This window comes from Schistocerca gregaria, chromosome 1 (assembly GCF_023897955.1).
Source record: "Schistocerca gregaria isolate iqSchGreg1 chromosome 1, iqSchGreg1.2, whole genome shotgun sequence".
Classification (NCBI taxonomy): Eukaryota; Metazoa; Arthropoda; class Insecta; order Orthoptera; family Acrididae; genus Schistocerca; species Schistocerca gregaria.
Genome location: NC_064920.1, coordinates 1,116,435,998 through 1,117,012,713, shown reverse-complemented (window position 1 = coordinate 1,117,012,713; position 576,716 = coordinate 1,116,435,998). Strand labels below are relative to the sequence as shown.

The window sequence follows — 576,716 nt, the reverse complement described above, 5'->3', positions numbered from 1 at the left end:
TGATATTTAGTATTTCGGTCTTCAGAGTCGACGCCACAACAGCAATCTAAATCTAATTCACTACATACTGGATTAATTCTTGTCCTGCGTGTATAACGATGAGGTCTTGAGCTTGGTTTGCGCTTAGCACATTAACACGACACTCCTCAAACTCGCAGCTTTCTAAATACGAAAATCTTTCACAGAACTATGCTGAACAGCACTATCGAGTGGACGTCGGAGGTTTTGTTTCATGTAGTGGTTTTGGAATCTGTGGCCTGCTTTCGAGGAAATACTACTTACGTATTAAATGAAAGCAGTTAATTTCAACTTGTTTCTCACTCTAGTTTGATCGCATAATTTATCATGAAACACATCTTTTCTAATGCACAAGTTTTTCCTGAGCGTTATCACTGTCTCCAGCAGTTCGACCCGTGTGTATTTGAACCCTGAAGACGTCCACGTTTTACAGACTATCAAACCTACTTCGGCAGGAGACACATCACTACCGGCCTTTTACTTCATTGCAACGTTAAAACCTCAGCCTCCACACCATCTTTACGAGACATTGCTACAAGGGAAGCTGTATGATTCGTATGAATGATTCATTTGTCATGGCAGTTCTTACGACGATAAATCCGGCAATTCAGCCCTCAATTTTATATCCCATGAAGAATATACAGCCATGTCGCTGCTAACATTGACAATATAATGGAAGTGTAACGACGACTGTTAAGGCTGTTATGTTCTACGGTGCTCCGCCTTCGGATAAAATAGCTCACTTTCAACGTCTTTGATCTATATCGTCTGTATTTTAGCAGCTGTCACAGTCTATATTTTCTCTTTTATAGTATCGAATGCTGATATCTAAACTAAACAACTCCGGCGTTAAAGTTGCCAGGCTCAGTCTTGTTTGGGGGGCGGGGGGGGGGGGGTTGAATTTTTCCTCGTTCCGGTCTCTCTAGGATAGTCCAATGTCAACTCAGTCTGCTACCTTACTGGGGGTAAAAAGCGGCTAGAGCGACATGGAGCGGCCCACGAACAACACAAATGGGAGAGGACGGACACAACCAACGAAGGACCAAACGAACAACAACAAGAACGAAACAACTGAACCACAAGAAAACCACATCCACTCGTATTCAAAACAAGAAAGTAAATACGCTGTCTGCTGGCCGGGGTGGCCGAGCGGTTCTAGGCGCTACAGTCTGGAACCGTGCGACCGCTACGATCGCAGGTTCGAATCCTGCCTCGGGCATGGAAGTGTCTGATGTCCTTAAGTTAGTTAGGTTTAAGTAGTTCTAAGTTTTAGGGGACTGATGACCTCAGATGTTAAGTCCTATAGTGCTCAGAGCCATTTTTTTTTTAAAATACGCTGTCCAAGCCAACGCGATATGTCCAGCGACGCACGCAAGATTAGACTGACTGGCTGAGCTTTTTCTTTTTATAATTATTCTCATTTCATTCCTCTGCCCCATATGGGCAGGGGAGCGCTGTCAGCGGCACAATCCACAGCTCTTCAGCCGAGTAATATAACAACTAATACAAGAATAAAATGTAACATATAAGGCGATAAAAAGGGGACATGAAACAGAGTAAGGGGAGATAATGGAGGTAAAAATACACTGACATGGAGACGTTCATGTGGGGGGAGGACAATTAACGAAATTGACATAAAGTAAAATGTCTCGTAAAGATGGTGTTGCTCTGGAGTGTTTTGAATACTGTGGCCAACTTCTAACCTGTTTGTGTGACTTTAGTGTCTGTTTTGTGTTCTACAAATGACGATTAAATGATCCATTCATACGAATCATACAGCTTCCCTTATAGCAATGTCACAGTATTCAAAACACTCCAGAGCAACACTCTTTAAACTCACCTGGAGCACACACAATGAGGAATAAAACTACCAGGCGGGACCTGCTGTGGGAGAGGCCTGAGAAGATGGAAAAGGAAGGGGAGAGCAATGTGCAGTAGGGGAAGGGGCAGGATGAAAAGAATAGGGGGCATCGGCGGGTACACCAAGAGGCAGTAGACAGGTGGGGCAGGAGAGGAAGAAGCAAGGCAAGGCAGGAGGGAGTACAGAGACACTGAGTGGGAGCACAAAAGAGGGAGGGGGAGTAAGAGGGGAAAGCCGCTCAGGAGAAGGGAGAGGAAGGAGACGGAGCCCTGAGGAGGAGGGAGGAGGAAGATGGGGTTAGAGTTGGTAGGAAGGGTAGATGCCTGGGCAAAGCTCATTATCTGGGCGGGGTAGATGGTGGAAGTCGCGTTGAGAAAGGAGGCAAAGGGGACGCAGACCCCATGTCCGGCCAGACAGGAGTTTCAGGAAGCGCAGTCTGTTGTGAGCTTTGTGTTGGATGGGTAGGAGATGGGGAGTCCAGGTGAGGTGGCGGTCAACTGTGAGGACAAGGTATTTGAAGGTAGGAGTGAGGTGGATGGGGCGGCCATAAATGGTGAGTTAGAACCGGCTGAGCGAGAGGCAGGCGCTGAAATACATGATCTGGAGCGCCACTATTGGTCGCTAGGATCATGTGTTCCACTGTGGTGCCCTCACTCTAAATGTGGTCCAGGAGGCCCGTGCCGCCACGGCTTACGGCGCGATGGTGCAGAGATCTCTAGGGGTCTTCGACCTCCATGCCGTCTGGCGCGGATTCAAATTCCGAGGCACGCAGTACCAGAACAGCGAAGAAAGGCTGCACTCTGTATGCAGACAGACCAATTGCCCGGTCGCGGGACCGCGCCACAAACTTCACATTTGTTAGTATAACAGAGACTGTCAGTCATTATGGTAACAATTATTTGTTTATTAATTCCAGTCATTTGTTTCGGTCTAACTGACCATCTTCAGACCAGAACCTCCTTGATGACGTGCGAAGCCGATTCAAGGAGTTGCTGCACAAACCAAACAGAACAAGAAAAAGTTAAAGTTGACTGGTAAGACACTCAGCAACTCCATGAACCGCCTTCACACGTCGTCCAGCAGTTTCTGGTTAGAAGTCGTTCGCTTCGACTTAACGGAATTTAACTGTAGCACTCTGGAATAACTGTTTCTGTTACACTGTTAAATACAATTGCTGTAGTTCCACTATGATGTCGAAAGTTATTACCCCCATGACCACGCAGAAGAGCCGCAACACGACGTGGCATAGAATCGACTAATGTCTGACGTAGTGCTGAAGGGAACTGGCACCAAGAATCCTGCAGGGATCTCCATAAATCCGTAAGAGTATGGGGATGGAGATCTGAAAACCACGTTGCAAGACATCCTAGATATGGTCAGTAATATTCATGTCAAGGCAATTTTGTGGCCAGCGGAAGTAACTCAGAAGAGTGTCCCTGGAGCCACTCTGTAGCAATTCTAGACGTCAGGTGTCGCATTGTCTTGCTGGAATTGCCCAAGTCCATCGGAAAGCACAATGGACACAAATGGATGTAGGTGATCAGACAGGATGCTTACGTATGTGTCACCTGTCAGAGTTGTATCTAGACGTATCAAGGGTCCCATATCACTCCAACTGCACGCGCCCCACACCATTACAGAGGCTCCACCAGTTTCAACAGTCCCCTGCAGGATCCATGGGTTCATGCTGTTGTCCCCATACCCATAAACGTCCATCTGCTCTACACGATTTGAAACGAGACTCATCTGACCTGGCAACATGTTTCCAGTCAACAGTCCAATGCCGGTTTTGATGGCCCAGGCGAGGCGTAAAGCTTTGTGTCATGCAGTCATCAAGGGCACACGAGGGGGCCTTCGGCTCCGAAATCCCATGTCGATGATGTTTCATTGAATGGTTCGCACGCTGTCAGTTGTTGAGAGCCCAGCACTGAAATCCGCAGCAATTTGCGGTAGGGTTGCACGTCTGGCAAGCTAAACGATAGTCTTCAGTCGCCGTTGGCCCTGTTGTTAAAGGATCTTTTTCCGGCCACAGCGATGTCGGAGATTTGATGTTTACCGGATTCCTGAAATTCACTGCACACTCGGGAAATGGTAGTACAGGAAAATCGAAAAATCATTGTTACCTCGAAGATGCTGTGTTCCATCGCTCGTGCGCCGACTATAACACCACGTTAAAACTCACTTAAATCTTCACAACCTGCCACTGTATCAGCAGTAACCGATGTAACAACTGCTCAAGGCACTTCTTGCCTTATATAGGCGTTGCCGACCGCAACGCCGTATTCTGTCTATTTACATGTTTCTGTATTTGAGTACGCATGTCTATACCAGTTTCTTATGCGCTTTTGAGTATAATGTGCACACAAATAAAAATAAGACTGATGGAGATTTTGCATCTTCATATTTTCGCGGCGCAAAGATTATTCGATAAAATTTCGGGCGTGCAGCCGCATAAATTCGATTTCTTCTTCTAATATTTCGGCTGTATACCGTCCAGCCATCTTCACAATGCCCAGCAAACAATACCAATCGCCGTTATTTAGGTTTTATTTTTAGGCTACCAGTTTCGACGATACACTACTTAATCTTCAGGCCTTCTTCAATCGAGTGACATTCGTGTTACAAAATACAGCAACACTTTTAACTGGTCTCGTAACGATTATTACGGACATGCGCGCTGCTTGGAGTTGCTGACAGTTGTCCAAGGAGCACGCATGCCCGTAATAATAGTTACGAGACCAGTCAAAATTGCTGCTGTATTCTGTAACACGAATGCCAAATGGTTCAAATGGCTCTGAACACTATGGAACTTAACATCTATGGTCATCAGTCCTCTAGAACTTAGAACTACTACTTAAACCTAACTAACCTAAGGACAGCGCACAACACCCAGTCATCACACGGCAGAGAAATTCCCTGACGCCGCCGGGAATCGAACCCAGGAATCCGGGCGTGGGAACACGAATGTCACTCCATTGAATATAGCCTGAAGATGACGTAGTGTATCGTTGAAATTGACAGCCTAAAAATAAAACCTAAATAACAGCGATTGGTATTGTTTTATTGGATATTGACCAGCCGAAGTCCCATACGCCAGACAGAAGATGGAGTTACATTCATCTGCACAGTGAGTGAAAGAAGCAATTGAAATTCGGTTGGCGACGAATTTAATTAGTAGAGATAGCGGCTTCAGCTTGGACAAATCATGGAATCCGACGATTTCTGGAATATACTCACGAAGACGTCGCGACGGTACAACTAGCAGTGATACATCGGTATCACCGTGTGTATCGATCGCGCAGCCATAGATCTGATTTCTTGCATATATCATACATCTTTGCCGCCGATCAACGTCTCCGGCGAAGTGAATGGTATATCTTGGCCGCGGTTTAAAAGGACGGAGCAAGTGCTGGAGCGTCAGTCACCTTATAACCCTGCCACTATTATTGTAATTTAATAGGCTTTTACCTAAATAACAGAAAACCCTGTATTATATTGAAGCTAGGACAACTTAGTTCCAAGTTCATTTAATGGTTTAAAATATGTACTAACGGTCGCCAGCCTATCTAGGTAATGAAACAGTGAAGTTTTGGAAAACCAGAAGTATGATTTTTGCCTACTTTCTTGCTACTGTTTAATTTGTTTCTTCAAATAAATATTACTCCACGTAAACAATGTTGAACTACACCCTTATACATTATGTATTTAAAACAGGAAAAGCCTGGTAGATAACTTCAAAGAAGCTAAAAAATTTGGCCAGTAGAGACCTTCAGAGAAGCATTTACCATAACCAACAAATTTAGATACCAAATTACTTAGATACTAAAGCACACATTTTTTATTCTCAACATTTCACTTCAGAAAATCCTCTTTCTTACACGAATTTACTTTCAAAAGTTTTTACTCTTTGACCTAACTCTATATATTCATTTAAAAATTGTAATCCCTTGGCTTCACTCTGATCGAATTTTACGCCAGCAAATTTTTACTATAACACTTTGCAAAGTTAAGAAACCTTGTAACCCGAGAATAGTTTGACTTTCTTCCTCTGTAATGTACCAAAGCATGAACGTGTTATTACTCTAAAATTTTCATTACACCTTTCAGTGAACCAACTAATGCAACTTTTCACAGAAAAACAACTTAATGGTGCCTCTGTCACTTCGTAAGTCGTTAAAACAGGATTAATGATACACCAGGAATGAACCCTATATATGTGTGTGATTAAATGAATTAACAGCGTGAACTAGTTTCTTTGAAGTTCAAGAATGGTTATTTACTAATAAAACACAGCTTAAGTTAATGGTTCACGCTGTTCGAAAGTAAAATGCAAAAAACATCTTATCTGGTGGCTGTAGGTTGGATGTTGAGAACAATTATCACGGCTACACTACCCACAGTACGACCTGCAAATATCTTGCTGTATGGATTCAATTTCTCTCGATGGCGTCATTCAATTTTACATACAGTAGCCCAACAACTCTCAACTATTCCGTAAGCTGTTTGCAGTCTCCATCTGAGGCATTTTTGTGCAAATTTGCACTCAAAGCTTCTTCCGCTCCACAAGGGTGTTGCCTCAGTCACTGCTGCTTACAATTGTATGACTTGACTTCCCGCGCTTGCTCTAGGTAGCGAACCAATACACCCTTGCCACCTTTTCCACTCCCCAGAGCTACTTCCGTTTCAAACAAAAGCACACTGGCTTTCACCCAACGCCTATTTCTTACATTGTTCCTAAGCGTGATCATTTCTGACAATTTTCAAATTTACATCAACATTAACAATTTATAGACACAAATATTTTTAAACACAAAATGTCATCAGGAAATTATTTAATGTAATAAACACTTTATAGTATTTCTCATAAATTACTCACATACAATGGAAAGTATTGCAGCCTCCTCTATAGCACACGTTACGGAAAATATAGTACCAATATGCAAAAATTTTAAAACAAAAAATTATAAAAATTTGTATTAAGCCTAAACAATCAGTATTGCAACTTCGGCTCACTGTGAAGATGGCTGGACGGTATACAGCCGAAATATTTGGAGAGGAAGTCGAAATTATGCATTTGCACACCTGAAATTTTATGGAACATGTAAGTAAATTATTTATTATTTCCAAAGTAATAGCCACAACTTATAATACATTAATCCTACTGTGGACAAGACGGTCAATGCTCCGATGGAAAAATGTTTCCTGTTGCCTACGGAACCATGGTTTCCAACGGAACCATGGTTGCCTACGGAACCATGGTTTTACCCCTGCGCGAACTTCTTCCTCCGAGGCAGATAGCCATGAATGTCTTTCTCCTGAACTCCAAACATATGGGTATCGCATGAGGAGAGATGGGACTGTGTGTCGGATGTGTAAGGGTTTCCCAGCGAACATTCTGAAGCGTACTCAAAACGATCTCGGCAACATGTGGACGGGCATTATACTGCAACAGAATGTTGCTGTGCGTTAACATTCCCCGGCGTTTGGATTACGCTGCAACAGTTCCGCTGTTAGGCCCTTACACTTCCTCCACACACTCACGACCTATCACCATGCGATTTTCACATTTTTGGAGCCCTGTGGAAAGACATTCACGGTCGTCTATTTGCTTCAAGAGAAAGGTGCTCGCCTGGATACAATCGTGGTACCGTACGCAGCCGTAAGACACTCTTCCATCAGGGCACTGGCCGTCTTGTCTGCGGGCTTTCAAATATAATAATGAAATGACGAGGTGTGGTGGCCCTCAAAAATGTACCCTCCGACTCAGAGTTGAAATATTAAAAGTTTTGGCTGGTTTCGTTGTCTAAGGGGTGGGATACGTAGTTGCCCCGTTACAAGCCAAATACTGCTGAGTCTACAATATACAATATGAATATACACATGAATCGAATGGTCGAAGGTTCCTCTCACTCGGCAGTTGCGAATTTTTTATGCAACATAGTAGTAAATACACTCCTGGAAATGGAAAAAAGAACACATTGACACCGGTGTGTCAGACCCACCATACTTGCTCAGGACACTGCGAGAGGGCTGTACACGCACGGCACAGCGGACACACCAGGAACCGCGGTGTTGGCCGTCGAATGGCGCTAGCTGCGCAGCATTTGTGCACCGCCGCCGTCAGTGTCAGCCAGTTTGCCGTGGCATACGGAGCTCCATCGCAGTCTTTAACACTGGTAGCATGCCGCGACAGCGTGGACGTGAACCGTATGTGCAGTTGACGGACTTTGAGCGAGGGCGTATAGTGGGCATGCGGGAGGCCGGGTGGACGTACCGCCGAATTGCTCAACACGTGGGGCGTGAGGTCTCCACAGTACATCGATGTTGTCGCCAGTGGTCGGCGGAAGGTGCACGTGCCCGTCGACCAGGGACGGGACCGCAGCGACGCACGGATACACGCCAAGACCGTAGGATCCTACGCAGTGCCGTAGGGGACCACACCGCCACTTCCCAGCAAATTAGGGACACTGTTGCTCCTGGGGTATCGGCGAGGACCATTCGCAACCGTCTCCATGAAGCTGGGCTACGGTCCCGCACACCGTTGGGCCGTCTTCCGCTCACGCCCCAACATCGTGCAGCCCGCCTCCAGTGGTGTCGCGACAGGCGTGAATGGAGGGACGAATGGAGACGTGTCGTCTTCAGCGATGAGAGTCGCTTCTGCCTTGGTGCCAATGATGGTCGCATGCGTATTTGGCGCCGTGCAGGTGAGCGCCACAATCAGGACTGCATACGACCGAGGCACACAGGGCCAACACCCGGCATCATGGTGTGGGGAGCGATCTCCCACACTGGCCGTACACCTCTGGTGATCGTCGAGGGGACACTGAATAGTGCACGGTTTATCCAAACCGTCATCGAACCCATCGTTCTACAATTCGTAGACCGGCAAGGGAACTTGCTGTTCCAACAGGACAATGCACGTCCGCATGTATCCCGTGCCACCCAAAGTGCTCTAGAAGGTGCAAGTCAACTACCCTGGCCAGCAACATCTCCGGATCTGTCCCCCATTGAGCATGTTTGGGATTTGATGAAGCGTCGTCTCACGCGGTCTGCACGTCCAGCACGAACGCTGGTCCAACTGAGGCGCCAGGTGGATATGGCATGGCAAGCCGTTCCACAGGACTACATCCAGCATCTCTACGATCGTCTCCATAGGAGAATAGCAGCCTGCATTGTTGCGAAAGGTGGATATACACTGTACTAGTGCCGACATTGTGCATGCTCTGTTGCCTATGTCTATGTGCCTGTGGTTCTGTCAGTGTGATCATGTGATGTATCTGACCCCAGGAATGTGTCAATAAAGTTTCCCCTTCCTGGGACAATGAATTCACGGTGTTCTTATTTCAATTTCCAGGAGTGTAGATGAAAGGTTGCAATTAAATAAAATCTGCAGGTACTATCTTAACGACTTTAAATGATGAGTACGATAGTAGAGTGCTTTTTAGAATGCGGTATATTTCTGCAAAACACTTATTGGTGTCGATGGTCCAGTAATTAAATAAAATATACGTTTAATAACAGGGGAACAATAAATTCCTACTGCCCCTAATGAATTATGAACAACAATATAACTCGCGAGATATTCACTTCAAAACGCACGCTACGTCTTCACTGTAGAAACCTCGGAAATCTCACAAGTTCACAAGTCCGCACTCCGAAGTATTTCTATCTCTCGCGACCAAGCGCAAAGCGCTCCACTCTCCAAGTCTCTCTCGTGACCGCGCGTCCGTCCTGCCTTCGCATCCAGCGCTCCCCCGTCCCGTGAGACTGTCCCTGGCGCCGCACCGTTCCGATCTACCCCATGTCCTCTCCGGAAGCGATGCTCCTCCCCAACCTCCATACGTCTCTCTTAGTAACGAGCACTGTGATTGGCTAGAGCGCTCCCTCCATGTCTCCAAGCCAAAGCACACTCCCAAACATATTGAAACACATACGAAATACTGGATTTACATTCAAATAACTTGAAATTAAATAAGTATTGCTACGCTGGACCATAAACACGCTCTAACTAACACACATCATTAAATAAACAAATCAAATAAACATATATCAAAGGAATAGCAACAAAAGATCGGCTAGTAACCTAATGTCTCTGTGCTTTCTAAAACACAGTAAATATTTCATCAGTTTCTTCGTGGATAATATATATCGGATATAAACAAAGACACAGATGAATAAATAGAGTTATAAGCATGCTGCTACCGTTTTTTCGTGTAACTCTGGAGTACTTATGGCCTGACACGATAGATAGTAATCGGCCACTTTCACCTCCATTAACTGATGTACTATTCAAGTTACATGTAGTTTATGCCAAATTAGGTTTACACTAATAGCTTGCTAAAGACATTTCGATCGACGAAATCGGATGAAGCGTTTAAATTTTGGAAATTCGTTGATGGATGTTACTTGTTTAATTTACCATCAGATACCAAACTTTAAACTGATAAAGATATTGAAAATCTCATAACACCATGAGAATCATCGAACAAATAATAGAAATGTACATGTTTCTTTTTGAGGTATCATCACTCATCTGGCTACTATTAATTTCTGTGCGAACTGTGGAATGTCTGCCATTATGGTTTCACAAAGTCCGCCATCTGTGGCACACCTGGCGTAAACATCTCCTTCATCGACACAAAGCACCGCCCTCTCCACAGCGTCACCATGGAATTCCCAGCCATGACATCGGGCTGGACCCCTCTTGCTTCGGCCAATATCGGGCACCACGTGGTCGGCGTGCCGAGCGGCCCACATCCGCCGAGCGGCCCCTGCGGCCACGCCAACTGCGAACTTAGAATATTTTCAGGGCGCCACAAATCGCCTGTTACCTCACATGTCTCACAGTGGTATAAATGTTTTAACAGTTATGGCGGTTACTTTTGAAATGCCGGCCGCTGTGGCCGAACAGTTCTAGGCTCTTCAGTCTGGAACTGAGCGACCGCTACGGTAGCAGGTTCGAATCCTGCCTCGGGCATGGATCTGTGTGATGTACTTAGGTTTAAGTAGATCTAAGTTCTAGCAGACTGATGACCTCAAATGTTAAGTCCTATAGTGCTCAGAGCCATTTGAACCATTTTGAACTTTTGATATAATAAACAGCTTACATACCTCTTTCCATCTGTAAAGTTTTCATTGCAACCATCCCCCCCCCCCCCCTTTATACTTAATATGAGAGATATATTGGATTGCGTGTGTATGTTCCCTCCTTTTTACTCCTTTTAGATTGACATCTTGTAGTCACAAGGCAGAAGGGCTAGATAACATTCCATAAGAATTTCTAAAATCGTTAGGGGAAGTGGCAACAAAACGACTATTCACGTTGGTGTGTAGAATATATGAGTCTGGCGACATACCATAAGACTTTCGGAAAAGCATCATCCACACAGTTCCGAAGACGGCAACAGCTGACAAGTGCGAGAATTGTCGCACAATCAGCTTAACAGCTCATGCATCGAAGCTGCTTACAAGAATAATATACAGAAGAATGGAAAAGAAAATTGAGGATGCGCTAGGTGACGATCAGTTTGGTTTTAGGAAAAGTAAAGGCACGAGAGAGGCAATTCTGACGTTACTGCTAATAATGGAAGCAAGGCTAAAGAAAAATGAAAACTCGTTCATAGGATTTGTCGACCTGGAAAAAGCGTTCGACAATATAAAATGGTGCAAGCCTTTCGAGATTCTGAAAAAAGTAGGGGTAAGCTATAGGGAGAGACCGGTCATATACATTATGTACAACAAACAAGAGGGAATAATAAGAGTGGACGATCAAGAACGAAGTGCTCGTATTTAGAAGGGTGTAAGACAAGGCTGTAGCCTTTCGCCCCTACTCTTCAATCTGTACATCGAGGAAGCAATGATCCAAATAAAAGAAAGGTTCAGGAGTGGAATTAAAATACAAGGTGAAAGGATATCAATGATACGATTCGCTGATGACATTGCTATCCTGAGTGAAAGTGAAGAAGAATTAAATGATCTGCTGAACGGAATGAACAGTCTAATGAGTACACAGTATGGTTTGAGAGTAAATCGGAGAAAGACGAAGGTAATGAGAAGTAGTAGAAATGAGAACAGCGAGAAACTTAACATCAGGATTGATGGTCACGAAGTCAATGAAGTTATGAAATACTGCTACCTAGGCAGTAAAATAACCAATGACGGACGCAGCAAGGAGGACATGAAAAGCAGACTCGCTATGGCAAATAAGGCATTTCTGGCCAAGAGAAGTCTACTAATATCAAATACCGGCCTTAATTTGAGAAAGAAATTTCTGAGGATTTACATCTGGAGCACAGCATTCTATGGTAGTGAAACGTGGACTGTCGGAAAACCGGAGCAGAAGAGAATCGAAGCATTTGAGATGTGGTGCTATAGACGAATGTTGAAAATTAGGTGGACTGATAAGGTAAGGAATGAGGAGGTTCTACGCAGAATCGGAGAGGAAAGGAATATGTGGAAAACACTGATAAGGAGAAGGGACAAGATGATAGGACATGTGCTAAGACATGAGGGAATGACTTCCATGGTACTAGAGGGAGCTATAGAGGGCAAAAATTGTAGAGGAAGACAAGAGATTGGAATACGTCAAGCAAATAATTGAAGAAATACGTTGCAAGTGCTACTCTGAGATGAAGAGGTTAGCACAGGGGAGGTATTCGTAGCGGGCCGCATGAAACCAGTCAGTAGACTGATGACCCAAAAAAAAGTCACAAAATGCTAGTTTTTCGGTAATTAGTGAAGAGAAGAATTCGTTCAGTTACTTCTGCCATTAAAATGTCATCTGCTGAATTCAGCATTGTAGCTCCTATGCTGAGTTTGTTGAAAGAATACTAAGAAAAATTTATTCATCCACAATGTAAGTTGTTTACAGTTCAATCGTATTGTTCGATAACTGGGACAGTAAAAAATGGCTCTGAACCCTATGGGACTTAACATCTATGGTCATCAGTACCCTAGATCTTAGAACTAATTAAACCTAACTAACCTAAGGACATCACACAACACCCAGTCATCAGTGGGACAATACCCAGGTGATATTCATAGAGGCCATAGACAAGATACGAAGCTGAGCGGCTCGTTTCGAGAGAGGGTGGTGCTAAGAAATTGGAGTCGTATTCGCGGAGATTGTATGAAACGTCCCCTTTTAAAAATTGTACACGACTGTGCTTAAATTGACACACAATACTTTCAGCACAACGCAATCTGACTTCCAAAAATCCCTACGAAAGAATGGTCCTGACTAACATTAACCTATACGTTTCACAAATCACTTACCTCACAAAAATCTTCGTTACTCAAGCTACTGCAATACAGCGAGCGCCACTACTGCCAGCTAAATAAAAGATTCAAACTACGGAAGTCACTAACTACTGAAGCGCAGTTAGCAAATGAAAGATTTTAATAGAGAACAAACAATGTATTTACCTTAATAGTCATAATACACTCCTGGAAATTGAAATAAGAACACCGTGAATTCATTGTCCCAGGAAGGGGAAACTTTATTGACACATTCCTGGGGTCAAATACATCACATGATCACACTGACAGAACCACAGGCACATAGAGACAGGCAACAGAGCATGCACAATGTCGGCACTAGTACAGTGTATATCCACCTTTCGCAGCAATGCAGGCTGCTTTTCTCCCATGGAGACGATCGTAGAGATGCTGGATGTAGTCCTGTGGAACGGCTTGCCATGCCATTTCCACCTGGAGCCTCAGTTGGACCAGCGTTCGTGCTGGACGTGCAGACCGCGTGAGACGATGCTTCATCCAGTTCCAAACATGCTCAATGGGAGACAGATCCGGAGATCTTGCTGGCCAGGGTAGTTGACTTACACCTTCTAGAGCACGTTGGGTGGCACGGGATACATGCGGACGTGCATTGTCCTGTTGGAACAGCAAGTTCCCTTGCCGGTCTAGGAATGGTAGAACAATGGGTTCGAAGACGGTTTGGATGTACCGTGCACTATTCAGTGACCCCTCGACGATCACCAGAGGTGTACGGCCAGTGTAGGAGATCGCTCCCCACACCATGATGCCGGGTGTTGGCCCTGTGTGTCTCGGCCGTATGCAGTCCTGATTGTGGCGCTCACCTGCACGACACCAAACACGCATACGACCATCATTGGCACCAAGGCAGAAGCGACTCTCATCGCTGAAGACGACACGTCTCCATTCGTCCCTCCATTCACGCCTGTCGCGACACCACTGGAGGCGCGCTGCACGATGTTGGGGCGTGAGCGGAAGACGGCCTAACGGTGTGCGGGACCGTAGCCCAGCTTCATGGAGACGGTTGCGAATGGTCCTCGCCGATACCCCAGGAGCAACAGTGTCCCTAATTTGCTGGGAAGTGGCGGTGCGGTCCCCTACGGCACTGCGTAGGATCCTACGGTCTTGGCATGCATCCGTGCGTCGCTGCGGTCCGGTCCCAGGTCGACGGGCACGTGCACCTTCCGCCGACCACTGGCGACAACATCGATGTACTGTGGAGACCTCAAGCCCCACGTGTTGGGCAATTCGGCGGTACGTCCACCCGGCCTCCCGCATGCCCACTTTACGCCCTCGCTCAAAGTCCGTCAACTGCACATACGGTTCACGTCCACGCTGTCGCGGCATGCTACCAGTGTTAAAGACTGCGATGGAGCTCCGTATGCCACGGCAAACTGGCTGACACTGACGGCGGCGGTGCACAAATGCTGCGCAGCTAGCGCCATTCGACGGCCAACACCGCGGTTCCTGGTGTGTCCGCTGTGCCGTGCGTGTGATCATTGCTTGTACAGCCCTCTCGCAGTGTCCGGAATAAGTATGGTGTATCTGACACACCGGTGTCAATGTGTTCTTTTTTCCATTTCCAGGAGTGTATATATAGCAGTTCATGACATCCAGTCTTACAAATTTCAAAACTCCGCCATTCTCTCCCCACGTCCACCACTGCTGGCGGCTCACTTCCAACTGCACAACGCTACGCGCTGTTAGCATCCAGCTGCCGCTGCCCAACACTACAATGGCGAGTATTACAACAATGCCAACCAGCCACAGACTGCACACGGCACAGCCAGTGATTTTCATACAGAGCGCTACGTGGCGGCGGCGTTACCAATAAAAAAACTTAAAAAGCCTACTTACAATTGTAAGTCAAAACGAGTTTGGTCTGGTTCTCCAAATTTACATTTTGCCTGAGTTCCCTAAGCAGCTTGCCGCGAATACCTACATGGTTCTTCCGAAAGGTCACAGGTGATTTCCTTCTCACCCTTTCCCCAGTACAAGCTCTTGCTCTGTTACTAATGACGCTGTCGCCGCCAGGGCGTTAACCGTCGTTATCTTCTTTATTTATTCCTGCGGCAGACGCTATAAGAGATGCGCTGTGCATCACAGAGAGATTTACTTTTAAAAATACAAAAGCATTTGTCAGATTATTGGTACAGTCCACATTTATCTCGCCAGATGACCGCGATAGAAAATACAGACAAGCCGTTCTTCACACGCACCATTCGCGAAGAAAACGAGAAAGGACAGAAAGTAGTTTCTAAAGTAGTCCCCGCCACAAACTTTAATGTGTCACTGCTGACATACACTGATGGAAAATATCGCAACCCCAATAAGGAGTTGAACGGCATAAGCGAAAGATGGTAGCCGTTTCTAATCATATGGCGCAGACTTTCAAGGTCGGCGTCTTCATAATTAAAACTTCCGGGCTAAGAGGCCGTATCGAACAGTACAAATTCTTCCTCCTGATGTTCCTCGCTGGCTCATCTCGGAAGATATTGCCCCCAGTTGGAAACGAAACGTCAGGAGGTAGAATTTCTAGTGATCAACTACGGCTTCTTAGCCCGGAAGTTTCAATTAATGAAAGTTGGTAGTCGTGTATCTCCATCTGCAAGATTATGTCTATTCATATTTTGCGCCAGCCACATAAGAGTGGCGCTACTAGGCCAACTATGAGGGGTTGTTTTAAATACACGCTGTAACCGTTAGTTATCTTTGAGACTGGAAGTGGTGAGCTGATGTTAGTCAACAATGCCTTTAAGGCGATGAAGATTCAAATGGCTCTGAGCACTATGGGACTCAACTTCTGAGGTCATCAGTCCCCTAGAAGTTAGAACTACTTAAACCTAACTAACCTAAGAACATCACACACATCCATGCCCGAGGCAGGCGGTCTCGCGGTTCCAGACTGTACGCCTACAACCGAACGGCCTCTCCGGCCGGCTAAGGCGATGAAGACGCCATTATCAATACCGCATTGAGTTTGAACACAGAAATCGTATAATAGTGCTACGAGGAGTTCCTTCTACGATGCTGCGGTAAGACTAGGGAGAAATGTAGCCTCTGTACGTAAATTCTGGCGGCGGGGTCAGGAGAATGTATGGTCGCAAGAACACGGGGGTCCGGACACCAGAGGGAAGCGTATGGCTCTGGCGCATCGTGCTGCGTCTTTAGCAGCAATTTGAGTAGCAATTGGCACCACAGTATCACAACGAACACATACTAATCAGTCACTTCAGCGACAGCTCCGAGCCAGATGTCCTGTAGCGTGCGTTCCACTGACCCAAAACCACCGCCATTTGCGACTTCAGTGGTCTAAAGGGACAGCTCGTTAGAGGTCAGGGCGGAGGCCTGCTATGTTTTCTGATCAAAGTTAGCTCTGCCTCGGTGCCAGTGATGGCCGTTTGTTGCTTACAAGAAAGGCAGTTGAGGACCCACAACCAACCAGTCTGTCTGCTAGACACATTGGACATACAACTGGAGATATGGTCTGTAGTCCGATTTCGTATGACAGTCACCCTGACTGCAAATTTGTACGACAATATGGTGATCCGACCTGTTGTGCTGCCATTCGTAAACAGCTCTCCAGAGGGCGTTTCCCAACAAGATACAGCACCTCAACATACCACTGTTGTAACCGAATATGCCCTATAGAGTGTCGACTTTCATGGCCTCCTCGATTACCAGATCTGTAGATCTGTTTTCAGACGAGCACATATGAGACATAATGGGAAACGATAACTCCAGCGTCATTCACAAACAGCATTAACCATTCATGTGTTGACCGACTAACTGCTACAGGCATAGAAGTCCATCCTTCAGACTGACATTCGTCATCTGTACAACATACACCAGCATTTCACATTTGCAATGGCTTATCTCTTGCTTACATTAACCTGTGATCTTGCACTGTTAACCATTTCAGTATGTTACCTAGACAAATGTATACCCGAAACTTCATTACTCAACATTAATTATTTTTTTGTGTTGCGATCTTCTCGGTCAGTGTATGACCTCTCCAATCATTACGTTTACATACAGTACCCAAATCCAGCGTTGGTAAACCTGTTTCTCATTATCACTTCTGATTGGTGACGTAACCACAGCAATATCGATTCTGGACATGCGTTTCCAGCTTCCGGATTTCCTCTGCCACAGTCAGTATTCGTTCCCTTGAAGACGCTCTACCATTTTGTAAAGTGCTTGCCAGGTTTTTAACTTCTGTTAAAGATATCGTCTATTCCAGATTGAGTGACATTTTATGTAGACAAGTAGACAAATAGAAGAAATATTAGAATGTGCAAGAATGTATCCTTGTTCTGTACTTAACTGAAGAGAAAAACCTAAACAATTGTTTCTCATAGGCAATTCGTGTAAACTACTGATGATAACAACCTGATATTTGACTGGAATAGCAAAATCAACTCAGGCCTCAAATGTAAACTCATTTGCGAAATATTCGACTTTCGTCTGCCGGCGTCTCAAAGAAAAAAATCATGAACGCTTTCTCCCTCAAAAGTCAGACATCGGCACACCTCCAACAATGTCTAAAGGCTTCTCACGCGAAATATTGTTAAGAGGATATAATCTTTTCTCGGATACAAGCTCGACAAGTGACTGAACAACGTCCTGTGCAATTTATTATTTTTTCTATCAAATCGAGAATTCAGTAACTCTCCACTTATCATTACTAAAATGATTTCTACTCGACTATCGGATGAAGGCGGCGAGGTGGTATTCACGTCCGTTCTTCCATGACCCGTTGCCGCCAAACGTTCTGCGAATAATCTGCGAGGTGCTCATCTGCATTTCGGTTTCCATTTCCGCAGGGAGCCGACGTACTTACAGATTCCTCGCTGCTGGCAGTTCGTTCCGGTTAATTAGATTGCGGTATTACCAGCTACTATTACGTAGAAATACGCCTCCTCGCCGAGTGGAGGTTAAGCCGCAACGGCCGAAGTGAAATTAAAACTCGCAATTCGGAATGTCAGATCTATGTCTTCATTACAAGGAGAGAGAGAGAGAGAGACCGCGGTCTCCTTTTTTTCTAAGAAGCCGAGCAACAGGTCGAAATGAATTAAAAAGTCTCCGAAACTCGGAAACTGTATGGGATTGTACTCTGTCCGACGAGGTAAGACAATAGTGATGATCATGACTTATTACGCCATATTTCCCGTCGTATCACACTGGTCTCGTCGAAAACTACAAGTGGAATAAAAGCAGAAAATGGAAGAGAACAGTTCTTCATCCCTAGGAGAACGTTAAGTGCAATGCTGAGAACACGGTGTTGACGCTAGGAAATATTGAACAATATTGGATATTGGCTGGGGCGTCGCAAAGGCTAACAAGGACACCTTGAGTCAGAGGTCGCAAGTTCAGGCCCATTTGAAAGTGTTGTCATAACAATTATGACAGGAAAAATATTAGCTGCTGTTGACTCATCGTGAGAATCAGGAGGGCTACAGAAATTAGTGACCCGGAGATACAGAAATCAACTTTCCATGGGACATACGTATTACACTTCACAGAGTGGACATCATCGTCATTTAAGAAATGTTCAAAACAAACCACTAGCTTGAACCATGAGCACCGAATGAAAAATAGTGCGCCACGGTGATCCCAAAGGTTTGCACCATCAAGTTTGAAGGCGAACTCCTTGGGAGTTGCAGGACCTTCACCTAGGTATCCACTCTTAAATGAAACATAAAATCACATTGGTGTAATGGGATGATGAGAACATGGGATGTGATGGCATGCAAGCAAATGCGAAATAGTCTGTCGATTCGATCATCGTGAAAGTGGCTATCATTTAAGGCTTAGCTGCATATAGTGCGATAATATGTTTTATAGGCACGGAAAAAAGCATCCACGTGGAATGAACTGCGATGTCGAACATCCTGTAAATCGTATCGACCATCTTTGAAACGCGCAAACACCAGTTTCTGCAACAAGTGAGCCTTGTCCACCCTCGAATATCCGTAGTTCTTCTTATGCGCTACACGAACTTATTTCTGCGGACTTACTCGAAATCAGTTCATAATTTTTTTTTACTATTCTGTGGACAGTCTTCCACGTACGTAATTATATTTAGTACCTCACTTTAAATTTTGATTAATAATCAGCATTGGTGGCTGCAGACTTCCGGCATAAGAAGTCACCCTCACTGTGCCAATGACCTTGTCAAAGAGGGCAGAGGAGCGGACAGAGGTTTAGGGCACTCTCTTGGCCGAGAGGTCTAAAACTGCCCCTAAAGGCGGAAGAATTAGCAATGATCAACATCATGAGGATACAGAAGGCAATGGACCCCACTGCATTAAAGACACGTAACATGTATCCACAGGACATTTGGCCTGTAATTGAAAAAGTGTCATGATGATTTCTCCATTCGCAAAAGACACCGGAATAGCACCCATTCTGTTCTCCGGGAGGAGACTGCCAAAGTGGAGGTGACCATGAGAAAAAGATTGATTAATTAACGAAAGAATAACGTTATACGAGTCAGGGCGTGGAATGCCAAAAGCTTTAACGTGGTAGAGAAGCTAGAAAATCTGAAAAGGGGAATGCAAAGGAACAATCTACACTACTGGCCATTAAAATTGCTACAGAAAGAAGAAATGCAGATGATAAAAGGATATTCATTGGAAAAATATATGTACTAGATCTGACATGTGATTACATTTTCACGCGATTTGGGTGCATAGATCCTGAGAAATTAGTACGCAGAATAACCACCTCTGGCCGTAATAACGGCCTTGATACGCCTGGGCATTGAGTCAAACAGAGCTTGGATGGCGTGCAGCTTCGTCACAATACCATAATTCATCAAGAGTAGTGACTGGCGTATTGTGACGAGCCAGTTGCTCGGCCACCATTGACCAGACATTTTCAGTTGGTGAGAGATCTGGAGAATGTGCTGGCCAGGGCAGCAGTCGAACATTTTCTGTATCAAGAAAGGCCCGTACAGGACCTGCCACATGTTGTCGTGCATTCTCCTGCTGAAATGTAGGGTTTCGCAGGGATCGAATGAAGGGCAGAGCGGCGGGTCGTAACACATCTGAAATGTAACTTCCACTGTTCAAAGTGCCGTCAATGCGAACGAGAGATGACCGAGACGTGTAACCAATGGCACCCCATACCATCACGCCGGGTCAGACACCAGTATGGCGATGACGATTATACGCTTCCAATCTGCGCTCACCGCTGCACGATCCGTTACAGTCATGCGGATAAGATTCCTGTCATCTCGACTGCTAGTGATACGAGGCCGTTGGGATCCAGCACGGCGTTCCGTATTAGCCTCCTGAACCCACTAATTCCATATTCTGCTAACAGTCATTGGATCTCGACCAGCCCGAGTAGCAATGTCGCCATACGATAAACCGCAATAGCGATAGGCTGCAATCCGACCTTTGCCAAAGTCGGAAACGTGATGGAATGCATTTCTCCTCCTTTCACGAGGCATCACAACAACGTTTCACCAGGCAACGCCGGTCAACTGCTGTTTGTGTATGAGAAATCGGTTGGAAACTTTCCTCATGTCAGCACGTTAGATGTGTCGCCACCGGCGCTAATCTTTTGTGAATGCTCTGAAAAGCAAATCATTTGCATATCACAGCATCTTCGTCCTGTCGTTTAACTTTCGCGTCTGTAGCACGTCATATTCGTGGCGTAGCAATTTTAAGGCCAGTAGTGTATATATAGTAGGGGTCAAAGTAGTTAAACGGAAAGAAGACAAGGATATCTGGTCAGGTGAGAATAGAGTAATATCAACAGTGGCAGAAAATGGCATAACATGAGTAGGATTCGTTATGAATAGGAGGCTAGGGCAGAGAGTGTGTTACTGTGAACAGTTTAGTGATAGGGTTACTCTTATCAGAATCGACATCACACCAACACCGACAACAATAGTTCAGTACATGCTGATGTCGTAAAATGGAGAAGAGATAGAGAAAACATATGAGGATACTTAAGAGTAATACAGTATGTAAAGAGAGATGAAAATCTAATGGTCGTGGGGGACTGGAATGTAAAGGGAGATGAAAATCTAATAGTAATGGGAGACTGGAATGCAGCTGTAGGGGCAGGAGTAGAAAAATAAATTTCAGCTAGTAATAGTGAATACTCTGTTCAAGAATCACATGAGGAGTAGGTATACTTAGAAAATAAGGGAAGGTGTCATTTAGATTACATCATGGTCAGAGAAAGATTCAGAAATCAGATACAGGATTGTAAGGCATTAGGAAGAATTAATACGCAGAGAAGTGGGATACGGAAGTACTAAGTGAGCCGTGGCGCCAGTGAGTCAGTAGAGTAGCCATTGAGGTATCGACTAACCCTCTTGAGGCCCCATTGCCAATATCTTTGGGGAAGAGTTGGTGCCTGTGGATTGTGTCCTTAGAAGACCTTTGCTTGCCGATATATATATGGGGTTAGCTGGGCCGAGAGGAAGGCACAAACTTTGTGGATTGGCGGTAGCGTCGCGACAGGAGGTGGTCACTAAGTCTGAGCGTCTGAAGCCACGAACTGCCCAAGGAGGGCCTGTGCAGAGCGAAGATGATGGAGTACCTCACTGGGGACAGCATTGACTGCAAACAGCAGGCCGACATCCCGTCGGTTGGGTGGCAACTTTCGTGTCGGACGACCGCTCGTGGCCCGGCTGCCCTCTTCTACCTGGCTTTCATCAGCACCACTACGATGCACCGTGGATCCATGGAACTACTTGTTGATAAAGGGGAGTAACCTTCTTTAATCCCCGTGGTGATTGGTTTCATTGTCTGCCTGCCCTCCTTATTATTTTCTCGTTTATACCTGACTTCCAGAGTTTTACTCGGGCGGTATTTGGTCGTGAATGTAGGCCATAGTAATGTACTAAGACACTAGATGTCGTTTGAAAATTTGTCCCGCTATTATATTGCCTTTCCTCTCTGGTTTGTACACGATCATTAATGTTCTAATTAATCAGCTGTAGGTCTTAAATACATCCCGAATAAGTGTACAAAAACACAGGTTGTCGTTAAACAAAAGAGGGACCTTGTGGTTAGATGTAGCTGTTAACCAGTTCAGTTCTTTGATTGTAATTGCATTTCTCACTCATTAGTTATAATCTGATCAACCTGCTGTACGAAACTCCTTATTTCTGTGTTTGACACACCGGGTCATTATTAATGTATTTTAGCTGAATCAGGTGGTTCTGCCGAGTGAGTTCTCTTGTAATAAGTGTTCATAAGTAATGTTTTAAGACGGACAGAGTCGTCTTAATAACTGACAGTTTAACTTTGGAAATATTAACAGCCAACTGTCTCCATGGCTTTAGTGAAAATAAAATTGTCAGAACGGATGGGTTTGGAACCAATTGCACCTTTGTTGCTGATTGAAATTGAGAGGTTGGTTGCAGTGAAGCAAGCCTTATCACTGTCATATTGTTTACTAATCTGTTTAACCTTTAAGCACAGGTGTGCATCATAACCTCGAACCTTTTGAGATACAGCTTTCAAAATTAATAGTTAAGTCATCTGTTCTGAGTAATTGAATCACTCTTGTCATCAGTGGTGCTTAGATAGTTTTCATGTGCTGCAGAAGGACATTTAATTAGACAGACAGCACGGTATTCAACACCGATATTTCACCCAATAAAGAGCGGGCTGTAGTTTTGCTGTTTTGCAATAGAGCACTTCAGATTTCTTTTGCAAATATTAAAAGCTTATTCATCTTAAGGCTTAAAAAGAATTTTGCAAATTTGTTCATTTTGTTAAAAAAATTGTGGTTAAATGCTTTGATAATTTGTAAAACACAGTTTATACATTGTTAGATAAACAGGCTGTGTGATAAGAAAGTTTTATTGAGGGCTCCTTCCTTCCACGTTTTCCTTAATTCCAGTAAGTACCACATATCACTAAGGAATGCCGAGATATGCTTGAAGTTCTCCAAGCAATAAGGAATAGCTCAGTAGGCAGTACAGTTGAAGAGAAACAGACATCTCTAAAAAGGACCATCACAGATGTTCGAAAGAAAAATAAATACAAAGAAGGTAACTGCGACGAAATCATAGGAACGGAAGAAATACTTCACTTGATAAATGAAAGGGGGAAGTACAAAAATGTTCTGGGAAACTCAGGAATACAGAAATACAAGTCGTTGACGAATGAAACCGATAGGAAGAGCAGGGAAGCTAAAATGAAGTGGCTGCATGTAAAATGTAAAAAAAACGAAAAAGAAATGATAGTCGGAAGGACATTCTCAGCATACAGGAAACTCAAAACTACCTTCAGTGGCATTAAAAGCAAGGGTGATAACATAATGAGTGCAACGGGAATTTCAATGTTAAGTACATAGAAGAGAGTGGATAGGTGAAAAGAATACATTGGAAGTTTCTACAAGGGGGAAGATTTGCCTGATGTGATAGAAGAAGAAACTAGAGTGGACTTAGAAGAGATAGGCGATCCAGTTTTAGAATCAGAATTTAAAAGAGCTTTGGAGAACTTAAGATCAAATAAGGCATAAGGTGTAGATAACATTACATCAGAATTTCGAAAATCATTAGGGGAAGTACCAACAAAAAGCCTATTCATGTTGGAGTGTAGAATGTATGAGTCTGACTTTCGGAAAAATATCATCCACACAATTCCGAAACAGCAAGAGCTGGCAAGTGTGAGACTTATCACACAAGCTCATGCATCCAGGTTGCTGACAAGAATAATATGCAGAAGAATGGAAAATATAATTGAGGATGTGCTAGATGGCGATCACTTTAGGATTAGAAAGGTAAAGGCTATTCTTGATAGTGAAAGCAAGACTAAAGAAAAATCAAGACTCGTTCGTAGGATTTGTCGACCTCGAAAAAGCATTCGACAGTGCAAACTGGTGCAAGATGTTCGAAATTCTGAGCAAAATTGAGGTAAGCTTTAGGAAGAGATGGATAACGTACATTATGTACGAGAGCCAAAAGGGAATAAGAGTGGACGACCAAGACCGAAGGGCTCAGATTAAAAATGGGTGTAACAGGGGTGTAGTCTTCCGCCACTACTGTTCAACCTGTACATCGAAGAACCAATGATGGAAGTAAAGAAAGGTTCTGAAGCGTAATTAAAATTCAAAGTGAAAGGATATCAATGATAAGATTCACTGAGTGAAAGTGAAGGAGAATTACATGATCTGCTGAATGGAATGAACAATCTAATGAGCACAGAATATGGGTTGAGAGTAAACCATAGGAAGACGAATGTAGTGAGAACTATTAGAATTAAGAACAGTGATATACTTAACATCAGAATTTATGGTCATGAAGTAGATGAAGTTGAGGGATTCTGCTGCCTTGGCAGTGAAATAAACAAAGACGGATGGGACAAGGAGGACAACAGAAGCAGACTAGCAATCGCAAGAAGTTTACTAGTGTCAAACAGTGGCCTTAATTTGAGGGAGAAATTTCTGTACGTCTGGAGTACAGCGTTGTATGGCAGTGAAACGTGGTCTGTGGGAAAACCAGAACAGAAGGAATCGAAGCATTTGATATGTGTTGCTACAGGCGAATGTGGAAATTAGGTGGGCTGATGATGCGTTGAAGAGTGTGGAGATTCTGAGCAGAATCAGAGAGGAAATGAATATGTGGAAAATACTGCTAAGGAGAAGGGATAGGATGATAGAACATCTGTCAAGACATGAGAGAATGACTTCCATGGTACTAGAAGGAGCTGTAGAAGGCAAAAACTGTAGAGGAAGACAGAGATTGCAATACATCCAGTAAATAACTGAGGACATAGGTTGCAAGTGCTACTCTGAGATGAAGATGATGGCACAGGAAAGGAATTAGCGGCAGGCATCATCAAACTAGTCAAACGACAGTCAGAGGGAATGAGTAAAACTGAAAACTTTCAATTTTTTTCATGATTGTTTTAGCAATTACTTATTTATTAAGGAAAAAATCTATTAAGATATTACGATATTTCTAAAATAACTGTTACAGTAGCACCATTAAATTATCATTTTCATCAGTTATAGTAACTTCTAAATCTTGATTTGTATTGAAAATAGGAACATTTACAGGATATTATGGCTCATAAATTATTGGTCCACCAAACTCTGCATTATGTTCAAATGAAGCAATAATATTAGTTTCTTTATGAAAATTATCGATGATTCCATCAGCAACATTAAAATTTATATTTTTTAATTCAAAAGAAATTATTTTATTAACATCTTTAGCTACAGATTTTTGATTTGCTTTAACAACTTGATTACTAGAACCAAGTAACCTTCAAATACTATCTTTTATATCTATATACAATTATACATCACTTTCAATAACAATTCTGTTTAAAATTTCATCTGCTTTAATGTGTGTATTAGGTTTTTTTAAATGAATAATTTTTTTTAATTTTTAAAACTGTATTGACCTACAGGAATTTCAATCATTTCTCCATCATAATGAAGTTTATGATTTTTTGTTATAAAATTTGGTGTTAAAGAAGTTGAATAAAAACCAGCTAATGGACATTAAAATAACTATTACATGTTGGAACAGTTATTCTTTTTCTAAGTGTACTAGATTTATCATGAAGTTGATAAAGGTGGTTCATTTATTATTGAAAAAATATTAAATAAATGAACAAAACAGATTTGGAGCCTAAAGAACGAATTCCAGAAATGAACTCAAAAAAACAATCATGGTAATCTTTCACCAAATTCTATAAGATGCAATAATTGGATCAAGTGATTATCGAAAAACAACATTAATGATTTATGATTATATTTTAGCTCTGGGATGGATGAATTGGAATAGAATGAATCATTTGTATGTTTATTCTAAAAGGTTAGATCTGCCAAAGTATCAACACTTCATAAATAGATGTGAAAAAATGTAAAACAAAAATAATAAGAAGATTTCAACTTTTAATGAAAATAACCAAGAAATTATTCCATTGCATGAATGCGAAAATAGTTCAGTTGTGGTATTCGATGATTTCATTTTAGAAAATCAAGATATTATAAGAGAATATTTTACTAGAGGCAGACACAAAGGTATAGATTATTTTTTGTAGCTAAAACTAATTCAAAAATACCAAAACAGTTAGTTGAAGATAATTTAAATTTTTGAAATATATTTAGACAAGATGATACAAATTTAAATCATGTTTACCATGAGTTTGTTGATGGAGATATAAAGATTGATATTTTAAAAGAAATGTGTAGTAAATGTTGGAATGATGAGATATAGATATGACTAGAAAACCAAATGAACGTAAGTTTAGAAATAAAATACAACATTTTATAAATCTTTTATCATTTTTATCTCTAATAAATGGACACTTATAAAAAGATATTACATATCTTTTCGACCACAATGATGGTGTTTTACCTGAATATATAAATGAATTTAAAGAAGCTTTTTATTACTTAAGAAAATAGGAAAAATCTGAAAAAGTCGAATCAATTTATGGTCAACATTTTGAAAATTGTTCATTGCCTAATGATAATGCTACATGTGGACCAGACTCATATGTTTTTTATTATTATGATACATTTATAAATAAAACATATTACCTTATTAATTTTTATAAACACAAACATGAAACATAAACATTAAAAATAAAAATAAACATAAATGTTAAACATAAATGCATACATAAATGTTAAGATAAACATAAATATAATTAACATTTTTTCTTCCTTAATTAATGTTTGCAATTACGATGAAATAGTTGTTAAACAAGCTCAACCAAATAGAAAGAAAGCTGAAGGATTAAAAGAACAATCTAAGCTTTGGAAAAAGCAACCAAGAACAGAATATCAAAAATATCAAGAGGAATATCAACCTGTTGTTGATGCTATTGAAAAAGTTAAACAAGGTATTTAAGGTTTAGGTGAAAATGTTTTAAGAGCTATTGATGAAAACAGAGAAGTTGAAAAAAAAATCATTCCATATTGTCCTCATATAGAAAATTTTGGAGACTTACCAACAATTAAACAATTAAAAGATTGGTCTGATGATATTACTGGAAAATATTATTATACATTAAGTGAATCTAAAATTAAAGATATAATAAATATGAACAGGATAGAAGCAGCCTCATAATGCCACAAAAATTAAAGAGGTACAGTATGATAATGATAATGTTGATGAAGCACAAGCAAATGCTCATAAAAAATTTTAATAGATGTAAGCGAAATCATGTTAAAGTATATTAATCATAGTGAAGATCCAACATTTGAATTAAAACCTGTTGGAGCGTTTAAATTTTTAGGTAAATTAGTTGTAACATTTAATCGTGATAGACTGAAAGTTGGTGCAAATTATTATAGATGTTTTAAATGAAAAGTTTAATTCTGTTAATTTATCAAATTTTGCAGATATATTGTATCAGTCAGCAGCACTACATTCTGAAAGTAATCCAAATAAAATAAAATCAAGTTGAGGTAAAAAATGTAATACACTGAGAAAAGAATTCGTTAGTCTGTATTTTCCAAAAGGATATCAACTACCATTACAAGATGCTACATCAACAAGTGAAACAGATGTTGCTATTGGATATGGTATAGTTAAAAATATATACAGATAAAGCAATTGAATATGTTTGAATGAATGATGTTAGACAATTAATTGATAGATAAGCAGTAATTCATGGTGAAAAATTATCTGGAAATAAGAATTATCATAGCGAAAAAGTTAGTATTGCACAAATGTTAACAACTAAATTTAGTGATTTTATAATTGATAATATGGAAGAAATTCTATATCTAATTAGATCTTTAAATAATCTTCCACATACATTTTGGAAAAGTGATAACTATGTAAAAGGATTAGTAAATTGGTTTTTAAATTTTCGAATGCCTGAGATGCGACTACGAGGATATACTAACTGTGAACCGTTCACTAAACTTAAACAAAGACTAACACGTGGTGATCTAGGAATTAATCCATTAGATGAAGCTAGCAAACAATGTGACATTGCATTCAGAGATCATAAAGATTTACAACCTAAACATGAAACAGAAAAACAACTTCAGTTAGCTGCAAAAGAATGAAAGCATGCAAGTGATGAAAGAGAAAATTTCAGCAACAGCAGTTAGAGGAATAATGTATGGAAAACGAAAATTAAGTATGGGAATTAATGTTGATGAAAATGCTTGGGGATTATAACTTTTTGAACTACATAAATATCTTTATTTCATTTTTAACTGTATAAAAAATCTTTATTCATTCTTTAACTGTATAAATGAATAACTTTACAATTGATTATACTTTGCTACCTAGTGGCAAAACTAAATCAAAGTCAATTAAATTAAAGTTAAATAATGAACAATTAAATGCAATTGAACCATTTTTAACAGATGTTCAATAAAGAAAGAAGAGAAGGTAGGTGGAAATTTAATTATTTCGTTAGGTATTCCTGTTGCTAAGAAAATTATTCAATAGTTAACAAAAAAAGATGGCAGGGGATTAAAACAACATGAAGGCAGGTTTTTAGTATTATTAATAGCCGCTTTACCGTATTTAGCAACAACTGGTTCTTTAACTGGTGGATCTGCAGCAATTGCAAATGCAGTTACATATAAGAAGAAAGCTGACATAGAATTAGAGGAACAAGAAAGATATAACTTAGAAATAGAAAAGAAAGTAGGTAATGGAATAAAGAAAACAAAAAAATCGATAAAACAATTAATAAAGTAATTTTGATATAGAAGAACTTACTAAATAATTAAAAATTAAAAACTTTTGTGTTGTATACGTAACTGATGAATTACCAAATGAAACATTTAAAATTTAATGTGGTATAGTAAATTTAGATATATCTGATAACCCTGGCATACATTGAATTTGTTATTTTAAAAATAAAAAAAAGTTGTTCTTGATTCATTTGGTGGTAACATACCAAAACAATCAGTTAACTATTTACAAAATAATGAACTATCCTACAATACAGAAAGAATATAAAATTTTGATGAGTAATATGTAGTCATTTATCTTAATTCGTTTTAAAATTGTTATGTGAAAGTATAATGATATTTTAGATTTAATAAATGGACATTTTTGGAAATAAGATCAAAACTGATGAGGAATCACCATTTAATATAAACTCATTGGAAGGAAACATTCAGAAAGAAGTAGAACCGAAAATAGATAATTTAATCAAAGAATTCCAGAAAGAATTACGAGGTATCTGTAAAATAAGTAAAACTTTTATCGATTTTAAAGGCAGAAAATCGTAGACATTAACGATCCAGTAAATGGTAATGATTCCGTTACTAACCAATACATGGAAAAAATATGTTGCAAAACTTGAATACACACACATTTAAACACAATTTAATAATTGTTTTACCAAAACAGAAGTAGAAAAAGCTTTTCATATTAGCTGACTTAGCCCAATGTTTGGATTATTTAAGTTATCTTCAAAATAAGGTAGTAAAAGATAATCAAATAATTGAACTTACTTTTGAAACAGGTGATGAAGATGTTTGAAGATGTTTTCATAATTAAAAGGTTTATTATTGTTAGTAAAAATATAGATAGAGAATTAAGGTCAGTTGTTTTCGAAATTTTTATGGTGAACTTCATATAGAAACTACTTCTAAACAGTAGCAGTAGTTGAGTCAAGTTTTCTAACTATAAGTATGAAACATTCTATTAAAACTTTTCAATTTAATGTATAGATAATTATATTTGGTCAAATAACTATATAAATATTTTTAATCTGTATAAAATTTTTATCTATATAAATGGAAAATCATACTTCACATCATTATCATATTTATTGTTTAACGTGTAAAACGTTTTCTCAGTCATGTCATCAACATAGAGTAACAACTAAAAATGGAAGACAAAGAATTGAAGGTCTTTGTAGAATATGTAAAAGTAAAAATAGTAAATTTGTAAATGAACAAAGTTCTAAGACTGCTTCAGTAGTTGATGGTGAAGGTCTAAATAATAATAATATTCGTGAAGAAATAATTAATGAAATACATAAACCAATTAGTAAGAATTTTAAAAGAAGCAATGTTGCTCCTTTTAACACAGATGATTTATGGCAAGCTGATTTACTAGAGTTGGATTCTGGTAATTTGAAAAGAATAGTAAAATTAAATAAACGTTATAAATATTTATTACCAATAATTGATGTTTCTTTCAAAATATTTGGATGCTGTTCTTATTAAAGATAAATGGCTGAAAATATAGTAGATTCTTTTTAAAAAATATTTATAATCAGAAAGCCAAATAATTACAAACAGACTATTGTTAAAAAGAATTGTACAACAAAAAAATTAAAGAATTAATGAAGAAATACAACATTAATGGTTATTCAACTTTTTCAGAGTTAAAAGCATCTGTTGTTGAATGTTTTAATAGAACACTTAAAGAAAAGATGTGGATGAAATTTGCTTTTACACAGAAATTATTAATGTTTTGATCTAGTTAAAGATATAATTGGTGAATATAATAACATAAAACATTCTACAGTAAGAATGAAACCAACATAAGTGAATGAAAAAATAAAAAATAATTAACATTGTATCTAGTGAGCAACCTAAATTTTAAAAAGTTGATAAAATTGGAATTAGTAATCTTAAAGGTCACTTTGAAAAAGGATACTCAGCTAATTGGCCAAGAGAAGTATTTGAAATTGAAGAAGTTATTTATTCTAATAAAATTACATATAAATAAAAAGACGTAAAAGGTAATTTTAATGAACAAGAACTACAGAAAACAAAATATCCTGAAGTATACTTAGTTAACAAATGTTTTTTAAAAAAAGGAGATAAAGTTTATGTTAAATGGTTTGTTTTGATAAATCACACAATTGTTGAGTAAATCACGATAAAGTAATTTTATAGTAGTTCAGTTTGATGATGAAGACTAATTATGTCATTAGTCAATTGACCTTGTGTATAGTTATCTAAAATATTAAATTAGTTCAGAAGACACATAATCCTTAAATTTCCTTTCAGTGGTTGATACAGATTTATTAAATTAGGTTTATAATTCAACCTTAACGTTTCTTCAGAATTTGGATGTCTATCTTTGATTTATAAGTAGTTTATGTGAATTTTTTCGTTGTGTCCTGGAATGTAAGAGTTATATTCACATTCATCATCAAATAATTTTAAAAGAATGAATGTTGGTCCCAAACTCTCATTAATTTTTTTAGGAACTACATGTGGTAATAAACTATAATTCTTTACCTATTATTTCTGAAACAGTATTAACTGTTTCTCTCAAATTTTGAATTTGATCATCTTTCATTTTAATTCTATCATCTTTTGACTTATTTATTTCTGTGTTTAATATATTCAATTCTTGTAGTTGTTGTATACAATAATCTTTGTGTTTTATTGTAAAAAATTTTAATTTTATATTTTTCATCTTGAAAATCTTCTGCAAAAAGCATTTTGGATTTCATAATTAATGAATAACGACCAGGTTCATTGACAAATTTTCTATGTGGATTAATTTTTTTAATAGTGGTGGAATATTGCTACTGAAATTCCCATATAGTTTACAGTACTTTTGTTTAACATGAATTTTAATCACATCTCTAGGTCGATTATATCTCAAAATTTCAGCAATTTGATTTGCTTATTGTTGTAAGTAAGCTTGTTGTTGGTAATATCTACAGTTCCCTCCATTTAAGAGAAATATTTTTCATTAGTTTGACAAAAAATAAATACTAGAGATACAGCACATAAAAAGAGTCTTTCATATATCATAAATCTAATAAAAATATTTTCTTAAAAATGGAGAATGAAAACGAAATGCAAACTAAACTAAAAGAACTAATTTAGGTATGTGAAAATGATATTGATTGTCCTATTTGTTTAAGTGATGAAAATAGTAATCAATTTGTTAAAACAAGCTGCAAGCATTTTTTTCATAAAGAATGTATTGATGAATGGTTAGAGGAAAAAGAAAATTGTCCACTTCATAGAATTATTATTAAAAATAAAGTACCAACATTAAAAGATATGTTAGCTGCACTTGTTTCTTTACCAGTAACTACAAGCTGTTTTGATCTTTTACTTGATAGAAATCGACAATTTTCTTAAGGAATATGTATGACGAAATCCAAGGAAAGAACATTCAAATTTGTTATTAACCATGAATAATAATGAAGAACCCATTGATTGAACTACAAAGAAACCTAAAAGTTCTCAAGAGATTAAAGATTTAAATTGTTTTTACATAAATCCTTCACATAAAGAAAAACATAATAATAAATATAATAAATGTACCTTATTAAGAATAAGAAAGCATAACTTTATGATTTATTATTTATTACATAGTAATCCTTCATGATTAGTTATCTATTATATCACAGTTCTTATCCATCTATAAAATAATTATCATTTAATTACTAAAAATAATTTTTTTCTAATCTAATGATTTTTTTGTAATAAATAGAAGAGCAAAATAGAGAGTATCATTGCTGCTCAACTAGAAAAACTGGCTAATCAACTACAACTATTTTCTGTTGTAAGATTTTTGTAGAGTAAATATTTTATGATGATATTCAAGTTTATGTAAAGCTGATGTAATTAGATTTATTATTAGTAATCTTTCAATTATTGTTAGAAATCACCCAATTATTTTTGGAAATAATATATCTGACCATAGATCTGAGACTGCTTCAACCATCAGTGAATTAAGTGAAAGTAATACATACATTGTTGAAAATAATGTTACTTAAGGAAGTGAAACCCTTAAAAATTAAATATGTAAGTAAGTAAAAATTATAAAAATATTGTTATTATTTATGTACATGAACAAAATTATACAGATATTGTTAAAAGTGAAAGTAGTGAAAATCGTCAGAAAAAGTTACCACTTTATGATATTTATGTTCTTTTTCTAACTAAAAAAGATATACCATTAACAAGAATATTTCCGTTTTCTAGAAATATATTTCAGAAACAGAGAAACAAATGAAAAAGTTCAAGAATTTCGACAACAAACACTAAACTATACTATTTTCACAGAAAAAAATTTTGATAAAAAATTCAAATATGGTAAAAGAAATATATTATAAAAAATTTCTAATTTTCAAGCACACCGATCAGGATAGTCATTAAATAGAATTATTGTTATACAGTTAGCAATTAATAAATATGCTCCACAAAGAGGTTCATCTTACATTGAATTACCAGATAAAATTGAAAACAAGAAAGCATGTGTTAATGTGACAAATAATGACCAAAATTTTCATTATTGTCTATAAAAGCAGCTTTGTTTCCTTTAGATGCACACCCAGAAATAATAACAAAAGTGTTGGTCTTGATCTTGATTTAAAAAACTTGAAAATATTGAATTTACTGTACTAGTTGATAATATTCCAAAAATAGAAAATATAATTAATGTATCTATTAATGCTTAATCATTTGATGATGAAGATTATCAGGTGTATCCATTAAAAATTACAAAATCTAAAAAGAAAAACATGTAAATCTACTTTATTTTAAGAATGGTGGTATTTCACACTATGGTTACATAAAATTTTCTCTATATTTGTATTAAGTCAAATGATTGAAGTAAAATTTATTTGTGATTTACGTTTATGAAATTTTAATAGTAAAGAAATTGTAGATAATCATACATATAACTGTTGAACTAATAAACCATTAAAAGTTGAAATTTGGTGAAAGAGAATCTGTATATTTTAAAAACCTACAGTTTATACACTATGTAAATGTTATTATACAAAACAGAATAAAAAAGTTCATCATAATGATCATTAATTAGAAAATATATTGCTTCACTATGCAATACTTTAATAAATAATTTAAAACTGTAACAACCTTATTTTGTACCTATTACCTTACATAATTAATATGATTTTAGTAAATATACGAAAAAATTAAAAATATTTGTTGATACATTTAGATTATAGGTTCTTCACTTGATAAACTATCATCAAATTTAAAGAAAAATCAATTAAAAAAATTAAAATGTATTTTTATCCAGAATTATTTAATCTAGTAATTAGAAAATGTGTTTATCCATCCAATTACATGGATTCTTGGAAAAAATTTGAAGAAACACAATTACAAGTTGGAGACGAAATGTCAGGGGAGAGTTTTATTCATCGACCAAGGCCTGTCAGCCCGGAAGTTTTAAGTGGGATACAGTAAGTCATCTTGAAACACAGGGTCAGTAGAACTGCTATAGAAGTAGAACAATGTAGGTAGAAGAGGTAAGACTTCACATATGGTATAATATGCAATTAGATTTTCTACATCAATCCAGGAATAACCATGGGTGTATCGTGTTCGTGTTGTTGATGACAACAGAGACCAACCAGAAGTCACAGTTTTCTATCAAACAGCTCAAAGAAAGGCACTGAGCCTACCGTCCCTACCCGATTGACAAATTTTAGTAGGCATGCCGAAAGCTCTTTATTACGCAACACAAAACAAACCTCACGAGAGTAGTGACGCGGGGCTATCTTTAAATTGTAACTTTACTCACTTATCTTAGTGAGCTTCGTAGAATCACAGCCAACTCCGACGCAACTTATAAATTTGTTCGCCTCCGAAAAGCTATTTAAGAGATGGGCTGACTTCTACTTGTCAGTAGGGTACACAACAGGTTCTGGTTCTTGCAGCAAAAAGGTTCAGTCTAACAGGTCTGAGGCTGTTAGACAGAACAAGTATTTGTCTCAAACGTCTGTGCTATATTCATTTTAGCAATACACATTCTGTTACCAAGTCTACCCAAACAGACAATTTTTGACATAAAAATTACTAATTCTCCACAGATTGTACTATTACCTTCACCAACATAGCACATTCTCCCATTAATTGCAGACCTGCTGTCCGAAGAACAAAAGAACAGCAGCGTCTAACAGTTAAGAAACAGTTAGAACGTTCACACGATATTTGCCAGTCTTGCATGCTCTATCAGATTCTGTAGAGTTTCCCTTTATTAAGTAATCTGAAATTACGGAACTATGACTACCGAGCATGCCATGCGGAATCATTCTACCCCACCGGAAGGGACTCACACAGATCTCCATTTAACTCAAATATGCCGGAAATATCCTGATAAATTACAGGAATATAGCCAGGTGACGTCTTCAACAACTGCTGACATTTCAACAGCTGCACACTCTGCAATGTTCATGGCACAAATGCAACCAGAGACAGAAGTGGAAGGAAACTTAAAACATCGGAATGCGCCACATATTCTGAAAGATAACACACACACACACACACACACACACACACACACACACACACACACACACACACACAGCAAACGCCTTCCCCTCCTCGGTGACGCTAGACTTTCTCAGCGGCAGCAAATTAAATTTTTACAAAACTACTAGAACTCCAAACAACACGTCCTCACACTACTGAAGCTGAATTGCGACCGTCTTGAGACGAGCACGCACAAAGCACAGTCTTCCACGTTGGCTGGAAGATACTGTAGTCAATCAGTTCCATGACATGCAATGAGGAATCATTCTACCCCACCAGAAGGGACTCACACAGATCTCTATAAAACTCAGATATGCCGGAAATATCCTGATAAATTACAGGAATGTAGCCAGGTGACGTCTTCAACAACTGCTGAGATTTCAACAGCTGCACACTCTGCAATATTCATGGCACAAATGCAACCAGAGACAGAAGTGCAAGGAAACTTAAAACATCGGAATGCGCCACATATTCTGAAGGATAACACACACACACACACAAACACACACACACACACACACACACACACACAGCAAACGCCTTCCCCTCCTCGGTGATGCTAGACTTTCTCAGTGGCAGCAAATTAAATTTTTACAAAACTACTAGAACTCCAAACAACACGTCCTCACGCTACTGAAGCTGAATTGCGACCTCTTGAGACGAGCACGCACAAAGCTCTGGCTTCCACGTTGGCTGGAACATACTGTAGTCAATCAGTTCCATGGCTTTCCAAGGTCAATACAGTAACTCCCTCACTGACGAATCCCCAAATCTAAATTCACTTTAAGTATTTTTCAAATTTAGTATTTTCCGAAAATCAAATAAACTGAAAATAATTCTATCTTTACTTAAGGACAGAAGGACAGAATTTGTTTCTAGAGTCCATAAATTGCCTACTTTATGTCACTATATATGTACATTAAACAAAACAACATTAGGCCATATACAAGATTGTTAGCAGCAACTATAAAAATAAGGCAATAGTCTACCTTGTGACGGTTTGCAATAATGTGGTAACACATTGCAAGCCAGTAATGGTAATAAAAGGGAACTCTCATATGGTAAGATCAAATGTGACTTTTTGAAAAGTACAGTTTCTGTCAGCAGCACAAAAAATCATGTGGAGAACAAAACAATTAAAATATTGAAGTGGCTCTTCAGGAGGAGTATATTTATTTATTTATTTACATTTTTCTCATTTCTTCGGTGTCTTGAAAAACACACGTGAGAGCAATTGTGCAGTCCAATATACAAAAATTATTAAATGATTTTTACTTGAAATCCATCATTCTAACAGATTTAAATAGACACTTTGATTTTTGACCGCTGAGTTATTTAACTATTTTTGAAAATTATTTGAAAATTTCTTTTATTTTTACATAGCTTGCAACTGAGCAGTAATATCATCAAACGTAATTGACGGATTTACTTCCAAGAATGGTACTGAAAATGAAAATATAACAGTATTATACTTAAGCCTCGGCGTATTTGTACTTTAAGAGCACGGACTCAAATAATGAAATTATTGTGGACCCACACAACACTCGAAGACTGCTCCTCTTACCATCATATTCAGGCTCTGGTGGTCCAATCATGGCTATCGGCATAAGCTGAAATTTCGAATTCCTCAAGCAAATTTAATTTACGCCCTTTATTTCCTACGTGCAGGATTATAAGATTTTCTAAACTAAGAGACTGTTGTCATGAAACTTTTAGATTTTCAGTGAAGGGGGAATATTTTCTAATTTGCCCTGTTTTGTTAGCAAATATTCGTTGAATCTAACAGTAAATGACCTCCCTGTCTGTCCGATATATTCGGCCGGACATTCTGGGCAGTTAATTTTAAAAACCACCGACTTCAAAAATAAATCATTAGTGAGTTGCTGTCGTAAGAATTTGTGAGCGCCCCCTCTTTCTGACAATGCCACTAGGAAAGGAGCGAACAATCTATGTTCTGTAGCGGGGCAGGAAAATGGATAAAGCCCATTTTTGGTTACATTCCGAACGCAAAAATGCCCTGAAAACCTGGATAACCCCTCCTCCTCCGCCCACTTCAGAGTTATGTGAGGTTACACGAGTTGCGATTCCGTTTTTAGGGCGTTTTTCTTATAATTTAGCAAAGTTATTTAGACAGGCCAATGTCCAAATTGTCTTTCCTCAGGGTCGCTCGATTCAGTATGCTCTCCACCATAGTGAGCAACCCACTGATCATTCATCTTTTTCAAGCTCCTTTTCCTTCTCATTACTGACATTTTACCATCCTCATACAAAAATCAGTCACATCTATGTAGTACCATTATTAATGGCAAATTTATTACGAATTTCATTAATTGCCATTTATAAAATAATTATTGTGAGGCATCGACCCAGTTTGGGCCTCACCCAGCTATTTTATTTCCAGTTTGATACAAAAGGAATTAGAATTTATGGCCATCGTTTTCTTTTAGTTTAAATTTTTGTTTCACTAAATGAGTGGCTATGAAGTTTAGCTATAATTTCCTTCAGTTATTTCATTCTATAATTTTTTCTTGCAGTTAAGATTTCAATAGTGCATGTGACGTTCTGAGGAGCATATTTCTGGGCAAAGTTGAATCCACTCGCCGGTATTGTACAACACAAAGACGCTGGTTTTGATTCAAGCCTGACATGGAGGACTACAGGCAGCAGAGATTTCAGGCCTGACAGCATCGCCTCCAGACCCATCGGATCAGCTCAGCATTCAGAATTACGTGACTGAGTCCGGCACAAGTGTTAGGCAAGACCGAGGCCGATTGTCTCCTTTCTGATGGAGAGGCTAAATTGTACTGTACATTATTTTGATTGGGAGATTATGTGACATGTTCCCAGCAGTTGAAGCAGGACACATTGCTCTGAGGCTGGATGGGGAGTCTCAATACTGAGGTTCTATCTATCTCGGATTTGGACTTGCGATGAGATAGACTCTTCGTTCGGACCTCACCCTTTGTTAAGTGTTTAGTGTTAGGAACGGAAAGATTTGCTGTCGAAATTAGCTCCCAAAGAGCAATTGCTCATTACATCTAACTTAGAAAGTTTTCAGTAAGCTGTAGCTTGTCACAGTTAGAGCCAAACATTTGCCATTTGCCTTGAGGCCTACGAAAAAGACAGGCCGTGGCCCGTATGTCACGAAAGTAGACCTGTGCTTGCTCGATAGCTCTACTCAGTAGACAAATACGTTTCTAGACCTGTTAATGCGTAACTAGGTGCGTACGTACCAACTAGAATTGCGTCTTATACTGCGATCTGTTATTATGGAGTCTTACTGTTATTATTTTACAATAATCGGAAGTCCATAAGCCTACTTCCAATTTGTTACGGCTGTAGTGGTGCGCAATAAAATTAAAATTACGTCAAGACGATTATCAGTTCCATGAGGCACCACTTCTTGTATGAAATGAGGACTGTTAAGCAGAAGAGACTAAATGCTATCAACAAGCCGTTAAACCATTTGTGTCGAGTATTCATCTTAAATTTTGTTGTAGTACTGTTCATCAGTAAGACTTCATAATAGCAGATTTCAGTAGAAGATGCAATTCTCGTTAGTACGTACACCTCAGTTGCGAGTTAACAGGCTTAGAAACGCAATTTGTCCACTGAGTTGAGAGAGCGAGCGAGTTCAGGCCTACCTTTGTGATGTAGGTGCCGCAACTTGTCTTTCTCGTGGGCCTCGATTTGCCTTGTGTTACGTCACAGACTTCACACCAGGCCGTCGACGGACATGGGAGGCAGACTACGGTATCATTGTGTTTGCGTCTGCTACTGGCGTACGAGTCAAGGGCGAGACGTGTAGCCGCATTGTGCTGTCTGTTACCGTAACGAGTGAGTAAGCCACGGTGAGAACTGCACAGTGCGAAGCACTGAGTTGACGTTCGTAGGAAGAGAGATGGGATTTTTTGTATCCCGCCTGAGAGGCGGGGCCTGGGTAAGAACGGAAAAAGTTAATACAAGTCGGTTCTGCAAGAAAGTGATTTACTGGTGCAAAAACAAAAAGAACTTTGTACGTAGGTGCGATGCTGAAGCGAAGTGTCCTGGCTGGCCGCACCTGATGAAATGGGCTGAAACTCGAGCGGAGCTCGTAGAGCTCTCCCGTTCCGGCTAGGGTGCACTGTCGTCGGTGACTCGTAGTGCCAACCTGAGAAAGTATTCCGTGGCATCGTTGATATCGATACCACTGGATTCAAATCAGAAACTATAATGTGGGTAAAGTAAGGAACAGAATGTAGACAAATGGTGCAAATCCTCTGCCTTCCTTTTTTTATTGAGCTACGTGATCACTCATTTCATGAATTAGACCTGTGAGAACACGTGTTCCGGTATTATAAGGAAAGAAACTGTGCACTGATTCTCTTTCTTAATGCAATCATTGTTCTTCCTCCACTATTTATGAGTCAATGTCTATTTGTATTTGTTTTCCTTATATTAACTTCATATGTTTCTTTGTACTAAGTTGATCCAGATAGACATTCTTTCAGCCATAAGTGACGCTTTTGGCGATCTCAGTACTGTATCTTTTGGTAAATGCACCAATTGTCCACTACTCTTTTTTCTTTTTTTTATCTAATAGTCCTCATGTCGCCTATATTATTGTACCTCCGTTACTATTCAACATAACTTAGCAGATGTGGCAGTTATGAATGAATAATTAATTTACATCTCACCAAGTTGATAGCGTTTCTTTAGGAGTAGCAGTCTTCTGACCGCTTTGTCCATGCGGGTCCGTGCACCATAGGATCCAGAGAAACAGGATCTAAGACAAACAAACTTGTTACATCGAGTGCTTGAGGGCAGATAACGGCTAGCGAACTGAATAAATGATTGCTGACGAGAAAATTGCTCTTTTATTAATTGACAAATAAGTAAAAGACAAATGGCTATCAAAGAGAAAAGCTACACTACTGGCCATTAAAATTGCTACACCACGAAGATGAAGTGCTACAGACGCGAAATTTAAACGACAGGAAGAAGATGCTGTGATATGCAAATGATCAGCTTTTCAGAGCATTCACACAAGGTTGGCACCGGTGGCGACAACAACAACGTGCTGACATGAGGAAAGTTGCGAACCAATTTCTCATAGACAAACAGCAGTTGACAGGCGTTGCTGGTAAAACGTTGTTGTGATGCCTCGTGTGAGGAAGAGAAATGCGTACCATTACGTTTCCGACTTTGATAAAGGTCGGATTGCAGCATATCGCGATTGCGGTTTATCGTATCGCGACATTGCTGCTCGCGTTTGTCGAGATCCAATGACTGTTAGCAGAATATGGAATCCATGGGTTCGGGAGGGTAACACGGAACGCCGTGCTAGATCCCAACGGCCTCGTATCACTAGCAGTCGAGATGACAGGAATCTTATCCGCATGACTGTAACGGATCGTGCAGCCACGTCTCGATCCCTCAGTCAACAGATGAGAACGTTTGCAAGACAACAACCATCTGCACAAACAGTTCGACGATGTTTGCAGCAGCATGGACTATCAGCTCGGAGACCATGGCGATGGTTACCCTTGACACTGCATCACAGACAGGAGCGCCTGCAATGGTGTACTCAATGACGTACCTGGGTGCACTAATGGCAAAACGTCATTTTTCGGATGAATCCAGGTTCTGTTTATAGCATCATGATGGTCGCATCCGTGTTTGGCGACATCGCGGTGAACGCACATTGAAAGCGTGTATTCGTCATCGCCATACTAGCGTATCACCTGGCGTAATGGTATAGGGTGCCATTGGTTACACATCTCGGTCACCTCTTGTTCGCATTGACGGCACTTTGAACAGTGGACGTTACATTTCAAATGTCTTATGACCCGTCGCTCTACCCTTCATTCGATCCCTGCAAAACCCTACAGTTCAGCAGGTTAATGCACGACCGCATGTTGCAGGCCCTGTAGGGGCCTTTCTGGAAACTGACTGCTGCCATGGCCAGCACATTCTCCAGATCTCTCACCAATTGAAAACGTCTGGTCAATGGTGGCCGAGCAACTGGCTCGTCACAATATGCCAGTCACTACTCTTGATGAACTGTGGTATCGTGTTGAAGCTGCATGGGCAGCTGTACCTGTACATGCCATCCAAGCTCTGTCTGAGTCCATGTCCAGACGTATCAAGGCTGTTATTACGGCCAGAGGTGGTTGTTCTGGGTACTGATTTCTCAGGACCTATGCACTCAAAATGTAATCACATGTCATTTCTGGTATAATATATTTGTTCAATGAATACCCGTTTATCATCTGCTTTTCTTCTTGGTGCACCAATTTCAATTGCCAGTAGTGTACATATCTCTATATAGAATGTTAACACCTATTTACTATGACATCACTCTTTTGCTTGACAGCAAGTGTTTGGACTCTGCTACGCTCTCCAACTGCCATCTGGTGGCAGCTTCAAACTGAGCAGGTCCGTAACAGCAAACAACCTCAAAAAGACATGATGAAAGCATTGATGACTAACCATAAGTTATTTCCTGTAGGGAGTTGAAAATTCTACGAAGATTGGTAACCAGCTCTGAAGGAACAAATTTTGTTCCGCTTTCTGAAAGAAATTTCAACCTATTGATAGTTCAAACTTGAATTATTTTTAGCGAACTTTAGACGACGAAGTTACTTATATGAATAAAGTTCTGTGTAGAGATGTAAGACGAAAAGCAAACAGAAATTTTAATATTCTAAGCACATTTGCTATTAATGCAATACTATTTCACCACAAATGCTTTGAGTTGAGTGTTATTTGAATTAATTCTTTCCAATAACTTTTATAATTAAATGAAACATAATATTGACCATTAAAATGGCGACGTTATTATCTTTTCACTAATACGCTGCCCTGAAAGAGCATATGAGATCTTAATATAACGATAAGACAACAAGTGCTTGTATTTACATTGTGCTATAAATAAACTTGAGTAGTAATACTGATATTTAAATATAATTTACTTTAGGAAAGAGGACTGCTACTCAAGGCAGAATAACTTTAAAGATTCCAATAATCTGTTCTATATTGAATTCCAATAACTTGTTCTATATTGCTACTAAACTGATCACAAATTTTCTGAACAGTTCTAAAATTTGTTTGACAAAAGTTTTCTGCCTTGTCTTTTATTGTTACAAGTTGACATGTGATAGTTGAGATGACATGGATGCTGGATGACAAAAAAATGGTTCAAACGGCTCTGAGCACTATAGCACTCAACATCTGAGGTCATCAGTCCCCTAGAACTTAGAACTACTTAAACCTAACTAACCTAAAGACATTTCAGGATTTAAGCTAGCTTGCTACTTCTGCAGACTAGATATGGATGGAGGAGGAGTTGCCATATTTATTAAAAACTGCCATAAATTCAAGAACATTGACATTAACAAAATTCTCCTTAGAGCAGCATCTAGAAGCACGTGCAACAGAAGTAGAGTTCCATAACAGATCCTATATAATAGTAACTATTTACCAAGCACTGCTGGAAATTATAATCTATTCATAAATCATCTAGAAGCTCTTTTGGGTTATTTAACAGTAAGAAACAAAGAAATTTTGATTGCTGGTGACTTTAATACAGATTTTGTAATTCAGTCTTCCAGTAAACAGTTACTGCAGTTAGTAATGTTGTCTTTCAATCTAACTCACACTGTAAACTATCTGACTAGGATCACTAAATCCTCAAGGACAGCCATTGATAACATTTTTATAGACAAATCAAAGGAACAAAATCATATCATAAAACCTGTAATAAATGGACTGTCAGATCATGACAGGCGGCTCCTTGTTTTAGATGGAAATTCTAAGCAGATTATCAAGACCACTAAATCTGAGTACAGGAGAGTATCCAATCAACCAAAAAGTGAGTGTTTTAGAAAACTGCTTAAAGATATGAACTGGAAAGATGTTTATAGTGCTCATGACATGAATGAAAAATATAACACATTCATGAACAATGTCAGTATCATGTTTCAAAACTGTTTTCCTCTAGAAGTTACTCAAATTAAACAGAAGTCTATAATAAAACCATGAATCACACAAGGAATAAAGGTTTCCTGTAAGGCAAAAAGGAAAATGTATCTGTCGACCAAGAATAGCTCCAATGCTGATGATTTAGCTAAATACAAGGAATACTGTAAAATATTTAAAAAAGTAATTCAGACATCTAAACAAATACACTACGAGAAGAAGATAGCAATGTCAGGGAACAAAATAAAAACTATATGAGATATAGTGAAAGAGGAGACTGGTAGAACCAGAAGGGAACATGAGCAAATAGCACTAAGGATAGATGACACATTAGTAACCGATAGGCATAGTGTGGCAAATCTATTTGAGAAGTACTTTATATCGATTACTGATAGAATGGGATTGTGAGGATCAGAAAATAATGCCCTTGAATATCTGAAACCAACCTTTTCAAATAGCTTCTGGTACATGAATATGTCACTCACTTCACCAAAAGAAATAACTTCCATAATAAAATCTTTAAAAAAAAGCATTCTAGTTGCTACAATGAAATATCAACAAAGTTAATTAAGGCATGTTCTTGTGAGTTTAGTACAATTCTAAATTAGTTGTGTAACCAGTCAATTATAACTGGGACATTTCCTTACTGGCTGAAATATGCAGATGTTAAGCCTCTATTCAAGAAAGGGGATAAAGAGATGCCATCAAACTACAGACCGATTTCACTTTTGCCATCATTCTCAAAAATTTTAGAAAAAGTAATGTACAGGCAGCTTCTCAACCATCTGACCACAAATAACATATTATCAAGAACACAGTTTGGATTTCTGAAGGGTTCTGATATCGAAAAGGCTATTTACACTTACAGTGAAAATGTACTTAATTCATTGAATAACGAGTTACAAGCAGCAGGTATTTTCTGTGATTTATCAAAGGCATTCAACTGTGTAAACCACAACATCCTTTTAAATAAATTAGAATTCTATGGTGTCACGGGCAGTGCTGCAAAATGGTTCAAGACATACCTCACAAACAGGAAACAAAAGGTGTCAATGCAAGGGACTAGTAAATTAAGTCATCAGTCAGCATCATAATGGGAAGGAATTAAATGTGGTGTCCTACAAGGATCCATCTTAGGGCCATTGCTTTTTCTTGTGTACATTAATGATGTCTCATCAGTTACACTGCCAGAAGCAGAATTCGTTTTGTTTGCAGATGACACAAGTATTGCAATAAATAGTCTGTTGAGTGTAGTTCTAGAAAGATCTTGGATATTAATAAATGGTTTAAAGCCAACTCATTGACATTAAACTTTGGAAAGACTCACTACATAAAATTCAGAACCTTGTAAGAGGTTTCCATCCAGCATATGCATAAAGTCTGAAGAAGATCAGATAGAAGAAGTTGACAGTCTTAAATTCCTGGGATTACAACTTGATAATAAATTCATTTGGGAGGAGCACATCACAGAACTGCAGAAACACCTCAACAAATCTGTATTTGCAATTCGAGTATTAGCAGACATAGGCGACATAAAAGTGAAAAAGCTTGCATACTTTGCCTACTTTCATTCCATAATGTCATATGGTATAATATTTTGGGGTAACTCTTCAAGTCAAACAAAAGTTTTCAGAGTCCAAAAGCATGTAATATGTATTATTTGTGAAGTAAACTCATGGACGTCTTGTAGAAACCTCTTCAAAGAACTGGGTATACTAACTACTGCCTCTCAGTATATTTACTCCTTAAACTTTGTCCTAAATAATGTATCTCTTTTTCCAACAAACAGTTCAGTTTATACATACAATACCAGGAACAAAAATGATCTTCACAAGGACTTAAAAGCACTTACTTTAGTTCAAAAAGGGGTCCACTACTCAGGAACACTCATCTTCAATAATTTGCCAACAAACATAAAAATTTAGTTAAAAATAAAGATCAGTTTAAAAGGAGCCTGAAAGACTTACTAGTGGCCAACTCCTACTACTCCATTGACGAATTTTTAATAGAAACAAATCATGTGTTGTATATATTTATACTATTAGTATTGTTATTTCAGCTTTAAAAAAAAGAAAAAAAGGAAGAAAGAAAGAAAGGTGACATGTTCCACATCCACGATGATCTCCTCAACACAGATCTATGGAACGAACAACTAATCTAATCTAATCTAATCATCACATACATCCATGCCTGAGGCAGGACTCGAACCTGCGACCATAGCACCTAGGACCGCTCGGCCATTCCAGCCGGCTGCTGGATGACATCTTCACGTCTCCATACTGGTATCCATTGTTTCATGTAAGCCTTTGTGCATGTCAGCGCCATTACATCCTGGTTAGGTGCACGCTACGTTGTCATCAATTCAGTTGGAAATTCTTGCAAGTCGACCATTTACGTTATTACGTTATAGAGACAAGTTTCCCTACTATCCAACCCAGCTATATTTAGACTTGACGCACTTACATCTAAAGAAGAACTTTCAACATTAAAGTTTTAAACATGGCTGCGTTGTCAGCGACCATTACAAAGTAAAACTAGAGCCCTCGGGCCTAGAACGAAGTCTTTTTGATCTAGGTTTTGGGCCATTACAAAAAGTAACTTCATCAGAAATAAAACATTTTGAACTGGCATATAACATAAGTACAAAGAAATAAGAAATAATATATTTGGTGTAATTACTGACTAGCAGTATAAAAAGAAAAGGCATAGTACTTACATCTCACTTATAAAATAAACATCAAGCGATAAAGCTTTAGACACAAAATTTTAAAATAGAAAATGTAAAAGGCAAGCCACTATGGCCTGCTCACACATGTCGAGTTGCAGTAGCATCAGAATGAGGTGCCCGCGTTACCAATTGCTAGCAGGTGAACATTACTCCAAAAGTCCAGGACTGTATAGAGGATGAGAAACGGCTTACCATCGAAATTTCTTCAGTGAACTTGAAACAATATTGGCAACGTGGAGAGGGCCAGTAGCGACCCGGTCATTGCAATAATTACCATCAAATTTTTAGCTCTGACCGACCCCACCTCCACCGTTGAGCCTTAAAGAAATCGAGCTGTTTTTCTCACATGGTATTAAAATTGATTGAATACCAGGACTACCTTGACTCTGCCTGTTTTATTTGTTGTCCGGAGAAAGGACGGAGTGCTACAAGGAAGGTCCTCTTCTGATAAATGAGTACATTGTGTTTTTGTTTCTTAAGTAGTCGGCATACAGAATGAGTTAGTTAACGTTGACGAGGCTCCCTACGATGGCACTTCCTGCTTTTTTTCGTTGAGCAGCCATTTCGTCTCGTGAAATGCAAAATAAGTCCCGTGATATTTCGGCAACGTGCCAAGTAAAGTAAAACCAATAGGAAGCAAGAACGCTCCCTATGTCACTAGCTGAAAGCAAGATGCTATACTGTATTTATCCTATCCAGAAGTAACCCATATTCGATGGTTTTTATATTATATGTTACATCCTATGAGTATATGCTGTTCCTAGGCACGAGCGCGTTGAACGTTTGGAGAACGAGTCGTTATTAGTACGATTTGTTGCAATAAAATGACGGGAAACGTCATATTGGTGGTTGAAGAATTTACGTATTTAGTTATTTTCGCGTTATAGCTCGCTTGCAATGAGAGCAAGCCGTTTTAATGCAGCGACCGATTTAAGATTCATGAAAACGTGCCGTTCGTATTAGAATGTTATGTAATTAAATGTGAATTATATTTCAAAACGCACACAATTGCTGTCTTCGTCAGTATAGCGTCAAATATTAACAGAGCGACAGAGAATGCGATCACTGTGGACGATGTGTTACACCTGGACTGGCACTTTTTCCCTGCCGCGAAGAATAATAGCTATACCTGGCTCCTCGGACAATATGCGTGCTGCATTGTCACGCAACAACGTGCAGACCTCAAAGCATTCATTTTGTATATTCAAAAGCATCATCATAGTTTGAAAAAAACATCTTAAATATTAACAGTTGTTCCAAGACTTTCTTATTTACATTTTACCTCAAAACTGAGAGTCATTCCACATTGTTTTGTGTGTATTGAACCGGGAACCTAGAAACGACGGAGAGGCTTCGTCCCGCTGTAGCCCTCAGTGGTTCACAACCCAAAACAGGCCACAGCAGTCCGGGGTTGCGACGCTTATGAGAAGCGACAGTTGTGAGGAGCGACATTTGTGAGGAGACCCGGCCGAACAGGTAGCGGGCGGTCTACAGGGACACCAAACAGGTAGCGCACCGCAGTTCAGTACTGCATAGTCACGTCACTGCCGTTACACAGGAGTAAAAAACGATCGCTGCAACGCATCAGACAAAAAGCGTGGGATCTACGCAAGATCCGACCGACGCTGCAGGAATATTTCTGCAAGAACATCATTTGCTAATGAATGGTGGGAGCAAATTTTGTACTTGCAGATGACGACAGAGGACCAAATGATAGGATATTTGTGTTCGCCAGCGAATGGGGAAAATCCTGTTTAACAGACTGCAATTCTTTCTTTGACGGTGAAACGTTCAAATGCTCCAGAAAGCAGTTTGGACAGTTATTTATTGATCATGCCAATATTTCTAGTTCTGAGGAGGAAACAAACACAGTTCCAACCGTGTACGCCTTGTTACCCAATAAAAAGCGAGAAACGTACGTTGCTTTTTCACAGCTGATAAGAGGAACGTACCTGGATGGAATACTATAGATATCATGATGGATTTGGAAGCTGCAATCATCAAATCAGTAACACATTTGTTTCCTGATGCAAAGATTAAAGGCTGCAACTACCATTTCAATCAGTGCTTGTCGAGGCAAGTGCAGAATTGCGGCCTTGTTGCTGCCTACAAGGAAAACGAAGAAATTCATTTCCACGTAAGATTGTGTTCCGCTTTGCCTCACATTCCCCTGGACATGTTAGATGACGGGTAGCTATGCATTCAGGAGAGCACGCCAGATAACGAAAAACCAGGATTTTTGTGACTGTTTTGTTGAACAATGGCTGGATAATGAAGACATGCCAAGCTATATATGGAACTGCGCACGAAGGCGTCACCGCACCAACAATGTGTCAGAAGGATGGAATCGGAGGATAAATACATTCATTTCGAGGTTCATTCAAATTTTTACTCCTTTGTAAAAATTCTCAGAGAATATCATGGGCACCAATTTGACAGACTAGTTTCAAATCTAGGTGGGAAAAGAGGAAAGAAGTCCTCAATTAAGACAGATGAGATAGTTTCTAAGGCCCCTACAAGACTCCACGTTGACGGCAACATGAAATCATTTCTTACTTGCGTGGCCTACGCACAGAAATTACAATGAGAAGGAAATAGCTGAAGCTACAGCAACACTTCTAAATATTGAAAAGGGATTCAGTTCACACCGATCACCCTATTGTAAAAAATGTAAATAAATAATGATCCTGTAAATATTGTAAATAAATGTAATGGGGGACGAAAAGAGGTGTTCCCTGGAAACGACACAAAGTCGGCTAAATATCTCTTGCAAATTGTAAAAGATTCTCTAACGAAGTCTGAAAAGTCATAGCTTTCCTAACTATCACAATCAGCATTTTTGTGTAGAGAATTTTAGAAACAATTGCTGTTTGAGTGGACGATGAATACACCTTGATTCAATACATAAATTGCATTCCTTAACGCTAATTGTTAGCAGGATTCACATTACACCACAGTACACTTCCCTGCGTGGTACGGGAAATTTGAGGTTTATTACGAAATAATTAGAGAAAAAAGTTTCTACCGAGAACCAAATTCATTAGTAGGCTCCTCTTAATATATGGTATCAAATTTTGGGTGAAGGGTTGAAAACTTGAAACATTTTCGGTTTCTATAGTTTCTGTAAAATCCATCGTTAAGTATGAGGTTGAGCGAAAATGATGCCCTATGTAAGATTAATCAGAACAAAAATTCCAATGAAAAAGGTCTTACGCATAACTGTGCTGCAACTAATGGTTGACATGATATCGTAGAGGAGAAAATCAGCTCCGATTTCTAATCTGACTAAGGCCACTCTTCCTTGCCCAAAAAAAATTCTGAAATAATGTAACCTGGCTGCACTGGAGGAGTGTGAATGTCCCTCGGCAGCATCCCGGGTCGGCACAAGTCAAGCGCTCAGTCACACCAAGCGGCAGCAGGTAGGGGCCGAGCAGGTAGTGGCGCAGCATTTGCGACACACCCTGTGCCGGTCCCTCAGCATCCCGGATTTCTCACAAGTGTTTGCGACACACCCTGTGCCGGTCCCTCAGCATCCCGGATTTCTCACAAGTGTTTGCGACACACCCTGTGCCGGTCCCTCGGCATCCTGGATTTCTGACAAGTGTCGCCACATTCCATTTTCTCACATTTGTCGCTTCTCACAAGTGTCTACAACTCGAGCAGTCCACCCACCCCATCGCTGCCCCACTCCGAACCCATGGTTACTGTATGGTTCGACCCCCAGTGAACCCTCCCCCTCCCCCTCCTCCGGGAACGACACATACCAGGCGAGTATAACCCCAAATGTTTGCGTGGTAGAGTAATTACGGTGTACGCATACGTGGAGACAGTGTTTGCGCAGCAATAGCCGACATAGTGTAACAGAGGCAGAATAAGGGAAACCAGCTCGCAGATGGAAAACCGCCTTAAAAACCATCCAAGGGCTGGCCGTCACAGCGGACCTCGATAGCTAATCAGGCGAGCGGATTCGTGCCGAAGGCCGGGACACCGTCCCGCTCAGGAAGCACCGCGTTAGACCGCGTGGCTCGCCGGGCGGGCTCCAAATTGTATTATTTCATGTTCGGAAAAGCAACTTGTACATAGTTTAGGGGCGTAAGCATGGCAAAACCACATTACACACGCCTGTCAAGAAAACTGTAAATAGTCAAAGGAGTAAAGTTATGTAATTAGTTGGAGAAATCTTATCTTTGCTTTTATTTTCTTCATTTCAAACTGACGGTTACATATTGCTGCAAAGTAAATTTCATTTCCAAACGGAGAGAAGCTACCACCACAGGCGAAGCAAATTTCCTCCCTTTTCGTTTATTGTTGTGTATATCATTCATGCGCAACATTCATTTTGATATTAAAAGAATTCCCCTACATGAATGTGATACCCTCCTCATATTCTGAAGCACCAAAGCTGGAGAAAGGATCTTGCAGTGCATAACGTAGAGACTTCAAAGAAGATAAACAGAGAAACCCAAACTTTGGAAACCGGAGTATGGATACATACCTGACACTAAATGTAAACACAAGAAACTACCCTTCGATAAGACCAACCTTAAACAGTCACTGAGCTGGGATTTCTCATGCAGTGAAGGCGAGCCTGGACTGCTGCAGCTACACTTCACACGGATACAATACCCACGTGATCGACGGCTGTGCTCCGTAAAAAGAACCCTAAAGATGTACAACTGCTGCAGTGGCTACGCAATAATTGAATGTATAACAAATGTCATGTACGTCTTAAAACTATAGTCAGTCTGCTGTTGACCATTCTCGAACAACTCTCACTTTAATGGTATGAACTGCTTCATTTTTAACGTGGTCAAGCTCAGTAATAGCGTTGGTGCGAATAAACCACGTAAAAAAAATTGTTGAGGCACCGTGATATGAGACCGTGCTGACGTCTGGATTTGGTTCGCGCTCCACCATCATCAATTTTTTTTTCACTTTCGCAGTTTCTAAATGGTTGTGCGAGTTTCGCATGAAATTAATTGACATAATTTCTGTAGTACTTGATGTTATGTAAACATAAGGAGTGAGTTTGTTTGACTTGGTGAGCTTACGTAAGCTGACGTCTTTCCTGAGTGGACATCTATTTTTCAATTTTTTCTTATGACACGTTCACGGATATTGAAGTTTTTGTTAATGTATACCCCGGACAGAGAAACTTAATAAGCATATGGTCAGGAAAGGAAATGTTTGTTTTGATAGAGATAACGTAGGACTTCTGAGCACGTCCATTTTGTGAACAAACGGTATGGTTTGCGCGCCAAATAGATGCGACAACCGCCACTGGACAACGCGGAGAGTCCAAAATCACGTGAACCAGCTGGTGCCGTGTGCCGACGGCGCTGTGTTTCGTGACGTGGGGTATGTCGTCTCCATGAAAGTTCACGTTAGCTCCCTCGTCCCGAGTGTCGAGCTCTGCCAACTTAATATGTCGTACGCTATAGGCGCTCTTCTGGAATAGTTCGTTAGATATCTGATCTCGGAATCTAGGAATTTCTTGCAGTTTTACTTCTATGTATCAGCGCGTTTACAACTGCTCTCTTTGGATTGGATGATGACAGCTTTTCAAAACTTAGATATATGTCAACTTGCGTTGGCTTATGGTGAACTAGCCACCCATTCGATCTTGGTCAAAGCAGAACTTTTAAAAATGGTTATTTTTCTTCTCTATCCAATGCAGAAATGATCGATTATTGATTCCGTCACTGTGCAATGTTTCACTTCGTTGACGGAGGCACAACCTCAACTCTGTTTGCACAGCTTCATTGCTATCAAAGTGAAGTCCTCTTAGCTGTTATTTCAGTTCTGTAAACATGAAAAGGAATCATGAAAGAAGGTTGTATACGTGGAAGAACCCTGGAGATACTAAAAGGTATCAGATAGATTATATAATGGTAAGACAGAGATTTAGGAACCAGGTTTTAAGTTGTAAGACATTTCCAGGGGCAGATGTGGACTCTGACCACAATCTATTGGTTATGACCTGTAGATTAAAACTGAAGAAACTGCAAAACTGTGGGAAATTAAGGAGATGGGACCTGGATAAACTGAAAGAACCAGAGGTTGTACAGAGTTTCAGAGAGAGCATAAGGGAACAATTGACAGGAATAGGGGAAAGAAGTACAGTAGAAGAAGAATGGGTAGCTCTGACGGATGAAGTAGTGAAGGCAGCAGAGGATAAAGTAGGTACAAAGACGAGGGCTGCTAGAAATCCTTGGGTAACAGAAGAAATATTGAATTTAATTGATGAAAGGAGAAAATATAAAAATGCAGTAAATGAAGCAGGCAAAAAGGAATACAAAAGTCTCAAAAATGAGATCGACAGGAAGTGCAAAATGGCTAAACAGGGATGGCTAGAGGACAAATGTAAGGATGTAGAAGCTTATCTCACTAGGGGTAAGATAGATACTGCCTACAGGAAAATTAAAGAGACCTTTGGAGAGAAGAGAACCACGTGTATGAATATCAAGAGCTCAGATGGCAGCCCAGTTCTAAGCAAAGAAGGGAAGGCAGAAAGGTGGAAGGAGTATATAGAAGGTTTATACAAGGGCGATGTACTTGAGGACAATAGTATGGAAATAGAAGAGGATGTAGATGAAGACGAAATGGGAGATACGATACTGCGTGAAGAGTTTGACAGAGCACTGAAAGACCTGAGTCGAAACAAGGCCCCCGGAGTAGACAACATTCCATTAGAACTACTGACGGCCTTGGGAGAGCCAGTCATGACAAAACTCTACCAGCTGGTGAGCAAGATGTATCAGACAGGCGAAATACCCTCAGACTTCAAGAAGAATATAATAATTCCAATCCCAAAGAAAGCAGGTGCTGACAGATGTGAAAATTACCGAACTATCAGTTTAATAAGCCACGGCTGCAAAATACTAACGCGAATTCTTTACAGACGAATGGAAAAACTGGTAGATGCAGACCTCGTGGAGGATCAGTTTGGATTCCGTCGAAATGTTGGAACACGTGAGGCAATACTGACCTTACGACTTATCTTAGAAGAAAGATTAAGAAAAGGCAAACCTACGTTTCTAGCATTTGTAGACTTAGAGAAAGCTTTTGACAATGTTGACTGGAATACTCTTTTTCAAATTCTAAAGGTGGCTGGGGTAAAATACAGGGAGCGAAAGGCTATTTATAATTTGTACAGAAACCAGATGGCAGTAATAAGAGTCGAGGGGCATGAAAGGGAAGCAGTGGTTGGGAAAGGAGTGAGACAGGGTTGTAGCCTCTCCCCGATGTTATTCAATCTGTATATTGAGCAAGCAGTAAAGGAAACAAAAGAAAAATTTGGAGTAGGTATTAAAATTCATGGAGACGAAGTAAAAACTTTGAGGTTCGCCGATGACATTGTAATTCTGTCAGAGACGGCAAAGGACTTGGAAGAGCAGTTGAACGGAATGGACAGTGTCTTGAAAGGAGGATATAAGATGAACATTAACAAAAGCAAAACGAGGATAATGGAATGTAGTCAAATTAAATCGGGTGATGCTGAGGGAATTAGATTAGGAAATGAGACACTTAAAGTAGTAAAGGAGTTTTGCTATTTAGGAAGTAAAATAACTGATGATGGTCGAAGTAGAGAGGATATAAAATGTAGACTGGCAATGGCAAGGAAAGCGTTTCTGAAGAAGAGAAATTTGTTAACATCGAATATAGATTTATGTATCAGGAAGTCGTTTCTGAAAGTATTTGTTTGGAGTGTAGCCATGTATGGAAGTGAAACATGGACGATAACTAGTTTGGACAAAAAGAGAATAGAAGCTTTCGAAATGTGGTGCTACAGAAGAATACTGAAGATAAGGTGGATAGATCACGTATCTAATGAGGAGGTATTGAATAGCATTGGGGAGAAGAGAAGTTTGTGGCACAACTTGACTAGAAGAAGGGATCGGTTGGTAGGACATGTTTTGAGGCATCGAGGGATCACAAATTTAGCATTGGAGGGCAGCGTGGAGGGTAAAAATCGTAGAGGGAGACCGAGAGATGAGTACACTAAGCAGATTCAGAAGGATGTAGGTTGCAGTAGGTACTGGGAGATGAAGCAGCTTGCGCAGGATAGAGTAGCATGGAGAGCTGCATCAAACCAGTCTCAGGACTGAAGACAACAACAACAACAAACATGAAAATCGGACTGGGCCAATTTAGGACTGTATGGAGGATGATCGATGACGGTGAAGCCAAGGTGTCTGATCGATGCCGATGTTGTAGTGCTGGTGTGGAGTGTAGCATTGTCGTGCTGAAGGAAAAGGTGTTCCGTTTGTGGACGAACTTTCCAAATCCGAAACTCAATTAACAGCACGCTGTTTGTGACGCACCGACGTAGTTGTATTAAACACCGCCATGTTAAACATCTGGAGCCCTTTAGCGACAGACGGTGACAAATAAGCAGACATAAAGAATAAAGATATAGAATGTTAATAATATTTGTCTCATCCAAAAAGCTTCAAGAACGTTCAGGGAAGAAACACTGAGGCGCGCGCTCGTATATCTTCACCTCTCTTCGCAAAGCAGAGACCTCTTCCCTGTCTGCCAAGCTAATATTTGAGTTAAGAGGCTTGGCTGTGACTCATATGCCACTTGTAGCTAGTATTACTTCATTAGCAATGTCATGTGAAAGATACTGTACTGTCTGTTCCACTCCACTGATGATAACCATAGTAAGCAGCATTTGTGGCGTAGAAGTGTTCAAACCTTTGTTCAGCATGGAGAAGGTTCCTTCTTGAAGATTCTTGTTTGACGGATGATGGCCGTGTCTACTTCCTCTTTAGGTACCAACCGTACTTGTTTTTGAGTAAGGCGCTCAAATTTATGAGCAGCTGTAGTGAAGCAATTATTCAACGAACAGTTGTTCTTGGTCGCAGTCAATAAACAAAATGTATCATCAAATAGATTTGATTTCAACTGTTAGGTCTCCGTTACTCCCTTCCGGCCACAATCATTGCTGAAGTTGCAAACGGTATATGAGGCCGTGCTGAGAAGTAAGACCTCCGAAATTTTATATTGTAACTCTCTAAGCTTTTCAGATAAAACAAACATTATTAATATTCTACATCTTTGGTCTTCATGTCTACATAATTGCAGCGCTCAGAGTTGCAGCGTATAACATTGAGGTGTGTGATGTACCTACGTCGGTGCACGAGAAAAAGGTACTCTCTATGTAGTATCAACGACAAACTAAACACACAGGCACATAGTCTCTTACTATGTACCTACGTGTTTAGTTGGACGTTGATACTACATCAGAATATTTTATGATCTGAAGATGGCAGTAGCCGAAACCGGTAATAGTGAAGTGTAAAAGTCTTTGTGATCAAGACGGACCTGTAAAATAGAGAGGAGAGATAGTGGCTGCATCAACAAAGTGAAACATTCTACGGCGATGGAATCAACAAATTGGTCTATCGTTCGGAGAAATGTGTTCATCACCAGGATGACTGAGAAAAAAATACTTAGACACGACGAAAAAGTTTGTAGAATGTTAAAACTTTCGTTTTATTTAAGAAGCTTTAAGATTTTTCACAAAAATAGTTCGGAGGCATTACTTTTCAGTACGCCCTCGTATTTTACAACTTAACGGACAAGTATATTCCGAAATTATGCATATCTGAAAGTGGTAACGAGTTTCCTATTTTAACGAGCTTCCTATATTTCCAGAAATTAGGAAGCTCATGAAGTTTTTCTCTCATTCTCTGTACGGTATTCATTAATTGGGTGCGGATAGGATCTAGGACATAGAGAGTTTTTCAGTTCTCCTGAGCAGAATGCATCTATTCATTACAAATCTACAAACCATCTTCTTTATGAAGCGAAATTCGACAGACTATAAATAGTGGGATAGGAAAATGATTTTATTTCATTTGTGTGGTAGGCGACTCATTTTGTTCTCGTTTCATCGTGCGACCTCACCAGTCTTGTTACCACTTCAATTTCGTCCTCTAATTCCCTTTTCGTGGTTGCAGAAACTCTGATGGGAAGCGAAATGCTGTGCAAAATTCAATTTGTACCCTAGTTTGTGAGTTAGGTGGACAGCGCGGCCTGGATATTCCAGATGTGCTCTTCGTTGTCACGGCGCTCTAGCGTTATCTGGCGATGGAAATCCACTGTGCAGGACACACGCCTGGAATCGCTTATTTCGCATCCAACTGCACTTTATCCCTTTTGTAACGTAAATAAGCTGACAGTTTCACACTCGATAATAATATTACATTCAGTTTATCAAAAGCGAAAGACAACTTGCAGCCAGACTACAAGTTGATCGCGAATGAACATAGCGAATCTACAAGTACTTTTAAACAGACGGAATCGTGGTATAGAGTCGAATTTAAAGTCTTCCATCTTGTTCAGTAGTACTATGTTTTATGGAAGGTAGGTTACACTGATACCTAATTAGTCTAAGTACATACACCTTTGGCTGAGATTGTTGAAAAATTAAATACAGGATATCCTCTCCCTGTTTAAGCTTAGGAAATCGTTCAAGGACTGTTTTTGTATGTTTTCATTCATAACGAGTATGGACTTGCACGGAAGATTATCCTAATAGTATTAAAATAATCAAGTGCTTTATTTCTCTTAGTGTACAAGGCGTACAGAATAAAAAATTAAAAAGCCGTTTCAGTTTACAACACATTTTTCACTAAAGAAAAGTACACTTTACCAATTTTGGTGCATTCAGTTTCAATAACCGTGCTTTTTCCCTACGTGAAAATGAGACGATGGTCTGTTAAGACGGTTAGAAGTAGTAAAACAACCATTAAATACGTTACCACCCTGCATATCTTGTACTTCTCGTATAGCTTCAAATTTTCACAGTGGCCAATGTGCCCCTAATGTAAGACATCGATGGCACATGTTCTATGGCCGTGGTTCCCAACCTGGGGGTAATTACCCCTAATTACCCCCTGAGGAATAAAATAAAATTTTCCGAGGGGTAAAAACTAAACAATTCGACTCTGTTTCAGTCACGAAAGTAAAATATTTTCAAAAGATCATTACTGTTATTATAATTTTGTACGACGCTAAAAGTTACCAGTAATTACTTTTTCTCAGTAGCATTAATGAGGTGAATGTTCCAGGTTCCTCACATAGTCCACCCACTAGCCACATATGTTATACTTCGTCCCGTACATAGCTGATAATAAAAGGCCAACATATACCTGACAAATGCTAAATATCTCAGGAAATGCCTTCTCCGTGTTGTAGACAGCACTTGCAGTAGTCTCAAAATTGCTTCATTAACATATAAACGAACTAATTTACAGCACGATAGAGTAGTAACTACATAAGGGCTACTATAGTGCTGTACACAATATTGTTATTATTATTAGTGGCTGTGATCATAGACGAATTATTAACAGCCTAAAGCCTTCCAATTTCTGCCTGTCCATACGTAAGGAGTGCAGCTTTAAAGTGACTTACGAACAGGAAGTATAGTGCACCCATTTCAACCTGTTTGATTTTAAATATCGTTGTAGTGTGGACATCATGATCATGCAAGTACCACAATGGAGAGGAGAATGCAGGCGAAGTGTTTTTTGTAACTAGTGTTTACCTTCACTGTGTGTAGTTAACTTTCTTATCTGAGAAGGAGTTATGCTTATCACTTGCGATGCACTACGAATTCCTTCGTCATTCATTCTAACACACACACACACACACACACACACACACACACACACACACACACACACACACACATACATACATACAAACACATGCACACGAAGACAAACTGAAGATCACTCATCTTTCATCATTTTAAAAATAAGTGTTCTAAGAAAAGTCTTTCATTCTACAGTTTAGTTAGGTGCTAAATTTTATGATAATGTGGGGAGGGAGGGGGGGACAATAGATAGCATGGGGGAGGGGGGGGGGTTACTAGCTAATGTGGGAACCGCTGTTCTCCTGTTCTAGAGTGATTCCTGTCTTTGACCTACTTTTTTTAGAAGAAATCCCTGTATGAGAATGCACAATATAAAAATGGAAAATGATACAATTTCATAAATAAACCGCTAAAATGGTAGGATGTAAATGTAAGTTCTGTCTTATAAACTAAGTGAGTCTTTGATTTTTAGCTATTTCGAACAGACGATACGTAAGTGTATTGCGTATGAAACTCATCCTGGTAACTGGGTACAAAACTGTCTAATAGACTCTCTGAGAATTAGCTGTAACTCAGATAAAGACGGCTCACTGTAGCTATACTTTTCCTGTTACCTAAGATCTTAGAGGAACTTACGGAAGAACTATGAATGGGGTGAAATCAATGCTAAAATGAAATGTAGTGTGTTTATTGGACAAACTCCACAACGGCTGGGGCTTTACTATGAACGATCGCTTACAAACATATCAGCATTGGTACTGGTAAATTATTTTAGTCATGCGACGGCCAGGACCGCCCCAAAATTTTTAGAATGTTCGGGAATTCGGCAAGCCGGCAACTGTGACCGAGCGGTTCTAGACTCTTCAGTCTGGAATCGCGCTGCTGCTACGGTCGCAGTTTCGAATCCTGCTTCGGGCATGGATGTGTGTGATGTCCTTAGGTTAGTTAGATTTAAGTAGTTCTAAGTCTAGGGGACTGATGACCTAAGATGTTAAGTCCCATAGTGCTTAGAGCCATTTGACCCATTTTTTAAATTCGGCAAAATATAATAGATATCGCATATGACGCAGTATGGTAGTGTGGAAGGATTTACTAAGCAAGCAGGAATATAAAGGAAATTTTCTGGATTACAAAGTACATTGGCGTCTTTCATAATGACCCAGTAGACGGCTTAGTCAAACTAGAGAGCACATACTTATATAGGCTCCCTAAGTCAAACGAAAAAATAACTCAGGTGAAATCCAAAATGATAGGATCTCTTACAAGTAAATTCTGCATGTACTTAACCATAAAGAGAGAATCGACTGGAAGACGTAACTCAAATGGAACACGGTCTCAAAAGGAGCGCACTGGGGCCGGTTACTATATGGAATAGCGTTCTCTCCCTGGTTTCTAATTTGAATAGAAGCAGAGAATTCATAGCTACATTTAAGCTGCGAGTGTTCATCGGAGACAAGGGTATAGCAGGGAATGCCCCAGAGAAGTGCAATAGGATTCCTCACATTCTCTACATGCATAAATGTTGTGACGGAAAGGATGATCAGTAATGTGCAGCTGTTTCCTGATGACGTTGCAGCGTACGGGAAAGTGTTGTTGTTGTGTAACTGAACGAGGATACAAGACGACTTACACGAAATTATTTCTATCTCTTGGGACGAGTGCCAGTTCGCTCCAAATGTGTAAAGTTCAAGTAGACGAGTAGGAGAAATAATCCTGCAATGTTCGAATACACAGCATTATTAGCCTGTTGTTTGACACAGTCGCGGCGATTAAATATCTGAGCTCAACGTTGCAAAGCGATATGAAACGGAATGACTACATACAGACGGTTGTAGGCAAGACCAACAGTCGACGGGGTTATTGGGAGAATTTTAGGAAAGTGTGGGTCATCTGTAAAGGGGACCACATATACACTAAAGCGCCAAAGAAACTGGTATTGGCATGCGCATTCAAATAGAGAGATATGTAAACAGGAAGAACACGGAGCTGCGATCGGCAACGCCTATATAAGACAAGAAGTCTCTGGCAGAGTTCTTATATCGGTTACTTCTGCTACAAATGGCAGGTTATCAAGATTTAAGTGAGTTTGAAGGTCGTGTTACAGTCGGTGCACAAGAGATGAGACTCAGCGTCTCAAAGGTAGCGATGAAAGGGGGTTTTCCTGTACGACCACTTCACGAGTGTGCCTTGAATAGCAGGAATCCTATGAAACACCAAACCTTCGACATGCGGAATAAGATCCAGAAAGAGCGGGCCCAACGACGACTGAAGAGAATCGTTCAACGTGACAGAAATGCAACCCTTCAGCAAATTGCTGGGCCATCAACAAGTGTTAGCGTGCGAACCATTGAACGAAACATCATCGTCATGGGCATTGATGGAGACGAAAGCCCACTCGTGTAACTCTGATAACTACTCGACACAAAGCTTTATGCCTCAGTCGCGGCCGCCAACACCAACATTGGTCAGTTTATCAATAGAAACATGTTGCTTGGTCGGACGAGTCTCATTTCGAATTGTATCGTGTGGATGAATTTATAGGGGTACGGAGACAACCTCATGAATCCATGGACCCTCGATTTCAGCAGGGGACTATTCAAGCTGGTGGAGGATCTGTAATGGTGTGGAGCGTGTGCAGCTGGGAGTGATATGGGACCCCTGATACGTCTATATACGACTCTGACAGGTGACACGTACTTAAGCATCCTGTATAATCACCTGCATCTATTCATGTCCACTGTGCATTCCGTCGGATTTGGCAATTCCAGCATGTCGATGCTACACTCCGCACGTCCGGAATTGCTACAGAGCGACTCCAGGAACACTCTTCTGAGTTTAAACACTTCCACTGGTCACCAAACTCCCCAGAAACGAACATTATTGAGCATATCTGCAATGCCTTGCAAAGTGCTGTTCTCCACACGCTCGTACTCCTACGGATTTATGGACACCCTGTAAGGTGTCAGGCAAATCCAACACCTTCCATGAAAACCCTGACATGATAAGCAAATCCAGTAGTATGTCACATAGCTCCGAATAAATCGTGACATTAAATTAACCAAAGTAATACGAGTAACGAATGAGCAAATGGAATATCACAGACAAACACAAGAATGCCTAAATGCATGTCGTACCTTCCCATCGTGAGACCGACGCAGTTCCGAGGGGAGAAACGAGAACAGAAGCTGAGAGCAGAACCGTGTTAAGCTAGAAGGCCCTACGATAAGGGACGAACTAGACACCCACGTCGGGAGCATACCTCACCCGCACGATTTAGCGTGAGACTTTTTGCGTCTCTGTTACGTCAAGGACCACCCTCCAGCCCATGTTAAAAGCTAGAGCCCTGCAGAAAAACAGTATAGATCTTACGATAACACAAAAAGGGCCACTACCACCCGCAAGTTTTAGCGTGAGGCTTTTTCTCGTGTCTGTTACATTAGGACTACCCCCCAGCCCATATTAAAAGATAGAGCTCTCCAGAAGAACAGTATAGATCTTACGATAACGCTAAAAGGACCACACCAGCTGCAGGTTTTAGCATGAGAGTTTTTAGCGTCTCTGTTACGTTGCAAACCTTAAAAACGTTGCCGCACCACGAAAAGTATAACGTTTCTCATTGGATAGACGGAATTTTTGTAGGCGGAGCTTAAGGTTAACATTGAGACCCTGATTGGTCAGATGAAAACCACAGCCAGATAGTTATTTTTAAAACCAACTTCGGTAAATGTAGTAAGGAGAAGTTAGAGGAGAGTTGCTTCCGAGATGGCGAGGTGAGCGGAGCTGTGCTGCCCGCCGCTGCCCTGACGCTGCCTAAACACCGACAAGGTAATGAACGCACGTGGTGCCGCATTTTTGAGCGCATAAGGCTTCACTCAGAACTGCAGAAGTCTCATGTGTTATACCCCCTTTTTGCGTAATACTAGTGTCGATCGTTAATTAAAACTCATGGTGTCCACATTTGCCATTTGAAGTAAAAATCTGAAACGCGATAATTTTTCTGTTATATACTTACTGAGAAGCCACATCAGCCACTGTAATTTACGACAAGTTAGATAAGTAATTAAAGATAATTGAGGGTCACTGTAGACCATTTTGATAGTTTTCTCTTTTGTGAAACTTAATTTAAACCTAGATTATAGATGTGATATGGCATAGGTCATCCTTCGATCGATTGTAGAACTTGGGAACCCATTCAGGCAATATTCGTTCACATTTTTGTTGAACGCAGTTGGTTTTTACCATCCTGTATTAAAACATTTCCTTTTATCAATAGTGCAATTTATAAACGACGTTTTGTGAGTAGAATAAAATTTCCAATGGTAAACGTAACTGCTTTTTCGACGTTATTTTACCAGCTAACTAAAAATAGGAAAGCATTGAACCCCTTCCACTACATTTAGTTAGTATTAAGATTCTTTTACAGGGAGTGCAGTGGAGCTGACGCTGAGATCATTAAGTATTTGGTTATATCATCGCTAGTCTCACTGAACTCTTCTGAATTCTACATGTCATGTGTGGTCTGGCGTCCCCTTACCAGCAACAGGTCCCAGGTTCAAACTAGTCAATTAGTCAATTCCCTAAAAAACACACTCAGAGCGTCGTTGCGCGAAAGTGGTAGGGAGACACGATATAGAACAAACAGACACCACCATGAATGTTTAGAACCCCTGCAAGATTCATGGTGTTAGTTCCCTTCAGCACTGCTTCAGACATTAGTCGAGTCAGCGCCATGCCGTGTTGCGGCACTTCTGCGTGGTCACAGAGGCTCTGCATGATATTAGGCATATGTACCAGTTTCTTTGGCGCTTCAGTGTGGAACACTAGTGCAACCCACTGCTAAGCACTGTGAATACTGTTAGAGTAGAAAATAAAATTTTTTTTCAGCCTTCAGTTGCAAGGTAATTTTTGTTGTGTTTTACTTGCAACTGAAGGTTGAAAAAAAATTGTTTATTTTCTGTACATTTCACGGTTGCTGACGCGTTGCATTATGTTAAAGATTTGTACTGTTAGAGTGTCTGGGATCCGCGCCAAATCGGATGAAAGGGTACCATGGACGCAGTTCCGAAGTCTGCTGATGGATTTGTTATCGGAGTGTTAGATCTACACATGATTATTACAGTGATGCTTCATGAACTCAGACTCAAATGAGTGTCCCTGGAGGGAAGACACGTTCTTTTCCGCAGAATTGCCGACAACGTGCATTTCACTTAAGGACCACAAAGCTAAGAGAAGAGGAATCAGGGCTCGTACGGATGCATATAGACAGTCGTTTTTCTTCGTTCTACTTGTGACTGGAGCAGGAAAGCAGAAGACTGGCAGTAGTAGTAGTAGTAGTAAAAGTTACCTTCCGCCATGCACCATACGGTGGCTTCTGTATGCGTAAGGGGCAGTCAAATGAAAGCTAGAAAGATGCAAAATAAGTAAGCAGAGTGTTTTTTTATTTCAAAAGTCATTCGCCATAACTGTTTGCCATAAATGTTAATACATTTATCCCACTGCGACACGACACGTTCAGTGCCTTCATAGAATAATATTTGTGGTTGCCAAATTAACCATGATTGTACCCAGGCGTGCACCTCTTCGTCCGAAGCAGATCGAAGGCACTGTGGATGTGACGAGAACTGACAGACCTAACGATTTGGAATTATTGTATACGAACCACCAGAATATTAGAGCACTGTAAAACTTGTTAATAAATTGCAAGCTACGTGTAAGATCGAAACAAAGTAAAACACCTGTGAGTCAATGATATATTGTGATAGCAACTATAGTGATTGATTAAAAAAGCAAAAAGCCGTTAGAGTAAAATCTGTACGAAACGAATTGAGCTTTTGTAGTGTAGCAAAGATGTCTAGATTTTACATGAAAGTCGCCAAAATAGTGGTCAGTCCAACTATAACACAGCAACACAGTGAGTAAGAAATTTGTCGCATGATTAGCCCTGTAACCATAATGTACCTGTGATGTAATTTCTATCATATGTACCTTTCATTGTTTTATTAATGGAGTCATATAATTAAATGTCGAAGATCATATTAAACGAGCTAATCAAAAAAGAATATACAATACTGGCCATTAAAATTGCTACACCACGAAGATGACATGCTACAGACGCGAAATTTAACCGAAAGTAAGAAGATGCTGTGATATGCAAATGATTAGCTTTTCAGAGTATTCACAGAAGTTTGGCGCCGGTGGCGACACCTACAACGTGCTGACACGAGGAAACTTTCCAATCGATTTCTCATACACAAACAGCAGTTCACCGGCGTTGCCTGGTGAAACGTTTCTGTGATGCCTCGTGTAAGGAGGAGAAATGGGTACCATCAAGATTCAGACTTTGATAAAGGTCGGATTTTGCCTATCACGATTGCGGTTTATCGTATCGCGACACTGATGCTCGCGTTGGTCGAGATCCAATGAGTGTTAGCAGAATATGGAATCGGTGGGTGCAGGAGCGTAATACGGAATGCCGTGCTGGATCCCAGCGCCCTCGTATCACTAGCAATCGAGATGACAGGCATCTTATCTGCATGGCTGTAACGGATCGTGCAGCCACGTCTCGATCCCTGAGTCAACAGATGGGGACGTTTGCAAGACAACAACCATCTGCTCGAACAGTTTGACGACGTTTGCAGCAACACGGACTACCAGCTCGGGAAGCGGTTGCCCTTGACGCTGCAACACAGACAGGAGCGCCTGCGACGGTGTAATCAACGGTGAACCTGGGTGCTCGAATGGTAAAACGTCATTTTTTCGGATGAACCCAGGTTCTGCTTACAGCTTCATGATGGTCGCATCCGTCTTTGGTAACTTCGCGGTGAACGCACAAGTCATCGCCATACTGCCGTATCACCCAGCGTGATGGTATGGTGTGCCATTGGTTACACGTCTCGGTCACCTCTTGTTCGCATTGGGGGCACTTTGAACAGTCGACGTTACATTTCAGATGTGTTACGGCCCGTGGCTCTACCCTTCATTCGATCCCTGCGAAACCCTACATTTCAGCAGGATAATGCACGACCGCATGTGGCAAGTCCTGTACGGGCCTTTCTGGATACAGAAAATGTTCGACTGCTGCCCTGGCCAGCACAGTCTCCAGATCTCTCACCAATTGAAAACGTCTGGTCAATGGTGGCCGAGCAACTGGCTCGTCACAATACGCCAGTCACTAATCTTGATGAACTGTGGTATTGTGTTGAAGATGCATGGGCATCTGTACCTGTACACGCCATCCAATCTCTGTTTGACTCAATGCCCAGGCGTATCAAGGCCGTTATTACGGCCATAGGTGATTGTTGTGGGTACTAATTTCTCAGGATCTATGCACCCAAACTGCGTGAAAATGTAATCAGATGTCAGTTCTAGTATAATATATTTGTCCAATGAATACTCGTTTATCATCTACATTTCTTCTTGGTGTAGTAATTTTGATGGCCAGTAGTGTAATAATTGTGATGTAGTAAAAACGCATTCCTAATCAGAGAAGTTCAATATTGTATAGAGCCAAAGAACACGTTTGAAATAAGAAATAATGGCGCTGGGCGCGTGAGTGCAGAGTCTGGCAGCAGTAGACGACGGAGACGAGTGGTCAAGTGTAGACGCGGTGAGAGGGAATGTAACGAGTAAACTGCAAGATTATTTATATATGGCCAGGCATTTTATGTGGTTGTACACGTACGTAGTACACTGTCATCAAGATGAATTAATATTCAAGTATAGTACTGTGGGTCCTAACTCTTTGTGTGGAGAGACGATATAGAAGAGTCTGTTGCCATACATTGTCGACGAATAATGCCTTACATCGCACCTGCAGAAACTCATGGAAATAAGATGCGACCAGTTTCATCTTTAGATTGTACAACGCTAGGTAGTAGTTTTTCGTAACTGAACAACAGTGTGTTTAGTGTAGCAACTGTTTTAGTATAAATTAACTTTACATCGATCATTTACCTAACAGAGTCCTATCCAATCACCATTATTGATTCCCAGAATACCACCAGTGAAAGAATAGTAAGATATTGAAAGTGATGAGCTTATTTAATTTCGGTCACTAATATAAAGTGCAATTTAACTGAGAAGTAATCTAAACTGTGATTTAACAGCGGTGAAATTTGTGGCTTGATAGAACAATTAGTTAAAGAATAATGACTAGACTAAAAGCATAATTTTAATCAATATTGACAAAATATTAGTTTAGAATATTAATTATTTTTTGTGTGTGAACTGCAAACTCTGCTCACATTTGCAAACTACGTAACAGCGTAGTGAAAATTTACTCATCTTGGCTAAATGTAACATAGGAACTTACGAGAAATAACTTACTATAGTAGAAAACAAGTGTTTATGAACATCTGCGTTTCTAAAAGCACTAACTGCTAGCATTACTGTGAGTAACGCAAAGCTGCTCATTAAGTGAACTGTTTTACAAACAGTTAACTGTTGCGTGCCTTGTTCAGTGCAAATTATTTCAGTGGTTTTCTAATTTACTTTAATTCGTAGTATTAGCCGTGTTTATACATCTGAGCTCAAGTCAGTGATTTTGTTTCCTTTCTCGCCTGATTTCAGTTTAGTGATTAGTTCTTAATTACAGTCCATAAACAATCAATAACTCCAAACCGACATTTACATAAGTCACATCCAATGAAATCCTGTAACGCAACCATCTGTGTGGCGTGCTTATAATTATGTATTGTTTATATTTTAGGACAATTAATATGTAAAAAAAATGCACCACATTTAATGAAAGCATGAAAACCGTCTGAAGATGAATCATAACGATTCTAAACCGGTAACGGCACCCTTTGAATAAAGAAACTGAAAATAAATTTGTGGCTGGTTGCTGTCTCAACACTATCAACTCTACAGTTATTTTTGCTCACACTATGAGACGGTGATCCATCTTACGTAATTTTCAATCTAAAGTTAAAACAAATGCAGTTCATTTACCGCAAACTTCACTAACTGTTTCTTATTTTTACCTTTTCTGTCAATTTCTTTCGATCATTACTGTTGTGGTTGGCAGGAGAGCCAACCCGTATACCTAAAGGAGGCCGAAATGCACGCGTTTTAGCTCACGCAGGCAGGCGTGAGGTCTGGAACATGTCAAGGGAATTAGAAGTGAGAAAAACGGACGTAGCTGGTGGAATACTTAACTTTAATCCATTAATGGAGAACGTCGCTCTTTATGGTACATGATTCACAATATCAATAGTACGGATACTGTCGCCTTGCTAGGTCGTAGCAAATAACTTAGCTGAAGGCTATGCTAACTATCGTCTCGGCAAATGAGAGCGTAGAAGTCAGTGAACCATCGCTAGCAAAGTCGGCTGTACAACTGGGGCGAGTGCTAGGAAGTCTCTCTACACCTGCCGTGTGCCGGCGCTCAGTCTGCAATCACTGATAGTGGCGACACGCGGGTCCGACGTATACTGCCGGACCGCGGCCGATTTAAAGGCTACCACCTAGCAAGTGTGGTGTCTGGCGGTGACACCACAATTACCATGCGAAAAAGGTTGCTCGATGACGATTCAGTCGTAACTGTGTCTGTACTTATCGGGATTCTCGTTATTCTTCGGCACCGATGCCTTTCCCAAACAACAGGAAATTAGGTGCACGTGTCCTTCAAAAATCTTAATTATCCTTACATGCGGGCCAGTAACACAGCATCAGGAAATTCATCTGCCAGAGCAGCGGCTGTCTATAGTTGACCAGGCGCAGTGTTTGGCCCACTTCTTGCGTGATTTCATCGGTCATCACACTGTGCTACGGTCTCCGTTCTTCATTACGCACATATTTACGGCTGCTTTTGTAAATCTCGGTACCATTGTCATTTTCTTCTGTCACAACACCAGAGCCAAAAACTTGGCAGAGACACTGACCAATTTGACCAACTGCAGATATACATGAAGCTAGTATCTGTCTCCGAAAGAACAGACACCATTGATGACCGTGCAGCTTGTCTAGAATGAAATGATAATTAAATCGATACCCTAAATGCAAACAGTCGTCGATATACATAATTATTTCTGGAACAGATACTACCTTCATATATAGTTAAAATATGGCTACCCGGCCATTGACCTTCTTGTGAGAAAACCGCACGCTTTGCCCCAACTCGTACGGGACTTGGTATATTAATCTGCCACAAGTAATGAGTGTGATGGGCCAACATCTATTAGGCGCATTACGAATTTACTTGTGTGGACTTGTGAATGTGGGTCTCACGGGGAGCGTGCAAGGGATGAGTCCCTGCAGGCGCACTATCCTCTGTGCCCTCGGTGGCTCTGGTGGATAGAGCGTCTGCCATGTAAGCAGGAGATCCCGGGTTCGAGTTCCGGTCAGGGCACGCATTTTCAACATGTCCCCAGTGATGTATATCAACGCCTCTTTACAGCGAGTGTGTCGATTTACTTATCACTTCATCTGTAGTTACCTTTGCAGACAAAAATCGAGTAACATCACTCACTTTGCAACTCTGTGGAAAATAAATATAGATAATCACTATATTGAAAGATCAGGGACAACGAAACCAACCCATAAAAATAGAAACTATCGGGTATAGCAGCAAACTGAGGCTGCGGCGTACTGTAAACCATTGGCGGAATCTTCCCAAGCTATGGCCCGTTTACGAGACAGCGCTTCTATTGTGCCAGGAATCTCAATGCTTGATACCCGCACAACGGCTTCATGGTGCGTTAGAGCTGCCGCCACTGCAAACAAAACAATGGGTTAAGAAATTGTCGGCAAGCGTGCCACGCCATCCCTGTGAAATACCCGCATTTGCATTGTTAACCGTTCTGCCCTATTAACGCGACGCCAACATCTGACTTTCGTATGCAAATTTTGCGCGATCCACTTTGATGAAAAACTCAAGAAAGACTTTCAAACATCCACGTTATTTTTTTTTTATGCAGGCTATGATCTTAGTTGTATAATCTGCATGATATGTAGGTCAACCTCCGCAGCTCAGGAACGCTAGTCGACTTTATAACATCTCTTTTCCGCCATTTGCAGGTATTTAAGAGATTGTCTAATATGATTCTTAAACTGTTTTCTACATGCTATGGGCATAAATCTTCCATATGCTGTATAAGTTTTGGTGACGTCCATACAATTGTATGCTCATAGCTAATCTGACTGAGCTGAGAAGGTTAAAGATCAGTTTCTTCCTTTAACCTGTCTCTCACGGAGACGATTTCCAAGTGTACATTAATATATAAAAAATTATCCCAAAAACTTGTTGGTATCCTTCATAAAGTGCTATTTATGATTCTGTAAAGATTGGAGCACATTTAATTCAAAGTGCAGTTTTTTTTATTTATTCATGTTTGAAGAAGTTTGAATGTCTTTAAAAAAATTTCTTGATGTTCAGATTAATTCTTTCCGGTACTTCAGTCCGTAACACAATCTTCTAGTATATTTCTTTAACATTAGCATATTTGCAATGATCATGGTGTTTTTGTTTAATTCATTTCATGTAGAACATGTGTGCATGGTTAGTACATGTACTTATTATGTATTTGGAATGTCTAACATTGTTCCTTAAAAAAATGTTAGCTTTTTTTTAAAAAAAAAGAGTGCTCAGCATGTCTGACTACTATGCAGCAGACCGGGGTTCGATTACCGCTACTCTTAGGGCTTTTTTTCTTGGCCGGAGGAATGGAACGGGTGCACTCAGGCTCGTGATGCCAACTGAGAAGCTATTTGATTAGAAATTAAAGGCTCTCAGGTCAAGAAAGCCGACAATGACCGGGAGAGCGATATGCGAACTCTATGACCCTTCATACCGCATCCAAATGACGCCATGGACGCAGAATTACACGGCGATCGGTCGGTCCCGAATGGCCCGTCTGGACTTGGGGGCTTCACTTGCCTGCTATATGACTTCTAAACTATCAACGTTATTTTCGAAAAAAAATAAAGGTCCAACAAATTAGGTTATAAGGTTATCACGGTAGCCTCAACCACTGACGAGTTATCTTTCCTCGTGGTACGACTAAATATAGTCCTGTCGCCACTACTAGAAAACTACTCCCAACCAAAAAATTCGAATTAATACAAGGTGCAGTCCTCGTCACTGTTATTTACATATTTAATAAAAGCTTTAAAGACTGAACTGAGGGTTTCGGTTAATTATCTGTTCTTTCGGAACAGTTATTATCTCCATATAGTTAAAGGCTACCCAGCAATTGACCTTCTTCTGTTCGAATGCGCACACTTTGCCCAAACTCGTACGGGAATCGTCACCTTAGTTGGCGTGAGTAATGAGTGAATTGTCAAATATCCTTTAGGAACATTGCGAATGTAGGTTGTAGACAGCTGGGAATGTGGGTCTCATGGGAATCGTGCAAGGGATAATTCCCTGCAGTCGCGCTATCCTCTGTGCCCTCGGTGGCTCAGATGGGCTGCCGGCAAGGTAGCTCAACTTGTTCGGTCATAGAGCTGGTTGGCCCTGTAATAAAAAAAGAAAACTGAGTGGAAGGATCAAAGGATCAACAAACGAACTTGAACGATGTCATGTGACGTCCGCAAGAAAAAGAAAAAGAAAAGGATAGAGCGTCTGCTATTTAAGCAGGAGATCCCAGGTTCGAGTCCCGGTAGGGGCGCACATTTTCAACTGTCCCCACCGAGCTATATCAACAACAACTGTTGGCAGCCCAGGACTTCGATTAATTATCATTACTGAACTTTTATTAGTAAGTGTTATATTGACCGCAGACTCATTCGTATGTCGTGTCCTTTATTGAGGAGTACGAGGCGTCCACAGCCCCAACATGTTTTGAGAACGAAAACAAGATCCAGGTAAGATATATATATTTTTTATTATCTATGTAATTGGCCAATTTCACCTGTGGTCATTTTCAAGCACGTATCTTAAGCTGCCTGCTTCATTTTACGTTATAATATATCGCTGGTACGTGTGGGTAGAAATACATCGTAAGTCTGTGCATATGTGACGCAGAAACAATACACTATCGTACATGGTGACGTCTATTCGCCGGCACAAACAGAAAGATGTCATCTCTTAGTTTAGTGTTAGTCATTGTGTTAAGGTCCCACGAGAACGATGGCTTAATACAATGCATACTCTGCAAACCACTGTTAAGTGCACAGCAGAGGGTAAGTCTCGTTGTACCAGTTACATTCATACGTGGTGCGCGAGAAGTACGATTGCTTTAATGCCTCTGTGCACATTGTAATATTGTCTCTACGCCCCCATTGTGACTGATACGTAGCGATATCTATTATGTTTCTAGATATATCACATAATGTTTGTTCTAGACAATTTCTAAGTAGGCTTTTACGGCGTAGTTTAAGTCTATCTTTAAGCGTCTGCCATTTCAGTTCTTGCAGCATCTTGATCAAATTGTCCCGTGAATCAACCAAACCTATGACCATTCCTGCTGCTCTTTTTTTTACCCATTGAATGTCTTGTTAATCTCATTTCGTGTGGACTGCGCATATTTGCGCAATATTATAGGATGGGTCATACGAGTGTTTTGTATGCATTCTCCTTTGTAGAATGATTCCATTTCCTTAGTATTCACCAATGAATCGCAGTCTGCCACCTGCTGTACCTACTACTGTCACTTTGTAATCGTTCCATTTCATATCTGTACAAATAGTTACAACCAGGTCTTTGTATGAATTGACCCTTTCCAGCTGTGACTGACACTGTTTTGTGAAGGTAACAGTTCTACTTTTATAGACATTTAATATGAACTGAGGATACCTGCAACATTTTGACATCTTATCAAGATCAGACAATATACGTGTAGCTTTTTGCAGGTAGTACTGATACATGGTCACCCGTTAGTGGTTGCTTGCAGGTCAAGTACCTGGCCGTGGGAAACTGAGCCTCATTCGTAAAAAAACACAATTTATGAAGCTCCATGGTGTTGTGATACATTTATTGGCAACATACGAATTACAATACATTAAGCAACTCCACTCCCAAAAACAGATTGGGAGGCAGGACTCAAACCCCGGGGCCTGGACGTAACGCCACACACACTGGTTGAGTAACGCAAGCCGCAGACACTTCTAAAACGCATTTGAAAAATATCTTAATACACGTATAACAAGCAAATACAGCAAACAACTCTCACTGTTTGCATATGCAAAAAAATGGTTCAAATGGCTCTAAGCACTATGGGACTTAACATCTGACGTTATCAGTCCCCTAGACTTAGGACTACTTAAGCCTAACTAACCTAATGACATCACACACGTTCATGCCCAAGGCAGGATTCGAACCTGCGACCGTAGCAGCGGCGCAGTTCCGAACTGAGGCGCATAGAACCGCTCGGCCACAGCGGCCGGCTTACAGATGGAATAATTGAGAAAAATAGATGAGTTGCCCATCAGTCAAAAGGCATTCCAAAGTTTAAACTAATAACATAGACTAAAACACAAACCCCCTTCTAAAACGACATCATATGATGGTATTCAAATGGTAGTCTGGCGCCAAGTTATCAAGGTAACGCTCCTTTCCTTCACAGTCCAATGCATGCACAATATCTGGACGTATCCCTATCTCTGTCTTCCTCTGCAGGTTTTACCTTCTACAGCATACTCAGCAAGATAAAAGAAACAACGTGAGAAAGTCCAGTTTACATTTAGCACACAGTAATTATATACATAACGCCCTTAAACCTTATCAAATATAGACAAAAAGAATGGAACTCTTTAGTAGGTGTATACCACAAGAGGCTAAGTTGTACTGCTGATCAAGAGCGTCAGCTTCTGAACATTGACAAGAACTCATTATATACGGAGAACCAGAATGAAATTTTCTAGTAAATGTATGCCATGAGATGTTGGGCTGTGTCGATAATCAAGGCACTGAGTTTCTGAACATTTCAGATTGCCACAGGGCTAACCGAACAGAGCTTACAGCCGCAACTAAACACAATACAACCTGCCCTCCAAACTGAAAGTGTGGGTGTGCTCATTTCATTCCAGTTCGCACAACCCAGCCGAGGAAGCGCGATTCTAAATCTGTTCCAAAACGCCTTCACCCTGTGTAGCCTTTCGGCAAGGGCCTCCCCCAATGGCAGCAGATTCGCGTAGGTGTTGTGAAGTAGCTGTTACCTTGCAAAACAACGGATTCACGCCTTCCCGATGAAGAAGAAGGTATCGGGATTCACCAAACTATGTAACGCTCTGCCACTGCGCCATGGTCACGCGTCCATTTCAGTCGTAGTTGCCACTGCAGTGGTGGTTTCCATTGACACATGGATGAGTCGTTGGCTGCGAAGGTCCATCGTTAGGAGTGTACGGTGCACTGTGTGTTCAGACACACTTGTACTCTGCCCATCATTAATATCTGCTGTCAATTTCGCCACAGTTCACCGCCTGTCATGTTTTCACAGTCTGCCCTGTCTTCGACGTCCTACGTCTGTAATAAGAAATGTAATGAGGCATAGCCGACCAACCTCATGGACGTCTGGAGCTAGTTTCACCTTGATTTCGCTGAAAAGACTCACCTCAGCAGCCCTAAAAACATCTGACAGGTCGTACAATTTCCAAAATGCCCGTGTCAAGCATCCGGACCATCACAATCTGCACTCGGTCAAACTCGGATAGATCGCTCGCCTTCGCCATTGTACACGGGCAGCAAGCTCACTGATGCAATATGCATCGTGCCTGTGACTGGCTAGCATTCATTCCCCTCCAGGTTAAGCTGCTAAGGCCTGGGTAGGTTCATATCGAGAGTAGGTCGATGGTTACAAGTTTCGGGCTGATCAGTGTACGATACAATAGAGATAAAAAGTAGCTGATCTTCTGTCTGTGTCTAAATAATATGCCTCTATCTGCCTGTAACCTTTGAAAACAGGCAAACTAACACGAAAAATGGATTTCTTCAAGCTCCGTTTTCGCGCTTTAGCACCGTGTATTCGTAATGGCAGAACAGTGGTATGATCGCTGTTTACATGATGATTTTTGAGCAACTGAGGCGTAGTGCCGTATAACTATCCTACCTTGGAAGTGGCTAAGTGAGAGCTGTGTCTGAGAGCTGGATAGTGACAGATGGTGACGCGAGACTGGACGCACACGTAGTTTGTGTATCAGCCGATAGAGGACAATATTGGATAGGAGGACAGTGATTTTAGTTTTGATTGTGTCCACTAGAGTGCACTAAAGTAATAGAATGTTTTTCATAAACTGTTCTAGTATTTTCATAAAGTGTTATTATGTCTTTTTGTGTATCTAAAATGTTATAAATCTGTTTTAGCAGTATGAATGATGCGTGAGTGTGGTTTAAGGTTAATATGAAGATAATTGTTAACGAGTTATGTAGTGGGATTTAGTGTGGGAACATTTCGAAGAAGTCTGGATGTGGGCAAAGTGGATTTTTGTAGGATATATTTGTAAAGTAAGTTTATCGTCTCCGGCGGTAATTCGTTTGAATACCGCCCTTCGATTGTGCTATTACGGTACCAATCGAAGCGATAGGTGTTGCAGGTTCCAGCCAGCCAGACAGCCCGTCGACGTGCAGCAGTCCAGCCAGCAGTGGTCCCAGCCAGCAGCCAGCAACCAGCAGCGGTCCCCGCCAGCACCGGACCCCACCAGCAGCCAGCAGCCAGCAGCCAGCAGTGGTCCTAGCTGCCACCACCACCAGCAGCAGCAGCAGCAGCGGCAGCAGCGGAGGCGTCCCCACCGGTCAGCGACAGTAGAGTGGGGCTTCGGCCCCAGTCTCCTTCGTCCTTCATCATTCTCCGTCCCCTTCTACTCTCTGTCTCTCGTCGACGTGACCGTCTCTCGTTTGCTTCTTTGTCTTCTCCTGTGTATTTCCTCTTATCATAATGTCAACTCCCACCACCTCTTCTACAGCCACCACCACTGCCATGATATACACCTCCCCCTCCGCCACTGCCAACACTATCACGTGGTGTGCCGCATCACTCCCCCCTCAGTCCATCCCCCACTCCCGCACCTCCTCTGGTCTCTTCCCTCCACTCCCTCCCTCTGCTCATTCCGTTTCTGCGGCGCCCGCTAGGGTGGTCGCCCGGAGGTCTACGGCCTATGCTCAACTCTCACCTTCGCCTTCATCGTCATCGTCTTCACCGTCGCCTTAGCCATCGACCTCACCATCTCCGGCACTGACTCCAGCACTAGGACCTGCCATTCCCCGCCACATTCCAGTCGCTCCATCCCCCACACCTCCTACGCCGCCGTCAAGCGCCCCAGTGGCACCCCTGCCTCCTCTACTCCCAAAAAGGCTCCACCTCATGCCCCTTCCCCAACCCATGATGCCATGGATGTCTCCCCGCCTGTCCCTGCCCCCTCCTCCTCCTCCTCCACCCCCTCCTCCTACCACTACCTCCTCTCCCATCCTGATCCCTCCCTTCTTGAAGCCTGGAACCTCACCCTCTTCCTTCGCCAGAATTTTCCTGGTGCCCCCATCTCCCTCCTCACTCCACGCCATGGTTCGGTGCTCATCTCGTCCCCCAGCCCTACCCCCACACAGACCTCTTTTCCCGCATCCCTGTCACCCGCTTTGGCCCTAATGCCTCCCTCACCCTTGCTCCTTCCCCGCCTCCCTCCCACCAACCCCAACCCCCGTGTCGCCCGCCGACCCTCCCCGCCATCATCACTTGGCTTAGTCCGGTGATTACAGAGGAGGAGGTGTTGGCAGAGCTCAAGGTGCATCCCCATCTGGAGGTGCGTGCGGATCACAGCATCCATAACTCCGCCGGCCCCACCCACCTTATGCGGGTCTTTTCTGAACAAGCCCCCTCCATCGACTGTCTCCTGAAGAAGGGTGCCCTTCTCTTTCACCAATGCTACCCAGTTGACTCTTCCCGTTCCACTCCTCAATCCATCCTCTGCCAAAGGTGCTTGCGGTATAATGCACACCTGACATCTGAGTGCCACGAGGCCCCCACCTGCCCGCACTGTAGGCATGCACACTTTTTACAGCAGTACCCTAATCTACAGTCCCCCTTCTCCTGTAATACCTGGGGAGGCCTCATCCTACTTACTCCCAGAAATGTAAGGGCCGACCACCTCCTACCACTTCTGAACTCACCATTCCTGTCCGCCCTCTGGACGCCCCCACCTCTCCTGGCAATTGCCTTCGCCCACCCGCTACCGCTGAGGACATCATCAGTTTCCTCACCATCGTCCTTCAGAATGTTCATCCTTTCCAGCGCCCCCACACCCTCCAACAGATATCCCTCGCAGCCCGTTCCGTTTTCCAACTAAAAATGTATACCACCTACTACAACAACCAGGTCCATTTCACCTTTCCCATCTTGACACCCTTGTCTAAACCCTGTCATGGTGTGACAGCACCGTATCCTTTTCAACAATATCCGCTCCCTTCCTGCCAACAAGAACCTCTTCCTGCACACCCTTGCCATCCAACGTGTGGATGCCTTCCTCCTCAATGAAACCTTCCTCCAACCCCACCACACCATCCACACTTCACCCTACCTCCTTCATCGCTCTGATAATCCCCTCCCGACTGCGCGTGGCGGAGTTGCCATTGGTCACCACCGCCAGATCCCAGTTCGGCTCCAACCTCTCCTTCCTGACCCCACCGAATACCTGATCCTTAGTCTCTTCTTCCCCGGCCTTACCATTACATGCCCCACCATCTACGTCCGCCCTAACTCCCCAATTCCCTTCGACTTCCTCTCCCACATTGAGTGTACCTTCTCCTCCTACGTGATTGCCGCCGACCTCAACATCGAGAGTCGTTCCGCCCCCCAGTTACGGCGGTGGCATCGGTTCCTCTCCCCGTCCCCCAGCACACCCACCCCTAATCCAACTCCACTCCTGATGTTATCCTTTCCTCCCCCAACCTCCTAGGCCGCATAACGATGGATGTGCTGGAGCCTATTGGTAGCGACCATTTCCCAGTACTCCTCACCGTTTCAGACAGTCATTGCCCCCACCCCGACCCTCGTAATGACCCTTCCCCTAAGTACGTCATGACTATTCCCGTGCCAGCTGGAATGCCTACCAGGATACCCTCTCCACCCAGATCGATAGCCACCCCTTCACCTACCACCACCCTGGCGATGTAACCCATGCCGCCTCCTTTCTCCAGCAGACCTTGTCTGAGGCCTTGGAGGCCCTGTCCCTACTGTCACCATCCACCCCCACTGTCCTACCTTACCCCCACAGGCCCTCCTCTGCACACGTGACCCAGACACACTACGACGCCACCGGCAACTCCAGCAACACATTTGTAATTTGCTCGCGGCCAAGAAACGCTGGGACTGGCGACAGACATGCACCCGTTTAAATGCTCCCTACCTATCAACTCGTCCAAGTTCTGGTCAGCCTTCCGTCACCTTACCGGAAATAAACCCTCTCCCTACTATCCTCTTCTCCATGATGATCACCCGTTCCCTGACACGCTTAGTAAGGCCAATCACTTTGCCTCCTACCTCTCCAATGTATTTTCCATCCCCGATGATCCCCAGTTCGATTACTCCCTCTTCTCTGATGTCCGCGATCGAACTGACATCTCTATCCCTCCCCTCGCACCTGGTTTCCAGTACTTGGACAACATTGCACACAGAACTCGATGCCTCTATCACTACACAGGATCTCATTTCTACACTCCGCACGAAACGCAACACCACTCCTGGTCACAATCGTGTCACCTACTGTCACCTTCGTGAAGCTCCTGTCTCTTTCCTCTCCACCTTGGCCAGGCTCCACAATGTAGTCCTGTCCACCAGTTACTACCCCGACCTGTGGAAAACCTCCCTGTATTCTGATATTTCTTAAACCTGGCAAACCGCCGTCTGCCATCTCCTCTTACCATCCCATCAGCCTTACCTCGGTCTTCAGCAAAGTCCTGGAATCTAACCTCACCCGACGCATCACCAGCATCTCCGCCAGCACCGCCTCCTTCCCATTACCCAGTGTGGCTTCTGGCCGTCCTTGTCTTCCGACGACCTTCTCCTTCACCTCACTCATCTCCTTTCCGACCAGATTAATTCCCGTTGCTCCGCTATCTTCCTCTCCCTGGACCTCGAACGAGCTTATGATCGCGTATGGCATTCCGGTCTCCTCTTCAAACTCCAAACCTTCGCCCTTCCCATTAACTACGTTCATCTGATCGGCTCCTTTCTCTCCCACCGTCCTTCCTACGTCACCATCCATAACACGGATTCCTACATCTTTTCTCCCTCTGCCGGTGTGCCCCAAGGCTCCGTCCTCTCTCCCCTTCTGTACCTTTTGTATACGGCGGACATGCCGTCGCCGTCACTCCCCATCCACCTTCTCCAGTCTGCCGATGACACCGCCTTCCTTGCTCTTGCCCCCACCCTACAGCGCTCCCAACACCTTCTCCAATCCCATCTTGACCAGTACAGCTTTTGGTGCAACTAGTGGTTGCTCAAGGTCAATCCCTCCAAAACGCAGGCGATCGTTGTAGGCAAAATCACCCCTTCCTTCCACCTCCTTGATTTCTATCTCACCGTCTATGGCCGTCCTATCGCCCTCACCCCCACCCTCAAGTACCTTGGCGTCATCCTCGACCGTCGCCTCTCCTGGACCGCCCATCTCCGGACAATCCAAGCCAAGGCATGCTCCCGACTCCGTCTCCTCAAGCTCCTTTCGGGCCGTACATGGGGTCTGGACCTCCACACCATCCTCCACACCTATAAATCCCTCATTCGCCCTATCTTTTGTTACACCCATCTGGCCTGGATCTCTGCCCCCTACCCTTTTTATAAACCCCTTCAAATCCTTGAACGCCATGCTCTCCACCTCGCCTATCGCATCCGTCTCCCCTCCCTCACGCAGATCCTGTACGATCTCATTCCATACCCCCACCTCCTCCTTTTCCTTGAAAGGATACAGATCCTGTACACCTCTCGAAAAGTCGATCCTCCTCACCCGCTTCTCTCGCCCATCCTCTCCCACCACCGCCCGCTGCCGCACCTGTATTCCCACGTCCCACCCGGTCTCCATCTCTCCAGTCTCCTTACCCTCTCCCAAGGTGGATTCCGCCAGCTCCCCCTCCCTGATGATGTCCTCAACCCCTCCATCTACCCTTTGTATCAACTTTGATCCTCCCTGCTCCACTTACTGTGTCCTTTCCTTTAGGCACCCTCCATCCCTTCTCTTTCCTTTTCCCCCGTCCGCTTCCTCCACCCCTCTTCCCCCGGTCTTTTCACCCCTTCCTCCTCTCCCCCGATCTCCCCTGCTCATGGCATCTCCTCTCCCCTCTCCCTCTCCCACCCTGTCCCTCCTCCTCTCTTGGCAGTTCCCCAGACTCGTACACGATTAGTGAACATTCGCGTGCTGGAGATCAACGCCTCGTGTTTCTGTGTGTGCCATCGTTTGTGCTTAAGTGGTTCAGTGTTATTCGTTTTATGCACCTATGTTCACGTGTGAGAATTTTCGTCTATATATGCGTCCAACTTTTATCTTGGACTCTACGCCTGTGAACGGCTCCATGTATTTTAAAGAGTGTTTGTCTCCGTTTATATGTCCACCGTTTTTTTTATCTCACGTTGTCTTCATTTGTATCTTGTGTGTTTCTCTAAGGCCAAAGAGAGGTGTAGTATGCTGCTGCAGGCCTGCCTGTAAACAGGTTTGAAAATAGCAATAAAGGAAAAAAATTAAAATAAAAAAATAAAGTAAGTTTATGGTAAAGGGAAAGTTAATTCAGGCATAAATAACAATATTAAATAACTTTATGCATAAACAAAACTTCAGCATATTAGATAATTACGTCGGTAAAAAGTGCAGTCGTTAGCTTTGCTATTTTGCGATTGGTTATTGATGAAAAGCGCGGATTGACGCGGGAGAGTGTTGTTTTGCTATTGGCTGTGGAGTAAACTGACCAATGGTAAAGTAGTGTTCTTCGCGCGCCTTTCTCTGCTGGTAGAGAAAGGACTAAGAGTGTTCTAGAGGAGAGTGGGAGCCTAGCCATGGAACAGTTCGGACGTGTTTAGTAGTGGTTCCGATGGAAATTAGAAGTTGCAGGTTCTAGCAGTATTCATACATCAAAAGTGTTGTAAAGTGACGGCATAATAATTCCGAAGGGTGTGTAGAAATTTCGGAATTTTTAAGTGAATTTTGTGAAGAAAAAAGACACATATTCCGCGTGGCGTATTGAGCAAGTCGGTGACTAAAAACTGTGACTGCATTTGGTACCGACAGACTTGATATTTGGCGAGCATTCTCAATGAAAAACAGTATTTTTGTAGCTGCTACGTTTTCGGGAAATGGAACACCATAAACTTGCTAACGTGGGTGAAAGGGATTGTGAGTGACTGTGTTAAGACTAGCACGGGCTTGGCAGTGGTACTTGTTCACGTACGTTTCAGAATATATTAACTGAAGACAAAATTTCCAACCTTTCATTTGTGTGAAAACTTTCTCCCGAAACGTAGATTGGTGACTTAAATTGCAGCTTGGTTCACGTCGAAGTAGAGTAGGTTTCACTCGGCTTTCCTACTGATGATCTGCTGACACAATGTTCACAGGTAGGTGAAGTTCCGTCGTAAAGGGGCGGAAACAACAGCGCCGCCGCACAACTAGTAGGAGAATTCTTGTGATTTTCTTTTTAGTTTTCAACCGCTTATCACTCTTCGGATAAAGCAACGAATGGCACACGGACAACATTTCCTTTTATTTGTCCATTTAATTTAATTTTTGGCTCGTATATGTCTTGAAACTAACAGTCATAATTTAGAAATCTTTGTTACATTTCTACGTTTATTACAGGGTACGGAACCGAAAATTGGTTATCTCAGAAACCAGTTATTCTGAACAGTTTAACAATCAGATAAAACGGGCGTGAAAAAAATTCATTATAACCGAATACCGGTTGTTTCAGCGATAATCGCCATTCCTAGAGCTACTCAGGTTGCATGTTCGTTGTTCCAGCCGAAAAACTTCCTACCTCGGCTGCTAAAGAGGCTGCTAAAGGCGTACCGAGTTCTTCACGTGAACATACCCTGCTCCAGACAAACCGCTTCCGACGTCTACAGTCACGGTAAGGACCTCGGCGTGCGATGTGCGCGCTTCCTAGCGACCAATACTCTCTCGGAAGTAAAATTTTCTGAAATCTAGGAGCATGGCGTGAGCTGTCGACCTTCGCTGCACGGCTTGAGTACCTCATTTTAGTTACCTGCATCATCTCCGAAAAATCTGAGGTTACTGTTAACATTGTCTGCAAGTTTCTTAATATGCAGTATGAACAGCAAGGGTCCCTACGTACAATTTCCTGGGGCACACCTGAAGTTACTTCTACATGTATCGATGACTTCTACGCAAGATAACATACTGAGTCCTCCCCACCGAGAGATCCTCTGTATCGCAAATCTCGCTAGATACCCCGTACGATCGTACATTCGATAGTAAAAGTATGCGTGATACTGAGTCAAATATCTTTCGCAGGCCCGCGGAGTAGCCGCGCGGTTTTCGGCGCCTTGTCACGGTCCGCGCGGCCCCTCCCGTCGGAAGTTGGAGTCCTCCTTCGGGCGTGGGAGTGTGTGCTGCGAGTAGCGTAAGTTACTTTAAGTTAGATTAAGTAGTACGTAAGCTTAGGGACCGATGACCTCAGCAGTTTGGTCCCATAAGACCTTAACACAGATTTCAATTTCAATCGTTGGAGATCAAGAAATACGGCGCCTACTTGATTGTCTTCATCAACGACTTTCGGTATGTCACTAGAGAACAGCGCGAATTGGGTTTCATATGATCTATGTTTTCGGAATCCATGCTGCTTGCCATTTAATGGGTCATTCTGTTTGAGATACATTATTTTGAGCTGAGATTCTAAAAGAAATGGGAGTTAAGGATACTGGACTATAGTTATAAATACTCTATCTTCCCTCGAATTTCTTGCGTCATACAAGAGCCAGTGTTTTCATAATTTGGCAAATTTTGTATCTACGTCTACAGCTACATCGACATCTGCATCGATACTCCAGAACCCACCGTACGGTGCGTGGTGTACGGTACCCTGTACCACCATTAGTCATTTCCTTTACTGTTTCACTAGCAAATAGAGGGAGGAAGAAACAACTGTATTTTTCTTTTGCTTTACTGTTAATGTCACACCTGATACAGGTAGGCCAGCAGCGGCATACTACGCCGCTCTTCGGCCACAGATAAAACTAATGATTCAAAAGAAGACAATCGCAGAGCAGACATTGCGGATATACAAACTTAGAAATACAAAATTAAAACACACGGAGCCGTTCACTGGTGCAGAGTCCAAAATAAAAATGTTCAGACACGTGGACATGCACACAGATGACAAATGACACACGCGAACGTTGGAGCACAAACGATTAAACACTCGAACACTTGAGTACGAATGCGATGGCACACACGAACACTAGGCGATGATCTCCGGCGCGCGAAAGTTCACTATACGTGTACGAGTCCGGAGACCCGCCAAAAGGGGGAAAAAGGAGGGAGGCGGGAGAGGGGAGTGTGTAGATGCCAGTGGAAGAGGAGACGGGATGGGGGAGGAAAGAAGGTAGGGGGGAAGGGAAGCCTGTGGGGAGCAGGGAGGGAGGAAGGCAGGAGGGAGAGAAGGGAGAGAGGGTGCCCTCGGGAAAAAACACAGGGTGTGGTAGAGGAGGATCGAAGTTGGTAGGTAGGGTAGATGGAAGGGGTGAGGGCATCATCTGGGAGGGGGAGTTGGTGGAAGCCATCTTTGGCGAGGGTATGAAGAGTGGAGAGATGGAGAGCAGGTGGGATGGGGGAATGCAGGTGCGGCAGCAGACGGGGGTGGGAGAGGACGGGAGAGACAAGCGGGTGAGGGGGATCAAGTTTGCAGGAGGTGTAGACGATCCGTATCTGTTCAAGGAGGAGAAGGAGATACGGGAACAGAATAAGGTCATATAGGATCCACGTGAGGGAGGGGAGACGGATGCGATGGGCGAGGCAGATCGCATGGCGTTCTAGAATTTGAAGGGATTTGTAAAAGGTAGGAGGGGCGGACATCCAGGTGGGATGAGCATAGCAGAGGATAGGGCGGATAAGGGATTTATGGGTGTGGAGGATGGTGGACGGGTCCAGACCCCATGTGTAGCCAGAAAGGAGCTTGAGGAGATGGAGTCGGGAGCGTGCCTTGGCTTGGATTGTACGGAGATGGGGGGTCCATGAGAGGCGACGGTCAAGGATGACGCCAAGGTACTTAAGGGTGAGACAGAAGTCGAGGAGACAGAAAGAAGGGGTGGTTTTCCTACAATGATCGCATGGGTCTTGGAAGGATTGACCTTGAGCAACCACTGGTTACACCAAGTGGTGAAGCGGTCAAGATAGGATTGGAGAAGGTGTTGGGTGCATTGCAGGGTGGGGGCGAGAGCAAGGAAGGCGGTGTCATCGGCGTACTGGAGAAGGTGGATGAGGGGGGGGGGGGGGGTGAAGGCGGCGGCATGTGCGCCGTATACAAAAGGTATAGAAGAGGGGAGAGGACGGAACCTTGGGGCACACCGGCGGATAGGTAGAAGGTGTAGGAATCCGTGTTATGGATGGTAACATAGGAGAAACAACTGTCTACATGCCTCAGTATGAGCCCTAATTTCTCATATCATATCTTCGTGGTGCTTGTGCACGAGGTATTTTGATGACAGTAGAATCGTGTTGCGATCAGCTTCAAATATCGGTTCTCAACAGTTCCTCGATAGTGTTCCTCAGAAAGAAGGTCGCCTTTTCTCCAGGGATTCCGACTAAGTTGCCGAAGTATCTCTTTAATATCTGCGTGTTGTTAGAATCTACCGGTTACAAAAACCAGGTGAGAAAGTATGAAACCGGGATTTTCCTGCATATGGTGCAGGCCGTCAGTGTAGGGCCTGTGAAACCGCGTCTGCAGCGCCATCTGCTTACTGTAGCGGCTGAAGACAAATGCCAATACACAGTAACTCAAGTTCCATACATTGGTATCTGTTTCAAACCCCATTAACATGTCGAGTTTTGTGCCTACGAACTACGATTTGCGGACATCATTGGTTTTCTGTTATCATTTCAAGAAAACTGCTGCAGAACCGAATCGAATGCTTGTCGAAGCTTTCAACGAACATGATCTCGGAAAACACAGTGGTACGACTGGTTCAAAAATCAAAAGTGATGATTTTGACGTGAGAAACGACGATTGCGAGAAACCACCGAACAAAGTTCCACGACAACGAACTGCAAATCTTATTGGATGAAGATGATACCCAAACTCAATAGGAACTTGGGGAACATTTGAATGTGACGCAGAAAGCCTTTTCTATTCGATTGAAAGCTATGGAAAAGGTGCAGAAAGTAGGAAAGAGGGTTCCACATGCACTGAATGAAAGACAGTGAGGAAATCTAAAGACCACCTGTGAAATGCTGCTCGACAGATACAAAACAAAGTTGTTTCTCCATCGAATACACACAGGTGATGAAAAATGGATCCTACGCGTCGTAAATCATGGATGAATCCAGGTAACCATCGACATCCACTGCAAGACCAAATCGCTTTGGAAGAAGACAATTCTCTGTGTTTGGCAGGATCAGGAGGGTGTCATCTATTACGAGCCGCTAAAATCTGTTGAAACCGTTAACACTGATTGCTACCAACAGGAAATGATCGATTTAAAGCGAGCATTACCTGAAAAACGAACGGAATATGGAAAAGGCAACAGTGTCAAATTTCTCCATGATAATGCCCCATCACACACAAAGAAACGGATCAGCTAAATGATCAAGGTGTTCAGTTGGGAAATAATAGGACATGCGGCTTATTTTCCACACTTGGCTCCGTCCGATTATCATCTGTTTGCATCAGTGGAATACGCTCTCGCTGAACAACGTTTCAATTCGTATGAAAATGTACGAAAATGGCTCGTTGACTGGTTCGCTTCAAACGAAGAACTGTTTTTCACGTGGCATTCCTAGCCTACCGGATAGGTGGGAGAAATGTATAAATAGCAATGAAGATTATTTCGAATAAAATATTGTCTATCGGTTTCAAACAACATACGTGTAATTATTGCAACCAAATTCCAGTTTCATACTTCTACACATAATATAGCAGCCCGTCTCTGAATTGGATCGATCTATTCCTTTAATCCGAACTGGTGCAAATCCCAAAAGCTCGAGCAGTACTCAAGAATAGTTCCCAGCAGCGTCCTATACGCGTACGAATCACACTTTCCCCAAAGTCTCCCAAGAAATGGAAGTCGGCTATTCGCCTTCCCTACCACAATCTTTATAGGCTCTTTCCATTTCATGTCGCTTTGCAACGTTATGCCCAAATATTTAAACGAAGTGAATGTGTCAAGCAGGACCTACTAGTGCTGTATCCAAACATAACGGGTTTGTTTTTCCTACTACATCTACATCTACATGACTACTCTGCGATTCACATTTAAGTGCTTGGCAGAGGGTTCATCGAACCACAATCATACTATCTCTCTACTATTCCACTCCCGAACAGCGAGCGGGAAAAACGAACACCTAAACCTTTCTGTTCGAGCTCTGATTTCTCTTATTTTATTTTGATGATCATTCCTACCTATGTAGGTTGGGCTCAACAAAATATTTTCGCATTCGGAAGAGAAAGTTGGTGACTGAAATTTCGTAAAAAGCTCTCGCCGCGACGAAAAACGTCTATGCTGTAATGACTTCCATCCCAACTCGTGTATCATATCTGCCACACTCTCTCCCCTATAACGTGTGAATACAAAACGAGCTGCCCTTTTTTGCACCCTTTCGATGTCCTCCGTCAATCCCACCTGGTAAGGATCCCACACCGCGCAGCAATATTCTAACGGAGGACGAACGAGTGTAGTGTAAGCTGTCTCTTTAGTGGACTTGTTGCATCTTCTAAGTGTCCTGCCAATGAAACGCAACCTTTGGCTCGCCTTCCCGACAATATTATCTATGTGGTCCTTCCAAATGAATTTGTTCGTAATTTTAACACCCAGGTACTTAGTTGAATTGACAGCCTTGAGAATTGTACTATTTATCGAGTAATCGAATTCCAATGGATTTCTTTTGGAACTCATGTGGATCATCTCACACTTTTCGTTATTTAGCGTCAACTGCCACCTGACACACCATACAGCAATCTTTTCTAAATCGCTTTGCAACTGATACTGGTCTTCGGATGACCTTACTAGACGGTAAATTACAGCATCATCTGCGAACAGTCTAAGAGAACTGCTCAGATTGTCACTCAGGTCATTTATGTAGATCAGGAACAGTAGAGGTCCCAGGACGCTTCCCTGGGGAACACCTGATATCACTTCAGTTTTACTCGATGATTTGCCGTCTATTACTACGAACTGCGACCTTCCTGATAGGAAATCACGAATCCAGTCGCACAACTGAGACGATACCCCATAGCTCCGCAGCTTGATTAGAAGTCGCTTATGAGGAACGGTGTCAAAAGCTTTCCGGAAATCTAGAAATACGGAATCAACTTGACATCCCCTGTCGATAGCGGCCATTACTTCGTGCGAATAAAGAGCTAGCTGCGTTGCACAAGAGCGATGTTTTTTGAAGCCATGCTGATTACGTGTCAATAGATCGTTCACTTCGAAATGATTCATAATGTTTGAATACAGTATATGCTCCAAAACCCTACTGCAAACCGACGTCAATGATATAGGTCTGTAGTTAAATGGATTACTCCCACTACCCTTCTTGAACACTGGTGCGACCTGCGCAATTTTCCAATCTGTAGGTACAGATCTATCGGTGAGCGAGCGGTTGTATATGAGTGCTAAGTAGGAAGCTATAGTATCAGCGTAATCTAAAAGGAATCTAATCGGTATGCAATCTGGACCTGAAGACTTGCCCGTATCAAGCGATTTGAGTTGCTTCGCAACCCCTAAGGTATCTACTTCTAAGAAACTCATGCTAGCAGATGTTCGTGTTTCAAATTCTGGAATATTCCATTCGTCTTCCCTGGTGAAGGAATTTCGGAAAACTGCGTTCAATAACTCCGCTTTAGCGGCACAGTCGTCGATAACAGTACCATCCGCACTGCGCAGCGAAGGTATTGACTGCGTCTTGCCGCTTGTGTACTTTACATACGACCAGAATTTCTTCGGATTTTCTACCAAATTATTTCACATTTTTCTAAATTTAGAGCTATCAGTCATTCCTTGCATCAACTACTAGTTTGGCTAAGCCGTCTTATATCGTCCTGCAGTCACTCACCTTGGACATAATCAGCAAACAACCGCAGACTGCTGTCCATCCTGTCCGCCAGATCAATCGGGGTCGTATCATCTTCCCTCTCGATACCCTTGTTCCTCATGAACGCTCGCCGTCGGCGAGAACGTTCTGGTTTCTATTACTTCAGAAGTCCTCGAGCCACTCACCTATCTGGCAACCTATTCCACATGCTCGCACCTCCATTTACTGTCTGCGGTAGGGCATCTTGTCGAAAGCTTTCCAGAAATCTAGACATAAAGTCTTAAAGAAGAGTGCCCTTACTTTCGCCACAGTCGTCATTTGACCTAACGGGGGGATGTCGTGAGTCCGAACTCTCTGTGTTTAATGCACACAGTGCTTCGTTTTATAGTATGTATTATCTGATGGGGAGATTGGGCACCAGCCTAGCATTTACCTAAATGAGTGTGGAAAATAGCGTAAAAACCACTCTCAGGTCGGCCAGTGCACCACACCAAGGGTCGTCAATTCGCCACGTCGATTCAATGCATGTCTTACTCACCTCCCTGGCTGACAAGCTCGCGGGCTGCGCTTTACGCTGTACGAAAAAGTTCAAGTTTTAAGCAGACTTATATGACTAAATAAAACAATTGTTGTAATCGCCAAAACATTGTTATACTTCCATCCCATAACGTGTTCTGGAGCATTTCCACCAAAACACTAAAACAAACTCAGAGTATCATTTCAAATCACACTCAATATGGACATAACTTCTCTACTGATGTCTACTGGATCTGATGCTGAAAATATTGCGAAACCTCGTATAACGTTCAAAATGGTTCAAATGTCTCTGAGCACAATGGGACTCAACTGCTGAGGTCATCAGTCCCCTAGAACTTAGAACTACTTAAACCTAACTAACCTAAGGACATCACACACATCCATGCCCGAGGCAGGATTCGAACCTGTGACCGTAGCGGTCGCGCTGCTCCAGACTGTAGCGCCTAGAACCGTTCGGCCACTTCGGCCGGCTCGTATAACGTGAAAGTATTATAAAGTTGTGGGTGTGTGGTGAAGTGGTGTGTTGATGTTACTTACACATAAAGCGCTTGAGCTCCTCAATTGTGTTCGACAAACTGAGCTAGAGATGCCTGGCGGTGCTGCGGTGCGTGTTGACGTACGGCTGGGAAAAATCGACCGGTTAAAACTGATATCAATAGTTTATCTGTGAATAATCAGTATTTTTTGGTATTTTTTCTGGTCTCGGTTATAACAGGTGTTTTATTTTTTACTGATAACGAAGAAAAAAATATTGTAATATCAATTTGCTATAGCACCAGTGCTAAAATTTTTCCTTTCTAAATAAAAATAGTTTTGAAAAAGTAGTATTTTCTATTCATAAAATCTGCGTTAGTTTGAAATCCGAAAATGCGAAAAGCGACCAGTGCCACTTTTACAACAATGCCGACAGAAACGAGCAACATACACATGGAGTAAGAATTGGTACAAAACTGCTGAGACAATAATGCTCCTGTCGACAGACTTACGGTACGCGTCTACCTGCAGTGTGCAAGACTTGCCCCTTGAGTGGTCTACAGGGTAGTTTTTCGCTGTGATCGCCAGACATCGCTGTATTGCAGAACACCACCATCCCTATTCTGGAAATGAGGTAGCAATGAAGTACAATGCTTCGTTTGCTTTAAGAGATTAAAGATCTGTCTGCCATTCCCAGGACGTAATGAAAGAGGAAGGAAAGTACCGTGACAGTAATAAATTGAAGATCTGGTGCCTTTGTCTATGTAATAAGCCTTTACACGCTTATTGCCCTAGAAAACGAACAAATTTACACGAACAACGGAGTTCTCCAACCTCAGTTTTAATCCCTTCATAATGACTATTCGCAATGCCCAAATAGTGGTATGATCCCTGATTACAACATTATTTTTTTACTAAATATTTCATAAAATTAGAATCAGTACCAGAATACTGGTGACTCTTTTGTAGTATTTGACCATTTATCACATTTCGGGAAAAGCAGCGAACGGTGGACGGAAGAAGCTTTCTTTTGTTTGCATATTTAATTTAGTATTTTGATTCTCTGTGTTTTGAAACAGACAGTCAAAATTTTTCAATCTTTGTTCGATTTCTACGTTTATTACAGGAAATAACGGGAATAAAAACCATAAATCGGTTATTACAGAAACCGTTATTTTCCACTGTTTTAACACTCACATAAAAGTGTAGTAAAAGAAACAATGTAACTGAAAACCGGTTGTTTCAGCGATAACCGCTATCCCTAACTCGACGAACAGCGCTCGGGCCCGCAGTTTGCAACAAAGCCTCCGCACAGTGTATTTAGAGTTGTTCACCAGCCGGAAGGATCCACTTGATAATTTCATCTTCCTTTTTGATAGTGCGTTCTTAAGAGTGATAATTAATGAGAGGAACAAATATGCTGAACAGTTTGTAAGTTCACATGTGAGTACACCGAAAAGATCGCATGTGTACAGATGGGTAACAATTAACAATTGAGATTTCCATTCTTTGTTCGCAATGTTATTCCTACGAGGTATAGTTCAGAAATCCCATTTTAAAATGTATTTCCCGAGAACAGTATTTTCTATGCGTTCGCTCCTGCAGTAAAAACCTTCATGAGGCTGTCAAAACAAAACAACTTTAACGTACTTATTTTCATAGTACACATTCCTGTTGCGAAACGCTTTGAATTATTGACAACTTTCAATCGCAACAATCATTTTATTTAAGAAAAGTGCACCGAAACCTGTCAGGTAACTGCGCTCCGGAAGAAAGCGCCGCGAGGCACAGGAAACATTACACGGGTGGGAACAGACAGGGGTGCAAGGAGTAGCTTGGTCAAGGGGTTAAAATCGTTCTTTGTGACTGACTCAATTTTTAAACACATTTCGCATACATATTTTTTACAAAGTTATATTCAAATAAATTCTTTAAAAATCTTTAATCTGTTGCGTATTGCTGAAGGACCTCGATTATCTCTTTCTTTTTTTCTCCATTACTGTGGTGGCATGTCATTGTTTGCAGCTTAGATGAGAAATAATTCGATGCAGCTGGCGCCATACTGGAGACTTATGGAGTGAAAGATGGCCCTATAACCATAACGATCCACTATGGGGCAATGTAAAAAGGCATAAAAACTTAAATACGTCGAAGAATAAATAACTGGAAGGAACTGGACAGAGGGTGGCTAATATGGATCCTGAACAACACTAGCAGGGAAGTGTGTAATGTAAATAATGTATCAGTACACGCGCAATAACGAACAGACACTACAAGGAAAAAGTGATGATTGTACGAGAGTAGCCGGCCAGTGTGCCGGAGCGGTTGTAGGCGCTTCAGTCTGGAACCGCTGCGCTCGCAGGTTCGAATTCTGCCTCGGGCATGGATGTGTGTGATGTCCTCAGGTTAGTTAGGTTTAAGTAGTTCTAAGTTCTAGGGGACTGATGATCTCAGATGTTAAGTCCCATAGTGCACAGAGCCATTTTTGTACGAGAGTAATCATGAAATTTTACTAAAAGTTGCGAACTTAAAGATTTGTTACAGTTTCAGATCTTCAGCCGCACGCATTAGAGGACCGAAAGTAAAGTGCCACAACCCGTTAATCCGTTGATAGAATGGAGTAGGTACGAGATGCAGTCGTTAAGTTTCCATTAACCCCCCCCTCCCCTCCGTCACCCCATCCCCGGCCTCGAAAACGTACTGGGTAGTGATAATTGAAGTCCAGCTGCTCACTGAGGTCCTCTGTGGGCTGTAAATGTGATACAGCAGCGAACTTGCTCGTTATGCTAATGCGTTCATGAAATGCGTTCATGAAGTACCAATTTGCGCTGGAAAAAAAAATAGTGCCAGTTGTGGCCACCAGGTGCAAATCTGGCGCTGTACACTGTTTGAATGGCGGCATGACATCCATACTCTTATTTGAACAGCCGTAACGTGAGTGAACAGTTTCGAACTAGAGAAGAGAGACTGGGTGGTGTTAGTGAAATTATTTTGTGTGAATGGCAGCAATTGCAGTGCTGTATTGAAAGAGTATCGCCGATTGAAAGGCCTAAAGAGAGGCCAGTGTCATTAAGTTATTTAAAGGAAATGATAATGAAATTCCAAAAGATGGGTGTGGTTGATGTGACACCTGGAAGACGAAGTCCTATCCAAGTTGAAGTGACTGATGAGGTTGCTGTAGCCCCGTGTAGTGTTAGCGCTGCTCTTTCTGAATTCCCTGTTTGTCACGGATCGAAGTTGATAAGATGTGGCCTGGGAATATCCTATGGAGTTACAAGACCCATTTGATATTACAGGCTCCAGTGAATACACAGAACTTCTGAAATTGGGCTAATGTTAAATCTCGTGTTGTGCAAAAACAGCCATTGCACTTACGGTATGTGCACTGTGATCAGAATTCACAAGCACCTTTATTGTCGGTCCGCTCTCCTTTGAAGAGAATATACATAGTGAACCTATCAAATGTACCGTGGCGTCTTTACCTCCTTGTACTGCAAGTGATTCCCGCTTTGGAAGAGAGCATCTGTGTCGAAACCGCTATTTTCAAGCAAGATCGCTCGCCCAATGAAAGATCTGCTTACTACTACCTTCCACGAGGGCGTTATTTCGAGAGGTTATCCAGATGCGTGGCTTGAAAGATCATCTTGCAACGGTAACACCGACCACTTTCATAGCAATCGAAGCTAACGTTAGACCTCTGCGAGGAGTTTGAGAAACTTATGACCGTGAGAAAACCTAATAAGAATAGATCAGTCAGACTGGGATTTGTTTCCGAAACATTCCAGCAGATTATAAGCACAGTAAACAGGGGGGTCAGGAACGGACGTTCTCCCATCACAAAAGCACGTTCTAACATTACGTATTAGCCAGCCGATGTGGCCGAGCAGTTCTAGGCGTTTCAGTCTGGAATTGCGCTGCTGTTATGGTCGCAGGTTCGAATCCTGCTTCTGGCTTGGATGTATGTGATGTCCTTAGGTTAGTTTGAAGAACCATGCACATTAACAAAACTACACAAGTATACACTGTGTGATCAAAAGTATCCGGACACCCCCAAAACCATACGTCTTCATATTAGGTGCATTGTGCTGACACCTACTACCAGGTACTCCATATCAGGGACCTCAGTAGTTATTAGACATCGTGAGAGAGCGAAATGGGGCGCTCCGACGGAACTCACGGACTTCAAAAGTTGTCAGGTGATTGGATGTCACTTGTGTCATACGTCTGCACGAGAGATTTCCACTCTCCTAAACATCCCTAGGTACCCTGTTTCCAATGTGATAGTGAAGTGGAAACGTGAAGGGACACGTACACCATAAAAGCCGTGAAGGCCGTAATGTATGATAGGGGGACATCTATCCAGACCATCACACAGGAATTAACAAATTGCATCAAGATCCACTGCAAGTACCATGGCAGTTACGCGGGAGGTGAGAAAACTTGGATTTTATGGTCGAGTGGCTGTTCATAAGCCACACATCATGCCAGTAAATGCCAAACAACGCCTCACTTGGTGTAAGAAGCGTAGACACAGAACGATTGAGCAATGGAAAAACGCTGTGTGGAGTGACGAATCACGATACACAATGTGGCGTTCCGATGGCAGGGTGTGAGTATGGCGAATGCCCTGTGAACGTCATCTGCCAGCGTGTGTAGTTCAACAGTAAAATTCGGAGGCTGTGGTGCTATGATGTGGTGGTGTTTTCCATGGAGGGGCTTGCACCCCTTGTTGTTTTGCGTGGCACAGTCACAGCATAGGTCTACATTTATGTTTTAAGCACCTTCTTGCTTCCCACTGTTGAAGAGCGATTCGGGGATGGCGATTGCGTCCTTCAACACGATCCAGCATCTCTTCACAATGCACGGCCTGTGGCGGAGTGGTTGCACGACATTAATTTCTCTGTAATAGACTGGCTTGCACAGAGTCCTGACCTGAATCCTATACAACACTCTGGCGATGTTTTGCAATGCCGACTTCGTGCCAGGTCTCACCGACCGACAACGATATCTCTCCTCAGTGCAGCACTCCGTGAAGAATGGGCTGTCGTTCCCCAAGAGGCCTTCCAGCACCTGACTGGACGTATGCCTGCGAGCGTCGAAGCCAGCACCATATTGAATTCCAGCATAACCGATAGAGGGCGCCAGGAACATGTAAGTCATTTTCAACCAGGTGTCCCGATACTTTTGATCACATAGTGTATATGAGAAATGGTAAGTATTCTCATCAATAATTATTAATTAAGTAAAGCTCAACAAACTATAATTCTTTAAGTAATAAATGTGCTTTATAAGCAGTTTTTTAACCTACCCCAAATATAGTTGGCTGTGGAAATACCCACACAACATTATTTTCAACTTCAAACACTTTGCCATGAAATGAACGCTGATAAAACTTTGTAAATCTGACCAAAGTGCATAAATGCAACAATTAATAATCTTTTTGAGTTCAGATCAATATTACTGTTCGTTTAACAACTTTACTATATTCAGCCAATTTTTCAAGTAAAGCAAATTATTTAAGAAAATTACTGCATACTGATTAAAAAATGCACAGTGAAGTGGAATATTACTCAAACTATAAAACTGAATTTCAAACACTACAACTCCACACATTAGAAAGCAATCACGACTATTTTTACAGCTGCCGAACAAGTCTTTCCATAATGAATCAGGACACTCGGAATTAAATTCACTAGGACAGGATTCCTGTCCAGGTTTGTAATGTGCGATAATCACGGGTGTCAGATAGAGTTTTTAGCAACACCACGATTATTATCAAAATCAAGCAGACTTCGCAAATAACTGGTCCATTTAAAAAGTGCCAAATATAAACAATTTAGTGGAAGGCTTGTGGCACTGGTGGCGTAATTTACTGTGCCTGTTAACCTGGCGGCGATACAGTCATGGAAGTACTGTTGGCCTCGCCGTATTACAGATCTTCTTGGCGTCGTAATTATATTTTTACAGGGCCAAAACCATGCCATGCTAATAGTATCACGAAATGCAGCATCCGAGCCCCATAAACACTGCTCTTAAGCTCTGCTGTCCTTATAAAAAAAAAAAAAAAAAAAAAAAAAAAAACTGCACTGTTCAGCCTACACTCCTTTACCCGTCACAAAGGACGAGTTGCCACTTGCTCACGAACCATAATTTTCCACTCCGCCAGGCTACTTTCGTAGCTGCGGGGCTTCCCCACCTTTTTTACATTCAACCCTACGTTCCCTAACTATGGACCAAGTCATTTACAGTACATTATATAACCGTCACTCCACTAGCACAGTTTAAAAAGCATCGTTCAAACTGAAATATGTAGACAATACATAGTCAAAGATTTTCCATGACAGATAAAACACTACAAATTGACATAGAAGTATCGATACAGTTACAAAATAGGTCGAAAATCTGATTTGAATCCATGTGACTTTTAGGTCTGGTAATATCCAAAATAACGTATTTACCAGAGACACTTCGGTATCTATCTGATATTAAGACTAGTATAAAGGAACACGCGGCTCAAATTCAACTGAAACTGCTGTGAGCACCTGTTGATCACGTAGGTTTGTAGATGCAGCATCTCGTCGATGTCTCCGGTGATCATACTAAACAAATTGTGTAATTGGCAATTAATAACATGATCAACATGATGCCTTTCTGACTTGTCTGACCTTTTATGCCCATACCCCGTTCCTAATTCGTTACATATAGAAACATTTCTATAGTCTTTCTTGCACTCACAGCGCCACATTTGTATCTGCTGACCAAAACTGTAATTCATTATTTCCAGAGTAAGTCGGTTGCGCATAAACGCATTAGTATGTCTACCACGTTTCACTCCCACATTTCAGTATAATTACAGCCAACATTGGACCTCTTTCAGTAGCCGTACTTTAATTAGAACCAATCGATATTTAAGTGCTTGGTAAAGAGGAAATGAACTGTGCCATTTTGTCTTGGCTCCCGCAGTAGCGGTGCCTATAGTAAGAACGAGGATTTCAGTGTGTTCCAGGAATGCCGACATGTACCTGAAAACAATCAAAACAATAATTACGCAACTTCATTTCTTTTGGAGGTAATAATTCAATTACTCCTGATACTACCGAGATATTAACAACAGGAAGCTATCAGGGGAACAAATTAAGAAAGAAAGAGGATGTCAAAAATGATTTTTTAGCACGATAAGAGGACTATCTGCTAATGAACCACAGACGAGGTGGGGTAGCTTGTGTGCCTCAACGACACAGAAAGTCGAGGAACCACACCAAAAGGAGGAGCCATACTGCACGTGCTACCTGAAGAGGGGCAGTGGCCTTTTAAGCAGTTGCAGGGGCAACAGTCTGGAGGACTGCTGATCTGTCTGGTAACTTTAAGCAACATAACCTTGCCGTGCTGGTACTGAGAGCAGCTGAAAGCAAGCGGAATTGACAGCCTTAGTTTATACTGAGCGCATATAGCTGTACAGTATGGCATTTTTTGGGTAAAATATTCCGGAGGTAGAACAGTCGCCCATTCACATTTACAAACAGGTACTGGCCAGGAGGATGTTGTCATCCGGGTAGTCTTCACATTATTCAGTCTGTATACTAAACAAACTCTGAAAGAAACCGAGGAGAAATTTGGAAAGGTACTTAAACTTCAGATGGAAGAAATAAAAACTCTGAGGCTTGCCGATGACGTTGTAATTCTTTCAGAGATGGCAAAGGACTTGGTAGACTAGTTGAATGGAACGGATAAAGAGAATAATATTAACAAAGGTAAAACATGAGTAGTGGGATGTAGTAGAATTAAATCAGGTAATGTAAAGGGAACTGCATACACACATACATTCATACATAACCAGCGGTCATCTGTAGACCTCAAATGCTTTCTTCGCCTTTCTTCTGGGATAGGGGCTACCAGTCCTGCACAATGGATTCCTGTGCTTTTCGGCTTCTGTGGTATTGTTCCTTCTTGCAGCAACAGGTAGATTTCCTCATTCCTTCTCCTTCTCCTTTCTCCATTACCTAATACTGGTCCCCATACCTTCCTTATTACTCTTCTTTCAAATGTTAATAGTTTTTTTCTTTTCGTGTATTGTCGTGCTCCAGGTTTCTGAGCCGTAGAGACTGTTGGGCATATCATTTTATTATAGATTCTCATCTTAGTATTCAGTGATACTGGTTTTGGGCGTCTCATGTATTTTATTCCCAATGCTATTCTTTCCTTCATGTCCATTTCGTAACTGTTGTTGATAAACTCTCCTGGATCTCATCTATTTCACAAAATTCTTGGTGTTCTTGCCTTCTTCCTAAATGTATGAACTCCGTTTTGTCTTGACTCGCCTTTAGCCCTACCTTCTGTCCGTACTTCTCCATTTTGTGGTAAATTTCCTTCAACTCATGGACTAACTCATTTATCAGCATATGAGAGACTGTTGAAATTCCGTCCATCTCATTACGTTCCCTAGCTACATTTCCTTATTAGCCTACTTACTCTACGATGTCACTGAACATAAAACATGAGAAGAGCATCCCCTTGTGTAGAAGTGTCTCAGTCACGAACCTCTCTGTCGTGACCCCTCGAAAATGCACTGCTGCCCTCGATCCATCCACAGAATTCTGCGCCATTCTCACAAGCTTCTCTGGGATTCAGAAGTCAAGCAGTGGATTGTATAGGCTACTCCTGCGAATGCTGTCCTCTGCACGCTGAAAATCGATGAACAGACTATAGATATTTTATCATATTCCCAGTGTCTTCAAATGATTGCCTTAGGATAGAAATGTGATCTGTCGTCGATCGGTGTGGTCGGAAACGATCTTTGTGTTCATGTATGTCGTTCTCTATAAATACTTGCAATTTCCTGAGGATAATGATAGATAGTACCTTGTACGATATATTCAGCAAGCTGATACATCTATTTTCACCACATTTCATTTTGCTTCCCTTCTTGTACCAGGGCTGTCCAGAAAGTAAGTTCCGATCGGTCACGAAATGGAAACCAATAGGAAAATCCGGTAAAGTTTTGCGCAGATGTGTTGGGCAGTGTCTCTAGTATGCCCGTCGATCGCGTCGCGTCACTCTTTTGTTTTGAGTGAATAGTTGGCACGTCAAGATACGTAGGGAACAGCGGTTCCCACCAAGGAATAGGGCCTGATTAGAAATTTCGCCTGTGTCATGCAGCCCACATAACACAACTGTCGAGCAGTTCCTTCTTCATGCCAATTCTCGGCCGCACACTGCAGGGGCAATGAAGACACTCCTGCAGCGTTTCCGATGAGAAGTGTTTGATCACCTCCAATACCGTCTGTAATTGGCTCCCTCAGAGTCTCATCTCTGCTCACAAGAACCGCTGGCTATGAAGAAAAAAATTTTCCGCAGATAGCTGCCCCAAAGCACAGGAGGCTATTTTCTACGACGAGAATATTGAAAAGTTAATACAACGCTACGAAAAAACTCAAAGTTGGAGCGGCGACTATGTATAGAAGTAGATGGAAGGTGTACATAACTGTTGCAAGTAAAACGTTTTCGTTGTGGTTTCCATTTCGCGACCGATCGGAATTTACTTTCTGGACAACTCTAGTATATCGGGCACATTACGACCAATTTCCCTTCTTATGGCAATGACGCATTCTTCCATATCGATTGGATCAGCTTATATATTTCTATGTGTAAGCTTTCACCTCCCGTTTTCGTTAATTGTCGTTTTATTCCGTCCTCCCCTGTGGCCTTGTTTCGTAATATTTTTATTGCAATCTTTACATCTTGTTAAAGCACTTCCCATTCTTCTCTAACTGTCCTTTCCTCCGTCGTGTCTGTAGGTAGTATCTCATGTGTGGAATTAGCTTAGAAAATGAGACAATAAAAGCAGTACATGAATTTTCCTACATAGGCAGAAAAATAGCTGATCTTGGCCAAAGCAGAGTAGACGTAAAATGCAGTCTGGCAATAGCAATAGAAGCATTGCTCAAGGATGGGAGTTTGTTAATATGGAATATAAATTTAAGGGTTAGGAAGTCTTTTCTGAAAGTAACTATCTGGAGTGCAGTCTTGTACGGAAGTGACACGTGGAAGATAAGGTTTTCAGGCAAAAAGAAAATAGGAGCTTTTGAATTGCTCAGATGGGCAGCGCTATTACTGACTCGAATGAGAGAAAAAAATAAATTCATGACGCAAGTTGAATAAAAGAAGGGATCAGTTGACAGGACGTATCCTGAGGCATTAGGAACTCACCAGTTTCGTAATGGATGAAAACATGGGAGCGTAAAAGTTGCAGACGGAAAAACAAGGTATGAATACAATAAGCAGGTTCAAATAGATGTAGATAGCGGTAGTTATGCAGAGATGAAGAATCCTGGGCATGATAGGCTTGCGTGTACAGCTGCATAAAATTAGTGTTCGAAGAAGTCCACCACAAAAATCAAATTACAAGCAAATATCGACATGGGAAGTATACTACAAAATCACTAATTCAAGAGAACAAAAGAAATTGAAAGGGTGTAAGATTTGCTGGTTAGGATACCAGTTTAGATACCGATAGGAGCGACGTGACTGAGACTTCGATCTGCAACGGAAGGAAACCAGGAAATAAGTACGCTATTCCATACATCAGTGCTCTGCAACAGAGAAGGTTACAGATATCACACTGACAAGCAAGAGAAACATGATCCCAGAGAACCACCCAGAATGAAGGAGAGAATGATGAGGAGGTGGGGGTGTGAGGGAAGGAAGGAAAGAAAACTATCAATGAAGCAGGACACAAAGGGGCGTTACGAAAGAAGGAGAATTGTGTCAAAGGGTAGATTGGGCGGTAATGCAATAAATGGAAGACTAATAAAGTTAAGAAAACCACAAGAGACATTTCGAACGTGGCTTTAGCAGCTGAGCAAAGAAAACGTTTTGAAGGGCGAAGAGATAACCGCCTCTTAGCCCCGCCGCTTCCCCTCTGCGATTCTCGCTTGTCTGCCGCTTGCCGCGCCGCCGTGGTAATTACCGGCACTAATACAGCGACAGAAAACTGATTACCGACCTCAGCGGCGGCAATCTGCGTGCGCCGAATGAGCTAGTTAGGCACCGCGGCGTCGGCTTCGGCGACGCCGTACCAGGCGTCGATGTGGCGCATCACACGCCATCAACAGGTTTCTCCACCCCCTCACCCCTTTCCCTGTCACCGCTTACACCTTCGCTGTTGGCTGAGAGGACACAGCAAGCATGCTTCCCAGCTAAGCCAGCTACACATGTTAAAGCCCCGACAACTTGGCTGTCTGCACCGCTGCCACCCGGCTCCCCAAATTTAATAACATACTGATCCATGCTAATATGGCTGCGCTCGTAACACGATTACTAACTGGGACGTATAGTCTTCGATGCATTTCATGAGATCACGTGAGGTAACTCTTCTCCACACTACGGCAAGTCGAAAAAGACACAGAGGGAGAGATAGAGATTGGGTGATATATACGTGCGAAAGATCAGCCTCTTTCCCTCAAAAATACTTCTCTTCCTCATACCTCCTCTCTGTTACAACAGATGACCTGTCGCTGATCTCATTTGTACTAAGATTGTAGTACACGCGAGGGGCCTATTTGCTTCGACCGCACTGAGTGGAATGCATAAGTTCTAATAAACGTTCACCAACCTGCAGTCTTCTATAGGTGTTGTCCCCTACGCAGAAAACAGCACGTAGGTCGTGAGTCCGTAATCTTGAGGCTGTAAGAAACTCTTATCGAGGGACTGTTGTTTTAGTAATGATTAAATTTCCAATCAGTTTTTTGTACGGGATGTCACTCACTTTTTATTGGCAGAACACGAGAAAATGCGCAATTACATTCCTTTTAGAGTCACAAATGATTTTTATTCTTCAGTAAATTAATGAACTTCACATTTTCGTAAATAGGATCACAGTGTTCTCAACGATATGTCAAAATTACCACACATTGCTAATAACGTCTTAACCTAACACTGACCGCGTCAGACAATAGTTCTGTCTTCCAACACTGCCGAATCAGCTCTGACATACACACTAGACATCGTTAACTAAGCCTTAACTGATACAGCGGCGGACAACATGTACGTCCTCCGAGACTGAAGAACCAGCTCTGATCTTACACTAGAACCACTTTGCCCGCCATCTAAGTTAGGCGCGACCCGAAGATCACCGAAGTGCTTCGTCTGTCATTTCGTTTTGCAGTTGTTTATTATTCTGCTGGTTATTAATACTTGTGAAATAACGGAAAGATAGCACGCTATTGAGGGATGATTTAATTTGAAATTCAAGTAAATACGCTGTTTCATTTTTCAAATATTAATGATAGAAAATTATCATTTTGGCGCCCAAGTTCCGAAGGCAGCAGCCAATCGCGAGGAGGACCACAATTTAGGCGGTCTTTCTCGCGATACCCGTACCGAACAAACCATTTGTCATCGGTACCTCACACCACATTACGTTATCTTGTCACTGCTGCCTTCTCAGTTGCTGTAAAAAGAGCTTCTGGTATGATGGCTGCAAAGCCAGAAATATTACATCTCCTCTCTGCCTATCTCTACCTCTGTCTTTCTCTTTCTCTGCACAGAACATAGATTTATTCTATAATGATGTTAAGACTTTCAGCGATGATGGAGTAGGGTAAATTTGTTAATCTGATGTAAGGGACCATGGTATATGTACAGGGTGAGTCAAGTAAGACGTAACGCCCCTTACTCCTTTTGTTCCGTTTTCGGCTACTGTTAGAGCCTCGAGTTGTGAGTACTTTTTTGTTAATGTTTTCATCAACAGAAATACTGAACAAGTTACGTTTTCTAAAATGAAATTGTATATTTTTTTTATAACAGCATTCCATAGCTCTTGAGAAGACAATTACAGCGATACAGCGTTTGTTAATGTTGACCTTGAAACCAGCCGTAAAAAATTCGAGAAGTGTCCTAGAATGTGCGAGCACGGTGGCCGGAATCGGTGTTAGAAGTGCTAACACAGCCTAGAAAAGCTCTCGTGCTACGGGTTGGGTCAGAATGTCAACATATTTATCTGTTTACTTGCCTGCACGTCTGGCTGCTAATTTATACTCCAACATTCGTTGCGTGCAGAAATTTAGACCAATGAGAAAAAGTTCTGTATCCTACTTTCATAATCTGAATGTAAACGGAATGCCGTAAAAACAGTACAGAGCTATAAGGCTATCTATCCTGATAGCCAATGTCTGACGCACCAAGCAAATGCGAGAATTATTAAGACGCTAGTGGGGACAGGCTATTGAACGTCAAAAAGAGGACAAGAAATAAGAATGCAATAGACATAGAACAAGAAACAGCTGATTTGCCTACGACGCTAACGAATCCGCACCGTGGTACGAGACATATTGCAAAAGAATGTCGAATCAGCCAGACGACTGTCTTTCGCATCTTGCATCGAAAGCATTTCCATCCCTACCACTACATCAGCAACTCGACGACCGTGAGTACGAACGAGGGGAAGAATTTTGTCGGTTTGCCCTTCAGTAACTGAGAGACGTCTCTACGTTTTTCTAACGTGTTCTCTTTACCGATGAAGCAACGTTTATTAACCACGCTAACGTATATTTGCGTAACATGCACTACTGGGCAGCCGAAAACCCAAATTGTCTTCGTCAGGTGCCACATCAACGGCCATGGAACGTAAACACATGGTGTAACACACCTGTATTGAATATTATAGAATTTGTATTGGCAGACTATGAATGAGTTGCTTAGTTTTGCTAGCAGGTATTTCTTTTATTCTTTTTATTTGAGCGCGCTGAGATAGAACATTCTTATTTTTTGGTGACGTAGCCTTTTCTGATTATTTTGCCCGTTATTTGATTAAGGTTTAGGCTCACATAAGTTTTCAGAACAATCTTTATACCGATTGAATTTATTATTTCCGCGTGTTCCTTATCACCTGCGAATATTATAAGGTCGCAAAGGATATCGCAATAATATTTTTGGGGGGCAGTCAGAGTAAATTACGTGCTGTGAACTAAACTCTTGCCAAGAACTTGAGATTTGGGGGCGTATTCATCAAATGCTGCTAATATGACACTCTTTTCCTGAATGTTGATAAATACATTAGCGATAGCGAAAATTGGATTCAAATGAGAAAATCTTTATTTTCGATTAATCTTTTGCATTTTTAAGAGTAATCTTTTTCCATTTAACAGATGGACAAACATTCATATTATATGAGGGATCCTATGTCTTTCTCACTTGAAAATTACAAGCTGCGTTGGCTTTAATCTGCATAGTTCTGAAGGGATGGGAAGATCTGGGGAACACATGGTCACTGCTCTATTTTAAAACACAGACATTCTGATGCACGAAATTCACATGAGCAGGCTTTTGTCAAGAGCATTTTTAGTCAGATGAATTGTATACACCTCGTAGCTAGCATCGAGCAGGATTTGGTGGCGGCATATTTCTAGCGTGAAGCACTTGGAAACAAATCAACTCATCTTGCAAAATGCACTGTCGATACAGCTTTTTTTATAATTTAAAAACGTTCACCACAAATAAAAATAAGAAGGCAAGCTGTAACTTTTAAGGTTTGGTTTGAGATTTGAATTTATAGACCGCGTGGTCGCGCCTAACGTAAATCACATTATTCTACACCCGATTAATTGAACTAACAATTATAACCGCAACCTACATGATAATTGCAAAAATAGCTACGAGAAAAATTGAGTTTAGCAAATACGTAACCGTCACGCGGAGCTCTCCCGAACAGCCGGAGGTGGTGGGGGAAGCCCATGACCAACCTCTGATAGAAAACGTTTAGCTTTACACCTCTTTGGCTAAACCCTCCTGTTCCTGCTCTCTGCCTTCCACCGACACCGTTTAGGTTGGTAGAAGATTAAGAAACCCACCACTTCTCTGGTTCGTCTGCTACTACATTAAAATCAGCCACACATGACCACACACTTTAAGAAAGGGTGAAAAAAAAACGGAAATTAGGACACAGGACATGCACATAAGAATAAAAAAGAAAATACGTCGACCCATATTGTTTCTACAGGCATGCTGTTTGGGCTGGGATTATTTCACAGTTAATTAGTTCCATAAAAGATAGATTTAATTCAGATTTTATATATCAGACACTATGAAGATTTGTTTTAGCACTAATTTTAATCATGTAACGACACCTATTGTGATATTATAATGGTTTATTACATGATGGCACCTTACTTCATCTCAGGCGCTCTAAATGAACATTCGTACGCATCCTTTCTGACAAACATTCTGACGGTTCTTTTAGAAGAGGTACCCCTGTGCAAATACTGAACGTTCGTCAGGACGAAATTCTGTTGTAAAACGGCCTGCGAGATCCCCCGATTCCACTCCTCTTGATTTCTTTCTGTGGGGAGCAATCAAAGATGCAGTCTGATGATATGTGAATGCTCTACCGTATCGCCCAGTGTAATTACATCCGTTCATCGGTGTTTCGAACGGCGATTGAACTTGTGCCTTTCGATCCAGGGTCAACAATTTTGAACAGATGATTAAAAATGATGAAGTTATTATTTTGGAAAGCAAGATTTATGTTATGTGATATGTCTGGTTACTAAAACATTGTTAGTAATTGTTTATTTCATTTACGTGTGAACGAAATTGTACTGCAATGTCACGTAAGTCGACAGCGTGCATCGCACGTAGCTGGTGACGCTGTCGTCACGCGCATGCTTTCAGCGTTAAAACGATGCTTCGTTGAGAAGAATATTTATTTTGCGATGTACAGATGGCCACCAAAGTATTCTTTATAAAATGTTAAGTTCAACGAATGTATTCCATATAATATAATTTAGAGCAGCAGTGCAGGTATAAACACTTGTCGGAAAGCATATATTTTACCTCTAAGAAGCACACAGCCACGTACAGGAAAACATGGGTCAAATCTTCCTTCTAACATTTAGATACAAAATGCGATAGCTACTTTTTGCTGTGTATAAGACCTCTTTATTTTTGAAGAATGATCAGTTGATTTTCCTGTTTCAGCTCACGTGAAACTGGGAGGAGGCACAAATGTGAAATAGTTTTCCTCAGCCACTTTAGTACTCTAGACTGTATCCTATGTCGTATTTCCATATACGACATTCGTAGTTGAACCTACATCTAGATCGTAAGTTGGTTCAAGGGGAAAAAAGGCTTTATTCTGGTAACACAGGATAACCTTACGGTACACAACTAAACAGCCTGGACCGAGACGCCTTGTAAGTAGGCTGCTTTTGTGTTTGTATGTTGGTAGCGCTATGTAGCGCTCTGTGTTAAATGCACTCTGTAAGAGGCACTCTGTGGCTGGTCGGACTTGCAGTTGGATGTGAACAGCCAGCAGTGATGGAAGTTGGGAGTGAGTGAGTCAGCAGTGGTGGAGGTTAGAGGTTAATAATTAGCTGTGTTGGATGTTTGCAGTATTAGCACGAGTGGACGATCGGAATGTATATCCGTCACTGAGACTTATTACTGATGTCACGTTATTAAGGTGAAAATACATTGTTTGCTTTGCAACAATATCTTTCCTTTTCTAACCATATCCCTATTAGTAGTTAGAGCCTACAGTAGTTAGAATCTTTTATTTAGCTGGAAGTATTGGTGCTTGTGGCACTGCTGTAGTTTGTGTAATGAAGATTTTTATGAGGTAAGTGACTTATGAAATGTATAGGTTATTGTAGAGATTAATTCTTATTCAGGGCCATTCTTTTCTATTAATTATTTGCAGTCAGGTTATCACATTGCGTTGGGCTAAGGTATTGTGCGTCACTTTTGAAATGATAAAGAATAGTGAAGAGACAGTATAGTCAATTTCACTCAGCAATATAAGCAGAAAATTTAAATAACTGAGTTTCAGCCAGTTTGGCAGACACTTCCGAGCACTGTGCTCTCACATTCTAAGACATTTCTCGATTTTTTTTTTTTTTTTTTTTTTTTGCGGTACATTTCAACGTCTACAGTAACAAACGCTATATGACAGTAATTTTCTTCTCGGGAGCTATATAATGCAGTTATAAAGAGTAGAAGGTTCCATTTTTATAAAAAAAAACTACCTACTTCAGTCTCTCTGTTGATACCAGCGCTAAAAACACTAAGCCGGCCTTTCTGGCCGAGCGGCTCTAGACGCTTCAGTCGCAGGTTCGAATCCTGCCTCGGGTATGAATGTGTGTGACGTCCTTAGGTTAGTGAGGTTTAAGTAGTTCTACGTTCTAGGGGACTGATGACCTCACATGTTAAGTCCCATAGTGGTCAGACCCATTTGAACCATTTTTTAAAGACACCAAACAAACAAAAACATACGTGCCCCTCGACTCTGTAACATTTGCTGAAAACCGGGTTTCGATACGCGTAACCGTTCATGAAATAAAAGGGATGATACGTCTTATGTGACTCACTATATATAGAAACCCTCAGTTGCCAATAGGTGTTGTTGATATACCGCAATGAGGACAGCTGAAAATGTGTGCCCTGACCGGGACTCAAATCCGAGATCTCCTGTTTACATTGCAGACGCTCTATCCATCTCAGCCACCGAGTGCACAGAGGGGTGGGCGACTGCATGAACTTATCCCTTGCACGCTTCCCGTGAGACCCACATTTCCAACTGTCCACAATCTACATACATAATGTCCCTTATAGATACTTTGCCCATCCACTTGTTACTCGCGCCCACTTAAGTCGAGGATTCCCGTAAAAGTTCAGGCAACCTGTGCGCACTCGCACAGACAAAGGTCAATGGGCGAGTAGCCATTAAACTATATATGAAGACAGTACCTGTTTTCGTAAGAACAGATACCATTGATGACCGTGCAGCTTCTCTAGAATAACGAGTGAATGGCAAAGTATCTATTAGGAACATTACGTATGTAGATTGTGGACAGTTGGGAATGTGGGTCTCACGGGAAGCGTGCAAGAGATAAGTCCCTGCAGTCGCGCTGTTCATCTGTGTCCTCGGTGGCTCAGATGGACAGAGCGTCTGTCATGTAAGCAGGAGATCCCGGGTTCGAGTCCCGGTCTTTATATACTATTAAGATACAGAACACAAGGTAATTGAAAGAAATAGAAAAGGTCAAAGAGACAAATAGAAATGACACTATTATTGAATGGCAGTGATTGCGCTGAAGTCATGGCGATTTGTTATGGTCCCTGGACCTTACAAAAGGCGGGACATGGTACTTAATAGGATGTGTGATTATTACGGTCGGCAAAGCATACTCCGCAACGTTTTCCCGTCCTGGCCACAAGGTTGGTAAGGGGAGCTTGGGAAATGCGGTTCATTCCCCCACCAGCGCGATTGATGACTGCCGAATAGTCATTGTAGTATGTGGACACGCTGCAATACGTCTCCCGAAAGCATCCCATACGTGCTCAGTGGAATTAGGTCGGCGCATCGGGCAAGCCAGTCCATTCGCCGAATATCTTCTCGTTCCAAAGGTTCCTCCACTGAGCTGCTCGAGGCGGTCGCGCATTGTCATCAACAAAAATGATGTCCAGACCGAATGCATTCTCGGAAAGACACACGTGGGGATGGAGTTCAGCGTCACAGTAACGTTTTCAGAGGAGTGTAAAGCGTTCAAACGTGTGGATGCCAGTACACCCATTCTGCATTATGTCTCTACACACAATAACACCTGGACCGCCAAAGCGATCATGCTGCACAATTAGCAAGCCGCGTAAGTGCCACCAAGCCAATAAGTTTGCAACAACCACAAAGCCGCATGTCATTTAACTGTTATGTTGCTACCGCGACTTTTAGTTCTTGTATCTAAATTGTTCAAATGTTTGTGAAATCTTATGGGACTTAGCTGGTAAGTCATCAGTCCCTAAGCTTACACACTACTTAACCTAAAGTATCCTAAGGACAAACACACACCCATGTCCGAGGGAGGACTCGAACCTCCGCCGGGACCAGCCGCACAGTCTATGACTGCAGCGCCTGAGACCGCTCGGCTAATCCCGCGACTTGTATCTAATAGGAAGAATATAGAAGAGTTACTCCATTAGCTTGTCAAAATGCAGATTTTTTCCAGTTTCTTATAAGTCCAAATCAAATTGCTAAAAACCTTTTTAGCAGAGTGCAGAAACTCACGGAATTTGACACAGCAGCAGAGTCTTCAGTGGATATAAGTTATTGTCTTGTATTTTAGTTATGCAAACGAAGCATGGAATGTGGGACGGAGGTTAGGAAGTGGAAGATAAGCAACATAAATTTATTCCAGTCCATTGAGGCGTGGTCCGAGGCATTTTGCTCAAATGGCTACACAGAATAATTGAAACGGCGTAGGAGTCGGGACAGGTTCCAACAGGCTGGATGAAAGCAGTGATCACACCGATCTTTAAACGTGGAAACAGAAAAGATTGTAACAACTACAGAGGTATCTCTTTAATCAGCGTTGTGTGTAAAATCTTCTCAGGTATTGTTAAAAGGAAAGTGGGAGTATTAGTTGAGGACAAATTGGATGAAAATCAGTCTGGGTTTAGGCCTTTTAGAGGATGACAAGACCAGACCTTTAGCTTAGGGCAAATAATGGAAAAGTGTTACCAGCGGCACAGGGAATTGTATCTATGCTTTATAGATATAGAAAAGGCATATGACCGGATTCGTAGGAGGAAGTTATTGTGTGTTCTACGAGATTATGGAATAGGAGGCAAACTTTTGCAAACAATTAAAGGTCTTTACATAGGTAGTCAGGCAGCAGTTAGAGTTGACGGTAAATTGAGTTCATGGTTCAGAGTAGTTTCAGGGGTAAGACAAGGCTGCAACCTGTCTCCACTGTTGTTCATATTATTTATGGATCATATGTTGAAAACAATAGACTGGCTGGGTGAGATCAAGATATGTGAACACAAAATAAGCAGTCTGGCATATGCGGATGACTTAGTTGTCATGGCAGATTCGATTGAAAGTTTGCGAAGTAATATTTCAGAGCTAGATCAGAAATGTAAGGACTATGGTATGAATATTAGCATCTCCAAAACAAAAGTAATCTCAGTGGGAAAGAGATATAAACGGATTGAGTGCCAAATAGGAGGAACAAAGTTAGAACAGGTGGACGGTTCCAAGTACTTAGGATGCATATTCTCACAGAATGGCAACATAGTGAAAGAACTGGAATCGAGGTGTAGCAAAGCTAATGCAGTGAGCGCTCAGCTACGATCTACTCTCTTCTGCAAGAAGGAAGTCAGTACCAAGACTAAGTTATCTGTGCACCGTTCAATCTTTCGACCAACTGTCTCGTATGGGAGCGAAAGTTGGGTGGATTCAGGTTACCTTATCAATAAGGTTGAGGTTATGGATATGAAAGTAGCGAGGATGATTGTAGGAACTAGTAGATGGGAACAATGGCAGGAGGGTGTCCACAATGAGGAAATCAAAGAAAAACTGGGAATGAACTCTATAGATGTAGCAATCAGGGTGAACAGGCTTAGATGGTGGGGTCATGTTACACACATGGGAGAAGCAAGGTTATCGAAGAGACTCATGGGTTCAGCAGTAGAGGGTAGGAGTACTCGGAGTAGACCAAGGAAAAGGTACCTGGATTCGGTTAAGAATGATTTTGATGTAATAGGCTTAACATCAGAAGAGACACCAATGTTAGCACTGAATAGGGGATCATGGAGGAATTTTATAATGGGGACTATGCTCCAGACTGAACGCTGAAAGGCATAATCAGTCTTAAATGATGATGATGATTATGATAGTGGCGCGGTGGTACGGCAACCTTATTATGTGATTTATATTTAAAAAACGGTCAAGGATTGCACAGTTTTCTTTATTGGCTCAAAAAGACACAATTTCATCCGAGTAGAACATCATCATAGTATCTCGTACGTTGTGGGCCATCAATAATAACAGCTTATTGGTCTTATATTACGCTGCTATGACAGATGACCAACACCGTACGAGATAATCTGATGATGCCCTACTCGTTTAAAACACTTAGTTTTTGAACCAATGAAGAACACTGAGCAACCAGGGACTTTTTTTCAATATCAGGCACATAAATAGACTTTCTGACGTACCTGAAGGTTCGTTCAGGGCTGGATAGACTCCACACCAAAGATATTAACAAAGAAATGAATGTAAAACTAGAACTACGACAAAATGGTTAATGTAAGGAAGAATGTGTGCGAATATGTTCACACCGGAAGATTACCAGCCAACAAAATTCCAATCAAACAGGTAAATTCAAACGGAAGAGCAGAATAAACATCGGATAGCCTTCGCAGTAATGAGCGTACTGAGCAATGAGCCTACATATAGGGCCAGAACAGGTGGTAAGATTTACAACGTTGAAGTAACGATAAAGATGGTGGTAGTAATTCAAATGGTTCAAATGGCTCTGAGCACTAAGGGACTCATCTGCTGTGGTCATTAGTCTCCTAGAACTTAGAACTACTTAAACCTAACTAACCTAAGGACATCACACACATCCATGCCCGAGGCAGGATTCGAACCTGCGACCGTAGCACTCGCACGGTTCCGGACTGCGCGCCTAGAACCGCGAGACCACCGCGGCCGGCGGTGGTAATTACGAGAGTCAAAATGAAAATAACAGTAAACGCTATCGTCAATGTTAATGCAATATGTTAGTTTACAACACCTGTTTCAATACAATCTTAGACGTAAATAGTACCGTAGTTTGATCTGACCATAATATAAAACTATTTTGTGTATTTCAATGTGATCAAAAGATAAAATAAAATTGTTTTGTGTATTTCAAAGAGCCAATTTTTTTTTTTTTTTTTTTTTTTTTTTTTTTTTTTTTTTTTTTAGCATCAAGCTTCTATCTGGTTTGAAGAGGTCTGCTACGACTCCCTCCCTGTCTCAGAGTAGCACACAACGTCCTCTAATATTTACTTCCCCAAGCTTTTTCGCCTGTTACTCATGCAATACAATGGTGGATATTCCCTGATGTCTTAACAGAAGTCTAACATCCTATCCCTTCTTCTAATCAGTGTTTTTCGTATGTTCCTTTCCTCGCCGATTCTACGAAGAGCCTAGTTATTTCTTATCTGTCCACTTAATTTTCAACAAACTTTTATAACACCAGCTTTAACTACTCGATTCTCTTCTTTTTCGGCTTTCCCTCTTCCATACAATGATGTGTTCCAGGCGCAAATTCTCATTAATCCCTTTCTCAAATTAAGGTCAATGTTTGATGAGAGGAGATATCTTTTGGGGGGGAATGACCTATTCCCCTGTACCTAGTTTGCTTCTTTGATTGGCCTATCATAAATTATTTTCCTTTCACGCTAGCAGACTTTCTTAACTCCGGCTTCTACGTGTTCCACAATTTCGATGTTAAGTTTATCGTTAATTTAATTTGTGTAATTCTTCATTACCTTTATTATTTTTTGTTCATTCTCCGTCCATATCCTGTGCTCAATTTCGTCACTCAACAACACATGTAATTCTTCCTCACTTTCACTGAAAATAGAAATGACATCAAAGATATTGTTTTGGAAACACGGGTAGATGTTCCCTAAGCTCTTAGAGACACATATATACTACTTCCCTGATGAATCTTTCTTAGTTCAAAGAACTACGTCTTGACTATCGACTGAAGCACTAAGAAACGTAGGCTGCCGGGTGCGAGCAGAGTCCTCGCAGTTCACTGCCCTCAGGAGCACGTGGCTTGTGGATACAGCCAGAGGATAGCTTGTTTCCTTGCTTACTTGGTGTTACGACCTCGTGAACACCTGCATGTTAATTGCATTTGCATAGCCGATCTCACGTGAGAGGCTATGCAGCCGGAATAAGCTGGGAGAGAGTGTTTGCTAGCCGCTCAGTAAAGGCTGGACGTCCAGGGGGCGCTTGCACGAAAAACGCTAGCAGTAATCCTTAACCGAACATGAGGGTTTCATAGAAAACGCCTTCCTCCCCTAGCAGTAACATCGATAAAGTAACACCTTGACTCTCTTATTTTTCACTTCTCTCCTGTGTCTCATTAGTTTTCACATTTCACTTTCAATTGATTACATTTACTAACGAAAAGCAACGCGTTATTAATAATGTAACTTACCTCTGCGGCATCCATGAAGGAACTTTTACTTCAGCATAATAAGCGTCTCTGAACATTTTTTTTCTATTCGTAGTTGTCTATCTACACTTGATGTTAGCAAATTACACTGAAGAGCGAAAGGAACTGGTACACCTGCCCAAGTAATAGAGCCCCCGTGAACAAGCAGAAAGGCCGCAACACGACGTGGCATGGACTCGACTAACGTCTGACGTAGTGCTGGAGGGAACTAACACCATGAATCCTGCAGCGCTTTCCATAAATCCGTACGACAACGAAGGGGTGGAGATCTCTTCTGAACAGCACGTTGCAAGGCATCCCAGATATGCTCATTAATTTTCAGTTTGGTAACCATCGGAAGTGTTTAAGCTCAGACAAGCGTTTCTGGAGCCACTCTGTATCAATTCTGGACGTGCAGGGTGTCGCATTGTCCTATTGGAATTGCTCAATTCCGTTGAAATGCACAATGGACATGAATGGATGCAGGTGATCAGACAGAATGCTTAAGCACGTGTCACCTGTCTGAATCGTATCTAGACGTATCAGGGGTCCCATATCACTCCAGGTGCAAGCGCCCTACACCAGCTTGAACAGTCCCCCGCTAACATGCAGGGCCCATGGGTTCAAGAGGTTGTCTCCATACCCGTACACATCCATCCGCTTGATACAATTTGAAATGAGACTCCTCCGACCAGGCAACATGTTTCCAGTCATCAACAGACCAATGTCGGTGTTGACGGTCCCAGGTGAGGCGTAAAGCTTTGTGTCGTGCATTCATCAAGGGTATACTAGTGGGCCTTCCGCTCCGAATGCCCATATCGATGATGTTTCGTTGAATGGTTCGCACGGTAACACTTGTCGATGGCCGAGCATTGAAATCTGCAGCAATTTGAAGAAGGGTTGTAGTTCTGTCACGTTCAACGATTCTCTTCAGCCGTCGTTGGTCCAGTTATAGCAGGATCTTTTCGGGCCGCAGCGACGTTTTACTGGATTCGTGAACATTCACGGTACACTCGTGATATGGTCGTAAGGAAAAATCCTCACTGTACCGCTACCTCAGAGATACTATGTCCCATCACTCCTGAACCGACTATAGCACCACACTGAGACTCACTTAAATACTGGTAACCTGTCATTGTAGTAGTAGTAACCGACCTAAAAACTGTGCCAGGGATTTCTTGTATTATATAAGGGTTGCCGACCGAAGCGCCGTTTTCTGACTCTTTACATATCTTTGCATTTGAATACCTGTTTATTTGGCGCTTCAGTCTAACTCCATAAATGCAATGGATATTTGTGTTATTGCAGTAACTGGTACAGTTTTTCCATGAAACAGCTGAAAATTCCTTCCGGCATAAAGTCAAGCTGTAAGGCAAGAACAAACCTTCTGAATGATGTTGTGGAAACAGTTCGAAAAGAATATAATTATTACTGTTCCGAAGCAAGCAACAACGGGTGAATGTGAAAATTGCAGCGCCATCAGCCTTGCATCTTATGAGAATAAAAAAATAATAATGAAAATTGTTTATCGAAGAACGGAACGTGTAGTGACACAGCGCCTATAAAGTACCAGAATGAATTTCACCTCATCAGCAATATACGATGACGTATCTAATATAATCCATTTTTAAGGTTGTTAATGAATTTTATGTTACACTACTGGCCATTAAAATTGCTACACCACGAAGATGTACGACAGACGCGAAATTTAACCGACAGGAAGAAGATGCTGTGATATGCAAATGATTAGCTTTCCAGAGCATTCACACAAGGTTGGCGCCGGTGGCGACACCTACGTGTTGACATGAGGAAAGTTTCAAACCGATTTCTCACACATTAACAGCAGTTGACCGGCGTTGCCTGGTGAAACGTTGTTGTGATGCCCCGTGTAAGAGGGAGAAATGCGTACCATCACGTTTCCGACTTTGATAAAGGTCGGATTGTAACCTATCGCGATTCCGGTTTATCGTATCGCGATATTGCTACTCGAGTTGGTCGAGATCAAATGACTGTCAGCAGAATATGGAATCGGTGGGTTCAGGAGGGTAATACGGAACGCCGTGCTGGATCCCACGCCCTCGTATCACTAGCAGTCGAGATGACGGGCATCTTATCCGCATGGCTGTGACGGACCGTGCAGCCACGTCTCGATCCCTGAGTCAACAGATGGGGACGTTTGGAAGACAATAACGATCTGCACGAGCAGTTCGACGACGTTTGCAGCAGCGTGGACTATCAGCTCGGAGACCGTGGCTGCGGTTACCCTTGACGCTGCATCACAGACAGGAGCGCTGCGATGGTGTACTTAACGAGGAAACTTGGGTGCACGAATGGCAAAACGTCATTTTTTCGGATGAATCCAGGTTCTGTTTACAGCATCATGATGGTAGCATCCGTGTTTGGTGACATCGCAGTGAACGCACATTTGAAGCGTGTATTCGTCATCGCCATACTGGCGTATCACCCGGCGTGATGGTACGGGGCGGCATTGGTTACACGCCCCATCACCTCTTGTTCGCACTGGCGGCACTTTGAACAGTGGACGTTACATTTCAGATGTGTTACGACCTATGTCTCTACCCTTCATTCTAGTAGAATATATTTTTCCAATGAATACTCGTTTATCATCTGCATTTCTTCTTGGTGTAGCAATTTTAATGGTCAATAGTGTAATTATTACGGTACCGAAGCAAGTAACAATGGATGGATGTGAAAATTGCCGCGCCATTAGTCTAGCACCTTGTGAGTAAAAAATAATGACGAGAATTCCTTATCGAAGAATGGAACGTGTAGTGATACAGCGCCTATACTGTACCTGAATGAATTTTCCCTCATCAGCAATATATGATGACGTATGTAATACAATCAACTTTTATGATTGTTAATGAATTTTATGTTATTATTACAGGTATATACCAAAGAGTATAAAATATCTGTCGGTGTTTTCTATCTGCTGCATGCTCGAAGCGGCGACATGACCCGGTGGTATGCATCTTCTGGTGCGATACAAAGGCTTCGAGTCGCAGGATCACATCTGCTCCAAGACGAAAGCCGTTCATCGCAGGACGATAGTCGAACCTTTGTGAACAATTTCGTTGTCTATAACCGGCAATCGAAGGAAAAACTTTGTAACAGTTCTAGTTTAGCCACGCTTGCTACCACACATAAAGAGGTGGACAAAAGTATGAAAATACCAAAACACAACATATTATCACGCCTTAAATGGTGTACGTTCAAATGGCTCTAAGCACTATGGGACTTAACATCTGAGGTCATCAGTCCCCTATACTTAGAACTACTTAAACCTGACTAACCTAAGGACATCACACACATCCATGCCCGAGGCAGGATTCGAACATGCGACCGTAGCAGCAGCGCATTTCCGTACTTAAGCGCCTAGAGTCGCTTGGCCACAGTGGCCGGCCTAAACGGTGTAGGGAAACAGCCTCCAGTCATCTCTCAATGGATATAAAAGGTTCTGTACGGTTTCCAAGGGAATCTTATACCATTCTTCCTACAAAATAATGTCAAATTCGGGTACTAATGATGATGGCGGACAGCGATCACGCAGCGTTCTCTCCAAACTAGACCACAAAGGCTCAATGACATTGATATCTGGTGACTGTGGATCTTAGGGAAGATGCGAGACAATTCATTCTCGTTCTCACAAAACGAGTCCTGAAAGATGCAAGGTTTTTGGACTGATACGTTGTTGTCCTGGAAAACACCATCCCCAACTGGGGAATAAACATTGTATCACGAGATGAGCTTTATAAGCTAAAATGGTCACAGAATCCTTGCCAGTAATGCGTCCTTGCAGAGTAACCATAGCGCCCATGTAATACCACGATATGGCTGTTAAAACAACCACCGAACTACTCGGCCGTAAACTCGGCCAGAAGTTGGAAACAGCGTGAAGCGAGACACAGCCGACCAAATGCCACTCTTCGACTGCTCCATAGTCCAGGTTCAAAAGTGGCTCTGAGCACTATGGGACTTTACATCTGAGGTCATCAGTCCCCTAGAACTTAGAACTACTTAAACCTAACTAACCTAAGGACGTAACACACATCCATGCCCGAGGTTACGATGTTCTTGGTGCATAATACGGCAACCATGTGTTGTGGTGAATAGATGCAGTCCATAGGAACCTTGACGACAGCTGTGTCTGCTCTCATATTCCCATCAAGATCAATATCGGCCTACTGTTACACCCTAATGACCCACAAACCCCGATCTTGCTCTATCCAACCAGCCAGCCAAATGCAGAGCTACAATTCGATCCCTTTCAAACTCGGCCAGATATTGATAATACTGTCTGACGCGACTGCGTGGCATCTGTGTCCTTCACTGCGATCAGTCCACATCACACCCTCTTCATGCCCTGTACATACCCCACCAGATCTGGTAACAATATTAAACACGAACAACACCAATGCACTCAGCTGTCTCCCCTACATGGCACAGGGAATTCCTGGTTCAAAAATGGTTCAAATGGCTCTGAGCACTGTGGGACTTAACTGCTGAGGTCATCAGTCCTCTAGAACTTTGAACTACTTAAACCTAACTAACCTAAGGGCATCAGACACATCCATTCCCGAGGCAGGATTCGAACCTTCGCAGCTCCAGACTGTAGTGCCTAGAACCGGGAATTCCTGCTTCAATCATTTACTTACCCGCTGATAGTGTGTACGCGTACAAAGATACACTGGCATATCACCATGTCTTCTGAGTGCTCTGATTTTTGTTTGTTAGTTTATTTTAGGAAGTAGGAAGCTGCTGTTACACTGATCTGACGAGAATAAGTGGCAGGTGACATCAATGGAGAAGAGCACCAAACAAAAATAAGAGCTGGTGTCCTAAACAACCACAACATTAGACTTTCAAAAGACGCAAAGTTCCCCTTTTCCCTCGTAGCTTCTAAAACATTCTTCACTCTGCAGACTTACAGAAAATTAGAATATATAGACAGAGGACCCTGGGCACAATAAGCTTTCTGTTCTAAAAAACAATCTGTGTAGAAATCATTACTTATTATTGCAGTTATTTTTCAGAGAGGCTGTACAGTAAGCTAGGATGAACTGAAAGCGTAACTTGTTTTCATTCTCTGTCACTCAGCACGAAAAGTTCTTCTTGTCTTTCAGAGCGAAGTTACCTGCCAGTCTAGGACCCTTTCTTTCATCCCAAAGACGTTCAATGACGTTCAGTTTGGATTTTGGAGCAGGTCACTCCAGTAAGACCAGATTGTCCTTGATCTGTGGAGGAAAGTATTCACATCCTCTAGAGAACATGAGATGTTAAACTGGGATGTTAAACTATCAGGACAGGCTTGTCATTGGCTACTTTAATGGTTGCGTACCTCAGTCAGTAAAAACGGAACCCTCATCGAATCTCTTCGCTGCTCGTCAACCCGTCTGTCTGTCCGACCGTTAAAAACCATTTTTTTCTCAGAAACAGACAGACGTATGTCACATACTGACGTCAATGGCTTCTTGGAGGTGTAGAATGAAATATCTACGTCAGTGCAATCAACAGTACGTCAGTCCAATCAATAGACACGCCCATTTATCTCACAAATTTTGATAGCTGCAAACTCATTCATCAAAGCCTGTAGGGTAATTCCAGTTGGCCTAAAATCATGAAATTTGGAAAAGAAAGATTTCACAGTACAACCAAGGGAAAAAAATCCGAAAAGGGTAAATTTGTAATTATAACACACGTAAAAACATTTTGTCGTTTCCTATCTGACTATCTATAAGTCACTCTGTTAAGACCCCTATTTCTCAGGAACGGGTAGACAAATCAAATTGTAACTTATTTTACACACCAAGAGCTTTAGATCCTTACCTGTGTAATAAATGTAAGCTTCTAAGTAAATGCAACAAGAAGATACGGCCATTTTGGTGACATACTTTGACGCTCACTAACTCACTCGTCAAAACCTATATGGTACTTCCCGTTGGCTTAGAATCACGCAAGTTGGCCAGAAGCTATGCTTTATAGTACAACCAAAGGAAAAAGCCCGAAAACTGTAACTTTATAGCTACATCACACGAGAAACAAATGTTGTCATTTGTTGTCAGAATGTTTGTCCGTCGTCATTTTTCTCAGCCACAGATAAATTTCTGTCACATGCTATAAATTTATGTCACATAATAAGGTCTACGGTCGTTTGGTGGTATAATAAACGTTAGCTATTAAATCAGTGCTATCTAAAGGTACGGCCATTTATGTCACATATTTTGATACTAGCACACTGACTCATCAAAACCTGTAAGGTACTTCCCGTTGATCCAGAATCATGAAATTTGACAAGAAGCAAGGTTTCACAGTACAAGTAAAGGAAAAAATTCGAAATTTGTTAATTTGTAATTACATCAAACGAAAAGAAATATTTCTTTTATCACTTGAAACTGAAATAATCAGCAGTTCTTCATTCGTGCTGACTGGTCCACAATGGCAAAAGTCAAACATCAAGCAAGGAATGACCCTGTTGCTCATATGACGTGTTTCGGAATATGAGCAATAAAGTCTGTCCTTTTTTGATGTTGGACATTTTTCCATTGCGACCCCGTAGCCTGATTGGAGAAGTGCTGATTATTATAATGATGTTCACCTTCTTTTTGCATGACTTCATGCCACATTTATATTATTGAAACTGAAACATCCACAAAAATCTTGGAGTCCCAATCCCTGGGACCGATACCTCGCTATTATCAATGTCGATAACAGGTAACAATAATCGTTATTCTCGATTCCCGGAATGGATGAACTGTCTCCATACGTAATTAAGTTTGTACGGAGCCCGCAATACACGAGTCCTATTCGCGTCTAGCCGGTTTTTTTTATGAAAAACAATTTTTTATTTCTGCCGTTAATCAAAATTATTGATCGGATTCCAAAGCAATAAAAATAAGCACGACATCATATCTACCGAATTTCGTCGTCGCTACAACACACACAGGTTATAGACATTCTTCGTCAGACAAATGACCAATCGATATATGCCAGGTGTGTTCTGTTGTTCATGGAATTTGGTGTTGACAGAACATTACTCTTGACGCCATTCACCAAGAAGTACTTATAAAAATAAAATTAAAAAGACAGTGGAATGGTACTTACGAACTCAAATGCACTAAACAGTTATGTTACCGCACTTCATGGATCTCCACTACGGAATAAATGGGAGTTGCGATTGCCACAACACAAGTGGAATATTCTGTGGCAAGACCTAGCCTCCAAGGTTCTATCTGGGAGCGTGCGCGCATAGTGCTACAAGGTCGTAACTATTCTATTCCAACAAACTCCAAACTTTATTCAATTCACTTAGTCCGATCCACTGACTGTGGGATGTGTGCAGAAGAGGACGTAACCGAATATTGTTTTGTGTGCTACAAATTTCGTACTGTCTGGGACATAGCAAAAGGCATGCTGTGATTGATAAACAGAGTCTCTATGAATCGCATCACGATGTCAGACGCCATCATATCACAGTGGAACCCCTATCCCAAAACGAAGAAAAATGCTACGACATGGAGACGTCTCACAAGTTGGATTTCCTGGAATATTTGTGGAATGAACACGGTGAGGAACGAACACCGTGAGGAACAAACACGGAAGAAGATAGCTTTGCGAGAAGCGAATGGTGATAAGGGACTATAGTTTATTTGTTTTATCTTTTCTTTTGTGTTCTCTTTACTGTTCATACAAAGTGATTCAGTGAGGGAAAAAAACCGCAACCTAACTGAGGTTACACAGGTGCCCACACAACTTTTAACAGTTCCCAAATGTTTGTAGGTTCTATAAACGGTTAGCTGTGAACGTACTGAATATAGAACGCTATGGCATTCCCCCGGTCTCTAACTTCGCAAATGTATCACCCCAAAACAGTCTGTTTACTTCGCACCAATAAAGCCGCATCCATAAATAATCGCTTTTCAAATGTGCTGCCGCAGGTATGCAAATAAACGCGAAACGTGTGCGGAGAGAGGCATAAACAAAGCACCTGAGTAGCGAATCAGCCGAGCACCGCACCATTGAGAGACTGATATACGGCAGTCGCGAGCGGCAGCAAACAACAGCCCACCGGCCATGAGTCACGTCGTCAGCAGACCTCGGCGACGTCACAGGCGACAAAAACCACAGTCCCGTTCGGCCGTTGCGGTACACCTCTTGTGTCAAGGCGCACGAAACCATTCCGAAATCCCTGCTCCTGGTTGTTGCCACAAGTACTTCGTTTCCAAAGATTCTACGAGGGGTGTTTTTTACGTAAATTAAAAAAAGACTTGGTAAGATATCTCTACGTTTCTACATAATTTCCGTCAATATTGAGGCACTTGTCATAACGTTATATCAGTTTTTGAATACCCTCCTCATAGAAGTCTGCCGCCTAACTTGTTAACCACTGCATCACCAATGTTTTGACTTCGTCATCGTCTTGAAGACGCTGACCGCCCAGGTGTTTCTTCAGGTGCAGGAACAGGTTGTAGTCACTGGGCGCAAGATCGGGGCTGTACGGAGTATGGTCTAGAGTTTCCCATCGAAAAGATGTGAGAAGATCTTTGGTCTGATTCGCCACATGCGGACGGACACTGTCTTGCAGCAAAATGATGCCCTGCTCATCTTCCATGGTCTGTTGCTCTGATTCTGGTGTGACGTAGGCCACCCATGTTTCATCGCCCGTAACAATTTGGCTTAAGAATCATCACCATCGTTGTGGTACCGCTCAAGGAAAGTCAATATGCTGTCTAAACGTTTGGTTTTGTGCACATTCGTCAACATTTTCGGTACCCAACGTGCGGACAATTTTCGGTAATTCAAGTACTCGGTCACACTGCCATACAAAACACTTAGAGAAACACTATGAAAGTCATCCCGCAAGGAGAAAACTGTAAAGCGTCTGTTTTCTCTGACCTCATTGTCCATTTCCTGCACCAAACTTTCATTAACGACCGAAGGACGCCCACTCCGTTGTTCGTCATGCACGTTTGTGCGGCCATCTTTAAATGTTCTCACCCACTTTCTTACCATTCCATCGCCCATACTGTTTTCTCCGTAAACTGCACAGATCTCACGATGAATATCTATCGCTTTTAGGCCTTTAGCACTAAGAAATCTTATAACAGCCCGTTCTTCACAGTCGGCGGGACTTACGATTGTCGGAGGCATCTTAAACACTCAGTATACAACGTAAACAAGCAAGAATCAGACTGCAATGGCGTCCGTGGGTGGATTAAGGTACAGGCTTTCATGTAAAAATAAAATTATTGAGATATCTTAGCACGTCTTCTTTTAATTTCAAAACGGTACTTATTTAAAAAAACACGCCTCGTATTTCTCTTGCAGTCCAAATTCGCGAGCAGTACGTTTAGGTAATAAGGCGAATGTACAGGGGGTGCAAAAATGTTAAGGTTTTAGTGGATACTTGTTGCCAGATTTACTGTTGGCTTCCATCCTGGATTCATCGGCTGAGGTCTGAATTTGAGGAAGAAATTTCTGAAAATGTACGTTTGGAGCATAGCACTGTGTGGTGGTGAAACATGTACTGTGGGAAAACCGGAACAGAAGAGAATCGAAGCATTTGAGATGTGGTGCTACAGATGAATGTTGAGGATAAGGTGGACTAATAAGTTAAGAAATGAGGAGATACTGCGCAGAATCGGGGAAGAAAGGAGTATGCGGAAATCACTACAAAGGAGAAGGGACAGTATGACAGGACATCTGTTAACACATCATGGAATGACTTCCATGGTACTGGAGGAAGCTGTGAGGGCAAAAACTGTACAGGAAGACAGAGATTGGAATACATACAGCAAATAATTGATGACGTAGGTTGGAAGTGCTACTCTGAGATGAAGAGGTTGCCACAGGAGAGGAATTCGTGGCGGGCCGCATCAAACCAGTCAAAAGAGTAATGACACACAATAACAAATTGAGATCTGGTGACTCTGGGAGATGCGAAGGTTAATCCCCGTGTTCACAAAACCATCTAAACATTCATGGTGGTGTCTGTTGGTTCTATATCGTGTCTCCCTACCACTTTCGCGCAACGACGCTCTGAGTGTGTTTTTTAGGGAATTGACTAGTTTGAACCTGGGACCTGTTGCTGGTAAGGGGACGACAGACCACACACGACATGTAGAATTCAGAAGAGTTCAGTGAGACTAGCGATGATATAACCAAATACTAAATGATCTCAGCGTCAGCTCCACTGCACTCCCTGTAAAAGAATCTTAATACTAACTAAATGTAGTGGAAGGGGTTCAATGCTTTCCTATTTTTAGTTAGCTGGTAAAATAACGTCGAAAAAGCAGTTACGTTTACCATTGGAAATTTTATTCTACTCACAAAACGTCGTTTATAAATTGCACTATTGATAAAAGGAAATGTTTTAATACAGGATGGTAAAAACCAACTGCGTTCAACAAAAATGTGAACGAATATTGCCTGAATGGGTTTCCAAGTTCTACAATCGATCGAAGGATGACCTATGCCTGACTCAGTGCATTCAAAAATAGACAGAACGTTATTCTGACCACAACTGCCGCTTGTAACCTATTGAGGACATTGTACAGCTGCCGTTCATGATCAAGTATACCAACGCAACCTGTAGACTTGACTAGTATCTGCATTTATGTTCACGGGAGCATTCCTTGGGGTGTTTCCATACTTTCGTCCACTTGCTGGATGTTCAACGATGTCAACATAAGTCCTAACCTTACAAGCAGCACTGGTAAATATATATACCAGTGGCCTTCAATAACGAAGTTCCAGTATGAGCCTCAGGTCTCCGAAGTTGGTGTTGAGAGCAGAGATTATGAACTGTAGATCTGTGTTTGCAGCTCTATGATATGACTGCTCGATGTGGATTGACACACACCTTAGCATCCAATTTAGTCAATCTCCATGGCAGTCGGAGATACATACACTAGAAACTTTCTGGTTAGGACTGGCATTTAGGAGGTGCAGTACAAATGATTTTCCTATATTGGAGTAGTATTGAATAATCAGCCCAACTGTCAATCGTGTGATTATTGTCACATGTTTTGGGACAACATTATCCAATTTTCAAGTGCTTAAAATTCTTTTATGCCATTAGACCCCGTCACTTAAAAACAAGTTTTACCTACGTCCCTTGTAAATATGTGGTGTAATTGACTGATATTCCTCAAATTTACAGGACTGTGGAGATTATCAAAAGAAATCAGTAGTGAGAAACGGCATGTGGGGTTTCTTTAAAAAAAATGGTTCTGAGCACTATAAGACTTAACTTCTGAGGTCATCAGTCCTCTAGAACTTAGAACTACTTGAACCTAACTAACCTGAGGACATCACACACATCTATGCCCGAGCCAGGATTCGAACCTGCGACCGTAGCGGTCGCGCGGTTGCAGACTGTAGCGCCTAGAACCGTTCGGACACTTCGGCCGGCTGTGGTTTCTACATCATTGCAAGTGATTCTGATAACAGTTTTTGAGAAAGTTTTCTGTGCTTCTAATTTTGCAAATAAAACATCGTAGAGTGATTCTTGGAACTTTACTGACATGCAATGAAAAACGTTCTGTTGGTTGTAAGTGTCATAAACTATTTTGAAAATTTGCACTGATGACTGGTTGTAAAGATAGCCTGGACCACACTTTCCTTGGTATGATAATCTCCAGTAAAACCTGATGCATTATCAAAGCTTAATGAATATGAATGAGGTATTTGAATGACTATAACAGAGAGATCAACGTAACTGGAAGCGTCACCTTTTGTAAAATCCGATTTATTTGAAATGATCAAAAGCAACATCGTCACTTAACAGAATTCTCACAAATAGTATCGGCTCCGAGTATTACAATCTAATAACTCGACGTAGTAATTGTTAATTTCATTTGTAGTTTTCGTCATTAATAATTCTGTAGCTAGATATTCCCCCCTCCCGCACCAAAAAAAAGAAACATGGACCTCGCTGTGCTGGGTTGGCTTGCATGTCTCAATGGTTGAGGTAGCTGTACCGTAGGTGCAAAGTCATTAGAATGGTATCTATGAAGGGGCCTGACTAACACATGGTTTCTAAATGGGTACAGCTATTTCTTGTATAGTTGTATGGGCAGGCAACATGTCTTAGCTGTGTCGGTACTGCGAATAGCTAAAATGAATGGGAAAGTATAGCCGTTGTGGTTCAACGATGACAGCATCTCTTAAGTAACATATCCAATGGGGAAAATAGCACACCGTTCTAATATCCGGGTAGGGAGAGGTTGTTGTTACCAGAAAAAAAGGGGAAAAATTTGTATCCTATTACTCAGAGCGTAGCATTTCGGATCCCTTAAGCAGATGGTTAGGTTAGAAAATTGAAATATGGAATGAAAGTGAACAAAGTATGTCAGTGATTTTATTTTAATGTTATCTGTTTTTGATAGCATTAATGCTGGAAACAATTCGTTCAAGCGTTCCGAAGTTTTGTGGTATGCTACTCTGAACTAAATTTTATATCAACTGTCATCTTAAGCATTTGACGATGTCTTCCTCTTCTAAGTCCTTGCCCTCTTACTTTGTGCACAAGGAAGTATCTTCAAGTTCCTGAGCTCCGTGAAGTGAGTCGTTTCAGAGTGCGCTAACGTCCACGTGAACTACAGTAGAAGCTCTCTCTAAAACGGCACTTCGCTTGCTGTTATGGGAATTAAATAGCGGTGTGTTATTGACATAGCAACAAATAACTGCATTTTAAATGTTGGCTGGTTGATTTGGGGGAAGGGAACGAACAGTGAGATCATCAGTCCCATCTGATGAGACAAGGATGGGAAGGAAGTCGACCATGCTCTTTCAAAGGAACCATCCCGGCATTTGCCCGAAGCGATTTACGGAAATCACGGAAAACCTAAATCAGGATGGCGCGACGCGGGATTGAACCGTCGTCCTCTCTAAAGTTAGTCCAGTGTGCTAACCATTGCACCACCTCGCTCAATAAATAAGTACAGCTTAGAGACTGAATCTAGAAGGGCTCCACATGCAATTACTCCCGAAGTGTATGAGGACTGTTTGATTAACTCATTAGTGTCTCGTTCAGAAATCCTTTGTCCTCTGTAAGACAGGCACACTCGAATAATTTTCCCACGTTAGCCTAAACGGATACTACGAGTATCGTACATTGAAGTCCTTGACTAGTGCAACTATTCGTGAACTGAAGTTGACTGGAAAATAGATAAGCACAACCTACTGCAGTTCTGTTATTCGTCTGTCTGGAAACGGTATACAAAAAATAAGAAGCAATTTCTCGCTGTGCATTCTCCATCTCAAGTAGTTTCAAAATACTTCGCTGTCCTCGTCACAATGCAGACACTTCATTTCCTAGCTCTGTATTGGCTACGTCTCTTATGAGAATACATCTCCTCCTTCAAAATACGCTTCAAACAGGGATGCATAAATCTGGAGCGTCGCTCAAGAAATGCGGCGCTCATTGAGCAAAAAGACATCCCCTTACCATATCTAAAAAGAGTCTTCGGTCGTTCTGTATTCTACTTTACTGATGCTATAGAGGAGAACATAGTCAACTATCACGACATACTGATTCTTTGTAATTGCACCTTACAAATCTGTTACGACAGCAGATAAATAATGAATATGAAAACTATGTTGGTTTTTAAGTCTTATAGCGTTTTCGATCTGTCAAAATTTTTGGTAATGTTTTCAGAAAACAGCCATCTTGTAAGCTATATAAAATTAGTGAAAAACAGTCTAGATCGCAATAGTTATTTTAAATAAAATGACCTGTTTCGTCCTAGTCTTAGGCCATCTTCAGAAAGCACCATGATCTGAAGTCGTCGATCTCCAGATCAGTCAGTAGACCTCCGTCGCTGAAATTGCTCGTTCTCTTCTGGACATCGACAACTTCAAATGATGGTGCTATTCTGACGATGGTCTAAGACTAGGCCGAAACCGGTCATTTTAAATAAAACAACCATTACGATCTAGTCTGTTCTTCACTAATTATGTTCTCGATCTGTGCTGTACTTAGATTCGGTGCTGATTACACCGTTAACAAATGTTAAGAAACCTATGCTCATGCCTTTTAAAAGTTCAGTGTGTTAGAGTGTCTACCAAACTTTTTACGGAAGACGATTGAAAGACATACAGCGCCAGCTTTCGAAACTATAAATAGTAGTCGTACACAACCATACCTCGAAAGTAGAACTAAACAGTAATTTAACCTCATTAATCTTGCGCCCCAGGAAGTTGTTTCTTACTTAACAGTGGTAGAAAAAGGAAAAAAGACTATAAGACAGTACTATATCTGTAAACACGTTTATCATATGCGCGAAAAAAAAACAGATACTACGGAACAGTCAGAATACTTTGGAAAAGGAAACGAAACACGTGTGATATACAAATAAACAGCCTTTTTGTTTGGTCTACTCTCCCGAATCAACCAACCAACCTAAACAGCCTTTTATCTAGTTACATAGACCGACCACAACTTCCAGAAGACAACGTAGTAATATTTTTTTTATTTTAACTTTATCCATATTTTGCGGCTTAAAACGTGACTGTATTCAAATCATTGGAGGTATGAATTACACAACTCCTTCAGTCACAACTTTTTCGTGTCTTATTAACTACACGGTGCATTTCCGACCCTGTGGGTCCATCGTCAGGTGTAATTTGCCTTAATACATGTTTTATTTCTTCTCCTGAATGAGGTGAAATGCATATTCCTGTCACGAAAAGGTTTAATGTTAGATTATGAATTTCGTAAGTAGAACGCGGAAAATATGTGCAAAATAGTGGAAAATGAACAGTGTAAACTTACCATATAATCCAAGGAAAGCATTTTTAACCTTTTAATACCGGCAAACATTCTGTTCTCCGTCGTTATAGTACATGTCACTTCATTCAAGATGTACATTTGTAAACACATGTTTATAAACACTTCACAGATGTTTTTGTACATGGTTTTGTCAAAGATGAATTTATTCGTAGTGCTAAAGATATAACTATTAAACAATTGACATGTGCAAGAAATAACTTTAGAATAGGTCTTTAAAATTACTGAAATAACTATGGCCTGCGAATTCTGTTTGTTCACTTAACACTGATTCTGGTTTTTTGATTTTGTGGAGGTATTTCTCCAGTTGTTCTGACAGACTTAGGGTCTTACCATTGGCTTCGTTATGTAGTATTACCAAATTGTTTTCTAGACTGTTGATGACATGTTCCGTTTCCAACATATGTCGTGCAATGACTGATTTTTCAAAATTCTTGAGCCTGAAAGCATTTACATGTTCTTCAAAACAGGTCTTGAATTTTCTGCCTGTTTTCCCTGAATAGTAGGCAGGACAACTGGGGCATGATACTTTGTACACTCCGCTGTTGTTGTATGTTTGTGCATTTGATTTTACGTTATGGATGAGTAGGTTTCCTAAGTTAGTATTGGTTGAGTATGCAACCGTTACCATTGTTTTTCTGAAAAGGTTGGCGACTTTTTGTGATATGGGGCCCAGGTATGGGATACTGGCGAATATGTTCTCTTCTTTCACAGTCTGTCCATTCTTTATCTTGCTTTTGTGTATTTGTCTGCTTCAATTGTCAATTGTTTTGGCTGTGTAGCCATTGCTTGTGGCAATGCTCTTTATTTTATCTATCTCATTCTTGACAGTGTTTTCTTCTAAATCAAGGGAGTGTACTCTGTGTAGCATGGACCTAAATGCAGCATGTTTCTGTGTGATTGGATGGCATGATGAGTTATCCAATGTTATGTCTGTGTATGTGCGTTTTTGTGCATGCTGAACTTGTGTTTCTGTTGTAGGACAACAAAAGCATAAACTTCCTGGATTTTATAATCGCCCACCACCAACCACGTAGTTAATAAAACACGAAAAAGTTGTGACTGAAGGCGTTGTTTAATTCATATCTCCAATGTAGTAATAATAACAATAATAATAATAATAATAATAATAATAATAATAATATACAAGCAACTAAAGAACGACATAAATCATAAAAACAAAGACATGAATTAGACGTTGCGTCCTTTGCGAGCAATTTCTCGCACTTCCCTTGGTGTTTTGGTGAGTAGCTAAAATTTACCGCAGATCCCCATCACTGTAGGGCAACTGACTTCTTTACTATGTTAGTAACATGATCATTGCCTCGGCGTAACAATTTAATTGCTGGAAATTATTTAGTGGGTAGGGACACAGGATTCGCTCTGACCTCGTCCTTTTCCTGCATTAGTGTAGCTTTAAAATATTACAGTCTTCGTGGCACCGACACAGAATCAATCCCAGGTGACTGCTAGAGCTGCAATGCATTGTTCGATCGCAGATAGACGCATTGCTACGCCCAAAAATTGACTGCCCGCCGTAAAAGTCAAGTACACGATAATTACATTCAGTGAAATAGCTCACCATACAAGTTTGATTGCACTGCAATAAAAACCAAATTGTAAACAGACAATCGTGTTTTAGTAACGTTACCCTTCAATAATGCGCTGTAAATTATTCGTGAATTGTGTACGATGAGAACTACAGTGCCGTCGTACACCTATGAAGTGATTGTCTTGAAAGCTAACTTCACTTCTAGCTACAACAAGTTCCTGAAACCCTGCGTTGATATGATGACAAATTCATGAAATGAATACATTTGTCAACATTGGCTGAATTCATTTTAAAATGTTGTCCGTTGCAGAGGTTCGGCTTTTTAAGTCAGTATCCAGCGTTTAGTTGCATAAAAAAGCACACTACTTTGCCTCTACGAAAAGGGAGCACAATGGCGTGGATGTATAGTAATTGAAAGATAGTAGCTAGAAAAAGGGGGCATACGTATAAAACCGGCAGTGGCATCACATTGCGTTGTGCTAGATAAACGAAAGCTGACGTCAGTTCATATTTCGCGCCAGTCACGTGAGAGTGACGTTAGTAGCGCCACTATGTGAATGCATATAAGGTCTGCTTTAAATGCTGGCTGTTAGTTTGTAACCTCCTCCTCACTTATCGGCCTTAATAAAATGAAAAATTAAACCGCGTGTACCTAACGGAAACTTGGGAAAAGCAATCGTCACCGAAGTTAATCTGTCGGTAAAGAGGGAGGAAAGGGTTACATCTAAATGAAAGGAAAAATGCAAATGAAATTGGTGGAAATTAATTTTGAAAAAGGGTAAAGTTAAAAAAGAAAGTAAACGTGCGGTCGTTACGTTAACAATTAACTGGCGTTAATTAGATATTTGAGATTTGGGGAAAATTACGGTCGCCAGTCCTATGGACAACTACTATAATAACTGAAAAAAGAATGGTTAATGCACATATATTTAGCACTAAAAGCATGACAACTGAAGGTTGACACGTGTTGTGTGAAAACTGAATTTTTGTCAGAAGTAATAAATTTCGCTACACTCTGACTTAATTTAGCAAAATAATTAATAAAACCGGAAAATTGAAAGTTAATTTAGTGACTGAAGTTAATAGTGAACTTTGTTTCTGAAGCACTACGAAATTCAGTAAAATCCGGTTGGTCTTGGGCTACCCCAACAATCATCTCAAAAGCTACTTGAATCTAAACAATTTAGAAATAAGAGATTTAACTCTGAACTTGAATTAAATGATTTTGAACAATTAACAATAGTAAAATTTATTACGTACCAAGCTGAGCTGCAGTCACAGGTAAGCTAAAATATGGTAGCAAAACTCGCACTCTTCATTTGTGCTTGTGTAATCTAAATATTGTAGCCAGCTATGAATACTTTAACTTTGAAATTAAAGCTGTGAAATGGAATGATATTACTTTAATGCTGGCGTTTGAATTTCAACGACACTCGGGTTCATTCCGGAAAAGGAAGGGACCTTCTTGGTAATGCAATTGGGACAATGAGCAACGAAGGTTCATGCTAAGTTGCTGTATTTTAGTGATGCAAATGGAACAGTTTGAAAAATTGAGGTCTGCCATACAGTTCCAAAACTTTAGTCGTCCTTGTTGGTTGATTGAAGGTTTGAAGTTGTCGATCGAGAAGGTGGCGACAATCACTTATTGTCGCCGTAGCTGTTGCAGAAGCTGGATGTTGGAGCACCTTCTTCTCGACAAGGCCACCAGGCGAAACGGGTTCTTGATGTGAGCCAGCTAATGTTTCCCGTCCGCGACACCGTGCCCGAAACTATCATATCAAGTCGAGCGCAATTACATGCTGCAAAACCCCGGAAGCGCGGCAACTCGCGGGAGCGTCACTCAACACACCTGCTCCACCGCCTACCCCAGCCAGACTCAGCTCTGCCCGCGCTCCACGCGGCGGAGTTGACACTACCAAAGATCGTGAACACTTCGGTTCCCCACACGACCTATCGATGTAATCGTTCGATAGCATAGTTTTCCCTAGGCAAGACCCAGCATAAAAATACAAATAATGTTTACAAAAAAAACCAATTATACATCGACACACACACACATATATGTATATATATATTGTAATATAAATTTTTTCATTATTTTGTTACCTGAAGATGTAACATTTCTGTGCCTATATATATATATATATATATATATATATATATATATATATATATATATATATATATATATATATATAGGCACAGAAATGTTATATCTTCAGGTAACAAAATAATGAAAAATGATATCACATTTCTGTGCATATATATATATATATATAGAGATAGATAGATAGGCACAGAAATTATATATCTTCAGGTAACAAAATAATGAAAAAATTTATAGTACAATAGACGGAAATAAAATAGGAGGATATGCATTTCCGGCGTTACAAGTTACCATTGATGCAGTCACTAGCAGTGGCCTGTTCTCGTCCAGCCACTTTTTCCCTTCACCATGTAATTGGCGCATTACTGCACCCCTCCTCTGTACTTCCACCGTCTGAAGGTGCCACGGAACTTAAAGTTCCACCGCCACACCTTCAACGCGCTATGCTCGGCTGGTATTCATCTGTTGCTTTGCGTCTCCTCTCACTTGTCCACCGAGACAGTTGGACCGGATCTGAGCCGGTGACGCTGTGTATTAGTCAACTGCCCCAAAAAAAATTAGGTTAGACGTAGTGAGCGGGTGTTAGCCAAGTCAATCTTTAAGACGACGAATACGCCATTATCAACAGCTCCCCGAGCAAGTTTGAACGAGATCCTGTAACAGGGCTATGAGAAAATGGATGTTCCTTCCGCAATACTACAGAAAGATTTGGGAGGAACGTAGCCACTGTACATGACTGCTGGCAACGGAAGTCACAGGAAGATTCAGTTGTTAGGAGTTCGGGCTCCAGACAGCTACGTGACACTATTGCGAGGGAAGACTGTAGCGACCAGCGTACGGCTATGGTGAACCACTTAAACTAAGTTAAACTAAGTTATGCTAAGAACAACACACACACACACACACACACACCCATGCCCGAGGGAGGACTCGAACCTCCTGCGGGAGGGGCCGCGCAATTTGTGACAAGGTGTCTGCTGCAGCAACTTGAGCAGCAGTTGGCACCCCAGTGACAAATGGAACTGTTACGATTCGGTTATTTCAAGAACAGCTCCAAGCCAATGGTGGCAAGCGAGAGCTCATTGCAGAATGGAGTGGAGGTGTTTTATGTTGTCTGATGAAATGTGGTTCTGCGTCAGTGCCCGTGATGGACGTGTTTTGGTTCAAAGGAGACCTGTTGAACGCTGCCCGCAGCCTAGAAAAACTGGGTCAGCCTGTGGAGTTATGACCTCAGGTGCGATTTCGTATGACAGCAGGTGCACTCTCGTGGTTATCCAATGCAACCTCACTGTAAATACGTACGTACGTCTGGTGATTCGACCTGTTGTGTTGCTATTTATGAACTCCACTCCAGGCGGTGTTTTCCAACAGGATAACGCTCGCCCTCATACCGCTGTTGTAACCCAACACTCTCTACAGAGTGTCGACATGTTGCCTTGGCCTGCTCGATAGACCAGATATGTCTTCAGTCGAGCGCATATGCGACCAGCACCGGACGACAACTCCAGCGGCACCCACAACCAGCATTAACCATTCCTGTAAACGCCCACCAAGTGTAAAAAGCATGGAACTCTATCCCACAACTGACATCCAGCACCTATATGACGCAGTCCATGCACGTTAGCATTCAACATTCTGACAGTTACACCGATTATTAATGTACTAGCATTTCACATTTTCAATGGTTTTCTCGCGCTGTGATCGTTCAGTGTTAATCACTCAAATGTGTTAGGCTACCTACAGAAACGTATCCACGAAATTTTATTACTCTGAACGAATTACTTTTTTGTGTTGCAGTCTTTTTCTTTCAGCTTATGTTGATACTCCCCGCAAAATGTGTTTCGAATAAAGTTAGTAGTTAACAGGTGATTTTGAAATTTTCCTGCACGCCATGTTAAATAGAAGTTAGTTTTTCAATCATCTGATTGTCTCTGACTATATATCTCCTGATCTGTGTGTTGTATAACGATATAATTTTGCAGGTACATTTAGTGGTATACGTGGGTACTCTCTGCAAACTATGTTGCGAATAGTCGAGTACCCACGTATAGCTGCAAAATTATATCGTTATACAACATACAGATCAGGAGATATATCGTCAGAGACATTCAGATGCTTGAGAAACTAACTTCTGTTTAATATGTAGTGCAGGAAAATTTCAAAATCACTGGAAAAATGTGTCGCGGGCTTTTAACCCTGGATAGCTGATGTCAGTATCAACCAAAATTACTAATGTTATGTGCCAGAATGTGATTTTCGCTCCGCAGCGGAGTGTGTGCTGATTTGAAACTTCGTGGCAGATTAAAACTGTGTGCCAGACCGAGACTCGAATTCTGGACCTTTGCTTTTTGAGGGTAAGTGCTCTACCAACTGAGTTACCCAAGCACGAGTCACGCCGTCTCCTCACAGCTTTACTTCCGCCAGTACCTCGTCTCCTAGCTTCCAAACTCCACAGAAGATTTTCTGCAAACCTGCACAACTAACACTCCTGGAAGAAAGGCTATTGCGGAGACGTGGCTTAGCCACAGTCTGGGGGACGTTTCCAGAATGAGATTTTCATTTTGCAGTGGAGTTCGCGCTGATATGAAACTTAATGTTGTGTAGGTCGACAAGACATCAGTTTTAAACAACGGAAACTCGGCGCCACGCGCTCCCATTGGCCGACGGGCAGCGCTATGGCTGTCGGTCCACACATACAAACGTTCCTCGCCCAGTCACTGCCCCAACATGATACCCACACGTGTCGAATAGGTCTCGCTGTTTGTCCCCACCTCACGTCAGACGCTGTCACACGTAAGCTTCGCTTCGGATCACAGACACGTCACCTGCGATTCAGTCATACAGTAAGCAAGGCGCCACAGTGTTCGTTTGAAGAACAACGAGATATGGCTTTTGTCTATGGACTAGCCGACGGTATGTGCATTAACCTCGACGGTTGTATGAGGAACAGTACGCAGCAAGTCACCACCCGCACCCGCAAACGTTTACAGCAATTCACCGGCGACTTGGCGAAACAGGCTCGTTAGCGGGATATCATGGTGATGCTGGAAGACCTGGAACACGACGGGATGCTGCATTTAAAGAGACTGTTCTGGAGCGCTTCAAGGAAGCACCTACGACAGGTACTCGAACGGTTGGACACCACATAGAGGTCACTCCTCGGCTAGTCTGGGAGGTTTTGAGGGATGGCGGCCAGCATCCATTTAGTTTTCACCCTGTCCAAGACCTAAATCCTGTGGCGGACTATTAACACAGGCTAGAGTTTTGCCGGTGGTTTCTGCGACGTGTTGCATGAGATCCTAACTTCTCCACCATTGTGTTGTTTACCGGCAAGCACACCTTCCATCGGGATGGCCATCACAACACTTGGAACGTTCATTACTACGCAAGGGTAAATTCTCACGTCAGATATGTCCAAGGACGCTAGGGACGATTTTCGCTTAACGTGTGGGCAGGTGACCATCTGATTGGGCCGGTCCGTCTACCTCCTCGACTTACCTTCATATTGTGTAAGAAACTCTACTCGATCTGCAGGAAGATTTTTCCCGTGGACATACGGCTACGCATGTTGGGGCGCCTGCACATAACAGTCGTGCTGTGCGCGGATGTTTAAATGAACTCTTTGACGACCGGGTAATTGGCAGAGGTGCTCGTAGGACATGGTCACCGCGATGACCAGACCTCATGCCACCGGATTTTTCCCTGTGGGGATTCTTCAAGGTTTTAGTTCACCCACCCTGACGCGCACCACCTAGAAAGAGGAATTAATTGATCGCATTCGCCAGTCACATCAGGGCAATGTCAGAAATCTTTCAAAGAGTTCAGCAAAACACACTTCGACGTTACCACGCTTGTGTAGCGCCAGTTCGAACACCTGCTTTAAGTAAATAATGTCCTAGCTACAAAAAAGTTCCTTTTGAGGGCAGACGCAATTTGTAAAAGAGCGAACTAACAGCTGGTGACGTGTTTGTTCCCGGTACGTCTTATCATGAAACTAAAATGAATGCGTCAGGACTTCGGCGGATTCGCCCCCAGGCCCCCAGAATGGAAGGCTGGCACGATACCTCCAAGCATGTGGGCCGTCTTGGATACATCGCTATCTCTGGCAGGCAAAGCATTCCCAGCCATGCGTTGTCCAGAACATCCGGCGACAAGGCAATCCCGCGGCCAATTGGAGAGCGTGGCGCCAAGTTTACGTAGTTTAAAAGCTGTGCGTTGTCGATCTACACAACATTAATTATTTTGGTTCCTGCTGGCATCAATTATACAGGGTCAAAATTTCGTGCCACAATTTTTCTCGTAATAAGCGACGGAAATATTTATTGCGGTAGGTCACTATAAAAAACGTTACACTGTCTGCGGAGCATTGAACATATTTTATTGTGTTATTGTCCAAAGGGTTACAGCAGAAAGATACAATTTTTAAATGGAACAATAGTTTTTTCTATCATATACTGGAATCAGTAACACCACCTGTGTATACATCAATTTAAACAATTTAAATTACATTCCTATCACTTTCAATTTTGGAGCTACAACCCTTCAAAGTTTCAGGGGCAGATACCACACGCTGTACATAATACATGGCTTGGCTATGTGGTGGATGATAGATGTTCTGGCCGTGGGAAGTTGATTTAAATGAGATGTTCAAATGTGTGTTCATGTTCCTAAATGCACAATTCAATGTGCCTTCTAAAGGATCTGCGGAAGAGATGGAACATCGCCTGTGTCACGGAGCAACATGCGTCCTCGATGCGCCGTTTTAGATCATCTGGGTATGTGGGTTCAGTGACACAAACACGATCGTTTAGATATCCCCTTAAAAATAAATCTGAAGGTGTTAAATCGGGCGACCTCGCGGGCCATGAATGAGGACCATGACGCCCCACCACCTTCCTACAAACTTGTTGTTTGGTTCTTCCAGGACTAGCCGACTCAGCGGAGCAGCGCCTCTGAGGAAGTCGAGCGCAGTCCTGGACGAGACGTAAGGAGCAGAAAAGTTCTTGGACCACGACCTCACATCCCGGAAAGTATATCAACAGCCATGTCACCCGGTCGTGAAAGCCTTCATTCTACAATTTTCCAAAACAGCACTCACAGAATGCGCTGGGTGAGCATAGTGCTGCATCCACATATGGACTCTCGTGTGTAGACACACATGTCCAAGGAGACCACCCAAACTGTCGACTATAAACGCGCTGTATAACTCACCTGTCAGTGTACCTGGGAAGCAGTGTGGACCGATGACTTCATCCCCAAGGATTCCACACCATACATTAACAGACAACCTACGTTGACGGTCGTACCCACCGAGGATTGTCTGCAGCCCAATAGTGCACCTTCAGTGCAATTCAATGCACCATAATTGGTGAACGTAGACTCATCGGAGAACATAACACCTTGTAAAGACTCCAACGTCAAATTGGCCGATTCACAGAATGTAACTCTCACATGAAAATCATTCCCACGCAGCTCCTGGGTCAGTGACAGGCGGTACAGGTGAAACCTGTGGCCGTGTACTATACGCCACACAGATGTGAGACTGACACCAGCGACTGCAGCAACGGCTCGTAAGCTAACATGAGGATCGTGGTGTACTGCAGCAAACACCTCCGTCTCCTCACTTCTTTCAGTTCTTCGTCTGTTACTGCGGCGCATTACCAAGCTGCCTGTTTCCCGAAGTCGTTATTCGGTATGTAAGAACGTAATGGCTGCCGGAGCTCTTCGCCTAGGATATCTCACGGCGTACGCCATGGCTGCTGCTTCAGTGGCATCGTGTCGGCACACGCGGAGCATCAGCAACGTGTCAACGTTCTTGTAAGTAACTTGGAGGCATGAGCTGTTAAGCTGATTGTGCGATAATTCTCGCACTTGTCAGCTCTTGCCGTCTTCGGAATTGTATTAATCACGCTTTTCCGAAAGTCAGATAGTATGTCGCCAGACTCATACATTCTACACACCGACGTGAATAGTCGTTTTGTTGCCACTTGCCCAATGATTTTAGAAATTCTGATGGAATGTTATCTATTCCTTCTGTCTTATTTGACCGTACGTCCTCCAAAGCTCTTTTAAATTCTTATTCTAATACTGTATCCCCTACCTCTTCTATATCGACTCCTGTTTTTTCTTCTATCACATCAGACAAATCTTCCCCTCATAGAGGCTTTCTATGTATTCTTTCCACCTATCCGCTCTCTCCCCTGCATTTAACTGTGGAATTCCCGTTTCACTCTTAATGCTACCACCCTTGCTTTTCATGATACCGAAGGTTGTTTTGACTTTCCTGTATGCTGAGTCTATACTTCCGACAATCATTTCTTTTTCGATATCGTCACATTTTTCCTGCAGTCATTTCGTCTTGGCTTCCCTGCACTTCCTATTTATTTCATTCCTCAGTGACTTGTGTTTCTGTATTTCTGAGTTTTCCGGAACATTTTTGTACTTCCTCCTTTCATCAATCAACTGAAGTATTTCTTCTTTTACTCACGGTTTCTTCGTAGTTGCCTTCTCTGTACCCATGTTTTCCTTCCCAGCCTCTGTGATGCCCTTTTTAGAGATGTCCATTCCTCTCCAACTGTACTGCCTTCTGAGCTACTCCTTATTGCTATATCTATAGCCTTAGAGAATCTCAACTGTATCTCATCATTCCTTAGTACTTCCGTGTCCCACTTCGTTGCGTGTTGATTCTTCCTGAATAATGTCTTAAACTTCAGCGTACTCTTCAACACTACTACATTGTGATCTGAGTCTATATCTGCTCCTGGGTACGCCTTACAATCCATTATCTGATTTCGGAATCTCTCTCTGACCATGATGTAATGTAACTGAAATCTTCCCGCATCACCCGGTCTTTTCCAAACACACCTCCTCCTCTTGTGATTCTTGAACAGGGTATTCGGTATTACTAGCTGAAGCTTGTTACAAAACTTAATTAGCCTTTCTCCTCTCTCATTGCTTGTCCCAAGCCCATATTCTACTGTAACCTTTTCTCCCACTCCTTCCACTACAACTACATTCCAGTCGCCCATGACTATTAGATTTTCGTCCACCTTTACATACTGCATTACCCTTTCGATATCCTCATACACTTTCTCTATCTCTTCATCTTCAGCTTGCGACGTCGGCTGTATACCTGAACTATCGTTGTCGGTGTTGGTTTGCTGTCTATTCTGATAAGAACAACCCCGTCACTGAACTGTTCACAGTAACACGCTCTCTGCCGTCCCTTCCTATTCATAAGGAATCCTATTCCTGTTACACCATTTTCTGCTGCTGTTGATATTACCCTACACTCATCTGACCAGAAATCCTTGTTTTCTTTCCACTTCACTTCACGGACCCCTACTATATCTAGAATGCATTTCTCTTTTTCGACTTTCTAGTTTCCCTACCATGTTCTAGCTTCTGATATTCCACGCCCCGATTCTTAGAACGTTATCCTTCCGTTGATTACTCAATCTTTTTCTCGTGGTTACCTCCACCTTGGTAGTCCCCTCCTAGAGATCCGAATGGCGGACTATTCTGGAATCTTTTGCCAATGGAGAGATCATCATGAGACCTCTTTAATTACAGACCACCTATCCTGTGGATACAAGTTACGTTTCTTTAATGCCGTAGTTTCCATTGCCTTCTGCATTCTCATACCGTTGATTATTGCTGATTCTTTCGCCTTTAGGGACAGTTTCCCACCCCTAGGACAAGAGAGTGCCCTGAACCTCTATCCGCTCCTCCGCCCTCTTTGACAAGGCCTTTGGCAGAATGAGAGGTGGTTTCTTACGCTGGAAGTCTTCGGTCGCCAGTACTGATTATTATCAAAATTCAAGCAGCGGCGGGAATCAAACCGGGGATCGAAGACGTTTTGATTATGAATCAAAGACACGATTATGTTACCAGTCCCAATCAGATAAATATCCTTTCTGTCCCACATCCCCGTCAACATCTTTCTCAAAATCCTTCTCAGTAGCTGGAATCCGACTCTGGAATAACCTCCCGCATTTTATTAAGGAACTGAATAATGTCTCTAGTTTCAGAAGACAGTCACTTGCCGACTAAAGCAGCAATAATACATGGTTCACATGGTTCTAAGTACTATGGGACTTAACATCTGAGGTCATCAGTCCCCTAGACTTAGAACTACTTAAACCTAACTAACCTAAGGACATCAAACACATCCATGCACGAGGCAGGATTCGAACCTGCGACCGTAGCAGTCGCGCGGTTCCAGACTGAAGCGCCTAGAACCGCTCGGCCACTCCGGCCGGCAGCAATAATATTAAAATTGACACTGAACGCACACATAACCTTGTACATATTTCTTTCCGACCACATCTCCCTCATTTCCAAGTATCTTTAGTTGGTGCAGTGTCCTTTAATTGCCTTTCCCCAGATCTCGCTGTATCAGAAAACATTTGTTTTGTGCATCCATAAATTCCTTTTATATCTGCCACTACCACTATTGTTATTATTGTCATAAATATTACTCTTATCATTATTAATAAGAGCAATAACAGTTGTAGAAGTACTGACCATATTAACTTTATTAGTTCATTTTCAGTATTATTTTCAAATTGTCACTATGGACACTCAACTCATTTAGATTCCATTTTTATCTTAAAGTTATTTCTCAGGTATCTATGAAGTAATAAGGCCCCTGCATGTGTGGAACCCAGATCTACTTTAAGAGAGGGCCTGATAGCAATAATCATATCACAATGAAGTTTTCACTCTTCAGAGGAGTGTGCGCTGACATGAAGCTTCCTGGCAAATTAAAAATGTATGCTACATCGAGACTCGAACTCGGGACCTTTGCCTTTCGCAGGCAAAGGCTGTGACTAAGCATTTTCTCCGCCCCCTTTCTTCCAGGAGTGCCAGTTCTGCTACGTTCACAGGAGAGCTTCTGTGAAGTTTGGAAGGTAGGACACGAGTTACTGGGGGAATTAAAGCTGTGAGGACGCGTTGCGAGTCGTGCTTGGGTAGCCCAGTCGCTGCCGGCACGGTAGCTCAGCATGTTCGGTCAGAGGATTAGTGGCGCTCTGTAATAAAATAAAATAAAACTGAGTTAATGGCCCAACGATGAACTTCAACAAGCGTCATGGGACTTCCAACCCGAACAAGTAGAACGAAACATAACAAAGAAAATGAAATCGACGAAAAAAAAAAGTCGGTAGAGCACTTGCCTGGAGGAGGTAAAGGTCCCGAGTTCGAGTCTCTGTCCAGCACACAGTTTTAATTTGACATGAAGGTTCACATCAGGACACACTGCAGAGTGAAAATTTCATTCTGGAAACATCCCCCCGGCTGTGGATAAGCCATGTATCCGCAATATCCTTTCTTTCAGGAGCGATAGTTCTGCTACCTTCACAGGAGAGCTTCTGAGAAGTTTGGAAGGTAGAAGACAACGTGCTGGGGGAATTTAAGCTGTGAAGACAGTCGTGAGTCGCGCTTAGGTAGCTCAGTCGTTAGAGCACTTGTCTGCAAAAGGTAATAGTCAAATAAGGTTAAACAAATAAGTAAAATACGCTTTATTCTTTATTATTACTTTTGGCTACGAATGCTTTTTCGATTGTATTAGTCTCATTTTTATATTCCCCTTGCTTCACAAGTTACCAAGATAGTAGAATTCCTTCGTCTATTTCGTGGCCACAATCATGATTTAAGTTTAGTACTAATTACTTTTTATGGTATTCCTCACCACTTTCGTTTTCCTTCGGTTTATGGTCAATCCATACTTTTACTCATTAGACCGCTTAATCCATTCCACAGGTTCTGTAATTCTTCTTCACTTCCACTGAGAATAACAATGTCATCAGTAAATCTTATCATTAATATCCTCTCACCCTGAATTTTAATTCCTCTTCGGAACCTTTCCTTTATTTTCATCATTGTTTGTTCGATGTACAGATTGAAGAGTGAGGTAACGACTACATCCCTGCCTTATACCGCTTTTACCTGCCCATTTCTTTCATGGTTCTGTCATTTTTATTTTCTACCTCTTGGTTGTTGTACGTATTGTATATCACCCGTCTTTCGCTATAGTTTACATCTATTTTCATGGCCTAAAGACTATTACGTAGAAAAGAGGGAATGTGTGCTAGCCGGTCCTACGTACAAAAGTCTACAAAATTAGATCCTGTCCAGAAATATCCAGAACAAAGATTTAAATTTTCTCAGGTATGGAATGAAGCTGCGAAGCAGTTTTGGGTACCAACTTTATCTGCACGTCCTGAAATTCATAAAGAAGGAATACCACCTCTTCACCAAAGTTGCGGACTCAACACATGGCCTTTCCACATCCCGAAGGACGTTCTCAGCAGACACTTTGGTATGTGGGAGAACAATATCATTATTTCGATGGACTGTGTACAGTGATTTAGCCAGCACACTCGCTAGTTTTACAGTAAAAAAACAGTCTCAAGCTGCTCGGCCAGTATGCAGGCAAGACAACAACAGAAAATAAAATCTCAAATAGAACTAACTAAGTGTAGGATATTAGACAAGAGAGTCGAGAAAAAGAGAACAGGAATGTAATAATATACGCCGAATAAAACGAATATATTCGGAATGTATTCGAGAGCATGTGAGAAAACATAATGAAAATGTGGATGGAAAACAGTTCCAAAGAATAAGAGCATCGAGAGAACAAAACAGAAGCCAATGATGAGTAAAGAATGCTTCTCATGGGACAGCTGCAGCTGTACAAATCCATTTTGAAAAATGAAGAAAACGGAAGGACAGTTGCTTTTTCCATAACCTTTTACTGGGTACAAGACCAGTTTTGGAACATTTACAGTAGCATCATCTGGTGTACAACATAAAATAACTTAATCATCTAACATCATCCTCACCCCAGTGTTTTCATGAAATATGGAATCTTTGGTTCCATGACAACGTTGGGGAGAGGAGGACCTTACATGATCAAGTGGTTTTATTTTCTACACCAGATAATGGACTGTAATTGTTCCGAACGGGTCGTCTACCAAATAAAAGATTGGATTCAGCAAATGTTCTGCGGTTTTCTTCATTTTTCGAAACAGTGTTGGGTAAGATTAAATGTTACCTCTCTTAAGAGTGACTCTGTGCAGATTACAATCTGCGCCCTTTTTTTTTTTTTATCAGTCTACTGACTGGTTTGATGTGGCCCACCACGAATTCCTTTCCTGTGCTAACCTCTTCATCTCAGAGTAGCACTTGCAACCTACGTCCTCTATTATTTGCTTGACGTATTCCAATCTCTGTCTTCCTCTACAGTTTTTGCCCTCTACAGCTCCCTCTAGTACCATGGAAGTCATTCCCTCATGTCTTAGCAGATGTCCTATCATCCTGTCCCTTCTCCTTATCAGTGTTTTCCACATATTCCTTTCCTCTCCGATTCTGCGTAGAACCTCCTCATTCCTTACCTTATCAGACCACCTAATTTTCAACATTCGTCTATAGCACCACATCTCAAATGCTTCGATTCTCTTCTGTTCCGGTATTCCCACAGTCCATGTTTCACTACCATACAATGTTGTACTCCAGACGTACATCTTCAGAAATTTCTTCCTCAAGTTAAGGCCGGTATTTGATACTAGTAGACTTCTCTTGGCCAGAAATGCCTTTTTTGCCATAGCGAGTCTGCTTTTGATGTCCTCCTTGCTCCGTCCGTCATTGGTTATTTTACTGCCTAGGTAGCAGAATTCCTTAACTTCATTGACTTCGTGACCATCAATCCTGATGTTAAGTTTCTCGCTGTTCTCATTTCTACTACTTCTCATTACCTTCGTCTTTCTCCGATTTACTCTCAAACCATACTGTGTACTCATTAGACTGTTCATTCCGTTCAGCAGTTCATTTAATTCTTCTTCACTTTCACTCAGGATAGCAACGTCATCAGCGAATCGTATCATTGATATCCTTTCACCTTGTATTTTAATTCCACTCCTGAACCTTTCTTTTATTTGCATCATTGCTTCCTCGATGTACAGATTGAAGAGTAGGGGCGAAAGGCTACAGCCTTGTCTTACACCCTTCTTAATAGAGCACTTCGTTCTTGATCGTCCACTCTTATTATTCCCTCTTGGTTGTTGTACATATTGTATATGACCCGTCTCTCCCTATTGCTTACCCCTACTTTTTTCAGAATCTTGCAGAGCTTGCATCATTTTATATTGTCGAACGCTTTTTCCAGGTCGACAAATCCTATGAACGTGTCTTGATTTTTCTTTAGCCTTGCTTCCACTATTAGCCGTAACATCAGAATTGCCTCTCTCGTGCCTTTACTTTTCCTAAAGCCAAACTGATCCTCACCTAGCACATTCTCAATTTTCTTTTCCATTCTTCTGTATATTATTGTTGTAAGCAGCTTCGATGCATGAGCTTTTAGGCTGATTGTGCGATAATTCTCTGATGTTAAAACAGTACAAGTTACAATTTTTGTTCCTTATTGATTTATTTAGGCTATACAACAATTTCAGACTAGTTTAAAATCAATGAGGCAAACTTTTTTGGCTCTCTGCAGCTTACTTATACCTTATAGGAGGTATTACGTCGTTGATTTTTAAACACGTTTTTTGGGTACAACGAGCAGTCACAGTTATTTGTCAATTTGTTCGATGTATGACCTCCTCATCATGCAAACACTAACATGAATAATACATTAAATGGACAGAAATATCGAAACTCGTCTCCAAAAGCACAATGGCTGTTCCATAAAACAGAGATTCGAACATACTGTTTGAAACAAGCCCCTTATGTCCTTTATTGGGTTTTTGTGTGATTTACCGAAGCCGTCAAACAGTTAATTATTATGATTATATGACCGTGTGCTCAATGGGTGAAAGGCCATTGGTTTTTCTACTGTGGTTTCGGGGGTACTTCAACCGAGTGCGGCTGCTCTGAGACGGAATAGTTAATGATTGAAAGTTTGTCTATTATTAAAGACCACAATGGTTGCGATATACAAACTGATATGTATTTTCTATTAACACACAAATTCTGAGGCAGTTGCTACCTTCACCTTACACGTTTAATTACGGGTATATCTCTTACTGGTTGCTGATTTTAAGTACCTTGTCACACGCAACGATGACGGTTAACATTCACAACAATCCTCACTGCAATCCTTGGTTGTTGTTGGCCGACGAGTTTAACGCGAAACACGTAATTCGGCACTTGTCACTTTTGGTTTATATCACTCGCGAATCGGTAGCCATGAGGTTCAGCCCCACGACGATCAGAGGGACGCGCTCATTTGTCACACTCCGGTGAATTTACCATTTACTACTCACTCGGCACATCCGCCATTGACACCCAGTACTCATTCTCGCTCGACACTCATCTCACTGCCTCCTGCAGCGCTCGACAATCGACTCCTTTCTGCTATCGACCTGGGTGTCGGATACTAATATCTATGTTGGTGGGATCACGGATCCCTTACATATTGATCGTACAGGAAGACATTTGATTGTACGATATTCTTTGTTCCACGATCTAGATTTCAGCCTTAGGCCATTTTCAAGTGTTACAACTGGAATAAAGGAATACCCAATAAAAGAATAAATAGCATATAAGTAGTATTACAATAGAGCAGAAACATAATTAACGTATATTTTGCATTATTTGTTTTCTTCCATACTTGTCAAAAGTCATCTGACTAGTATGGAATACACGTCATTGTTAAAATACAAGGCCGAGAGAAATATTAGTACATCTGGAAAGACGATGTCAGTTTTTATCTGACGACGGCGTATGCCACCTGGGGGATAGTAGATGCACTGATAATGGTTTCAACGTCGTCCGCCAATAGACAGCGAAGTGGCATAGCCCCGATACAAATATAGCAAGTCTGAAAGCAACTAAAATTACGTAAATCTCATTAAGTTACTTCATTTTGGAGTTACTTGACGTTTTAAACTCTTTTAAGAGCTTTGAGTATTATTCTTTAACCATTTTTATAAACATGCGTCTTGAAAACGCTTCGTGAAACTTACACAACCGAATACACTCTCCTGGCAACGTATCCTTGTTAACACAATGAAAACTGACAAACTGTAAAGTGTCTAGATGGTACCTGGCGGGTATTTCATCGAAGCGCAATTACGCACTTTTATTGCTGATTTTGCTGGCGCAGAGGTAAGCTACGGCGCTTGTTTATTCGATGTTCAGTGCTGTTTGTTCCAATTAAATCGGAGTGCTCTTGCCACGAGGATAAACTCTGACAGTGCGCTATTGAGCGAGCAGATAGCGACAATAAAACTGAATTTTCTGCTATGTGAACGATGTTATTATACACACGTAATCGGCTGCGTATTAGATCACATTCAACTCATGGTCGTCGATGCTTTTCATACGTGTGAATACGTTCAATAATGCGCTGCATCAGACATTCCTTCACAAATGAACTGTCATTTAACTTCGACTAAACTGTGTACGTACAGCTCAGTACTTTAGGCACACAATGGATAAATACTTCCTCAGCCGCCGTTGGTAATTTTTCTTAAATTATTCGCGTGACAGGTTTCGAGACGTTCATTCTCGTTAGAAAATGCTGCCTCTACGAACTACTATACAAGACAGATCAAACAGTAGGAAAAGTGGTTGGTCATCAGTAAAATGAGAGGGCTCTAAAGCCAATCAAATGACTAATACAACCAATAGACATAGGGCCTACACCGGATAGGGATCTGAGTAACGCTCACCCCAAACAGTATTTCGCCGCTTTAATCACTAAACCGCTTCACTCTCAAGATCTTTTTTAATTTTCCAAGTCCATGAGAGCATGGAGAATTATTGTAACCTGAGCAGAGTTCGTGATTTGTGCTTGGATAGCTCCACCGACAGAGCAATTAGCAAGGAAAGACAAAGGTCCCGCGTTCGAGTCCCGATCTGGCTCATAGTTTTAATCTGCCAGGAAGCTTCAGACGAAATCCCAATAGTGAATCCTTGAGAGTGGATTTCCAGTTTCGGAATTCACCTGATGTCAAAGGGAAACCTTCTGAAAACGTTGGCAGAACGGGATTATTGTGAAAGCGGCCACTACATTATTTAAGCCTGTGAGTACAGAGCATGTTACGGCCCCAGTTTTAATGCCCTGAAAACATTCCACTTTCTGTGAAATATGACGTACAAGTTAAAATAACGCGATCTGACTCCCTTTAGTGAATATGCTGTAGTGAACCAACTTCCTCATAGCGCAGCGGAATAGTAAAAATCCATTTAACAAAAGTAAATCGAGATTCATTGAACCCATAATATTTACGACTGATCTAGTGCAACCTATTACGCTTGGTAAATCACCCGTTACAGAAATGAACTGCGCACTGCAGATGGACCTGTACACTGTGCTCTGTAGCACAACACCTAACAAACTGTAAATGACTCATTTAAAGTTGGGGTACTGTCGTCTTCGTCACTGCAAAAAAGATGTCTTGATGATCCACTGCAGTCCACATTTACCTTACCTGCTGAAAAATATTATTTAAAGTTACGAAATGTGCAACTTGTCCCGCGTTTAAAAATACAGCGTTGGAACGTATTTCTTCCAACGTTTAAACGGGCACGTGTGAGGATTCTGAATAATGAACGGAAATTTTAAAAGCACTCCCTTAAGAGAACTATTTGAGAATTAAATGTAAAATGTAATACTGTTCAGGGGTGGATACAAAAAGTCATGAACAGTATACTATACTCTGAGATACAGTGAGGATTGATTTTTACGGACACATCCTCAAAACCAACCCAAGCAAACCAAAAAATGTTTTGATTACTTCCGCAACAACAACAACAAAAAAATTGGTTTAAGAACGGAGAAAGACGTAAAAAAACTCAAACTTAAAAAACTCAGACAGAAAATATACTCAGAGGTAAATTGCAAAAAGAAAACATCACCAAAGCTAAGAAACAAAAATTCCGACTTAAAATCGAAACCAAAAGAATGATCGAAATCTTTGAAGACGAAAGGGAAGCACTCTGAGTGCTCCAGGTCCAAACCCTGTAGAGTTCCTCTGAGATGTCATAGAATCTAAGATAAATACATAATGAAATCAACCAACGGCAACTAAGATACATGGCAATAATTTGCAAAAGAAATTCGTGAATTCCGCAGCCAAATGGTACATATGTCTGTTTGTACTTTTGAATAAGACAAGCGGCGAACATTGGAACTTGATCAGACTCAACCATGACTATCTCCAACCACTGAGTACACCGCCCCCATAGTCTAGTAAAACATGCACACAAAACAATTTTAGCGAGAAACAGAAAACAGATACACCAGAAAAGAATAACTGTTGAAATAACAAATATGTATTCTTTTAAGGTGTTAACACCTTGCACATTTATGATGGTGTGAGTTAAGTATATGACCGAAAAAGTCAGCCTTGAGGAACTCTGAAACGAACCCTGTCGTCCAGGACCGTCTGCCACAAAGAGCGCAGATTCGCCATGAAATTCACAGGCGTCTATTGTGCTGAACGAGTCCTGAGCGCTGCAGTGTGCGAGTGAGACAGACGCGAACCGAAGTCAAAGGGAAACCCAGTAGAAGCTGTTTGTGGCCAGGGAGACGTAGTGGTGTTAAATATGGTGAACCTAAGATCGGCCATAAGGGGAAACATTTAGAAAATTATTTAATTCTGTAGTAATTCAGGGGATAAAACCACAGTAATTTTAATCTACTATCCTTCATAAATTTTCATGGTGATCGCAATAAAACTTGAATATTGATCATATCTATAATAGTTTAGGATTTACTGTTAAACTGAAATTAACAAGTTTTGTAACAAAGACCTGAATGCTAAAGTCTGAACGCTTTGGTCGATCTTAACGATCGACATTTCGTATAGAAGCGCATTATTAAAATGATAAATGTCGTCAATATCAACTCTGTAACTTTATTTGTTTATAAGGTAAAGTAAATTTACATTATCAGTATTTTCAGTGAAGCATCAGATAATCATTTCCTCCACACAAAACACATATAACGGTGACAGCATGACACCTTATTGAATCATTATTTAACAGAATATTTCTTGTAAAGTTTAGTGCATAATAGTTACTTTTGTTCTTTATTTATTTATCAGAAAACGCATTGGTGCAAGGCTACTGGCCATGACATTCAAAGTTAAGAAGGAAATTGTATTGGTTTTATGTAAAATGGCTTAATGTTTATTATGTATTGGATATTATTGTTAGTTTATTTAGAACGTGAAAGTGGTCAAGCCTTCATTACTTAAATATGTTAAAATGTAAAATAATGTAGAATAAGCTGTAACCAAACAGACGAACGGCTTCGGGAAAGGGACCTGCCCTAGTCTGTTGAGCGACGATGTTCGGCTCGCGGGAAACGCGACTGGGGACGTGCAGAGATATAGTGCTGGTGGAGACACGAAAGAGGACGGTCGGTCTTTAGGTAGGTAGAAAATGGAACGACTTAGAAAATTTCGCGTTGTGTGGTATCGCGGGACTTAGTCTCTGAGGGTTGAGCAGCTGCGCGCCTGGTGTGAACTCCACCTTCTCGCGAGTTAACGAGGTGGAGTATTAGACTTTTACTTCGCGAAGAGATTGTGAATGATCTAACTGTGTCCAATGGATATGCGCTCGAGTGAAATATTAATTCTAAATACGACCACTTTCGCTATTAGTTTGCTCTCTGAATAAACTTTATTCTAACCAACTCGCAACTGTGTGGCCTTAATCATTTATGGATCGATAATTTAGCTCCCGATATTATTATTATTGTTGTCATATGTTATATTAACGTTGTATATTTCATATAACTTCGCTAACGTGCCATCAGCCAGACAATTTAACCAAAGGGTCACAAGTGCCTAATTTACGGGGTGTAATGCGACACGTGCTGTTCACCCCCTATACGAGTTTGAGCCAAGACATTTCGACGAAGAGAAACTACATGTGAGCCCCGATGCTAGTTTGCAATGGGAAAGGTAGCAAGTAATGTCAAATTACACACAATAAATATTTTAATGTCAATTTTTTCGCCTCTGACCACTTCAAAAGTTAATAATTTAGTCACAACTGTATTTGTAGAAATGTACACTCCTGGAAATGGAAAAAAAACACATTGACACCAGTGTGTCAGACCCACCATACTTGCTCCGGACACTGCGAGAGGGCTATACAAGCAATGATCACACGCACGGCACAGCGGACACACCAGGAACCGCGGTGTTGGCCGTCGAATGGCGCTAGCTGCGCATCATTTGTGCACCGCCGCCGTCAGTGTCAGCCAGTTTGCCGTGGCATACGGAGCTCCATCGCAGTCTTTAACACTGGTAGCATGCCGCGACAGCGTGGACGTGAACCGTATGTGCAGTTGACGGACTTTGAGCGAGGGCGTATAGTGGGCATGCGGGAGGCCGGGTGGACGTACCGCCGAATTGCTCAACACGAGGGGCGTGAGGTCTCCACAGTACATCGATGTTGTCGCCAGTGGTCGGTGGAAGGTGCACGTGCCCGTCGACCTGGGACCGGACCGCAGCGACGCACGGATGCACGCCAAGACCGTAGGATCCTACGCAGTGCCGTAGGGGACCGCACCGCCATTTCCCAGCAAATTAGGGACACTGTTGCTCCTGGGGTATCGGCGAGGACCATTCGCAACCGTCTCCATGAAGCTGGGATACCGTCCCGCACACCGTTAGGCCGTCTTCCGCTCACGCCCCAACATCGTGCAGGCCGCCTCCAGTGGTGTCGCGACAGGCGTGATGAATGGAGGGACGAATGGAGACGTGTCGTCTTCAGCGATGAGAGTCGCTTCTGCCTTGGTGCCAATGATGGTCGTATGCGTGTTTGGCGCCGTGCAGGTGAGCGCCACAATCAGGACTGCATACGACCGAGGCACACAGGGCCAACACCCGGCATCATGGTGTGGGGAGCGATCTCCTACACTGGCCGTACACCTCTGGTGATCGTCGAGGGGACACTGAATAGTGCACGGTGCATCCAAACCGTCATCGAACCCATCGTTCTACCATTCCTAGACCGGCAAGGGAACTTACTGTTCCAACAGGACAATGCACGTCCGCATGTATCCTGTGCCACCCAACGTGCTCTAGAAGGTGTAAGTCAACTATCCTGGCCAGCAAGATCTCCGGATCCGTCCCCCATTGAGCATGTTTGGGACTGGATGAAGCGTCGTCTCACGAGGTCTGCACGTCCAGCACGAACGCTGGTTCAACTGAGGCGCCAGGTGGAAATGGCATGGCAAGCCGTTCCACAGGACTACATCCAGCATCTCTACGATCGTCTCCATGGGAGAATAGCAGCCTGCATTGCTGCGAAAGGTAGATATACACTGTACTAGTGCCGACATTGTGCATGCTCTGTTGCCTGTGTCTATGTGCCTGTGGTTCTGTCAGTGTGATCATGTGATGTATCTGACCCCAGGAATGTGTCAATAAAGTTTCCCCTTCCTGGGACAATGAATTCACGGTGTTCTTATTTCAATTTCCAGGAGTGTATATTCTCAAGGGACCAAACTGCTGAGGTCGTCGATCCCTGAGCTGGCACACTACTAAAATGAACTGATTTAGATACGTTATCTGTTTGGTGCGAAGGAGTGTATATGTGTCAGGCTCTGTAAACAAGCAGAACTTTACATTTCCAGGAGTGTATTTCAATCTGTTAAACTGTAGGGAAACCACTCAAACCAACAGCGTTTAGTTCAGAGTCATTTCCCATACCAAACCAAGTGGGAGACATTCAAGCACGCGTCCTGTAGTCCTGATCTCTCCCCGAACTCTTATCACGTTTTCGGTCCCTTGAACGATCGACAGTCCCAGTCGGACGAGAATGGTCAGCAGGCAGTTACGGACTTCTTCAGGCAGCAAGATATGTTGTTTTACCAGGCGAATATCTTTAGGCTGGTGCATCGGTTGGATGATTGCCTCAATGCTCACGACGATTTTCCATGATTTTCACACCGATTCTGGGCTACAGAACGAAAACTTTTTCGTTTCTCCTTATAGTTAGGGTCGTTTTCTATTATTTGATTCTGAATAAATTAAAGAGCATCATCTTTTTATTTTAGAGGAAGCTAACCACCTTTTATGGCTAATTTTGTAGTAAACAATTACACAGGCCAATTACAGTAAGGCTGTAGTTACCGTTTTCTTTCAGCCCAGTATTGGGCCACGGCTAGGGTTTCTTTCTTGTACAGCCACAAGAAAATGGAAAAGAAAAATGAGAATGAGCTAGGTGACGATCAGTTTGGCTTTAGGAAAAGTAAAGGAACGAGAGACGCAATTCTGACGTTACGGCTAATAATGGAAGCAAGGCTAAAGAAAAATCAAGACACGTTCATAGGATTTGTCGTCCTGGAAAAAGCGTTCGACAATATAAAATGGCGCAAGCTCTTCAAGATTCTGAAAAAAGTAGGGGTAAGCAATAGGGAGAGACGGGTCATATACAATATGTACAACAACCAAGAGGGAATAATGAGAGTGGACGATCAAGGAAGAAGTGCTCGTATTAAGAAGGGAGTAAGACAAGGCTGTAGCTTCTCGCCCTACTCTTCAATCTGTACATCGAGGAAGCAATGATGGAAATTAAAAGAAAGGTTCAGGAGTGGAATTAAAATACAAGGTGAAAGGATATCAATGATACGATTCGCTGATGACGTTGCTTTCCTGAGTGAAAGTGAAGAAGAATTAAATGATCTGCTGAACGGAATGAACAGTCTAATGAGTACACAGTATGGTTTGAGAGTAAGTCGGAGAAAGACGAAGGTAATGAGAAGTAGTAGAAATGAGAACAGCGAGAAACTTAACATCAGGATTGATGGTAACGAAGTCAATGAAGTTAAGGAATTGTGCTACCTAGGCAGTAAAATAACCAATGACGGACGGAGCGAGGAGGACAAAAAAAGGAGACTCGCTATGGCAAAAAAGGCATTTCTGGCCAAGAGAAGTCTACTAATATCAAATACCGGCCATAATTTGAGGAAGAAATTTCTGAAGATGTACGTCTGGAGTACAGCATTGTATGGTAGTGAAACATGGACTGTGGGAAAACCGGAACAGAAGAGAATCGAAGCATTTGAGATGTGGTGCTATAGAAGAATGTTGAAAATTAGGTGGACTGATAAGGTAAGGAATGAGGAGGTTCTACGCAGAATCGGAGAGAAAAGGAATATGTGGAAAACACACATGAGGGAATGACTTCTATGGTACTAGAGGGAGCTGTAGAGGGCAAAAACTGTAGAGGAAGACAGAGATTGGAATACGTCAAGCAAATAATTGAGGACGTAGGTTGCAAGTGCTACTGTGAGATGAAGAGGTTAGCACAGGAAAGGAATTCGTGGCGGGCCGCAAACCAGTCAGTAGACTGATGACAAAAAAAAAGAAACAGCCACAAATCGCTGAGGTTTCATCTGTATGGACAGTTTGGACAGTCCAGGAGGTATTGCATGTCTTACACCGAACCACCAGCGCATTTGTCCCCATCCACATTACCATGACCTATCCGATCATGTTTGTTTTCACGGGGTCCACCACTGTTCTCGTGTGTTTCAGCTTCCTCGATGTTTTCCAGTTTCTTATGGAGCCCCCAGGCACTACCTGTGCTGGTAGATAAGTCAGGTGGTTGTTCTTCAATGGCCGGAATTACGAACATTTTCTGGATCTAAGTAGCGCAGGTTCGCACTCAGTGCCAAATAGAGGATGTCGATTATCGACGTTTTCGTCTGAGCATCTCTCTGAATTCGTCATGTATTCTTCAGCAGTTTGGACCTGCAAGACAGCCGCTCCGAGCCAAGAACTACATACTAGGAATCCTGACCGGTGGAGTGTGAGACCAAAGTTGTCACACTGTTATATTTATATAATTCGAAAACCATGGCTTCTAGCCAAAACAGTTCCCAGTACAAAATTAAACTACATTAAATTTCCTATAAAAAAAGGTTGAAGTAAGTCTTGTAAGTGTGTGGGTGGTATGTTGACGAGTTGCGCAACGGATTGATCCAACAAGTACCGTGTGGCTCCCTCAAGAAGCAATTTCCACCCCACACTACTACAGAAGTCACACAGACGCTCCTAACATACCAAAAAGAAATGCCTGAAAAACTTTCAGCGATAAATATCTTCTGGAGTCGTTCGCTTTAAGGAAAAGACACAAAAATATTCTATTTTCTTACATAACTAGTGGGATACTTCGGTATTGGAGTATTGCTAGTTAATGTAAGAAAAACATTAAAAGAACGAAAAATATTATTTATTGCAAAATTTAAGAAAAATCAAATGAAACATTCATTTATAAACTGATAGACGAATTTCCAGGTTCTTTTCGGAATAGGATGTCACCTCTTATGGATAGGAATCCTGTTAATGACATTTATATACAAAGTGTGGGAAAGCTATTTTATCCCTTTTCTTTAAGAATGTTATTTACTCTTCCAGGTTCTTTTCGGAATAGGATGTCACCTCTTATGGATAGGAATCCTGTTAATGACATTTATATACAAAGTGTGGGAAAGCTATTTTATCCCTTTTCTTTAAGAATGTTATTTACTCGGCAGAATGGCAGAGACCCACGCCTAATCAAACTGAATAATTATCCAATTGAATTTTTCTAAGTACGGTCGAGGCTATTGCGTGAGAAATGTAATGGAGTGACTTGAATGAAGTCTGTTATTTCTAATGGATTAACGATGGGGCTCGCCTATGCTGTAGCGCTGCGACGAATGCTGCCTGCGTCATTCGCCGCTGAAAAATAACAAAGCTATCTCTTTCTATCTTGATTGACCTTCGCCTATCGAACTCTCACTATGCCTTGATGAAGTCAAGGACTCCTATCTGCCCCTAGTCTAACTATTGGCGTGGTACACTGGTCGGATAACCAGTCCACCGTGATGCCACTCAGTGTTGGCTCTGAAGGCACTAACTAATACTCTGTCCGTGTTCACACCGCACATTAAGTGTCGCGGTCAACGCAGTGAACAAACGCCTAATCGTGAGAGACTCAATATAGAGTATCACACTGATTCGCTAGTAACAGAGGGGCTCTCTCAGTGCAGTACTGAGTAGAGACTTGGTTCCTCCATCTCTGCGTACACGCACGAGCGCACTCGCTCCCAGTATGTGTTCCCGCAACAAGAGCGTCACCGGAACGACTTTTTCCATGCAAAAAGCGAAAGGGTATATCATCCGCTGTCTTTCCCTCACTCTTCTGGCTCATTGCGTCAGAAATAGTCCACCAATCAGTGTTACTCTTACAAACGGGAGAATGGAGCTCTGTTTAAGCTGACCAATCCGGAAGTACATAACATCTGCGTTAGACGTTTACTGACCACTTCTAAGAAGTCTGAAACTGCACACTAGGTCAATCAAAAAATGCATATGCTGGTGCTCTCCCAAACAATACAGCGGGTTTTGCTTTTAAGGTGAACACGCAGGCCATTTTCCCTTTTCTCTGGCAAAAACTGTTTTGGTCCCCTGGGCGGTCGGCCGGCTAGCGCAGCTGCATGCTAACTCACCCTGCTACGGACTTCCCAGCGGACTGGTTGCCTCTGCCGAACAAAAACTCCTGTGGCCGTCGCATCTTGGATGTTTGTAGACGCCAGCCTCGACTTTTTAATTTCGGTCTGCAGTTCCGATTTATTTATTAGATTTTCATGTCGATTAAATGGAAATATGTAAAATTGATTCTACCCTATCGAGTTTGGGCTAGAATGAAACGTGCTGATACGCAGAATACGATGGTGAGGTCGGAATATGTAAGAAATGAAGGTCAGGAGACCACGCCATCTTACAGTCTCTGAACGAACAGCAAAGAAGGCTTATACACTTTCTACAAGGACATTCAGAAGCTCTTTTACAACCGCTGTTGGAAAACCCAAATTTTCACGGGAATTACTCGCCCTTGAGATCAGACTAGTTCCGTAACCACTACCAATTACGAGGATTATGGAACTATTAGACAATCAACTCCACACTGAAGAAAGTTTCTCCTCACCAGCACATTAGCCACACGGGCTAACGCACTGTGAGATGTTCCCAGTAAAGCGGGGGGGGGGGGGGGGGTCCATTTGGGGCCGAACAGCACAATAAACCTGGGTTCGGTGTGGGGCGGCGGTGGGGTGAGTGGACTGCTGTAGCCTGTTGTGTGGTTGTGGAGCACTGAGGGCTACGGCAGGAACAAAGCCTCTCTGTCGTTTCTAGGTTTCCAGTTCCAAGCAACACAATACAACAATACAAGATCCCCCTCCCCAAACGCTCCCACCCCCCACCTCTTCCAGATACAGCCCCTGTCTAAGACAATAGCTGCAGGAAGACCACACAGGAAATGAGATGTTACAAGGTAGCTGTTTATCATGCGACATAAAATAGTTTAAATACTTTTAAATGTCTAAAACTGGCCACACACTACGAATTTCTGTTTATTTTCTCTCCGCGGGGTAAGAGTGAAATACGAGAATGCGCGCGGCTACCGGCAGGAGGGCCTGAATGGCTTCCGCCGTGGCTGCGGCGAGAGCCGGCTCGCCTTTGATTTATGCCGCAGATACGCGGGAGACGCCCCAGAGGCGATCTTTATTTACGGCGACACGCAGAGGCGGCGCTAGCGCTGCCAGACTTTCGACACGGCGCATATCACAGCAGCGTAGCACCCGCCTGCCGACACCAGTCACTCACTGCTGATGAGGTGAAAAAGGCGCTGTTATCACCGTAAGAGGCACATCAGAGGCGAGCCAGTGTGCCGGGGCTCACCCCAGTTCACTACTACCAGCACGACGTCATCACACCGCGCCTGTTCTCAACATAAAAATCATGGCACCTCAATGTATGAGTAATATCAAAAATTATATAACTTTTCCAAACTTCGTCAGTGTATTCTTAAGTATATGAATGTTAACATTATAAAGTCTCAGAATGATCAAATGAATATGTTAGGCAAAATATAAGATCTTAAGAAAAGAGAAGTGGCGCTCTTAATAAAACTATAAAGCTCAAAATTTCTCAGAATGAATTCTTTACAGACGAATGAAAACTGGTAGAAGCCGACCTAGGGGAAGATCAGTTTGGATTCCGCAGCAATGTTGGAACACGTGAGGCAATACTAACCCTACGATTTATCTTAGAAAATATATTAAGGAAAGGCAAACCTACATTTGAGTCTCGGTCCACCACACAGTTTTAATCTGCCAGGAAGTTTCATATCAGTGCACACTCCGCTGCAGAGTGAAAATCTCATTCTGGAAACATCCCCCAGGCTGTGGCTAAGCCATGTGTCCACAATATCCTTTCTTTCAGGAGTGCTAGTTCTACAAGATTCGCAGGAGAGCTTCTGTCAAGTTTTCAAGGTAGGAGACGAGGTACTGGCAGAAGTAAAGCTGTGAGCACGGATTATGAGTCGTGCTTGGGGAGCTCAGTTGGTAGAGCACTTGCCCGCGAAAAGCAAAGGCCCCGAGTTCGAGTCTCGGTCCGGCACACAGTTTTAATCTGCCAGGAAGTTTCATATCAGCGCACACTCCGCTGCAAAGTGAAAAACCTCATTTTGGCTACGCTTCTAGCATTTGTAAACTTAGAGAATCCTTTTGACAATGTTGACTGGAATACTCTCTTTCAAATTCTGAAGGTGGCAGGGGTAAAATACAGGGAGCGAAAGACTATTTACAATTTAAACAGAAACCAGATGGCAGTTTTAAAAGTCGAGGGACACGAAAGGAAAGCAGTGGTTGGGAAGGAAGAGAGACAGGTTTGTAGAATATTACCAATGTTATTCAATCTGTATATTGAGCAAGCAGTAAAGAAAAACAAAAGAAAAATTCGGATTAGGAATTAAAAAACATGGAGAGGAAATAAAATCTCTGAGTTTCCTGATGACATTGTAATTCTGTCACAGACAGCGAACGACCTGGAAGAGCAGCTGAACGTAATGGACAGTGCCTTGAACAGTATAAGATGAACATCAACAAAAGCAAAACGAGGATAATGGAATGTAGTCGAATAAAATCGGGTGAGGCTGAAGGAATTAGATTACGAAATGAGACGCTTCTAGTCGTAAATGAGTTTTACTATTTGGGGAGAAAAATAACTGATGATGGTCGAAGTAGAATGGATATAAAATGTAGACTGACAATGGCAAGGAAAGCGTTTCTGGAGAAGAGAAATTTGTTAACATCGAGTATAGATTTAAGTGTCAGGAAGTCGTTTCTGAAAGTATTTGTATGGAGTGTAGCCATGCATCGAAGTGAAACGTAGACGATAAACAGTTTAGACAAGAAGAGAGTAGCAGCTTCCCAAATGTGGTGCTACAGAAGAATGCTGAAGATTAGATGGGTAGATCACATAACTAGTGAGGAGGTAGTGATTAGAATTGGGGAGAAGAGGAGTTTGTCGCACAACGTGACTAGAAGAAGGGATCATTTAGTAGGACATATTCTGAGGCCTCAAGGGATCACCAGTTTAGTATTGGAGGGCAGCGTGGAGGGTAAAAATCGTAGAGGGAGACCAAGAAATGAATGCACTAAACAGATTCAGAAGGATGTAGGTTGCAGTAGGTATTGGGAGATAAAGAAGCTTGCACAGGATAGAGTAGCATGGAGAGCTGCATCAAACCAGTCTCTTGACTGAAGACCACAGCAACAACATACAAATGTAAGTCACAATTAAAAGCTACAAGTGTCAACTTGATCAGAGCAATATTTTGATTGAAATCGGTGTTTTTACTATCAATTTACGACACTTCTTTTAAATAATACTCCGAAACATTAAAATTCATATGTAAACCTTACTTTCATATATAGACATTAAGTTCAGCCGAAATTTTTACAAAGGCACAGACGGTGTTTAGAAAGGATAGACTGCATGCAACGGTGGTGGCGTGTTTGTCGCTGTTAGTAGTAGTTTATCCTGTAGTGAAGTAGAAGTGGATAGTTCCTATGAAATATTATGGGTGGAGTTTACACTTAACAATCGAGCTAGGTTAATAATTGGCTCCTTTTACCGACCTCCCAGCTCAACAGCATTAGTGGCAGAACAACTGCGAGAAAATTTGGAATACATTCCTCATAAATTTACTCAGCATGTTATAGTCTTAGGTGGACATTTCAATTTACCAGATATAGACTGGGACACTCAGATGTTTAGGACGGGTGGTAGGGACAAAGCATCGAGTGACATTATACTGAGTGCACCATCCGAAAATTACCTCGAGCAATTAAGCAGAGAACCGACACGTGGAAATAACATCTTGGACCTACTGATAACAAAAAGACCCGAACTTTTCGACTCTGTAAGTACAGAACAGGGAATCAGTGATCATAAGGCCAATGCAGCATCCCTGAATATGGAAGTAATAGGAATATAAAAAAAGGGAGGAAGGTTTGTCTGTTTAGCGAGAGTAAAAGAAGGCAGATTCCAGACTACCTAACAGATCAAAACGAAAATTTCTGTTCCGACACTGACAATGTTGAGTTTTTATGGATAAAGTTTACGGCAATTGTAAAATGGGTTTTAGACAGCTACGTGCCGTGTAAAACTGTGAGGGACAGGACAAATCCACCGCGGTTCAACAACAAAGTTAGGAATCTACTGCGAAAGCAAAGAGAGCTTCACTCCAAGTTTAAACGCAGCCAAAACCTCTCAGGCAAACAGAAGCAAAATGACGTCAAAGTTACCGTAAGGAGGGCTATGCGTGAAGCCTTCAGTGAATTCGAAACTAAAACTCTATGTACCGATTTAACAGAAAATCCTAGGAAGTTCTGGTCTTACGTTAAATCAGTAAGTGGCTCGAAACAGCATACCGGAATGATGATGGCATTGAAATAGAGGATGACACGCGTAAAGCTGAAATACTAAACACCTTCTTCCAAAGCTGTTTCGCAGAGGAAGACCGCACTGCAGTTCCTTCTCTAAATCCTAGCACAAATGAAAAAATGGCTGACATCGAAATAAGTGTCCAAGAAATAGAAAAGCAACTAGAATCACTCAACAGAGGAAAGACCACTGGACCTGACGGGATACCAATTCGATTCTACACAGAGTACACGAAAAAACTTGCCCCCCTTCTAACAGCCGTGTACCGCAACTCTCTAGAGGAACGGAAGGTTCCAAATGATTGGAAAAGAGCACAGGTAGTCCCAGTCTTCAAGAAGGGTCGTCGAGCAGATGCGCAAAACAATAAACCTATATCTCTGACGTCGATCTGTTGTAGAATTTTATAACATGTTTCTTGCTCGAGTATCATGTCGTTTTTGTAAACACAGAATCTACTCTTTAGGAATCCACATGGATCCCGGAAATATCGATCGTGTGAGACCCAACTCGCTTTATTTGTTCATGAGACCCAGAAAATATTATATACAGGCTCCCAGGTAGATGCTATCTTCCTTGACTTCCGGAAGGCGTTCGATACAGTTCCGCACTGTCGCCTGATAAACAAAGTAAGAGCCTACGAAAAATCAGACCAGCTGTGTGGCTGGATTGTAGAATTTTTAGCAAACAGAACACAGCATGTTGTTATCAATGGAGAGACGTCTACAGACGTTAAAGTAACCTCTGGCGTGCGACAGGGGAGTGTTATGGGACCATTGCTTTTCACAATATATATAAATGACCTACTAGATAGTGTCGGAAGTTCCAAGAGGCTTTTCGTGGATGATGCTGTAGTATGCAGAGAAGTTGCAGCATTAGAAAACTGTAGCGAAATGCAGGAATATCTGCAGCGGGTAGGCTCTTGGTGCAGGGAGTGGCAACTGACCCTTAACTTAGACAAATGTAATGTATTGCGAATACATAGAGAAAAGGTTCCTTGATTGTATGATTATATGATAGCGGAACAAACACTGGTAGCAGTTACTTCTGTAAAATATTTGGTAGTTGGCGTGCGGAACGATTTGAAGTGGAATGATCATATAAAATTAATTATTGGTTAGGTGGGTACCAGGTTCATATTCATTGGGAGAGTCCTTAGAAAATGTAGTCCATCAACAAAGGAAGTGGCTTACAAAACACTCGTTCGACCTATACTTGAGTATTGCTCGTCAGTGTGGGATCCGTACCAGATCGGGTTGACGGAGGAGATAGAGAAGATCCAAAAAAGAACGGCGCGTTTCGTCACAGGGTTATTTGGTAAGCGTGATAGCGTTACGGAGATGTTTAGCAAACTCAAGTGGCAGACTCTGCAAGAGAGGCGCTCTGTATCGCTGTGTAGCTTGCCGTCCAGGTTTCGAGAGGGTGCGTTTCTGGATGAGGTATCGAATATATTGCTTCCCCCTACTTATACCTCCCGAGGAAATCACGAATGTAAAATTAGAGTGATTCGAGGGCGCACGGAGGCTTTCAGACAGTCGTTCTTCCCGTGAACCATACGCGACTGGAACAGAAAAGGGAGGTAAGGACAGTAGCACGTAAAGTGCCCTCCGCCACACACCGTGGGTGGCTTGCGGAGTATAAATGTAGATGTAGATGTAGATATGTGACACCAATAAGCAAATTCTATCAGTTATGCACAAAAAATCAAATTTGCAACGAAAACGGCCTTATTCATTCTAGATTAAGTATCACTTGTACTTAACGAAAGTTCTAACTACAACACTCGATTTCATTCATGTAATAATACAGCTGTACCAAGTATCAAGACGATTGTAAATGATAATGTTTACAAGGAATCTTGAAGAGGCAGTTCATAGGTCATGTTCTACTGTCAGTTTATTTACAGTCTAGCTAAAACTTTTACAAAATATATCAATGTGTTAAAACTCAAAACTTTTATTTATAGTCATAGTTCCTGATTTCCTGATCCCCCTGAGAAAATAGCTGGTAGGAACATTTTCTTTTCTTTGACTCAAAGAGTAATGTGTACTTGCAGACTGTAAATTATGGTAAGTATGTTCTCTGTCGTTTTCTGAGTGACCGCAAAAGTAATTTTCAGGCCCTTAGAGACGGCGAAGGTATGTGGAAAGCACACACAAACAATTCAATTTAAAGAGTCTTTTCATAATGATACAACGAAGAAACGGCCATCTGACTATTACTTGCCTGTGCGTACTGCAAGCCAGTCAAAGAAGACAAAAAATTTGTCTGCTTACTCATTTTTGTACAGTTGGGGGGGGGGGGGGGGGAGTGGGAGGAGGAGGACTGCCAGAAACAACATACTAAAAGTTGTGACTTGCAACTGTGATGTCGTCTCTCCGTTGGCCATCGGTGCCAATATAACTGGTTTACGCAGACTACTTACTGATGGGTGGAGAGACGACATCACAGTTACAGGTAGTCTGCGTAAACCAGTTATGTTTGCCACTGATACATAGCATATATGGATGGCGAGAACCCCTTCAGCATAAACTAAGGCCTGAAGATAGTGCACTGAAGCGCCGAAACTGGTGGCTGTGTAAATAAATGACATTTTAATTACTGCTGTAGGTGTCTCATTTGCTTACAGTAGTGAACGGCCGTAGTCCCACAGACCAAGATGGACACACAGAAATGATATCTAATGGGTCAGTCAATACACCGCTAGAACACATTGTCTAACTACAAAAGTCATGAAGCACCAAGAAGACATCTTTCGATGTCAGTTTTAAGTTCGTACACGTACAAACCACCCGCCAATGTGTATAAGAGTAGAGATGCAATTCTCTGCGACAGTAGAACTGTTACCAGACTGCATTAAGCTGTTCGTGGTTAGTGCTGTTACCAGGCCTGGTAGGATACACACACATCAAAAAAAGTTTTGCATCACCTCGGTTCCGAGGGTTCCGGAACCCGCACAGAAAACTGGAATATATATCAACATAAACATCATTTCCGCCCTTTTTATTGCTCATAAAAACCACACATTGCATGTTGTACCACCACAAAATGAGATCCTCAGAGATGGTAGTCCAGATTGCTGTACACACCGGTACCTCTAATACCCAGTAGCACGTCCTCTTGCATTGTTGCTTGTCTGTATTCGTCGTGGCATACGATCCACAAGTTCGTCCCACTCCTCAACGGCGATTCGGCGTACATGCCTCAGAGAGGTAAGTGTGTCACGTCGTCGATAAACAACCTTTTTCAATCTACCCCAGGAATGTTCGACAGGGTTCGTATCTGGAGGACACGCTGGCCACTCTAGTCGAGCGATGTCGTTATCCTGAAGGAAGTCATTACAAGATGTGCACGATGGGGGCGCGAATTGTCGTCCATCAAGACAAATACCTCTCCAATATGATGGCGATATGGTTGCACTATCGGTCGGAGGATGGCAATCACGTATCATAAAGCCGTTACGGCGCCTTCCGTGACACTAGCGGCGTACGTCGGGCCCACCTAATGCCACCCCAAAACATTACGGAACCTTCCCCTTGCTGCACTCACTGGACACTGTGTCTAAGGCGTTCATCCTGACCGAGTTGACTCCAAACACGTCTCCGACGATTGTCGGGTTGAAGGCATATGCGTCACTCATCGGTGAAGAGAACGTGATACCAATCCTAAGCGGTCCATTCGGCATGTTGTTGGGCACATCTGTACCGCGCTGCATGCTGTCGTGATTGCAAAGATGGGCCTCACCTCGAGGTCGGGAGTGAAGTTGCGCATCATGCAGCCTACTGCGCACAGTTTTAGTCGTAACACGACGTACTGTGGCTGTACGAAAAGCATTGTTCAACATGGTGGCGTTGTTGTCAGGGTTTCTCTGAGCCATAATCGGTAGGTAGCGGTCATCCATTGCAGTAATAGCCCTTGGGCGGCCTGAGCGAGGCATGTCATCGACAGTTCCTGTCTCTCTGTATCTCCTCCCCCAACATCTCTTTGGTTCTCTCCGAGACGGCTGGACACTTGTTAAGAGCCGTTCCTGGCACAAAGTAACAATGCGGACGCGATCCAACCGTGGAATTGACCGTCTGGTCGTGGTTGAACTACAGACAACACGAGCCGTGTACCTCCTTCCTGGTGGAATGACTGGAACTGATCGACTGTCGGACCCCCTCCGTCTAATAGGCGCTGCTCATGCATGGTTGTTTACATCTTTGGGCGGGTTTAGTGAAAGTGAATGGGACTGTGTCTGTGATACAATATCCACTACCAACGTCCATCTTCAGGAGTTCTGCGAACAAGGGTGATGCAAACCCTTTTTTATGTGTGTACAAAAGGAGTGAACAACCTAATATGTTGACTGATCGCCGTGAAGGACACGGAGATGCCTGAACGATGGCGGCTTCATTTTATCTTTTCTTCTCGCTTCATTTTCTGACGCCCCGCTAGGTGCCTATAGCTTCCTGTGTGTTATAGCGGAGTCTCAGAAACACGTCGGAGCGTATGGGTTGGGAAGTGTCTGAGTACGTGAGGAGAGGGCAACACGGACAGCGGCTGTGTGGTCCGTTGGCTCTACTTGTGCGGAGGCTAATTAGTTGCGAGTGTACCGTTAGTGGTTGCAACGAAGTTTTCACCATGCCCTTCAGTATGCTTGCTGCACTGTCTTTCCTACGTCCGTGCTATACGCTTTTGGATGCAGGCGTTCTTCATTGAGCTAAAATTATGGAATAACGGCTTTTGACGTAGTAATTGTTGGTATTGCTCTCACTGTGATACACCCGCCTCTGTGACTCTCGTTTTATGAGCCTCAAAAAAATTTTCAACCGTTATTCAATTGGTTCAAATGGCTCTGAGCACTATGGGACTTAACATCTGAGGTCATCAGTCCTCTAGATCGTAGAACTACTTAAACCTAACTAACCTAAGGACATCGCACACATCCATGCCCGAGGCAGGATTCGAACCTGAGACCGTAGCGATAGCATGGTTCCAGACTGTAGCTCCTAGAACCGCTCGACCACTCTGGCCGGCTCACCCGTTGTAATGATTGTTAACCACAACTGGTCTGTTTGAGTTACTGCTTGTTCCGCAAGTGTAACGCTGGATGTTTGGCATTACAGGTGCAACATGAAGTTTTGACTGTCTGTTAGTTGTTAACGCCACAAGCTGTCTGGTACTTTAAATCTTGTGGCTTTGAGATCAACCTTTTTTTCATGTGAGGTGTCAGATAGCTCGTCATTATCCTAGTAATGAATGAAATTGGACATTCAATGCTGTTAAACTGCCTCATAAAGGTTGTGGTCAATCTGGTTTATTAAGTGGTTGTTTTTAACGCCCTGGGATATTTTGTTGGATTTATTATTTAATCTTTTAGCTGTTTTAAGGAAATTTGTTGAACTAATTTATGCTGTTCAAATTGTGTTTTAGATTGTTGAAAAATCTAAGTTCCATGGAAGAGAGCCTAACTTGTAAATGCTAGCAATTAAGTACGGCCTCCTACAGGTAAGCTTCTGTTTCTCATAGAAATTTCAGTTTGGCGCAAACAATTATCTAGCTGGGTAGCCTGTATTATTTATTGAATTAACTTTCTGAGATTAGGGATTTCACCCTAGTCAGTTAAGTTGTTTTGGGGGAGACGTTTATTACGCCCCCATTTTACTGCTTTACGTTGCTAAGAGGTTTGTGCTTTGTGTAATTTTGAATAACGTATTATTTGATTATCATGGCATTTTGAAGGTTTTATGCCATTAAGTTCTTAAGGCGTGGGCGAATCACATTTTCTTAACTTGTATCATTTAGCACATGTTTCATCTGTGTTCGTTAACAGTTCTTAGCTTTACGAGTTACGAGTCCACTGTTTAGGGCGGCACTTGGCTGTGGAGACTTCTTACTGTTACGCACAATCAAGGTGTTTTTCTGAAGTTTTCGTGGCTGCCCCACATTACCTTAGTGGAGCTGTTCCCACTAGCACCGTATTTGTTAAGTTTTTTTAGCCTAAGCTTTTATTTGTAAGTTCCCATGATATTTTCCGCCAAATATTTATGTCTCTCCTGAAATTGGTAATGTTATTCGATTTATGATTACCCTCCAGATTTTCTAACTCGGGTAATTTCAGCCCATACTGTTGTGTTTTATGTGGAAACATTAAACATTATTTCCCTAGAGGTCAATGTTTGAAATGTTTTTCTAATTATTTTGCCATCACTTCTGTATTGTATTTATTCTATGAATCTAAACGAAAATCTTGCTCGATCGTAACTGTTGGCAATTAACTTTCAGGATTGATCTGTTCTGGTCTATTGGTTGATTTGGAGGAGAGGACCAAACAGGGAGGTCATCGGTCTCACCGGAATAGGGAAGGATGAAGACGGAAATCGGCCATGCCCTTTCGAAGGAACCATCCTGGAAATTGCCTGAAGCGGTTTAGAGATATAGCAGGAAGATCTAAATCAGGATGGGCGGACGCAGGTGTGAACCGTCGTCATACCGAATGCGGGTCTGCTCTGAAAATTGAAGGCATGGACTCGTGATGCGATAACTAGTAATCTTACCTGCAGATGTTCTTTTCAAAGGCTACTCTGATTAATACTGAAATTAATTTAAACTTTTAATTGCTATAATTAATAAATGTCTTACCTCATTATCTTGCAGCGTTGTATTTATTACTGATTTCTTGCTTGTGGCTTGCAGTCTTTTATCAGTGGCTTAAACCGATTAACAGTAAAAAAAGTCCTGTTGCTCATTCTTTGCCATGGTTAATACTGTATTCGGTTTTTTAGTGTAATGTGTTCTGTAAATAAATGCGAACTGTCAACGGAAAAATGATGCGATTATCGTGGATCCGCTTTTTCACGTGTCCTTTTCCTTTCCCATCTTATATAAAAGGATATCGTTATCAACGCCTGACAGCCTTCGAAAGCCACAGCGGATAGGCAAAATAATGTGAACAGTGGTAGTAGCGGGATGGTCGTGTTTGACGGGTCAACAACGTAGGTAAGGCACATGTCACGCTGGACGTGCGTGTTCAGCATCACAGCAGGCATCAGAGCATGTTGTTTACGAATAGTGCAGACTTCGTATTTGCATTCAGAGGCCGAGGCCCACGTTCAATGAAATACCTAACAGAGTTCCAAAGAGGACAGATTGTGGGGGCCCGATTAGCTGGAGCATCAGTAACCAAGACAGCCAACTTATCGAATGTTTTAAGAACAACTGTTTCAACAGTCATGACAGCCTACAAAAAACATGGAGAGACATTATCGATTAAATGTAATAGTGGGCACATATCAAAACTAAATGACAGAGATCGTGGTACGGTAACACGAATTGTGTCAAAACAACACAAAACCACGGCGGCTAAAGTGACTGCTGAGCTCAATAGGTATTTTCGAAACGTCATATATCCGCTGAGAGCTCCATAAAGCGAATATTCTTGGACGAGTTGCGGTACCGAAACCATTAGTGACGACAACCAACGCAAAGAAGCATAAAATCTATGTCTGGAGCATAAATCCTGGACGGCTAAGCATTGCAAACACGTCATATGATCCAACGAGTCAATGTTTTTGTTATTTCCAACATCGGGCCCGGTTTACGTCTGGAGAGCGCCAAAAGAAGTCTACAATCCTGATTGCCTGTTTCCGTCGTTTAAGCATGGAGGTGGAAGTGTGATGGTGCGCACTGCCATATCATAGAATTCTGCTGGTCCCATCTTTACTCTCAAAGACAGTGTTACAACTAATGATTATGTGAACATTTTAGGGGATCGGGTGCACCCAAAGATTCAACTGTTGTTCCCCAACAATGATGCTACATTTCAGGACAATAATGCACCAATTCACACAGCCAGGACAGTACAGTCTAGGTACGAGGAGCATACAACTGAACTGCAGCGTCTTCCCTGGCCAGCACAGTCCCCGGACTTAAAACATTATCGTACCTTGAGGGCGGTATCGGAGCGCAGCCTCTGGAGCAGATTTCCGCCTCCCTCGTCACTTGTTAGAAGAGATTCTGATCCATGAGTGGCATATATCAGTATTCCAGAAGAATCGGAGCTGTATTACGGGCAAATGGGGTCCCAAACCCTTATCAATACATCATTTCCAAATAAGTACAGGTGTTCACATTATGTTGCCTACACCCTACATCTCGTTGTGTGTCCCATTTGGCCACTGGACTAATCTTGCAATATCCAGGTTTGCGGGGCATTCACAGGTGGCACTGCCTGGGAACGAGCGGGCAAACCTACTCGTCTCCAAATTTCCAGTCGACCACGCCTCCTTGCAACGTTCTGTGTCATCCGACACCATAGGTTGGAGGCTACCAGTAGCCGGCCTGACTGGGACACAAATGGCTGCATCGGAGTGGTGGTGTGACTAGGTAGGATGGTCTTTGACGAATGGCGTCGCTTGTCGTTCATCAGTTAATCGCGTTTCTCCTGTATCCCAAATGACCATCTTAGGCCGATATGCCAGTGACCTTGGGAGAGTGTAGCGACTGAAGTTTGTGCCTATCACTTGAATGAAACGAAGAGTTGCGGTGATTGTTACAATTGATGCGCCTGCGGCAACCGGCATCAGATTTTGTGAAGCATCTCACACACTTTCCCTAACACCAGAAAGATTTTTCACTCACCTACCGACATACTGCCTATTGACAGCGTAAGGTGTCGAATTCTTCACCAACTTTCAGAGGGTGTCGTTGCTGAAAGGACTGTAGCTGAAAGTGTGCAGGGGAAAGCTTCACAAAAAGACGCCTTTCTTAAAAGTTAAACTGCTACTCTACTGTATCCATAAGTCGCAACCCCGTTACAAACAAATAAACAGTATCACTATGAATGCTAACATAACTCACGAGGTTCTATCCTGCTGTAGCCCAGAAGATACAAACGACAAAAACACGAAATTCTAAGAAGTAAAGCACTTGAGAACTGGACCCTAGGCCGAAAGTGAGAATGTTATCAGGAATGTTACCTCGCTCATATTAACGTCCTACCACGAGAGTTGAGGTGCGAGCACGGAAATTCGCGTAATGGCGCGAAAGCGGCCCCCGTATCCGCTGCAATATGCCGAACGGTATTCATCGTACACCCTAACTATCGAACGACAGGCGAAACTGCTTCCACTTGTTGAAGGGACGGCCTGCGCTAAAATGGCGGCCACTTCCGCGTTACTGCCACTTGCGAAGCAGCAAGTCTTGCGTCTCCGAAATGCTCAGAGCGACTGGGATGAGAGTTTTGTTAACACAAGCACCTCCACAGACAGCACTTCTGCGACACGCCTAAGGGAGCTCCGTGCCAACTTAACTGAAGGGAGAAGAGTTAACGGTCCTGTGGCCCGGGCTGGAGGCGTCCGAAGTTGAGGTTACCGCGCCGGTATGGGCGCCAACTCGTCCCAGGACACACCGTATTCGTGTCCCTGCTGGATATCCTTGAACCTAATGACTGCAAAACTCAAGGCAAGCAGCCACTACTCCACCCATTACTCCACCTCGAAGTCATGACTTAGGTGTGGTTTAATAGTCATAGAAAATTAGCCTTCATTCTCAAATCACATGTTTTAACTAACGAGCTTTTCAATTGATCGATTAACATACTCTGTACCAAATTACTAGTTATGTCGCCAGCAAATTTGAATCACTAATCAGGTTATCCAAACTAATTCTCTCTCACTCATTCCCTCTTTGTTTGTGGTCCTTTGTTGCTACTCCAAGTGCTGACTCTGCAGACGAAAAGTCTACGCATAACAAGAGGATGTTATGTTATGTTATGTTATGTTAACCGGGGCCTAGAAACGATGGAGAGGCTCCGTCCCCGCCGCAGCTGCAATGGTCCGCAACCACGACGACTACCGCAGTGCACTTCACCCCTTCGCAGCCCCAAACCGAACCCAGTGTTATTGTGCGGTTCGGTCCCCGGTGGAACACCCAGGGAACGTCTCACATCAGACGAGTCCAGCCCCTGTGTTTGCGTGGCAGAGTAATGGTGGTGTACGCGTGCGTGGAGAACTTGTTCGCGCAGCAATCGCCGACATAGTGTACCTGAGGCGGAATAAGGGGAAGCAGCCCGCATTTGCCGAGGCAGACGGAAAACCATCGACAGACTGGCCGGCTCACCGGACATCGACACACCGGGTAGATTCGTGCCCAGGAGCGGCGCGCTCCTTCCCGTCCGGAAAGCCGTGCATTAGACCGCACGGCCAGTCAGGTGGGCCCAACAAGAGGATTCATTCCACTAGACTGAGGAGACATAAATCATGTGTTATCTCCTAATATTGAGTCGGCCCTCCTTTTGTCTACTGTAATGCAGTAAACCGTGTTTAATAACTCTGCTTTAGTGGCACTGTCATCAGTGACTTCACCGTTGTTGTTGCGCAGTGAAGGTATTGATTGTGTCTTGCCACTGGTGTGCTTTATGCATGACCACAATCTCTTTGGGTTTTCTGCAAGATTTCGAGGCAGAATTTCGTTTTGGACATTATTAAAAGCATCTCACATTGAAGTACGCACCATATTTCGAACTTCTGTAAAACTTTGCTAGTCTTGGGGATTTTGCGTTCTGTTAACACAGGCACTCGCATTGGTTGTCTGCTGCAGTAGCCGATTAACGCCAGATTTCGCCACGCTGTACTCATGGATCCGTTCGTCATACGTCCACTGATTTCGGAAGTTTTTTCCACGCAATGTCGCTTGTCTGTTAGCTCTCACTACTCTACGCAAACTCCGCTGCTCTCGATCGTTAAGTGAAGTCCGTCGGCCATACGTTGTCCGTAGTGAGAGTAATGCCTGAACTGTGGTATTCTCGGCACAGTCTTGACACTGTGGATATCGGAATACTGAATTCCCTAAGGATATCCGAAATGGAATGTCCTATGCGCCTGGCTCCAAATACTGCTCCGCGTTCGAAGTCCCTTAAATCCCGTAGTGTGGCCATGATCAGGTCGGAAACCTTTTCACATGAATCACCTGAGTGCAAATGACAGCTCCGCCAGTGAGCTGCGTACGCGATACTACCGCCATGTGTATATCCTAAGACCTTAGTCAACTCAGAGTACAAACAGCGGTGATTCTTATGGCGTCATGGGGTGGGGATCCATATGGTATGAATTCAGGTCGCAAGAGGTAGTGACTATCATGGAATAACGGCATGTTTCGCACAGCCTGCATCCTCATTTGTAAGTTGCCTTGTGACAGTATCGTGATGACATTTTGGAGCAGGTCAATACTCGTCCACACACGGCATGTGTCTTTGTGAACTGCCTGATGGTGAGTTACCCTGCAGTCAAAAAGATCCCCAATCTATCCACGAAAGAAAAGCTGTCTGGCCAGCTTGGGCGTCCACTTTGCTTCAGTGCTGGTATCCAGGATAACGAGCGCCTGTCATAGTAGTTTCGGACCCGTCTATCTCAGAGGGTAGAAAGGCTACATGACGCCCTTCCCAACTGAATCAGTACATGCAACTTCATACTGATATGAAGGTTCATAATGTCAAGTTCTTTGTAAATCTGAATCGATTTCGTAATAACAGATTCAATAACACATACCTTCCCAGCCTGTGAAGTTCACTTCGTTCCCTTCCCCCATTTTCCATCATGGAGTGTGTAGAGATGCACAACAGATTCTATACAGTGTGTAACGTATCGTTCCCATGTTAACGGCTTGCGGCAGTTGTAAAATCAGTTACTACCAGATCACCAAAGTTAACCGCTGCCGGGCCAGACTAGCATTTTGATGGGTCACCGTCCAGGTCTGCTGAGTGCTGTTGACAAGTGGGATACACTAACTCCCTGTTTGGCCAGTTGAGGTGCTGCTTGACTGGCAAGTAATGGCACCAGTCACGAAGACTGACAACGGCCGGGACAGCGGTGGTCACCTGTCCCTTCATATTGGCACCCAGTGACGCCTAAGGGCTGAAGATTACACGGCAGATGGACGCTACCGTTGAGCCTTCGAGGCCTGTTCAGAGGGTGTTTGTATCATTTCTATGTTCAAAATGGTTCAAATGGCTCTAAGTACTATGGGACATAACATCTAAGGTCATCAGTCCCCTAGCCTTAGAACTTCTTAACCCTAACTAACCTAAGGACATCACACACATCTATGCCTGTGGCATGATTCGATCCTGCGGCTGCAGCGGCAGCGCGGTTCCGGACTGAAGCGCCTGGAACCGCTCGGCCACAGAGGCCGGCCCATTCCTATGTCTAGAGGGGTAGTTTGTCGGACGAATATTTATTTATAATTCATTTTTTTCTACATTACATTCTGTTACTTAGTACTCCGCAATACGACTAATTTTCTGTTTAGAATTGTACTACTGATTTCACTTTAGATAACTAAATAATAAATAATTAAAATTAATATTAATGAATTATTAATATATAAAAATTAAATAAACAACTGAGAGGCTGAAAACTATAAAGGTCTAAAGCACACTCTCATCGATTTTTAGGTTTTAGCATGTCTGCGCGGAATCTGATGATCGTACAAGGGATACCTTGAGTGTGAGATTGCAAGTTCAGTCTTTAGTAAGGCTAATATGAAAGCATTGTGTTAAAAATCATGACAGAAGAATATCCTGGGTTAGATAGAGCAGCAATCAATGGTAGAATTAATTTGCTTTAATATGACATTTATAGTCACAACGCAGATCAGATTTCGTCCTGTGTCAGGTCATTATCAGTGCAGTGCGGAATTGTAGCAGTTGTTCGTGCTCAAGTGAATGCTTACACAGTTCAACCATTAATGAGTAATGGTTGAACTGTGTAAGCATTCACTTGAGCACGAACAACTGCTACAATTCCGCACTGCACTGATAATGACCTGACACAGGTCGAAATCTGATCTACGTTGTGGCTATAAATGTCATATTAAAGCAACTTAATTCTACGACTGATTGCTGCTCTATCTAACCAAATATAACCACAGTCGTTGCGTGCACCCACCCCATGGAGGGCAACCTGGAGAAGAATATCCACTGCTAATGACTCACTGTGTGTATCAAGAGGGCGACAGAAAATGAGTGTCCGGGAGGTCTAGAGATCAACCTTCCATGCGATATGTGTATTACATTCACAAATTGGACGTCTTAGACATTTTCAAAACAAACCTTTAACTTGAACCATGAACGCCCAATGAAAAACGGCTCATCACAGTGATAACTAAGGTTCGCACCATCAAGATCGAAGAGGAAATCCTTGGAAGTCACAAAGGGTGCAGGAGGTTCAGCTAGGAAACCACTCTTAAACAATACTTACAGAATTATATTGATGTAACCGGAGGATGAGAAATAATGGAGTGTAATGCCATGCAACCGAATGCGAAACAATCTGTCGTGGAGCTTATCGTGAAATAGGCTATCCTTTAAGACACAGCTGCAGGTAGTACCATAGTATGTTTCATAGGCACGAGGAAAACAAACAGCCAGATGCTGAATTTGTCCAGTGGCTCCAGGTGGTATAAAACTGCAATGTCACACACTTTTCAGGAAGGATAGTTTGCTCTAAAGGGCTGTGATTTTTATACGCAGACCAGGAACCAAGCAAAAGCAAGTTATTTTGACCAGCTATTGGCCAAAAGCAGTGCTCGTGCCATAGTTGTAGTTCTCTTACGGCCATTTTCGAAATCTTGCCAGTTGTGACGTAAATGTTTCCTACTGCCCTTGCAAGATGATGCACACGAGAAAGAATCGTATGGAGCAGACCACCTCCAACTCCTCGTGGCACAATGAATAACTTTCCAGCCAATTTACCATCCAGATTAACGGTCAGTATAATTGTACTTCTACATGACTACTCTGCAATTCACATTTAAGTGCTTGGCAGGGGGTTCATCGAACCATAATCATACTATCTATCTACCATTCCACTCACTAACAGCGCGCGGGAAAAACAAACACCTAAACCTTTCTGTTCGAGCTCTGATTTCTCGTATTTTATTTTGCTGATCATTCCTACCTATGTAGGTTGGGCTCAACAAAATATTTTTGCATTCGGAAGAGAAAGTTAGTGACTGAAATTTCGTAAAAAGATCTCGCCGTAACGAAAAACGTCTTTGCTGTAATGACTTCCATCCCAATTCGCGTATCATATCTGCCACACTGTCTCCCCTATTACGTGATAATACAAAACGAGCTGCCATTTTTTGCACCCTTTCGATGTCCTCCGTCAATCCCACCTGGTAAGGATCCCACACCGCGCAGCAATATTCTAACAGAGGACGAACCAGTGTAGTGTAAGCTGTCTCTTTAGTGGACCTGTTGCATCTTCTAAGTGTCCTGCCAATGAAACGCAAGCTTTGGCTCGCCTTCCCCACAATATTATCTATGTGGTCTTTCCAACTGAAGATGTTCGTAATTTTAACACCCAGGTACTTAGTTGAATTGACAGCCTTAAGAATTGTACTATTTATCTTTTGGAACTCATGTGGATCACCCATTGTATAGGAATGCGTTACGGTGTCGGCGTTAGTTGAGCTTGATACAACCCTCTTAGTACGGGTAACTTCCTTACTGATCGATGGGATGAGTTTTTTTTTTTTTTTTTTTTTATCTCATCTACAAGTTTTCGGGTCGGTTCAACAGTTTTCTGTGCATTGTCAAGCTGATGCTTTCTTTGAAATTTCGTTACCCTACGTCTTTAAAATCTCTATCACTGTTTGAAGTTACGGAATCATCTTGTGCTTCCCTTGAAATCACTGTAATCTATGTAGCGCGATGTCTATAACGTAGTAGCTCACTATCATGTACTTCACGCAAGCTGTATCGAGCATCCCTGAAACGTGCACCTTGTCTTCCCTTTAATATCGGCAGTTTTTCTTATGCACTGCACGGACTTGTTCGAGCGTAGGGACTATCAGACCGGCCGTGTGTTAGACTGAAGAGTTTCTAGCAAATAGATAATAGAAAGTCATTCTCAACGAAGAGAAACTTTGAGGCGTAAAATTTACCTCGGGCTTTATCCACCGAAATAATACGGGTCCATTACTTTTAACGATATATAATGTCGGAAGTTCCATGAGCTTTCCGCGAATGAGCTGTTGTAAACAGAGACGTCGCAACGCTCGAAAACTGTATCGAAATACAGGAGGAGCTGCAAATTATCGACAATTTTTACAGGGACTGACAATTGATCCTCGTCATAAAGAAATGCAACGTGCTGCGTATCCATAGACAGGAAGCTCCATTACTGTATGATTACACGATAACAGATCAATCACAGGAAACAGTCACATCCATAATAAATCTAGGGCTACGCGTACGGAGCCATTTAAAGTGGGACTGCCACATACAATTAACCCAGAAGAGGTAGGTGGCAGACTGATATTCATTGGAACAATCTTGAGGAAATATAGTCCATCCAAAAACGTGGTAGCTTAAAAAAACTCTCTTTCGACCAATAATTGAATATTGATTGTCAGTCTGGGATTCGTACCACACTGTATTAATAGAGAATATAGCGGAGAACCAAGGCAGAGCAGCGCGTTTAGCTGCTTGTACATTTACTAAGTGCGGAAGCGTCACGGAAATGTTCAGCCGACTCCAGGTGCAGACACTGCAAGAGAGGCTTTCTGTATCACCGTTTGCGTTACTAAGTTCAGAGATAGTATTTTTCTGGAATACGAAAATGGGGAAGGGATACTTGTACACAAAGTTCCCTCTGCCATACACCTTGAAGTGCAAATCAGGTTTGCTTAAAATACACACTGTAACGGTCGTGAGCGTAAGTTGAATATGAGATTGGACGTGGTGAGATGATGTTAGTCAGGAAAGCATTTAGCCGGCCAGTGTGGTCGAGCGGTTCTAGGCGCTTCAGTCTGGAACCGCACGACCGCTACGGTCGCAGGTTCGAATCCTGCCTCGGTCATGGATGTGTGTGATGTCCTTAGGTTAGTTAGGTTTAAGTAGTTCTACATTCTAGGGGACTTATGACCTCAGCAGTTGAGTCCCATAGTGCTCAGAGCCATTTGAACCATTTTGAAGGAATGCATTTAATGCGACAAAGACAGCAGTCTTAACACGAGTTTGAACGAGATCCTAAAAGGGTTACGAGAAGCGTAATGTTCCTTCCGCGATATTGCAGAAAGACTTGGCAGGAATGTGGCGAATGAACATGACTGCTGGCAGCGGTCGTCACGAGAACTTACGGTCGCAAAAAGACAGAGAGGGAAGGCCATCGTGTTTGGCGTATGGGTCTGGCGCATCGTATTGTATGCGCAGCAGCAAATGTGAACCGCAATGGCACCACAGTAACACAGCGAACTGTTACAAAACGGTCACTTCAATTACATTCCGAGCCAGACACCCTGCAGCGTGCATTCCACTGACCCCAAACCACCAATAATCCCGACTTCAGTGGTGTCAAGCGAGAGTTCATTAGGGGGCAAGATGGAGGTCTGTTATGTTTTCTGATGAAAGCTGGTTCTGCCTCGTTGCCAGTGGTGGCCATGTCTTGGTTAGAATGAAGCCAGTAGAGGACCTGCTTCCATCCTGTCTGCGTTCTAGACACACTTGGACCTACATCTGGAGCTATGGTTTATGGTGCGATTTTGTATGACAGTAGAAGCACTCACGTGGTTGTCCCACGCACCTTGACTGTAAAACTGTACCTCAATCTGGTGATACGACCTGTCGTAGTGCCATTCATTAACAGACAGAGTGTAGACATTTTTCCTTGGCCTGCTGGATCACCAGATCTGTGAACAATCGAGCAGATATAGGATATCATGGGACGGCAAGTCTAGAGTCATCCACAAACAGCATTAACCTCCTATCTACTGAGTGCAACAGGCATGGAACGCCGTCCCACGAACTGACATTCGGCACGTGTACAACACAATTCATGATTCTCTGCATGCTTGCATTGAACATTCTCGCGGTCACACCGGGTATTAATGTAGCAGCATTTCACATTTACAATGGCTTATCTCGCCTTTACCAGGTGTACCGGTATGAAATGAGGTTTTTTTGTGAAAATGAAACACTAATTTTGAATTGGAAAGTAAAAACATTTTATTCAAAGTACTGACCATTGCTTTCTATACATTTTGACCACCTTTCTGGTAATTTGTGGACACTACCCAATAGAAATGTTCGTCTTTTGAAGCAAACCAATCAGACACCCACTTTTCGACTTCTTCGTAGGAATCGAAGTGTTCCTCAGCTAATGCGTGTCCCATTGATGAAAACAAATGGTAGTCGGAAGGGGCCAAGTCTGGTGACAACGGCGGGAGGGGTAGCACCTCCCAGCCAAGTGCTTTGATTGTATCCTGAACCAGTTTGGCTTTGTGTGCAGATGCGTTGTCGTGTAAAAACATTACTTTGCCATGTCTTCCAGCCCATTCTGGACTTTTTTCGATCAATGCATAGTTCTAATTGATCATTTGTTGTCTGTTGCCAGTAACAATTCGATGCATAACTGATTTTCTTTCATGTCTTTGAAGCAAAACTTTACAAATGGTTTTTCGGTTTTCCATGTGTCTTCCATTCAAATCATGTGGCACCCTTTTTCCACACGTTTGGATCTTTCCCATAGCTTTCAAACGTTCAGAAATTGTTTGTTGTGCAACATATAGCATTGCTGCCATTTGCTTCTGCCTCAAAGCATCATCTTCATCCGATATTGCTTGCAATTCGGTGTCTTCGAACTTTTTTGGTGGGCTTCCATGTTCTTCATTTCTTACACCAAAATCATTATTTCTGAACCGTTGAAGTCATCTCTTGCATGTTCCTTCTCATAGAGCATGATCACAATATGCTTCGACAAGCATTCGATGCGACTCTGCAGCACTTTTTTTCAATTAAAAAAAAATTAATGCTTTCCGCTAATCATCACTTTCTGGTACAAAATTCGACATTGTTAACACAATGAAAACATATGATGTTGTTTGTTCCATGCCTTGATGCATACTAAATACAGGGTGTTTCAAAAATGACCGGTATATTTGAAACGGCAATACAAACTAAACGAGCAGCGATAGAAATATACCGTTTGTTGCAATATGCTTGGGAAAACAGTACATTTTCAGGCAGACAAACTTTCGAAATTACAGTAGTTACAATTGTCAACAACAGATGGCGCTGCGGTCTGGGAGACTCTATAGTACGATATTTTCTACATATCCACCATGCGTAGCAATAATATGGCATAGTATCTGAATGAAATTACCCGAAAACTTTGACAACGTGTCTGGCGGAATGGCTTCACATGCAGATGAGATGTACTGCTTCAGCTGTTCAATTGTTTCTGGATTCTGGCGCGACAGCTGGTCTTTCAAGTGCCCCACAGAAAGAAGTCACAGGGGTTCATGTCTGGCGAATAGGGAGGCCAATCCACGCCGCCTCCTGTATGTTTCGGATAGGCCAAAGCAATCACACTATCATCGAAATATTCATTCAGGAAATTAAAGACGTCGGCCGTGCGATGTGGCCGGGCACCATCTTGCATAAACCACGAGGTGTTCGCAGTGTCGTCTAAGGCAGTTTGTACCGCCACAGATTCACGAAGAATGTCCAGATAGCGTGATGCAGTAATCGTTTCGGATCTGAAAAATGGGCCAATGATCCCTTTGGAAGAAATGGCGGCCCATACCAGTACTTTTTGAGGATGCAGGGACGATGGGGCTGCAACTTGGGGCTTTTCGGTTCCCCATATGCGCCAGTTCTGTTTGTTGACGAAGCCGTCCAGGTAAAAATAAGCTTCGTCAGTAAACCAAATGCTGCCCACATGCATATCGCCGTCATCAATCCTGTGCACTATATCGTTAGCGAATGTCTCTCGTGCAGCAATGGTAGCGGCGCTGAGGGGTTGCCGCGTTTGAATTTTGTATGGATAGAGGTGTAAACTCTGGCGCATGAGATGATATGTGGACGTTGGCGTCATTTGGACCGCAGCTGCAACCCGGCGAATGGAAACCCGAAGCTGCTGTTGGATGACCTGCTGCACTAGCTGCACGTTGCCCTCTGTGGTTGCCGTACGCGGTCGCCCTACCTTTCCAGCACGTTCATCTGTCATGTTCCCAGTCCGTTGAAATTTTTCAAACAGATCCTTTATTGTCTCGCTTTTCGGTCCTTTGGTTACATTAAACCTCCATTGAAAACTCCGTCTTGTTGCAACAACACTGTGTTCTAGGCGGTGGTATTCCAACACCAGAAAAATCCTCTGTTCTAAGGAATAAACCATGTTGTCCACAGCACACTTGCACGTTGTGAACAGCACACGCTTACAGCAGTAAGACGACGTACAGAATGGCGCACCCACAGACTGCGTTGTCTTCTATATCTTTCACATCACTTGCAGCGCCATCTGTTGTTGAAAATTGTAGCTACTGTAATTTCGACGGTTTCTCCGCCTGAAAATGTACTGTTGTTCCAAGCATATTGCAACAAACGGTGTATTTCTATCGCTGCTCGTTTAGTTTTTATTGCCGTTTCAAATATACCGGTCATTTTTTAAATACCCTGTATCGTTGACAGATGTCACACCAACCAAAAAACAAAAAATTAAGGCTCGTTCACAACAAATGTTCCCTGTCGACACATTTGTACACTCCTGGAAATTGAAATAAGAACACCGTGAATTCATTGTCCCAGGAAGGGGAAACTTTATTGACACATTCCTGGGGTCAGATACATCACATGATCACACTGACAGAACCACAGGCACATAGACACAGGCAACAGAGCATGCACAATGTCGGCACTAGTACAGTGTATATCCACCTTTCGCAGCAATGCAGGCAGCTATTCTCCCATGGAGACGACCGTAGAGATGCTGGATGTAGTCCTGTGGAACGGCTTGCCATGCCATTTCCACCTGGCGCCTCAGCTGGACCAGCGTTCGTGCTGGACGTGCAGACCGCGTGAGACGACGCTTCATCCACTGCCAAACATGCTCAATGGGGGACAGATCCGGAGATCTTGCTGGCCAAGGTAGTTAACTTACACCTTCTAGAGCACGTTGGGTGGCACGGGATACATGCGGACGTGCATTGTCCTGTTGGAACAGCAAGTTCCCTTGCCTGTCTAGGAATGGTAGAACGATGGGTTCGATGACATTTTTAATGTACCGTGCACTATTCAGTGTCCCCTCGACGATCACCAGAGGTGTACGGCCAGTGTAGGAGATCGCTCCCCACACCATGATGCCGGGTGTTGGCCCTGTGTGCTTCGGTCGTATGCAGTCCTGATTGTGGCGCTCACCTGCACGGCTCCAAACACGCATACGACCATCATTGGCACCAAGGCAGAACCGACTCTCATCGCTGAAGACGACACGTCTCCATTCGTCCCTCCATTCACGCCTGTCGCGACACCACTGGAGGCGGGCTGCACGATGTTGGGGCGTGAGCGGAAGACGGCCTAACGGTGTGCGGGACCGTAGCCCAGCTTCATGGAGACGGTTGCGAATGGTCCTCGCCGATACCCCAGGTGCAACAGTGTCCCTAATTTGCTGGCAAGTGGCGGTGCGGTCCCCTACGGCACTGCGTAGGATCCTACGGTCTTGGCGTGCATCCGTGCGTCGCTGCGGTCCGGTCCCAGGTCGACGGGCACGTGCACCTTCCGCCGACCACTGGCGACAACATCGATGTACTGTGGAGACCTCACGCCCCACGTGTTGAGCAATTCGGCGGTACGTCCACCCGGCCTCCCGCATGCCCACTATACGCCATCGCTCAAAGTCCGTCAACTGCACATACGGTTCACGTCCACGCTGTCGCGGCATGCTACCAGTGTTAAAGACTGCAATGGAGCTCCGTATGCCACGGCAAACTGGCTGACACTGACGGCGGCGGTGCACAAATGCTGCGCAGCTAGCGCCATTCGACGGCAAACACCGCGGTTCCTGGTGTGTCCGCTGTGCCGTGCGTGTGATCATTGCTTGTACAGCCCTCTCGCAGTGTCCGGAGCAAGTATGGTGGGTCTTACACACCGGTGTCAATGTGTTCTTTTTTCCATTTCCAGGAGTGTATCTTAACGCTCATTTCATACCAGTACACCTGGTACATTAACCTGTGATCTTAAATTGTTAATCACTTAAATATCATAGTTAGACAAATGTGTTCCAGATATTTCATTACTCTTCATTAATTGTTTATTCGCGTGATGATTTTCCCCTTTAGTGTATTTTCAGTCGTAAATTCACAGTCATCGGTATGGTATCATGGAAGTGGGATACCAGGCGTCATATCACGTCGTAGACAAAAACAAAATGATGCATTGTTAGTAGGCCTAATACAGTTGGGTGAACATTTCCGCGTAGTGCTCCAGGAGAACGCAGCGGTTACTACAGAAGCCGGAGATGGACTGCAGAATACGTTCGAAAGTCTATTTCCTCTTAGTCTTGCCTGCAGTGAAATGAGATGTATTCAGTTCTCAAGGTATCTCCTGTTCGCAGCAACAGACGGAAGTAATTTCTTTTTCCCTTGCATATTCCGGAGGTCCGCAGCCTGCTGCAGTCAGCCCGTCCTTATTTCAGTCCTATGTATGTTGTTCTGATAGGAGTGCGGGTTGAACGTCACGAGTTGAGCAGTATAAACATTTTCCACATCATTTCACATAACTTTACTAACTATAAGCCTTCATATAATTCATCAAACGAGGAGAAATTTATAAGATAGTCTACTGGTGTGTTGAGACATTTATACAGTATCTGATAAAAAATATTTCAGGCACCTGTTAGTAGATATTAATATGGGGTGCGGCCATCCTTCGCCGATATCACTCATTGAACTGGGCAGTGAACATTTTCAGCGAGGGGGACGTCAAATTAAACGACTTTCAGCCTTCAATTTTCAACCTTATTTTATTGGGCAGCCAGTTTGAGTGCTTAATTACGCCATGTTCAGGCCCCTGACAGACGTGTGGGAATAATCTACCTCGCTTGTGATCAAAAAAGGGGCCAGCAATACTGGTATTAGTAGGTATTTGCTGCAGTGACCACTCCGACCTGTCATCAGGGGATGGTCGAAATGCTCACTGCAGCAAATATACAGGGTGTAAATATAAGTTGACAAACCAGAATAACTCGAAAAATAAGCTTCACACGAAACAATGTGTACGATCCAAAGTTGATTATTCTAGAGGGGTACATCTGCTGGTACTAAAATTAGGCCCCCCTGGCGGTGGGGTGGGAGGCAAGTTTAAAATTTCAAAGGGGAACCCTCATTTTTTATTGCAGAATCTGGATCCACAAGAAAACGATCTACATTTTGTCTTAAACATTTGTTTTTATTTTTGGCAGTTGGCGCTGTAATTCAAAAAAATCCATGTTCTAATTTGTGGAAAATGATTACGGATAAATAAAAAATAATTATTTACTTCGTAAATTTTGAAAAAAAAAATGGTTCAAGTGGCTCTGAGCACTATGGGACATAACTTATAAGGTCATCAGTCCCCTAGAAGGTAGAACTACTTAACCCTAACTAACCTAAGGACATCACACACATCCATGCACGAGGCAGGGTTCGAACCTGCGGCCGTAGCGGCCGCGCGGTTCCCGACTGAAGTAAATTTTGATTCACTTCAACTAAAACTCTCCCTCTCTCCCAATAGGGTGGGGTTTGAGAGAAAGGAATTAGAGTTTTACAAACGTTGACCCAAATATTTGGGTTCGTGAGTCAGTCAGTTTTTTAGTTAATGAGTTCACTCGTTAGTAAGTACTATTTTTGGATAGTTGGGTAGTCAGATGATATGTTTGATAATTAAAATTTGTGTGGTCTCATGACCACGAAACAAAAAACTTATCCGAATCTTTGTAAAAATTTAGTTTTTTGGTGAACATTTGTAAAACTCTAATTCGTCTCTCTCAAACCCCACTCTATGGGGAGAGAGGGGGAATTTTAGTTTTAGCGAATCAAAATTTACGAAGTAAGTAAGTATTTTTTATTTATCCGTAACTATTTTCCACGCACAAATAAGAACATGGATTTTCTTGAATTACAGCGCCAACTAACAAGAATCAAAACAAATGTTTAAGACAAAATGTACGTAGTTTTTTATGAAGAATATGATCCTGCAATAAAGAAATGGGGGTTCCCATCTCAAATTTTAATGTTGACTCCCACCACACCTCCAGGTGGCTGGGGTGGTGCGCTAATTTTAGGGCCGGCCGCGGTGGTCTAGCGGTTCTAGGCGCTCAGTCCGGAACCGCGCGACTGCTACTGTCGTAGGTTCGAATCCTGCCTCGGGCATGGATGCGTGTGATGCCCTTAGGTTAGTTAGGTTTAAGTAGTTCTAAGTTCTAGGGGACTTATGACCACAGCAGTTGAGTCCCATAGTGCTCAGAGCCATTTGAACCTTTTTTTTTTTTTTTTTGCTAATTTTAGCACCAGCAGATGTCCCGCTGGAACATAATCAACTTTGGATTCTACACACTTTTTCGTGTCAAGCTTATTTTTCGAGTTATTCTGGCTTGTCAACTTAAAATGTATACCCTGTATACTAATACCAGTATTGCTGGCCCTGTTTTGATCACAAGCGAGGTAGATTATTCATACACGTCGGTCGGGGGCCTGAAAATGGCGTAGTAAAACGCTGAATCTGGTTGCCCAATGAGATAAGGTTGATAATTAACTGCTGGAAGGCGTTAATTTGACATCCTCTATCCAACAGCGAGTCCCGAAACCATCGCTAAAAATATGGACGTACAGAGACTTTTGAGTGAGGTTTCCCTCGGGGATTCGAAGCTCATTCTTGCCCAATCGCCGAACCCAGGAAATGTGTTGTTATTGGACGTTGAGATGTGAAGCTAAGCTGACGTTCGAATTCATCCCAAAGTTTTTGGGCTCAGGCTGGGACTCTTGGAAGCCCAGCCTGTTTCAAGAATGTTGCAGTCCGAAATCAATTGCCCCACAGATGCTGCATTATGACAAGGTACATTCTCAGGCAGTTATTTACCGCATCCGGACTGTCCCTCTACTGTAGGCAGTACAAAATGCTGTAAAATGTGTTCATATCCTAGTGCGGCGGCCACACCCCAAACCACGGAAATCACCCCAAAACGTAGCAACACCGCCTCCATACCTCACTGTTATCACTGCACGCGATGACAAGTAATTTTCGCTAGACATTCGCCAAATCCAACCGTCCATTGGCGTCACTCTTTGTGCCCGTCAGGCGTCGCTTAGCACAGACTACGGAAATATGTGGCTTATAGGAGTTGCGCAATCACTGTACCACCAAGCGGGGTGGCGCATAGTTAGAACACTGAACGACGGTTCAAACCCGCTTCCGGTGATCCTAATTTAGTTTTTCTGTGATTTCCGTACATCGCTTCAGGCAAATACCGGGATGGTTCTGTTGAAAGGGTGCGGCCGATTTCCTTTCTCATCTTTCCCTAATCCGAGTCTGTGCTCCTTCCCTAATCACGGCGTAGTCGACGGGACGTTAAACACTAATCTCCTCCTCCTCCTCAATCGTTGTACCCCATTCCTCCTAGCTCCTAAAGCACAAACACTGTGCTAGCTGGGTGATGGGAGCACTTCCGAATTCACGAGTGAATCCTTCCACTGATTTAGTGCGAATTTTTACAACAACCTTCGGTAAAGAACTACGGTCCCTGTCCGTCAGTACAAGAGATCTGCCTCGTCATGGTTTAGCAGCGGTTTCTTCTTCGCAAATCCGCTTCACTTTCATATCACCGAGAAGGGCCGTGGGCAGCTGTAGGAGGGTTGAAATGTCCCTGATGGCTTTGTTACTCAGCTGACATTCATTGACCAGTCCACGTTTGAACACGCTGAGCTCTCCTGACAGACCCTTTCTACTGTTGCTGCTTCTGTACAGTACTCGCCGCCTCTCGTCTTCTGGCAAGTCCACCTCTAGTGACATCTAGTGGTAAATTCTGCATTACCCAAAAGTGTCCAGATACTCTTTTTTTTCCTTTATTGTAATTTCGTTCCCCTGCCCCACATGAGCAGGGGAGGGCTGGCAGTGGCACAGTCCACTGCTCTTCAGCCAAGCGGCTTTATAAAATACAGAAAGGGGGATTCTTAGATAAAAAGGGGGATAAAAAAACTCCTCCCGAACAGGCCATGAAAGCCCAACGGTACCGACCGGCCGCAGGGTCATCCTCAGGCCATAGGCGTCACTGGATGCAGAAATGGAGGGGCATCTGGTCTGCACCCCGCTCTCCTGGCCATATGTCGGTTTCCGAAGACCAGACACTACTTCTCAATCAAGTAGCTCCTCAGTTTGTCGCACAAGGGCTGAGTGCACCCAGCTTGCCAACAGCGCTAGGTAGACCAGGTAGCCCAGCCCGACAGTGCATAGCTTCGGTGATCTGACGGGAACCAGTGTTACCACTGCGGCAAGGCGTTGCCTGGAATAAAAATGGGGGACATAAAAACACTGGATATGGAGATGAGGGCAGTTAAAATACACATTATTATGGAGAAGTGCACTAGGGGACAGTTAAACGTCGACATAAAGTTAAAAGAAACATAGATGGCAATTTGAAGTGCACTTAAAAAACACCCGAGGCAAAAACAACGTAAAAGGCGGCCAGAGTTTAAAAAGCACACAAACTATCAGGGACTATATACAGGTCGAGCACACAATTAAAACCACCACACTAGATGTCACTGTATAACGGTACCGAACACAACATTAATGCAGCACACTGGATAATGAATAAAAACCTGAGAGGATCTGGCGGGTGGTTGGAGTGGCGGGGGGGAAGCAAGGGAGAGAGAAAAGGAGGCAAGAAGGAGGGGACAGAAATGGGGAAGTGGTGAGGGGCACACTGAAGGAGGGCCGGTGAAGGAAGGGAAAGGAGAGGAAAACAGCCAAGGAGGGGCTGCAGAGACTCAGGGAGGGAAGGAGGAAAATCTGCTCTGGGAGAAGGAGGGTAGAGGAAGAAGGTGGGAGAACAAGGCCAGGTTACATTTGGAAGGAAAGGAATATGTCACAGCAAAGTTCAAAATCCAGGAGGGGGAGGTGCTGCAAATTACCCTGATGAAGGAGACAGAGGGTGTGAAGGTGGAGAGAGGGAGGGATGCAGCGATAGAGGCACAGCAGTGGGCGGGGGTGGAGATGAAGGAGGAAACCAGGTGGCGGGGAGGGGGGTGGGGGGAACAAGCCTGCAGACAGTGTAAAGGATACAAAGATGTTGGAGGAAAAGGAGGAGATGGGGGAAGGATATGAGGTCATACAATAGTTGTGTGGGGGAAGGAAGGCGGATACGGAAGGCAAGGCGGAGTGCAAGGCCTTCAAGGATTTAGATTGCCTTGTAAAAGCGGAGAAGGGGAGGGGGCGGAGATTCACGCAACGCTGACATAACAGAGTATTGGATGGATGATGGATTTATAGGTGTGGAGGATGGTGGAAGGATGCAATCCCCATGTCCATCCAGACAGGAGTTTCAGGAGGCGGAGGCAGGAATGGGCTTTCTGCTGGATGGTCAGCAGATGAGGGGTCCAGGTAAGGTAACGATCGAGGGTGGGGCCAAGGTATCTCAGGGCGGACGTGAGCCCCAAGGGACGACCATAAACGGTGAGGTAGAAATTTTGGAGGCGAAAGGAGCGGATGGTGCGGCCTATGATCCAGATACTTCTAACCAGATAGCATTTAAGAAGGTACAAGCATAGATTTTATCCAAACGCAAAGGACTGCGTAAAACGTTTGTACATTCTTAAGATGCACTATACTTTTAAGAGCTTACGCAGCGAGAGGCAGAGGTAGGATTTGTCAGCTTACCACCCCTAGCTCCCGATTTTTCCACATACACATTGATATATCAGTTCTCACCAAGTTCCCTACTGGTTTGAGAATTGGAACATGTAATGTGTGCTGACTCTTACCTTGTAAGCTGACTCGGTCCACATTATTTCAACACAAATCTTGCCATGAACTTCCAGCATTCTGGAGTAGCTGTGAGTCAGCAACTTCTATTAACCAGTACAACGAAAAATCAGTCAAAGTTGCACATTTCACTTTTTTTATTCTCTCGATGACAAGTTTCGGGCCGGGATCCATCTTCAAATCATCGTAACATAGTAAAAAATGGTATTTCAGAATATGCAAAAAACCGTGTCAAAAATTTGCAAACGAACAATTACAGCACATACAGTTATCTGTATGGTATCTAAACTAGTCATCGAGTGAATAAATAACGTGAAATTTGCCACTTTGGCAGGTTTTTCATTGTACTGACAAATCTTGGCATTCTTTCATGAAACATGTTACTAGATAACTTTTATATTAAAACAGAAAAGCTACTGATACTCATTGTACTTCAACTTGTTTGTCACGACTTTTATTTTAAGGTTCCACTCAGATTGAAATTCTTACTAATAAGACAGAAACAATAACATGTTTCGACTCAGGCGTATATTGTCAAAAAAACACAAAAACTCATGCAGTTTGTAACACAAAGTTCTGGATTAGGGAGCCCAAGTTCTAGATCAGCTACAGCAGGTAGCAGACGGTCGGCTTCCGGCCTCGAGTGCTGTGTGTCCTGCCGCTGCCAGCACTGGCGATTTAACGGTACAGTACCCGTGTTTATCGCAGCCGTTACGAAGTGATTGTAGGGCCGTATCAAGCCAAACCGCTAAGCACACGTGTAGTGCCAGTAAAGCGTACAGAAAGCGCCTAGAATTGTTCGTCCACCCCGGCCGGCTGCAGTCTTCGATACTGGAAGAACTTTGTGAGAAGATTTTCAGATCCAGTTCTGTTGACTGATTATGACGTCAGTCTCCACTTGAGAAACAATAGAGTCAAGCTGCAGTCACTGGTACACAATCAACTGTCTTCACCAACGCTTACCAATGTACTGAAATACGCCTGACACAAATTAGAATATATAGCGTTGGGAAAACGTGAAATCCTGCTGAATTTTGTTTTATATTGTCTTCTCCGTCGTGGATATTATCTGAAGAAATTTCGTCCATGGTGTAAGAAACGTTATCTTTTAAGTATTTTCGAACAGAATATCATTAAAGTAATTGAAACTTCCTGGCAGATTAAAACTATGTGACGGACCGAGATTCGAACTCGGGACCTTTGCCTTTCGCAGGCAAGTGCTCCACCAACTGAGCTACCCAAGCACGGCACACGTCCCGTCCTCACAGCTTTACTTCTGCCAGTACCTCGTCTCCTACCTTCCCAACTTTACAGGACTCCTGCAAACCACGCAGAACTAGCATTCCTGAAAGAAAGAATATTGCAGAGACATGGTTTGCCGCAGCCTAGGGGATGTTTCCAGAATGAGATTTTCACTCTGCAGTGTAGTGTGCTTGGGTAGCTCAGCTGGTAGAGCACTTGCCCGCGAAAGGCAAAGGTCCCGAGTTCGAGTCTCGGCCCAGCACACAGCTTTAATCTGCCAGGAAGTTTCATATCAGCGCACACTCCGCTGCACAGTGAAAATCTCCTTCTGACTACAGTAATTATTTTCTACCACAGACCTGAGTTACTTATTATTTCAATTAACAAAATACATGTATGTGAAATGGTAAACTAAAAAACAAAAATAACATTCGTCATAATATTTGTCCGTCTATATTTCGAATCTTAAGTAGCTGTTTGTATTTGCGGCTACTAGATGGCATTTTTGGTGTAACGTACACCTGCCCGAAATTACTAACGCGGGCGCCTCAGTCTGACGCTAGTGTATCTCGACATGTGTGGGCAGCCCATAGTGGCTTGCCTTTTGTGTTGTTTATTTTAAAATTTTGTTACTAAAGCTTTATCACTTGATATTTATTTTATATGTGGCATGCCAGTTTAAGTGTTTTACTTCTGCTGAAGGCACTTTTAATAGATGCCGAAAACTAGGTCGAAAAAACTTCATTTTTGCGACCGAGGTCTGTTATTGCTTTAATTTTACTTCCCAAATGGTACAGCTTAGTTTCCAAAAATGGTATTTCAGATTTAATGTACAGGGATGTATGTAACTTGAAAGCTTCTTTAATTTATGTGTAACAAAAGTTATCATTTTTCAAAATTAATTAGTGGTGGTGGAGTATTTTGCAGAATGTCGAACTATTGCAAAAGTTGATTACACAGTTTTCAAGGACATTAGATACACATCACGTTTTATACTAAAAACACTTTCTATACATCATCGTTTCGAATATATTCTCTCTAAAACAATAATGATGAAGTATATTTCTACATGAATTATAAGTTGGAGTGGTCTCCTGACCTTCATTTCTTAGATAATCCGTCCTCACAATCGTATTCTGCACATGAAGATGCTTCATTCGAGCCCAAACTCGATAAGGTAGAGTCAATTTTGTATTAATTCATGTAAGCGATATGCAAATCTAATAAGTAAATCGCAAGTGAGCATCGAGTTTGAAAAAGTCGAGGCTGGTGTACACAACGTGACGGCCACAGAAAGTTTCGTTCTATAGAGGCAACCAACTAGCTGGAAGACCCGTCCCTTCAGAGAGGTGAGTCAACACACACCTACTTTGGCTGGAGCGACTGCCCAGAGAGAGTACAGCTTTTGCCAGAGTGAAGGGATAACAACCCCCGTGTTCGACTTAAAAGTAAATTCCGCTACATTGTGTGTGAGCGCCCAGAAGAATCATTTTTTGACGGACCGACTGCGGAGTTATGAAGTTCTCACCGGAGGACAGTATACGCCCAACGAAGATGCTACATATTTCCGCATTGTTCGACTTAAACGAAACGTCATTCTCCCATTTAAAAGAGCAACAATGATTGGCGGAATATTTCTGACGCAAAGAGCAAGAGGAGTGAGGGAGACAGTGAATGATATAACCTTGCAATTTTTTGCCAGAAAAAAGAGCCGTTCCGTTGTAGCTCTTGGAGTGGGAACACGTAACGAGAGCGAGTGCGCTCGTACGTGTACACAAAGAGCAAGGAACAAAGTCTTTCCTCAGTACTTCACTGTGAAACGTCCCCTTAGAAAAATTTTACACGACTGTGCTTAAACTGACACACAATATCTTTAGCGCAACGCAATCTGACTTCCAAAAATCCCTACGAAAGAATGGCCCTGACTAACATTAATCTATACCTTTCACAAATCACTTACCTCAGAAAAAATCTTCGTTACTCGAACTACTGCAATACAGCGAGCACCACTACTGCCAGCTAAATAAAAGATTCTAACTACGGAAGGCACTAACTACTGATAGGTATAGTTAGCAAATGAAAGATTTTAATAGAGAACAAACAGTGTATTTACCTTAATAGTCAAAAAATATATGATAGTTCATGACATCCAGTCTTACAAATTACAAAACTCCGCCATCTCTCTCCCCACGTCCACCACTGCTGGCGGCTCACCTCCAACTGCGCAACGCTACGCGCTGTTAGCATCCAGCTGCCGCTGCCCAACACTACAATGGCAGACAACGATGCAAACTAAACACAGACTGCGCACAGCACAGCCAGTGATTTTTCATACCAAGCGCTAAGCGGCGTTACCAATAAAAAAACCTAAATAGCCTAATTACAACTGGGAGAGCACCTCTGTCGTTAGCGAATCGCAGTGACACTCTATATTGAGTCGCTCATGATTAAGAGTTGTTCACTGTGTTGGCCGCCCCACTTATTGTGCGGTGTGAACACGGACAGAGTACTAGTTGAACGCTGCGAGCGAATATTGAGTGGCATCGCTGTGGACTGGTTATCTGACCGGTGTACCATGCCAATAGTTACTCTAGGGGCAGATAGGAGTCCTTGACTTCATCCAGGCCTAGGGAGAGTTTGCTTCGCAAAGGTCAATCCGGATAGAAAGAGATAGTTGTGTTATTTGTCAGCAGTGAGCGCAGCAGGCAGCAGTCGTCGCAGCTTACAGTATTGTGCGCTACAGCGGTTGCAGGCCCCGTCTGTCCTCCATAACAGTCAACTCCATTACATTCCTCACTCCAGCCTTGACCGTACATAGAAAAGTTATTCAAGATGTGCAGGGGCGGCTCTAAGCCATTCTGCCGAGTAAATAACACTCTTACGGAAAAGGGAGGAAAGAACCTTTCCATACTTTGTAAAATAATAGCATTCCTATCCATAAGAGGCAGTCCACTGTTCCAAAAAGAACCTGGAAATTTATTATTATTTTATAAGAAAAAGTTTCACTTGATTTCTCAGAATTTTTTGCAATAAATAATATTTTTAGTTCGTTTAATGTTTTTCTTACACTAACAAGTAATACTCCAGTACCCTAGTATTCCACTAGTTACGTAAGGATATAGAATATTAAGAATATAGAATATTTTTGTGTCTTTTCCTTACAGTGGACGACTCCAGAAGATATTTGTTGCTGAATGTTTTTCAAGCAGTTCTTGTTGGTACATTAGGAGCGTCTGTCTGACTTCTGTAGTAGTATGAGGTGGAAATTGTTTCTTGCAGGAGCCAAAAGGTACTTGTTGGATCAATCCATTTCGCAACTTAACAAAAAAAAAAAACACACACACACACTCACAGTGTTTTCACATTGAAAAGAGAAATCGGGAACAAACAAACAAAACAAACAAAAATACGTATTTCACTATTTTGCCCCTATACACAACCGACAAGATTTCTCAAGATCGTTCATTGACACTTGGGAATGTTCCCTTGTAAGTGCTGTGTCCCCTGTAGGTACGGTACACAGCCACAAACTAAGGGAGCGCCACCACACGGCAAGGCGAGGCTCCAGTGCAACGCCACGTATTTATGGTCAGAAGCAATAACGGACAAAAAGGCCTCTGGCGGTGGCATAAATGGCGTCAATGGACCTTATGTATGTCATTCAAACAATCCTGTTTATCCAGCATAGTTATGGTTTGGCTCCATAGACAGCGCTCAAAACACGATCTATACCTTACTTTTGTCTGACGACAGGCAAATTGTTCGTAAATCAACATAATCTGCCAACCGTGATTTTAATCGGACACACAGTTCCGCACAGCCATTGCCTCTTCAGTGTCAGTGTCGCAATATCAGTTAAGCGCCACAGCGTGCGAGTATCACCAAACAGTGCCACGACTTACTTGCTGTCGTTGCCAGCAGAGTCAAACTCGACATTCTGCTAGTGCAACAGAATTAAAGCTTCTCTTTTTTTAAATTCCTGTAACTGACTCTTATCTTATTCCCAACCATAAGTCTGAAATTTGGATTACAGCTGCCTACATCCATCCTTTCTAATGTTGCAAATGTGTGGCGCCCTGCAATGTCATCCACGGGCTCGGCTACGATTCAAACAGCAACGTGTACACGCACACTAGAAAGAGGCCAACTCAGAAGTTCGTGTGAGCTGTAAGGTAGATTAATGATGGCCCAACGCCATTGTGAATGCGTCTCACGAAGAGTGTCTCGCCACAGCATCTCCTACCCATATTTCACCGCTTCTTTTGAAGTACCTACGAAGTTGGTCAGAACCGCAACACCCAGTGTTGAAATTTCGTGATTTTCTTACAGGTGGACGAGGAGAACATTTCAGGCATACCGCGCTCAGAAATGACACCGGAAGACTTCAGGACTGGCATAAATAGCGTCAATGAAACCATCCTTATTACTGGGGCGGTGATTCCCATTCATTTCTCGAAGGGAAATGACAGTGAGCAACAGGCAGATGTTCTTGACAGTTTTGACACTTCTGATACCTTCTGACGTTTCAGCCCTTCCCTAAGGACATTGAGACCTACATTAACGTTGATCGCATCCCTTAGGATTGCAGTGCGACCACCATTTTTGCTTTCGGGTACACCAGGGACCGTTCAAAGTAATTAGACGAAATTTGAACATGACCCGAAGCAGCAAAGGGCACTTATTCTTTTTCAACCCTTTGGTTTCCGTCCTCCTCTGGTGCGACATTAATATGTGCTTGAATAAAACGGCAAAGGTTAGGAAAACCGCATGCAACGAATGTCGAAGGGGGTTGGGTAATCCTTAGGTACTAGATCATTTCCCAGGTTGATTTGATGTAGAAATTTCTTCCAACGTATTCAACAAAGGTACATGGCACCAAGGATATTGCCGAACCGGTGACAGTGGGGATGGAGAGGATGGGTGGCGTCTTCGAGGGACCTTCGCCGTTTTGTTCAAGTACATTTTAACGTAGCTTTCACGCGTGAGCACGTCACAGAAGGGCGGAACGGAAACCAGGAGGACGGAAAAAGCATCAGTATCCTTTGGTGCTTCCGGTCACGTTCAAATTTCGTCAAATAGTTTGACCGGTCGCTAGTGATTCAAACCAGCACACGAGAGCAAGAACTGCGGTCGCCTAAGGGTAAGCGGGACTACGACAACTTCCTCATTGTGTGACACGTCCACAGTGGCATTGGGAAGAATTTTGTTGGAAAGTGCGTAATGATGGAAATGTCCATCTATTGTACTATAAATTTTTTCCTTATTTTGTTACCTGAAGATATGACATTTCTATGTATATGTTATGTGGACATGTGTCCGGAAACGCTTAATTTCCATGTTAGAGCTCATTTTAGTTTCGTCAGTATGTTCTTTCACCTACGCTCAATGGAGCACTGGAGCACGTTATCATGATTTCATACGGAATACTCTACCTGTGCTGCTAGAACATGTGCCTTTACAAGTACGACACAACATGTGGTTCATGCACGATGGAGCTCCTGCACATTTCAGTCGAAGAGATCGTACGCTTCTCAGCAACAGATTCCGTGACCGATGGATTGGTAGAGGCGGACCAATTCCGTGGCCTCCACGCTCTCCTGACCTCAACCCTCTTGACTTTCATTTATGGGGTTATTTGAAAGCTCTTCTCTACGCAACCCCCGTACCAAATGTAGAGACTCTTCGTGCTCCTGTTGTGGGCGGCTGTGATACAATATGCCATTCTCCAGGGCTGCATCAGCGCATCAGGGATTCCAATGCGACGGAGGATGGATGCATGTATCCTCGCTAACAGAGAACATTTTGAATATTTCCTTAACAAAGTATTTGAAGTCACGCTGGTACGTTCTGTTGCTGTTTGTTTCCATTCCATGATTAATGTGATTTGAAGAGAAGTAATAAAATGAGCTCTAACATGGAAAGTAAGCGTTTCCGGACACATGTTCACATAACATATTTTCTTTCTTTGTGTGTGAGGAATGTTTCCTGAAAGTTTGGCCATACCTTTTTGTAACACCCTGTATATGGTTTGTTTTGTAAATATTATTTGTATTTTTACGCTGGGTCTTGCCTAGGGAAAACTATGGTATCGAACGATTGCATCGATAGGTCGTGTGGAGAACCAGAGTGTTTAGGATCTTTGGTAGTGTTAAGCCTGCCGCTCTGCAGCGTGGAGCGCGGGCTGGGCAGAGTCTGGCTGGAGTAGGGCGGTGGAGCAGGTGTGTTGAGTGACGCTGCCGCGAGTTGCCGCGCTTCCGGGGTTTGGCAGCATGTAATTGCGCTCGACTTGCTTTGATAGTTTCTGGCACGGTGTCGCGGATGGGAAACATTAGCTGGCGCACATCAAGAGCCCGTGTCGCCTGGTGACCGTTTCGAGAAGAAGGCGCACCAATATCCAGCTTCTGCAACAGCTACGGCCGACAATGAGTGATTGTCACCATCTTCTCGATCGGCGACTTCAAACCTTCAATCAACCAGCAAGGAAGACTGAAAGCACGTAAAGTTTTAGAACTGTATGCCAGACCTCAGCTTTTCAAACTATTCCATTAGCATCACTAAAATACAGCAACTTAGCATGAACCTTTGTTGCTCATTGTCCCAATTGCATTACCAAGCAGGGTCCCTTCCTTTCCCAAAATGAACTCGAGTGTCGTTGAAATTCAAACCCCAGCATCAAAGTAATATCATTCGATTTCACTGCTTTAATTTCAAAGTTCAGTTCAGGTATTCATAGCTGGCTACAATATTTTGATTACTTAAGCACAAATTAAGGCTGCGAGTTTTGTTACCATATTTTAGCTTACCTGTGACTGGAGCTTAGCTTGGTACGTACTAAATTTTACTATTGTTAATTGTTCAGAATCGTTTAATTCCAGTTCAAAGTTAAATCTCTTATTTATAAATTGCGTAGATTCAAGTAGCTTTTGAAATGATTGTTTAGGTAGCCCAAGGCTAACCTTATTTTAATGAATGTCGTAGTGCTTCAGAAACAAAGTTCACTATCAATTTCAGTCACTAAATTAACTTTCAATTTTCCGGTTTTATTAATTATTTTGCTAAATTAAGTCAGAGTGTAGCGAAATTTATTACTTCTGGCAAAAATTCAGTTTCCACACAACACGTGTCAACCTTCAGTTGCCACGCTTTTAGTGCTAAATGTATGTGCATTTATCTTTCATTTTCAGTTATTATAGTAGTTGTCCATAGGACTGGCGACTGTAATTTTCCCCAAATCTCAAATAACTAATTAACGCCAGTTAATTGTTAACGTATCGACTGCACATTTACTTTCTTCATTAACTTTACCCTTTTTAAAAATTAATTTCCACCAGTTTCATTTGCATTTTTTCTTTCATTTAGATGTAACCCTTTCCTCTCTCTTTACCGACAGATTAACTTCGGTGACGATTGCTTTCCCCAAATTTCCACTAGGTACATGCGGTTTAATGTTTACTGTCATTAAGGTCGATAAGTGAGGTTGGAGGTTACAAGTGGTGCCAATGTGACATGCGGTCCTTTTCTCGCATGCGTCGACGTCTTGCCGTTTGATGCATTGCTCAGCCCGGGGGTGAAGTCGCAGGATGCCTTGCTTCTATGCTACTGCACACCTTTCAGCCAAATTTGAAACGTATAAGGCGCCATGGTTTCGAAAAAGTTATCCTTTAACTTCGCTGCGCAGATTAATTAAGTCTGTCCTCGTTCACTGGAATCAGAGACTAGCACAATACTCAGTGTTATATATGTGCTAGCACTGTTGAACAATCTTGTCATGCCTCATCTTCATACTTATGTTCAGACAGGGGTGTTACCTGTGTGTATCTTCCATAATTTCATTTTTGAGTTGTGGAGGGTTTATATTTAATCTTTATATAATCCACAATGTTCTGACACGCCTGGGAAAAGATTTCTAATGGAGATCAATGGCCTCAGTACTTTTACATCCCAATTCCTTATGAGCCCACTTCCATTAAAACGGCAGCATGGCGTACTTGGGTCGAGTTTGAGGCGATTCCTTCCTTTTCTAGTTCTTTGCCGGCTGCACGGGAAATTTGTTGATCTCCTTCAGACCTGGCCAGATGAGACCACCCACAAAGTAGGCAACACACTGTCCCGCCGTTTTCGAAAGCAAGTATTCCGACTGGTATGGGGGAGATCGTGTGAGAAATCTGTGCTAGAGTTCCTCTGTCCTCAAAACACTGAGGCCGTGAACCGCCCGCACTTTTTCCAGTCCATCTGATTGGTTTAGCTTTCGGGCCATGTAGAGGGCGTTGTAGACAGCCCGAGACTGGCCCCGTCACACTATTTCTGCTCTGGACTCAACGTCCGACGATGGCAGTTAATTTCTTGGCGAGAAAGCAGTATTGTTCCAGACATTGGTGATTACTCACGTTCCTGCTAGAACGTGCCTCTAAATGCTAATTATGGCTGAAATTTATAAGTTAACTAGCATTCAAACCTGATGGCTTAAGCGCCAGTGGCAGTAGAGAATGATTCAAAATTGGTTCAAATGTCTCTGAGCACTATGAGGCTTAACTTCTAAGGTTATCAGTCCCCTAGAACTTAGAACTACTTAAACCTAACTAACTTAAGGACATCACACACATCCATGCCCGAGGCAGGATTCGAACCTGTGACCGCAGCGGTAGCGCAGTTCCAGACTGTGGCGCTTAGAACCGCTTGGTCACCCCGGCTGGCTACAGACTGATTCATTACATTCGTTTTGACAATTGCCGGTGTAATTTAGTAATTTCGTGTCACGTTTTAGATCAAGCACACGGGTCTTGTGCTAGCCACGAACAATCCCTACTGTCATATCATGACTCTTTCCTTTAGATCATCAAACGTAGTAACGCGAACCACTCACTGCGCAGTAATTCTGGAGATAGTGTCGAGTGAATCTGACTTGTACTATAATTCAATTGTTTTATCTTGGCGGTTCGCGCATGCCCGCCCAGACGCGGGAGATTGCTGCGTTGCCAGTTGTACGCGCCAAGAGAAGCAGCGCCATAGTATAGTTCGCGAACTTACGTTTAGAGGGGAGCGCGCAGTTTATGAAGTTACGCCACCACGGCCGCATTAACCCTTTCGCTGCTACAGAGACGTGCTCCCCGCATTCCGCGATGTGCGCGATTTTGTCATCATTGCATTGCTCGCCTGTGCAGACACAAAGTATTTCGACTGTTTTGACACGCTTTATCATTCGATTTCATAAAAACTATTTGGCCCAAAAATTTGATTTTTACACATCTTCTTGACTGATTCCTTTCCCCCATAAATGACTTAATTTTGTTTCGATGTTCAACGGTGTTATTGTGCAGCATAGATGTAGTAAACCATTGCACGAAATTTTGAAGAGTTTGCAGAGGTAAAAGTCCATAGCGTATACTTTCCATACGGTCGATTTTAGTTGCCACTAGCAATTTCAAAAAATTACCTTCAAACGAATAATATTCATGAAGTAAGACATTTCGATATTGTTTTTAAATAAAGAAAATATTAAGCACCGAACAAGGTTTGAACTCAGAACCTTTAGCAGCTACACAATTTAACCATTACGCTACCGCAGCTCTTCATTGAATGCGTTGCCCGGAGGCCTTTAAAAAATGACGCAGAATACAGAAAAACACTGTTGGTATGACTATGAGTTACTCACGTTTCGTCGAAGTACAATAGGAAATAAACAATTACCGCTGCTCTTTATTGCGAAAAAGCTGTTAGTGAGAATGATACAAACACCTTTCCTTGCTATCGCCTGAATTAGGAGGCTTATTGATTGTTTGGTTTAATTAAATAATAGAATATGAAGCAATTGGTATAAAGAATGCTTTTTCCAATCTTTCTATAAAAGAAAGTCTGCTATCAAGACATTGCTTTTGTTCAATTAATTTATTTATGACTGAACGCTTCTAAAACTGAAGACATTCGTCCATGCTCTGCACTGCAGTCAAGCCCTGGCAACGTCGTTCTCTGTTCATTGGGTGACTGTGTTTTGTGACGTCAGATGGGCAGAACGAACCTAAACTCGGCCGCCGTCATAAATGACGCGCACTTTAACTAGGGATCGAACGCCTCATGGTTGCTAGTCGCTGCCATAGAGGTAGTACACTGAAGAGACAAAGAAACTGGCACACCTGCCTAATATCGTGTAGGACACCACCGAGCACGCAACAAGACGTGGCATGGACTCCACTAATGTCTGACGTAGTGCTGGAGGGAATTGACACCATGAATCCTGAGGAGTACGAGGGGGTGGAAATCTCTTCTAAACAGCATATTGCAAGCCATCCCATATATGTTCAATCATATTCATGTCTGGAGAGTTTAGCGGCCAGCGGAAGTGTTTAAACTCATAAGAGTGTTCCTGGAGCCACTCTGTAGCAATGGTGAAGGTGTGGGGTATCGGATGTCCTGCTGCAATTGCCCAAGTCCGTTGGAATGCACTATGGACATAAATGGATACAGGATATCACACAGAATTCTCACGTACGTGTCACCTGTCAGAGTCGTCTCTAGACGTATCAGGGGTCCCGTATCACTCCAACTGCACACGCCCCACACCGTTACAGAGCCTCCACCAACTTGAACAGTCTGCTATGCACGGTCCATGGATTCTTGAGGTTCTCTCCATACCCGTACACGTCCATCCGTACGACATAATTTGAAGCGAGACTCGTCCGACCAGGCAACAAGTTTCCATAATGTAGACTTTCACGGCCGGAAATATCATGTCCATTGTACTTGTAAGGGCTGTTATGCCATGGTCGGTTGATGAATTTTGCCTCAATTCCCAACGTTTCGTCTCCGACTGCGGGAGACATCTTCAAGGGGGTCCGTAGGTCGATAGAAGGTCCAACACACCCACTGGCTCGCTAGGGAGGATCTTGACGAAGCGGAATATTACCGTAATTTACAAGCCCACCAGGAAGATACAGGAATACCTTAAGCCTGCCAAGGACGCTCGCAAACCTTTGGAAAAAGCTGGAGTGTATAGGATCCCATGCAGCTGTGGTGATGTTTATGTGGGTGCAACTAAAAGAATGGTTTCTAAACGTTTGGAAGAGCACAAGGGGAAACTGTAGAAGAGGAGAAACGGAACGATCAGCTGTTGCGGAGCATGCTTTCCAGCCAGGGAACCACAATATTCGTTTCGAGGAGACGCAAGTACTAGCGGCCACAAGCGGATACTACGAAAGGCTCTACAGGGAGGCAATCGAAATCGCTAAACACCCAAATAATTTCAACCGAAAGGAGGAGGGCGTGAAATTAAACGGTATATGGATGCCGGTGTTACAGAAGATGTGTACCACCCGTCCACTACTGGGTGATGGCAAAAGCGATCGACGGCGACGGACAGCGACCAATTGCACTGACGTTTTCAAAACACGTGACGTCACACCGCGGCGCGGGAGCTCGCGTAGACGGAATTTAGCGGCAGTCAGTAGCGAGCCAGTGGGTGTGTTGGACCTTCTATCGACCTACGGACGCCCTTGAAGATGTCTCCCGCAGTCGGAGACGAAACGTTGGGAATTGAGACAAAATTCATCAACCGACCACGGCATAACAGCCCGGACAAGTATAATGGACAACAAGTTTCCAGTCATCGACAGCCCTATGTCGGTTTTGATGGCCCAAGCGAGGCGTAAACCCTTGTGTCGTGCAGTCATCAACGGTATGCGAGTGGGGCTTCTGCTCCGAAAGCCAATATCAATTATGTTTCGTTGAGCAGTTCGCACGCTGACACTTGTTGACGGCCCAGCATTGAAATCTGCACCTACTCGCAGAAGGGTTGCAGTTCTGTCACTTTGAACGATTCTCTTCAGTCGTCGTTGGTACCGTTATTGTAGCATCTTTTTCTGACCGCAACGATGTCGGAGATTTGATGTTTTACCGGATTCCTGATATTCACAGTACACTCGTGAAATGGTTGTACCTTAAAACCCCTCTCTTCATCGCTACCTTGGAGATAGTGTGTCCCATCGCTCGTGCACCGACTATAACACCACCTTCAAACTCACTTAAATCTTGATAACCTCCCATTGTAGCAACAGTAACCGATCTAACAACTGCGCCAGGCATTTGTTCTCTTATATATGTGCTGCTGACCACAGCGCCGTATTTTGCCTGTTTACATATCTCTTTATTGAAATACGCATGTCTGTACCAGCTTCTTTGGCACTTCAGTGTAGTTCGCGTAATTAAAGTCAGCCATGGATTGCCACTCTAAAGAATGTCAACTTTCCCCGTGATAAATGTTTATTTTCGGTTCCACTCAAGTCTGATAGAGCTGGTGATGCTATCGTATGTCTTCCCATATCATTTCTGTGAAAGCAAGTGCATTGAAGCTATGCAAAATTAAAGAATGTATCTTTATGAAATATTCCATAGAAGTGCTTTCTCTATTAGTCTTCAGCGCGTCGGGATGATTTGTAATGTTTTTCTCCAAAACTTTTAACTTCCTGTAATAATAAACATTACAGGTGTGAGAAAGTAGAGTACATTTGGGTGGGATAATTTTTATGAAGCATCTGCATTCTTGTCTTTCATCTATTAAGCTTTGACTGTAAGGTGTCTTATTAGTCTACCCTCCCCAGGAATCAATTACGCAAAGCAATCTTTTTTGTCTCGTGTACGGAAGAATGATAGATTTTAAAAGCTCTTAGTGCAGCATATTCGTGAATTTTCCTGTTTTAGTGCAAGTTACAATTACATTCTTTTCTATTTTTTTATTTGTGAATCAAGTCATCCACTCTTTATTGAACAATGCGATCAAATTTCCCTAATGGTTCTTGCATGCTTCAGAAAACGTAAGGGAATATAACTATTTTCCTGACGCGGTTATAATATACTGTACTGTAAAGGAATGACTAATCTTCTTCAAATCGGTTTTTGCTCGGTGTTCCGCAAAGAATCTGTTTTACGTCAATAGGTGTTGACAGCCAGTCAATTACTAAATCGGTACCGAAATTAGGGATGAGTACTTTCATCTGTATCTGGAATCCATTCACATCTCCTACTACCTTGTCCATCCCTGAGAACTCTTTCTAGCTTACCATGTATTTTGAATTTTAACTACGAACCACAAATTCAATCCATGTGCTGTAATGATTGATTTATTAATAAAATTACTACGGCAGAAAAGACTATTTTTGAATAATTTTGGGTGTTATTCTGTTGGATAAAACTGAAAAAACGAAAGAAGGTACGTGGGTAGCGTTTGAAACCTTACCGCTAGCGTGGCAGCTGCGAACCTAACTTCTGGACTACGCTCGTTCGCTCTAAACATATGTAGCGTTATGGATGTCAGAGATACGCATAAAACTTCAACATCGATTACCTCGGAAACTAGCGACCGTCGCGTGAAAAATCACTAGCCTGGTACTCAGCACAGGCACCTCTACAACATACCTACGACTCATCAAAATTCGTCCTTTACAGGTCTGATGGTCTCCTTGTCAGAGCAACAACTGCACCTGCAGAGAACGGTTCATCCGCCCGTGAGGCGAGTCACTGCATGTGAAATCTTGCTTTGAGTGCTAAACTAATCTAAACTACCCCTCACTGTTCATAATCACCGACGCTGCGGGGGGAATTGTGTATGTAAAATGGAAGACCGTGGTAATACCCCTTTCAGAACTGATTCCTCTATAAAGTTTTAATAAAATATTGTTAATTGTATCTTAATCGCCTTAAATTTCTGTTAACACCTAGTTTATCCTGTGACGGAGATGATTAGTTGTTGCATGCTAATCAAGCCACCGCAATTACAGCAACTACCTTCTGTGGAAGGGAGTTTCACTTCCTTCCAGCTTTCTGTTCGACGCAACGCTTATTCAGTGATCAAATTACTAAGCATGCCTCCACATAGTACTAAATCTCTCTTTATTTCATTCTGCTTCTCATAATGTTTATTTTCATTCTAAACAATCAGTTTAAGTAAGCTTCACATGTACTTACATAGTAGCTTTTTTTCCGAAGTCTTGTTGATGGCGTAGTTCTAAACACGTGTGTGTTGTATTTAATATAAATTTCGTCCTAGAAAGGACATTGAGGTATAACTGCTAGCCATGCAAGAGAGCTGATATTTAGATAAACTATTTTTGATGACAGTATTTTTTTAGTTTATGGCCAAGGAATGCCCCCTGCTGGTGAGTACAGCGAAGGTTCTTTCCTACGGTGTTGTCCATCACAATCTTAACCGTAGTAAATGTTGCAAAGAACAATTTTAAACGCCGACTTGTATCTTGTCGCAGAAACTACCGCCGTATAGTCTCTGGTACAGTGCTGGCCTTGTTTCTGCAGGTAGTTTTGGGTTACAATACGCTCACGAAACTTAGGGAATTACGACACGACCCGCATCTTCTATCACCGCTGATCGCCGGCGTTCCCGGCAGGAAGCCAACTTTGGCGACCCACTTAGCATTTCCCTCTGGGCGTTAAGAGCTTGTATGTTTTGCAGGAATATGTAAAGGAGTTCCTGCATTTTATAGGTTCGCTGCAGCTCAACTGCGATTTTTTCCCCACTTCCGATAGATATCTTCGTATCTGTAGATTTCCATTTTTACATATCGCCTCCTTCAACTTGATGCTATCATCCACCTTTACAGCCCTCTTGTGTCCTACTTGCGATGTGACCCACATAGATCCCAACCACTGTCCGTAGAACTCACAGCTTTTCCGCTTCGTTTTCATCAATCTCTCAACTAAACACATTTCTGAGTGTCTCTCCACGACACTTCTATACTCTGTCGCTGTGTGGCTGAAACCCTAAAAGAATATCTTGCGATGTATGCGTACAAAACGGAACGGCTACGTTCTCGGTGAACAGTGTCCTCAGTCGTACTGGCTAAATATCAAGACCATCTCACTTTAAGTGGGGGTAAATTAGATACAGTGCTCAGATGTAGGAGGAATAAGTCCGCAGTTATTTAAAGATTTGGCAGTCTACCGCTGTACTTAGTCTCATCAATAAAATAACAAGGACAGTGTTGCGAAGTTATACGAAGTAGGACACACCAAGTGAATGGTGTACTGCTTAGCACACTGAGCCCACATAATGCTAGAGTGCGCGCTTCGTAGGCCTGTCTGGCCACCCAGGTTTCCGTTTCCCGCAGTTTCTTTAAATCGTTAACGATGATCTTTAGATTATTAAAATATACAAAAATGCGACGCATCACGAAGAAATTATCCAAATGGGACAAAAATAGGTAGATGTGATGAACACATGCACACAGATTTTACAGTTTCACAAAGATTGGATGATTTATTCAATAGAATGCATCGGTTCACCTCTGGTCTTTATGTAAGCTGTTGACGGCTTGGCGTTGATTGGCAGAGTTGTTGGGTGTCCTCTTGAGGGATATCGTCACAAGTTCAGTCCAACTAGTGCATTAGATCGACAAAATCCACAACTGCTTTAGGGGCCCTACACGTAATTCTCAAAACGTTCTCAATTGGGGAGGAATAGTCGTCCTTGCTGGTCAAGATGGGATACGAGCTGTGTGCGAGCGGGCATTATCTTGTTGAAATGTAAGCCCAGGATGGCTTGCCACAAAATAGTAACAAAGCGGGCGTAGAATATCGTAGTCTTACCTCTGTGCCGAAAGGGTGCCGCAGATGACAACCAAAGAGGTCCGGCAATGAAACAAAATGGCACCCCAGACCTTCGCTCATGGTTGTCGGGCCATACTGGGGGGGGGGGGGGGGGGGGGGTCAGTCACCTCGGTATTCCATCACCGTCGGTGGCGTTTCCATGTCTCCAGACACATTTTTGCAGGTCATCGGGACCTAATTCGAAAGGGGACTCATCACTGAAGACATATTACAGTCAACAGATTTCACGCCGAAAGCGTATCTAGAGACTCCCCGGACTCCACTGGGATAATTCCTTCGAAGTGCGTGGATATTTTTTTTCCTTTTTTAAAAAGTTTGTACCAAATCAACACTGTTCACACAATGACGTTTCCATGGAATGGACATTTGTCATCATTCCTGAGGGAGTTCCGTCGAAGAGTATATCACTTTACTAAAATATAATTTTTTCTTAGCTGATTTTCTTTAAGTTGGCTTCGATGTTTTCTCGTAGAGATACGATAATGCCGCAGGTCTGCTATGTACAGAGTACATCCATTGATTCGAAGGTACTGAAAGCTTAGTGAATCACTATCAATGTAATAAAAAGATATCCACACTTCGGATATTTGTAAAGTAACTCTTCAAACATCGGAATAACAAATTGTAAAATTCATTTGCTTCCTTGAACTATGCATTCCACTACAATGTTAGTTTTCTATCGCAATATATACACGGCTAGTCTCCACTACTCTACACAACAACCTGTCAAGTGCTCAAAAAGAAAAATTACAAAGAAAACAGTTGAGGCAAGGTAGTTTAAATCGTTGTCAAACACGTTAACTGATAACTGCTTATAAAAACTCATATTAATTTACAATTTTTTACATTAAATCCTCAAAATTTGTTTTACATGTGTAAGATATAAATAACTGTGTACGAAATAAACAATTTTAGTGGCTATAATTTTATACAAATATTTAAAGAATTCTGAATTTGTCTCAGGCTTGATTACATCGCACTGCCAGTCTAGTCAATATCTGGACCTGCAGTAAACATACAAAATTCGACAACTCGTTGTAAGACTTCTTTGGTAATTTTATTATTTTCTTTTCGGTATGTTGGTAGTACATTATTTAGTTTATTATAATTGATATTTGAACCTATTTGAACCTTGTACTAGCAAGCCCTTACATTTGTTGTTCACGTATATATTCATTAGAAGCAAAAAGTACACTGTCATCAACTGTACAAAGGGTGTCGAGGCGTATTTTACTGTCACAGAGTCCTCCTTCTAGGTGTGCTCAGAATTATTTAGATGACATTGCCTGATTATTTTTTCATTCCTGAACTTTTTACACTCCAGATAAAGTGTAATGCAAGCTACAGTATCGACATGCATATCATTCAGCATACAAACACATCTTAGATCAATGGTTTGTTTGCCAAAGGCTTTGAGTGTAGATTATGTTAAAACTTTCTCATTCCCTCACTCCACGAAACACTGCGAAGATATTTGTAGGTTAAACGTTTGCGGGAAACAGTCGTAGAATCATTTAAGGAAAGTCTACGCTCTGCAGCGACGAAACACACAGATCATTCAATAGCAGTTGGATGCGTTTAATCTACCGAGTTTAGAATGGGGCGTCTATGTACTCACAGGAGTTGGAACTGACAGACAGTCTTCTGGAATGCTTTTGAAGACATTTGCCGAAAACTGCCTTGAACAGCTAGTTAGACATTCCAACGCAATGGACATATTGTATACCTTGTAGTTATAGACAAGTCTGACTTTATCGTCAGTGTCGTTATGGAGACAGGAATGTCATCACAGCGAAAAGTTTACTAAAGCTAATAAATCCATCAAGAAGACTAGGAGATTATTTATGCTGGAAAAATCAGATAAGCCGTTGTTATCATCCCACTTAGACAATAACCGGACACCATTTAGTTAAAAAAAGACGAACGCACCGGATTTATGGGCGAGGTTTAAACGGATGGTAAATCACGCTCTGTAGAAGTATGTGTCTAGCAAGTGGATTAAGGACGGAAAAGACCCTACGTCATTTAATAATCAAATTCGGAAAATGCTGAAAAACACATATTATTATACTCTAGGTTCAAAAAAGAACGCGCAAATTACGACAGACAAAAGTTATTAGAAAACTCGTGCATCAATATAGAAGGCTTACAATAATTTCCAGGGTCATACCTTAGCGGAAAACGTTATCGATAACCCGAGAAATTCTTGTCGTAGGGAAAATAACTAAATGTATCGAAGACTTCTATCTAGTCTGTGATGGCAACAGAAGACAGAAAATCAAACCTGCAACTTAAAATGTCGGGTTTCATAAATAATTTAAGCAGCAGGATCGTACAGACTTTTCGCATGCAGGTAAAGACAGAGACATCCCTGGCGTGAAATAGCAACTGAAAGAGTTTAAAGTAAATATGCCTCCAGCTCCAGCCAGAATTCCAGTTCGGTTTTACAGTGGATACTCTGCGGCAATAGCGCCTTACTTACCTAGCATTTATCGAAAATCGCTCACCCAGTGCAAAGTCCCAGGTGACTGGAAAAAAGCGCACTTGACTCTTGCATATACGAAAGATCGGACCCACATACTTACGTACCGTTATTCTTAACATCGGTCTGTTGCAGAACTGCACGCTTTCTGAGCTCGAAGTGCGAAGCCGTTCTGTTCACCAGAAGGACGAAACTACTGCGCAAACATCAGCACTGCAACCCAATAACACTACATGCACGCCCAATACGTTTCCGCGAGAAGGCCAAATACCTCGGTGCCTGGCTGGACCGGAAACTACTCTGGGGGGAGACCACCTAAACTCGTGACCAACAAAGCAAACGCGAGGCTCAAACAACTCTACCCTATGCTTAACAGCCGTAGTGCACTGAATAGGAGGGAGTCCAGGTCCATGTACATGACACTTATTCGACCCCAGATGGCGTACGCAGCCCCTGTCTGGGGATACGCTGCGCCAACTCGCCTGCGCCGTCTGCAGCTCATACAGAACAAAGTACTCAGATTCATAAGCAACGCCCCTCGCTACACACGCACCGCGGACTTCACCGGGAATATCGGCTAGATACCATCTTGCAGGTATTCCAAAAACTCTCCACACGACTGTACAGAAACACGAGACACTCGCATAACCCGTTTATCCTTTCTCTGGTTAACTACGACCACAACCATAGATGGAAACATAATAGACCAAAGACACTATTAGCAAGAAACTAAACATCTATGGTCCACAGCACGCTAACACGACAGTACCAGCGAGCCCCTGGAACACAGCTACTACTGGCAACCCCAGATGCTCGACCCTCCGAAAAACAGGCAATCGCAAGGAAACCGTACTGTACGCAGCACGCAAACCAGCCACACACCCTCTACACTGTGAGCTGATCTATGACCAATCGCCCTCTAATGTATGGCTACCTTGAAGCTGCAGCAGGCCCTACAAAGAGCACCCGCAACGACAAAGGTAACGGTGCACGATACCTCGCACTAACATAACCACACGTTGCATGCACTGTCGCAGCTAGCAAGCCGCTACTGCCCTTACTACCCGTCCTACTGTTTTTTTTTTTCCCTTGGCCCTTGCCTTGGCACTTTTTTTCCTCTGCTCTTACATACCGCTACCCTTCGATCGCTTTCGTCCACTTTCTGTCTGCTGATGGACCATGTCAATGCGTAATCCTACCCAGACGCATGGATAACATCACAGCCTGCATCCTGTAACTCACGATTTGCAAACTAACATGTTATACGGAAGTGACAGTAGAACTTTTGGTTTGGTCACCACGCTGGTGTGGGCGTGGAGCGGCCCCATCCTTTATAAAAATGAGCTCGACTATAATAAATTTCCTAGAGATAGCAAAGCTGCTGTCCACAAATCAGCATGATTTGGAAGGCATCGTTCGTGCGAAATTGAACTTGCTCTTTTCTCATATGATGTCCTCAAATCATGGATGAAGGGCAACAGGTAGATTCCATATTCCTATATTTCCAGAAAGCGCTTGACGTGGTGGTCCACCGTAGACTGCTGACGGAGGTTCGGGCATACGGATTAGGTTCCCAGATCTGTGAGTGGTTCGAGGACTTGACTTTTAAAGTGATAGAAACCAGTACGTTGTGCTCGACGGTGAGTGTTCATCACAGCTAAGGGTATCATCAGGAGTGCCTCAGGGAAGTGTGATAGGACCGCTCTTATTTTGTGTGTACATAAATAACCTGACGGGCAGGGTGAGCAACAATCTGTGGTCGTTTACTGATGAAGGTGTGGTGTACGGGGAGGCGTCGTCGTTCCGTGACCGTAGGAGATCACAAGGGAAATTTTTAGTTAATGTGATGAGCGGCAGCTTCCTCTACATGTAGGAAAAAAGTAAGTCATTGCCGACGAGTAGGAAAAAAATTCAATAATGTTCGAATGCAGTATCAGTAGTGCACTGCCTGACAGTCACGTTGATTAAGTACCTATGCGTAACAGTACAAAGCGACATGAAATGGGCCGCGCGGAGTAACCGCGCGGTTTGAGGCGTCATGTCACGGACTGCGCGGCCACTCCCGCCGGAAGTTCGAGTCCTCCCTCGGGTATGGGTATTTGTGTTGCTCTTAGCTTAAGTTAGTTTAAGTAGCGTGTAAGCCTAGGGACCGATGACCTAAGGGGTTTGAACATGGAATGGAACGCGCTAGGAAGGACGGCAGTGAGTGGTCGATTTTGCTTTCTTGGGAGTATTTTGGGAAGTGTGTGGAATTCTGGTTAGAACCATTGTTGAATAGTTTTAGAGTGTTTTAGATTCGTACCAGGTAGCACTAAGGGAAGACATCGAAGTAATTCAGAGACGGTTTGTGAGGTTTGTAACTGCTAGGTTCGATCAGCACGCAAATATTACAGAGGAGCTTCGTAAACTCAACGGGAATCCCTGAAGGGGAAAAACGGCGTTCTTCTCGCGAAACACTACTGCGATAATTTATAGAATGGCATTTGAGACTGACTGCAGGTGGATTCTAGTACCGCCGACATACATTTCGCACAATGACCAACAAGATGACAGGAATTAGGGCTCGAGGGGGTGTTAGTGGACAGTCGCTTTTCCCTCGCTCACTTGCGAATGGAACAGGAAAGGAAATGATGAGTGGTACTCTCCGCCATGCACCGTACGCTGGCTTGCGAAGTATGTTTCTAGATGTAGATGTAGAGCTCACGTCATTAAGAGCAATATCTGGAGCTCGGTAACTATACGTAATAGCAACTGTGCAGTCAAATACTGGCGGTGAAAGTTTCCTCCCCAACTTGGATTCGAACGCCGGCCGCGGTGGCCGAGCGGCTCTAGGCGCTTCAGTCCAGAACCGCGCGAATGCTACGGTCGGAGGTTCGAACCCTGACTCGGGCATGGATTTGCGTGATGTCTTTAGGTTAGTTAGGTTCAAGTAGTTTTAAGTCTAGGGAACTGATGACCTCAGATGTTAAGTTCCACAGTGCTCAGAGCCATTTGAACCATTTGAACCGTTTGGATTCGAAACAGCAGCCTGCGAGCCGAATCAACACAGAAGCGTGGATTGGAGACTTGGGCTGCAGAACTGAATGTCTGATTCTCTAACAGTGCGAAATTCTCTGAATAAGTACTGAATTTGCTATTTGATACCGGTAAATCTCGTAATTAGGTTCGTTGAAGATGTCACAATAATATCAATTAGTCAAGCGTCTCTGACGAGAGACACCCAACTGGTTTCTAAAAGTGAAAAACTCGGACGAATGGGCTCTCTTCGAAGTCAGGCGGGAGAGGTTCCGCGGCAGCGGAACTTCTGCTCCGCACACGGCGCCACTCAGCGCGGGTTAGATACGGCGCGACGCGAAGAACTCGCGCTGATGAACGCGCCCGAATAAAAAGAAAAGGAAAATTCGCTTAATCGGGGACGCTGCGCGCTGCTTCATCCGCCGTGGCGGCGACTTGCGATGCCGAACAAGGAGCCTTAATGGCGACGCCGGCGTCTGCGGCGTCGGTGACGGCGGACGCGACAGTCGGCGGCTCATCCGGCGCGCGACAGCTCCTTTGATCACGGGATTACCGCCTTCCTTCCTCGCCTCCAGCCGGCCCAGACCACCCAGCTCCTCCGGGCCGCGGGCTTTGACGCTCCGTGGCGCTGGCGGAAGTCACCAGGCGCTGGTGGCCAAACTCTTGGACGGCGCGGCGCCGCTGGCGACACCGCGGGCCTAGCTTCCTTTCTAGCCGCAGCCCCCCCCCCCCCCACAATCCCCCTTTCCATTCGCTCCTCCCTGACCCCTCCTCTCCGTCATCTCGTTCCTAAGGACGCGTTTCCTCAATCACGGTCGCCATCTTCGCCGGCGCAATGAGTCTCTTCCGCCGCGGGCGTATTTGCTTGCCCGCGGCCGTAATTATTACTCGCGTACGGTGTTTCCTCGTTTCACTCTCATCCGAGCTTCCTCCCTGTGCGCCGGGCTAAGGCGTAATTTCGGGAAGTGGCGCTGACGTCATGTTCGTCGATTCTGACAAACGTCGCTCCGCTCACAAGTTGAACGTAGTAAGGTAAATAGGCAACTAGGTAATAACAACACACAGACACTGATCAGCCAGAACATTACGACCACCGACCTACTATCGATATAAACCCGTTTAGGCCATGGCCAAGACAAGTCTACTATACAGGGTGCTCCATTGATCGTGACCGGGCCAAATATCTCACGAAATAAACATCAAACGGAAAAACTAGATAGAACGAAACTCGTCTAGCTTGAAGGGGGCACCAGATGGCGCTACGGAAGGCTGCTAGATGGCGCACCATAGGTCAAACGAATATCAATTGCGTTTTTTTAAATAGCAACCTCCATTTTTTATTACATATTCGTGTAGTACGTAAATAAATATGAATATTTTAGTTGGACCACTTTTTTCGCTGTATAGTCACAAACGTATAAGTACGTGGTATCACGTAACATTCTGCCAGAGCCGGCGGTATCTGCTTCGTGATATATTAACCGTGTTAAAATGGACCGTTTACCAACTGCGGAAAAGGTCAATATCGTGTTGATGTATGGCTATTGTGATCAAAATGCCCAACGGGCGTGTGCTATGTATGCTGCTCGGTATCCTGGACATCATCCAAGTGTCCAGACCGTTCGCCGGATAGTTACGTTATTTAAGGAAACAGGAAGTGTTCAGCCAGGTGTGAAACGTCAACCACGACCTGCAACAAATAATAATGCCCGAGTAGGTGTTTTAGGTGCTGTCGCGGCTAATCCGCACATCAGTAGCAGACAAATGGCGCGAGAATCGGGAATCTCGAAAATGTCGGTGTTGAGAATGCTACATCACCATCGATTGCACCCGTACCATCTTTCTATGCACCAGAAATTGCATGCCGACGACTTTGAACGTCGTGTACAGTTCTGCCACTGGGCACAAGAGAAATTACGGGACGATGGCAGATTTTTTGCACGCGTTCTATTTAGCGGGCAACGGAAAATTCACAATGGCTGCGACAAGTGGAACATCAGCGCCCTTAGCGGCTTAATGTATGGCGAGGCATTATGGGAGGAAGGATAATTGGTCCCCATTTTATCGATGGCAATCTAAGTGGTGCAATGTATGCTGATTTCCTACTGATGCTGATGCTGATTTTCTACCGATGTTACTACAAGATGTTTCAGTGCATGACAGAATGGCGATGCAATTCCTACATGATGGATGTCCGGCACATACCTCGCGGGCGTTTGAAGCGGTATTGAATAGCATATTTCATGACTGGTCGATTGGTCATCCAAGCACCAAACCATGGCCCGCACGTTCACCGGGTCTGACGTCCCCGTATTTCTTTCTGTGGAGAAAGTTGAAGGATATTTGCTATCGTGATCCACCGACAACGCCTGACAACATGCGTCATTGCATTGTCAATGCATGTATAAACATTACGGAAGGCGAACTACTCGCTGTTGGGAGGAATGTCTTTACACGTATTGCCAAATGCATTGAGGTAGACGGACATCATTTTGAGCATTTACTGCATGAATGTGGTACTTACATGTAATCACGCTGTAACAGAATGCGTTCTCAGAATTGATAAGTTCACAAAGGTACATGTATCACATTGGAACAACCGAAATAAAATATTCAAACTTATCTACGTTCTGCATTCTAATTTAAAAAACCTTCCTGTTACCAACAGTTCGTCTAAAATTGAGAGCCATATGTTTGTCACTATTACAGAGCCATCTGTTACAAAGCGTAAAAAGTGGTCCAACTTAAACATTCATATTTCTTTACGTCCTACACGAAAATGTAATAAAAAAATGGGGGTTCCTATTTTTAAAAACGCAGCGCCATCTAGGGGGCCAATCATAGGGCCATCTTGTTTCCCCCTTCAAGATAGACAAGTATCGTTCTTTGTAGTTTTTTCGTTTGACGCTTATTTCGTGAGTTATTTGGCCCGGTCACGAGTAATGGACCACCCTGTAGAATCAAACATAGGCCTCAATTTGAGGGAGAAAATTCTGAGGAAGTACGTTTGGAACACAGCATTGCATGGTAGCGAAACAGGGACTGTGGTAACACCGCAACAAATGAGAATCGAAGCATTGGAGATGTGGTGCTACAGATAAATGTTGAAAATTAGGTGGACTGATAAGGTAAGGAATGAGGAGCTTCCGCGCAGAATCGGAGAGGAACGGAATATATGAAAAACACTGACAAGAAGAAGCGACAGGATGTTAAGACGAGACAGACTGCCCTGGTAAGAGAGGGAGCTGTGGAGGGCAAAAACTGTAGATGAAGACAGAGATTGGAACACATCCAGCAAGTAATTGAGGACGTAGGTTGCATATGGTACTCTGAGATGAAGAGGTTGGCACAGAAGAGAAATTCGTGGCAGGCCGCATCAAACCTGTTAGAAGACTGATGACTCAAGAAAAAAAAATGCTATAGCAACGTCACCTGGCGACGAATGAATGCTAGTCAGACACACTCATGGTGCATTCAGTATCATTGAGCGGGCTGTTCGTGTGTTGAATGGGAAGGCGCGCGATCTGTTCTGAGCTTGACCGAGGGCAGATAGTGATGGCCCGAAGGCTCGGAACGAGCGTTTCGGAGACTGCACGACTTTTCGGGTGGTCGAGGAGTGCAGTGGAGAGTGTTTTTAACACTTGGCTAAACTAAAGTGAAACTACTGCAACACGCCCGGGAGTACGAACGGGGGTGGAGGTACCTTTAAACTGACTTCTCGTTTCGTGACCGTAGCTGGACCGTGCACCCTGTCCACGCCACGTACCTGGTAATCCCGCGGCGGTTGTACTGTTCTGCTCCACACTGCTGCTGGCTTTCCAGAAATTATTTATCGAAATATGCAAGCGAATAAGGGGAGCCACTCAACGCTAAAACACAACACTGTTCGACGTCTGGTATGAACAACAATATTCTGAGACGATTAAAGGAAAATCGCAGGTTGCACTGTTTACATTCCAGTTCAGAAGTGCTATCCGAATTAATAGATGATTAACAGTCCAAAATATCATTCTGACGAGCGTACACGTAACCGACACGACGTGGATGATTGTTGATGATGCGGAAGCCGAATGGTCGAATGAAACTTCTTACGCTCGTCACACATACAGATATCTGGTAATAGCCCTCCTAGTCACTAGTAATGATATAACACTGTTCGTAAAGTTAGTTTTTCAGTTCTCAGTTCTCACTTGTACGAGCGTGCGCGTAACCGTCGGGGCGCGGCTGATTGTTGATAATGCGGAAACGCCATGACCAAACGCACGGCCTCACGCTCGCTACAAATCACTGGCACTTGACTGCACTCTTTTATGGTAACTAATTTTTACTGATTCACATTGGTTCATTCTGGGAGACCGAACACCGCGTGGATGATCGATGCTGTGCGACACGCAACGAGAGGATACATAAATACGTTATCGACGGCACTGCTCATTTTTTCATTACTTCCTGACACACTTTCGTCTTAATCACTTCCATATTTCATCACTTTACTGTAACAGCACTTGTAGCAACACTTCAACCTGAATATTAAAAAAAAGCCTCTCACATGCAGAGCTACACACTACACAACATAACAGTACCGAGTCCCGCGATCGACTCTCTAGACGCGGCTGCCCGCAAAGATACTCCACAACTAAACCAGCGATATGACAGTACACTTACACTATGTAATAAAATGCAACATCTAAAGCCTCCCTTACGATGTTGTTTATTAAGTGTCTACCAGTTTCGGTGCTTCAGTGCACCGTCTTCAGTCAGTTGGTAGTTGATGACTGCAGACACACCGTCGTTGTTACAGTTAGTCTGCGAAAATCAGTTAATAGAGTTAACGCCATCAGCGTGAATGAGCGCCTGAAGATGGTGCACTGAAGCACCGAAACTGGTAACGGTACACTATGTGATCAAAAGTATCCGGGCATTTGCCTGAAAATAACTTACAAGTTCGTGGCGCCCTCCATCGATAATGTTGGAATTCAAAATGGTGCTGGCCCACCCTCAGCTTTGATGACAGCTTCCACATCCGCAGGCATACGTTCAGTCAGGTGTTGGAAGGTTCCTTGGGGAATCGCAGCCCATTCTTCACGGAGTGCTGCACTGAGGAGAGGTATCGATGTCCGTCGGTGAGGCCTGGCGCGAAGTCGGCGTTCCAGAACATCCCAAAGGTGTTCTGTAGGATTCAGATCAGGACTCTGTGCAGACCAGTCCATTACAGGGATGTTATTGTCGTGTAGCCACTTCACCACAGGCCGTGCATTATGAACAGGTGCTCAATGGAATTGAAAGATGCAATCGCCATCCCCGAATTGTTCTTCAACAGTGGGAAGCAAGAAGGTGCTTAAAACATCAATGTAGGCCTGTGCTGTGATAGTGTTACGCAAAATAACAAGGGGTGCAAGCCCCCTTAATGAAAAACACCATAACACCACCGCCTCCGAATTCTATTGTTGGCACTACACACGCTGGCAGATGACGTTCACCCTGCCACCGGATCGCCACATTGTGTACCGTGATTCGCCACTCCACACTCCACACTCCACTGTTCACTCGTCCAATGTTTATGCTCCTTATACCAAGCGAGGCGTCGTTTGGCATTTATCGGCGTGATGTGTGACTTATGAGCAGCCACTCGACCATGAAATCCAAGTTTTCTCACCTCCCGCCTCACTGTCATAGTACTTGCAGCGGATCCTGATGCAGTTTGGAATTCCTGTGTGATGGTCTGGATAGATGTATGCCTATTACATATTACGACCCTCTTCAACTGTCAGCGGTCTGTGTCAGTCAACAGACAAGGTCGACCTGTACGCTTTTATGCCTGTACGTGTCCCTTCATGTTTCCACTTCACTATCACATCGGAAACAGTGGACCTGTGGGTGTTTAGGAGTGTGGAAATCTCGCGTACAGACGTATGAGACATGTGACACCCAATCATCTGAGAACGTTCCAAGTCAGTGAGTGCCGCGGAGCGCCCCATTCTCCTCTCTCACGATGTCTAATGACTACTGAGGTCGCCGATATGGAGTATCTGGCAATAGGTGGCTGCACAGTTCTCCTAGTTCACTTTTGATCACATAGTGTACAATAAACAACATCGTAAGGACGGCTGTAGGTATTCCATTTTCGGCTGATCCTGGCGGAGGTTCGAGTCCTCCCTCGGGCATGGGTGTGTGTGTTTGTACTTAGGATAATTTAGGTTAAGTAGTGTGTAAGCTTAGGGACTGATGACCATAGCAGTTAAGTCCCGTAAGATTTCACACACATTTTTTGTTCCATTTTATTGCATAACTGAATGGCCGAAGTGCCTCAAACGTCCAGTCAGAAGGATGGAGATACAAAAAGGTGAAACTACGATCAACCATCGTGGGGTTGGACGGCCACCCCTCATTACAAATGGCAAACGTCGTAGGCTAGGCAGACAGGTAAAACAGGCGGCGAATTGTGGCGGAACTAACAGCATACTTTAATGCTGGGCAGAGTACACGCGTGTCTGAACACACAGAGCACAGGACACTGCTAACGATGGGCCTCCGCAGCTGAGGACCACAACATCGGCTACTACGACTGAAATAGCCACGTGACCATCGGCACTGGACGTTGGCGCAGCGGCAGAGCTTTGCATAGTCTGATGCCTTCCGATACCGTCTTCGTCACGTCGATGGAGGACGCGAATTCCTCGTCTTGCAGGGAAGCAGCTCCTTGATACCTATACTGCGAAACTGAGATTTGCTGCTGGAGACTCCATTGCGCTCTGGGAAACATTCACTGGAGCTCAAGAAAGGCATCATGACGGTCAAGGAGTATCGTACACCCCTTCATGAAGATCATGTTCCGCGACGGCAGCGGCATTTTCCATCAAGATAATGAACCATGTGATAAGGCCAGGAGTGTGATGGATTGGTTTGAGGAACACAGTGGCGGGTTCCAATTGACGTGCTGTCTTCGCAATTCGCCTGATCTGAACCAGGTCGAAGACATATGGGATGTGAACGAACGTGGGGTCAGAACTCCTCTTCGCCTTCCCCGGAAGTTACGGAAATTAGGTGACTTACGTGTACAGATCTGGTGCCAACTCCCTCCAGCGACCTACCAATGCGCCACTGCTTCCATTACACGACACGTCGCTACTGTCATCCGTACCAAAGTGGATATACCAGCTATTAGGTAGGTGGTAGTAATGTTCTGGCTGATCAGTGTACAGTTGCTGATGGAAAATATCCGGCCACTTATTAGTGGACATTAGGCGGGATGTGTCCACCCATTTCTTGCTGGGGACGCTTTGAATGAGGTGTCTGAATGCCCATGTAGAAATGGCATCCTATTCTTCCGCATGGGCCGAAACCAGATAAGGTAGTAATGTTGGACGCTGGAGTCTGGTGCAATGCCGACGTTCTAACTCCTCTCAGGGCTGTTCAACTGTGTTCAGGTCGGAACACTGGGAAGCTCAGGCCATTTCAGAAATTCACCTTAACGGTAACAGGTATGGATGTCCTACCTAAAGCGACATACAAAAATTTTCAGAAATTTTACTCTCCGTAAATCATTGACTCATAGTTGCTACTTTATGACACACTGCATTGACATGCTGACACAATCATCGCCTCTGAACTATTCCTCTAGCGTGTGCAGAACAGAATATTTTTAAATGTATTCATATCCTTCCGCCTTTAGCATTTTCAAATGATTCAAATGTCTCTGAGCACTATAGGACCTAACTTCGGAGGTCATCAGTCCCCTAGAACATAGAACTACTTAAACCTAACTAACCTAAGGACAACACACACATCCATGCCCGAGGCAGGGTTCTAAACATTCATGGTGGTGTCTGTTTGTACTATATCGTGTCTCACTACCACTTTCGCGCAACGACGCTCTGAGTGTGTTTTTTAGAGAATTAACTAGTTTGAACCTGGGACCTGTTGCTGCTAAGGAGACGCCAGACCACACATGACATGTAGAATTCAGAAGAGTCAGTGAGACTATCGATGATATAACCAAATACTTAATGATCTCAGCGTCAGCTCCACTGCACTCCCTGTAAAAGACTCTTAATACTAACTAAATTTAGTGGAAAGTGTTCAAGGCTTTCCTATTTTTAGTTAGCTGGTAAAATAACGTCGAAAAAGCAGTTAAGTTTACCATTGGAAATTTTATTCTACTCACAAAACATCGTTTATAAATTGCACTATTGATAAAAGGAAATGTTTTAATACAGGATGGTAAAAACCAACTGCGCTCCACAAAAATGTGAACGAATATTCCCTAAATGGGTTTCCAAGTTCTACAATCGATCGAAGGATGACCTATGCCATATCACATCTATAATCTCGGTTTAATTTAAGTTTCACAAAAGAGAAAACTATCAAAATGGTCTACAACTATAAAAATGGTCTACAGTGACCCTCAATTATCTTTAATTACTTATTTAACTTGTCGTAAATTACAGTGGCTGATGTGGCTTCTCAATAACTAAAAATAGAAAAATTATCGCGTTTCCGATTTTTACTTCAAGTGGCAAATGTGAACACCATGAGTTTTAATTAACGATCGACACCAGTATTACGCAAAAAGGGGTTGTAACAGATGAGACTTCTGCAGTTCTGAGTGAAGCCTTATGCGCTCAAAAATGCGGCATCGCGTGCGTTCATTACCTTGTCGGTGTTTAGGCAGCGTCAGGGCGGCAGCGGCAGGCGCAGCAGCCATCCAGCTCACTGTCTCGGAACCAACTCTTTTCTAACTTCTCCTTACTACAATTTACCGAAGTTAGTTTTAAAAAAACTATCTGGCTGTGTTTTCATCTGACCAATCAGGGTCTGAATGTTAACCTTAAGCTACGCCTACAAAAATTCTGTCTATCCAATGAGAAACGTTATACTTTTCATGGTGGGGCAATGTTTTTAAAGTTTGCAACGTAACAGAGACGCTAAAAAGTCTCACGCTAAAACCTGCAGCTAGTGTGGTCCTTTTAGCGTTATCGTAAGATCTATACTGCTCTTCTGGAGGGCTCTATCTTTTAACATGGGCTGGAGTATATCCTAATGTAACAGACACGCGAAAAGGCTCACGCTAAAACTTGCAGGTGGTAGTGGCGCTTTTTGTGTTATCGTAAGATCTATACTGTTTCTCTGAAGGGCTCTAGCTTTTAACATGGGCTGGGGGTTGTCCTTGACGTACCTGAGACGCGAAACAGTCTCACGCTAAAACGTGCGGGTGGTGAGTCGTACAGGTAGTCTGGCCCGTCCTCCCTTATCGTAGGGCCTTCTAGCTTAACACGGTTCTGCTCTCGGCTTCTGTCCTCGTTTCTCCCCTCTGAACTGCGTCTGCCTCACGGTGGGAAGGTACGACATGCATTTAGGCATTCTTGTGTTAGTCTGTGGTATTCCATTTGCTCACTCGTTACTCGTATTACTTTGGTTAATTTAATGTCACGATTTATTCGGAGCTATGTGACATACTACTGGATTTGCTTATCATGTCAGGGTTTTCATGTAAGGTGTTGGATTTGCCTGACACCTTCCAGGGTTGTAACCTGAAACCGTAGTGATCTCGGGGTTCCTGACTGCAGCGCCTAGAACCGCTGGACCACTCCAGCCGGCTACCTTTAGCACCTTCTTAAGTTCATTGAGGGGACCACAAAAATGGTTCAAATGACTATGAGCACTATGGGACTTGACTTCTGTGGTCATCAGTCCCCTAGAACTTAGAACTACTTAAACCTAACCAAACTAAGGACATCACACACATCGATGCCCGATGCATGAGTCGAACCTGCGACCATAGCACCAGCGCGGTTCCGGACTGAAGCGCCTAGAACCGCTCGGCCACAGCAGTCGGCGAGAGGACCACACCCGTACATGGAAAAAGCACCCATACTTCAACTCCACTTCGTACTTCACTGTGGACGCTACACATGATCACAGCTAATGTTCTCCAAGAATTCTCTAAACCCAAACTCTTCCATAGGATTGCCACGGGGTATGGCGTGAGTCATGACTCCAAATCGCTCGTTTCCACTCAACTGTCAAAAAGCGTCTCTCATTCCACCCCCTCAAGCGTTGCATATAACTGGCTAGACAAATTAGCTGCCTATGAGGAGCCTCCGAACCGCCGTACCCCATTCTTTTTAACACTCTAGCTTCACTGCTGGCAGCGCTTTGAAGCTCACGAACGATTTGAAACAATTCCACAATACTCGAAGGCTCCTGTCCTCCAATCTGGGTTTGCTTTAGCTGTGGTTGTTTCTTCGCGTTTCCACTTCAGTCGCATCACTGTCAATTGACTTTGGGCTGCTTTAGAAGGCTTCAGACGTCCTTGATGGGTTTATACTCAGGTGACGTTCAATGACTACCCATACGAAGTCATTGAGTTCTCCTGACCGATCTATTCTGCTGTTACTCCTTCTCTATTGGCGATGTAACACTCCCCGTGTCTTATACACTGAAGCACCAGATAAACTGGTATAGCCTTGCGTATTCAAATTCGCCACCACGGTAGCTCAGCGTGTTCGGTGAGAGGGTTAGTTGCCCTCTGTAATAAAAAAAAACTGAGTTAATCGCTCAACAACGAACTTAAACGGATGTCTTACGACGTCCGCCCCCAGCAGATGCAACGAACGAAAGCGAACAAAATGAGATTTTAAAAAAAATACAGAGGTATATAAACAGGCAGAACATGGCGCTGCGGTCGGCAGTGCAAACAGGCAGAACATGGCGCTGCGGTCGGCAACGCCTATATAAGACAACAAATGTCTGACTCACTTGTTAGGTCGGTTACTGCTGCTGCAATGACAAGTTTGAACATTATATTACAGTCGGCGCACGAGTGATGGGACACACCATCTCTGAGGTGACACTGAAATGGCGATTTTACCGTACGACCATTTTAGGAGTGTACCGTGAATATGAGAAATCTGGTAAAACATCAAATATCTGACGTCGCTGGCGCCGGAAAAGGTCCTGCAAGAACGCGACCAAGATAGTCGTTCAACGTGGCAGAAGTGCAGCCCTTCCGCAAATTGCCGCAGATTTCAATGTTGGGCCATCAACAAGTGTCAGCGTGTGAACTATGCAACGAAACATCAACATGGGCTTTCGTAGCCGAAGGCCCACTCGTGTACCCTTGATGACTGCATGACGCGAAGAAATTACGCCTCGGCCGGCCGCTGTGGCGGATCGGTTCTAGGCGCTTCAGCCCAGAACCGCGCTGCTGCTACGGTCGCAGGTTCGAATCCTGCCTTGGGCATGGATGTGTGCGCTGTCCTTAGTTTAGTTAGTTTTAAATAGTTCTAACAAGGGAACCTCCCCATCACCCCCCCCCCCCCCCCCTCAGATTTAGTTATAAGTTGGCACAGATGATAGGCCTTGAAAAACTGAACACATATCAATCGAGAAAACAGGAAGAAGTTGTGTGGAACTATGGAAAAAATAAGCAAAATATACAAACTGAGTAGCCCATGCGCAAGATAAGGAACATCAATGATGATGCGAACTCAGGAGCGCCGCGTGTGCAATTGTGGAACGGGAGGTCCTTGGTTCAGGTCTTCCCTCGAGTGAAAGTTAACTTTTTTTATTTTCGCAAAGTTATGATCTGTCCGATCGTTCATTGACGTCTCTGTTCACTTTAATAAGTTTAGTGTCTGTGTTTTGCGACCGCACCGCCAAACCGTGCGATTAGTAGACCAAAGGACCTGCCTCTCCAATGGGAACCGAAAACATTTGATATCAAGGTCATAGGTCAACCGATTCCTCCACAGGAAAACACGTCTGATATATTCTGTACGACACTGGTGACGGCATGTGCGTCTCATGACAGGAATATGTTGTCGACCCACCTAACTTGTACACTTGGCGAATGGGTAAAAAGAATCTTCTACCTTTCCCGATTTAGGTTTTGTGGATCACTACCAAAAAAGTGATGAAAACATTAGAGTTTGACACGTAAACTGCAAGAAATGAATGTAACAGTTTCACAGTCGCACAATTTTCCCTGTGCTCTGTCAAAACATATGTTTTTAACGTTTTCAAATTATTCGCTTTAGGTGTAGCGTCCCCATACTACGGCGCAGTTACTGCACGTCGGACGGATGGACGGACAGATAATAATTGTCTGAAAATAAAAAAATAAAATTTTCTCTCGAAGGTAGTCTTAACCCAAGGACCTCTCGGTACGCAGCTGCTCACCCTAACCACGGGACCAAGGCGCTCCTGAGCTCACATGTCCTTGATATTGCCAATCTTGCACTTGGACTACTCAGTTTGTATATTTTGCTTATTTTATCCATAGTTCCACACAACTTCTTCCTGTCTTCTCGATTGATCTGTGTTCAGTTTTTCAAGGCCTATCCACTGTGTCAACTTACAACTAAATCTGAGGGGGGGGGGGGGGGGGGGGGTGCGATGGGGAGGTTCCCTTTTAAGTGTAGGGGACTGATGACCTCAGATGTTAAGTCCCATAGTGCTTAGAGCCATCTGAACCACCTTTATGCCCCTCCTGGGCCCATCAAAACCGATATTGGACTGTTGGTGACTGGAAACATGTCGCCTGGTCGAACGAGTCTCGTTTCAAATAGTATCGAGCGGATGGACGAGTACATGTATGGAAACAACCTCGTGACTCCATGGACCCTGGACTATTTAAGCTGGTGGAGGCTCAATAATGGTGTGGGACGTATGCAGTTGGAGTGATATGGGACCTCCTGATACCTCTGGGTACTACTCTAACAGGTGACACGTACGTAAGCCTCCTATCTAATCATCTGCATCCATTCATGTCCATTGTGCATTCCGACGGACTTGGTCAATTCCAGCAGAACAGTGCAACACCCTGTATGTCCAGAATTACTACAGAGTTGCTCCAGGAACACTCTTCAGAGTTTAAACACTTCCGCTGGCCACCAAACTCCCCAAACATGCTTATCTTGGTCGCCTTGCAACGTGCTATTCAGAACAGGTCTCCACCCCCTTGGTACTCTTACAGATTTATGGACAGCTCTGCAGCATTAATGGTGTCAGTTCCCTCCAGCTCTACTTCAGACATTAGTCTAGCGCATGCCACGTCATGTTGCGGCACTTCTGCTTGCTCGCGGGGCCTACACGATATTAGGCAAGCGTACCAGTTTCTTTGGCTCCTCAGTGTCTATTGGGAAGACCACCTCTCCTGACATCCAGTGGTCAATTCCGCATTACGCAGGGCTGCCCGCGTGTTTTTTATCGGACGGTGTATGGAGACGAAGGTGTAATTTTTGTAATTGTTTGTGTGATATCTCATATATGACAGTGTCGGTAAGAAGAAGTGGAGGCCGTCCACGCACTGAGCGAGGTGGTGCAGTGATTAACACATTGGACTCGCATCCGCGTCCAGCCACCCTAATTTAGATTTTCCGTGATTTCCCTAAATCGCTTGAGGCAAATGAAGAGATGGTTCCTTTCTAAGGGCGCGGCCGACTTCCTTCTCCATCCTTCCCTAATCCGATGTGACTGATAACCTCGCTGCTTGGTCTCCTCCCCCAAATCAACCAACCGTCACAAAAAGCTCTTCTGTCGCCTCTGGGAATAAGGGTTGGGGTTTCCCTCGTGGAAATCACGGGATGTGGGACTGCGAAGTTGTCCTACTTCTTGTTGTGATCACTCATTGCTACGGTCCCATTTGGAATGATGTACAAAGAAAAATGTGAAGGGTAACGGTGTACGGCAGAGGGATAAAAGTGTCATGGTCGTCTGCGCGAAAGAAACCTCCGATACAGTCTGGGCGGGCGGGTGGTACGCAGAAATTGATAGTGATCACATGAAATGGCAAACAAAACAGATAAACTTCTGTCCACGACAAAGCTACATCTGGAGTTATTCTTACGGTATATAAAGCCATTATTTATATACCACCAAAATCTGATATTAAATAAAACTTTCGGCAAAGTTCACACAATCGACAGCTGACACGTGATACAAGAGACTCTCACTAGATGACAAACAGATTTAGAAGTTTGGTTTCCTTTTTTTTTCCACTGTCATAAAGTGGAAAGCCCGAGGGTGTTGACTAGCACGTTCACGCCACTACGGTCATAACAATACTGAATGAAATAAATAAATCAGTAGAAAGAGGAAAACCTGTACAATCTGGCACATGGTGTGTTAAAGAGAGTTATAACAGTTGGATGCTCTGTATCATTAACGTGCACTTAAACACACGAAGAGAAAGTCATAGGATTTTCTTTGCTTTCGCAAATAAATCAGCTTATGCGAATTTTTCCAACTGGCAGAACGTTAGAGGTATTTGCCATAAAAAGATATACGATCCAGCTGTCAAAGTGACGGGTCACCCATCTACCTGCATGTACAAGGTTTATTTTCTCGCTGAAGAACACCGGTGCTTGGGACTTCACTTCATGAAATTTTTAACATTTTCCTGAGACTACTGGGGTGGAATCTGTCTAATCTATGTTCTCACTTCGAGCGACTCGACGAAACGTCACAACCATACAGAACTGTGGTAATTGCACTGTTGTGCTACACTCGAAATTGGATAAAGTCCATTAATGATCTATTGTTCCAATTACTTTTCCTTAATCGTGACCTTAAGCAGTACTTGTGATGATCTCAACGACAGAGTGTAGATCAGACGCACGTCTTACGACCGTTTCAGTTTTGGCTGAGCTACTAGGTTAGAATTTATTAGACATCTGTGGCACGACTCAAGGTTTCCCGAATGCTTCCTTTGGTAGTAAAACATATTCCGGCACAGCAAATACCGCCTCATGTATTTGTAAACTGAATAAATGATTCTCGCTATAGTTTGGTTGAAAAGAACCAATAACCCATACCAGAAACCAACTTTTAGAAACGTATGTGGAATATATGTGACTTGGCTACCTGTTTCGGGCCTTTCACTTCACATTTAATCCTATTTGCATACTGAGTTTGTATACGAAGTGCGCCTGTTTCATTTACTTTCCGACATGGTTTTTACTTGTCTACTTTCAGCCTGTGTATAGCGCACTTATTACTTGTATATCAGTGGTTAGGGAGTAGCAATGTAGGTAACCCACCCCACTGTACCTAATCTAACATGTCATTTCTCTAGTCGTTTTTCCCTTAAATGCAGCTGGTCTTAACCGAGGGAATTCTTTTTCGCTGGGGCAAAAACAGATGGAACTTTCCAACGTTCTGAAAGAGCTGCCGGTTACTTAAGAGTGCACTGCCAAATGATAGCAAGTTGCATAGACAGTCGGATAAGTCTTTCAAGGATTATCCTCCTGGCTCAGCTTCCGTGGACAATGAGCGGCACAACCGAAGACTGGTGTTCTCAATAGTAGAACGGAAAACCAATTATCGAAGAGGTGAGAACTCTGTTTGTAAACTATGGGTGGACTCCTCAGCTGCCCATTTGCTGTTAACCTGTTGGTATAGTCTACAGACCTGTTTCTACAAGCAAAGTATATAGCCACTTGTGTGACTACAAATTTTCAAATTCTTGTCCTTCCTTGAGAGATGCATTCGTAGTCTGATTCGGACTTCTACTTGGTGATTCTGCTCTGAACTCCACGTTCATACGGGTTTTTCTTTGACTTCGGCTTCTTGGCAAGTCTATGAAGTTTCGTTTTGAACTTAAGTGCATCCGCGATGAGTAATCAGTAGGATAAGAGGATGAAGAGACCCGCGATTCGCAGCGACTACAAATCTGCTCAGCCCAGCAACAGTTAGCAGCGAACGCAGTTAGGCGCATTTCGACCTGGTCAGTTGCGATGCGCTCTACTGATTTCAGAAATCGCGATACATTGGGGGAAGAGGAGTTAAATCCCTGCTTCTATTTTTAGTCTTCATCATTGGATCCTCGCATCTCACGCACTAGTACGCATATTTCTTTGTAATCTAAATCTTGTTTCAAAGAGGAATTTTTTTTCCGTAACTACTTATGCTTCGTTTCGTTATAGAGTTCAGTTGAGCTCACCTGTCTGGTGACGATTCTTTCTGATTTTCCTTTATTCATTGATTTGTCGTATGTTCTCGTCGAATCCATACCTTTCTTCTGTAATTTTATAGTTTTACAGTCACGGCTGAAAATGTAATACGTGGCCTTTATGTGTCTGGGCTCCATCTCAACCGTAATTGTCCAGCATCATGCTCGTGGCGACACTAATAACCATCCATTTTTTCCTATCATTGCTTTTTTTATTACGTATATTTCTTCAAAAATTGTTGTAAAACCTCGGCGCTTATGTGTCCTGCGTAATGTTTAGACATTTGAAACTTCCCCTTAGAACAATTTATACAAGACCGTGCTTAAACTGACCTCTTTTTTTTTTTTTTTTTTTTTTTTTTTTTTTTTTTTTTTTTTTTTTTTTTAAGCGCAACGCAATCTGACTTTCAGTAATCCCTACAAGAGAATGGCCCTGACTAACATTAACCTATATGTTTCACAAATCACTTACCTCACAAAAATCTTCGTTACTCGAACTACTGCAATACAGCAAGCGCCACTACTGCCAGCTAACTAAAAGATTCAAACTACGGAAGTCACTAACTACTGATAGGCACAGTTAGCAAATGAAAGATTTTAATAGAGAACAAACAATGTATTTACCTTAATAGTCATAATATATATATATATATATATATATATATATATATATATATATATATATATATATATATCAGTTCATGACACCAATTCTTACAAATTTCAAAACTCCGCCATCTCTCTCCCCACGTCCACCACTGCTGGCGGCTCACCTCCAACTGCGCAACGCTACGCACTGTTCACATCCAGCTGCCGCTGCCCAACACTACAATGGCGAGTATTACAACAATGCCAACCAGCCACTGACTGCACACGGCACAGCCAGTGATTTTCATACAGAGCGCTACGTGGCGGCGGCGTTACCAAAAAAAAACCTAACAGCCTACTTACACATTGTTTGAATAAATATTATTGTAGCAGTTGGAACTATTATTCGTAACAAACTAAATCATTCAACTGAAATCCACAAATCTTCCAACCATAAGCAGGCGGCGGTCAAATAACCGGTTTTAGAAGTTTCTGAGCAGAAGTTATAATGAACACACCGCCATTTGACTGTATTGTTGCTTATTTAATTACGACACAGGTTTCAGCCTTTTATACCACTTTCAAATGATTGACTTTATGTAATTAACATATATTGCAAGACATCAAGCTCAAAATTGGCATAACTTAAGAAAAATATTCGCTCCCCACGAAATGCCAGATGTAAAATCATCATCTTGTGAAGATACCAGTAAAAACATGCTTGCTTTGGTATATAAAAGATGGACGCATCTCCTTGAGTCGTAATGATGACGAAATCAAAGATTCAAACAGAATCGTAATATAGTGAAATAAAAGAGTCAGAGAGAATCAGTGTCCTTGATTTCACTATCATCACGACTCAAGGGCATGTGTTCATCTTTTATGTTCCAAAGTAAACATGTTCTCATTAAATATGAAGTGAAACTCCCTGGCAGATCAAAACTGTGTGCCGGACCGAGAGTCGAACGGGGGACCATGACCTTTCGCGGGCAAGTGCTCTACCATCTGAGCTACCCAAGCACTACTCACGCCACGTCCTCACAGCTTTCCTTCTGCCAGTACCTTGTCTGATTTAACAATATCAACTCAAAAATTTAACCAGTACCTTGTCTGATTTAACAACATCAACTCAAAAATTCAATGTCTCTGTACTAGTGTAAAAGGCATTACAGTTGCGTAAATGAATATATGATCCTTTCCAAACATAGGACATCAACGTCAAATGTTACGATATATCATAGCATCTTTGATGTTTGTAAGCTCTTTGTATGTATCAAAACAAGTGGTGCATGGTAGAAATCTTCTCAGTCACAAATCTGAAGTGTTCAGTGAGAACAATTTACGTGTGCAACAGTAAGAATGTACTGGGAATGTATTTACATCTGTTGGACGAATGTTATGAAAACAAACACTCCAAACCGACGTTTCACGTAAGTCACATGCAACGCAAATCTTTAACGCAACCATCTGTTTGTGGCGTGTTTATAATTATGTATTATTTATATCTTAGAACAATTAATCTGTAAAAAACACACCACATGTCATAAAGAAAGCGTGTAAACCGTCTGAGGATGAATCACAACGATTCGAAACCGATAACAGTACCCTTTGAATAAAGGAACTGTAAGTAAATTTGTGGCTGGTTGCTGTCTTAACACCATCAATGTTTGTAAACAAAGATTTATATTTGTTCCTGACTTCGCTTCAAATGTCTGTGATTTAACCGCTTACGTTGTGTTTTTCAACTTGCTACCTGCTGTAAAGGATTTGGTCTATCGCAGCTTTCTTAGTACGTTCGATATTTCTTTACATTTCTGGAGTTTTCATATGCTTTAAAAACTATGCAAAATCGAGCTCATTCTGTGTATTATATATTTACTCGAGACACTGTGGGCAACTTACTTAGTCCCGTAGTTATTCGATTTCACCATAGCATGTGATAACCAAAATTTGATTGTAGTTCATACATCCGTCGAAGAAAGTGACCCGAAAGCACTCTCTCTCTCTCTCTCTCTCTCTCTCTCTCTCTCTCTCTCTCTCTCTCTCTCTCTTTCTATCTCTCCTGTCTCTCATTTGTAAAATCGTGACACACAGTTTTGTAATACACAACTTTGTAATATTATTTTGAATTTGTTTGTACGATTTAAGGTGGGATGTTAAAATTGTTACATATGACGAATTTTAAGCTGATAAGCCAGAACGTTATGACCACTGCCCACCGCGACGCTGGATGCCGGCGGGTGGCGTTGTGGCACGTGACGCGGTAAAAAAAGTATTAAGCTGAGTAGACACGAACAGGCGATCGCCCTAACGGAAGTATGGGCTGCAAAATGGGAAATCCATTGAGATACGCGACTTTGACAAAGGGTAGATTATTATTAATCAGCACCTGTGAACTCGAATCTCGGAAACGGCGAACGTAGTCGAATATTCGCGTGCTCCTGTTGTGAGCATATATGGAAAGTAATAGAAGGCCAGTTAAACTACCACTAGGCGTTAAATGGTTGGACATCGATGACTCTCACAGAAGTTGGGGTGTGAAGGCTTGTCTGCTCTGTAAAGTAAGTTAGATTGTGATCTGTGATTTGTCTGGCCTAAAAGCACAATGCTGGCGCACGCACAAGTGTTCCGGAGCACATCGTTCATCGTACATTGTTGAAAATGGAGGTCCACAGCAGAACACCCCTACGTGCATGTTGACCCACTGACATCGTCCAGTGGACACGTGACCATCGGGATTCGACCGTCGATCAATGGTAACGTGTCGGCTGTTCGGGTGAATCACATTTTTGCTACACTAGGTCGATCGTCATCTCCATAAACGCCGTCATCGAGGTGAACGGCGGCTCGAAACGTGCAGCGCTCTACAGACGCTGGCTGATGGAAGCAGTATTATGCTATGGGAGACGTTCTCCTGGTCTTGCATGGAACCTGTGGTAGTAATCGAAGACACTTGTGAACCATGTGAATTGTTCGATGTCTACCCCGAGGCAAAATTGAGTTACAGTGGTTTGTGTGTAATTCTAGTGAACTCACGTTGATATTTCGCCAATCACATTCGCCTACTGTAAATCCTATTGAACCCATTTAGGTCGCTATCGGGGCGCCATCACCAAGTGCGCAAATCAGTGGCCATTATTTACGCAAATTAGGTCTTCTAAAACCACATGAGTATCGGGACAAGGCCGCTGTCACCCCAAAGTACCATTATCCAAGATGGGGGCGATAACGTCATCCAAGATGGTGTATATTCGCGGCAAATTTGATATTTGGCGGGAAAGTGCCATGCCGCCCTCCCCAAGAAAAATGGCAGGAAATTCAATGCATCACAAACCCATTATCTCTACTAAGGAAAGAAAATCGAGCGAAAATAGCTCACTTCGCCTGCCTCCACAAACCTAAGCCACCCGACCGCCACCTCTTCCTAAGAAATGGCGCCAAGATTGAATTTTGGCAGTAAACAAAGGTCACTTGGGATTTAGCTACAAAGGTAAGAAAATGGAGCGAAAGAAAGGACACTTGCGCTACTTGGTGAACATACTGGGTGTCGTCATCTTGTATTATGTCACAGATGAGAGAGCCCTTTGGTGGTGGCGATGTGTACTAAGGCAGTTAGTGTCCAGATCTCGTGGTGAACACAAGTGCATGTAATTGTTTAAATAACAAAGACATATGTCCAAGTCCTTTTTTTTCCACGAATCCTTAGAAGGAGGTGGTGGTCGGGTGACTGAGGATATTACAAGTATCCTTTCTTTCGCCCCATTTTCTTACCGTAGCAGCGAAATCCCAAGTGATCTTTGTTTACCGTCAAAATTCAAACTTGGCGCCAGTTAGTAGGAAAAAGTGGCCATCGGGTGGCTTAGGTTAGTGCAGGTAGGCCAAGTGCGCTATTTTTGGGCGATTTTCTTTGTTTAGTAGACACAACAGGGGTGTGATCCATTATCCTGTTGGAATTTGAACTTCCCGCCATTTTTCTAGGGGAGGAGGGTTTGGCACTTTCCCGCCAAAATTCAAACTCCCGCCAAAATCCGCCATCTTGAATGACGTCATTTACACCATCTTGGATGACATAATCGCGGTCTTGTTGGATGACGTCATCGCTGCCATCTTGGATAACGGTACTTTTGGGTGAGAGCGGCCTGAATCAGTGATGTATTTCGTTCCAAAGACTGACAATCAAGCTATTAAGTAGGTGGCTATAATGTTTTGACTCATCAGTATATCGAGACCCCACCCATGAGAGTTATTCATGCTGTAGTCTTACCTTGATCATTACAATATTTCTTCAGTGCTTTTGGCACCAGTGTACTTTTCTTTTTTTGTTTTTGTTTACATACTTGCCTTTGTCTGTGATTCCAACCACGTGTTCCTCACCTGACAAAGGACACTCTTCATCGCATCCGCATCAGATTTAGTTGTAAGATGACCCAGTGGATAGCCCGTCATAAACTGAACACCTGGGTAGTATAAAAGGGACTCAAAAAAAGAAGGAACGAAAATTGACGTCGCCACTTTTCCCCTAAATAAAAAAAACACCTCCATACACGTTGGCCCTATCTAATCCTACTCCCAATACGACTAACCTAGAGGTACGAAGGGTCGAGAAAGACTGAAGAGAAGGATCTATGAAAATTAAACACAATTAGCTTTCTATTAGTTTTAGTTTATTTATTTTATTTTATTTTACTTTTTTATTTCATTTATTTACTTTTTTTATTTTTATTTTTTATGTATTAGCGCCTTGAGTAGCGCGTCTTGCGTTGACCAGCACGTCCAAACGTGTCTTCTCGTTGAGCGGGTGTAGATTCCGTTATCGGTTCTGTTTGGTTTGGTAGGTTCAGACCAGTTTTCAACTTCTCATGGCTTGGACGTTCCAGCTGAGAGGCGGATCATTAAAGGAGTTCCCCAAGAAATTGGAGAAGCATTGCTGATGAAGTGGGGTGCGTGTTAGGACGCAGTGTCGTTCGTTGAGATAATTCCAACATCCTGGCACTGACTTATGGCCAGAACTAAAATGATAACGTATCGTGTGCCACAGATACAGTTCACAGACTGAGTTTTGGTATTGTTAACCATGACACCTTTGCTCTTCCACACTGCTCAATATCGCACTTCTTCTCCTTGGACCGTTCACGGTTTCTGTTTTACTTTTTTTTCACAGTTTAGTACACCTTCTTTCCTTTTTCATTCTTGATACGTCTTCAGTTTCTGGTGTGCTATCCACTTGGCCCTCTTGTCACAAAATCTGAATGGGATGCGATGGGGCGTTTCCGTTCTGAATACTGCGAACTGCCACTGTTATTTCAAAACGAACTGACCCCAACCACTTACAACGCAGAATTCAAATAGGCAACAGCGCATAATTACATACCATCCTTGTTACAATATTTTGTTAGATTTTTACACCAGTGAAAGTAAAGCTAAGTAATGTAGCAGTAGCAGACATGCGGCTGCAGAGACGCTGCCATCGCACCAGCTCACACATTAATACACTACTGGCCATTAAAATTGCTGCACCACGAAGATGACGTGCTACAGACGCGAAATTTAACTGACAGGAAGAAGATGCTGGGATATGCAAATGATTAGCTTTTCGGAGCATTCACACAAGGTTGGCGCCTTTGGCGAAACCTACAACGTGCTGACATGAGGAAAGTTTCCAACAGATTTCTCATACACAAACAACAGTTGACCAACGTTTCCTGGTGAAACGTTGTTGTGATGCCTCGTGTAAGGAGGAGAAATGCGTACCATCACGTTTCTGACTTTGATAAAGGTCGTATTGTAGCCTATCGCGTTGCGGTTTATCGTATAGCGACATTACTGCTCGCGTTGGTCGAGATCCAATGACTGTTAGCAGCACATGGAATCGGTGGGTTCAGGAGGGTAATACGGAACGCCGTGCAGGATCCCAGCGCCCTCGTATCACTAGCAGTCGAGGTGACAGGCAACTTATCCGCATTGCTGTAGCGGATCGTGCAGTCACGTCTCGATCCCCGAGTCAACAGATGGGGACGTTTGCAAGACAACAACCATCTGCACGAACAGATCGACGACGTTTGCAGCAGCATGGACTATCAGCTCGGAGACCATGGTTGCGGTTACCCTTGACGCTGCATTACAGACAGGAGCGCTGGCGATGGTGTACTCAACGACGATCCTTTGTGCACGAATGGCAAAACGTCATTTTTTCGGATAATTCCAGGTTCTGTTTACACCATCATGATGGTCGCATCCGTGTTTGGTGACATCGCGGTGAACGCACATTGGAAGCGTGTATTCATCATCGCCATACTGGCGTATCTTCCGGCGTGATGGTATGGGGTGCCATTGGTTACACGACTCGGTTCGCAATGACGGCACTTTCAACAGTGGACGTTCCATTTCAGATGCGTTACGACCCGTGGCTCTATCCTTCATTCTGTCCCTGCGAAACCCTACATTTGAGCAGGATAATGCACGACCGCATGTTGCAGGTCTTGTACGGGCCTTTATCGATACAGAAAATGTTCGACTGCTGCCCTGGCCAGCACATTCTCCATATCTTTCACCAACTGAAAACGTCTGGTCAATGGTCGCCGAGCAACTGACTCGTCACAATACGCCAGTCACTACACTTGATGAACTGTGGTATCGTGTTGAAACTGCATGGGCAGCTGTACCTGTACGCACCATACAAGCTCAGTTTGGCTCCATGCCCAAGCGTATCAAGGCCGTTATTACGGCCAGAGGTGGTTGGTTCAAAAGGCTCTGAGCACTATCGGACTTAACATCTGAGATCATCAGTCCCCTAGAACGTAGAACTAACCTAAGAATATCACACTCATCCATGCCCGAGGCAGGATTCGAACCTGCGACCGCAGCAGTCGCGCGGTTCCGGAATGAAGCGCCTAGAACCGCTTGGCCACCGCGGCCGGCGGAGATGGTTGTTCTGGTACTGATTTCTCAGGATCTATGCACCCAAATTGCGTGAAAATGTAATCACATGTCAGTTCTAGTGTAATATATTTGTCCAATGAATGCCCGTTTATCATCTGCATTTCTTCTTGGTGTAGCAATTTTAATGGCCAGTAGTGTATGATTTTTTAGACAGCATAGGTCACAAATGGCAAGTTCTTTTATCCCACACAAGTCGATACTAGAAGGCACCGCTTAATACACAATAAACAATCATCTTTCAGTACTGGTAGTCAGCATTCAAACCTGAATTCTTCGGAAACACTTCGAAATAATACCTTTAGTTGCACTTGCGTGGGTTCTGCCATCTCCAGAAGAGTAGCATTCCAATCGGATCGCTTTTCTAAGTGCTATGTTCAATATCTTAACGGAAAATTTTTGTGCAAAACCAGCTTCAAAATCATTCATGAACACCGAGGTTTAAAATTTACAAGGAGTGGAGGCATCAAATTCTTAGCATACCTACCTCACTAACAGTCAACGTTGTATTGTTTTGAGATTAAATTGTGTTTGACGGCGCGGCGAAGGTTAGTCGTCATTTTATAAATGCATCACACCTTGTCTACAATACGGTACGTCAAGTGCTGTCGGCTAAAGATCTTGCAGCCGGAATCTTCAGCGCACCCAGTATCGACATTCCACCATCCCGCCCCCTATTACGGCCAAAGTACGGCCTTTGAAGTTTTCACACGAAATCAGATTCCCTTCCTTCCTGGCGCTACTTCTCCCCGCGCTTTCTACCCTGCGAAATCGCATTGTTCTCAAAGTGAGTTCTCGAACATCAAAAGATGAATTCGCGTTTTTCAATGTGTAAATACCGACTACGGCAATACGAAAATGGAACCACTGCTAACTATGCACTATATCTCTAGATCCTAACATACACTTGTCATCAGAGTATGTCATACACAGTTTTATTTCAGAACAAAAAATTCCGGTACTTGCAGCAATTATTAAGGCATTTCTGGTTGTGAGAAACTTAGTTATATAACACGTGCATAAACTACAAAAATGTTCATACAACATTATAGAAGCTTATACACTTCGAATGATAACACACGTTGACGAAAAAAATACGCTCCTGGAAATTGAAATAAGAAAACCGTGAATTCATTGTCCCAGGAAGGGGAAACTTTATTGACACATTCCTGGGGTCAGATACATCACATGATCACACTGACAGAACCACAGGCACATAGACACAGGCAACAGAGCATGCACAATGTCGGCACTAGTACAGTGTATATCCACCTTTCGCAGCAATGCAGGCTGCTATTCTCCTATGGAGACGATCGTAGAGATGCTGGATGTAGTCCTGTGGAACGGCTTGCCATGTCATTTCCACCTGGCGCCTCAGTTGGACCAGCGTTCGTGCTGGACGTGCAGACCGCGTGAGACGACGCTTCATCCAGTCCCAAACATGCTCAATGGGGGACAGATCCGGAGATCTTGCTGGCCAGGGTAGTTGACTTACATCTTCTAGAGCACGTTGGGTGGCACGGGATACATGCGGACGTGCATTGTCCTGTTGGAACAGCAAGTTCCCTTGCCGGTCTAGGAATGGTAGAACGATGGGTTCGATGACGGTTTGGATGTACCGTGCACTATTCAGTGTCCCCTCGACGATCACCAGAGGTGTACGGCTTTGTAGGAGATCGCTCCCCACACCATGATGCCGGGTGTTGGCCCTGTGTGCCTCGGTCGTATGCAGTCCTGATTGTGGCGCTGACCTGCACGGCGCCAAACACGCATACGACCATCATTGGCACCAAGGCAGAAGCGACTCTCATCGCTGAAGACGACACGTCTCCATTCGTTCCTCCATTCACGCCTGTCGCGACACCACTGGAGGCGGGCTGCACGATGTTGTGGCGTGAGCGGAAGACGGCCTAACGGTTTGCGGGACCGTAGCCCAGCTTCATGGAGACGGTTGCGAATGGTCCTCGCCGATACCCCAGGAGCAACAGTGTCCCTAATTTGCTGGGAAGTGGCGGTGCGGTCCCCTACGGCACTGCGTAGGATCCTACGGTCTTGGCGTGCATCCGTGCGTCGCTGCGGTCCGGTCCCAGGTCGACGGGCACGTGCACCTTCCACCGACCACTGGCGACAACATCGGTGTACTGTGGAGACCTCACGCCCCACGTGTTGAGCAATTCGGCGGTACGTCCACCCGGCCTCCCGCATGCCCACTATACGCCCTCGCTCAAAGTCCGTCAACTGCACATACGGTTCACGTCCACGCTGTCGCGGCATGCTACCAGTGTTAAAGACTGCGATGGAGCTCCGTATGCCACGGCAAACTGGCTGACACTGACGCCGGCGGTGCACAAATGCTGCGCATCTAGCGCCATTCGACGGCCAACACCGCGGTTCCTGGTGTGTCCGCTGTGCCGTGCGTGTGATCATTGCTTGTACAGCCCTCTCGCAGTGTCCGGAGCAAGTATGGTGGGTCTGACACACCGGTCTCAATGTGTTCTTTTTTCCATTTCCAGGAGTGTATTTTATTTACTTTTTATTAGATTAGAGATGGAAAAAGTACACTGAAGGTCTCGATGAGAGGGAGGACTTGCCTGATGAAGTGGTACAAGAAGAAGAAACAGAAGTCGATAGGGATGATAAAGCGGATCCACTATTAGTATTAGAATTTGAAAGGGCTTTGGGAGACTTTAAGATCAAATAAGGCAAAGGGATATATAACATACCATCGGACGTGGAAACAGAACGACTATTCACTTTGGTGTGTAGAATTTATGAGACTGGCGATGTACTATCAAATTTTAGGTTAAACGTCATCCATACAATTCCGAAAAGTGCTAGAGCCGACAAGTGTAGGAATTATCGCACAATCAGGATAACAGCCACACATGCAAGTTGCTGACAATAATAATAGATAAAAGAATGGAAAAGAAAACTGAGGAACTGTTAGATGACTATCAGTTTGGCATTAGGAAAGATAAAGGAACCAGAAAGGTACTTTTGATGTTGGTGTCGATAATGTAAGTAAGAGTGAAGATAAATCAAAATACTCTCATAGGATCTGTCGACCTCGAAAAAGTGTTCGACATGTAATATGGTGGAGGCGTTCGAAATTCTGAGAGAAATAGAGGTTAGATGCAGGGAAACACGGCTAAAATACAATTTGTACAAGAACCAAGAGCGAACAATAAGAGTGGCAGGCCAAGAACGAAGAGCTCGCATTAAAAAGTATGTAACACAGTGTTTTTCCCTACTTTTCAATCTATACATCGAAGAAGCAATGACCGAAACAAAAGAACGATTCAAAATGGGATAACAATTCAGCTTGAAAGGGTACAAATAATAAGATTCGCTGATGACACTGGTGTCCTCAGGGACAGTCAAGAAGAGCTGCAGGATCTGTTAAATGGAATAAACAATGTATTGAGTACAGAATACTGATTTAGGGTAAATTTAAGAAAGACGAAAGTATTGAAAAGATGCAATACCGAGAAACTTACCGTTAGAATTGCTGATAACGAAGTAGAAGAAGAGGGAAATTTGCTACCTAGGCAGCAGTATAAATCCAGTCGGACGGAGCAAGAACATAAAAAGCATACTAGCACTGACAAAAGGGCATTCCTGGCCAAAAGAAATCTGGTAGTATCAAGCATAGATCTTAATTTGACGAAGAAATCTCTGCGTATATACATTTAGAGCACAGAATTGTATGGTAGTGAAACATGGAGTGTGGAAAAACCGGAACATAAGAGAACCGAAGATGTAATGCTACAGAAGAACGTTCAAAATTAGGTGAACTGATTAGGTAAGAAATGAGGAAGTTCTCCGCAGAATCGACGAGGAGAGGAATATATAGAAAACACTGACAAGAAGAACGGACATAACATAACTGGAATGAAATGTAATTAAATTTACAACATGAACTAAGGTTTTATTGAATTATTAGCCTAAGAGCTTAGCAAAGTCCTTCTGTCATCTCAGGTATCGCACGCGCTGTCTTTTTTTTTCAGAGTTGGAATCGAACATCATATTTCAAATGGCAAATCCAACAAATTCGAGTTCTTCAACCTCGTTTCTAATAGATTAGGGTAAGTTCTCGTAGAGACACTGGAACCCAGCTTTGAGTAACACGCTGATGGTGGTAAAAGGAAAGTGGAATCTCTTTTTTTTTCAAATATTGAGTGTTAAGAGTAGTGGAAATGCCGTGCGGCTAGGGCCTCCCGTCGGTTAGACCGTTCGCCTGGTGCAAGTCTTTCGAGCTGACGCCACTTCGGCGACTGGCGTGTCGATGGGGATAAAATTACGATGATAAGGATAACACATCACCCAGTCCCCGAACGGAGAAAATCTCCGACGCAGCCGGAAATCGAACCCAGGCCGTTAGGTATGACATTTCGTCGCGCTGACCCCTTTTTTTTTAAATCTCGTTTTGTTCGTTTTAGTTCGTTGCATCTGCTCTGGGTGGACGTCGCAAGACACCCGTTTTAGTTCGTCGCTGATCCATTAACTCAGTTTTTTTTTTTTTTATTGCAGAGCGCAGCTAACCGTCTGACCGAACAGGCTGAGCTACCGTGCCGGCTACCATTCAGCTACCAAGGATGGACAGTGTTAACAGTATGAACGTAGTACATGCTTAGTTATCACAATAGCCTTGACGCATTTAAACCACAATGATCAACCATAAACCACTGATCCTATAAATGGCCTTTGTAACGAAGATAGCTGAACGTGAGATCTGCTTTGTTATGAAGTCAGATATGATTTTTGTCCACAGGTAAGAGGACTGGGAAGTGGAGCTTTTGTGTATCTATGCTAGGTTTTGAACCTGTAAGAGAAAAAACGTACCGTCGATTCTAAAAAAGTAGTTTTTGTTGTAACTTTCAGCGCAGAGACTGGTTGGATGCAGCTCTTCAAACTAGGCTGCCCAGTGCAAGTCTCTTGATCTCTGCATAACGACTGCAACCTAGACCCATTTTACCTGTTTGCCGTATTCAACGCTTCGTCTCCCCTTGTATTTTCCCCCCTCCTCCTTACCTCCCCAGACTTCCCTCCATTAGCAAATGAACAGTTCCTTGATGCCTCAGAATCCATCCTACCAACCGATCCCGCCTTTGAGCAAGGTTGTGTCTTAAATTTTTTTCCCCCCATACCTCATTATTTCCTCTATCTACCGATGTAATTTTCAGCATTCTTCCTGCACTACCACACTTTATAAGCTGCTATTCTCTTCTTGTCTCACCTGTTTAGCATTTCTTTTAAGCCTTACAGTAGACCTGCATGCCCCTAGGAAAAAAATTTTGGCTGTTATTTCTCCTTCATTTCATTCATTTGCAGCATCAACATATCAAGTTCATATTGACTAATGTTACAAGGCCAGATCAGTTATCCATACTGTTGCCCCTGTAACCATTTCTAGTTTTCCGAAAAGCGTTCGACACGGTGCCCCACTGCAAACTGTTAACGAAGGTACTGTAAGAGCGCATGGAGTAGGTTCCCCGAATTTGTGAGTGGCTCGAAGACCTCTTAAGTAATAGAACCCAGAATTTTATCCATGACAGCGAGTGTTGCTCAGGGTTTCCTAGGGAAGTGTGACAGGATCGCTTTTATTCTCTATATACATAAGTGATCTGACGGCCAGCGTGAGCAGCAATCTGCGGTTGTTTGCTGATGATTCGTTGGAGTACAGGAAAGTGTCGGAGTTGAGTGACTCTGGGGGATAAAGGATTTCTGGTTGATGTGGTGAATGACAGCTAGCTTTAAGTGTAGAAAAATATAAGTTAATGCGGATGAGTGGCAAAAACAAACCCGTAATATGCCGATACAACGTTAGTAGTGTCCTGCTTGGGTTCTGTACCATGTCGGATTAAAGGAAGACATGGAAATAATTCAGACTCGGGCTGTTATATTCGTTACCAGTAGGTTATAGTTCAGGTATATATGCCGACGTCGCAAGCTGCAGATGAAGAAATAGAGAAAGTGTATAAGGATATTCAAAGGTATGTGAAACTCTAATAGTGGTAGGGGAAGGAGCAGAAGAAAAGATTACAGGAGAATATGGGCTTGGGACAAGGAAAGAGAGAGAGGAGAAAGACTAATTGAGTTCTGTAACATGTTTCAGCTAGTAATAGCGAATACTCTGTTGAAGAAACACAAGGGGAGGAGGTATACTCGGAAAAAGCCGGGTGATAAGGGAAGATTTCAGTTAGAGTACATCATCATCAGACAGAGGTTCCGAAAACACATACTGGATTCTAAGGCGTACCCAGGAGCAGACATATACTCAGATCACAAAGTAGTAGTGATGAAGAGTTGGCTGAAATTTAAGAGATTAGTCAGGAAGAATCAATACGCAAAGAAGTGGGATAAGGAAGTACTAAGGAATAACAAGATACGGTTGAAGTGCTCTAACGGATTAAGGAATAGCTTAGTAGGCAGTACAGTTCTACATCTACATCTACATCCATACTCCGCAAGCCACCTGACGGTGTGTGGCGGACGGTACCCTGAGTACCTCTGTCGGTTCTCCCTTCTATTCCAGTCTCGTATTGTTCGTGGAAAGAAGGATTGTGGGTATGCTTCTTCGTGGGCTCTAATCTCTCTGATTTTATCCTCATGGTCTCTTCGCGAGATATACGTAGGAGGGAGCAACATACTGCTTGACTCTTCGGTGAAGGTATGTTCTCGAAACTCCTACCGAGCTACTGAGCGTCTCTCCTGCAGAGTCTTCCACTGGAGTTTATCTATCATCTCCGTAACGCTTTCGCGATTACTAAATGATCCTGTAACGAAGCGCGCTGCTCTCCGTTGGATCTTCTCTATCTCTTCTATCAATGCTATCTGGTACGGATCCCACACTGCTGAGCAGTATTCAAGCAGTGGGCGAACAAGCGTACTGTAATCTACTTCCTTTGTTTTCGGATTGCATTTCCTTAGGATTCTTCCAATGAATCTCAGTCTGGTATCTGCTTTACCGACGATCAACTTTATATGATCATTCCATTTTAAATCACTCCTAATGCGTACTCCCAGATAATTTATGGAATTAACTGCTTCCAGTTGCTGACCTGCTATTTTGTAGCTAAATGATAAGGGATCTATCTACTATGTATTCGCAACACATTACACTTGTCTACATTGAGATTCAATTGCCATTCCCTGCACCATGCGTCAATGCGCTGCAGATCCTCCTGCATTTCAGTACAATTTTCCATTGTTACAACCTCTCGATACACCAGAGCATCATCTGCAAAAAGCCTCAGTGAACTTCCGATGTCATCCACCAGGTCATTTATGCATATTGTAAATAGCAACGGTCCTATTACACTCCCCTGTGGCACACCTGAAATCACTCTTACTTCGGAAGACTTCTCTCCATTGAGAATGACATGCTGCGTTCTGTTATCTAGGAACTCCTCAATCCAATCACACAATTGGTCTGTTAGTCCATATGTTCTTACTTTGTTCATTAAACGACTGTGGGGAACTGTATCGAACGCCTTGCGGAAGTCAAGAAACAAGGCATCTACCTGTGAACCCGTGTCTATGGCCCTCTGAGTCTCGTGGACGAATAGCGCGAGCTGGGTTACACACGACCGTTGAAGAGGAATGGACATCTCTAAACAGGGCTATCACAGAAGTTGGGAAGGAAAACATAGGTACAAAGAAGGTAACTGCGAAGAAACCATGGGTAACAGAAGAGACACTTCAACTGATCGATGAAAGGAGGAAGTACAAAAACGTTCCAGGAAACTCAGGAATGTAGAAATACAAGTCGCTGAGGAATGAAATAAATAGGAAGTGCACAGAAGCTAAAACAAAAGGGCTGCAGGAAAAAATGTGAAGACATCGAAAAAGAAATGTTGTCCGAAGGATAGACTCAACATACTGGAAAGTCAAAACATCGCGCATTAAGGCAGAGAGGCCATGAATCTGAAAAGTGAGTTGAGGTGGCGTCATCTAAACAAAGACGTTTTTCGTTGCAGCGAGAACTTTTCACAAAATTTAAATCACTAGCTTTCTCCTCCAAATGCCAAAATATTTGTAGACTCTCACCTACATAGGGAGAAAGGAACGAAATTGTTCCTATGAGCCAACTGATAACATTTAATCGTGAACTGCAGAGTAGTGTTGTAGATGTAGATCGAACCATGTTGGATTTAAACCTTTTCTACTCCGGCCTAAATATTTTGCCCAGGCGGATATGGTTACATCGCACCTTTCGGTAAACAGTTTGGTATTTCTTCTTTTATGATGTTACTAATTTTAGGCAGGTAAAACACATGGTTTTATCTCAGTTTTTTCCGGCTAAGCTTATGCCAGTTACTGCTATGGAGCTCTACATACTACAAGGCAGGTCTATTCGATATGCAGTTTCTTCACACTTGGTCACTCATTTTAACCACATAACCATTGTCACTATAATAATGCAATACACAAAACGATTTTAGAAGCGTATATGGCGATTTGTGTTGGCTGTCCATACACTACATGTATATCTACTGCTTCGCCCAGCTTTTCTTTTTTTTCCACATGGTATAGGATAACATAACCAAATACAGCCTAGTTTCGTTACGATAAGCCTCCTAATACTGTACGGAATAGTTGAATACCTACAGTGGAATTTTTTATTGAAACAGAATGAAGTGGATGACTAACTCGAGATGTATTGCACTGTATGTTAGTTTATTAGTTTCGTCTTGCACAGATCATATTCATTTGACAGATACGACAGTGAAATGGACGTATTGGCAACCCTGGAAATAGCATCTAATATTAGCTATCAGAAAACTGGAGGGTGTCATCTGGACAATAAATCTTTACCATTGATCCTGACTGACCCTGATATCGGTGTTCAGCAGAGATGGCATCGCGGACCGGTGAACAACGTGTCGCTACGGTGAAGGCATTTTACAAAAACGACACCTACGTGGCCACGCGGCGTTTATTTCGTGCTCGTTACAATTTCACACGTCATGGCACAGTCCCGTCGCCACACGCTATCAAAGTGTGGATGCATAACTTTGAGGAAACAGCTGATATGACGCGAAAAAGTGGTGAAAGCGCAAAATACATGTGTACACCAGAGAATCTGGCAAGAGTGGACGAAGCCTTCAGTCGATGCCCCAGCATTCTGCAAGCACGCAAGCGCTCCAACTTGACATGTCTGATCTCACAGAGTACGGCGAATACTGCACAAGGAACTGCAACACCACCCATACATTCAGATGAACTGCATGCAAACGACTTCTCAAAGAGACTACGCTTTGGCCAGTAATTAAAGGAACTCATGGACGACAACCCAGGCCTGTGCGACGATCTGATCATGAGCGATGAGGACAATATACACTCCTGGAAATGGAAAAAAGAACACATTGACACTGGTGTGTCAGACCCACCATACTTGCTCCGGACACTGCGAGAGGGCTGTACAAGCAATGATCACACGCACGGCACAGCGGACACACCAAGAACCGCCGTGTTGGCCGTCGAATGGCGCTAGCTGCGCAGCATTTGTGCACCGCCGCCGTCAGTGTCAGCCAGTTTGCCGTGGCATACGGAGCTCCATCGCAGTCTTTAACACTGGTAGCATGCCGCGACAGCGTGGACGTGAACCGTATGTGCAGTTGACGGACTTTGAGCGAGGGCGTATAGTGGGCATGCGGGAGGCCGGGTGGACGTACCGCCGAATTGCTCAACACGTGGGGCGTGAGGTCTCCACAGTACATCGATGTTGTCGCCAGTGGTCGGCGGAAGGTGCACGTGCCCGTCGACCTGGGACCGGACCGCAGCGACGCACGGATGCACGCCAAGACCGTAGGATCCAACGCAGTGCCGTAGGGGACCGCACCGCCACTTCCCAGCAAATTAGGGACACTGTTGCTCCTGGGGTATCGGCGAGGACCATTCGCAACCGTCTCCATGAAGCTGGGCTACGGTCCCGCATACCGTTAGGCCGTCTTCCGCTCACGCCCCAAATCGTGCAGCCCGCCTCCAGTGGTGTCGCGACAGGCGTGAATGGAGGGACGAATGGAGACGTGTCGTCTTCAGCGAAGAGAGTCGCTTCTGCCTTGGTGCCAATGATGGTCGTATGCGTGTTTGGCGCCGTGCAGGTCAGCGCCACAATCAGGACTGCATACGACCGAGGCACACAGGGCCAACACCCGGCATCATGGTGTGGGGAGCGATCTCCTACACTGGCCGTACACCTCTGGTGATCGTCTAGGGGACACTGAATAGTGCACGGTACATCCAAACCGTCATCGAACCCATCGTTCTATCATTCCTAGACCGGCAAGGGAACTTGCTGTTCCAACAGGACAATGCACGTCCGCACGTATCCCGTGCCACCCAACGTGCTCTAGAAGGTGTAAGTCAACTACCCTGGCCAGCAAGATCTCCGGATCTGTCCCTCATTGAGCATGTTTGGGACTGGATGAAGCGTCGTCTCACGCGGTCTGCACGTCCAGCACGAAGGCTGGTCCAACTGAGGCGCCAGGTGGAAATGGCATGGCAAGCCGTTCCACAGGACTACATCCAGCATCTCTACAAGCGTCTCCATGGGAGAATAGCAGCCTGCATTACTGCGAAAGGTGGATATACACTGTACTAGTGCCGACATTGTGCATGCTTTATTGCCTGTGTCTATGTGCCTGTGTTTCTGTCAGTGTGATCATGTGATGTATCTGACCCCAGGAATGTGTCAATAAAGTTTCCCCTTCCTGGGACAATGAATTCACGGTGTTCTTATTTCAATTTCCAGGAGTGTATATGTGTCAGGCTTTGTAAACAAGCAGAACTTTACATCATGGTCAAGTGAAAATACTGAAAAACTTCATCAAACGCCTCTTCACAGTCAGAAAGGGTAGTGTGGTGCGGCATATTATCGTTTGGAATCAAAGGGCACTTTGTTTTTTAACACGATCATGGCAATGCTGTTATTATGAACAAAGAGCGTTACGTTCACACGTTCACATGTTTAACTATTTCCTAGTGTGACAGCTTACTTATCTGTAACTGCAAACACATTATTTACCGAGGCTGGGCCACATGACAAACATCGTGGCTCTCCATTAACCCGCTTTTCTGATTATCTCATCTCCTAGAACGGGGACATTTCCTGCGCTCCCAAGACCCTCTGGTCTTTCAGCGAGTGATTTTCTCCTTTGTGGTCATTTGAAATCTCATACCGTCCGGTGTGATCCACCAAACACCTTCCAGGAACTGAAGGATCAAGTTCGGAGAAAGTTAATCGAACTCCAGTGCTAGTCTTGCAAGATCTGATGTCTAACTACCGTGAAAGTTGTGTGAAGAAAAAGAGGCGGTCATTTTCAAGTGAAGTGCATTTTAAATTACAGGCATTGTAAATTCATCTTGTATTCTTTTCATATCATTGTGAATAAATTTGTATCACTGGCAGTGATTTGAAAATCGCCCGTTTCACTGCCACATCTGTTATATGTATAAATATGTGGATGAAATGTCCTTGTTCAAGATCGCAAAAATGCCTTTCTTTGATAACCGGTCAGCTCATTCACGAGCCGTCTCCAATTGGTTCAAATGACTCTGAGCACTATGGGACTTAACTTCTGAGGTCATCAGTCCCCTAGAACTTAGAACTACTTAAACCTAACTAACCTAAGGACATCACACACATCCATGCCCGAGGAAGGATTCGAGCCTGCGACCGTAGCGGTCGCGCAGTTCCAGACTGTAGCGACTAGAACCACTCAGCCACTACGGCGGGCAGCCATCTCCAGATCAATAAAACTTTTATTACTTGATACCGTGTATACCGCTCACCAGGCATTACACATCGTCATGATCTGTTCAGCTGAATCACTCTTATTGTCAAGTATAAACTAAAGTAGGTAGATGTAATCACATACAATCTACGAGGGCTATCCATAAAGTAAGTTCCGATCGTCGCGAAATGGAAACCACTGTAAAAATCCGATGAAGCTTTCCACAGATTCTGTGGGGCGGCGAAGAAGTTGTCGAATGAGTTGTTTGAATGTTCATTTCACGTAACAGACTATTGCCGATGCAACATATGTGGGACGGCGAAGAAGTCGTTGTTTAATGTTGAATGAAAGTTGAACATTGCCACCTTAAATCACGCGAGCCTGGCAACTAATTTGGTGGCCAGTCAGAAAGCGAAGGGAAACTTACTGACCTTAGTTCCCAGTCTGCACGGCCACATTCCTGTACAGCCCAGCTAAACGAAAAATATCCATAGTTCTTCACGGGATTAGGGCTGCTTCAATAAAATTTAAAGTTCCAAACAAGATTTTATTATCTTAAAGGCTCACACAAATTACTCGAAACTTCTGAAAATGCTAAAGACATTAAATATTGTTAATTCAGCCAATCGTTTAATAGTTCAGAGGCGACTTCTGCAGCAAGTTCCTCCCGAATAGTTCATTACTCTAACTAACGGTGCTCTATTAATAGTTCGCAATAATGTTAAAAAAAAAAAAATTAATGCTCGCCTTAAAAGTGGAGTTAGTCACCACTTGCCACGCGGAATTATACTTCACACGGACGGCACAATAACAGTTTGTTACCGAAGTCTAAACGATCCAGGACGGTGTACAGTCCTCGCGATTTTCAATGTCCGTTTACATTGCTAAGTACGTGCATGTCACAGCCCGCTATGACGTCACCCGAGGCGAGGCGCGATCGGACGTTAAGCTCGCGTGGACTAGGCGTTGGTCTAATGCGGAGTGAGCTTACTACTGCCTCTGCCGCTCTTTTTATATAGCTCCGGCGCGTACCGCCAAGAGAGCATCTGTTCTTTCCGTTCCTATGCAGATGCCTGCAGCCTCCAAATGATCGCTATCTCAGGCACATAATCTTAAATATCACATTTAATAATAGCTTTACAAACTTCTCAATTTTTGTATACATACATCTGAGCAGTACAGAAGCACGTAGAAAATCTCAGCCCGCTAAAATTAAAACTTTACTCTCTAGAATTTTTACAATGGAACTAATGGTAGATTGTTACCTCTGAACCATAGCTTTATCAAGACTTGTATCAGCTGTTAATTATGCTACAAGACTAAAACTTGGTGTAGCTTTGTTAATTGTCCTATCTGATCATTGGTCTTAAAGAATTTGTTTTATCATTAAAATTTAAAGTACTTAATCTATAATGCTTATGTACATTTTACTCACAAAAGTAGTTTTTACTAAATTACTAAAAAACTAGAAGAGGTAACTGATTGTGGTATTTCCATTATTATTATTAGGGTGAACTGAAGCATCCTACCAATTTTCAATATTGTAGCTCTATTATTTCGCGCCTCTGATTTTTCCGAAAAACGCGGATTCTGGAGTCAATTTTAGTTTTATGGTTTTGGAAACCAGCACCATTCATTAATGACTTCTTACTGCACCTTCTCACCAAATTTTGGCTTCCTAGCGTCATTATTTAACGCCTCCTATTTTTCTTTCAAAACGTGAATTTTACGTAAACTACTAATTTTATAACATTAAGATTTGTTACCTGAAACATTATTACATAGAACTATACTTTAACAAAGTTTTACACACAAATCTTAATTTTTACTTTTATGTTAAATGTGGTGCAATACTATATGCAGGCGCGTTACGATGACGTGACGCTACCAGCAGTGAACTAGGGTAAGTCCCGTGCACTCGCTCGCCTCTGTATCTTATACATGATACAGCGCTTGCTTTGCTTCAATTCGTCGGGCAGTGCCTGTAGCACGCCCGTCGATTGCGTCACATCGCTCTTTTCACTTCTGAGCACACAGTGAGCACTTAAATGTACCTATAAAATAGAGTCTCCCGCCAAGTACGAGGGCGTGGTGAGAAATTTCGCCTCACGCTATGCAGCCCACGAAACACAATTATAAAGCCGTTCCTTCTTCATCACAACACAATTCTCAGCTGCACCGTCCAGGAGCAATGAAGATCCTCCTACAGCGTCTTCAGTGGTAAGTCTTTGATCAACCACAATACAGACCGCAGTTGACCTCCTGAGTTTCATCTCTACATCTACATCCATACTCCGCAAGCCACCTGACGGTGTGTGGCGGAGGGTACCCTGAATACCTCTGTCGGTTCTCCCTTCTATTCCAGTCTCGTATTGTACGTGGAAAGAACGATTGTCGGTATGCTTCTGTGTGGGCTCTAATCTCTCTGATTTTAATCCTCATGGTCTCTTCGCGAAATATACGTAGGAGGGAGCAATATACTGCTTGACTCTTCGGTGAAATTATGTTCTCGAAACTTTAACAAAAGCCCGTACCGAGCTACTGAGCGTCTCTCCTGCAGTCTTCCACTGGAGTTTATCTATCATCTCCGTAACGCTTTCGCGATTACTAAATGATCCTGTAACGAAGTGCGCTGCTCTCCGTTGGATTTTCTCTATCTATTCTATCAACCCTATCTGGTGCGGATCCCACACTGCTGAGCAGTACTCAAGCAGTGGGCGAACAAACGTACTGTAACCTACTTCCTTTGTTTTCGGATTGCATTTCCTTAGGATTCTTCCAATGAATCTCAGTCTGGTATCTGCTTTACCGACGATCAACTTTATATGATCATTCCATTTTAAATCATTCCTAATGCGTACTCCCAGATAATTTATGGAATTAACTGCTTCCAGTTACTGACCTGCTATTTTGTAGCTAAATGATAAGGGACCTATCTTTCTATGTATTCGCATCACATTACACTTGTCTACATTGAGATTCAATTGCCATTCCGTGCACCATGCGTCAATTCGCTGCAGATCCTCCTGCATTTCAGTACAATTTTCCATTGTTGCAACCTCTCGATACACCACAGCATCATCTGCAAAAAGCCTCAGTGAACTTCCGCCGTCATCCACCAGGTCATTTATGTATATTGTGAATAGCAACGGTCCTATGACACTCTGCTCGCACAAACCGCTGGCTATGAAGACAACATTTCGGCGCAGGCAACGAGCTGTAGACCTGCGTAGAGAATTAGCGGAAAGCACTGGCGGCTGCCTTTTATGACAACACCACAACAAATATCTAAATCGGAGCGGCGATCCTTTAGATACTTAGCTGGGAGTTGTGGCTAGCTGTTGCAAATAACACATTTTTTATTTTTACAGTAGTGCCCGTTTCTCCGACGATCGGAACTTACCTTCTGGAGAGTCCTCGTGTCACTAGCCATGTGTGTCAGCCGTAATGCATGTGACACACATTTCTATGTAGTACAGCAGCAGGTGATGGTATAATGGGGGTAGAATTCGTTATCAACTGGTGGGAAGGGCAGAGAGTGTGTTACTGTGAACAGTTCAGTTACAGCGTTCTGCTCGTCGTAGCCTACAGCAAACCAACACTGACAACGGTAGTTTAAGTACACATGCCGACAAGCTGAAGATAAAGAGGAAGAGAAAGTATATCAGGATGTTCAACGGGTAGTAGAGTACGTGAAGGGGGATGAAAATATAATAGTAATCGTAGATTGAAATGCAGTTGTATGGGAAGGAGTGGAAGATACAGTTACTGGAGAATATGGGCTTGTTAGTATCAATAAAAGTTGAAAAAGACAAATTGAGTTCTGGAATAAATTTCAGCTGATGATAGCAAATGTTCAAGAGAAGGAGACACACTTGGGAAAGGCCGGGAGATACGGGAGGATTTAAGTTAGATTACATCATGGCCAGACAGAGAAACCGAAATCACGTACTGGACTGTAAGGCGTACCCAGTAGCAGATATAGACTCAGATCAAAATATAGTAGTGATGAAGAATGGGCTGAAGTTTAAGACATTAGTCAGGAAGAATCAATATGCAAAGAAGGGGTATACGGAAGCACTAAGGAATGACGAGATACGATTGAAGTTCTCTAAGGCTATAGATACAGCAACAAGGAATAGCTTAGTAGGCAGTATAGTTGAAGGGGAATGGACATCTCCAGACAGAGCTGTCACAGAAGTTGGGAAGGAAAACATAGGTACAAAGAAGACAACTGCGAAGAAACCATGGGTAACAGAAGAAATACTTCAATTGATCGATGAAAGGAGGAAGTACAAAAATGTTTCGGAAACGCAGGAATATCGAAATACAAGTCACTGAGGAATGAAATAAATAGGAAGTGCAGAGAAGCTAAGACGAAAGGGCTGCAGGAAAAATGTGTAGACATCGAAAAAGAAATGTTGTCGGAAGGATAGACTCAACATACTGGAAAGTCAAAACAACCTTCGGTGACATTAAAAGCAACGGTGACGACACTAAGAGTGCAACGGGAATTCCACTGTTAAATGCAGAGGACAGAGTGGATAGGTGGAAAGAATACATTGAAAGCCTCTATGAGGGGGAAGATTTGTCTGATGTGATAGAAGAAGAAACCAGAGTCGACATAGAAAAGATAGGGGAACCAGTATTAGAATCAGAATTTAAAAGAGCTCTGGCGGACATATAATCAAGTAAGGCAAAAAGGGATAGATAACATTCCATCAGAATTTCCAAAATCATTGGGGGAAGTGGAAACATAACGACTTTTCACGTTGGTGTGTAGAATGTATGAGTCTGGCGACATACCGACTTTCGGAAAAAAGCATCCTCACAATTCCGATGACTGCAAGAGCTGACAAGTGCGAGAATTATCACACGATCAGCTTAACACCTCATAGATCTAAGTTTCTGTCAAGAATAATATACAGAAGAATGGAAAAGAAAATTGAGGATGTGCTAGATGATGATCAGTTTGGCTTCAGAAAAGGTGAAGGCAGGAGAGATGCAATTGTGAGGTTGCGGTTGATAATGGAAGCAAGACCAATGAAAAATCAATATACGTTCATAATATTTGTCGACCTGGAAAAAGCCTTCGACAATGTAAAATGGCGCAAATTGTTCGAAATTCTGTGGAAAATAGGAGTAGGCTATACGGAGAGACGGCTAATGTACAGTACGTACAAGAGCCAAGAGGGAATAATGACAGTGGACGACCAAGAGCGAAGTGCTAGGATTAAAAAGGGAGTAAGACAGGGATGTAGTCTTACCCCTCTACTGTCCAATTGTACATTTAAGAAGCAATGATGGAGAAAGGAATATATGGAAAACACTGACAAGAAAGTGGCACAGGATGATAGGATATCTCATAAGACATCAAGGAATAATTTATATTGTACTAGAGGATAAAACTTCTAGAGGAAGATAGTTTGTAATGCTATTGTAAATATAATACTGCTGTTAATCTGTATATTTTAAAATTTTTTGTTCCGTAATAATTTTGAAAAATTAAGCAAATACTATAAAGAGAGTAAACTTTTGTTAAATATAGTTTATCTGTTTAAAATAACCTCTTTGACGTAGGTGGAATAAATGTATTAAAACATATTTTGTAAATAATTATGTAATATTTCAAGTACAACTGTAATTAATTATGTCAATTTTGTATGTATATGCTGTCATGCAATTGTAGATGGTTCATACTTACGGTTTTTGTAAGCAGAAGTGTAAATTGAAAAGGTGTATGGATCATAGGTAGAACGGAACTCCGTTCTGTGGTGGAATGGAAAAGGTGGTGGGGCGCGCGAGTGAAAATTAGCGCGCAAGTGGCTCAGACCGTCGGTAGCTGCCTTGCAAGTGGTGAACACGCATTAAGTTGGTCAAGGACTAGAGGCCCCGAATTTACCTGCAAGACTGGGGTTTGGCTTCGGACGTGCTCTACACGATTGGTGCAGTGCGGCAATAAATTAATAGCTCAGAAATTTACAATTTTATCGTTGAGCTATGTACATCAAGAGCCGTACCTGCGCAATGTTACAACGCAGCACCGCCTCACGCCACCTGCCGCCTTCGACGTCAGTAACAGGCAAAGTACTTTATTTAGAAGTTCATCAGTATGAACCATCCATCTTCAATCAGTGGAATGTAAGTGTGAAATGTACCTTTGTGTTTAACCATAAATTTCCTATTTCATTTACCTAAGTAGGGTCCTTACCTAAACGATCTTATTCCGAGTATCCTGATGTTTACTGAAGCTTGAATAATAGTAAATTACTGGCAATAGTACTGCTTTGGTAGTAAATTCTGAAAATCATTGTTAAATAATAAAGGTTGCACGTATCAGTTTAAGGGCGCCCCTTTGCGTGACCATGAGGATAAGTTTTCAATAGTATTTCTGAAAGTAAAGTAACATAATTGTTTCACTGCAACAATCTTATCAGTAATTGTTCGTGTTGCTTCTCCATGTCAAAGAAATCCAGACAAATATTGGTGTTAGTAAAACGTTAACAAATAACAGTCCTATAGAAATGAAATTTAGTCGTGTTAAATAATAGTTTTGGTCATATGAATGATAGCAATAAGTTTAATATTATTTTGTAACCTTGTTGAAACATATGTGTGTCTTCTTTAAATAATTACTGAAGTATAGTGATAAATTCCATAAGTAACAGAAAGTGGGATTAATAGTACTTACCGCCAAGCGACCGTAGTAAATGGAAATTGAGTGGTTGTGTTTAAATTACGTAGTAAGTGAAAGTAGTTATTTATTCAGTGTCGAAAATTGACTTCATCTTTTTGTGTAGACACTGTGTCCGATTTTGGCTGGCGGCCGTTTTATTAAGCGAAACAGTTTATTGTTATAACAGGCTTTGTCTGATAAAAGGTTTCCAAAAGTAATTATTCTCACTGCTTTTCCCACAAACTGTATGATTTAGAGAATAATAGTTCGATACTTTACCATCAGGTTGAACACGGTTAAAATCTCTCTCCGAGAGACGATGATTTGGAGTGTTAGTGCTACTTAATTTTGTGTTGGTGTTTCTGCCGCTACTTACTACACAGTTCTGACATTCTGAACCGCGGACTTCCGTCTTTACAGTGGTAGAACTTAAACGTGCTGGTACCGTATTGACGAGAACGTGAAAGTACCGTTGCAAGTTGTGGACATAGACTGCGAATGCTACTCTGAGGTGAAGAGATTTGCACAGGATAGGAATCCGTGGCGGCCAGCATCAAACCAATCAGAAAACTGACGACTCAAAAAAAATTAAGGGAAATATCTTTAACTTCCACCTTTGCTACAAATTGGATATTTCATTTCCGTGGGCAGATTATCAAAGAGTTTTATGGCTCTATGTTTCACCTCTTTCTCTGTAGAAGTTATAATCACTGACACGAGGAGATTCAAAACACTCTGATTGTTGATGTAATGTCGTCCATCTCTGAGGTCGTCGATGTACTCCACTCGGCACAGGCAAAGATATCATTGTATTGCTATGGCTGAAAGTAAGACACGCTTTGATTCGCAATGGTTTTATAAGATTAGCAGTTCGATGTAATTGAAGCAGAAAGAGATGTGTGCCATTGAAGGCAATCTAAATGTTCCTCTGTCTCGGGAGGGGAGAGAAAAAAAAGTTGTGTAGGTGGGTGAGGCCGAGGTCGCGGCACAGCCATTCATCTTGCATGGCGCTCCGCGACGCCCTTTTGTCCAGCCCCGTCCCTGAGGGCACGTCGACGTCGAGGGCCAGTGAGCCACAGGGCAGAGTCGGGCGCCAACCTCGATGCTTCCGGGTCACAATTAGTGCACGGACTGGCCGCTTTTTAAAGCGGAGAACGTGTTCCGGCGCTCTCTCTCTCTCTCTCTCTCTCCGGTCGCTCTCTACCTTAATGAGCGACGAGGATCCCTTGTTTAGTTCGTATTTTTTAACGAAATCTGAGGAGCGGTAAAAGCCAACAGAAGCGCGTTGTAACAACTCTCGCAGAACTGACTTACCTTCCTCTTTCTCCCCGACACGCGCGAGCAGAGCCGAGGCAGCGGATAGAAATATACAGGGCGCCACCTGAGCTTAAGGGTTTCGAAGCTTTATGTTAAAGCTGACGTTTCGGTACGGAAGACTAGTGTCGCACGCTTACAGCTCATCAGCTCAAAAGTCCTTTAAATCAGACCCTAAGTCTGACATACTAATCCATACGAATCTTTTCCTTTACTCCCCTTTACTCTGACCTACCTTTGTGGCGGGGAAGTTCTGACTTTGTCCTTGATAGCGGAAGAAGAAGCAAGATAGTTTCACACAAACTAGTCCTACCTACTATCGAATAAGCCTAGGTAGCAGCGCATTTTCGCTGGATCACCAACTGAAACTGCTGTAATTGAACTTACCCTTAAACTTATAACACTACCACTGCTGCTACTGCTATACCATAAACTTAAAGTTGGAGGCAGATCGTATAATGAAACTATCTTGTTAAAGCAATTGTGGCATAAAGAAACAGTGCAGTGTTACCATCTGAAAGGAATTTTGTTGTATTGATCGTGATGTACCTAACGGAGGTGGCTTATCGGAAGTGCAAGTCAGAATTACGTAAATATTTAAACAGACACAAACAATATTTCATCTGAAACTTCCTGGCAGATTAAAACTGTGTGCCCGACCGAGACTCGAACTCGGGACCTTTGCCTGTCGCGGGCAAGTGCTCTACCAACTGAGCTACCGAAGCACGACTTACGTCCGGTACTCACAGCTTTACTTCTGCCAGTATCTCGTCTCCTACCTTCCAAAGATAGGAGGCAAAGGTCCCGAGTTCGAGTCTCGGTCGGGCACACAGTTTTAATCTGCCAGGAAGTTTCATATTAGCGCACACTCCGCTGCAGAGTGAAAATCTCATTCTGGAAACGTCCCCCAGGCTGTGGCTAAGCCATGTTTCCGCAATATCCTTTCTTTCAGGAGTGCTAGTTCTGCATGGTTCGCAGGAGAGCTTCTGTAAAGTTTGGAAGGTAGGAGACGAGGTACTGGCAGAAGTAAAGCTATGAGTACCGGGCGTGAGTCGTGATTCGGTAGCTCAGTTGGTAGAGCACTTGCCCGAGCAAGGCAAAGGTCCCGAGTTCGAGTCTCGGTCGGGCACACAGTTTTAATCTGCCAGGAAGTTTCATATCAGCGCACACTCCGCTGCAGAGTGAAAATCTCATTCTGAATATTTCATCTATCCACACTATCGAAATGGCAAAGAAAACGGTCGCCAGCCTAATTAGGCATAAGAATAAGTAACATTTTTGTTCAAGAAACTAAATATGAGTAACTTTAATGGACAGACACAGCCTATATTTTATCACACGAGAGTGCAATGAATTCTGTCACTAACGTATTTCGTCGTTAAAGAAAATGCTAACAGCTATAGAAGAACATAGCTATTAGCATAAGTACAACAGATAATGACATACACTTTTGCCTTCAGGGCTTAGCCAAACCGAATAATTTCAATAATTGAATGGCTATTTATAACCATAAAATCAGACATAGATTCAGCGTCATTTTTCATATATTTTCCTATCTGGCATGAAATGTGGATATTGTTCACTGAAAAATTAGGTATTGTGCATAGATTAAGTCTCTCACTACTAAATACCTTTCTACTTACAAAGAAAATTAAATGGAGTTCACTAACAAATTACGTCTCACTGTCCTTTGAATAAAGAAGTTACTGTTTTCATAGATTCTGTTAATCGTTATCTAGCATGAGCACAATAGACAAACTGTGGATCCTGTTACACTATTAATATACACTTTTAATACACAATAGGAACCCAATATTGTACAGAATTTGACTTGAATAGCAAGAGTAATTAAAAACTTTCTGTAATTAAGTAACTTCGTGCATTTGAACTACTAGTTATAAGACAATAACTCACCTTTGGGTGATTTTCAACAGTCTGCACTATGATCATTTAATTTGCAAAACTCTATAAGCCACAGTTTTGGGAACATTCACTTTTGAAGTTGGTAACAAAATATTCATAAGCAGTATTAATAGAAAAATTATTTTCAGCAAGCCTCATTTATTATATTACTCAGTTCTGTTACTTTAAGTTTAATTTAGTTTCTTCTTACTGTCTTCAAGTCAAGGCATTATTGAATTAATAACTGGGCTTTCCTATTTTCACAATATGGATACTCGGTAAGCATATTTGAAATGGGAAGGACCCTAAGTGGTTGTGTGAATGGGGATAGAAAATCAACGTAGGTATAAGAGTTCGAGTATAAGTTGCCTTATACTTAAGCACACTAAAACATCCAATGAGCAGATCCTTCACTATACATTACTATAATTCTTCTGTTCCGTTACAATGTTTGCGCAGTGTGGTGTCGAGTACATCTTGGCAGGTGTATTTACAGTTGGTAATGGTAAAGCTCTGTCGTTTCTTCGTGGCGATGATACATACAATTTCCAAAACAGAGCTAGCTTACAAATCCATCCATCCGAGGCTTTGGCACATTAGAAAACGGCACAAAAAGCCTCTCTCGGCATCAGTACAATACACGACTTTTACATAAGCTGTTGGCAGTTTGGTAGCCCGTCCCCGACTAACTCGTTGTCCACCTCTTCCTTCATGCCAACTACATTTTGCGCGCGCTGCATGATTCCGTTCCCGAGGGGAACCACAACCCCTTTTATACATATAAAGAACTAATAACTCTAAGTGAGGATCAGCAGTTACGTAACAGCAACCAAATATAGTAAATAAAACGGAACATTTGCATATATTATTTTCATAAAAAATAATTTGCAAAAATTCCAGTTATATATGATAAGTATTGTCTCCCTCCAAGTGAGGCAAAGTGTTTAATTAATAAAGACAATACATTGAATATGTTTTTACCAGGACATCAGAGTTTTTACAAAGTAAAAAGCGAACACTCTTGTGTTATCGATGTAATCAAACAATATTTATTACAGTTTAGCTACAGAATGTTAAATAAAACACAAAATGCAAAGTCAATTAATAGAGCCTTAGAGCTCTGGTGTTACAAACTGATTAACCAGAAGCTTCTCGTCAAAGTTCAAAACTAGAAGTTCACCTTTCTTTAATCACGTGATCAGTATACTGCCTGTGATGGCCAGGCCTCTTACAGTTTCTAATAATGTTCATGCACAGGTTATTAGGATGGACATATTCGGAGTATAAGAGTTCTTATTCTACCAAATAGTAGAAGAGCACACAGTACAGACGAAGTAACCAGAAGTTGCTTCACAAGCAGTTAAGTACAAAAAGTCCCAGCACTTATTAGTTATAAACGTTTTTCAAATGATCCAAAACATCTTTTGATTGCCTGGTGTTCATTATTATAAAGCAAGTTCTCTCAGCTCGGTCAGCATGAACGAAGATGCAACTCAAAAGATTCTTTGGGCTAAAGAACGGACTAGCTATCTCAGCCGAAGGTTACGAGCGAAATGAACAGAACGACAGAAAGTGGCACGAGCTTGGGTCTTAGAAGTACGCGCTCCAAGATATAACTGAACTTTTTAAATTTATAGTAGTTTATATGTTCTCTCGGCCAAAAAAGTGAATCTTTTGCCACCTGTTGACTTTGTCATATTTTGTTTGTATATCATTTCTCGTAAGCAGTATCTGTTAGGGTATGCAGTACTAATTTATACCTACACAATGGGAATCCCGGGTTTGTTACCATGAGATCCATCTCGTTTGTCAATATTTAACTACTGAACATATAGAAATTTTTAATTAAGGACCTTTGCCCCTCAATATGGGTGTCACTGGATTAAGAAAAAGTGATCAAAAGTAAATATATTCCGCAAATTTACAGTAATGTGGTTATAACTGGTACTGAAAGTTTGTACCAGGTGAAATCATTAACAAACAATATCCTTTGAACTAATTAAGTTTGGTTTACTGTAAATATTTTACTGAAAAGAGGAAAGATAGCTCTTTACTTTGAAAGTGGTATTTCTTCCTGAATTTTCCTATTAGCTCATAAGATTTCCCCTACAGCTAGATGTACGAAATTTTATAATTGCGCCGGCCATTGTGGCCGAGCGGTTCTGGGCGCTTCATAGCAGAACCGCGCTGCTGCTACGGTCGCAGGCTCGAATCCTGCCTCGGGCATGGATGTGTGTGATCTCCTAAGCTTAGTTAGTTTTCAGTAGTTCTAAGTTCTAGGGCACTGATGGCCTCAGATGTTTAGTCCCATAGTGCTCAGAGCCATTTTATATAATTGCAATAACTTTTGATGGCCGTTATTTCTAATGAAACTAATTATCTCACTGCCACCAATAAAACAAACTGAATGGTTTGAATAATGAATTTTTTGGGGGGATAACTTGTTTGTAACATTTCGATAATTTGCATGATGTGTGTTTAATGCGGTAATACAAACATCGGAATTTCGAGAAGAAAATCAGCGAAATTTTCAAATAGGCATTAGTACACGTAACAAGAGTGCACGCAAAGTAGGTGGGTGGGGTCAAGCTGCTATGTCACAACATGTTCATAGGACTTTTCGACTCATAAAAAGCGTTCAGCAAAGTAGAATAGTGATAGATGTTCGTAAAAGCTCTAGGTTATGATGGATAATACACAATATGTACAACAACAAAGGGGGAAAAACAACAATGAGATACCAAGAACGAAGTATTCAGATTAGAAAGGACGTAAGACAGGAATGTAGCCTTCCACCTCTACTGTACAATCTATACATCTAAAATCAATAACAGGTATAAAAGACAGCTTTAGGAGTTTGGATCAAAAATCAGGGTGAGAGGTTATCAATGATAAGATTCTCTGATGGTATTCCTACTCTCAGTAAAAGTGAAGAATAGGTATGTGACGTGTTGAGTGCAATGAACTATCTAATGAGTACAGTATATAGGCTGAGAGTAAATCGAAGAAAGACGAACATAAAGAGTAGCAGAAAAAAATGAGATCTGCAATGAATTTAACATCAAAATTGGGACTAAGAAGTAGACAAAGTGATAGAAATCTGTTACCATGTCAGCTAAATAAAACACAGAAGAAGCAAGATGGACTCAAAAAGAATAGCATTAGTGAAGAGGGCATTCATGTCCAAAAGATGTCTATTAGTGTCGAATATCAGCTTTAGTTTGAAGAAAATGTATTTGAGATTGTACCTTTGGAGCACAGCACTGTATTGAAATGGATTACTGAAAAACAAGCTGGAGAAGATGAGAAATGAAGCGCTTGATATGCTGTGCTATAGAAGAAAGTTTAAAATTTGATCGACTTATAAGTAGTGGGGAGGTTCTCCGCAGAATCGGGGCGAAGAGGAACTTGTGCAAGAGATTGAGAAGAAGGTTTAGGATAACAGAGCATGTGTTAAGGCATCACTGAACAGTCTCCGCTATACTCGACGGAGCTCTAGAGCTTGAAAACTTTAGGGGAAGCACCGAGAAGAGAGATGACTAGGACCCCGGATTTGAGTGACAGGTCACATTTTTTACCTGTTTTCCCGTTCCTTCAACGCCTCGTGTTGTGGAGCCAGCTCTATTTGGCGCTATACCCACGCTGATTTCATGGCACGTGACGTCCTGCTATTTGTGCGCGACTGGGAGACCTCTGGCAACATTCTCCAACACTTTCAATTATTTTAACCGCGTAGTTAAATTATGTATCTCGCCCTTGGGTTTTTCAGAGCAGTGTACTTGGTGTCCCACAATGGTAACAAATATTACCAGAAGTCTACAGGTGTGATAAAAACCAATAAAAACATAGGCTGAAGAAATAATGTTACAAAGATGTGCAATGTCATCTGCTGTGTTGGTGCATACGTTCGTAGCGTTCTTCCAAAGTTTAATAAACGCAAAAGACACGCACAGCACAGAGTTTAGTCGTCAGTAAAATATTCTCCTTCACTATCTACAACAGTTTGCCAACGCTGGAGTGACTTTTCGATTCCGTCACTGTAGAAATCATTTGCTTTTGAGGCGAAGAACTCGTCGAGCCATATTCGGAGAGCATTTTCATCTGGAAAAGGGTGTTCCTTGAAGGTTGTTCAATAGAGAGCGGAAAAAGCGAAAATCTGAGGGCGAATAAAGTTGGTGCGAAATGACTTCCCAGTACATCCCTTGTATATTTTCTTTAGTCAGTCTAGAAGAATAGGGGTGGACGTTACAGTTGAGTAGCCTTCCTTGTCGTTGTTCTTGGACTGAGTCTGAAAGACGTCTCAGTCGTTGGCAATAAATGTCAGCAGCGATGGTTACGCCTCGGAGAAGCAGTTCGTAGAACAGCACACCGTCGCTGTTCCACCAGATGCATAACAGTTTGTCGATGTGCGAGTGACTTTGTACAGGATGTTGCTGCTTTTTTGCGCTCATCCATTCCTTTTGTTTCTTTATTTTAGCATAAAATCACCATTTCAAGTCACCAGTAATGCTGCAGGATGGGAATGGTCCAAGTTGTTGACCAGACAATTGATGACAAACATTACGACTTCTTCTTTCTTCTTTTTCTTGTGCCTTTGTCCAGCATTTTCGCAGTGTCAGCGTGGTTATGGTCGGATTTGGCACGGTTAATTTGAAGGGGTGGCCGGATACCCTTCCTGTCACCACCTCGCCATCCCGTTGGATGAGATGATCATGATAAAGACAACACAACACCCCGTCCCGGAGCGGAGAAAAACTCCGATCTAGCAGGGACTCGAACCCGGGTCCCTTCGCACGGCATTCCATCGCACTGAGCACTCAGCTATCGAGACCGACAGGACGAGCATTATAGTACCTGCTGCTTTTTGTGATTTTGGCTTAGAGTATTCCGTACTCATTGTTGAACCTTCCTCCTTTGCATGAAAATGTTGCACGATGGTTGAATGTCACAGCTCATCACATCTGAGAGTCCTTCAATAAACAGACGTGTAATATTGTGGCTTAATGCGTTTAAACGATCTTCATAAAACCCGGGTGGTCTTCCTGAACGTGAAGAGTCACTTATGTCAAAACTATTTTTCTTAAAACAAGAGTACCATTTTCTTGCTATGCTCTGTCCAGTGTCATTATCCCCACACACAGCGAAACTGTTTCTTGCTGCCTCCGCTGCTGTCAAACCTCTACTGAATTCAAACAGAAGAATACGTCGGTAAGGTTCCGATTTCTCACTTCGCACTCCATTTCCTAGCGTCAGAAGCTCCACTCACTAAATGACAAAATGACAATATGTCAGCTGGAATAGCAACAGTGAACTACAAATAAAAAATGTCAAACGATAAATAAACCCATAGCAACCGGAATACCGACAAGGAAAACAGAAATCCTACGAACTTACGCACAGTCAAATACAAGGTAGAAATTTAAAGTGCGTGATACGTGACAAGGATGCGTAACGTCATCCACATTTTCCATATTTACCTTAATGACGTATGCATTATAGGATGAACTAAGTACAGGATACTTCACGTAGGATACAAATTTGCCGTGTACAGCTAGTTCAGGAGCTAGGCTCCCATCACCAATGACGCTGTGGCCCATTCCCTGTACGGTGGAAGATTGTGGCGTTGTCCACCGCTTCCGCTAGTAAACGGCTGGGTTTGGAAGCGTGTGAGTGGATTCTCGTTGCATGTGTGAATCAAGCGGTCACCTGGATTAAGGGAAGCTAATCATTGGGATGTAGGTGAACAGGAAGGGTAGTATTACAATCTAGACAATGGCAAGAGCCCAAATTCGGCTCATTAGTTGCGATGTATTCTGCATTCAAGATTTACAAACCAACAGAAAACGAATATTAAGTATTGAAATCTGGAGAAAAGCATGCACTAGTGTTGAATACCAAGTTCACACGTTATCGAGCATCAATTAAAATAAAAATTTTTAAAATGCCGGCTAAGAAGCTTCTATAACGTAGTGACGAGCGAGAGAGAGAGAGGAAGAGAGAGAGAAATGCTACAAATGAAGAGCAACAGCGGAGCATTATGATGCGTTACATAGCCGGACGGGGCGCAGCATCTCGGAGATCGAGGTTAACTCCTTCTACATCTATATCTACATTGTTACTCTGCAATTCACATTTAAGTGCCTGGCAGAGGGTTCATCGAACCATTTTCATACTACTTCTCTACCATTCCACTCTCGAATGACGCGTAGGAAAAAGGAACACTTAAATATTTCCGTTAGAGCTCTGATTTCACTTATTTTATTATGATTATCATTTCTCTCTACGTAGGGGGGTGTCAACAAAATATTTACGCATTCAGAAGAGAAAGTTAGTGATTGAAATTTCGTAAACACATCTCGCCGCAAAGAAAACCGCCTTTGTTTCAGTGACTGGCACCCCAGCTCGCTTATCAATCAGTGACACTCTCACCCCTATTGTGCGAAAACACGAAACGAGCTGCCCTTCTTTGCACTTTTTTGATGTCCTCCGTCAATCCTACGTAGTAAGGATCCCACACCGCGCAGCAATATTCCAGCAGAGGACAGACAAGTGTAATGTAGACTATCTCTTTAGTGGGTTTGTTGCATCTTCTAAGTGTTCTGGCAACAAAGCGCAGTCTTGTTTCGCCTTCCCCACAATATTATCTATGTGGTCTTTCCACGAGATCCTCTCCAATGGACACGGACAGTTCGTGTTGACTCCCTCAGGACACCAACAAAAGTGAAACCAAATGACACTCCTGCACTGTGTTTAAAAAAATCGGCTCCAGCAATAATATAACTGTCAGGGCGGGCACCAGTGATAAGTTCCTATACGGATGACTGTAGTATCGCGTACACAAGGTATAAAAGCGCAATTTCCGATGTGATTATGGCCGCACGACGGGAGTTAATAGACTGTGAACGCTGAACATCAGTTGGAGCTAGACGAATAGTACATTGCGTTTCAAAAATCGTTAGGGAATTAAATATTCCATGATCCACAGAGTCAAGAGTGTGCCGAGAATACCAAATTTCAGGTATTACCTTTCACAAAGGACAACGCAGTAGCTGACGGCCGTCAATTTTCGACCGAGAGCAGCGGCGTTTGCTTCGAGGTGTCAGTGCTGATAGACAAGCATATGAGTGACGTATCAGTTAGGTGAGTGTGGTGAAATTGGGCGTCAATGGGCTATGGCAGCAGACGACCGATGCGAGTGCCATTGCTAGCATCACGGTATCATCCGACCCATCAGAGGAGTTCCGATTTCAGTTGGTAAGAACTGATGGTAGGGTTCGAGTGTGACGCAGACCCGACGAAGCCATGGGCCTGAGTTGTTGTCAAGGCACTGTGCAAGCTGGTGGTGGCTCCGTAATGGTGTGGGCTGTGTTTACATGGAATGGACTATGTCTTCTTATGTACGGCTACTTGGAGACCGTCTGCAACGACCCATGGAATCTATGTTCCCAAACAACAATGGAATTTTAATGGATGACAATGCTCCGTTGTCACCGGATCACAAGTGTTCGCGATTGATCTGAAGAACATTTTGGACAATTCGAACGTATGATTTGGTCACCCAGATCGGCCATCACAAAGCCCATCAAACATTTATGAGATGTAATCGAGAGGTCAGTTTAATGCTGCACTGGCAACAGTTTCGCAGTTACGGACGGCTGAAGACACAGCGTCGCTCAATATTACTGCAGGTCACTTCCAACGACTTGTTGAGTCCATGCCACGTCGAGTTGCTGCACTACTCCCAGTAAAAGAAGATCCGACACTTGTCACTTCAGTGTAAATGGTAGTGCCTACAAAAAGCTTTTCCGTTTTACCAGCGTCTTTTGAGGTAACTCTCCAGATCTATTGGGTAACCATTTCCTGGGTGGTTCTAATCGCCAACTACCTCTAAGAAATATATCCCTTGCCCTCCTAGCGTTATTCTTCAAACCAAGGATCTTCTCTAACGGTCGGCACCTTCTCAGTGACCAATAACAATAACAGTTAGCAAGCCCTTGTCTTAAAATTAAGCTGGCCCAAAATTACTCCTGTACGGACGCAATAACGTCAAATAATTTCCGTCTCACTTTCGCTGGCACAGCGCCCAAGATCATACTTGTGGCCGTTGCCCCAATTCATATCGCACAACACAGGCAAGTGAACCGAGCGCTGGCCAGAAGATAAAACTATGTAAAGAAATGACTACAGATCTATTACAATTGAACTTTGTAGCCAAAATAATTTATAACCAGAAACAAAGAATTGGAACAGAAAAGGAAACAACGTCGTATAAACTCTAGTTAATTCTACATCAATCTCGAACTAAACTAGCAGGGGGTAGGGGGGGGGGGGGGGGGTAGGTCCAGATCAGGCTTAACTTTCCACCTAATCCTCAACATTCTTCTGTAGCAAAACATATCAGACGCTGCTATTCTCTTTCGTTCCGGTTTTCCCACGGTCTATGTCTCAGTGCCATAAAATTTATTCCTCAAATTAAGACCTATGTTTCTTACCAGTAGACTTCTCTTGCCCACGAATGCCCTTTTTACCAGTGTTAGTCCACTTTTTATGTCCTCCTTGCTCCATCCGTCATGACTTACTTTGGTGTCTATTCTATCACTTTGCTTCGTGATCACCAATTATATTGTTAAGTTTTTCGCTGTTATCTTTTCTGGTACTTCTCATTACTTTTATTTGTCTTCTATTTACTCTCAATTCGTGTTCTGTACATATTAGACTGTTCATACCATTCAGCAGATGCTGTAATCCTTGTTCACTTCCACTGAGGATAGCAATGTCATCCGTGAATCTTAACGTTGATACCCATTTTAATCATATTCTTGAATCGTTTTTTATTTGCCTCCTTTTTTCTTCGACGTATAAATTAAACAGCGGTGCGAAAGACTACGTCCCTGTCTGACACGCTTTCTAACCCGTGCATTCCCTTCTTGCTCTCCCACTCTTTTCTTCCCTCTTGGTTCTTGTATCTACTGCATATTTCCGTCATTCCCTACAGCCTATCTCTACTTTTCTCAAGATTTCGAATATCTTGCACCATTTTACATTGTAGAACGCTTTTTCCAGGTCGACAAATCCAATGAATATTTCTAGATTTTTCTTCTCTTGCTTCTACTATTATTCTCTACGTAAGAACTGCCTCTCTGGTACCTTTATTTTTCCTAAAGTCAGACTGATCCTCATCTAACAGAGCCTCAGTTTTCTTTTCCTTTCTTTTGTATATTATTCTTGTCGGCAACTTGGATGCATAAAGTGTTAAGCTGATTGTGCGATAATTCTCGCACTTGTTAGCTCTTGCAGTTTTCGGAACTGTGTGGAAGATGGTTTTCGGAAATTCTGATGGTACATCGCCAGTTTTATACATTCAACACATAATGCAAATATTCGTTTTGTTGCCACCCCCCCCCCCCCCCAATGATTTTAGAAATGCCGATGGAATATTACCTATCCCTTCTGATTTATTTGATTTTACGTCTTCCAAAGCTCTTCTATCAAAATAAAGTTTAAGCCCTTGTAAAAGGACTTCGTATGATGGAAGAAATGAAGATTTTTGGGTATCGAAATCACCGTTCGTGATCCTAACAGAGAGTGGGACGCATTGAGCTAATTATCATATTTGTCCGCATCGATGCTGCGTGTACCAGGCCTGTGGCTACGCGCTGACATGTTGCCGGCGACTGCGTCAAAATTTGCAAACCAATTGCGGCCCACTGTGTCACCACAAAGCTGTGTCCCTGCGCCAGTTGCAAATTCCGTCCCTTCTGCAACAGCGCGCGCAACGCGGAATCGTGTGCGGTAACCTGCACCCAGCGGTTCGCTCGTTAAAATGCGATAGAGCGTTACGCAGCGTGCACAGACGGACCGTATAACCTGTTTGTCGAAACATTTACCCGATCACTGGAAATATCGCTAGCGCAGATACGCAGCACCAAAGCATAGTGGCGCCTACATCGGAATCTTTCGAAATAAATAAAATACCTGTCTTAGGTTGACGGTTGTTGAACCTAATATTGAAAAAATATATTGTACTTTGATTTAGATGCGTCTACCTATGACTACATTGACACTTCCTTTCTTTTGTTTAGATAAAAAATATGTGCATTTGTGTAGTCTATGCTTCTACAAAATTGTGTAGCGTGGTGCAATCGCAGTGCACTGCAGTGGCCGGCCGCGGTGGTCTCGCGGTTCTAGGCGCGCAGTCCGGAACCGGTTGCAGGTTCGAATCCTGCCTCGGGCATGGATGTGTGTGATGTCCTTAGGTTAGTTAGGTTTAAGTAGTTCTAAGTTCTAGGGGACTGATGACCGCAGCAGTTGAGTCCCATAGTGCACAGAGCCATTTGAACCACCGCAGTGGGAAAGCGAGAAAGCACTTTTCCAATTACTTTCAGGGGTTGGGCAAAATTATGGAAACTCGGCGAGAAACGCATGCTTGAACATAAAGTGCTAAGTCTGCACACTGTGCTGTTGAATTTGAACACAACGACGCCTGTGCAGTGTCAGTAGTGATCAAAATAGAGCTCGGTGTGGTTACGAGTCCATTATAGAGGAGATAAGGGAATTCGCCCCCCCCCCCCCCCCCTCATGAACCATTGACCATGCCGTTGGTGGGGAGGCTTGCGTGCCTCAGCGATACAGATGGCCGTACCGTAGGTGCAACCACAACGGAGGGTATCTGTTGAGAGGCCAGACAAACGTGTGGTTCCTGAAGAGGGGCAGCAGCCTTTTCAGAAGTTGCAGGGGCAACAGTCTGGATCATTGACTGATCTGGCCTTGCAACATTAACCAAAACGGCCTTGCTGTGCTGGTACTGCGAACGGCTGAAAGCAAGGGGAAACTACAGCCGTAATTTTTCCCGAGGACATGCAGCTTTACTGTATGATTAAATGATGATGGCGTCCTCTTGGGTAAAATATTCCGGAGGTAAATAGTCCCCCATTCGGATCTCCGGGCGGGGACTACTCAAGAGGATGTCGTTATCAGGAGAACGAAAACTGGCGTTCTACGGATCGGAGCGTGGAATGTCAGATCCCTTAATCGGGCAGGTAGGTTAGAAAATTTAAAAAGGGAAATGGATGGGTTAAAGTTAGATATAGTGGGAATTAGTGAAGTTCGGTGGCAGGAGGAACAAGACTTCTGGTCAGGTGACTACAGGGTTATAAACACAAAATCAAATAGGGGTAATGCAGGAGTAGGTTTAATAATGAATAGGAAAATAGGAATGAGGGTAAGCTATTACAAACAGCATAGTGAACGCATTATTGTGGCCAAGATAGATACGAAGCCCACTCCTACTACACTAGTACAAGTTTATATGCCAACTAGCTCTGCAGATGACGAAGAAATTGAAGAAATGTACGATGAAATAAAAGAAATTATTCAAATAGCGAAGGGAGACGAAAATTTAATAGTAATGGGTGACTGGAATTCGAGTGTAGGAAAAGGGAGAGAAGGAAACATAGTAGGTGAATATGGATTGGGGCTAAGAAATGAAAGAGGAAGCCGCCTAGTAGAATTTTGTACAGAGCACAACTTAATCATAGGTAACACTTGGTTTAAGAATCATGAAAGAAGGTTGTATACATGGAAGAACCCTGGAGATACTAAAAGGTATCAGATAGATTATATAATGGTAAGACAGAGATTTAGGAACCAGGTTTTAAATTGTAAGACATTTCCAGGGTCAGATGTGGACTCTGACCACAATCTATTGGTTATGACCTGTAGATTAAAACTGAAGAAACTGCAAAAATGTGGGAAATTAAGGAGATGGGACCTGGATAAACTGAAAGAACCAGAGGTTGTACAGAGTTTCAGGGAGAGCATAAGGGAACAATTGACAGGAATAGGGGAAAGAAATACAGTAGAAGAAGAATGGGCAGCTCTGAGGGATGAAGTAGTGAAGGCAGCAGAGGATAAAGTAGGTAAAAAGACGAGGGCTGCTAGAAATCCTTGGGTAACAGAAGAAGTATTGAATTTAATTGATGAAAGGAGAAAATATAAAAATGCAGTCAATGAATCAGGCAAAAAGGAATACCAACGTCTCAAAAATGAGATCAACAAGAAGTGCAAAATGGCTAAGCAGGGATGGCTAGAGGACAAATGTAAGGATGTACAGGCTTATCTCACTAGGGCTAAGATAGATACTGCCTACAGGAAAATTAAAGAGACCTTTGGAGAGAAGAGAACCACGTGTATAAATATAAAGAGCTCAGATGGAAACCCAGTTCTAAGTAAAGAAGGGATAGCAGAAATGTGGAAGGAGTATATACAGGGTCTATACAAGGGCGAAGTACTTGAGGACAATATTATAGAGATAAAAGAGGATGTAGATGAAGATGAAATTGGAGATATGATACTGCGTGAAGAGTTTGACAGAGCACTGAAAGACCTGAGTCGAAACAAAGCCCACGGAGTAGACAACATTCCATTAGAACTACTGACGGCCTTGGGAGAACCAGTCCTGACAAAACTCTACCATCTGGTGAGCAAGATGTATGAGACAGGCGAAATACCCTCAGACTTCAAGAAGAGTATAATAATTCCAATCCCAAAGAAAGCAGGTGCTGACAGATGTGAAAATTACCGAACTATCAGTTTAATAAGTCACAGCTGCAAAATACTAACGCGAATTCTTTACAGACGAATGGAAAAAGTGGTAGATGTGGACCTCGGGGATGATCAGTTTGGATTCCGTAGAAATGTTGGAACACGTGAGGCAATACTGACCTTACGACTTATCTTAGAAGAAAGATTAAGAAAAGGCAAACCTACGTTTCTAGCATTTGTAGACTTAGAGAAAGCTTTTGACAATGTTGACTGGAATACTGTTTTTCAAATTCTAAAGGTGGCAGGGGTAAAATACAGGGAGCGAAAGGCTATTTACAATTTGTACAGAAACCAAATGGCAGTTATTAGAGTCGACGGGCATGAAAAGGAAGCAGTGGTTGGGAAAGGAGTGAGACAGGGTTGTAGCCTCTCCCCGATGTTATTCAATCTGTATATTGAGCAAGCAGTAAAGGAAACAAAAGAAAAATTTGGAGTAGGTATTAAAATTCATGGAGAAGAAGTAAAATCTTTGAGGTTCGCCGATGAGATTGTAATTCTGTCAGAGACGGCAAAGGACTTGGAAGAGCAGTTGAACGGAATGGACAGTGTCTTGAAAGGAGGATATAAGATGAACATCAACAAAATCAAAACGAGGATAATGGAATGTAGTCAAATTAAATCGGGTAATGCTGAGGGAATTAGATTAGGAAATGAGACACTTAAAGTAGTAAAGGAGTTTTGCTATTTAGGAAGTAAAATAACTGATGATGGTCGAAGTAGAGAGGATATAAAATGTAGACTGGCAATGGCAAGGAAAGCGTTTCTGAAGAAGAGAAATTTGTTAACATCGAATATAGATTTATGTATCAGGAAGTCGTTTCTGAAAGTATTTGTTTGGAGTGTAGCCATGTATGGAAGTGAAACATGGACGATAACTAGTTTGGACAAGAAGAGAATAGAAGCTTTCGAAATGTGGTGCTACAGAAGAATACTGAAGATAAGGTGGATAGATCACGTAACTAATGAGGAGGTATTGAACAGGATTGGGGAGAAGAGAAGTTTGTGGCACAACTTAACTAGAAGAAGGGATCGGTTGGTAGGACATATTTTGAGGCATCAAGGGATCACAAATTTAGCATTGGAGGGCAGCGTGGAGGGTAAAAATCGTAGAGGGAGACCGAGAGATGAGTACACTAAGCAGATTCAGAAGGATGTAGGTTGCAGTAGGTACTGGGAGATGAAGAAGTTTGCACAGGATAGAGTAGCACGGAGAGCTGCATCAAACCAGGACTGAAGACAACAACAACAACAACAACAACAAGGGAATTCGAATGTGGAAAAATTGTTGGTGCTTCTGTAACCAAGGGGGCTGAAGTTTCTGGTGTTTCAAGAGACATCGTATCGAATATTGATACTGCGTACGGGGAAAGCGGTAGAAATGGTCAGCTAAGTCATAACGCGAGGTGGGAGTTGACAGACTGTCTGACAGACTGTCACTGGAGAGGATTCTGACGAAAAGTAAGACACCTACAGCTGGCGAACCCTGTCGGCACAAAAACAATACGGAAGGCGCTCCATAAGCAGGGAATTGCCAGAACCAATCATAGCCCACCCGGCTAGCCGTGCGGTGCTAACGCGCTGCTTACCGAGGAGGAAGGCGAATTAGTGTCGAAGTCCGGTGTGCCGGCCAGCCTGTGGATGGTTTTTAAGGCAGTTTTCCATCTCCCTCGGCGAATGTTGGCTGGTTTCCCTTATTACGCCTCAGTTACACTATATCGGCGATTGCTGCGCAAAGACTGTCTCCACGTACGCCTACACCATAATTACTCTACCAAGTAAACATTGAGATTACACTCGTCTAGCATGAGACGTTCCTGGGGAGGGGGGGGGGGGGGGTCACTGGGGCCGAACCGTACAATAACCCTGTGTTCGGTGTGGGGGGCGGAGGGGTGAATGGACTGCTGTAGCCTGTTGTGAGGTTGTGTACCATTGACGGCTACGGCGAGGACGAAGCCTCTCAGTCGTTTCTAGGTCCTCAGTTCAATACACACAAAACATAATACACCACTCATTAGTGATCTAAATGGCTGTATCCGAAAAATGGGTTGCCAAAGCCATGAAAACTGGACTGTGGAGCAATAGAAGAATTCATTTGGCCGTATATGACTTGTTTCATAGTGTTTCCACTTATGGCCCAGGTTACATCCCAAGGCTGAAACATGTTTGGGGTTCGGTGATGATTTGGGTAGCCGTACCCTGGTATTCCATGAACCCATGCCTATTCTGCAAGTAGCATTACTGCCAAGGATTACGTGACCATTTTGGCTGATCAGGTCGTTCCCATGGTACAGTGTTTGTTCGCCAGTGGTAATGCTGTGCTCGAAGACGACAGGGCCTCTGTTCAAACAAATGGTTCAAATGGCTCTGAGCACTATGGGACTTAACATCTGGGCTCATCTGTCCCCTAGACTTAGAACTACTTAAACCTAACTAACATAACGACATCGCACACATCCATGCCCGAGTCAGGATTCAAACCTGCGACCGTAGCAAGAGCGCGGTTCCGGACTGAAGCGCCTAGAACCGCTCGGCCACAGCGGGCGGCTCTGTTCAAACAGCTCACTGGTTTTGTAAGCACTAAGATGAATTGAGGCACCTCCCACAGTCACCAGATCTCAATATTATTCAGACTTTGCGGTGTACTATGGAGGGAATGGTGCGTAATCATCGTTCCGTGAATTTGTCTCCATTTTGCAGGAATAATGGTGTTAGATTCCCTTTAAAACCCATAAAGGACTTGTATTTATCCATTCCAAAATTACTAGAAGCTCTTCTGAATGACAATGGGTTTCTTACACGGTATTAGGGACGGTAATTTATTGTGTTTCTTTGTGTTTCTGTATTTTTGTCCACCCCCTCGTACGTTCAATTACTGAAGACAACTGACTTTGCTCGCTGCAGTAATGTAGTCCTGAGTTGTATTATTTGATATGGATATTCTAAATGAAAAGACGTGCACATTAAGCATGTTCACGAACTGTACCTAATAGCTTTAAGCTTTTTGGCTGAGTTCTCATAAAACAACTCAACTTTAAAACTTTTTGGGAACATTTCTAGCGGAAAAAATCAGCAGACTAGTCGGGTTAAAAACGGTCTTGACCGCAATAATATATTAATTTCCAATAGTAATAGGTTTTGGTCTGAATTTAACCATCTTCAGACCATTTATATCAGGATAGCAGGCGGTGGAGGTGAACGGGACAGCAGTTGACGCTCGTGGAGCCAAGGTATCTGCTCAGTCCACCGCCAGCGCCTCCTATCATGGTGTAAATGGTCTGAAGATGGTCATATTTTGACCGAAACCGGTTACCATAGCAAATATTATTTTATTGCAATCAGTAGTCTTTTTAATATATTTTAAATTCAACTTTGGCATGATTCGTGCACTCATCTTTTGCTTACGTGAACTGAACCGGGACTGCTTCAGTCTTGTGAACTGGTATGGCGGTTGCAGCCGCTTATATATAAATAAACTACATATGAATGAAATTGAAAATGCTATTGTAACTGAATTACAATTACGAAGGTTGTTTACAGAATGACTGAAATGCTCCATGACAGAGTTGACGAAAATGTAAACATGGACTATCTAGTCACAGTTAAGTAATTTATACTCTTTCATCTTCAGTTTTACATCGTAAATGTTTTCAACGGACAGAAATTATCAGATTTTAATTAAACACATAGTTACTTTCTCTATAATTTTACAAACATTTGTGCCTGAACTTCACATTGCTGTACGTTCAATTCTGTTTGTAATTATGAAAAGACTATTAATATAACTGTGTTTATAAGCAAATAAACATATCTTTTGTATACTCAAGTAATACTAGTAGTGTCGCTCATTATGCTTGCATACAACGTAATGAATAATAATCAACGGTAGTGATTAAAAAAGTTGTCATGTTAAACATTTGCGTTCGTAGTAAGAGATGATTACTTAAGTTGTACATCGCGTTCTTCAATACTTTCTCTCTAGATTACCTACGCTTTGCTTCGGCTTGATAATGACCTCCTTATCAAAACCGGTGGCACTGAGCATAAACATAAATAGCTCATGGTCAACGACAATGAAGTTTCAACACTAATTACGGATTAGGGCATACATAAAGAGAAAAGGAAGTCGGAGCGTTCAGTATGTTGTGTTACAGAAAATGCTGAAAATTAAGTGGAATTATAAGAAATGTTTAAAGTCTCCGCAGCCTGGTTTGATACAGATGTATAAACTTGTACTACAGTGTTGGGTGGTTGTTTTGTGTTAGTCTTGGCCATGATAATTATACGAGAGGAGCAATAGGTAACATGCGGAGCTAATGTAATGAAGGAGGAAAGTAATTAGTTGCATGTTATACTCGTTTGTAGAAATGTATATGAGGTACATGCTTGCGGCAAATACATTAACGTACAATTTTATTCTTGTCCCGTCACTACAAAGTTTTTATTCATTGTGTAATGAGTTTAGTTGCCTTCTATTTATTATCTGTAGATATTCTAATGATTAGCATTGGTTGATCGAAATTGGTAACTGAATTTTGAAACGTGTTTGTCGTTATTGGCGTCATAAAATAAGAGAAAAAAATGTCATTTTCCGAGGTACTAAGCGTTATTAAGCGTTATTGGTAATATGTATATAGCGTCTATAGTGTTGTTAGAGAACGGGTCAATTAGAACGTATAGCGTGCTGGTGGATTTTCTCAATCAGAACTAACATTTCCCTGAAAATTCATTTTTATTTTCCGTGAGGTTCTAACCGCCTGTGCACTTTTCCACAGTTATAAATAAGTAAGATTACTCACAGTTCGAGTTATTTTCAGAAAATACAAAATTTTGAAATGAATTTTTTCCGATACGCTTAATTCGTAGTAACTGTTACTGAGTACTTAAGCACTTAAACCCGATCAAACAGTCAGGCAATAAAATTATAAACAAATAGAAGAATTACATCTTTGGCATCAGCAAACATGCAATTCTTCAAATTCCAGACAACTGTATCGAGTCATCTGTTCATCTGTTATAGACAAATAGCTATTTTTCAGATTCCACTAAAAAATTATTGGTCTGAATACAGACTAATAAAATTCAATTGATTAAAGAAGCAATTCAGCGTACTATCGTCGTGCCTTTTAAGCACGATGAACTTCCAGTAACAACTTCCGTCCTCTGGCAGAAACTTAAACGCTCTAGCAGAAAAAGAACTTAATTTAACTACCTTTAAATTAATTGCAAAGTACTGTTGGGAAGATACATATTGGTCAGTCAGGCAGAACTATGGCAATTATGTCATGCAAACAACAGAGAAACTGTAGATTAAGAAACAAATATTTAACCTTTGCCGGTCATCTTTCAACAATAAATCACTCCTATGACGTAGAATGTGAAGGTTTACATTTTGTCAAGAAAAGTAGAAAGGTGACCCTACTGGATATAGTGGAAATCAACAGACATGTAATGCAGCAACCAAGGTTCATATTAAATGAGCGACTCAGTTTCCTTTTTTCTCCTGTTTTAAATTAAATTTTAGTTACAAATGATAGACTGAAATTGTAAATCCAAAATCCTTTTTCATCTGTTGTTAAATGTACCTCTACAGCAAAAAAAACTTTCCTTTTTGTTGACTTAATTATTTGTGCATGACAAAAACTGTAATACTTTCTTGTACAAACACTCTACATTTCATTATTTTTGTGTCTGTTACGTAACTCAAATGTCATTATTACAATTGTTATTATTACAACTGAATGTGGTTGCGACGTTCAGTTGTCACCTAAAGACGACTTAAAAAGTCAAAAGTCGATTGCTGACTAAGTAAGTACAATTTTACAGAACATAGCAAGTGCTTCCCATTTAATATTTTAACATTACCTTGAAACTACTTATAGAAATAGAATTATCATTCAGTCTGCACCATTGCCTACAGCGACACGCCCAATCTGTACGTGAGCAAGTTAATGTTAAAAATGTGAATAAACAATGTAGTCTTGGTTGCGTGCTAAATGTTCTCATTATTTCTCAATGACGCGTTTTACCTTTATTTAGGCATCTTCGAATCGGCTGATATTTGGTAGCGATGGATACACGGAACACGGCGCATAAAATATCGAAGCAGGTGAATGTCCCTTGTCGCAGCTTAAAAAAAAGGCTGCCCGGTGTTCTTATTACGGCTTGTGGCACAGTCCAATACAAAGGAAACTGTGTTAGGCCTTCAGTAAAAGTTTACGCAAACCTTTGCCAGGGGACATTTACCTGCTGGACCAATTTACGTGCCGCATCCCGTATACCGATTGCTACGAAATATCAGCCAATCCAAATATGCTTAAATAAAGGTAAAACGCGTCAGTGTGAAATAATGAAAAATTTTAACACGCCAAGCAAGACTCCTCGTTTCTTCATACTATACATACTCGTTGCTGTACCAACCCAGCTAAGAACTGGAAACTATTAAAACGTGATTCGAACAGCATCTCTAAAAATGAAAAGATAATGATTACGAATAAATTTAAAAAAGCAGCTCTTACCTCCGAACAGTAGTGGAAGAGCTCAGACACACAGTATCCTTTTAAATAACTTTCCAATACGCTATCTGCAGCAACTTAGTTCATAATCACTTCAGTACACATAATTTCGAACATCTTGATGTTCACAGCTTCGATAGAAGTGGCGCAAGTACTTGCTCACATCAAAATGCTCGCACCTCGATACTGTACAGCCACGCAATAACGACAGACGTACACTGAGGTCACAAAGTCTGTAGCATAAAGATATGCATATATACAGATGCCGGTATTATCGCGTATAAAATAGCAATGCATTTCCGGAGCTGTCATTTGTACTCATTGATTTGGAAAGAATTATGACTTGACCATGGCCGCGAGACGGGATTTGAGACTTTTAACGCGGAATGGTAGTGAGAGATAGGAACATGGGAGTTTCCATTTCAGAAATCGTTAGGGAATTCAATATTCCGAAATCTACATCGTCAAGAGTGTGCCGAGAGTACCAAATTTCAGACATTACCTCTCATCCGTCCGCAGCTCGTGGTCTAGTGGTTAGCGTTGCTGCCTCTGGATCACGGGGTCCTGGATTCGATTCCCAACCGGACAGTGGCTAGATTGGACTTTGTAAGCATTGGACTGTGTAAAAATTCGGACTTTGTACAGGTGCTGGTGACAGCGCAGTTGATGATAATGATGTTTGGTTTGTGGGGCTCAACTGAGCGGTCATCAGCGCGCGTACAAATTCCCAACCTTTGCTCAGTTCAACCACGCCACTTCCACGAATGATGATGAAACGATGAGAGAACGACACAAACACCCAGTCATTTCGAGGCAGGTGAAAATCCCTGAGCCCGCCGCTCAAGAAGCGAGAACGGGACCACGAACTGCGGACCCCGTGGAGTTAACCAAACTTCGTCATCACGGATTACACAGTTTCCGACGGTCTTCACTTAGCGATCTCGAGAGCAGCAGCGTTCGCGTAGACTTGTCAGTGCTAACAGACAAGCAAAAATGAGTGAAATAACCTCAGAAGTCAATGTGGAAAGTGCGACAAATGAATCCGTTTGGATAGTGAGCCAAAATTATTCGTTAATGGGCTGTGGCAGGAGACGACTGACGCGAGTACCTTTGTTAACAGCACGTCATCGCCTGAAGTGCTTCTCCTGGACTCGTGACCAGCCATTGGAAAACCGTGGCCTGGTCAGATAAGTCCCGATTTCAGCAGGTAAGAGCTGATGATAAGGTTCGAGGATGACGCGGGCTGCCGAAGCCATGGACCCAAGTTGTCAACAAAGCACTGTGCAAGCTGGTGGCTACTTGGAGACCATTTGCAGCCATTCACACAGTTCATGTTCCCAAACAACGATGTCTTGTCACCGGGCCTTAACTGTTCAGAACTGGTTTGAAGTACATTGTCGACAATTCGAGCGAATGATTCGGGCACTCAGATCGCCCGACATGAATGGCATCGAGCAGAAGGGGAGCATAACCGAGAGGTCAGTTCGGAACCACAACATCGTGCACCAGCAACACTTTAGCGATTATGAAGGCTATGGAGGCTGCATGGCTAAACATTTCTGCAGGGGACTTCCAAAGACTTGTTGAGTCAATGCCACGTGGAGCTGCTCCAGTGTTCCGGAAAGGAGATCCGACCCGATATTAGGAGGTATCCCACGTCTTGTACAATAAGCGCCACACTGTCGTGCACAGCCATCTTCAGCCATTCCTGAAACAAACTTCAAACTTTTGTTGCTTCATGGCACCGACTGTGTGAATAGCATGGAGGTCCGCTTGTTAACTTTGGCGATAACACTTCTAAGCGTATAGCTGTCTTCCTCGTACTAGGGTCGACTGCAAGGTTACTACATTACTGGCCATTAAAATTGCTACACCACGAAGATGACGTGCTACAGACGCGAAATTTAACCGACAGGAAGAAGATGCTGTGATATGCAAATGATTAGCTTTTCAGAGCATTAACACAGCGTTGGCGCCGGTGGCGAAACCTACAACGTGCTGACATGAGGAAAGTTTCCAGCCGATTTCTCATACACAAACAGCAGTTGACTGGCGCTGCCTGGTGAAACGTTGTTGTGATGCTTCGTGTAAGGAGGAGAAATGCGTACCATCACGTTCCCGACTTTGATAAAGGTCGGATTGTAGCCTATCGCGATTGAGGTTTATCGTATCGCGATATTGCTGCTTGCGTTGGTCGAGATCCCATGACTGTTAGCATTATATGGAATCGGTGGGTTCAGGAGGGTAATACGGAACGCCGTGCTGGATCTCAACGGCCTAGTATCACTAGCAGTCAAGATGACAGGCATCTTATCCGCATGGCTGTAACGGATCGTGCACCCACGTCTCGATCCCTGAGTCAGCAGATGGGGACTTTTGCAAGACAACAACCATCTGCACGAATAGTTCGACGACGTTTGCAGCAGCATGGACCATCAGCTCAGAGAGCATGGCTGCGGTTACCCTTGACGCTGCATCACAGACATGAGCTCCTGCGATGGCGTACTCAACGACGAACCTAGGTGCACGAATGGCAAAATATCATTTTTTCGGATGACCCAAGTTCTGTTTACAGCATCATGATGGTCGCATCCGTGTTAGGCGACATCGCGGTGAAAGCACATTGGAAGCGTGTATCCGTCATCTCCATAGTGGCGTATCACCGGGCGCGATGGTATGGGGTGCCATTGGTTACACGTCTCGGTCACCTCTTGTTCGCATTAACGGCACTTTGAACAGTGGACGTTACGTTTCAGATGTGTTACGACCCTTGGATCTACCCTTCATTCGATACGTGGGAAACCCCATATTTCAGCAGGATAATGCACAACCGTATGTTGCAGGTCCTGTACGGGCCTTTCTGGATACAGAAAATGTTCGATTGCTGGCCTGGCAGGACATTCTCCAGATCTCTCACCAATTGAAAACGTCTGGTTAACGGTGGCCGAGCAACTGGCTCGTCACAATACGCCAGTCATTACTCTTGATGAACTGTGGTATCGTGTTGAAGCTGCATGGGTAGCTGTACCTATACCCATCCAAGCTCTGTTTGACTCAATGCCCAGGTGTATCAAGGCCGTTATTACGGCCAGTGGTGGTTGTTCTGGGTACTGATTTCTCAGGATCTATGCACCGAAATTGCGTGGAAATGTAATCACATAATACATTTGTCCGATGAATACCCGTTTTATCATCTGCATTTCTTCTTGGTGTAGCAATTTTAATGGCCAGTAGTGTATTTACTAAACTGTGCTGGCTTACACAGCATAAGTCGACTGATCATGTTCACTTCCTTGTCACACTCGCCAACCATCCAGCTCCGTGGTGTGCTTTATACCCCTGGGCGATGGGCGGAGTCAAGAAAACCATAGTGAAGAAGGAGTAATCGAGATGTCGGTTGTCACGGCCAATTTTTAAAGAAAAATTAGAGAAAGAAAAAGAGGAAGCTATTTGTGATATAAACTTAATTACTAGTACATGGACCGCAACAAAAAGTACAGACATGGGAGTAAGTACTGCGAGAACGTGTGATTAGGTTTGGGACCGGTCCCTGGAATAATGGCTTCGCATTCAGCAGACCGCGCTTCCGTAGTTGCCTTCCCGGCTCCGTTCCAGCACAGAACGCTCGGCTGGAGACGGCAGAGGTCACGTACAAATATAACAGCGCAATTCTCGCCGACATTCTAGATTTTACTCTGCCCTGGAAATTGCGAAGTACCGCAACAGTAGTGGCAGAACTCGAGGGCCCACAACGACTGTCTGTGTGTACCAAGCACCACCACGGAACTGATCACTCACAGGTTAGTGTCGTATATTACGCTTGCGGTCTGTCCTACATTATTATCGTACACGAAATGTAGTCGCAGTTACGAATATGAACAACCATCTGCTGTATAAGGGAATGACGACATTGAAAATTTGTGCTGGACGAGGACTAGAAGCCAGGTTTTCCGCCTTTCACGAGCGGTCGCCTTAACCGCTTTGGCTACCCGTGCACGACTCTCGGCCAGACACAAAAGTCCTTTTTGTCGTCGTTCCTGAGTCACAACCTGTACTCGAACACACATTTTGTAGTTCCCGTGCAAGGGAGGGCATTTTAATTGAAAGTCGCTGCATCCAGATAAATCCGATATTGCAATGCCTGTATCCTTAAGAAGAGTGATGCTAGCATGTCCGAAGGAACATAGCACAGTTTTTCTTAGCACCACAGGTACTGCATTATTATCTGTCATGTGAGAGATATTTGTGGTCTCGTAAACTGATGACACATGGCCGGGAGAGCGGTGTGCTGACCACATGCCCCTCCATATCTGCATCCAGTAACGCCTGTGGTCCAGGATGACACGGCGGCCGGTCGGTATCGATTGGCCTTCATGGCCTGTTCGAGCGGAGTTTAGTTTAGTTTTATTTGAGAGGTATTCCGTGACACTTTCTTTGGCGAATGGAATAATTTATCGTTACAGGTCACCAATATCCTGTCAATATTTGCACTGGCCGTCTGACAGGTAGTACACCAGTATCTACACCTACATCTACAGGGTGTAAATTTTAAGTCGACAAACCAGAACAACTCGAAAAACAAACTTCACACGTAAAAAGTTTATTTTTCGAGTTATTCTGGTTTGTCGACTTAAAATTTACACCCTGTATATGTGCGATGTGTGGTGCAGGGTAGATTGTAGATTACGCGCTAGTTTCACATTTATCCCTCCCTACGGCATTCGCGTACTTTATGTGCGAATAAAGACTGCTGAAACCGACTTTCTTTAATTTCAGCCCATTTGCATAAAATGGGTGGTTTCAAAGTATATAAAGAGCGGTATTTGCATGCGGAGCATAAAAATACAGCCTTTATTTGAACAACCTCCTGCGAAAAGAACCATGCAGCGTAATCCTGACACTACACTGACTTTCGCCCAACATTTGATCATGCAAGAAGTTGATCAGATCTTCATTTGAATCAGATACTTTTCATTTCAATTGTTCTTAGTTGCAGCGCTTGAATGTAAGCGTGTGTCAGTTGATATACACTGGAATTAAGGAGAATTAAAATATGACAAACTTCATTAATGAGTATTTATGCTGGGAAGCAGAATTAACACATCCAGTTCTCTAAACGGGGCTGCGTAAGGCGTTCTTGATATCAAGCCACAAATAAGTCTGATTACGTGCTTGTGGACGCGGAAAACTTTAATTTAACTTAATGGGTGCTACTAAAATATGGTACAAGATAACATTGTGAGGCGAATGTAAGCGAAGAATGCGAGATCTTTTTTATGCATCAACTCATTACCAAGTCTCATCTACATCTACGTGATTACTCTGCTATTCACAATAAAGTGCCTGGCAGAGGGTCCGACGAACGACCTTCAAGCTGTCTCTCTACCGTTCCACTTTCGAACAGCACGCGGGTAAAACGAGTACTTCAATTTTTCTAAAGAGAGCCCTGATTTCCCTTATTTTATCGTGATGATCATTTCTCGCTATGTAGGTGGGTGCCAACAGAATGTTTTCGCAATCGGAGGAGAAAACTGGTGATTGAAACTTCATGAGAAGATCCCGTCGCAACGAAAAACGCCTTTGTTTTAATGATTGCCACTCCAACTCACGTATCATGTCTGTGACACTATCTCCCCTACTTCGCGATAATACAAAACGAGCTGCCCTTCTTTGTACTTTTTCGATGTCATCCGTCAGTCCCACCTGATGCGGATCCCACACCGCACAGCAGTACTCCGGAATAGGGCGGACAAGCGTGGTGTAAGCAGTCTCTTTAGTAAACCTGTTGCACCTTCTAAGTGGTCTGCCAATGAATCGCAGTCTTTGGTTTGCTCTACCCACAATATTATCTACGTGATCGTTCCAATTTAGGTTATTTGTAATTGTAATCCCTAAGTTTTTAGTTTAATTTACTGCCTTCAGATTTGTGTGACATATCGCGTAATCGAAATTTAGCTGATTTCTTTTAGTACTCATATGAATAACTTCACACTTTTCCTTATTCGGGGTCAATTGCCACTTTTCACATCATACAGATATCTTATCTAAATCATTTTGAAAGTCGTTTTGATCATCTGATTACTTTACAAGACGGTAAATGACAGCATCATCTGCAATTAATCTAAGACGGCTACTCAGATTGTCTCATATGTCGTTAATATAGCCCAATACAGTGTAGGGAAACTTCTGTTTTCCCAACAGCTTCCAGCAGTCTCGGACTGGATCATTACACGTCTTGCATGGTTTCCAAGCGAATGTTATACTACGCTTCCTATAAAATAGTAGAAACTTCAGGTAACCATGATGGAGGTCAATAGCGATCTCGCATCTTTCTCTCCAAAATAGATCATGAAGGCTCTTGAGATTTAGTGATTGTGGAGACAGTGGGAGATGTGACAATTCATCTTCGTGCCCACGAAACCAGTCCTGGAAGATGGGAACTGTACGAACAGAGTCCCTGTAGTCTTGGAACTCTGCATCAGTTATTTTGCTTGTATTTACCTTAATAATGTTCAAAAGTCATCATGTATATCTATCAATTCATGACAACCATCTTTACAAATTTCCTTTTGCTGGAGGACACACGCCCAGATCGTTCGGTTATAGTAAACTCTCAAAACTCTGGCATCTCTCTCCCCACATCCACCACTACTGGCGGCTCACCTCCAACTGCCCAACGCTACGTGCTGTTCACATCCAACTGCCCAACACTACACAAGCGAATATTCCAACAATGCCAACCAGCCACAGACTGCACACAGCACAGTCAGTGATTTTCATACAGAGCGTTACGTGGCGTTACCAACATAAGAACCTAAACTGTCTACTTACAGCAGTATAAATCTGCGATACGGTTCCTCTTGAAACGCCGAACACTTCTGCGCTTTTGGTCCCGGAAAGACTCACCATACGAGCACCAACAATTTGGCCACGTTCTAATTCCCTTATCTCCGACACAATGCGCTCACAACTACACCGAACACTATTCTGACCACAGCTGACACTTGCAACGTATTGAGGAAGTTTTATAGTGCCATCCGCGCCCAAATATAACAGCGTAACCTGCAGTCCTGGCTGGCAACTGCCTTTATCAGAGCAGGAATTTTAGCTTGTGATTACGGCCCACCAATGGTAGCCATAAGAACTTTAACCAATACGATCACTTCTCCAGCACGAACTCGAGAAAACTCTCATTTATAAGAGGACGCGACCCTCGTCTCTAACAGTGTTCTAGCAGTAGTGGGCACCAGAAGATCCTGAGGAAGATCCCAGCGGAGGGGCCGAAACGTCGATCATTTTAGTAGAAATATGACGCGGCCTAATAACCCAGAAGATTTTATCTTTAGTGACAACGGCCACGAAAACCTGCAGAATTACATAACTGCCTTTATGTCCAAAAGCGTGTATTATTCGCGATGTTTCTAAATTTTTGTCGAACGGCTGTACTTCTTGCAACAGTCGCTCTGTTGGCCAAAGTTTGTTTGAGGAGTTCTGTTGTATTCAATTCTCGTTTGAATTTACTACCTAGTTTTGATCCTAAGGGTTTAAAGCTTTTAACCTTTCTCATCCGCATCTCATCGACAGGTCTTAAAAGTTTTTAAGACCTCAAGATGACATGGAAGTCTGTCGAAACTGGTTGTCTTAAATTAAGTAATATTTATTCGATCGAGTCTGTTGAATGTTTTTAGAAAGTAAAAAAGATCGCTCCTTCAGAATTATCATAATGGGAAAATTCAACCAGAAGGATCTCTACTTCGTCGTCCCTTTTTTTTTTAATCAGTAATCTCATTTCTGCTGCTCGTCAATAATATCGACTTTTTTAATCTTAATTCAATCAACTGTAGGTTCATGGTGATACACTGTAAATTAACTAAACAGACACTGTTTATTGCCGTGTTTCACTAATTTTATTATGGTTACTGCAAAACCTAGGATCTGGGTTATAAGCCCATTTTGAAGTACATTACTGATTCCGAAGATGATGAGGCAAAGGTAAACATCCCAACTTCTTAAAGTATCGATCCTTGGCTTTGTGTAAAATTACTTCAATGACCTTTTTTTTACAAATTACGTATGGAATTACACTATTCAGCAATGACACTAATATGACTAAAAAAACCTAGGAATAAAGTTATTCATCAGCCTAGAACTTTTTATCTACCGATGAAATGACGCCCAAAGTTTTACTTCTATCTAGGAGTTGTGAAATCAACTAAAGGAGGCGAATAGCTGTATTGGGTTTGCTCATTAGATAATAGATGTGGGGATATACACATGTCTCTTTTTAATTTCTACAACTGATAACTGGCAGAATTTTGCCCCTTTTTCCTCTGTGTGAGGAAATGGGGGCAAAACTCAGCAGGTTAGAAGTTCTAGATGATAAGAAAAACAATACCTGTTCAGTTAATTTCTACTTTCTTTGATTTACCCTCAATCCATATTTTGTGTTCATTTGACTGTTCACTCCATTCAATAGTTCCTGTAATTCTTCTTCAGTGATGCTCAGGATAGCTCTGGAATCAGCGAATCTGTCATTGTTATTCTTTCACAATGAACTTTAATCTCACCGTTGAAGCTTTCTTCCATTGCTGTCATTGCTTCTTCGATGTCTATGATGAACAGTAGGGGAGAAAGACTGCATGTCTATGTTACATTTTTTTCCCTCAGTTATTTGCTGGATATAACCCAATCTCTGTTTTTCTCTCCACTTTTCTCCCTCTACTACTCCTTCCAGTATTATGGAGGTCACATCTTACCACATGTCTTATCATTCGGTCTTTTTTTCTTGTCATTGTCTGCTATATATTGCTTTCCTCGTAGATTCTGCGGAGAACCCACTTCATTACTTTCCTTATCGATCCGCCTAATTTTCAGTATTCTTCTGTAGCATCACATCGCAAGCGCTTGGATTCTCTTGTATTCTGGTTTTCCCACAATACATGTCTCACTATCACACAATACAGTGTTCCAAACGTACATTCTAAGAAATTTCTTCCTCAAATTGAGACGTGTGTTCGATACTGGTAGATGTCTCCTGGCCAGTGCTTGTGTGCTTTTCATATCCTCCTTGTTCCATCCGTCATGGTTTATTTTTCTGCCTAGGTTGCAGAATTCCATAGCTTCATCAACTTCGTGACCACCAATTCTCATGTAAAGTTTCTCGATTTTCTTATTTCTGCCACTTCTCATTACTTTAGTCTCTCTTCTATTTACTCATAATCCGTATTCTGTACTCGTTAGACCGTTCATTCCATTCAACAGCTCCTGTAATGGTCTTCACTTTCAATAAGGACAGCAATACCATGGGCCGCGCGGGGTAGCCGTGCGGTCTAGATCGTCTTGTCACGGTTCGCGCGGCTGCCCCCGTCGGAGGTTCGAGTCCTCCCTCTGGCATGGATGTGTGTGTTGTCCTTAGCGTAAGTTAGTTCAAGTTAGACTGAGTAGTGTGTAAGCTTAGGGACCGATGACCTCAGCAGTTTGGTCCCAAAGAACTTACCACAAATTTCCAATTTCAAAACTCCGCCATCTCTCTCCCCACATCCACCACTGCTGGCGGCTCACCTCCAACTGCGCAACGCTACGCGCTGTTAACATCCAGCTGCCCAACACTACAATGGCGAGTATTACAACAATGCCAACCAGCCACTAACTGCACACAGCACAGTCAGTGATTTTCATATAGAGCGCTACGTGGCGTTACCAATATAAAAACCTAAACAGCCTACTTACAAATGTCGTCAGCGAATGCTATCATTAATACCCTTTCACCCTGTCTTTTAATGCTACTCTTGAATCTTTCTTTAGCTCCGTAATTCCCTAACACTATGAAACTAATAGCTCTTTCTTTTGCATAATTTCTGGCTGCACGGTACAACAATGATACATGAAATATTTCAGAATGATATAAGATCTGTAAAGCGTCCATGTATTCCAAAATGTAAAGGACGTTCAGAGTCAGTGGAATAAACAGTGACACTGTTGTTATCGCGTCGGCATGTGCACGTGGAATCACTGCAATGGCGGAAAAGACGGCGAGAACCACTTGTGAGAGCGAGCGGGCACCGCCGCCGGAGACGTACGGCCTGCGCGGGATCTTAGGCTATAGGCCGTGTGTTGCGCAAACAGCGGCGGGCGCATAAACAAAGCTTAACGGATCAGTATCGACCTCGGGCGGCCAGGGGCGATGAGCTCCAGGCCCGTGCTGCAGGGGCAGAGGTATGGTTATCGGCCGCCCGCACAGTGGATAGCCTCTAGCGCTGCATGGAGCCCAGGATTGCACACCACAATGGGACTATGAGTGGTGAGCGTGTAGTAGGAGGAGTATGAACGGTGAAAACCGTAGGAACAATGATGTGGTTCGTCTAATGCAGTGGTTCCGAACGTGGGGGTAGTTACCGCCTGAGGGGTAAAATGAAATTTTCTGAGGGATCAAAATTAAACGATTCGATTTTCTTTCAGTGACGAAATTAAAATATTTTCAAAAGATCATTACTGTTACCATGATTTTCTAAGACTCTAATATTGATTATGTAAGTTGCCAATAATTGCTTTTTCTCAGTATTGTTAATGCAGTGGAGGTTACAGGTTCCTCACATAGTAGACACACTACATACATATGTTGTGCTTTGTTCTATACGCTGCTGATGATAGAAGTGTGGCATGTACGTAACAAATGCTAAGTATCTCAAGAAAACGTCTCTTCCAAGTGGTAGATAGCACCTGCAGTAGTCCAGAAATTGTTTTATTACTCGCTACGAAACAGATAAATGAATTACTTTCTAACCTCCCCCTCACTTATCGATCTTAATGACAGTAAAAATTAAACCGCGTTCACCTAATGGAAATTTGGGAAAAGCAATCGTCACGGAAGTTAATCTGTCGGTAATGAGGGAGGAAAGGGTTACATCTAAATGAAAGGAAAAATGCAAATGAAACTGGTGGAAATTAATTTTGAAAAAGGGCAAAGTTAATATAGAAAGTAAATGTGCGGTCGTTACGTTAACAATTAACTGGCGTTAACTACATATTTGAGATTTGGGGGAAAATACGGTCGCCAGTCCTATAGACAACTACTATAATAACTGAAAAGGAAAGGTTATTGCACATATAATTAGCACTAAAAGCGTGACAACTGAAGGTTGACACGTGTTGTGTGAAAACTGAATTTTTGTCAGAAGTAATAAATTTCTCTACACTCTGACTTAATTTAGCAAAAGAATTAATAAAACCGGAAAACTGAAAGTTAATTTAGTGACTGAAATTAATAGTGAGCTTTGTTTCTGAAGCACTACGAAATTCAATAAAATAAGGTTAGTCTTGGGCTACCTCAACAATCGTTTCAAAAGCTACTTGAATCAACGCAATTTAGAAATAAGAGATTTAACTTTGAACTTGAATTAAAAGATTCTGAACAATGAACAATAGTAAAATTTACTACATTCCAAGCTGAGCTGCAGTCACAGGTAAGCTAAAATATGGTAGCAAAACTCGCACTCTTAATTTGTGCTTGTGTAATCTAAATATTGTAGCCAGCTATGAATACTTTAACTGAAGTTTGAAATTAAAGCAGTGAAATGGAATGATATTACTTTAATGCTGGCGTTTGAATTTTAACGACACTCGGGTTCATTCCAGAAAAGGAAGGGACCGTGCTTGGTAATGCAATTGGGACAATGAGCAACAAAGGTTCATGCTACATTGCTGTAATTTTGTGAGAAAAATTTAACAGTTTGAAAAGCTGAGGTCTGCCATACAGTTCTAAAACTTTACGTGCTTCCAGTCTTCCTTGTTGATTGATTGAAGGTTTGAAGTCGTCGGTCGAGGTGGTGGCGACAGTCACTCATTGTCGGCCGTCGCTGTTACAGAAGCTGGATGTTGGCTCGCCTTCTTCTAGACACTGTCACCAGGCGAAATGGGCTCTTGATGTGCGCCAGCTAATGCTTGCCGTCCGCGACACCGTGCCAGAAACTATCATAGCAAGTCGAGCGCAATTACATGCTGCCAAACCCCGGAAGCGTGGCATTCGCGGGAGCGTCACACAACACACCTGCTCCACCGCCCTTCTCCAGCCAGACTCTGCTCTGCCCGCGCTCCGTGCGGCAGAGTTAACACTCCCAAAGATCCTAAAAACTTTGGTTCTCACACTACCTATCGATGTAGTCGTTCGATAGCATAGCTTTCCTTAGGCAAGACCCAGCGTAAAAATACAAATAATATTTACAAAACAAACCAATTATACATCGATATATATATATATATATATATATATATATATATATATATATATATATATATATATAGTAAAACAATTACAATATATAAAGACACAGAAATGTCATATATTCAGGTAACAAATAAAGGAAAAGAATTTATAGTACAATAGATGGAAATAGGAGGATATCCATTTCCGGCGTTACAACTTGACAGCACGACACAGGAGTAACTACATAAGGGCTACTATAGTGCTGTACACAGTATTATTATTGTTATTATATTATTATATTATTATTATTATTATTATTATTACAAGTACTATCAGTGGCCATGGTTAGACTCAAAGCATCAACAGCCTGAGATCGTCCAATTTCCGTCAGTTCAGAATTAAGGGGTGCAGCTATGAAGTGACTTACGGACAGTAAGTATAGTGTACACAACTGAACTTGTTGAACTTTAAATGAGGTTGCACTGTGGAGGTCAAACATGTGCCGCAGTGGAGATGAGTAATGCAGTGGAAGCATATTTTGTGACAAGTGTGTGCTCTCACTGTTGTTAGTTAGCTTTATTCTCTGAGAAATAGTGTGGCTAGCACTTGAGACGCACCACGAATTCCTTTGTCATTCGTTGTAACACTTGCAACACAGACACACACACACACACACACACACACACACACACAAACTGAATGTCATTCATTTGGGAGGGGCGGGCAACAGATTGAAAGGGCGGGGGGGGGGGGGGGGGGGGTTACTAACTAATGTCTGATGGCACTCAGGAGTGATAGTGTAAGAAAGGTTCGGAACCACTGGTCTAATGCAACTAAAAGAAAAGCTGATTTTATTGTGGCAAATGCATTTAGCTCTTATTTTTGAATTTTTGAAGCATCTTCAGTAGCCTGTAATACGTGTTTGTTTTTGTGTATAATAACTGCGTTATATAATTATTACAAATTTGCTACTACAAAACAATTTTTTGTTATTCTTTTGGTGTAAGGCAAGAAACAACTTTTTTGTATGCCGAGTTTCATGAAGATAAATTACTCTTTATTTGTACTTACGAATCGTTGTCTTGCTAGTGCTTATGTACAGTGCTGAAGATGTGCTTACATGGTTTGCGTACCCAGAATGACCGATCTTCGGCGTTTTACGAATGCATTTCGACTTAGCACCTCCCTTCCACTGTTCACTGTGTTTCGCTTTAGGTTGTTCACTGCATGTAGTGTTGCCAACAGTCCCTCTCCGCTTTTCGTTCGTCTTTTGTTTGGTTTGTGATGTCTGTATGTGGTTTAATATTGTTTTGTTCGTAGTGCATGAGTACATCGCAGCGACAGTTAGCAACTGTGCATAGTCTAAACAAACCAAAGCAAAACACAGTGACCAGTAGAAGTGAGGAGCTAAGTCGAAATGTGATCGTAAAACGACGAAAGTCGGACTTACTGGGAGGGCAAACAATTTAAATACATCTCACATAATGGCACATATGCACTAATAACACCACAAACCGTGAGTGGACACAAACAGTAATTCGGTGTCACAAAAATGGCGTTCGTCGCCTAACAACAAAAGAATAAACAAAAATCTGTAATGTAATAACAAGTATGTAAATATTGTACAGTACAGGGTGAACATTAATAAAACCGACAAACTGCAGGGATGGATTCCTGACTCGAAATGAAAAGAAAGGTCCTATTAACGTATGGCTGGAAACCGTCAGTGTGAATGCAACGACAACAGATTGTCGCGGAACACAGTACAGAGGTGCACCGCATTCCATTACATCGCATCCATGTCATAACAAATGTTTAAAGTGGCCTCCATGCGCTTGCAGGTAATAGGGATAGTAACGATTATCATGCAGGATACACATAGTCATACATTGGCTCACACCGTGTTGGCCGGCCGCTGTGGGCGGAGCTGTTCTAGGCGCTTCAGACCAGAACCGCGCTGCTGCTGCGGTCGCAGGTTCGAATTCTGCCTGGACATGGATGAATCTGATGTCATTAGGTTGCATTATATTGTATTGTATGTTAACCGAGGACCTAGAAACGACGGAGAGGCTCCGTCCCCGCCGCAGCCGCAGTGGTCCACAACCCTTTGACGACTACAGCAATCCCCTTCACCCCTCTGCCGCCCCACACCGAACCCAGGGTTATTGTGCGGTACGGCCCCCGGTGGACCCCCCAGGGAACGTCTCATACCACACGAGTGTAACCCCTATGTTTGCGAGGTAGAGTAATGGTGGTGTACGCGTACGTGGAGAAATTGATTTGCGCAGCAATCGCCTACATAGTGCAACTGAGGCGGAATAAGGGTAACCAGCCCGTATTCGCCGAGGCAGATGGAAAACCGCCTAAAAACCAACCACAGACTGGCCGGCTCACCGGACCTCGACACAAATCCACTGGGCGGGTTCGTGCCGGCGACCAGGCGCTCCTTCCCCCTCCGGAAAGTCGTGCATTAGACCTTTCGGCTAACCGGGCGGGCTGTCCTTCGGTTAGTTAGGTTTAAGTATTTCTAAGTCTAGGGGACTGATAACCTCAGATGTTAAGTCCCATACTGCTTAGAGCCATCTGAACCATTTTTTTACACCATATTGGCGGGCCACTTGGCTGGAGCTTGTACTAGGGTTCATCTCAATAACCTGTTGAACCTGTTTCTCCAGACCTGGTGTACACACAGCCTGCCGCTTCCCTACCTGTTCATCTGTTAGAAAGGAATCATGATTATACAAACGCCCAATAAGGGTTTGAAATGTGTGATGTGGTTGGTGTCTGTGAGGGTACTTGTTTTGGTATAGCCGCCCTGCTCCTTGGCCGTTTCCGTCTGCGTCCATCCCCCATCCCAGCTTGTTCCCGATATGAATACCGGATCATATTGCTGCTTAGTACGCTGCTTCAATCACATAGCCCGCAACGCGCGACACAGGGTCAGAAGAACTGTCATTCGTCAGCGCCACCTGCCGTGACAACGACGCATTCGCGGACACACGTTCAGAGGACCCCTTATTTCCTCTATTTCGATTCAGGAATCCGCCCCTGCAGTCTGTCGGTTTAATTAATCTTAGCCTTGTACAACCCAATTACTATATACGAAAACAGACATGTATTAAACACCACTGAAGACGCGCCGCAGATTCAAAAAAAAAGGAAAAAAGCTATACGCTCTGGCACAGCCTTTCGTATAGTTGCGTTAGATGAATCACATCTCAAGAATACAGAAGCAACTAAGAAATTATGGAAACCGTAGAGATAATTACGAGAACTGAGTAACCAAACTGGGTTAGGAATATGCGACTCACAACTAGCTGAATATCAGGCAACAAGGGAAGGACTTGCCCAGAACAGACATTAAATCTGAAAATGTAAGAGAAACTAGGGAGATCAGGAACTTGAAATATGTGACATCTTTTGTAGATATTACAAAATCTCAGTCGATAGAAATGTACTAATCAACACTATGAAGGAATTCAGATTTGATAATAAAACAACAGAGATAATTAAAAGAAAGTGTAACAAACCAGAATCGAAAGAAAAATGTGTGGGGGAACTGTCAAATCCTTTTGCAATAAAGTCATTTTTATGACAAGGGGATGATTTGTCACTTTAGAGAACGTAGTGAAATGATAGGAGAAATCGGTCGATACTAGTGGAACCGAACGAGTAAGAAATAAAAGCAAAATCATTATAGATTGTTTAGCTTTTGCAGACGACATGAGGTTAATTACTGACCCCATGTAAAGTGGCCAACAATAAATCATAAAACTATAGAAAAAAGCAGCCAACAAAGTAGGATAAAGCAACACATTTTATGACAAGTATCTGCAATGCCCCAAAAATGGTTAGGGGAATGGATCATGTGACGGTACGAACCCCCGTTACTAGATGAATATTTCTAGTATGCAAGGATTGCTTTGTGGAGAGCGAGCGCGCTATATGGTGCGCGATTCACGGAAGTGCGAGGCGCGCCCGCGCAGTATTTGCAACGGTTGGTGGGACGCCTGTGTTGCCGGGCGACCACGTGGCCCGCAGCTTGGGGCTTTGTTTGGTTTTTTGCGCATTACGCGAAAACTATGTAACACGCTCAAGACTGATGCGGCAGTGGATTGTGGTCAGCAATACGCACCTTCTGATAGATAGATCTTTATTTCAAGTCACGAGACGCAAATGTTATAGTAACCTCAAAATCGGTAAATATTACAAATACTGAAAGATTAATTAAAAATAGTAAATAAAGACTTACGGGGACGAGCGAACACTCATTAAAAACGTTTCGTCATAGCGGATCGAGTGCCGTAGTCATATGTTAATATTCATAAATAATTAAGCCCATAAAGAGAAATAAACAAAGTTTGAGGGAAGATTGTTTATAACATTCAATAGAAAATTTATGACGTAAAGAACGGTACTATATAATATTTCGGGTGGCATCGCACGTATTTTAAACTAGTTAAGTTATACTATTCACTCAACTTTCAATAGTTTTCACTGTTTGCAAATTATTGTTAACATTTATCGCCCATAATTAATTAATTATTATAGATGTGAAGGTTTTGAGCGGCGCAACGTGTACATCGCTATAGATTACGTCTAAAAACGGTGCTATATGCAGTTCTATGTTAAAACTTTGCATCACGGATGTCAACAAACAAATCTGCGCTAAGTGGCGAAATTTTGCCAGAAACTAAAATTTGATTTACGGACGATAGAATAATCCTAGAAATTAATGTAACATAGTAGATTAGATGTACTTTTTAGCGCGGTTCCTATGGTGTACCTATTTCTGTCTAGGGATGTATGCATCTAAATTTGTAACCTTAACTGGTGAGATTCGTACTTGCATAACAATGGGGGCTAGACGTCCGAGCCTGTATAAGCGAGCGGCCATCTTGGCCAGGGTCAGTCGTTAGTCAGTCGTTTTGGAGGGTGGGTGATGAGCGAGTCCCACTTGAGGGTGGCCCCTGTGGTCGTTTGAGAATTCTTTTTCGAGCCGACTTACTTCGACAAAGAATATTGTTTAATAGTGCAAGTGTGCAAGCACGTATTTGGTGAACTGGAAGTGCTGCGATTATTTGTGTGATTACGATTTTACGCGGTATACATCGTCGTAGGTGAACATGTGGCGAACTGTGATTCCGCGCAAAAACTGTTAGAACAAAGAGAATAGTGGTACTAGTGGTTCTGTTCGAATTGATTGAGTAATTTACGTTTATAGCAGCCTACGTTACTCCTATTGGGGGCTCGGAGTCAAATTATAATTAAAGTAAAACTGTAAACCGTCTCACCAGTGCTAATTTCATTATGTGAAAGAAAAGGACAACGTCAATAAATAGTGATTGAACTGTGTCGTAAAAAACTGATTTTGCTATAATAATCGCCTAATTTTTGTTTCCTAGCATAAACTGTACTCATTTCTGAGTGAATAATTAATTCGAAAACTATAACTAATGCGTGGGTGTGGAAATGTGTACTAATGCACCAAGTGTGGAAATCATCCCCTGAGGCTTGCGTGAGAGCCAAAATTTGCAACAACATTTTTAACCAACATTTATACATGCAAATTTGTGAGGACAGTTGCAACCGCACGTCTTTATTTTTCCGCCCCGTCGCAATAACTAACAATACAAAAGACAAGATGGCAGAACAAAATAGAGTACTTAAAAAGGAAAGAGAATTCCGTATAACAAAAACACACAAAACAAAAAAATTTCCTTCTAGAACACAAAATCAAGGCACTATGAAACAGCGGTAGGAGCCGAAACACTTCACACAGTAGAAATCCTTAAACTAACAGCTTTGGGGACCTTGAATAACTGGAAGAAACTGAAAGAATAATTCTAATGAAAATACTGGTATCCAAAAGTGATAGTAATGATGGATACAAATGAAGATCAAATAGCGAGCTTTGTTTGAAAACGGATTTAATGAGATAAAAGAGACTTCAGTTTTATGGACAAATACACTCTGAATAGGAACAGGGTACCTAAATGGATCTTGCACTTACAAAACAACTATAAATCAAACGTGTTCTCTGATGCCGGCAAAATATGACAAACACGAGAATTATAACGGACATAATACATAAGAGAACTATTTTTAGCGGAGCAACGCAAAAGGCAGGAATTCAGGGAGGAAGAGGTCAGTAAATGGAAGTTGACTGAGGAAGTAACAGGAACGACACTTTCAAAGGATGAAGGAAGTCTGGATCCAAATAAAGTTAAATACCAAGAAACATAGCCATAGTTATTTTACACTATACCACAAAACTGTTATTTAATATATAAATAAATAAATAACAGTTATTCTACATACCTTACACCCGTTTTGGCCGCAAAATTTCAATAGATGGTCACAACAGCCAGGATGTTGCGTAGTTACTTTTACAAACTTCTAGAGGTTGTACAAAGGACTCAGTAAATAAGAAAACATTAATTTTCACGTTACACGAAAAGTAAAATTGATATATGTTTTACTGTCACGCGAATAGTGACATTTCTGACACAGTTAACTACAAAATCTGGTCCATGCTGTTGTGGTTACATTTGTAGGTCCGTCGTTAGGATCTTGTTACGCTGTGGCCCTCCTGTCATATCGTCCTTAACATATCATTGTCGGCTACATTATCTGGATACATTACGTGAAGCTGTTTCAAAATGAAGGAACTTCCGATAATAGGGAACCATACACTTTAAAAGAAATAATTGTGTTATATATCTGTATTTTCATTTGAACAAGGAATGTAAATAACTGCCCGGAACATCTTAGAGCATTTGGTATGAATGGAAAATTTATTTAGTGCTAATTATTCAATGTGAGCTACTGAATATAGCTGTGTGGTATATTATAAATGTTAGTGAAACCGGCTAACGATGCGACGAGAGATCAGCAAGGAATGTGTAACACCAAGATCGATATTTTCTGTGCTTGCCTCAAGTAACTTCTTTGTCTGCTATAGTTATTGTGACATCTGTATAACCATGCTCTTTGACTTAACATCAGTGTAAGTGTTTTATTCATCGCTTATGGGCATTTATGTAATTGTTATTAATGTATGACTGTATTTTTCAAAGAAATATTCTATAAAACAAAAGTAATGTTAAAACTTTACTTGTAATACTGGTTCATGGATAGCGTGCTTAGGTTTGTCAAGATGTAAAATAGAACTTGGAGGGAATTCCTTCCTCAACGAAACTAGTTTCGCAGGAATAGAACATGTGAATTTGGAGGTCGAACTGCAAGACTCCTTTCTGAGAAGGGTCAGCCGGTGGCTTGCACCCAAAGTGTACGCATCTTGTGAGCGCAATGAGGAAAGAAGAACAGCAAAATTATATTATATAGTCTCGGATGTGGAAGAAATTAGGGTCATTATTCGTGGTATTCATTGGTTAGCTCTAAAAATAAAAATACGAAACTAAGAATAGAATTTTCAGAGCTTGCTGTACTGCAAAGAGCAGTGGATATTTTTGCCGCCTTTTCTGAAAAGCCACAGGAGTTCGACATTGCCACAACCTTCACATCTAAGAATTAGTTGAGTACCATATAACTCCATGGGCCATTACGTGTCTCATTATTCAATAATACGTTTGAGTTCTGCAGACTGTGTGTTGAGCAACTGTATTTTTCCTTAATGATTTACCTAGACAGGGTCCTACCCCAAGTCTAAGACTTTTCCGAGCATCCCATTTTATTGAACTGAAAATTAACTGTCTTCTTTCACTACAACTAATAAAGCTTGAGAAAAGCGGATTTTATTATTAATGAGTGGGCCTTATGTATGACGTAACCCACGTAGTTTTCCTAAAAGGACAGTTGAAGTTCCACCAATTGCAAAGAGATAATCTAAAGTATTTTACTTAAATGCCATAATTATGAAAATCCCAGTATATTGCATGAATAACACTAGTTTATTAGCTAATAAACTCGAAGTGTCAACACCAAGTATAATTACAGTACAGGTTTGAAAGTACCAGTATTTACTTTTTCATTTATACATAGTTAAAAGTGTTTCTCATATTATGTATTAACTAAAATGTTCAGTTTTCATCTGGGCCAGCGTATATATTATTTTCTAGGTCCCCGTGGCAGTCTTTGAGCCAGTTTTTTAGTATATGACCACACCAGTACTAAAGAACCGCAACTTTCAATCTTCTGTAATAAGTAACTGGCTCACATGGTACGGACTGTAGCAGATCCAGGGCGCACATGTTTCATTAGAGCTATATAACATAAAGAATTGAATTATCTTTGAGGACACAAGTAGTAATCAGTATACAGAATACAACTACCTGAATACCGTTAAATGCACAGTGTTTCTCAGTAATTAAACTGATAAAAAATGATCGTAATAGTAATCAGAATAGAGATGTAATTTCCTGAATACCAGTTCGTTGACAGTGTGTCCCAATAATGAAACTGATAGAAGATTCTAGTGTCTAAGTTAGTAGTATTCCACCATTAATAAACGTTTACTGGTAATGATCATTAACTTTCTGCCTTAATATACAGATAGTAAGCGTTATGAAAGCCAACTGTTGCCAAAATGATTTACTGCTCCTTCTGTGTTATTCAGGACAAACAACTTGCATACTGCTTGCTAAAGTGTACTGCTGTCTCGTCTCCTCTAAGCAAAAATAGTTCTTCAGTATCAAGTAAAGTAAATACCAATAGCTAACTTTCTTTACAAACTGTGCAAGTACTTGGTACAAATTTGCCTAATTAGGCTGACGACCGTCCTCTTTACGTAATTGCAGTTTACTTCATTATTAATAGTACCTTGGTTCGGATGCCGTTTATTCTGTCCTTGCATTCTTTCAGTGGTCATTTTTAGAGAAACACAAGCACAGTCACTTCCAAATCCTTTAACAGGAGTAAAATTATCGATGTATTGCTAATATATTTTTAAGAAAACTGAATATTGGTTTTTGAAGTTACTTTCATTAATATTTCCCTTTGAATAGCACACAGGATACAAACTGACACAGGGCACTCTGAGCTCTGTGTAGCAGCAGTTACCAATAATGCACACACCAGTAATTATAGAAAGCAAATGTGTACCAAGCTCATACTAATAATAGCTACCCTAAAGATCATTACTTAAACCAACACTGAAATGTTACTGCATAAAGTGCAGAACTAATTTTGTTTGGACATGAGGGGCTTCTATCTTAACTGACTAGAAAATACATAAATAAAGATTTATCATAATTACTCTGTTTATACTCTTCCCTCTTTCTCTCTCTCTCTCTCTCTCTCTCTCTCTCTCTCTATGATTTCCTTAACAGCAGTAATAATCCATTTTTCTATCTAATATGTGAAGATTATGATGGGGACCCATAAACTAGTATAGTGTCACTAGTCAACCCCTATGATTATTTCAGTAGAAAAGACTAATTCAGACAAAACTAATCCTTAACTTGGAATAGTTCGTATTTTTCTTTACAAGACAAAATATTCAACACTGAGCTCAGTTAACTTCAGAAAAAGAAATCATTCATGATAGTAATCAAGAACACACTATGTTTAAAATGAGCTTAACTTATTTGCTTTTTTATAGCCTGCGAAGCAGTGGCACTTTAATTGTGCCAAATTATACTTTGCAATAAACTGAGAGTACTTTAACAAAATCTATCTGACTTCATTTTTGTGGTTTTAGCTTTAACTTTTGCTACTCCTTTCACATTTGACAAACAAAAAAAAACACTTTGGAAACACTTGAAAGCAAGAATAATTCATTTAAAACAGGATACTACATTTTAGTAACACTTAGGAGAGGACCCTGCATAGGTTCGTGATAAGGATAGAAGATATGGTTCCAAACACAGATTTCTACCATTTGGATTATTACTAAATTCACTCACACAAATTAACTCAAAAATGGCTCCAATGACTCTAAGCACTATGGGACTTAACATCTGAGGTCATCAATCCCCTAGACTTAGAACTACGTAAACCTAACTAACCCAAGGACATCACACACATCCATGCCAGAGGCAGGATTCGAACCTACTGCTCGGTCACAGCGGCCGGCACAAATTAACTGGTCCATGCCCATATACAATTCTGGATGTATGATGTTAATGAAGCAGTCGAGAAGTTTTGGTGGCAAGCAACATGGCGGCTAACTGTACTCACGGCTCTTGAGGTTCTATAAAATTTCTTCTTGGCGTCGGATTTTCAACATATCAGAGCCATTTCTTTTTGCCGAGAATACCAAACAATAGCCAGATACACATCCGACGCAAAAATCATTTGTAAAGCAGCTTCCAATTGCCTGTCATGGCACCGTCGAAGTGTAACGTACTACGGCTGGCCACTTTCTGCGTACCGCCCAGTACGACCGCCAAAACTACATTTTACATCGCGCCATGCCACTTCCGTTGCGGATGGACTTCACTACATCGTTTACATTTTACAATGCAATTGTTGTAAGTATGAACCAGCTTCCAATTAACATTGTCTTTCTTATAAACATTCACATATTATAAAAATTCATTCTTTTAACAAATCATTTTGCTTTTTTCAAATGTATATTACAAAACTATACAGGGTGATTCAAAAAGAATACCACAACTTTCTGAATTTAAAACTCTGCAACGACAAAAGGCAGAGCTAAGCACTATCTTTCGGCGAATTAAGGGAGCTATAAAGTTTCATTTGGTTGTACATTTGTTCGCTTGAGGCGCTGTTGACTAGGCGACCGCTGAACAGAAAGCTTTTTGTGTTATTGAGTACGGCAGAAGTGAATCGACGACAGTTGTTCAGCGTGCATTTCGAACGAAGTATGGTGTTAAACCTCCTGATAGGTGGAGTATTAAACGTTGGTATAAACAGTTTAAAGAGAATGGGTGTTTGTGCAAAGGGAAAAGTTCTGGACGGCCGAGAACGAGTGATGAAAATGTAGCACGCATCCAGCAAGCATTTGGTCGCAGCCCAGGAAAATCGACTCGCAGAGCTAGCAGAGAGCTCCAAATTACACAATCAACTGTCTGGAGAGTCCTACGAAAAAGGTTAGTTATGAAAGCTTATGATCTTAAGTACAAGAGACAGCTTATTGAAATCACATTACAATATTAAAGTTACACGAATGAAGCTAGTTTGCTATCTAATAAATTTGAAGGACCAACACCAGGTGTAATTCTTGTACAGGTTCGGAAGTAGTAGTGTTCACATCTTCATTTATATATAGATAACAGTTTTTCTCATATTGTGCATTAACTAAAATGGTCAGCTTTGGTCTGAATGAGTTTGTAGAATAGTTTCTGAGTCCGCATTCCAGTTGTTAAGCCAGTTATGCGGTAAACTACAATAACAATGCTGAAAAAGGGCAATTTCCATTCATATAAATTCTGACTGTTATAATAAAGTTACCGTGGTACAAACTGTAACAGATCTAGACACCCCTTGTTTCATTTGATCTATGTACATAAAGAATTGAATGCTCCTTCACAATACAAGTAGTACTCAGGAAAGAGAATATACTGAGGTGACGAAAGTCATGGGATAACGATAAGCACATATACAGATGGAGGTAGTATCGAAAACACAAGATATAAAAGGGCAATGCGTTGGCGGAGCTAACATTTTTACTCAGGTCATTCACTTGAAAGATTTTCGACGTGAATATGACCTCGCGGATGGAATAACAGACTTTGAACGTGGAAGGGTAGTTTAAGCTAGACACACGGGATATTCTGTTTCCGAAATCGTTAGTGAAATCAATATTCTAAGATCCAAAGTGTCAAGAATGTGTCGAGAATACGAAATTTCAGACATAATCTATCACAACGGACAACGCGACCGCCTTCACCTAACGATAGAGAATTGGATTGGATTGTTTAGGTGAAAGAGACCAAACTGCAACGTCATCGGTCTCATCGGATTAGGGTAGGATGGGGAGGGAAGTCGGCCGTGCCCTTTCAAAGGAACCATCCCAGCATTTGCCTGGATCGATTTAGGGAAATCACGGAAAACCTAAATCAGGATGGCCGGACGCGGGATTGAACCGTCGTCCTCCCGAGTGCGAGTCCATTGTTCTACCACTGCGCCACCTCGCTCGGTAAACGATAGAGAACAGCGGCGTTTCTGTAGAGTTGTCGGTGCTAATAGAGAAGCAACACTGTGTGAAATATCCGCAGAAATCAGTACAACAACCGTAGCCGTTAGGACAGTGCGGCGAAATTTGGCGTTAATCGGCTATGGTAGCAGACGTCCGACGCGTGTGCCATTGCTAACAGCACGATATCGCCCACAGCACCCCTCCTGGGGTCGTGACCGTATCGCTTGAACCCTAGACGACTGAAGAACCGTGGCTTGGTCAGATGAGTCCCAATTTCAGTTGGTAAGATCTGGCGGTAGGGTTCGAGTGTACCACAGACCTCACATAGCCACTGGCACAAGTTGTCAAAAAGGTACTGTGCAAACCGGTGGTGACTCTATAATGAGCCGGCCGCGGTGGTCTCGCGGTTCTAGGCGCGCAGTCCGGAACCGTGCGACTGCTACGGTCGCAGGTTCGAATCCTGCCTCGGGCATGGATGTGTGTGATGTCCTTAGGTTAGTTAGGTTTAAGCAGTTCTAAGTTCTAGGGGACTAATCATCACAGCAGTTGAGTCCCATAGTGCTCAGAACCATTTGAACCATTTTTGAACTCTATAATGGCGTGGGCTATATTTACATGGAATGTTAATTTTAATTTTAATAATCAACAGCCTCAGTTGCACCGTTTACGCAGACTTTACCTAGGTTTCGGTCGGGATAACTCAGCCTTCTTCAGAATAACAGTAACTACAGTTTGTCCATAGTGGACATCGTCAAGCTAAAACTACAAATCCTTAAATTATCGTCAGACTGTAAAAACTTATCTGAAACTGCCTCGGCCCCACTTCGCGACCGCGATGCGGCAGCCGCGAGTGTTGCACAGGAACTGACCGTAGCGTCATGAGGCTCTCCTAGGCGGACACAATGCCTTGTGCCTGCGGGTAAAATCTATGATAGTTACTTGTTGGGACAAGACGGAACTTAACTCCTGACTTTGAAATAAAAGGTACAGCTGAGGAAAAGGGCGTATATGTTATTCTGTGCAGAACGTACTTACATAGACTGTCTTAACATTTATGAAGTATTTATTGGTCATGATATGAGGAAGACATCATGTGGATACATGGTATGGCCTGTCTAGGAAACTTTTGTGCTTAAGCACGAAGTTTAATCATCTAAAAAGAACTTAGGAGTGGGTAGGATAACATAAAGCCAACATCGTCATTATTATGACTAGGTCTAGAAATTTTTAAGACATAATTGTTAAGCACTTGCTTAGCTATGGTTACAGCGAATGAACATACTATTGGCTTAGCACACAAATGATAATGATTGAACTTATGAACAAGTCTACATCCAATCTGTAACAACCGGCAATATGGGCCATATAAAATAGATGGTCATTATTCAAGATTAGTATATTTGACCTGAAATGGTCTAGAATCAAATCAAAAGGTGATCCACACACATACCGTACTGTAAAAACTGTGTGTGGACCACCTCCATGAAGGCAAATTGAGTACCCCATTGCGGCCACATTATCCCCTACTTTAGTGTTTTCTGCACCTCATAACCATAACTTCATCAAGAAGCTGCGTCTTTGACGAGCGAATGATTTTGCCACCCAGATTGCCCGTCATGAATGCCATCGAACATTTATGGGACATAATCGAGAGGTCAGTTCGTGCACAAAATCCTGCGCAATTATGGACAGCTATAAAGGCAGTATGGCTCAACATTTCCACAGGAGACTTCCAAAGACTTGTTGAGTCCATGCCAAGTCGAACTGATCCATTACCGTACAATGTCAGGAGATATCCCATGACTTTTTCCACCTACGTGTGCCCTCTGTGTACAGATACCTGAATACCATTTCATTGACAGTGTTCCCCAGTAATTAAACTGATAAAAGATCCTCATGTCCAAGTTAGCAGTGTTCCACCACTAATAAACATTTACTTGTGATGATCACTAGCTTTCTGCTTTAATGTAGAGATAGTAAGCGTTAGTGAAAGCCAGTTGCTGCCAAAAAGTTTTACTACTCCTTTGTGTTGTTCATGACAAACCATCAACGTACTGTTTGCTAAAGTGTACTGTTGCCTCGTGTCCTAAAAGGCAAATTGTATTTCAGTATGAAGTAAAGTAAATACCAATAGCTAACTACCGCGCGGTCTGTGGCGCCTTGTCACAGTCCGCGCGGCTCCCTCCGTCGGAGGTTCGAGTCCTCCCTCGGGCATGGGTGTGTGTGTGTTGTCCTTAGTATAAGGTAGGTGCTCCCTACCGCCGTTGGATAAGCAACTGCAGCAGCAAGTCGTATACCCCTAGCTTACTTATTTGTTACATAGTTTAATTGTTAATTTCTTTGCGTGTTTTTGGGTACTTGCATTGTTTAATTCATATTTCGGGCGTATTACAGTATTTGACAGTTGTAGCATCGCGCTTTAGTGTTTACTTGGTAGATTCTTATTTAAATTGCGTGTGAGTTTCGTATAGGAGGTGCAATTTCGAGTTTCAGTTACTGTAATCGTAAATTCAGCAGATTGTAGCGCAGTCGTTAGGCATTTGTACAGGTTAGTTGATACATTCTTTGCGTGTTTCGATTGCGTTATCTAGGCACGGACTCGTGTTTCAGTAACTGTTGTTCAACATCGATTAGAATGGACAGGGACTGAGATTGCTGTGTTCGGATGAGGGCTGACTTGGCATCCCTTCGGTCACAGCTGCAATCGGCGCTGACTTCGATCGCGCTGCTTGAGGCTGTTGCCAATGGGCACCACTGTGGGGAGCCGGACTTGGGTATCACGGGGATGTCAACCTCGTCCCGTCTGTCCCCAAATCGGTCTGCCGCTGTGGTTGCCCCAGTTGCTGCCCGCAGTGGGGCTGAGCCCTCGCCTGTGGTTGATTGGGAGGTCGTTCCAAGGCGTGGCAGGCAGCGAAAGGCGTCCCCGGAGGCTGATCAGAAAGCCTCCCCGGTGCGTCTGACAAACCGGTTTCAGGCACTGTCTCTGGCTGAGCCAGATGCAGCTGCCTGCCCTGTTTGAGAGGATCATTCTCAGCCTTCAACGTCCGGGCAATCGCAGAGGGTGGGCTTACTGGTAGTTGGGAGCTCCAATGTTAGGCGCGTAATGGGGCCCCTTAGGGATACGGCGGCTAAGGAGGGGAAGAAATCCAGTGTGCACTCCGTGTGCATTCCGGGAGGAGTCATTCTTGATGTGGAAAGGGTCCTTCCGGATGCCATGAAGAGCACAGGGTGCAGCCAGCTGCAGGTGGTGACACATGTCGGCACTAATGACGTGTGTCGCTTTGGATCTGAGGAAATTCTCTCTGGATTCCAGCGGCTATCTGATTTGGTGAAGGCTGCCGGTCTTGCTTACGAGATGAAGGCAGAGCTCACCATCTGCAGCATCGTTGACAGAACCGACTGCGGACCTTTGGTGCAGAGCCGGGTGGAGGGTCTGAATCAGAGACTCAGACGGTTTTGCGACCGTGTTGGCTACAGATTCCTTGACTTGCGCCATAGGGTGGTGGGTTTTCGGTTTCCGCTGATTAGGTCAGGAGTCCACTACACTCAGCTGGCGGCTACACGGGTAGCGGAGGCTGTGTGGCGTGGACTGGGCGGATTTTTAGGTTAGAAGGCCTCGGGAAAGTACGGGGTGGGCTGCAATGTCAAAGGGTGCATGGCAATTACAGGACGTGCGTGGATCAAGGAACAGTCGGAATTATAGTTGTAAATTGTTGTAGTTGCGCTGGAAAAGTCCCTGAGCTTCAAGCGCTAATAGAAAGCACAGAAGCTGATATCGTTATAGGTACAGAAAGCTGGCTAAAGCCTGAAATAAGTTCTGCAGAATTTTTTACGAAGTCTCAGACGGTGTTCAGGAAAGATAGATTAGGCAGAATTGGTGGTGGAGTGTTTGTGTCTGTAAGTAGTGGTTTATCTTGTAGTGAAGTCGAAGTAGATACTCCGTGCGAATTGGTATGGGTGGAGGTTATACTTAACAGCCGAATTAAGATAGTAATTGGCTCCTTCTACCGACCCCCAGACTCCGATGATACAGTTGCGGAACAGTTCAGAGAAAGTTTGAGTCTCGTAACAAATAAATACCCCACTCATACGGTTATAGTTGGTGAGGACTTCAACCTACCCTCGGTATGTTGGCAAAAATACTTGTTCAAAACCGGTAGTAGGCAGAAAACGTCTTCCGAGATTGTCCTAAATGCTTTCTCCGAAAATTATTTCGAGCAGTTAGTCCACGAACCCACGCGAATTGTAAATGGTTGCGAAAACACGCTTGACCTCTTAGCCACAAACAATCCAGAGCTGATAGAGAGCATCATGACTGATACAGGGATTAGTGATCACAAGGTCGTTGTAGCTAGGTTCAATACAGTTTCTTCCAAATCCATCAGAAACAAACGCAAAATAATTTTATTTAAAAAAGCGGATAAAGTGTCACTAGAAGCTTTCCTAAAAGACAATTTCCATTCCTCCGAACTGACTAAGCGAATGTAGACGAGATGTGGCTCAAATTCAAAGATATAGTAGCAACAGCAATTGAGAGATTCATACCTCATAAATTGGTAAGAGATGGAACGGATCTCCCGTGGTACACAAAAAAAGGTCCGAACGCTGTTGCAGAGGCAACGGAAAAAGCATGCGAAGTTCAGAAGAACGCGAAATCCCGAAGATGGGCTAAAATTTACAGACGCGCGAAATTTGGCACGTACTTCGATGCGAGATGCCTTTAATAGGTTCCACAACGAAACATTGTCTCGAAATTTGGTAGAAAATCCGAAGAAATTCTGGTCGTATGTAAAGTACACAAGCGGCAAGACGCAGTCAATACCTCCGCTGCGCAGTGCCGATGGTACTGTTACCGACGACTGTGCCGCTAAAGCGGAGTTATTGAACGCAGTTTTCCGAAATTCCTTCACCAGGGAAGACGAATGGAATATTCCAGAATTTGAAACACGAACATCTGCTAGCATGAGTTTCTTAGAAGTAGATACCTTAGGGGTTGCGAAGCAACTCAAATCACTTGATACGGGCAAGTCTTCAGGTCCAGATTGTATACCAATTAGGTTCCTTTCAGATTACGCTGATACTATAGCTCCCTATTTAGCACTCATATACTACCTCTCGCTCACCGATAGATCTGTACCTACAGATTGGAAAATTGCGCAGGTCGCACCAGTGTTTAAGAAGGGTAGTAGGAGTAATCCATTTAACTACAAGCCTATATCATTGACGTCGGTTTGCAGTAGGGTTTTGGAGCATATACTGTATTCAAACATTATGAATCACCTCGAAGGGAACGATCTATTGACAAGTAATCAGCATGGCTTCAGAAAACATCGCTCTTGTGCAACGCAACTAGCTCTTTATTCGCATGAAGTAATGGCTGCTATCGACAGGGGATCTCAAGTTGATTCCGTATTTCTAGATTTCCGGAAAGCTTTTGACACCATTCCTCACAAGAGACTTCTAATCAAGCTGAGGGCCTATGGGGTATCGTCTCAGTTGTGCGACTGGATTCGTGATTTCCTGTCAGGAAGGTCGCAGTTCGTAGTAATAGACGGCAAATCATCGAGTAAAACTGAAATGATATCAGGTGTTCCCCAGGGAAGCGTCCTGGGACCTGTGCTGTTCCTGATCTATAATTGACCTGGGTGACAATCTGAGCAGTTCTGTTAGATTGTTCGCAGATGATGCTGTAATTTACCGTCTAGTAAGGTCATGCGAAGACCAGTATCAGTTGCAAAGCGATTTAGAAAAGATTGCTGTATGGTGTGTCAGGTGGCAGTTGACGCTAAATAACGAAAAGTGTGAGATGATCCACATGAGTTCCAAAAGAAATCCGTTGGAATTCGATTACTCGATAAATAGTACAATTCTCAAGGCTGTCAATTCAACTAAGTACCTGGGTTTTAAAATTACGAACAACTTCAGTTGGAAGGACCACATAGATAATATTGTCGGGAAGGCGAGCCAAAGGTTGCGTTTCATTGGCAGGACACTTAGAAGATGCAACAAGTCCACTAAAGAGACAGCTTACACTACACTCGTTCGTCCTCTGTTAGAATATTGCTGCGCGGTGTGGGATCCTTACCAGGTGGGATTGACGGAGGACATCGAAAGGGTGCAAAAAAGGGCAGCTCGTTTTGTATTATCACGTTATAGGCGAGAGAGTGTGGCAGATATGATACACGGGTTGGGATGGAAGTCATTACAGCAAAGGCGTTTTTCGTCGCGGCGAGACCTTTTTACGAAATTTCAGTCACCAACTTTCTCTTCCGAATGCGAAAATATTTTGTTGAGCCCAACCTACATAGGTAGGAATGATCATCAAAATAAAATAAGAAAAATCAGAGCTCGAACAGAAAGGTTTAGGTGTTCGTTTTTCCCGCTCGCTGTTCGGGAGTGGAATAGTAGAGAGATATTATGATTGTGGTTCGATGAACCCTCTGCCAAGCACTTATGTGTATTGCAGAGTAGTCACGTAGATGTAGATGTAGATGTAGATGTAGATGTAGGTTAAGTAGTGTGTAAGCTTAGGGATCGATGACTTCAGCAGTTTGGTCCCATAAGACCTTACCACAAATTTCCAAATGTTTCCAGTTGCTAACTTTCTTTATAAATAATGCAAGTACTTGCTACAAATTTGCCTAATTAAACAGGCGAGGCGACCATTCTCTTTGCAGTTTTCTTACAACTAAGAGTAGCTTGCTTCGAGTCCTATTTGATCTGTTATTGCTTTCTTTCAATAGTAATTATTTCGAGAAACGAAATTCAGCCCGATACCTTATCCATTAGGCTCGGTCACTGTCATTTCTAAATCTTTTCACAGGAGTAACATATTCGTTCTATTGCTAATTTAGTAGGAACCGGTATTGTTATAAGTGACATCAGGCAAGTCACAATCACTTCTGGTGCGTACAGCTGTTTTCAGCTGTTTTGTCTCCATTCTTTTGTCCGTTATGTTCGATGGGTCGGAAGTAATAAGTTGTTACAACAGTGAGGTAGGCTCTTTGGTACATCCTGCTTCCTCTCGCCTCTGCTACTTCTTACCCTCTTCCATCGGAGTACCGAGACATTTCCATTGATCGCCTGACGCCATCTATCTTCTCGTGCAGTGATCATGGGCTACGTCCAGCGTCGTAAAGCGGTATTATGGAATTATATGGTACAGCAAACAGCAGAATAGTCTTAAATTGCACATTACATTGTACTTTGTCCTTAAATCCACTAACAGAAAAAGAAAAGTTTGTAAGCGGACGAGGAATTCAATAGACATTCCGGATGTCCTTACTTCCAAAAAGTAATGGGGCTCAAAAACAGATATTTATATTGAGGAAGGAAAGTTTGCAGACGATGGTTCACTTGTGAGACACTAAAAATGTAATCAGTTTACAAAAGAGATTGTTTACCAAACACTTGTGTTACCCATACTAGAATATTGAAACGTGGAACATAGGGAAACGAGGGAAACGTGTGGACGGGGCCTAATCAGTTACCATTGGTTGCACAGTAAACACATACTTTATTTAAGGAAATCATTATTCAAAAACAATCTTTTTTTAAATTGACAGTAACACAAGCTACACTGACGGCTGAGGGCCTTATTAAGAAGAATTCAAATCATTTGTCGGCTGAAAGCCACAAGCAATAGGAATAATTTCAACAAATATTATTTTTAAATGACACACACAATCAGACCAAATAAAAAAGAGAGTGACCCACAGACAGTGCTGCAAGGATCGACCTGAGAAAAGTCCCTACAGCTGCGTAAGCGGTGAGACAGGCAGCCAAGAAGTATGCTCACCTAACAGGGTGGCAACTCAAACTAGAGACAGTTTAAACGCCGATCAATCTTCTTACCAACTCCACCTAACGTGTGATAACCATTACAACAATGGAATAATTCAAGCGAGGGTGAAGTGACAGACAGCACTGCGTCTTCAGAATCCGGTGTTTAAAACATCGAAAGGCTGAACAAGCCACTACAACCAAGGTAGACAAAAGAAACCACAATCCACACGCAATTAAGGAGGCTGTCGATCTACACATCAAGCTGGACAGCATCGACAACACGAGGAAAAGTACACTGCCGCAAAAATACGCTAACATCCAGGGCAGGCATCAGGGGCGTTAGCAGCCACTAGGCAGTAAAATACCGCTGACTGCACTTCACCAAATAATAACACGTAATTCAAAAACTAGTAACAGGCAGTAGAAGACGGCTAATAGATTCCGCCAACACGACAGCCGTACAGAAGATACAGTCGCCGCTCTAAACAGACAGTGTACAAATCTATCGAGAACATCGAGTTTGCTACAACATCTGGAGACAAGAAGAATCGCATACCACTCAAGTCTGTCGCTGCTCAGGCCTTGCTGGACGGACCATCTGTTTTCAGTGGATGCCGACTTAATTTCAGTTTAGATATTAATGATTCATTTGGTCATGGTAACGGATGGTTTACTGTAGCCATTGTCCGTGGAGATTCTGGAGTACCAAATGTTGGTGGACTCGAAAGTTTCGTTGACAGAGACATTATTGCATTCCGCACCTGCCATATGGCTGTTCGTCTCACGGTGACCCTCGAGCAGCAACGCACGAACAAACGGCGTGATCACAAAACGGTGGAGGTTTCACTACTCTCTCAACTCAGTGTTGTGGGTCCGGTGGACAACGAGGTTGTGGTCCTCGCATCTACAGCCCCTCAATCCGGCAATGCCTGCAAGTCGCCAGCGGTCCCGGCATGTCGTCGCACTGTCGGACCTCTCTGCTGCTCCGTCCCAACCGAACTACAGACACACCCGACCCGGAAAACACTTCACGTCATTCCAAAGGTAGTACAGGTACTAGATATCGATAAACGCTGCTGCTGCCACTGACAGACAGATAACGCTAGCAAACGTAGTTCCGCCAATAAACAGAAGAAGAAAACGAGAGGCCACTATCGCTATTAAAAGATGCCAACCTACCAACTGCACCAACACGAGCCGCACACGGCTCAAATATCACTCAGTTGTGTGTGACCCATACCAAATATGTCTAAAAGGGATATTGAAAGCACATATAAACTGGCAGGACGAATGGTAGGAGGCGACACGGAAGCGATAAAAGTCCTGAACTGGTTTGCGCTTTCAGATGGATGAAGCCCTACTTACAAGATTTCAAAGATCATTATTCAGTGAAGAATCTAGTAATCTCATACATATCACCCCCGTAGAGACTCCTATGACAAAATTAGACTAGCTACAACGTGTTTAGAGTATTAAAGAAGTCGTCTTAATATCGCTCGGCAGCTGGAATCGGACCTCACAGCATCCACTGGACGTGCTGTATCGAGGAAAAACGGTGTAGAGAAGGCCTCGACAGAGTTGCCTTTATTGTCAGAGACCCGCTGTGTGTGTGCCTCTGACGCGTCTTCACAGAAGGAAACGTCTAGAGTGGAGTCGTCAACAGGCCATCTGGATAGTCGAACAGTGGGCCAATGTTCTTCTAGATGTTCGTCTAGATAGTGATTATAGACGGACTCGTTTCTAAACGGAATGTGGAACAAGATCTCGAGACCCAAACACTGTTGAAAGAGACAGATAACGAGGAAGATCAAACGGTATGAGCAGGGATTATGTCGACCACTCGAACACCTCTTCATGAAATTGTACGGGTGAATCGGAAAGGTCTAACTGCTGTCAGGTGTAGTGATGATGTCTTGGAATCTCATGTACGGTTGTTGCGAGGTGCCGAGAGCCCAGACTTCGTGTTGATGGATGATAGTGCTCGACCGCATGGAGAACGAGTGGTTGATGTTCTCTTGGAAACGGAAGATACTGCAAGCACTTCGTCGCCTGCTCCCTCTCCCAACTTGAATCCCTTAGAGCATCTAGGGAGACGGGTTACATCACGTCAACATCCAAAATCCACTCTCCAAGACTTGCGAGCAGCTCCGCAAGAAGAATGGGCGTTATTGCCTCAAGTGACATTGATCATGTTATTCACATATGCTCCGTCTCTATCGGGCCTGCTGCACTGCTGCCAGAGATGGTCACAACCCGCAATGAGCAGATTAACCAGTTGTTGCGATGTGTGTGCCAATCTGTTAAGTTGCAACAAACGAAGAACGTTTTCGTCTACTGTTATGCATGTTGCAGTTGTTTACAATCTGTATTATTTACATTGTTTCTACTTTGCTATCACCTGTTTATACTGAATTGTAGCAAAGTAAACGCAACCTTGCAAAATTTCCATTTATTGCTTTAATTTTGGACACCAGTGTATGTTCTCAGTGATTTCCCTAAATCGCTCCAGGCCAATATCGGGACTGTTCTTTTAAAAAGGGAACTCCCAATTTCAATTTCCATCCAAATCCTTCCACAATCCGAGCTTGTGTTCCATCTATAATGATCGCGCTGCCGGCGGGACATTAAAACCTAATCTTCCTTTCTTTCTGTAACACGAATCTGATATACAGCTCAACCAATTCACTTTAAAAAATAAGTTCTATATATGGCGGCTTCGTCAGCACTATATTTCCTCCCCCTCATGTTATTTGGGCGAATTGGTTCAAATGGCTCTGAGCACTATGGGACTCAACTGCTGTGGTCATCAGTCCTCTAGAACTTAGAAATACTTAAACCTAACTAACCTAAGGACATCACACACATCCATGCCCGAGGCAGGATTCGAACCTGCGACCGTGGCAGTCGCACGGTTCCGGACCGCGCGCCTAGAACCGCGAGACCACCGCGGCCGGCATTTGGGCGAATTCCAAAAGTTGCCAAAGTGTTATATTTCCATAAAACTGAAAAGCGCATTTCCAGAATTTCATTCCGTTTACAAGTCTCAAAGACAATGTCGGTGTTGTATAAGTATAGAAATAAAATGGAAACAGCGGATACCAAGATAATTGACAATAAAAACAGGATTCTGATCGGTGGACCAAAACGAAATACAATACCGAGAAAATGTATAGCAAGTAAACACACTAGAGCAGATGGAATAAAAGCCGGCCGCGGTGGTCTCGCGGTTCTAGGCGCGCAGTCCGGAACTGTGCGACTGCTACGGTCGCAGGTTCGAATCCTGCCTCGGGCATGGATGTGTGTGATGTCCTTAGGTTAGTTAGGTTTAAGTAGTTCTAATTTCTAGGGGACTAATGACCACAGCAGTTGAGTCCCATAGTGCTCAGAGCTATTTGAACCATTTTTAGATGGAATAAAAACAAGTTACGGCACGCTGAAATAACTGCGATGTGTCAGCGAAACAGAGGAACAGTTATTGCAGGAACAGTGAATAGGTAACCAATCCCAGTAGAGTGTAGCTTGATGAAGGTGGACGAATGATGCCAGATGGCCGCACTGTGTGGGCTGCCAATGAGGAACTACTACGAAGGCTCTCCGGAAAGTAAGGTCCGATCGGTCGCGAAATGGAAACCACTGTGAAAAACAAAATTATTTTATTTTCAACAGTTAGCTACACCTCCCAGTTACTTCTCTACATAGTCGCCGCTCCGTGTTAGTCGTAGCGTTGTACCAACTATGAAATACCCCTGTCACAGAAGTCAGCTGCCACTGCTTTCCGCTAATTCTCTATACAGGCCTACAGCTCGTTGTCTGTGTCAAAACGTTGTCTTCATAGCCAGCTGTCCACGTGAGCAGAGATGATACTCAGAGGGAGCCAAATAGGGGCTGTATTGTGGTAGGTCAAACACACGCACCCATGCCCGAGGGAGGACTTGAACCTCCTCCAGGGCCAGCCGCACAGTAAGACCGCTCGGCTAATCCCGCGCGGCAACTGTGCCCCCCTCCCCCCCCCCCCTCCCCACCGCCACTGCCATAACCGAATCACGCATCTAGGCGTGGAAGCAACCCCTCTTGCCTTGCCTGTACAACTTCCCGTACACGAAGCTCCCAAGTTCTCTTCCGGCCCATCTCGTGACCTAATTGGCACCCGCCCGCGATGAGAGTGTGCTCTAGTTAGTACGCCGCACTCGATGCGTTCCCGCGGCTGGTCGATAGGACGGTGCCCTGGAAAGTGCGACTTAAGACGCAGCTGAGGCGAGGCGGGATTACAGAGCTTTAATCTCTCACCTGCACGTCCCACCGCCCCGGCGCGCATTTCTCATCTCTGGCCGCGCACAAAGGACAGCTTTTCTCCGTTGCCGGCTCGGATGAAAGCGCGACCGCCGCTGACAGAGGAGTGCGCGGCTTTCTGCCGGTCTCGGAAGGGACGTGCCACGAGGGTCATACTCGTGAAAGCTCGTATTTCCCCCTCCCTCCTTCTCACCACTTCCACCTCGTACCCAACGCCCAAATAGCTTCACCATATGCGAAAATAACAGCTCCGTAGAGAACTGTCATTCATATGTAGCATACAGACAGAGGAATTTTGTAGAAGATTTCCAGCATCCCGTTGAGAACGAGGCTATAGTAATTACAATGTCTGACGGAAGAAGTGAAGTAGCCAGAAAACATAATTGGATGTCAATGTACGTACACACACACACTTCTGACAGGCATGTAAATGATTAGGCTGGCAATTCTCTGTGACAGAATGGCCAGCAAGGTTCATTAGTGCTAATTTCTTCCAGCATCTTCCAGCATACGGAGCATGTTATTACAGGTTCACCAAACAGTAGTACTGATCTTGAATAGTACTTCCTTTTTACTTCAAAAAGCGGGACTAGTTTATGTCCCCAAGGCCATTATCCCATTATATCCACATAGTATCGAAAAATAAAATACAACAGAATTAGTCAAGCAGAGAAGAATGCAGCAAATATAATATATGAAAGCTGCGAAAAACTGGTGCATAAACTTCATAATACTGTGATTCTTCCATTTCTCCAGGCGTACATCAGCACACCTGATGATGGCAACAAGGACGATTGCCGAAATATTGTGTCCTTTGTACACTCACGCGAGGTAGTTCACCCGAGATTTATTTCGTCATGAATACGCCACAGTACATCAGCACACCTGATGATGGGAACAAGGTCGATTGAGTAAATATTGTGTCCTTTGTACACTCACACAAGGCTGTTCACTAGAGATTTATTTCGTCTGTGTTAATCATTCTATTTGTTAGAAAGCAGATACACTGAAGAGCCAAAGGAACTGGTGCACCTGCCTAATATCGTTTAGGGCCCCCGCGAGCACGCAGAAGTGTCGCAACAAAACGTGGTATGGACTCGACTAATGTCTTAAGTAGTCCTGGAGGGAACTGACACCATGGATTCTGCAAGGCTGTCCATAAATCCGTAACGAGGGGGTGGAGCTTTCTCCTGAACAGCACGTTGCAAGGCATCCCAGATAAGCTTAACAACATTCATGTCTGCGGAGTCTGTTGGCCAGCGGATGTGTTTAAACTCAGAAGAATGTTCCCACAGTCACTCTGTAGAAATTCTGGACGTATGGGGTGTCGCATTGGTCTGCTGGAAAGGCCCAAGTCCATCATAATGCACAATGGAAATGAATGGATCCAGGTGATCAGACACGATGCTTACGTACGAATCAGCTGTCAGAATCGTATCTAGAAATATCAGCGGTCCCATATCACTCCAACTGTACACGCCCCACACCATAATAGTGTCTACACCAGCTTCAACAGTCCCCTGCTGACATGCAGGGTCCATGGATTCACGAGGTTGTCTCAATACCTGTAAGTAGTAGGGCAAAGAGAGCATCACCGCGGGTATAAACCCGATATATCAATTTGCCATAGCAGTGACACTAAAATATTTTTTTTTTATCGAAAGGAATTTCTGTGGCTTCTGAAAGTTGGCATCGACTTTGAATGACGTATTTTCTGATAAAACCAGTGACTTAAAATATCAAACAATAAATGTTGGCTGATTAATATATTTTGCCAGAATTGATTGTTTGAATCCTTTGATAAAGTTTTGTCAGTAAAAAATCAGTTTTATTCAAATTCTCGTTCATGCATAATGATACAAATTTGCCAAAACAACGAGATTTTTCATTCTCAATAATTAAAGAAGACGACCGCTACAAATTTTGCAGAAAAGCTTATTATTTGTCGTTTGTATGATATAATAAAAGAAAAACTAAGTTATGACAATAGTAATAAATTAAGAACTTCACAATTCATCCATAGTTTACAATGAAAATTGAAAGTACCTTATGCACTCCAGTGCCTACAGAATATTTCTTTATCTGCTCGCAGCTCTTGGAAACGGACAACTTAACACGGAAAACAGAGTTCTCCGACCTTAGTTTCCACGCTTTAGCACTGACTATTCGTAGTTCCCAAATAGTGATCTGATGCTGGATTACCCATGATTTTTGTGCCGAGATTCCAAAACTTAAAATCAGTGGGAGAATACTGGTGAAATTTTTTGTGGAATTAAACCCCTGACTACTTTTCGAGAAAAGCAGTGAACGACAAACTGAGTAAGTTTTCTTTTATTTAACTATTTTACTTGAAATTTGACTCTATGTATCTTGAAACGTTTAATGCAAAAGTCTAAAACAGTCATGGAATATTTCAGTCTTTATTAGGTGTCTACATTTATTGCTGGAAGTAAGGGCAACAAGAAACTGAATATCAGTTATTTCAGAAATCGGTTATTTTGAGCAGTTTTAAAAGACAATTAAAATGAAGATGAAAAATATCGGTATAAGCAGAACCGACATTTCAGCAATAACCGCTATCCGTAAATGGAGCTGTGCCCCCCTCTGAAGATGTAAGATGTCCCCGCACACTGGACTGAAACGTTGTGTTGTTTCATGAAATTCGTTCAGTCACGCCATATTACCCACGAGTGTTTTAACAAGTGCGGCATTTCGGCGCTTGACAGTTTACATGTTACAAAAATTGAGCTCGCCACGATAGTTCGGCAATCGGACTTCATTTTGATTGTGGTACTATGGCAGAGTCAATATCATGAAACTTTCACCGTTGTAACTAAAACGCTGTCGACGAGAGACTCAAGCACTTCCACAATCATCTGGTGCTTTCGAGATGCTGCTACTGATAGTGTTCATAAAGTTGTAGCCGTCGCGTTTAGTTCTGGTGTATGGCAGTGACTCGTCACAAACTTCCAATATTCATCCAGTAATAGATGCAAACTTGATCAGTGAATGTGACGATAACAACGCTGAAAGACATCTCGCAAGCTTCTCAGAAGACCCTGAGGGCACACGACATTAAAACAAGATGTGGTAAATATTACTTACTTGCAGAGGGACCTTACGTACTGACCCAGTGCGATTTTTTTCCACACTAGGTTCAAAACTCAGGAACTGGACTCCAATTTCCTAAAGCAGTATGACGCAAGTATCAAAGTAATTAAATCGAAAAAATCGGCTTCTTAGGTTTGAATACATCCTAGAGCTGTTAACTACAAACCATTTACATCATTTTAACGAACCTGAGGATAGCACGATAGCCATGAAATCTGGAGATCTGTTGTTCATAAGTCGCTGTGGTAGAAATGTTTCTTTTCTTTTACTTTTAGAATCCGTGACATTGCATCCCGAACAACTTGGCCACGCCGCGCTGCGTCTCAAATCATCTCTATATAAACACCTCCATAAATATTGTTATTTTAAATTTTTACTCATAGAGTCTGAAGTGAAGTTGAAATGTATGGTTCTTGACTCACATCTTCTTCTCCCCTGACAAAACATGGTGTGAATTTTGTATCCAGAGTTTAGGTTATGGTCTGAAACTGAGAATTATATATCACTATTGAGTGATGAGCAAAGAAACTGCTAATACTGTATTGAATGTGCCTAATGTGGATGAATGAAAATTGATTCACCCACAAATATTCACCCAGTTACTTTTGCAAAATATTATTACCAGCAGAATAATTTTCCATCTTTTGACAGAAAAGCTGCAGAGTCATGAAATGTTTATCAGCTGCTTTCCTCAGTGAAGATCCAGTGCTTAATTCTTTTTGCTGCTTCTCTATGTGTTTCTTTTGGAGTAGTGCCAGTGTTTGTCTTCTTTTTGTATTTTCTCATTTTGTCTTCACAACAAATCACAACTAATTGAAACAAACTGCCAATGCATCACCTTTTTATACAGATTGGACTATAATATGCTTGCAAACTACATCAGAGCACATCTGTAGACTGTGTTTACTATGTAAGTAGTGACTTGTTCCTGCAAGTTGCAACAAGCAAAAGCAAGTTGTCTGATCATGTCAGGTTATAATAGTTTTGTTGCCCTATTGAAGTAAGAATTATATATATAGAGAGAGGAAATTTACTTTTGTATGTAAATCAGACGTATGAGGATGATGAGGCAGATGTAGAAATACAAGGGTTGGAACTTAACTAGTGGCAACTATTTATTCACAACCGATACAAAACAGTTACATGTTTGCAACTGTTAATGTCCTTCAAAGTAATCACCAGCGTTGTGTAGAACCCGATGCCATCGATATGGAAGGTATAGTATACCGTTATCAGACCCTGTTTTGTTGATGGTGTGAATGGAGCGGTCTGCTGCCCGTTGAATCTCTGGAACAGTTCTTAAGCGAATGCCACGAAGTGGTTCCTTCATCTTCGGAAACAAATCGAAGTCGTAAGGACTTAAGTCCGGGGAGTATGGTGGATAGTACAGTACTTCCCAGTCCCATCGACCAAACAGAGCAGTCACAGTTTGCACTGTATGCGCCCATGCATTGTCGTGCAAAATCATAGGTCGGTTGCGCAAAAAGTGTCGCCGCTTCTTTCGCAAAGCTGGTCGCAGGTGACGCTCCGAAAACGAACAGTAATAGGACTTAAGTCCTTGTGACTTTGATTTGATTCCGAAGATGAACGAACCACTTCGTGGCATTCTCTTCAGAACTGCTCCAGAGATTCGACAGGCAGTAGACCGCTCCATTCGCACCATCAACAGAACAGATTCTGCTAACGGTATACTACGTCTTCCACATCGCTGGCAACGGGTTCTACACAACGCTGGTGACTACTTTCAAGGACAGTAACAGATGCAAGCATGTAAATTGTAACCTCCCCATTACCAATCGACCTATCCTGCTTATGACATAAAATAGGACCATCGATCGAGTTTGTACCTAATGGAATTTTTCTAATTGGATAAGGCTATCTTTCCCGAAGAAATAATACCGATAAGTAGGAGGAAAATGTTCAACAGACCCTTCTGATGGGAAAGTCTACTACAAATAAAAAGTGATTAAACCGAATAGGGCTATAATATGAAAAAAAGAAAGTTATTTTGTGCATTCACTCACGAACAACATTGGACAGAAAAGGAGTAACACTGATCATGAATCCAAAAGTTACACTAATTAACGAAAAGGAAATAATTAACGGTCGCCAGCCCACAAGGGCAATTTACAACCAAAATCCTGTACAATATGATGGGTTTAAGTGAGTATGTAATGATAAAGAAAACTGAGAAGTCACTCTTACATTATGTTTTTCATTAAATTTCGAAAAAAAGGCAAGCACTTTTTACTTTGCAGTTACTTATTTTGCAAATCGGATTTAAAATTATTGTTTGAACAACTGAGCCTTTTTTTTACTGACTTGAAGAGAAAAAAATAATAGAATATGTACCAAACCAAACAGCAATGTGCTCCGAGCTATATGTAAAATAAATAAAACTTCTGCATTCTTAATTTGTGCATTTCTTGAGATTTGGATTTTTTTCCAGTGATTGATTCTCAAACTTGAAAAATGAATTTGCTTTACTTTGCTCATACACTGAATCCTCTGTTGTACAACAGTTAATTGAAAGTAGAGTGAGGCTAAAATTCTTAAAAGTGACATTATTCATTAACAAACTGGCTGTAACTATTCAATTTGTTTCTTATGACACTCGGTTAGCATGTAAGGAAAAAAAGGAACAAGGACCCTGCTTGGTAACAGTGTCTGAGGACAATGAAAACACAATCTCCCTGAGTTAAACTTACTATTATTAAAATAAATTTTATCAATCAAATCACATTCAGTTGTGCTGCTAGGTTAGCCCTTAATACTTTCTACCAATTAACAGTCTTACTTCAGTGCTGTCCATACGACGAAACTCGGAGCCAACGACGAATTTGTGTTGCTGGAATTGCTGATGTTGTTGAAGATGGTAGCATTTTGTGGGGCACAGCTAATCACAGGAACGGGTAACCGTAATTAATATAGCCTCTTCCACCCATCCACTGTCCTTACTCCTGCTACTAGAGATCTGGCGGGCGCGCGTACATGATGCCGCCGAAATGGTACTCTCTACGCCGAGAGCGTTTAACACCACACTTCCACATACTACAAGCGGTGGAACCCGTACCTTCTGTCCGCACGCTCCGCGCAACAACTCCCTTCCCAAGATTTTACAACACACAAGCACTGCTATTATCGTTGCTAGTCGATGGAATTAACAATTCCTTTGGCTTTTTCATAGAGCTTGTAAGTGTCACTTTAAAACACAGATAAATACAATGAAATGCCAAAGACGTCTACCTAAATTTACAAATACAGTGAAGCAATGTCCTTACTTATTAAAAGAAAGCATTTTAATTACAAATATTTACATACAATTCAGCATAAAAATTTATATATCGCTAGCAGGTGCCATGCAGCCTGCGTTTTCGGTGTTACAAACTCTTTTGTGTCGGTTGTGAGTTAATATTTTCCACTATTTAAGTTTGAACCCTCATATTAAAAATATTTTTCTGTGTTGTGTGAACATGCGAACTGTAAAGATTACCCCCAAACTATGTCGAAGTACCCACAACAGAGTATCAAGTCACCCCAAACTGTCAAATAAACCCTAACTGTACCAAATTACCCCAAACCTGTTTCTATTAACACTCAGAATCTACCAACTTACCCACATCTGTGTCAGATTAGCCCCAGATTTTACCCAACTGCCCTAAAATGCATCACATTACCCACAAATTACAGAAACTTAGTTAGTTGTTTCGTTTGGAGATATTCATGACAATAATTCATTAGATTATGTAGCATGACAGGCACGTTAATATTGGGTCTATAATTTAAAATACGGTTTTCATATGCTGCTCCATAAAATCTCTGTATTGAACCACAGTGATAATTTTTTCACATTTTTAACAAAAATTTTTCTGTGCAGAATGGGAAACTCCTTGCTGTTTGAAATGTTTCTGCACCAATAGTAGGATAGTTCGATACAGTTTGGGGGTTATTTTATATCATTTTGAGATAATTTGACACACTTTTAGGAAAATTTAATACAATTTGGGCTAATCTGATACAGGTTGGTGGTAATTTGATACAGTCTTGGGGGTAATTTGATGTACAGTTTCTGTGTGGACATAACACAAACAATTTATGTACAGTATTTCCACATCTGTCTCATCATATCTCTGATGTATACAACACAGAAAATGCGTCTCGACTTGTAATCTTTGTGAGGAAACAACATTCTAATAATTTGAGTTGACAAGTCTCAATTTGTTTTTCTTGTTACAACTTCAGGAACAAGTCATAACTCCCTTAGTAAACACTATGATCACATTTCCTGATGTGTACAAAAGCTCAATGACACAATCTGGAAGCGTATATTGAGCATAAAAAGACTATATGTTTTATTTTGGTGCGATTTATTATGGAGTCAACATAAGAACTAAAAAACGAAAACAGAAGCAAAACGCCAAACGAAACACACACGGAAACAGCAAAATCACTAACTGTTACTTCTTGAGTAAGGAAACTGCCAACAAATATAGAATACATTCCATGATTATACAGTGATTCTACAAGACATTAAAACAGGTTATGCAGATAATAACATTTTATGCAAAATAATTGAGTTAATATTTTAGGGTGAATTACTATTCAATCATCCACAAGAAACATACTGAATCGATATGTTAAATAAAACATTTGTGGAATCTCTTATCACTCCAAGGTGTTGTACTGTATTATTCTCAGTGTTTAGACCCTAATCCAGCTGTGCCTGCCTAATCTTGAACGCAAAAAATCTCATCAGGTGTTGTCAGAGGAGAAGAAGGCATCATCAAGAATCATGCACATCAACTTCCCATCAGATTTATCCAGTTAAAATGTAAAATGTCAGTATTTATGTAGCGCTATTAACGAAACACCTTCCTCAATTTCAGACCCTATTCCAGCATTGTCTAATGCTGCATGTAAAAAACTCGCCAGATTTTGGCAGGGGAGAAATTAAGTTTAAGAAGCATGCACTTCAATCTCCCATCAGACCCACTTCTCAGATATTGAGACAATATTCAGATAGAAGACAGATGAAGATGTTAAAGAAGAAGAAGAAGAAGAGGACGGTTATATTGAGGAGGACGATGATTACAATTATTAAGAAGGATACGAAAATGCTTACGCTGATTACGTGAATGGAAGATGGTCTCCAAAAAATTTGCGGAAGATATCAACCCACCGATTAGTTTTCATGCTGGCTTTGAAATCAGTGGGCATTAATTCATACGATAATGATATAACATCTACTGAAGGGGAAGTTTGAGAATCACCAGTTATTGCTTGAAGTCGTGGAAAATAATGTGAAAGGCAGATAAGCTGCGTATCAGAACATTAAGTCTTACCTAGATTTGGTAAGATGATGAGGCAAACCGGTAATTACGTTTTGTAATGTTGTCATTGTTCACTTTGCTAAGTCTTGGCTATAAGTATGGTCTGCAGTAGTGCTCTAGATGAATTTAACGTGGTATGTAATTTCTCAAGTAATACAGACGACTTAGATATAGAGATATTTAATTTGAAACAGTATGGTAGGAATATCGAACTTTCGTCGGTTTTTAAACATGAGAAGGACTTTGTTACATTTTAAACTGTAAGTTATATCTGCAGTAGTGCTCATATACATGATGTGACAATTTCTTACGATGTTTATAGATGAATTTAATGCAAGGTACAAAGAATACAGTCATCTACTAACTTATAAGGTATTTAAATGGTGCCAATAAGCAATATGTGTTTATTGTAAGAAGTAATAAAGACAATTTAAACGCAGAAATATTTAATCTGAATGTTCACTGTGCTTGCAAAGTGTGCTAAATCTTACTTTAAATATCATTTTATTTTGCTAGAAGTTTCGTATGGATCTGTAATTGTACATGCATGTTATGGCACGCATACAGGCTCTGTTTGCTTTAGTAGGTTACATAGACAAGTTAAAAGCTTACAAGTGTGATATATTTATCGAAATTCTGTCGTTACTGAGAAACTTACACTTTCCACAGATACTTTCAACGATTCTTTTATCGAAATGGACATGTATACAAGCATACATTATTAGTTTTATCATTAATGAATGCTTTATTTTGTAGCCATACTCATGCAACCACACTTAAAAAACTTTTTAAAAAAAACATAAACAGGCTTAAACTTTTGAAATAAAAATTCGTCCATATAATAACAGGAGTTGTCCAGAAGAAATGATCTTAGGCTACATTTAAAATTTGGTTTGCTGCCTATCAGATATTTTCTGGTATCAGGCAATTCGTAAAAGATTTTTATTGCTGCAATACTGTACCTCTTTTGGAGTCGCTTTAGGCTTAATAAGGGGTAATGAACGTCACTTTTCCCTCTATTCTTATCAGTATGGACCACATTGTTATTCCCAAATTGAGTCAGATTACTTATGACGAATTTCATTAATATGTACGGTGATGGCACAGTTAAAATGCCTAGCTCCTTGAGGAAGTGTACATGAAGTCTGCATTTGAACACTGGGTATTATTTGTGCAGTCAATACTTCCTTCTGAATGGCGAGCTACCCCAGAAAATTATTTCGTAACACATTACTGAGTGTAAATATGCGAAATATGTCAGGAGGTTAACACATTTGTTTCAAGGATTAGCAATTAAGAGAAAAACAAAAGTAGCTGGGTTTGATTGTTTCAGAAGCTTGATATTATTTTTCCAGTCGGAGTTTTCATGCATATTTACACCAAAGAATTTGGAGTACTGTATCCTGTTTCTTCTGTCACGTCAAAAGACAACTCCTCGCCCCCCAATGTACTCTTTCCACAAATCCTCTCTCTTCTCTATATTTAACAGTGGAATTCCCTATGCCTTCTTAATTTTACAGCCCATGCTTTTAAATTTCACCGAAGCCTGTTTTGACTTTTTTATATGCCGAGGCGATCCTTCAGATAACTCTTTCTCTTCTGATTTATTCATATTTTTCACCCATTCCTGCTCTTCCTATTTATTTCACTCCTAAGTGGCTCCTACCTCTGTTTCCCTGAATTTTCCTGAACGTTTTTGTACTTCGTTCTTTCGAAGATCCGTTATCCGTGGTCAACCCACAGTTACCTTCCTTGTAAATACCTTTTCTTTCCCACTTCTGTGATTCCCCTTCTAGATGTCCATATCTCTTCAATTGAATGCTTGTAGTTTTATGACCGTCCCAGCGTTTGCACTGAGGCTCAAATTACTGCAGTGTTTCATAAATGACTTCTTCCACTCACTTTCCGCCAAATGGCCACCTTGGCGGGGAGAAGGAGCGTCAGGAGTGACTTTATGATGTCCCTGTTAAAGAAGGGAGGGGCCCGATGATGTCACTATTCATTGTTTCCAAAGTGATCATGTGACAGCATTCATTGCATTGCAGTGGTGTCCTGGATAGTTCCTAGCCCTATTCTTACAATAATCTACATAAAAGAATAAAATCTCTTCTGTGTCCATTATTCAGGATCACACATTTTGCAGTGGTGTCCTTTAGTTCCTAGCACTGCTACTACAGTAATCGACATAATAGCATAAAAACTCTTCTGTGCTCATTTGAATAGTGTACCAGCAGGCATAAAAAGGTTAGCTAGTAAAAAACTAAAATTTAAGAGGAACGTAATAGATTTTTAGAGGGTAAGTCCTACTTCTTATTTGGTAGAAGTGCAATGAACGTTATGTATAAACTAACTTCTGAAAATCTTCATTGCACTAATGTGATCTCTGGAAATTAATGGTGAACTGCTTTTTTCTGTTTGATAATGGTTATATCAACATCCTAGGAATTACCTTATGTTCTTCAGCGTATATTCATTTACATGTTTTACGACAAGTTTCGTATTAATGCTGAAATAAAAATAAGTTTAAAAAAATTTACAGAGCCTCCAGCAGCTTGATCAGTCCCCTGCCGACATGCAGGGTACATGGCTTCATGAGGTTGTCTCCATACCTGTACACATCCATCCGCTGGATACAATTCGAAATTAGCCTCACGCAACATGCTTGCAGTCATTAGCAGTCCACTGTCGGTGTTGACGATCCCAGGCGAGGCATAAAGCTTTGTGTCGTGCAGTTATCAAGAGTACACGAGTGGGTCCTCTGCTCCGAAAGCCCATATGGATCATGTTTAGTTGAGTGGTTCGCATGAAATTTGCAACAATAAGTGGAAGGGTTACACTTCTGTCACGCTGAACAATTCTCTTCAGTCGTCGTTGATCCCGTTGATGCAGGATCTTTTTCCGGCCGCAGCGATGTCGGAGATTTGATGTTTTACCGGATTCCTGATGTTCAAGCCGTGAAATGGTCGCACGGGAAAATCTCCACTTCACCTATACCTTGGAGATGCTGTGTCCTATCGCTCGTGCACAGACTATAACACCACGTTCAAAGTCACTTAAATCTTGATAACCTGCCATTGTAGAACAGTAACTAATCTAACAAATGCGCCAGACATTTGATGTCTTATATAGGCGTTTCCGACAGCAGCGCCGTATTCTGCCTGTTTACATATCTCTCTATTTCAATATGCATGCCTATACCAGTTTCTTTGACGATTCAGTGTAATACAGAACCATGTAAACAGATAACTTCAATGTGCTGCTAACAGTCACTATGTATTTCCAAATAAAACTAGTATAATTAAATCTTTTATATTGTTGAACACTTATGATGGTTATTATGAAAAAGCAAAACATATTTGGGTAGAAACAAAATGAACGTTCCGTTGCAGACCGAATTTTTCTCATCGTATGAGAAACATATTTGAGGTACCAACTTTTAACTTCCGCTGATGTTTAGGATATTTATATCGTGGCTCATAATGCGATAGCGGTCACGAAAACTGCATTTCCTTTCAGGTTGCCGTGAAATTTCGTTTTAGTTATGCCACAGAGTCAGTTTCAATATTATGGCATCTGCAAGAGCAAAACAAAAGTTTTTGCAAAGGAAAATCGCATGGTATGTAAGCAGGTGGCATTCTCGATTCCTGCAACGCTAGCATTGTAAAAGCCGTACAAAAATTTTCTCTCTCTGGCAACAGGGTGGTCCGCAACTGCCCCCACATTCAACCTCTCTTCAGCCGGCCTCCCTCCTTTCTCTTTCCTCCGCTATTACTCATATTTGAATTCAGTGAAAAAAACTGGCTCGCCGCAAAATAAAACTTGCTACATTCGTAACACTACTCCACATTAAGCTCAACTCCGAACACAATGCTTTGGCCAACAACGCTGGAGGGCAACTCACGAATACTTGGAAATAGTATTCATATACCTGGGTTACTGAGATATTAATGAAAGAAATTATTGAATAACGTTGCAGCATCGAGCCACAACAGCGAGAGAAATAAATAAGCAAGTACTGGAGCAGTAATATCTATTGTTTGGAATTTTACTGCTCAGAATTCTCTGTAGTCGGAAAATAAACTATCTTTTGATGCCTTCCCTGCACTTATTTCGATTCCGTGATGCAAGGCAGCTCCCTACTTGCTCTGATATTGTTTCCCGCTACATTTTCTACAGGAAAATGTGTAGAGTCAATGAGTTTTAAGAATGATGTGTTCCCCGCTAACACGGGACATTAAGTAAATGCAATTCTGAACCATCACTACAGCATAAAGACCAATAAGTAAAATGTCCTTCCCGCAAGTATCTGAACTACAGCAGACTTTTCACGAGATGATGGCAGTCCCTTCCATTATGTGACAGAGCAAATGGCAGCCATCTTTGTTTTCGAGACTAGTACGCACCTAAAGCATGCAGTCTCGACGTTGCGAATTGAATTAGCCCGTAATTCTGGACGTAGTCTCCAAAATATCAGCAGCCAGTGGAGTCAAGTGCCACACCGGAGAACGTATTACATCTCCTGCCATTCCGTATCTCGCCTAATCACTTTGGCGAGTCACCGCGCGCAGTTGCCTTCTGTATACTTCTGTCTCAGAAAGAACCACTCGCTGCCCGCACCAAGAATCACACTCCTTGGTCGTCTATCACCCTACTTATTAACATTAATACTTTAGATCCTTGCGTGTCTCAGAACAGTGATAAATACTACAGTATAAGTTTTTAAACAGGGCGTTAAATCCTTTGTATCCAACCCTTTGTGAGGTGGTAAATAAAAATGTCGTGTGACTAGGAACTCCCGTCGGGTAGACCGTTCGCCGGGTGCAAGTCTTTCGATTTGACGCCACTTCGGCGACTTGCGCATCGATGGGGATGAAATGATTATGATTAGGACAACACACAACACCCAGTCCCTGAGCGGAGAAAAATCTCCTACCCAGCCGGGAATCGAACCGGGATCTTAGGATTGACGTTCTGTCGCGCTGGCCACTCTTTTTTTATCTGATTTTCTTGGTTATAGTTTGTTCTATTTGTTCGGGGTGGAAGTCCTATGACGGCCGTTTAAGTTCTTCGTTGATCCATTCACTCAGTTTTTTTTTTTTTTTTATTTTTTTTTTTTATTGCAGAGGGCAGATAACAACTCTGACTGAGCAGACTGAGCCACCGTGCCAGCCCCACTCAGCTACCGGAGGCGGACTCTGAGGTGGTATTAATCAACTAAACAAGAAAAATAACTGAAATAAATATGGGTCCAGAAATGCATGCTTCACTAGATATATAAACGTTTATAGAAAGGGCTGCGCAACGCTTAGTTGCGGGGTATTGCCACAGTCGTTGCATTTCCTTTGTCGGCAGGATATTATGACATCTTACTCACATACTCTACCTACCATTAGGTGGTCTGCAGCCAGTTGTGTGGCTCAAGTCGTGCTGTAGACCACGTCAGTTTTCATCGTGTTTGTGTCCTTCTTGTATATACTACCAGCCATTACAATTGATACGCCACGAAGATAACGTGCTCCAGACGCGAAATTTAACCGACAAAAAGAAGATGCTATGATATGCAAATGATTAGCTTTTCAGAGCGTTCACACAAGGTTGGCGCCGGTGACGACACCTACAACGTGCTGACATGAGGGAAGGCCGACCGCGGTGGTCTAGCGGTACTAGGCGCTCAGTCCGGAACCGCACGACTGCTACGGTCGCAGGTTCGAATCCTGCCTCGGGTATGGTTGTGTATGATGTCCTTAGGTTAGTTAGGTTTAAGTAGTTCTAAGTTCTAGGGGACTGATGACCACAGATGTTAAGTCCCATAGTGCTGAGAGCCATTTGAACCATTTGAACATGAGGAAAGCTTCCAACCGATTTCTCATACACACTCAGCGGTTGACCGGCGTTGGTTTGTGAAACGTTGTTGTGATGCCTCTTGTAAGGAGGACAAATGCGTACCATCACGTTTCCGACTTTGATAAAGGTCGGATTGTAGCCTATCGCGATTGCAGTTTATCGTATCGCGACATTGCTGTTCGGCTTGGTCGAGATCCAATGACTGTTCGCAGAATATGGAATAGGTGGGTTCAGGAGCGTAATACGGAACGCCGTGCAAGAGCCCAACGGCTTCGTATCACTAGCAGTCGAGATGACAGACATCTTATCCGCATGGCTGTAACGGAACGTGCAGCCACATCTCGATCCCTGAGTCAACAGATAGGGACGTTTGCAAGACAACAACTATCTGCACGAACAGATCGACGACGTTTGCAGCAGCATGGACTATTAGCTCGGAGACCATGGCTGCGGTTACCCTTGAGGCTGCATCACAGACAGGAGCGCATGCGACGGTGTAGTCAACGACGAACCTGGCTGCACGAATGGCAAAACGTAATTCTTTCGGATGAATCCAGGTTCTGTTTACAGCATCATGATGGTCGCATCGGTGTTTGGCGACATCGCGGTGAACGCACATTGGAACAGTGTATTCGTCATCGCCATACTGGCGTATCACGTGGCGTGGTGGTATGGGGTGCCATTGGTTACACATCTCGGTCAACTCTTGTTCGCAATGAAGGCACTTTGAACAGTGGACGCTACATTTCAGATGTGTTACGAGCCGTGGCTCTACCCTTCATTCGATCCCTGCGAAACCCTACATTTCAGCACGATAATGCACGACCGCATGTAGCCCTGGCCAGCACAGTCTCCAGATCTCTCACCAATTGAAAATGTCTGGTCAATGGTGGCCGAGCAACTGGCTCGTCGCAATACGCCAGTCACTAATCTTGATGAACTGTGGTATCGTGTTGAAGCTGCATGGGCAGCTGTACCTGTACACGCCATCCAAGCTCTGTTTGACTCAATGCCCAGGCGTATCACGGCCGTCATTATGGCCAGAGGTGGTTGTTCTGGGTACTGATTTCTCAGGATCTATGCACCCAAATTGCGTGAAAAAGTAATCACATGTCAGTTCTAGTATAATATACTTGTCCAATGAATACCCGTTTATCATTTGCATTTCTTCTTGGTGTAGCAATTTTAATGGCCAGTAGTGTAGTACTGTCGAACCTGGGTACGTATCATGGTGTTTTACCTTCTTCTATACTCTTACGTATTTACTGTCACTGCGCTGTTTGTCCGCACAAATGATTTAGTGCATTACAATGCTATGGTTTAGCAAATGGATGGAGCCTGCGAGCCCATACCCTCTACTCTGAAAAATATCCACAGCGCAGAGTGCCCTGCGATAAAAGTTTCGCCAAACCTTTCGAGCATCTGAGGGACACCCAAGAAGACTGACAGTGGAAGACCCCGCACAGTCCGCACGCCTGCAATGGAAGGGCAAGTGCTACGTTGTGTGGGAGAAGCACCTGGGACCAGTGTTGTGCGATGATCAGCAGCAGCAGAAGGCATGTCTCACTCTTTTATCTCGGCGGTACTTCACGAACAACTCCTGTACCCCACTCATCTACAGCGCAGGCCTTAAGACCATAGGATCATCATGGCAGACGGGGGTTCCGTCAATGGCTCTTACAGAAGTGGGCTGCAGATCCATTGTTGACATCCAAGATTTTGTTTACCGACGAGACTGGGTTCACAAGAGATGATGTTGTGAATTTCCGTAGCGAGCATGTATGGGCAGATGTAAATTACCAACCAATTCTGGAAAGAGGGCATCAACGCCGATTCTCAATAAAACAATGGGCAGGCGTACTACGCGATTGATTAATAGGGCCATACACGCTACCACAAAGTTAACTGGAGCGCATTATCTGGACTTTCCCATTAATGTATTGCCTAGTATGCCCAACCTTGCTGGAGGCTGTACCATCGCAGCAACGAATACATATGTGATTCATGCAAGATGATGCACCAGCACACGTCAGACATTTCAGGACATATGGATGGGTCGGGGAGGCCCCACACCTTGGCCTGCACCTTCTGCAGGTCTCAATCCCCTTTACTTTTGGTTATGGTATAACTTGAAAGAATTGGTCTACGCCACGTCAATCAATCATTTGCGGACACTACAGAATCGTGTGTCCAATGCAGGTGCAACAACAACCAGCTATACTTCAAAGGGTGCATCATTCCTTACGCTGGAGGGCAGTGGGGTGCCTTGTCATAAATGGACGCCAAACTGAACACCACCTGTAAATACATGTTCATCGCAGAAAGTATGGATATCCGGATCCATGTTTATTGGGTTGGTTGGTTTGTTTTGCTTGGGGGGAAGAGACCAAACAGCGAGGTCATCGGTCTCATTGGAATAGGGAAGGACAGGGAAAGAAGTCGGCCGTGCCCTTTTAAAGGATCCATCCCGGCATTTGCCTGGAGTTATTTAGGGAAATCACGGAAAACCTAAATCAGGATAGCCGGAAGCGGCATTGAACCATCGTCCTCCCGAATGCGAGTCCAGCGTGCTAACCCATGTTTATTGGACTTATTTTTCTTGTTTTGAAGAGTACTATCACCTCTCAAAGTATTCATCACCTTCTTTGAACACCCTGTATAAGATGGTAAAGGTTTTTTGTTTGACTTTGCCCTCCAGATTTTGTGCTAGTGACAGGCTTCTGGTCTCATCTTAGTGACGCTTGCCGCTCTTTGTCTTTGTGTGCTGTGTAAAAGACTCGAAGCCGTCCGTATTTATACCTTTTAACAGGGTTGCATGGTAGGAGGTGAGCTCAATAACTAATGCAATTGTTTTTCTCTGAGAGGGGGTTGATTTTATTCAGGATTCCAATACACCATATTTTTGTTACAAAGCCGTATTTTCCAACATAATCTCCGTTCAGTGCGACAGCCTTACGCCACCTTACTGACAGGGGTTGTATTCCATCATGGTACCACTCAACTGATCGACGTCGGAACTTAAGCTTTGCTGCATCAATAACCTCCCAACATCCACGTACTGGTTCCCGCGGAGTGCACTCTAATTTGGGCCGAATAGATGTAAGTCGGAAGGTGCGAGATCTGGGCTGTGGGTTGGATGAGGCAGGTCAGTCCAATGAAGTTTTGTGAGCTCCTCTCGGTTGCCCATGTGTGAGGCTTCGCGTAGTCATGGAGAAGGAGAAGTTCGTTTTCATTTTTGTGGCGACGATCACGCTAAAGTCGTTTCTTCAATTCCCTGAGGGGAGCACAGCACACTTCAGAGTTGATCATTGCATCATGAGGGGGAACATAAAAAAGAATGACCCCTTCAGAGTCCCAGAGGACTACCGCTTTGACTTTATCGGCTGAGATTGCAGCTTTGAACATTTACGTCGGAGGAGAGATGGTATTGCGCCACTCCGTGGACTGTCGTTTTCTTTCCGTTTTGTAGAGATGAATCCATGTTACACCGCCTGTGACAAAAGCCCACAGGCAGTTCCGCACAGATGGTCTTTCTTTGCCCTTTACGGTCTACTGTAAGGCGGTGAAGAACCCAGGAGAGACAATCTATGAGTACCCCAACTAGAGGACGTCAGCACTACCAACAGAGACGTCCAGTTGTGCAGCGAGGTTTTTGATTGTGATTCGTCGATCACCTTGAATGAAAGTGTTCGCACGTTGCAACATTGCAGGAGTCGGCCAGCACGCGGGGGATACGACACGTCTGCGCAACCCTGATGCGGTGATGACAGGCGGCCGGATTGGCCGAGTGGTTCGAGGCGCTTCTGTCCGAACCGAGAGACCGCTACGGTCGCAGGTTCGAGAAGGTCTATGTTCTAGGGGACTGATTCCCTCAGATGTTAAGTCCCATATTGCTCAGAGCCATTTCGATGATGACAGACTCCACGCCCAACGACACACCGTGTTTTTTTTCAAGGCCGGGCGTCCGTGGACATACTGCAAGCGCCTATCAATATCTGTGATGCTTTCGTTTTCCACCAAAAGAAACTCAGCAATAGCTGTCTGCTTGGAACGCATCTCTGTTACAGACGCCATTTTGATGGCTACGTATAGAGCTACCCCTATCGGAACTTCATGGTACTATAGGAGCTGAAGCGGGAATATTCCATGATGTCCCACAATAAATTCCACATTTTTTCAAACAAAACTGGCCGAGAAAAAAATTTGTTGCATTACTTATTGAAAGCCATTCGTATCTGATAACTTGGGATGAAAATACGAGCATTTTGCCCCGGTTACAGATATTAAACATACTATTTATGATGAAATAGATCATGTGGATGCAGTTATTCGATACGAATTAACGCACACTATGTGACTCTGCATCTTCACGTTTAGAGCCAGACTCCGCATCTTTGTAGCAGGCACTTACACATTATAGGGTGTTAATGTGAGAGGAGGTGACAGTAGTTTTGTAATCTTTGCCGCAGGCAGCTTGTGTGGAGAAGATTTCTTTGGGTTACCAAAGTTAAGTTGTTATAGACAGATGACATCACTTTCTGACTTGCTTCTTCCGTTGCAAGTGATGGTGTGGGGACTCACTTTCGTCGTTTTCGCCATCTCGGGGTGCGCTGGATAAAGTAATATCTGCCGGGGCAACTGCTTTAGCAACGATAGCACACGCGATATCGATATGAGAGGGAAGATTTTCACTTCACGAGTTAAACCCTGGTTAACATAACATTTTTTTAGCAGCTACTCTCAGGCCGGAGTGGCCGAGCGGTTCTAGGCGCTACAGTCTGGAACCGCGCGGCCGCTACGGTCGCAGGCTCGAATCCTGCCTCGGGCATGGATGTGTGTGATGTACTTATGTTACTTAGGTTTACGCAGTTCCAAGTTCTAGGGCACTGATGACGTCAGAAGTTAAGTCTCATAGTGCTCAGAGCCATTTGAACCATTTTTAGCAGCTACTTCACGATTACCATGGATGGAGTCAGAAAACATTACATGTTTCTTCACCCTTTTATACTTAATGCGTAAGTTACATTAGTCAAAATTATTTAGATTACTAAGATAGTTTTATGTTCCCGTGTTTGTATCCAAAGTGATCGTTAGTTCAACAGTGTATAACAAAGACACGTTCATCCTTTCAAATACTAATCCTTCAACCGCCTTCCTCAGTTAAAATACAATAATTAAATTACAATAATTAAATACAATAATTAAATTAAATACAGCACTTTCCCACGAAAGGCAAAGGTCCAGAGTTCGACTCTAGCTCCGGCACACAGTGTAATTTGCCAGGATGTTCGATAAATTGAATTAAATTTTTAATTGACTTAATTCTGGACCTTCATATTTTCCTCTTGTCTACTGAAGTCTTCTTCCCCCCATGAACCTTGCCGTTGGTGGGGAGGCTTGCGTGCCTCAGCGATACAGATAGCCGTACCGTAGGTGCAACCACAACGGAGGTGTATCTGTTGAGAGGCCAGACAAACGTGTGGTTCCTGAAGAGGGGCAGCAGCCTTTTTAGCAGTTGCAGGGGCAACAGTCTGGATGATTGACTGATCTGGCCTTGTAACAATAACCAAAACGGCCTTGCTGTGCGGGTACTGCGAACGGCTGAAAGCAAGGCGAAACTACGGCCGTAATTTTTCCCGAGGGCATGCAGCTTTACTGTATGATTAAATGATGATGGCGTCCTCTTGGGTAAAATATTCCGGGGGTAAAATAGTCCCCCATTCGTATCTCCGGGCGGGGACTACTCAAGAGGATGTCGTTATCAGGAGAAAGAAAACTGGCGTTCTACGAATCGGAGCGTAGAATGTCAGATCCCTTAATCGAGCAGGTAGGTTAGAAAATTTAAAAAGGGAAATGGATAGGTTAAAGTTAGATATAGTGGGAATTAGTGAAGTTCGGTGGCAGGAGGAACAAGACCTTTGGTCAGGTGACTACAGGGTTATAAACACAAAATCAAATAGGGGTAATGCAGGAGTAGGTTTAATAATGAATAGGAAAATAGGAATGCGGGTAAGCTACTACAAACAGCATAGTGAACGCATTATTGTGGCCAAGATAGATACGAAGCCCACACCTACTACAGTAGTACAAGTTTATATGCCAACTAGCTCTGCAGATGACGAAGAAATTGAAGAAATGTATGATGAAATAAAAGAAATTATTTAGATAGTGAAGGGTGACGAAAATTTAATAGTCATGGGTGACTGGAATTCAGTAGTAGGAAAAGGGAGAGAAGGAAACGTAGTAGGTGAATATGGACTGAGGAAAAGAAATGAAAGAGGAAGCCAACTGGTAGAATTTTGCACAGAGCATAACTTAATCATAGCTAACACTTTGTTCAAGAATCATAAAAGAAGGTTGTATACATGGAAGAATCCCGGAGATACTAAAAGCTATCAGATAAATTATATAATGGTAAGACAGAGATTTAGGAATCAGGTTTTAAATTGTAAGACATTTCAAGGGGCAGATGTGGACTCTGACCAAAATCTATTGGTTATGAACTGCAGATTAAAGTTGATGAAACTGCAAAAAGGTGGGAATTTAAGGATATGGGACCTGGATAAACTGACTAAACCAGAGGTTGTGCAGAGTTTCAGGGAGACAATAGGGGAGCAACTGACAGGAATGGGGGAAAGAAATACGGTGGAAGAAGAATGGGTAGCTTTGAGGGATGAAGTAGTGAAGGCAGCAGAGGATCAAGTAGATAAAACGACGAGGACTAGTAGAAATCATTGGGTAACAGAAGAAATATTGAATTTAATTGATGAAAGGAGAAAATATAAAAATGCAGTAAATGAAGCAGGCAGAAAGGAATACAGACGTCTCAAAAATGAGATCGACAGGAAGTGCAAAATAGCTAAGCAGGGATGGCTAGAGGACAAACTAAGGATGTAGAGGCTTATCTCACTAGGGGTAAGGTAGATACTGCCTACAGGAAAGGTAAAGAGACCTTTGGAGATAAGAGAACCACTTGTATGAACATCAAGGGCTCAGATGGAAACCCAGTTCTAAGCAAAGAAGGGAAAGCAGAAAGGTGGAAGGAGTATATAGAGGGTCTATACAAGGCCGATGTACTTGAAGACAATAGTATAGAAATGAAAGAGGATGTACATGAAGATGAAATGGGAGATACGATACTGCGTGAAGAGTTTGACAGAGCACTGAAAGACCTGAGTCGAAAGAAGGCCCCCGGAGTAGACAACATTCCATTAGAACTACTAACGGCCTGACAAAACTCTACCATCTGGTGACCAAGATGTATGTGACAGGCGAAATACTCTCAGACTTCAAGAAGAATGTAATAATTCCCATCCCAAAGAAAGCAGGTGTTGACAGATGTGAAAATTACCGAACTATCAGTTTAAAAAGTCACAGCTGCAAAATACTGACCCGAAATCTTTACAGACGAATGGAAAAACTAGTGGAAGCCGACCTTGGGGAAGATCAGTTTGGATTCCGTAGAAATGATGGAACACATGAGGCAATACTGAGCATACGACTTATCTTAGAAGCTAGATTAAGGAAGAGCAAACCTACGTTTCTAGCATTTGTAGACTTAGAGAAAGCTTTTGACAATGTTGATTGGAATACTCTCTTTCAAATTCTGAAGGTAGCAGGGGTAAAATACAGGGAGCGAAAGGCTATTTACAATTTGTACAAAAACCAGATGGCAGTTATAAGAGTCGAGGGACATGAAAGGGAAGCAGTGGTTGGGAAGGGAGTGAGACAGGGTTGTAGTCTCTCCCCGATGTTATTCAATCTGTATATTGAGCAAGCAGTAAAGGAAACAAAAGAAAAATTCGGAGTAGGTATTAAAATCCATGGAGAAGAAATCAAAATGTTGAGGTTCGCCGATGACATCGTAATTCTGTCAGAGACAGCAAAGGACTTGGAAGAGCAGTTGAACGGAATGGATAGTGTCTTGAAAGGAGGATATAAGATGAACATCAACAACAGCAAAACGAGGATAATGGAATGTAGTCGAATTAAGTTGGGTGATGCTGAGGGAATTAGAGTACGAAATGAGACACTTAAAGTAGTAAAGGAATTTTTCTATTTGGGGAGCAAAATAACTGATGATGGTCGAAGTAGAGAGGATATAAAATGTAGACTGGCAATGGCAAGGAAAGCGTTTCTGATGAAGAGAAATTTGTTAACATCGAGTATAGATTTAAGTGTCATGAAGTCATTTCTGAAAGTATTTGTATGGAGTGTAGCCATGTATGGAAGTGAAATATGGACGATAAATAGTTTGGACAAGAAGAGAATAGAAACTTTCGAAATGTCGTGCTACAGAAGAATGCTCAAGATTAGATGGGTAGATCACATAACTAATGAGGAAGTATTGAACAGGATTGGGGAGAAGAGAAGTTTGTGGCACAACTTGACCAGAAGAAGGGATCGGTTTGTAGGACATGTTCTGAGGCATCAAGGGATCACCAATTTAGTATTGGAGGGCAGCATGGAGGGTAAAAATCGTTGTGGGAGACCAAGAGATGACTACACTAAGCAGATTCAGAAGGATGTAGGTTGCAGTAGGTACTGGGAGATGAAGAAGCTTTCACAAGATAGAGTAGCATGGAGAGCTGCATCAAACCAGTCTCAGGACTGAAGACCACAACAACAACACTGAAGTCTTAAATTAGTACAACCATGCTCAGATGCATTTCACCTTGCCCCGATTTAATTAACAGTGACTGGCTTAATCGTGCTGTTGGCAAATGCAGTGTTATTTAATTGTTGCCTTGCAGCAAAGCGTTACATCACAGGTAAGGTGGCAGAGCAGAACTGAGCTTTGGTATCTTTGTTTTGCAGATAATTAATATCAGAGCTTTGCCAACACATTTTTGTCGTGTTATGGAACAGAGAATACTTACGAATTTCTATACAGATTCAGATAAACATCAGTAATGGTACATAGTTGTAGTACGTGTTAATTAACGTCAAACTCCAGATTGCTGAGAGATTATCAGTCACAGACGCCAGGACATGTTTCCTGTTAAATTATTGCTTTCAGAAAAATTTGTTAGAAGCACATTCAGTATTCAGAAAATTGCGAATCATATTATGTTTATGTGACAGTACACAATCTACACGGCTTAAAAATTACTCACCAATCGCATTTAGGAGTATAAACTCTAAAGGCTTCGCTGACGTGTTAGAAGTGAAAGCAGGAGGGTTGGAATAGCTAACAATAAAGCTTACATCTGCATTCACGAACGTAGCTCAAACTGCAAGGTCCAACTGTAAGGTTACAAACCTGTCAAATTCACCCTATTCAGTTCCGGATTTTCCTGGCGACTGACGTGTCCAGCAAAAATTCCGACACATTTTCCGAAATAATTTGCGGTCGATTCGTTCCGAATGCTCGCTCTACGAGACGGGAAGCCTCTGCAATCAGGTAATTGGAGCCTTCAGCCTGCGGGCTTGTTCTGGTTCCGCGAAGGCCGCAGTTCGCTCGGCAGAAGGAAGTCGTGCTTGCCGTCCAGGACGACGCAGATAAAGGGAAGTTGGGTCGCTGTCCCGCACTCCACCGCCTGTCTGGGGGTTTGTGCCAAAGGGGCCCTTTCCCGAGCCGACAGATCGACGTACGGCCATCACAGTGCTTCCTATTACCGAGCGCGTGGCACCTCCGGCCAGAACGACGAAATGTATTCCAGTGGAGAGCGAACAAGCCACTAACGGTGTACTTCTGGGTGTTTAGCCCAGTTGTTGGTTCAATGTTTCTCATAATATTTCAACGAATTATAGCCGGAATCTGTGCCACTGACACGGATAACAGCGGCGACGCGTCGCGGCTTAGAAGCAATGAGGTCTCAGTGGGTCGATGGAGGGATATAGCACCACGTCTGCACACAGAAGTCACCTGATTCCCGTACACTCCGGGGAGGGGAGGGAGGAGGCGATGAGCTGTGACCACACGTTCAGAGCCACATCACTGACGCTTTCGACCGGTTCAGATCTGGCGAGTTGGGGGGGGGGGGGGGAGAGGGGTAGGGGGGGGGGGAGCAACACATCATTTGGAACTCGCCACTACGTTCCCCGAATCACTCTATCAAGCTCCTGGCTTTGTGACATGGCGCACTCTCTTGAGAAATGCCGTTGCCGTCGAGAAACACAGTCCTCATGAAGGAGCGTACATGGTCTGCAATCAGCGTACGATATTCCTTGACAATCATGGTGTCGTGCACAAGCTCCACTGGACTCATAGATGCCCATTTGAATGTTCCCCAGAGCATAATGGTGCCGCGGCCAACTTGTCTCCCTTCCACAGTACAGGTGTCCCTCTGGAACACCACGGATTCGCGCCCTCCCGTCGGCATGATGAAGAAGCTATTGGGGTTCATCAGACCATCCAACGCTCTGCCACTGCGCCAACGTCCACTACCAATGGTCACTTGCCCATTTCGGTCGCATTTGTCGAAGTCATGGTGTTAACATTGCCACATGCATGGGTCATCGGCTACGGAGGCCCATCGTTATGAGTGTTCAGTGCACTGTGTGTTCAGACGCATCTGCGCTCTGGTCAGCATTAAAGTCTGATGTTAGTTCCACCACAGTTTTCCGCCTGTCCTGTTTTATCAGTCTGCCCAACCCCACGACGTCTGGACGTGGTTTCACCTTGGTTTCGCGACGGGTTGAGGACACCCACCACAGTACACGCCGAACACCCGACAAGTTATGCAGTTTCCGAAATGCTGGTGCCAAGTCTCAAGGCCATCACAATCTGACCTCGGTCAGACTCAAATAGATCGCTCGCTTCCCCAGCACGCTCTATGATACTACACTCACCGTGCGTGTGTGTGACTAGCAGTCACTCCTCGCAAGCTACCGTGCCGGCGCCATTCAGTTATCGGAGCGGACGGTTTATATCGATAGAAGGGCGGGGGTCACAATGTTCTGTGTGATGAGTGTATGTTGAACCCACTGTCTCGACTCCAACCAGACTGTGGACAATTGTTGATGCTGCGTCACTTTTTATGATCGAATTCAACACCCTGTTCCTGCAACGGCCTATGATGTTCATTTCGTTTTCAGAGACCGCACATTCTCTCTGCGTATCTCAGGCCTGATGGGTGATTCGGCTACCGAGGCTCAGTAAACTGAGTGTCGGATACCAGACCTTTCAGGCCTTTGGAACCTCCGCCCAGGTTTACTGCGTCCCACAGACGATAGCCTTACTCAGCGTAAAATTTCATTAGGCGTACGTGATCACGGTCAATTACATCGCAATCCGGTAGGCCGATTGGGTTACAAACTGAGCAAATAAGCTTTTCCACAACACAACAGTTCACGCGAAAATAAATGAATCAGAAAGCAGTAAGTTTGCAGTTACTTAATCTGAAATACTAAATTTTGAAAACAAAATTAAATGAAGCCGCTGGTTGAATAGATGGCTGACTGTAAGTCAAACTTTGTTTAAAGAAATAATTTTTGGTAACTTGGCGTAACTTAATAAAAAATTTGGAAAAAGGCAAGCGATTTACTTCAAATTATTAAAAAAATGAATGAATTTAGTTTAAGCAAATCAGCAACTGATTTCACTTTCAACGCAAGAACAACATGTTTTGTATCAATCCAACAGAAGTGACTCGCTAAGCTAAATATAGAATCAATGAAATTGCGCACACTTAATTAATGCTGTATCTTCTGTTACTAGTTTAGCCAGCGAATTTTACTTTACTTTATGTGAGTGCAGTTAATACACTCCTGGAAATTGAAATAAGAACACCGTGAATTCATTGTCCCAGGAAGGGGAAACTTTATTGACACATTCCTGGGGTCAGATACATCACATGATCACACTGACAGAACCACAGGCACATAGACACAGGCAACAGAGCATGCACAATGTCGGCACTAGTACAGTGTATATCCACCTTTCGCAGCAATGCAGGCTGCTATTCTCCCATGGAGACGATCGTAGAGATGCTGGATGTAGTCCTGTGAAACGGCTTGCCATGCCATTTCCACCTGGCGCCTCAGTTGGACCAGCGTTCGTAATGGACGTGCAGACCGCGTGAGACGACGCTTCATCCAGTCCCAAACATGCTCAATGGGGGACAGATCCGGAGATCTTGCTGGCCAGGGTAGTTGACTTACACCTTCTAGAGCACGTTGGATGGTACGGGATAAATGCGGACGTGCATTGTCCTGTTGGAACAGCAAGTTCCCTTGCCGGTCTAGGAATGGTAGAACGATGGGTTCGATGACGGTTTGGATGTACCGTGCACTATTCAGTGTCCCCTCGACGATCACCAGAGGTGTGCGGCCAGTGTAGGAGATCGCTCCCCACACCATGATGCCGGGTGTTGGCCCTGTGTGCCTCGGTCGTATGCAGTCCTGATTGTGGCGCTCACCTGCACGGCGCCAAACACGCATACGACCATCATTGGCACCAAGGCAGAAGCGACTCTCATCGCTGAAGACGACACGTCTCCATTCGTCCCTCCATTCACACCTGTAGCGACACCACTGGAGGCGGGCTGCACGATGTTGGGGCGTGAGCGGAAGACGGCCTAACGGTGTGCGGGACCGTAGCTCAGCTTCATGGAGACGGTTGCGAATGGTCCTCGCCGATACCCCAGGAGCAACAGTGTCCCTAATTGGCTGGGAAGTGGTGGTGCGGTCCCCTACGACACTGCGTAGGATCCTACGGTCTTGGCGTGCATCAGTGCGTCGCTGCGGTCCGGTCCTAGGTCAACGGGCACGTGCACCTTCCGCCGACCACTGGCGACAACATCGATGTACTGTGGAGACCTCACGCCCCACGTGTTGAGCAATTCGGCGGTACGTCCACCCGGCCTCCCGCATGCCCACTATACGCCCTCGCTCAAAGTCCGTCAACTGCACATACGGTTCACGTCCACGCTGTCGCGGCATGCTACCAGTGTTCAAGACTGCGATGGAGCTCCATATGCAACGGCAAACTGGCTGACACTGACGGCGGCGGTGCACAAATGCTGAGCAGCTAGCGCCATTCGACGGCCAACACCGCGGTTCCTGGTGTGTCCGCTGTGCCGTGCGTGTGATCATTGCTTGTACAGCCCTCTCGCAATGTCCGGAGCAAGTATGGTGGGTCTGACACACCGGTGTCAATGTGTTCTTTTTTCCATTTCCAGGAGTGTACAATTGGAAATCCGTTAAACCTCTGTTCCCAATACAAGAATGAACAGTTACTTGAGGCAGCAAACTTTAGACTGGAACTGGTCATTAGCAAAAAAACAAAACTGGCAGTAAATAGTTAATCAGTTTTCATATTTTTACGACACTCGGTGATTGCATGGGAAGGAAAGGGACTATAATGTCTGAGGATAATGACAACACAAGTTTTAACTATTGCATGTTTTTATTCAAGAAGGTTAGTAAAAGTTTGTGAAAGAAATGCTACTAAGTAATGCTTGTACAGTGCTAGTTATACTCTGTCAGTTGTAAGATGGCAGACTTTGTGGGAGCGGACGTGAAGACCGCAGTTTCTGTAGTAAAAATCGTGGCAAAGTGGCAGTCTAGAATCTGGCGTGTGTCTCAGTCGTCTTGACAACAGCAGAATTGTCCTAGCTGTTGATATACTTTCCGGGAAGAACTTTCTCTGCTCCTTACGTTTCGTCCAGGACTGCGCTGGACTTCCTCAGAGGCGCTGCTCCGCTGAGTCTTGCCGACTGACTGGTCGGGTGTCTGAGAGCGACTTATATACTGTGAGAAAGGGGGGCGTGGTTCAGGTGACACGTGATGAGCAGAGATAATCCATAGCAAAGATAAGGTCGATTATCGATTACCACCTTGTCAAGATAAAAATTGTTAGCAATTTAGTAGAGCCACTGTCCATATATCGCTGAGTTTCGTAGCCTCCTCTTTCCTATTAAAATTATCGTGATGTTTATAAATTTCAATAGCTTCTCTGTATAGTCGTGGATACTAATTTAACGTTGTAGATAAAACTTCGGTATCCGAAAACTTAGTTTGGTGGTTTCCTGGTTTAAGAGCTGATTTTTCTATTTTTCCAAGTCGACAAAGACTTTTATGCTCTTTCAGTCGCGTATTTACGCTTCTTTTGGTAATATATAAACTTTCCCACAGGTACATGGAATTTTATACACACCACATGTCGACAGAGGAGGGCGTTTATCCTTCACAGATCGTAGTACTTGACTTATTTTCTTTGTTGGTTTAAAGACCGGTGTTATGTCATGTTTTAGTAAAATCTTACCGATCCGATCTGTCACTTTTTTAATAAAAGGGAGAACTACTGTATTTTTCTGTCGTTGTGGTTCATTCTTAACTTTTGGTCTTCTGTTCCTTGGACGCAAAATTCTATTTATCTCTTTTTTTGAGTAGCCGTTTTTTTTTTTTTTTTTTTTTTTTTTTGAAAGCCTGCTTCAAATGTTTCACTTCAGCATCCAAATGTTCAGGTGTACATATCCGTTCCGCTCGATCGACAAGACTTTTTATGACACCCCTTTTTTTGTTGTGGATGATGATTAGAATTTTTATGTAAATATCTGTCCGTATGTGTTGCCTTTCAAAAAACTTTATATTCCAAGCTTCTATCAGACCGTCTCATAACTAAGACATCCAAGAAAGATATTCTGTTATCCTTTTCTATTTCCATGGTAAACTGTATTTTTGGGTGAATTTTATTTAAATAATCAAAGAAATCGTCCAAGGCCTTTCTGCCATGGGCCAAACCACAAATGTGTCATCTACATATCGATACCAACGAGATGGTTTGTTATTAGCTTTTTCTAGAGCTGATTGTTCAAATCTCTCCATGTAAAGATTGGCAATCGCAGGGCCTAATGGATTACCCATTGCTACTCCATCAAGTTGTTCATAAAATTCATTATCCCACTGGAACTGACTTGATGTGAGACAATGTCTTAAAAGAACAGTCAAGTCTTCTGGAAAAATATCCGCTATGAAAATCATAACTTCGATAACAGGAATCATTGTGGATAAGGACACAATGTCAAAACTTACAAGAATATCTTCAGGGGCCAGAGTTAGTCCCTCTAGTTTTTCAATAAAATGACGCGAGTCTTTTATATATGAGTCCGTTTTTCCAATAAATGGTTGTAAACAAGTTGTTAAATATCTTGCTATTTCATAAGTGGGAGAATTGATGGCACTGACTATGGGTCTTAAAGGAAAATCTATTTTGTGAATTTTAGGTACACCATACAATCGGGGACACATTGCTTCACTTTTCAACAAAGTTCTTTTATCTTTTTTTTTGGATAGAGGTAGATGACTTAATCAAATTATTAGTATTCCTGAGTACACCGTCTGTAGGATCTCTCGCAAGTTTTTTATACTGTCCTGACGTTAAAAGGTTCAAAATTTTTCTTCGGTAATCTTCTGTATTCATAACAACAGTAGCGTTCCCTTTAACTGCAGGAAGAACCACTATTTCTTCATCTGCATTCAAATCCTTAAGAGCTTTCCTCTCACCTTTTGTTAAATTACTTTCTAGAGGTCTGCTGTGGCTTAAAACTCTAGTGGTTTCAATTCGAATTGCATTCGCGGTTGCCTTAGGGATATTCCGTATACCTGCTTCTATATTCGCGATAATATCTTCAAGTGCTACTTTCACAGGTGTGGCAGAAAGGCCTTGGACGATTTCTTTGATTATTTAAATAAAATTCACCCAAAAATACAGTTTACCATGGAAATAGAAAAGGATAACAGAATATCTTTCTTGGATGTCTTAGTTATGAGACGGTCTGATAGAAGCTTGGAATATAAAGTTTTTTGAAAGACAACACATACGGACAGATATTTACATAAAAATTCTAATCATCATCCACAACAAAAAAGGGGTGTCATAAAAAGTCTTGTCGATCGAGCGCAACGGATATGTACACCTGAACATTTGGATGCTGAAGTGAAACATCTGAAGCAGGCTTTCGAAAAAAAAACGGCTACTAAAAAAAAGAGATAAATAGAATTTTGCGTCCAAGGAACAGAAGACCAAAAGATAAGAATGAACCACAACGACAGAAAAATACAGTAGTTCTCCCTTTTATTAAAAAAGTAACAGATCGGATCGGTAAGATTTTACGAAAACATGACATAACACCGGTCTTTAAACCAACAAAGAAAATAAGTCAAGTACTACGATCTGTGAAGGATAAACGCCCTCCTCTGTCGACATGTGGTGTGTATAAAATTCCATGTACCTGTGGGAAAGTTTATATTGGTATTACCAAAAGAAGCGTAAATACGCGACTGAAAGAGCATAAAAGTCTTTGTCGACTTGGAAAAATAGAAAAATCAGCTCTTAAACCAGGAAACCCCCAAACTAAGTTTTCGGATACCGAAGTTTTATCTACAACGTTAAATTAGTATCCACGACTATACAGAGAAGCTATTGAAATTTACAAACATCACGATAATTTTAATAGGAAAGAGGAGGCTATGAAACTCAGCGATATATGGACAGTGGCTCTACTAAATTGCTAACAATTTTTATCTTGGCAAGGTGGTAATCGATAATCAATCTTATCTTTGCTATGGATTATCACTGCTCATCACGTGTCACCTGAACCACGCCCCCCTTTCTCACAATATATAAGTCGCTCTCAGACACCCGACCAGTCAGTTGGCAAGACTCAGCGGAGCAGCGCCTCTGAGGAAGTCTAGCGCAGTCCTGGACGAAACGTAAGGAGCAGAAAAAGTTCTTGGACCACGACCTCACATCCTGGAAAGTATATCAACAGCCATGTCACCCGGTCGTGAAAGCCTCCATTCTACAATCAGAATTGTCCTAGTTTCGGCACTGACCGACAGACGGCAGTACTTTAAAACGAGTACGGTCAGTTTGGGGTCCAGTCACGTGACGGGGAAACTCACCGGCCGTCACGCTGGCGCATGGCGGGCTTTCTCCTGACCGCTTTTAGCATAGAGCTAAAGTGAATGTATGATGTAGAAATAAATAAAAACTGATCCCAATGTGGCACAAAAGGAGCTTCTCATTTTAAAGCAGAAAATTAGCCGGTTTTGCTCTTATAAACGCACCTCCAGTCACCCTGGTAGTTTTTGAATTGAAATAAATTTAATAATTTAATAACAAAATAAGATTGTAAATTGGACATCTTGGAGACGCTTTGACTAAATTTTAGGAACGAGATGTCAAATGAAATGTCTGAATGAGTAGTATTAAGATTTCTATGTAACTTTTTTTACATGTTTTAAAAATTCAAAAGAGTAGCTGGAATGCAGATTTCGTTATTAAAAATGCAGAATTTTGATAAATAAAAAATAGGAACTATAAAGATAGTGGCAGTACGGAAAAGTAGATATAATAATGCATAATAATTGCTTTGAAAGTATTTTAAATAATGAAAAGTTCTATATGAAAAACATATAAATTTTAATAATATGAGAATAAGACCCTGTACAAATATTCTGATGATGAATCTGAATTCAGTGGAAACTTTCCGTCTATATATTGGATCTATATTAAGTGTAAAAGTAAATTTTATGTGCAAACAAACTTGGTTTGACTTCAGAGTGTTGAAACCGAGGGCTTTTAAGGCCAGTCATTTTCTGTGGTAGGGGGCAGTCATTCAGTTTAGTTGAAAGGGGTAGCACGTGTGACGCAAAAGTCCGTGCACGAATTGCCCTTCGAAGTCGAATGGAACTTGGAATTTTCAACAGTTGGGTGCTGCTGGACTTGAAGTATTCTCGGTGGGGCGTTTGTAAGACTTGTAGGAAATTTCGCGCACGAGTTGCTGTTTGACTTCGGATTGTGTTGGGTTTATTATTATTTTTCGCGAAGTATTCTCCGCTCAGAACTTTGTTCATCTTGGGGTTTCAGATATTTTAAAAGAAACATTAAGTGACCGCTGGCGGTCTCTATGCAGTGTCGGAGCATGTGGGGGCTGTTCCGAGTGCTACAAGGTTCATGGCTCATCAACCTGGGACATGAAAGTTGAGTGGTGATTTAATTACCAAAGCCACGTCTGTTCACGTTATCCCCTTGCTTGATGGTTCGCTGATAACGGTATTCCTGGGAGCAACAGCGAGTGTTCAAGTTGGTGAATATTTATCCGCCATGTGGTGGAATTAACTATATTTGTCAGTTTGAAATTCAAGCCGGCCAGAGGAATTTTCTGCCTTCTACATCTACATGATGTAGCCCCCTGGAAACTTCTGAGCGCCGTTGTCTCAAACTGCCTGTCTTGTTGGTGTTTAATTGTGTATTTTTAATGGCTCATAGCTGATGGTTGGAAATTGTATGCTTGTAATTGTGTTTTTAAAATCTAAGGCCTTCAGCCGTTTTAAAAGTAAGTTTTCCTAAATTGGGCAAGTCTTACATTGTCTGGAGATAAAGCTAGGGCCTTGTGCCTGTTGAAAATTTATTGTATTGTTTTAAAGCATCGGCCTTCAGGTTCTTTAGGTTTTAAGAATCTTACTTATCAAGTATTACCTTTTGGGAGATAAAGCTGTGGGCCTTCTGCCTCTTGAAAATTTATCGTAGTTGTATTGTTCTTAAAATAATGGTCCTTCAGCCACTTCAAAATTTTGGATTCTTACTTATCAAGTCTTACATCACTTGGGCTTAAACATTGTTTAAGGTTAAAAGCTGTGGACCTTCTGCCTTGGAAAATTGGTTCCAGGCCTTCAGCCGTTTAGGAGTAACGTTTCTTATTGGTCATAAAGCTTGGGCCTCCTGCCTATTGAAAGGTCATTAAAAAAAAACTATTAGAGCAGTTGTACTTAATTCATGGGCCTTTAGCCGTTTTAGAATTGAAGACGTTTTCTGTGGATAGTCAAGCTTAGAAGTTGAACTGTAATGTTTGGCCAATTAAATAAAGTGTTATGTTTGGAGTGTAGCTCACAGCCGGTCACTCTGGCCCCCTGCCACAATTCCTACTACTTGTCCTGTCCTGCGGGTTTAGCACGGCGTATCATTAGTAATTCATCTAAAACATAATTAAGTCCTACGCAAGTCTTACAAGTAACAGCTGTTAAAATGGTCAGCAGCCTGTTTCAGAGCTGGAAGAAAGGAGAAGGAGGATATCAGTGTTTAACGTCCCGGCGACAACGAGGTCACTGGAGACGGAGCACAAGCTCGGATCAGGGAAGGATAGGGAGGATAATCGGCCGTACCGTTTCGAATGAACCATTCCAGAATTTTCTGTAAGCGATTTAGGTAAATCACGGAAAACCTAAATCTGGATGGCCGGGCGCGGTTTGAACAATCGTCCTCCCGAATGTGAGTCCACTGTGCTAGCCAGAATGCTGCCTCGATCGGTCTGGAAGAAAGAACTTCCAGGACAGATAACCGTCGCTAAGAATTTTAATGTTAAATGAAAGAAGACTGAGCTTTAAACGATACACAAGTTGCTTAAAGTAATCAATGCACTAGACAGGTAGCAGTACGTAACAGTCACTTACAATAATGGCCTAAGCACCCTTTATATCAGGAGGCAAACGGCCAGTCAGTAAGTTATATCTGTTTACGCTATTTAAAGGGAAGAGTATAGAATTTTAATTTTTGGAGGCACCAACTAAAAGAGGATCAACACTGGTCACCTCAAGCAGAAAGACATCGGAAGCAATTTTCAGTCACGATATCGCTTACTCACACTAATCACTAGCTGCCACCTATAAGTTTGAGAAAAGTAAGTAACCCGGTACCGTAAGTAACTATAGTATCGGTTACAGCCATAACGTAATAGATTGCTGCTAATGACGCTTCAGTATGACTTCAATAGACAACGGCGCTAAAATAAGATCAAGAAAGTTGAGGAGTTATTTACTGTCCTCAACCTCTGACATGGAGTGTTCACAGTAGAATTTTAACAAATCAGGTGGAAGAAAACCTGAGTCGGTGCAAGTAAGTAATGGCGTACATAGCAGTTTAATAATAATAACAGTAAGGCATCTGCATGAAAAAGCACAACCCCTGAGAGTCACACACTTTAGTCATGTAAGTCAATTAGTAATTTACCTTAAAACCTACCTGAGGATTATCCTAAACGCACAAGATTAAATACAATAATAGTTACTGGTATAAAAACATTCACCAAGTTGCATCATGCTGCAGGTGAAAAATATGTCGCAGCTTGTCTTATAATTGAAGTCAATGGTTTTATCTCCGTCGTAAGTTGCTTTGAGAAGTGCCTTTCCTACATTTCTTGATGGTGACTAGTTCCGTATCGTAAGTGTGGCAAAATACAGGTGATAGCCTACGTACAAAAGCTGCCCCTGCAGTGATGATCAAAGCGACACTATGGCCACTGAACAACAGTAAATACGCTACATAGGACGGACATCAGAGATCTCTAATTACTGTCCTATGTAATGTATTTACTGTTGTTCAGTGGCCATAGTGTCGCTCTGATCATTACTGCAGGAGCAGCTTTTGTACGTAGGCTATCATCTGTACTTTGAAGCACGATACGGATGGTTTGAAAATGGACACAGTTGCCCCGAACTAGTCACCATCAAGAAATAAAAAAAAAGGTACTTCTCAAAGCAACTTAGGACGGAGCTACACCTATTTATTTCCAAAACATTCACCTTTTCAGATAGCAACAGCCGAAACAGATAAATTGCCACAAACGTACAATCAGCAAGACCACTCGTTTAAGGTTTCCGCAGTGAATGCTAAAGTCAGTGATCAGAGTATCAATGGTGCCAATCAATATTCTGTCGGTTCAAAGGCTTGATGCCGTGACTGCATGAAATTTATGTCACGAATTACATACACGAAAGAAACAACTCGAAACTACTGATGACAGATTGTACCAAATGGTATAATCGTCAAACACATATGAACACAATATAGCTACTCGCTACCATTAAGAGCATATTATAACAGCAAAACAGTTTAATAAAACTTGAAAATCCGCTAAGGGCTGCGCTCCTTCAGTATTCAATGTACATAATAATGATACCTAATGAACAGAATGCTGAATGATTAGAGACTGACTAAATTCACAGGTCTGTCATTCAATCAGAAAGTACAGTCGTGAATGAATTCACGATGTGTCCGCTCAGTGGACTTTAGTCCAAACTTGAGAGCCACCATAGACTGCGAAGTTACCAGCCTCGGTTACCGCCATCGGCACTGCCTCAGCCGAACGTAGAAAGAACCAATGCTACGGTCTCGAAAACCGCGTTCACGCGCCGACTCAACTGCTTGTACTCATAACTTGCTTCCGATAAAAATCGCATTGCATTTTCTCGGCCCGCACCGCCAAACTTAAAATCTCCTTCTCCACCGACTGTCCTGACCTCTCACAGCCGGCCACCCCCCACAGATATTCCAGTCTGCAGCTATAGCCATACCAACCTCCAAAGGCATCGATATAGCTTGCGCACGGTACAAAGCTTCCGATTACAAAGTGGATGTGAAGTGTGCTACGTAAGACGACAGAAAAGAAGGCTGTGATCACTGGAGGCAGGGACACATGTTACCCCAAAGTCGCACACGGCGCCACATACATTTCGTATTAATCCACATTCAGGTAAATCCACCTGATGACGGAGGATGGATGGATGGATGGAGAGGGTTGTATGGGAGCACGACGGCAAGGTATTCAGCGCTTGCTCAATAACAGATTGAGACTGGTGTCAAGAAAATACTCAGAACAGGAAGATAATACAGAACGTAAAATACAAGTAAAAAGCATGGAAAAATATGTACCTACCCACACCGAAGCGTGAGACGAAGCTTGTCGTCAGCAGTAAAACACGGACAACACTGGAAGAAAGTGGTGCGGGAGTTAAAACAATATAGCAGATGGTAGGTTGAGCTAAAACAATATAGCAGATGGAAGTGGCTGGCTGACCGCAAGGAAAAGAGGGAGGAACCAGCCACTCTGCAATACACTAAAACCTCCAGCCTAAAGGTGTAGGTCAGAGGCCAGGCACACCACAAAACTTTAAATCCCGGGACACACACGTCTCATCATTAGCTAAAACACAGGGCAGATCCCCAGCAACTTGTGCTGCTGCCCTTGCATCACGGTATAAAATGAAGTCTTAAAATGCGCCGGACAGAGATACGCACACCACAAGCATCACATAATGGGGGATCCTTCTGCCGTAATAAAAAGCTATGTGTGAGAGGACAGTGCCCGATCTGAAGACGCGTGAGGGTCACCTCTTCCCACCTGAGCAACCGGCAGGAGGAACGCCACGGCCGAATTGTTGACTTCACCAAGCGCAGTTTATTGGCCTGATGACGGAGGATTAACCTTCGAAACGTGTAATGAAAAATAAAAGAAATTGTGACTGGTGAAAGCAGACTTGTACTTTCATTCGATTTCCATAGGAATCCACCTATATTTCAGGAGTTTGGATCTGCATACGACAGATAACTGTTTGTTGCTTTTCCTTTTCTTCTTCAGTACCAAACTCTTCCTCATGAGTTGTTGGCTTTGACTGCAACGCCAGCTCAGTTTATCGATCTGACTACCTGTTCCTTCGAAACACTATTTGTCAGTGTTCAAACTCTTCGCTGCGATTCTCCTTAACCGCGGTCGAAATCTGTTGACCAGAGTCTCCAGCATGAAATTCCTTTGCGCCGGTTGTTGATGGCTCGGGGAAAGGATTTGGAGGTCAGTGAGTGTATTTTTCCATACACACTGTGCTGCAGGGTTCCGTGTGGTCTTGTCTTAACTAGCAACTCGAGGAGGGTAGCTGGCTCACACTTTTCAAGTTCTTCAAGTTTAGGATAGCGTTTAAAAGTTCCAGGAGCTCTTCTAGAAGAAGACTGGGTCGATCGTCGAATTTTTGTGCAGAAAAATGGGAATCAACAATTGGTTGATCACTCTAAAGCACACCATTAATCGTTCACGACAACAAAACCTGAGAGATCATAACACAGGTGTCGATGTGGCCCACCAGTTGATCAACATTCCAAAGAAATACTTTTCTAATAGTTTCACGTATTTTCTGTGCGGTTTACTCTAGTGGTAGGAAACTAGGTAAGACATGTGAAGCATTAAAACAACCGTCTCAAATTTTCTCTGTCTTTCACTAACGCAGTCTTGAATTTTTTTGTACTGACGGAGTATGTGGTGCCCCACAAGGTTCCTGGTAGATGGCTTGCTGTGCCTGGTTGTCTTGGGATCGGAAAGAATGGACCAAAGGAGTACTGAACATTATTCGTGGCACCAAAAAGTTTTAAAATCCATTTATCGAACATGCAACAATCAAATCATTCAAAACACCAAGCTTTCCTCCACATTGATTATAAGGATTGATATCATACCGATCTCAAATACAGAATGATGAAAGTGTGTTTCACATAAAATCACAACAACAAAGTTATGATTTAAAACAATTATTAAAAGATACTTACCCATGACGTTAACACTTGCGTGAGCAACTAGTGTTCTTGACATTTGCCTAAGGAAAACAATTGAGCACATTACTGGTCAAAACAAGTTATCCAACTTAGCAAAATTCATAGCAAGAACAGGAAAAATATATACATGAATAAACTCTGTTTGCGAGTAAGACACTCAGTGGTTAATAACAAGACCCGAAGTTTCCCAGACTTTCGAGACGCCTTAAAAACAGTCACTCCCAGTACCCAGGCTCTGCCTCTCTAAAACATAAATACCAAAAGATCAAATGCACGAAGATTTCCAGCAAATGAGGAACCCCAAGGTCCGTCTACCTTAAAGTGACAACAAGCAATGAAAGCCCAAAGACCGGAAAGTTTTCTTAAGCTCAAGACCGGAAGAACACAATTATTTCAGACCTAATTAAATGTGTCGAAGAAATTTACAACGACAAGGCTTCGACTCTAAACATTCCGGGACCCTGCAGCAACAGAATAACATAGCACTCGCACATGATAAAGGCAAAACAGAATAATAACTATTTCAAAATGTAAAAACTCATCAAGCGAAGGCCAGCTTAAATATAGAGGCCACATGCACCCAAAAGGTGACATCACGGTATTAATAACTGCCTTAAGCCTGGGGAAGGAGCAGTTCGTTTCGCAATTTTAACAACTGAGAAATGCACTACAGGGCCAGACACTGTTATTAATTCTTGTCAGAGTTTACAGTCTTAAATGGCGACGTAAGAGCTGGCCATCCAACAAGGCGGCACAAGAAAATAGTTCACTCGAAGGCTTAAAGCATCTATTAACTACTCTGCGCAAATCCGCGTAAAGCAGCACGCATTACAACCAAACAGTTACAAAACATGGGCTCTAGCACGAGTGAACAAAACTCGAGTATCCACATGCAACACGCAGTTAATACCAATCCATGTTTACGAACCCGTTACCAAAATATAACTGCCAGCAATATCTCACAAAACTTAAGGTACACAGGAAAAGCCTCCTGAGATCAAACAGTAGGCATAAACACACGATCCACGAACCAACAGTCCCTCTTTTAACCCTTTCGGTCATGGCGTCCTCGTGTAAGGGCATACTAAATAAATGCTTAGTATACTAAAATTTGTTAAATTTAACCATTTGTAATTTTTGTCCTCACATTGTCACAAGCAGACACTCTTTTGAGAATAGTGTCGACATCTCCTGTCAATCCGTGGTACCACAAAACAAAACTGATTGTGCACAGTCACATGAACGAGTCCGAGTAATCTTTGTACCTCCCATCAGCCGGTTAATAGCTTTTGAGTTTAGGTAAGAAAATGTATTTGTGCGTAGAAAAGTGCATTATTGAAGGTTAAAACTAAAGGTGTCTTACAGATCGAAAAGTAAGTGACATATTTATAACTTTATACATGTCTCAAAATGAGGACAATGTGACTGAAAGATTGTAACAGCATGGAAATTTAAGACATTGTTTCACTGCCCTTTTAAATGGCTCAAATGGCTCTGAGCACTATGGGACTAAACTTTTGAGGTCATCAGTCCCCTAGAACTTAGAACTACTTAAACCTAACTAACCTAAATACATCACACACATCCATGCTCGAGGCAGGGTTCGAACCTGTGACCGTAGCGGTCGCGCGGTTCACGACTGTAGCACCTAGAACCATTCGGCCACTACGGCCGGCCTTTCTTTTTAGTCATCTTACGGTGATTTCACATTGGCCCGAGTCCAAGACAGACGAAGGCACTTACAGAAGAAGAAGTTATTGAGTTCCTTAATTCATCTGAAACTAACTATCTATCCGATGATCCTGGCGATAATTTTGGACAAAATACACTCCTGGAAATTGAAATAAGAACACCGTGAATTCATTTTCCCAGGAAGGGGAAACTTTATTGACACATTCCTGGGGTCAGATACATCACATGATCACACTGACAGAACCACAGGCACATAGACACAGGCAACAGAGCATGCACAATGTCGGCACTAGTACAGTGTATATCCACCTTTCGCAGAAATCCAGGCTGCTATTCTCCCATGGAGACGATCGTGGAGATGCTGGATGTAGTCCTGTGGAACGGCTTGCCATGCCATTTCCACCTGGCGCCTCAGTTGGACCAGCGTTCGTGCTGGACGTGCAGACCGCGTGAGACGACGCTTCATCCAGTCCCAAACATGCTCAATGGGAGACAGATCCGGAGATCTTGCTGGCCAGGGTAGTTGACTTACACCTTCTAGAGCACGTTGGGTGGCACGGGATACATGCGGACGTGCATTGTCCTGTTGGAACAGCAAGTTCCCTTGCCGGTCTAGGAATGGTAGAACGATGGGTTCGATGACGGTTTGGATGTACCGTGCACTATTCAGTGTCCCCTCGACGATCACCAGAGGTGTACGGCCAGTGTAGGAGATCGCTCCCCACACCATGATGACGGGTGTTGGCCCTGTGTGCATCGGTTGTATGCAGTCCTGATTGTGGCGCTCACCTGCACGGCGCCAAACACGCATACGACCATCATTGGCACCAAGGCAGAAGCGACTCTCATCGCTGAAGACGACACGTCTCCATTCGTCCCTCCATTCACGCCTGTCGCGACACCACTGGAGGCGGGCTGCACGATGTTGCGGCGTGAGCGGAAGACGGCCTAACGGTGTGTGGGACCGTAGCCCAGCTTCATGGAGACGGTTGCGAATGGTCCTCGCCGATATCCCAGGAGCCACAGTGTCCCTAATTTGCTGGGAAGTGCCGGTGCGGTCCCCTACGGCACTGCGTAGGATCCTACGGTCTTGGCGTGCATCCGTGCATCCGTGCGTATGCCACGGTAAACTGGCTGACACTGACGGCGGCGGTGCACAAATGCTGCGCAGATAGCGCCATTCGACGGCCAACACCGCGGTTCCTGGTGTGTCCGCTGTGCCGTGCGTGTGATCATTGCTTGTACAGCCCTCTCGCAGTGTCCGGAGCAAGTATGGTGGGTCTGACACACCGGTGTCAATGTGTTCATTTTTCCATTTCCAGGAGTGTATGTTCTTTGAAGGAGAGTCGTTCATCTAGATGGAGTCCTAAATATCTTGCTACCTGTTTCCTTTGTATATTAATATTATTGAATTTTATGCTAGGATTCCGCTGAAGTACTCCCTTAAGCAATACGTAAACTGTTTTATTTCCTGCTAATTTCAATTTGTTCTGATTACACCAGTAATTGATCATCTGTAGTGTTAATATACATTTATTTTCCAGTTGCAGTCTAGGCAGTGCAGAAACAACAACCAAAAGATCATCTGCGTAAGCGACAACACCTTCTATAAGTGTGTCCCTATCCAAGATGTCCAATAGGGGCTCAATCGCTATATCCCAAAAAATGGGCCCACAGATTGATCCCTGTGGACATGCCTTAGTTATTCTCTTAATCACCTTCTGTGTTCCTGCTTTCCATTCTACAGTTCTTCCCGTGCAGTAGTCCATAAAACTAGAATACAGGGCAGTAGGTAGTCGAATTTCCCTTAGTCTGGCGAATAGTGACGGCCGCCAGAGATTATCAAAAGTTCCAGCGAAATCAGTAAGTACAGTGACCGCATATTTCTCCGTCGTATTCCACACAATTTGTAGGGCGCGGTTTATGGCGTCATCCATTGATTTGTGTTCTCTAAATCCATATTGGTGGGGAGTTAGACCAAAAAGGCGCCTATGTGTCTGTAGTCTATCACGTAGGAGCCTCACCTGCACCTTAGCAAGTGTGTTCAGGAGACAGATAGGTCTATAGGATTTCGGGTCAGTAGGATCCTTATCTTCAGACTTTTTAATAATGACTGCATTAGCCATTTTCCAGAGTGTAGGGATTCTTCCTTGTAGAAGGGCTTCATTAAAAAGGTCAGTTAGATACAGGGTGATCAATATACTGGCATTCTTCAATAGTAGTATGTGGGTGTATAGGGAACAGCCCCTCTTCTAAGGTTCATTTTAACCATAACTTTAATTAACTTTTAAGGTCCCATTGAACCTTAAACTATTTTACTTATCTGTTGGATATAGTCCTTGTCTACCTTAAAAATTATTTTACTTATCTGTTAGATATGGTCCTTGTCTACCTTAAAAAATCATTTTACTTGTCTCTTGTGCTATGGTTCTATTTAACCTTAAAAAATTATTTCACTTATCTCTTGTGCTATGGTTCTATTTAACCTTAAAAATCATTTCACTTATCCCTTGTGCTATGGTTCTCTTTAACCTTAAAAATCATTTCACTTATCCCTTGTGCTATGGTTCTCTTTAACCTTAAAAATTATTTCACTTATCTTGTTACCTGTGGACTCATAATGGCTAATTGAACCATATGGTATCTTCTTTTTATCGAGAAGCTTACGAAACCGTTTAGTTTGATCGGACCAATTACGACCACCGTAGCCCATCCATTTTAACAATGATGTGGTTAAAATAATTATGTTAGGGTGTCCCCTGCTGTAGCAGGGGCTGGGCTGACGTGAACCATAACACTCGACCTCATTTGACCCTTGTTTAGGTTCAAGCGAACCACAATTGATAGGTGGGATGACATTTTTCGAACCTAACACAAACCATAGTTGCTGGAACCAATCACTATTAAGATCGTTTTTAAGATCGTCAAATTCGTTATGGTTATTAATGAAGCTAAACATGTCTTCGGCTCCTGAACCATACGTTAAGCTATATAGATGCTTCAAAACCGTAAGCTTAACGTTATGGTTTGGTTTCCTGTTAAGAAGAGCCATAACACCATCCTTGTTAATGTAGATAGCCTTCCCCGTAATGGTTAACTACTTTTGGCAGATTGTGGTTAACGGTCAACCTAGTCATTTGACTAGGTTGACTTTGGAATGGTTTGGTTATGAAGGGTCTGACAGAAGCATGAAACAAAAGTTTGTAGATATGCTTAAACGCAACAACATACCATATCAAGAGCTTAAACACGACGATGAAGATGTTAAGCTTTACCCAACCATAGAAGAGGGAATCAAGATCTGAGCTTAAAGGTACTCTAAAGCAACGATTTTTGCATTAAAAATTTTAATGGTTTAAAAACCATTAAAATTAAAACTTCTCCATCAAAAGTTTTCAGTAATTAGTCCATGCTTATGATCATAAGTCAAGTTTCTTTTACCATACATAATTATGTATGCTAAAGTGTTGTCAGGAATTGGCGAATTAAAAGTCGCTGATAATTTCATTGCTGTTTTTTGTGCAGTGACAACATTCTTACGCCTGCTCATATTTATTACATGAACAGGGTACGAATTAATGAAATTGTATGCACTAATTTTATGGTCATCTTTCAATTCAGTTATTCTCTTAAAGTCTGCAAATGCATTGTATGCCTTCAGACAAGTGCCTGGAGGATCTATGTTCCACAGTTCTTCAGGAAATATCTCATTTCTACCATTCTTTAGATAAATGTTTTGGAGATGAACGTGATCATACACTGATGAATCAGCATTTTGGTTTCCTTTCCTGTTGGTCTGAAACACCACAAATACAAAATAAGGCATGTCAAACTCCATAGAGTTGTAGTAATTCGTTATATCTAGCTCAAAGTTTCTCTTACCACTAATTCCTGCTATTTCCTGCGTCTGAAGATCAAAAAATGAAATCGGAATCTTAGGATCCTTTAGCATCTTTTCTCTTAGCTCTAATTCATAGTTAGGCTCATACTTAACAATGGGTACTCTAATCTCCATATTTGTAATGCTTACTTTACCCAACTCAGGTCGAGAGCCTTCAATATCTGCTCCACTATTATTTTTTGAAAACCATCTAAACAAGGCATCGCCAGCGTTTGCGCTTCCCACAAAAGTTACTGTTAAGTCTCCTTCCCACATGATTTCTTTGTAACGCTTAAAAAATTCACCCAACATTTTTAACGGATACAACACCTCGTTTTCCTTTCTACGTAACTTACCATTGTTAATGAAATTACCCTCGAATCTAATGTCATCGTCGAGAGAAGAAGTAAGATGATATAAAACCGTCGACGAAATGCTTGGATGCTCTAACCTGTAGATTATGTGACCTCTTTTCTTAACAATTACTGCACTCCATAACTGTGTCGGAAAGTTGTCAACTAGTTTAACATTCGATTTTCCTTCGTAAGAAGTATAGTCTGAGCCATTTGCGTGAGTAACGTTATAGGTCATATACAAGTAAGCATTGTTGTCAAACCAACCATCACCAACTTTGATGTCTATTTCTACATCTTTGTTCGGGAGGTTTAAATTATTCCTAGTCTTCTCATTTACTGTAAAAGACTGCCACTGATAACTTTCTATTTTATTCATTTTCTTTACTGCAAGATTTTAATTAAAACATTTCTAAACGAACAGTCACTGTAGCTCCACCAAAATCTATAACACAGTCGTTCTCGTCCGTTACACTGACTTCCAAATTTTGAACTTTATTGTGTACAGGAAAAAATAATGGATAACTCTGTTCGTGTATTATAGGACTACCAAACTGTAAGTGATCACACCCCTCCAATTTGGGTTTAAAAGAAGCAATAATGTTTGTTTCTCGATGAAAGTGTTCAGAATCCTTTAAAAACACACCGTTAGCTAAGTTAAAATGCACTTTAATTTTTTCAAAAGGGATTATTTTTGGTAGGTCATTTGCAACTACATTTTTCGCAGGTTCCACAATTTCGTCTCTAAAACCTAGCATCCTCCCAATACTACTTTCCTTGTTAAAATACAGCTTAAAGTCTAAGCTTTCTATCTCAACTCTGTTTAGGATTTCGTTAGCCTTAATCTTTATATTACTAGCATTGAAAGGTTCCTGGCTCTGAATACACCTCTCTAAACTCTCTAGACTGCACTGTCCTGGAGGAATATTTAAAGTGTGAACCACACCATCTTTCTCATAGTGTAATCTGTTATTATCCTTTGTGACATTTGGAGTTAAGAATGTTGAATAAAATCCGACCAAACCAACCTTTGTATACATGTTTCTTATTGGTACATTTAGCCTCTTTTTTAAGTTTGAGGATGTACCACTGATTTCAAAAATTCTATTCATTTATTATCTATTAAAGATATTAACAATAAGTAATAAATAAAAAAGTAAAATGACTAAAGATACAACTGACTGGGATCTAAAAATCAGAATACGAGAAAAACGAACTGCAAATAGACATGGAAAGTTATTACCTAGTTCAATTCGTTGCGCTATCGTGGGGCCTAGTGGCTGTGGTAAAACAACATTAATGGTTGATAACTATCTGTTGTGCCCAGGCTGGCTTAACTGGAACAATATTAAGCACTTGTACATCTACTCGAAAAGCTTAGAACAGTTTAAGTACAAACTTCTTATGGAAAAATGCGAAAGAATTGAAAAGGAACACACCGAGAAGGTAGCAACCTTTGTTAGTAACTGCGATGATGTTATACCATTAGATGAGTGTGAAGACCGCTCTGTTGTGGTGTTTGACAACTTTATATCAGAAAATCAAGATATTGTAAGAGAATACTTTACCAGTGGAAGACATAAGAATATTGACTGTTTCTACTTAGCTCAAACGTATTCTAAAATACCTAAGCCGCTGCTGAGAGACAACCTTAACTTTTTGAACATATTTAGACAAGACGACATTAATTTGAAGCACATCTACGACGAGTTTGTAGGTGGAGACTTTAAATGGAATGACTTTAGAGAGCTTTGCAGTGAGGTGTGGAACGAGGACTTTGGATTCATAACTGTTGACGTGACTCGAAAGCTGTATGACGGTAGGTACCGTAATAAAATTAAAACTTTTATCAGATTTTAATGGTTTTTTAACCATTAAAATACCACATTTTTCTGTTTACCCAACTATTGTGTGAGCTATCAAAACCTAACCACTTAACAAATACTTTGTCACCCTTTTTTCTTCAAACTTTTTCTAGAAGATACACATCTGGATACTTTGTCTTTTGTAACTCCTGTTCGTAGAAGCTTCCTTTGATTTCTTCTTCACCTGTGTCTTTCAACTTGTATGTAGGCGGATTTGTATTATTGATCTGACTCACTTCAAATATTTCTGTCGACCAATTAGCAGTATAACCTTTTTCGAACAAACCTTTCAATTTACTGATCCTAACTTTATCACCTATCTTGAACTTGGGTGCATCTGCTTTGAGATCAAGTGTTTGCACCAACTTTTATGCATTCTTTTCATGTACCTCTATAGGTTTCATCCCTGTTGTCCTATGTTTTCTGTTGTTGTAGTCATATACCAGTTTAGGTAGTAAGTCAACCCACTTTTTATTGCCCTGAAGAGCAAATTGTTTCCACATTCTTTCCTTTAAAGTCCTATTGAACCTTTCAACTACTGAAGCCTTAAGTTCTGTAAACGTAGAGTAATGATTTACACCTTCAATCTTCATGAGCTCTTTAAAGTGTTTATTGTAGAATTCTTTGACATTATCTGTTTGTAATTGTTTTGGCTTCCTTTCTTGTAGTATACCTTTAAAAGCGCTGGTAATACTTTCACCTGATTTATCTTTAACAGGAATAGCCCAAGCATACTTTGAAAAGACGTCTATTATAGTCAGTAAATACTTCATACCGTTGTTGAATTTTGATATACCTTTAAGGTGACCAGAATCCAACTCAACCAAGTCAGCCTGCCACAAATCATTTATACCGTAAGCTATAACAGCTTTTCTTGGAAAATTCTTTCTCAGTAGTTTGTGAAGCTCTTGTATAATTTCTTCACGAATACTTTTACTTGTTGGAGACATTATTTTATTTTTATAAACTTACTTTTCTTGGTATTACACACCCCACAATAGCCCTCAATCCTATGACGACCGTTTTTCGTGGTAACAGTGTGAGGCTGAAGTGTAGCAGTAAATCTCTTGCACCTTAGGCACCAAACATGTTTCTGTTCTATCATTTATTTAATTGAAAATTAAAAAATCAAGCCCAAATCGATAGCATCAGTAATTGATGCAAGTTCACCAAATAGTAAGAGTTTTACGTCCACAGGGACTGTCTTCACCGACTCTTTTAGTCTTACAGTTAGGAAATTTCCTTTATGAATTAATATTGGGTTATGCTTGTCCTCACTTACGTGTAATTTGTCATGTACATTTACTGAAACATCAAAATCATTAAATGTTAAATCTTTGTTTATATCTTTTCCAATGACAATAACTTTTTTCAGTACAAAATCATACTCGAAGGTGTACATTTGTTGTTCTAATCCAGTCATAAAAGTGAATTGAACTGTTTGTTTATCACATATTTTGTTCAGGCCTTGTTCAGTTTTGTTGATGTATTGGGATAAATGACCTTTTGTATAATAATCTGAAAAAAATTTCTCTAGGTCCTTTTTACTGTAATAATAGTCGAGGTTGGTTTTACTTACATAATTATTAAGGGTTGTTAGTATACTTGTGTATTTGGCATTAGCAACATCATTAACAGCATCGAGCTGGCTTTTGGTGACTGCATCGGATCCACCTACGGCATCTGCTACGTTTACAATGCGCCTTCCTTTCAATGATACCCAGTTCTTTGAAAATGAGAAATACTTCTTAATATTAAGTTTACTGATACTAGATTCTAGTCCGTTTATGACGTCTCTGACATCGTCTAGTTGTTCAGTACCTTTCTTTATCTTGTTTCCGAAAATATCCATTTATTGTATCAAGAATTTTAATAAAACTCCATCCATCTGTAAATAGATGCAATACAAGCATGCACAAATGGCCACATATACAGGGTGATTCAGAAATGCATGTAAATATTTTAAGGGTGTATTTGTGAGGTAAATATAAGACAAAAATGTTCTATAAATGTTTTTCAATAAACGTTTAATTCCAGAGTTATCGTCAAAATACGAAAGTCATGTCCGTATCAAAACGACGTCAGTGCAAGCAGCAGGATTCTGGTACGTAATGCACATACGTATCTCCCAACAGTTGATTCGAAACTGCATGAATAGTGTTTGTTTGTGTTTGCAATTGCTGTTTACTCCTACTATACAGAAGATGGCGCTGATGTTGTTGGTAACGGAAACGTACTTCCTGTCGTTCATTCATCGTCGGAAGGCTACAGGTTTCGTGCACATGATGTACTCAAACAGTGAGTATGCTGATATGCACCTTGTGTATGGTGCAGCAGATGGAAACGCACTTGCAGCAAGACGAAGGTACAGTGAGCTGTTTCCAAGACGACGGTTACCAAGTCATCAGACGTTTGTATCTGTGGACAGACGTATGCGGGAGTATGGCATTCGTCCTGGGCCACATTCAGGTCGACCACTTGAGCATGCAGTGAACGTCGAGGAACATGTTTTGGACCTGGTAGACCAAGATCCAGCCATCAGTACGAGACAAATTAGTGCAGCTGTACGACTTCCACAATCTACTGTATGGCGGCTGCTTCGGAGACAACAGTTGCATCCATTTCACCTGCACAAAGTGCACGAATTGACACCTGCAGACTATCCTCGCCGTCAGCAATTCTGCCAGTGGTTACAAGAGCGTCATTTGAATGATCCAATGTTCATTCGGCGGATATTATTCACAGATGAGGCCATGTTTACTCGTGCGGGTGTAATCAATTCGCATAATACCTGTATGCACCAGTGGGCTGTCGAGAATCCTGGCGCGAGAATTGTGCGTGGATATCAACATCAATTCTCCATAAACATTTGGTGTGGTATTGTCTGAATGACTTACTCGGACCTCATGTTCTACCTCCAAGGCTGACTGGGCACGCTTACCGCGAATTTTTGGAGGGGGAATTGCCTGGATTGTTGCAGGATGTCCCTCTTGCAACACGAGCCACCTTGTGGTTTATGCACGATGGTGCTCCTGCCCATTACAGCCGCAACGTAAGGGCGTACCTCAATGATGCGTATCCACATCGATGGATAGGTCGCGGAGGACCAATTGCTTGGCCAGCCAGATCACCTGACCTGAACCCTTTAGACTTCTATTTGTGGGGCCGACTAAAGACATTGGTGTATTCTTCCGCAGTACCGAGCAGAGAAGTGCTACAACAAAGAATTGAAGGTGGTTGTTAAATTATTCGTGAAGAGTTGAACGGACTGTGTAATGTGCAGAGATCATTGCGGCGACATGCACGGGTCTGTCTGCAAGTTCAGGGACAGCATTTTGAACATGCATTGCATTAAGATTTGTGCAAATACAGTACAGTACAGTCTGTAAATTCTTCACGTATTTTCCTTAGTTATTTTGCACTGATTTAGTTCAATCAACAGGAACTAAAGTAATACAGTATTCGCGAGGAATTGTTTCAGTTTGTTACGTCACGTTTATTTACCAGTTTGCGTTTTTAGTCCAAATGCACTGTAATTAAACTGTGAACTCTGGGAAGTAAATACTTTACGTTGTATTGAATGTATTATCATGTTTTGTTCATAACTCTGTAATAAGCCAAGTATAGCAAAAATTGTATAGAACATTTTTGTCTTATATTTACCTCACAAATACACCCTTAAAATATTTACATGCATTTCTGAATCACCCTGTATACTGGTCAAAATTCTGAATTCTCTCAGTATTATAAAACAAATTATCTGGCCCCAAGTAATGTACTAAGCTAAGTGGAATACTACCACCAAACGAATCAAAAACGAATTTTTCATTACCCTTCTTGAAGTAGCATATCCAGTGAGTACCTACGTGATCAGATGTATCCAAGTTAACTACCCCTGATTCTACTTCTTTAGGTTCTAACGGTAACTCGTCGGCCATGAATACACCTCTAAAATTTTTGATTTTTAAAGACTTTGCTAACCTCTCGATATCATAGTTGCTCAACGGGTGATTATATTTTTGCACAATTTTTTCGACTTTTTTTTAAAGATACCATAACCCGCTTCCTTTTCCATTTCAAGATTATGCCTCTTTTGCTCCGCTAACTCTGCGTCTTCCTTTTGCTTCTTGTGCACAGCACTTGTTATTGCCGCAGCACCACCAGCTAAGGACCCAATTGCTCCCAACGCTGCAAGTATCAGTGGTAGAAATCCACCTTCGTCCTTATTCAATCCAGAACCTGCTTTCAATCTCTTAGAGTTTAGGTACTCGAGTATCTTCTTCACAACAGGTATAGAAAATGTTATCAGTAAGCTACCACCTATTTTAAGTTTATTAGCTTTCTGTTTCATTTGAGTCTCTGTAAGATAAGCATCTAGAAAGCCATGATTTATCAGGTCGTCATTGGACAGTTTTATTTTAATAGATTTCGCTCTCGGATTCCCACTGGAGGGAATGTTGTAGTCAATACTAAATCATTTCCTTTATTATCTCAAATAAATTAAATATTTTAGTGCAACACTCATATTAAATTTTAATGGGTTGTGACCCGTTAAAATTACACTTCTTCATTCACATTTCACAGTGCCCATCCATTATCATCTAACCCTAGCCCTAGCTTCCTTTTCCCAAACATTATTCCAGCTACAGCTGTTGAAGCTAATCTTTCTCCTAGTGAAGCATCTTTGCTAAACATCCTTTCCTTTGCAGCTTTCTGCAGTTCTTTATCAGCTTGATGTCTTTGTTCCAAATCTTTATGATCCCTGTATGCGATATCATGTCTTTTGCAAGCTTCATCTAGAGGATTTATTCCAGCATCTCCTCTTTCTAATCGTTCTTCTAGTTTGGTACCAGGGCCGCAGTAATTGTATCCAGGTAAATGCATTTCAACAGGAAGATTATTAATTAACGTATTCACTAAGCCCTTTCCATAACTTTCTCCCTTCCAGAACGTATGAAGAAGTTTATTCAGGAAACGAATTAGGTAGGGTATCCCCTTTGGATTATTTATTATGAAGTCATTAAATTTACTCGTAAGCATCTTGGTTATCCCAACCTTCTCATTGCGGTAGTTATTATTTCCTGCATTCTCTTCACCGTGGATCAGCATTAGCCTATCAATTAAGTCTCGGACGTCATTCATCCACACGTACTCCACCGGTTTGTCTGTATACCTCTTTACAAAACCCATACCACCATATGAGTTTGGCGTGTTGCCACGTTCTTTCTTGAGTGACTGCCGTATTGGTTTAATGATGTTGTTGTATTTTTCGCTACTGCTTGACTTGGGTTTATTTGCATTTGGATCATTGTTCTGATATATCGCATTGGTAACCTTCAGCATAGTTGTATAGGTATCAAGGTCGTCAGATGTGTACTCTTCAGGTGATACGGTTTTCTGAGTCAGGAGCTTCATAAACCCATTGGTGGCTTTAAAGGAGTTACCCTTCACCATAATATTATCATTGTTGAAGGTTACTTCAGAGTCACCCATGTAATGCCTCCCATTGTCAAAACGGAGACCAAAAATTGTGTCATTCAGAGCGCCTAAGTATTTTGAAACTTTTGGGCCCAGGTAAGTTGTTGAGTAGTCTGAAACAGCCTTCATCTTCTGCCGTTCCTCGTCTTCAATTTGTTCCAACGTAGGCTCCAACCTCTTACGTGTCTTTGGTGTGATGGGGTCATCAACAAATAAGCTTCTCTCAAACGATGTTACCTCAGGAGTAGGTGGTATAGGGAACATATCGTCATATTGCCCATCGTAAGGTATTAGCTGCTTTTCAATCTCACGATTTTTTTCTATACCATCAATTACGTCTATCCCTATTGCATCTAATTTACCGATAACTGGTTGGTCCTCCTTTTTGTATTTTTCGTATTCGGTTATAGGCTTAATTTTCCATTCTTTAAATTGGTCTTTGATTTGTTCGAATTTCTTTCTGTTCTTTTTTGCTTGCTTAACAAGCTTTTCATAATATTTTGCAAATATTTATTTAAGGAGAAAATATAAAATTATTCGTTGGACGTTGACGTTGACGTTGGTACGTTGGACGTTGGTACGTTGACGTTGGTACGTTTGGACGTTGGGACGTTGACGTTGGTACGTTTGGACGTTGGCATTGACGTTGACGTTGGTACGTTGACGTTGGTACATTCACGTTGGTACGTTGACGTTGGTACGTTGACGTCGGTACGTTGACGTTGGTACGTTGACGTTTGAACGTTGACGTTTGAACGTTGACGTTTGAACGTTGACGTTGGTACGTTGACGTTGGTACGTTGACGTTGGTACGTTGACGTTGGTACGTTGGCGTTGGTACGTTGACGTTGGGACGTTGGAGATTTTAAGGGTAAAAAACCATTAAAATCAATTTAAAAGAACTCAATATCGTGTATCTTGTTGTCTTTGTTTGTTTCTTTGGTACCATTGTATAACATCTTTAATCCAACCAAAGTATTGCAATCATCCCAGCTTAATAATTTGGTGTATATATCGGGTAATATAATCTTGTATTCACTGTCGAGTTGTAGAAAAATCTTTTGGCCATATTTTGTACTTATATTCTCAGCATTTGTAATGGTATAAGTGTATCCCTTTTCTAACTCATTCAGCTTCGTAAACGTTTTGTTGGCGCTGTTAAGTTTCAATAGCAGTCGATTTCGTTCCATTTATTTACGGCAATATTTTAAAAAAAATTCTCGTTAGGGTTTTAATGTTTCTAGCTGAGTCACAGTATCTTTTAAACTCTTCACTAGCGCCATAAATGAAGATGACTTCTTGGGACAGTTTATGCCAAATAAAGAAAGATCGAATTTACCTGCTCTTACTAGTACGTTTGAGAATTCATTGTATTCATACAATATACCATCCTTGAAGAAGTACAGCAAAGCATTTATGTATCTAAAAACAGAATCAAAGGCTGAAGGTACCCCTGGGAAGCTTTTACTGATAACACCATAAGCCTTTGCTTTAAAGCTACATTCATCTATTTCAGCAAAATATATATGGTCATAAAAAATGAAGGTTCTGCCACAGTAAGTGTTGACAGCTTCGTGTACAAAAGAATTTTGTCGCAACCCTATATCAGATACTCTTTCTGGGTAGCCAGATTTTAACGATAAGCTCGGTATTTGAACTATATATATCATGTTATTAATAATCAGAACAACTTCACCTGATGGTCTCTGAAAAACAGCAGATACATTTTCGAATTGTTGAGGTAGAAACGTTAACCAGTCTGTGATTAGTTGCGGTTTTGAAAGCTCGTCATTAATATTAAGAGCAGTCATCCAAACCCACGTTCCATAAAAAATGTATAGAAACTCATTCACAATTACAGAACTTCCAAACTGCTTCAGTCTGCACAGTTCAGGTTCCTTTACAGGGAATGCTTCGGTTGAGGGCGAAGCCGGAGTAGGAGTAGGGCGCTGTTCAGTATCGCTAGAAGCACGTTTCCCATATAAACTTTGGATACCGCGTATATCATCTTCAGATAAGGTGGTGATAGTGCTATTGTAAAAGGCGTATATCACCGATTCAGAGAAATCTGAATGCGCCATACCTAACGTGTGACCAATCTCGTGAACTAGAACAACAAACAGGTTTGTCTGTGAAGAAGGTGTGTTACCGTCAATTTCCATGTACCAGTATTCATCCAGATCAACGTGGATTTCAATGGGATCGTTGTACAAGTTAGGAAAGTCGGCATGAGCTAATACGTTTCCTCTACCATCAAAACTTCGTTGACAGAACTGTAGGGCTGAGTTTTGGCGTCGGTGTGCTCCTCTCTTAGTCGAAATGACAATATCAGGACTTTGGTTGCTGTTCTCAAAAGTAAGATCCGTGTGTTCTTCCCACATTTTAAATGCTGATTGTGCCACCTGTAACATTTTTCTAGTTGTGAGATAGTAATGCCATTTTATATTCTTCTTATTCCACTTGTAGATGTGCGTAGTAAAGCTTAAAACGTTATCTTCCACGCCACACCTTGGGTTCTTCATTAATTGTAAAGTTTCATCAGTCAGCTCACCATTAGCCACGAGATGATATTTCTGTTGGAATAACGTAAGTGCATCTTTGTACGCTTCTTCACTCAGTTGAGAAAGTTGATCTTCTTGGTAGTCTAAGTACCCAAAGTTGAGCAAATATTTTATTGCTGCTTCATCGTGAGCAGATACTGAGGATAAGATTGAAAGTAGAATTATTCTGTTCATTTATTTGAATAGAAATAACAAAAATATTTCAGTTCATAGAGGTGACCAAGTTTGTTATGGATCCTGTAATGGTTAACTACTTTTGGCAAGTAATGGTTAAAAAGCACCCTGGTCATGTGACCAGAGTGGTTCTGCAATGGTTTGGGTACGAAGGGAACTTCCGTATTTTCATTGACGCTGGTTCGAGCAGCCGTGTCCCGCCTCGCCTCTTGCGATAGCTTCACTGCCAAGGCCTCTGCGGTAGCGATAGCGGGCTGGGAGGCCAGCGGTGAAGGTCGGTCCGCCGATGTCACGAGTGCCTGCATTAGTCACAACAGCGCTTTTTTGAACCACTTCATCCTTAATATCTATACATGCCTTTATGGTTAGCCTGGCCATGTGGCCAGGCTTGTTTTGGAGTGGTTTGGTTATGAAGGTGATAACTCCGAGCAGAAGCCAACATACCATACAAAGAGCTTAAGCACACAGATGAAGATGTTAAGCTAGCCATGTGTAGAGCATACAATGTCAAAAAATTGTGGCTCTTGTATAGGTTCCTGTTGTGTATCTTTGACAAGGATGGGCATGCTTTAAGGCTTGGATCAACCATAACCCAATTGATGAGGATGATACCATACCAGGAACCTATGACAAACATTACATCGTCTACAAAATAGGTACTGAGACACCATATCTTTGTGAGCACGAGTTTAAGGTTTGTCAGAGCTTAAACAAGCTCGCACCGTGTTAGGTCACCGGATGGATCAAACTCAACAACACCAAATGTGGTGTTGTCAGCCTTGGGTAATGTTGATCCTATTACATTCAATGTGTTGTAGCTAAGATTAGGTTCAATTGAACCTAATAAGGTCCCCCCCCGTTTCATGGGGGACCTCTGTTAAAGCCTTAAGGTCTTGCTTATACTTTGCGACAAGCTTTCGAAACATCTTTGCAAATGGTGCATGACTAACCATGGTAAGTTCGTACAGCAGCTCCCCCCCCCCCCCCCCCCCCTCCCCAGTTGTTAAGGTCCTGTAAGGTTAGATTTTGTTCAGGATCAACATACCTTTGTAATGCATCTTTATGGTAGTCACCCGCTCTGGATACCTGAGCTGACCATTCAGCTCCAAAGGCCGGTACACCGGCGGATGATCTCCTTCATATCCGAACCACAATCTGCATTTTAAATGTGGCTCTTTTAGAATCTGGTGAGGAGTAGATTCTTCCGTATTTTCATTGACGCTGGTTCGTGCAGCCGTGTCCCGCCTCGCCTCTTGCGATAGCTTCACTGCCAAGGCCTCTGCGGTAGCGATAGCGGGCTGTGAGGCCAGCGGTGAAGGTCGGTCCGCCGATGTCACGAGTGCCTGCATTAGTCACAACAGCGCTGCTCTACCGTAATATTTTAACTTAAATGTATATTATTCACTTAAACGTAAATGTTCCGCTAATAAATTGTTGTTTTTGGGTGTTGTTGTGTATGTTACACTACGTAATGTAAGTAAAAATATACGGTAAGTCGAATGAAGCGCAATGCTGAGAGAGAGAGAGTAAGATTAATAGCTTACTCGAATGCATTTGCTTCGCCGGCGCGGTAGCTCAGTCGTAGTTCCGCTTGGGACGCGACAGCGACCGGACGTGTCGGTACTTCCGCGTAGTCGTAGCGCCGCAAGCCGTGTTTATAATAATTCTTGGATTGTGACCTGTGATATTCTCAGTGTTTCACTACCGTCCTACACAAGTTTATTAATTTACTCACAGCGGTCCCGACCGCTCACAAACTGCACTTTTGGCTCCCAGTGTACGTCGTAAGAACACCCTGTGTTTTGCATTTGAGAAATCTTCCAGGAATGTGCAACCGAGTTATCTAGAAATCCATGACTGGATAGTAGATGTTATTGGCATCACATCCGATCAGGTCCACACAGCATATTATGACATGGCGGAATACTGTTTCTTTGTGAAGTTTTTACACAGATACAACTGGAGAAAATTTTGGTGAACACTGGTGGGAAAGCAGAGTTCCGACATCGTGATCCGTCGGTAAGTACAGTTTCAATAACTAACGCTGACATTGAGTATAAACAAGTGCGAGTGTTCAATTTGCCACCTGAGGTTGAGAATTGTTTTCTTAGAGATGTCCTCGCCAAATACGGAGACATCCGACAGATTAGAAACGAAAAATGGTCGAGCCGTCACAAACTCCAATGCTACAGTGGGGTTCGTTCAGTTGACATGGCCGTTAAAGTCAATATCCCATCCTATATAATGGTTTGTGGTTATAAGGCTCATGTCATTTACCAGGGGCAAGTAGGCACTTGTTTTATCTGTAACACGAGTGGCCATTTACGAGAGGATTGCCCACGGCGAGTTGTACTTCGAAACAATCTGCAACAACGACAGAGATTAACATTGGCTGATGTCCTAACTCAAAATCAGACGCCTTCTGTGACTGACTCCCAACCGAGTGCATCTGTGTCAGAGGACAGCGATCTCGGTAACAGCGCCTTCCCACCCTTGCCTCAAAAACCCGTGGCCAGTCACCCTTTAGCCACCGGTGTTGCATAATCTGTCGGTAACAAACGGCGATGTACTATAAGTGACGGTAGTGGTTCCGGCGACCAGGTAGTAAAAAATCAAACCGATGACTCGGAGCCACGGGCCCCCACACAGGACAAGCATGTGTCGGGTGGCAGAGTTACGACCCGCCAAATTCCCATTCATCCGCCCGATGCAGAAACTGTCAATACGAGTGCAGCCGAGTGTTTACAGCAATCCGTTCCGATGCCGCTTGCCGACTCGCGGCAGGTGGCCAACACACAAGAGGAGGCAGTCAGTCTACTGCAACTCGTAAACACGGCGGATGAAGCACGCGGTGCAGAGCATGACATAAACAGCCACCACCTCGAAACTGCTTCCAAACAACACGAGGACCCGGACAGCTGTATACAAACAGCCAGTGCGGCTCCAAACAAACAAAGTGGGCCTACTGAAGTCGCATCTTCGGACTTGCCGTCACCCGTTCCGAAGCAAGGACATTCACATACTGCTTACAGCCATGACTCGCCGACTCCGCCGTCTTCAATGACACTTCGGACGACTTTGCGACGGCAAAATAAAGGTAAACCAAAGGACTCTGTGGCTGGAAGTAACTCAAAAAGTAAAGTCAGTGCGAAAACTGGTACAAAACCTGCGGATGTCGGTTCGAAGTCCGGCGGTGAGATGGACTGGGCTTCCTACGCTTCCCATCACCCACAAGTATCGGACGATCATGAGTCAAGCTTATAAGTTTTTGTACCTGAACATAGAGTTAGGACAGATTTAAAATTAGCAATGCTACGGCAGTTTATCTATGAGTCCGAAACTGATATAGTTCTGTTACAGGAAGTGTCCATTTTAAGTTTTCATGTATCAGGATTTGCAACAATCGTAAACACCGTGGCGGACGGGGGTACAGGTACGGCCATTCTATCACGAGACGGAATCCCAGTGAGCAATATCGAAATGTTGGACTCCGGTAGAGGCATAGCTTGCCAAATTTTTGACGCCACCCTCGTCAATATCTATGCTCCATCAGGAACGACCTTAAAATCAGAAAGAGCTAACTTCTTCAAACAAGACATCATATACTTGCTACGCCGCAACCCAACCCAGTTGATAATTAGTGGTGATTTCAACTGTGTGATCCACAGGAAAGACCAATCGCCAAACTTTAATTACTGTAGGGAACTACATGATCTGGTGCGTCACCTGCAGCTGAAGGATGCGTGGGAACTAAAATTTCCTACCCTGGTAAGGTACACGTACCTGACCACCACCGCATGTAGCCATCTAGACCGTTTGTACATCTCTGAGAACATTGCCAACATGTTCTGGACGCCGATGTCATTCCGGCTAGCTTCTCCGACCATTGCGCCCTCTGTGTCACGATAAATCTGGCCAAACAGCATACTAAATGGCATAGGATTCCGTGGAGCCTAAATGTTTCTATTCTCGCCGATGCCTTGCTACAAGAAGTCATCTCCACGACATGGGCGGACTGTCTCAAGCAATGCTGCAGATATCCGAGCAAGATAGCCTGGTGGAATGCTGTGGTCAAACGGAAAATGCGATTATCCTTAAGAAACTACAGTTGGCAACGGGCGCAAGATGTCAAACGCACGATTGATTTTTACCAAACAGTTTTGCGAGAGTTGTATGCGACTACGACACCAACCAACACACAGCTGACGACCATCAAACAAATAAAGGCGAAGCTTATAGGCATAAAGCGAACGCAGCTCGAAAGACTGAATATCAGACCTAAAGCAAAATCGCTTCAAGAGGACGAACTTGCATCGTTGTGTCACCTCATAAAACATTGTGCCCATCGCAAGCGAGCTTTTATCGGGGAGCTGGACACAGATGATGGACTCCGTTTGACCCGACAGAGTGATATTCTTACTGCAGTTAACCGGTACTTCACGGATCTGTGCTCGCAGTGCGGTACATATGGTGATGACGGCGGCGATATCGTGAGTGCTCTGCCCACCGTAGTCACGTCTGCGGACAACTCGGCGGTCGTACACGATTTTGCTCCAGACGATGTCTTTGAACTGATTTCTGACTCGCCATCGAATAAATCCCCTGGCCCTGATGGTTTGCCACTGGAATTTTATGTGCGCTTCTGGCCCATAATCGGACACGCATTTACAGATGTTCTCAATGAAGTGATGCGAGGGAGTGACGTGCCGGCCGAAATGAAGGAAGGCCGAATCGTATTGATACCAAAAAGCAAACACCGAAAAACCTTAGATAACTTCCGACCTATTACTTTACTTAATTTTGATTACAAAACCTTCGCCAGAGCACTCAACAGCAGATTGTCTCCGTTAATGAAGCAAGTGATTCACAGCCATCAATCATGCATCCCTGGTCGCACTATTATGACGCCTCTTTCTGAATATAGAGATGTAATAGCCATAGCGTCAGTCACTAACGTGAATCTCGCATTGCTGTTTATCGACTTTTGCAAGGCTTTTGATCGCGAACGCCACGAGTACCTCCTACAGCTACTGCAGCGTTGTGGTTTCGAGCAACGGGTTATAAATGTCGTGCAACATTTCGTCACGGGCATTACAACCAGAATCAGCGTAAATGGACAGCTTATTCAACCCATCGAGGTCCAAAGAGGAGTGCCGCAGGGGAGCCCTCTCTCCATGATGTTATTTGTTTTGTCGCTCGAGCCGCTCTTACGCTCTATTTATGACAAACTTCCAGGCCTTTCGATCGCCGGGACGTCCTTCGTGGTTCGTGCTTTCGCCGACGACGTCGGAGTGTTACTGCGCAACGACGGAGACGTATCAACCCTCAAGACAGCGGTAGACGAGTACTGTCGTGCTTCCGGTGCTAAAATCAACGCCGGTAAATGCACCTTTGTCAACATTCGAGGATTCGACGCAGTAAATATACCTTGGGCGAAGCGTGTCGAAACCCACACCACTCTGGGGATGATTATAGACAAATGCCTGCTAAAAATGAATGCAAAAAATTGGAAGCAGGTCACCCATAAAATGCAAGGTGCCATCTATGAAAACAATTGGAAGTCCGTTAACATACTCCAAAGCATACGACTCCTCAGCAGTTATATATTCAGTAAAGCGTTCTATATGGCCCAACTATTTCCAATCCCCAAGATGCAGGCCAAACACGTGATGAAACTCTCTAATAGATTTATCTGGCAAGGGCATCTATTCAAAGTGAAATATACCACGCTGACGTCTTCCAGACTGGCCGGCGGACTAAACATGCCTGACATTAACCGAAAGTGTACTGCTTTATATATTAAACGAATCACCCATTTGTTGGACAAGGAACCTCTCAGCGTAACCAGTTGGCTCTTCCGAACCTTACAACCCACCGATATGCATCCACCCATTGATGTAGGTAAAATACATTACAAATTACGACATGTCAAGCAGTTTTTTCTTGAAGTAAGTTATATTGATGGACATTATTTAACGCTGGATTTACCGACGACGCGCCTGTTATTAAAAAGATGGACATCTCCTATAGTCCGGAATCCCATTGAACTTAAATACCCGAGTGTTCATTGGAAGGCAGTTTGGGACAACGTAAGTTTAACTGTCCACACTGCTGAAGTGGCGTCCACGTGGTATAGAGTGGTAAACGATGTTATACCCACTAATGAAAGGTTGCATAGAATCGGTTTAAGTGACAGTGATAAATGCGTCCGCTGTGGTTTAGTCGACACCTTACGCCATCGCTTCACTTGTGGCGGTCATCTCACTAACTGGAAATGGGTGCAGCGGAGACTGGGCCTGATTACCCGCAGCAGCCCAGCCAGCCACTGCACCGACATCCTGCTCTGGCCGGACACGAAACATTTTCCCGCTACCAAGAACAACACCGTGATGTGGATTTTAGGACAGTTTGTGACATATATCATCATCCACAATAGTGAAGATAATCTCATTAGTTTCGAGGCTTACATGAGAACGGCACGCTGGAAGATGAAACGTTGACCAAATTTCAGGAAGATGTTTGCTAACATGTTAGACATAATTTTTGAAAAACAAGGCGTAGGGTAATTCTCGATGCCGGTAAGCACACATATCACATGCAAGACTATGTAGCGAACAAAGTACACAACGAATAAGGGGTTATACCAGATCCTAGGACTACTCCCGACTTCTCATTGGTGTTATAAACTTCATTATGACGTTTTCATTAATTTATGTTCCTGTGCATCTCTTGTTATCCGTTTGCGTGCTCCAAATGACTTTGAGCTTTGGACGGTTATGAATCAAATGACACAACTGTCATTCCAGTTAAGACAATCAATTGTATATATGTTTGCGTTTCGGTTCTACGTCTCTGACTGAACTAAAGAGGCTATTTTCAGTTTACTATAATGCTCTATTTTGTAAGCTTACAAATGGCACTATATTGAAATGTATTCTTCAGTCTATTGTAGGATACATTTCGTGTTGAATCAGTTCCAGCCCTTCAATATTAGTTTTTGTGCTTATGTACATATATGGTTGTTTTAAATATATGGTTGTTTTAATAAAAGAAAAAAAAGTAGTAAAAAAAAGCGCGTTGGGTCAGGAAGACTGGCCACCTTTCTGAAGAAAAAACTGAGTAAAGTTTTCATCGTGGAATTTTGAGTGACGTCATGAGACGTCCGCACTGATCCGCTCTCCCTCATCTGCTAAGAAGTATGGGACGAGACGTGGTAACAAAGAGGAAAAAAAACCCGGTGGGGCAGAAGAACAACGACAACGACGAAGAAATGTTACAGACAAAAGACCCCACAGGGTTCCTCGGCACCAAGGTTTTGCCATTTTAGATGAAATTTTAATGGATACGTTTGGGATATTTCTGGTTTCCAATTAACCATACCGGCAACCACATACACGTCTCCAATGACACCCTAAGAAGTTTTTTTCACTTAAAGAAATAAATCAGTAAATAAATAAACATGAGTAATAAACTAATACCTCCTTGCAGCATGACAGCCTTAATGAAAGGCGGTGACAGGTCAGTAGAACTTCCTTTTGATATAAATAAGGTGCCTGAAATCCTAAAAGATATTGTTTTTAATTATTTAAGACGGCCTCAGCAATTGCAGTTAACTATACTAGAATGTGTAGAAGACGAGATAGCGATCAGTGAAATAGGTGAAGATATGTCACAACTAGAAAAACAATTTGAAAAGTTGATGGTTGAAATAATACCACAATCTGACTAAATTAGGTGAAGAAATTATTTTGACTGTCTACGAAACCTTAAAACTATTGGTAGCAAGTAGTAAAAAGCAGACTCTATTGGTATGTTTTGTAATGCTTTGTTTGGAACCATTATTTTGATGTTGAGACCAGGGTGGTGCAATAGAGTTCAACACAACAACAGGTGATCTGGCCGACTCCACTTGAACCACATTTTGGAACGGAAAAATGAGGCAAAGGGGTACCCCACGGTCAAACGGTCCGTTCTGCAACTTTGAAGTTTATGGTTCAATGAACCATTAACTCCGCTTGAACCACATTTTGGAACGGAAAAATGAGGCAAAGGGGTACCCCACGGTCAAACGGTCCGTTCTGCAAGTTTGAAGTTAATGGTTCAATGAACCATTAAGTTGAGGGAGGTCCTTGTCAAAAGGGTCGAACAGGGTAAATGGTTAGAGCAGAAGCTTAGGGAGGAAGGGGAACCCAACTGAAGCTAAAATAACAACCACAACTGAAGCTAACATAACAACCACAACTGAAGCTACAACGCCAACTAAAGCTAACATAACAACGCCAACCAAAAAATGATACCCTAAATACTTTTTTTCACTTAAAGAAAAGCCTAAACAAAGAAAGAATCAGTATGTCGGAAGGAAGTAAATATAACTATGCAGGTAAACACTGCAACAAGTGTGGAGTGAACATCACTTATAAGAACTGGTCCAGGCACTTGAAATCAAAGAGTCATGTTAAGAATGACCCTAACAATGAAGAGAAGGAGGAGCACAAGAAGGAGAAAATAACCCGCCAAGATCTTAGAACCATGGCTAAATATTATAATCTTAGTGGTGTTTCGAAAATGAATAAATCGGAACTTAAAGAAGCTTTGGATAAGACTAAGGACATGCTGTACAAGAAGCAGGATTTGGAAAAGCTAAGGGTACCACAGCTTATAGACATCGGTAGAAGTAAAAACATTAAGGTGACTGTTAGGACGAGGAAGGCTGAAATAATCGAATCCATTTTGAAGACGCAAGACATTGTCTTTCGTAATAAGGTAGCTCAAGAGTTAGGCTTCCACGAGGACTTGATAGAACCACCTAAGGAAGAACGCAAGCCACCATACACCATCACAGAGACCAACTCGCGATTCATTAAGAAATTTAATGCCACTGAAGTAGACTACACAATTAAAGTTGATAAGTTAATGCAAGTTGAAAACGCCATCAACGCAATGATTAAACTGGCCAAAGAGAAATGAAACTACAAAAAAGGAGACAAATTAACAGTAGTGGCAAGCAACCCAAATTTCACCACGACATTTCGACTGTGGTTCAATCAGACGTCAGTGCTAGAACATTCATGAGCCATATAGGCAGAATTCTATCTTCTAACGACAACTCAAATATCACACAAACCAGGTTCAATATTAAGATTCTGAATGTACCTAGAGGTCAGGGGAAAGCACAGAAAATTATAAATATATCTGAAGATGTGAGAACCAAAAGATGCATCACCCAAATAAAGAACAAAGATAACTTGTGCTGCCCGCGAGCCATCGTAACAGCCCTGACCTACCACACAAATGAAGTTCTCGGTAGGCAACTGAGTCCTATGGATATTAAGCAGGTCAGAATGGGTAGAAAAATTCAAATAGAGTTAACTGAAGAGTTGTGCAAGAGGCTTGGTAACTACAATGAAGAGGGTTTCACATTAGAGGACATAAAGAACGTGGAAAAGTTATTGAATATTCAAATAAAGGTTGTCTGTGCCGAAAATTTTAATTCAGTTATATACTCTGGTGAAGAAAGGGATACAAAAATTTATCTATACAAAAACGGGAAACATTTTGATGTTGTAAACAGTATGAAAGCTTTCTTGGGTAGTGTATATTACTGCCAGGTTTGCGACTCACCTTACAACAACCAGGATAAGCACATGTGTAAGAAGGATGTAAAGGTGTGTATTTTGTGTAAGAAACCGGCGCACTCCCCCGAAGGTAAAGATAAAGTTTACTGTAATGAATGTAATAGATATTGTTACTCTCAGGAATGCTTGAATCATCACTCTGAGGTTTGTAAGGCTGTTTACAAGTGGCGAGGGTGTAACATGATTCTTCATAGATCTAAGGAACACAAATGTGGATACTCCTTTTGCTACAATTCTATGGAACCTTGTAAGACTGGTGAACATCAATGTTACATACAACATAAACATCAGAAAGGCGGAAGGTGTGAAAGTCGGTGTATTTGTAAGGCTACCGATAAGGAGAGTTTATTGGAACACTTTGTAGCTAAAAATAAGGATAAACTTCTCAAAAATGTTAAGCTCACTACCCTTCAAAGACAATTTGGTAATGGAGATATTTCAGAACAACAGTATAAAGTACTCTACAACAATACACTGACTGAAATTATAACGTTATTAAATGGTTGCCGTTACACAGAAAAGTATATCTGGTTCGACTATGAAGCTGAGCAAGATACTGGAGTGCACATACCCAACCTCGTAGTAGCCCACTATATTGACTGTACCAAAGTTTCCTTCAAAACAAATGAAGAGTTCTGCAAGTGGTTGATTTCTAAGAACCACCAAGGGTACACGGCTATTGCACACAATGCGAAAGGCTATGACTCACAATTCATGTTAAAATACTGTATAGAGAATACTTTGAAACCGTACACTATATACAGTGGAACAAAGTTGATGATGCTAGAGGTAAACGGACTAATAAGCATTATTGATAGCCACAATTTCGTAGCTTCTCCTTTGAGTGATTTTCCTAAAACATTCAGACTGAAAGAACTTAAGAAGGGCTACTTCCCACATTTCTTCAACACAAGAGATAATCAGACTTATGTAGGACCTATTCTTGAGACCAAGAAACTATGGCGTAGACACGATGAAGACAAAAGCTAGAAAAGAGTTTCTTGAGTGGTATCATCAAAATGTTAAGGAAAATTACGTGTTTGACTTTCAGAAAGAATTTATGGAGTATTGTAACTCTGATGTAGATATTCTGCGTAGGGGTTGCCTAGAGCTTAGAAAGCAGTTTGTATGGGTATTTATAGGTCAAAGTATCTCCAGGAAAATACAATGGCTGTGATAAAAACTGATAAGAAAGAAATGTATAGTGAAGCTTCAATCGGGTGGCTAAACACATTTGAGAACGTACAGCACACTTTGAATGGTAGTGTAGTCATGATTTGTGGAGCAAAGGTAGACGGATTCAACAAAGAGACTAATACTGTGTATCAATACCATGGTTGCTTTTGGCACGGTTGTCCTGATTGTTATCAAGAAGAGACTATTAACAATGTTAACCATGAGACCATGGGAGACTTGTAGAAAACAAAGCGAAGAAGTGACCAAATTAGGGAAGCAGGATACAACCTTGTCGAAATGTGGGAATGCAAATGGATTAAAAGCAAAGAATACAAATCGGCGCTGAGTAAGTGTACACCCGAAGTAGAGCCATTAAATCCTAGAGATGCTTTCTATGGAGGGAGGACCAATGCAAGCAAGCTTAAAGTTCAGAATAAAAAGCTGAGATACATAGACGTCTGCAGCCTCTACCCTACAGTTCAGTATTTTGATTTCTATCCTGTCGGTCACCCTATAAAGATACTCAAACCGAAAGCATATAACGAAGACTGGTACGGTTTGATTAAGTGCAAGGTATTACCACCGCGTAAACTGTATCATCCTGTTTTGCCTATTAAAAATGATAAGTTGGTGTTTGGGTTGTGTGGAAAGTGTATGGAGGAAAAATGTGATGACTGTCATCACTCTGACGACGAAAGAGCAATAACAGGTACGTGGACTACAGATGAAGTGAAGAAAGCTATAGAGAAAGATTACAAGATGGTAAAAGTATACGAGGTTTGGCACTTTGAAGAAAGAAGTAATGATCTATTTAAAGGATACGTTAAGGACTTTATGAAAATTAAGCTAGAAACGAGTTCTTGGAAAGATGACTTTGAAACTATTGAAGAGTACATCACAGCGGTTAAGGAACATCTTGATATCGGTCTGAATCCCGAAGAAGTGGTTCCAAACCCTGGTAAACGCGCTGTTTCTAAGATTTGCTTAAACTCATTGTGGGGTAAATTCGGCCAAAGACAGAACTTGACCCAAAGTGAATACATAGTGGACGTAAAGAGGTGGTACAAAATAATGTTAGATGATAGGGTTGATATAAGCAATATGATTTTTATTAATGATAATATTGTACAAGTCACCTATAAGTACAAAGATAATTTCGTTGAAGACTCCTACTCAACCAATGTGTTTATAGCAGCATTTACAACTTCTAATGCTCGGTTGCGACTTTATGATATGCTAGACAGGCTAGGGTCAAAGGTGGTCTACTATGATACTGATAGTATTGTTTATATTGATGATGGTACCAACACCGTTGAAACAGGCTGTATGTTGGGGGAGTGGACTGATGAACTGGGGAAGGATGATCATATCACAGACTGGATCTCTACAGGACCTAAGAGCTACGGGTACGTGACACACAAGGGAAAGGAGACAATGAAGGTGAAAGGCTTCACGTTAAATTATGAAAACTCTAAAGCACTCAACATAAATACCATGAAAAATATTGTGGATAAGGAGATAGATAAGGTTAAATTAAAGTACAAAATGATTACGAGAGATACAAAAACCAAAAGCTTGATTAATAAGAATGTTAGTAAAAATTTCAATTTCGAGTATGATAAGAGAATGATTAAGCCTGAGGCTGGTGGTATTATTGAAACATATCCTTGGGGATACTAGAGTTAGAAAATAAGGTAGACTTACAGTGTAAGTAAAGGTAGACTTACAGCATCAGTTAAGGTTGAATAGAACCATAGCACAAGAGATAAGTGAAATAATTTTTAAGGTTAAAGAGAACCATAGCACAAGAGATAAGTGAAATGATTTTTAAGGTTAAATAGAACCATAGCACAAGAGATAAGTGAAATAATTTTTAAGGGTAAATAGAACCATAGCACAAGAGAAAAATGAAATATTTTTTTAAGGCAGACAAGGACCATATCCAACAGATAAGTAAAATAATTTTTTAAGGTTCAATGGGACCTTAAAAGATAATTAAAGTTATGGTTAAAATGATCCTCAGAAGATGGGCTGTTCCCTATATACCCACATACTACTTTCAATGTCTCTGTGTATATTCCATCGGGGTCTGGCGCCTTTCTATTTCTGTGTTTATCTATTGCTAAGGCTACATCTTCATGCGAAAAGGGGAGTGTGATATCTTGATTTACATATGCAGTTTCCATCCTGTCACATAAGTCACGATGATGTCGCTCGTCCTCTATGTATGAGTCATCTGGTAGGAGCTTGTTTAGGAGATATCCTGCTGAACATCTGCAGCCGCTTGTCATGGTTCCGTCTGTTCATTTTAACGTTGACAGTACCATCGGGGTTTTAATACCATCAGTCATTAGTTTAAATGGTTGTCCCCATATATCTTTCTGTAGATTCGTTTTAACAAAGTCAGTCCAATACTTTCGTTTGGTTTTACAAAGTTCGGTTTTATACTTTAGTTTTGCACTTTTTTTGGACAGTAAAGATGTCTCGCAGATAAGCGCATGAACAATATACGCAGATATCAGCATTTGCGAAAAGACGTGTAGCTTGGCTCTAAGGAGCCGGTTGGAAAATGTTCAAATTTGTGTGAATTGCTGAGGGGCTAAACTGCTGAGGTCATCGTTCCCTAGACTTACTCACTACTGAAACTAACTTAAACTACCTTATGCTAAGAACAACACACACGCCCCTGCCCTAGGCAGGACTCGAACCTCCGGCGGGAGGGGCCGCACATTCTGTGGCATGGCGTCTTAAACCGAGCGGCCTTTCAGCGCGGCAAGCCCCTTGGAGAAATTGGCTGCCCCACAACCAGGAGTGATGGTCTGATGCGCCATTTCCTTTCATAGCAGGCGCCGTTTCGTTGTCATCTGCTGCGCCCTTACAGCACAGTGGTACGTCGACAAAATTCTGCGCCCCGTTTAGTTGCCCTTCGTGGCAATCACCTAGGCTTACAATTCCGGAAGATAATGCCCGTCCGCACATGGTGATGGTTTCTACTGCATGTCTTGGTAGTTACCAAACTCGACCTTGGCCAGCAAGATCGCTGTATCCTTCTCGAATTGAAAAACTGTGGTGCACTATGGGTAGGGCTCTCCAACCAACTCGGACTTCTGGCGATCTAATGCTCAAATTGGACAGCATTTTGCACGACATCCCTCAGGAGGCCATCCAACAACTCTATCAATCAATGCTAAGCCGAGCAGGTGCTTCCATAAGGGTCAGAGATGGATCAACGCGCTACTGACTTGCTCATTTGTGAAGCTCTTTCTTTTGAATAACCCGCCGTCGGAGGTTCGAGTTCTACCTCGGGCATGGGTGTGAGTGTCGTCCTTAGCGTAAGTTAGTTTAAGTTAGACTGAGTAGTGTGTAAGCTTAGGGACCTCGGTAGTTTGGTCCCATAAGACCTTACCACATATTTCTAAATTTTCTTTCGAATAAATCGTTCAATTTTTATAAAATTTTAACATTTGTTTGCCTACACATGTACACCACATCTACCGATTTCCATCCCATTCGAATAAGCCCTTGGTGGTGCGTCATTTTTTTGTCTTAGAATGTATAGCAATGTAGCGATATTAGAGAAGGAAAGTCGCTACACACCATATAGCGGACATGCTGAGTCGCAGATAGGCACAACAAAAAGATTCTCACAATTATGGCTTTCGGCCATTAAGGTATTTGTCAACAATAGACACACACACACACACACACACACACACACACACACACACAAGACTGGAGTTTCAGGCAATTTTACATCAGTAACAATAGCAAATCTCAAGTCTGTTTAGATGATACGCAGACTGCAACAAATAATAAATCAGGTATATTTTCAGAAAGATATATTAGCATCAGATATCGGTATCTAGCCTATTGTTTGTCATTAAACTTTAAAAAGAACAGCTACAGGCAGTTCAAAACTTATAACAAGATTCCTTCCACTATAAATCCAAGACACGGCGACAAGCGGATAGATGAGGTTGACACTATTACATTCTTGGCATTACTACTTGATAACAAATAATTTCGAGAGATCCTACCACATAACTGCCGAAGCTCCTAAATAGATATATACACTCCTGGAAATTGAAATAAGAACACCGTGAATTCATTGTCCCAGGAAGGGGAAACTTTATTGACACATTCCTGGGGTCAGATACATCACATGATCACACTGACAGAACCACAGGCACATAGACACAGGCAACAGAGCATGCACAATGTCGGCACTAGTACAGTGTATATCCACCTTTCGCAGCGATGCAGGCTGCTATTCTCCCGTGGAGACGATCGTAGAGATGCTGGATGTAGTCCTGTGGAACGGCTTGCCATGCCATTTCCACCTGGCGCCTCAGTTGGACCAGCGTTCGTGCTGGACGTGCAGACCGCGTGAGACGACGCTTCATCCAATCCCAAACATGCTCAATGGGGGACAGATCCGGAGATCTTGCTGGCCAGGGTAGTTGACTTACACCTTCTAGAGCACGTTGGGTGGCACGGGATACATGCGGACGTGCATTGTCCTGTTGGAACAGCAAGTTCCCTTGCCGGTCTAGGAATGATAGAACAATGGGTTCGATGACGGGTTGGATGTACCGTGCACTATTCAGTGTCCCCTCGACGATCACCTGAGGTGTACGGCCAGTGTAGGAGATCGCTCCCCACATCATGATGCCGGGTGTTGGCCCTGTGTGCCTCGGTCGTATGCAGTTCTGATTGTGGTGCTCACCTGCAAGGTGCGAAACACGCATACGACCTTCATTGGCACCAAGGCAGTAGCGACTCTCATCGCTGAAGACCACACGTCTCCATTCGTCCCTCCATTCACGCCTGTCGCGACACCACTGGAGGCGGGCTGCACGATGTTGGGGCGTGAGCGGAAGACGGCCTAACGGTGTGCGGGACCGTAGCCCAACTTCATGGAGACGGTGGAGAATGGTCCTCGCCGATACCCCAGGAGCAACAGTGTACCTAATTTGCTGGGAAGTGGTGGTGCGGTCCCCTACGGCACTGTGTAGGATCCTACGGTCTTGGCGTGCATCTGTGCGTCGCTGCGGTCCGGTCCCAGGTCGACGGGCACGTGCACCTCCCGCCGACCACTGGCGACAACATCGATGTACTGTGGAGACCTCACGCCCCACGTGTTGAGCAATTCGGCCGTACGTCCACCCGGCCTCCCGCATGCCCACTATACGCCCTCGCTCAAAGTCCGTCAACTGCACATACGGTTCACGTCCACGCTGTCGCGGCATGCAGCCAGTGTTAAAGACTGCGATGGAGCTCCGTATGCCACGGCAAACTGGCTGACACTGATGGCGGCGGTGCACAAATGCTGCGCAGCTAGCGCCATTCGACGGCCAACACCGCGGTTCCTGGTGTGTCCGCTGTGCCGTGCGTGTGATCATTGCTTGTTGCTTATACAGCCCTCTCGCAGTGTCCGGAGCAAGTATGGTGGGTCTGACACACCGGTGTCAATGTGTTCTGTTTTCCATTTCCAGGAGTGTAGTTGAAGTGTAGACGGTGTCAAACGTAAGTGACGTAAAAATTTTTTAAAAACTAGCATATTTCGTTTACTTCCGTTCCATAATGTTACACGGTACCGACCCTTGGGCTAACACATCTAGCAGTACAATACTAATAATTTGTGGTGTGAACTCTAAAACGGCCTGCAGAATCGTCTTCAAGAAAGTGGGCATATTATCATTGCTTCCCAATATATTTATTTCTTGACAAAATTTGACATAAATAATGCATGTTTTTCCAAAACAACAGCTGAATTCTTGGAATCAGTACTTGAGAGTAATCTTCATTGAGACATGAATGCAGTACACACATTTACAATGTCAATAACTTGTTTTCACTCGTAAAATGGTTATTAAACACAAACTCCATAGTGCAAACCTCTAGAATTTTCAAAACCTATTAAAAACTGTGGTAAAAACTGAGACAATTAACTATAAAATTTGAGTTTTTTCTAAACATTAAGTTTAAAATGTAACCTTTAAAATGTAACCGCTTATTCATTTTCCATAAATTAAATAATTTCTACAGTTTCATACACCTGTAAATATGGTTTGTATGCAAAATTCATGGAAGAATCTCTTTTACTTATGAAGAAAAGTGTACCTAAAGCAACAAATACAGCCAATAGAAAGAGAAAAATATTATGAAATTTCACATGATTTTTTTTATTTTTTGTCTTTTCGAACTTCCACTGCTATGAGTGTGAATCCTGAATCCTTCTTGATCATGCTGACAATGTTTTATGAATTCATTTGTAAAAGTATAGACAGTGAAAATTAAAATATCCTGTGGTGTCTCTTCTGCTCCAGGTCGGCCCGTTTGACTTCCTACCCATCTTAACTACTAATAAATTTCAGTCCAAGTGATACCAACGGAATTTATTGGTGGCGAACTTTTCCTTGAGGAATTTCTTGGAGGAACAGATTGATGTGTATGTATTATTAATTATGTCAAAAACCGGGCGAGTTATGTAAAATCTGTTTTATGTACATCTTCAGTGCAGTAAATAATCAATGTAAATACATGTTATAAAGCGATATTGTGTTTGATGATGCTGGCCCACAGTATAGCTTAAGAGTTGTCACGCACCCCTTAGCGTATTGTACATTTACATGTTTTGTGACAAGTTCGTTATTACCTCTTAAATGAAAATCTATGCAATACTTTTTTAAATTTTTGATATCACAACCATGAGGATTATGTCACTTCGGAACCCGGGAAGTTTGATTAAGATGTCTCTTTTTTTAAATACGTATTATGTTTTCTTGCTTAGGACATTTTTATGGCATTGATCTATGGAACTAAAAATCACATCGAATCAAATATAAATCACGATAAACATATTCATTTGCATCAGAACTGCAGTTGCCCGCGTGAAAGACCTACAAAGTGAACGTCTACAGACAGAAACTTCTTTCAGTTATAAACTATTGCAGCATGTCAGTGTGTGGCTGATAAGTTGACGAGTTGCGCAACGGATAGTCTGACAAGTACCCTTTAGCTCCTGCAAGAAGCAATTTCCACCCCACGCTACTACAGAAGTCAGACAGACGCTTCTAACGTACCAAAAAGAAATGCCTGAAAAACATTCAGGAATAAACATCTTCTGAAGTCGTCCGCTGTAAGGAAACAACACAAAAATATTCTATTTTCTTACGTAACTAGTGGGATACTTGGGTACTGAAGTACTGTTAGTTAGTGTACGAAAAACATTACACGAACGGAAAATATTATTTATTGGAAAGTTTAAGAAAATCAAGTGAAATATTTCTTTATAAACTGATACGCAAATTTCTGAGTTATTTCGTAATAGGAGGTTACCTCTTATGGATAGGAATCCTGTGAATGACATTTATATACAAAGTGTGGGAAAGCTCTTTTATCCCTTTTCCTTAAGAATGTTATTTGCTCGGCAGAATGGCTGAGAGCCGCACCTACTCGACTTGAATAATTATCCGATTGAATTTTTCTAAGTCGAGGCTGTCGTGTGAGAAATGTAATGGAGTTACGTGAATGAAGTATGCTATTTCTAATGGAGGAAAGATGGGGCTCGCCTATGCTGTAGCGCACATTACCGTGAGCTGCGACGACTGCTGCGTTCATCGTTCGCTGCTGAAAAATAAGAACACTATCTCTTTCTATCTGGATCGACCTTCGCCAGTCAAACTCTCACTACGCTTTGATGAAGGCAAGGACTCCTATCTGCCCCTAGTCTAACTATTGGCGTGGTACACCGGTCAGATAACCAGTCCACCGCGATGCCACTGAATGTTCGCTCACACGCGCTAACACTCTGTCTGTGTTCACACCGTACATTAAGTGTCATGGCCAGCACAGTGAACAAACGCTTAATCGTGAGCCTCTCAATATAGAGTATCACTACGATTTGCTCTCGACAGAGGTGCTCTCTCAGTGCAGTACTGAGTAGAGACTTTGTTCCTCACGCTCTGCATACACGCTCCCGCTGCGTGTTACGTGTTCCCGCTACAAGAGTGTCAGCGGAACGACTTCCCTCTACGCAAAAAGTGAAAGGGTATTCATCTGCTGTCTTTCCCTCACTCCTCCAGCTCATTGCATCAGAAATAGTCCATCAATCAGCGTTACTCTTACAAATGGGAGAATGGCTAAGCCGACCAATCCAGAAATATAAGGCATCTGCATTAGGTGTTTACTGTCCACTTGTGAGAACTCTGAAACTGTGCACTAGATCTAACAAAAAAATGTGTATGCTGGGGCTCTCCTAAACAATACAACAGGTTTTGCTTTTAAGGTGAACACGCAGGTCATTATCCATTTTCTCTGGCAAAAACTGTTTTGGTCCTTGCGCTATCGGCCGGCCAGCGCAGCTGCGTGCTAACCCACCTTCCTACGGACTTTCCAGCGGGCTGGTTGCCTCTGCCAAACATAAACTCCTATGGACATCGTGTCTTGAACATTTGTGTATGCCAGCCTCGACTTCTTAATGTGGGTGCACACTTGCGATTTATTTATTAGATTTGCATATCGATAAATAAAAATATGTTAAATTGACTCTACCCTATCGTGTTTGGGCTCGAATCAAACGTCTTGACATGCAGAATACGATGGTGAGGTCGGAAAATGTAAGAAATGGTCAGGAGACCACGCCACCTTTCAAGTGTAGAGCACATTTGTTATCCATTCCCACTGTGCATTATCACAAAAAACAATTAACATCCAATGCTTTATACACATATCAAAAAAAAAAAGTTTTGCAGTAGCTCAGTTCCGGGAGATCCGGAACCTGTACAGAAATTTGGAATAGAGATCAATATAAACATCATTTCCGCCCTTTTCATTGCTCATGAAAACCACACATTGATAGGTGTACCAACATACAGCGAGAACTTCAGAAGTCGTGGTCCAGTTCGCTGTACACACCGGTACCTCTAATACCCAGTAGCACATCCTCTTGCATTGTTACATGTCTCTGTTCGACATGGCACACTATCCACAACTTCATCAAGGCACTGTTGGTCCAGATTGTCCCACGCCTCAACAGCGATTCGGCGTAGATCCCTCAGAGTGGTCGATGGGTCACGTCGTCCATAAACAGCCCTTTAAAGCTATCCCAGGCATGTTCGATAGGGATCATGTATGGAGAACATGCTGGCCACTCTAGTTGAGCGATTTTGTTATCCTGAAGGAAGTCATTCACAAGATTTGCAAAATGGGGGCGGGAATTGTCATCCATTAAGACGAATGCCTCGCCAATGTGCTGCTGATGTGGTTGCACTATCGGTCGGAGTCTGGCATTCACGTTCTGTACAGCCGGTACGGCGCCTTCCATGACCACCAGTGGCGTACGTCGGCCCCACATAATGCCATCCTAAAACATCAGGGAGCCCCCATCTTGCTGCACTCGCTGGAAAGTGTGTCTAAGGTGTTCAACCTGACCGGATTGCCTCCAAACACGTCTCCGACGGTTGTCTGGTTGAAGGCATATGCGACACTCATAGGTGAAGAGAACGTGACGCCAAACCTGAGAGGTCCATTCGGCATGTTGTTGGTCCTGCTTGTACCACGCTGTATCGTGTCGTGTTTGCAAAGATGGACCTCGCTAAGGATGTCAGGAGTGAAGTTCTGAAACATGCAGCCTACTGCGCACAGTTTGAGTCGTAACATGATGTCCTGTGGCTGCACAAAAAACATTATTCAACATGGTGGCGTTGCTGCCGTAGGTAGAGGTCATCCACTGCAGTGGTAGCCCTTGGGAGGCCTGAGCGAGGCATGCTATTTACAGTTCCTGTCTCTCTGTATCTCCTCCATGTCCGAACAACATCGCTTTGGTTCACTCCGAGATGCCTGGAATCTTCCCATGCTGAGAGCCCTTCCTGGCACAAAGTAACAATGCGGACGCGATCGAACCGCGCTATTGACCGTCTAGGTATGGTTGAACTACAGACAACACGAGCCGTGTACCTCCTTCCTTGTGGAATGACTGGAACTGATCAGCTGTCGGACCCCCTCGGCTTAATAGGCGCTGCTCATACATGGTTGTTTACATCTCTGGGCGGGTTTAGCGACATTTCTGAACAGTCAAAGAGACTGTGTCTATGATACAATATCCACAGTCTACGTCTACCTTCAGGAGTTCTGGGAACCGGGCTAATGCAAAACTTTTTTTGATGTGTGTATTAAAGCGAAGATTTTTAACCCTCAGAAGTTACGTCACTGATTGATTTTAATTACTATTTGTAACGTTATTGTACCGCATATATGATGGGTAATTAACTTTAAACTGGCTTCCAATAGTGTGCAGTAGTTGTTACGACTCATTACAGTGATTTATATTGAAAGTGTAATCCCTTTCCGAGTCTGATTGTACTATGAAGATGGCGGTATGAACGACGTTGTGTACAGATTTCTGCATCATTTTGTGTTAGTTCTATTGCATATTCTAAGTGGCCATAGCTCTGTCGATAATATGATTCTTATTATCTAGCGCGGTTTCTTTACAGTTAAATCTTATTTTAAGACTTACACAAGAGTAATTATTTAACTGTTGAATGCGAGAATCTGTAATCTTTATGTACAATTCAAATATTATAAAATTATTTGAGTAACTGTTCTACACTGATGGAAATAGACGTATTAAACCATGAAGCAACGATCAAATATTTTTCAAACTTTATGGAAATTTTCATCACACAGTGGACATTACATGATATTTTAATTCTATATGCAATTGATGTCCGTCATCAACATCGGTGTGAGGTGTGCCCCACAGAGACGAATACACTCTTGAAATAGTTACGGCATGGACACAAATAACCTCTGGATGTTATCTTGAGGAGTGTCTTAACGCGCCTGACACACATGCTGTATCACTTCGGAAAGATTGCTGGTTGAAGCCTGGTATGAATGTATATATCTTCCGATCCCATCCCTGATACGATCTTTGAATAATAAATCGGGGACTCAGCAGGCCGTAGAGGAACCAGTTTCCTCAAGGCGTGTGTGGTGTGAACTACAGTATGGGGTCCTGCATTATCCTGTTGGAGTACGCCATTGTATACCCTGACCATGAGGCACATACGAAATGGTATGTCACAAACTACTAGTGAACACTGAGCCTCCATTTAACAATTAGCAAATCAGTTCTGTAATCTCAGAAGCTGCGACATGGTCGTGAATTGAACAGTAACCCGAAAACGTAGAATAAATTTCTTTTATTTCATGTCTTGTGACCATAGACGTGAAATATAAGAAATTTAGTTCTGTAATCACACCCGTTGATCCCCACTAAACAGTTTCAGGATTTAGAGAGGCAGGGGTCTAGAGAATCTTCGTACCAGGTAGTCTGCGGACACTTTGGCTTCTGTCTGCCCCTAACCCCCCACCACCACAGATAGGAGAGAGACTAGTCGCTGAATGACACAGAATTCCATTCAGTGCCAAAGTGTGCAAGTGCCTGTTGACTGTACTGCGGTGTCAGCTGTAAATGACGCGTCGAAATTCGAGACCTCGATCTTGATTCCAGTAATCAGTTGCCAATGTTAGCAGTGACATTACGTCTGTAACCTATACTTGGATTTGATTTGTTGCTATCCAAGTATTCGCAAGTCAAACAATCCTCCAATCTTCTCATGATGTGGTCCTTGTGAGAGGACCGTGGCAACTCTCCTTGGCCCACTGTTGGTCTAAGTCACTCTTCTCGTCACTCGTTTTGCTGTCTTTGTGCCACTGTGTGATGTGCCTGTATGATGCTCTCATGTCCGAAACAAGGCAACAAGCTGCACGTGTACGCCCCTCTTGGCATCCTCTGTTGTGATCTCCATCCGATAATTTCCACTTATGTTACACACAGACAACCTTTATCAAGTGCTCGTCAGTCCACATCTCTAGGAATTGATTTTCTTTCAGACTGAAAATACTTTAAAATAAGTAAGTTTAGGAACCATGACAATGTGGAATAATTATTTGTATTTTTCTGATGTCAGTGACATTTATTCATTTTATGTTTAACTTAAGATACTGCAATGCGTTTTTAGCAAACGTTGCTCATCATATTCACACTTGAGTACTGTTGCGGGATCTGGGGCTCTATTGTGTGTAGGGGGCTGGACATAGAGTGTGGGAGTGTGGTCTAGTTTAAGCCCAGAGTCGTTAGTGGCACAGCGGTAAGTGTGATAGCACATATTTTACAGGTTAAGTTTACAGAGTTATAAAGTGATATACTTGTTAAGAGACATCGGATACGAGACAGTCGTAAGTGCAAGCCCAAAGAAATGCTGAAACCATGTGTGCAAGTTGTGATGTTGCAGCTACAGGTCCGTGAGCCACTGTCGCGTGTTGTCCTGGCGATACCATGGAGATGGGAAGACATCGCCTGCCCAGACGTCTGAGGTACAGTACAGGTCTCACCTCAGTGATTTTGCAGTGGGGCGACCGTGAAAGCAGGTGAGGATAGTTGACTGTGTGACGCAGAACGTCGACTGTAGTGAATACTAGGCTCTGGTCATCCACCATGCATCGGCTAAGACTGCAGCAGTTATTCACGAATGTCAGTGGAGGAGGGCAGCACATTCAGCAGACCTCTCCTCATCCGGGATGTTCCAGCAGGCAGTAGTGACTGACCACGGCTGTGATTTGTATCAAGTTGGCTGCATCTCAGTGTTCAAGTGAGAAAGCAGGTATCAGGCAGACAATCATCGATCAGCTTGTCGTAGATTCACTGAAACTCAACAGATCATCATTCTCTCTGGCTCTAGTGAAAAAGAGAAAACTTTAGCAAGACTTGACGTGTCTTTGAGCTCCAAAGCCTCGTTATTTAAGTAGCCGTGCCTTAGCCTTTGACGTGGTGACTCTGGATGACTGTATTTGTGCTTGTTTATTGGCCATGTCAGCGTACCTTACCTCGCTGTAGTAATTCAGTAATTATTCCGAATTGCCGAACTCGTGTCTTTCTGCGAGGTTTGACTACTCCAGTGGTGCTCTGGTGTTACAGGATATTACTTTATACTACCTTGTTATGCAGCATTGCGGCATTTTCACTCCGCTTTCCTTGTCCGGATGTTATGTACAACGCCCACCTTGTGCTCTGCCGTAAGCAAAATCGACAGTACGGCTTGTTGACATCCGAGTTGGCGCACCAGGACCTAGCTGGCTCTGGGGTCGCCATGTAGTACTTTAAGAGGTACAGGCACGTACAACAAAACTATTCTGCGACGTAACAGTAGGAAGAGAACACCATACCTTTTCTTAACACGAAAATGCTAGTATCAAAGCAAAACCGGCAGGTGTCCTTCACAAGAAACGTACCAGTACAGACACCGCTATACCAAACTCCTCTACACATACCACCTCCAACAAGATGGTTACAGAGCCCACAAATTTCCATTTCAACATAAGGAACCCCAAAAGAAACAGAAACCATAAAATGTACTGTAGCAAAGAGTGCATGTGATCCCTCACTCATTTATACATTGTCGTAACAAATAAACAACAGCAACCTACACTCACAACTGACAGCACCTCAGTAGTGACTTATGTAAAAATGCCATATCGTGGTATAGTACCTAATAAATTAGCCATGCTATGTGGAAACTCAGATGCAGGGAATTAGTTTCGGCATCACCATCAACCTAAGTAAGAGACTTATTCACAACATAAAACCGTCAGACGCAGATATTGACGCATCAGGCAGTTACAAAATTATCAGCGGCCAATAAGACAAATATTTCATAGAGCAAACAGGCAGAAATTTCAAAACTGGACTTAAAGAACATGTAAACCGCCACAGACTGTACAAATGTAATGAATTACCAATAGCAACACAGATTAAAGAAACAAGCCACACTTCGAAAACCGAAGACAAATTTGAAATTTTACACAAAACTGGAAAAGTAAAAAAAAATAGATGTTATGAAAGAAATGGAAATTTTCATTCTTAATACAAAACTAGTGATAATATTCTTAATGACATAACTGAATTCAAAAACTTAAAATTCTTCAGGAATCTTAAACCATTTCTAATGTATTAGGTTTAAGATGTGACAGTGTGAAACAAACGACTATCAAACAGTCACTACCGTGAATATCGCTGAAAGAAACGATAGTCGACACCCAGCCACACGCTGCAAGACCGCCCTATTGTATTTACAGTATACTGTTTACATCTATAGAGGAACGTTTGTGCAATTAAAATACGTTAAAAAGAGTGTTAGAGTAAGTAGTGCAATAGTATAATGTTAAACAACAGCTCCGCTGGTGTATATAATGTTAAACAACAGCTCCGCTGGTGTATGAGCGAAGCAGTTGAATCTTTGGGACGTCAAAAAGGCAAGTGAACGGCCGACACATAAAAACTATATCACGCGATTATCATACCATAACAACAGATGCAACAAAACCATCTGCATCCTGCACTAGCTGCGGTGTCAGTCCCAATGACGAGACACAGCTCCACGCCAGCAGAAGGCATCGATTTCTGTCCACCCACTGCCCGCTCCCTCCCCCCTCCCCCCTCCCCCCTCCCCCCTCCCACCAATATCACAAAACGCGCTCCAGCAGCAGAACAGTGAACAAAACAGTTCTAGGCTAATTATTTAAAGTACGACATTATAAGTAACAAATCATATGTATGCATAAACGCCTGATAAACATGTTTGGAGCGCGTTGCAGTACTTAGGCATAAATGCCAGGAGAAATCTTCCAACACTCTGTATTAAATCATTAAGAAAAACGAAGAAGAGAGCCATTCAATCACAAAAAGCTTTTAGAATAGGTAGAATAAAAAATCAATATCTCGCAACGCAAAATTAAAACATTACAGCACAGATCACAGTGGTATAACGTGAAAATTTATATGCATCAAGGAGTGTAATCATTTGGGAGGGGGGGGGGAGGAGAGTATATCATTAACTAAAGACAAAGATAAAGAAGGGACATACTTATGAAAAAATTTTGTCTGGTTTGTGTTGAGAGACTCTGGTTGATATGGAAGTCCAACAAGTTACATCAGAAGTTGGAGAAAATATCGGACACTTTCAGTTAAAGAAGATTGAAATTTTATGACCAAATTCTCAAAATCAACGGCAGCTGACTAACCTTGCACTCGCAGTGGAAGTTAAAAGCAATTATATACTAGTAATTGAAAAAATTCCGAAGAAAATTCTACAGAACAGAGCTGCATTTAAAATTTCAATATTGACAAGCTAAGCCACATGCTGCATCTAAGATAACATGACAGAAAAGCGTAAGAAAAAACCAAGTGAGAAAATGAAGATATTATAAGAGAAGAAGACAGCAGGCACAGCAGCGAAATACACAAATCAAAAAAAATTTTGCATCACCTCGGTTCCGAGAGTTCCGTAACCTGTACAGAAACTAGGAGTAGAGATCAACATAAACATCATTTCCGCCCTTTTTATTGCTCATGAAAACCACACATTGAATGTACCACCATACAGCGAGACCTTCAGAGATGGTGGCCCAGATTGCTGCACACACCGGTACCTCTAATACCCAGTAGCACGTCCTCTTGCATTGATGCATGCCTGTATTCGTAGTGGCATACTATCCACAACTTCATCAAGGCACTGTTAGTGCCTTGTTACTCCAGATTGTCCCACTCCTCAACGGCGATTCGGCGTGGTTGCCTCAGAGTGATTGGTGGGTCACTTAGTCGGTAAACAGCACTTTCCAATCTATCCCAGCCATGTTCGATAGGATTCGTGTCTGGAGAACATGCTGGCCACTCTAGTCGAGCGATATTATCCTGAAGGAGCTCATTCACAAGATGTGCAAGTTGGGGGGTGCGAACTGTCCATAAAAGGAATGCCTCGCCAATATGCTCCTCCATTCCCGAATGATCACAGTAAGATTTTTCATTGCGCTCTCGTGCTTGGTGTAGCACTCTGGACCACCATCTCTTTCTTTATGATAAGCATTAGTATTTACATAACGTTCTTGTTAATCAAACTGTCAAGAATGTAAATCTTGTTGTCATTAGCTATCATCACTGTCAGGATGACTGATTTTTCTGTTACTTTTTGCATCAAAAGGGTGTTCATTATGAGTTCATAATTGGGGTGTTACAGTATCCAGTGATATTTACGATCCTTCGGTGGAGTAAGTTTCTCATCAGTAATGTTTAAAATCTAACATGGAAATTTTGTTCTGTAATGCATCTAACCACCAAATTTGAAAAAGTTCTAAAAGCGTTTAAAAAGTCAAGAACTGCGTCATTTGCGCCATTGTTAAAACTGCTACTATGTTTTTCTGATACTATTCGTTTAGCTAAACAGTGTAGCAAGACATATTCATATTCCATGTACTACTGGAGGCTTTAAAGTAACTAAACAAGTGGCATACTTTATGTTTTGTGTTTGCAGAAGGGAGAGAGAGTTATATAGTACTTCGTAAGTTACTGTTCATGTTTGTTAGTTATTTGAACTCTTTACTTGGAGTTGACACCCGAAAACGTTCTCCAACTGTCTTTCAAAAACAGTGTATGAATCATTGTATGGAATTCACTAAAAATTAAACTGATATAGATTAATCTGTAGTATGGTGCCGCTACTTTCAATTTAGTGTTTCTTATTTTCATTATACCATCGACAAATTTTTAATAGTATTTCCATGGGATATTGTGTCTCGAGCAGTATTATTTGGAAAAATATTATCAATTAATCGTCAAGATAGTAATTCTTGTTTCCCTTTAGGCATACGTGGTATGCCTGGTGGAATTTAGACAAGCTGCAGTATGTTCTTATCAGCTAAGTTTCGGTAAGGAACAGATCAGAGAATTAGAATCATGGTATTTCTAAAGCATAATGCCAATAATGTACGAAAAATTTCAAGTCAATAAATTATTATTCAAAACGTGGCAAACCAGATAAGTTTCAGACCACACATCTAAAGGTCTCAGGGTGACTCCCCATTCAGTGATAGAATTTATTCTATAACGTGTCACTTATTTCATCTTCAGCTAAGATTTGTGTACGGGTATGTGGAGAATCACGAGAAGCAAGCACCGTTCCGTGATTGTTCAAACCAGTTTATCATTATATATTAGGTTCACCACACATGATAATACGAAACAACGAACTGTTCTGCATCGCGCCTACTTTACGCATCATCTGGCAAACGCCTCTTTTTTTTAGTCTTTAACCCTCACATAAAAACGCTTTGAAATTTTTATTTCCAACGCAAATAGTCCATCTGTGGCGTCTGTTATCCCTCTTCCGTTTTGTGCTCCAGAAACGTTTAGCGTTACTTGATCCAGCAGATGTAACCGAACCCAAGCTCTTTGTACTTCTCGAATGAATAGTGGGCGGTCTGAAGTGATGGAGCGGAATATAAGTCACGGCAAAGTAACTTCGAAGTGCTTTTGAAAGAGGAGCTGCGCTGTGACTTGTAAGTAAAGCACTCGACTGCGGTACTACTTGAGCGCTTAACTTTCAGGAGGACTCAGCTGAAAATGGTGGTGCTCGCATTCAGCAGTTGTGGCTCTCATTTATTGTATAAATCTGCTGTTAAGCCGAAGCACTGTCTACAGACTAAGTGAAGGTAAAGCTGTCACCAACTCGAAGGTTACTTTGAACACCACAGTGCTTTACTAGGCATGGTCGTTTTGGCCTTTTTGAACTCACTTAACTCAGGCAGTTATAGGGAGACGAACAATTTTACTTGCACGTCGAACCATAGTGTAAATCTGTATTTTTCACATCAACAAACACCGTCAGTGAGGAAATAAGTGACAAATAGCAGACAAAAATTCTAGGACTGACTGTGGATCGAAGCCGAAACCTGTGGATCCGCACTCTGACATTACCACAGAGCCTAGATGATCCATTAATAGTAGTCAATGAATAAGAGATTTGGACTGAAATAGGTAGCCAGATAATACACAATTTTTCAATATACGTGCACACTGCCATAACGGAATAATTGAGGCATTAATAAAAAACAGCGCTGCTGAATAATTTTGAACTAGTCAATAGATAAATGATTCGATCAACTAATAACGCAAAGCCCAAGCCAGAGAAATATTTCGGATCTCCCGGTGACAAACTAACCTGATCGTAGGAGTATTTCCTCGGAGGAGGCAGGTACGAGAATCTGTGATACTACATAATATCTACGTTGGTCATCAAAAGCAAAAATTTCAACATGATATGTATGTGGCTATAAGCGGCTGATAAAAGTAACGCAGTCTCTAACAGCGTAATTAACCCTTTTCTGCCCGACGGGGCTTAAAAGTCGCGCACACTTTATACAGTCATCAAACACCATGAAAATGAATTCATGCACTGGAATTCTGTTGGGTCGACTGTATAGCTTCGCTGTAGCACAGAAAACTCCTTGGCCGTGTAGTTCAGTATCTCTGCCCAAAGAGAAGAGAAAGAAACGACCGAATGTTGTACCGCTGTGTTCTCCATTACGTCATACGACTTTATGCGCCCTAACGAGGTGAAAAAACGTTTTGTGTGTGCTTTGATGTTTATAATGTGGTTTTCCGTAGTTTTAATTAAACTGACATAAATAATGCAGTAAGATCAGGAACGACGAATATATCCTGTCGGGACTCAGAAGTTTCAGCTGTGTTTTGGAAATACGTGAAAATAAATATATTATTACAATGCACTACTCTCTTGCTATGTTAATATTCTTCCCAAACATTAAATCATTTAGTACAGTTTTTCATAGTTTGCGCAAGAAAGGGTTAATAGGCAAATTCAGAACATTTATTTCACATCAGACAACATCAAAGAATATACTGACATCGTTAATTCCATTGTGATACGCGCCAAGTCTCTCCCTTTGTAACAGAATTTCGGATAATTGACAGACAGAAATTTATAGCAATTCGTTCGCGTCACCGAAATGCCACGTAAGAAGCCTACAACTGTTACCAATGTTATATATCGGTGAAAATTTTCAGATATTCCTACGACGTTCTAATATTGCGTCAAATCATTGATGGAAACCTTTCGTCAATAGTGTATAAGAAGGCAGACAGAACAAAACGAAATACGAAATTCCGCGTTAAAAATGTATTTATACATTAGGATCCCCTCCCCTATACAACTGTTTAATATCCTTACAAACTCATGAATTGTTCATATGAAATAAGCACTCTCGATATAGAGTAATAAGAAAAACTACTGAAATGAAACATGGTGCAAATGTTGATACAATTCCTGTTACAATAACGTTTGTATGGCGCAGAATAAATTAGCTACTATCGTAGTTCTACTATGGTAGTTCACATTTTGTCGAGACTCACTTTACCGCGAACACTTCCTTGAGGGTAGAAAAGAGCGCGAATGATATTCACATGAGAACTAAAAGAACAGATGAAGCTAATTACATACCAACCTCTTCTACACTGTCGGTTTGTGAAGAATCCTGCTGCGTATTTTATACTTACATTTATTTATACGAATAAGCATATAACACTGCACACACATTTCTCTTTAGAGTAAAGCTTTTTGTTCCACTCTAAATGCAATCCTTAGTCTTAAATACGAGATATATATTACAAGGTCTTCAGTCACAAAGAAAGTTCGTCTTTCACGAGACCACACGATGTATCACAGAAATGTGGGTGCATTATCAGGTGCATTATCAGGTGCAAACCGTTTGATACTTTATTTACGTATGCTTTTGGGTGAAACAGTGTGAAATGTACGTTCTTACCGCGGGAAGATTAGATGCTAAATTTAGAAATTCGCGAATTAAACAACGGAAAATAGGACGACGAACAATGAGAAACTTACCTAAAGAATAATTCAATGCCGGCCAAGCATTGATTTACCCATCGCGTAATTGTATATCACGTCGCTCAAGGTGAACACTTGTATTTACCCTGCAAAATACTTTGCACACGCGGAATAATACGAGACGACCAAAGATGAAGCTTATTGTGTAGTAACAGATATCAAAGTAATAAAATAATTTGACTTATATGAGGTAAAAAATTTAAAATAAATCTTTATAATTACTAAGGTAACTATGGCTAGCGAAATCTGGTTTAACATGGGTTCGGGCTTTGTGACTTTATGCAGGCATATTTCCATTTGCTCTAAGAGCTTTATGGTCTTACCATTGAATTCGCTGTGTAACCCTAAGACCTATTTTAAATTTAATGCGTCCTAATTCTTCTATATCTCTGACATTTGTCACTACTTAGTAAGCTATATCTTTGGTCATCTCTTATTATACCGTATCTCTGAAGTATTCTGAAGTTTACGAACAACTGTGCACCTTGAGTGACGTGACATGCAATCACAGAATGAACAAATCAACGTTTGCTGAAATTACGACATTTAAAAAGCTCGTCCCGGATCTGTTGGTAAGTGTTCACTGTTTTCATCTTTTTTCTGTCATTTGAATCGCGAATTCCGAAACTTAATATCGAACCTTCTCACAACAGGAACATATATTTGTCATCGCTTCGTACAAGAGCGAACACAAAAAATGTACGAAAACGATTTGCATCCTAAGATGGACATACAGGGTCCGTTTAATTTAATAAAACACAAAAATTTTTGATCGAAGTTATTAAAATTTACCTTTCTTGATTACTGAATATAGTCATGTCCACAACTGCAAAATATGAACAAAACTCCTTTAATGCCCTACAAAGTCTAAATTTTCTTAGAATTTTCCTTGAACCAAAATCGTAGTGAGTAAATATGTTTACTATTTCATGTTTATCCGTTAGTAATCAATATAGACATTTTTTATTTTCACATCTGAAATTTTACGGTATTACAATTTTAATGACCAGTAGGAAGCAAATGACTAGCTGGCTATACTTTGCGCACCCAGACTCAGTTTCTTGAAATATACTCCACCAAACAAAACTGATATGACAGTACATTTCCGCCAGGTAAGGTAAGTAGGCTTCAGCACTTCAAGGAAGCCTACATTTGCATAAGTTATTTCTGATCTCGATATTGAGTAACCCATTTTCCCTCCAGACCATTTACCGCGGGGTCAGGGATTTTCTCTGCCTCGTGATGGCTGGGTGTTGTGTGATGTCCTTAGGTTAGTTAGGTTTAAGTAGTTCTAAGTTCTAGGGGACTGATGACCTAAGATGTTAAGTCCAAGAGTACATACTCGCGAAACCGGGAGGTGTCTTGCTGAGAGAATACCTCCACCATCTAAGGTTCGTGACCTAAAAATCGAACTAAAGGAGTAACGTGACACCATACCTGCACTATCCTGAGCATCATTTGCTGCCCCGGTGGATCGACTCTGTAATTACCCGAACGCTTGCATAGTCTAGAGAGTATTTTGACAATCACGCAAATCTGTGATTTCTGTTGCCCAGTGTTTGACCATGGTAGGAAGAATACCTGCTGTAAAGTCAGAATGTAGTCGAATGTAGTCTACTTCTTCATAATATTCCCTGCTGCCCTACAAGCATGTTCAAAAAATAAACGAATCTATGACTGTTCCATAGCAATTTCAAAACAACAACTCATCATCGTCATAATAACAATAATCGTGTCCCACCTGCCATCCAATCAGTCCCATCGGGTCCCAATAAAATAATTTTCATTCTTTTCGCATCATCATCGTCACCGTCTTCATTATCCTCATCATCCTATAATATCTCCTGCCTGAGCTAACAATGTGGGTCTCATTAAATTGTTAGATTGCCACGTTGTTCTCCGTATATGTCGTACATTATGCTGATGCGGCCATCCACCTTAATTACATTCCTATCCCCCCTGCCTACTTCATTCCAAAACAGGCACTTTTCGTTCATTGTATTAATAATAATTATTATAACTTCGTGTCGCTCTATGATCTCTTGCGACTCTTTCAGCCGGACGCCACTTGGACGATTTGCGTCTCCCTAACCTACCACAATAACAATAGTAGTAGGGGAAGGTGACCCACATTTTAACGACGCGTCTGAATCGAGTATTGTACCTGCCGAATCTTCGTATCATTGAGAACGAAGGCTACGTTAAAGGCAGACTGAAAAAATTCGTGCAATGAAAGGCAGAGAGATAGTGCAAGATTGGCACAAAATAACGTGCTTAAGTACTCAACAAACTACTATAAGAAAATACACTTATAGAAAGACAGGGCGTTTCAAATGGTTCAGCCGATTTCACAATACCACATCACGTACATGAATGAAGACAGAAACTCTGAGTAAATTTTACATTGAGGGTAATCTTCACACACTAGTGACATATCATTTAGCAACACGCACCTCCCCTTCCTCTCTCTCTCTCTCTCTCTCCCTCTCTCTCTCTCTCTCTCTCTCTCTCAGACATAATATGCTTTCCTATTCCACCATCACTTTTCTCAATACCTGCCATTTAGGCGTTTGTACGATGATTGAGAGGAGGGACCGTGTTACGATCTTCTGCGGTAAAACAATTTCGGAAATCCAAATTCAATATTTCGGCCTTTTGTCGCTTAACTTCCGCTTCGGTGCCACTTTGGTCACTGAGTGAATGACTAGAGGATTTCGTACCGCTTACTCAATTTACATAAGACTAAGACCTCTTAGGATTCTTACTCAAATCGACTGACAAAATTTTACTTTCAAAGTCGCTGAACGCTTCTGTCATTCTCTCTCCTTACGCTCATTGTCGCTTAGTTCAGCTTTCGTTTGTAGGCAACGTTTTGACTTCTTTTCAATCTGCGATGGAGTTCTCTTTTCTTACGTAGCATTTTCTAAAACAGTAGTTAAACCACGGTGGGTCTTTCCCATCCCTTAAGATTTTGCTCGAAACATGCTTGTCTAAGCCATATTGAACATTGGTTTGAATTTTTTCCATTTTTGCTCTCACATCTTCGTCGCCAACTCTGAATATATGTAGCTGACTGCTCACTCTGCAATTTGCATCCCGCCACTATTTCATAGCAAAAATATTTTCCTACCTTTCTTAACATTCCTTATAGAACCAGCTGTCAGAGGTGCTATCACAGAGTTATGATCACTGGTACCTTCCTCTGCGTTAACTGATTCGTTAAGTTCAGGTCTGTTTCTGGCTAGGTGGTCTACGACGTTCTCTTCACGAGTTGGTTCTCTAATCATCTGCTCTAAGTAATTTTCGGACAAGACATTCAAAATAATATCACACGAATTCCTGTCCTTGGCACCAGCTGTCATTGCATTATCATATCATGTGTAGCTAAATTGATGTCGTATATAGGTAAATTGATGTTATATGTAGGTAAACTGACGTGTATAGATAAATAATCATAAAATAATATGCGTCATCTAGAATAGCCATGCGTGTATACTTCTTTCCGCCAAGTTCCGCAGTATAGTCAGTGGTGGGTGTCAATAGCTTTTACTCATGGCAAATAAGTGGGTTACTGAACCAGTGTTAATATGTAATGGATACATAAAAGTCAGCACGAAGAGGGCATTGTTATGTAGCCACCAATCTTAGGTCAAAGAGAACTCGTTACAAGATGGACAAGGAAGTTATTTTCCAGACCTTTGCAGGTCATTAGAATATTTACATCGTTCCTAAACGGAGGGGTGCTACGCCATTGGAGGGGTACGAAAGAGCCTAGACTGAATTAGAGAGAGAACGTATCAGTATTGATTACGGTCACTGTGGCTATGATCGCGGACAGTTGAGCTGTGTTACAGCCGGAGAGGATTCTAGCCTTTGGACTTAGGCAAATTATGAAAGCGGTGCAGACGTCAGTCTGTCATGCACACAGACGCTGATGGCCATCATAAGAAATTATGCTGGCGTAGTACTGGGCGCGTTTCTGAGCTATGTGTTGTAGGGTCTTATGCTGTCAATAGTGAATCCTGTATTATTTCGTATAGTAGTCGCATCTCCGTGCATTTGTCTTCAATGGTTAGAAAAGGTGGTACAAGCTGGATGTTTGCCCGGCTCTGTGTAATTTTTTATCCACGTATCCATGTTCAGAAAAGAAACAGAGTACGTTTAAGGACTAGAGATAGGACGTTCATACTCACAGGACATGTACATTAGTATGTTCTGTAAAAAAAGATTAGCATTTGAACCATGTCGGCCCGCAAGTTCAAGGTTAACATAGACTTTGCAAAAATGGTAAATTGGCACTGGGGGAAGTGATTGAACTAGTGGGAATGTTGGAACAAGTCTTGTCGTTCAATTACTTTACTTTCAATGGTAAAATTTATCAACAGAAAGACGGGCTGGCAATGGGGAACAGTTTAGCTGGGACGCTGACTGACATATTTGTAAATCACTTAGAAAACAAATTCTTTGATGAAAATCCTAATATCGCTGAGAAAATTGTATATTACAGGAGATATGTAGACGACTCCATTTTATTATACAAAGGAGATAAAAATGATATCGAAAACTTAGCACAAAAAATGAGCTCTCAACACCCGAAAATTAGATTCACCATGGAATTTGAAGGAAACAACCGTACAGATTACTTAGATTTAACACTAATAAAGAAAGATGGCAAGCATGAATTTAGCATATTCAGAAAACCTACGTGTACAGATCTAGTTATCAATGAGCGCTCTTGTCACCCACCAAAATACAAATGGGCATATTTTACTTCGATGGTATACAGGCTACTAAGATTGCAACTAAGCCAACAGGAAGTAGAAAAGGAGTTAAGTGTTTTAAAACAAGTGGCCGTAGCAAACGGATATACGTGTAAGCAGGTGATGAATATTTATAGGAAGATAAAGAAGAGGCAAATGGGACAAATAAAAGGAAGTCAAGTAGCAGTTAAGAGGAACAACAAGAAAAAATATGTATCTCTCACTTACAATGGAAGAATTACAGATAAAATTGAAAGATGCTTTCGTAAATCCGACCTTAAAATAGGGTTCCGAACAAATAACACGTTAAAATTGAAGCTCCGGCATAGAATATGTAATAGTAGGAATAAATTTCAGGATTCAGGTGTATATAAGATCAAATGAAATGACTGCTGTAAACAATATATAGGGCAGACTGGTAGGAACTTTGAAACCAGATTCAGGGAGCACACCTACTCTCAAAACAAAACAGCTTTTGGGGCGCATATGGCTGCGACAAAGCACTCAGTCACGAACATTGAACACAATTTAGACATCCTGCGTAGAGCTCATAAGGGACGGTTTCTTAACATTTTGGAAGAAATTGACACCCACAAAAATAAAGATGCGGATTTAATCCTCAACGAGCAAAGCGAAGTCAATCATAACGCCTATTTTAGCATTTATGACGACCTGCTATGGTGACAGCTGTTGCGTGTGGAGATCCAGGCCGAGGGATGAGAGATGGTGCGCGGTGGAGAAGCCGGAAGACGCGCGCTGTGCCTGGCGTCGTTGACGGGGCCCTCCTGTGCGGCCCTCTTGCCCGCGGCGATGGACGTCAGACGACTGAGCGGACCGCGGCACAGCACCGAAATGGCGAGAACTTCGGAAGCAGACCGTAGAGGAAAACAAGTTCACACCATCACCATAGATATATAAATCGCCCTATGTTTTTTAGATCGTATAAAAATGATAATTTTACTGTTTTTTTTTTAAATGCTGACACGTACAGATTTTAACCTTGACATCTCCATATTTTAATTAAGTATTTTTAATTAAAAAAAAGATCTACTGAACACAGTATGTGCAAATGGAATGTAACAAATGTACCAGACGCCACCTGTCGGTAATAGTGTTATAATTAATATAAATGACGTGCACTCTGCCAACCAATTTTATGTGACGTAGCATGTGAAAATTGCTGGATTTGGACGGATTACTCCTGTAACTGAAATATCAGGTACGCTCTGGTGCATTTGATGTTGATTAGATAGGATGAAAAAGATTTGCTTCCGTGAAATGGTAAATTAGTATCATTATTTTTACAGATCTGAAGATGGTTCCGAATGAACCGAAACCGGTCATATGAATAAAAAAAATTGCAATCAAAACGGTTTTTAAGTACCGTTAACATAGACACCGCGGAGGAACACCACATACCGGTAAAATGTGCCTGCGGCTGTCGTTGTCGCTATAAACCGAAGGTAATGGACCAGTGTGAATTGAACAGACGTGCAGGATGACCCGAATATGTATGCGCGAATTGTAGCGACAAATGAATGAGTTAGAAATAGGGGGCATTATAGGTATGAGAGACTGTGATGCATCCATCCGGGAAATTGCTGCTCGTGTGGGACGAAGTGTTTAGGCAGTGCAACGGGTGTGTGCATTTGGGTTCACGGAAGGCTTTAGTTAGTTACGTTAGTTGCTTGCGTGTTCCATTTATCAATCGCACGGTACGGAAGCCGTTATGATGTGGAACGTGTCAAGTGCACAAGAAATGCACATATGAAACAAGATTTTAGAGTTAAAGATTATTATTTCAGATATTTACTCCATTCCCTTAAATGGCACAGAATGCATGTACTACATTTATAGATTTATTTATTCCTATTCAAGAATTCATCTATGGTATAGAAGGAGTTGTCAAGGAGATATGATTTCAATTTATTTTTGAAGCTATTACTGCTGTCTGTCAGACATTTTATTTCATCTGGTAATTTCTCGAAAATTTTTGTAGCAGCATATTTTACCCCTTTCTGTGCCAAAGATAGGTTGAGCAAAGGATAGTGTAAGCCTTTCTTTTTTTCTGGCATTATAATCGTGAATGTCACGGTTGTTTTTAAACTGGTCCATATTGTTGGGAACAAATTTCATTAGTGAGTAAATGTACTGTGAGACTGCTTTAAGAATTCCCAATCTTTTAAAAAGATGCCTACAAGATGTGCGACTATGAACCCCACACATTATTCTAACCTCTTTCTTTTGAGCAGTGAATGCTTTTTGTCTTAATGTTGAGTTACCCCAAAATATTATTCCGTGTGACATCAGAGAGTGAAAGTATGCAAAGTATGTTAGCTTACTAATTTCTACATCCTCAAAATGGGCAATTATTCTGATTGGAAAAGTTGCTGAACCTAGTCGCTTTAGAAGATCCAAATATGAATTTTCCAATTAAGATTCTCATCTATATGTACACCCATGTAAAACATGACGAGATGGGATAGGTCGCACCACCAAGACCACACCCCGAGAGGATCAACAGCTCATCCGAATGGCATTGTAGCTCAGACCTGTATCCTCTTCAGCTCCGGCGCAATAGTGGAACAGCATAGCACATTGTACACCATGAGAGGTGACAGTCCATGCCGTTTATTGCGGCATAGGTTACGTGCGCATCGTCCACTTCTCCGTCTACCTTTGGTGAATGTGCAGACACATGGTAGACGGTAATGGTGTATGGAGCGACGTCACTGGGAACTGGAATGGCATCAGATGGTGTTTTCTGACGAATCCAGATTCTGTTTGTTTGAAAAAGATGGCCGGATTTTGGTTTCCCGCAGACAGGGGAGCTGCATCACAGTGACTGCATTCACGTAAGACATACAGCGCCAACTCAAGGCCTCTTGCTGCGTGTTTGGGGCACTGTGACCACTGCGATCCGCATGTATGACGTCAAAATGTCACAAATGACTCTGAGGTCATCAGTCTCCTAGACTTACTACTACTGAAACCTAACTAACCTAAGGACATCACACACATCCATGCCTGAGGCAGGATTCGAACCTGAGTTGTATGAAGTCCTGCGACCTGTAGCCATACCCCTTCTGCACAACAACCCACACGCAATTTTTCAGCAGGACAATGGTTCAAATGGCTCTGAGCACTATGGGACTTAACATCTGTGGTCAACAGTCCCCTAGAACTTAGAACTGCTTAAACCTAACTAACCTAAGGACATCACACACATCCATGCCCGAGGCAGGATTCGAACCTGCGACCGTAGCAGTAGCGCGGTTCCGGACTGAGCGCCTGAACCGCTAGACCACAGCAGGACAATGCACGACCATAAGTTGCTGCACGAACACGTGCCTTCTTGCTGCCACAGGATGTCAGCCTGCCAGATCACCAGACTTGTCGTCAGTCGAAAGCGTTTGGGATATGGTTAAACGATGGGTGACGTTCTGTGACCCAGTGCCAACCAGCACAGATGAACTTTGGAAGCAGGTGAATGCAGCACGGATGGCTGTACCACAGGACGCCATTCCCGCCTTATACACTTTGATACCATCACGCATGGGACAATTTATCAGGGCCCCTGGCGGAACCTGTGCCTACTAGGCAACAGGACACATGCTGAACTGATGTGACTGAAATGCTAATCTTTTCTGCAGAACATACCAATGCACAAGTCCTGTGAATATGAACCGTCTTATCTCTAGTCTTTCAAGGTGTTCTGTCTTTTTCTGAACAAGAGCATATTGTCCTACTTCTTAGATGAGTCGTCACCGTGGGTGGCTGCCATGTGGAGGATCCGAGTTCGATTCCTGATACTGCCAAGGATTTTTCCTTGATGGGAGGATCGTTTCGAGTAGTACCCAGTCTCGTACAGTAAGCGAGGATCTACTTGGCCTAGCAGTGGGGGCTCCGTGGTCTGGAAAGTCTGCAAAACCACCGGAATATTAGTGTGCTGACCAAATGCTCCTCCATACTGCATCTGCATGACGGCCAAAGGTAGAGAATGACACGGCGACCGGTAGACATCCCTCAGGCCTTCACAGCCCGGATGAGGAGCTCGCTTTAACATAATTAATACCCTCTAAACTGATCTTAAAATTCTCAGCAAGCGCTATTTCTTCTTCCTGCAGACTTTTAACTGATTGTCGTGACTGGAAATAAAAACTCCTGCTAATGTTATTTTGATATCCCACAGCAAGATACGAATCCCCTGCTACTCGCGTAGCTGATGTTAATATTGAGGCATATCAACTTCCGTCCACTATACGGCGGACCAACACACCTTAACTCTTCTGCGTATTCAGGTGAATACAAGCATAGTACCTCGGGAATACGACAGTGATCAGGATTTGTCTTTGAAATTTAATGCCCACTACTGTTTCGCACTTACCCATTTTTAGTGGAGCACCAGTGTATGTTGTTGTTGTTGTGGTCTTCAATCCTGAGACTGGTTTGATGCAGCGACCTTGCAGAGTAACTATGCAGCTCTCCATGCTACTCTATCCTGTGCAAGCTTCTTGATCTCCCAGTACCTACTGCAACCTACATCCTTCTGAATCTGCTTAGTGTATTCATCTCTTGGTTTCCCTCTACGATTTTAACCCTCCGCGCTGCCCTCCAATGCTAAATTTGTGATCCCTTGATGCCTCAGAACATGTCCTACCAACCGGTCCCTTCTTCTTGTCAAATTGTGCCACAAACTTCTCTTCTCCTCAATTCTGTTCAATACCTCCTCATTAGTTATGTGATCTACCCATCTAATCTTCAGCATTCTTCTGTAGCACCACATTTCAAAAGCTTCAATTCTCTTCTTGTCCAAACTATCTATCGTCCATGTTTCACTTCCATATATGGCTACACTCCATATAAATACTTTCAGAAACGACTTCCTGGCACTTAAATTTATACTTGATGTTAACAAATTTATCTTCTTCATAAACGCTTTCCTTGCCATTGCCAGTCTACATTTTATATCCTCTCTACTTCGACGATCATCAGTTATTTTGCTCCCCAAATAGCAAAACTCCTTTACTACTCTAAGTGTCTCATTTCCTAATCTAATTCCCTCAGCATCACCCGACTTAATTCGACTACATTCCATTATCCTCGTTTTGCTTTTGTTGATGTTCATCTTATATCCTCCTTTCAAGACGCTGTCCATTCCGTTCAACTGCTCGTCCAAGTCCTTTGCTGTCTCTGGCAGAACTGCAATGTCATTGGCGAACCTCAATGTTTTTATTTCTTCTCCATGGACTTTAATACCTACTCCGAATATTTCTTTTGTTTCCTTTACTGCTTGCTCAATATACAGATTGAATAACATCAGGGACAGGCTATAACCCTGTCACACTCCCTTCCAAACCACTGCTTCCCTTTCATGCCCCTCGACTCTTATAACTGCCATTTGGTTTTTGTACAAATTGTAAATAGCGTTTCGCTCCCTGTATTATACCCCTGCCACCTTTAGAATTTGAAAGAGAGTATTCTAGTCAACACTGTCGAAAGCTTTCTCTATGTCTAAAAATGCTAGAAACGTATGTTTGCCTTTCCTTAATCTTTCTTCTAAGATAAGTCGTAAGGTCAGTATTGCCTCACGTGTTCCAATATTTCTACGGAATTCAAACTGCTCTTCCCCAAGGTCGTCTTCTACCAGTTTTTCCATTCGTCTGTAAAGATTTCGGGTCAGTATTTTGCAGCTGTGGCTTATTAAACTGATTGTTCGGTAATTATCGCATCTGTCAACGCCTACACTGGTGCTGTCAGGCGTTGACAACACCAGTGTAGGAGAAGTAGAAAAGAGGGAATTCGTTTCTGCATTTCTCATCGGAAATCGAAGTCACCTGCGAGCGTGGGCTCGGCCAAGGCATTCATTATGGCGCCGTGCAGTGGCAGTCCGAGCGCACGCCACGCGACGCCATCTGCGGGTAACGCACGGAGCCCAGCAGGTGGCCCCGGCAGAAGGGTCGCAGACGTCGACGCCGCCGCCGCCGCCGACGCCTCGCCGGCTGCGGGCCTCAATTACTGGCAGGCGGCGGGCGCCTGTCGTTACCGGCCCCTAACGACCCCGCGTTGACGCCGCGCGCTGCAGACGCACCAATTAGCGGCGCCCGCGGGCGAACCCACGCCGCGCTGCCCTGTGAGCCGCGGATCACTGCGGTCGGTCGCCTCCATCCCGGCCCAGCTGTCGATATTGGACACCGCGAAGCTCTCGTCGCCGTTCTAGGACTAATCGTCTACTGCCGCTGCACTTCTGTACGCACCACTGCGAACAGCATTAGTATTACGGACATACGAAGTTCTACACCGTGGACACATTCGTTACATAACAGGTATTAACCGATTACTTTCTGCGACGCCCTACTAAACCCGCAGGACAGGACAGGTAGTTTGAATTGTGAAAAGGGCCAAACTAAACGGCTGTAAGTTACACTCGAACATACAACTTTATTTAGTTGATCAAACATTAAAATAGCCAAGAAAAATTTAAAAAAAAAACTCAGCATTAAATTTTGGAACTTAATAACTGGCTGAATACGCCATACAATCTTATGCCTTAAGGGCAAAACCACTTTAATTTCAAATCGGCTGAAAGCCAATAGCTTAAAACTCAAACCAAAATCAGAAACTTAAAAGGAAGAAGGCCTTATCTTAAATCAGTTCTTTCAATTAGGCTGAAGGCCCAAACACTCTCACACCTTAAAGAGAAAAACAAGTTTAATTTTTTTTAAAAATCGGCAGAAGGCCATCTCTGAAGACACAAATACAAATTAAATTTTTAAGGGGGGGGGGGGGGGTAGGACGTCAAACGAGCCGACTTGGAGCAGGAGAGGCACCACAGGACATGTTAATTTCCACTGTCTATACTTTTACAAGTAAATTCATAAAACTTTGCCACCATGACCAGGAACGATTCAGGATTCACACTCGTAGCAGCGGAAGTTCAAAAACATAACAAAATATTTTTTTTTACATGTGAAATTTCATCATTTTTTCACTTACTATTGGCTGCATTTGTTGCTATAGGTACACTTTTCTTCATAGGGAAGAAACTGTTCCATGAATTTTGCAGAGCATACGAACCATACTTACAGGTGTCTAAAACTCTAGAATCTATTTAGTTTACGAAAAAATGAATGAGCTGTTACATTTGAAACTTTATGTTTAAAAAAACTCAAATTTGGTAGTTAATTATCTCAATTTTTACCACAGTTTTTAATAGAGCTGGAAAATTCTAGAGTTTCGTACACCTGTAAGTACGGTTTGTATGCTGTGCAAAATTCATCAAAGAATCTCTCTTACTTGTGAAGAAAAATGTACCTATAGCAACAAATGCAGCCAACAGTAAGTGAAAAAATGATGAAATTGCATATCTAAAAAAAAATTATTTTGTTATGTTTTTGCACTTCCTCTGCTATGAGTGTGACTCTTGAATCCTTTCTGGTCATGCTGACAAAGTTTTATGAATTTATTTGTAAAAGTATAGACAGTAGAAAATAAAATGTCCTGTGGGGCCTCTCCTGCTCCAAATCGGCTCGTTTGACGTCCTACCCCCCTTAAAAGGCAAAAGGCCTTATCTTAAAACAGTTCTTTAATTAGGCTTGTAAAGGAACTGAAAATATTGTGATTTAATCGCAGAGGTGCTGAAAAATTGTTCCAGTGACACACCAGAGAAATATCTGGTAAACTTTTTATCTTTGAGAGACATAGGAACAATTTCGCCCTTCGTTTTTTATTTCTTGTATGAACGACTACTTTTTGTTCTGATGGGCTGGTGGGATGTCGTACTGTCTAATTACTAGTGTGTGTGTGTGTGTGTGGTAAATGAATGAGTTAAAAGACGCAAGATGTGTTTTATATTATTTTCATCGCACAACAAGCCTTATTCCCATGCCTATGGAGTATTTATGTTAAGCAGAGAAGGCGAGTTTCAGATGGAACCGAAGATCTTCAAAACGGCGCTGCTCAACAATAGAGGTACGTGATTGTGCTCTCTACTTTCCTTTCGTGGCCGCTAAAATTACTTCCGATTCGTGTTGCCGGGACATTCAGAACCTGCAATCTTCTTTTTCTTATAAAAATACTAGTCCGATGCAAAAGAAATACTCTTAGATTTAAATAATTGCCATTCTTTTACCCAGGCCACGGGGAATGATAGAACGTACGTGCCTCTACTCTGAATGTACGTTCGCAATCTCCGAGTGTGTTACGACGAAATTATTTCACAATGAAAATTTCTCATCAGACCGCAACCACTCGCACGCGAATGTACGTACCCTCTGAATGTATCTAGTCAGTCACGCGCGTTGTTCAAAAGCTTTACTTTTAATATTCAGTGGATTACATTTCCGAAATTAATTTTTGTTTATGCTGCAAATCGTACTTCACGCGAAGTATTTATTACGTAAGTTTCAGGCTCAATTTAATAAAAAGAAAGATTCCGAATAATAGAAATAAAGAATAACAATCAAACAAATCAAACCTAAATAAACAGAAAGAGGGAACGTTACAGGCTGAAGGTCCAAACAATCTAACACCTTAAGAGCAAAACAACTTTAATTTGAAAATGGGCTGAAGGCCCATCAAAATAAATTTTTAGAAGGCCAAAGGTGTTACTTAAAAGAATTCCTTAAATTAGGCTGAAGGCCCAAACAGTCTTACGCCTTAAGGGCGAAACAACCTTAATTTAAAAATCGGATAGAAGCCATGCAAATACAAACAACAAGAACAAATAAGAAAAGGAGGTACACCAAACGGCGCTCAGAAGTTTCCGAGGGTCGACCTGACTTTCAAACTCGCTTAGGTGAGACAGGCAGTCGGCCCAGCCATCCTCGATCTGACGACAACCTAACCGACAGACAGTCAATGGACCCACCGACAAAATAACTTCCTCTCCACCCGACCAGCACACAACAGGGATTTCAATGAAACAACGCAGAAAGTACTGGCGCCCACAACCAATTGTACATTGAGCTGTCAAACTACACACTGTGCTGGACAGCGTCAACACGATGCGGAAAATACACTGCCTCAATTTAGGTCAACGGCCAACGCAGGTAACCGGAACGTTATTGGCCACAAGGCAGAAGATTCCGCTGGTGCGCTTCAATTCAAAGTAACCAAGTACTGTTAAATTGCCAACTTGAAGACACATGTTGTTGCTCGTGGGAATGTCCCAACAGCATACAACGAAATCCAAACGACACAATATGAACAGTCGTGACTTGCTTGTAGATTAACTCAAAACTCAATTTTCGTGTCCAGGATTGGTGAGCCACAGACCTCGTCGCAATGGGAACAGCACCAAACACTCTGACCGCATGAAGATGTTGCCAGCAGTCCCAGCCAAGCTACGCGCCATGGAGATTTCCTCGCTGCTCCACGCCAACCGACTAACTACTCACACACAGCAAAAAAAGTGGTTCAAATGGCTCTGAGCACTATGGGACTTAACATCTATTGTCATCAGTCTCCTAGAACTTAGAACTACTTAAACCTAACTAACCTAAGGACAACACACAACACCCAGCCATCACCAGGCACAGAAAATCCCTGACCCCGCCGGGAATCGAACCCGGGAACCCCGGCGCGGGAAGCGAGAACGCTACCGCACGACCACGAGATGCACACACAGCACAGCCAGAAACTATAAGCGCCAGGTCAAAGATAGTACAAGATGCGATACACACCGCTGTTGCCACGCACGGAGAGAGAGGATAACATCATAATCGCCATAACCGCAGGAGACTAAACACTGAATAGCAATCAAGGTTTAATCCAACGCATAACATGAGCCAGCTACGGCTCACTTTAAATCCATTTGGAACTGGTGCCCATTATCACATGAGTAACATGTGTGATCCCCATGGCCTCAAATACACTCTTTAATTTCAAATGAATTTTTTTTATCGTGCTTGAAACATTGGAATACACTGAAGAGCCAAAGAAACTGGTACACCTGCTTAATATCGTAGGGCGCCCGCTAGCACGCAGACGTGCTGCAAGATGAAGTAGCATGGACGCGGCTAATGTCTGAAATACTGCTGGAGGGAACTAACACCATGAATCCTGCAGGGCCGTCCATAAATCCGTAAGAGTTCTCTTCTGAATAGCAAGTTGCAAGGCATACCAGACATGCTCAATAATGTTCATGTCTGGAGAGTCTGGTGGCCAGCGGGAGTGATTAAGCTATAAGAGCGTCCTGGAGGCACTCTGTAGCAATTCTGGACGTGTGGGGTGTCGCGTTGTCCTACTGGAATTGCTCAAGTCCATCGGAATCCACAATGGACATGAATGGATGCAGGTGATCACATAGGATGCTTACGTACGTGTCACCTGTCGGAGTAGTTTCTAGACGTATCAGAGGTCCCATATCACTCCAACTGCACCCCCCTTCCCTCGCCCCTCCCACACACACCATTCCAGAGGCTCCGCCAAATCGAACAGTCCCCTGATGCCGGCCGTTGTGGCCGAGCGGTTCTAGGCGCTTCAGTCCGGAACCAAGCTGTTGCTACGGTCGCAGATTCGATTCCTGCTTCGGGCATGGATGTGTGTGACTTCCTTAGGTTAGTTAGGTTTAAGTAGTTCTAAGTCTAGGGGACTGATGGCCTCAGATGTGAAGTCCCACAGTGCTTGGAGCCATTTGAACAATTTTTTGAAGTCCCCTTCTGACATGCAAGGTCCATGGATTCATAAGGATGTCTCCATACCCGTACACGTCCATCCACTCGATGCAATTTGAAACGAGACTCGTCCGACCAGGCAAATTGTTTCCAGGCATCAACAGCCCAACGTCGGTGTTGACGAATCCAGGTGTGGCTTTGTTTCGTGTTGTCTTCAAGGGTACACAAGTTGGCCTTCGTTGAATGGTTGACATGATGACACTTGTTGACTGTCCGGCATTGAAATCTGCAGCAATTCGCGGAAGGGTTGCAGTTCTCTCACGCTGAACGATCCACTTCAGTCACGGTTGTTTCTTACAGGGAGGATCTTTTGAAGGCCGCAGCGATGTCGTATATCTGATGTTTCACTGGATTCCTGTTGTTCGCAATACACTCGAAATGGTCGTACGGGAAAATCCCCACTTCATCACTAACCCGGAGATGCTGTGTCCTGTCGATCGTGCGCCGACTATAACACCACGTTGAAACTCACTTAAATCCTTATAACTTGCCATGATAGCAGCAGTAACCGATCTAACAACTGCGGCAGACACTTGTCATCGTGCATACGCATTTCCGACCGCTGCGCCTTATTCTGCCTGTTTACATATCTCTTTATTTGAATACGCATGTCTATACCAGTTTCTTTGGCGCATCAGTATATTTGCTGTGTCATTTCATGAAGAAGGAGACTATAAGCTGATATGCAAAACTAACCTAATCTGACTGAAAGTTGCTCGTATCCCATGCGGTGTATATGAAAACAACTCGCTCCATCTAGCGTGTGAGATAAACATTAACTGTCTTGAAAAAACCAGCACTTGTAATGAACTGGTCATAATGCAGCGCATGTACTTTCAGGACTGCAGAGGGGTCGGTAGTTGAATGTGCGTTCTCCTCGATAGGCGAAAATCGAGGCACTTATCGCTTCTTCTTCACTCCGGCGACTGTTTCGAGACAACGAGAACATATTGCGGTGATCGGTAACTTTCACAGTAAAATGGTCGAAGTTTGTTTTTTCCTGATTTTCCACATGATGGTGTACATGTCTCAGCTGATCATTTGTCATTGTTGGTGGTGGAGTTCGTTGGACGTCATAAAAAATGAGATGCGACTGCAGTCGGACATGAAAACTACACCGATTTTGCTTATAAAACTAACAGAAAATGGACTTTGTCTGTTTTCGTGGAAAGAGGACGTTTGAAGGGCTTATTTCAATAGTGGTACAAGTCCATTTTTGTTCATTGTGAGTTACAGATCGCTAAAGTTGCATGAGCGCTGAAAAATCTGCAGTTGAGATACCAGAAATATTCAAGCATATGGTTTCTTGCTAGAGATGAACCTTTCTTTCTGTTTGTTTGGATCGTTAATTGCAGAAGCATTATAGGCAGAAAAGTGGAGGTAATGGACTTGTACCAGTATTGAAATAAGCCCTTCATTTATTGTAGGAGTCGAGTTGATGTTAAATAGTCCAGCACAGAACGGCGGGCGAGTTCCCTATGAGGCTGTGACTCTCCCTCTATCCGGTTAGCAGTCATTTATCATGGTTCTGTGGGATGTCGTCGTACGGCTGCGCACACTTTAGGCAGCATGGGCTTCCTGCTTCGTAAACAGCCGAATTTTCAAATATCCATCTGGAGCGTTCTCTGGATGGGTAGGGTTATGCTGCTTAGTTTCCCTTTTATGTTGTGTAGGACTGCTGCCTCAAAGACATGCCGTACAGGTATATCGCGAGTGGCGCAAAAGGGGCGACAGCAGGGGCGCATCTGTTGTGAGCGGTCGCCGGACGCAGCCGCGCTCTGCCCAGGGGATGGTGCGTGGGGGCTCTGTCGCTATATTTTAAATGAACAAGTTGCGCTTTGTTGTGTTGGCATAGGAGCATCGCCTAAAGGTGGCAGCCAGATGGTGGAAAGCCGAGTGCGGCCAGTAATCACAGAGGATGGCCGCAAAGGGGCGGGCGGCGAGGGTGCAGAGAAACTACAAGACGCTCGGCAGAGCAGCTGGCCATTTCAAGACGCCTGTGTCCCCCCGCAGGTGCATGGAGGCAAGGAGAGGTGGAGGGAGGGAGACAGACGGCCTCGATTTTCGGCAGTTTGTGGACGCCCATCAAGGAGAACACAACTACCGACCCCTCCGTAGTCTTTTAAGACGACGATTTTCCCTACTATATGTGCTGCATTATAACCAGTTCATTAAGAGTGCTGGGTTTTTCACGACAACTCCAAAGAGTAGCTAAAACTGTGATGTATTTTTTCCATCAGTTGTGGTATCGTGCACTGGCCTCTGTTACCTGGGCTGCAGAGTGATTTTTGAGCAGCCATCTGTAGCGAACCCCGACGTCAAACAACGATAGATACTGTGTGCTTACAGGAAAGGTACTTTTTAAACTCCTCTGTGTCCAACAGCGGCATTTCATGAGTTGAACATTGTTCTTGCCAAAAAGAGTAAGGATAGTACCTTACACCCCTGCCTTTTTCCCACCAGCGTGCGAAATTTTTTCCCAGCAGGATAACACGAGTTGTATGGTATCGTCAGTTTTTGAGCGGTACTGCGCTTTTATGCCGTCCTTGTGTAGCGCTATGCATATAGTTGTGTAATTAGCCCTGATCTTTGTGATTAATTACGTAATTAGGATCGATCTTTGCATCCACCAAAATAAATAAAGTACACTAACCTAACCTTCCTCTCCCGCATCTGGACAGTTTTTCCATGTGCTGGGTGTGCACTTGGGCTTTCCATCCAGCAGAATCAGGATTTGAGTCCTGGAAGGGCACAGCCATTTTTAATTTCCCATCAATTTCAAGCGCCTCTGGTGGTTTAATTGTGTTAGGGGGTGCAATTGGGCTTCCTGCCGAGGAGGACTGGGGTTCGAGTCCCAGGAAGGATACTGCCAATTTTAATTTCCATGGTGGGGCTGGGGTCGGAAGTCAGAACAGCCCCGGGACAAAGAAATTCCCGCCAAAATTCGAAATTCCCGCCAATAGTTTAGAATGGTGGGAAGGGGGAGGGGTGGGGAGGGGATTGGGAGGCGCAGGAGGAGGCTGGGGCACACGTGCAGGCTGAGAAAAACACGTGACGTCATCCAGGGGCGGTGTTGGGCGTGGCCGGAGGCAGGGGTAGGCGGGGGTGATTAATTGATCAATTTAATTAGCTTGCATATCAATTTGAAATCAAAAGTGGAGTCGTGACTCCATCTCCCTACTTCTTGCGACAATACTCGGCAGCATCCGATTGACCATGCATCTCTCCATTGTACTGTCACATTATGGTCATAGTGCGTTACTACACTGTGTTCGTCATAACAATACACCTGATGTAAACATTAAACCATGTAGCATTCTGCATTTGCTGGAACCTCATTGGATTTCGTTTCACATGGAGCCGAAGGCAAGCTGTTTCATGTACTATTGTACTGTAACAGGTATACCTGTTACGCTGTGCATTACGAGCACATCGACTGAGCGATAATACGGGACAGCAGCTTTACCGGTTCATTTAACTTGGACAGCGGATGCCAGTGAAATGGCTCTGAGCACTATGCGACTTAACTTCTGGGGTCATCAGTCGCCTAAAACGTACAACTAATTAAACTTAACTAACCTAAGGACATCACACACACCCATGCCCGAGGCAGCATTCGAACCTGCGACCGTAGCGGTCGCTCGGCTACAGACTGTAGCGCCTTAATTTTTAACGGAATTCAGCAGTACTGCAAGCTTCTTAGGGGACCAGACGGATAGCATTGCATGCTCTCTTTCCTAGCTAACATAGCATAGTAATTAAAAACAAGAGCGATTAAAATTCCTAACAGAAACACAGGGTAAATCTTCTGCCTTAGTGATGTGTGAGATTTTAAAGTGTGTCGCAGAGATTTCACCCCATAGTTAAATAGGAAGCCACTGAAGTTTTTACAGTCAGTCATCTGGTAATTTCGTAACCCCTTCCATACACGAACTCGATGAATACGTTTCAGTACTGAAGTGGCGTCTGCTACGCTGTTTACGAGTCGATAAAGAACGGAATCCACGAAGCCAGCCAAACGCCACATTTTCTCCTCTTCTTTTATGACGTGCCGTTCTGTATCCCGCCAGTGCCGTCTGACAAAAACTTCGTGCATAGTTTCAGTACGTCTGGCAGAGTAAATGTCTTGTTATTAATCGTGTTAAGTCCCGTAAGTTGGTTCCACTTCATATTGTACTGGTACGGAGGCAATTGTAAAGAAGCAGGATCTGTATGGTGTGCTCGGTGCCGTGAAAATGATTGTTTTCCATGCTTCTACGATGCTTGTCTCTCTGGCTTGTGTTGACCACGTTTATTCTTACGATGAACAAAGAATATTTCTGCGTATTCATAGCGTCTGCTGAAACGGATACTCATCATGCAAATGTAAGTTGTCGAAGAGTATGCTCAGATGGAAAAGTGTTGATAAATAACGTAGTTCAGTTCAGTCGACAGGAAAAAACAGAAAAGCCTGCTACGTTTTAAACTATGTATAAATAAGGTATTTCTGGTTGAGAGAGAGGACACTGGAGCATGGCGTACACACATTCTTAGAACAATGAGAGGAAACGAGAAAGGTGCGAAGAAACCTAAAACTGTGATCTGAACCCCAACTCCACGTGTTAGATCGAAAAAATAATAGTTTTATTTTAGTTTCGTATGCTTCTCTCTGTGCGAACAGCCTTTCCGCAGAGGTAACACCGGCTCCCGGCAGATCACCGACGTTAAGCCCTGTCGGGCTGGGCTAGTACTTGGATGGGTGACCATCGGGTCTGCCCAGTGCTGTTGGCAAGCGGGGTGTACTCAGCCCTTGTGAGGCAAACTGAGAAGCTACTTGATTGAGAAGTAGCGGTTCCGGTTTCGTAAATTGACATACGACGGGGAGAGCGGTGTGTTGACCAGATGCCTCTCCATGTCCGCATCCAGTGACGCCTGTGGGCTGAGGATGACACGGCGGCCGGTAGGTATCTTTGGGCCTTCCAAGGCCTGTTCGGACGGAGTTCAGTTTTATTCTTCTCTCTAGAAAAATGTATTACAGTGATAGCAATTGTATTACAAGTTCACTTCAGTTATTAGACAGTAACTTAGTTTTATTTTATTTTATTTTATTTTCATTTCCTACGCTTTCCCGTATAACATATTAACAGCGAAAGTGCCGTTGCCCTACACGCACAGCCGCATTGTTCAACCGCAAAACAAGTTTTATTTTCTTCTTATTCGTATCGATTGTTTTTCTGCAAACGTTTGTTAACACTATGCCTGTTTTCTTCTGTTGAATGCACTTATACCAATTACACTTCAGGAACGACATTTTGACTGAGTCCATTTATACCCCTCTTGCGTCATTCGAAACTACCAATAGCAGAACTGTCAACAGTTCGAAACCCTCTTAGCTAAAATGGGTATTGTGATATGAACAGGTTATATAAGAATCAGAGAGTACATTCATTAACATAGGTAACATTGTGAACCAAATAATATACGTAACTTTGTGCGCAAAATGATATGTGCATCATTGTCTCCTGAAATCAGGCACCATAGACTGAAAAAACATATAGTCATCGTAATGAGCTGATGACTCCCAGTGGCTTTCGATTTCATCGAGCTTTTTTTCATTTCCAGTTTCATTTTGCTTTGGCAGCTGTGGTGTGCGTACTGTAAGACCTTCATCACAGACACCATCAGATTATTTGACTTGTCACTCTAACGAAGTAGATGAGTGTCAGCAATATGTCTCGTGGTCTTATCGTGGCGTGTTTATCTTGTGCCATTAGGTCAGACGATAGAAATGCCACTGGCGCGCTTAGAGTAGCATATTGACGGTGACCAACTTTAAACAGAACTTGATTAATTTTCACACAGATTTATTAAAATAATAACAAGCATAAAAATTACTTAACTTGGTTCTGGATGCTATTTACAATTGACAATCTCAAGTGCCTTTGATATTCGTACGTTAATCTTATTCTCACATATATCTCTGATCTTGACAAAAGTGTCTATACCTTTATCTTCATGGCTATGTACAGGTATATGGTAATCTTATCATGCGCAGACTGAAACTGGACTATAGGCTGGTACAGACTAATGCAGAGTGGTACAGACTGGTGCCAACAAATGCAGACTGACTAATCGGAGGTCTGTACACTCGTTATGATACCTCGCACGTTCATGTATCACTGCGCGACTGTGATCCGCGTGGAGAAAAGGTTCTACGTTAGCAGCAATCTCATAGGCTGCGTAACATATTAATACGCGGATCGGCAAAAGCAAAATTTGGTCCGTCTCTATGGTAGCGCCATCTCGTAGTGCGGAGACAGACGAACGATGCCCCTGCGCTGTTGTGCTTAGCAGGGCGCGCTCTAGTGGGAAAGTTGTGTACGCGCTGACTACGCGGAACTAAACTCCTGGAAATTGAAATAAGAACACCGTGAATTCATTGTCCCAGAAAGGGGAAACTTTATTGACACATTCCTGGGGTCAGATACATCACATGATAACACTGACAGAACCACAGGCACATAGACACAGGCAACAGAGCATGCACGATGTCGGCACTAGTACAGTGTATATCCACCTTTCGCAGCAATGCAGGCTGCTATTCTCCCATGGAGACGATCGTAGAGATGCTGGATGTAGTCCTGTGGAACGGCTTGCCATACCATTTCCACCTGGCGCCTCAGTTGGACCAGCGTTCGTGCTGGACGTGCAGACCGCGTGAGACGACGCTTCATCCAGTCCCAAACATGCTCAATGGGGGACAGATCCGGAGATCTTGCTGGCCAGGGTAGTTGACTTACACCTTCTAGAGCACGTTGGGTGGCACGGGATACATGCGGACGTGCATTGTCCTGTTGGAACAGCAAGGTCCCTTGCCGGTCTAGGAATGGTACAACTATGGGTTCGATGACGGTTTGGATGTACCGTGCACTATTCAGTGTCTCCTCGACGATCACCAGAGGTGTACGGCCAGTGTAGGAGATCGCTCCCCACACCATGATGCCGGGTGTTGGCCCTGTGTGCCTCGGTCGTATACAGTCCTGATTGTGGCGCTCACCTGCACGGCGCCAAACACGCATACGACCATCATTGGCACCAAGGCAGAAGCGACTCTCATCGCTGAAGACGACACGTCTCCATTCCTCCCTCCATTCACGCCCGTCGCGACACCACTGGAGGCGGGCTGCACGATGTTGGGGCGTGAGCGGAAGACGGCCTAACGGTGTGCAGGACCGTAGCCCAGCTTCATGGAGACGGTTGCGAATGGTCCTCGCCGATACCCCAGGAGCAACAGTGTCCCTAATTTGCTGGGAAGTGGCGGTGCGGTCCCCTACGGCACTGCGTAGGATCCTACGGTCTTGTGTGCATCCGTGCGTCGCTGCGGTCCGGTCCCAGGTCGACGGGCACGTGCACCTTCCGCCGACCATTGGCGACAACATCGATGTACTGTGGAGACCTCACGCCCCACGTGTTGAGCAATTCGGCGGTACGTCCACCCGGCCTCCCGCATGCCCACTATACGCCCTCGCTCAAAGTCCGTCAACTGCACATACGGTTCACGTCCACGCTGTCGCGGCGTGCTACCAGTGTTAAAGACTGCGATGGAGCTCCGTATGCCACGGCAAACTGGCTGACACTGACGGCGGCGGTGCACAAATGCTGCGCAGCTAGCGCCATTCGACGGCCAACACCGCGGTTCCTGGTGTGTCCGCTGTGCCGTGCGTGTGATCATTGCTTGTTCAGCCCTCTCGCAGTGTCCGGAGCAAGTATGGTGGGTCTGACACACCGGTGTCAATGTGTTCTTTTTTCCATTTCCAGGAGTGTATGTAGACAACAGCAGCATACGAAACAGAAGAACACAACGCAGGTCCACACTCCGTATAGCAGGTGGCCATTGCCGCGCACGTGCCACGTAGCTGAAAACCGGTAGCGAGAATCTCCAAAATATCTCACGTATCTTCTCGAGGATGGAGAGAAGAATCACTATCCTTCCACTGTTAGAAACAATTTAGGTATGTTAGCTACATTTCGTACGCAGCAGCCTATGTCCACAAACCCATCAAAGTAAAGTGGCCAACTTTTCAAAATATGCCGAGTGTTGCGCTTTACGTCCAAGTATCACAATAAATGTGGGCGATAACGAAAAGAAAACTAGTTCATTATCGAGATGCAATGTGAGAAAAAAAATGTTTTCTTCCCGCATAGTTGCCTCAAAATCGAATGAGAAGGACTGCATAGCGGAGAACACACAAATAATGGTTTTTATTTTATTTTATTTTTTACGCGAATAAATAAAAGTTTTACCGAGAAACTAATTAGGGAGATGGATGTAGCTCTGTTTCATCTAAGTAAAACAGTTTTTGGTAGCAAATCGGATGACCTGAAATTTCACTCCCTGTGCATCGTGCGATACGTGTTTTTTGGAGCGACCAGCGCTGCACTTCTTGTGGGTACCCAGAAGGGCAGCTCGCACTGCCCAAATGCTCCTCCATTTACTTCTATGCTCGGCGCCTGCGCCCCCACAAAAAAGAATTAGACAGCCGTTATGACTTCAATCAGCCTGCCGGGGTGGCCGAGTGGTTCTAGGCGCTACAGTCTGGAACCGCGCGAGCGCTACGGTCGCAGGTTCGAATCCTGCCTTGGGCATGGATGTGTGTGATGTCCTTAGGTTAGTTAGGTTTAAGTAGTTCTAAGTTCTATGGGACTGATGACCTATGAAGTTGAGCCCCATAGTTCTCAGAGCCATTTTGACTTCAATCCAAGATTCTATCATGTTTGTTCAACAATTTAGATAGAGCTGCCTGACACGAGTACCCGCACCACTCACACCACTACCATAAGCATTTCATTTACAGCCACATGCAATGACTGCTGCATTTTCTTTAATGGAGCTTGCAGCGAACAATCACATGCATACGTGTATAGCACAAAAGAAACGATTGCCCCCATCAACCCACCCCCAAACCCTAACCGCATGCAATATGGACTGCTCTGTCGAGACACACAGCACGACAGTTCTAAACAGTTACACCTCATAATTGTAATTAGGCACTTTATACTTCAAAACTTATTGTGGCAGGGAATTAATCACAAACTCAGAGCAATTAGTTGGTAGTGGCCCCTACTACAGTTATTTTAGATCGGTAAACTAAACATCCGAGTGCAGTTCGGCTATTGTACTATGTGTACGTCATATTTTAACATTTTCAGAACAACGCACACTGGTAATCAATTTTGAGCATCAAAATAATGGCTTCTGGAATTTAAGTAATAATCACGAATGCAGCTGTCGTAGCGAACGCCTCTTTAGTACCGCTAGGATATTATTATGGAGACAGGTAACGGTAAACAGGAAGCGAATGTCTATCCTTCGAGTGCAATAACGAATTCTGTGCCAAATGTAAAGCATTTTGTCGGCAATACCTATCACAAAACTTATTCACCGTACAGCTTCTTGCATTATCTATATATTTTGACCATTTTTTTGACTGTACATAATTTAGAAGGAATTCTTGCTTGCGCACCGAATGCATAAAAACTTACAGGACCAGAAGAATAGCTGCAGAAAATTCGCATTCACACCAGAATTCGTATACTTAGTGTCGCGAGAAAAGAAGTACGATGTAAACAAATATCCGGAGGGAGTAGCGTCTACATAGGGCCTCGCTTTGTTCAAACAGGGTGGCATACCTGCATGTTCATGCATGTGTTCCCATACAGGTAATGCTGAAAAGAACAAGTCATTGCGAATGTCCATGCAAGGCTTACAAATTACTTTAAACATAGTGTACGAAAAAAAACTGGATATGACTGGAAATATCAGATATCTACATTTGCTATAAAAACGTAAGGAAATTTCTCGAAATTTGTGGGAAGTCCTATGGAATCAAACTGCTGAGGTCGTCGGTCTCTAAGCTTACACATTACTTAATCTAACTTAAACTAACTTACGCTAAGAACAACTCCGATACACATGGCCGAGAGAGGACTCGAACCTCCGACGGGGGAAGCCGCGCGGACGATACATTGTAGTGCTGGCAGAAAATGGATTCCAGGACGTTTATTATGTCAAAGGAGAGACGAAAAATATGTTTATAAATCTCCACTCCTATTTTGATCTGCTGACAGAGACCTAAAGAATATGCGTCACTGATGATGGACTAACGCGCAAATACCAGGCTGGCAGTTAAATATTTTTGCGTGCAGGTCATTGTCTAAATCAAGATGCCTTTCAGCAAACCCGACACTGCGGTTTACACTACAGATGCTTTGAGCCATGTAAGGATCGTTGATTCGACTGTCCTAGTCCCCATCGCTCAGCGAGTATCTCTGCGTTGCGATGGGATGAGCTACACTTTTAACACATAATGTTAAGAATCCTCCCAAGAACGCTACGTGCTGTGGTGAACATGTGTGAAAACAAAGGATGAGTCGAGAAGTAATCGATGAATATTAATGACAAATTTGAGGCCTCTTCATGAGAAACAAATCGCTGCTGCTTCCATTATTTTTGTATCAGTTTTATTTCGAAGTACCTGAAAGTCTGGCCACGAAATAAAGCACCAAAGTAAACTGTCCCATGAAGAAACTATCCGGCCAGCCGGAGTGGCCGAGCGGTTCTAGGCGCTACAATCTGGAAACGCGCGACCGCTACGGTCGCAGGTTCGAATCCTGCCTCGGGCATGGATGTGTGTGATGTCCTTAGGTTAGTTAGGTTTAGGTAGTTCTAAGTTCTAGGGGACTGATGACCACAGCAGTTAAAGTCCCATAGTGCTCAGAGCAATTTTGAAGAAACTATCCCATGAAAGCGTAATTATGAAATTTCAAGAATCAGTTTCACATGATGAATCTAGAGTGCAGAAAATAAAACAGTCCCGAATAATATGTATAAGACTGACCCGGAATTGGCGCTTGTTAATGGACACAACTGTCCACCACAGGAAATGGTGAAAACCATGAGATTAATATCACGTCATGATAAAAAAAAATAAATGTCCTTCTTTAAATATGTGGGTTTTCCGTGGTGTTGAGTAGACGGAATAACATGCACACTTTGATTCCACGAAATGTAACCACGTGACTGAACATGAATGATCACAAGATATGACAAAAGTGCGTCAGCACAGAGGATCCAAAAAGAGCTTCACGAAGACCAAGAATCAACAAAAACACATTACACACATATAATTTTGCATGCTCATATCGACCTCTACAGTTCGATGTCGCCAAAAATACTTTAAATGAACAAAACTTCTTGATGAACACTGAGCCCGTTTTCGGAACACGATAATAACTCCCATTAATAACATTACTTACAAAGAAACATATCATTTCTTAGAAGAAATTACAAGTCTCCAGCATTACGATTTATTACGAAATAATAAACCGCACCTGACACAGTAGGTCGTATGAATAAAAAAGAGAACATTCTCCAGAGAAGATACTTGGAGTAAAGAACATTCTCTAAGAAAGTTCTCAATTTCTAATGAATAAAAAATCTGAACCATGTTCTCCGACGAGGAAGTTACTCCTCACTACTTCTCCCTTGAGAAGGTTCCCGGTGTGTGTCGTTTGCCGCGTCCAGTAGAGAACACACACGTAATGTTACATTTCATTCAACTCGCTCAAAAGGATCTAGTGGACAAATATGGAACTGGCATAAGTGTGCTCTGCAAGAGGTGCACCACGTTTACATTTATGTGCGGTATTAAATTATTAAGACGATTAAGGGCAGTTTACCAAAATGCATTTTCTTACGATGTTAACGAATTTTCGACACGAGGGGAAACTTACTTGTTATGGAAGTTAGGTGAACCCATTACGCAAACGAAAAGTTAAGGTTACATGATATTTTCATCTACTTCAAACTGGAACTCTGTCAGAGTTTGCTAGCACGAGATAATTTTGTTTAAATACGACGACTGCTTGCGTGTCAAGTACGTAAGCGGCCAGCTGTGCGGTTTCGTTACGAAAACAGATCGCTAGGTTTGTAGTAAGCCAGTTATTAATTTTTCCGACGTGCCTAATTATTTCTAACAAAACAAAATATAAGATTCATGCTGTGAGAAAGCATGGTGATGAACATCTGGAAACGTCAGTGACATAGTTGTTTTTATGTATATCTAAGTCTTCTCGTACATCAGTCTGGTAAACATCAACAAAAATGTTATTTAACGATTTGTGGAAGGAAGCTCACCAGGCAAACAATGTTTTTATTACCAAACCAGTACAAACTTCTACAGTTTCTCTCTCCAGTATTTATTCGGGCTACGTTTAACTTTTTTGCCTTCCAAGCAATAAAAATTCTGCCATTACTATCGAGTTGTCGGTAAAACTTAACAGAACTTACTCAGCACGAAGTATGCTACAGAGCTCACTTCAAAAAACGGATAACGTTCTTCGCTTGTAAGAAGCACCTCTAGTTCTATTCATACGAAATCGGAGAATGTCCTTTGTTTTGAGCAACTTCCCCTTCCCTTTTATTCAAGACGAGAACATTCTCGGGTGAAGGATATTCTTCGACTGCCTTGATTCATGCGAACCTGAGAATGCTCTCCGAAATTTTTTGGACATAACGTGAAACTGTACACCAGTTTGAGGTGGGATGCCGCTTTATGAGCTGGCGACGCTGTAATTCCTTGAACTCAAGCAGCATATACAAATTCAATGAACAATAATAGATAATTTAGAGAAAGGATCGGAAAATTAAGATTTTGTGCGCTCTTATATTCGTTGTTCGCTCACGGTCTTGCACGGGGTGTGTGAAGGCGATGGTAGTGCCATCCCAGCGGCATTGAGTGAACCTGCGGAATCATGTTGTAACAGCCACGATAGATGGCAGCGCAACTCTCTCCGTACACGTCACCAAGAGGCGGCAAACTGAATCGACGTTAAGCATGCACCTGCCTAGTTTCTGTATGTAACTAAACTTGATAATATGTTTTATCCGAAGGATTTTAATGTAACTTGATGAAAATATCTCTCACACTGTTACAAGAACGTATTTTAACCTAGTTTATTTAAGTTTATGTATTATTATTATTATTATTATTATTATTATTATTATTATTATTCAAGCTCTCTTTCTCTATGGACACAGTCAAACTCTCAGTCTAACAGAAACAAATAGTATGCAAACTCCAGACCTATGAAGTTGACTTACACGTAAGAGAAATAGAGATCAATAGTCAATAAGTATGTTTTCTCCAAGTTACATCGAAAACATCTTAGTTACAAATAATAGTGAGCTAATACCGAGCATCGAAACGGATATAGGGATTAGTGAACACAGGTTTGCTGTAGCGAGACTGAATACCATAACTCCCCGATCCTCCAAAAATACCCGAAAAATATATCTATTCAACAAAGCACATAAAAATTCGCTTGACATCTTCCAATGACACAATCTCCACTCCTTCCAAATTAACCATGTAACTGTAGACCACATGTGTCTTGATTCAAAGAAATTGTATCGACAGCAATTGAGAGATTTATACCAAATAAATTAACAAACGACAGTGCTAATCCCCCTCGCGGAACACTCGCAGAAACGAGAAAAGCGTGGCAAGTTTAAACGGGCGCAAAATCCCCAAGACTGGCGATCTTTTACAGAAGATCGAAATTTAGAGCGTACTTCAATGTGAGATGCTTTAAGTATGCTAGCGGCAAGACACAACAATGCCTTCTTTGCACGATAGCAATGGAAATACTGTGGATGATAGTGCTGCTAAAGTAGAATTACTAAACACAGCCTTCCCAAATTCCTTCATCAGAGAAGAGGAAGTAAACATTCCAGAATTCGAATCAAGAACAACTGTCAACATGAGTAACTTAGAAGTAGATATCCTCGGAGTAGTGCAGCAAGTGAAATCACTTGCACGTCTTCCGGTCCAGACTGTATACCTATTAGGCCCTATACCAGTTAGGTCCCTCTCAGAGTTTGCTGATGCAATAGCTCCACACTTAACAACCAATCGCAACTGCTCGCTCGACGTCTGATCCGTAACCAGAGAATGGAGAGTTGTACAGGTCATACCAATATTCAAGAAGGGCAATAGGAGTAATCCAGTAAATTAAAGGCCCTTATCATTAACGTCGATATGCAGCAGAATAATGGAACACATACTTTGTTCGAAATTTATGAATTGCCTCGGAGAGAACGGTCTATTGATAAGCAGTCAACACGAATTTAGAAAACATCGTTCTTGCGATGTGGGATCTCTACCACGTAGGATTATTGGGGTACATCGAGAAAGTTCGAAGAAGAGTAGCACGTTTTGTGTGATTGATAAATAGGGGACAGAGTGTCACGGACATTATACTGGATTTGGGGAGAACATCATTAAATCAAAATGTTTTTCGTTGCGGCGGAATATTCTCACGAACGTTCAATCACCAAGTTACTCCTCCGAATGCGAAAATATTTTGTCGACGCCGATCTACATGAGGAGAAACTATCACAATAATAAAATAAGCGAAATTAGAGATCGCACAGAAAGATATGGGAGTTCGTTTTTCCCGCGTGCAGTTCGAGAGTAGAATAATAGAGAACTTTGTGAAGATGGTTCGATGAAACCATTGCCTGGCATTTATGTGTGAGTTGCAGAGTATCCATGTAGATGTGTAGATGTAATTCGCATCATGTTTTCCCTCGATATTCTGCTATGATACAATCTCCTGTGGCAATGAAACTAATGTCAAAAATAGTTTTCTCTGCAGAACCGACATCGCGCATAAGTCCTTGGGATTCTTTCACTGATGTGCTACGCCTTTAAGTCCCACGCTTTACTCCCTTACGCTGTTTCTATGTCTGTACTCATATTCAGCATATCCCTGTGAAGTGCGTGGCGGAGCGTAGTTCCCACTGTACCAGTTATTAGGGCTTCTTCCCGTTCTATTTACGCACGGAGCATGGGAAGAATGATTGTTTAAATGCCTCGGTGAGCGCTAAATATAGCCTAGTCACTTCCTCGCGATCTGTATGGGAGCAATGCTTAGGAACGTTTGGCGTTTTGATAATTACTGCCAATAGCCGATGGTTGATATTTGTGACATAATCAATTGATCCTATGTTTTGCTGTTTGTAGCGTAATTTTTTTTTTCCTTCATTTAATATACTTTACAAAAAGGAAGTGATTTTATGCTGTTGTCCTTTTGAGCTGTTTGCCATCAATTGGTTATTGAAATTTAGTCTTTTCAGTTAATGTTATTCTTGGATGTTATGTTCAAATGGCTCTGAGCACTATGGGACTTAACTTCTGAGGTCATCAGTCCCCTAGAACTTAGAACTACTTAAACCTAACTAACCTAAGGACACCACACACATCCACGCCCGAGGCAAGATTCGAACCTGCGACCGTAGTGGTCGCGCGGTTCCAGACTGAAGCGTCTAGAGGCGCTCGGCCACAGCGGCCGGCTCTTGGATGTTTCCTTTTAAAAATAAATTCATTAGTGTTTCTTATGAACGTTTAAGATGCGAAAACAACGTAGATAATTCTGAGACAAGTAATTTAATATAAGACACATGGGACCGCAAATGTCGGGAAATAGCTGAACAGTGGTGAGAAAAGTTGACCATGTGACGTCACCAGATGACGTACCTCGACGCACGTGCAGTGGTTAGGGTTGTTCATTCTACCCTCGCCTGTAGGGGGCAGGGCTGCTTATCCCTCCGCTAGGCTACTCATGTTTCGAACACGTTTTGTAAATGTGATCTGTCCTTGCTGTAGCCAAGTAAAAGCTGTTCTTATTTTGCGTTTCTTCCCTTTTGTTCCTTCTTCTTTTGTCTATACACTTTTTTTAGTAAAGAAAACGTAGGTCATTTACTGGTGTCGACGCAATTTCTAATCTTATACTCACTTGTGATGCTTTGAGCAGTTTTTTTTTTTTTTTTTTTTTTTTTTTTTTTTTTTTGTTTTAGCGTGTTTCGCAATAAGCCAGCGGGGACCACGAGACTGGTAAATGAAATGATAAATATTACCTCAATGTAAACACGTAAACGTGTAACCCATTTGAGCCTCAAGTGCTACAACAGCGGAATTAAACCTGGAACCACACCATAGTGTATACTTGACTTGCGTTGGCATGATCAAGTGCGACAGACCAATAAGCTCAACCACTGCACGCAGCGCGGCGAGGTACGTCATCCGGTGACGTCACATGTTCAACATTTGTCATCCACTTTTCGGATATTTCCCGACGTTTGCAGCACCATATGCCTTATATTAAATTACTTGTCTCCTCGTCATCTATGTCGGTCCAGTGGTTTTTAAACGTTAATAAGAATCACTTTGTATACAATTTGCGCAGAAACCAGACTGCAGTAGGAAGAATCAAAGGATATGCATGGAAATCAGCAACTGAGAATGGAGTGAAGTTATTTTATTTTGATCAAGCACTAAAGGAAACCAAAGAAAAATTTGGAAAAGAAATTAAAGTTCAAGAAGAAGAAATAAAAACTGTGAGGTTTCCCGGCAGCACTGCAAATCACACATGACCAAAAGTAAAATTAGCATATTGGAATGTAGTAGAATTAAATTAGGCAATGTCGAGGGAATTATATTAGAAATCAGACACTACAAGTAGGAGATGAGTTTTTTCTACTTGGGCAACGAAATAACTGATAGCGGCGGAAGTGGAAAGGATACAAAACATAGACTGGTTAGAGCAAGAATAGCATTCCTGAAAAAGAGGAATTTGTTAACATCTAATATAAATTTAAGTACTAGGAAGTCATTTCTTAATGTATTTGTCTGGAATGTAGCTTTGTGCAGAAGCGAATCTTGGATGACAATTAGTTCAGACAAGATGGGAAAGGAAGGTTTTAAAATGTGACGCTATGGATGACTGCTGAAGATTAGACGGCTAGACCTAATTTGGAGGTACTGAATGAATCGAGTAGAGAAGAAATTTAGGGCACAACTTAACTGAAAGAATGGGGCGAGGGCTCATTCTGTTTCGTAATTGAAGGAAGGTGAGTGTGGTGGGGGGTTAAGCATTGTAGAGGGAGACTGAGGGTTGAATACGGTAGGCAAGTTCAAACGGCTGTAGGTCGAGGTAATTTATCGAAGAGATTTGTGTGTAATAGACAAGCGTGGAAAGGTATATCAAACCAGTCTTTGGGCTGAAGACCACCACAAACGAATAGTGAGACAAACTGTCTTCCTCGTTAGCGCAACCTAGCAGCAGTTAGCATACTTTTAAACAAAATACGCCTATTTTCTGGCTATAGATAGCTGTTTTATTTCAAAATAACCGGTTTCAGACAATGACACCCGTCTTGAAATCATATTACGAAGAACATTATGATCTGAAGATAGGTGACATTGGTCGAAACCAGACCTTTTGAAATAAAAACAGCGGTAGGTTTTTGTAAAAATAAGGATCCCGGATAATGCCCTGTGACACGTATGTCCCTTTCTGATAAATAGCAAAGTTGTTTAGCGAGATCAGTTGTGTATCACTTCCCAAAGCATAGACCCTCAGACACATTGCGTTTTATTTATGTGATGTATATTATGCTACTTACTGCAAACAATCTTATATATTGGGGTAAAATTTACAATTGGAAAATTTATTTATAGTCAGCAAGCAACAATATTGAATTATCGTGTTGGCCACTCTACAATTCGTGTCATCATTCGTAGAAAGTGTAAAACTCTGTGTGATAGCATCAATTCTTTCCTGAACCGACAGCCAGTGACCGGTTGCGTATTACAGATGTCTTCCGAATGCACTAGCTATTCTCAGACTCCGTAGATACAGATCCTTCTTCGAGTGTGTTGTTGTATATGTTTGAGAAATCTGAGCTATATCATTACCATATTACCAAAGAAACCTAACTGATGCACAGTCTCGACCGGATGACTTGTCTATATTGTCTTAAATTGTTTCACTAAATCGAGGCATCTACTTTTAAAGTACTCCTGTTGACAGCTGTTCTTGATTAGAGTTTTGTAATACTTACAGCATCTTTCTTGGTAACAGAATTTCGTAAAATCATGTTTAGTAACTTTTAGTAACTTAGCTTTAGTGACGCTGTCGTCGGAAACATTACCATTGTTATCGCACAATGAAAGTATTTATTGTGCCTTGCCACTAGAATGCTTTACGTACGTCCGTAATATCTTAGAATATTCTTCCAGATTTCAAGACAGAGTTTCAACTGGGAAACTATGAAAAATATCTCGCATTGAAATCTGTGCTAAGTTCCTATCTTTTGTATAACATATATGTAAAAAGATTAATTGGACGTATGGAGTCCGAATTGAAGAAGTGTTAAAACGAAAGGGAGGGGAAAGAAGAACGCCGAAAACGATTACCTGAAGAAGGGATATGTTAGTGCTACACCTGTTATAGCGTCCAGGAATATTGGAAGAAGACAAAGACTAGAATGTACTAAACAGTTTACAGAGGATGTTGCCTTTGGTAGGCATGTAGAGATAGCGTTAGCATAATAAAGGACGAAACAGAGAACAATGCCAAAACAGTCGAAAGATTAAAAAATGGAAAACCAGTAACAACAAGGATTGCAATACAAAGTACAGCTGGTTGGAAAAAGAGAAGAACCGGAGAGATTTTCGACAATACAGAGAAAATATCAGAAGCAACGGGAAAGCAAACACCGCTATCGAATGAACGAGAATAGGTTAACGAAATAAATATCCTGGTATTTCTGGAAAAAGAAAGCCACAGTAGCATGTATTGCACAAGTAAGAAAATAACTCGAAAGAAGGATCAAATAATTCCATTTAGAAGACTTTAAAAAAAGAAGAAATAAGAAATCGGGCTCGGCAGGGACAGAAGAAAGGAAAAATCAGCGTGGGTAAAAAATGAAAGAGCACTGGAAAAATCCTTGCTGGTCAAAACGAAGTTTAAAAAGAAGTAAATCATGGATAATAATAGCAAGTAGGTGGCTGCGGGTGCTTCTATTTGTTGACGTGGCTGACTGAGTCTCAGTGAACGGGAAAATAATTTAGAAGGAGAAGTTTACTTACGTCTGAGGTGCAACTACTGGAGCGGAGGTCCAGCCAGCCTGCGGTTTCTCTCCGGCCGCGTTCCTCCAGAGCGCTGGAGCGTGCAGTTTTTTCTCTCGCCTTCTGCTCCGAGTCTCGTGCAGCAAGCCGGATGTGTGTTTCGTCGTGAAGTTTTCTCGTTGCCTTGTAGCTGTATGTCTTCGTTTCTCACTCGATCAATCCATGTGACCAGCAACGATCTCCTGTGTCTCCATGCTTGAAAGGCTTCGATTCATTTCCGATTTTTCCCACTGTCCATGTATCACAATCATACAGTGCTTCTCATGAATCTTTTTCTGTTTTCAAGGTTTGCATTGTTGGACGTTAGTAGCCGCTTCTTCATATAGAAAGCAGATTTTTCCTTGTATGCAGCCCGTACATGTTCCTTCTTTATCTGTATTTACATACTTCTGAGATAAGAAAATTCGTAATCCTTTCAAGATTCCCTTGTCCTAGTTTAACATTTAGCCATACAGTATTTCCCCTTCTTGCGCACACCATTACAATTGTTTTATTTTTATGTGCCTATTATAGCTATTTTCTAGCACATGTTCCATTTCATTAACCAGCGATTCAATTCCCGTTCACTTTGTGCAATCCATGCTATTGTCACTTTCCTTTTCCAGAAGTACAGGAATATTTACTTTCTTAGCCAGTTCTCATTCATTCGATAGTTGTGTTCGCTTTCCCATTGCTTCTGATATTTTCTCTATACTCTCGTAGATCTCCCCATTTCTTTTCGTTTTCCAACCAGCTGTAGTTTGTATTGCAATCCTTGTTGTTACTGATTTTCAATTTTTTAGTCTTTCGACTGTTTTGACGTTATTCTCTATTTCTTCCTGTGTAATGTTAACGCTGTCTCTATATGGCTACTACAGACAACATCCTCCATAAACTGTTTTGTACATTCTAGTCTTTGTCTTCGTCAACTACTTTTCTATGCAACTATTTCTAGATGCTGTAACAGTTGTACCACTAACTAGCCCTCTCTTCAGGTAATGTTTTCCGGTTTTCTTCTTTCCCTTCCAAATGCACGGAAGTATGTTTTTTAACACAAACCTATGTTTTTTTAAAAGGAACCACGTTAGTTTTGTTAGCACATCTGAAAATATAAACAAATACGTAATCAGTGCCGTTTGTTGCATTGTAAAATGTTAATTACATCCGGAGATATTGTAACCTAAAGTTGCCGCTTGAAACATTGTCCTCACGTCATTGCAGGGGCCCAAATAGCTGCAACATATATCGCGTTTGTACAGAATGATCTGCCAACGTTGCTCGAAAATGTCCCACTGGAAACGCGTCGACGTATGTGGTATCAGCATGATGGTGCACCTGCACATTCCGCAATTAACACTAGGCTGAGCCTTCACAGGATGTTCTACGGGCGTTTCATAGGACGTGGAGGACGCATAAATTGGCCAGCCCGTTCTCCTGATCTTACACCTCTGGACTTCTTTCTGTGGGGTACGTTAAAGGAGAATGTGTATCGTGATGTGCCTACAACCCCAGAGGATATGAAACAACGTATTGTGGCAGCCTGCGGCGACATTACACCAGATGTACTGCGGCGTGTACGACATTCATTACGCCAGAGATTGCTATTGTGTGCAGCAAATGATGGCCACCACATTGAACATCTATTGGCCTGACATGTCGGGACACACTCTATTCCACTCCGTAATTGAAAACGGAAACTACGTGTGTACGTGTACCTCACCCCTCATGGTAATGTACATGTGCGTCAGTGAAAAAGACCAATAAAAAGGTGTTAGCATGTGGACGTAATGTGCTGTTCCAGTCTCTTCTGTACCTAAGGACTATCACCGTTCCCTTTGGATACCTAAGTAATTCGGTGCTCTCCGATACACACGATCGAACAGCGGAGGAGTGGTGCTCAAGCGTCAACTTTAGGCTACAATATCTCCGGATGTAATTAACATTTTACAATGCAACAAACGGCACTGATTACGTATTTGTTTATATGTTCAGATGTGCTAAGAAAACTACCGGGGATCCATTTTTTAAAAAAAACGTAGGTTTGTGTTAAAAAACATACTTCCGTGCATTTTTTTATTGTTTGTAGTAACCAATCACACTAGCCCCTCTCCTCACGTTCGGTCTGTGGAATCGATTCCTCAGTATTTGATGTGGTTTACGAAATATATCTAGCGGTAATGTTAGGTGACTCACCCTGTATACGTCCATTTCATTTTTTTTACATATGTTATACAAAAGCTAGAAACTTAGTGCAGACTTCAGTGTGAGATATTTTTAACAGTTTCCACGACGAAACTCTGTCCTGAAATCTGGAAGAATATCCTTAGAGATTACGGCCGCACGTTAAGTTTTCTAGCGGCAAGACACAGTAAAAACTTTCACTGTGCAGTAGCAATGGTAATGTTGCCGATGACAGTGATATTAAAGTGGAGTTGCTAAACATGATTTTACGAAATTCCATTACCAATAGAGATGCAGTAAGTATTCTAGAACTCTAATCAAGAACAGCTGCCAACAGGAGTTAGATACCTCAATGTAGTGAAACAATTTCAGACAACATAGGCAAGTCTTCCGGTCCTTACTGTCTACCAGTTAAGTTTCTTTGGTAAAGCGCTGATGATATAGTTGAGTTTTTAGCAAACATACACAACAATTCCTTCGCTGGAGCGTCTGTATCTACAAAGACTGAGAATAGCCACTGCATTCGAAAGACGTCTGTAATACGTAATCAGTCACATGTTGTTGGTTCAGGAAGGAACTGATGCTATCCCACAGAGTTTGACACGTTCTACGGATGATTACAGAAATTGTAGAGTGGCCAACACGTTAACTCAACATTGTTGCTTGCTGACTATAAGTAAACTACTTTACCAGTTGGAAATTTTATCGCAGTATAAGGTTGTCTGAAGTGAATGGTATAAGATAGAACATATACGTAAGAAGCGACGTGTCTGAGCGTCTATCCTAAAGAAACACTTCGGAAAGTAATACACAACTGACGAAGCTAAATACCGTCACAGAATCGTATGATGTCGTTTGTCCACGACAACCCCCCCATGTATATAATCCTTTACTTCCTTCATTATGAGCACTTCTTATACACTGCTGTAATGGGGCGCTTAAAAAAACGACAGATCCCTTGTTGTAATAAAATGAGATTTGACGTGTTTCGCGCGTAGCCCTTCCACAGAACATCAAACAAAATGCGTTCATACATACGAATCGCGTGCCGTCACATGAGTATATTCTCAACCTCAGTGCTCATCTACGCCCTAAAAGCGTCAAACGCTATTTTTTAACAACTGGCATCTGTTGTTTTTCAGTGACGCATTACAACAGTGTATGAGAAGTGCTCACAATTCGTACATTAACACAGTGCCACCTTCTTTTTCTATCCGGTTCGATATGGCGCGCCACCATTTCCTCACTTGTGCCAACATTTTCATCTCATAACTGCAGCCTGTGTCCTCGGTTATTTCTTTTATGTATTCCATTCTCTGTCTCAGTCCGACAATTTTTATCCACTACAGTTTCCTCTACTACCATGGAAGTCATTCCCTGATGTCTAAAATAATGTCCTGCCATCCTGTCCCTTTTTGCCGGTATGTCCCATAAGTAGGTTCCTTTCCTTGCAGATTCTGCGAAGAATTCTTCATTTGTTATCAAATCATCCCCAATTAATTTTTAATGTCCTTTTACAGCACCACATCTGAAACTCTTCGATTCTCTTATTTTCAGTTTTTAACACAGACCGTGATTCACTGCCACACAGTTCTGTGAGCCAAACGTATATTTTCAGACATTTCTCCATCAATTAGAGATCGGTGTTTGAACTAGCAGACTACTCTTGATTAGGAATGCCCTTTTTCGCTGTGCTAGCGCATAACTACAGACGAAAGTCAGAGTGGCTCCATATTGTTTGATATTCGTCGTTTTCACAGTGCTGAACTTCCGTTAACCGCACGTACTATCATTACTAATCTTTCCTCAGCCTGCACATCCAGCGTCGAGACCAACATTTGTTTTTTAACGAGTTATTTGTTGTTGAATTTAGTGACGCGCTTTACTGAGTCAGTGTGACTCCATGTCTATGATTGCGTGAGAAGAAAATGGTAATCCTCATGTCTTAATTTATGTACTTAGAAAAAGCTTTTAACTGAGATGCAACAAAATCTGCTTAAATCTTCTAGTCTTACAGTTAACATTTGTTTTTAAGCGTATGGTGGATTTTCTACCAGGACGAAGCAGGAACAAAATTCATCCAAGTGATACAGACTTTGAAGAGGTTCCTGAAGTTGTGGTTTGCCGAAACTGAGACACCAAATGATGACGGTGACCTTGGAGATGTAGAAACTTTTGTAAGTGAATATGATCGTAGTAGTGATCACGAACGTGGCAGTTCAGAAGAAGAACCAGTTGGAAATGATAAGAGATTTATGGCTTGGAAAAAAATGGTTTCCAATAGTCTAAGCATCCCCTTGTCAGCTCTCATTGTAGAACATCACAACAAAATCTACTGAGGCCATTACCTGGACGTAGGAAAAAATTTACGAAGCCATCGATGACTGAAAAGGAAGCTTGCTCCTGCTTATTTTTTTAATCAGTTGTGAAATACAGTAACTGGAAACTGGTCAGAATCAGAAGAAACTACAAGGTGAATGCAAAATCAGGTCTGGATGATTTGGATGCGATGTAATTGCGCGGTTCGTCGATTATTGTTTTATACTGCTGTTTTTCGTCAAACCATGAAAATATCATATAATTATTTTCGACACATTGCTCTGGTAGGGATACATTCCGGAAGCATCATAAACACGAATAGCTTTCCGATTCTTCTTCAGATTTGATGATGCAAATATACGAGATGAAAGGAATATGCATGATCCTACAGGACCACTATCAAAAGAATTCAATAAATTTGTAACTAACTGCCCGTAAGCCTGTAGTATTGGTTTCATTTTAAACATAATTATTTTTCAAATGGATACATATATTTTGAAATGGATTTCGACTGTACAACACTTTCAGAACAAGAAACGAGGCTACAGAAACCAACTCAAACAGGGCTGAGGTTGTCTTCTCCTATTCATGTCTCAAATATGAATATCACTGCAGATAATTGGTTTTCATCGTTGAACTGGCGAACATTCTGAAGCAAAAGAAAATGGCACACGTTGGGAATAAAAGGGAAACAGCATTAGAATTTAACCTCTCAAGACAACAGAGGTTTGCGCTTATCGTTTCTCAAAGGATTTGACACTAGTATAGTACGTACAAAACAGAGCAGAGCTGCGGATTCTTTGCATTCTTCTCCTAGTCAAGATCAAGAAGTTAACAGGCCAGAAATTGTTACTTTCTAAAACAATACAGAAGTCTGGAGGTGACACTCTCGATAAAAAATGTTTAACTTACAATACTGGTCGTACGACCAGAGACAGCCGATGGCAATCACGTTTCGCATTCTGGACATCAGTTCAGTCAATCTGCTGTAATCGAAAGCGGGGGCGAGGTCTCGCGGTTTGAGGCGCCACGTCACGAAGCGGGTGGCCACTCCAGCCGGAGGTTCGAGTCTTCCCTCAGGCATGGGTGTGTGTGTTGTCCGTAGCGTAAGTTAGTTTAAGTAGTGTCTAAGTCTAGGAACCGATGACCCAGCAGTTTGCTCCCTTAGGAGTTCACACACACATCTGAACATTTTGGACGCGGCCTTTGCGCCATGAATGATGATTGCCTCGGATGGTGTTTAGTATAGTGCTGTGAAATGTTTATTTAATGGGTTACTGTAGATTTCGAACGAAAGATTGCAGTAATAATGTATTCTGTAATTCTGTAACTGTTTTAAAATTTCAACTTTTTTACTTTCAGACAATGTGTGCCTAACATACAACAACGAACAGCATATTTTAGGTTTTAGCATTGAGTCCCTGTATGCAAGGTAATAACGATTGTCACTACATAAATACAGGATTGTATACATGAGAGCGCGCTATGTCGTCGCCTTCTGGCTTTTTATATATATATATATATATATATATATATATATATATATATATATATATATATATATATATATATATATATATATATATAATCATGGGACTGTTCAAGCATCCTGCCTGATCACCTGCATCCATTCATGCACATTGTTCATTCCGACAGACTTGGGTAATTCCAGCAGGACAATGCGACACCACAAACGTCCATAATTGCTGCAGAGTTACTCCAGGAGCACTCTTCTGAGTTTAAAAACATCCGCTGGCCACCAAACCTCACAGATAGAAACATTATTGAGCTTATCAGCAATGCCTTGCAACGTGCTGTTCAGAAGAAATCTCCACCCCCTCGTACGGATTTATGGACAGCCCTGCAGGTTTCATGGTGTCAGTCCCCTCCAGCACTACTTCAGACATTAGTCGTGTCCATGCCACGTCGTGTTGTGACACTTCTGATCGCTCGCGAGAGCCCTAGACGATATTACGCAGGCTTACCAGTTTCTTTGGCTTTTCAGTGTATCATTGTATCTCAGACGGACGAAATAAAAAATTATCAGTTATCCTCAGAGTTGTAAGATTTGTAACTTTCAGTTACGATATATTTTTTCTGTGATCCGTTTGGATGAAATAAAGCCTATATAGTGTTCCAATCTATGCTCGAGTTAGCTGTGAAAACTCCATGAAAGAGATTCGAGTGTTTGGACAAACAGACAGATACAACCGTTTTAGATAAAACTTTGAATCACGATATCTTTTCTCCGTTATTCGGTTTTGATGAAATAAAGACAATACGGTGCCTCAAGCCATGCTCAGATTACCTGAGAAAGCCTCATGAAAATTTGTCTAGTAGTTTTGGAGAAGCTTGTTCAGAGATACAAAAAGACAAGACAGTTTTACAGATGTTATTAGTATAGCTGGCAAGCACAGCTTATTAACATAAAGCCCGCATCTCATGGTCGTGCGGTAGCGTTCTCGCTTCCCACGCCCGGGTTCCCGGCTTCGATTCCCGGCGGGGTCAGGGATTTTCTCTGCCTCGTGATGGCTGGGTGTTAGGTTTAAGTAGTTCTAAGTTCTAGGGGACTGATGACCATAGATGTTTAGTCCCATAGTGCTGAGAGCCATTTGAACCATTAATATAAAGCAAAATATGGACACAATATAAATTCCTTGACGCTAATCTCATTGTCATCAGAACATCTAGTCAAAGTTCTCATTTTGCCTATCCAAGTTCCAAACCTGTTAACTACTGGCACTATTTCAAGCCACAGAATATTCAAGTACTGGCAACTATAAATCGTAGCAAGGTGTGTATAAGACAGCAAATAATTAAGGGAGCTAGTAGAGAGCAGAAAGTAATCAGTTGCGCACTCAGCTTATTATGCTAGGTGCTGGACACGCGGGGCGACATTTTCACCGCCCTGTAGACTGGCTGCAGAAGCAAGACGGACCGTGCAGCCAGCACATTCTAGAGCCATTCAGTGATTAGCACTGCCGAAATACTAGGGTTGGAACTTAAATAGGGGCAAATATTTATTCACAACCGATACAAAAGAGCTACATGTTTGCACCTGTTACCGTCCTTCAAAATAGTCACCAGCGTTGTGTAGATCCCGTTGCCAGCGCTGTGGAAGGCGTAGTATACCGTTAGCAGAACCTGTTCTGTTGATGGTGCGAATGGAGCGGCCTACTGCCGGTCGAATCTCTGGAACAGTTCTGAAGTTAATGCCACGAAGTGGTTCCTTCATCTTCGGACTCAAATCAGAGCCATAAGGACTTAAGTCGTATTGCTGTTCGTTTTTGGAGCATCACATGCGACCAGCTTTGCGAAAGAAGCGGCGACACTTTCTGCGCAACCCACCCATCATTTTGCACGACAATGCGCGGGCGCATACAGTGGAAACTGTGGCTGCTCTGTTCGGTCGATCGGACTGGGAAGTACTGTACCATCCACCATACTCCCCGGACTTAAGTCCTTGTGATTAAAATAGTTCAGATGACGCAAAACGGAATTGTGGCATTGACTATATTGTTTGGCACATTGATTTTGGATCCGTTACCTAGTAAAATCTTTTCTTTCCCACAGCTGATCTGTTACTACCAGGATGAAGAACTCCTGTCTTGGAGCATAGAGCCTACACGTGCCCGCAGATTCTTGCCGTCTTCATCGTCCGCCATGTTATACAGTATGGAGAAGAATTAACTCCCTATTGAAAATTGTCTATATCTTTTTAATACTTAACTAATTTTCTGATGCATTAACTCCATACTTAACAATCATATACAACTGATCTCTCGACGAAAGATCCGCACCCAAAGACTGGAAAGTTGCACAGGTCACACCAATATTCAAGGAAGATAGTAGGAGTAATCCACTAAATTACAGGCCCATATCGTTAACATCGATATGCAGCAGGATTTTGGAACACATGTTGTGTTCGAAAATTATGAATTACCTCGAAGGAAACGGTCTATTGACACACAGCCAACATGGGTTTAGAAAACATCGTTCCTGTGAAACACAACTAGCTCTTTGTTCACATGAAGTGAAGGTTTTTGACACTGTACCACACAAGCGGCTCGTAGTGAAATTGCGTGCTTATGGAATATCGTCTCAGGTATGTGACTGGATTTGCGATTTCCTGTCAGAGAGGTCATAGTTCGTAGTAATTGACGGAAAACCATGGAGTAAAACAGAAGTGATTTCAGGCGTTCCCCAAGGTAGTGTTATAGGCCCTTCGATGTTCCTGATCTATATAAACGATTTGGGCGACAATCTGAGCAGCCGTCTTCGGTTGTTTCCAGAGGACGCTGTCTTTTATCAACTAATAAAGTCATCAGAAGATCAAAACAATTTTGAAGAAATATCTGAATGGTGCGAAAAGTGGCAGTTGACCCTAAATAAAGGAAAGTGTGAGGTCATCCACATGAGTACTAAAAGGAACTCGTTAAACTTCGGTTACACGTTAAATCAGTCTAATCTAAAAGCTTGAAATTCAACTAAATACTAGGTATTACAATTACGAACAGCTTAAATTGGAAAGAACACATAGAAAATGTTGTGGGGAAGGCTAAGCAAAGGCTGCGTTTTATTGGCAGTATGCTTAGAAAATGTAACAGACCTACTAAGGAGACTGCCTACACTACGCTTTTCCGTCTTCTTTTAGAACACTGCAGCGCGATGTGGGATCCTTACCATTTAGAACTGATGGAGCACATCGAAAAAATTCAAAGAAAGGCAGCACGTTTTGTATTATCGCGAAATATGGGAGAGAATGTCACAGAAATGATGCACGATTTGGGCTGGAAATCATTAAAGAAAGGCCTTTTTCGTTGCGACGGAATCTTCTCACGAAATTCCAATCACCAACTCTCTCCTCCGAATGCGAAAATATTTTGTTGACACCGGTCTACATAGGGAGAAATGATCACCACGATGAAAGAAGGGAAATCAGAGCTAGTAGGGAAAGATATAGGTGTCTAAACATTCATTGTGGTGTCTGATTGTTCTATATCGTGTCTCCCTACCACTTTCGCGCAACGACGCTCTGAGTGTGTTTTTTAGGGAATTAACTAGTTTGAACCTGGGACCTGTTGCTGGTAAGGAGACGCCAGACCACACATGACATGTAGAATTCAGAAGAGTTCAGTGAGACTATCGATGATATAACCAAATACTTAATGATCTCAGCGTCAGCTCCACTGCACTCCCTGTAAAAGAATCTTAATACTAACTAAATTTAGTGGAAAGAGTTCAAGGCTTTCCTATTTTTAGTTAGCTGGTAAAATAACGTCGAAAAAGCAGTTAAGTTTACCATTGGAAATTTTATTCTACTCACAAAACATCGTTTATAAATTGCACTATTGATAAAAGGAAACGTTTTAATACAGGATGGTAAAAACCAACTGCGTTCAACAAAAATGTGAACGAATATTCGCTAAATGGGTTTCCAAGTTCTACAATCGATCGAAGGATGACCTATGCCATATCACATCTATAATCTCGGTTTAATTTAAGTTTCACAAAAGAGAAAACTATCAAAATGGTCTACAACTATAAAAATGGTATACAGTGACCCTCAATTTTCTTTAATTACTTATTTAACTTGTCGTAAATTACAGTGGCTGATGTGGCTTCTCAATAACTAAAAATAGAAAAATTATCGCGTTTCAGATTTTTACTTCAAGTGGCAAATGTGAACACCATGAGTTTTAATTAACGATCGACACTAGTATTACGCAAAAATGGGGTGTAACAGATGAGACTTCTGCAGTTCTGAGTGAAGCCTTATGCGCTCAAAAATGCGGCATCGCGTGCGTTCATTACCTTGTCGGTGTTTAGGCAGCGTCAGGGCGACAGCGGCCGGCGCACCAGCCATCCAGCTCGCCGTCTCGGAACTAACTCTCTCTTAACTTCTCCTTACTACAATTTACCGAAGTTAGTTTAAAAAAACTACCTCGCTATGTTTTCATCTGACCAATCAGGGTCTCAATGTTAACCTTAAGCTCCGCCTACAAAAATTCTGTCTATCCAATGAGAAACGTTATACTTTTCGTGGTGGGGCAATGTTTTTAAAGTTTGCAACGTAATAGAGACGCTAAAAAGTCTCACACTAAAACCTGCAGCTGGTGCGGTCCTTTTAGCGTTATCGTAAGATCTATACTGTTCTTCTGGAGGGCTCTATCTTTTAACATGGGCTGGGGGGTGGTCCTTGAAGTACCTGAGACGCGAAAAAGTCTTACGCTAAAACGTGCGGGTTGTGTGGCCCTTTTTTGTGTTGTCGTAAGATCTATACTGTTTTTCTGGAGGGCTCTAACTTTTAACATGGGCTGGGAGGTGGTCCTTGACGTACCTGAGACGCGAAAAAGTCTCACGCTAAAACGTGCGGGTGGTGAGCCCTAGTGGTTAGCTGGAGGCGTGGGTGTCCGTCCCTTATCGTAGGGTCTTCTAGCTGAACACGGTTCTGCTCTCGGCTTCTGTCCTCGTTTCTCCCCTCGGAACTGGGTCTGCCTCACGATGGGAAGGTACGACATGCATTTAGGCATTCTTGTGTTAGTCTGTGGCATTCCATTTGCTCGCTCGTTACTTGTATTACTTTGCTTAATTTAATGTCACGATTTATTCGGAGCTATGTGACATACTAGTAGATTTGCTTATTATGTCATGGAAGGTGTTGGATTTGCCTGACACCTTACAGGTGTTCATTATTTCCGCGCGCTATGCGACATAAGAATAATAGAGACTTGTGAAGGTGGTTCGATGAATCCTCTGCCAGGCACTTAAAGGTGATTTTCAGAGTATCCATGCAGATGTAGATATATATGTAGATGAAACACAAAACTTTTGTTCCCTACAATGGTAGAATTTATTACACTTTATCTCATTTATGTCACTGCAGATATTTTGGCGGACCATCTAGCATTGCGAAAGCGAGCTCTGCTGCCATGTCTTTACGAAGTATCACGATCTGTGTTACAAATATAGAGATAGTGACAAAATGTGAAAGGAGGCTCACAACTCGGTAGATGTGAAGACCGTAAGGAATTGTCACTCCAAGCTACTGAACACAAGTTCTGCATCAGATGTTAGAAGACACGTTCGACCCCCAGCATCCAAGACGGAAGAAAATGTGCAAGTGGTTCGAGAAATGTTCAGTCCACGCCCTCAGAAATCACAGAGACAGGCATCTCGCGAAAATGGCTTAATCGGGCACAAGATCCGAACTGTTCTGAAGAAAAGGATGAATTTTCGTCCACGGAAATCACGTTACTACCAGGCATGATCGCCGTGAGACTGTAATCATCGTTTGAAATACGGGGAGATGATGCTTGCTTGGTCCGATATTTTCGGTAATATTCTGTTCTCAAATGAAGCCGTGTTTCGTGTAGGATGTTTTGTTAGCAAGCACAGTTGTTATTATTGGGCAACAGAGCATCCGAGGGTGATTGTTGAACAAAGCCAACACCGCCCAAAGGTCTCAGTGTGGTGCGGCATGACATCCGCGAAAATTGTGGGTCTATATTTCATTCGGGACACAAAATGAAATGAAATGATCGGGTGGCATGCGACGCCCCATCCGAAGAACTTCAGCCGCCGGGGTGCAAGTCTTATTTCAGGTGACGTCACATTGGGCGACTTGCGCGTTGGTGATAGTGAAATGATGACGAGTACAACACAACACCCAATCCACGACCGAAGAAAATCTTCAACCCAGCTGGGAAGAATACATTGAGGTATTTCTTCTTGGTGTAGCAATTTTAATGGCCAGTATTGCAGTTCTAAGATGAAGTGTACAGAGTTGCTGATCTGGTCTGAATCTCGCAGATGAAAGTTTCCGTGTCAAAACTATCCATATCCTTCACGTGGGCGGATGAACCTGGGCACAGGTGACCGGCAGGTAGCGCATGGCAGCTGCGCCCAAGTCCTGGTGCGGGAGCGCCCGTAGGCCGCCGTGTATTCCACTGGCAGCGCCGCCAAGCTGGCAGGCCTGCCGGCAGAACCTCGCGGCGGCCGCTGTGCCAGCATGGGTGCCACACTCAGGTGATGCCAGGTGCGGGAGCAGTCACGGTAGCTCAGCGTGTTCGGTCAGAGGGTCAGGTGCGAAATTTAACCGACAGCAAGACGACGCTGTGATATGCAAATGATTAGCTCTTCAGAGAATTCACATAAGGTCGGCGCCGGTGGCGACACCTACGACGTGCTGACATGAGGAAAGTTTCCAATCAATTTCTCATACACAAACAGCAGTTGACCGGCGTTGCTGGTGAAATATTGTTGTGATGACTCGTGTAAGGAGGAGAAATGCGTACCATCACGTTTCCGACTTTGATAAAGCTCGGATTGTATCTTCTCGCGATTGCGGTTTATCGTATCGCGACATTGCTGCTTCCGTTGGTAGAGATTCAATTAATGTTAGCAGAATATGGAACTGGTGGGTTCATGAGGGTAATACGGAACGCCACGCTGGATCCCAACGGCCTCGTATCACTAGCAGTCGAGATGACAGGCATCTTATCCGCATGGCTGTAACGGATCGTGCAGCCACGTCTCGATCCCTGGTTCAACAGATCGGGACGTTTGCAAGACAACAACCATCTGCACGATCAGTTCGACGACGCTTGCAGCAGCTCGTAGACCATGGCTGCGGTTGCCCTTGACGCTGCATCAGAGACAGAAGCGCCTGCGATGGTGTACTCAATGACGAGCCTGGGTGCACGAATGGCAAAACGTCATTTTTTCGGATGAATCCAGCTTCTTTTTACAGCATCATGATGGTGGCCTACGTGTTTCCGACATCGCGGTGAACGTGTATTCGTCATCGCCATACTGGCGTATCACCTCGCGTGATGGTATGGGGTGCCATTGGTTACACGTCTCGGTCAACTCTTGTTCGCATTGACGGCACTCTGAACAGTGGACGTTACATTTCAGATGTGTTACGACCCGTGGCTCTACCCTTCATTCGATCCCTGCGAAACCCTACATTTCAGCAGGATAATGCACGACCGCATGTTGCAGGTTCTGTACGGGCCTTTCCGGATACAGAAAATGTTCGACTGCTGCCCTGGCCAGCACATTCTCCAGATCTCTCACCGATTGAAAACGTCTGGTCAATGGTGGCCGAGCAACTGGCTCGTCACAATACGCCAGTCACTACTCTTGATGAACTGTGGTATCGTGTTCTACATCTACATCTACATCTACATCCATACTCCGCAAGCCACCTGACGGTGTGTGGCGGAGGGTACCCTGAGTACCTCTATCGGTTCTCCCTTCTATTCCAGTCTGGTATTGTACGTGGAAAGAAGGATTGTCGGTATGCTTCTGTGTGGGCTCTAATCTCTCTGATTTTATCCTCATGGTCTCTTCGCGAGATATACGTAGGAGGGAGCAATATACTGCTTGATTCTTCGGTGAAGGTATGTTCTCGAAACTTTAACAAAAGCCCGTACTGAGCTACTGAGCGTCTCTCCTGCAGAGTCTTCCACTGGAGTTTATCTATCATCTCCGTAACGCTTTCGCGATTACTAAATGATCCTGTAACGAAGCGGGCTGCTCTCCGTTGGATCTTCTCTCTCTCTTCTATCAACCCTATCTGGTGCGGATCCCACACTGCTGAACAGTATTCAAGCAATGGGCGAACAAGCGTACTATAACCTACTTCCTTTGTAGTCGGACTGCATTTCCTTAGGATTCTTCCAATGAATCTCAGTCTGGCATCTGCTTTACCGACAATCAACTTTATATGATCATTCCATTTTAAATCACTCCTAATGCGTACTCCCAGATAATTTATGGAATTAAGTGCTTCCAGTTGCTGACCTGCTATTTTGTAGCTAAATGATAAGGGACCTATCTTTCTATGTATTCGCATCACACTACACTTGTCTACATTGAGATTCAATTGCCATTCCGTGCACCATGCGTCAATTCGCTGCAGATCCTCCTGCATTTCAGTACAATTTTCCATTGTTGCAACCTCTCGATACACCACAGCATCATCTGCAAAAAGCCTCAGTGAACTTCCGATGTCATCCACCAGGTCATTTATGTATATTATGAATAGCAACGGTCCTATGACACGCCCCTGCGGCACACCTGAAATCACTCCTACTTCGGAAGACTTGTCTCCATTGAGAATGACATGCTGCGTTCTGTTATCTAGGAACTTCTCAATCCAATCACACAATTGATCTGATAGTCCGTATGCTCTTACTTCGTTCATTAAACGACTGTGGGGAACTGTGTCAAACGCCTTGCGGAAGTCAAGAAACACGGCATCTACCTGTGTTGAAACTGAATGGGCTGCTGTACCTGTACACGCCATCCAAGCTCTGTTTGACTCAGTGCCCAGGCATATAAAGGCCGTTATGACGACCAGAGGTGGTTGTTCTGGGCACTGATTTCTCAGGATCTATGCACCCAAATTGCATGAAAATGTAATGACATGTCAGTTCTAGCAGAATATATTTGTCCAGTGAATATCCGTTTATCATCTGCATTTCTTCTTGGTGTAGCAATTTTAATGGCCAGTAGCGTAATTCAATTGTGACGTACGTTGATCATTAGAATAAAGTAGCCGCTAGTATCAGTCTTGACCTTAATGTAAACATCCTTTAAACTATCCTACTGCTTTTTCATGGTTAGACAACTTACAGGTAATAAATACAATCAGGTACATACCTAAGCTTGTCGTTCTCACTGTGACTGCATTATCACTGGGCACAGTGGCCAAACTCGATGTTCATTCTCTTATTGTTTAATGAAGATTTTTCATTTATTATAATGTTTTTCTACCAAGAACCGATGGAAGATTTTGTTAACATGATGGTAACGATCATTGCACTCACTAATGTTGTCTGATTATAAATATTTATTGACCATGGAGGGCCTCGTCGGTATCGCCTCAGATTATAAATTTGCTGTGTGTTGTTTCATGACTATACGGCTAACAGCCTCGCAAATTCAGCCGTAATAAGAAACAGCATCGCATTGAAACGTCACTCTTAATATATCTGCAGTGTGTGCAAATACCATCGCTTTAAGTAAACTGGTTTTTTTTTGGGGGGGGGGGGGAGGGGGGAGATTGTGTCATGACGTCTATGACCAGAGACATATCCAAGGGCGAGCAGGTGGGTGGGTGAGTGGAAGAATTGGGAAGGCATCAAAGCGTTTATATTCTTACATTTTCGAAGAAAAAAGGAAGCATCAGAAGTAGAAGTCTCGAAAATGTCACGGAATTTTAGAAATTAAAAGGTATTTTTAACACAGTTTCTCATTCACGTAGCTAGGCTTGTGGTCTGAGCGCTTGCGTAAAGACGTTAATCCAGAGGCTGACTGTACCTTCTGCCAACGACAAATCCGACACGGTTCGAGAGTCCACAAGTAGAGCCGATTATCCACAGGACACTTAGTAGAGCAAGACAAAAAGGGAAAGATCCTCCAGTAAGAAAAACGTAACATAAAAGCTGACTTTCCGATCTTGGGCAGAAATGACTGAAACAAACAGCATTCTCCCCTTTTAGATGCTCGCAACACATAGTTTGCAAACATGTTCCCGCATAGTGAAGTGAGATACCTACAATGGTGAATGCATTCTTCGATTTTTTAACATATAAAGTTTATTCTTGTCAAAATTGCTAAAATTTGTTGTTTTTATGCACTATTTGACAAAACAAACGAATCGCACTGGAACGGAAGAAGAAACTAGATGAAACCTCACGGGATTGGAAGGCATGTGACGTTAGTTCAGTGATCACAATATCGGGATAAATTACCAGTGTGAGCCCACTTACCACTGTGACATTGCACCCCCTCTGGCCTGTAGGCATGCACTGACTCGGGTGGGAAGGGAGTCAAAAGCCTTTGTATACTTTTCTGAAGCACTGTGACCCATAACTGTTGTAACTGGTCTTTGGTATCCTGGTTACTGACTCTGGTATGCAATTGTCGAGCTGGATCTACACGTCTCTGTCAGAGAGAGATCTGGGGCTCTTGATGGCCACAGTGGTCCGACGTGTTCGACCGGGATCTGATGATGAGTATGCCTGCCCATGTAGTTCAACATCGGGCCGCTGTCACTTCCAAACGCACCACACATCTGGATATTTCACGATGCGACCTGCTGTCAAAATGGAGATCCACAATGACGACTCTTTCATACTGTGCTAGGAGCTGATAACGCTGTGTCTCACCATGGCTCTGTCTTTCACAATGATCATTCAACATCTCACGAGATTCACGCTTATTATTTACCCTACCAGGCCTCGTAACAACACTAAACACGTACATCTCATAAAGGCACTGGTAGCCATTATTCCTGTCACAGTAAATTGCAACTCTAATCATTTACATACCTGCCAATCGGATGTATAAGCTCGAAGTTACATTAACATCCGACCATGTCTTCTATCAGCCAGTGAAGTTCTGAAATCAACTTCTCGAATTTTTGGAAGAATACCTTTCAAATGCAATATTTCTCGTAAGTATAATTCCAATCCCAAAGAAAGAAGGTGTTGACAGATGTGAAAATTACCGAACTATCAGATTAATAAGTAACAGCTGCAAAATACTAACGCGAATTCTTTACAGACGAATGGAAAAACTGGTAGAAGCCGACCTCGGGGAAGATCAGTTTGGATTCCGTAGAAATGTTGGAACACGTGAGGCAATACTGAACTAACGACTTATCTTAGAAGAAAGTTTAAGGAAAGGCAAACCTACGTTCCTAGCATTTGTATACTAAGAGAAAGCTTTTGATAATGTTGACTGGAATACTCTCTTTCAAGTTCTGAAGGAGGCAGGGATAAAATACAGGGAGCGAAAGGCTATTTACAATTTGTACAGAAACTAGGTGGCAGTTACAAGAGTCGAGGGACATGAAAGGGAAGCAGCGGTTGGGAAGGGAGTGAGACAGGGTTGTAGCCTCTCTCCGATGTTGTTCAATCTATATATTGAGCAAGCAGTAAAGGAAACAAAAGAAAAATTCGGAGTAGGTATTAAAATCCATGGAGAAGAAATAAAAATTTTGAGGTTCGGCGATGATATTGTAATTCTGTCAGAGACAGCAAAGGACTTGGAAGAGCAGTTCAATGGAATGGACAGTGTCTTGAAAGGAGGATATAAGATGAACACCAACAAAAGCAAAACGAGGATAATAAGTAGTCGAATTAAATCGGGTGATGCTGCGGGAATTAGATTAGGAAATGAGACACTTAAAGTAGTAAAGGAGGTTTGCTATTTGGGGATCAAAATAACTTATGATGGTCGAAGTGAAGAGGCTATAAAATGTAGACTGGCAATGGCAAGAAAAGCGTTTCTGAAAAAGAGAAATTTGTTAACATCGAGTATAGATTTAAGTGTCAGGAAGCCGTTTCTGAAAGTATTTGTATGGAGTGTAGCCATATATGGAAGTGAAACATGGACGATAAATAGTTAGGACAAGAAGAGAATAGAATCTTTCGAAATGTGGTGGTACAGAAGAATTCTGAAGATTAGATGGGTAGATCACATAACTAATGAGGAGGTATTGAATAGGATTGGGGAGAAGAGGAGTTTGTGGCACAACTTGACAAGAAGAAGGTACTGGTTGGCAGGACATGTTCTGAGGCATCAAGGGATCACTAATTTGGCGTTGGAGGGCAGCGTGGAGGGTAAAAATCGTAGAGGGAGACCAAGAGATGAATACACTAAGCAGATTCACAAGGATGTAGGTTGCAGTAAGTACTGGGAGATGAAGAAGCTTGCACAGAATAGAGTAGCATGGGGAGCTGCATCAAACCAGTCTCGTGACTGAAGACCACAACAGCAACATAATTTCTTGGAAGTTACGCTAAGGCTGTTCACTAAGGAGTGATGTAAGAAAATTATTATTGTCATTATTATTATCTTAAAACATTTTACAGTTTGTATTGTTAAACTTATTATTATAATCGCAGGGACCAGTGGCACGTTAAAAGTGGTGAGCTAGATTTGGTTGAGAATGGAGGAAAGGGAGATAATAATAAACCGTGACAACCCTCGGAACCGAACGCTCGATCCGCACCTGCAGGAGACCCCAACCCCACCTGTCATGCAGATTCTGATCCCTGCCCAACAATTGATCCTGCAAAAGGAAAGAGTTTTTTGGCTCTGCAGTGTTCATTACAGATTCCAGAGGTGTGCCGGAGGCGAATTTTGAACTGTCACACTAACGACTCGACGCGTCACGGCAGACGGGACTCCCCCCACGTCGGAGGCGCGGCGCTCTTCGCATTCAGGGGAAGCCCCGGTGAAGGACTACTTGTTCGCGGCGGCGCTGCCACATCTGCTCGCGCGTCACGCAGCGACGCCTCGACGAGGAAATCTCGGGCCGTCAGTCGCCGTCGCGCGTGGCGTCGCTAACGTTCCGACAGGCGACGGCTCTTAATCTCCGGTGAGGGGTGTCGGAATCTGCCGCAGGACTGACTTCACCTGCGACCACATGTGCAGTTGCTCGTTACAAGTGAAGAGCAAAAAAAGGGAGCTTGACTGAGTGCTGCAGTCAATCACCTTACGAGTTTTCTTTGTTGGCTGCATTTGGCGAGAAACTCTCTTTGGTTAACAATTGTAGCACTGTCTACTGGCATAAAGATCAGACGTTTCCAGTTGCTCCTCTGTCCTGTATTGTTATTAAGATAAGAGAGAGTTTTTGTTAGGATCTAAATACATGCACCTCTCAGTTTAAACTATTTTAACCCTCGAGTGGTCGTGTTGGATGACGGGGCCAACCTGAGTTCAGTATTTTTTTCTTTCCTCTCAATTGTTTTAAACAATTGCATTAATTGTTATGATACGGTTTGGATCCCTTGTCCACGCAGTAGCAGCTGCCTATCGGTCATGTATTTTCATTAATTAGTGATTTTATGGCACCGACTTAAATTCCTTTTCAGCAGTCAAGAAACCTTGCATCTGTCTCACTGTCTTGACTCACGATTTTCAGAATCTCAGCTGAGATAAGCTCAATTGGTGTTCCAGATTATCGAATTTTTTTAGGAATCTACATCTACATACGTACTCCACAAGCCACCATAGCCGCGCGGGTTTGCCGAGCGTTCTTAGGCGCCTTGTCACAGTTCGCGCGGCTCCCCTCGTCGGAGGTTCGAGTCCTCCCTCGGGCATGGGTGTGTGTGTTGTCCTTACTGTAAGTTAGTTTAAGTTAAATAAGTAGTTGTGTAAGCCTAGGGACCGATGACCTCAGCAGTTAGGTCCCTTTCATGAAATTTCAATCACCAGTTTTCTACTCCGATTGCGAAAACATTATGTTGGCACCCACCTACATGGGGAGGAATGATCATCACGATAAAATAAGAGAAATCAGGGCTCGAACGGAAAAATTTAAGTGCTCGTTTTTCCAGCGTGCCGTTCGAGAGTGGAACGGTAGAGAGACAGCATGAAGGTGAACCCTCTGCCGGGCACTTTATTGTGAATAGCAGAGTAATCACGTAGATGTAGATGTAAATGTAGATGCACCACAAATTTCCAAGCCACCATATGGTGCGTGACGGAGGGTAACCTGTACTATAAGCAGAAATTAAGAAATTCGGCATTCAGATGCAAGGTAAAATTTTATTAGTTTATGACTCTTATTCCTGGTTGATTGTAGCTCCGTCTACGTCTGTCTTAATGTTCTTAGTTTTGACAGACATAATCTTATGACCATGCGTCTTTATTCTGTTTTAATTTTATTCTGTCACATGGCCAACGTTTGTCCCTCAAAATATTTTAATTTTTGTTCTGAAGAAGATACCATTATTGGCATCGAAACCTAGGTAAACTAATAAAATTTTACCTTGCAACTGAAGGCTAAATTTCTTAATTTCTGAACAATTTACGGTTGCTGAAGCACAGCACTATGTTAAAGATTTGTACTATGTGCCTCTATACGAGCCCTTGCCTCTGATCTTAGCTTCACGTTCCTCACGCGAAATGTACGTTGGCAGCAGTAGAATCGTTCTGCAATCGGTCTGAGTTGCCGGTTCTATAAATTTTCTCGAGAGTACGACATTGCAGGAGGGATATGTTATTCTAAATTACGGTGCAAAGTTCCTTTGGACATGCATTAAATGTATTCGCAACTGCGAATATGGACAACCTTCAGCACAAGAACGGAATGACGACAGTGAAAATTTCTGCCGGACCAAGATTCGGACCCGTATTAACCGCTTATAGCGAGCGGTCGACTTACCAATTCTCTACCCCTGCACGACGCACGACCAGGCCCCAACTCCCATACGTTGTAAGTAGGCTGTTTAGGTTTTTTTATTGGTAACGCCGCCGCCACGTAGCGCTCTGTATGAAAATCACTGGCTGTCCTGCGTGCAGTCAGTGGCTGGTTTGCGTTGTTGTTTGCCATTGCAGTGTTGGGCAGCGGCAGCTGGATGCTAACACCGCGTAGCGTTGCGCAGTTGGAGGCGAGCCGCCAGCAGTGGTGGACGTGGGGAGAGAGATGGCGGAGTTTTGAAATTTGTTTTAAGAATGGATGTCATGAACTGATATATATATATATATATATATATATATATATATATATATATATATATATATATATATTATGACTATTAAGGTAAATACATTGTTTGTTCTCTATTAAAATCTTTCATTTGCTAACTGTGCCTATCAGTAGTTAGTGACTTCCGTAGTTTGAATCTTTTATTTAGCTGGCAGTAGTGGCGCTCGTTGTATTGCAGTAGCTTGAGTAACGAAGATTTTTGGTGAGGTAACTGATTTGTGAAAGGTATGGGTTAATGTTAGTCAGGGCCATTCTTTTGTAGGGATTATTGAAAGTCAGATTGCGTTGCGCTAAAAATATTGTGTGTCAGTTAAAGCACAGTCGTGTATAATTTTTCTAAGGGGAAGTTTCATATCACATACGTAGCCAACCATGCATCTACAACCTGTACTCGTACATCTATTATGTATACTCCTGTACAGGTGAGGCTGACTGTTGTGGCCGAACGGTTCTAGGCGGTCCGGAACCGCACTGCTGCTACAGTAGCAGGTTCGGTTCCTGCCTCGGGCATGGATGTGTGTGATGTCCTTAGGTTAGCTCTAAGTCTAGGGGACGGATGACCTCAGATGTTAAATCCCTTAGTACTTACAGCCATTTCAACCATTTTGGTCAAGTTGAGACTATTTTTTTTAAATCACTTGCCCGGTGCGTGCATGTCCAAAGGAGCTTAGCAATCGTAACTCAGGATAACACAGGCATTACAATAAAGTATTTATCCGCCGACACCAGGCAAGCGACTTTCAAGTAAATGTCTCACCTATGCGGGAATACACATAATGGATGTACGAGCACGGGTTGAAGATGCATGTATGACGTCATATGGACGTTTGGGTCTGGCTGTGAGTCGTGGTACGGATACCCAAATGGTAAAATGGCGAAAACAATGGTAAGGTGACAGCTCGCGATACCTTGGAAAACCCGGGTTCGAGTCCTGCACTGGCACAAATTTTCACTGCCGTCATTCCATTCTACAGCTGATGGTTGTCCACATTCACAATTGCGAGTACATTTAATGTTATTCTCAAGAGTGTTCCTGGAAAAGAACGTCGCCCTCCCGCCAATAATTCCCATTTGAGTTCCCAACCTATCTCTGTACTACTTGCTGTTCGAACCTACTGGTAACAAATCTAGCCCCAGCCTCTGAATTGCTTCAGTGACTTGCTTTAAACCAACCTGATGCTGAACCCAAACACTCGAACACTACTCAACAATGGGTCCTATATGTAGTCTTCTTAACAGAAGAAAATCAATTTCCTAAAATTTTCCAAATAAACCAATGTTGACAATTCGCCTTCGCTAGTACAGTCCTTACATATCATTCCATTTCACATTGCTTTGCAACGTTACGCCTAGATATTTAAGCGATGTGACTTTGTCAAGCAGGACACTACAAGTACTGCCCTCGAACGTTATGGTCTTGTTTCTCCTCCTCGTCTGGATTAACTTACATTTTTCTAAGTTTTGCCCTTTATCACGGCAACTACAGATTTTGTCCCAGTCATGTTTTATGTTCCTATGGTCACTCGATGACGACACATTCCCACACATATCAACAAACAGCCGCGCACTGCTGCTGCCCTGTCAGCCAAATCATTTATGTGCATAGAAAATAAAGGCGGACATGTCACACTTCCCTAGGACACTCCTGACGATACCCTTGTCTCTGACGAACATTCACCGCCGAGGACAACATACTGGGTTCTGTTACTTAAGAAGTCTTAGACCCACGTGAAAACCTGCAACGTGTGCTTGCATCTTCGTTAACAGTCGGCAGTTTGGTACTGTGTCAAATGCGTTACGGAAATCTAGGAATATGTAATCCGTTTGTTGTCCTTCATCCATAGTTCGCAGGAAAGGGCAAGCTGAGAGTTTCGCACGAGCGATACTTTTTAAAACCGTGTTGATTTGTGAACAGAAGCTTCTCCCTCTAAATGAAATTTAATATACCGGGTGATCAAAAAGTCAGTATAAACTTGAAAACTTAATAAACCACGGAATAATGTAGATAGAGAGGTAAAAATCGACACACATGCTTGTACTGACATGGGGATTCATTAGAACAAAAAAAAGTATTTCTAGACGCGTGAAAGATCTCTTGCGCGCGTCGTTTGGTGATGTGCTCAGCCGCCACTTTCGTCATGCTTGGCCTCCCAGGTCCCCAAACGTCAGTCCGGGGTTTATTGGCTTTGGGGTACCTGACGTCGCAAGTGTATCGTGATCGACCGACATCTCTGGGATGCTGAAAGACAACATCCGACGCCAATGCCTCACCATCACTCCGGACATGCTTTACAGTGCTGTTCACAACATTATTCTTCGACTACAGCTATTGTTGAGGAATGATGGTGGACATATTGAACATTTCCTGTAAAGAACATCACCGTTGCTTTGGTTACTTTCTTATGCTAATTATTGCTATTCTGATCAGATGAAGCACCAATTGTCGGACATTTTTTGAACGTTTGTATTTTTTTGGTTCTAATAAAACTCCATTTCATTTCATGCATGTGTGACAATTTGTACCTCTGTATCTATATTATTCCGTGATTTATTTAGTTTACAAATTTATAATTACTTTTTGATCACCCAGTATTCGAACTGAGAATATGTTCAAGGGTTATGCAGCAACCTTCCGTGTTGGTATGGAGGGTACAATTGTGCAAGAGGACTCGCTATTACATTTGAGCTCAGAATATATTCCAGGATTGTAGAACACATACACTTCAATGAGACTGGACGGTAAATTTGTGGATCACTGTGCCGCTCTTTTTTGTAGACATGTGAGATATCTGCTTTCACACAATCGTTGGGTGCAGTTCTCTTGTTACATTCACAGTATATTGTGATTAAAGTTGGAGCTAACTCAGATGTAAATTCTATACGGATTCTGGCAGGGATCGCACCGCTTCATGGAACCTTGTTTAATTTCAGAGATTTTTGCTATTTCTCAGTGCCATTGGTCTTAATGTCTAGAACTAAACTCCGTCCGAACAGGCGCCACTAGCGCCAACGTTACCGACCGACCGCCGTGTCTGCCTGAGCCCTGAGGCGTCATCGGATGCGAATATGGAGGGGTGTGGTGTCAGCACACAGCTCTCCCGGCTGTCGTCAATTTGTGTGACCTAAAGCCACTGCTTCTCAGTCGAATAGTTCGTTAATGGACATCATAAGGACTGAGTGTACCCTGTTTTGGAATAACGCACGATAGACCTGAACGGTCACTCATCCGAGTGTTAGCCACATCCGACGGTGTTTAACGTCGGAGTTCTGAGGGTAACCAGTGTACTGACCGCAGCAAAGCAGTTGGCGGATGTTAATATCTAGATCAGTTAGTTTTACAATAGTGGGAAAAGTAAACTACGGCAATTCTCTTTGATTTTCCACCGTAACGGAACATTTAAAAACGAATTTCAGCATTTCTGCTTGCAGATAATGGGCAAAAAATAGCAATCGATAGTGAAATCCATCAGTTTATCACAGTAGATCTAGATTTCAACTGTTACATCGTTATCTTCAGTGCTAAAAATCATAAAAGAGGAGACTCAGGAACAAATATAACATAATTAACAACGAATCATATGTCCAGACATAAACACTACACAGTTACATACCATAACGATAGGTGACTTTTTTTTTTTTAATGTATCACGTAGTAAACAATGGTTGATGTAGAATATACAGGGATCTAACATGAACTGAAACTGTTGTTTACGTGGCTGAACAAGCAGAAAATGTGAAGTCAGAGATACTTGATGTCCTCTGTTGAGACATGGGTGAATAATTAAACCAAAGTGAAGCTATGAAATGTGCTGAGCAACAGAACCAGAAGTAAGGTTAAATCATAGGAAACAGATCACATATGCGGAGCCATAAGTATAGCACGCTGAATTACAGTTCGTAATGTATTTTTGGACTACAAACTAATGGAAGAAGGTCTATTTACTATTCCATATAACGGCGAAAAGTACAAGAAAATATTCTGTGACATCTCTTGGCATAAACTAAAATCATACAGATCGTAAAAATTCACTAACACCATCTCTGTGTTTACAGGATAAACATGTGGAGTAAAATACCATTACAATGTCGAAAGGCTTGAAGCTAGCCATTGGCACATAAAAAATTACAAATAGGTAAAGTAATTATGGAAAATAATGTTCTACATCAACCAATACTGTTTATACTACGTGACACTTTGGACTAATGTCACCAATTGTTATATACCACGTAACAGCGAGAAGTACAGTAAAGTATTCTGTGCCCGTAAAAGTACATCAGTGGCATCTCTGTGCTGAGTATAAACCAATCAAATAAAGCAACATTACAATGCCGAAAGGTACAAAGGTAGAAAGTGACGCAGAAAAAATGAACAAACGAGTAAAATAAAGGAAGGGTGATAGTATTGTACAACAAAATATAATGTAGCCTCTCTGGGCATAAACTGAAATCATACAGATAGTAAAAATAATTAGCGCCATCTCTGGGCTTACAGTATAAACATGTGGAATAAAACACCGTTACAATGTCAAAAGGCTTGAAACTAGCCATTGGCGCATAAAAAATGAACAAATAAGTAAAATAAAGGAATGTATGAGAGTTATGGGAAACAATGTCCTACATCAACCAATTTCGTGTACTATGTACCACTTACAACTAATATCACCTGATGTTATACTGTATGTAGCTGTGTGATGTTTACATTTGCACTTCCGATTCGTTGTTAACTATCGTATATTTGTTCCTAATTCTCCTGTTTTGTAAATATTAACACTGAAGATGACTTTGTAATAGTTGAAATCTAGATCCGCTGTAATAAAACGAACGATTGCTATTCTTTTTTCCACTGCTTGTATTCAACGATCGCTGCTCACACCGAGATCATATGGATTCTCTGTCTTTTGCTTTTGTTTTGATACCCTCAGTTTCATTTTCAGTCTCGTCCAAGAGTGCCAGAGCAACAACATACAGGGTGTTTCAAAAATGACCGGTATATTTGAAACGGCAATAAAAACTAAACGAGCATCGATAGAAATACACCGTTTGTTGCAATATGCTAGGGACAACATTACGTTTTCAGGCGGACAAACCTTCGAAATTACAGTAGCTACAATTTTCAACAACATATGGCGCTGCAAGTGATGTGAAAGATATAGAAGACAACGGTGTCTGTGGGTGCGCCATTCTGTACGTCGTCTTACTGCTGTAAGCGTGTGCTGTTCACAACGTGCAAGTGTGCTGTGGACTACATGGTTTATTCCCTAGAACAGAGGATTTTTCTGGTGTTGGAATTCCGCCGCCTAGAACACAGTGTTGTTGCAACAAGACCAAGTTTTCAACGGAGGTTTAATGTAACCAAAGGACCGAAAAGCGATACAATAAAGGATCTGTTTGAAAAATTTCAACGGACTGGGAACGTGACGGATGAACGTGCCGGAAACGTAGGGCGACAGCGTACGGCAACCACAGAGGGCAACGTGCAGCTAGTGCAGCAGGTGATCCAACAGCGGCCTCGGGTTTCCGTTCGCCGTGTTGCAGCTGCGGTCCAAATGACGCCAACGTCCACGTATCGTCTCATGCGCCAGAGTTTACACCTCTATCCATACAAAATTCAAACGCGGCAACCCCTCAGCGCCGCTACCATTGCTGCACGAGAGACATTCGCTAACGACATAGTGCACAGGATTGATGACGGCGATATGCATGTGGGCAGCATTTCGTTTACTGACGAAGCTTATTTTTACCTGGATGGCTTCGTCAATAAATAGAATTGGCGCATATGGGGAACCGAAAAGCCCCATGTTGCAGTCCCATCGTCCCTGCCTCCTCAAAAGTACTGGTCTGGGCCGCCATTTCTTCCAAAGGAATCATTGACCCATTTTTCAGATCCGAAACGATTACTGCATCACGCTATCTGGACATTCTTCGTGAATTTGTGGCGGTACAAACTGCCTTAGACGACACTGCGAACACCTCGTGGTTTATGCAAGATGGTGCCCGGCCACATCGCACGGCCGACGTCTTTAATTTCCTGAATGAATATTTCGATGATCGTGTGATTGCTTTGGGCTATCCGAAACCTACAGGAGGCGACGTGGATTGGCCTCCCTATTCGCCAGACATGAACCCCTGTGACATCTTTCTGTGGGGACACTTGAAAGACCAGGTGTACCTCCAGAATCCAGAAACAATTGAACAGCTGAAGCAGTACATCTCATCTGCTAGTGAAGCCATTCCGCCAGACACGTTGTCAAAGGTTTCGGGTAATTTCATTCAGAGAGTAAGCCATATTATTGCTACGCATGGTGGATATGTGGAAAATATCGTACTATAGAGTTTCCCAGACCGCAGCGCCATCTGTTGTTGACAATTGTAACTACTGTAATTTCGAAAGTTTGTCTGCCTGAAAATGTACTGTTGTCCCAAGCATATTGCAACAAACGGTGTATTTCTATCGCTGCTCGTTTAGTTTTTATTGCCGTTTCAAATATACCGGTCATTTTTGAAACACCCTGTATATGCCACTAATAATCTTTACGTATTATGCCTACCGTAATTTTTTGCTTTTTATGAAAGACTTTCTATAATATTCTGCTGCGGAAGTCGTTGACGGCTTCATCCATTGTCCTCTTGGTAGCCGACTGCGTTTCGTTCGCCATTTCTCTGTCTTAGAGCCCTACGTTTTATTTTGCACCTAACAAGCAGTGCTATCCGTATCTAGTACACAGGACACTGCTACCTCCTTTAAGCAAAATATCGTCAGATTAATAAAGCGAAAACGATTTTGTCACGCATGTATCACTCTTGAAGAGCTCATCCTCTAACTTTAAGACGTTTCGCTATAATTTTACGCAGCCTAGTATATATCAGACAAACACTAACGAATCTCTTAAGTCATAAAGGCCATTTTCATAAAATTCGCTGAGCAATCTTAGTAAAGATAAAAGAAGTTCATTTAGTTCATCTACTTCAGTAATTTCTAGTAATTTACTACAACGGCGCATATCGTCTTGCTTTAGCCCGATCTTAAACAGGACTGCTCTTGAATGCCCAGTCTTTGAAACCAGTCCACTATTTTATCACATACGTTAGATAACGACTTTATATCTCTGTCCACAGTCAGATTAGGCTTTAGGCAACAACTATCTCCAACACTATTTAATTTAATTTTGGAAAAGATAGGGAACACTGAAACTTAACTGGAACAAGACTGGGTAATAAAAGAATAAATCGGCTTGCATACGCGGACGATGTTGTTCTAATAAGTGGTAGCAAAAAGGACTTGCACCTCATGACAAGTTCTTACAGAGAAATTATAAGGCAAGCGGGATTACAAATCAATGAGAGAAAACTGAATACGAAGTCGTGAGTAAGGCACCCAAAGATGGTAACCGCCTGGCGGTTGACGAAGTCACTTTTAAAGGAATAGACACATTTACACAGCATTTTTAGCGAGCAAAATGGAATGGAAATTGAGAATAAGGCAAGGATCGCAGCGGCAAATACGGCATATTTTGGTTTACGGAACATGCCGAGCAGTAGATCACTTTCGAGTGGTTCTGAAATCAGCCTGTACCAGAGTCCAATTCTCCCGGTAGCTCCATAAGGGTCTGATACATTTACAGTAAGGAATACAGATGAACAAAAACTGCTAGTTTTCAAGAGAAAGATATTAAGGAAAGTATTTGGCCCCAAGAGCGACACCTAGCCACAGGAATGGAGGGTATTAAAAATAAAAAAATAAAAAAAAACAGGAAATCGCAGATCGTACTTATAAACTGATATTGACCGAAGACAGAAGAAAAGAGGATTGATTTGGGTAGGACATTTAATTAGGACGGATGACAAAAGACTATAGTTAGTAGCAGTCTCAGGATCTGTGGAAGGCAGAAATGGACGAGGAAGGCCATAGACAAGATGGACGGTATTAACAGCCACACACAGGCGGTGGGTCGGACGGGAATGGGAATAGAAATGACTTGTGGAGGAGTGTGGAGAACGCATATAGTCTGCGAGGCGAGAGCGACAATTAAGAGGAAAGAGGAAGAAGAGTCCATAGGATGCAGTTTTTAGATAATACATATTTATTAAATTATCTTATCAAAATTTCTTCATCTAAGAAACGCTTGAAATATTTGGATTCGTTTCGAGAAAAATATTTATTTTTATTTTTTAGTGTCTCTTGACGAGCAGTAATAGTTTAAGAATGGCATCGTCCACTAGTACTACGTTAGTATCTCTCGAGACAAGGGCGCTTTAAGTTAACTACAAACATTCTTATCTCGCAAACCGTAATGAACGGAGCTGAAGGACACACAGTTTGAGAGTGATAATGCACAAGGCACAACCGGTTAAAAGCAGTGCCTGCACGACAGCACACACAAGAAACGTACTACTTCCTGATATATAAATAACGGCGGCGCTAAAATTATAAGTGATAGTAAAAATGCCTGTGCCGTTCTGAAGCAGGCACTTTGGTTTTCGCCAGCTACTGTAGTGTTTTCGAAAGCCAGGACCATTATGTTCCCCCACACAGTGTCTAACGGACGCTGCAGGCCGTTAAAATTGCAACACCAGGAACGATAACAAATAAATAAAATTTACTAACTTTGCTCGTACAATTCAGTAGGAAGACATTATTATCATATTTGTAGGTGATCTGCGCTTCTTATAGCACCAAACACAATCAATAGTGTACTCCGATCAATGATTCTCAATATTTTATTTCAAAATAACCCTGAATGCTACACAAACAGTGGTCTAGTTGCGCACTGTTAGATGTGTATCACATATTTTTGAAAAATGCCGACATATCTAGGTAGCAGCCTATCTCATTCATTCGAAACGTCCTTAATTACGAACTTTTTCTGTGACGTCACTCGTGGTAAAAGTTTGTCTTTCAGCCCACTGTTAGCGCAGCGAGTTAAAACAAATTCAAACAGCTCGTTTAACGACTTCTCCGACTTCCCGCATCCCTTGATGCTTTCTCCAAACAGAATCCTTAAAAACACAGGACCATGACTCCTAAAAGCATCCTTACGACTTCATCTGTCAGCGAGTAAGAGCATTAAGTGTCCTCGCACTCAGAAAACGAAAAGACAAAATTTACGAGTGACTGGAAAGCGAGCGCCCAAATTTTACTTCCTTCTAAAAATACTGTATGGTCTCTCTCTCTCTCTCTCTCTCTCTCTCTCTCTCTCTCTCTCTCTCTCTCTCGCTCTCTCCCTCCATCTTATGAAAAATTTAACACATTTCATATCCTAAGGGTACTTTATACTTGCTTAGACACATTCGCATGTAAACGAATTTTATCACCGATAGCACCCTATTGGCATTAATATAAGTCACACCCGAATATAAGCCACACATTTAATTTTGATGGAAACAAAGAGTAAACAGTGGAGAAAAATTTATGACATGTCAGCCACTTACAATAACTGATCGCAATGTCATCACTCGTAATCACATTTTTTATGTTGTAATGTAGATAAACTCAACAGAAATTCCAGGCTTCTAATCACTGGCTTCACTGGAGTTGCTGTTAACTCCATCATCGCTATTTGTTTTATCATTGTCAGTATTTTGGTCACTCTCCTCCCAAAGAACTTTCCCTCGAGACCATCCTAGACATTGGACGCACAGAATTTCTTCAACTCTTGTTCTGAAAATAGCAGATCTAGAGAACAAATTTCTGCGAGACTCTGGATCAGAGATCGACAATACAGGAATCAGTGATGGTATTGTTGAAGTAACCAATAGGACGTTCGTCTGACGTAGGTTTGCAGGATGTCCGGTTTTTTCCGGGATAGTCCTGGTTTCAGATTAATGCTTTCGCCGCAGCAGTTTGTCCCGGATTTCAGAAAAATATCTCGTACTATTTTTTCTGCATATTCTTGCATGGATCTGTACTTCAACTCCAGCTGTTATGCTAGATACCGTAAGTTTTCATTATCCAAGCTGACTGGGTCCCTTAAGGAGTATTATGGCGAGGTAACGCTATTCACTTTTCATTTTTGTCCCTTCGTTCAGTTTAAGCTTTACACCAGCTTGGTTCTCTGTTTTTCTGTCCGAGTCGTATCGCTATTAACTTGTTATTTATATGTGTTTGTTTCAAGTATACTCAAAATGCCACACAGGCAGTCTTCATTCCAAGAAAAAAATTCAGAAACATGGTTCCTCATATAATGAGGGAGAAGTGACTGTGAAGTAGAATGTGTAATTTGTGTTTGGGAAAGAGCAGATATTAAGGATCTCATTATTAGAGTAAAGCATAACTCAACCGCGTACTCTGCAAGCACTGAAAAAAATGGACACTTATTTTGTTTCTAATTCATTTAAATATGGCGAATTAGTAACAGCAGCGGAATTAGCAGTGTGCTATCATACCGTTACACATCATATGTCTTTTGTATCAGTGGACTGTATTTGTAGGCTAAGCTCCAAACTTCTTAATTATTTCAAAGAAGCAAAAACTGTTACGTTGGGCAGAACAAAATCAACGAAATCGTAAACCTAGTGTTACAGCGCGAAACTGTCAAACAAACGTGCGATGGTCTTTCAATGGTCTGTTGTTTTGGCATAGCTAGAGACGGCACTCATCAGAAAGCCGGGAAATATTTCTAATAATTAATTCACTTTTTCAAGCTTAAGAGAAGCATCCCTGTTTCTGGTTCCCAAATTACACCTGTTTTCAGACAGTTTAAGAGAAATATCCCCGTTAGTCAGCCAGAGGTTGTAGCAACCCTTGTCTGACGTGATATGGAAGAAACGTTTACTAGATGGTCTGGCATGTGTCTGAAAGTCGCCACATCCGCATGGGAATGAAGAATCATAATTACAGCGGTATCTTTCCTCATGAGCTCTTCTACAGTATAAAATTCTATCAACGTGTGCTTATGTGGTAACCACCGACTCGCAGTTTTAAGAGACAGTCAGAAAAGACCAAAAGACGTGTGCCTGTAACTGTAAATTTGGAGATGAGCCAAGAGAGAGGGTGACTTAATTTTACTGCTTTTAATAGCCTATTGTTAATTTTATCTTCTCCTCACCCCCGCGACAGCGCTGATAAACGAACCAGAATTATATACTTTTTAACGAGTAAAACCTTATCGTCGCTTTCGTTTGCGTGTCGCAGAACACTTTTGTATTTTCGCCTACTTTAAGGGCGCCCAGCGTTCTTTAGTTGTGACTGTGGTGGGATGGCTGAACTTACCTTCGGAAAGTTTTTCTGTGTCTATTCTTTTGACTGGAGGTCTTGGGGATCACAGCCATTCACTACTGTAAGAAAATGAGACGCCTACAGCCGCCCTTATAATCTTATTTATTGTGTAGCTGCCAGTTTCCGCGCTACAATGCGCCATCTTCAGATCTTAAGCTGATGCTGAAGGGTTATCTCGATCCGTATACAGGATGGTCCATTGATAGTGACCGCGCCAAATATCTCACGAAATTAACATCAAACGAAAAAATAAGAACAATAAATCCGTTCGAGCGTGACGGACGAAAACAGTTGGCGCCATGGATGGCCCACTAGATGGCGCTGCCATAGGTCAGATTGATAGAAACTGCATTTTTTTCAATAGGTGCCGCCACTTTTATGACATATTCGTAAAGTACGCAAATAGATACGCATGTTTGATTTGGAACATTTTTTTCGCTTTGCGATGGATGGCGATGTAATATTCCAACACATAGAATGTGGCTCACCATTTAGATGAACAGTTGGTAACAATGTGGTATTTTACATTAAAACACCAAAAGTAGTTACGTTTGGACTTTATTTTTGTTGTTCCAATGTGATACATTTACTTTTGTGACCTTATCATAAATTATGGGAACGCATTCTGTTACTGAATGAGCAAGCGTAATAACCTTCTTCAAGTAATAAATGCTCAAAATGATGTCCTTCAACTTCAAAGCATTTGGCAATACGCGTAACGAAATTCCCCTCATCAGCGAGTAGATCTCCTTCAGTAATTGTCGCACATGCATTGACAATGTGAAGATGCATGTTTTCAGGCGTTGTCGGTCGATCACGATAACAAATATCTACCAATTTTCCCTAACGAAAGAAGTCCGGAGATGTAAGGTCCGGTGATCGTGCAGGCCATGGTATGGTGCTTCTACGACGAATCCAACTGTCATTAAATATTCTGTTTAATACCATTTCAACTGAATGCGTGCTATGTGCCGGACAACCATCATGTTGAAAGTACATCGCCATTCCGTCATCAAGTGAAACATCTTGTAGTAGAAGCGGTAAAACATTAATTAAGAAATCGGCATACACTGCACCATTTAGACTGCCATCGATAAAATAAGGGCCAATTAGATGTTATCCCATAATCCCACACCATACATTAACCCGCCAGGGTCGCTGATGTTCCACTTGTCGCAGCCATCGTGGATTTTCCGTTGCCCTATAGTGCATGTTATGCTGGTTTATGTTACCTCTGTTTGTGAATGACGCTTCGCCACTAAACAGAACTCTTGAAAAAACCTGTTCTCATCTCGTAATTTTTTTGGTGCCCAATGGCAAAAATTTACGCGACTTTCAAAATCATCATCATGCAATTCCTAGTGCACAGGAATATGGTAAGGGTGAAATGTATGATGATGCAGAATTCTCAAAACCGACGTTTCTGAAATTCCCGATTCCCGCTCAATTTGTCTGCTACTGATGCGTGAATTAGCCTCATGCGGTAGCGTTCTCGCTTCCCGCGCCCGGGTTCCCGGGTTCGATTCCCGGCGGGGTCAAGGATTTTCTCTGCCTCGTGATGACTGGGTGTTGTGTGATGTCCTTAGGTTAGTTAGGTTTAAGTAGTTCTAAGTTCTAGGGGACTGATGACCATGGATGTTAAGTCCCATAGTGTTCAGAGCCATTTGAACCATTTGATTAGCCTCAACTGCAGCTAAGACACTTATTTGGGCATCTTCATTTGTTGCAGTTCTTGGTTGCGTCTTATTCTTTGGCTGAACACTTACGGTTTCTTTAAATACATTAACTATCCGACGAAAGGTCCGAACACTTCGATGCTGTCTGTCAGGATAACGATCAACATACATATCACAAGCTTGTTGGAAGTTTTGATCACAAAAGCCATAAATAACCACCGTATCTACTGTTAGACGTTCCATTTTATACAAGATTATGTCTTCCACGTAATTATTAAGACTAGCCAAGCGTTTTGTTTTTCTTTACTGAATTTCTATCCCCCCCCCCAGAGGGAAGCAGGCTGGCAGCAGCGTAACATGCCTCTCTGCAGCCTACAGAAGTTAAAAACATAATGAGGAGATAATAAAACAACAAAAACAGGTGATAAAACGGTGACTGGTTAAAACCGTGACATGGTGAAAAGTTGCGAAGTGAAACTAAAAGGTTGGTGATGCTGAATAAAATACATAGTAATTACACAGGCGCGATTAAAAAAGACGGCGACAATCTGGTTTCTGTTCGCAATAGCTGAAAAACACACCTAGCGACAATATGGTGTCTGTTCACAACACTAAACACTGACTTAAAACTGCACCACGGAGGAGACACGACCGCAGATGGGAGGGGGAAAAGAAGCGGGAGAGGAAAAGAAAAAAAGGGGGAGCTCAAGGAGGGAGAGTGTGGGGCGGCGAAGTCGTCGAATGAGTTGTTTGAATGTTCATTTCACGTAACAGACTATTGCCGATGCAACATATGTGGGACGGCGAAGAAGTCGTTGTTTAATGTTGAATGAGAGTTGAACATTGCCACCTTAAATCACGCGAGCCTGGCAACTAATTTGGTGGCCAGTCAGAAAGCGAAGGGAAACTTACTGACCTTAGTTCCCAGTCTGCACGGCCACATTCCTGTACAGCCCAGCTAAACGAAAAATATCCATAGTTCTTCATCAGGATTAGGGCTGCTTCAATAAAATTTAAAGTTCCAAACAAGATTTTATTATCTTAAAGGCTCACACAAATTACTCGAAACTTCTGAAAATGCTAAAGACATTAAATATTGTCAATTCAGCCAATCGTTTAATAGTTCAGAGGCGACTTCTACAGCAAGTTCCTCCCGAATAGTTCATTACTCTAACTAACGGTGCTCTATTAATAGTTCGCAATAATGTTAAAAAAAAGATTAATGCTCGCCTTAAAAGTGGAGTTAGTCACCACTTGCCACGCGGAATTATACTTCACACGGACGGCACAATAACAGTTCGTTACCGAAGTCTAAACGATCCAGGACGGTGTACAGTCCTCGCGATTTTCAATGTCCGTTTACATTGCTAAGTACGCGCATGTCACAGCCCGCTATGACGTCACCCGAGGCGAGGCGCGATCGGACGTTAAGCTCGCGTGGACTAGGCGTTGGTCTAATGCGGAGTGAGCTTACTACTGCCTCTGCCGCTCTTTTTATATAGCTCCGGCGCGTACCGCCAAGAGAGCATCTGCTCTTTCCGTTGTATGCAGATGCCTGCAGCCTTCAAATGATCGCTATCTCAGGCACATAATCTTAAATATCACATTTAATAATAGCTTTACAAACTTCTCAATTTTTGTATACATACATCTGAGCAGTACAGAAGCACGTAGAAAATCTCAGCCCGCTAAAATTAAAACTTTACTCTCTAGAATTTTTACAATGGAACTAACGGTAGATTGTTACCTCTGAACCATAGCTTTATCAAGACTTGTATCAGCTGTTAATTATGCTACAAGACTAAAACTTGGTGTAGCTTTGTTAATTGTCCTATCTGATCATTGGTCTTAAAGAATTTGTTTTATCATTAAAATTTAAAGTACTTAATCTATAATGCTTATGTACATTTTACTCACAAAAGTAGTTTTTACTAAATTACTAAAAAACTAGAAGAGGTAACTGATTGTGGTATTTCCATTATTATTATTAGGGTGAACTGAAGCATCCTACCAATTTTCAATATTGTAGCTCTATTATTTCGCGCCTCTGATTTTTCCGAAAAACGCGGATTCTGGAGTCAATTTTAGTTTTATGGTTTTGGAAACCAGCACCACTTATTAATGACTTCTTACTGCACCTTCTCACCAAATTTTGGCTTCCTAGCGTCATTATTTAGCGCCTCCTATTTTTCTTTCAAAACGTGAATTTTACGTAAACTACTAATTTTATAACATTAAGATTTGTTACCTGAAACATTATTACATAGAACTATACTTTAACAAAGTTTTACACACAAATCTTAATTTTTACTTTTATGTTAAATGTGGTGCAATACTATATGCAGGCGCGTTACGATGACGTGACGCTACTAGCAGTGAACTAGGGTAAGTCCCGTGCACTCGCTCGCCTCTGTATCTTATACATGATACAGCGCTTGCTTTGCTTCATCACCCCCTTTTTAATTTTCGTGAAAATCTATTTTTGAACAAAATTAAATTTCTAAAAGAACAAACAAGCGATGGATTACTTTAGTATACCTCTTTCAACTTAAGTTGCTTCTTCTTAGGAAATTCCTTATTACTACATACACAAAATAACCATACTCATATACACATAGAAAACCTAGTACAGAAGACATTCACAAATTATTTACATACATTTACATGGAAATATAAATTTTTCAATGGTTACAAAATAGTTATTTTTTTTAAAATCAGTCTCTTCCTGAAAAAGAAAATACACACGACTTTTATCACTGCAACGCACTCACATTTTTCTTTTACTATAATACTCGGCACTGTGGTGGGTGTCCTATTGTAACACTCATTTAATTTCACTGATTGACAAAATTGTGGGAGGAAATTGTATTCACTGTGGTTTGCGTCTCTACTTCCAATCTCCCTACCGCTTGTTGTCAGTCATTCATGCAGCCTGCATGTCCCTGAGAAACAGACAATACAGTCTAAGTTTCTGTTTTCAACTTATATCTAAGGTAGGACAAAGTACATTTTATAGTTTATATTCTGGCACTATTTTACTAATTGTGAAGTTGTCAGAAAGACATTTAGCACTAAGTCGTATCTGATACAATAGCTCCTACTTTCTTCTTTCATAAATAATCTTTTAGGTTCCTAAATAGTGAAAATTCTTTTAGCAAATTAATATATTAAGATCTTGCTTCAACTTAGAAAATTGAGTAACCTTTTAGTTTTAATGTACTCTGGCTTAATTATCGTATGGATTAGTTCATCAAAGAAGTCATTTGCTGACCAGCACTTTGCTTTATTGTATGAATTACTAAAGAAATTAGTTATTTTCAGTATACCGATTCCAAATTTCTGCATTTTCCAATATTTGTGTGTTTCGGTTGTCTGTTTAACTATTTATTTGCCTCAAGCAAGATTTAGCGTTTTTCACCATTTCACGAGACGTGAGGGAATTATTCTTTAATCCTACATCATTTACTTCAATTTACTTACTTCACTTCTTCACCTTATTCATTTTCTCCCTTTTCTTCCAGATTCAAAAATACTTCATTTCTCCACTTCTTTCTCCCTTTTCCTTTTGTCAGCCTATTGACGTCCTGTTTCTATATATTTGGTGCGATCCTCACACCACTTCCACACATCTCCATTTATTTAATTCTAAAACGCCATTGCTTGCCTCTATGAGCATTACCTTCTTACGCTGTTTTCCTACAGACAACCTTATTTCTAGCAACATACTACCTTCTGCATAATCTCATGGATTATTCATATTCATACCGTACTTCGTATACTGCAAAGTGTCTCTCTTAGTTGTAGTTTCTAACCCTTTACAATTACATGAAATATTTTAATTTATTTATTTTAGCCATGTTTGCCTCTTATTGGTACTCAGACTTTTGTTTTGCCATTCACTAGGTAGATCCTTACTAAGAATACTTAAAACCTAATAGCATATATACAACATGAAGACATATGTGATTCTTACCTGTTATGATAGACGAGAAGAAGGGAATGAAACTTGAAAAGGAAATAAAGTTTCACCCAGCTGGGACTGCACGGTACGCCAAACCGTGTATCCGCCAAAGAGTGGCAGACTCCCTACAGTAATTAATTACTGTTAATTTTAAATTCCTTTAGATCCACAATATTTCTTAGACCTAGTTCTCTCTTACTCTTTAACTCTGATCTTTGTTCGTCAGCAATTTGCTTTGTTGATTGTACCTTTTCCTCTATTTCCTTTAGGATGTGTCTCTCTTCAACCTTAGCACTTTCCTCATTCTCACTGAAAACCAAATTTTCCTGCAAGTATCCTTTATTCTTTATTACTCTAATAGGCAGTTCCCAAGTTTCATTACTACCGCCTATATGACTTCCTATAAAAGACTCTCTTATCACTTTAGAGTCAGGTAAAGTTAAAATTAAGTTGTTCTGATCAAAATTGATCTTTCCCTGGTACTTTGATAAGAAATCAGTACCAATCAACATATCAACACTTAAGCCTAGCACAATCAAACAAGGATGATCTATTACTACGTCATTTATACCAATGGGTATCAAAGCTTCGTGTTGAACTGGTCTAGAGACTTTTCCAGTAGCACCTATAATCTTTAAGCCACTTACTTTCATAACTGTTAACTTCTCTTTATTGGGTATGGTGTCAAAAAATGTTTGTGATAAAGCACTTGCTTCACTGCCACTGTCAAGCAGACAACGCACAGTGACTCCTGATATGTTTACTTTGATAACAGGGTGAGTTATTTTACATTGAACAGGTTGCTCACACACCTCGTCTAATAAATCTCGTTCTATGTTCTTCCAGCTAAAGTAATTCTGATCAGTTGCAATTACATTTACATTTACATCCTGGGGCTCATCATGCTCTATAATCTTAGCTGCTTTCTCTAATCTGTCCACTAACTTTAAATCGAAGCATCTGACGACTTTTTCTACTTTTGTTTGCTGCACATCAGCCAAACTATCCTCTACCTCTGAGCAACTGCGTCCCTGCGCAATATTGCTGTTCATAAGAATGTCGTCACCTTCAACCATTTGTGGCACGTTTACACAGCTACTAGATTCTTTCACCTCGTTACTATTTCTACCCCCTTCATTCATCATTTCCTCCTCTCTAAAGTTTTGCAGTACTGATTCTACTTCTACTTCAGCTTTTAGATTGCCATTTTCATCGAAGATGTAAGCTTTTACTTCATCATTATTCCCATCAGACTCAAACCCATTATCTATTTCTTCCCCATTATCTACCTTGAGTTCCTGTTCTTCCTTGACCCATTTTTCTAGTGTATCCAAAATACTATCCACTATTTTGTGAGAGTGGCTTAACACATCACTGGTATTATCTGTATTTATTTCGTCATCCATGTTGTCTGTCTGTGTATGTTGGCTGATTGTCTGTGTTTCCGTTACTGGCTGTGTTACTGTTACCGCCTGGTGAGCGCCAGTTTCCTCATAGACGGGATTTAGTTTCCCACACGCGGCCTGTTGTGTTCATCTGTGACACCACTAGATATAGTAGCATCATGACTCCCTTCTTGTCTTAATGGCATAGGATTTACTTCTCCACTTTCGTCATAGTAGTTGTTACGAAAGCGTGGTGAGTATCTACCCCCTCTTCCTCTGCCACGGCTTTGGTTTCGATAGTTTGTTTTGGTGTGCGTAACTTCCATATTTCTAACGTTCACGTTTCCATTATTTTGTACGTGATTGTTAGAAGATTTGTTATTCTGCTGCACCTGCTCCTCAGCAGCAGCTACTCTTTCCACTCTTTCCAGATATTCAATAAATTTGTCTATATTATCTCTAGGGGCGGAAATGATCCTCTTCTGCCAGTACCACGGCAGCTTACCTTCTAAACCCATAATGATCATATCTGGCTTCATCTTTTCTGTCAAATGTGACAGTCTTGAAACCCACTTCCTAGCGAAATCCTTTACTGATTCACGCCCTGGGAAAAACTTCTTACCACTCCAGAATTCCCTTAACACATCATTTTGTTTGTTATGTGACCAGTATTCGTTGAGAAATGCAGACTTAAATTCAGATAAAGTTTTACATTTGATCATTACATCCGCTGACCATCGCAAAGCATCACCTGACAAATGACTTCTTATAAATGAAATTTTTTCTCTTTCTGACCAAGTGTTGGGGAGAACATCCTCAAAGTCATTCCAAAATTCAAGAGGGTGAATGTACTTATCAGGATCAAAGCGCAAAAACTGTCGACACCCTATAAAAGCGGCGTCAACTGAAGTCACATGCTGTACAGTAGAATGACTAGAATTAACAGAGGTTACTCTATTTTCTAGGTTAGCAATGTTAGTATTTAATTCCTCTACTTGTGACTCTACTGCTTCTATCCTGGCAGAACATCTTTGTTCCACTGCACCACGAATTTCGGTACAGGTTTCTTTTACTTTCTCAATGTTTTTCTGACAAGTATCTACTTTAATTTGTACCTCTTTAACTTTGTCAGAGCAAAGTTTGGACTCGTTGCTCAATCTTTCGGACAACCTCACTTCCAAAAGTTCATCTGCCTCTTGATAATTTTTTTGAATTTGATCTATTTCACATTTGAAAGTACTATGCATTTTAGTTAACTGTTGCCCTACTTTTACTTGAATGTCATGATGAATAGCATCTATCTTATAATTCAAACTATTCCATTTTGATTGCAGTTCTTCTTTTAGTTCTTTATTACTATCCTCAATTTTATTTTCCAACCCTTTATTACTAACCTCAATTTTATTCTCCAACTCTTTATTACTATTTTCAATTTTAGCCTCAATTTTATTTTGGTTTGATTCGAGTTTGGCAAACAGTATTTGCATCCAATCCGGAGCTTCTACCTTGATACTTTGTATCTCTTTACTTGACTGAGCTGGAGATATATTGAGCTCAGTTTCACTACCTGACAAAGTTAGCAACTCTACTGGCTCCCTTTTGACTTCTATTTCACTTATTGATTGCATCCCTGCACTCTCACTTAAATTAAAGTCATAATTTACTGGTGACAAATTACGTTCTAGTTCAATATTTGAGGGATTAATGGAACCATCCTCATTAAACTCAATTCCTGATCGTGAGGATTCTTGGTCAGAGACCGGTTCCCTTCTGAAATGTACACTACTTTCCATATCTTTTAGTTTGTTAGCAGCAGTTAATAAATATTTTAAAAGTCTTTGACTTAACTTAAATGCTTGATTTCGACGAATGATGTCGTCGCGGTGTACCAGCAATCGTGATGCGACGCGTCGCGACGTATTGAAGGCAGCAGCAGCAGCTGTAGCGTCGAGTACCGCCACAGGAATCGCCTACTGCAATAGCTCCAGGGGGGGGGGGGGGGGCAGCAAGGCACCGTTGACCGCTCGGCGCAGCCGGCAGCTGTCTCGCAGATCAGCGCAGCTCCGCGATGACGCACCGTCTTCCTTTAGTCTCAGCGCCGTCGGCAGCCGCGATCCAGCATCGTCGCCTTCCTCACCATCGTCACTAACCAACTTACAGCGGTAGACACTTATTGTTTATACACTACACCCGCCTTTACTGGTAACACTGTTCCCACACTAGTTCAATTCAGTGTCCTGTTATTGCCTATCGAGTTCGTTAATTTATACCAATCGCTTTCACACATCGAGCACTTTTATTTGCTTTTAATTCAGTTTTCCCGGCCGATAAGCACCATATGTGGGGCGGCGAAGAAGTCGTCGAATGAGTTGTTTGAATGTTCATTTCACGTAACAGACTATTGCCGATGCAACATATGTGGGACGGCGAAGAAGTCGTTGTTTAATGTTGAATGAGAGTTGAACATTGCCACCTTAAATCACGCGAGCCTGGCAACTAATTTGGTGGCCAGTCAGAAAGCGAAGGGAAACTTACTGACCTTAGTTCCCAGTCTGCACGGCCACATTCCTGTACAGCCCAGCTAAACGAAAAATATCCATAGTTCTTCATCAGGATTCGGGCTGCTTCAATAAAATTTAAAGTTCCAAACAAGATTTTATTATCTTAAAGGCTCACACAAATTACTCGAAACTTCTGAAAATGCTAAAGACATTAAATATTGTCAATTCAGCCAATCGTTTAATAGTTCAGAGGCGACTTCTACAGCAAGTTCCTCCCGAATAGTTCATTACTCTAACTAACGGTGCTCTATTAATAGTTCGCAATAATGTTAAAAAAAAAGATTAATGCTCGCCTTAAAAGTGGAGTTAGTCACCACTTGCCACGCGGAATTATACTTCACACGGACGGCACAATAACAGTTCGTTACCGAAGTCTAAACGATCCAGGACGGTGTACAGTCCTCGCGATTTTCAATGTCCGTTTACATTGCTAAGTACGCGCATGTCACAGCCCGCTATGACGTCACCCGAGGCGAGGCGCGATCGGACGTTAAGCTCGCGTGGACTAGGCGTTGGTCTAATGCGGAGTGAGCTTACTACTGCCTCTGCCGCTCTTTTTATATAGCTCCGGCGCGTACCGCCAAGAGAGCATCTGTTCTTTCCGTTGTATGCAGATGCCTGCAGCCTTCAAATGATCGCTATCTCAGGCACATAATCTTAAATATCACATTTAATAATAGCTTTACAAACTTCTCAATTTTTGTATACATACATCTGAGCAGTACAGAAGCATGTAGAAAATCTCAGCCCGCTAAAATTAAAACTTTACTCTCTAGAATTTTTACAATGGAACTAACGGTAGATTGTTACCTCTGAACCATAGCTTTATCAAGACTTGTATCAGCTGTTAATTATGCTACAAGACTAAAACTTGGTGTAGCTTTGTTAATTGTCCTATCTGATCATTGGTCTTAAAGAATTTGTTTTATCATTAAAATTTAAAGTACTTAATCTATAATGCTTATGTACATTTTACTCACAAAAGTAGTTTTTACTAAATTACTAAAAAACTAGAAGAGGTAACTGATTGTGGTATTTCCATTATTATTATTAGGGTGAACTGAAGCATCCTACCAATTTTCAATATTGTAGCTCTATTATTTCGCGCCTCTGATTTTTCCGAAAAACGCGGATTCTGGAGTCAATTTTAGTTTTATGGTTTTGGAAACCAGCACCACTTATTAATGACTTCTTACTGCACCTTCTCACCAAATTTTGGCTTCCTAGCGTCATTATTTAGCGCCTCCTATTTTTCTTTCAAAACGTGAATTTTACGTAAACTACTAATTTTATAACATTAAGATTTGTTACCTGAAACATTATTACATAGAACTATACTTTAACAAAGTTTTACACACAAATCTTAATTTTTACTTTTATGTTAAATGTGGTGCAATACTATATGCAGGCGCGTTACGATGACGTGACGCTACTAGCAGTGAACTAGGGTAAGTCCCGTGCACTCGCTCGCCTCTGTATCTTATACATGATACAGCGCTTGCTTTGCTTCAAGAGGACACAGAAAAAAAGGGAGACAAGGCGGCTGCGAGAAGGAGTGGAAGGGAAAGGACTTGGGGCAGAGAAAGGACTCAGAGGGTAGGTGGAGAAAAAGGAAGGAGGGAGAGGGAGCCTGGGAAAAAGACAAAGGGAGGGAGGGGAGGGGAGGATCAGAGTTGATAGGAGGGATAAATGGAGGGAGAGGGCATCATCTGGGAGGGGGATTGGCGGAAGCCACTTTGGGAAAAGAGATTAAGGGTGCAGAGATTGAGGGGGGGGGGGGGGGACAATCGTGAAGATGTGGCAGTGGGTAGGGGTTGGAGAGCAGAGGAGCAACCAAGGGATGGGGGAGGATCAAGTCGGCGGGAGGTGTAGAGGACTCGGTTATGTTAAAGGAAAAGGAGCAGTTGGGGGAAATGAGTCAGGTAATAGAGGATCCATGTGGGGAACAGAACGCATATATGGAAGGCGAGGCGGAGTGCATGGTGCTCGAGGATCTGGCCGAACTTACAGAATTTGGGGGGGGGGGGGGGGGCGGATATCCTGGCAGGATGAGATGGATTAAAGATTTGTAGGTGTGCAGGATGGTAGAGGGGTTCAATCCCAATGTCCAGTCAGAGAGGAGTTTAAGGAGGTTGTGGCCTTTGGACTGGAGAGAGTGGAGATGAGGGATCCAGGTGAGGTGCCAGTCAATGGTGAGTCCAAGGTAAGTGAGGGGGGAGTAGAGGCGGACAGGACGGGAGCAGATGGTAAGGGACAAGTGTATTATCTTATATAATTTAAGTAATGAATTGCACACAGTGCTATCGGATACGTTGTTACATTTGTAAAAATATTACAGCGCCATCTCTCACAAAGCGAAACTAGTGATCCAAATCAAACATTCCTATTTATTTACATACTATATGAATATGTCATAAACGTGGCGGAACGTATTCTAGAAAATGCTGCATCTATCACTAAGACGTAAGGCAGCGCCATCTTTAGCGCCATATGTTTTCCCCTGTCACACTCGAACAGATTCGTTCTTCTTATTTCTTCGTTTGATGCTAATTTCGTGAGGTATTTGGCTTGGTCACTATCACTGGACCACCTTGTATACGCTGCATCAGTGGCCACCATAACTGGTTTACGCAGACTATCTGTAACTGTGATGTCAGTACTGCAACCATCAACTGCCAACTGACTGAACAGAATTACCTGCCTGTTTTGGAAAACTCGTTTGTTGAACACCTTGAGGACATTCCTTTCGCCACCCAAAGTCCGATGTCCATCCAGCATGACGGAGCTACTCCACATTTTACCAGACGTGTGAGGCAACACTTTTCCGCATCTATCCTAATCGCTGGATTGGTCGTGGTAGTACCGTTAAATGGCGACTACGATTGCTAGAAATTAAGCCATTATATTTGTGTTAATGGTGTAAAAGGTCCATGATTAAAGAATTTGTTGCTAGCGCGCTCGAGCTGGTGTAATTTCGATGGATTGCTCACGTGCTGTCTGCGATATATAAGCTGTAAGAGAATCTGAGACCAAAGAGCAGTGTTGACTGCAGTAGGAACTGTGTGGCAGTAGGAGTAAGTTGTTGCTAGCGAGCAGTCGTATGTACGGACCTGGCTGGGCCGGTGCTGGGGGCGATGGCAGAGCCTGAGCGTTGTAGGATAAGGTAAAAGCAGCCTCGCGCATATGTAGTATTGTTATATCAAGTCCCATATAAATGTTTAAAAAAAATCGCTTCATAAGAATCTTTCTCACAAAAAGTAACTTTTGACAATCATTCATTTCAGTTTAAAGAATTTACTAATTCGCTCCTTGGTCATTCCGATTATTGAAAAGAAAAATCAGTTCTTTCCTTTTATATAAAAACAAATCTATCGGCCAGCATTGCACTTAGGTGCGCGGGAAAAATTTCTTATAGGAGTAGATATATACGCGTTATCCGGTGACCTGACTGAGGTAAGATGTTTCAATTTATTCAGAATGAATGTTCAGGGCCATGACGCAGCACTGCTGACGTCCTAAATTTACCAGTTTAAATTCACAGTGATTCTTGAAAGGATATAAGTGAGTCAAATTTTTTTATTATTGAGACATTAGTCACAATTTATTATTGATACGTTACGCAATTTTCCTGTTGGTAGCTTATACTGAATGTGAACGACATAATAATATTTTTTACTGTTGAGAGGTTTAGGAATTTTTCTGTTTTGAGGTTACACTAAATGAGAACATTATTCCTATTACTTTATTTTATCTGTGGGAGGTTACGCTGAATGATTTTTTTGTCGTCATCAGTCTACTGACTGGTTTGATGCGGCCCACCACAAATTCCTTTCCTGTGCTAACCTCTTCATCTCAGAGTAGCACTTGCAACCTACGTTCTCGATTATTTGATTGGCGTATTCCAATCTCTGTCTTCCTCTACAGTTTTTGCCCTCTACAGCTCCCTCTAGTACCATGGAAGTCATTCCCTCATGTCTTAGCAGATGTCCTATCATCCTGTCCCTTCTCCTTATCAGTGTTTTCCACATATTCCTTTCCTCTCCGAGTCTGCGTAGAACCTCCTCATTCCTTACCTTATCAGTCCACCTAATTTTCAACATTCGTCTATAGCACCACATCTCAAATGCTTCGATTCTCTTCTGTTCCGGTTTTCCCACAGTCCATGTTTCACTACCATACAATGCTGTACTCCAGACGTACATCCTTAGAAATTTCTTCCTCAAATTAAGGTCGGTATTTGATATTAGTAGACTTCTCTTGGCCAGAACTGCCTTTTTTGCCATAGCGAGTCTCCTTTTGAAGTCTTCCTTGCTCCGTCCGTCATTGGTTATTTTACTGCCTAGGTAGCAGAATTCCTTAATTGACTTCGTGACTATCAATCCTGATGTTAAGTTTCTCGCTGTTCTCATTTCTTCTACTTCTCATTACCTTCGTCTTTCTCCGATTTACTCTCAAACCATACTGTGTACTCATTAGACTGTTCATTCCGTTCAGCAGATCATTTAATTCTTCTTCACTTTCACTCAGGATAGCAATGTCATCAGCGAATCGTATCATTGATATCCTTTCACCTTGTATTTTAATTCCACTCCTGAACCTTTCTTTTATTTCCATCATTGCTTCCTCGATGTATAGATTGAAGAGTAGGGGCGAAAGGCTACAGCCTTGTCTTACTCCCTTCTTAATACGAGCACTTCGTTCTTGATCGTCCACTCTTATTATTCCCTCTTGGTTGTTGTACATATTGTATATGACCCGTCTCTCCCTATAGCTTACCCCTACTTTTTTCAGAATCTCGAACTGCTTGCACCATTTTATATTGTCGAACGCTTTTTCCAGGTCGACAAATCCTATGAACGTGTCTTGATTTTTCTTTAGCCTTGCTTCCATTATTAGCCCTAACGTCAGAATTGCCTCTCTCGTGCCTTTACTGTTCCTAAAGCCAAACTGATCGTCACCTAGCGCATTCTCAATTTTCTTTTCCATTCTTCTGTATATTATTCTTGTAAGCAGCTTCGATGCATGAGCTGTTAAGCTGATTGTGCGATAATTCTCGCACTTGTCAGCTCTTGCCGTCTTCGGAATTGTGTGGATGATGCTTTTCCGAAAGTCAGATGGTATGTCGCCAGACTCATATATTCTACACACCAACGTGAATAGTCGTTTTGTTGCCACTTCCTCTAATGATTTTAGAAATTGTGATGGAATGTTATCTATCCCTTCTGCCTTATTTGACCGTAAGTCCTCCAAAGCTCTTTTAAATTCCGATTCTAATACTTGGTCCCCAATCTCTTCTAAATCGACTCCTGTTTCTTCTTCTATCACATCAGACAAATCTTCACCCTCATAGAGGCTTTCAATGTATTCTTTCCACCTATCTGCTCCCTCCTCTGCATTTAACAGTGGAATTCCCGTTGCACTTTTAATGTTATCACCGTTGCTTTTAATGTCACCATGTATGCTGAGTCTGTCCTTCCGACAATCATATCTTTTTCGATGTCTTCACATTTTTCCTGCAGCCATGTCGTCTTAGCTTCCCTGCACTTCCTATTTATTTCATTCCCCAGCGACTTGTATTTCTGTATTCCTGGTTTTCCCGGAACATGTTTGTACTTCCTCCTTTCATCAATCAACTGAAGTATTTCTTCTGTTACCCATGGTTTCTTTGCAGCTACCTTCTTTGTACCTATGTTTTCCTTCCCAACTTCTGTGATGGCCCTTGAATGCTATAAATAATTATATTTCTTACTGTCGGGAGATTACGGAAATTATGTTGAGGGGAAGTTACACTTGGCGACCAACGGCCAGGATCGTATTTTTGTGAATTTCTGAGAAGTAGTCAGTTATATATCTGCTCTTATTTACTTCATATTAAAAGTAGTTTGCATCTGGCGCAACGCATTTACTAATTTGTCACTCTTTCTTTCACAGATCAACGGCAATTTATTGCTCTTTGTTGTAATTGTATTTGTTCCATTTTGCTTTGTCTTTGTTTGATTTTTTGCTTAGCTTTGATCTGTGAAAATGCCGCGAAAAACTGCTAACAGTTCATCGCGATGTGCAATGAGTGAAAAAGCCGATTCAAATAATTTGACCGATAATACTAGCGACACTCAGTGTAATAGTGATAATCCTCTAACTACAGATAATCAGTGCGTGCCGATTACTAGTAATGATTCTAATCTAAATGATGAGCAAACAAATTCAATTGTCTCCACTGTAAATTTAACAATTGATGACGCGGCACTTTCCGTCACAATGAACGCTGCCCACTTTAACACACCTGATTTGCAAAATTTACACAATGAACAGACAAATGTTTCTAACGAAAATGAACAATGTACTCAAAATATGTCAGATTTATTTGATTCCGATGTAGGAGCCAACAGTGCACATCCAATTGGCAAAATTTTTCAAGAATCAGAGAATGACCAAATGGTTACACAAAACGTGACAAATGCAGATACAACATCACGCAGCACAGAAAATAGAGTCGCAAATTTTGGCTTGGATCGAGTTATGGCATTATTGCTACAACGTAATGAAAATCTCAAACAGGCGAAGAAAGAACAAGACGTTAATTTCAAAAGACTTAATGAATCGAACATACAACTTAATGAAAATCTCAAACAGTCGAATGAAGAACAAGACAACAATTTCAAACAACTTAGTGAACAGATTACAGCCGTTACCGCTCAATGTCATGATACTGAAGAACAATTACGTGAGGAAATTAAGGCTTGTGCTAGGAATAGTAGTGAAGAAATTATATCCTTTGCACAGGAATTACGCAATACACATGCTGCCACAACTAAATTACTTAGAGATGAAATTAGTGCAGTCGCTAAACAATGTTCTGAAAACGCAAAACAGTTACGCGACGAGTTTAAATTAATGTCATCAGAACTTTCACGCACACTGGATGCGAAAGTAGACACGAAATTTGAACAACAAAACAGCCAAATTGACGAACGTTTTAATCACCACCTACAAAACAGTGAAAAGCGTTACCGTAAATTTATACAGGAACAAAACAAAGTAAAGAAACAAGTCATGGAAACAATTACTGCACAGAGACAGGAAGATAAGCGTAAAATGTTTACGAAGGCGAAAACATACGTAGACAACAACATTGCAACAGTATCAGACGAAATCAAACAGTTGAACACCGAATTGCATGATGAAATCTCCGATCTTAAAACAAAAACAGACACACACACAGTAGACTTTCAGACAGTGACCAACAGACTTGAACAATTAGAATTAGTACAGGATCCCGATGCCATTAAAGCAGACGTTAAGAAATTGAACAAAACCACCCGTAAAATCCAAAAACAAATTAATGTTTGTGACACTAAAAATGACGATCAGGTAAAAGCACTGACTGAAAAATTTGATGAATTGGCCAATCGTATTGACGTTATCGAAAATAACAAGATACCAAATCAGACGATACGTCACCAGTTTCGTTTAATCCAACACCTGAATTCCACAATTTACAGCAGACGATCAGTGAGATAGGTTCGTCCAATAATACAATACGTAGAAAATTGTCATCTTTACAGTACGAACTGACAGAGATGAAAAATATTTCAGCCTTTAACACATCACAGCATACGACACTTTCCGAACATTTGTCAGACTCACACAGCCAGTATAATTTAGGTAATTTAGTGAGCGTACGTGTCTTAGACTCAGAGCAGTCTCAAACAAACAGATTGTTACAGAATCCAGAACCTGCTCAGACATATAGGGACGATAACTCTGAATAAAAGCAATTTTTATACGTGAAAAAGTTTAAGTTATTTAAAAATGACAGAACACAAATACACCCTTTGGAGTGGATACAACCATTTGTTTTTGAATTTCCACCGGTTTGGCCTGTAACGCAGAAACTAAAATTTATTTGCAGCGCGTAACAGACCCCAGGGGATTCATTATACTTCGATGAATATGTGCCGTAGCGTGCACAGGGCCCCGAGCCGTAGTAGTGCTATTTCATCTTTAGTTTTCTGCACTGCTGCTTCCCTTCTACTATCCTTTATATCTATCAAAACAGCTTTTCAACTATCGACCTATCTAGGGTTATGAATGAGTAAAGAGATATGACAAGTTTTACCGAAAGTGACAGTTTTCATTAGACACTCGCGAAATAAAAAGAAATACCAGCATAATTTTAATAACGGTCAGAATTTTAATCATCAGTATGTACAAAATTTTCAGCAATCGCAGACACATTTTGGCTACAATAGAAAGTTTTCTCCGCAACAACATCAAAACCAGCCGGTTAGCATACCTAACCAACAATGCAGTCTGCAACGTCAACCAAGCTTTAATGTTTCGCCGCCTACACGTATAGCGTCTGCTCCACCAAATAGTAACGCACAGCAACAAGGAAATCACTACGTACAGAAAACACACCATTACAACTCATATCGCAATGTGTCGTATAGCAATGATTATCATGACAGACGTAAAAGTAATGAGCACAATTTTCGGCGTACATTTAATAACAGTAAGTCTTACCAGCAACAGAATCATCCGCAACAACAGATAATGATGAATGAACCAGACAATCGGTATCATCACGCAACTAATACGTCAGGAAGAAATAACAGAACCGTACAAATAATCGAAATGCCACAGCATCCTCCCGCAAATAACAGCACGTCGCAAATAATTTGACTAGATACAGTACAGGTTGCATCTTTCAGAAACGTAAGCAATACTTTTGACACACAGAATCTTGTTAACGAAAATGTCATTACTTTTGAAGACATGCGAGACACACTTTTGCATGAAAAGCCAGTTATTCAAAAAACCATTTCCCACCCTGTCATTGAATCATTGAAGTAAAGATTGGATCATCCACATTTTCAGCAGTAATCGACTCTGGATCACCTATGTCCGTTATAAATGAGGAAACTTTCAACGAATGTAACGAAGAGAATACTTATATTATGTTACCATTAGGCAAAACTAAAGAAAAGGAGCAGTATCTAGTAAAGGAGTAGATGTAAAATTACAGACACACTTATCGTTTTGTATTGCTGGTCATACGTTCCACTCAAATTTTTGGATTGTTCCCTTATTGACAACAGACGTTATTTTAGGTACAAATTTTTTGGTACAACACGACGCAATTATTGACTTTCAAAATTCCTATTTAATGTTATAGGATGAAAATGTACAACTGGCATTAGAATTACAGCACTCTTTATCTGCAGAAGAACAAACAATTAATCGGACAGAGGTCACTTCTGCATCACGTAACATAGACTGTCTTTCCACATTGTTCACAGATACGTTCGTACACAACTACAATACACCAGACGAAGCCGACTACGACGTTATGCAAATGATTTCTGAGAAAGTAAAACAAAGCAGTGCAAATACAGACGTTGAACGTACTCAACTATGGAATATCCGTTTACAGCAAGCTCCAGTTTTTGACAACATCCCTGGTACTATGTCCGGTTTCATGTATGAATTTCAAGCTAAACAGCACGACATTTTTAAAGCCAAACATTATCCCATTCCGTATATTCACAGAGAACAAGTTAAGAAAGAATTGCAAGCTATCCTTGACCAAGGTATTATTGAACCGGCAGTTAGTCAGTACATAAACCCGCTCCATATTGTTAAGAAAAAGGATGAATCACTTCGACTCGTACTTGATTCGCGTCATGTCAACGACATTATTATTAATGAAACAGATCGCCCACAGACACTACAAGAACTTCTACAGAAATTTCATGGTACTGCTGTTTATTCCACATTAGATTTGAGATGGGGATTTTGGCAAATTCAGCTTCATCCGAACTGCAGAAAGTACACAGCATTTCTCTGTTTTGTTGACTGTTATCAATTTTGCAAATTACCGTTCGGTTTAACAATTTCTTCAGCAGCATATATTCGCGGTTTGAATAATATACTTCCGACAGAATTAAAAGACAGAATCACAACGTATGTAGACGACATTCTTATTGCAAAAGCTAACTGGTCTGAACATAATCTGATTCTAGAAAAACTGTTGCAAACTTTTCGTGCACAAGGACTCACAGTTAATCTCAACAAATCGCACTTTGGCAGAACTTCCATAAAATTTCTTGGACATGTAATTTCAGCAGAAGGCATTGCGCCTGACCCGGAAAAACTTCAAGCTTTACGTGACATTACTGTTCCAACGACGAAGAAACAACTACGCAGCTTTCTGGGTTTAATTAACATTTTCCGTAAATTTATTCATTACTCTGCAATTATTCTGTTACAGAACTTGAAACATTATGTGTTGTATGAGAATTTACCCGATTTAGGCATTTTCATTATGGAAGATAAACTACCGTTTACACAGACCACAGAGCTATCCAGTTTTTACTTTCCGCTAAATTTACACGACAGATTAAGCACATGGAAACTTTATATACAGGAATTTAATTTTACAATTGTTCACATTCCCGGTACACAAAATATTGTAGTAGACGCACTAACCCGTTCTCTCTGCAACAATCAGCAAGACATCCCAACCAACTTCTGCCAAGGAAATTCTAGCGTCATGTATATTCAACATGTCGCATTTGAAAATTTCATTTCATCGTCATTAAGAGACACAGCACAAGAGCAGAGTAAAGACAACGTATGGAAAGAAATTAAATACCTTTGGCAAGATAAGAATAACGTTACCATTAGAAACGATTACACGGTACGCAATAACATTCTGTTCCGCCGCCCTCACCCTGACGGCAACAACTGGTTACTATGCATTCCTGACGAACTTGTTAACAAATTAATTTGGTATACTCATTTAAGTTACGCACATTATGGAGCCAGAAAATGTTTTCTTATACTGAGACAGAACTGTTACTTTGCCAACTTGGAGAAACGTATTCGACGAGTTTTAGCGTCATGTAAAATCTGCCAGAAAGCTAAATCAGACACGACTTCACATATTCCTCCGTTACATCCCATTCTACCCGTTAAATTGAGACACATGACCGCTGTAGACATTTTTGGACCGATTCCCAGAACTAATAGAAGTTTGTGCTACATCTTTGTCGCTGTTGAACTCACTTCGAAATTTGTTACCTTCACTCCATTGCGCAAAGCTACTGCTAAATCTATTTCGAATGCATTTGTAAACAATTTTTTATTTCATGTAGGGCATGTATTGAAAGTAATTTCCGACAATGGACCACAATTTCTATCTGCGATATGGACACGTATATTACGAGCTAGAAACATTTCTCCAATCTACATATCCAAGTATCAAGCTCCTTCGAACCCTTGTGAACGACCAATGAAAAAAATTAGTAAACTGTGTAGAATGTACTGCCATAAAAGACATATTGATTGGGATACACACATACTCTCATTCCAGGATGTAATTAACTCCATTCCAAATGAATCTACTATGCTATCTTCGACTGTTATATTGAAAAATGTTGAACCACCTAACAAATTTAAAGAATTAGTATCCTTTCCTACATCTCGTCGACTACGCCACCATGAAATAATTGAGATTGCGCTCAACAACATCAAACGTGCCGCAGAGCGCCGGAGAAGACAGCAAAAACAGGTTTGTACACGCCGTGACTTTCACTTTGGACAGAAGATATTAGTACTCACACACTATTTATCCAACAGAGGAAAGAGTAGATGCAGTAAATTTGAACTTCTATACGCAGGTCCATACAGAATTCGCAGCATTCCTCATCCCAATGTGGTACATGTTGAAACTTTGAGAACCAGAAAAAGCAAAGACAATCGCCATGTATCCAATATTAAATCCTTTATTGAATGAACATACTTTATGATTTATCACATTGTAATGCCTTTTCCGGTTATTAATATGAACACTTACTGATGATTATCATATTTTTTCCTGGCAAGTGCCCAGCAAAGTAAGGTTAGCAGGTCGCTTTTCTTGTCGTTATATATCAGACCGTGCACATTTTCGATTTTTTGTGTATGTATGATTGTTTTCCTATCGAAAGTAGAATTTTTGTCTGTATGCACTATGAAATGTTTAAGATGTAACAAACACCAGTTGACACTGACATTTTGCATTATGATATCTCAACATCTTGACTATTCTACATTTTTTGCTACTACATTATGATTCTGTGTTTATAATTTATGCACTTAAAAACTGTCTATGTTTTTGACCTAATATGTTTTCTGTCATGCTATGCTGTTTGCTTAATTATATCACTAGAAACAAGTTTTCATTTAATGAGTATGTGTTTAAATGCAAGATATTAATTCTTATTCATCATTTTTCAGAAAGCAATACCGTGTAAAAGAAATGAATTAAACAACCACAGTGGTTTACTATGAAACGGAAATTTTACCATGAGAATGAAGGAAAGAAAATGCAATATCTTGTCATGAAGAGTAAATGGATCAGAATTAACAAGCATTAACCAGAATATACTGTACACATCGTATGATAGCAGTCTCGACTAATTATTTTTCTTTCAGAATACAAGGCGATTGATGCAGACAGTCAGACAGAACTACAGATGTTAATTTTAGTGACGAAATATGCTAGAAGTAAGAAACTCTATACTATATGAAATAATAAATGACAATGAATAGTTGTATGAAGTAAATGGTAATATGAATATGGATAATGAAGTGTCTGTTTTTTTTGCAGATGATAATAAATGATGATGAATAGTTATATGAAGAATATGCTAATATGAATAATGAAGTTTTTCTTTGCAGGTGATTATAGTGATGAAGTTATTATATTATGAATAATGAAGTTTTTCTTTGCAGATGATGATAATGATGACATTTATATATTTACTGTTAGTTAAGAAATGCTATGTAGTTATTTAAGTATTTGTTGCAGTTCCTTTTGACAGCATGTCTTATGTCAGGGATTCCTATTACTATGTCCTCCATACTAGAGTCTCTGCGATGGTCAACCGTCGCTATGTTTGTACTATCCTTCTGCATGAGTACATACATATTAAGTACGCGTTTCATTACCTGTTAATTTGAAGTTCACTTTTTTTCAGCATAATATGCATTTCTTCTTTCAGCTCAATAATCCATTTTGTATTTCTTCCAGGAGAAGCTTTTCATGACATAATATGCTATAAGCAGTTGCTATAAGCAGTTAGTTATTAAACCTTTTCTAGTACTTGCATTTTTTTTACCCAGTTGTGTCTATCATTTATGAATGTGATCACATATACTGTACTTGTTTCATAATCTTGTTACAGCTGACTCATGACAAATGATGTTATTAATCCTTATTTCCAGCAATAAGTCAAAAGCAAATATTTTCATGCCTCAGCAACTATCCATCCCAATGCAATGCATTGCTAGCATAAAAAAACCAGTCCAACTATTATCAGTATACAACTAAATAATGCTACCAGTTTAAGATATATTTTTAGTCCTAAAGATAATTCAAATTTTCTGTGTATTGATTCCATTATGTCTACGTATTATTGGACTACCGATCTCGAGTAATAGTTCCAATGTCTTACATTTGAAATATGTCTTATGTCACTTACAATGTGTAGTATATAAAAACCAGTAACTTGATGGTACACTCAATAACTCCTGTTTTAAATGATGACTTGTGAATACCACTGAATAATGTTTTGTAACACTATATGAATACTTTGTAACTAGTCAATGAATGTCAATAATTACTGTCATGAATTGTCTTATGAATGCCACTGATTACTGTAATATGATGACTTATGCATAAATGCTATGCCATTAATTAAGTCTTGCTTTGAATGATGACTTCTGAATAATGCAGAAAAATGCTTTGTAACTGGCCAATGAGTGCTAATAATTATGGTATTGAGATGACATGAATAATGTTCTGTAATACTCCATACATACTACTTAAAGGCTGTGTAAATAGCCAATGAATGCCAATAATTATTCAGATCGGTTGTTACACTAGTGTAATTCTATGATGACTAGCATAAGACATAATGTATCCTTCACCTTCTGACCTAATTACCAGCAATTACTGCAATATCCGTATGTCCTGCCCATCCTCATGATCATGGAGCACTATGTTTGATTTTTGCACTAATTCTCTGTTTATGTGAGAGTATGGATTCTACAAGAATGTGGTGATGACATGTCAAGCTGTCCACCACCTTGAATGATGAATATGTCATTACAGTCCTACTGTTTGGTGTACCTAATGTACTACCAAAATGATAACATACAATATTAATACAACATTTCAGTGTCCTGGCTACACTGATAAATACTTCAGGGAAGAGAAATTCAGACTGTCTCACTTGGTGTTGTGCTTCGGTAGAAAGATATGGACTTTCAGTGCAGCTACGTGCAACCTACAGTGCTACAACTGTGATGCAATCCTTCCCATTCCTTTCCTAGTTCTTGTAAAATGGTAAAGACTTGCACAGTGCGTGTGCACTTCATTTCATTTGTTAATATGATCAGTTGTCCTAAATATGCTGAAGATTTTTATCGTGCGTGTGCACTTTATTTCTTTTCTTAATGAATTCAGCACTTACAAAATGTTAAAAACTTTTATAGTGCGTGTGCACTTTATTTCATTTGTTATTGTGATCAGTTCATGTAAAACTGCTAAAGGCTTATGCAGTATGTGTGCACTTTGTCATTTGTTAATATATTTTGTACTCATTGCGTATATACTTTGGCATTTCTGAATATGTTTTGTACTCAGTGCATGTGCACTCTATTTAATTTCTTAATATGTTCTGCACTTATCAATAATGTATATACTCTGTGCTGTAGCCTTAGTAAACTAAATTAGATTATAGAAAAATCTGTTGCTCATGACAAGTCCAATTGACTCACCATCGCTGCCAAATTTTTGCCCCCCCCCCCTCCCCAGTGGAGGGTTATTTAAGAGGTCAATGATTAAAGAATTTGTTGCTAGCGCACTCGAGCTGATGTAATTTCGATGGATTGCTCATGTACTGCCTGTGATATGTAAGCTGTAAGAGAATCTGAGACCAAAGAGCAGTGTTAACTGCAGTAGGAACTGTGTGGCAGTAGGAGTAAGTTGTTGCTAGCGAGCAGTCGTGTGTACGGACCTGGCTGGGCCGGTGCTGGGGGGGGGGGGGGGGGGGGGGGGGGGGCCGATGGCAGAGCCTGAGCGTTGTAGGATAAGGTAAAAGCAGCGTCGCACATTGTAGTATTGTTATATCAAGTCCAATGTAAATGTTTAAAAAAAATCGCTTGGTAAGAATCTTTCTCATAAAAAGTAACTTTTGACAATCATTCATTTCAATTTAAAGAATTTACTAATTTCTCCGCTCATTGGTCATTCCGATTATTGAAAAGAAAAATCAGTTCTTTCCTTTTATATAAGACAAATCTATCGGCCAGCATTGCACTTAGCTGCGCCAGAAAAATTTCTTATACGAGCAGATATATACGCGTTATCCGGCGACCTAACTGAGGTAAGATTTTTCAATTTATTCAGAATGAATGTTCAGGGCCATGACGCACCACTGCTGAAGTCCTAAATTTACCAGTTTAAATTCACAGTCATTATTGAAAGGTTATAAGTGAGTCAAATTATTTATTATTGAGAGATTAGTCACATTTTATTATTGATGCGTTACGCAATTTTCCTGTTGGTAGCTTATAATGAATGTGAACGACATAATAATATTTTTTACTGTTGAGAGGTTTAGGAATTTTTCTGTTTTGAGGTTACACTAAATGAGAATATTATTTTATTTCGTGGGGAGTTTACAATGGGGTTCGATGACTTTCAAAATGTTCAAATGTGTATGAAGTCCTAAGGGAGCAAACTGCTGGTGTCATCGGCTCCTAGACGTAAACACTACTTAAACTAACTTATGCTAAGAACAACACACACGCTCACGTCCGAGGGAGGATTCGAACCTCCGGCGGCAGGGGCCGCGCAATCCGTGTCATGGTGCTTCAAACCTCGCGGGCACTCTTGAATGATGTCTGAGTTGCATAAACGAAACGTGAAAACCCGATGTGAACTGCACGAGTGCATCATGGACTCTGCTACACCCGTTAGAGAACGTCCAGAGGCACTCAGACAAGCAATACATGTCCTTCCAAGAGTGCACAAATGCACTGAATTTGGCGGTGGGGTATTTCTTGTGAACTGTACAACAGTTGTAATGCGGCGTTTTCGATAATGCTTAGAGCTGAATGTTTAAAAACACGTATTTAATTGGTATTTCGTAAAATTATGTGGTACATATGAAGGGCTTATTTCAATTGTGGTACCAGTCCATTTCTTTTCATTGTGAAATACAGAGTCCTAAAGTTAAATGAGCGCTGAAAAATCTGCAGTTGAGATACCAGAAATATTCAAGCATATGGCTTCTTGCTAGAGATGAACCTTTCTTTCTGAATGTTAGGATAATTAATTTCAGAAGCACTATTGAAATAAGCCCTTCATATGTAAGCCTGACAATGTACTGACTAATACAGAAAACAAATAACAATGAGCACTGAATGTTTCCTGTCCCGGTAACCTTTTCTAATAGGTCACAAGTCCTTATGGGCTCTTGCTTCAGATGATCGTTCCTATTACATCCCTGAAGTTTGACCATTCCTCCTCGGACACCCTGTATACACTGAGATGCGTGTCATGGGATACCTCATAAATAGTGTCGGACCCACTTTCGCCTGCCATGGTGCAGCAACTCGACGTGGCATGGACTCAACAAGTCATTGCAAGTCCCCTGCAGAAATTTGAGCTACGCTGCTTCTATAGTCGTCCATAACTGCGAATGTGTTGTCTTGCGGGATTTTGTGCGTGAACTGAACTCTCGTTTATGTCCTATAAATGTTCCATGGAACTCATGTCGGGTGATCGGGGTGGCAAAATTATCCGCCCCAATTGTCCAGAATACTCTTCAAACCAATGGCGAACTATTTTGGCCTGGTGGCATCGTGCGTTGTCATCCATAAAAATTTCATAGTTGTTTGGGGACATGAGGTTCATGAATGGCTGCAAATTGTCTCCAAGTAGCCGAACATCAAGAGTACCCAGTCCACTCTATGTAAACACAGCCCACACGATGGTGGAGGCACCACTGTAAAACAAAGATCGATTATAAATAATTTATACTGTGTAATTTTATGTATGTATCTATGAAATGTTTGGTCTTTACTGATTAATGACTTTGAACTGCCAGACGGAAGTGAAAGTTTGTGAAGGATATTCTAAAAAACCTTAACAGAGTGTTTAAATAATAAAACGTTATAAAATATACCTGTTTATAAAAGAGAAAATGTATGTAGAAAACTGGTTCATACTTATGGAAGCTTTATTATAAGGAAGGAAAAGGTGTACGGAACCCTCTTCGCTACGGATGGGAAAAGGTGGATCTGGCGGTCAATCTGGGCGGCAAGAGAGAGAGCACATTACGCAGTCAGTGGCCAGCAGTTGTACAATCAACAACGCAGTTCCACGTGAGGAATTCAGAAAGCGATTTATGATGGAATGGCCTGGGATGCGGTTTCAGCCGTAAAATGGTGCTCTCGTATTTTGGAATGGCTCTAAAATGATTAATACGTCGCCAAGAAGATTTGAATAGAGCATTAAACCGCCAGAGAGGAGAGCAGATAGCCGCCACATACTTGTCACCACTATTGCGCCACTGCTTCACCAACTTTGGAAATTAGATATATATACCAATATGCTTGTGTGTGAGTGTTTTTCAATATTAATTTCAATGATAAAAATTCGTGTTTGAACTTTGAATCTGTCCTGCTCATGAAACCAAGGAGGGTCCTTTCCTAAACGTGATGAAGACCGAGTATCCTGTTTATGAAGAACCAATAACTTGCTTCTATTTGAATGTGCCTAAGTTTCAGTGTTAAAGTATATAAATGTTGCTAGTTAAATTACTTATTTCACAGGTAAAGAGAGAGGCACATAATTTGGAACTTACAGCAAAACTTTATTTTGCTTTGAGTTGTTTCTACTTTGAATGTGCCAAAGCTTTAGTGCTGAAGGGCATAAATGTCGTTAGTTAAGATCACTTGCTTAACAAGTAATGAAATAGGCACACAATTTTGAACCTACTTGAAACTTAACTTTACCTTTAACTTATTTCTGAAGTTAATTAAGAATATTGTTAGTGTAAATTGCTGTAAAGCATTGAAAGATAAATAATCTCAAATGGGGTTGAAAATCGGTATTAGTGCGATGCAAATTGTTTATGAAATGTGTGCATAGTTTGCTTATAAAGGAATTGACTGTTTATGGGTCCCCAGTTTAATCTTTTCTAGTATGAGAAAGTCAATGTAAATTTTAGGTTTGCTAATGAAATACGAAACAATTCCACAGTAGAGTTAATGTAAAAAGCGTATGTACAGTGTCATTTAATTGCATTTGTGATGTTTGGGTGTTAGTTAAAGCAGGACTCTGTTCATGCCCAAGTTTGGTCTTGTGATGCCTTTGATAACAATTGGTACTGAATCGGTTAATGTTTGGGATGAGAATTATTATTAACAGATGTATAGTGCCATTTGTCTTCCTGTGATTGGTAATCAGGCGAATGATAGCTACTGCTATCTACTGTTCAGTTCGTCTGGTAGTTGTGTGTGTTCATTTAGTTAAATTATTTGAACTTAATATTCAAATGGTTCAAATGGTTCTGAGCACTATGCGACTTAACTTCTGAGGTCATCAGTCGCCTAGAACTTAGAACTAGAACTTAGAACTTATTTTGCTCCCCAAATAGCAAAATATCAAAACTCCTTTACTAATTTAAGTGTCTCATTTCCTAATCTAATTCCCTCAGCGTCACCCGACTTTACATTCCATTATCCTTGTTTTGCTTTTGTTGATGTTCATCTTACACCCTCCTTTCAAGACACTGTCCAGAGTTTGTTATATCCATAAAAGTCTATAAATCACATAGAAATGTCCATTCATTAACCACTCTGCATTTTTCACACATACTAGTCTCACATGCAACAAAATAACAGTATTTCTCAATAGACTTAAACAAATTACAAATCTTATAACAACGCCTATGTAATGGTGCGTCCGTATTATACAGGAGACAAAAAGAGAGTCATATCGTCCGGCAGTAGACGATGAGTTGTGCGCTTGTTTTTTTGTAATATGCAAATGTCTTCAGAGTCTGTCTTTAATATCGATGTTTTTACAAGCGCGTTGAATTAGTCTATAGTTCCTTAGGCGCGTCAGTGGCGCTGGATTCATTTCTCCTTTTAAATCGTCAACATACATCATTACAATGCGTAGTTAAATATTATACATTGACAAATAAACGGCTCTTAGCCTCTTTCATTACTCAAATCAGTGTTTTATGTGACGAAATGTGGCGGTGTGAAAATACAACATCTCAATGGACGTAATCACGTCGGAAACCTTTTCACATCAATCACCTGAATACAAATAGCTCCGCCAATGCACTGCCTGCGATGCTACCGCCATATGTATATGTGAATATCGCTATCCAAAACTTTCTGTCACTTCGGTGTAGTATATACGTTGGGACATTAAATTCTCTGTTTTACTATTATCTCGTTTATAGAGAAAACACAATGCATACGTGATCTTCACAGTCTAAAGCTCATTTGTTCTTCTATTGGAAAAGAATAACGAAGGCTTTTGACTGTGTTGACCACAAAATGTTACTGCAGAAATTGGACCATTATGGAGTAAGGAGAGTAACTTACAATTGGTTCGCCTCTTACTTTAAGAACAGAAAGCAGAAGGCAATTCTCCGCAATATTGGGAGTGGTAGTGAAGTTCTGTCCCAGTGGGCACTGTTAAGTGGGGCGTTTCCCGAAGGGTCAGTGCTGGAGCCACTGCTGTTTCTTATTTATATAAATGAAATGCCCTCTAGTATTACAGGTGATTCAAAAATATTTCTGCTTGCTGATGACACCAGCTTGGTAGTGAAGGATCTTGTGTGTTATACTGAAACATTATCAGATAATGTAGTTCATGAAATAAGTTCGTGCTTTTGGAAAATAATTTGGTGCTAAATCACACTAAGACTCAGATTTGTACAGTTTCTAACTCACAATTCAACAAGAACCGATATTTTGATCAAACAGAATGGGCATTTAAACGCGAGACGGAACAGTTCAAGTTCCTAGGCGTTCAGATAGATAGTAAGCTGTTGTGGAAAGCCCATGTTCAGGATCTTGTTCATAAACTAAATGTTGCTTTATTTACCATTAGATCAGTATCTGAAATAAGAGACAGTTCATCATGAAAAGTAGTCTACTTCGCATATTTTCATACGCTTATGTCATATGGTATTATTTTTTAGGGTAATTCTTCAAGGGAATTTTTGGCTCAAAAACGGGCTGTTCGAGCTATATGTGGTGTAAGTTGGAGAACCTCTTGTCGACCCCTATTGAATAATCTGGGTATTCTGACATTGCCCTCACAGTATATACTTTCTTTAATGTCGTTTGTTGTTAGCAATATTAGCTTATTCCCAAGAGTTACCAGCTTTCACTCAGTTAATACTAGGCAGAAATCAAATCTGCATGTGAAATGCACTTCCTTGACTCTTGTACAGAAAGGAGTGCACTATTCAGCTGCATCCATTTTCAATAAGCTACCACAAGAAATCAAAAATCTTAGCAGTAGCCCAACCACTTTTAAGTCTAAACTGAAGAGTTTCCTCATGGCTCACTCCTTCTATTCTGTCGAGGAGCTCCTGGAAGAGCTGAAAAATTAAACAAATTCCAGTGTTACATTGTTGATTTTCTTTATTTAAACTTACGAATTGTCGGCTGAATACGTTTCTTATATTTCATTTTTTTTGTTTCTACTATCGTGTTATAATTTCATGTATTGACTCGTTCCATGACCATGGAGACTCCTCCTTAATTTAGTCCCACGGAACAATAAATAAATAAAAATAATGTCGCCATTCAATCAACTCAAGTATTAAAGCACATTACGCGAAACTGTAAGAACAAAAAACGATTTTGGTGGTTGTTGTGTCGTCGCTGTTACCGTTACGTCATTGCGTATAAACCGACGCCGAGTCCCCGTCAGCAGAGGATTCCGCAAGTGCGGCAGGGAACGCTTTGTTTGCTTGGTGGCGGACCGAAGCGACTTTTTTTTCAGCGAAGGAAGAGAGAGGCGGCGCGCAGTAATCAATGGCCTGTGCGCGCAGCGACCGAGCCACCCCAATCTGGGCGAGCAGTGGACCGGCCGTCCGCCCGAAGAGATATGCGTGCTTGGACGATTCCCAGCCGGTGGCGCTCCCCTCCGCGGGGGAAATACGCGGTCGGAAAGTTTGCGCGGCGCCTACACGGGCCTCTACTACTGCCGCAGCAGGGAACACATCCGAATTGCTTATGGCAACGTTACATTTTATGAATTTCGCATTTATCTATTTCAGCGACAGACGTCGTAATTAAGCAAAGTGGAATTGGGGAAACGAATATGAGATGTCTGTCTGTAAAGTAGCAAATTATTATGAGTCATCATCCGGCAGTGAAAGCGTAGCTTCCTGTGCAGCAGGATGGATAGCTGGGGTTGGTTCTCATGCTGGCACACCTGACACTATAGTTCAATTCTTTTATCTTGGCGGTTCGCGCATGCCCACCCAGACGCGGGAGATTGCTGCGTTGCCAGTTGCACGCGCCAAGCAAACTTATCAACTGAAATCACCACGGCCGCATTAACCCTTTCGCTGCTACAGAGACGTTCTCCCCGCATTCCGCGCTGTGCGCGACTTTGTCATCACTACACTGCTCGCCTGTGCAGACACATAGTGCTTCGACTGCTTTGACACACGTCTTATCATTCGATTTCACAAAAACTATTTGGCCCAAAAATTTGATTTTTACTCGTCTTCTTGACTGATAGCTTCCCCCCCATAAATGACTTACTTTTGCTTGGATGTTTAACGCAGTTATTGTAAGGCATTAAATGTAGTAAACCACTGCATGAAATTTTGAAGAGTTTGCAGAGGTGAAAGTCCATAGCATCTAGTTTCCATATGGTTGATTTCAGTTGCCACTAGAAATTTCAAAAAATCACATTCAAACGAATAAAATTCATGACGCAAGACACTTAGATATTGTTTTTATATAAAGAAAATGTAAGCACTAAACAAGGTTTGAACTCTGACCCTTTCACTTAGCAGTCAAACACTTTAATCATTACACTAACGCGCCTTGTCATTCTATAGACTTCCTGTAGGACTTTAAAGTAGGACGCAAAATACCGACAAACACTGTTGATGTGACTATGAATTACTCACATTTCGTCGAAGTACAATAGGAAATAAACAATTACCGCAGTTTTTTATTGCGAAAGAGCGGTTAGTGAGAATGATACAACCACCTTTCCTTCCTATCGCCCCAATTAGAAGGCTTATTGCTTGTTTGGTTTAATTAAATAATATAATATGAAGGAATTGGTATAAAGAATGCTTTTTCCGAAATTACTATAAAAGTAATTCTGCTGTCAAGACATTGCTTTCGTTCAGTTACTTTATTTATGACTGAACATTTCTAAAACTGAAGACACTCGTCCGTTCTCTGTACTGCACTCGAGCTCTGCCAACGTCGTTCTCTGTTCATTGGCTGACTGTGTTTTGTGACGTCAGATGCGCAGAACGAACCTAAACTCGGCTGCCGTCATAAATGACGCGCACTTTATCTAGTGGGCGGAGTAAGCTGTGTACTTGGCTAATGCTGCATACAACACATTACACGTACTCTCTATAAATCTGAAGAAGTACTATTAAATATTAACTGAGCTTTTTCAAACTTAGTGTTCCAAATTGTATTGATAACCCAACAATACTGCTAAAATTTCATATCAATAACTTCAATACATCTGGAGATATAAATGTTTACCTAAAACACATAATAACCGTGCTGTCATTGTGAAACATGAGTTATGGATTGTAAAGTGTTCATCTACAGTATCAATTGAAACTACAACTAAGATGATATGACTACGAAGGCTTTCCCGGCGTAATAATTGATAATATTCTTCTCGGGTATGCAGCCGGATCATAACGTCTTCATGACACAATATTTCAGCGGTCCAACTGGCCGCCATCTTCAGGTGAGAGTGCTGGTGCACGATCTCGCCGGAACTGACTTCCCAGCGCAAGCGGCGGCCCCTATATAGGCCGCAGAAGACCCACAACGCGTGCGCGAGAAGGTGCCGTAACCGCCCTCTAGCGCAGTAGACATACCCTGCCGCCAGTCATGGAAAGAGGCGAAATCGAGATATCGCTGTCAAAAATTAAAAAATAAAAATAAATAAAAATTTTATTCCGACGATAGAACCACAGACCGTTGATTTTTAATGTCAGATAACACTGGGTCCCAAGTCTTACTTAAAAGAAAACCCTTGTCTCTATTAATAAGATTGTCAGATAACCGAATCTCTATGGATTCTTTTAAAATACAGTCCCAATAGCGAGATGCAGGGTCAACCATTTGTGTCTCGTCATATAGTATTCTGTGTCCCTCGCGCACGCGTTGTGGGTCTTCTGCGGCCTATATAGGGGCCGCCGCTTGCGCTGGGAAGTCAGTTCCGGCGAGATCGTGCACCAGCACTCTCACCTGAAGATGGCGGCCAGTTGGACCGCTGAAATATTGTGTCATGAAGACGTTATGATCCGGCTGCATACCCGAGAAGAATATTATCAATTATTACGCCGGGAAAGCCTTCGTAGTCACATCAGAAACCTCTACGGGGAGGAGATGGTGGAACTTGTGAAGAAGTTTGATAAACTTCGTAAGAAGAAAGGCAAGTTGCTGAGTGCCCTCGCCTTTTTGCTGAGATGCCGTGATGGAAGAGTAATACCTAAGTTTGCTAGATTTGTGCATTTTATTGATACGTAAACGGCCAACAACATCAAGAAGCGTGCCAGTTTCGCCTTGGTCAAGGAGCGCATTCGTTTCACTCGAAGACAACTGGATCTCATATCCAAGGATTTGCTTTTCTTGCACTTGGAGTTATCGTCGCTGCTGTCGGATGCATCTTGGGAATGGGTGGATAGTTCTTCTTGGGCACTATCAGATTGGACGCATAGGAGCGCCGTCAAGAAACAGTCTTCGAAGTTTCAACGGCTTTGTTCTCAACCCATGATATCTGATGACGACACCCGTCGACGGACAGTGATTAACCTCACGAGTAAAGAATTGGATGACACCACGCTGTCAGTGTTGGAGAAAGGCCTGAATTTTGCCCCTACACCGAGGAATGTGCCTATCACCGAATTTATCTGCGCAGTCCAACAAGCAGTGTCCAGCTTTTCGCAGGATCAAGCTGAAGACATTAGGCAAGAGGTCTCACATACATTGCGGCGGGCGCCGCCTCCACGGAGTAACATCTCCTCTCTCGAAAGGGCAGCCGTCCGGTCCATTAGAGAAGACGAAGATCTGATAGTTCTACCAGCGGACAAAGGCAACGCAACTGTTCTTCTGTCACGTGATGACTATCTGGGAAAGATGGATCTCTTACTTGAAGACTCAGCATACAGAACATTGCAGGACGACCCAACTGAACGGATAAAACGGAAGACGCTTTCACTGTTGAAGAAGAGTTCTTTACCTGACGACGTTCTCAAAAAACTTCGTCCTGGTGCTGCCGTGCCACCGAGATTATACGGTCTACCCAAGATTCGTAAGAAAGGGGTCCCGCTTCGTCCGATCGTGAGTAATTTGGGTGCTCCTACCTACAATCTAGCCAAGTATTTAGCATCTGTTCTTGGCCCTCACGTCGGTAAATTCGAACATCACATTTCCAATTCTATGGTGTTTATTCAGAGATTGGAGTCCTTGTCTCTTAGTCCCTGGGATTTGCTTGTGAGCTTTGATGTCGTGTCGCTTTTTACCCGGGTTCCTCTGGAAGAATCCTTGCAATTAATTGGTGAGAAACTGGATGAGGAAACAACCAGGCTTTGTCGCCACGTGTTAACGTCGACGTACTTTTTATTCGATGACAAATATTTTGAACCGACTGACGGAGTGGCTATGGGGAGCCCTTTGTCCCCAATAGTCGCCAATCTTTTTATGGAAGATTTTGAGGACATGGCGCTGAAGACGGCGTCCTTAAAACCAACTTGTTTTTGGAGGTACGTTGACGATACGTTTATGGTGTGGCCTCATGGGAGAGAAGCTCTGGACCGCCTCCTAGATCATTTCAATTCCCTGCATCCTAGCATCAAATTTACCATGGAGGTGGAAAATGATGGAAAGCTTCCGTTTCTGGATGTTCTGGTGTACAGAAAGGATGATGGGACACTGGGACACAGCGTTTATCGAAAGCCTACGCACACGGACCGTTACTTACATGCTTCTAGCTGTCATCCATCGTTCCAGCGTACGGGGGTCCTGCGGACGTTGGCGAGAAGAGCTTATGCCATTTCAGATGGAGAAAGCTTGACACAAGAATTGGACCATCTTAAGATTGTGTTCAAGCAGAATGGCTATACAGGTAAACAGATCCGTCGTGCTTTCCAGTTTGGACCTTCGCCTGAACCACCAGAAGATACCAGCAAATCGGTAGCTTTTCTGCCTTTTGCTGGGAGCATTTCCTCGAAAATAGGAAGGATTCTGAAAAGATATCACATCAAAAGTATTTTTCGTCCGCCAGCCAAGATTAGAGCGCTCCTTGGCTCTGTTAAGGATGACTTGGGTTTGAGGAAGCCCGGTGTGTACAAGATCCCTTGCCACTGTGGAAAGACTTATATTGGTCAGACAATCCGGACCATTCAGGAGCGATGTGTTGAGCATCAGCGGCACACAAGGCTGCTTCAACCTGAGAAGTCTGCAGTGGCGGAACACTGTCTCACCGAGGGACACAGAATACTATATGACGAGACACAAATGGTTGCCCCTGCATCTCGCTATTGGGACTGTATTTTAAAAGAATCCATAGAGATTCGGTTATCTGACAATCTTATTAATAGAGACAAGGGTTTTCTTTTAAGTAAGACTTGGGACCCAGTGTTATCTGACATTAAAAAACAACGGTCTGTGGTTCTATCGTCGGAATAAAATTTTTATTAATTTTTATTTTTTAATTTTTGACAGCGATATCTCGATTTCGCCTCTTTCCATCACTGGCGGCGGGGTATGTCTATTGCGCTAGAGGGCGGTTACGGCACCTTCTCGCGCACGCGTTGTGGGTCTTCTGCGGCCTATATAGGGACCGCCGCTTGCGCTGGGAAGTCAGTTCCGGCGAGATCGTGCACCAGCACTCTCACCTGAAGATGGCGGCCAGTTGGACCGCTGAAATATTGTGTCATGAAGACGTTATGATCCGGCTGCATACCCGAGAAGAATATTATCAACTAAGATGATAGGTTCACATAATCTAATTACCTGGAATTTTTGTTTAGTTGCATTACAGATTTCTGACATAATTAAAAATACTTTCGAAAATTATGTCACCGTGTTTTGATTGTGTGAATTTTTTTAGAGAGACTGAGAGACTGAATGGGCCACAACCTGATTCGTAGGTTCAATGTCTGTCACTATGCTGGGTTCTTTCTTGTTTTGGAGTAATGTAAATGCGAAATATTTAAGTGTTGATACAAACAGATGTGCTAATAATAAACGGATGTTTCGTTATTTCCTTTCGAATTGATACTTAATAAATGTACTGCGCCACGTCTAATTCATTTCCTCCAGCGTAAGTGGATGAGTTAGACAACCGATTTGAAACCATCGTAGAACGGTGAGGGTGCGTTTCCGAACATGGGTTCCCATTCAAAATATTATGTACTCAGTCTCCTCTACAAGTCCTAGAAGTTTGCAACGGGAATTTCCGAAAACCACGTATATAGGTTGTTTCCGCGATGACGTTACGAACCTTCAGGGATGATGGAGATGAATATATTTAGCAATTTGAGGTAAGGCACCCTGATCCGCAAAGGACTGACTCGAAATTTATATACAAAAATCGTCCTGGTACGTATGACAGTGGAATACAGCTACCTGCACCGTTGTTGCTAACATTGTAGGATAGGCAACTTTCAGAGGTGGTAGTACGTACGAAAACAAGAAACAAATGGTTCAAATGGCTCTGAGCACTATGGGACTTAACTTCTGACGTCATCAGTCCTCTAGAACTTAGAACTACTTAAACCTAACTAACCTAAGGACATCACACACATCCATGCCGAGGCAGGATTCGAACCTGCGACCGTACCGGTCGCGCGGTTCTAGACTGTAGCGCCTAGAACCACTCGGCCACTCCGGCTGGCAAAACAAGAAAAAATATGTAGTACACATGGGCTGTGATATGCGTACCTTAAGAGTTATGAGCACTTGTACATTAGTGAAACGCATCTTTCTACTGCAATCTCTTTGTTTTGCATATTTTTGGAGGAGGTAGTATCGACCAAAAGAAGAAAAAAGGTTCAGTGAATATGAGCTCAGCCTCCAGAACTACTTACACAGCTTCGCTACCGTGAAACACATTCTCCTACTGAACGAGTGTGCATAGCTCTTATGGTATGCGTTTAAGAGGTCCTGTTTACTAGAGGTTTTTCTTGTTTTTGCACATATTACCTCTTCCAAAACTGTGGAAACCAAACAGCTTGCTGTAGAACAGATGTGTTTCACACCATAGTTGATGAACAGATGCTAGTAGCTCTTAAGGTATACACTTTAGAGTCCATATTTACTGGACTTTTTTTTTCTTGCATTGACCCACACTAACGTCTTCTTGCATTTTTAGCAAATACAGCACCGCTACACGTATTCCACTGTCAGAGATATCAAAACGATTTTCGCTTATAACTATCGACACAGTTGTTTCCGGAACAGGATTCCTCGTCTCAAATTGATACATTTACCCTTCTCCATAGTCCCTGAAAGTTTGTAAAATTGTAATTGAATGACCCCGTACAGGGGAGAATAGCCGTAATTATTACATCTTCATAGGAAATATACAAATAGTCGGATGGAATAGCCTCCAAATACTCCAGATTGAAAATGCATGGGCTACGTTAAAATGAGCGGTTGGCCAATCGTCCCACCAGAGACCACATTCGAGGCCACTGTGGAGGAATGAAGCAATATCCCACAGGTTTCTCTGGCCAGTCTAGTAAGGAGTATGCATAACCGCATTCAAGAGTGTCTCCAGTTGCGAGGAGAGTCAATTTGTTCATAAACAATGTATTAGTCAAGATGACAGTGTGAACCAATTGTACTGAAGCGGAAACATTTGTACGGTTTTGTTTTTGTTTTTTGTGTGTGTTTATCAAGTGGAAATGTGTCTGTCTTCTTTAGTTTCGTTTTCTTGTGACTGTATCTGACAGACCAAAACCATTTTTGTTTCCTATTATGTCCAGTACTAATGATAAAGCAATCTGCAACATATATTTTGACCACCCTATATATCCAGAAAGTATGTGGCACAGTGTCCGATTGCAGACTTTTAACGAATTTACGACCATAGAGAATAAGTTCTCAGATATGTAAGTGGATCGACGATTTCTTAACTAATAGGACCCATTATGGCATTCTGCTGGACGGCTAGTGTTCATCAGAGACAGGAGTACCGTCAGAATTGACTCAGGGAAGTGTGATAGGATCACTATCGTATACATGCTAAAACGATCTGACGGACTGGGTGAGCAGCAGTCTGTGACTATTTGCTGAAGACACTGCAGATTAGCTGAAGACACTGTAGAATACGGGGAAGTGTCGTCGTTGAGTGGCTGTAGGAGGGTACAGGAAGACTTAGACAGAATTTCTAGTTTGTGTGATGCACTGCAGCTTGCTCTAAGTGCGGAAAGAAAATACTAATGAAGATGAGTAAGAAAAACAATACTGCAATGTTCGAGCACAGTATTAATGGTGTGCTGGTTGACAGTCACGTCGATTAAATACGTAATAGAACGAGCCCATAAGGACAATGGTAGTGAAGGAGAAGGGTCGGCTTCGGTTTACTTGGGAACATGGTTCATCTATAAAGCAGAGCGTATGTAGAACACTACTGCGGCCTATTCTTCGATACTGCTGGAATGTTTGCAATCCCGATCAGGGATTAAATGTATACGATGAAGCAATCAAGAGGTGCGCTTCTAGATTTGTTACTGGTAGGTTCTATCAAACGCACAAATACGGAGATAATCCGTGAACTCAAAAAAGCTTGAAAGAAAGAAATCTTTTCTTCGCGAAACACTATTGAAAGTTGTTGAGAACCGGCATTTATGACTGACTGTAGAGCAATTCTACTGCTGCCAACGTACATTTCGCGTAAGGACTGAGAAGACAGGAGAAATCAGGACTCGCATGAAGGTAAATAGGTAGAGTCGCTTTTCCCTCCCTCCAGTTGCAAGCGGAACAGGAAAGTGAATGGCTAGTTGTGGTACAAGGTACTCTCCGCCACGAATCGTTTGGTGGCTTGCGGATTATATATTGTCTGGATGTGTGTATGGCTCTGAGCACTATGGGACTTAACATCATGATCATCAGTCCCCTAGAACGTAGAACTATATAAGCCTAACTAACTTAAGGGCATCACACACATCCATACCCGAGGCAGAAATCGAACCTGCGGCGTAGCGGTCGCGCGGTTCCAGACTGAAGCGCCTAGAACCGCTCGGTCACCATGGGTTGGCTTCATAGATTACACTAGTGACTATAATCGTTAATTTAAATTGTCAGTAGTGTTAGGATAAAAGTTATAAATGACAAATTGAGCAAATAATCTACAAAAAATGGAACACCTCAGGCTAAATCCTAAGTCTCTGGTAAATCACACAACCATAATGTCCTTCTACCATATTTTGATTTCACATAAACAAGCAGTGTGAGTGACGTCTTGCGTGTGTTGGGATTTCTCCAAAATGGAGGAGGCACAATACCTATAAGCAGAGAAACAAAAAATATTGTTTTCTAATATTAGCACCCAAAAAAACAGACGATTTTGGTTTTTCGATTACAGAAAATCACAAAAAACGATTAATGGAGAGACAGAGAGAGAACAACAAACAAGAAAACTTCACTTAAAAATATCAGTGTAAATGTGAGACGTTAGTTTTTTCCCGCGTACACAGTGTTGAGGTAACTTACGGGAATGCGGTCAGGAGACGTGGACAGGGTGGGTACCTGTCTAAATATCGGCGGTCGTTGACGACGTCACCCGGCTGTCTCTCCGTAAGTTATTTGGAACACCTATGTAAACACATTGTCTGACAACTGCTAAGGAACGCGGACGTTGTTGGACTGTAATAATCACGGGCAATGATGGACGACATACGTAATAGAGATGGAGTGGTATGTATATAGCGAAAAATGGCACCGATTTCAACACATGGGAAAGCATCATAACAGACATAAATGCCTTTCCTGTTTAACACAGGTCAGACTCACAACATAAACACCGATGTCGGACTCTCAGTAAGGAAAATGCCCTCGTCGGGCAGTAATGCACATTTTTTACCTGTTATTCATGCTGACTATCAAGCTATTGAGGAATTCTCGGGGGATATTGTCCCACTCCTCCCTCACGCTGGTTTTCGGTTGCTGCAACGATCGGGGAGAGTATTCGTTGCGAAACACGTCTTCCAACAACACCGCAGGAATAGGTTTAGCTCCGGGAAGAACGCATGCCATTCCGTGCGCTCAGTATCTTCACTTTCCAGTGTGTCCGACACGTCAGCGGTCCTGCGTAGGCGGGCGTTGTTTTCCATAAACAGAAAGTCGAGACCTACCTCACCCTTAAACTGGTGGACATATGGTGTTCCCCAAGGTTCCATACTAGGTGCACTACTGTTTCTTGTGTATATTAATGACCCGTCATCTGTTACATTGCCAGATACCAAGTTTGTCTTATTTGCAGATGATACAAACATTGCAATAAATAGTTAATTAAATATAAATTTAGAAAGGGCAGCTAATCAAATTTTTACTGACATTAATAAGTGGTTCATAGCCAATTCACTGTCATTAAACTTTGAAAAGACCCACTACATGCCGTTCAGAACTTCCAAGAGATTTCCTTCTGATGTGTGTATAAAATATGATGACATAGAAATAGGAGAAGTTGAGAGTGTAAAATTCTTGGGATTACAACCTGATAATAAATTCAGTTGGGAGCAACATACTAACGAACTGCTAAAGCGCCTAAACAAGTCTGTGTTTGCAATGTGAATGATGTCAGACATAGGAGATATAAATATAAAAAACTGTCATATTTTGCTTATTTTCACTCGATTATGTCATATTGTATCATATGTTGGGGTAACTCCACAAACAGAGAAATAATGTTCACAGTACAGAAGCGTATAACAAGAGTAATGAGTAGTGTGAATCCAAGAACATCATGTCGAAACCTATTCAAAGAATTGGACATATTAACCATAGCTTCTCAGTACATTTATTCCTTACTGAAGTTTGTTGCAAATAATACATCTCTTTTTCCAACTAACTGCTTAGTACACAGTATCAATACTAGGAATAGGAACAATATACATAAAGATTTAAAATCACTTACTCTTGTCTAGAAAGGAGTACAGTATTCAGCAACGCATATTTTCAATAAGTTACCAGCAACCATTAAGAGTTTAGTTTCAGACAACGCACAATTTAAACATAATTTAAAAGAATTTTTGGTGGCCAACTCCTTCTACTCCATCCAAGAGTTTCTCAACAAGTGCAGCAGACCATTCTAATGAAAATTTATTATACTTAATTTTTGACAATACTTGGTTAGAACAGCCTAGTAACTACCTACTGTGTGAATGATGGATGTATGGAGAGAAGATGTAAGTATTAAGTCTGTAAATAGAGGAAGTTTAATTTTAAATCTTGTACATAATCTGACTGTTCTTAACTGAGGATCACTGAAATGAATTTTGACAATACTTGGTTGTAATATCCAAGAAACTAGCAAATGTCTGAATGATGGATTTAATGAAAGCAGATGTAAGTATTAAACCTGTAAATAGTAGAAGTTTAAATTTAATTCATGCACATAATTTTACTGTTTATTGACTGAGGATCATTAAAATTAACTAAACTCAAGTTTTTCTAATTACATTTTTGTAATGTGTTTATCTGACATGTTCCACACTCAGGATTCCCTCTTTTATGGGTCTATGGAATGAATAATTAATGTAATCTAAACTTATCTTCGTTAATCCATTATGGACCATGGGACAACGGCTGGCATGTATTTCTTGATGCAATAATTTACGAACAGCCGTATGTATTGTAGAAATTTATTTTATGAACTTATGTGCTAGTAGTTTCGGCATTACACTGATGACATCTTCAGGCCCCGCACGTAATAGTCGTAAAATCGCTATACACGGAAGGAACCATATAACTGGATCCCTGAAATAAATCGTTATGCAACAGCTCTTGGTGGCCAGTATTGTACTTCTACAATACATGCGGCTGTTGGTAAATTATTGCATCAAGAAAAAAAGTGATCCAAAATAATCTTCGAGCAATACCGCTATGCCGTAACGGTACCTCTCGCAAAGATATGCAGCGATATTCAGCCGTTGTGCATAATTAATGCCCACACTATAACGCCAAGGCCACACCGATGACGTTCATAAACATTCTGTGGTGTGTAACGCGTTGCTCTATCTCTTCACATTAACTGATGGCCACAATCACTCGCCACAGCGAATCAAGATTCGTCGAAGAACATCACTCTGGGCCACTTGCTGATCTCAGCTAACATGCTCCCTACAAGAAAGAACTCTTTTTCGACGATGCCGCGGTTGAAGTGGGGTGCATTTAACAGGCTTCCGATCAAACAAACCAGCCTGATTTAAAAGCGCGAAATGGTTCTGGCAGAGACAATTGTTCCAGTAACGGCTCCAAGATCCACAGCGATCTGCCTAGGAGTGAGATATCTGTTCCTTTTCGCCACTAGAGCCACGTATCGATCTTCTTACCTGCCACCAAGGGCATACTTTCGTATAGCATTTCCACCTACAGCGGCCTTTTACACTCGCGAGATTACACTTTTGGACACACCCATTATTGTGACATTACTTCGACCGGTTTCGAGCCATCCAACTGCTCGTCCACGACCGCAGGCACTAACGTGACGTCTTGTACACATGTTACCGTTCTAAACATTCATGGTGGTGTCTGTTTGTTCTATATCATATCTCCCTACCACTTTCGCGCAACGACGCTCTGAGCGTGTTTTTTAGGGAATTGGCTAGTTTGAACCTGCGACCTGTTGCTGGTAAGGAGACGCCAGACCACACATGGCCTGTAGAATTCAGAAGAGTTCAGTGAGACTAGCGATGTTGTTGTTGTTGTTGTTGTCTTCAGTCCTGAGACTGGTTTGATGCAGCTCTCCATGCTACTCTATCCTGTGCAAGCTGCTTCATCTCCCAGTACCTACTGCAACCTACATCCTTCTGAATCTGCTTAGTGTACTCATCTCTCGGTCTCCCTCTACGATTTGTACCCTCCACGCTGCCCTCCAATGCTAAATTTGTGATCCCTTGATGCCTCAAAACATGTCCTACCAACCGATCCCTTCTTCTAGTCAAGTTGTGCCACAAACTTCTCTTCTCCCCAATCCTATTCAATACCTCCTCATTAGTTACGTGATCTATCCACCTTATCTTCAGTATTCTTCTGTAGCACCACATTTCGAAAGCTTCTATTCTCTTCTTGTCCAAACTAGTTATCGTCCATGTTTCACTTCCATACATGGCTACACTCCAAACAAATACTTTCAGAAACGACTTCCTGATACGTAAATCTATATTCGATGTTAACAAATTTCTCTTCTTCAGAAACGCTTTCCTTGCCATTGCCAGTCTACATTTTATATCCTCTCTACTTCGACCATCATCAGTTATTTTACTTCCTAAATAGCAAAACTCCTTTACTACTTTAAGTGTCTCATTTCCTAATCTAATTCCCTCAGCATCACCCGATTTAATTTGACTACATTCCATTATCCTCGTTTTGCTTTTGTTAATGTTCATCTTATATCCTCCTTTCAAGACACTGTCCATTCCGTTCAACTGCTCTTCCAAGTCCTTTGCCGTCTCTGACAGAATTACAATCTCATCGGCGAACCTCAATGTTTTTATTTCTTCTCCATGGATTTTAATACCTACTCCGAATTTTTCTTTTGTTTCCTTTACCGCTTGCTCAATATACAGATTGAATAACATCGGGGAGAGGCTACAACCCTGTCTCACTCCTTTCCCAACCACTGCTTCCCTTTCATGCCCCTCGACTCTTATTACTGCCATCTGGTTTCTGTACAAATTATAAATAGCCTTTCGCTCCCTGTATTTTACCCCTGCCACCTTTAGAATTTGAAAAAGAGTATTCCAGTCAACATTGTCAAAAGCTTTCTCTAAGTCTACAAATGCTAGAAACGTAGGTTTGCCTTTTCTTAATCTTTCTTCTAAGATAAGTCGTAAGGTCAGTATTGCCTCACGTGTTCCAACATTTCGACGGAATCCAAACTGATCCTCCCCGAGGTCTGCATCTACCAGTTTTTCCATTCGTCTGTAAAGAATTCGCGTTAGTATTTTGCAGCCGTGGCTTATTAAACTGATAGTTCGGTAATTTTCACATCTGTCAGCACCTGCTTTCTTTGGGATTGGAATTATTATATTCTTCTTGAAGTCTGAGGGTATTTCGCCTGTCTCATACATCTTGCTCACCAGCTGGTAGAGTTTTGTCATGACTGGCTCTCCCAAGGCCGTCAGTAGTTCTAATGGAATGTTGTCTACTCCGGGGGCCTTGTTTCGACTCAGGTCTTTCAGTGCTCTGTCAAACTCTTCACGCAGTATCGTATCTCCCATTTCGTCTTCATCTACATCCTCTTCTATTTCCATAATATTGTCCTCAAGTACATCGCCCTTGTATAAGCCTTCTATATACTTCTTCCACCTTTCTGCCTTCCCTTCTTTGCTTAGAACTGGGCTGCCATATGAGCTCTTGATATTCATACACGTGGTTCTCTTCTCTCCAAAGGTCTCTTTAATTTTCCTGTAGGCAGTATCTATCTTACCCCTAGTGAGATAAGCTTCTACATCCTTACATTTGTCCTCTAGCCATCCCTGTTTAGCCATTTTGCACTTCCTGTCGATCTCATTTTTGAGACGTTTGTATTCCTTTTTGCCTGCTTCATTTACTGCATTTTTATATTTTCTCCTTTCATCAATTAAATTCAATATTTCTTCTGTTACCCAAGGATTTCTAGCAGCCCTCGTCTTTGTACCTACTTTATCCTCTGCTGCCTTCACTACTACATCCCTCAGAGCTACCCATTCTTCTTCTACTGTATTTCTTTCCCCTATTCCTGTCAATTGTTCCCTTATGCTCTCTCTGAAACTCTGTACAACCTCTGGTTCTTTCAGTTTATCCAGGTCCCATCTCCTTAATTTCCCACATTTTTGCAGTTTCTTCAGTTTTAATCTACAGGTCATAACCAATAGATTGTGGTCAGAGTCCACATCTGCCCCTGGAAATGTCTTACAACTTAAAACCTGGTTCCTAAATCTCTGTCTTACCATTATATAATCTATCTGATACCTTTTAGTATCTCCAGGGTTCTTCCACGTATACAACCTTCTTTCATGATTCTTAAACCAAGTGTTAGCTATGATTAAGTTGTGCTCTGTGCAAAATTCTACTAGGCGGCTTCCTCTTTCATTTCTTAGCCCCAATCCATATTCACCTACTATGTTTCCTTCTCTCCCTTTTCCTACACTCGAATTCCAGTCACCCATTACTATTAAATTTTCGTCTCCCTTCACTATCTGAATAATTTCTTTTATTTCATCGTACATTTCTTCAATTTCTTCCTCATCTGCAGAGCTTGTTGGCATATAAACTTGTACTACTGTAGTAGGTGTGGGCTTCGTATCTATCTTGGCCACAATAATGCGTTCACTATGCTGTTTGTAGTAGCTTACCCGCATTCCTATTTTCCTATTCATTATTAAACCTACTCCTGCATTACCCCTATTTGATTTTGTGTTTATTACCCTGTAGTCACCTGACCACAAGTCTTGTTCCTCCTGCCACCGAACTTCACTAATTCCCACTATATCTAACTTTAACCTATCCATTTCCCTTTTTAAATTTTCTAACCTACCTGCCCGATTAAGGGATCTGACATTCCACGCTCCGATCCGTAGAATGCCAGTTTTCTTTCTCCTGATAACGACATCCTCCTGAGTAGTCCCCGCCCGGAGATCCGAATGGGGGACTATTTTACCTCCGGAATATTTTACCCAAGAGGATGCCATCATCATTTAATCATACAGTAAAGCTGCATGTCCTCGGGAAAAATTACGACTGTAGTTTCCCCTTGCTTTCAGCCGTTCGCAGTACCAGCACAGCAAGGCCGTTTTGGTTAATGTTGCAAGGCCAGATCAGTCAATCATCCAGACTGTTGCCCCTGCAACTACTGAAAAGGCTGCTGCCCCTCTTCAGGAACCACACGTTTGTCTGGCCTCTCAACAGATACCCCTCCGTTGTGGTTGCACCTACGGTACGGCCATCTGTATCGCTGAGGCACGCAAGCCTCCCCACCAACGGCAAGGTCCATGGTTCATGGGGGGAGGGACTAGCGATGATATAACCAAATACTTAATGATTTCAGCGCCAGCTCCACTGCACTCCCTGTAAAAGAATCTTAATACTAACTAAATTTAGTGGAAGGGGTTCAAGGATTTCCTATTTTTAGTTAGCTGGCAAAATAACGTCGAAAAAGCAGTTAAGTTTACCATTGGAAATTTTATTCTACTCACAAAACATCGTTTATAAATTGCACTATTGATAAAAGGAAATATTTTAATATAGGATGGTAAAAACCAACTGCGTTCAACAAAAATGTGAGCGAATATTCCCTGAATGGGTTTCCAAGTTCTACAATGGATTGAAGGATGAACTATGCCATATCACATCTATAATCTAGGTTTAACTTAAGTTTCACAAAAGAGAAAAACTATCAAAATAGTCTACAGTGACCATCAGTTATCTTTAATAACTTATCTAACTTGTCATAAATTACAGTGGCTGATGTGGCTTCTCAATAACTATATAACAGAAAAATCATCGAGTTTCAGATTTTTACTTCAAGTGGCAAATGTGAACACCATGAGCATTAATTTACGATCGACACTAATATTACGCAAAAAGGGGTCGTAACAGATGAGACTTCTGCAGTTCTGAGTAAAGCTTTATCCGCTGTTATGCGGCATCACGTGCGTTCATTAGCTTGTCGGTGTTCGTCAGGGGGGCGGCGGCCGGCGCAGCTCCGTCCAGCTCGCCCTCTCGGAAGCAACTCCCTTCTCCTAACTTCTCCTTACGACAATTTACCGAAAATGGTTTTAAAAAAACTATCTGGCTGTGTTTTCATCTGACCAATCAGGGTCTCAATGTTAACCTTAAGCTCAGCCTACAAAAATTCTGTCTATCCAATGAGAAACGTTATACTTTTCGTGGTGGGGGAATGTTTTTAAAGTTTGCAACGTAACAGAGACGCTAAAAAGTCTCACGCTAAAACCTGCAGCTGGTATGGTCCTTTTAGCGTTATCGTAAGATCTATACTGTTCTTCTGGAGGGCTCTATCTTTTAACATGGGCTGGGGGGTGGTCATTGACGTACCTGAGACGCGAAAAAGTCTTACGCTAAAACGTGCGGGTTGTGTGGCCCTTTTTTGTGTTATCGTAAGATCTATACTGTTTTTCTGGAGGGCTCTAGCTTTTAACATGGGCTGGGAGGTGGTCCTTGACGTACCTGAGACGCGAAAAAGTCTCACTCTAAAATGTGCGGGTAGTAAGCCCTAGTGGTTAGCTGGAGGAGTGGGTGTCCGTCCCTTATCGTAGGGCCTTCTAGCTGAACACGGTTCTGCTCTCAGCTTCTGTTCTCGTTTCTCCCCTCGGAACTGCGTCGGTCTCACGGTGGGAAGGTACGACATGCATTTAGGCATTCTTGTGTTAGTCTGTGGTATTCCATTTGCTCACTCGTTACTCGTATTACTTTGGTTAATTTAATGTCACGATTTATTCGGAGCTATGTGACATACTACTGGATTTGCTTATCATGCCAGGGTTTTCATGGAAGGTGTTGGATTTGCCTGACACCTTACACCGCACCACACAGAATGTCGCACTAACGGGTTCCACAAGGACCTTTGTCAAACACCGTACTGTCGAATGCATACAGTACGTTCGCGCACAGACTTCGCTGCAGTTAACACGTCTTGCCCTCTATATTTCCTTTTACTATCGCTGGTCGGGTGTTCCGTAGGAACTGTCGGTTGTCCATACCAACGGACAGTTGTTCCTTAGAAAACATCAGCTATCCTTAGCAATTGCCAGGCAGTGCATTTGAGAAGGTCTATTAACAGACAGTCAACATGGGTTTAGAAAACATCGTTCTTGTGACACACAACTAGCTCACATGAAGAGCTGAGTGCTATTGACAAGGGATTTCAGATCGATTGGGTATTTCTGGATTTCCAGAAGGCTATTGACACTGTACCACACAAGCAGCTCGTAGTGGAGTTACGTGCTTATGCAATATCGTCTCAGTTACGAGACTGGATTTGCGATTTCCTGTCAGAGAGCTCACAGTTCGTTGTAATTGACAGAATGTCATCGAATAAAACAGAAGTGATTACTGGCGTTCCCCAAGGTAGTGTTATAGGCCCTTTGCACTTCCTTATCTACATAAACGAGTTGGGAGACAATCTGAGCAACCGTCTTCGGTTGTTTCCAGATGATGCTGTCGTTTATAGACTAATAAAATCATCAGAAGATCAACACAAACTGCAAAACGATTTAGAAGAAATATCGGAATGGTGCGAAAAGTGGCAGTTAACCTTGAATAACGAAAAGTGTGAGGTCATTCACATGAGTGCTAAAAGGAACTCGTTAAATTTCGGTTACACGATAAATCAGTCAAATCTAAAAGACGTAAATTCAACTAAATACCTAGGTATTACAATTACGAACAACTTAAATTGGAAGGTTCAAAGGGTTCAAATGGCTCTGAGCACTATGAGACTTAACAGCTGAGGTCATCAGTCCCCTAGAACTTAGAACTACTTAAACCTAACCAACCTAAGGACATTACACACATCCATGCACGAGGCAGGACTGGAAACTGCGACTGTTGCGGCCGCACGGTTCCAGACTGAAGCGCCTAGAACCGTTCGGCCACACCGGCCGGAAAATTGGAAGGAACACATAGAAAATGTTGTGGGAAAGGTTAACCAAAGACTGCGTATTATTGGCAGAACACTTAGAAAATGTAACTGACCTACTGAGAAGACTGCTTACACTACGCTTGTCCGTCCTCTTTTAGAATACTGCTGCGCGGTGTGGGGTCCTTACCAGATAGGACTGACGGAGTAGATCGAAAAAGTTCAGAGAAAGGCAGCACTTTTTGTATTATCGTGAAATATGGGAGAGAGTGTCAAAGAAATAATACAGGATTTGGGCTGGATATCATTAAAAGAAAGGCGTTTTTCGTTGCCACGGAATCTTCTCACGAAATTCCTATCACCAACTTTCTCCTCCGAAAGCCAAAATATTTTGTTGACACTGACTTACATAGGGAGAAACGATCACCAAGACAAAATAAGGGAAATGAGAGCTCGTACGGAAAGATATAGGTGTTCATTCTTTCCCCGCGCTACACAAGATTGGAATAATAGAGAATTGTGAAGGTGGTTCGATGAACCCTCTGCCAGGCACTTAAATGTGATTTGCAGAGTTTCCATGTCGATGTAGATGTAGATGAATTCGATGATGAGAATAAATTCTCGAAGCGCGTCGTGTTATGCACGAAAAGACACAGCTGCTGCAGTGTTTTATCCTTTAAGTAATGAGTACACTTTGCATGTGCAGTGATTTCCTTACTATCTTACTCGGCACAAGTAAGAGAAGTTGGTATCTCTGGGCACACAGTAACATGATGACTGTTGGAGCAAATGGCATGTCTGAGTGGTCGGCTACTACTAATAAGGGAACCTCCCCATCGCACCCTCGTCAGTTTTAGTTATAAGTTGGCACATTGGATAGGCCTTGAAAAACTGAACATAAATCAATCAAAGAATCAGGAAGAAATTGTGTCGAACTATGAAAAAATAAGCAAAATATACAAATTGAGTAGTCCATGTGTAAGATAAGCAACATCAAGGACACTTTGCGCTCAGGGGCGCCGTGGTCCTGTGGTTAGCGTGAGCAGCTGCGGAACGAGAGGTCGTTGGTTAAAGTCTTCCCTCAAGTGAGAAGTTTATTTTTTTTATTTTCAGACAATTATTTTGCGAAGCTGCACAGGTACACAGAGCAGTATTGTTTACGTGATCGTGTGACAATTATCAAAGTTCAGGCACTCACACATAATCAATTTCACTCTCAAAAATTCCAGGACGTGTTCAGATTTGCTTGGACATATGCAGGATTTGACGGTGTACACACGGAAAAATTCGAAAACGTTAAAAACATATGTTTTGACAGAGTACAGGGAAAACTTTGCGACTGTTAAACTGTTGCATTCATTTGTTGCGGTTTATGTGACAAACTCTTATGTTTTCATCAATTTTTTGGAATGATTATCACATTCACAAGAAAACCTAAATCGGCCAAGATAGAAGAATCTTTTTACCCATTCGCCAAGTGTACAAGTTAGATGGGTCGACAACATATTCCTGTCATGTGACACACATGCCGTCACCAGCGGCGTATAAAATATATCAGAAGTGTTTTCCTGTGGAGTAATCGATTGACCTATGACCTTGCGGTCAAATGTTTTCGGTTCCCATTGGAGAGGCACGTCCTTTCGTCTACGAATCGCACGGTTTTGCGGTGCGGTCGCAAAACACAGACACTAAATTTATTACAGTGAACAGAGACGTCAACGGACAGAGCATAACTTTGCGAAAATAAAGAAAGTAATCTTTTCACTCGTGGGAATACTTGAACCAAGGACCTCTCTTTCCGCAGCTGCTCACGCTAACCTCAGGATCACGGCGCTCCTGAGTTCACATTAGCCTTGATGTTGCATATCTCGCGCATGGACTACTCCGTTTGTATATTTTGCTCATTTTTTCATAGTTTCACACAACTTCTTCCTGTTTTCTCGATTGATCTGTGTTCACATTTCAAGGCCTATCCACTGTGCCAAATTATAACTGTATCTGAGGGGGGTGCGATGGGGAGGTTCCCTTGTAAGCTCAGTTACTGGGTGATTCGCTAAAAACAAAGCCCAGAACACACCAAGATTGTCGTAAGCATACAAGATGAGTCCAGAGTGAATACCAAAACAGAGAAAACTGGAACACAGGCAATAATCGAACTCAGTATGAAAGGGCGCGCGAGGTCCGGGGACTTCAGATGGCAATTCATGGCTGCAAGTGCGTGCCTAAGCAGAAAACTGCCTTCTGCCGAGCCGCGAGAAACTACTTGCTAATCACATTGTCTCCGACTCATTGGTTCTGCGGCTTGGCGCGGATCCGAATCACTGTCGGATACAAGTGCTCCCATCTTCCGCCTGCTCATAGCATTTATCACTGCTGATTAAGGACAGATTCCCTTCCGAAAGGCTAGAGCAGTTATAGTCAACCTGGACTCTACCGATCACTAGTGAGCTTTCCAGCTCTCATGGTGAGCAGTAGGCGGTTGGGGGTAAAGATATTTTCATTGGGTTTAAAAAAAGATTGGCATAAATCATTTGGCAAGTAATTATTATAACACGCCTTACCTTGTTGAAACTCTGATTTACGAACTTTGCTAATGGAGAAACACGGCACTGCTTAGGCATTTACACTCAGTCGCAAAAGTATTTGGACAGCACGTAACGGAGCATAATTTTGCAGTTTGCCGCATGAACAAATACAGAAATTGCACTTTGTAATGTATTTGGGACTCTGGGTACGATGTCGCAACGTGAAACACGTGTCAAATACGAAGAGTTGTTGTTGGACATGTGTCTGTTGCGTAATATTTCCTGAAAACGGCATGGGAAGGTGCAACAAAAGTATTCGGACAAACGCGGGCAACGTGAGAGAATAGTTCATTCCGAGACGCACAGAGGGTGAAGCGACAGCAGTGTGTCCGACATTTGTGCGAGACGATACCGATGATTAGTAAACACTTATCGAGAGTCTGTGCAGGTCGACGATGGGACGCAGAGGGAAGTGTTCTACGTTCGAGCAAAGGCATCTTGTCGTTTATAATCACGCGAAGGGGAAAACCTGCAGGAAAATTGCCGCAATAGTGAACATGAAGAAAAGTACAGTTCACGACATTATTAAACGGTTCGAGAAAGAAGACCGATTGGAATTCCGTTGCAGTACAGGACGGCCACGGACATTTTCACAGAGAGATGAACATGTGATTGTGCGAAAGGTACAACAGAATCCGAAAATACCTGCCACACGAATTGCAAGTGAGGTGGAGGGAGACCTTGGAATAAAAGTTCATCCAGAAACCGTGCGGGGAGTACTACGACGATCGCAGTACCGTGGTCGAGTGGCACGGCGAAAGCCATTCATAAATGCGGTGAACCAGAAGGAAGTATGCAGTTTGCGAGGGAATACGCCGAATACGATCAGGCTTGGTGGAATCGGGTTATATTTTGCGACGAATGTAAATTTACACTATGGTAAAGCGACGGAAAGGCAAACGTGTGGCGAATGACCAATGAAGAGCTGAATCCCAGAAAGCTCAAACCAACAGTAAAGTATGGAGGTGGGAATTTCATGGTGTGGGGATGCATGCCCGGCAATGCTGTGGGTGATTTAGTGTTCATTGATGATACGATGAACGAGGAAGTGTACTTGAATATACTGCGAGGACGTTTGAAGCAGACTGCATGACATCTAGGTATTGCGAACAACTTTCATTTTTATCAGGATAATGATCCCAAGTATACCGCGCATATTGAACAAATGTGGTTGGTCTTCAATTGCCCGAAAGTATTATACCCCCCTCCCCAATCACCAGACTTTAACCCAATCGAACATTTGTGGAATAAATTGGAACGGACCCTCCGCACGGACATCTACACGAAGGAGACCTTGAAAGAGAAACTGCGCCAAGAATGGGCAAATATAGGCCCAGATTTCACGAAGAAACTCGTGGAAAGTATGCCTAGTAGATTGGAGGAGGTATTGAAAATGAAACGTGGACCCACAAGGTATTGACATTTTCGTCGTACAAGTTATCAACATTTATTGGACAGTGTCCGAATACTTTCGTAGCAGCAGGGTGTGCAGGATGTTTCATTTTTGTTGTTAATTTTCTGTTATTTATGTTTTGGAAACGAAATAATACAATAATTCTTTTGTAATTAATGTTGTTACGCATATATATTGCTAATAAATATGTTTGGACTTCATAGTCAGTGTTTCTCGAGTACTCATTGTGAAACTTCCCACTGTCCGAATGCTTTTGCGACTGAGTGTTTTTACAATTGCGTGTCCACCCCACACTACGCGCCGTCTGTATGACGTAATAGCTCTTGAATTATGTGTCGTACAACGATATAATATTGTTGGTACATTTAGAACGCGCATACTTGTGTGCAAAATGTGACGTGACTACAGTTAGTAGTAAGAAAGTAGTAAATTATAATGTCATGCCTTGTGCGGTACTTTTAGTGCATGAACAGTAGAAAAGTAGTAAGCTTTTAACATTTTTCCTTTCATAATTTTTTTGGGAATTGTTGGCGAGAAAAGATTTCGCTAAAATTTGAAATTATGTGTAAAGTTTGTTGCCAGTCGGTAACTGCTCTAATTCTGAAATACTGTATTATAAAGTCTGGGAAGTCACACGTCGTGGGCTTCGCGTCTTTCTCACCCCTATCCATTCGACAGGTAGGTGGTTCTTCCCCCTCAGTGATTACTTTCCTGCTTTATAAATCACCATTATTGTAGAACTGGTGGGCGGTTAGAAAATTCTACTACTGACAGAAATACAAAAATGGGCGGTAGGCAAGAAAGGTTTACTACCCCCATGTTTTAGAGGTTACCCAAAGCCCTTCCCTCCCCCATGCCCCCCCCCCCCCGCACCCCTACTGTCCACTCCAGCGCCCTCTGTTGATAAACCTGTTAGCACAATAATGTTGACTTCTTATGCTGAAAGTCTCCAGCCGCCACAGCTGATGAGTTTTATTTGAAATCTATGCAGGGGCTGGAATAGTACCCGGTTCCCAGAACGTATGGTTTAATAGTGCAAAAGGATAATAATATCTTGTCACACTTTAACTAAGGATAAAAAACACTCCTTAACTTCTCACTTCTTTGTATGTCTTACCTGTTCAACTGATCTTTGTATACAGGGTGTTACAAAAAGGTACGGCCAAACTTTCAGGAAACATTCCTCACACACAAATAAAGAAAAGATGTTATGTGGACATGTGTCAGGAAACGGTTAATTTCCATGTTAGAGCTCATTTTAGTTTCCTCAGTATGTACTGCACTTCCTCGATTCACCGCCAGTTGGCCCAGTTGAAGGAAGGTAATGTTGACTTCGGTGCTTGTGTTGACATGCGACTCATTGCTCTACAGTACTAGCATCAAGTACATCAGTACGTAGCATCAACAGGTTGGTGGTTTTGCAGTCAGTGCAATGTTTACAAATATAGAGTTGGCAGATGCCCATTTGATGTATGGATTAGCACGGGGCAAGAGCCGTGGCGCGGTAGGTTTGTATCGAGACAGATTTCCAGAACGGAGGTGTCCCGTCAGGAAAACTTTCGAACCAATTTATCGGTGTCTTAGGGAGCACGGAACATTCCAGCCTATGACTCGCGACTGGGGAAGACCTAGAACGACGAGGACACCTGAAATGGACGAGGCAATTCTTCGTGCAGTTGACGATAACCCTAATCTCAGCGTCAGAGAAGTTGCTGCTGTACAAGGTAACGTTGACCACATCACTGTATGGAGAGTGCTACGGGAGAACCAGTTGTTTCCGTACCATGTACAGGTGTGCAGGCACTGTCAGCAGCTGATTGGCCTCCACGGGTATACTACTGCGAATGGTTCATCCAACAATGTGTCAATAATCATTTCCGTGCAAATGTTCTCTTTACGGATGAGGCTTCATTCCAATGTGATCAAATTGTAAATTTTCACAATCAACATGTGTGGGCTGACGAGAATCCGCACGCAATTGTGCAATCACGTCATCAACACAGATTTTCTGTGAACGTTTGGGATGACATTGTTGGTGATGTCTTGATTCGGGCCCATGTTCTTCCACCTACGCTCAATGGAGCACGTTATCATAATTTCATAGGGGATACTCTACCTGTGCTGCTAGACCATGTGCCTTCACAAGTACGACACAACATGTGGTTCATGCACGATAGAGCTCCTGCACATTTCAGTCGAAGTGTTCGTACGCTTCTCAACAACAGATTCGGTGACCGATGAATTGGTAGAGGCGGACCAATTCCATGGCCTCCATGCTCTCCTGACCTCAACCCTCTTGGCTTTCATTTATGGGGGCATTTGAAAGCTCTTATCTACGCAACCCCGGTACCAAATGTAGAGACTCTCCGTGCTCGTATTGTGGACGGCTGTGATACAATACGCCATCCTCCAGGGCTGCATCAGGGATTCCATGCGACGGAGGGTGGATGCATGTGTCCTCGCTAACGGAGGACATTTTGAACATTTCCTGTAACAAAGTGTTTGAAGTCACGCTGGTAGGTTCTATTGCTGTGTGTTTCCATTCCATGATTAATGTGATTTGAAAAGAAGTAATAAAATGAGCTCTAACATGGAAAGTAAGCGTTTCCGGACACATGTCCACATAACATATTTTCTTTCTTTGTGTGTGAGGAATGCTTCCTGAAAGTTTGGCAGTACCTTTTTGTAACACCCTGTGTATTCTTTCCAGCCACATCAAAAATGGTTCAAATGGCTCCAAGCACAATGGGACTTAACATTTGAGGTCATCAGTCTCCTAGAGTTAGAACTACTTAAACCTAACTAACCTAAGGACATCACACCCATCCATGACCGAACGTGCGACCGTAGCAGCCGCGTGGTTCCGGACTGAAGCGCCTACAACCGCCAGCCACATCACCAGGGCCTCTATGCACATCTCCTTTGCTGCCACGAGCAGTAAATTTTGTAACGTCCCCTTAGAAAAATTATGAATGACTGTGCTGGTAAACCTCTATGTTATTTGATACAAAGACAGCTGAGTAAAACTAAACGTACTCAGACAGTTCTCTCTTTGCTTATTGTGATCGTCACTAAACTGATAAACAATACTTATTAGCGCAACGTAATCTGACTTTCAAAAATCCCTACAAAAGAATGGCCCTGACTAATCACTTACCTCACAAAAATCTTCGTTACTCGAACTACTGCTATACAGCGAGCACCAATACTGCCAGCTAAATAAAAGATTCTAACTACTGAAAGGCATAGTTAGCAAATGAAAGATTTTGATAGAAAACTAACAATGTATTTACCTTAATAATGTTCAAAAGTCATCATGACATCCATCTTTACAAATTTCCTTTTTCTGGCGGACACACGTCCAGATCGTCCGCCTTTAGCAACCTCTCAAACCTCTGGCATGTCTCTCTCCACATCCACCACTGCTGGCAGCTCACCTCCAACTGCCCAACACTACACAAGCGAATATTCCAACAACGAGTCAAACCAGCCACAGACTGCACACAGCGCAGTCAGTGATTTTCATACAGAGCGTTACGTGGCGTTACCAACAGAAAAACCTAAACAGCCTAATTACAATTTCCACAACTTATACAGCAGTGGACATCAGATGAACATTTTGACTGTTTCTGCCGTGTCACTCTAACGGACTTTCATGCTAGTAGTTGTTTTCCTTCTACAAAACACACGTTGTGGCCTCAGAATCTTCTTACGCCCGTGCAGTGCCTACTTGCAGAAGTCAACTAAATGAAATATTTTACTTCTGTCATTTTTTTATTTTTAGTGTACGCTATTTAAAATAGCGCTCCAGTTCGATCTGTTAAGCTAGCCCGACCACATTAAAGCGCGTGAGAAGATCTCCTCAGTAGTCTGTGTAAGAGACAGAAAGGCTATTTAACTGATTATCCCCCTGCTTATTAAGTAATGGAAAGTTCTTGAATAGCGTCTTTCCCTTGGAACTTGGCTGTCTTCGCAGGAAACTTTGCCGATCTCATCTGGAATGAAATACATACAAATTCACCCTGAGACAGGGCCTCTTTTCTTACTGCTAGATATCTGGAAGACGGCCAACGAAAAAGTCTACCTCGACATGAACAGCTCTGAATCTACTGCGCTTTGCTGGCAGAATTTCTCTCAGGAATGGTTCGACCAAACAACACCGTCGACCTTGACTCTCTGAGGACTCGTTCCTCTCAAAGGGGGATAGCAGGGACTCTGAAAATTACCTCAAGCACCCGCCCCTGCGCTCATCGGTGCAATTAGTGCTGCCGCACTGATGAACTTCGCCGGCGCATCGACAAACGTAAATTAAAGCCGTCCCTCTCCGCAGCAAGGGACTGTGATTCTGTGAAAACAAAAAAGAAAAAAAACCGATGAGTTCTCTGTTTAACTTTTCTTTCAAGGGATGAAAAATAAATGACTCTGTAATAGTGTTCATCTCAAACTTGATTTGCAATTTCGGTGGCATCTGAAAAAAATCAGTGTTCTTTAATTATCAAAATAATGTTGTATATATACTAATTAAGTTTAGATCTTTCTCTCCGGAATGATCTTATTACTGGATGCTTTTTGTAGAAACGAGCTAACAAGCTTGTTCCCTTTGTATGAGGAACGTGGTACCCGTTTTGTCACATTTTTGCAATCTATAGAGACCATTTCTTGAACACTCCTAGTGAAGATCCATGTGTATTTTCAGTCCTCGAAAAAAGACTGTTTCGAAGGAAGGTGAACATCACATGGAATGGAACTTAGCAGAAGGGCTGGTAGACGCTTAAATTCACCTACACCTACATCTCCATCTATATTCCGCAAGCCACCTTACGGTGTGTGGTGGAGGGTACATTCTGTTCCAGTTTCACTTTCCCTGTTTTCCTCCTCCAGTCACGTATGGCTCGCAGGGCAAATGACAGCTGTGAGTCTCTGTTTGGCCCTTCCACGAGATATGCGTTGGAGGAGGAAATTTATTGGCCGACTCTTCTAGGGAAGCACGCTCTTGAAACTTTAACGGTACCGTAACGCAAAACGCTTCTCTCAGCTTCTGTCACTGGAGTTGAGTGAGCGTCTCCGTGATGATTTAGCAGTTACCAAATGAAACTGTAACGAAACGTGCTGCTCTTCTTTGGATCTTATCTGTTGTCTCTGTCAGTCCTATCTGGCAGGGATACCATATTGACGAGCAGTGTTCAAGTGTACCTACTGGGTGAACGAGGGTTTTATGAGCTACCTCCGCCACTTCGGCCGGCGCCCGTCCTTTGTTGACGAACTGTATTTCCTGAGAATTCGTCCGATGAATCTCTGTCTGGCATCCTCTTTTCCTGATATTAGTTTTTTTGGTCATTCCACTTTAAAAAGTGTGTACTCTATGCACACTCCTAGATATTTAATTGAAGTAATTGCTTCCAATGATGATTGTTCTCCAATCGTTTATTGATACAATAACAGGGTCTTTCTGCCTACATATTCGGAACAAGTTATATTTAAGAATTTTTTAACATTGTGCAACAAACATTTGTTTGTGTGAAGGCCACTTGTCACTCCTGCAGCGAGCGTCGGTCCTCTGCAGGTCTTCCTGCACTTCGCTACAATTTTCTAGCGCTGCGACTTCTCTGTATAAAACACCATCATCCGCGAAAGTGTCATGGAACTTCCGACTTTATCTACTAGGTTAGTTATGTATATTCTAAAAAGTAATGTCCCATAACACTCCCCCAGGGCATGCCTGAAGTTACTTCCACGTTCGTTCAGAATGATATATTATGTTCTGTTTGCTAGAAACCCATCAGTCCAACCACAGATGTATGTGCCAATGTTAACACCAAGACGTCGGCAAGTACGACTGAAATTGCCACTTGAACATCGCCACTGAACATTGGCACAGTGGCAGAGCGTTGCAGAATCCGACGACTCCCGATACGTTCTGCATCATGACGACAGGAGGGCTCGAAACCGTTGTTTTCCAGGGGAGCAGCTACTTGACACCAGTGCTGCGGGACGGAGAAAAGATGGCGGTGCCTCCATTATTCTCTGGGGAGCATTCATGTAGGCATCCACATGTCCAGTGCAAGACGCGATGATGGCCATAGAGTATCGTAGACTGCTTACAGACCACGTACACTCCTGTATGAAGATCATGTTTCCCGACAGCAGTGGCATTTTTCCATATGACGATGCGCCATGCCACAAGGTCAGGAGTGAAACAGAGTAGTTGGAGGAAGACAGTTCCAGTGACGTGCTGGCCCACCAACTCGCCAGATCTGGACCCGATTGAACACATCTGGAATGTGATTGAATGTGGCGTCAGAGCTCATCGCCCCTCTCCTGGGGCCTGGGGATTTACGGGAATTAGGTGTCTTGCGTGTGCAGCCTGAAGGGGGGTGGCGGGGGGTGGCAGCTCCCTCCAGCGATCTACCAGCGCCTCACTGCTTCTACGCCACGACGCGTCACCATGTTCTCAGTGCAAAATTGGACATACTGGCTATTAGGTAGGTGGTCACAATGTTCTGGTTGATCTGTGTACAGTGTGATGGGCATCGACGCCCTACACGGTGAACACTAGACAGCGGGCAGGTAACGGCCGCACGTCAGACCGAGATACGGTGGTATAATCTGTTCATCATAAGAATAAAACTGATGTAAACATTGCACTATGTATTCTTACGCGTTTGCTGGAACCTCATTGGATTTTCGTTTCACGTGGGACTGCAGCCAAGCTGTCTCGAGTACTGTCAAGTACAATAAGGGTAAGTTTTGTGCTGTACATTACGCTCACATGGACTTTGCGTTATGCTCACATCCGACTTCGCGATAATATGGGACAACGGCGCATTTAACTTGGACAGCACTGACCCGTCAGCTGGTACTGCTAACCTGTAGTAACGTGGCCAGTTGCAGTTCACACAAAGAGACGAGCAGAGGAGCAATGCAGTTTCGAATGTCATTTAATTTTTAAGCAGAGTGAAATACTACGCTGCAGATCTCCCACAATACGCTTTTTGGACGACTAGACGGAAACCGCAACAATCGTTTATACCTAACGAACTAGTGTAATTAATAACAAGAATGATGAAAATTCCTGACTTAACCACAAGGTAATTTTTGTGCATAAACTGTGTCTAACGTAAGAGAGTACTGAAGGATTTCACCTTATAGTCAAATATTGAACAGTCTTTCATAAAACATCGACAATTAAGAATTTGTATTTGAAATGGAAACAAGAATTTTGCGTCCAATATGTTATCAGAAACAAGAAGACGGGCATTACTCATAAAAAATGATGATGAGTTCTGTAATTACGGTAAGTAGGTATTTCAAATTGAACGAGAAAAAGAAATAGTAAAGACACTGGGGTGATTCGAACCAACGCGCGAAAAACAAGCGTTGATTCTCGATCCATTACGCAACCCACTTCGCTAGTTGTTCAAAGGGACTGTGGTTAACAACTGCAGTATATACAACGCTGGGAAAACTTAAAAGTCGATTATCTCCGTAAATTTATGAAAAACATTAAGAACAGCCTACTTCTCGCCACTTTTTAATCATATTCCACGCGCATGTGTCACTACGGATCAGAAAGTAGCCCCAATCATTTTCATACTGCGCATAGCCAGCACGACAATCAGAACACAACGCTGCAGAGGCTGTGACTGCACACGATGTTTCAAATAAAAAGCGTTGATGGCTGTTATTACATTGGAATATCTTAAAGTTTCATTGAACGTAACTTAGTAAGAAGATATCTGATACATACGTAGGACCTACTCCCAAGAGCGTTACAACACCAGTGTACGTGTGCTTCGGCTTCTGACCAAGCATCGCGTTTATGTTTGTTTACATCAGGTTTATTCTTATGATGAACGGATAACAGAAGGCAGTCGTGCACGAAAACTAGTGACCGGCAAGGCAAAGCGAAGCCATCTATAGTCCTAGTCATGAATGACGTCGTTCACGCAGCTTTACATTGATAGTAGGTCGTTGGTCATAGTGTTCTGGTTGACCAGTGAAAGCTATGTTACGTTGTCTCTGTGAACTGCTTGCATCATGCTGAGGTAATCCTGCGGCCAGCAAGATGCCCAGATCTTACAGTTTTGAACAGAGAAATGAAAGGCCACAGACTCGATGTCCTCGAAAAGCTAGAGAATTTTAAGTATATTTCTAAGAACGATAGCCTCATCCTCAATGAACAGTTACAACTACTTAACAAAAAAATTCCATCTTTTCAATCCACTGCTTGCGGAATTTTGATTCTTCTATTTTTTACTATATTTTTCCTGCTTCTGGTATCCAAACATTAATTTCTTCTAATCTCATAGATATGTGCTGCTGAAGTTATCTTCATGCAAATATTTTCTGGATTGGACAGCTGTTTGTAAAAAATTTTCTGTCACTCTGCCCTTTACGTAGTAGTAATTTCTGTAAAGCCTAACAGTTGACCGAGCGAGGTGGCGCAGTGGTTAGCATACTGAACTCGCATTTGGGATGACGATTATTCAGTCCCGCGTCCTGCCGTCCTGATTTAGGTTTTCCATAATTTCCCTAAATCACTACAGGCAAATGCTGGGATGGCTCCTCTGAAAGGGCACGGCCTACTTCCTTCCCCGTCCTTCCCTAATCCGATGAGACTGAGCACACAAATGTGGGGTTTCTGGAGGTCTTTCAGCGCAATGATCAGCCCGGGGTAAACACTGCTGTAAGGCATGTTAACACTGAGCTGAATGGGATGCTCCAGATACTGGCAAAAATTTGACGTAAGTGTTGTTCCACTAAATGCTATTGGACCTGAATAGGATGGAGAAAAATAAGTTAGCTTTTCTATTAGCAGAAACTGTAAGGGGGTCCACAGTTGCACATGGTATGATCCCTGTGGTTAATGGGTCCAGGCAGACAGATTTTTTAGGTTAAAGTCAAAGTCCAGACAGATGACAATCAAGATAAATAGAATAAAAGAAACTTCATGTACAGTAAATAGGGGTGAAGCTAAGGGCATTATCAACCTATTTCATCAAAATATCAGGGTAATAAAAAATAAAGTAGATGAGATGTTAGTTTGTTTAGATGATCTCAAAAATAAGAATGAGATTGATATACTCTGTCTGTCTGAAAACCATGTAACTGTGGGCATGGATAGTGTCAGTATACTTGGGTATAATTTAGCATCTTACACTTGTAGATCTAGGATGGATAAAGGAGGAGTTCCCATTTTCATAAAACAAAGGCATAAATGCAAAACTGTAGAAGTAAACATATTTAGTGTTGATCAGCACTTTGAGGTTTGTGCATGTGAACTTCAGCTAGATAATGTAGTACTGATATTAGCAAAGTGTGCAGGTCCCCATTAGGAGACTGAGGTCCGCCCCGGTAGCTGAGTGGGCAACGCGACAGACTGTCATTCCAAAGGGCCCAGGTTCGATTCCCGGCTGGGTCGGAGATTTTCTCCGCCCAGGAACTGGGTGTTGTGTTGTCCTAATCATCATCATTTCACCCCAATCGACGCGCAAGTTGCCGAAGTGGCGTCAAATCGAAAGACTTGCACCAGGCGAACGGTCTACCCGACGGGAGGCCCTCGTCACACGACATTTCATTTTCAGGAGACTGAAAGCTCTTCATAAAAAAGTTTGACTCCCTAATACGCTGTCTGTCAGTCAAAAATAAGAAGTTATTAATCTGTAGTGATTTCAATGTAAACTTTCTAAATAATTCTGATAGGAAAAGTGAACTAGAACTGTTATTAACAACATATAAGTTAGAATCAGTGTTCAAATTCCCTACATGTATAGCCCAAGAGAGTAGCATGCTTATAGATAATGTATTTGTACAGAAAGAGGATGTAAAACAATCACATGCATTTCCTGTGGTAAATGGATTGTCAGACCATGAAGCACAACTGATTAACTTACAAAACCTAACTGGGTGTTTAGTTTGGAAACCATTAAGCAAAAGTGTAAGGTGGCTCAACCTGGTATCTATCGAGCACTTCAAAGAAAGCTTAAGAAATGTTAATTGGGAAGATGTACATAGTGAGCCAAATGCTAATGATAAATGCAACATATTTCTTGATAAATTTATATCCCTTTTTGATCACTGTTTCCCAAAGAAAATTGCTAAATGTAACATCACACACTTTTCAAAGAAACTTTGGATTGCTAGAGGTATTAAAGCGTCTTCAGAAAGAAAAAGAAAACTTTATGAGGCAGCAAGAACTAGTAAAGATCCAGACGTAGTTTTACACTGTAAAAATTATTGTAACACACTGAGAAAAGTTGTAAGGAAATCAAGAAATATGTAACTTCCTGGCAGATTAAAACTGTGTGCGGAGTGCGAGTCTCGGGCGGGCACACCGTTTTAATCTGCCAGGAAGTTTCATATCAGCACACACTCCGCTGCAGAGTGAAAATCTCATTCAAGAAATATGTATGTTAGAGAAGAAATTAACAACTCCCACAATTAAATAAAATCAACATGGAATGTTGTTAGAAGGGAGACAGGAAAAGTAACCACTGGTGTAGGTAGTATTACGATTAAGGAGAACAAGACCATCCTAACCAATAGTACACAAGTAGCTAATGTATTTAACAACCATTTCTTAAGTGTAGCAGAAAAAATGGTGAGAACAGTTCAAAAGAAAAAGCCAGGCAGTACATGGAAGAGCCTGTTTTGAAAAAAATTTGTCAGATTAAGTTTCACCTAACAGCCTCTTGTGAAATAAGTAAAATTATTGAATCTTCGAAAAATAAATGTTCTGTGGAGTAGATGACATCTCTAATAAGATATTAAAACAATGTGGAGCAAAATGGTTCAAATGGCTCTGAGCACTATGGGACTTAACAACTGAGGTTATCAGTCCTCTAGAACTTAGAACTACTAAAACCTAAGTAACCTAAGGACATCACACACACCCATACCTGAGGCAGGATTCGAACCTGCGACCGTAGCGGTCTCGCGGTTCCAGACTGAAGCTCCTCGAACCACTCGGCCACAATGTGGAGCAATTACAGCTGATGTTCTGAGACATATGTAATGCATCACTAACTCAAGGTGTTTTCCCAGACAGGTTAAAATATGCCATTGTCAGGCCACTCTACAAAAAGGGGGACACCACAGATGTCAATAATTTTCGGCCAGTATCCTTGCTTACAGCATTTTCAAAGATCTTGGAGAAAGTAATGTACTCAAGAGTAGTTAGCCATCTCAACAGTAATGGGATACTTAGTAAATCACAGTTCAGATTTCAAAAATGCTGTTCCACTGAGACAGCAATATACAATTTCAGTATCCACATGATAGAGTCTTTCAATAGTAAAATGTCACCAATAAGAGTTTTCAATGACTTGTCCAAAGCATTTGATTGTGTGAACCATGACATTATGTTACAGAAATTACAGTTCTATGGTAGAAATGGAATAGCATATGAGTGGTTTATGTCATACCTATAGAACAGGAAGCAAAAAGTTTCCTTATATGGGTCAAGTGATTTAAATAAGTTTGCCACTTCATGTAACTGGGGTGAAATTACATTAGGTGTACTACAGGTTTCAATCATGGGTCCCCTTCTGTTCTTGATATATGTGAACGACCTCCCTTTGTATCTGAAACAGGAAGCTGAACTGACACTGTTTGCTGATGATATAAGCATCATTGTTAATCTGGTAAAAGAAACTTTAACTGAAACTGATACAAATAAGGTCTTTGGAAAAGTCATTAATTGGTTTTCTGCAAATGGGCTCGCTCTAAACTTTGAAAAAACACAGTACATCCAATTTTCTGCTGCAAAAAGTACAGTTCCTTCAATAAATATAATACATCAACAGAAGTCAGCAGACAGGGTAGAGCACACTAAGTTTTTAGGTGTGCACATAGACGAGAACATTAACTGGAAAATTCATATTTTGGATCTTCTAAAGCGACTAGGCTCAGAAACTTTTGGAATCAGAATAATTGCCAATTTTGAGGATATAGAAATTAGTAAGTTAACATACATTGCATACTTTCACTCTCTGATGTCATATGAAATAATATTTTGGGGTAACACGACATTTAGACAAAAAGTGGTTAGAATAATGTGTAGGGTTCATAGTCGCACATCCTGTAGGCAGCTTTTTAAAAGATTGGGAATTCTTTCAACAGCCTCACAGTACATTTACTCAGTATTGAAATTTGTTCTCAACAACATAGACCAGCTTAAAAACAACAGTGAAATTCATGATTACAATACCGGAAAAAAGGGAGACTTACACTAACCTTTAGTCAACCGATCTTTGGCACAGAAAAAGGTAAAATATGCTGCTATAAAATTTTTCGACAAATTACTGACAGACAGCAGTAATAGCTTCAAAAATAAGTTGAAATCGTATCTTCTTGACAACCCCTTCTATACCATATATGAATTCTTGAATAGGAATAAATAAGTCTATAAATATAGTACATGCATTTTGTGCCATTTAAGGGAATGGGGTAAATAATAGAAATATTAATCTTTAAGTCTATATTGTTTTATATATATATATATATATATATATATATATATATATATATATTAAAAAATCTTGTTTCATATGTGCATTTCTTGTGCACTTGACCTCGCTGTTTGGTCTCTTCCCAGAAACAATCCCCAACCTAGCAGATGGCTCTGTTATACTTCATCTGCTTGACTACTGTGTAATTGCAAAAAGACATTAAGCTCTCTTTACAAATTTTTAATTAACTGTCTTTTTATCAGTTACTTTTGCCACAATGTTTCAAATGAGCACATGTCACCGCCCGCACCTGGTATGTGGCGCAACTTGTATTGTTTTTGTGGCATCAGTCTGACGTTGTTCCCAGCTGTGTACACGTGGGAAAGGCTATAACGTTTTGTTTTGTTTTTGACTTGAGCATAGCTGCTCAAAATTCTGACTATTACGTTTTAGCAGTGTAGTTTTACGTAAGTAAACTTTGTGTGTCATAAAAATTGTCATTTTGTTTAATGTGCTTTTTGTCATACCTGATTTTATACGTGTTATTTTATAGGATTTAGCAACTGTTTATTCTGACGAAGACACCCCTAGTAGGTGTCTAAACCTAGGTCAATGTATGCAACCGGTTGGCCGGCCTAGGTGGCCGAGCGGTTCTAGGCGCGCAGTCCGGAACCCCGCGACTGCTGCTGTCGCAGGTTCTAATCCTGCCTCGGGCATGGATGCGTGTGATGTCCTTAGGTTAGTTAGGTTTAAGTAGTTCTACGTTTTAGGGGACTGATGACAACAGATGTTAAGTCCCATAGTGCTCAGAGCCATTTTTGTAACTGGTTGGCTGTTTGATCTTATAATGATTTCCAGATCTGTCCCCACGGACCAGCTCAGACGTCAATTCCTTACCAGTACCAGTATGCAGGATATCGAGGACCAGTGGGCATCTTGCCTCAGAAGAAAATTTGACTCGCTTTTCTAATCACTGAAACAACATCACACACCTTCTCAACCTGTGAAGTTTCGTTTCCTCCTCCTCCTTTTCATGCTTCATATTTCTTGTCAGGTAGTGTACATCTTGATGTTGAAGTAATGTACTCCTTTGCGTACCATGCTGAGGTTTTGTACGAGCTCTATCTATTGTTCTTTATTTTCGTGTGTCATTTTCATGATAAGCACTGATAAATCATTGTAATGTTTTATTTTTCACAAGGGAGTGTTTAAAAGACAGGTAGTATTAGTTTGGTATCCTGAGGATTCCCAAGTGTTTCAATAAGTCCCTGGTAGTGTCTGGGATACACTCTACACATTTTTCTGATGGCCCTCTTTTGAATAGAAAAAACATAATTTCATATATTATAACTGATTGGAAATGACTGCGGTACGTCACTCTGGTTGCCTCTTTTTCACTGATAGTCACCATCGTATAATAGCAAATGCAGCTAAGTCACTCTTCTACAGGTACACAGTCTATCTAAGCTTTCTATCGATATGTACTACCAGTAGTAAAGTTTCCGGCAACTTAACTTCCCTGTAATGCTAATACTGTTGTAACTGTGATGGAGTCTTGAGCACAGTCTATTATATAGTACACAAGCAATCAAGCAACTGAGGACAAGACAGATCAATAGCTTATGAAATAGCTCATTGTCAGTATAAAAACGTACACGCAATTTCTTGACTGATGTTGTTACACACCTTCAAAGTTCTCCTGTTTCATCTTCTAATTGTTTTACCAATAAAAGGCAGTCTTTCGTTAGCTTTCCCCGCAACATTTTTTATGTGATCGTTCCAATTTGAATTATTCGTAACTGCAATCCCTAAATATTTAGTTGAACTGACAATCTTTAGAATTGCATGATTTATCGTGGAACTGAAATTTAACGAGTTTCTTTTTGTACTCATGTGGATGATCTCACACTTTTTATTATTTAGAGCCAATTGACACTTTTCGTACCATACAGATATCTCACGTGTTTTCTCAATTGGTTGTGATTTTCTAATGACTTTACGAGACGATAACTGAGAGTATCATCTGCAAACAATGTAAGTGGGTGGCTAAGATTGTCTCCTAAATTGTATATGTAGATCAGTAACAGTAGACGGCCTATAAACCCTCCTTGGGTGACGCCATATATTGCAACTGTATAATTCGATGACTTTCCTTCAACTATTACGAACTGTGACCTTTCTGGCAGGAACTGACGAATCCAGCCGCACAACTGAGATGATATCCAATAGCCGCAAAATTTAATTAGAAATCTCTTCTGAGGAAACGTGTCAATAGTCTTCTGGAAAAATGTGAAATCAGTCTGAGATTCCCCGTCAATAGCACTTATTAGTACTCCGTGCGAGTAAGGAGCTAGTTGTGTTTCAGGAGAACGATATTTTCTGAATCAGTGCTGACTATTTGTCAATAGATCGAAGTAACTCATAATGTTCAAACACAGTATATGTTTCAGAATCCAACTGCAAATCGACGTCCCTGTTTTTCTTCTTTTTTGGGGGGGATCATCAGTCTACTGACTGGTTTCATGCGGCCCGCCACAAATTCCTCCCCTGTGCTAACCTCTTCATCTCAGAGTAGCACTTGCAACCTACGTCCTCAATTATTTGCTTGACGTATTCCAATCTCTGTCTTCCTCTACAGTTTTTGCCCTCTACAGCTCCCTCTAGTACCATGGAAGTCATTCCCTCATGTCTTAGCAGATGTCCTATCATCCTGTCCCTTCTCCTTATCAGTGTTTTCCACATATTCCTTTCCTCTCCGAGTCTGCGTAGTACCTCCTCATTCCTTACCTTATCAGTCCACCTAATTTTCAACATTCGTCTATAGCACCACATCTCAAATGCTTCGATTCTCTTCTGTTCCGGTTTTCCCACAGTCCATGTTTCACTACTATACAATGCTGTACTCCAGACGTACATCCTCAGAAATTTCTTCCTCAAATTAAGGCCGGTATTTGATATTAGTAGACTTCTCTTGGCCAGAAATGCATTTTTTGCCATACCGAGTCTGCTTTTGATGTCCCCCTTGCTCCGTCCGTCATTGGTTATTTTACTGTTTAGGTAGCAGAATTCCTTAACTTCATTGACTTTGTGACCATCAATCCTGATGTTAAGTTTCTCGCTGTTCTCATTTCTACTACTTCTCATTACCTTCGTCTTTCTCCGATTTACTCTCAAATCATACGGTGTACTCATTAGACTGTGTACTCATTAGACCGTTCATTCCATTCAGCGGATCATTTAATTCTTCTTCACTTTCACACAACTAGCTCTTAATTACAGGAAGTGTTGAGTGCTATCGACAAGGGATTTCAAATTGATTCCGTATTTATAGATTTTCAGAAGGCTATTGACACCGTACCTCACAAGCGGCTACCGAGCGAGGTGGCGCAGTTGTTAGCACACTGGACTCGCATTCGGGAGGACGACGTTTCAATCTCGTCTCCGGCCACCCTGATTTAGGTTTTCCGTGATTTCCCTAAATCGCTTCAGGCAAATGCCGGGATGGTTCCTTTGAAAGGGCACGGCCGATTTCCTTCCCCATCCTTCCCTCACCCGAGCTTGCGCTCCGTCTCTAATGACCTCGTTGTCGACGGGACGTTAAACGCTAATATCCTCCTCCTCCTCCTCCTCTTCTTCACTTTCACTCAGGATAGCAATGCTATCGGCGAATTGTATCATTGTTATCCTTTCACCTTGTATTTTAATTCCACTCCTGAACATTTCTTTTATTTCCATCATTGCTTCCTCGATGTACAGATTGAAGAGTAGGGGCCAAAGGCTACAGCCTTGTCTTACTCCCTTCTTAATACGAGCACTTCGTTCTTGATCGTCCACTCTTATTATTCCCTCTTGGTTGTTGTACATATTGTATATGACCCGTCTCTCCCTATAGCTTAACCCATACTTTTTTCAGAATCTCGAACTGCTTGCACCATTTTATATTGTCGAACGCTTTTTCCAGATCGACAAATCCTATGAACGTGTCTTGATTTTTCTTCAGCCTTGCTTCCATTATTAGTCGTAACGTCAGAATTGCCTCCCTCGTGCCTTTACTTTTCCTAAAGGCAAACTGATTGTCACCTAGCGCATTATCAATTTTCTATTCCATTCTTCTGTATATTATTCTTGTAAGCAGCTTCGATGCATGAGCTGTTAAGTTTATTGTGCGATAATTCTCGCTCTTGTCAGCTCTTGCCGTCTTCGGAATTGTGTGAATTATGCTTTTCCGAAAGTCAGATGGTATGTCGCCAGACTCATATATTCTACACACCAACGTGAACAGTCGTTTTGTTGCCACTTCCTCTAATGATTTTAGAAATTCTGATGGAATGTTATCTATCCCTTCTGCATTATTTGACCGTAAGTCCCTGTTAAGCGTCTGCAATTCAGCGGATCACTCCTTTCTAGGACACTGATGTGATCTGTGCAACTTTCTGGCCTTTAGGTACTTATCTTTCGTCGAGGGAGCCGTTGCTTAGTATGTAGTTATTATATGAGCATACTCGGAAAGAAATCTAATTGGTATACAATCTGGACCGGAAGGCATCGTTGTTAAGTGACTTAAGTTGCTTCTCAACACCGCTAAATAACTCATGTTGGCAGCAGTTCTTCATTCGAATTCCGAAATAGTTACGTCGTCTTCTTTGGTGAAGAAATTTCGGAAACCGTATTTAGTAAGATGGGGCTCTCTCTAGTGGCAGTGTAATATAATCATACCTATCGCCGAGTAAAAGTATTGGTTGTGTCTTGCTGCTGGTGTACTTAACATACGATCTGAATGTCTTTGGATTTTCTGCCAGATTTCGAGATGTTGTTTCTTTGGGGAAACTATGAACTGCATTTCGCATTAAAGTTCGCGTTAAATTTCGAGCTGCTGAAAAACTTTGCCAATCCTGGAGATTTTGCGTAATTTTAAATTTGGCATTGTTTTTTAATTGATCTGGCACAGTGTTCTGATCTCTTTTGTGTACAATAGCGGATCAGTTCCGTCACTTGTTAATTTATTTGATATATATTTCTCAATGGAACGCCGACAAAGACCGGAGATATCAATTGGCCACTGATTTGAGAGATAACGCATTGTACAAAGATCAAATTATTGCAAAAACAGCCCCAAGTGAAGTGAGAAAAATGATGAAATCAGTACTGAGTGTTGCCGTCATCGCTGGCTATAACAGCTGCTACACGCGTCGGCATTGAATCAAAGAGGCTCTGGATGTGTTGTTGGGGTACAGCGGCCCATGCTGCTTTTACATCTACATCTACATCCATACTCCGCAAGCCACCTGACGGTGTGTGGCTGCTTCCAGTTACTGCCAAAGTTGACCTCGTATTGCAGTGGCTGGTGTATCCCAGCCCAGCCATTTACTCAATCATCGAACAGACGTTTTCGATAGGTGAGAGATCGAGAGAACAGGGAGGCCAAGGCAGCAGTTCAATCCAATGGGCAACGAAGAAGTCTTGAACTTTACGTGCCACGAGTGGTCGCTCATTATCCCACTGCAGTGTGGCCGCCGGCAAGCTCCGATGACATGGGAGGACAACAGGCTCCAACATGTCACAGATGTCACACTGGCTGCTCAACTTACCGGCAACGCGTACGAGGAGGGTGCGGGATTGGAATCCAAATCCACCCCAAACCGCAAACGTGTTGCATGGCCATTACGGCAACGAGTAAGGTAACAGTTCAACAGTCTCTCACCACAGTGTCTCCAGACTCTAATCCGACCATCTTGGTGGTGCAGGCAGAATCGGGTTTCGTCGATAAAAAACAATATCATGCCATTCGGTTGTACATGTCCGTCGCCTATCTCACCACTGTCGGGGGCAAACGCCTGTGGCCTTGACTCACAAACTCGACAAAGGAAAAGCGCCTTGCAGACAACCCACTCAGTTGAAAACGACATCGAATGATTCGCGTGGACACGGCTTGTTACGCAACAGACTGAATTTGTTGCGAGCAAGATGATCAAGGGCGGATTAGAGGGGAGGGGTGCAAGGAGAGGGGGGCGGTCGCCCCCTCCGAGAGTTGAAACTAAATGAAAATCAAATGGTAAGTTTTGTAGTATGCGCCAAAGTATGCGAATTCAGAGTGCTTGTCATAGGATTTAGTGATTTAATTCAGTACTCTCCAAACCATCTTAGTTTGTGTGCCTGAGAGCAGCAGCACGCTTTACAATTATAATTTTCACAATATATATATATATATATATATATATATATATATATATATATATATATATATATATATATACTCCTGGGAATGGAAAAAAGAACACATTGACACCGGTGTGTCAGACCCACCGTACTTGCTCCGGACACTGCAAGAGGGCTGTACAAGCAATGATCACACGCACGGCACAGCGGACACACCAGGAACCGCGGTGTTGGCCGTCGAATGGCGCTAGCTGCGCAGCATTTGTGCACACTGGTAGCATGCCGCGACAGCGTGGACGTGAACCGTATGTGCAGTTGACAGACTTTGAGCGAGGGCGTATAGTGGGCATGCGGGAGGCCAGGTGGACGTACCGCCGAATTGCTCAACACGTGGGGCGTGAGGTCTCCACAGTACATCGATGTTTTCGCCAGTGGTCGGCGGAAGGTGCACGTGCCCGTCGACCTGGGATCGGACCGCAGCGACGCACAGATGCACGCCAAGACCGTAGGATCCTACACAGTGCCGTAGGGGACCGCACCGCCACTTCCCAGCAAATTAGGGACACTTTTGCTCCTGGGGTATCGGCGAGGACCATTCGCAACCGTCTCCATGAAGCTGCGCTACGGTCCCGCACACCGTTAGGCCGTCTTCCGCTCACGCCCCAACATCGTGCAGCCCGCCTCCAGTGGTGTCGCGACAGGCGTGAATGGAGGGACGAATGGAGACGTGTCGTCTTCAGCGATGAGAGTCGCTTCTGCCTTGGTGCCAATGATGGTTGTATGCGTGTTTGGCGCCATGCAGGTGAGCGCCACAATCAGGACTGCATACGACCGAGGCACACAGGGCCAACACCCGGCATCATGGTGTGGGGAGCGATCTCCTACACTGGCCGTACACCTCTGGTGATCGTCGAGGGGACACTGAATAGTATACGGTACATCCAAACCGTCATCGAACCCATCGTTCTACCATTCCTAGACCGGCAAGGGAACTTGCTGTTCCAACAGGACAATGCACGTCCGCATGTATCCCGTGCCACCCAACGTGCTCTAGAAGGTGTAAGTCAACTACCCTGGCCAGCAAGATCTCCGGATCTGTCCCCCATTGAGCATGTTTGGGACTGGATGAAGCGTCGTCTCACGCGGTCTGCACGTCCAGCACGAACGCTGGTCCAACTGAGGCGCCAGGTGGAAATGGCATGGCAAGCCGTTCCACAGGAGTACATCCAGCATCTCTAAGATCGTCTCCATGGGAGAATAGCAGCCTGCATTGCTGCGAAAGGTGGATATACACTGTACTAGTGCCGACATTGTGCATGCTCTGTTGCCTGTGTCTATGTGCCTGTGGTTCTGTCAGTGTGATCATGTGATGTATCTGACCCCAGGAATGTGTCAATAAAGTTTCCCCTTCCTGGGAGAATGAATTCACGGTGTTTTTATTTCAATTTCCAGGAGTGTATATATTTATGAGCTAAACTGGCAATAATATGTCAAAAAATTAAGAATTACAGTTTACGGCAAGCTGAAGGAAAGAGAGAAGGGCGGGGGGGGGGGGGGGGGGGGAAGAGAGAGAGGATGATGTATACGTGCTTATGATAAACCCCTTCCCTCAAAGCTCAAAGATACGAGGGTCACTCCAAAATAAATGCACACTATTTTTGTAAAAATACAGTTTTCATTCTGCATGTGTGAAAGTTTTACAGTGTGTAGATACATCCTTCCCGCATGTTTTCAAACGTAGTTCAACCTGTTCCTGTGAGTGGCGCCGTCACAGCATGTCTTCAAGATGGCTGCTACACTCGACGTTGGTCAGAAGCAACGTGCTGTCTTAGAATTCTTGTGCTGTGAAAACGAGACTGTGGGAAACATCCACAAGAGGTTGAAAAAGGTGTATGGAGATGCTGCTGTCGATCGCAGTACAGTTACTCTGTGGGCAAGCAGGTTACGTGATGAAAGCAGTCACGGCAATATTGGGGATTGTCCTCGCAGCGGCAGGCCTCGTACTGCACACTCTCCAGACTATGTGTTGAGAATTAACGAATTGGTGACTGTTAACAGACGGGACACGGAAGTTTTAAGGAATGACGAGATACGTTTGAAGTTCTCTAACGCTATAGATACAGCAATAAGGAATAGCGCAGTAGGCAGCACAGTTGAAGAGGAAGAGACATCTCTAATAAGGGCCATCACAGAAGTTGGGAAGGAAAACACAGGTACGAAGAAGGTAGCTGCGAAGAAACCATGGGTAACAGAAGAAATACTTCAGTTGATTGATGAAAGGAGGAAGTACAAACATGTTCTGGGAAAATCAGGAGTACAGAAATACAAGTCGCTGAGGAATGAAATAAATAGGAAGTGCAGGGAAGCTAAGACAAAATGGTTGCAGGAAAAATGTGAAGACATCGAAAAAGATATGATTGTCGGAAGGACAGACTCAGCATACAGGAAAGTCAAAACAACCTTTGGTGACATTAAAAGCAACGGTGGTAACATTAAGAGTGCAACGGGAATTCCATTGTTAAATGCAGGGGAGAGAGCAGATAGGTGGAAAGAATACATTGAAAGCCTCTGTGAGGGTGAAGATTTGTCTGATGTGATAGAAGAAGAAACAGGAGTCGATTTAGAAGAGATTGGGGATCCAGTATTAGAATCGGAATTTAGAAGAGCTTTGGAGGACTTACGGTCAAATAAGGCAGAAGGGATAAATAACATTCCATCAGAATTTCTAAAATCATTAGGGGAAGTGGCAAAAAAACGACTATTCACGTTGGTGTGTAGAATATATGGGTCTGGCGACATACCATCTGACTTTCGGAAAAGCATCATCCACACAATTCCGAAGACGGCAAGAGCTGACAAGTGCGAGAATTAACGCACAATCAGCTTAACAGCTCATGCATCGAAGCTGAACTATATGTTCGAAATAACTACGCATTGCTAATAAAGTCTTAACTAACACTAATCGCGGCACACAACATGTCTGTCCTCCGATACTGCCGAACCAGCTCTGATCTTACAACCGAACCACCGCCCGCCATTCAAGTTAGGCGCGATCCGAAGATCACCGAAGTGAAACTTCCTGGCAGAGTAAAACTGTGTGCCGGACCGAGACTCGAACTCGGGACCTTTGCCTGTCGCAGGCAAGTGCTCTACCAACTGAGCTACCCAAACACGACTCACAACCCGTCCTCACAACTTCAGTTCTGCCAGTACCTCGTCTCCTACCTTCGAAACTTCGCAGAAGCCTGCGAAAGGCAAAGGTCCCGAGTTCGAGTCTCCATCTGGCACACAGTTTTAATCTGCCAGGAAGTTTCATAACAGCGCACTCTCCGCTGCAGAGTGGAAATCTCATTCTGGAATCACCGAAGTGCTTCCTCTACCTTTTCGTTTCGCAGTTGCTTAATATTCTGCTGGTTACTAATACCAGTAAAATAGTGGAATGATAGCACGCTGTTAAGAGATGCTTTAGTATGAAATTCAAGTAAATACGCTGTTTAATCTTTCTATTATTAATAACAGAAGATTACCATTTTGGCGCGCTTCAGTGTGTCGCATTTTGGGTGGCCAGCAGGGCACGGGTATAGGCCCTATACAGCCACAGCCCAATACCCTCCCCTAGGGCACATCCGAATTTACTGTTCCATCAGTCAACGACTCTCCATCCGAAGTCATGTCACAAATTTCCTTTGACACCCGAACAACCGAACTTTCGTAAACGAACGTTGGCACGGTACTGCGGCAAATGTTTGCTCCATGGCTTGTAACCTCCCCACAAAATAAAATAGTGTAACTTCCCAACAACAACAAAATAATGTAACCTCCCCACAAAATAACTTCCGAAACCTACCAACAGCAAAAAAATAATATGAATAATATTCTCATTTAGTGTACCCTCAAAACAGAAAATTTCCTAAACCTCTCAACAGTAAAAAATATAATTACGTCGTTCACTTTCAGTATAACCTACCAACAGGAAAATTGCGTAACGTATCAATAATAAAATGTGACTAATCTCTCAATAAAAAAAATGTGGGTCACTTATAACCTTTCAATAATTGACAGTCAATTTAACCTGGTAAATTTTGGACGTCAGCAATGCTGCGTCATGGCCTTGATACATCATTCTGAATAAACGGAAAAATCTTACCTTAATTAGATCGCCGGATAACGGGTATATATCTGCTTCTATAAGAAATTTTCCTGGCGCAGCTAAGTGCAATGCTGACCGATAGATTTGTCTTATATAAAAGGAAAGAACTGATTTTTCTTTTCAATAATCGGGATGGCCAAGAATTAGAGAAATTAGTGAATTCTTTAAATTGAGATGAATGTCAAAAGTTACTTTTTATGAGAAAGATTATTATTAACAGATTTTTTAAAACATTTACATGGGACTTGATGTAACAATACTACATATGCGCGAGGCTGCTTTTGCCTTATACTACAACGCTCAGGCTCCGCCATCGCTGCACACGACCGGCCCAGCCAACACGATACACCAGACACGACTGCTCGCTAGCAACAACTTACTCCTACTGCTACACAAGTTCCTACTGCAGTCAATATTGCTCTTTGGTCTCAGATTCTCTTCTAGCTTACATATCGCAGGCAGCGCGTGAGCAATCCATCGAAATTACATCTGCTCGACTGCACTAGCAACAAATTCTTTAATCATGGACCTTTTACATAACCCTCCACTGGGGGGGGGGGGGGGGGGGGGGCAAAAATTTGGCAGCGATGGTGAGTCAATTGGACTTGACATGAGCAACAAATTTTTCTATAATCTATTTAGCTACTTTGTCTACAGTTACAGAGTATATACATCATTGATAAGTGCAGAACATATTAAGAAATTAAATAGAGTGCACATGCACTGAGTACTAAACATATTCAGAAATGACAAAGTATATACGCAATGAGTACAAAATATATTAACAAATGACATAAAGTACACACGCACTGTAGAGGTCTTTAGCATATTTACATGAACTGAATACATTAATAAATGAAATTAAGTGCACACGCACTATAAAATTTTTTAGCATTTTACAAGTATTTAAACAAACTGAGAAATGAAATAAAGTGCACACTCACTGTATAAGTCTTTAGCATTTTTACAACAAATAAACATATCAAGGAGTGAAGTAAAGTGCACACACTCTGTAGAGCATATTTAGGACAAATGATCTTGTTAACAAATGAAATGAAGTGCACACGCACTGTATAAGTCTTTACCATTTTATAAAAACTAGGAAAGGAATGGGAAGGATTGCATCATGGTTGTAGCACAGTAGGTTGCACGTAGCTGCAACTAAAGTCCATATCTTTCTACAGAGGCACAACACCAAGTGAGACAATCTGAAGTTCTCTTCCCTGAAGTAATTATCAGTGTAGCCAAGACACTGAAATGTTGTATTAATATTCAGTGTTATCATTTTGGTAGTACATTATGTACACCAAACAGTAGGACCATAATAACATCTCCATCGTTCAAGGTGGTGGACAGCTTGATATGTCAACACCATATTCTTGTAGAATCCATACTCTTGCAGCAACGTAGAATTAGTGAAAAAACCAATATAGTGCTCCATGATCATGAGGATGGACAGGATAAACGGATATTGCAGTAATTGCTGGTAATTAGGTCAGAAGGTGAAGGACACATTAAGTCTTATGCTAGTCATCATAGATTTACACTAGTGTATCAATCGATTTGAATAATTATTGGCACTCATTGGTTAGTTACTGAACATTTTTCTGCATTATTCAGAAGTCATCATTCAAAGCAAGACTTAATTAATGGCATAGCATTTATGCATAAGTCATCATATTACAGTAATCAGTGGCATTCATTGGCCAGTTACAAAGTATTCATACAGTGTTACAAAACATTATTCAATTTTATTCACAAGTCATCATTTAAAACAGGAGCTACTGAGTGTAGCATCAAGCTACTGGTGTTTATATATGATATCATGTAAGTGACATGAGACACATTTAAAATGTAAGACATTGGAACTATTACTCAAGGTCGGTAGTCCAATAATACATAGACATAATGGAATCAATACATAGAAAATTTGCATTCTCTTTAGGACTAAAAATATATCTTAAACTGGTAGCATTATTTAGTTGAATACTGGAAATAGTTGGGACTCATATTTTTTTTTTTTTTTTGCTAGCAATGCATTGCACTGGGATCGATAATTAATTGCTGGGGCATGAAAATATTTGCTTTGACTTTTTGCTTGAAATAAGGATTATTAACGTCATTCGTCATGAGTCAGCCTTAGCAAGGTTATAAAACAAGTACAGTATATGTGACCACATTCATAAATGATAGACACAACTGGGTAAAAAAATGCAAGTACTATAACAGGTTTAATAACTAACTACTTATAGCATATTATATCACGAAAAGCTTCTCCTGGAAAAAATACAAAATGGATTATTGAGCTGAAAGAAGAAATGCATATTATGCTGAAAAATAGTGAACTTCGAATTAACAGGTAATGAAACGTGTACTTAATATGTATGTACTATAGCTGTCTTTTCCAAAACATTCAGTCATTATACTATGTGACATAAGACATGCTGTCAAAAGGTACTGCAAGAAATACTTAAATAAGTACATAGCATTTCTTAACTAACAGTAAATATATAAACTTCATTATTATCATCATATGCAAAGAAAAACTTCATTATTCGTGTTAGCATATTCTTCATGTAACTATTCATCATCATTTATTATCATCTGCAAAAAAAATAGACACTTCATTATCCATATTCATATTACCATTTACTTCATACAACTATTCACTGTCATTCATTACTTCATATAGTATAGAGTTTCTTACTTCTAGCATATTTCATCACTAAAATTAACATCTGTAGTTCTGTCTGACAGTCTGCATCAATCGCCTTGTATTCTGAAAGAAAAATAATTAGTCAAGACTGCTATCATACGATGTGTACAGTATATTCTGGTTAATGCTTGTTAATTCTGATCCATTTACTCTTCATGACAAGATATTGCATTTTCTTTCCTTCATTCTGATGGTAAAATTTCCATTTCATAGTAAACCACTGTGGTTGTTTAATTCATTTCTTTTACACGGTATTGCTTTCTGAAAAATGATGAATAAGGATTAATATTTTGCATTTAATCACATACTCATTAAATGAAAACTTGTTTCTAGTTATATAATTAAGCATACAGCATAGCATGACAGAAAACATTAGGTCAAAAACAGACAGTTTTTAAGTACATAAAATATACATACAGTATCATAATGTAGTAGCAAAAAATTTAGAATAATCAAGATGTTGAGATATCATAATGCAAAATGTCAATGTCAACTGGTGTTTGTTACATCTTAAACATTTCATAGTGCATACAGACAAAATTCTACTTTCGATAAGAAAAAAATCATAAATACACAAAATTGAAAATGTGCTTGGTCTGATATATAACAAGAAAAGCGACCTGCTAACCTTACCTTGCCGGGCATTTGCCAGGAAAAAATATGATAATCATCAGTAAGTGTTCATATCAAAACCGGAAAAGGCATTAAAATGTGATAAATCGTAAATTATGTTCATTCAATAAAGGGTTTAATATTGGAGACATGGTGATTGCCTTTGCTTTTTCTGGTTCTCAAAGTTTCAACATGTACCACATTGGGATGAGGAATGCTGCGAATTCTGTATGGACCTGCGTATAGAAGTTCATATTTACTGCATCTACTCTTTCCATTGTTGGATAAATAGTGTGTGCGTACTAATATCTTCTGTCCAATGTGAAAGTCACGGCGAGTACAAACCTGATTTTGCTGTCTTCTCCGGCGCTCTGCGGCACGTTTGATGTTGAGCGCAACGTCAATTATTTCATGGTGACGTAGTCGACGAGATGTAGGAAAGGATACTAATTCTTTAAATTTGTTAGGTGGTTCAACATTTTTCAATATAACAGTCGGAGATAGCATAGTAGATTCATTTGGTATGGGGTTAATTACATCCTGGAATGAGAGTATGTGTATATCCCAATCAATATGTCTTTTATGGCACTACATTCTACACAGATTACCAATTTCTTTCGTCAGTCGTTCACAAGGATTCGAAGAAGCGTGATACTTGGATATATAGATCGGAGAAATGTTTCTAGCTCGTGTAACATTACAGGACATATTGGGACATATTGAAGTATTCGATACTGTAGACTTTTAGGGGATGTCGATACAGATATGCAAAATGTAAAGGGAAACTTTGGTGATGTTTAAATATTGTACTGTGTCAATATTAGGACATTTTGCACAGAAAGAACAAAAATAGAATTAATGTAAATACATATTAGTGTTAGTAACCTATTTTCATTCAATTCTGTAATTATATTTCATTTTGTAAAAGAAAGACTCACTGTTTGCTGTAGCTCTGATTAGTTGTATAAATTATCAGTTTTGAGCTAAATTATTTCGTATAATATGGACAAGATACTTTTAAAATGTCACCAGCTAAAGAGAAAGTCTGAAAATGAACGTTTAATGCACACTTCTGGAACTTTCTATGGAGAAATTCTATATTATGATCGCAAAAATACGAAAACTTGTGAAAACTGTTTCATAACCTAATTTCGAAAGACGATTTGTATCAAGAAATATTGCTAAAAAGATTTATTTACGTTTTGAAACACGATTTAAATCATTTTACATATAAATAGTTGTTCTAAATCACTCAAGAAATATCCAGAATCTAATGTCAAGATATTTCTGGAAACATCGGTACAAATCTGGTGAAGGTTATCCAGAAGCTGGTAGAAAAATGTTATAAAATCTATTTGGAAATTATGCTTGTAAGAATTTATATGTACTGATCCTTTTACTTACTTAAATCTGTACTAAAATTCTGTAGTGTCTAATTTAGTTTTAAGTCGTGAATTGCTATCGTATTGTAAACAAAACATTGTCAAAGACTCTCATTGTTTGGAAAGATATTAATACACCTAGGAGTTCAGGTCAGTTCGGATATGCAGAGCGGTTAGCTCGGAGAGTCAGTTGTTGAGTCTGTGAAGTCTGTCAGTTCTGTTTGTAAATAAACGTCTGTAATGAAAAATTACTTGTTGTCGTCAATATGAACTCAAGACCTTTTGCACGAAGCAGACACCTCCCAATGCAACGTTATAATTTGGTTGAGGAAGCTGGGATGTTATAATTTGGAGGCGCCGGAGCTGGGATGTTATAATTTGGTGGAGGAAGCAGAGGATCTGACGACCACCCAGCGATTCTTGAAAATAAAATACGTCTCTTCTGGGATCACAAGAAGAAAATACGTCTGTTTTGGGACCACAAGAAGAGGATATACGACGGACCAGTCATTCTTCAGAAGTAAATACGTCGATTCTGGGGTCACAAGAAGAGGAGTGAATCAACCGAGCGAAACCATCCTGGAATTGAAGAAATTTCGCAAAACATGGACACCAACGACCGCCGACGGACACTAAGATAAGTACCTGCTTCCTAAAATAATGGAAAAAGACGCAGATTTCAGTATTGACAGCGGTGTAGCGAGTACACCTATTAGGGAAAGTGCTTCTGACAGTGTAGGAATGTTGGAAATGTTAAAACAAATGTTTTCAGAGTTAAACTCGAAGATGGACGATTCTTGTGCCGAATTACGTCAACAAATTGAACAGACACAACAACAGATGGACAGGTCGATTTCGAAGGCTGTGTGTGATTTAAAATCAGAAATAAATTCAAATACAGAACAGATTGCTCACACTAATCAGGTTCTCGAAGAACAGCGAATTACTTTTGAGCCAAACCAAAAAGAACTTAGTTGTCGTGTGGACACGGTTGAGAGCAAAATTTCTGTCCTTGAAACTGATTTAAGTAACGAAATTTCAAATAACCAGTCAAAACTTAAAAAAAGTTGTTGATTTTGTAAATGAGGAAAATTCTCAATTGAGAAATGAATTTGACCAGACAAAACGATTTTTTGAAAGCGAAATTGAATCTTTCAAATCTGATTCTGACAAAAAGGTCACAGAAATTTGTAGTAGAGTAGGTAATGTCGAAAAAACTGTAGACAGAAAATTTGTAGAAATACAAGAAACTATGTTGCAAAAAGGTTTTAGTAATAGTTGTAATGGGGTATGGGGAAATTTTCCCATTAAAACTTATCCCGGTGACAAGAATATACACCCAAAAGACTTCATGCAATTCTGCAAGGAGCAGTTCACGTCCATAATGACAGATAGTGTTAAGATAAAATTTGTAAAGAAATTACTTGATGGTGAGGCGCTTTCGTGGGCCAATCAGAATTGTTCCGCGGAAATGTCCTTTGAAGATTTCGAAAAATGCTTTCTAACCAAATTTTGGTCTGAAACTGAGCAAGTTCGAATCAAAAGTGAATTCTTGAATAGTCCTAGTTACAGAGAATCTGATGGGTCAATGAAAGCCTATTGTGAGAAACAGTTGCAAAAATTAGTGCATCTGGATAAGCCATTTGATGAGCTAACTCAAATTGTTGCACTAAAACGGAGACTTTCGAAAAGAGTACAATGGGGTTTAGTATATGGTCCAGATGAGTCCATAGAACAATTCTTGAAATATGTGGTCAAACTTGATAGAGCCTTTGAACAAAACAACAGATTTAACGACTTTGTAGGTACATCACACAGAGGGTGGGAACTGAACCGTGGAAATAATAACAATAATAGTGAACGAAGAAACTTTAACAACAACAGGGATAATTATAATAGCAATGACAGAAGAAATTTTGGTAGGAATTATCAGCACTTTAATTCAAACAGAGAATGGGAAAATCGAAACAGGTTCTGGGGTAATGACATGAGAAAAGGTAACCCGAGGCAGGGAAACGACAGACATAGGCCTTTAAACGACTAAATGCTCCACTGGGAGTCTGTCAGTTTGGGGAAAGGAATTTTCAAAATCAGGCTAATTTCACCTGGAACAGACAGCACTATAATCAGAGACCTAACCAGTATAGACAGTATGCTTATGATCGATCTGTAGATAGAGGTAATGAAAAAATTAAATTTGACAGGAAATTTTGGAATGTCATCAGAGAAAATACTAGAAACAACTGTAATAGGAAGCAGGCTACCTTTGATGAAGTAGGCTTAGAAGATGATATAATTGCAAATTTATATAATCAAGAAGCAGCACCTAATGCTGAAATGAAAGGTAAGGATAACTTTGATAATTTTGGATTGTACAAACTTATGTGTGGTGATGTTTTAGATGTAAGTTGTCATAATGATGTTCGTACTGAAGTTTCTGGAAAGTCTGATATTCATGTGGATGTGGTTGGTGAGGATGGTGTTGTGAGTAATGTTGGTGATACTAGTAGTGTTTGTAGTGTAAGCTCAGGCAATGATGATGATAATGTTGATGTTAAGGCTAATGGTGATTATGTACTAGAAGATTTTGATGGTGAATTGGATGGAATAGTTTATGTTGAAGTTAAGGAGGATGTTATAAGCAATAGTGTTGAGAATAGTTGTGCCAGGAACTTTAACTACATTCCACATGAGAATCACATCATCAGGAGACAGGGGGGTTGATTCTGCTGATGCATCTGAGATTATTTTGAAATCTGTTTGGGACAAATTTAAAGATTACAGTGATGACAATGATGTTAAGATCAAATTAAGGGAAATTTGTGAACCAGTTTCTGCTTTTAAGCCTAATGAAATCATCAAACAGGGTACTAGTCAGGATGTGTGTGAGGTAAATAGTAATCCAGATATTCCAGTAAATTCCAGTAGACCTAGAAGTTTGAAGAAAGTATTGCCTAATAAAGAAAACCTAAATATGGAACAGAGGTATGATGAGATAGCAGAAGATCTTTTGTATGAAAAACAGGAAGAAAGGGAAAACACCACTATTGGTAGTCCATACATAAAAATTAAAGCTGCAGGTTGGGAAGGGTATTGTTTGATTGGCACAGGGAGTCCAATTAGTGCCATTTCAAGCAAATTAAGAGATATAATTAAGCATGATCCTGACTTTGTTGAATTACCAGTTGTTGGAATAAAAATTAGAGGCATTACCGGCAAAATTGTTAATAGACAGGTGTTGTTGTCCTTCAGTATAAATGATGTACAGTTTACTCCAGGATCTCTTGTAATAAGTGACCTAAATGAGAATGTACTGTTGGGTATGGACTGGATATTAAAAGCTAATGCAGCATTTGATTAGGAAAAGAGTTTGTTTACCTTTATTGATCCTAAGACGAGAGTATGTTCCAGTACTGACATGTCGGTTCAAAACTGTGCTGATAAGGGAATTGAAATTAGGGATGTTACATTTTCTAAAGACAGTGGTTATTGTTTAGAGGAAATTACTGAGGATTATGATGATGGAGAATATGGGGATATAGTTCAAGAAAAATTACGGAAATCAGATAATTTGAACCAAGAACAGAAGGTAGAGTTAGAAAGATTATTGTGGAATTACTGTGATGTTTTTGATGATAGACCTGGCAGAGTAAAGAATTATCAATGTAAACTCAGATTAAAACCACATGAACCATTCTTTATAAAACCTTATAGTGTACCCATTGCAAAGAGAAAAGATGTAGAAAAAGAACTTCAAAAGATGGAAGAGTGGGGCAACATTGAGAGAAGTAAGAGCCAATACAATAATCCTTTGGTAGTGGTTGCAAAACGTGATGGCGGTGTCAGGCTTGTACTAGATTCAAGACACCTAAATAAGTATCTGGAAAGTGAGACCGATCATCCCGAGAATATAGACGAATTACTTCATAAATTTGAAAGAATGAAATACATGACCAGTTTAGATCTCACATCAGGATTTCACCAAGTAGAATTAGAAAATGATTCCAGAAAGTATACTGCCTTTTTGTATGGGGGAAGATGTTACCAGTATTGTGTGGTACCATTTGGGCTGAATGTCTCAGTAGCCGAATTCATTAGAGCACTTGACTTTGTTTTGGGAAAAGATCTTTTATCAAAATTAACTGTGTATGTAGATGACATTTTGATCACTGGAGAAACTTGGGAAGAACATGTTAATACTTTGAGGGAGGTTTGCAATAGATTAAGGAAAGGGGGAATGTCACTTAAATTATCTAAATGTAAGTTTGGTATGAAAAAATTGAAGTTTCTGGGGCACAGTATTTCTGAGGAAGGTATTTTGCCAGATCCTGAAAAACTCGAGGCAATTGCAAAATTCCCAATTCCAAAAACCAAGAAACAACTAAAGTCATTTTTCGGGATGTGCGGTTACTACAGAAAATTCATTAGTACCCACGCTCTAAATGTTCCAAGTCTTAACAGATTGCTGAAGAAAAACGCAATGTGGGTTTGGGATCAGGAATGTGAAGCTGCTTTTGAAGAAATAAAAACACAGTTATGTAACAGTCAAATTTTGTAACGTCCTGATTTAAGTTTACCTTTTTGCATTATGGCAGATAGTAGTGATTATGGCCTAGGTGCTCACCTTTTCCAAGAAGTAAATATAAATGGGAAAATAGGACACAGGTCTATTGCTTTTGCTAGTCGAACCGTGAAAAAACATGAGAGGCAATACACTGTTACCGAGAAAGAGCTTTTGGCCATTTACTGGGCATTTTCTAAATTCAGAAATTATTTATTGGGAAACCAGGTAGTTGTCTACACAGACCATAAGGCATTAATTTATATTCAAGAATGTAGGTTGCATCATGGAAGGATTACCAGGTGGGCACTCTTGTTACAACAATTTATTTACTCAATAAAATATCTTAGAGGACCCGATAATGTAGTTGCTGATGCTTTATCTAGACTACCTGTGGGGGGGTGACTTTGAAGATGACAGTGGGGAATGTGAAAAAGAATTCAAAATTATGTATTTAAGAGGGGTGGACAATGAACAAGAAATCAGAGACATGTGTAATGACATCCGACGGAATCAGAACCACGATGAGAACTGTAAACTGGTCAAAAGTTATTTAGGGAAAAAGGGACATGAAAAAGTGGGAGATTATTACAAAATCTACAAGGGGATTCTATTCAAGAGAAACAGTGTAGATAGCGATGTATGGAAATTATGTTGGCCTGAACAGTACATGAATGTACTCATCAAGTACATTCATGAAAGTTTTGGTCATTGTGGGATTCAAAAGTGTATCCAGAAAATCCAAGAAAATGTGTACTTTAACAACATAGCCAGGAGGGTTAGAAAAATTTTGACAGGTTGTGACAGGTGCCAAAGAGTAAAAGTATCCTACCAAACTTGTCGAGAATTGATGCAAAACATCTTACCAAAAGAACAACACGAGTTAGTCGCTGTCGACTTATATGGACCATTACCAAAGACCAGAGGAGGCTATTGCTACATTTTTGTTATGGTTGATGTTTTTTCAAAATTCATTAAGTTATACCCTCTTCGCAAGGCAAACAGTAAGAGCATTATTTCAAAAATCAGAGGAGACTATTTTGGCAGGGTTGGAAAACCTCAGAAAATCTTATCAGACAATGGGACTCAATTTACTTCTGGAGTATGGAAAGCTTTTGTTGAAGATGAAAATATAAGTCACATTCTTATTTCAGCTTATCATCCGTCAGGAAACCCTTCGGAGAGATACATGAGGGAAATTGGGCGATTCTTTAGAACCTACTGCAATACTGATCATGCTAGTTGGATTGACTATGTTGAGAAATTCAAAGATGTTGTGAACAGCCTACAGCATTCCTCAACAGGGTTTTCTCCTTATGAAATACAGTATAATAGCAAACCACCACATCCAATTAGTGATTTCATTGATTTTCCAGTCTGCAAACCATTAAGTACTCAAGAGAGAGAGGAAATAGTGAGAAAGACCATGAAATCTCAAGGTGATAAGAGGAAATGTAGACATGACAAAAGATTGAAGCCTACTCAATTTAAAATTGAAGACTTGGTCCTTGTTAAAACACAAGAGAAGTCTAAAGCCATCAGTGGTGAATTAAAAAAGTTTTTTGACATATACATTGGACCTTTCAAGATTCAGGACAATCCTCATCCGAATGCTTACCGTCTAGTCTACCCAAATTCTGGCAGACTGTTTGGCCTACGAAACGTGCCCTAACTGAAATTGTATAAAAAATGTAAAAAAGTATTTTAGATAATAGATGTTTATAGACTTTTATATGTAATCTTACCAGGATATTTTTGTATACTTTGTTATGTTGTATTTATCTGATTCCTCAGGGGAGCATACATTCTTTGTGTGCTAAGTGTTTGGCGAGCACTAGGTCCCCTAGTGCTCGCCTAGGTCATATTTCATTTTCGTATTCTGGCATTGCATCTTACACTTATTCTGTGATCCTGTATAATCAATTTTCTCCATCTGTCAGTCTATCCTCTCTTAGCTTTAAGAAATTATTTAGAGTAAATTTTCTTGAGTAATTAGACTTTAGAGAATTCAAATTTCTGTGTCCTTAAAAACCGGTCCACCGACTATTAAATGCTTTTGCTAATGTTTAACTGTGTTTGACCACTGTGTGCTGTATATTCATAGCGGACTGTGCTATTGCAGCCTGTGATAGCCTGCAGTGTATATGGAAACCATACGGACTGTGAAGTTGAGACTGAAATACAGTGTGTGGCATTGAGGTATACCGACCTTTAAGGAAGAAGATCACCGACCTTCAAGCGAGAAGATCACCGGTCTTCAAGAAAGAAGACACCAAAGATATGTGTAAAACTTTTCTGTTTTGTAATGTAAGGACATCAACCCTTCCGTGTATCACGTGGAAGTGCTGATGGGGGGTTGTGTAACATTACAGGACATATTGGGACATATTGAAGTATTCGATACTGTAGACTTTTAGGGGATGTCGATACAGATATGCAAAATGTAAAGGGAAACTTTGGTGATGTTTAAATATTGTACTGTGTCAATATTAGGACATTTTGCACAGAAAGAACAAAAATAGAATTAATGTAAATACATATTAGTGTTAGTAACCTATTTTCATTCAATTCTGTAATTATATTTCATTTTGTAAAAGAAAGACTCACTGTTTGCTGTAGCTCTGATTAGTTGTATAAATTATCAGTTTTGAGCTAAATTATTTCGTATAATATGGACAAGATACTTTTAAAATGTCACCAGCTAAAGAGAAAGTCTGAAAATGAACGTTTAATGCACACTTCTGGAACTTTCTATGGAGAAATTCTATATTATGATCGCAAAAATACGAAAACTTGTGAAAACTGTTTCATAACCTAATTTCGAAAGACGATTTGTATCAAGAAATATTGCTAAAAAGATTTATTTACGTTTTGAAACACGATTTAAATCATTTTACATATAAATAGTTGTTCTAAATCACTCAAGAAATATCCAGAATCTAATGTCAAGATATTTCTGGAAACATCGGTACAAATCTGGTGAAGGTTATCCAGAAGCTGGTAGAAAAATGTTATAAAATCTATTTGGAAATTATGCTTGTAAGAATTTATATGTACTGATCCTTTTACTTACTTAAATCTGTACTAAAATTCTGTAGTGTCTAATTTAGTTTTAAGTCGTGAATTGCTATCGTATTGTAAACAAAACATTGTCAAAGACTCTCATTGTTTGGAAAGATATTAATACACCTAGGAGTTCAGGTCAGTTCGGATATGCAGAGCGGTTAGCTCGGAGAGTCAGTTGTTGAGTCTGTGAAGTCTGTCAGTTCTGTTTGTAAATAAACGTCTGTAATGAAAAATTACTTGTTGTCGTCAATATGAACTCAAGACCTTTTGCACGAAGCAGACACCTCCTAATGCAACGTTATAATTTGGTTGAGGAAGCTGAGTTGTTATAATTTGGAGGCGCCGGAGCTGGGATGTTATACTCGTAACATACATGTCCATATCGCAGATCGAAATTGTGGTCCATTGTCGGAAATTACTTTCAATACATGCCCTACATGAAATAAAAAATATTTTACAAATGCATTCGAAATATATTTAGCAGTAGCTTTGCGCAATGGAGTGAAGGTAACAAATTTCGAAGTGAGTTCAACAGCGACAAAGATGTAGCAAAAACCTCTATTAGTTCTGGGAATCGGTCCAAAAATGTCTACAGCGGCCATGTGTTTCAATTTAACAGGTACAATGGGATGTAACGGAGGAATATGTGAGTCATGTCTGATTTAGCTTTCTGGTAGATTTTACATGACGGTAAAACTCGTCGAATACGTTTCTCCATGTTGGCAAAAATAACAGTTCTGTCTCAATATAAGAAAACATTTTCTGGCTCCATAATGTGCGTAACTTAAATGAGTATACCAAATTAATTTGTTAACAAGTTCGTCAGGAATGCATAGTAACCAGTTGCTGTCAGGGTGAGAGCGGCGGAACAGAATGTTATAGCGTACCGTGTAATGGTTTCTAATAGTAACGTTATTCTTATCTTTCCATACGTTGTCTTTACTCTGCTCTTGTGCTATGTCTCGTAATGACGATGAAATGAAATTTTCAAATGCGACATGTTGAATATACATGCCGCTAAAATTTGCTTGGCAGAAGTTGGTTGCGATGTCTTGCTGATTGTTGCAGAGATACCGGGATAGTGCGTCTGCTACAATATTTTGTGTACTGGGAATGTAAACAATTGTAAAATTAAATTCCTGTAAATACAGTTTCCATCTGCTTAATCTGTCATGTGTAAATTTAGCGGAAAGTAAAAACTGCATAGATCTATGATCTGTGTAAACGGTAGTATGCCTTCCATAAAGAAAATGCCTAAATCGGGTAAATGCCCATGCAACACATAATGTTTCAAGTTCTGTAACAGAATAATTGCGTTCAGCAGGTGACAGAATGCGACTTACAAAGGCGATATTTTTAATTACTGTATTACTGTCTTCTTCAATTTCCTGAAAAATGTATACGGCTAAAGCTGTTTTAGAACTGTCAGTGCCAATGGAAAAATTTCTAGTGAGATCTGGGTGTGATAAAAGTGGTGCGTTCAACAAAACTTGTTTCAGATTGACAAATTCAGACTGCACTCGGCTATCCCAGGATCAAATAGCTTTTTTACCCGTCAGTTAGCACAATCTAGGGGTGTCTAAAGCAGAGTAATGAATAAATTTACGGAAAAAGTTAATTAAACCCAGAAAGCTGCGTAATTGTTTCTTTCTCGTTGGAACGGTAATGTCACGTAAAGCTTGAAGTTTTTCCGGGTCAGGCGAAATGGCTTCTGCTGAAATTACATGTCCAAGAAATTTTATGGAAGTTCTGCCAAAGTGCGATTTGTTAAGATTAACTGTGAGTCCTTGTGCACGAAAAGTTTGCAACAGTTGTTCCAGAATCAGATTATGTTCAGACCAGTTATCTTCTGCAATAAGAATGTCGTCTACATATGTTGTGATTCTGTCTTTAAGTTCTGTCGGAAGTATACTATTCAAACCGCGAATAAATGCTGCTGAAGAAATTGTTAAACCGAACGGTAATTTGCAAAATTGATAACAGTCACCAAAACAGAGAAATGCTGTGTACTTTCTGCAGTTTGGATGGAGCTGAATTTGCCAAAATCCCGATGTCAAATCTAATGTGGAATAAACAGCAGTACCATGAAATTTCTGTAGAAGTTGTTCTAGTGTCTGTGGGCGATCTGTTTCATTAATAATAATGTCGTTGATGTGACGCGAATCAAGTACGAGTCGAAGTGATCCATCCTTTTTCTTAACAATACGGAGCGGGTTTATGTACGGAATCACTGCCGGTTCAATAATACCTTGGTCAAGCATAGCTTGCAATTCTTTCTTAACTTGTTCTCTATGAATATACGGAATGGGATAATGTTTGGCTTTAAACGTGTCGTGATGTTTAACTTGAAATTCATACACGAAACCTGACATAGTACCAGGGATGTTGTCAAAAACTGGAGCTTGCTGTAAAAGAATTTTGCATAGTTGCGTACGTTCGTCGTCTGTATTTGCGCTGCTTTGTTTTACCTTATCAGAAATCATTTGCAGAACGTCAGAGTCAGCTTCGTCTGGTGTATTATAGTTGTGTACGAACGTATCTGTGAACAATGTGGAATGACGGTTTATGTTACGTGATGCAGAATTGACCTCTGTCCGATTAATTGTTTGTTCTTCTGCAGATAAAGAGTGCTGAAATTCTAATGCCAGTTGTACATTTTCATCCTTTAACATTAAATAGGAATTTTGAAAGTCAATAATTGCGTCGTGTTGTACCAAAAAATTCGTACCTAAAATAACGTCTGTTGTCAATAAGGGAACAATCCAAAAACTTGAGTGGAACGTATGACCTGCAATACAAAATGATAAGTGTGTCTGTAATTTTACATCTACTTCTTTACCAGATACTGCTCTTTTTACTTTAGTTTTACCTAATGGTAACGTAGGATAAGTATTCTCTTCGTTACATTCGTTGAAAGTTTCCTCATTTATAACTGACATAGGTGATCCAGAGTCGATTACTGCTGAAAATGTGGATGATCCAATCTTTACTTCAATGACAGGGTGGGAAATGGTTTCTTGAATAACTGGTTTTTCCTGCAAAAGAGTGTCTTGGATGTCGTCAAAAGTAATAACATTTTCGTGAACAAGCAAAAGTATTGCTTACATCGCTGGAAGGTTCAATCTGTGCTGTATCTAGTAAAATTCTATCTGACGTGCTGTTATTTGCGGGAGGATGCTGTGGCATTTCCACTATTTGTACTGTTCTGTTATTTCTCCCTGACGTATTACGTCCGGGATGATATCTACTGTCTGGTTAATTCATGATAATCTGTTGTTGCCGATGATTCTGATGCTGGTAAGACCGACTGTTACGTTGAAAACTGTGCTCATTACTTTTACGTCAGTCATAATAATCGTTGGTATACGGCGCATTGCGATATGAGTTGATATGGTGTGTTTTCTGTACCTAGTGATTCGCTTGTTGCTGTGCTTTAGTATTTGGCGGTGCCGACGCTATACGTGTAGGCGGCGAAACATTAAAGCTTGGTTGACCTTGCAGACTGCATTGTTGGTTAGGTAAGCTAACCGACTGGTTTTTTTGATGTTGTGGGGAAAAGCCTCTATTGTTGCCAAATTGTCTTTGCTGTTTCTGATAACTATGAGGATACTGATAATTAAAATTTTGTCTGTTATTAAAGTTCTGGTGTAATATTCTCATTTAGTGTACCCTTAAAACAGAAAAATTCCTAAACCTCTCAACAGTAAAAAATATTACTATGTCGTTCACATTCAGGATAACCTACCAACAGGAAAATTGCGTAACGTATCAATAATAAAATGTGACTAATCTCTCAATAAAAAAATGTGGGTCACTTATAACCTTTCAATAATTGACAGTCAAGTTAACCTGGTAAATTTTGGACGTCAGCAATGCTGCGTCATGGCCCTGATACATCATTCTGAATAAACGGAAAAATCTTACCTTAATTAGATCGCCGGATAACGCGTATATATCTGCTCCTATAAGAAATTTTCCTGGCCGATAGATTTGTCTTATATAAAAGGAAAGAACTGATTTTTCTTTTCAATAATCGGGTTGGCCAAGAATTAGAGAAATTAGTGAATTCTTTAAATTGAGATGAATGTCAAAAGTTACTTTTTATGAGAAAGATTATTATTAACAGATTTTTTTAAAACATTTACATGGGACTTGATGTAACAATACTACATATGCGCGAGGCTGCTTTTACCTTATCCTACAACGCTCAGGCTCCGCCATCGCTGCACACGACCGGCGCAGCCAACACGATACACCAGACACGACTGCTCGCTGGCAACAACATACTCCTACTGCTACACAAGTTCCCACTGCAGTCAATACTGCTCTTTGGTCTCAGATTCTCTTCTAGCTTACATATCGCAGGCAGCGCGTGAGCAATTCATCGAAATTACATCTGCTCGACTGCACTAGCAACAAATTCCTTAATCATGGACCTCTTACAGGCTTTCAAAATTCCCCTCTCTGTCATTGTTTTACGGATGTGTCTGTAAATTTATAACTTATCACAGTCTCTCAAAATTCTCGCCAAAGGGTTGGCATTAACGTCAAAAACGTGATCCCTCATCAACTCGTGAAATAACGTGCCGTCGCGTTGCACGGTTGGCTCACGCGTGGAGGACTCGGCTGCCGCAGCGGCACGAAACGAGACTGCAGTTGTGTGATGCGGCGCTGCCCCACGGGAGGGTTACTGCCGTAAAAAAGGGCAGAGAGCCGCTCTAAGCCAGCTGCGGCGTGTGCAGATAGCTATAAAAGCCCCATTACACGTCCCCTGCGGAAACCGCGGCCACCAGGACACCGCGAATCCACACACCGCCGCCATCGCTATAGCGCCATCAGCTGCCGCGAACGACCTGTTGACTTATTCGTTGTAACGACTATGTAACGGCTGTTCGGAGCAATGCGTAAAACCCGAAACCGTACTGGAGAGTGGCTCACCGTCTAAGCCATACGCCCCGATGAAAAAAAGGGTGTTCCTGAACACAGGTCGTCCGATTCACATGTGGACTGCTGACGTCACATTTACAGTTCTAGAGCAGGCAGACAGCACACTGGTGAACTCTGAAAATGTTCGGGTTCCTCACGCCTATTCTGTTTTTGTGGACTCATGCCATCTCTACACTCTGACACAGTGGTAATAGACACTCTACACGATCCTTTCATAAATCTCTATATACAACCCTTATATCATCTATTGCTTTAATTTGTACTGTTTCATAGTATCTTTATTTTTTGTTTTATTTAATTTTTTAAATTCTTTCGCAGCTCTTAAAGAATTTAACATGAAACGTTCGAACAAATAGCCTCTGTCACCTGCTAAGAATCCATGTCTCACTGCCACAGAGAAGAACAGTTTTATAAATTCTGATTTTAATTTCTTACCTCACATTATTTTTTAAAGTTATGTTTGCAGTGTCACAAATTATTCGAATTTTACAGGATTTTTTTATCTACGTCTTCGTCTTCTAGGTAAATTGGTAAGGTGGTTATCTCACTTGCTTTATGTATGTTATCGATGTGCACATCAGAGACAGAGCAAATTACGTTACTGTTAAACAATCTTTGGTCTTTTCGCGGCACAGTCTTTGCCTGTGAGCAGTTTGATGCATTCTTAGTTGAAGAAAGAAAGGACAGCAAGGATAAGTATGATAGATGCATTGAACGGTGAAATGAATACAAAATTTTAATAATGTCGTTATTTTTGAAGAAAAGAAGTTTGAGGTAAGATTATAACACAGTGCATCTAGTTAAGGTGCTCGCAGGTGAGGGAAAGACCACCCCACTTTCCTGAGTAATGGATTTGTTTATTAATTGATTAAGCTGTTTGATTTTTATAGTAATTCTCTGTTAATTTTCTACCGGCTCTCTCTTTTTGAATACACACTTCATTCTAAAATCGTTGTCTTGGAATATCATTTCACAAGAATAATTACTCTCCCCACCCCACTGTTTATCATTACACATTGCCGCATGCAGTACTTTGAATATGTATTTGGAAATAGAAATCTAGCTTAGCGCTGCCTGCTTGCTGTTTATTGTTGTGCATTCGAGAAATATGCAACAGTGTTGTCAAGACGTGACGTAAGGGGAAATTTTGGTTAGGACCAGATAATTGTTTTACTTCAGTTGCGTTCAGAACAGTTACAAAAAAAAAAAAAAAAGCGTTCAAATGGCTCTGAGCACTATGGGACTTGCGGTGGTAAAGCGATGTGCGAATTACGCACACCATAAAGCGTATCCTTACCATCGTATTTTACTGTACTCGAAACAGCTTCGCTTCCGCTCAACGTGAAACGAAATCCAGTTAGATTCCAGCAAAAGCGGAAGAATACACGGTGTAATGCTTACAACAGGTCTTATGGTGAACACTGCAATTGAATAGAAGTGGTATCCCGTCAAATTCAGTGTCCGAGATTTTGATGTTCTTGCGAAGGTTTGAAGGAGACACCGCAAAAGGATCTTCCTAAACGAAACAATTTTGAAAAAAATGAATTTAGAATCACGTCATTCTGTTATTTTCCTTCTCGAAGGCGTTATGGTCACAAAGGTTCTGAACATATGGCTTTGATTCGTTTACTGTTTCACAATAGTCCATAATTCCTCAGGATTTTCTGCCAGTCGTTGCATTTACCATTGTGTCTGAATCCTGAGAATATGTAGCTGTTGTTTTTGTGACTCGTCCCTTTCTTTTCCAGTCAAAACCCTTACGTTAACGTAGTGAATGCCGTTCATAACTTACGTTTGCCTTATTGTCAAACGGTTCGGAAATTGCAAATTCGAACTTTTTAATGTGAGCAGTAAAGTCGCCTGTGGGTGGCTAAATGAAACAATGAATTCGTGAAAGATACAGCGGAAGAGTAATTTAGTTACATCTGCACCTGCCGTCCTTCTGGTTTTTTGCCCGCATGAATCTTTTAAAAGAGAGCGATGATAACTTTACCGCGGTTGTCGACTGAAGGTATCAACCATCTTCAGATAATTACCAGTCGCTCAAATGTCCTCCATGCTATCGGAGAGATTACGGAGCTTATCTGTAGTTCTCATTTGCAGTAAATCACCGTATTGTCAGCAGCGTAATTGGATAACATTAACCGGTAGCTTCCTCCACTCTTCTAGCGAGAACTGTAATAATCGTTTCACCGAATCTGATGTATTGAATCTATGTGTTTGAAATCATGTTTGAATATAGCTAATCATCATCTATGATATTAATGAGCTCCCCGTCTAAGCGTTTATGAAAAGAAGCCGAAACAGTATACTTCTCATTCTTTTGACAGAACGAATTTATCATGTTTTCGAGAGCTGGACACCTACTGTTCGCAATAGACGAACAGTTTTTGATACAAGCTACCCAGCTGCTCGTATGCCACCAGGTATCCAATTTGTGAAACACGTAGGTGCTTTTCACAGTGCACAGATTTGTACAATGCTTTGCTTACTTCCTCATTCTGTCGTGGCTTAGAATCTACAGTGACATTTAAGAGCTAATCCTGAAGGGAAAACCTACTTAGACGTATGCATCGGATTGCGTCAGCAAGGGAACGTTTGTTAACACATGTGAGGGAATTTTAAAATTTGACCCCGGTACAAAGAACTGCCTGTTCCTAGAGCTAGCACGATGATGTATTTTCCAGGGTTTTATAAGTATCATGAACGTATGCAGGGAAGAATGAATGGCTTTTAAATGAAATTCGATTTTCAGAAGAAGCAATCAGGGGTACCAAAGAGCTCATTTTTGCCACGTTAGCTTCCAGAAAAGGGATGTGGTAATACCAATTGAAACAACTGGACAGGAAGTGCTACAGTCAAAAGCGTGGAACCTTAACAACGATTCTGCAGACATCAGTGAGCAAACTTACGAAGTATCGTCAAATAAGAGTTCAACGGGAAAAGGTCAGTAAAAGATGTTGCGGGATTACGTGGATTTTCTTGATGGTTGGTTGTGTACTGTCTTTCGCAGTATAACCTCCTTCATTACCTCGTCGAAGTTGTTGCAGCCATCAGTCCAAAGACTGGTTAAATGCAGCCGTGTGCGTTACCCTATCGTGTGCAAGCCTCTTCATACGAGGGGCGTTTGTAAAGTCCGTGCAAAAAAAAATTACTTACGTTTTTGGGGTAAACCTTTTTTATTTTTCGACGTAGTCTCCTTTTAGACTTATACACTTCGTCCAACGCTGTTATAATTTGTTGATCCCTTCCACATAATAGCAATTGTCCAAGTCTGCAAAATAAACTACTGGCCATTAAAATTGCTACACCAAGAGGAAGTGCAAATGATAAACGGGTACTCACTCATTGAACATATATATTATACTAGTACTGACATGTGATTACATTTTCATGCAGTTTGGGTGCATAGATCCTGAGAAATCAGTACCCAGAGCAACCACCTCTGGCCGTAATAACGCCCTTGATACGCCTGGCCATTGAGTCAAATAGAGCTTGGAAGGCGTGTACAGGTACAGCTGCCCATGCAGCTTCAACACGATACCACAGTTCATCTAGAGTAGTGCCTGGCGTATTGTGACGAGCCAGTTGCTCGGCCACCATTGTCCAGATGTTTTCAGTTGGTGAGAGGTCTGGAGAATGTGCTGCCCAGGGCAACAGTCGAACATTTTCTGTATCCAGAAAGGCCCTTACAGGACCTGCAACATGCGGTCGTGCATTATCCTGCTTAAATGTAGGGTTTCGCAGGGATCGAATCAAGCGTATAGCCACGGGTCGTAACACATCTGAAATGTAACGTCCACTGTTCAAAGTACAGTCAATGCGAACAAGAGGTGACCGAGACGTGTAACCAATGGCACTCCACACCTTCACGCCGGGTGATACGCCAGTATGGCGATGACGAATACACGCTTCCAATGTGCGTTCACCGCGCTGTCGCCAAACACGGATGCGACCATCATGATGCTGTAAACAGAACCTGGGTACATCCGAAAAAATGACGTTTTGCCTTTCGCGCACCCAGGTTCGTCGTTGAGCACACCATCGCAGGCACTCCTGTCTGTGATGCAGCGTCAAGGCTAACTGTAGCCATGGTCTCCGAGCTGATAGTCCATGCTGCAGCAAACGTCGTCGAACTGTTCGTGCAGATGGTTGTTGTCTTGTAAACGTCCCCATCTGGTGACTCAGTGATCGAGACGTGGCTGCACGATCCATTAAAGCCGTGCAGATCAGATGTCTGTCATCTGGGATCCAGCACGGCGTTCTGTATTACCCTCCTGAACCCACCTATTTCATGTTCTGCTAACAGTCATTGGATCTCGACCAACGCGAGTAGCAATGTCGCGATACGATAAACCACAATCCGACCTTTATCAAAGTCGGAAACGTGATGGTACGCATTTCTCCTCCTTACACGAGGCATCACAACAACGTTTTACCAGGCAACGTCGGTTAATTGCTTATGAGAAATCGGTTGGAAACTTTCCTCACGTCAGCACGTTGTAGGTGTCGCCACCGGCGCCAACCTTGTGTGAATGCTCTGAAAAGCTAATCCTTTGAATATCACAGCATCTTCTTCCTGTCGGTTAAATTTCGCGTCTGTAGCACGTCATCTTCGTGGTGTAGCAATTTTAATGGCCAGTAGTGTAGCTATTAGTTGCTGCAATCACCTCCTGGTTTGAATAAAATCTTTGTCCCGCCAGCCATTTCTTCAAATTGGGGAACAAATAGTAGCCCGAGGGAGCTAAGTCTGGAGAATGTGTGTGTGTGTGTGTGTGGGGGGGGGGGGGGGGGTGATATGATTTGTAATGGTATTTCCATTAATTTTGCGTCCACAAGTGCTGATGTGCGTGCTGGTGCATTGTCATGTTGGAAAAAGACTTTTTTGCGATCCTATCGGCGGCGTTTTCCTTGCAACTCGGTTTTAAAACGGTCAAATAGCGATGAATAATATGCACCTATAATAGGTTTACCCTTTTCCAGATAGTCAATGAGGATTATACCTTGCGAATCCCAAAAGACAGTCGCCATAACCCTTCTGGCCGAAGGAATGGTCTTCGCCTTTTTAGGTGCAGATTCTCCCTCGGTAAGCCATTGTTTAGATTGTTCTTTGGTCTCAGGAGTAAAGTAATGTATCCATGTTTCACGCACAGAGGAAACGACGCTTAAAGTCCTGCGGATTCTTCCTGAACAAGTGCAAACCATCCTTGCAACACCTTACACGATTCCGTTTTTGGTCAAGCATGTGCAATTGCGGAACCCATCTTGCAGATAGCTTTCTCATGTCCAAATGTTTATACCAAATATTATGTACCCGTTCGTTCGAAATGCCCACAGCACTAACAATCTCACGCACCTTAACTCTTCTGTCATCCATCACCATATCATGGATTTTATCAATGATTTCTGGAGTTGTAACCTCCACAGGGTGTCCAGAACGTTCAGCATCACTTGTGCCCATATGGCCACTCCAGAAATTTTGAAACCACTTATAAACTGCTCTAATCGAAGATGCAGAGTCGCTGTAATGTTTATCAAGCTTCTTTTTGGTCTCCTAAGGCGTTTTGCCTTTCATAAAGTAATGTTTAATCACCACACGAAATTCTTTTTATTCCCTTTTTTGACAATCATTCGACTTCCTTAATTCACACGAATGACAATATGGCTGAAACTTGGTGTGCGTTCTTTCCAAAGATGCTACTAACTAAACATGACCTCGATTATGCGCCCGTAGTGCCATCTCTCGGACTTCGCACGGACTTTTCAAACCCCCCCGTATATGAATAACTACTGCAGCCTACATCCATGTGAGCCTGTTTATTGTATCCATTCCCTGACAATTCATTTCTCAATGCATCAGAATGTATCCTGCCAGCTGACCCCTTCCTTTAGTCAAGTACTACCATGAATTTATTTTCCTCCAGTTCGATTCAATATCTCTTCATTAGTTACGCGTTCTTCCATCTAGTCATCAACATCCATCTTTAGCACCACATTCAAGATCTATTCTCTTCTTGTCTGAATTGCCATTTGTCCATGTTTCACTCCTGTACAGGACTAAACTCCAGACAAATTCCTTCAGAAAAGACTGTGTAACTCTTTAATTTGAATTAGACGTTAAGGAATTGCTCTTTTTCAGAAATGCTTTCCTTTCTACAGCTAGTCTACATTTTATATCGTGTCTATTTCGATCGTCATCAGTTACTTATCTTAGTGCCTAAATAATGAAACTTATTTACTACTTTCAGCTTCTTATTTCGAACCCTCATTCCCTCAGCATTGCCTAAGTTAATTCGACGACACTCAATTACTTTTGTTTTACTTTTATTGATGTTCATCTTATAATCTCTTTCCAAGTTCTATCCATTCTGTTCAACTCTATTTCCATTTTCTTTCCGTCTCTGCCAGAATTACAATGTCTGTCAACTTCTTTTTTTTCCTTCTCCCCGAAGTTAAATTCCATTTGCATTTTTGTTTTTGGTTTCTTTTATTGCTTGCTGCTCACTGTAGAGATTGAACAACATGGGGTATAAGCTACAACCCTGTCTCACTTCGCTCTCAGCCATTGCTTCCCGCCGGCCACTGTGGCCGCGCGGTTCTAGGCGCTTCAGTCCAGAACCGCACTGCTGCTATAGTTGTAGGTTCGAATCCTGCCTCGGGCATGAATGCGTGTGATGTCCTTAGGTTAGCTAGGTTTATGTAGTTCTAAGTCTAGGGGACTGATGACCTCAGATGGTAAGTCCCATAGTGCTTAGAGCCATTTGAACCATTGCTTCCCTTTCATATCTTTCGGCTCATATAACTTGGTTTCGTTTATTGTTTGCTCACTGTGTAGACTGAAAAACGTGGGATATAGTCTTACTCCGTTCTCAGCCACTGCTTCCTTTTCATATCTTTCGATTCATATATCTACAGTCTGATTTCTGTACAAGTTATAACCCTTCGCTCCCTTATCCACGATACTTTCAGAGTTTAAATCGTTTATTACAGTCAACACAGTCAAACGCTTTCCCTAAATCAGCAAATCCTATAAACATAGGTTTGCATTTCTTTAATTTATGTTAAAGAGAAGTTGTAGGATCAGTATCACCTTGCGTATTCTTACATTTCTCCGGAACCTAAACTGAGCGTCGAAGAGGTCAGATTTAATACTAAAAATATAAATAAATGAGCGTATGGTATAAGTGATCAGGATACCAAATCTGGAGTTGTTTGGTCGCCTGATGCAATAATTAGTGTCAGTATTTTTCAAACATGATTTATTAAACTGATAATTCGGTAGTATTCACATTTGTCAACAGCTGATTTCTTTGGAATTGAAATTATAATGTTCTTCCTGAAATCTAAGGTTATTTCGCTTGTCCCTTACATCTCACACCCCAGGTGGAACAATTTTGTCACAGCTGGCTCTCCCAACCATATCAGCAGTTCCAAGGGAATGTCATCTACTCCATGGTCCTTTTTTCGACACAGGTCTTTCAGTGCTCTGTGAGATTCCCCTCGCAGTATCACATCTCCCGGCTGATGTTCTTCTGCTTCCTCTTCACTTTCTATAATATTGTCTTAGAGTTCATTTCGTTTTTAGAACCACTCTACATATATTTCTTTTTATCTTTCAGTCTTCCCTTCGTTGCTTAGTACCGGCTTGTCATTCGAGCTCTTGATGTTCATACAGTTGCTTCTCTTTTCTCCAAAGATCTCCTCAATCTTTCTGTAGGCGGTATCTATGTATCTTCTGGGTATACATGCTTCTATAGACTTACATTTCTCCTCTAGTCATTTCTGCGTAGATATTTTCTACTTTCTGCCAATCTCAATTTTTAAACATTTGTATTCTTCTTCGCCTTCTTGATTTGCCTCATTTTTATGTTTCTCCTTTAATCAGTTAGATTCAGTATCTCCTGAGAGATCCAAGAACTTTAACTAGACTTTCTCTTTTTATCTACAATAGAACTCCTCTAATTTGACCTTGCATACTCCGTCACTCCGGTAGTCCGACCATGCTGAGGCTCGCGAGCCTGTGCCGACATGTCACTGACTGGACGACAGTCGGGCCATTGTTGTGGTATCTATCGCTGTGCATCTTGTTATACTGTACGTAATTGTGCAGTTTAATCCAATGTTGGGATTAAAAAACGTCGTTGTTTGCTTTATTCCGTGTTCTCTACAGTACTTATTACTGTATATTCATTGTGGGTAGAGTTGTCTGTTTTTTAATGTCTGGAATCAAAGGAAAACACGTAACTCTTTCACTAAATGAAAAATTAGCAGTGCTACAAAGACTGGACGAAGGAGAATTGATCCAAAAAATTGGAAGGGAACTGAATGTGGTGGTACGACAATTACGGATTGGAGGAATAATCGGAAAGACATTGAATCCTGTACAATTACGATTGATAGTGAAAACACTCTGAAGAATCGCAAACCATTAAAAAAGCCTGAACTTGATCTGCTTGATAACGCATTGCGGATGTGATTTTGTCAAGTAAGAAGGAAAGGAACTCCAATATCCAGTCCAATTCTCAAAGAAAAAGCGATAGTTTTGCACAAAAAACTGGAAACCAAAAGGAAATTTGCTGTCAGTGAAGGCTGGATTTAACGTTGTAACACTCGTCATGGTGTCCGCTTTGTTTCTATTTCCAACGTGATCAAATTGCAAATTTTCACAATCAATATGTATGGGCTGACGAGAATCCGCGCGCTATTGTGCAATCACGTCATCAACACAGATTTTCTGCGAACGTTTGGGCAGGCATTCTTAGTGATGTCTTGATTGGGCCCCATGTTCTTCCACCTACGCTCAATGGAGCACGTTATCATGATTTCATGCGGGATACTCTACCTCAGCTGCTAGAACATGTGCCTTTACAAGTACGACACAATATGTGGTTGATGCACGATGGAGCTCCTGCACATTTCAGTCGAAGTGTTCGTACGCTTCTTAACAACAGATTCGGTGACCGATGGATTGGTATAGGCGGACCAATTCCATGGCCTCCACGCTCTCCTGACCTCTACCCTCTCGACTTTCATTTATGGGGGCATTTGAAAGCTATTGTCTACGCAACCCAGGTACCAAATTTAGAGACTCCTCGTATTCGTATTGTGGACAGCTGTGATACAATACGCCATTCTCCAGGGCTGATCAGCACATCAGGGATTCCATGCGACGGAGGGTGGATGCATGTAACCTCGCTAACGGAGGACATTTTGAACATTTCCTCTAACAAAGTGTTTGAAGTCACGCTGGTACGTTCTGTTGCTGTGTGTTTCTATTCCATGATTAATGTGATTTGAAGAGAAGTTATAAAATGAGCTCTAACATGGAAAGTAAGCGTTTCCGGACACATGTCCAAATAATATATTTTCTTTCTTTGTGTGTGAGGAATGTTTCCTGAAAGTTTGGCCGAACCTTTTTGTAACACCCTGTATATAGTTTATATGTTATGAAGTACAGTACAGTACTGTAATGTGTTTGGCGTTTATACTTTTAAAACCAATACATGTTATGGTGTATGTAGACGTTTTTAGTTAATATATTGTTTAACACTGTGTAAAAACCATCTTTCTATATTCCTGTGGACGTATTTTAGTTCTTAAATTGTTTAATTTTTTATACTAAATTCTTTTATATATTTTTTGCAATAAATATTAGATTTTCCGGATAATCCGACCTTTTTCCCGTTCCGGCCATGGTCCCGGTCCCGAAGGTGACGGATTAGAGGGGTTCTACTGCATTTAATCCACTGCTGCCTTCACTATTTCATATGTCCAAGCTATCTATCCGCCATCTACTGTATTCCCCTCCCCTTGTACTGTCAATTGTTGCCTAATTCTCCCTTTAGAATTCTCAATAATCTCTGATTGTTTAAACATATCCAGGTACTAACTTCTTCGTTTCTTGTCTTTTGCGATTTCTTGGTTTTTAATTTACATTTCATAACCAATAAATTATGATTAGAGTCCGCATCTACCCATGAAAATTTCTTACACTTTAAAATCTGGTTTTCGAAATTTCTGCCTTACTATTGTAATTACACTGAAGCGGCAAAGAAACTGGTGTAGGCATTCGTAGTCAAGAGATATGTAATAAGGCCCTGCGGTCGACAAAGCCTATATAAGACAACAAGATTCTGACGTAGTAGTTACATCGGTTAGTGCTGCTACAATGGCAGGTTATCAAGATTTAAGTGAGTTTAAACTGAAACGTCCCCTTAGAAAAATTTATACACGACTGTGCTTAAACTGACACACAATATTTTTAGCGCAACGCAATCTGACTTCCAAAAATCCCTATGAAAGAATGGCCCTGACTAACATTAACCTATACCTTTCACAAATCACTTACCTCACAAAAATCTTCGTTACTCAAGCTACTGCAATACAGCGAGCGCCACTACTGCCAGCTAAATAAAAGATTCAAACTACGGAAGTCACTAACTACTGAGGCACAGTTAGCAAATGAAAGATTTTAATAGAGAACAAACAATGTATTTACCTTAATAGTCATAATATATATATATCATTTCATGACACCAATTCTTACAAATTACAAAACTCCGCCATCTCTCTCCCCACGTCCACCACTGCTGGTGGCTTACCTCCAACTGCGCAGTGCTACGTGCTGTTAGCATCCAGCTGCTGCTGCTGCCCAACACTACAATGGCAGACAACAATGCAAACCAGCCACAGACTGCACACAGCACAGCCAGTGATTTTCTTACAGAGCGCTACGTGGCGTTGGCGTTACCAATAAAAAAACCTAAACATCCTACTTACATAGCCCCCATGCTCCCCACAAAAAATTTTTACAAATTGTTTTGGGCAGTGGCCAATAATGATTTGATAAAATTTTTCATAATTACTATAACAAAGATATCAAATGCACACTCTTATTGATACAATGTTGGTCAGAAGCTAATATTTTCTCACAGTCCATAAAGACAGTCCTGATCGCTCATCAAAGTAAAATTTCAGTGTTTTTTTTTCAAAGTCTGAGCAATAAAAGAAATTGCACTTGGAAGTAATGGATTTCTAAGCAGTCTTGAAGAAGTAGTGTTGTCCTTCCAACGAAAGACAGTGCTGACTCTTGACATGCAGACAGGTAATGGGCCACAGCAGAGTCAGTCGACGTTGAAGACTATCGGTAGGTAGGTCATCACAGAGCAGACCCACTGTAGTTCTGGTAGAGATTACTATTGGTGGGCCACCAGAGGTGCAGACCCACTGCAGTCCTTGTAGAAATAGTGGTATTGGTGGGTCATCAAAGGTGTAGACCCACTTTAGTCCTTGTAGAGATAATGGTATTGGTGGGTCATCAAAGGTATAGACCCACTGTAGTCCTTGTAGAGATGGTCAGCAGCCATCTGTTTGACTGTGCAGGCGCACAATCACCACTGAAGAGTCTTGCGGATAATATAGCAAGTCCATAACCTCCACTTGTGCACTCACAAAAATTGTTTTTGAAATGTCCTTAGAACCAGCAATGCTGTCATCCAGTCCCTTACTGAATTATTAACACACGTGCAAACACTATCAGTCCCTACTTCTCACATATTGTCCATATACTATGACCAACAAAAATGTGTGCAGTGAAATGTAATTTACGAGTTACTTAATTTGATGAACTGGTGTCAATTACAATTTTATAACATAAGAATACAATAACAAAGGTACAAAATAATCTTTAAAGAACATAACAGTACAGTTAACTTTTGCAGTAATACAGGATTTACAAAAGAATCGGAATAACAAATACATCAGTTTTACAAAAATTATGACATAAGTACATACATAAAAGATCAGAATAACTTTTGAAACATCAACTTCACACATGAGCATTAGAACAAAATAGAATAAATAATGTCTAAACATCTTTACAAAGTAAATAACATATTATTGATTCAAATTATATTTGAGGATAACAGTATTCCTCATCATAGTGAATGTAGCTTAGTATTAGAACAGAAAAAATTCTATGAAACAGTACACAGAGACAGGAAGAAAATAAATACACAAGGGTACACAAACACATAGTGGATAACACAAAAGGAAAGGACAGGGTTTGTTTTCAGGGTAACATTTGGTACTGGAGTTCAACCCAAAACTTTATTCCATAGATCGCCCCTCTCATTTCAACATTTGCTCCAGCCAAAAAAAATCCTATCTAAGCATGCTTTCTGTATTCTGTTCTCATCCTCTTTCAAAAATAGTTTTTCTCCACTGTACACTACTTTTTTTGGGCAAACCATTTTCTTATAGCTTCTCAATGCTTTTCTTCCAATTCATCGTAGTTAGTTTCTTATATAGTCTACCCCCTCTTAAGCTAACTTAAACCTACTAAACTCAGATGCTAAACTAAGGGACGACGCAATGCAGGAGCACAAAACAGCTAACACAAACAGCAATGACAAAAAAATGCAAATTGGCAAAAAAAGACAGCAATATTACAAGTAATATAAGGCAATGCGCAGCAAACAAGAAAAATAAATCAGTAATAAAATTGGCTTAATCTAGTAATACAAAGTGACATTCAGTAGCACTATGAATGGCAAACAGCCTAAACATGACAAAGCTCAAGCAGAAAAAATGTTACACTAAAGACAACAATGCAGATAAGGACAATGTCTATTCACATATTAATGTCTAAGCAATTAAAGTGGTGCACCACAAAAACTAATGCTACAACAAATTACCAAGTACTTGAAAAGAAAATTATATATACAATTACTGTTATTAGTCGCTTCCTATTGCTCTTTCCATTCCAAGAGCTCCTTTTTCGAAGAATGTGGATCATGAAATAATTATTTAATAGATCTGTCGACAGAAAGTGTTCACATTAGTAAATGCATTTAATTTTATTTTATAAAACCAATGCTGCAACACAGCTGAAAACCAGATATCAAATGAAATAAGCAACTACGAAAGACAAAGCATAAAAATATCATTCAATAGTCATGTGACATTTCATAAGTTAGTACAAATTCTCTCAACTCTCGTAGAAAGACGCTTGTCATTACCAGGTGTGCAGAAGTAAATAAGTATCTTTTCCAAGTAATGAGCGTGTCGTTTTTGCGATGCTTTCTACAAAGGAATGTCAATAGCGAGGATAATGGCCTCCCTTTTTTTTCTTGTGGCTCTGAAAGGCACACACTAATGGCTTGTTTCCTGGTGGCTATCGCCCAGCTGGGCGCCCACGACGCATTACATGCAGGTGGTCACTTAACTTTCTTACCGAAATATTTACGACACCAGTTTCCGCTACAGTGGCAGTCTCATATAAAAAAATTCACAGGTCAAGAATTTGCGTTACAAATCTGTAGAAATAAAATCATTTAAAAATAATAGTGTTCAAAAATTTTCGACAGCATAGTGATACATTCACGCATTTACACACATTTTGTAACTCTTAAAGTACGATTCTCGGTTTCCAACATCCTTTTTCACAAACCAGAGTCCCTAACCACTACTCATTATTCTTTACCTTATTACACATATGTATATTAGTCGACACTTCTTCAATATGTCATCGTAACAGATACGTAGCATAACCATATAACTCATATAGCATCAGATTAAACATACCTCAGCAGCATAATTCACATCGTCGTCGTAATAATAACATCATAACACCTCAGTCAAATCTCAAAAATGTCATAGCTTTCTGCAATAATTTCAAAGCCTAAAAAAAATTCTCTGCTCATGTCAAAAGTGTCATCTACCTCAAACCTACTTTAAAAATCATGACTCCATGCCAAATACATCATTCAAAACTGTCATGGTATCACAATGGTTCCGAAAAAATATGAACATTTCACAAAGTACAGACAAAATAGAATTTCATAAGTGTGAAATTATCCAACTGTGTAATTGCATAAACATGTGTCACTGACATAATAAAAAAAATGTTTGTCTCTCATTTAAATGATCAGATAGCTGTGTAATTTATGTGTTAGAGAAATATGGTACCGATGTGTAAAGTTGTATAAGCAAATACCATATTAGCTAGGGCTCCTTGTGCTTGCCAAACACATGATGCACAAAGTAGGCGTGTACGCCCCTGAGGATTAATTTAATTATACACTTCAGGTGTTACAGATTACAGCAATGGAATGAAATGTATCACGAAAAACTTTCTTTGTAATTCAACAATCTTGAAAAATAAATGGTTTAAGTACCAAATTAATCACTCAAATGCGTGCCCTGTAGTGCAAAATGAGCGTTTTGCTGTAAGATAATTCTGTGGAACTGACGTAGATATCGTCCTCTGTAAGCAAAGTTCTGCTGAAGTCAATGTACTTACCTCATCATTAACGAAAGTGAAATGCTTTCCGTATAGATATCGTAGTTATTACGTACCTTACCGTGATCAAGAAAGTGCTATAAGGTAACGTATTGTTGTGCTACGATAAAGGCTGTCTCATTGTAGCTATACCACTAAGTTACTACTAAAACATGTTTTCCTTTCCAGAAGAATTCAGAAAAACTGTGCAGATATAAAACAGATACAGTGCAAAAGGAACATTGTAAATTGTCACTCATTAGTAGCGTCGTGATAAAATCGCGTAGTTGTCACATAAACTAACCACTGTGTCATCTGGTATCTCTCAGAAAGTACTTTAAATCCAGAATGTATTTTCAAGTAAACCAATATTTTGCATTAAAATCTCATTAGCAGTACCAGTATATGTTCTAAGTATGTAAGCCTTATAGTCGTTACGTAATCGTGCAGCTGACAAGCAAGAATGTACAAATAACAACATTGTCGTCTGTTCACTATAACAATGCATTCGTAATTTCTGTTTAAAAATGTTCCCTAGGTTCTAGACTGGATAGTTAACTTCAAAACATTGTTGCATGTTAACAGTTTCTCAGTGTGACAAAGCATACTAGTGACGTGATGTGAACAGCTTTATGGCAAAGACAAAGTTAAAAAGCAGATTATATTTCAATAAACAGTTTTACATGTGAAATGTGGTGTAAACCTTTACTCTTCCTAGTACTCAGACTGTCAACTGAAAAGCAATTATCATGTGATTACGTCGGTAAGGAACACTGGAATTCTGCTCAAGGTTAACTTATGTTATTTTTCTCTGAGCCAGCCGGCGCACGCGGCTGCCTGCAGTGCGAGTCATTGTCTGTTTCTTTGTTGGCGCGCGTCGTTATTGGGATTAGGAGACCTAACTTCTACAAATTCACCTTGCCGAGAGGGCCCCGCCCTGTTTGAATCCCGCCAGTTCTGATGCAATTCAGGTCTGTCGTTACGATCATATCGTCTGTCATCATGTCGGTAGATTCCATAGTTTCTTTCTTGTCGGTCACGTGGTGGTGAATTTCTCCCTGAATCGTCACTGCGCGCTGGACCGTTGCGTCTAAAGTTATTCTGTCTCCCTTGATAATAATTATTTTGGTTCCCATATTGTCTGTGTCTCTGATTGTCTCTGTGATCGTCATTACCGCGGAGAGACGACCTTTCCCTGTAATTATTACTACTCTGCCAACGGGTCATACGGGTGGTGTCTGTTTTGGTCACGATTTACGTTGTAAGAATACCATTGTCGTGTCCAGTTATGTCTTTCATCGCGGAATTGCGACGGATATGACCTGTAATTGTTGTGCTTCTGTTTTCGCGTTCCGCAATTGTCAGTGTCAATTTCCAGTTCTTGTAAGAGTCGCTGAAAAGCTTCAGTGTCGTCTTTGCCACATCCTACCAAAATAATATGCCATAAATGTTCTGGTAATTTGATTAAGCAAATGCGGATGAGTTCTGAGGGGCTGTATTGGTTTGAAAGATACTGATTCTTACGTAGCATGTCTTCAAAATATTTGACAAGACTGGAAAATTCAGATTGTTCGAAATGTTTCATCATTATGATGCTATGTTTTACTCGGTCTTGTGTAGCTTGAGACCAATATGTTGAGAGGAAGACATGATAAAATTCTCCTTCACTATCACAATCGTGAATGACCGATCGCATTCTTACAGCTGGTTCATTCTCCAAGTAGCCACACATAAATTCTAATCTGTGCTCTAATGACCAGTTGGGAGGAAAACAATGAGAGAATTGATGGAGCCACGCTTGTCGATGAATGTCGTTGCCAGATTTCTTAAATGTTTTGAATTTACGTGTAGTAATGAACAGCTTATAGTCAAAATCATCGTGTCGGCGGGTCGCATGTCGGTCATTGTTACGTCGTTTCGGCGGTTCCATCTCAAAATTCGGTGTACTTTGCCAATTTCTTTCATAATCTCCAAAGTGCCCTGTGTTATTATTTTGTGGCTTTTCCGTATTTCTATGTCCCTCTTCCCGTGTTGGAGCGCGAGTGTCCTCTGAAATACGTAATTCTTGTATTACCTGTGTCAGCTGATCTTGCAGTTCCAGGATTTCTCTTTGGTGTTGTGTATTAATTTGATTCTGATTTTGTTTGAATTTCCTAATTTGTTCGCACTTTTCTGTATCATTCAGATCATCATCTACCTTTGTAGATAAGTTAGTGAACTGATCTGAAAGTTCGGCTACTTTCTCCGATCGTGAACACATTTCCTCAGTGTGTTTTTCTGAACCAAGTTTCAGAGTGTCCATTTGTGTTGAAATCGAATCTACTGTGACCTTTAAGTTTTCCTGAGTTCTTTCAAGTTGCGTAACCGAATCGGTGGATGCAACTGAGTCCATTTTAGCTTGCAAGGTGTCGTGATTTTCACGAATGATAGTTTGCAGTTCTTTTATGGCTGCTTCATGATTCTGTAATGCATTTTCATGCCGCGAAAAAATAGGTTGAAAATGCTCACAAATTTGTGTTTTTACGTCATTACAGATTTTTTGGCATTTCGATTCAATGTTATGTAACTCAGTAGTTAAATCGTCACGTGTTTGTTCAAGTGTGCTGTCTAACTTCCGAAGATTTTGTTCCATTGTGTCTAACTTTTGAAGATTTTGTCCCATTTCTTTCTGATTTTGTTCAAGCGTTGTGTCTAACTTTTGTAGCCTTTGTCCCATTTGTTGCATTAACTGTAATAACAGTGCACTGGTGCCTGAAACATGTTCCTCAGTGCTTTTCGGCAGTGCATTTGAACCGGCAATATTCGCATTTTGAAAAGCAGAAAATGTGTCTTGATTTATTTGAGAAAATGGTGAGGATGCAAAATCTGAATCTACAATATTTGCAAGATTGTGTCCAGTCATTTCGGAATCCTGAGGCGAGTTGTTGCCGACCGATCGATCGATAATACTTCCCTGTTCACTAATTGTTTCACTGTCTACACCATTATTTGCAGCCCGCTCCATTTCCCTATGCGCTATTACCAAATTACTACTTTGAACGTTAGTGAATTCATTAGATGGTGACGCTAACACACTGCTTTCGTCTTCACTGTCATTTCCCAGTTTACTTTGAAGCCTAGTGTTACGTTTTTCACACGCCATTATTGTCACAATTTTTCACACAACACAGAAAAACACAATTTAAAGAACACATTAACATAGCACTGAAAATAATATCTAGCAAGCGCAGCTGCGAAATACTTCGTGCAAAACTACATGCATGCCACAACTATTTTACTGTACAACAATGAAAGACTGCAACTACAAAGGAAATTCTCTCTATGATTACGCGCTAGCAATAAACAAAGGCTACACTAACTACACAAACTACAAGGAAAAAATCAGAAGATTCCAGTGAGGTATCCTTGGCTAAGGGTCGACATATGAAACGTCCCCTTAGAAAAATTTATACACGGCTGTGCTTAAACTGACACACAATATTTTTAGCGCAACGCAATCTGACTTCCAAAAATCCCTACGAAAGAATGGCCCTGACTAACATTAACCTATACCTTTCACAAATCACTTACCTCACAAAAATCTTCGTTACTCAAGCTACTGCAATACAGCGAGCGCCACTACTGCCAGCTAAATAAAAGATTCAAACTACGGAAGTCGCTAACTACTGAGGCACAGTTAGCAAATGAAAGATTTTAATAGAGAACAAACAATGTATTTACCTTAATAGTCATAATATATATATCAGTTCATGACACCAATTCTTACAAATTTCAAAACTCCGCCATCTCTCTCCCCACGTCCAGCACTGCTGGCGGCTCACCTCCAACTGCGCAATGCCACGCGCTGTTAGCATCCAGCTGCTGCTGCCCAACACTACAATGGCAGACAACAATGCAAACCAGCCACAGACTGCACACAGCACAGCCAGTGATTTTCTTACAGAGCGCTACGAGGCGTTGGCGTTACCAATAAAAAAACCTAAACATCCTACTTACAAAACGTAGTGTTGCAGTCGGAGCACGAGGGATGGGACACAGTCTCCGATGTAGCGATGAAGTGGGAGTTTCCCGCACGACCATTTCACGAGTGTACCGTGAATATCGGGAATCCGGTAAAACATCAAATCTCCGACATCGCTTTGGCCGGGAAAAGATCTAACAAGAACGGGACCAACGACGACTGAAGAGAATCGTTCTTCGCGACGGAAGTGCAACCCTTCCACAAATTGCTGCAGGTTTCAATGCTGGGCCATCATCAAGTGTTAGAGTGCGGACCATTCAACGAAACATCATCGATTTGGGCTTTCGGAGCCGAAGGCTCACTCATGTACCCTTGATGACTGCAAGATACAGGGTATGATAATCTCTACACTTTTTGGCATGTAGCCATGATAATCGTTCATAGGCAGGAGTGATATTGTCTATATAGCATTCATCACAAGCGTATTGTACAAAAGCAATCATCACCAGTTCCAGTCGACATGAGCTCCCAAACGAAATTCCTTGGGGAATAGAATCACCATACTCAAGTTTCTTTCTAAGCTCGAGAGGAAATACTTTTTTTTTTTGTAATAAATGAAGTGATTCTGACACCTTCTCACAGACTGCCGATACGTATTCAGTTCAGTTTAGGTGATGGTCCATATTATTCCCAAATTCTTAGCAGAAGGAGAACAGGAGATTCATGTGCTGTTTATGATTAAGGATGGAAGAGAGTCTCTGAACTGAGAAGTATTAACTCTTTTGTGAGCGACTAAGATTGCTTGCGTTTTAAATGGGTTAAGTTTCCAACCTATGTCCTACACCTATTATGGTGAAGCACGTACGTCAGCAGGGGCCTGTACTTAGGTACAATTGAAGGTCATCAGCGTATAAATGACATTTGCAGTGAGAGTTAATAGTCAACAATTCATTAACAAGTAATTAGAAAATAGTGGTTCTCCTACTGATCCTTGTGACCTCTTTGTTCCGATCACTACTCACAGTTGTCAGTACATAAGGTGTGAGTGGTATTATTGAACAGCACTCTTGAGTTTAGCAAGTACAATTACAAATTCGACAGTGCCGAAAGCTTCCCTAATATCCAAAAAGGATGTATTAGTCACCTCTTGTTTAACCACAGCTTGTTTCAGTTTGTCAGTCACTTTTATGAGAGCAGTCATTGTGTTGCGATTTTTCCAGAAGCTAGATTGGTATTCATCAGAACGTTATTTGAGGTTAAGTAACTGGTGAGTTGATCGTGAACTGTGTATTCTAAAGGCTTAGATAATGCTGGTAGAATACAAATACGCCTGTGACAAGATGTTTCTTTGGAAGATTCCTTTTTGAACAGAGGTTTAATAAGTCCCTTCTTCCAAGGTATTGGGAAGCTGCTGGAGATCAGAGAATGATTAAAGTTACTCATTATTATCAGCAGTAATGAATTAATGGGGAAACAGCTCATTCGTAACGTAATGTTGTCGAGTCCTGCAGTTGCAGAACGAATTCACGCATTTGACTTCATGATTGTGTTAAGGCTTACCGGCTGCAGAAGAAAATTTTCGTTTGTACCGTCAGCGGATACTTCAAGGGAATCGATGGCTTGTGCCCTTATGGGTCTTTCAAGCAGAGATATATGCAGGTGTGGCGAAACAATCATTTAGATCCTCAACAGGAATGAGTGGTTCAGCTGTTGATAGGGATTTGCATATTCCTAGCCCCCTTAGAAGAAACAAGGCCTGTGTACGACCCCAGTTAACGATTCCACGTACATGTGTTTTGCGTTTCTCAATAACGTGCTAACTCGTTTGTGTAGTCGTTTGCAGTCGAGACGATTCACGGAGGTCGTGTGCCGTTTATATTTCCCGTGTGCTGCATCTCTGATACTCAAAAGGTGTTTGAGTTTGTCGGTGTATTTATCAGAGCGTGTTTATTATATACATTATCGAGTCTCTCAGTGAAATTACGTAGTATTTAAAGTCAAGGTTATTTCCTGTCATTCCCTGCCAAGAGATATAATAGGTGTCACCTGTAAGCTCAGAGGCAGACAAGCACTTAAAATCTCTAAAAATGGCCACTTCGGGGGCTCAGTGCGAATTACTCTATTTAGAACTTGGTTGTGAAAATATCTATGGGGGTACATGAGTGTCTGCAGTATGATGAGTTGGCGCTTGTGGAAGCAGCGTAAGATTTGAGCAGGAAAATACAAGCTCGAATTTTGAAACTGCAGGATTGTTGCTTATAAAGCTTACAGGGTGACAATTATTGAACTACATTTCCATGTCACCATACTTTATACACATACCTGAAGAACATGTCTTGAACGATCTGAACGGCATGTAGTGGGTCTGTTCAAAGTTTAATGACAGTGAATTGGCTATGAACCACTTATGAATGTCAGTAAAAATTTGATTAGCTGCCCTTTCTAAATTTATATTTGATTTACTATTTAGTGCAATGTGTGTATCATCTACAAATAAGACAAACGTGGCATCTGGTAATGTAACAGATGACAACTTATTAATACACTACTGGAAATGGAAAAAGAACACATTGACACCGGTGTGTCAGACCCACCATACTTGCTCCGGACACTGCGAGAGGGCTGTACAAGCAATGATCACACGCACGGCACAGCGGACACACCAGGAACCGCGGTGTTGGCCGTCGAATGGCGCTAGCTGCGCAGCATTTGTGCACCGCCGCCGTCAGTGTCAGCCAGTTTGCCGTGGCATACGGAGCTCCATCGCAGTCTTTAACATTGGTAGCATGCCGCGACAGCGTGGACGTGAACCGTATGTGCAGTTGACATACTTTGAGCGAGGGCGTATAGTGGGCATGCGGGAGGCCAGGTGGACGTACCGCCGAATTGCTCAACACGTGGGGCGTGAGGTCTCCACAGTACATCGATGTGGTCGCCAGTGGTCGGCGGAAGGTGCACGTGCCCGTCGACCTGGGACCGGACCGCAGCGACGCACGGATGCACGCCAAGACCGTAGGATCCTACGCAGTGCCGTAGGGGACCGCACCGCCACTTCCCAGCAAATTAGGGACACTGTTGCTCCTGGGGTATCGGCGAGGACCATTCGCAACCGTCTCCATGAAGCTGGGCTACGGTCCCGCACACCGTTAGGCCGTCTTCCGCTCACGCCCCAACATCGTGCAGCCCGCCTCCAGTGGTGTCGCGACAGGCATGAATGGAGGGACGAATGGAGACGTGTCGTCTTCAGCGATGAGAGTCGCTTCTGCCTTGGTGCCAATGATGGTCGTATGCGTGTTTGGCGCCGTGCAGGTGAGCGCCACAATCAGGACTGCATACGACCGAGGCACACAGGGCCAACACCCGGCATCATGGTGTGGGGAGCGATCTCCTACACTCGCCGTACACCTCTGGTGATCGTCGAGGGGACACTGAGTAGTGCAAGGTACATCCAAACCGTCATCGAACCCATCGTTCTACCATTCCTAGACCGGCAAGGGAACTTGCTGTTACAACAGGACAATGCACAGTACATCGATGTGGTCGCCAGTGGTCGGCGGAAGGTGCACGTGCCCGTCGACCTGGGACCGGACCGCAGCGACGCAACGTTTTCTAGAAGGTGTAAGTCAACTACCCTTGCCAGTGAGATCTCCGGATCTGTCCCCCATTGAGCATGTTTGGGACTGGATGAAGCGTCGTCTCACGCGGTCTGCACGTCCAGTACGAACGCTGGTCCAACTGAGGCGCCAGGTGGAAATGGCATGGCAAGCCGTTCCACAGGACTACATCCAGTATCTCTACGATCGTCTCCATGGGAGAATAGCAGCCTACATTGCTGCGAAAGGTAGATATACACTGTACTAGTGCCGACATTGTGCATGCTCTGTTGCCTGTGTCTATGTGCCTGTGGTTCTGTCAGTGTGATCATGTGATGTATCTGACCCTAGGGATGTGTCAATAAAGTTTCCCCTTCCTGGGACAATGAATTCACGGTGTTCTTATTTCAATTTCCAGGAGTGTATACAGAAGAAACAGTAGTGGACCTAGTATGGAACCTTGGGGAACACCACATGTAATTTCTTCCCAATCAGATGATGTCTGATTGCCTGCTGCTGAAGTGTTACTTAATGACACCCTTTGTTTTCTATTAGTAAGATATGGCTGAAACCACTTTGCAGCACGACCAGTGATGCCATAATATTTTAATTTACTTAAAAGTATGCTGTAAGTCACATAGTCAAACGCCTTTGACAGGTCACAGAATATACCAGTTGCCTTTAATTTGTTGTCCAATGAATTAAGGACATTTTCGCTGTAAGGGTAAATAGGTTTCTCAATATCAGAACCCTTAATAAACCCAAACTGTGACGTTGACAGTATGTTATTTCCACGAAGGTGCTTAAGTAGACGCTTGAACATAACCTTTTCAAAGATTTTGGAGAAATCTGGCAAAAGTCAGATCAGTCGGTAATTTGATGGCATTTCTTTGTCCCCTTTCTTGTGGAGAAGTATAACTTCAGCATATTTAAGCCAGTCCAGGAATGTTCCTGTGACAAGTGATTGATTACACAAATAACTTAAGATATGACTAAGCTCACATGAAAACTCTTTTATTAACTTTGTTGATATGTTATCATAACCACTAGAAAGCTTTGATTTCAAGAGCCAGAATACGGTCTCCAAAGTGCTCCTTCAGGACATCAAACACTCTCCTGCTCCGATGTGGTCGAGCTCCGTCATGCATGAACCACATCCTGTCAAAATCAGGGTCACTTTGGATAATGGGGATGAAGTCATCTTCCAAAACCTTCACGTACTGTTCGGGAGTCACTGTGCAATCAAGGAATATCGCATCGATTGTTGCGTGACTGGGCATTGCACACCATACAGTCACCCATTGAGGGTGAAGAGACTTCTCGATTGCGAAATACGGATTCTCAGTCCCCCCAATGTGCCAATTTTGATTATTGACGAACCCATCCAAACGAAAGTGGGATTCTTCACTAAACCTAACCATACAGATACATACTAATTCACATCTTGCCCGCGGCCAACCGTGCAGTCTGAACGTCCTAACGCAAACCGTTCACAAGTTATGACGATTTTATTTCATATAGTTCAAAACTGTCATCCTGTATGTTCAGATTTCCGACGACAATTATGTGTTCATACCAAGAGTCAAGACCTGAGAGTGCGGCTTCAGAGTTGGAGAGTAGTCCAGATCTGGGTGGCTTGTATATTGCACAGATAAGACACTTTTTGTTGACGAGTTCAATTTCAGTGAACATAAATTCGAGTTATTTGTCCTAGTTTTTTGGCGTGAACACGACATTGGGGAGTACGTTTGCACGTGTACAGGGTGTTATAAAAAGGTACGGCCAAACTTTGAGGAAACATTCCTCACACACAAACAAAGAAAAGATGTTATGTGGACATGTGTCCGCAAAAACTTAATTTCCATGTTAGAGCTCATTTTAGTTTCGTCCACCTACGCTCAATGGAGCATGTTATCATAATTTCATACGGGCTACTCTACTTATGCTGCTAGAACATGTGCCTTTACAAGTACGACACAACATGTGGTTCATGCACGATGGAGCTCCTGCACATTTCAGTTGAAGTGTTCGTACGCTTCTCAACAACAGATTCGGTGACCGATGGATTGGTAGAGGCGGACCAATTCCATGGCCTCCACGCTCTCCTGACCTCAACCCTCTTGACTTTCATTTATGGGGACATTTGAAATCTCTTGTCTACGCAACCCCAGTACCAAATGTAGACACTCTTCGTGCTCGTATTGTAAACGGCTGTGATTCAATACGCCATTCTCCAGGGCTGCATCAGCGCATCAGGGATTCCATGCGACGGAGGGTGGAAGCATGTATCCTCGCTAACGGAGGACATTTTGAACATTTCCTGTAACAAAGTGTTTAAATCACGCTTGTACGTTCTGTTGCTGTGTGTTTCCATTCCATGATTAATGTGATTTGAAGAGAAGTAATAAAATGAGCTCTAACATGGAAAGTAAGCGTTTCCGGACACATGTCCACATAACATATTTTCTTTCTTTGTGTGTGAGGAATGTTTACTGAAAGTTTGGCCGTACCTTTTTGTAACACCCTGTATATGTAGCCATAGCGCCATCTCTTCTGTTATACCTGTCATGTCTCAGAAGCACATAGCCATCGAGGCTTACAGAGCTGGAAGGGAAACTAGGCGTAAGCCACGTCTCCGAGAGCAGTATGACATGAAAGTTATGGCTCCTGAAATATGCATCTGAACTCAGTCAAATGGGATGGTAACGTCTGAACGTTTGCATGCGCGAATTGTAGCGTAGGTTGTCGCATGTCGTTTCCACTATAGCGCAGCAGTTAGCGACACCGCTTCCATGGACTCTGGCATAGCCAGTGCTTTGCGGTCTGTGAGGGAAATGGGAGGAAGGATAGGGGCTTACTGGCGGATAGGGGGTTGGAGAAAGAGAGGATTTCAAGGTCGTTTACACCCCGCTAGCACATAGAATGGGTCTATTCCCAAAGTATTGATCAAGAAAGCTAAGCGCCTGTTCGGTGCGATGTAGTCTGGCTCCATTTGTATAAAGCTCTCGGTGTCTGGTCGATCCTCCAACGCTAGCTGTGTGGCGACTACCTGTTCCAAAATTGCAACGTAACGTTCACTGTAGTCAGTTTAAAGTTACTTGATAGTTAACGTCCGTCCATGGCGATACAGTGTTGCTACATCGGCTAGCGCTCCGTTAAAGGCGACACGCAAATACAATGGGTCCAGTGTTGCTAATTTAGCCTGCTCCCACTAAATCTAGCTTTTTAATGTTGAGTGGCTAAAAATTATTTTTCCCACTTGGCGGTAGTTTTAGGTATTTTCTGCCTTTTATATGTTATTTAATCCTTGTAGAAAACAGGAAAACTCAGTTGCTGGGACGTGATCATGCAACTCAAGCACTGATTGTTTCGGTAGCACTCGAGAAGCGTTATCTTACAAGTTAATGACATTCGTATGTGGTAGTTGCTTGGTTGGTATTATGCGAGAACTGTATTCTGGCAGTCGGCCGCGATTGTAAACAAACAAAAACTTTGATTCCGCAAGGAGAGAGAGGCGATGTGAGAAACAAGTCCCATCACACTGCCGCAGGGCTGGCAGCCTGCTCAAGTATTTTGTGAAAGAGGGGAGGTGGCATTACGTCACTTGAAGCCGATGTCCGCCATCTTAACTAGCCCAAAACACTAGGTTCGCCGCATTCATAATCCCATAGTTCACCGCGGTGCCACTTACCTGTGACGTCACACTGACCGCGTCGTATTAGTAGAGCAAATACAAGTTCAAGAACAGCAAAGTATTTGAAACTGCCTTCCTGGCACTGTGTTACTCATGTAAGCTCTACAATTTTTAGTATTTAAAACATTTGCTACGCGTATTCGACAGAAATAATGAACAAGAAGCACTCGTAAACAATTGTCTCCTAATGTTTTGGGCTACTGAAAATGGCGTCTGGCCCCTCCCACTCTGGCTTCAAAAAAAACTACAGCGTAGTCTGGAGTGCCACCTCTCCTCTTTTTTACCTCCATGGTTTTGTGCTCCTGCGAAAGCAGAACTCACATAATGGTACAGTGACCAGACGTCCCGATTTGGCAGGGACAGTTCGGGTCTTTTGAGTTCTGTCCCCCTGTCCCGACCGGGTTCAGCCGGGGGGCCTAAACGTTGCGGTTTTTACAAATCAAATCCAAATTTCGGTCATTTTTAGCATTATAAAAGTGTTTTATACCTTATTTCCAAATCATATCCCAAACCTAACTTACCAAATTGTAGTATGCGTTTACACGACCTGTCTAATGACGCGTTCGAGACCTTCAATAGTGCTTGCGCTGAAGTTAGTATTACTGAGCTGGATATCCCAAATGGTAGCCCTTTAGTGATTGTTTTATTGGCGTGAGTATTGTAGCGTGTACACATTGTAACCAGCTTCGCAATGCCCAAACGTCACTGTGTTTTCAGTAATGTATTCATAACATAGTGTCATAAACAGTATGGTAACTCTGCTTTCAATTAACCCTCAACTATTATGGATCGTCTCTCAGAGCGCAACAATTTTTTTCTATTGTGGGCTCTTCCTATTAGATGTGATGCAGGGATTACTGCGTTTTTTTCTTTATTAACCGGCAGACGCAAACAGAAGGGTGTTACAAGTTTAAAGTGTGTTTGTGTGTTTATGTCAGTGGAATTATAACTTCA

At 42.0% G+C, this 576,716-nt stretch overlaps 1 non-coding gene across 1 annotated transcript; it reads left to right on the top strand.

The window, feature by feature from the left end:
- Positions 1-185,155: 185,155 nt before the first annotated feature.
- Positions 185,156-185,230, top strand: Trnas-cga (transfer RNA serine (anticodon CGA)). The gene has a single exon. It is a non-coding gene; the product is annotated as a tRNA-Ser (tRNA).
- Positions 185,231-576,716: the final 391,486 nt, after the last annotated feature.